Source organism: Cynocephalus volans, chromosome X (genome assembly GCF_027409185.1).
Source record: "Cynocephalus volans isolate mCynVol1 chromosome X, mCynVol1.pri, whole genome shotgun sequence".
Classification (NCBI taxonomy): domain Eukaryota; kingdom Metazoa; phylum Chordata; class Mammalia; order Dermoptera; family Cynocephalidae; genus Cynocephalus; species Cynocephalus volans.
In genome coordinates this window covers 22,653,810-23,230,525 of record NC_084478.1, presented here as the reverse complement: position 1 = coordinate 23,230,525, position 576,716 = coordinate 22,653,810, and the positions used below count along the sequence as shown (strand labels likewise).

The following is a 576,716-nucleotide window of genomic DNA, read 5'->3' as shown; positions in this document are numbered from 1 at the left end:
GTACTGAGAACCTTCTTACAAATGAATTCCATGTCCTGATGCTTGAATTCCTATCTTCTCCATGTAACTGAGAAAGATGTAACCTCCAATTTTGCACAACCTCTTCCACAGAAAAATAACATCAAAACACTCCCAAAATGTTCTATGAGACCCCTATAAAGTTTGGACCAGGCTGATAAAGATATTATACATAGGGAATTACAAAGGTTTTTATGCCTCATGTCAAAAAACAAACAAACAAAAAAATAAAATGTAAAACTTTTGTTTTGCAAACAGATCAAAGATACCTCAACGAAAATACTCTATGAACAAAAGTGTTTCATCCAAGAGAAAATTTTTGTTGTCTTATCATTCTGAACTCAAACTAGTATGGCAAAAAAAAGGAGTAAAATCATATCACTATCACAACAAATAATAAAGAGATACCTTTGGACATAATTTACTACTAATTTATGATTTTTCAAAACTTAGAAAGCTGCAGCAATTATCATAACTATTGGTGAAATATGGAAAACCTCCCCCTGAGATCAGAAGACAGAAGAATGCCTACTGTCACCAGATCTATTCAACATTTTCTGGATGTCATAGCCAGGGCAATAATGCAACAAAAAGAGGGGGGAAAAGGCATAGCAGTTGGAAAAGAGGAAATTAATCCACCTTTATTCATTCATTGCATGTTTATGCTTGCAGACTATCTAAAAGCAATCTGTAGGTAATGTATGACAATGATAAGTGAATTTATCAAGCTTGGTGGATACCATACAGCTAAACCTAAACACATTTTTCTGAGAACAGCAATTCTTACTTTTTTATACATATTTTAAGAAATGGCACAAAAACCTACACAATGTATTTTAAGGCTTTTTAAATATACTTATTAGATAATATTTGAGAGTCATTATAACCCTGATTTTTGTTGTCGTATTTTCTGATACCATGTGAATAGACGCCTCAGAATATAAAATGAACTTGATAATGCACTGGACGTTTAATCCAAGGGAAATAAAAGAAGGCATTCTTTTTGACAAGTCTACGTACAGCCTCCAGTTTATTGATCTCATTTACTAGTTAAAGATTTGCTCTGTCTCACTTCTAGTTCTGTCTTTAAGCATAACTTCTCATCTATTCTGCACTACTTTAAAAAGGAAAATATTTCATTAGTGATATCCTTTCATGTGACTATTTCTTTGATTTCCTTTTATGAATTACAAATTTAGCAGGTGCTCGGTTTAAAATTTCCAAAATTGCAGATCATATCTCTTCACAGAGGTAATAATGATCAGCAGTGAAGTTTTATATGAACAGATATACACACACACATTCACTTGCACATATGACATAGTCATATACATGCACACACGTGTGAATCAAACTACAACTTACTTTCTTTTTTCATGAGTAGTATAACTTGGACATATCTTCTGCAAATATATAAGAACTACCTGATTGGTTGCTAAGATGTAAAGGCTGTAAACCGTAATAGTCATGCATTGAACACAATATAATTAACTTAAAAATAGGTCGTTGGTCTTTTTTTAACAAACTTTTATGAACATTGCTAAGTAGCTTTGTTGACCATAGTCCTAGAAGGAAAATTATTGTTATAAAGGGTTGACATTTTCTAAAATATCTTAAAGATACAAAGAACATGTGGCCCAGCCATTCTATTCCTTGATGCTTTTCCAAGAAAAATGAAAGTGTCTGTGCACATAAGAATGGTATTACAATATACATAGCATGAAAAATGGGGAAGTTCCTGGGCAGGACCAGAAGGGGTAAATCCAAAGGTGCACCTGGAAACCTGGGTGAAAATTCTTGTTATAAAGGGTTGACATTTTCTAAAATATCTTAAAGATACAAAGAACATGTGGCCCAGCCATTCTATTCCTTGATGCTTTTCCAAGAAAAATGAAAGTGTCTGTGCACATAAGAATGGTATTACAATATACATAGCATGAAAAATGGGGAAGTTCCTGGGCAGGACCAGAAGGGGTAAATCCAAATGTGCACCTGGAAACCTGGGTGAAGAATGAATATGTTCATTATAGTATTCACGATGAGGGTTTCACAAATATGTAGATATCACAAAATGTAATATTATTTTAAAGTTATGTAATTTGTTATGTCAACTATACCAAAATAAAGTTGCTAAAAATGTGTAGTACCCATCAAAATATGTGTCTAAAGAAACATTTCAGCATTAAAAGCAAAAGAAGAAATCCTGAAAATTTAAGGTCACAATTGGGAACCACCTCACAATTTGGGAACAAAACAGTCAATTAAACCCAAAAGAAAACAGAAATAAAAAAAAAATAAAATTAGATTCAGTAAATGAAAGTCAGGAAAAAAAGTTAAAATCGACAAATCAAAAGTTAGTTTGTTTGTAATTGCTTTCCTTTTGAAAAGGTTAAAGAATTATAAATCATGACAAGACTGATGGGAAAAAAGATAGAAAAAAGAAGACATACATTTCAATTCCAGAAATGTAGAGTAGATCATCTTTAAAGATGCTGGTGATGCTTATATAATATTTGAAGTTATACAAAGTGACAAAATTCCAAAAAAAAATAAATACATCTTACAAAATAAGAAATTCAGAAAGTCTCAATGATACTTATGTGTATTAATTGAAGCCCATAGTGAAAATCCTTCCTACAAAGTTTCCACAGCCTAATGCCTGATTTTGTGAACTCTGACATACATTTCACAAAGAATACCAAACATGCACAACCTCTTCCACAGAATAAAAATACTAAAAACACTCCACAGAATGTTAGTAAGATCACTATAAACTTTACACTAAACTAATAAGGACAATATTATAAAAGAAAATCAACGGCTAATATGCATCAAGACAAAATTTTTAAAAATATTCTTATGTTTGACAAATGGAATCCAAAGACACTTTCAATTATAATACCCCACGCACGAATTGGGTTAAATCCAATGGACTGTTACTGGTTTAACATACTCAATCTCCTTAACAAAACAAAGGACAAAATCATGTCATGATCACAACAAATACACAGGAATCGTTTGACAAATTTACCATCCAGTTACGGTTAAAAGAAAAATCTCAGAAAACTGCAGCAAATATCATGATAAGTGATGCAATATTGAAAACCTCACCCTGAGATCAGGATTGAGACAAGGGTGTCTACTATTTCCATCCATTGAACATTTTGCAGAGGTCATAGCCAGGGCAAAAATGCAGGAAAAATACGCGTACTGACCGGAAAGGAAGAAATGAACCCACTTTTGTTCACAGATTTTGTGTTTATGTTTCTAGAATATCTAAAAGCCATTTACAGGTAATAAGTTAGAATTAATAACTGCATCTGGCAAAATTGCTGGATTTCATACAGTTAAATCTAAACACACTTTTATGAGAATTGCAATTCTCGCTATTTTATAGATATCATAAGAAATGGCATGAAAACCCTACACAACAAGGTTATAATTAAGTCTTTTTTCATACACGAATCAGATACAAATTGAGAATATTTTTACCCTAAATATTCTTGTCAGTTTTTCTGATATCATGGCAACAGTGGCTCATGAATATTAGTTAAACTCTAGCTTTCACTTGGCATTTCATCCTAGTGGAACAACAAAAAGATCATTCTTTGTGACAATTTCTCTTATGGCCTTCAGTTTAATGATTTCGCAGACTAATTAGAGGTCAGCTTCTTATACATCAATCACAACTAAATTAAATTATTTCCCCCCATAAATTTTCTATATTTTTATCATTACTTTTTCCTTTATAACTCTGTTCTAATTCTGGCTTTAAGCATAATTTCTTACCTGGACTGTAATGTACTCATTAAAAAAAAAAACAAATTACAAAAGAATCATTACTAATATGCTGTCATTTGAACATTTTATTTTCCTTTATTAATTACAAATAAATTGTTCACTCGATGTAAAATTTCCAAAAAGTACAGATTCATGTTCTTTCACAGGAGTAACCACGATTAGCAGTGAAGTGGGTAATTTAACAAATATACATATCAATTACATAAATAATACATTTATGTACATGGGAACACGTGAATAAACTACAGTTTGCTTGTTTTTTACTAACAATATGTCATGACGATATCTTCTGTAATTATTAAAGATTTACCTGATTGGGTCTAACATCTGCATAGTATTTATGGTATGAACCCAGTTTATTTTATTGACAATAGCTGTTTTGCATTTTTATATTCATACTTTTATACACTTTTGAAAAGTTCTGTCAAATACAGTCATAGAAAGGCAGTTACTGTGGAATAGGATAAGTGAATTTAAAATATTCTTTAAAAATACCAAATTAATTTCCAAAACAGTCCTATTTATGCTCTCTCCAAAATCTGGTATCAATGGATAACAATATGATATCTTGTTATTTAATTTACACTAATTGTTAATGATTTTAATACTAATAGCCAACTAATACTTATTATTGGTATATCGTATATGGATTTTACTAATATCATATGTCACAGTATGTCATTTTATAATTATTTGAATACCAAAATTATTACATATTATGTATATAAATATATGCATAAATTGTTACTTTCACTTACAGTCTATACACTCCTTACTGAATTGGTTCTGATATGCACTCTACATAAATCACTTCACTAGCAGAACATGTTTTCTCTCTTTCTTTCTTTTTCTTTCTTTCTTTCCTCTCACTTATAAGTGAGATATTTCTATTCCTGTGCCTGACATATTTCACTTAATATTATTTTCTTCAAGCACATCCACGTTGCTGTCAACGGCAGAATTTCATTCGTTTTTTATGACTGATAGTATTCCATTGTGTGTATAAACCACATTTTCCTTGTCTGGTTGTCTGTCGATGGTAATTTAGGTTGGTACCACATGTTGGTTATTGTAAATAGAGCTGCAGTGAAAATGGGAGTACAGGTGTCCCTTCAAAGGTGATGATTTCCACTCCTTTGGATGAATACCCAGCAGTGGAATTGCTGCATGGTATGCAGTTCTATCTGTAGTTGTTTGAGAAATCTCCATGCTATTTTCCATAATGGCTGCATTAACTGACTGTCCTACCACCAGTGCAGAAGAGTTGCCTTTTCTCTACATCCTCTCCAGCATTGGCTGTTCTCAGTATTTTTGATAATAGCCAGTCTATCTGGGGTGAAATGATACCTGAACGTGGTTTTGATTTGCATTTCCCTGATGATTAGTGATTTTGAGCATTCTTTCATGTGTCTGTGTTGTCCATTTGTATGTCTTCCTTTGAGAAATGTCCATTCAACTCCTTAGCCCATTTTTTTCTTTGGAGTATTAGGGTTTTTTTGTTTCTTTGTATGTTTTTGTTTTTTTACTGTGAAGTTCTTTGAGTTCCTTGTATATTCTGGATATTAATCCCTTGTTGGATGTGTAGTTTGTAAGTATATTCTCCCATTCTGTAAGATGTCTTTTTGCTCTGTTTTACTGTTTCTTTGCTCTCAAGAAAGTTCTCAGTTTGATATAATCCCACTTATTTTTAGTTGTTCTTGTTGCCTGTTCTTTTGGGGGCTGATTCATGAAGACTTTGCCCAATCCAACTTCCAGAAGTGTTTCCCCTATGTTTTCTTCTAGGAGCTTTAAAGTTTCAAGTCTTATTCTTAAGTCTGTAATCCATACTTAGTTTAACTTGCTATATGATGAGAGGTATGGGTCTAGTTTCATTCTTCTACATATGGATATCCAGGTTTCCCTGCAGCAGTTACGGAAGAGGCTGTCTTTTCCCCAATGTATTTCCTTTGTGCCTTTGTCAAAGATCACTTGGATGTAAGCACCTATTATTAAGTTGATTTTTGAAAATTCCCTGCCATTGCATCTTCAAAATTTTTTTGGTCAAATATATATTTTTTTCTCCTTTGGAGGTCCCATTATGATAATGGTGGGATTTTTTCTTGCATGCTATTTATCTTACCCTTTCTTCTGTATTTTTCAATTATTTTTTTGTCGGGTCTGCCACCAGCCAACCCGAACAGCCCTAGCCTCGTTGCTTTCGGTGGGTGAGCAAATGGCCCAGGGATTCCCCTTTCCCTCCCATCCCCTTTGGAAGGAGATGGGGGAAGAGAGCCGTGAAGGGAGGTGAGCACACCGCTGGCCCCCCCAAAACAGCCCGGTTAAAGGACACTCAGACGTGGCGAGTGTTCTGTCGAGCAGTTCCGTTTATTATCACATAAGCATTTGCTTTTAAAGGCTAATGGGGAAGGGAAGTTTTTTACATAATCTTATCAGCCTAAAGGTCAAGAGAGCATGCATCCTGTCTCAATGCCTAGCTATTGCAACCTCAACCGCAGAAGCGCATATTTGGCCAATAAGGGCTAAGGCAAGGTTCCCGCAGACACCCCCACCCTACTTACTCCCGGCGCCATCTTAGGCTGCCACGTTAATACGCCCTTGTGGGCCCATAATGGCATCACTTGTAATGTCACTTAAGGTGGCATTAGTTTTTAAAGCCCGACATATTTTGTCTCTCCAAGGTTTTTTCTTTCAGTTTTGTTTGGTTTTAGAATTTCTAATTTGTTCTTTTAAGAAGCTGCTCTGTTACTTAGATGTGGTCTTTAGTTCTCTGCCAGAAAACAGAATACTCTGTAACTACTATAAGAGGAATCAGATTAGTGATGCAACATTAAATCTATTACTGAATAACTGGAAGGGCTGAAATATAGGAAATGGCTGAATCTCAAAGCCACAAAGCAGAAATGGGCCAACAAGGGGACTTCAGACCCTGCCAAGGTCAGACACCCAGAATGAGGAAGCTTCCTGTCAAATGGGAAGCTAGAACTCCATATGACTGCCAGTTCTCAAGCCATGCTTCCTCTGCCACAACCTGGAAATCACTGCTACAGCTGCTGTTTCCAGAACTCTGATGCCTTTGCCATAACCTATCAGCAGTTCTTAACCGTTTTATTCTCGGTACTTTTTCACACTCAAAAAATACTGGATATCCACAAAGTACTTTACTTGTATGGATTGTATCTATTATTATTGATATACTATTGATATCAAAATTAAAACTGAGAAATTGTGTAATTTTTTAATCAATTTATTTAAAAATAGCAATGGTAAACCTATTACATGTTCACAACATTAAAATGTGTTTATGAAAATAGTTTTCAACAGGATCATTTAAGAAGTAAAAAATAGCCTTTTTGACAAATGGTCCTGGGACAATTGTATAGCAGCACACAAACAATAAACTTAGACTCTCACCTAAAATCACATATAAAAGTTATGTAACAATAAATGACCTAAACGTAAAAGCCAAAACTATAAACCTGACAGAACAAAACTTATGGGTAATTTTTCTGTCCTTGGATTTGGCTTCCTAGACACACAAAAAGCACAGAGGAAAAATAGATAATTTGGACTTCACCAAAATTGAAAAGTTTTGTGCACCGAAGGATATTATGAAGGGTAAAAAGACAACAGACGGAATAGAAGGACATATTTGAAATCATATATCTGATAAGGGACTTACACCTAGAATGTATAAATAACTAACTCTTAAGACTCAATAATTAGAAAGATAAATAAGGCAAATCAAAAATGAGCAAATGATTTAACTGACATTTTTTCACAGAAGATATACAAATGGCCAATAAGCTTAACATCGTTAGTCACCAGGGAAATAAAAATTAAAATACTAATGAGATACCACTTCACACTGCTAGGATGGCTATAATAAAAACGTCAGACAATAACAAGGGTGGAAGGATGTAGAAAAACTGAAACCCTCATTAACTGCAATTGTAATGCACAATCATGCAGCCACTTTGGAAAACAGTCTGGCAGTTCGAACATTTGACCCAGCAATTCCACTCCTAGGTTTACTTACAAGAGAAATGAAAACACCAAAACTTGTACATAGATCTCCATAGTATTATTCATAATAGTCCAAAAGTAGAGTAAAAACAACCGATTGTCCATCAACTGATGAAAAGACAAACAAAATGTGTTCTATTACTATAATGGAATAGTATTTGGCCATAAAAAAGAATGAGGTGCTGATACATGCTGTAACCTGGATAAACATTGAAAACAGTATGCTAAGTGAAAGAAGCCACTCACCAAAAATCACATATTGTGTGATACCATTTACACAAAAGGCCCAGAATAGACAAATACGAGAGAAAGAAAGCAGATTAGTGGTCGTTTAGGGCTGGGGATGAGGGGTTGGAGCTACAAGGTGATATGGAAGAATAGGCTTTCTTTTTGAGGTGATGAAAATGTTCTCAAATGTTCTAAAGTTTATTGTGGTGATGGTTGTACAACTCTGTGAATGTACGAAAAACCATTAAATTGTACTCATTACATTGGTGTGTGGTATGGCATGTAAATTATATCTCAATAAGGCTATTAGAAAAAATAATTTGTAGAAACTGATAGCACAAACGGGGGTATGCATCAACTGTATTATTTGAGTTTAATGTGATGGCTTCTTGGGGCTTCATGTTAATTTGCACTTTGATTAGCAAGTGCTTTGTGATATTGAATCCAGAAGGCAAATGATGCACTCACTTGGATATAGAGGTAGACTGACCTGTCCTTTATGGATAGGTCCATCTCAGTTTACGCAAATCTCAGATCATGAAGCATTTGTTTCACTGTGATGGTGCTAACATGTTGTCCTTCTGTTTAAGTATTTGGTATTTGCAATAATAGGCAAGTAATATCACATGGTACAACCATAATCTTGTCTCATTTAATCATTGTGACCATGTTTTCAATAAAGCAAAATTGCAAAAAGTATGAAACACAAACATATTAGTTTTACATCTGCCTTCATTTCTATAAAATGAGTGCTGTACCAAAATTACGTTTACCTTTTCTTCAGGAAGAACCATATCTATTCCTGCAATTGTCTAAAATACCAATATGGAGAGGTGCTAAGATATTTATATTTTGGTACTTAGTGAAAACAATATTAGTAACCTCCAACTTGGAAACAAATAAGCCCTTTATACTTGTTAATAAAGAAGAGTAATTGCTGGCTTTGATCACAGCATTTAAATTTGCCAAATAAGTAATAGGACAGTTTACGTTCCTCAAGGTGATGATTTCTATGAGGAATTTTCAAGCTCTACAGCTCATGTGTCATAAATAGGCAATCCTCGTGTAGTTAAAAAACAAATCACTGAACTTGTCTTTTGGTTACTGCATGTTATATACATACAAAGCACTGGAATCAAGCTGTGCACCAGTCTAATGACAGAGCACCACGATGAGTTACGAGTTGGCAAAAATATTTTAAAGGAGTCAGTGATGTGTGTGTTGTGGGGGATGAGACAGAGAGAGAGAGTATTATTTGATCCAAACTTGCTGATACTTGCAAATAATCTTAAACGTAACAGTTGTAAAATAATAGCTAATGACTCAATCAAAAGGACATACGAATTTTCAAAGACTACTTTGAAGAGATTAAATTTAATTTTAATTTTAAAACATAATTATTGTTTTAAAATACTAACATATTGGAAAAAAGTACATAAATAACTCCAGGATATATCACTTTTCTTTTTGTATATCACAGCTCATTCAGGTTGATATCTAATTCTGGAAACGTGGATAATTGGTATTCAGAAGGAAAGGTGAATTTAGTATATCAGAAAAAGACCAAACAATTGTAATGGTGACATAAACTCAAGGAAAGGAGAATATAATCAAATTAAAGAAATCTTAATGTATATAAAATGACCAATTATAGTGTGTGGACAACATTTAAAGACGAATTAAATGGAAAATTCTGAGCATTATTTGAATGAATTATTCAGAGTTTGTTATTAAAATAGAATATTAAAAATATGCAGTAAGACAACTAAGTCTATCATAGCAAGAATGCACGTACAATAAACTCATACAATCTGTATTTTGGACCAGTTTTTTATTGTTTGTTGTCAATTTGTAGTCTTGATGTCAATTCAGATGACAAAAATAGCATTTACAGATATGACCATATTCATCAGCATCAGGATTTATTGGGAATTACTACTACTTTACATTGCTTATTGCCTTCAAAAAGAAAAAATACATTAGCATTTTATAGTTTTGTATATAAGAATATATTAGTTGGAAAATGTGTCACTTTGTATTCAGGTGGGAGGGAAAAGAATTAAAAAAAATTTGCATCAGGTATAAGTATGTTCTTAATTTGAGTAAGGATAGTAATACAATTTGAGTCTTCAGACATTGTAATTTGTCAAGAATTTTGGCCCTGATTTTAAAACAAAACTAAACAAAAACCTGCTGACCATACTATGGGACACAAAATACGAAATTTTATAATCAAGTGATTTTACACTGGATTAGGTTGAATGATCTTCACAACAATTATAGATCATAGTTTTAGAGGGTCTAGATTATTTTATTTCAGTGAAGTTTGAGTAATTGCTCTGTGTCAGGCACTATGTGAAGTGTTCACATACAATGAAAACTTAGATATAATCCTTGTCCTTTAGGAAAGAATTTTTAATACATTCAAATAAACTCAAACTTTGTTTTAAAAGCACACTAATTCCCTCAAACCTTGTATTACAGTAGTAGTGAAGTACAATTAATGCATCTAAAATTCTGGGACTTTCAGCGTGTTCATGAATGAGTTCTGCATTGCACACTTTTTTTCAACCTGCTGAAAGCCTGTACTACGTAGCTATTGCTACAATAATGATTTACAATAAATGTGTCAATTTATCAGTAGCTTAAGTTTTGGCTGATCTATGCTTTGCTTAGCTAGGAGCTAGTAGCTAGTAGCTCAACTGTATCGGGCTTTAAAAACTAACGCCACCTTAAGTGACATTACAAGTGGCGCCATTATGCGCCCACAAGGGCGTATTAACGTGGCAGCCTAAGTCGGCGCCGGGAGGAAGTAGGGTGGGAGTGTCTGCGGGAACCTTGCCTTAGCCCTTACTGGCCAAATACGTGGCTTCTGCGCTCGTGAAAACTGTGTGGTTGCAATAGCTAGGCATGGAGACAGGATGCGTCCTCTTGACCTTTAACCTGATAAGATTATGTAAAAAACCTCCCTTCCCCATTTGCCTTAAAAGCAAATGCTTGTGTGTTAATAAACGGAACTGCTCGACAGAACCCCCTCTGCGTCTGAGTGTCCTTTAACCGGGCTGGTTGGGGCCGACGGCTGTGCTCACCTCTCTTCACGGCTCTCTTCCCCCGTCTCCTTCCAAAGGGGACAAAAGGGAAAGAGGAATCCGGGTCATTTGCTTGCCCACCAAAAGGAACGAGGCTAGGGCTGTTCGGGTCGGCCAGCAGTGGGCCGACAAACTGGACTTGGCTCCAGATAATAAACCAATTTTAAGTATGTTCCATGTGTCTCATTCTGCAACCCAAGCTGAAGGGGTAGTGGATACTTAGGGCATTTTTCCTGGTGGGGATGACAGAAGTGCCAAGAGGGACAAGCCAAACTGCGATAGAGTATTTCAAGCCTTTGCATACATCACATCAGCTAATATTCCATTGGCCAAAGCAAAACACATTCATTAGAGTTACAACAGATGCATTATTTCTCATTTTTAAAGTCCTACATAATTGTTATAAACAATTTGGAGTAGGTAAATCATATGAAGAAAAATAAAGATAGTAATAACTAGATAACTTCTATAATCTTTATGTATTTCCTTCCAATTTTTTACAGTATAGCTGTTTAAAATCTGAAAAATGTTTGAATTATATACAACTATATATGTGTGCATATACGCATTACTTGATTAATGCAAAATAACACTTTTGAAATGACTTTAGTGTTTCATAAATTAAATAGTAATATGAATGTTTTGCTTAACTTACAGAAGCATTTAAAATATACGAAATAAACTGTACTTAAGTTTTCAATAAACTTAGAAAGATATTGCCTATTCCAATATGACCAATTCTTCACAAAGTGTTCTTGTATCACCAGACTGAAATAATATTCAAGACAGTGTAATTAAATGTGATTTTTATTGGAATTACCAAAAACCACTACATAATGAACATTCTAATTTATTGCATTTTCCTCTAAAACATTTGAACATACTAAACAAATAAGCAACATACTAACAAAGAATAATTGCATTCCTATTTGTTGTTTTAAAGTACTTATTCCTTGGCCATTCAAGCCTATCAGCATATTTTCAATCTAATGAACCAAGGTCAAATGCACTCTAGAGATATTTTTTAATGGAATTTTCAAGCAGTCCATGCCATTGTACACTAAACTAAACAATTTAATGATCAGTACATTTAGAGTATATATTATGTAATTTCAGAGAGCTTTGGAAATGCAGGGGCACTTTTTAAATGCTGAGTAGTATCTTTGGTCGTTCTTTCTGAAGAGAGATGGAAAAAAAATCATTTTGCCAACTTTTTTTCCCAGTGAGACAATGTACAGACAAATTGTAAGTGTAGATTTAATTCTTTCAGTAATTATTTCAATACCCTTAAAAGCATGTATAGAAACATTCGAAGGACAGTGAGCAAAACAAGATGGAGTGGCTGGATGAACTTGGCTGTCATTAATTTGTTAACAGTTGTGCACACATCAACATTATTAAATTATATTGTGGAAGGCAATCCATCCATTGATTAACTTATGAATGGAGCATTAGATTTAAGGGGATTTTATTTTGTTATTAAAGTATATTAAAGCAGATTTACTAAGCTATTAACTATATTGTAAGTGATGCCACATTATAAACAATGTTGCCCTGAGTCATTTTAATAATACGGCAAGAACACTGTAGTATTTCTCACAGTGAAGTTTGCTGTTGAACACAGTCATCATTCTATCCTCGAAATAATTTTCTTCCTATATTCTATCATGTTTACTGTGTTATATTGCTAGATTTCTTTTTCCAGTGCTTCTTTCTGTATCTGATTTTTGACTCTTCCCACTTCCCTAACATATTAATCGTGGCTTTAAAAGGCAGTGTTCTCTTTGTATTCCCTAAGTCTCTCACTTGCACATTTTTATGGTTTCTCCTTATTTTATTTACCAAGTATATATAGATAACAACTAACTTAGTCTCCTATCCTAGACTCTTTCAATGACTTATATTTGATTTCCAACTTTTCTTTTGTCCCTTACCAATTAGTTCACCACTAAGTTTCAAAAATTCTTTTTTTTCCATATATATCATGATTTATTCAAGTCTTCTTTAATTTTCACAGAAACATTGCCTAGTTTTAATGTACATAATTTGGAAAGCTTTTTCTACGTATTTGATATTTTTGGTGCAATTGTAAATGGTATTGAATTTAAATTTTTATTTTATCTATCTATCTATCTATCCATCTATTTAATTATTTATTTATTTATATATTGGTCATTAACAATCTTAACTTTCATATGGAACAACTAAAGACCCCAAATAGCCAAAGCAATCTAGAGCAAAAATAAATAAACAAAGCCTGAAGCTTAACACTACCTGACTTAAATTAAACTACAAAGCTATAGCAACCAAAACAGTGTGGTACTGGCATAAAAATAGACACTCAGACCAGTGGAGCAGAATAGAGAATCCAGAAATCACCCCTAAGGCTTACAGCCATCTGATATTTGACAAAGGCAACAAAAACATACACTGGGGAAAACAATGCCTCTTCAACAAGTGGTGCTTGGAAACTTGGATATCCATATGCAGAAGAATGAAACTAGACATTCACCTCTCACTATATACTAAAATCAACTCAAAATTGATTAAAGACTTGAGTATAAGACCTGAAACTATAAAATCACTAAGGGAAAATATAAGTGAAACACTTCAGGAATTAGGTCTGGGCACAGAATTTAAGCTTCAAAAATTTATTTGCAGTATCTCATAAATCTCTTCTCTCCTCTCCAATATCTATTTCTGTAGCCGTAAGTAAGATAGGTAAGATCTATTGCTCTTGACAATGATATTCAATAGAATTTCTGCAATGATAGAAATATTCTATACCTGTGTTGTTCAATAAGGTAGCCATTGGGGAGATATTGAACATTTTAAAAGTGCTCAGTGCAAGTGAGAAACTAAAATTTAGTTTAATTTTAATAAGCTTTAAATTTGAATAAGCACATGTGGCTAGTAGCTACTATATTGCACAGCACAGTGCTAGGATATTTTCTGTAGTCTGAACTGATCTTAGAAGTTCCAGGATAAATATCTTCCAATCTATTCTTAAATATAGATAACTACATTTTACTCTGCTGCTTAAAGATTATCAATGCCTAATTCTATGCTACTACTTAGTCCACATTTCATAGGCTCACTCTTGAAGTTCACTTTGATTTGGCTCCATCACACTTTTCCAGTCATTTATATTAATCTCATTCTTATATGCTCTAATCTATCTAAATAGAATTATCTTTATTCTGGCGTCATAGTTTATGCTTCCTCAATACTCATAATTTAACTCGTATAGTATTCCCTTCTAAAAATCCTTTGCCCAAACTGCATTTCCAAATCATCTTAGCTGAGTGTCAGCTTAAGTTGCCAATTATTTCATGAAGCTTTTCCCAGTTTCCCCTACTATAGGCCAGCTCTCTCTTCATTGCAGCACTTTAGTTACCTCTCTTTATTTACTCTTGACATATATATTTTTAAATAAGTTTATAAGCTCTTTGAGGTCATGTTCCTATCTGATTTATTCCATGCTTTTTAGTTTTTGGTCCACTATCTGGCACATAGAACATCCAAAATAACTGATTATAGAATGAATGGATTAGCAAAACAACACAGTGTTTGCATAAAAATAGACACAGGTACCAATGGAACAGAATATAGAACCCAGAAATAAATACACATATATATAGCCAGCTGATCTTTGACAAAGGCACCAATAACATGCATTGGGGAAAAATAGCCTTTCAATAAACGGTGCAGGAAAAATTAGATATCCATATGCAGAAGAAAGGAACTAGAATCCTATCTCTCACCATTAACCAAAATCAACTCAAAATGGATCAAAGACTTAAATGTAAGACTTGAAACAATAAAACTAGTAGAAAAAAACATAGGGGAAAAACTCCAAGACATTCATCTGGGCAAAAATTTTATGGAGAAGATTTCTAAAGCACAGGCAACAAAAGCATAAATAAACATATGGGACCACATTGAACTAAAAAGCTTTTGCACAGCAAAAGAAAAAATCAACAGAGCAAAGAGGCAATCAGCAGAGTGGGAGAAATTATTCGCAACCTATTCATCCAACAAGGGATTAATATCCAGAATACACAAGGAACTTAAATAACTCAACAGCAAAAAAGCATTCTGATTTAAAAAATGGGCAAATGACTTGAATAGACAATTCTCAAAAGAAAATATACAAGTTGCCAACAGGTGTATGAAAAAATGCTCAACATCAGTAATCATCAGGCAGATGCAAATCAAAACCACAATGACATATCAGCTAGTTAGAATGGTTATTATTAAACACACACACACAAAAAAAATGTGGTAAGCGTGCAGAGAAAAGGGAATTCATATACTCTTGGTGAGAATATAAATTAGTACAACCATTATGGAAAACACTATGGAGCTTCCTCAAAAAAATGAAAATAGTGCTACCATATGATCCAGCAATCCCACTGCTGGGTATTTATCCAAAGGAAAGGAAATTAGCTTACTAAAGAGATGTCTGCACCCCCATGTTTCTCATAGCACTATTTACAATAGCCAAGATATGGAATCAACCTAGGTGCCCAACAAAAGATGAATGGATAAAGAAAATGTGATATATACGCACAAGGAACACTACTCAGTCACGAAAAGGATTGAAACCCTGTCATTTATGGCAACGTGGATGAGCCTGGAAGACATTATGTTAAGTGAAATAAGTCAGACACAGAAAGAAAAATACTGCATGTTCTCACTCATATGTGGGAGCTAATAAATAAATAAATAAATAAGTAACTTTTAGAAAAAAATGAATGTATTAAATAACAAATAATGAATGTGAACCTTTGAACTTGAAACACTTTTCATCAGTAGAACATTCCAAGTAAAGGTTATTAAGCCATTAGTTAAATACAAATTTATAAATGGCTACATCCCATATATGGAGACATGTTATATACATACTCCCAAATATGCAAATAATCTCTTCCGGTATATCTTAATGGTTTGCATTTTTTATGCAAACTGTTTTATCTTTTTACAGGCATATGTAAGACATATACATTGCTGTCTAATATGCCCTACACAAAGTAATTTTTACTTTTTATTTTTCTAGATATTTGTTCACCATTTCACTTCCCTCATGTAAAGCAATCTAAAACACTATAATTGTATGCTACAAAACAAAACAATATGTGAAAATATTTTTCTTAAACCAAAATATTTTGTTAAGTTGAGAAGATGTTTTCCTCCATGAGCATTTGTTTGCCATCTGTATTCATTCCAACGAAACTGTTCATTTCTATTAAGGAAACTTGGATAGTGGGTACCCTACCCTTTGGAAATATTGAATTATGACAGTTGCTAATATATTAAAAATCTGATACTCAACTTAATATTTTGTGTATTCTGAGAAGTTTGTTACTTTCAAAGAAACATTAGTCCCAAATAGCAAATAGGTGTATTGATAGTATAAACACAATCCAAAGAATCTGTAATACAATTTTTCAATAAGAAACATTGCTTAATTTTTTAAAAATTTTTTATTTCAGATATCAGTGATTCCACTGTTAGTAGTACTAAATGACAAACTGCATTAAAGATGGCATTAGGCAGTGTTCGATTGCTAAGGAAGACTCACAGGACCAACTTTGACAAGCTTTACAAATCTACAGTCCATTGCATTAAAAGGCTACAATAAGGCAACGCATGAAGTCAGGATAAATATCATAGCAAAAAGCTTCCTCACAGAAAGGGTCTAAAGAATCGAAACAGAAGCTCCCAGTGTCCTCCCTTTGCAAAGACCACACCAGGATGTACCTTTTTTGTCAGATGAGGAACAGAATTTTCTCTCATATCAGTGACTCAGAAAATTGCAGTCCAAGACGGAGTCTCAGCCAGGATTTCTTATACCATGAAGATCATGTAGGCATATTGCTGCTGCACAACCAGCCCTAATGGCACAGCTCTCCAGGTCTTTCACCAAGACCAGGTGCAAATCATCAGTCTTCCTTATCTATAAATAATATTGACATGCAAATCGCCCCAGAACTCCTCAGACCTATAGTTGCATAGCAACACTAGTAGTCAGTGTAGTTTATGTCAGTGCTATCCAAGTACTCTTATTTCAGTAAAAGAACTCAGAACAATTCCACATCTGTGGGAATTAAGTCTCACCTCATAGAAACCAAACAATAGAAGCTCTTTCTTGCAAAACATAAATGTGACAAAGGATTATATACACAAAATACGTGAGGGATGCATTTAAATTAAAAATAAAAAGACAACCCAATGAAAAGGAGGAAAAATCCCAAATATCAAACACACAGACATACCCCCCCCCACACACACCACCCTCACTAATAATTTAGGAACAGCATTAAATAATACAACACTCATTAGATTGCCAAATTTTTCCAGTGTCTGATAGAAAAGTTTAAGTAAGAATCTGGGAAATCAAAAACCCTTGTATGTTGCCGTGGAAGTATAAGATAGTAAAAGAGCAATTTGTCAAGCTTTCCAATAATTAGGGATGTTTATACTTTAAGACAAGCTATTTAACCTCCAAGAACGTACCCTAGAGAAACTAGAAAACATAACATGGAGAAACATTTGCACAATTATTTAATGCAATGTTCTTTGTAATATTGAAAATTTAGAAACAACATATTGCCTTTGCATACTAGAATAGATCAAAAAATTATACACTTCTTCAGTGAATCACTGAGTAGAGGTTAAGATAAATGATTAAGAACTCATGTATCATGTTACGGTTGTAATGTTATACAACTCCTGAATTGTATATGTGCTATTAACATTAAATTTAAGCACATAAAGTTGCGATACACAAATAAAATTTTGGAAAGATATGCATCACTTAAAGTTTGAAAACAGAAAAATACATACAACGTTATTTTTGAATCCATGCATATGTCATGAAATAGAAAACTTATGTAAGATAAACACCACTTTCTGGATAGTGGGTACCTCTGGAGAGAAACTTAAGAAATGCTCTCAGTGAGGGATCCAACACGATTTATTTCTCCAAAAAGAAAGACTTGTTGTAAGTGTCGCTCAATGGTAACTAAACCATTTGGAAAATCAAACCTGTGCTTCTTAGAATTTGGGCTGTGAAGGGACAGTGACAGGCTCACATCTGAAAAGAATTCTACCAAAATAGACAGGGAGACCATGGAAGTCAAACTGCCCACACACCAAAAGTAAAAATAAATAGTAAAAATTAAAAAAGAAAAGACCTCAGATGGATTGTGTGGACTTTGTGTGAGGAAGCCTGCCTGGGCTCCTTCCTAAAATTACTGTGTCCATTCAAAAATTACTGCCTGGTTGTAGAATATGACCCCAGCCTAAGAACAGGAATTGAGGACAGTTCTAAGCTGCCAGCCAGATATTTTCAAAGTCAAGGGCAATGAACTTTGATGGCTGCAGATGGAATACATTTCAATAATTCTCACAAACACACAAAAAAGCATTTTATGAAACATTAATCGTCACTAGGAATCTGCCATATCCATAGGGAATCATCAAGGAAATACATCGGTCATTCAAGTAAAACTCTTCTTGACCATATAGGCTGCCCATTTGAGGAAAGAGAGTGAAGGAAATAAAACAAAAAAATAACGAAACTTAAGGTGAGACAGGGATGATGAAGATGAAGAACCAGATAATGCCCCAAGGGTGATGCAGGACTGTAGTGAGAGAGCCAGCTCATAACTGAATAAGACTGTGGAATTTTCATAGTTATAATGAGCCAAATATTTTAATTATAAAAATGAGACTGTTCTTTGAACTGAATGTGGCCAAAGATCTTTTCCTTATCTAAGAGTGATTGTAAATGTTATGGAATCTGAATGTAATTTTATCTTAGGCAGTGAAAAAAGTTAGCCCTACAGCTTAAAGAAAGGGTCAATTAGAGGAACACCATTTTATATTTGTGCCTTAAGTGATGCTATTTGCACAATAAACAGATTATATGGTTATTTTATGGGAAACAAACCCAGGGCACAAAGTAACATGTATCTTCTATACAGCAGTTGCAATATAGACCCTAATCTTCTCCTCGATGACATGCAAGTGTCATTATGATAAACTAGAAGACGGAGGTTGAATTTGGTGAATATATACATTATCGACTACTTGACAGCTCTGGTATAATTAGAATTTCGAGAGTTTTTCATATTATTGCGCTCATTACTAATAAGTACACATCCTAATCCTATGTATTTGTTTTGAGATAAATAGCCAGAAAATGCAACATTAAAAACATGAAGGACAATGGGAGGATCATTTATATCGCATAGGGACAAAACATGTGTTGGCTGAGCTTAATTTTTTTTTTTTTTCCCTAAATCATTTAGATAAAGTCCTCCATCCCCAGTGTTTGGGACTCCTTAAGTGAAAAAACTATAATATTTAGTGCAACAATTCTCAGGGTAAACTTCCATGATTATCACACAGCCCTGAAGCAGAGATAATGCTTATTTGAGTTATTTCGTTGATGCAATATTTACTGCAAAAGGGCCTATTATGTATTATAACATTAGGTGATATCTAAGTGGTCTCTACAAAGCTTGGAAACACGAAGACCACAAGGTCGTATTGATAACTATTAACATGATATGACATATCAACTGCTCAGTAAAGCCAGAAAGTATGTTCTGCCCATAATATTGAATGATTAGCACTGGAGGAATCTATATCAAATATCAAATGGGTTCTCAAACTAGGGTCCAGTAAGCACTATACATCCTATATTGCTGCATGTACTGCCCTGTTTCTGGCCTTCTAGAGACATGAACTGTGCCCCTGAAGACATTTAACGGTTTATCCAGCACTCTAAGTGACTTTGCCAACCTTTAAAATAGAGTGATCATGGATGCTAGTCTGGAACAGTTTTCTGAGTGTGCATCATACATATACACATACATATTTATTTAAATTTTACAACTGTACTATGTTCTAATAGATCGTGTTCATTACAAAACCTATACAAATAGAAATGTTAAATTTTGGAGCTGGTTGCTTAGCTCACTTGTTTAGAGCATGGTGCTGATAACACCAAGGTCCAGGGTTTGTTCCTTGAACCCCGCAAGCTGCCAAAAATAAAAAGAAAGGAAGAAAGAAATGTAATGTATTTTTCTTGCTGGCTGGTATGGGGATCGGAACCCTGGACCTTGTTATATATAACACCACACTCTAGCCTAGAAATGTAAATTTTTTTTTTTTTTTTTTTTTTTTTTTGTCGTTTTTTCGTGACCGGCACTCAGCCAGTGAGTGCACTGGTCATTCTTATATAGGATCCGAACCCGCGGCGGGAGCGTCGCCGCGCTTCCAGCGCAGCACTCTACCGAGTGCGCCACGGGCTCGGCCCAGAAATGTAAATTTTTTGATATAAAGATTAAATAAGCAGTATTTCCACAAAGATATTTACAAGTGTGTTTAGTCAGACTAAACACAATTAAATTCTGACTTTGAAACTTTGAACTTCTGTTTGAAGTGAAAACAATTGATAGAATGCTATTAGTGCTTCCGGCGGGACATGGCGTAGGAGGAGCGAATCGGGACGCGGAGGCGGGGCTTTCCCGCGCTCAGGGGCGTGTCAAAGTTGGTGGAGCACGCGGAGGGCAGGGGCGTGGGCAAATTAGCGCTCAGGCGCGTGGCCGCATCTGGAGGCCGGTGGCGGTGACAGGCGATATGCAGCCAGGGCGGAGAACAGCTGCGGGCCCGGGCGCCGGCGGGGTGGAGAGCGCGGCCTGGACAGAACTCCAGGCTTTGCCGGGGACTGAGGCCTGACTGACGGGGCGTGGCCTGAATCAACGAAATGACGTCTCCAGCGTCTGGGCGTGGCGACGCATAAGGGGCGTGGCCAAGGTGGCCGCGCGCAGGAAACACGGGAACCGGAAGCGAACGAGGGGGTTCCGACTCAGCGAAGTCGTTCTGGTAAGGGCGGGGGGCGATGTGGAGCGCGGGCAGCAGGTGTCGTGGCCTGGCAGAGAGTTCTTGGCCCCGTGAGGATGGCCGGGGTCACGGCGGAGCTTCTCTGAGGAAGGGGGTGGTAGGTGGCCGCGGAGAATAGTCCCTTATTCACTTTAGCCCTTCGCTTCCACTGCGAGCGTCACCAGACACTCTTCTGTCCATTGAAGTGTAGAACAGCTGTCCAGAGACTGCAGGATGAGGGGTGCAGTTCCAGATACCGAGGCGCAGCCAGCTGGGACTCCCTCGGGTCTGCATTGTTGATCTTCCTCCTCTGACTATGCCAGGGGTTCTGGAAAGACCCAGGGTACAGGTGTGGCCCGTGGACCATCTGAGCTTTCTCCACTCCTCAGTTCCTTCTGTCCTTTAGTGTCCCGCCCCAGAGCTGGAGGAGAGGAACCTCCAAAACTACAAACGTTATTGGTGGCTGGGATTCTATATGACATTCAGCGTTAAATGCTACTGCTCGGAGGCTGCTGGGAACACGTTACTGTCAGGATAATTTCCTCTCTTTTGTTTTTGCTGGAAAACTTGAGAAATAAGAGGGGGTAGCGAAGATGCTTACAACAATTTGGATAGAATTTGTTCTGTGTCAGCCACTGAAAACCACATTGCTTTCTGCTTCCCCTTCTTTCTTTACTGATAATCTGTCCATCTTCGCTCTGCTATTTAAAACTGTTGCTGCAGTGTGGAGAGTAGTGAGAAGTCTGATGAGAGAAGCTTCCTCTTCAAATCTCTCAGAGCAGTCACTGTTCACAGCCGGCCTCACAGTCCCACTGAACCAAATTCAGGCCACCCACCGTCTCTTCAGGGACCTGGTGAAGAGCTGCACTGTTCTCGAATGCTTTGGAAATGAAAACTCTTCTGTCGGGCTTTCCTCCTTTACTCAGATTTTTTAAAGTCAATACCTGGGCTAAAATCCACCCCAAAACTAAAATCAACAAGGGCGTGGTTCTCTGTGCACACCTGCCCTGTTTTCCCTGGACCCAGGCAAAATGCTGCAATGGCTCACAGTTGGAATGTAATAAAGGTTGAGTAAATTGTGAGTGAAGATGACTATTAGGGAAATAATCTGATAGAAAGAGGGAAGTGCATTGCATTTCATTGGCCGCACTAGAGCGGTTAGTTGCAACACACAAATCAGGTATGAAAAACATGGTTTGAAACCTTTGGCAACACTACATTGGGATCATGCTCTCAGGGAAGAAGTGGGTGAGAGGAGGAAGTGAAGATTTCTTAAGATATGACAACATAATGTCTAATTTGAATTTCAAAGATTTGCAAAAGGTTGGCTTCCTTTTGAAATCAGAAGGTGAAAAAAATGGAGGATCCATCTGATGACAAGGAATTTTTTAATGTAATTATAACCTTTTGTCAGTACTTTTGCTGTCTGTTTTGCATCAGTATATATGGTTTAATTAGGCAGAGCTCAAGCTAGGAGGCATTTCATACGCAATTATGGATGATTAAAAGAGACTTTTTGAATCTTTTCTTTTTTCACCCATTTCTGAGTCTGCAAACAGCAGATAAAGAACGTGTTAGTAAAATCCAATGCCTACATAGATATTGAGTGATGGCATCCCACCATAAATTGATAATGGTTCCAAGGGAGTATGAGGGGTGTTGAAAAAGTCCATGGAAAGATTTGTATTATCTTTTCATTTTTTCACAAACTTTTTGAAGTACTCTTGTATTGGATATACAGGTGATTTGTTATTCTCACTACGTTTGTATAAGTTTGAAGTTTTCCCTAATAACAAGTTAAGAGGGGAAAAAAAAGCAGAATCAGATTCTAAATTCAGATGAGCCATGGTCTATTGCTCTTTAAACCTGCTGGGTGAATTCAGGTAATGAAGGTATAGTTGGCTCTCTGTATCCATAGATTCTGTATCTGTGGATTTAACAAATCCGGATTGGAAATATTTGAAAAGAATAATTGCATCTGTACTGAACATGTGTTGGGAAAATATAGGAGAATGGTCAGGGTCCCTCAGATGTTCAGAATCTTGCAGAGCATTTGATGTAAATAGGCACGTGTGCCCAGGTGTTCCTTGGTTATTGTCTAATGTAATTGTGCATGTGCATCCAGGTGTCCTGGATTATGACGAGTAGATAGGACGAGTGGCTCTGGTCCACGTCCCCCGCCCCCCACGGATGTCCCCTGGGGGGCCACAGGGAGGCCGCTACTGCTGCTGGAGGCTGTTGCTGCCAGTGTGTGTGTGGGACCCTCTGAGAGGCCACTGCCACTGGATCCACTGTAAGCTGCTGCTGCTGCTGCTGAGGACTGAACTCGTGTAATCTGCCAATGTCTCCCAGGATCTTTCCCAATTACCTCGCATGGAACTGAGTGTGAGGGGTCTAGTGACCCGTCTGTACAATGGGTTTGATGGGTGGGGCCCAGGCTGGACAATACAAATGGAAAACTTGGTGTAACTAAAATAATGAAAATTTTGGGTTTAGGTATGAATTGCCCTAGGCATACAATTGACGTAGCTATTGCCTCCACCCGAGAACATGTACAGACTTTTATTTTATGTCATCATTCCCTAAACAATACAGCATAACAGCAACATAGCATATACATTATATTAGGTATTATAAGTAATCTAGAGATGATTTAAAGTATATGGAAGGATGTGCATAGGTTGTATGAAAATATAACATTTTATATCAGGGATTTGAGCATCCACAGACTTTGGTATCCATGGGAGGTCCTGGAACAAATAGCACATGGATATGGAGAGACAACTGTATTTAAAAACCACGTACTATTATCTGGTTCCAGGTAGTATCGATGTAATGTACTGAAAGTTCATTTGTAGTCTCTTTTAAATCCTGAGCCAGACTTTTACATGGCTTAAACAAGGTGATTTCTCATCTGCTCAGACATTTTAACATACCTACTCCCTCTAAAAAACGTGTTTATACAAACACACACATATAAAGCTGAATAAAAGTAATTTTAACATTGACTTGAGGATTTCCAACACCTTTTGGGCAATGCAGACATACTTTAGTTGTGACTGGTTGTTATAACTGAATTATCCACAACCCCCCCCCCCCATATTCATTATACTCAAATCTTAGGTCCCAGTAAGTATCCCACCATGTGACCTTATGTGGAGATTGGGTCTTTACAGAGGTAATCAAATTAAAATGAGGTCGTGAGGGTGGTTCCTACTCCAGTATCCCTAATTAGAGGTGATATTTGTACACAGAACACAGAGTGCTCTGTGAAGATTGGTGTTAACACCGTCACAAGCCAAGGAACTACTGGAAGCGAGGTGTATTAGTCAGTGTTCTTCAGAGACACAATCAGTAGGGTGTGTGTGTGTGTGTGTGTGAGTGTATGTATAGAGAGATTTATTTTAAGGAACTGGCTCATGTGAGCATGGAGGCTGGCAAGTCTGAAATCTGTAGTACAGGCCAGCGGGCTGGAGGCTCAGGGAAGAGTTGATGTTGCAGCTTGTCTTAGTCCATGTTATGATGTTGTAACAGAAAACCTGAGACTGGGTAATTTATAATAAACAGAAATTTATTTTGCTCACATTTTCTGGATGCTGGGATGTCAAGGGCATGGCACCAGCATCTGCTCAGCATCTGGTGAGGGCCTTCTTGCTGTGTTATCCCACGGCAAGAGGTGGAAGGGCAAGAGAGCAAGTGCGTGCTGGCGGGGTGAGGGGGAGGAGAGCTGAACTCAGCTTTTTATCAGGAACCCACTCCCACAATAATGACATTAATCCATTCATGAGGACAGAGCCATTCATACCATAGCACAGCTCAAGCTCAGAGGCAGTCAGGAGGGAGAATTTCCTCTTCTTCAAGGGACCTCCAGTCTTTTTTCACTTAAGGCTTTCAGCAGATTGGATGTGGCCCACCCACATGGAGGGCATGTGCTTTACTCAAAGTCTACTGACTTAAATGTTAATCTCATCTAAAAAATGCCTTCACAGTGACATTTAGCCTGGTATTTGACCAAATATGTGGGTACCGTGGCCTAGCCAAGTTGGCACATGAAACTAACCATCCAAGTAGGGATGCCAGAAACAGATCCTCCACAGCCCTCAGAAGGAAACAACCCTGCCGACAACTTGGATCTCAGATTTCAGGCCTCCAGACCGTAAAACAATAAATTTCTTTTGTTTAAGCCATCCAGTCTATGGTACCTTATTACAAGCTATTATGCCATCCTAAAGATGCCAGGTAGGGAGTTAGGCCTGGAGGTGAGGAGCTGCTGTGGGATACACGAACTTCCTACCACTCCTCTTTCACGTGATGGCCCATCTGAGTTCAGTGTGTGTTACACTTCCCTCTGTGTAACAGACAAAAAAAAGAAAGAAACACTCAAAGTAACATGAATGAGGCCTAGAGGGACTGCCGCCCATCAGGGGAGCAGCCCCGATTTAAAATCCGCCTTTCTTTTTATTGACAAGACAAGGAAGTTCCATAAGAAAAATCAGTTGATTCAATCTTCAAAGAAGGACCTAAAAACAGGCAGTGTAAAACTAGTAACAGCAGTAAATTAACATTGTGGCATTCCAGAATGCAACTTGTAAAAAGCTAAGTCCATCCACCAACAAACAGCTTGTCCTTATGAAACATTTTCTTTTCCACAACTTCCTACACCGATTTTCTCAGCATATTTTAACAGCATTCAAGCAGTTTCCTTAACATATCTTAAGAACAATCGGTAAGTTAAATAGTCAATAGTCCTTCAAGCCAGAATCAAACCAGGGACCTAAAACAGTTAAATTACACAATCCCATCCCTAAACAGTGATTAGAGTTGATTAGATGGCTTTTGCCAAGCTATCTGTGGACTTTTGTCCTCCACTGGAGAGCCTTTTAGCTCCATGCACATATTTACCTAAAGATCCTATTCTAAGATCAAAGGAGAATCAAGATTTCTAACCCACTACAAGTGTGTAACATTCCCAAAGTGATGCACGCACAAAGTGCAAGGCACTCAGCCAAATGACTGGCTTCCAGCCCTGCTGTGCTGCATTTTGTGATACACGTAGAGGTGATTTTCTTGCTTTTCACTTAGGTGTAGCCTTCTCCCCTGTAGCTCAGGTGCAGCAGGGTCAAGGACAGCAGTACAGAGAGAAGAGCTAGTTCACAGCCAGCTAGTAGCAGGGACATGCATGAAGAGAGATGGGTGAAATCACAATGTTGGCCTGCTTGCTTAGCATCACTGGGGATCACGTGGGTTTTGTTTCTTACACTCTTCTTGGAAAGATGATGTGAAGAAATAAAGTTCAGGTCTGTGGGTGAAATGTGTCTTTAATGCCCCCAAACTTCTCTTTTTGTGCTGTTTGGCACCCCCGCCCCCCCATGGCTTTACCACTAAGAGCCCTCTTTTTGGCAAGACAAGGCAGAATCTTAGGCGGCACCAGCACCCTGCTGTGACCTGGTTTGCTGTGGCTTTCCCTTTCCATACTATGTGCATTTCAAGAGACTCATAGTAGGAGAAAAATTACACCCCTGGAAAGTAGAGCTCAAGCCTTGTTCACTTTTGCATCCCAGCAGCCGACGCAGTGCCTGCAGCAGAGCAAATGCAGTAGATGTTGGGATGGAAATGGTAACTGATAGAGTTCCCATCCCTGTGAGGCTACGTCAGGTTCATGTTCGGCTGTGTCACTCTTATAGATCAGGCAGGACTTTGGGGGTCCTTAAGATCTTACAGGTAGGGATATGAGACCCTCCTTTTAAAGGACAAGCATTTAAAAGTTTTGAAAGTGTAAACAGCCCTACAATTGGGGGGGTGGCATTTGAGAAAGGGAAGGCCCCTCAGTACTGTCATGTCATGCTGGCTGTCATGTCACGGTTCTCAGTTCTTGACGTTAAAATCTCTGTCACCAAGGAAGCCTCCTCAGGTCTTTCAGCTAGTACTTCTCGAACACCTGTGGGGAATCAGGTCCTGAGAGACGCAGCTGTGATGGAGACAGACACAGTCCCCACCACCGTGGGGTCTAGGTGCTGGGGAGGATGAAGTAGTAAAGGACATTCCTGGTCAGGTGCTTCCTCCAGCTGCCGCAAGTGCTGGGCCAAGAAGAGGGTGCTGGGCCAACCCGGTGAGCAGGTGCTCAGGCAGCCTTTGAGGGATCACGCAGGAGTCAGTCACCTGAACGGGGGGCAGGAGTGACCAAAGCCCAGATGGAGGGCGGGTGGTCCAGGGAAGCAAGAGCATCAGCACAGGCTGGAGAAGGGCAGGACATGGAGAAGCGAAGTCTGCGGGTCCAGGGGCAGGCAGTGGATATGACGAAAAGTAAATGTCACTGTGAGGGACCAATGGGTTTGGGGAAAAAGTGAATAAACCCTGGCCCTCCCCACCCCTCAGGGTGTGTACTGCTGCTCTGAATGTTGTTATCCTACCTAGAGGATTCCTCCTCCTCAGCATCTCAAATCTCTAGTGTTTACATCTTTCCTCCTCTGCCTTCCTCCCTCTATGGTATTCGTTCCTGCAAGTTATTTGGGAACTGATAGAAGTCAATCTAAGGATGGTGGTGAGGAATAGCCTGAGGGTCTTTCTTCAAGTGTCTCCATGCAAATTAGTATGGAGAAGGTTCCAGCTTCAGAGGTTCATTCTAGTGAGGCCCTGCAGCCTCCATACCTGCACTTAACAAAACCCAGAACTGAGTCCACTTCTACCTCAAAGAGAGCAGAAAGGCTTGTTGGTTTTATAACAATCACATGTGTTAAGCATTTGTGGCTATGGGTCATTGGCATTCCAGTGTGGGTTTATATGATTTAAGACTATATGTGAGAATGACTGTTTCTCTACTGATCTATTAAAGTAAATGTGGAAAGTAGTTTCTTGACCATTTTTTTTTAAAGATGACCCATAAGGGGATCTTAACTCTTGACTTGGTGTTGTCAGAAGCACGCTCTCCCAAGTGAGCTAACTGGCCATCCCTATATAGGGATTCGGACCCGTAGCCTTGGTGTTACCAGCACCACACTCTCCCAAGTGAGCCACGGTCCGGCCCCTTTGGACCAATTTTAAAATGTCAAAATGATGTCATACAGAAACTGGCCAAGAGAAATGAGATGTCCAGTTTCAAATATTTTGGAACGTATTGTTTATTGTTCTTGTTAGCCACTGTCTTTTTACTAAGGGTGGTCCACAGACTGCAAATTATTTCTGTGACTCTTAAGTTTCTGGAACTTGTTTATTAAAGTTTGCAAGCAGTTCAGTAGCTTCACATTCTGGAATATTCTGTCCCAAATTTGAATTACTGAGAAACCCTAGCTGACCTGCTTGCACGGGTGTGCTCTGTTGTAAACATGGAACATTAAGTGAGGCAGCAGATCGTCTTCCTCAAACCTCTTCCACCTCATTCCATTCCTGGAAAGACAGGTGCCCATCCACGTCTGGGCATTGCAGGGATTTTCCACTGTACCATATTGACATGGGGGGTGTGGATCATTCTTTGTTGTTGGGGGCTATCCTGTGCTCCAGATGTTGAATGGCATCACTGCCCTCTTACCAGTACCACACTCCCCCCATCCTAAGTGACCACATTGAAAAATATCTGAAGACAGTACCAAATGTCTGGGGGGGAAAACAGTAACCTTGGTAGAGAGTCACTGAGATGACAGAAGAGGATGTGTGTGATGGTGGAGAGGTGACTTTAATCAACTGGCTAAGAATATCTTTTAAATAGTTATTGTATATATTTCCACTATTCACAATGAGTCAACATAGTTTTCAAAGAATGTCTTGCCTCAAGATTCAAGGTTTCTCACATTTTCCTCTTGGAACCTATATGCAGATAAGAAAAAGAATTCATTAGTAATGCTAATCCAGCTAAATCTGTTCCCTTGAAACTGCTTTATAAATATGTTATTAGCGTAAGTTTATTTTCTCCAATGCTGACTGTTATTGAAATGGACTTGCCGGGGTCATCATACATTTCCGACTGCTGGGTGAACGTCCATCCTGCCAGACTGGCTTATTGCAAACACTGGCACTTGGCAGTCTAAGGCTAAAATGGAAAAAAATTAATCACACTGATCCAGTTATTAATGTTTTGTGTGAGTGGTGTTTTTGTCCTAGATGTTTATTTTGTGTGTTTTTATTTACGAAAATGTGAAAGTTAAAGATCTAAACTCCAATATGCTTATGTCTTTAGGATAGTTCGCTGCTTCTCAGCACTGACAAAAGCCGCATCGCAGTGGCCTGAGGAAGTGGGGCTTCGCTTGATTGGTTTCTCACATTAGTTTCATGTTTCTAAGTGACTGGGAGAAACAGGATGCCGTCACCATTTGATTTTGATTTTGCCATATTAAACTGTCCCGACCTGTTTTCACCCAGGACAATATTATGGTTTCTGCTGACCTGAGCCACTGAGCACGTCCTGTTGCTATATTCTGGACCCTCACCTGCTTCGTTGTAAAGACACTAGTCATTGTTTCTGGCAGCTCAGTACATGAACAGAAGGGCCACTGTACACTAGTGACCAAGCACGACCCGAGTTCATGAGGGTTAGAAAAGAGAACGGGCCGAGTCCTTAGATAGTGCCTGCCAAACAGGGTTGGCAGCTACTGCTGGTGAGACAATTGTCATCGTCATCATCATCTTTATCTCTTCACAGGTGCAGTGCTTGCTCAGATGTATGAATGTGATCATTTTAAGAAGATGTGAAGTGGAAGAAGGATTAATGGAAGGAGGAAGTGGTGGCAAATTCGGAAAGCAGCACTTCAGGACAGCCCCACGCTCTGCCCTTGTGCCTTTGCTGCCCACGCTCCCCGCAGATAATCTTTGGCTGTCAATGAGATTGCTGTTTGCTGTTATCTCAAGTAATGGACAGGAACTGTTGACAGTCCTAACTTTGGGGACTTGTCATCTAATAAAATGAAGATCAAATCCTATACCTGTTGCCCAAGATGAAAATAAAATCAGTTTCACACAGTGTGTATCATCTACTGAAATTTAGCCTGTCACATTAAAAAAACCATTTAGGTATGAGACCCTAGATCATAGGAAAATAAACTTAATTATGTTAATTCTTAGCTTAATGAAATATAAAGAATATCAGCTTGAATGGAAATACTACAAATTTGGTATTATTCCAATGGTTCTCAATGTTCACGATCTCCCTATTTTTATAAAGAAGAAAAACATTGTAGGAGAACTTGGTCTAGAGTGGCGCTGTCTAAGATGTAGTCACCAGCCACTTGTGGTTATTTACATACAATTTTAAATCCATTAAAATTTTATTGTCACATGTGCCTACCACTTACCATATCAGATGTTTCTATCTTCAGAGAGGGTTGTGTTTAACAGCGCTGATCTATATTATAACTGAACTGTGTTACGAAGTTGTTCTATTATTTGTCCAATTAATTTTGAAGAACACAAAGCCTGGAGAACAATAGCATTAAAAGGCTTGTTTTGTGGTGTCTTCAGGAGGAACTCATATAAGTTGGGTTACTCCAGACTGTTGGCTTTCATTAGCTTTCAAATAATCTTGAGAAACAATGGGTGGATTAGGAGCCCCTCGGAATTGCATTAATGGCCTCAGTGTTATCTTCAGCCACCTGGGACTGACAAATAGCCCTGGAACTGACCAGCAGGAAGTGTGGGCTTCATTCTGCTCTGCTGATAACTGCACATGTATCCTCTGGTTAATGGACCCGACATCAAAGTGTCTTTTGCAGCCCTGATGCTCCAACAAGGCACTTTGTGATTCTGTGAACGTCCTCCACAAAGTCAGATGGAGGGTCCCTGTGTATCCTGCCACTGTGCTCAGGCATAGCTAGTTCTACTAAAATGAGCTTCAGTTACATGAGGAAATAGCACATTCCTCATGGAAAGGGCAGTACAAAGCAAGGCGCAGGATAAAGAGCAAATGAGGGTACAGAGGAATGCTGTCCAACAGGTACAGAATGTAAGCCACATAGGCAAATCTAGATTTCCTACTAATCGCGTTAGAAAAGGGGCAAAGAAACAGGTGAAATTAATTTTAGTAATATATTGACCTATATGCAGTATCACTTTAATATGGAATTAATGGAAGAGTTATTGAGAGAGTTTGCATTCTTTCCTTTGTACCAAGTCTTCAAACCCTGGTTGGTGTTCTACATTTACGGCACCTCTTATTTGGCCCGACCAAGGGGAACAGCACGGGAGGACCAGAGTTTGGGAAGAATGAACAGAAATGAGATTGGATAAGTGGGTGGCTTCCTAGCAGGAAAGCTGGGCACTGAGACACAGAGGTCACAACCTGATGGACAGTCTTTAGCACAAGCACATGATGAAGGTGGTAGTTGAGGAAAACTGCTGAGATGCAGAACAGGAGTGGAGGGGCGTGGTGCAGGATGAAAGGCTCCAAGATGCTTTGCATGAGGTCTGGGGTGGAGGGGCCCGAACTAGGTGGTCATGGGCAAGGCAAGGAAGAGATGAGCCTGAAAGATTCTTAACGAAGGAATCATGTGGTAATCAGCAGGGTAAGAGGATTTAGAGCAAAGAGGAGACTACAACCTTGTCAGCGATGCCCTTCATCTTCCTTGTTCCATGCACAGGTAGTGGTGTGCAGAGCAGTGGGGAGGCAGATCATTAAGCACATGTGCGTATAATTGTAACCGTACCGAGTAATAATGTCGTGGAAGACGAATCGGAGTCCCGTGATTACAAAACAGTGATGCGAGGGCTCATGTTATAAGAGGATACTCAGAGAGGTGAGGAGGTGACGGGTAAGCCCATAACAGGAGCAAGCACCGAGTGAAATGAGGGGAAATTTAAGCAAAGGGGGAGGATCAGGAACCAGGGGGCTAAGGTAGGAATGAGTTGTCCACCTTTGAAGAGCTGAGGCTGTAGAAATAGGTGGTGCAAACATAAAATAAATCCAACCAAGGGCTGGTCAAATAAATCAGAACTAAAACCGAACGCACCCTCACTCTGAAATCTAAAGGTCGTTTGTTGCTTATCAGTCATGGCTTACTGATGCCTTACCAATGGCAGAGTGCTCACTTAAACCATGGTTGATAAAATCTCTCTGTGTTTTTCATTTTCTAAATAGAAGAAAAACCTGAAAATGAAGCCTTTGGTAGAACACTTAATCATCTTTCTGTTTTGAAGGACGGTTTGACAACTACCAAGAAATCATTTTAATCTGTATAAGGAAGAGAAAGGGAGGGGAGAACAGAAATATGAGTTTATCTTTAGCAAAATAAGCTCTGGGCAAAAAGGTGCCTCCACTAAGGGGAGAGAGACCAACCACCCCTACTTGGGGGATGCGTTGGGTTAATAAAGGAGTAGGTGGGTAGGGGGGACGAAAACCTTCTGGAAGCTGAACATGTAGCATTAAGGTCATGCAAGAGCAACTGAGGGAATAGGCCCGGTTTTCTTGGGCTGGTGTTTGCACGGGTGTGAGAGATGCTACTTTCCATTTCCTGCATGAAGTGTGGACACTTAAGGGGACCTGATCATTAGTTCACTTCTTGCCTAGTTCACTTCTTGCCTAGCCCTCATTAATTGGCTTTAAAAAGTGTGAATTCTCAAATATCAGCCAGTCGGAGTATCTCTGAGGGGAAGATGTGGTCTCTCTGTGCCAGGAATCTTTGAACCAACATCAGATCCATTCAAGGGCTTTCCAGAAGGCATCTGCATCCTGGTAAGATATTTTCCCAGTCCAAATGCATTTCCTATTTTAAGTTTGTGAAACAAAAATTTCTTCTCTTACGGACAAATTCTTTTATACTAAGAAAAATAAAAACAAACATTGGGTTTGGATCTCTCCAGAGCTAAGACAGTAATGTGTTATAGGAAGACATAGGAAAATAAAAAAAGAATACTCTCAATTTCCCTTGATCAGGATTTCTGAACTTTGGCACTGTTGACATTTGGGCCAGATAATTCTCTGCAGTAGGGGCCATACCTGTGTGTGCATTGTAGGACGTTAAGCAGCATCACTGGCCTCTACACACTAGATGGCACTAGCACCCTCCTCTGTCACTGTCCTCTCAGAGCCCAAATACTTGAAAGCGATGAGAGGCGCAGAGGGACTACACCAAGCTAACTCCTGCAAGAGAGGAGAAAGTCGGTGCAGCCCCGAGCTCAGGCTTGTCTCATCTTTTATTGTGGTATCATGACCTTGGCCAAGTAACAAGCTGAGTATACTTTCAAAAGAAGTACAGAAAGGAGTGTGTGAACAGGACAGAAACGATCTCAGTCTTCCCTACTACTGAATCAGAACATCTTCGCTGTTCAGCATGTGCTGTTTTCAGCACGTAATGTTCCCATTCTGTGCACTCAAGGCTTTTGCCCTCTGTGAATGCTTTTGCCCACTGTGTATTCCCTGTACTAAACAGGCCCCCGTGTTCCTGTATCTCCTCTAGTTGTGACAAGCAAAAGTCTCTGTAGAGGTTGCCAAATGTCCCCTGGGGGAAAAATCAGTTCCTCTGTTGAGAACCACTGGTCCAGACACTCCCAGGGGAGCTTGACGTCCATACCCCTAGGATGCTTTTGCGCTCCACCCCCCAAAAAACAAGTCTACGATTTTGAAATTCCATCTTTGGGCAGCTACTGAAGCAAGAGGAACGTCTCCTGTTTTAGAGTAAACTAGAGGCAGCTTTCTGGGTTTTATGGAAATAGGAGGATGCCCTGCCATAGGTGGGGATTTGACTGAGTAGCAGCTGCCTTGTCACTTTCTCAAATCCTTAGATTCACTCTTAGCAGAGGGGGCGAGATGCAGGGAGTTGTTGGTAATGATTTCTCTCGGTCATGTTTCTTCTAGTTTTCCTCCTTGTCTTGATTCTACTCATCCGTGGTGCAGATCTGAAGGGCAGAGAAGTGGACCACCCCTAACTGATACACGTGGCTTCCATTCCTCATGCATGGATGTCACAACAGGTCTATCTGTGTTATCAGGAACTCTGCTGATATTTTTCAGGGACCTGCTACAAAGACCTGGTGCTTGACTCTGGAAGAAATTCAGCATCAGCGATGTCGTTAGTGCCTGTGTAAATGAATTGTCTGTGTACACCTTAATAGTTCATATTTGTGTGACTGCGAACTCCCGGGACCTTCACAGTGCTGATATTCTACCCAGCTGTGGCAGGGTGGCTGCCTAGTCCTCAAAGTTTGCTCACATGAGAGGTGAATTCAGCACGCACACTAGGTGGGGTGCGCCTTTCGCGGGATGCAGGCTCCACGGGCCTTTACGTCCACTACCCAAGCAGCTAAACACTGATGGTACGTGATAGAAATTTGCTGCCCAATAATTCTTCCTCCATTTCTTTTGCTGAAAAGTCTCTTATTGAAATTACATTAATTTGTGTTTGCATTTAAAGCTAGTTTGGGCGGGGGAGGGGGGATTGGGGACCAGGAAACTATCAACAAAGACAAGAAACTAATTCGTGAATACCCTGTTTCCCAATGGACTAATCTCAGGAGTGATCACACTTGCTTTAGGTGAAGTTAGTAGACAGACTGTGACGCGTTGGTTTTCCAAGCTGACAGAATGCTCCGTAAGGTGCTGTCTGACCTGCCTTTATCCTCTGCATTAGTCAGTTGATGAAGGCCCTAAGTGGCTATTTCCTAAGACTTTTAGTTTCAATTAGCCTCCACAGGGTCCCCACCTGTGAAATTGTCTCGTGTGTGATGCTAGACAGTGGACGGTCTTGCTAATAGCTCCAACCTGCTTTCTCCTAGTGCATCCACTCAGGGAGAGCCTGGACCTGGTTCCCAAGGGTGATCGACAGTCACCTGTCAACATCCAGTGGAGGGACAGTGTTTATGATCCTGCCCTAAAACCCCTCACCATCTCTTATGACCTGATCACCTGCCTCCACGTCTGGAATAACGGGTGTTCTTTCCTCGTGGAATTTGAAGATTCTACAGGTGAATCAGGTGAGGGTAAGATCCGGTGGTCTTGCCTGGAGTTAAAGGAACAGTGTCCTGTCAACACAGGACACGTCCAGCTCCCTCCATGGTAGTACTGATGTCTTTGTTAGCAGTGGCATGGAACTCATTGGAATTTTTTTTCTAATTGTGGAAAAATGCACATAACATGAAACTTACCGTTTTAACCATTTTTAAGAATACAGTTAAGTATTAAGTACATTCACCTTATTGTGCAACCATCACCACCGTCTGTCTCCAGAAATCTTTTCGTCTTGAAAACCTGAAACTCTACCCATTCACCAGCTCCCCTTTTCCCAGCTAACAGCCCTGACAACCACCAATCTACTTTCTGTCTCTGTGGATCTCACTACTCTAGGTACCTCATTTGAGTGGAATCATACGGTATTTGTGTATTAGTCCATTTTTGTGTGACTATAACAGAATATCTGAGACTGGGTAATTTATAAAGAACAGAGGTTTATTTGGCTTCCAGTTCTGGGACAGCTGCATCTGGTGTGGGCCTCAGGCTGCTTCTACTCTTAGAGGAAAGTGGCAGGCAGCCGGCGGGTACACATTGCCACTCCAAAAGGGAGGAATAGGCCAAAAGAAAGGAGAAACAGGACCCAAACAAGTCCAAAACCCAGCAGGGCAGACATTTAATCTTACAGCTCCAAAATAATCTTCTTTGACTCCAAGTCATGCATCCTGGGCACAGTGGGTGGTCTGGGTAACCCACCCAGACTTGGGCAGCCCCAACCCAACAGCTCTGCCAGGCTCAACGCTGGTGCCTATGGCTTTTTGAGGGCAGCGTTGCACGTTGCCCTGGCCCTACAGTTCTGGGGTCCTGGCGGCAGACCCACTCCCTTGGCTGTACGAGACATTTCCCTGGTGGGGACTCCCTGTGGGGCCTCCATCCCCACTTTCCTGCTCAGCATTACTCTAGTAGATGGCCTTTGCCATGTCTCCGCCCCTGTGGCAGGTCTCTGCCTGGGCCCCAGGCTTCTCCATATATCCTCTGAAATCTGGGTGGAGGCTGCCACGATTTGTTTTTCTGTGGCTGGCTTATTACACTTAGCATAATGTCTTCCAGGTTCATCCATGTTGTAGCATGTGACAGAATTTCCTCCCTTTTTAAGGTTGAGTGATAATCCATTGTGTGGATATAAGACTTTTCTTTTATCCATTCCTCACCTTTTCACTATTGTGAGTAGTACTGTTATGAACATGGGTGTATAAATGTCTCTTCGAGACATTGTTTTTAGTTCTTTTGGGTACATGCCCAGAAGTGGAATTGCTGTATCATCATTACACTAACTTCTGAGAATATGAAAAAATTCCCTTCTATTTTTTCTGCATGTTTCCTTCTACTACTATAGGTAATATTTTCTATTAATAAATATATGTATCTCTGCATAGATTTTATAATTGCTATAGACATAAAATGAAATGAACACTTTGCCAGAAATCTATTTTCTGTGTGGGTGCTGAATATGTGCTAATTTTCCTCTGCTTGCTGACTTTTCAAATAACTTCTATGTTAAATACTGATACTATTTAATCTGATTTTAAATTATAAGATTGCAACATCGAGCAAAAGGATAATTACGCAAGAAAAACATTTTATATTTTTGGTCACCTGATAACATGTATGTATTTTGTTACTCATTTATTCATTCAACATTTACTGAGTGCCAAACATGCACCAGGCACTGCAAAGTGTCAGGAATACGAACCCAATTCCTGACTCCCTAGAGTTTAAAATCTAGTGAGAGAAGCACCCTTGAAGTTAGAATTATAAAGCAAGTGTGACTTTAAAAGGTTTCTAAATGTGCTCTGGGACCACAGAGTAAGGCATGTGATGTAGACTGCTCAGAGGAGTTTATGGTGATTTCACTGAGGAGGGGACATCTACATTGGGTATTGAAGGATGAATAGGAGTTTGCCAAGAGAACTAGAAGGGCATCTTAGACTGAGGGAAAATCGTGTTCAAAGGCAGATATGATAGTATGTTCTGGAAATGGCCAAAAAACAAAGTGATATGGCCAGAGTGAAGAATGTCTGATGTAGGAGAGGCAGGGACAATGGTGGTCATTGAAGCCGACAAGAGCAGGTGGAGGGCAGGCTCATCAGACACTCTTATTGTTAAACAGGACAGCGGCATGGCATGATTTCATTTAATTCATTAGTCAATTAGTTTACTGTTTTTACATTAACCCAGGCAACAGAGCAGGGCCGCAAGGTCAGATAAATCTAAGTGAGAGATGGTAGGAGCCAAAACAGAGGCTGTGGCAATAGAAATAAGAGAAAGAGCAAGTTTAGAAAGCATATGTGAAATATAAACAACAGAACTTGAAGGTGCAGTCCTCTGAAATAGAACTGAAGGCAAAGTTGACCATGACCTTGAAGATGCCTCACTTGGGAGCCTCGGGGAATGCTGGTTCCAGAAAGAAAGCTCATGAGTGATGGATGATGAGTGACTTGGAGGGAAAAGTAGGGAGATCATAAGGAAATGGAATATCTGCTCACAACTTTTTTTCTGTAATTTAGTTGTAAATGTTGCATCAAAAATAAAAAGCAGCACATTTTAAGTGGTCATCCCTGAAAGAAGAAATGTATCTTCAATGATTGTCACATTGGAAAACTTTTAAGGAATCTGTTTCTCTCAAGATAAGCATCTTCTCTGCTTTAGATGCAAATAAATTTGCATCCTTGCTATGTAAATTTTTCTTTCCCTGAATAAATCTCTCTATTCCAAAATAGTATTAATTGCTGCTCTTGCCTAAATTTCTTCCTGTTCTTTATTACTATTTCATTTTGCAGCAGATTGTCATATGCTTTTCTCAGTGGCTTTAATTTGGGTGAGGAAACATGTTTAAATATCATCTGTGGAATGAGGCTCAGTTTATTTTGGAGCGATTTTGTATGGTCATGTGTTAAAACCTCTTTAATGGTATTTCAGCTGCACTTGGTGTGTTGAAATGCAGTCAAATTTGAAAGCTTCGAGGATGCAGCACTGGAAGAAGATGTTCGGCTGTGACAGGAGTATTTTTAAAGGTAACGAAAATCTCGCCAACTTTAAATGATGTTTTGTATGCTAGCATGAAAAGATACATTACAATATTGTTATTCATTTTAAGAATACTGGGATCAATACATTGGTTAGATAATCAATGCTTGAAATACAGGATTGTTAAGAATATATTTTATATCTTTTAAATGATTTAAAATTGCACTATCCAATATGGCAGCCACAAGCCATGTGGGGCTACTGAACACTTGAAAGGTGGCTAGTGCCATTGAGGAAATGAAGTTTTAATTTTGTTTAATTTTAATTCATATACGTTTCATTTCAGAACTGATATTTAATTTAGGTATTGTAAAACAAGAAGGTTCGGAACCACTTGAGTATGTGTATGTACGTTTTGAGGTGTAAATGTTTAAAAATCTAAATACAGATCAACTATTTCTGATGAAAACTTAGCATCCAAATTGATGTGTGCTGTAAGTGTAAAATACGCAACAGATTCTCAAAACTTAGTATGGAAAAAAATGTAAACTTAGCTCAATAATTTTTTCACATTGATTACACATTGAAGTGATAACATTTTAAATATATTTGGTAAAATAAAATACATAATAAGATGAATTTTACCTGTTTCTTACTTTTTAAATGTGGCTACTAAAAAGTTTAAATTACCTCTGTGGCTTGCATTCTATTTCTATTCTTAAGTACTGGTATAGAAGGATAAAAGCATATAACTAAGTAAATAATGGTTAAAATGTGCAATTAGTTAAAAATATATTTTAAACAGAATAAAAAGATAAAGGCAAACAACTATAGGAAATGATTATAACAGGAATTAATATTTGCGAGTGCTCTGTGACTCTGTATTTGCTAAGTGCTTAGTTTATCTTCCCAAGAGCTCTCAGTGCCAGTACTATTGTCTCCATTTTTCATATGAAGAAAGTGGAGCTTAACAAGGTTAAGTGCTTTCCTGCCGGGTCACACAGCTAGCTAATGGATAACGGGTGGTACATTCCTATACCACACTCATGGGTCCTCTGAGTTCCTGAAGGTTTAGCAGCTGCAGGTCTCCCACAAGTATCTTGCTTTAGTCCACTCTGGAGGCTGAGTGTTTAAAGGAGGCCCAGGATTTGTTTTAATCAGGTGTGGTAAGATGTTCAGACATGGGAATGACTGTCGTGAAGGAAGAGGTTTGTTATAAACACAGACCACTTGAAGCAGGAGGCACAGCACATGTATAGCTACACAACTACGCCAACTGTCGGGATAGGGCCATTGCTATGCTAATTGTATGGCCAGGGCAATTCATAACTCAAGCCAAAATGTTGCATTATTTTAGTTATACTAAGTTTCCATTGGTATTGTCAGGGCTAGGGCTCAGGCCTTTCAAACCCATTGTACAGACTGGGTCACCAGACCCCTCACACACAGGCCAATGCTAGGTAATTGGAAAAACTCCCGGGAGCCATTGGCAGACATCAGTCCTCAGCTTCATCATCAGCAGCAGCTTATAGGTCTGGCAGCAGCGGCCTCTCGGAGGGTCCCAGGGACACTTGCAGCAACAGCCTCTAGCAGCAGTAGCAGCATCCCCGAGACAGAGAAGGGGGCAGCTGTGGAGCACAGCTGCTTGTCCTTTATACTTAAGTCCGTAACCCAGGACACCTGGGTGCCCACGCGCATCTACATCAGACAATAGCCAAGGAACACCTGGGCGCATGTGCATATTTACATCAAATGCTCCACACGATTCTGAACATCTGAGGGGCCCTGACCATTTTCCTTCACTTTCCCTACAGCACACCATGCAGGGCTACTTGATGATGCACCAGGGTTGGTGACAAGGCAGAGGGAGCCAGGGGAAAGTGTGGGCAGGAGACTTCACTGTGGGTTTCTTGGGAAGGAACAGCAAGGCAGGGTAAGCAGCTGAGGATCTGGCTACTTTGAATATATTCAGCGTGCTCTGGGGTGGAGGGTCAGTCCCTAGTTGTCTCATACCTGACCCTGGGTAGTAAGAGCAGGAGAGTCGTGGCCCCATGAGTAAGAGCCCCATAAAGGAGAAGGTTGGGGTTGTGGGCTGTGGATTGCTTGGCTGGCATATGAAAGGTGCTCCCCCAATTGTTTGTGCACTATAGGAATTAGCCAGCCTTGGGGGGAACAATCCCTCCAGTGTCAGCAAGGCCCCAGATGTCCAAGCATCAGTTACAGAAGCTAGAAAACGTGGTTATTATACAGAGGCTCCTGGAGCATGCCCTTGAGGCCTCGGGCTTGCGCTGAAAGCTGGGCCTTCCTGTGCTCTGGTTTGCTCTAGAACTTCAGCCTCCAGAGGCCCTGTGGGCCGCGGCCTGGTGAGTCCCAGCGGCAAGCGAATGGAACCAAGGCCACTTTCCCTGCAGACCGCAGGCACATCTGCAAACAGCCTGCTCATCTGCTCTGTATCTCATTTAATTCAGCAGTGTTCGTCACATTCTAAATTGCCAGTTTAAGTGAGTTTCAGACTGTCATTTGTTTTTAGGTAATCACCAGGTGGTTGATTTTAATTTTCATTCCATTCACTTCTGTAGTCGATGTCAATTGTTTTTAAACCTTGCATTTTCTCATTTGTTTTTCTTTAGCTGCACAAACATCATAAAGAGCTACAGAAGTTGGTGGATACTTTGCCATCAGTTAAGCATAAGGTAATATTTTTTCCTAAATCACTTGAAGTATATCTTGTGTTTCAATCTCAGAGTGGAGACATTACCAAGGCACTTTGAATCGGGAAGTGTAATTAAGTGAAGTATATTCAGGTTCTCTTTGAACGTTCCCTTAGAAGGAGACTTGCCATTTATGATGCTGTGTTGGGAAAGCCCCTGGCCCTGGGTTACTTTGCAGGGGACAGAAGTGATTGCGTTAGTGGGCACTGAGCTTTCTGGTTTTACTGCCATGCCTCTGAGGACTTGAGGACTCAGGAACATACTGCTGCCTCCTGTTCTGTTCCTGATCAGTTCTTGTGAAAACACTCAGTGCAGCCTTCTTTTCTCTAGTTACCCTCCCAAGTCGGGGAGCAGAGAAAAGTTTTACAGAAACTTGACTTTTCCAGCTGGAAAGAGAAATGATCCCTCTCCTTCAGGTTGGAAACCTTTGTCCAACCCCCAAGATTAATTCTTCCATATTCAGAATCCCAAAGGGGCCTCTCCCTGGAAGTCCATATATTCCCCCATCCGTCTGTCCCCCTACCTTTTCCGCTCTCCTTTCCTCCTCCTCTTTCTCTTTCTCCCTCTATCCCTAGTCCAGGACCCTGGCGTCTCCTAATCTGCACTGTATTTTAGAAAGGAGAAATGCTCAGTTAGTCCCTCTTGAGAAAAAGAAGCCTTGTTTCTGCACCAGCCACTGTCTAATACCTCCCAACGATACTCAGAGGACAGCACCTGCTGTAAACCCACTAGAATTGAGGGAGAACACGGTTTTGGCTGTTTTTCCACTGGGGAGTATCAGAAATGCAGAGCCGATTGCAGAAACAAAGCCTGGGCATGATTCTGTTCTAAGCAGTGACTCTTCAGGGAGCTGCCCAGAGGTACCTGGAGCTCCCTGGACCACTGCTGGTCCCTGAACACCCCAGAGAATCATCATTTCATCATGCGATTCCTGAGTGTTTCACCACTAAATAGTGACTCGGTGACCCCCATCTCTTGGCCAGGACAGCTTTGTGGAATTTGTGTCATTCAACCCTTCCTGCCTGATGCCCACTTGCCGGGATTACTGGACCTGCTCAGGGTCTCAGACTACCCTGCCCCTCTCTGTGTCTGTCACCTGGATCATTAAGAAGCAGCCAGTCAAGGTTGATCATGATCAGGAACGTTCTTCCTGCAATTTCCACCTAAGGAAATCCTAATCTGCCCATTTAAAACAAGGCTGGGTCAAACTTTGGCATCAGTTATAATGTCTTGTAATGTTTGTACATTTTTATTAAAATGTGCTAACATCTTGTCTCAGTTTGCAGATGAATTTGGGGATGTGTTGGGAAAATATAGGAAAATAGGTTCCCTCAGCTGTTCCGAATCTTGCCGAGCACTTGATGTAAATCTGCACGTGCACCCAGGTGTTCCTTGGTTATTGTCTTATGTAATTGCGCATGTGCACCCAGGTGTCCTGGGTTATGGACTTAAGTATAAAGGATGAGTGGCTCTAATCCACAGCGCCGTCTCCCCCACCCCACCCCCCTACCCCCGGGATGTCCCCAGTGGGCCACGGGGAGGCCAATACTACTGCTGGAGGCTGCTGCTGCCGTTGCTGAGGACTGAGATCGTGTCACCTGCCAATGGCTCCTGGGATCTTTCCCAATTACCTAGCGTGGACCTGCGTGTGAGGGGTCTGGTGACCCAGTCTGTGGAATGGATGTGAAAGGTCTGAGCCCTAGCCCTGACAATATGTGTGGAAACTTAGTATAACTAAAATAACGAAACATGTTGGCTTTAGTTATGAATTGCTTTAACAATACAATTGGCGTGGCTATTAGCTATTGCCTCAACCTGACAACTGGTGTAGCTGTGTAGCTTTACAGGATGCTTCAAATTAACTAGAGAGAAGAGCTAAATCATAGAAGGACATGAGCTTTTTACCTCTATACTGGACAATGACATGATTTATTATACATGTATTGGTAGATTATAAAAAGGAACACCTTTTTTTTCCACTGACATTTATTATAATCTGTTGGTAGCACACAAACCAATATTAATTAAACCAGAACTATGCGTACATAGAAGTGGGCAATCCCATGTGCCATTCTATGGGAACTGTGTGTCCTTAATCATCATTTCTTAGTGTTTTGATCTGCTTATGCCGCTCAATTTCTTTCTGCAGACGCTCAGTCTCCTCCTTGTGATGAGTGATCTCCACTTCATGGTGCTTTCTCAAGGCTGCCAGTCGTTCTTTAGTCAGCACTCAGGACGAGCCTTCCTCTTCGGCCTGCTCTCCCTTTCCGAAGGCTCCACCAGCTTTCCGATGCAGGTGCAAGCTGGAGCCTCGGCGTGCATGGTCCTCACACCCACACACGGAGGCCAGTGCGCAGCTGCCACGTCTGTTAGTGCTGCACCTCTCCTCAGACCCTCTTCAATGCAGAGATGATGTCTGGAAATGGATGTGCTCAAAACCCTTTAAAGTCCTGAAGGGAGTTTTGCTATAGAATCTCAGGATACAGATAGAATCCAACAATCTCTATCCAGAAATTTTAATGAGGTCAGTTGTTTTGAATTTGGGATTTATTTTTCACTTAGAGACTAAGATTATGTGTTGATTACTACATCAACACAAAAATCCTGTTTAATACATAAATTAACCTATAGTAATAACTGCTTTTACTTGTTTGTATTGGATTTTTATTGATGAAAAATTTTTCACAAGAACAAAAGCTTCCAAACTCTTTTTTTATGAAGCCGGAATAACAGTGATACCAAAACCCATCAAAGATTGGAACTCCTCCCTAGTCCCCCAAAGTAACAATAGGCCAATATCTCTGAGAAATATTTAGCAGAAAACAAAAGCTAATAAAATATGAGAAACAGAATCCAGCAGTACATTAGAAGAAATATATACTTTGTCCAGGTAGGATGTATTCCAGAAGTGCAAGGCTGGTTCAGTACTAGGAATGATATGCTCATGATGACTACATTTCATCCCATCAGCAAATCCAAAGAGAAAAATCATAATCATTTCCATAGATTCCTAAAATACATTTGAAAAAACTCACCATCCCTTTATAAAAAAAAATTTAATAAAACGGAAACCAAGTGAGGATTCCCTAACTTGGTGAAGTAGATGAATCTCAGTTCAAAAATGAATAGTATGTTTGAATTGGAAAAGATATCTACTAACTGCACTGTTATTAGCATAGTTAATATTAAATTAAATTGAATTAAATTCAGGTCGGAGCTAATAAAGGTAGACCAAAAAGATAAAGAACAGTAGAGGAACAAAAACTGCTACAGAAATAGATAATTCGGCAATTAATGGAGTACCGTATTAACTTATAGAAATCAGTTTCATGACACATATAACTCACAATTAATTAGAAGACATAATGAAAGAAGGAAGTTTACTTATAACACAAGCTAAAAAACTACCTTGTGATAAACTCAACATGAAGTGTTAAGAAGACTGTAGTTTCCCTGCGGGACACAAAAGACTCCAATTAGTAAAATTTGTACCATGTTATTGAGTAGAAAGATCATAGAGACACCTTTGATGTCAATTCCTGTTCAGTTGTGATCTCCTTAAATTTAATGTGGTCTTAATAAAAATACCAACAGAATTTTTAAAGTAGAAACTTCTAGGGTTTAGGTGGAAAACAAGCAAGAATAGCGAGAAAACATTCTTAAAGAGAAAATGAGGGATGATTAGACCCACAGTAAAGCCAAAATAATTAAATAGTATGGTATTGGCACATCAATAAAATTATCAATCAGGGGAAAGAAATAGTCAGACATATGCTGAATACATGAGAATTTAGTTTGTGAAAAAGATAGCAAGGCAGTTCAGTGTGGGAAAAGGTAAATTCAGTAAATGGTACTAGGGGACACCTGAGCAGGCATTTGGGAGAAAAAGTTGGATCATCAGTTCTTACAAAAATATATTCCAGATGGAACAAAACTTTAAAAAATAATGCCATAAAAGGCTTCCTGTCAAGATGGCAGAATAGACAGTCCCCAGTGTCACTCTCTCCCACAAATCAAATTTACAACTATAAAAAAGCAACAACAGCCAAGCTGGGCCTGCTGGAGCTCAGGGGAAGAGGAGGAGAGACCTACGGAGTGCGTGAAGGGAAGAGAAGTCACGATGAGAGAAAGAAAAAATCTCACCGACCATTTTATGCCACGGATGCTTTAAGGCTGGACCTGCTGTGTGCATGGAGCAGGAGCCAGCAAAAGCCACAGCTGTGCCCTTTGGATGAAGTTACTTGGAGGCGGCAGGGGAGAAGAGGGCCGTGGTGGCTCACAGGCCAGCAAGACCACTAATAGGGTTCCTGTGGACCTACACAGGATAGAGGAGTCACAACAACTGAAGAAAAGGAGCCACTCAAAGGCCAGTGAGTCATTGCAAGGGATGGCGCACAACCTGTCCCATGGGAAGTGTTTCCAGTATGGGCAGTGGGAGAGACAGGCCCACCAGAGGAACCGTGGGGCACAGCAAGGACAGCTGATCTGCCCCCCAGTCAGTGTAGGACCACTCAGAGGAGACTGGTCAGGAATATAGAACTGCATGGGGTGCAGTTTGATGAAAAGATTCAGGCCCAGATCAGAGTTTGTACACAACCCAGGTGCACCATGTCTCTGGAGAGTCAGAAGTACCTGTAAAGTCAACCATTAAAACATGAGTTGCACAAAAAGCCTTCCCTAGGGAATCAGCAGCAAAGCAGCAATTTAGCTCAACCACACAGCTCAAGTACTGGTCCCCACAGGAAGTTTCCCCATTTTAGAAGTAAGCAAAGGACAAAACGTTAGTTTCAGCCCAGGCACACCACCAGTGTCTCAGGGCCCACCCAGGGACTGAGGTATGGAACTGGGCACTGGACTCCCCCTCCCACAACCAGGCACACCACCAGCACCAAGGAGCATGCCAGAAACATCACCTCCATGTGGGTGGCCCACCGCAGCCACCACAATAACCACTGCTTCCACGGAAAAGGCTATATGCTACAACCACCATGCATATGATCCGCCAGCCACTGGAGTGCATTGACATGAGGAAATTCACCAGCAGAGACCAAAGAAAAGAAGAGGATGTCTCTCTCCACAAAGCCCATTCCAGAGCAACAGAAGAAGCATCTGCTTTATGATAGTATTGGGGGACCTGAACACATCTCTCAGCATTGGACAGAACATCTAGGCAACAAATCAACAGAGTAACCATTACTCTTTCAGAAGGAAAGAAGAAATCTAGAGTAATTAGAGGGGAGAGGAAGAAAGGGATGGGAGAGATTGGACAAGGGACATAAAGAATAAGTACGATTCGTAACAATATATATGCTAGTAATATTGATTGTTGAACCCCAAAGATAAGTATAACCAATTATGGTTCAATAAAATTTTTTTTAAAAAGTTCATGTAAGTGGAATAAAAACAATCATTGGCTTTGAAAAGTGTACAAATTTGGTTGGTAGGAGATAAAGATAATACATTAAATAGTGAATTATTGAGGCTTAAAATTATACTAATAGTGTTCCAAAATTAGAGGTAATAAATGTAAGTGGATCTAATTAAGGATGAATTGCTTCAATAGTTCACTTATTTAGTATTTGAATTCATTCAACTAACAATTAGTTATCCCCTCTATACTGATTACTATGCTATCTACTTTATATAGCTTATGTAAAATTCAAGACAACCTCATTTTATAGAACATAAATCTGGGGCCCAGAAATACCAAAAATTTTGTCTAAAATTGTATTTAGATACTTATTTGATTGATCAAAGTTTATGATCACCTTATATGTTTGATTTTATACAGTTGCCTTTTCAATGTTCTACATGAAAAATTGGGTTTCTGCCAACTGAATTGGATGTACCTGGGTTATGAGCCACATAATTTAAACAGCTGTTCTTTTTTAACAATATATTATCTATAATAATTTTAAACAGCAAAAAAAAAAAAAAAAAGGAAATGAAAAGAAAAGAAAAATAAATAAATAAATAGAAAATAATGCCTTAAAAGTACTTGGGTAAGGATAGGAAGATTCTTTTGTATCTCCACATGGAGGAAGCTTCTCTAACTATAAATCAAACCCCAGAAGCCACCAAGAAAACAACTACCAAACTAGACTACATAGAATTTTTTTTTAAATCCTGCATGATGAGAATCACTGTAAACCAAAGACAGATGATTAAAAAAACATTTGCAATTGTGTCCACTCACTCAGCCATTATTTAGAGAGTGCCAGCTATTCTTCTAGATGTTTGGGACACGATAGTGAACCAAACAGAGAAAGAGCTAATTGCCTTAATATGTAAAAAGTTTCTAGAAGTCAATTTTTAAATGATCAACAGCAAATGGTATAAACAGACTCTTACAATTAAGGAAACAAGAAGCTCATAAACATGAAAAAAGTTTCAACCTAATTCATAAAAAGGGATGAAACAAGATGAAACTACTACACAGAAATACACCTGTCAAATTAGCAGAGACCCCACGATAGTGAACCAAACAGAGAAAGAGCTAATTGCCTTAATATGTAAAAAGTTTCTAGAAGTCAATTTTTAAATGATCAAGAGCAAATGGTATAAACAGACTCTTACAATTAAGGAAACAAGAAGCTCATAAACATGAAAAAAGTTTCAACCTAATTCATAAAAAGAGATGAAACAAGATGAAACTACTACACAGAAATACACCTGTCAAATTAGCAGAGACCCCAAAATTTGATCACCCCAGTGTGGGTACAAGTGTGAAGAAGGGGCAGCTTCACGCATTGCTGGTGAGTGGTAGTGGCACATGAATAAAGATATAAATCAATGAAACAATAGGCTAAAAAGTATTTTGATTCACTAGCAATTACAGTATTGAAGGAAGGTAAAATGCTAAATTGGTACCATTATAGTAGCTATCAAAGCGCAAATGCACATAACCTTTGCTGAGGAATTTATCCTGCACATAAATTGCACACCTAAACTATGATACATGTGCATGGTTATTCTTTGCACCATTGTTTGTAGACATCCTAAATACCAGTCACCTGTATGGTATTCCTTTCCCAAAATTTGTATCCTCAGTCTAAATCATGAGAAAACACAAAATAAAGCTGATGGAGGAAGGACTTCTACTTCTTCAAAAGCATCAAGGTCACAGCAAACGAGGCAGAACAACTCAGAGTGGAGGAGTCTGAGGAGGAGTGGATCTTGGAACAGATAAAGCACACTAGCAAAAAACTAGGGAGATCTGAATAAAGCCTGGGGTTTACATAACAGTACTGACCCAGTGTTAATTTCTTAGTTTAATGAGTACATCGTGATTATGTACAATAACATTAGGGGAGATGGGTAAAGGGTCTCGACCTCCGCACTGTTGGCATGTGGGGCTGGATCATTCTTTGTTGTAGGGGTCTGTCCAGGGCACTGCGGGATGTTCAGTTCAGCAAGACTGGCCTCTACCTACTGGATGCCTGTAGTACCACCCTCCCAAGATAGTGACAACCATAAATGTCTCCAGACATTCTCTAATGTCCATTGCAAACTCACCTGGTTGAACAGAACTAATAGACACTAGTGATACTCTGATATCAACTAACTAATGAAATCCTTTACCTCCTGATGCATGAGGAGAAGAAACAAACGTCTTCCGTGTCTATGAGAATGGCTTTTTTTTTTTTTTGTCGTTTTTTTTTTTTTTTTCGTGACCGGCACTCAGCCAGTGAGTGCACCAGTCAGTCCCATATAGGATCCGAACCCGCGGCGGGAGCGTCGCTGCGCTGCCAGCGCAGCACTCTACCAAGTGCGCCACGGGCTCGGCCCTATGAGAATGGCTTTTAATCGACACGTTGATTTACCATAGAAGGCGTATCTAGCAGTGATTCACTTAATGACTGCCTGTAGTTCACCAGGAGAAGGTTGCGGTTTGTCAGAGGGTCTTTAGCCACAAACCTGAGATATGACACCCTGGGTTATATTACAAAAAAGACATGGGAAATTCTGTAGACATCGGAAAGAAAAATACATTGTAAGAGTCCATACCCAGTGGGTTTAGACTGTCCACTCTGATGCCATTGCTATGTTGAGAGATATCTTAGCAAAGTCATTTCTATCATTGTGAAAACTCTCTTCAGAAGAAAACTATAGCATAGGAATATCGCTGTGTTTTCAAAATCGTATACGTGGGGATAATTCCTTAAATAAGGGATCAGCCAAAAAAAGAACTCATGAGTGAATGGACAGTGTTAGGGGTCTCATTCCCTGCACCCCTTGGGTCACCCACCCCGCATCCCAAAACGCTTGGCCCCCTCTGACCTCAGAAACGTTTTGGTGCTTCCTCATTAAGCTCTACTAAGTGTTGTCATCACTGGGCCATCTGTCTGAGATTTGAGCCAAGTCTGTTGCCCGATCCTGAATTCGTTGCCGGCTTCTACTTTGTCTCCCCCGCACTGCAGCTTTCCCACGGGCTCGACAGCTTCCTTCTGCACGTGCTTTTGAGGGAAATGACTTCAGGAATAGATTGTGTCACACCAACGTGAACAGACTTTCTAACTTAAGCACTACAGTCAATTACCCAGCAGCCTTTGGACACTGGTTTTGAAGTTAGATCTTTTCAACTATTAGAGGAAAAGGCCTCATTTTACTCCAAGAGACCAGTAGAAATGAAAGGACAGAAATGGCATTAGGATTCAGAGAGAAGACAGGGACGTATGATGGGTGAAAATTACAGGAGCGTCCACATCAACTCAGCGCTATCAAGGCTAAAACGCAAATCCTAGGCGGCTTTCGCCATTTCCTTAAGAGCTAAATTGCAGAAAGTGACATTACCATCCGTCCTAGAAGAAGGAAACGTGCGTCGCCGTTACTTATGGCAGTGAATCAGTTACTCGATTTTATGTGTTATGGTCGTTCTCACAGTGATGAGCGCGAGCACCCTTCTGTCAGTAGCTATCTGCAGTTTTCCAGACCAGGCCAAAATTCTCACATTTTCTCCCTTTAACTGTCAGCTACAAAAGCAGAGGCAGCTACTAGGCCCTCGTGCCCGAGCCAAGGGCCTGGGGCCAGCAGTGGGAAGGACAGGGGCTTGAGCTTCCCTTGTCCTCCGGATGGCACGGGGTCCCCGGGCAGCCGAGCGGTCCCCTCGTGCATATTCGCTGAATACCTATTGTCTTCTAGGCAACGCGACACAGGAGAGAATAAGACTGTCCAGGATCCATCTTTGCCTCTGGTGGGGTGGGGGCAGAATAAGACAATAAAAGTAAGCAAATGGTGCAGTGACTTCAGATTGAGAAAGTTCTATTGATAAGCTAAAATAAGGCGATGTTAGAGAGGAGAAGGGGTTGCTGTCTCAGATTGTGGGCAGAGAGGTAGTTTTGAGGGACTGATTTTGGAGACAAAATGTGAAACATGATGAGGGTGATATGTGAAAATATAGTGGCACGGAATTCAAGCCAGTGGAAGCAGCAAGAACAGAGGCCTTAGACAGGAAAGAGATATGCAGGAAAGCCAGTGAGCAAGATGAGCAGTAAGCTGAGGAGAAAGGGGTTGGAGATGAGTGTGAGGAGGTGAGACCTGCTAGAATGCTAGACTGTGGATTTGTAGAAAGTGTGAAAGCTCTTGCTGCTGCAGGGAAAGACCTGCAGGACATCAGAAGGGGAGTTGTGTTTTGAATCAACTCCTTGAGTTTCATTATTAACTTATTTGGTAGCTACTGTCCCCAGCAGACACCAGAGGTCCACACATGAGTCTCCTGGGCGTGGAGGGTTGGTGCATGGGCAGGGCAGCCTCACTGTCAAGGGTCAAATTGCTGCAGGGCTTCAATGACACAACCACAATGTAAAACTTTAAGAGTTTTTAGTACTTATGGAACCTGGGGTGTACAAGGCATGCCTGGAGGAGGCCACATATACAGGGAGGTCAGGGAGGGAGTGCAGGTGGGCTGAGTGGGAACCCTTGGGCCAACACTTTTATAGCCAAACAGGTTTTCTGCAGGGAGTTTTAATTATTGGGTTTAAAGCAAGCAGGTGTCTGATTGGTCCCTCTAAAGGAAGCAGTGGGAAAGCAGGTAGCCCAGCCTGCTAGGTAGAGGACATTCCCCTAAGTCTTTATCTCTAGCCTCCGGCTGAAGCCATCCAGGCAGGGCATAGAACTGGAAACTGTGTCAAGGGTGACTGAACTTTTCTTCTGGTATAAAAAGTTAAACTTATATTCAAAAATGGATGTCAAAGCAACATAAAACTATAAGCACTCACTGCAAATTACTAAAACAAATTCACTTTTTAATTATTTTCCTGGAGAAAGACCTGAAAATAAATGACACTGTTTTATTATAAATGTGCAGAGATCCTGGTTAACTTGGACAACAAAAGTTCAAATAAGCTGGTTTTACTATATCAGACATAAAATAAGAACTGTAAAATTTGAGTGTTTTAAACTGTTTTCTACATTTATAAATCTTTGTAAATGATAAGAACTGAACATTATTACTAGCAGTATTTTTGACTACGTGTATTTTTGATTCTCCTCGCCCCCCCAAGAGAGATGTTTGGCAGTGTCTGGAGTTACTTTTGGTTGTAAAAACTGGGGGATTGGGTGCTAATGGCATCTCGTGTACAAAGAAGAACTACCCTACTCCACCTACTCTCAATAATCAACCAAGCAGCCAATGTAGGCATTTTCAAGGCCTAAGACCTTTATCAAAATTCAACTTATAGGTTCGTGATTCATGGGAAATATAACGCCTAAGAATCATCTAAGACGTAGGAATACAGTTATTGTAGTTAAGAAGTTATGCAGTACATATTCAGTACTAAAAACCATGATACTCTATGCATCACCTATAAATCTGATAAGCCTCTTAAATTATACTTTTAAGTAACTATAAACCAAAATTTGATATTTTTTGAATGATTTTAGTGTATAATTTAAATATATATTCCTACACCACCATAGCAGCACTCCTGCCCAAGAAAATGATAGCAGATCACCTGGCAGTAACAAAACATAGAACATTATTTTTCGGGAAGAATGAACCTGATCTTCACACACGAAGCAATGCATCCAAAATCAATACTAGCCAGGATGTTTAGGATTTTTCCTTATTTATCATCAAAACGTTTTTTTGTGTGTCTGACTCAGTCCAATTCTCTCACACAATATCAAATATATTATATTCAAGGCACTCTTTTAAATAATGGAATTAAATGTTAAGTTGAAATCAAGTGCTACCTATAAAATGAAAATTTATATTTTATGGCATAATATGTTTTGTGTTATTCTGAAGTAATGAAGATTATTTCTATCTGTAAGTAAAACTTGAGCAGTTTTTCACACCAAATTAGGCTCCTTGCTGTTATTTCTACGAAATGGTTATAGGATAATTAGTAAGAAGACAGCTAATTTTATTCCCAGTGATCCGGGTGGGAAAAGGAAGCAGCCTGGTCTATCCAGACAAAGAAGAAGAGAAGATCTATGAATTACGTAATTTAAAACAGAATTCAAAATGAGTGTAGAAGTAACTATTTGAACAGTAGGAAGAGGAGAGGATGGCACTGAAAGTGAGATTCTAAAATTTACATAAGGCCAAGACAACATTATTCTCCTTTTCAGTCCCCTCCTAAGTTTCTGAGGTGTGAGCAGAAGATTATGGAGCTTCCACAGAAGCCAAGCACACAACTGAGAATGTGCTAGTGCTGACACAAACTGCCTGTAGATCCGAGAAAATACTTAAGACTGAGTCTCACTTCTGATACTATGGGAAGATGAGGGCCAGTACTGCTGCAGTGCACACACAACAGGATGACGCTTTCAGCTGAGAATAAAAGGTTTTAAGTGTTCACACACTCTAATACTCTATGTATACAGGGACCATACATCACTCTTTGCCCAGAAAAGTTCTGGGTTATACTTGTTGTCCAAGTTTGTGGAAGATTGCATCAATGTACCCAATTCTTCACCCTTCCCTCTCCCCGTGTCCTTTGCTACGTAACTTTGGATGTTCCTGCACTATAGGGGCAGCATACTTTTTTATCCCTTGATTCTGGTCTTGGCCATGAATTTTGTTTGGACAAGATATGACTCAAACAGAAGCTTGAAAGAGATGGAACTTTTTAATACTAGAATTAAGGTTCTCTCAGTACTTGAGAGTGGATGGAAAAGCCGCAACCTCCATCTGAATTCTCAAAGTTAGGGAAGAAATATTTGACAGAACATGGAGGAAAACATCCAGCTGATTCAGTTCACTAGCTTTTCATGTAACTAAAAGCTGAAAACAGGAGAATATTCCTTCCCTGGTCGCTATCATTAAGAAGTAAACTATCCAAAAGGGTGGAATTGGGGCAGCAGAGAAAATGCCAAGTGTACCTTGTAAATTGAAAATATCTCCTGATACAACTCTCTATCTATTCCAAAATAGGACTGGACATAAAAGTTCAAATTCACTGCTTAGTCCCCAGTGCCTGGTATAGGGCCTGTACATAGGGGCTGCTCAATGACTACGTGAAAAATAAATAAATGGATTAATAGAAATCATCCCAGAAAAAAAGGTTTGTTTATTTATTTATTTATTTACTTATTTATTTATTTATTTATACCATAAATAATTGTTGATAAAATACAATGACCCATGCCTACAGCAATTGCTAGAAACACAGAACTGAGCAAAATAAAACAATAAAAAAATAAATTCAAAGCCCTTATACACCTAATAGTCTGGTTTAAAAAGCAGAATAAGAGAAGTACAAATTGATCAGATGATACTAAGTGCTTTGGTGGGGAAGAAAAAAAATATATATATATGTATATATAAGGGTTGGGTAGGTTGGGATGGGAGGACATTACAATTTTAAAGGGGTTGTTAGGGAAGGTCTCACTGAGGGGAGGGGAGTATTTGAATAAATTTTTGAAGGACGTGAGGGTTTGCCACGTAGATACAATTCTGAGAAGTAGAGTGTTCTGGATGGAAAGAAGGGCAGGTGCAAAGGCCCTGAAGCAAGAGTGTGCCTGATGTAGTTCAGACACAGCAAGGTGGCTAGTGTGGCTGGCATAGAATATTGGAAAGAGAGACTATCAGGTGAAGAGCTTGCATAGTTCAAGGGGCCAGATCTTGTTAGGCTGTACATACCGTAGGTAGAACTTTGGCTTTTATTCAAAGTACGGTAGAAACACATTTGAGCAAAGAAGTGGGTGGGTATGACTTCTGTTTTAAAAGTCCCCGCTCTCGTTATTTTGCTGAGAATGTACTAGTAGGGCAAAAAGGTAGAAGCCAGGGGAAGAGAATATTAGAGATTTCCAAATGAAAGATGATGGTGCTTTGACACTGGTGGTAGTGGTGAGAAGCAGTAGGATTCTGAATACGTTTTGAAAGTCAGACAGACAGCATATATGAGAAAACTAAACGTAAAGAGTCAGAAAGTGAAAAGTCAAGAATGGGCCCATATTGTTTAGAAGAACAAAAGGAAGGATGGAGTTGACACTGCTTGCCTTGTGTTTCAACTATGAAATGCTCTTTCCTAAATATTCTATCTGTATATAGTTGCTTGGGTTACCTATATCTAAACTTCAGAAATATGTGACACATTTCTTTTATGTCTTCTAAAACAACTCAGGAAGTATACAAATTAAGCTCTTAGTAGTCATAAGATGTGGATGAATTGCATAATCCTTGTGTAAAAGTATTTATTTTCAGAGCAGAGTCATCAAAAACTATACCTTTTACTCCACTAAGTTCTGGGGGAAGAAGTGTGAGGAAGGCAGACGTCCAACATTGAAGAAGCATCTTGACTCTTAAGATTGATACCACCCGGTTGGATTTTGAACTGCTCTTAAGTTTTTCCTTCACAAAACAAAATGGAGAAATATCAAATAACAGTGATCATTTGGATAAAAATCGCATTGTTGTAAACGTCTGCTGTAACCATTTATTCATAGTCTGGGAAAGAGCATTACATATTGGGAACAGCAAAGTGGGGAGTCGGAACTACTCTATAAATGGCCTGGTTTCAAATACTGGCGTCATCACTAACTGTGAGGGTTTAAACCAAATACTGGATTGAGTTTGCAGTTTCAAGTTTTTTCTCTCCAATAGGACAGTAATAACATCTTCCTCATGCCATTAGTGAATGAAGGTTAAGTGAAAAAGTAAATAATGCATACAAAAAATGGTTTACACAGCTCCTAGACTATGGCAATCACTTATTCGTATTACTTTGCTCCCTGTCAAACAATAGCAACAAAAACAACAAAATAATAATCTTTGGTGGGTATAAGAGAGGAGGCAAAAAAAGGCATTACTCTACTTTTCAAACCAAGTAAGACAGGAACTGAAAAACACTACTGCAGAAATAGCAATCAGAAATACAGACTTGAGGCTCTTTTAGATTTTACAGAGACTCTGTGAACCCAATTAAGATAAAGTGACCTTAACTGGCCTAAGGAAACTCTCACTGGTAAAATTATGAGAACACACAGATTTGTGCTGAATGCCTCTCGAAGAATACAACCTGAGGGCACATTCACAGAATTGACAGTATTATAATTGATTCTAATAGATACTTTAATATTAACGCAACAGAGAAAAAAATTGGGCCATTAGCATCCATGTCATTATTATTACTGTATATTTGCAGATCCTGACACTCAAATTTGTTTTTCACTAATACATGTATTAGTTTTTCCATTAGTCATTTATTAATTCTTATGTTTAAATATTATTTATGATTTGTAAATGTTACTAAAGCAGCAGTATCCTGGCATTGATTTGGATTTTATCATGAAATGACTGTCCAACAAAAAACCAAATAAAATAAACAAACAAATAAACAAGGGGCCTGGCTGGTTAGTTCACTCAATAGAGTGTGTTGCTAATAACACTGGGGTCAATAATTCAGATCCCATACGAGCCAGCCACCAGAAAAAAAAAGAAAAGAAAAAAAAATGATTGTAATTCACATTCAACTCCCCATGTGCCCCATCTATACTGTCCCAGGGAGCATTCTCTGTGCTAGAATATTCTGGAGGCAACACTGTAAGAGAGGTGTGTGGAAGTTTTACTGTGTTTTACTGGAGAATTGTCATACATCTCCAATGCTATGTAAAATGAAGTGATTGTTACAAACACGACTCTTCAAGTCCAAATGTGCTTCGTGTGGCCCAGTTCTCAGATTTTCCCTTGCAATAACAGGGTTAATGTTTTGGAGAAATATTTTTTAAAAGAACACTGCAGAAGTTGCTGCTACATCAAAAATCAACTTGGTTACTGTTAAAATTGTATTTAACAGACTTGCCATATCCAAGCTTCTATTTTTCGGTCGGCCATACACAGATGTGTATCTAAAGGAGGAAGTGCGTGATTTTCATCTTGTCTTGATAATTTTATTACAAATTATATAGATGGAAGGAATGTGAAATAAAGTGTGATGAAAGCCAAGAAAAGAAGGGGGTATCACAGTTCAATGGCTGAGAAAACCAATTTTGGAATCAGAAAGACATGTTTTCAAGTCAGAGTTCCTCAATTTATTAGCTGTGTGACCTTTGGCAGTTTACTTAAGTTCCCTAAGTCTGTTTGCTGATTCTAAAAGGATTCTTAATACTCCTGTATCACTGGATTATTACGAAAATTAAGTAAGAAAATATGTATAACATTCTTTTCACAGTGTCTTGAACATTGTAAGCACTTAAATATTACACTTGGTCAATTATGTTATTACCTTCTTCATAATAATAATAAGCACTAATTATTATTATTGATTTGTTGTGCTCGTCATGATTATCATCACTAAGAAAAGAAGTAAAATAATTTATCTGTAATTGTCAATATCCATTCTTGGCTAATTTCAACTCACAGTTTCCCTTTGGCTCAGTCCTTCCCTAAGAATAAGGAACGAACTTATGGATTGGAAAATGTCAGAAAATGTGTGCTGGAAGACAGAGCTTTAGGCCTAAGTGAACAGAGGAAAGGGGCTGCCCAATTCCCTCTTGGAACAATATCCTCTCTCTCTAAGATGGATTAAGAGAGGGATCCAGGCTTAGGCCAAGTCTTATGGAGGAGACCCAAGCCTATTGCTCTGATTCTTGCTAATGGTCTGTAGGTCACTTGTTCCTGCTTCTTATTTGGTCCAGCCTTTTCTTGTCGTACAACGTCAGATGTGGACTTGGTCAGGACATAGGTGATTAAGCTTCCCTTTTGTCAAAGGTACTAAGTCTCCATCCCCACACACCAGATGAGTAAAAATGTTTCCGAGGGACAACAATCCTTTATCCAAGAACATCCTCTAACTTCTAAGCTTCCATGCGTGCATTTAGCAGCAGCTCCCTGTGGCAAGTATAGTTACTGTCACATAAGCACATTCTTGGGGCAGAATCCTGTGGGGATCACAAGATTCCTTCGGGATCGAGGCTATTTCAGACAGCCGAGAACAGGCCCAGAGGTTCCCTTTTTAGGAGATCGTAGGTAAGGGAGGGCAGAAGGCAGGGATGGAGGTTGGGGAGACTGAAGTGGGGACAGTGGAAGACAGCAGGGCCGCCGGGAACCCTGCTGACCTGTGGCCTCCCAGGAGCCGCTGCTGCCCCTGTGACCACTGCCGACCCGAACTGCCACCTCGGCCACCGTAGCTGTCCTAGTCGCCGCAGCTACCGTTGCCAGGATACGCAAAGTGGCGGCTGGAGCCAACCCCGGGTCTGGTGCGGTGAGGCCGGAGGTGGACATGGCGAGCAGACGGCGCCACGTCAGAGTCTGTGTTCGGGATGAAGACCAGCGCTGGGACCAAGTAGGTCCCGAGGACGTGTCCTGGGCTTCCACTGAGCTGGTCCAGCTGCCTAACTGTGAACTCGATGGGCTTGAACAAATCGCTGCTTTGGTTACCTCGGTTCTCCCCTCGCCTACCGGCAAGGAAAGGCTGGCTCTGGTCCTGGAAAGTGAGGATTATATTCAAAAACTCCTGCAGCTGTTCCGCACTTGTGAAAATCTAGACAACACCGAAGGCTTACACCGTTTCCATGCAATTATTAAAGGCATGTTCTCCTTCGACAGCAAACCTCTGTTTAAGATCATGCTTTCTGATGAGTGTATCATGGATGCGATGGGATGCCTTGAATACGATCCTGCTTTGGCTCAGCCAAGACGGCATAGGGAATTCTTGAGCCAAACTGCCAAGTTCCTGGAATTTATACCAATAACAGACTCTGAACTTAGGCAAAAAATACGTCAGATGTACAGAGTGCAGTACATATATGACGTTCTGGTGCCTCAGCCACCCACATCTGCAGATAATCTTTCTACTCTTCAACATTTTATTTTCCTCAAGAAGGTTGAGATAGCCAGCATGCTGCAGCGAGATCGCAAGTGTTTGTCTGAAGTTTTGGCAAAGTTAACGGATAAGACTCAAGATGATGACAAATGGCGTGAATTGGTGCTTTTTTTCAAGGACTTCTGTGCATTTTCTAAGACATTACGGCCTCAAAGCAAGTATAAGTTATTCCAAAAGTTGACACAATTGGAAATTCTTCCGGCTCTTAAAATCATAGTGAGTGCTGATGATGTGCTAATAAGATCGGCTGCTACAGATATATTTACTTATCTAGTTGAGTACAGTCCATCGAAGATCCGAGAACCTGTAATGGAGGAAGCAGAGAAGACTGAAGGTGATGACCTTTTCATTAATGTAGTGATTAAACAAATGACCTGTGATACTGATCCTGAGCTGGGAGGTGCTCTGCACGTGATGGAACATCTGCGCCCTTTGCTTGATCTGGACAACATGCTGTCAGTATCCAATAAAAAGGTAAGATGCGATTTTCTAAATTTCTTCTATAAACATTGTGTGCATAACTTCATAGCACCACTTTTGGCCACCACTTCAGAAGACAAACGTGAAGGATGTAATATATCCACCGAAAGCAAAAATTGCCCCAATAATTATCAAACAGCACAGCTGCTTGCTTTAATTTTAGACCTACTCACATTTTGCTTACAACAACACACACATTACATAAAAAGCTCTATTTTGAGCAATGATTTGCTAAGAAGGGTCTTGGTTTTGATGAATTCAAAGCACACTTTCCTGGTCTTGTGTGCTGTTCGCTTTATGAGAAGGATGATTAGCCTTAAAGATGAACTTTATAATAGTTACATCATCAGGGGAAATCTGTTTGACCCAGTTGTAAATGCTTTTCTGCATAATGGAACCAGGTACAATATGTTGAATTCAGCTATTATTGAGCTGTTTGAATACATAAGAGTGGAAAATATCCCGTCTCTTGTTGCACATATAGTCGAAAAGTTTTATAAGGCACTTGAATCAGTTGAATATGTCCAGACATTCAAAGGATTGAAGATTAAATATGATGATCGGAAGGACAGGAAAAGTCCAATACAGAATTATTTGCGTTCCATCCCATATGGTAACATACCTCAAGGAGGTGCCAAAGTCTCGAGGTAAAGTAAGAAATGTGTTTTAAAGAAGATATGGGAGTAGCAGTCATGCCATCATTGGAAAATAACTTTCCAGATTCTTATGATCAATTCATGGAGACGAAAAGACCAAAAGAAGATTGGAACGAGGTAGGCCTTCCCAAAAGAAAATCACCTGGTGACTTAAAATTGTTTTCATTTCCTTCTGCTGCTGCTCCTGATGGAACAAGGAGCCCAAACGGTAGCGGCGTAGTTCGTTTAGTGGATTATCCAGATGATGACGATGAAGAAGAAAATAAAGATGAAGAAACATCCCCCAGGGAAAGACCTTATCTCAGCAAATAATATCTTTATGGAAGACCCTCAACATGTGCTTCAACTAAAATTCTATACATTTCAATGAGATGAAAAGTCTGATTCCAAAAGCTTTCTTGTGTGAGATATGCAATAGCATATATGATGAGCTTAAGATGGTTCAATTCTGTAAAAAACAAGAATTTCCATAATCTTAAAAAATAAAAAAATAACCAGACTTGCTTGATAACTTGTTAGCAAGAAAGTCTTAGTTTGGGGGAAGACACAGGCTGATAAAGTAATATTAATGTAGTTTTGTTTCAGGGGCTTATATTAGAAACAACTTCGACAGTTCTTGCAAAGTCTACTTGCACAATGGTTCTAGCCATGGTGTTCTTCCCTTCAGTTGCCTTTTTGAAATAATTGTTTATGTTTATATGGAAAACAAGTTAACTACAGTAGAAAATAAAGTTATACTGTCCAGACCTTTCTGCAAATATTTAACAAAAATTCAGCCTGATGGGTAGAGGGAAGGAACGTCCAGAATATATTTCTTTTTTTTTTTTTAATTTTATTTTGTTGATATACAATGTGGCTGATTATTGTGGCCGAGTACCAAAACCTCCCTCCCTTCTCCCTCCCCCCCTCCCCCCCAACAATGTCCTTTCTGTGTGCTTGTCGTGTCAACTTCAAGGAATTGTAATTGTTCTGTCTTCCCCCCCCCCCCGGTTTTGTGTGTGTGTGTGTGGATGTGTGTGTGTGTGTGTATGTGTGTGTGAATTTATTTATTTATTTTTAGCTCCCAGCAATAAGTGAGAACAAGTGGTATTTCTCTTTCTGTGCCTGACTTGTTTCACTTAATACAATTCTCTCTAGGTCCATCCATGTCGTTGCAATGGCAGTATTTCATTCTTTTTTATAGCTGGGTAGTATTCCATTGTGTAGATAAATGCTGGTGAGGTTGTGGAGAAAAAGGGACTCTCATACATTGTTGGTGGGACTGCAAAACAGTGCAGCCTCTATGGAAAATGGTATGAAGGTTCCTCAAACAATTCCTGATAGATGTACAATATGACCCAGCTATCCCACTGCTGGGAATATACCCAGAGGAATGGAAATCATCAAGTCGAAGGTATACCTGTTCCCCAATGTTCATCGCAGCACTCTTTACAATAGCCAAGAGTTGGAACCAGCCCATATGTCCATCATCAGATGAGTGGAAACGGAAAATGTGGTATATCTACACAGGGTATATTTCCATGAATAAAAAAGGCAAGCTGGGTTCAAAATGTGCAGTTGTTGATCTAATTTTTTTCTTAGACAATAGATGGCAAGGAACAGTTTGGTAGCATTGCCACAGGGTTTTCTCGAGGACGTTGGGGGTGAGTAGAACTGAGTACTTTTACCTGTCTAGATTGTGAAGATATTTTTAAGTCATTTCCTGATTCATTAATGAAATTTATCCTTCTTTCTAGGGCAGAAGTAAGATTTAAAGTGTAATTTATAAAGACGAACATACAGAAAAAATTTTTTAAAAAGTGCTGAATGAAAAGGCATTTCATATGTAGAAGCCATTTTGGGCCAAGAAAAAGTTACTTAAGTGTCAAAGTCAGCATACTGCACATGAAGTTCTTTTCTGTAAACAAGTAAATATATACTATAAAAACTGCTTTATTAAAGAGTGCATGCAGATGAACCTCTAAAAAACAGATCTAGCAAATAGTTAACAAGATTTATTTCTAGAGGAACAAGTTAACTTATTCTATTTTTCCTGGAATTTCTTAAACTGAAAAGCAGTTTCTTGTGTTTTGAAGATTTCAGAGTTAATGTTAATTTGTGCTGTTTATGTAGATAAAAGTATAGTTTTCCATAAAACACATATTTATTTTGTATATTAAAAATACCACTGTACATTTTTGTACCATTTGGTGATATTCGTGCAGAACTATAAAATTTAGGAGTTAAAATGTGACCTGTAATTCCAAAAATAAAAGAGACCATATTAAATTTCCTATTGTGCCAACAGGAGACACAGCTTATGCAAAACTAAGAGCCTAGTAGTGGAGAAGCTACAAAGACACTATATTCCTAAGAACAACAAGCAATAATTTCATCAGATATAGCATCCACTAAAGTGTGGACATGACCTCAGGGGATATAATTACACATTGCAGAGGACACAACACAGTAGGGAAACTGCGTTTTTACACTTCTTAAGCCATGCTAGTTAAATCAAATGTTGTAACGGGATTATTCACATTGTGATTGTATGTCAAAAAAGATAGTTTGTTAGAAAGAAATTTCATGATTTCCTTCTGGCTAGACTGTCATGGGGGTGATTTTCTATAGTACACATGTACACAGAGTTGTGCTTTGAAAAAATATGTTTAAGTCTTCATTGTGGTGGGTGTAGCCGAAGGTCCCTAGCAGAGCAACTATTCACGACTGGACAGAGAAGAAAATATCTGTTTTGACATTATTTCTGTTTATTCTCTTCCTATCAACTAGTTTTAATCTGACATGAAAAAAAGAAAAAGTAAAAAAAAAGAACAATAGGATAAAAAAAAAAGAATACTGGCATTTCTTGCTGTATTTTTCACAGTGAATTTGTAGGAAAGATGAAAGAGGGTTTAGAACAATGGGAAGCAAAAATAAATACATAAATAAATAAATAAAATGTACAAAAAGAAAAACAATAGGCGTTCTATTGAGCTGAATAACTTCTGTGAGCCCTTTTCTAGTCTCAGCTACCTAATGTTAGTGGAACCAGTGTGACAAGCAAAATGGTGCAAAGGCAAATTCCCCATCAGATGGCAGAAGCTACTATGCAGAGAACATCCAAGTGGGCAACAAAACACAGAAGAGCAATCCTTACTGTGTACACACTGAGTGAAACATCGATCAAAATGTCCCGTGTGTCTAGCTGTGGTGTGTGAGAAGAGAACCATGTCAAGAACTTGTAATTTCCTAGTTAAGTTTTTGAGAAGTAATTTCGAAAGGACCCTTAAGTAGGTCATTAATGATATGAAAAGAAGCAGTTCGACATGGCACTGTATGTACTATAAACTCCGGGCAGGCATTTTGGAGAGGTGCCCTGGACTCATCAAGGTCTGGGCTTTAAACACACAACTTCCGGCAGTTTGTATGTCTTGGTGACTTTCTAAACCCACCAGAAAGGGAGGGTTACATAAGAGATAAAGCAAAAGCTTCATATTGAGACGGCCTTTGATGATAATGCAGGCTCGGATGCTTACCAATTCCATGACCTTAGCCCACTTGTTTTTTCTCTGGGCACAGTTTCTCTATCTTGTCTTAAAATTAGAAACTATGTATAAATCACCCAGATCATATTAAGTACTCAAGAAATAGATTTTCAAACTCATTTTCAACAACGGCAGCTGTATAATCATTCCTAAGTAGATGGGGGGCAAAGCCAGCTATAAGCACTTACATCACAAATTATGCTTAAAAATTCATAATCTTATATTCTGGATCAGATTGACAGCAACATAATAGATCAAGAATTAATGAGTTCAGTTCCGGTTGGCCGAGACGTCTATGTGTATGCGATGGGCCCTGCTGAGGTGCAGCTGAAATAAAGAAAAGAAAAAAGAAAAATGACCCTCATGTGGCAGTGAGGACACTTGGTAGCGTTGTATGTGGCATGTTGATCAAGGAATGAGAGGTGACAGGAGTGAAGAGTGAAAGGGAAATTAGGGGAGTGGGAGGGGCCGTGGAGAGGGAATGGAAAGTTTGTAGAGGTGACAAGGGTCACTCAGCCTTCTTCCCTCCACGCCTCACCCCAGCAGGCAGAGCAGTCACCTAGAACGTGTCCCTAATAACAGAACACAGTTCCTTCCCCTAAAGCAATTGAAATGACAGGCCAGGCGGTCCTGGGGGCGGCGGGGCGGGGAATGAGGGGGACCCAGATGGACCGAAACACCGAGAGTGGCTCCGACAGAGGCTCTGAGGACAGGAGGGGGACGAGGAGGACCAGGATGGACAGACACCCTGAGTGTGGCTCCGACAGAGGCTCTGAGGACGTGCAGGGGATGAGGGGTCCAGGACAGACACCCCGACAGTGGCTTCGACAGTGGCTATGAGGAAGGGAGGGGGACTAAGGGACCAGGACGGACACCCCGAGAGTGGCTCCGACACAGGCTGTGAGGACGTGAGGGGGACGAGGGGACCAGGACAGACATCCCGAGAGTGGCGGTGACGGAGGCTCTGAGGACGTGAGTGGGACGAGGGGACCAGGGTGACGGGCAGGAGGCGATGCAGACGCGGAAGGCGGAGTGCAGGAGAAAAGGCGGGAAGGCAGAGTCCCTTTTGCAGGAGATGAAGAGAGGAGTGGAAACGTGTGGGATGGGGACACGGCGGGGCAGCTGTGCTCTGCCGCAGTGCTTAGTACGTCCCCTCATGGGAGGCGAGCTGAGCAGACGGTGGATGTCCAGAAGAGGAAGAAATGCAAAGGCGAAGGAAACAGGCGAAGGGTCTGATGAGCAGGTTGAGTGGACCAGACATGGCGTCCATCAGGGGACAGCGGGAGGCTCTGTGATGGCCCAGCAGGAAAGACGTGAGTGACACTGACCGCTGCCCTGCAGGGCGCCTGTGTCTGTGACGCGGCCATGCCCAGCAGGCTGGTGATGGAGCATGTGCTCTTGCTCAGCATCCTGCAGCACACGCTGGCAATCGAGGTTGGGGCTCACTTCTTGGAGGCCCTGGTGAGGAGGTTCGAGGACGTCTGTGGGACAGGCAGTGAAGGGAAGGGACGCGGTGATTGGGGCACAGCAGAGCAGGTCCACAGTGAGAGCAGGAGCTCGAGCCAGGACGTCAGTGAACACACTGCTTCCTTCCTGCAGAAAGTCTTGCTGTGAAGGAAAAAATGTCAGTTGGACTAAACAGTGTGCTTAATGCCTTAGTCGGTTTACGTTCTGATGCGAGCTGATCTTGCGGACCAGGCTGTTCACAGACAGGCAGCCAGTGTATGGACCACGTTTCAGTAGCACAAACGTAACAGACATGAATAAGTATTAATTCTGTGTGCAGCTGGCAAGATTAGGAGAAGACACCACTGCAATGGTGCCCTCTAACTTCATTATGTCACGTGTACAGTAAACCTTGTTTGAAGTATAGATGAGTTCAAGCTGATTGTTCTGCAAAAGATAAATTACTATAAACAATTCCATTTTTATATCTTTTATTACTAAAACAATATAAATGTCTTTCTCTTAGAAAATAAATAAATAAATAATAGGCAAAGCTGAGGGTTTAGTATGGCTGTCGTTGCCTCAGAGTTAAGCCCTTCTACTTAGAGTGATTGAGGGTCTAAGATGCTGAAAGTTTGCCACCCGTAAGGGGCAAGCCACAGCGTTTTCAGGAGCTGGGAGGTCTGGCATTACTCTGCTCCATAAAATGACTGACATTGGGAGAGGATTGTGTGTGTGAGCGGGGAGGGAGGGACAGGAGCTGGAAGCCTCCCCTGCTGCTTCTGATAGATCTCTCAAAAGTAAAGGGAACTGGTGGTCAGAGCCATCTGGCTGGGCTGGCAGACCCAGCAGTCGGTTAAATTGAAGGTTCTTGCAACAGTTTAGAAGAGCTGCACCAGAATGTTCCTTGGGGAGAAAGGTTCCATCGGCAGTTCTAATAGACAAAAGTCATTAATGCCCTTCCTCCCTTGTGCACCCTAGATGCTGGGTTGTTGCTCTTCTCCCACCCTCCACAATACCTAAGTGTCCCATTCCTCTAACTATAACTTTCGTCATTTTCCCCCCAATTATACTCTACACTCACCTAAACCTTTCATGTAGGAAGATCAGGTGTAAGAGGGACAAGAACAGTTTTAGAAACGGTAACCAGAATTAAGTTTGGATCTCATAGGCCCCGTTTTTGCCAGGCTGCTAATCACAGGCTGTACCAATCAGGCTGGCCTGCAGAAAAAATATGCATCATGCCCAGGAATGGTCAGGATAGCATTCTAAATTTTCAAAATAAATCCATACAATTTGTCATCCCTTTAGTTCTCGTCACTAGCTGGACGTGGCTAATACGGAATGATCCCTTTCTAGGGACTGACAGGTGCAGTGACCAAATTGTCTTATTCTGTGGTTGGGTTTCTCGACTTTACCACTGTTGACATTTTGTCCCAAATAATTTGGTGTTAGTGGGTCTGTACTGTGTTTGGTAAAATGTGAGCAGCATTCATGACCTCTACTTACTAGATGCCAGCAGCACAAGCTCAGTTGTGACAACCAAAAATGTACCCAACGATGTTAAATGTCTCTTGAGGAGGCAAAAATCACCCTTGATTGTGAACCACTGGTTGAAAGATGTGTGGAGATTGATTCAAAGGCTTCTCTTACTTTGTGGATGTCGTGTCCACTTCCACTAGCCTGAGTCACCTTCTCTTTTTCCCTGCTACCTACAAAAGCCAAGTACATACAACAGGGCATAATGCACACTGATGAAAAGAGAATGCACTTTGCTTAGAAGTACAGAGATTCTGATTTTGTTTTTCATTACAAGTGTAACTGTGTCATCTTATTTGACAACCGTGGTTCTCAGTTTTCTTGTCTGTAAAGAATACCAATAACACTGTTACAGCTAATGTGTCCCCCTCCCCCAAATTCAAATGTTGAGGTCCTAAACCCCAAGTACTTTCGGATATTATTTTATTTGGAGATAAAGTCCTAAATAAATAAATTAAAATGAGGTCATTAGGGTAGGCCTTAATCCAATATGACTGGAGTCTTTATGAGAAGAGGAGATGAAGGCACAGACACACATGGAGCGAAGGCCATGTGAGGACACAGGGAGAAGGCAAATGTCTGCAAGCCAAGGAGAGGGCCGCAGAAGAAACAAACCCTGCCAACAGCTGCATTTTGGACTCTTAGCCTCTAGAAGAGTGAGAACATAAATTTCTGTTATTTATGCTCCCACTTTGTGATAATTTGTTATGGCAGCCTTAGAAAACAAATACAAACACCTGAAAGGAAGGAGACTGTGACTATTAAAGAATACATATCCTATGAATACAACAGAGTCATTATGAGAAAGAGTCCACACATGAGCTATGACAGTAGGTATTCTTTATTCTTTATGTGTCGAGCACACTGTCCACGGCCATTTACCTACATTCTTTCTAATTTCATAATAAACCTGCACGATGGGTGGGTTGCCCACAAGTATGCACCTTTTAGAGAGGGAGTGTAATTGACTAAAGCCCCAACCACTGTGCTCTGAAATCACTGCCCTGTTACCTCCCAGACAGTGATTAGCATTGCAGGGGTGCTAAGTCAGGTCTGGGAGATGAAGGCCTCCCGTGACTGCAGACTTTTGCTTAAGGGCTTTCTGAAGGTCTTCCTGAACTTTCTTTCAACTGCACGTTAAGCGAGGATGTTTCCATCGTAGCTTTATTCCCTCTCTTTGGCACTTGGACTCAGTTGTACCTGGTGGCTCTTCTCACCTCCTCCAGCACACTCTCCATTGCCTCTCATAGGCAGTTTCCCTAAGAAAACTCCTGCACACTAAATCTTCACATGCTGACTGCTTCCTGGAAAACTTGGACCAGCACAGCAGATGACTCTATTTTTTAGAAGAAACAGAGGCACATAACTACTGCTAGTGAGCCTGTATTTAGATATAAGTTCATCTGATTCCATAAACTGAGTTCTTTCACCAACATATAATGTGTCTCAAAATCTATAGTGAAAGTACGTTAAGTATTAAAACCATTAAATGCAGCTGCTGTGTACATTTTTATTAACAATAACGTAGAAATATGGAAATAATATATAAGGTCTATGAACAATCTAAGCACATACACAGTAACGGTGTCTTTCTGTCTGCTTTACCCATGCTTCCAATGGTCATGTTAAGTTGAATTCTCTCTCGAAAAATGACAGTACTCTGCAGACTATTGTCATCACACTCACCACCGTAGTTGCTAAAGAGGTAGCTAGTAAAATTCCCACTGTTACCTTTGAAACGAAGAGAGGTAAAACAGCTAACTTATACTGTGTGCCAAGCACCGTGCTATGCACAGAACTTTATATGTATGGTGGGATACTTCAGTAGTAACAATGTGCCCCGATACTGGAATTTAGTGCTAATTTAAGAAAAATGTTGGGAAAGAAAACGTAAGTTACTGTGAGTAAGTTTCAGCCCCACTAAACAATGGTGGCTTGAAACAGAATTTATGTCCAATTTTATAAAACTCGGAATTAAATAACTTGCACATCTGAGTGCATGAACTGAGTGCCCCGGGCACTTGTGTTCCTTTCTAGCTTTCCGTTGGATTGTTTTAGTGTTTGTTTCCTTTTCCCTCTTTACTGCTTTGGAAGTTATTCTTTCTATTCTGATCTGGTTAGTTACCTGTAAATTGTAACATGCATACTTCATTTTACACAGGCTAAATTTAATCAGTCAGTCTATCCTTCCCTTTTATAATTAAGGAAATTATTTATATCCATCAGTCCTTTAGAGTATTGCATGTGACTGCTGTTTTAATAAAGACTTGAAACATTAAAACTGCTTAAAGAAAACATAGGGGAGACACTCCAAGATATAGGACTGGGCAAAGACTTTATGAATAAGACCCCCAAAGCACAGACAACAACAACAACAACAAAAATAAACAAAGGGATTATATCAAACTAAAAAGCTTCTGTACAGCAAAGTAAACAATGAACAGAGTGAAAAGACAACCTACAGAATGGGAGAAAATATTTGCAAATCATGCATCCAACAAGGGATTAATATTCAGAATATAGACGAAGCTCAAATAACTTTACAGTAAAAATACAATCCAATTAAAAATGGGCAAAGGAGCTGAATAGACATTTCTCAATGGAGGATATGCAAATGGCCAACAGGTATATGACAAATGCTCAACATCACTAATCATCAGGGAAATAGAAATTATATCCCCTTTGAGATATCATCTCACCCCACTTAGACTGGCTATTATCAAAAATACAGAGAACAACAAATGCTGGTAAGGATGTGGAGAAAAGGGAACCTTTCTGCACTGTTGGGGGGACTGCAATTTAGTACAATCATTATGGAGAACACTATGGAGGTTCCTTAAACAACTACAGATAGAACTACCATATGATCCAGCAATACCACTTCTGGGTATATATCCAAAGAATGGAAATCACCATTGTTGCTTTGCCTCCCATGGTTTTGTCACCTCTCTTCTCCTAGGTGATGGAGCTGCAAAGGATTACTCAAGCCCATCTCTTCTGACCAGTGAGAAGCCCCAAAGTGGTTAATTTCCCAGAACCCTCAAGAGAGAGGCATTCCTTCCATTTGGGAAATTAACCTCGAATTGGGGTTCTTTTACTGTATTTATTCTTCAGACCAGGAAGTTACAGGAAGAGACATAGGTGGGCTTAAAGTTTTAACAAGTTTAACAATAGGATTGTTAACATTTAGTAAAAACAAGTCAGATGACATTCTGTTAGGGCAATTAAGTGATCCACCAACAAAAGTTAATCTTAGCAAACATTTTTTTCTTACAGCAATTTCCCAGCATCTTTACATATCAATCAGTAATCGGTCTGTCTTTGAGCCAGCAACCTGCAGTGTTACAACTCTTTATCTTCTAACAGAGACTCAATACCCTCAGGAAAATTACCTGTTTTTTGTAAGGTCAATATTTGAAACTGTAAGGCTTTGGAAAACCACTCCCTCTGAAGTACATTTGCTTTAGAGTATACTGCACACAACATGGCGAAGGGATACCTGCACTCCTGTGTTTATTCCAGCTCTGTTTACAATGGCCAGGTTACAGAACCAACCTAAATGTCTAACCATGGGTGAGTGGATAAGGAAAATGTGGTATATATACACAATGGAATACTACTCAGCCATAAAAAAGAAATAAATTCTGCCCTTTTCAGCAACATGGATGAGTCTGGAGAAAATTATGCTAAGTGAAACAACCCAGGAGCAGAAAGAGAAACACAGCATGTCCTCACTCATAAGTGGCAGCTGAATTCATAAACAAACAATGCAAAGAGAAAGAAAGAGACAGCAATCACAGTAATACACTGAACTCTTAGAAGACCAGAATAGAACTGTGGTTACTAGAGATGGAAAGGGGGAGAGGAGGTTGGACGGGATGGTGGTTAATGAGAAATTGGTCAGTGGACACAAAGAATGATTACTATTGTAATGATGAATAAGGTAACTACCCTGATTTGACCACCACACGTTGTACACAATTATTGATAGTCAACTTTGTACTCCAGACATTTATAAAATAAAAAAAGGAAAAAAAAAAAAAAAACCCTAGAAATTTGTTTTCCTGGTAAAATATTAAACTGTTGTATTAGTCCGTTTTTGTGTTGCTTATAACAAATACATGGGACTGGGTAATTTATAAAGAAAATGCAATTAATTGCTGACAGTTTCTGAGTCTAGGAAGTCCAAAGTCCATCTGGTGGTAGCAACAGTGACCCAGGGATCTCACATTGCAAGATGGTGGAAGCAGAGAGAGCAGAGAGAATGAGCAAGATAGACTCTGCTCTTCTTTTAAAGCCTGCAGGATCATGCCCCTGACCACCATTTTCGATTCATTCACTACTGCACAGTCCTACAATCCAATCACCTCTTCAAGGCTGCACCTTTCAGTTACCATAATAGGATTTCCCACCCTCTTAATAGTCATAGTGGGGACTAAGTTTCTAATACATAAAACTTGGGAGACAATTCAAGCCTCAGTGAGTTTTGGAGGAACATAATTAAATCCACTACATGCAGCCCCTGGCCCCACAAAACTCAAGTCCTTTTCACATACAAATTCAATTATTCTACCCCCAAAGTATTAACTTGTTTCAATTCAAAAGTCCAAAGTTCAAAGTCCCATCTCTGAAATCATTCAAGTTATCTACTTCCTAGATACAATGGTGGGACAAACTTAAGGAATATATTCCTGTTCCAAAATGGAGAAATATACCAAAAGAAAGGGGTACCTGGTCCCAAACAAGTCCAAAACCCAGCAGGGCCGGCATTAAATCTCAATGCTGGCAAATCATGTACTTGGACTCCACGTTCCACTTCTGCAAGCTTGTGTGATGGCTGGGTCCCCAAGTCCTTGAACAGCTCTGCTCCTATGGCTTTCCTGGTGTCAGGCCACACTTTAGGACTCCCAGGCTGGTATTCCACTCTGGTAGCTCTACAGGTCTGGAGTCTCCATGGCTGTCCCACTCTTACAGCTCCAGTAGGCATGACACTGATGGGGTTTCTCTGCTGCAACTCTGACCCCACATTTCCACCTGGCTTTGCTCTAGCTAAGGTTGTCTGTGGTAACTCTGACCATGTGAGAGATCTCTTCCGGGGCCCCCAGACTTTTCCATTCATCCTCTGAAATCAGGGTGGAGACTCCTAAGCCTCCACAGTTCTAGCATTCTGCCAGCCTGCAGACCTAACACCACGTGGATGCCACTAAGGCTTCTGGCTTGTATCTTCCAAAGCTGCAGGTCCAGTCACTCCTGGAGCTGATTTTGCCATGGCTGGAGCAACCAAAGCAGCTGGGGTGCTGGTGCTGGGAGCAGCTTCCCAAGCTGGCCCTGAGCAGTAAGCCTGTGGAAGGTGCCTCAGGCCTCTTGCCCGAGACCATTTTGCCTCCCTAGGTCTTTGGGCCTGAAATGGAAGGACTGTCCCCAGAGGCTTCTGCAGTGCCTTCCGGGCCCTTTTCCCCTTCTCTTGATAATCCCTTTTCTTTGTACTAATCTTCTTAGCTAATGGTCACTGGACTGTACCATTGCATGCTCTCTGCATCTATACCACATGGCCAGGCTGCAAACTTTCTAAATTTTCACACTTTGCTTCCCTTTTAAATTCTGGCTTTATGTTCTGCCTTTGCTGCCATAACTCAGCATAGGCTATTGCAAGTATCCATGTGGCTTCCTTAATGCTTTGCTGCTTAGAAATTTCTTCTGCCAGATAGTCTAGTTGCCAACTCCTAAGTTCCATCTTCCACAAAGTCCTAGGGCATGGACACAATGCAGCCAACTTCCTTACCTATTCATAGCAAGGGTGATCTTTGCCTCAGTTTCCAAAAAACTCCTTCCTATTTCTATCTGAGACCTCCTCAGAATGGTCTTTACAGTCCACATGTCTATCAGCATTCAGCTCACCACAATTTAACCCATCTTTAAAAGTTCCTCTAGTTTTCTTGGCTTCTAAACTTTCACTAGCATCTAGGCTTTTTCTAGCCTGTTCCTCCAAATTCCTCCAGCTTCTCCTCAACATCCAGATCCAAAGCTGCTCACATTTTCAAATATTTGTTATAAGCCACACCCCATTCCTTGGTACCAATTTTTTTCTTAGTCTGTTTTGTGTTGCTATAACAGAATACCTGAGCCTGCATAATTTATGAAGAACAGAGTTTTATTTGGCTTGCGATTCTGGGACAGCTGCATCTGGCATGGGCCTCATGCTGCTCCTATTCATGGAAGAAAGCAGCCGGCAGCCAGCAGGCACAAGCAGATCATATGGCAAGAGGAAACAAGAGAGAGAGAGAGGAAGTGCCAGGGTCTTTTAAACAACCAGCTCTTACGGGAACTAGTAGAGTAAGATCTCACTCAGGACCCTCACACCCCAGGGAGAGCATTAATCACTTCATGAGGAATCTTCCCCAATGACTCAAACAGCTTCTAACACTATCACATTAGGAATCAGATTTCCGCATGAGTTTCTGGGAGACCACATCCAAACTATATCAGCTGCTTTGTCTCAAACTTAGCAAATGTATTTCAGCATAACTTCCTTAAATTGACCGCGTAACCACCATTTGAATTCTTCTGCGAACCAACTTCCCCACGTGTTGTTTCACTCATTATTTCCCTCATGATTGAGTTAAATAAATATTTGACATATGTTCACATTATAACTTTAACTTTTGAAAGTGATTCTGCGTAACAACCAATTCTATGTATGAAAATGAAAATACTGTATGTATATGTATTGAAATTTTAACAAGCATTTTACGTCTGTGGGCACAGGGTATTAAGGAGTAAAATTTGTCCTGTGGATTAATTTTTGTTACAATAATAGTTAATATACAATTGATCAAAACAATATTAAATAGTATAAATTTTAGAAGTATTAAAAAGTTAAGTTTTATGGAAATTGTACTTCCTAATGAAATAAAATGTGATAGAAATTAGCCTTTTATTTAATATCTGACAGCTAATAGATTATTTTTTGTCAAAGAGTAGTAGAAAATATTAAACATTGTAGAAGATAAAATGAGAATTGTTTGTAAAGGAAATAGAGATTTCATAATGATTTGATAAAATAGGTTTTAACTTTATTATCAAAAGCCTATACTCAATCTGAAAAATATCATATAAAACTTTTCTCCTTGAATTTTATCCAGTATGTCTTCAAGTTTTCTGTAAGAAAACTTTTTGTTCCATATGATAATATAAGGATCACTATTACTATGATTGGAAGGTGATATTTTTCTGTCTAATAGCTCGTCCTTAGGGATCAGTAGTGAGAAAAGCTGAGAAGAGCTGCTTATGTTTACATATGTGGAAAAATGTCATTTTAAGGCTTCGCTATTTCTTACCAAACCTTTCTTTACTTTTCTCTCATGTGACCCTTTTTCAAAGGAGATGTGTTTGTTACAATAGTCTGATGGAGGAAAGTCATTTAATAAAAATCATCTTTACTCCTACCATCCTGCTCTACCATGTACCTGAAATCAGAACATCTCATCATGGGGCAAAATACCACAAATGGGTCATCACTGAAGTATATAGAAAACAAGAAAATACAGGAAATGTTACATATTTATGGCTTCTTGATGCAAGTTTTAACCTTTGTTGGTGCCCTGGAGTTTTTCACCCCTTGAGGCAATGCTGCATAGTAGGACTAAGGATATCTGAGCATCGCAAACAAAACTCAGTATGTAACTCTTACACAAAGAGGGAGGAATCTTACTGTGAACTCACAGCTTTCTCAGTCAAATCTGTTTCAGAGAGTGTACATGGAAAAGGTGGCTATTGAGAATTTATGACCTTTAAAATTTTCTATCCATTGTTCTCTACCCCCCAAAACAATTTTGGCAAGCGTCCAAGGATGGATGATCACCAGATAGAAGGCTGCTTGCCCAAGGTATTCAGTGTGAGCTTCAGCGTGGAGAAATACAGAGAGCAGAAATTTGCCCTCAGGGAATGTTTCTAAAATTTTTATGATGATAAGAATCACATGGGGTTCTGTTGCTTTTGCAAACCCACTGTCCTCCGCTGGAGATTCTGATTCCGTATGTCCAGAGTGGGACCCTGCAATCTGTAGGTTTCACCAGTGTTAAGCTGATGTTTGCAACATCTAGAACTAGATATACTTTGAACAAATACATAAGGGACGTGGTTTACAAATCTGGCTTCTCAATTATTGATTGAGGGGTTCTAAAGAAAAAAAACCATAGATTCCCGTTTTATTCTAATTATATCAAACTTTCTAGGGGCTAGAGCACAGACATCACTTTTAAATTTCCTCAGAGATGAGGGGTCCAGCCTAACCCCACTGCTCCTTCCCCCAGTGCTTAGAGTCTCACAATAAAAATTATTCCAGCACGGCTCATCTGGGCAGCTGAGTCCATCACAAATTCCTGAAGAACTCACCAACAGGTCAAGGGAACAAAGTAAATTTCCAGAAATAGATACAAGTAGGTGAAATCTTTTAGTACATGATAATGATGATGATATTTCAATATTGCAGGTATGAATTACACTATTCAATTTAATAGTACAATTTGATGGTAAAATGAAAAATTACTCACGTGTTTTAGTGTAAATTCTGGAATGATGAACGACACCAAATCACTTTGAATAGGCCATATCTAGCCTACTGCCTGGTTTTATAATTAAGTTTTACAGGAACACAGACAAACCAATTTGTTTGTGTTGTCTGTGGCTGCTTTTGTGCTACAATGGCAGAGTTGAGGGGCTGTGCCAGACATCATATGGCAAAACTTTTAATATTTACTATTTGGCCCTTTGTAGAAAGTGTTTCCTTACCTCAGACTTAAAGTAAACATCCATCCTTAATGAACTACTTGAGAAAAAGAGAGCTGGGAGTACTGGAGGCCTGTTTCCTAATTTAGAGACACGAGACTGAAGGCTCAGTATTGCACTTCTTTAGGAAGTGGGTGATTTTCCTAGAGAGGGCTCCCAGTGAAAGAATTCCTAGTGGGGTCTGAGGGAAACAAAACAAGTCTGCAGTAACTCTAAATCTCTATAACACACACAGATACTTGTTTATGAGATACATGTTTAGGATTGTAATTTTCCAAGTGGCAAACTAGTATATGAATAGAATTCTAGTTTCTAAAGGAGGGGAAGTTGGTCAAATACTAAGATTTGGGCTTAATCTGTAGCCAACTTTCAAACGGCAATGTACATTTTACAAAAAATATGCAAGGTCTATATGAATAAACAATCTCTGCTAAAGCACAGAATGGAGACTTTCCATAAATGGAAACTATTTTCTTATATGAGAAAACTCAATACTTATTAGCAATTTCTCCTACACTAATCTATAAATGCAGTACAATTCAAAACAAGGTTACTTTTATTAATTAAACATAATCGAAAAATATTATAGAGAAATGAAGACAAAATAATTTCCAAGGAAAAAATTGCAAAAACAGAAATGAACAGGGAATTTCTCTCCACATATTAAACTACTTACACTGTATACAATGGAATGTGTTATTGGCTCAAGAATAGACAAATCACTGGAATATATTCATATATGACAATTTAGCTTTTTATATTAACTGGGGAAAAGAACAGATTTCTTCCATTGTCTCTCAAGTATGATGGCAAGTATGCACTATTTACTAGATTTTGAGAAACACTGTATTTAATCTAAATGCTACAACTTTAGGTTTCCTGGGTAACATGTGATCTCAAAAAGGAAAATAAACAAGAGCCCTGAAATCAATAGATAGCATTTGACTATAACATTGTCAGTCTCAGGATGTTAGGAAATCCTCCTTAGCATGTATAGAAAAATAAGACCTGATCTCTGCTTTATCAGATATAAGGTTGTGAATTCTAGGTGGTTTAGAATGATAAATATGAAAGACAAAATTATCAAGTTAATAGAGAACAATTTAGTAGAAGAGAGTTATCCCCTCATTTTAAGAGAGAACTTCTTAAATAAGGCTCATAAAACATCAGTCAAGAGGCCCAGAAAAGAATTGATTTAGTTACATCAAAATAAGGATCCTCCCCTGATGAGTGACGTTCAGTGTAAACCTAACCTACAAATAAAAGAAGAGGAAAGGTATTTGCAATATCTAAAAGCAATGAAAATATAAACAGAGGATATAAACAGCTCAGCAAAGAGGGTGCCCAAGAAATGAGTGCATATATGAAAAGATAATCAAACCCATTAGTAATTTTAAAATATATTTAAAATAACAAGAAAAATAATGCTTTACATTGGCAAATAAGAAAAGTAGCACACTGCAAGTATTGGTGAAGATGTGAGAAATAGGAGCCCTTGTGTCCTGCTGTTGGGCATATTGACTGTTGCAAATCTGGATATCAATTTGTCAGTATTTAGTCAAATTAAAGTTGAATGTACTCTACTATCTAGCAGTGCCACTGAGCACATACCTGGAAACAACACAAATGTCCAGCAATGGTGAATGGATAAGCAAATTGTGATATATCCACAAAATGGCAAGATGTTCTGATACATGCTGTATTAGTTTACGAGGGGTGCCATAACAAAGTACCCGAACTGGATGGTGTAAAAATGAGAAGGTTATCATCTCAGAGTTCTGGAGGCTAGAAGTCTGGGATCAAGGTGTTGGCAGGGCATGCTCCCTTTGAAACCTGCAGGGGGGAATCTGTTCTTCTAGCTTCCGGTGGTTTCCTGGCGATCTTTGCTTTTCCTTGGCTTATAGATGCATCACGGTGATCCTCCATCTTCACCATGGTGTTCTTCCCACGTGTCTTCAACACAGTCTTCTGTCTGTGCATGTCTGTGTCTGTGTCCAAATGTCTCCTTCTTACAAGGACACTAGTCATATTGGATTAAGCCCCACCTTGCAGCTGCAGCACTTCAATCTCTCCCTGTGTCATCACATGGCATCTTTCTCTCCCATGTATGTGTCTTTCTTTCTCTTCTTATAAGAACAATAATCATAATGAATTAAGGGTCTACCCCACTTCAGTGTAACTTCATCTTAACTTCAGTAATTACATCTGCAGCAACCCTATTCCAAATAAGGTCGAATTCTGAGGTATTGGGATTAGGACTTCCACATATCTTTCTGGGGGACAAGATTCAACCCACAGTACATACTATAAGATGGATGAATCTCAAAGCAATTATTCTAAGAGAAAGAAGCCTGACAGGAAAATATATCTACTGTATGATCCTATTTTTATAAAATTCCAGGAAATCCAAATGTATATATAATGGCATAAAGCAATCGAGTGGTTGCTTAGGGATGGGAGTGGGGGCAGAAATGAGAGTTAAAGGGAGGGATTATAAAAGGCCATGAGGAAACTTCTGGAGATGATGCATATGCTCATCATCTTGATGGTTTCATGGGTGTGTACATATGTCAAAATTTATCAAATTATGCCTATTAAATATGAATAGTTTATTCAATAACAATTGTACCACAATATTGCCATTAAAAATAAATGCAAGTTTTGGTATTGCTATAAAGGTATGGAAGTTCATTTCCTGATTCTAAATTTTACGTAAGCTTTGAAACTATGAATTAAAGAAAAAAGGTAAGATAATGTCAGGGAGCCAGCAAGGCCCTCTTCTCCCCTGAAGCCTCCAAGCAACTTCATCCGAAGGGCACAGCTCAGCTTTTGCCAGGTCCTGCTCCATGTGCTCACCAGCTCCAGCCTTGAAGCAGCTGGGGCTCAAAACGGTTGGAGCGGTTCTTTCTTTTCCTCATCGTGGCATCTCCTGCCTTCATGAACTCCGTAGGTGTCTCCTCCTCTTCCCCTGAGCTTTAGCAGCCCCAGCTTTGTTGCCCTCACTTTTTAGTAGTTGTAAATTGGTTGATTTGTGGGAGAGAGTGATGCTGGGGACTGTCTATTCCACCATCTTGACTGGGAGCTGGATACCCTGATCTTGACTGGTGGCCTGGATTGTCCTTTTCCATTCACTGTGAGAACAAAAGACAGAAAGGAAGGGTTTGTGACAAAAGCAAGCCACATAAGGCATGTGTGGGGCCCAGGTGGTAATGGGCCTGCTGTCCCCAGAGCTGAGCATTGGGTAGTGCCATATCTGCCTCGAGACCAGCTATCTGGTTAGGGTACATTCACCAGTGAGTGAACATATCCTTCAGTCTCCCCAGTGTACGTGGTCTCACATTTATGGACTTTCTGAGGGACAGTGGAGATTACTGCCAGGCCCTACCCAACCTCTACACAGACTCGTGAACTCCAGAAAGTCATTAATATTTGAGAAGTTCCCATGAGAATGAATAACTGGGACACCGAATAGCTAAACTCAATGGCCAAACATTATACAGGACCAGGATTTGGTAAAACTGAGTGCACTTATTATCTGTTGACTCAGTATTACTTGATTGAAACAGTGATGCTTTTTGGTTGGAGGTTCATTTCATTTCCTATTACTCCTAACTTTGTATTCAACTGGACTATTTTGTAGTAGAAGTCTGTTATTTTAAAATCTTTCTGTGTTTTAAGAGAAATACCACATGTTCTCACTTATTGGTGGGAGCTAAAAATTAATATATAAATTCACACACACACACACACACACACACACACACACACACACACTCAAAACCGGGGGTGGGGGGGAAGAAGATATAACAACCACAACTACTTGAAGTTGATACGACAAGCAAACAGAAAGGACATTGTTGGGGGGGGAGGGAGAAGGGAGGGAGGTTTTGGTGATGGGGAGCAATAATCAGCCAAAATGTATATCGACAAAATAAAATTAAAAAAAAAAAATCTTTCTGTGTGTTTTAAAAATTTAATTACATCAACATAGCTGGAATGAACCGCCCTGCTCCTGTTGAGACTGTATACAGGAATATGAGATTTCATGTTATGCACAACTCAACCAGTGCCCAACATATTCTTACAGGAACTTCAGAAGGATGGAGCCACCACTATAGTAAGAGTCTGTGAATTGACTTACCACCCTGTCATTTTGGAGAAAGAAGACACGGAGGTTCTGACTGGCCTTTTGGTGATGGTGCACCACTATTCAGCCAGATTGTTTATATGTGGGCAAAACTTGTAAAAAAAATAAATTTCGTGAAGATCCCGGTTTTTGAATTGCGGTTCCCCATGCTGCGGGTCTTGGGAGAGCTCCAATGCTGGATGCTCTAGCGTTAACTGAAGGCGGAATGAAATATGAAGATGTGGTACAGTTCATAAGACAAAAGCAAGGTGGGTCTTTTACCAGCAGACAACTTTGTACTTGGAGAAATATCCTAAAATGTCCATGCTCTCAGAAATGCCAGAAAGAACTGTTTAATTCAGTAAAAGGGGGCTGCATGATTCTACAGCCCTGGAAGTAAAACTTGTGAAGGATCTGATTTATTTTATATATTAGCCCATAGGAGGCCTGGTGAATACTACTCTAATGTGGCTTACATAGGAACATTCAAAAGCAGTTTTAGCAGGTCACGAGCTTGCCAGAATTGGACCCTCTTTGTTTGATGTTATTTTGACACTTACTAAAAGATTCTAGATCTTTAATATTTAAAAGGTGTTTTTTCATAGCTACAATTGTATCTTATCAATATATAAGGAATTTAGATAAATGACATGACAAAACACCAGGCACAATACTTGTATGATTTTAGTGTCACACAGATCTTAGGTGGTTTATTTCTTTAGTCATTTTAAACTTTGAAGGGAGGACCTACGTGGTCACCTGTTCACTGTGCCTTTATATCCTAGACATTCAAACTGATATATAGAAGGGCTTGCACAACCACTGACTTTGACGGATTTGTACAAAGTCTTAGGTGAATATTTCTTTTTATAAATTACATTTCTGTGTTGTTAGAAAAATTTCCATTTTGAAAAATCACACACACAAATTTCTGACTGACAGTTCAATGTACATGGCACTAATTCACCTCTATTTAAAGTCTCCAGACAAAAAAGAGTTATAGTTCATTTTAAGTTTGCACTTTAGTGTACAACTTAACAAAAGGGGCATGAGAAAATAATGAGAGGGTGCTATTAAATATTTCTAGTAAAATATTTCCTTTGTCTTATGTGGGATATATAGCAAATATTTCAATAAATGCTTTTACATTTACCAGATACTTTTAAAGGTAGAAAAACTGTGTTATTGTAGCTCTAAATCTTTTAATAAATGTTCTGAAAATCTTGTAATGCTTTGTTTCATACTTATTCGAAAATATTTGCCAAGTATTGTTATTATATGGAAGCATGTTAACATGTATGCATTTGTTTAATGTAATAGAGAGGAGTAGTAAATTCATATCACACAGATTTTGTCTCAAATAAATATCAATATTCATAATAATTTTCTATAAAGTGATATCAAATGCTGTTACTACCAATGTTGGCAGGTGTACTGGATTGAATTATGTCCCCCAAAACTCACTGAAGCTTGAATTGTGTCCCCAAGTTTTATGTATTGGAAACTAAGCCCCCACTGTGACTGTTAAGAGGGAGGGAAATCCTATTATGGTATTTGAAAGGTGGAACCTTGAAGAGGTGTTTGTATTGGAGGAACTTACAGTAGGGAATATATTAAAAATGGTGGTTGGGGCATGGTTTTGAGAGCTTTAAAAGAACAGAGAGTGGAATCTGTCTCTCTCTCTCTGCTTCCACCATCTTGCAATGTGAGACCCCTGGTTCACTGTCGTCACCACCAGTGAGGTATTTTGTTATAGGCAACAAAAATAGATGAATACAGAAAATCGAGCAAGTCCCATGTGGTAGAGAAGCAGAGAGCATGTAATGGTGCAGCCCAGCGATCATTAGCTAAGATTAATGCAAAAGAAAGGGATTGTCAAGAGACGGGGAAAAGGCCCAGAAGGCATTGCAGAAGCCTCTGGGGCTAACCCTTCTGTTTCAGACCCAGAGACCTGGGGAAACAAAATGGTCCTGGAAAAAAGGCTGAGGTGCCCTCCACGGGTTTGTTGCCCAAGGCTAACTTGGGATGCTGCTCCCCACACCAGCATCCCAGCTGCTTTGGCTGCTCCAGCTGTTGCTAAAGTGGCCCCAGGTGTGGCTGGACCCACAGCTTTGGAAAACACAAGCCAGAAGCCTTGGCAGAGTCCACGTGGTGTTAGGTGTGAAGGCTTGCAGAATGCAAGAACAGGGACGGCTTGGGAGTCTCCACTGCGATTTAAGAGGATGTATGGAAAAGTCCGGCCCAGAAAGTGATCTGTTGCAGAGGCGGAGCCACTTCAGACAACCTTCATTAGAGCAGTGCCAAGTGGAAACATGGGGTCAGAGGTGCAGCAGAGAAACCCCAACAATGCCATGTCTAGTGGAGCCGTGAGAGCAGGACCGCCAAAGAAACCCCAGACTTGTGGAGCTACCAGAGTGGAATACCAGCCGGGGAGAGCTGAAGTGTGGCCAGAGACCAGGAAAGACATAGAAGCAGAGCTGCCCAAAGACTTGGGGATGCAACCCCCACGGGACCTTGCAGGGGAGGTTGAACATGGCATAAAAGTACCTGATTCACCAGCTTTGAGATTTGATGCTTACCCTGCTGGGTTTTGGACTTGTTTGAGACCAGTTAAACCTTCCTGTTGGCCTATATCTCCCTTTTGGAATGAGAATATGTACCCTATGTTTGTCCCACCATTGTACCTTGGAAGGAGATAACTTATATTGATTTCACAGATGGGACTTTGAGCCTTGAATTTTTGGGTTGAAACAAGTCAAGACTTTGGCAATGAAATGAATGTATTTGCTTGTGAAAGGACATACGTTTTGCGGGGCCAGGGGCCAAATGTAGTGGATTGAATTATGTCCCCCCAAAACTCACTGAAGCTTGAATTGTGTTCCCTAAATTTTGTGTATTACTTAACCCCCACCATGCCTGTTAAGAGGGTGGGAAATCCTACTATGGTAATTGAAAGGTGGAGCCTTGAAGAGGTGATTGGATTGTAGGACCATGCCATAGTGAATGGCTTAAAAATCGTGGTCAGGGACATGGTTCTGAGGGCTTTAAAAGAAGAGGAGAGTCTGTCTTTCTCTGTCTCTGCTCTCCCTGCTTCCACCTTCTTACAATGCAACACCCCTGGGTCACTGTTGCTACCACCAGATGCACTTGGGACTTCCCAGCCTCAGAAACTGTAAGTGATATATTTTGTTTTCTTTATAAATCACTTGGATGCGTATATTTTGTTATTAGCAACAAAAATAGACTAATACCGTATGGTAGCAAATGAAATAACATTCAACAAATATATGTGCATTTTTTTTTTGAGTGTTTAGGGGATCACAACCCTTGGCTTGGTGTTGCCTGCACCACGCTCAGCCAGTGAGCTCACCAGTCATCCCTGTGTAGGATACAAACCTGCAGCCTCGGTGCTACCAGCGCCGCACTCTCCTGAGTGAGCCACGGGCCTGGCCCATATATGTGCATTTTTTGTAAAAAGTTATAGTCTCATTTTTCTAGTTGAAATATTCTTTATGTTTTGAATACTTTAAAACCCTATACCAAAATAAAAGCCCTGGGCCCCATGTGAGGATATCATCATGTAACGACCTTCAAAAAGTAACAATACTATAAAGATTAATACAACTTAGTGAAAATACGAGTACCACAATACATATAAGCAACCTCAGGGCATAAAGGTGAAACTTCGCTATCATCGCTAATGTTAAAAAGAGTGACCAGACATTGTTTACAGAACAGGGCAATGCCAAGAAGGGATACTGTGGTATATTGAATCATTGGTTGCATTTCTAACTTTCCTTTAGTATAAATATTCTTCCATCCTATTACCAGCGCCTCACAGTAGTTGATGTGCTTTTGTTTGATTGACGAATTTGTACTTGGCTATGTGTTTTGCTTTGGCCAATGGAATATTAGCTGATGGATGTATGCAAAGGCTTAAAATACTCTCTCACAATTTGGCTTGTCCCTCTTGGCACATCTGTTATCCCCACCAGAAAAAAAGGACTAAGTATCCACTACACCTTCATCTGGGGTTGCAGAATGAGACACATGAAGCATACTTAAAATTGGTTTGTTATCTGGAGCCAAATCTAGATGAGCTACTAGCTACTAGCTAAGCAAAGCCTAGATCAGCCAAACCTTATGCTACTGATAAATTGACACTTTTTATTATACATCATTATTGTAGCAATAGCTAAGTAGTACAGGCTTTTAGCAGGTTGAAAAAAAGTGTGAAATGCAGAAACCATTTGTGAACACAATGAAAATCCCAGAATTTTAGATGCATTAATTGCACTTCATTACTACTATAATATAAGGTATGAAGGTATTAGTGTGCTTTAAAAACACAGTTTGAGTTTATTTGAGTGTATTTAAAATTGTTTCCTAAAGGGCAATGATTACATCTAAGTTTTCATTGTATGTCAACACTTCACATAGTGCCTGACACAGAGCACTTACTCAAATTCCACTGAAATAAAATGATATAGATCCTCTAAAATAATGATCTATAATTGTCGCAAAGATCATTCAACCTAATCCAGTGTAAAATCACTGGATTGTAAAACTTCATACTTGTGGCCCATACTATGGTGAGCAGGATTTGGTTAGTTTTGTTTTAATATCAGGACCAAAATTCTTGACAAATTACAATTTCTGAAGACTCAAATTGTATTACTATCTTTACTCAAATTAAGAACATGCTTATACCCAGTGCAAAATTAAAAAAATTCTTTTCCCTCCCACCTGAATTCAAAGTGACAGATTTTCCAACTAATATATTCTAATATATTCTTGTATATTCTTATATACAAACATGAAAAATGCTAATGTATTTTTTTTGGAGGCAATGAGCAATGTAAAGTAGTAGTAATTCCCAATGAATTCTGATGCTGATGAATATGGCCATATTTGTAAATGCTATTTTTGTCATCTGAATTGACATCAAGACTACAAATTAACACCAACACAATAAAAACCTTGTCCCAAATATAGATTATATGAGTTTATTGTACATGCATTCTTGCTCTGATAGACTTAGCTGTAGTACCTTTACCATTGCTATTTTTAAATAAATTGATTAAAAAACGACACAATTCCTCAGTTTTAATTTTGATATCAATAGTATATCAATAATAATATATATAATCTATATAAGTAAAATGCTTTGTGGGTATCCAGTAATTTTTGAGTGTAAAAATTACTGAGAATAAATCGGTTAAGAACTGCTGTTAGGTTATGGCAAAGGCATCAGAGTTCTGGAAACAGCAGCTGTAGCAGTGATTTCCAGGTTACGGCAGAGGAAGCATGGCTTGAGAACTGGCAGACATACAGAGTTCTAGCTTCCCATTTGACAGGAAGTTTCCTCATTCTGGGTGCCTGACCTTGGCAGTGTCTGAAGTCTCCTTGTTGGCCCGTTTCTGCTTTGTGGCTTTGAGATTCAGCCATTTCCTATTTTTCAGTCCTTCCAGTTATTCAGTAATACATTTAATGTTGTGTCACTAATCTGATTCCTCTTATAATAGCTACAGAGAACTAGAGACCACATCTAAGTAACAGAGCAGCTTCTTAAAAGAACCAAATAGAAATTCTAAAACCAAACAAAAGTGAAAGAAAGAACCTCGGAGAGACAAAAAATAATTGAAAAATACAGAAGAAAGTGTAAGATAAATAGTATGCAAGAAAAAATCCCACCATTATTGTAATCGGAGCTCCAAAGGAGAAAAAATAAATATTAGATCAAAAAAATTTTGAAGATGCAATGGCAGGGAAGTTTCAAAAATCAGTTTAAAAATAGGTGCTTACATCCAACTGATGTTTGACAAAGGCACCAAGAACATACATTGGGGAAAAGACAGCAAGTGGTCTTGAGAAAACCGAATATCCATGTGTAGAAGAATGAAACTAGACCCATACCTCTCACCATGTACCAAAGTAAACTCAAAATGGATTAAAGACTTAGGTGTAGGACCTGGAACTAGAAAACTCCTAGAAGAAAACATAGGGGAAACACTTCAGGAAGTAGAGTTGAGCAAACACTTCATGAATAAGACCCCCGAAGCACAGGAATGACAACAAACATAAACAAATAGGATTATATCAAAGTAAGAACCTTCTGGAGAGCAAAAGAAACAGTTAACAGAGCAAAAAGACATCTTACAGAATGGAAGAAAACATTTGCAAACTAGACACCCAACAAGGGATTAATATCCAGAATATACAAGGAACTCAAACAGCTTCACAGTCAAAAACCAAATAATCCAATCAAAAAAAAAAATGGGCTAAGGAGTTGAACGGACATTTTTCAAAGGAAGACATGTGCCAACGAACACATGAAAAAGTGCTCAACATCACTAATCATCAGGGAAATGCAAATCAAAACCATGTTGAGATATCATTTCACCCCAGATAGACTGGCTATTATCAAAAATACTGAGAACAGCCAATGCTGATGAGGATGTATAGAAAAGGCAACTCTTCTGCACTGGTGGTAGGACAGTCAATTAGTGCAGCCACTATGGAAAATAGCATGGAGGTTTCTCAAACAACTACAGATAGAACTGCATACCATGCAGCAATTCCACTGTTGGGCATTCATCCAAAGGACTGGAAATCATCACCTTTGAAGGGACACCTGTACTCCCATTTTCACTGCAGCTCTATTTACAATAACCAACATGAGGAACCAACCTAAATGACCATCAACAGACAACCAGACAAGGAAAATGTGGTTTATACACACAATGGAATACTATCAGTCATAAAAAACGAATGAAATTCTGCCATTGACAGCAAGGTGGATGTGCTTGAAGAAAATAATATTAAGTGAAATAATTCAGGCACAGGAAGAGAGATATCTCACTTATAAGTGAGAGGAAAGAAAGAAAGAAAAAGAAAGAAACTAAGAGAGAGAGAGAGAGAGCACAATAAAACACTGAGCTTTCAGAAGGAGGGAGCAGACCTAGAGGTGTGAAAGGGAGAGGGGAAGGGGGATTAGGGTCTAATCGGGTCGGGGATACAAAGAGTAGTTACTATTTGTTATGATGAACATACTAATCACATTAATTTGATCATCACATGCTGTACACAAATACTGATAGTCAACTGTGTACCCCATAAATACGTATAAATAAAAAAAAGATAGAGAATTTCTGTAAAGTCCAAGGAGGAGAGATACATAGAAAAGAGCACCAATTAGACAAAAAACTATTATTTGAGCAGAAACACTGAAAACTTTAACACAGTAGAAGATAAATTTTAGCCATTAAGATGAGTGTTTAAGTGTTTAGAAGTATCCCACTAATAACAATATTTAGAAACCATACACTTTAATTGACTCTTCGTGTCTCCTTTTTTGTGAAGTGACTTTTCCACTCCTTGCCCATTTAAAAAATTAGGTTTGCTTCCATTTGCTTTTTGACCTTCAGGAAGAATTATAGAGCACATGGTCTTGTCAAGCACATATTATAAACTTACAAAAGTTGGCCATATGATCATAAAACAAATATCAATGAAAATAAAAAAAAAAAAAAAAAACATATGGAGCTTCTTCTCTTATCAGTACACACTGTTTTAAAAATCAGTATAAAAAGATAACAAACTTCCTCACCATGTTTGAAATAATGCCATTTAAAATTATTTGTAGATCAAAACCAGTATTACAGGGATAGCAGATAGTACTTCAATAATAATAAAATATACTGATAATAAAGATACTAAAATTATAAGGAAAATAGATCATTGCGAACCATGCTATACCCAAAAAAGGAGAAGAAAGGGAATAATTTACACTAGGAGATAATCAATAACACAAATATTAGTTAAATAACCAGAAAAACAAAGAAATAAGACATAATACGTACAACAATTACAGATAAGAATATCCACGTAAATCGATGAGATAGAAAAGAAAAAAAAGTATGAGATGATACCAAGAATAACCCTATGACACTAAATTGGGAAATTTAGAAGAAATTGGCAAATTCCAAAAAGATACCAAAACTGGCCGCATAGTTCTATAACTATTAAGTAAATTGTACCAATAATTATTTTCCCAATAAAACTTTAAGCAGAGTTGGTTTCATTGGAGAATTATAACAAACATTTGAGAGATATATGCAAATAATTACACAAACTCTTGCAGGAAACAGAAATGATTGGAACAGTCTCTGCTATAGCAAGAAATGCGAGTCGTCCTTTTCTGTGGGCAGAGGGCATTCTCTCTTATCACTCTCCCAGCTCCTATAACGGGACTGGATTTACCTCCACTTTTCTTGAAGTGCTGCTTTACTATCAGCCTATTCTATCCATGGCTTTGAACATATTCTCCATTACCTTGTAGCAGCTCAAGAAGAGATAACTAAGGGATACATTAAAGAAATAAGAGAATGTGAAACTCTGTTTATGCTCTTCCTTATTCCATATTCGTTCCAGTCTGATTTTTTTTCACTTGGATTTGCTAATGAGGACATTTGTGCCATGGCCTAAGGACTGTACATGCATTCTCGTAATGCCAGGACAATGCAAATACATTGAAATATAAACTCTGATTTAGTTTCCATTCCCTAATCAAATTCAGCCAACAAAATGTTGAGAACACTAATAATTTAAACAACTCCCTAAGTCAGGTTTGCTCTGGATATTCTTATATATGAGGCAGAATAATAAAATGAAATAAATTATTCATTAAGAAATGTATGACAAGGACTCCTACTGTAAAATCTAGTGGAATTGTTTGGGCCTGTTTTTTTAAGTCATTGCAGTTTAAGGAGTAAAGTTTAATAATGAACATAAAAGTGGTTTTCACACTTATCTAAGGAAACAGAACTTATAAGGGACTAACATGAAAAGAGTTTTTGCTATTTGTCACTGATAAAAATAGTGAGCTCTTCAAGTACCTGCCGTTATTAATCCCACAGTTTTAGGCAATAAAATCATTATAAAGATGAACAGTCATTGTTAATGAAAATGAAGATTACACAGTGACTGCAACAAGGGAACTATTCATATAATAGAAATGTTGACTTGAATCTAACGAATGAACCCGTAGGGTGGGGGTGGGTCGGAGGGCATAGAGGCTGGTTTGTAACAGTAAGTTATTTGACTTCCCAGGTTCCAGCTGGTGGCCCTTAAAGAATGAAAACAAAAAAATAATAGGAAGCATTAAGAAACTAACTCAATTTATTTCTACAATAATAGTATATACATATGCATACTTTCAATACTATACATGATCAGTTAGTTTGAAAAAGCCATTTGATTTTGGAATTATGGCACAATCTAAGAATGGAATCCTTTTAAGAAGATGCCGTACTGAGATATTCTAGTATGTGATGTATAAAATTAAGAAATATATTTAAGTGGATGCTGACAATAGACAGTATAAAAGCAACTCTTTCTCTAAGGACTTGAATAAGTGATATTGTATCAAATTCTACCACCTTTATAAATCACCTTTATTTTTGTTAGTGTATTAATATGGGCACCGTAGTTTATGATTAAGATTCAAATGTATTATATTTTGAAATAATTATTTAGCAATAGAGTGTATCATGAGGCCACCAAGTTTTGCTTTATTCTCCATTTTATATTATTGTATCAATTAATATGAGCATATTTCATAGAGGGGGAAATCACATATGCAATCAAGCTATGCAGTCTATCTATTAATTTTATGTTCCAAATTGCCTTATATTTTACTTGTCGCCATCTATCTGTATCATTACACAGCTCATGACTTTATACGTTTTTGAAGTTCACTTTAAACTGTAGTGAAAATGCCCAAACTGACAGACTCGAAATAATCATTATAATATGCTTACTTTACAACTAAGAATTCATTTTATTGCTAGAGTCCTCGATCAGACAGAATTAATTCAAATTGCCAAGTGAGAAGTGAATTGAATTTAAGATTGAAATTTCTAAATGCTGCTACTACAAAGTTACTGTGACAGTAGGTACTTAGTAAATATCAATTCTGTGTGCCAATTGCACAAAGTAAAATGCCCTAATTATACCATTGATTATGCCAGTTGCAATTGATAAAAATTATATTTTCATGTGGTGTAATAATTAAAATAGTTTATAGCTGTCAAATATGCATCTACAAATATGTATAATTTAGTATTTAAAATCAAAATTTTATAAAAACTTTAAAATTGGCATTCTACCGTCATTTTAAAATACCCTTCTTTGTAATATTACTAAATCTTTTACATTTTCCTTAAATAATGGCTATCAAAGTGTTTTAAAGTGGAAATCTTGATTGCTTGACGTTCAAGACCATATGATGACACACACAACATCAGACTAAAAGGTTCATAAGGATTTTCAAGAATGAAATATATCACTTCCAGTAGACTCTTCAGAAGGTAGTTTGTAGTAAAGGTGGAAGGCTTCTTAATTAAGCACCCATTCCATGCTGAATAGGAGGTTATTCTATTCCATGCTGAATGGAAGCTGGCGATGGGTCAGTTTCTGGCAACTCAAGGGAGATGTCACCTCTACTATAAGTTCACTTATGGATCTCAGTTCTGGGATATATCCCGGAGCACCATTCACTATCGAGAATAACTCCAAATTAAAATAACCTATTATGTCACAAGGCCTGGTCTTGTAGCCAGCTTCGGAAAACAAGCCCTTAAATCATTTTATGAGCCCAGATAAGGGTGTTTTATCCCATCCTGCTCGGTGACAATTTCAATGCGATATTTCCAGGAGGATTCTATACATGGTCTATTGCAAGAAACAGGCATTGGTTAGTGTTCTGTCTAGGCCCATGATGATTGTTCCATGTAAAATCCAATTCCAAATAGACTCTTTCATTTTGATCCATACTGATCACTATGAATGAAAAATTCTGGGAAATGAAGTAAAAAACTCTTAGTTATCACTTTTTAAGTGAAATTATGTTTACAGTAGGAGATGGGAGTTCTAAAGATAATAAAGCATGTACAAACGTTTTTTGAGTAACTACTGTGTTCCAGGTATTCTTCTACATATTGGTTATAGTTTTCTTTCCATACAGAAATGTGTATTTGAAATTCAGGATGTGCCAGATATTCTTGTAGGGGCACAGATTACAACAGTGAGTAAGAGAAGCTCAAATGCTGCCTTAACAGAGAAAAGGTTGAGTGGCAGAAGAGAAACAATTTAAAAACTCAACGACTAATGAATTTCCCGGACCACCTAACAAGGCTATTCAATTTGATCTGGAGAGGAGGCTTTTCAGAATAAAGTAATATAGACACCAGACTGGAAAGATGAATAGGAAAGTGTTGAAGGCAAAGAAAAATCACACATTCAAAGAATAAGAAGAGATATCATGGTGAATTCAAGTGTTTATAAAATTCCTGATCATATATAAAGATGGTAGATCAATCTTTATGGAAAGTACAAGAGAATTACATTCTGTTTATTTTCTGTATTCATATACTGTCTACATATTGAACAGTTTATCTCCTCTTTTGGGATTCCCATAGCTTACTGTGTGCTATTTGCTAATACAGGAAAATAACATATGTTCTCTTGTTAGTATTAATAGATAAAATAGTGGCCTATTAAGTGTACAAACGATATATATGTATATATATACACACACACATGCACACGTATGCATATATATTTATTAATCAAGTTAAAATCTCAATATTTACTCCATTTTTTTGTCCCTTTGGCCATATTCTTCTTTAGTAAAATGTATGAATTATCTTTTATGATCAGATTATAATTCTAAAATTTTTCAATAAAGGTTATGATTAATAGTTGCAGATATTTTTAGGGTTTTGGGGGGCTCCACATATATTACTAAGAAAACTTAAGAGACAGCTTAAAAGAAATCCTGGAGCCCAGCTGTTCGTGAGGCTTATAAAATACTTGTGCATCTTTTCTTACAGATGTTAAATATCCACAGCGATATGGGAGCAAATGGATTTAACTATTCTGTTCCCTTTCCTACTTTTTATTTTTTATCTCAAGGGTATGCTCATGTATTAATTATATTTGTTAACATTAAATAAAAAAATTAAAATGTGATCAAGTGTTTTTCGATTATTATAAATTAGGTAGATGCATCAAGGCAATAGTGTAAGACAGCGTAGCAGAACAGTAAGACAGATGACATAGTTCATTGTTTTAGTGGGTGTATAAACAGGGCTTCCTGATTCTTCTTTCATATTGAAAGCCAGAATATTTCACAAATGGAATAGATTTTCAGTGTGACAGTGATTTGTATACTGGTAATTTATTATCATTATTTATATGTTGATAATTTATTAATTAGTATATTTGTATACTGAAAATTTATGCAAGACCCAAATTACATAATGCCTTTATCTAGTCAATAATATATGCAGAATTTCTGTAGAAATGATTATATCATGTAATGTCAGCACTTTATGTGATTTAAAAATATATTAATATAAACAGTATACATATCAGTCAAAACCTCTTCAGAAAATTACAGTGATTTTCATAAAAGGATATTCTTCAAGACTTGCTTACTTGCTTGTTTGTTGTAGGTAGAGTTGATTCTCCTGACTGCAGTCAGTCTTCTCTGACGACGCCATCTTCTCTTGATGTGAGGCAATAATAATTTTTTTCTTGCAAGATAGACCCAAGTATGGTTCCATTCTCTCAGCACGTGAAAATTAATGTGATATAATTTTTTTCTTTGTCTGTGGTGGCACATATTTATGGAAATATTTTTTCATTGTGTTCTGTACCTTTAAGTTGTGTTTCATGTGACAAGTAGGATTAAACAAAGATTATTGTCCCTTGAATACTTGATCTGAGTGTAATAAATCTTAATAATTTTAGAAGTGATTTTGAAAAGCTATATGTAATTCCAAAGGCATAGGAAAATTTTGACCAATAATCAAAGAACATCCTTTTTTTCCATTGAGATCTCTAAAGTGATAAGCATGTACTTTCTGTAAGTCAGGGAATGGATGGTTCAGTATTCTAAGAGACAGGCTCTAGGTCAAAAGGGTTGCTTTATTTTCTACTTAAGTTAATTTTACATGACAATCAGACATTATCAGCTCTGGTTTCTAGCCCTTCTTAACTATTGCACTATGTCAATGATCCAAGCTCAGCTTCAAGACATACCACGATAAGACTCCCCTCTTCTATCTCTTAAGGTAGAAGGTAGTTTGTAGGAGAAGTTTGCCCATGGTCAAACCTTTTATAGGGAGTAAATTATTAAATTTCTGTAGGTGGCTTAAAAGCAGCTACCAATTAAGAAAGTGCTCAAGCTCAACAATCAAAATGCTTTAATTCCAACTATTTATATAAACACTTAACATTATATATAAAATGAACTAGTGACCTCTTCTCTCCCTTGAGGTGACCTGCCTTTTTGTTTTGTTTTGTTTTACTCCAAAATGTTTTTCAATGATGACATCTAAGTTTTTCTCTTTTTCCTTCTCATTTTGGACACTGATCAGGGAGCTTACACTATTCATCAATGAAGATCCAGTGGTATTTCAAAGTAGCAAGCCAGAAGAGTTTCTGATTACATACCACCGAACAAAAAGAAACACCCCGAGCTTGCATGCGTGCTTGTTATAAATTTCATGACGTAGGTTGAACACTGTGGCACGGCTTAAGCCTGCTCTCTATGTAATAGGCTGGCAACTCTTCATGTTCACAGGAAATTCACATTCACAGAGCTAGCGAAAAAGAAAGGCCCAGTTCCATTGCCACAGTCTCAGGCTCATGTTATAGATTACATTTTAAAAGTTTTTCCTTAATAATTTGATCAATAACATTAGTAACATGATGACAGACTTCATTTATTCACTCATTTTTTCAATACATACTTATTACTGCCATAGTGTACAGACACTTAGTTTTAAATACTGGGGATAAAAGCTCTTTTCTCTATGAGCTCCGGGTATACTATCATCTCTGCCTAAACCTTAACAAAATCATTATTTTACCCGTAGTGAGGCTTGTATTTGTATAGAGATCTACAAATTTGAGTCTCGTTTGTTTTTCTTGATCAATATTTAGATTACAACTTGGACTTTATTATTCACTTATTAAATAACTAAAATTTATCACGATCCTCTTATGTGCTTTGTACTGTGGGGATCCAGAGAAGAAAACTTGTCATCCACTTCACAAACATTCAGAAAATACGGAGTTATTTAAAAATAAATGTGTGTGTGTGTATATATGTTATACCACACACACGTATACATACATATATATATATACATATATATATGCACATGTATATGTATATAATAAAACCTCCTATGATAAACATGTGTAATGCTGGGTTAGGAACCCATTGATTTGGCTGTAAAATCTGAAGTTTCAGGAAAGGTGGCAGGAAGAGAGAAATTTTTGGTCATATAAGTTATGTGGAGATTACCCAGCTAGAATTTGGTTGAAGAGATAGAGTTTAAAGATCTTTTTGTAGAGTTGTAAAAAACCAGAAAACCTTAATATATTGTCATATGACTACATGAGAGTGTTTTAGTCACACGGTGGAAGATAAAGATTCAGATGTAAGGGGCAGATTAGAAGAAACTAAGACATTTCTTCCAAAGAGTTTTTAGAGTAAGCAAGAAAATGTCTTTTACTATAATGTGAATGATGATTAGTAAGTGGCAAAACTGGTGAAGGCACAGTTATAGGAAAAGCATTGCCCTAATTCAGAAAAGTTATGAGTACAACTACCAACTACTGTCAGCAGAGGGCGCAATCTCAGTCTTTCTGCCCAGGGCTTTTCTGGCATACCGGATATTCTCGGTTTTCATCACGTGCCACTTCCTGCAGCCTGTAGAACTTCCTGTAGCAACAGAAATTACTGACGATTCAGTGACAAACTGTCTGACGTTTGTGTATGTGGATATGTCTTTTTTCTTAGTTTGGAAAGAAAATTTTGCTGGATATAGAATTCTGTGGACAGTTTCATTTGTTCATCAGCATTGGAAATATTCTGCTCTTTTTTCTCGTATTCCATGGACTCTGTTGGAAAGGCAGCCATCTTTAAATCATCATTCCTGGAAAGGTGATGTATCTTTAGTTCTCAGAGTGTTTCCTGTTGAATTGAATTGCTATTGCCCCTCCTGACCTGCTCTTTTTAAAGCCAATGTTACTATTCATATAGTTTGTTTCAGAGTTGTCCATCTTGCCATTTGTTTTCTATTTTTCCCATCACTTATTCCTGTCCCTCTTTTTGTACCTCCTTTTGTGTTTATTGGATTTTATTATTATTACATTTAAATTGGTCTTTTAGATTTTTATCTGGCAGCTTAAAATTTTCAAATTTCAATAGCTATTTTCAATAGCAATTCAATTCAAATTTTCCCATTTGTGTAAATAAAAGGATATTTGATTTGATTGACAATAGCAACAAAACAAAGGGCATTAAAACCCCACACATAGGAAAAACCAAAAGCCAGAAGTCCCATTTTTTTATTTCTCATTAAAATACATTTAAAAATCTGCATAGATTATATGTATACACATTAAAAGAATGTGAGCACATTCATAAGCCAATATTAAAATCAATTGTTATAATTGTTGATCTGATGTTAATGTTGAATAGTGTGAGAAACTGTAAGATAATACAACTCTTGTGTTACCCATAGCAAAATATTTTGCATTACTTTAATTATATAATATATAATAACTTTATGCTTTGGAAAACATGTTCTGCTAGTGAAGTGATTTATGTAGAGTGCATATCAGAACCAATTCAGTAAGGAGTGTATAGACTGTAAATGAAAGTAACAATTTATGCATATATTTATATACATAATATGTAATAATTTTGGTATTCAAATAATTATAAAATGACATACTGTGACATATGATATTAGTAAAATCCATATACGATATACCAATAATAAGTATTAGTTGGCTATTAGTATTAAAATCATTAACAATTAGTGTAAATTAAATAACAAGATATCACATTGTTATCCATTGATACCAGATTTTGGAGAGAGCATAAATAGGACTGTTTTGGAAATTAATTTGGTATTTTTAAAGAATATTTTAAATTCACTTATCCTATTCCACAGTAACTGCCTTTCTATGACTGTATTTGACAGAACATTTCAAAAGTGTATGAAAATATGAATATAAAAAGGCAAAACAGCTATTATCAATACAATAAACTGGGTTCATACCATAAATACCATGCAGATGTTAGACCCAATCAGGTAATCTTTAATAATTACAGAAGATATCGTCATGACATATTGTTAGTAAAAAAACAAGCAAACTGTAGTTTATTCACGTGTTCCCATTTACAAAAATGTATTATTTATGTATATTGATATGTATATTTGTTAAATTACCCACTTCACTGCTAATCGTGGTTACTCCTGTGAAAGAACATGAATCTGTACTTTTTGGAAATTTTACATCGAGTGAACAATTTATTTGTAATTAATAAAGGAAAATAAAATGTTCAAATGACAGCATATTAGTAATGATTCTTATGGGATTTGTTTTTTTTTAATGAGTACATTACAGTCCAGGTAAGAAATTATGCTTAAAGCCAGAATTAGAACAGAGTTATAAAAGAAAAAATAATGAGAAAAATATAGAAAATTTATGGGGAGAAATAATTTAATTTAGTTGTGATTGATGTATAAGAAGCTGACCTCTAATTAGTCTGCGAAATTATTATATTGAAGGCCATAAGAGAAATTGTCACAAAGAATGATCTTTTTGTTGTTCCACTAGGATGAAATGCCAAGTGAAAGCTAGAGTTTAACTAATATTCATGAGCCACTGTTGCCATGATATCAGAAAAACTGACAAGAATATTTAGGGTTAAAATATTCTCAATTTGTATCTGATTAGTGTATGAAAAAAGACTTAATTGTAACCTTGTTGTGCAGGGTTTTCATGCCATTTCTTATGATATCTATAAAATAGCAAGAATTGCTATTCTCATAAAAGTGTGTTTAGATTTAACTGTATGAAATCCAGCAATTTTGCCAGATGCAGTTATTAATTCTAATTTATTACATGTAAATGGCTTTTAGATATTCTAGAAACATAAACATAAAATCTGTGAACAAAAGTGGGTTCATTTCTTCCTTTCCGGTCATTACACAATTTTTTCCTGCATTTTTGCCCTGGCTATGACCTCTGCAAAATGTTCAATGGATGGAAATAGTAGACACCCTTGTCTCAATCCTGATCTCAGGGTGAGGTTTTCAACATTGCATCACTTATCATGATATTTGCTGCAGTTTTCTGAGATTTTTCTTTTAACCATAACTGGATGGTAAATTTGTCAAATGGTTCTTGTGTATTTGTTGTGATCATGACATGATTTTGTCCTTTGTTTTGTTAAGGAGATTGAGTAAGTTAGACTAGTAACAGTCCATGGGATTCAACCCAATTCGTGCGTGGGGTATTATAATTGAAAGTGTCTTTGGATTCCATTTGTCAAACATAAGAATATTTTTAAAAATTTTGTCTTGATGCATATTAGCCATTGATTTTCTTTTATTCTAGTGTTCTTATTAGTTTAGTGTAAAGTTTATAGTGATCTTACTAACATTCTGTGGATTGTTTTTACTGTTTTTATTCTGTGGAAGAGGTTGTGCATGTTTGGTATTCTTTGTGAAATGTATGTCAGAGTTCACAAAATCAGGCATTAGGCTGTGGAAACTTTGTAGGAAGGATTTTCACTATGGGCTTCAATTAATACATATAAGTATCATTGAGACTTTCTGAATTTCTTATTTTGTAAGATGTATTTTTTTTTTTGGAATTTTGTCACTTTGTATAACTTCAAATATTATATAAGCATCACCAGCATCTTTAAAGATGATCTACTCTACATTTCTGGAATTGAAATGCATGTCTTCTTTTTTCTATCTTTTTTCCCATCAGTCTTGTCACGATTTATAATTTTTTAACCTTTTCAAAAGGAAAGCAATTACAAACAAACTAACTTTTGATTTGTCGATTTTAACTTTTTTTTCTGACTTTCATTTACTGAATCTAATTTTATTCTTTTTTATTTCTGTTTTCTTTTGGTTTTAATTACCTGTTCTGTTCCCAAATTCTGAGGTGGTTGTCCGACCTTAAATTTTCAGGATTTCTTCTTTTGCTTTTAATGCTGAAATATTTCTTTAGACACATATTTTGATGGGTACTACACATTTTTAGCAACTTTATTTTGGTATAGTTGACATAACAAATTACATAACTTTAAAATAATATTACATTTTGAGATATCTACATATTTGTGCAACCCTCATCGTGAATAATATAATAAACATATTCATTCTTCACCCAGGTTTCCAGGTGCACCTTTGGATTTATCCCTTCTGGTCCTGCCCAGGAACTTCCCCATTTTTCGTGCTATGTATATTTTAATACCATTCTTATGTGCACAGACCCTTTCATTTTTCTTGGAAAAGCATCAAGGAATAGAATGGCTGGGCCACATGTTCTTTGTATCTTTAAGATATTTTAGAAAATGTCAACCCATTATAAACAGTAATTTTCCTTCTAGGACTACAGTCAACATAACTACTTAGCAATGTTCATAAAAGTTTGTTAAAAAATGACCAAAGACCTATTTTTAAGTTAATTATATTGTGTTCAATGCATGACTATTACCATTTTTGGCCTTTACATCTTAGCAACCAATCAGGTAGTTCTTATATATTTGCAGAAGATATGTCCAAGTTATACTACTCATGAAAAAAGAAAGTAAGTTGTAGTTTGATTCACACGTGTGTGCATGTATATGACTATGTCATATGTGCAAGTGAATGTGTGTGTGTATATATGTTCATATAAAACTTCACTGCTGATCATTATTACCTCTGTGAAGAGATATGATCTGCAATTTTGGAAATTTTGCACCGAGCACCTACTAAATTTGTAATTCGTAAAAGGAAATCAAAGAAGTAGTCACATGAAAGGATATCACTAATGAAATATTTTCCTTTTTAAAGTAGGGCAGAATAGATGAGAAGTTATGCTTAAAGACAGAACTAGAAGTGAGACAGAGCAAATCTTTAACTAGTAAATGAGGTCAATAAACTGGAGGCTGTATGTAGACTTGTCAAAAAGAATGCCTTCTTTTATTTCCCTTGGATTAAATGTCCAGTGCATTATCAAGTTCATTTTATATTCTGAAGCATCTATTCACATGGTATCAGAAAATATGACAACAATAATCAGGGGTATAATGACTTTCAAATATTATCTAATAAGTATATTTAAAAAGCCTTAAAATACATTGTGTAGGTTTTTGTGCCATTTCTTAAAATAAGTATAAAAAAGTAAGAATTGCTGTTCTCAGAAAAATGTGTTTAGGTTTAGCTGTATGGTATCCACCAAGCTTGATAAATTCACTTATCATTGTAATATATTACCTACAGATTGCTTTTAGATAGTCTGGAAACATAAACATGCAATGAATGAATAAAGGTGGATTAATTTCTTCTTTTCCAATTGCTATGCCTTTTCCCCCCTCTTTTTGTTGCATTATTGCCCTGACTATGACATCCAGAAAATGTTGAATAGATCTGGTGACAGTAGGCATTCTTCTGTCTTCTGATCTCAGGGGGAGGTTTTCCATATTTCACCAATAGTTATGATATGTGCTGCAGCTTTCTAAGTTTTTAAAAATCATTAATTAGTAGTAAATTATGTCCAAAGGTATCTCTTTATTATTTGTTGTGATAGTGATATGATTTTACTCCTTTGTTTGCCATACTAGTTTGAGTTCAAAATGATAAGACAACAAAAATTTTCTCTTGGATGAAACACTTTTGTTCATAGAGTATTTTCGTTGAGGTATCTTTGATCTGTTTGCAAAACAAAAGTTTTACATTTTATGTTTTGTTTGTTTGTTTTTTGACATGAGGCATAAAAACCTTTGTAATTCCCTATGTACAATATCTTTATCAACCTGGTCCAAAGTTTATAGGGGTCTCATAAAACATTTTGGGAGTGTTTTGACGTTATTTTTCTGTGGAAGAGGTTGTGCAAAATTGGCTGTTACATCTTTTTCAGTTACATGGAGAAGATAGGAATTCAGGCATCAGGACATGGAATTCATTTGTAAGAAGGTTCTCAGTACAGATGCAATTTATCTAATAAATACAGAATTACTGACATTTCCTAGTTTATCTGTTTGTTAAGTGGTGTTTTTATTTTTAGTGATATTTCATGTAATTAACATTTTATTGGCATAAATTTGATTGTAATTTAATTTAAGTGTTTCCAGAATCTACAGTGATGATCCCTTCTGTATTTCTGTTGGTGATGGTGATGGTGCGGGTGGTGGTGTTCTTTTTTGATCAGTCTTGCCAGGGTTTATCTAAAATATTTAAGCTTTGGGGGAAAAAAACCCATTTTGTATTGTTGATTATTTAATATTTTTTAGTTTGATTAATTGATCATACTTTTAAGTTTTTATTTTAAGTTTTGGTTTATATTCCTCATTTATTTTCTAATTTTGTGTTTTATCGAATCTCAAATTTTCAGTACTTCCTCTTTTGCAACAATTGCATGAATTTTCCTTTATGCCCATGTGTTGAAACATCTACACAGTTTTTGATAACTTATTGAGCTATAATTGACTTAAAGTAAACTGTACAACTTTCAAAGAAACATTATAAATTTTGATATGAGTATATTTATGAAATCCCTACCACAAGCAAAATAATGTAAATGTCCATCCCCGCTCACCAAGTTTCTTTCTTGGCCATTATTTTTCTCCTTCCTGTTTCTGATCAAGCCCATTCACCATTCACATGCTAGTAAAAGTCTTCTTGCACAGAACTTCATATAAACATATACTTTGGGTAGTTCTGCTTGTTTGTTTCTTTCATATTGTCTTTGAAAAACTTGAAGGAAAGAAATGACTGGATAACAGGAGAGTTGTATATTTAATTTTTTCTAGAACATGCCAAAGTGTCTTGGGATGTGACTGTACTACTTTACATCCTACCAGCAGTAAGAGTTGCGGTTGCTCTTCCTCCTCGCCAGCAGTTGTCATAGTTAGTTCTTTTGATTGTAGCTTTCTAGTCGTTGTGCACTTGTATCTCACCATGACTCTGAATTGCCAGGTTGTATGTCTTTCTGTCTCAGGTACCCTGTCGAGCTTTAAAAACTAACGCCACCTTAAGTGACATTACAAGCGGCGCCATTATGGGATGGGCCCACAAGGGCGTATTAATGTGGCAGCCTAAGACGGCGCCTGGAGGAAGTAGGGTGGGGGTGTCTGCGGAAACCTTGCCTTAGCCCTTATTGGCCAAATACGCGCTTCCACGCTCGTGGTTGCAATATGTAGGCATTGAGATAGGATGCATGCTCTCTTGACATTTAAGCTGATAAGATTATGTAAAAAATCTCCCTTCCCCATTTGCCTTTAAAAGCAAGTGCTTGTGTGATAATAAATGGAACTGCTCGACAGAACCCCCGCCACGTCTGAGTGTCCTTTAAACCGGGCTGGGTTGGGTCCAGCGGTTGTGCTCACCTCGCTTCACGGCTCTCTTCCCCGGTCTCCTTCCAAAGGGGACAGGAGGGAAAGAGGAATCCCGGGCCATTCGCTCGCCCACCAAAAGGAAAGAGGCTAGGGCTGTTCGGGTCAGCCGGCGGTGGACCCGTACCCCAAGTAAATGAAGAAAATAGATCGTAGGCCTGAAACTAACCATTTCTCATTACATTTTGCATGTATACTTATTTTTTATTGCATGCTGGATTTTCTGTATGAAATACTTTAAGGATAATTGTATGACCTGGATGATTTTATTTTTATCCTGGAAGCGTTTTCCTTTTGCTTTGAGGTGGGCTGGGATAGTTCATCTCACCTCAATCAGTGATTAAGTCCTTTAGAGGCTGGATGTCATGATTTGGGAAGAGTTTTCTATTTCTAGTTTATATCAACACGAAATAAATAGCCTATCAGGGATGTTGTGTAAATCTTTGGACTGTTTTCCAGATCTTCTCTGTCATGGTGGGCCCTGAACTCAATGTGCATCCCCTGATTTGGTGAGGCTGCTGAAAGCCCTGATCACGTGCTTAACTTCTCATCTAAAACTTCCTATGTAGCATCTTGGCTTCTCAGTCACCTCTTTTGAATTAGCATAAGCCTTGAGGGAAAACGAATATCACATTTGGGTCTTACCATCTGGGCTTCTCTTCAAACTGAGATCCAGTCTCCTCCAATGCTTGTTTCCTTGGGTTTATGGTGCTTTCAAACAATATGTTTAATATCTACCCGCTCTCTTAGTTTCTCTTAGCAGGATGGGTGGATAGAAATGGCTGTTTTGCCATTTAATGACATCAGACAGTTCCACACATACTATTTTTTTGAGATATGTTTTTGGTTTTAGATGTTTTACCTTCTATAGCCAATTAATAATATTTATATCAATAATCTAAAAATATTTTATGGCAATGACCTACCCAAGCAGTGGAGTTTTTCTCTTATTATTTGTTTAATGTACTCCAGTTATTTTTTTTTTCCTTTGATACTCTAAATATTTCCATAGTCCCCATCATGTACCAGGTATGGATTAGGTCGTAGAAGTATATTACTGACGTATTGCCTAATAAAATCTAACAAGTAAAAATGGAATATATTGTAGACAATATGTGTTTTGGTGATTTGTTATTATGCAGCAATAGTAACCAGAATATTACTTACACCACTTGGTTTTATGTTCAGTCATTGGTGATTGGGCTGGCATATGAATCCTTTACTTATCTTGGTTTATTTCAAGTTAGGATCATATCCCTTTGTGTAAATACTTGTATAACCACAACAGTATAATTAATTTTGGTAAAGGAGTTAAAACCTATTAAATTAAATACACAAATCTTAACCTTATAGTTTGATGAATTTTGCAAATATTTTCCATCTATGTTTCTACTTACATTTTTGTTTCAAGTGCTGTTTGTCTTTTAATGAAATAATAGAAATAAACCAGTCTTTAATATGTGTTCAATTTTTTTTTTCTCAAGTCCTCTTCGCTCCATTCTGTAGTTCCCAGTATGTATCAGGTGTTGTTTCCCTTTAGCCAGGAGAACTTCCTGTTGTATTGTTTATATTACAGGTTGGCTAGAATCAGATTGTCCCAGGTTTATGTGGCCGTGTCTTATTTCACTTTCAGTTTGAAAGGATAATTTCTCTGGATGTTGAATGCTGGCTTGAATGTTTCCTCTTTCAGCATTGGAAAGATGCTGGTGCTTTTTCTCTGGTTCTCCACGGGTTTTGTTGAGAAAGAAGCTATCATTTAATCATCCTGCTTGGGTATGGGTGTTATCTATCTTTTTTTGTTGTTGTTTTGGAAGTTTTTGTCTGCTATATGTTTGTTTACCGATACTCTTGATACTTTACATTAATGTCAAATAAAGAGATTATTATGTCTTTTACAATTTCAATAGCTATTTTGTCAATCCCAATTTCTCCATTTCAGTAAATGAACAAATGACTCTGATTGGCAAGAGCAAGAAAACAAAGCAAAATAAAAAAAGCTTGTGAAAAATTTAAAATTCCAAACTATCAGTTTTTCTTATTAAAATACATAAGCATATCTGCACAGATTCTATGCAAATTAAAGCACATTCACAAGCAAAATACCAAAAGATTTGTTTCTGTAATTGCTGTTCTACAGCTTATGTTGACTTGCATGAGAAAATGTATAAGGACACACTAATACTCTTGATACAAAATAATGAAGTGCCCCTTGCATTACCTATAGCAAAATATTTTCTGTATGCTATAATAAAATAATACAAAATATAACTATTCTTCGGAAAAATATATTTTACATGTGAAGTGATTTATATATAGTATATATCAAAATCAAGTAAGTAACAGGAAATATATAGAACATAAGTGAAAGTAACAAAATTTTAGGTGTATACATAGGCTTACTATTTAATCATTTTGGTAGTCAAGTAATTATGAAATGATAGTCTCTTTAACAAGTGGAATTAGTAAAATGCACTAAGGATATACAGAAAAAAATCATGAATTGGCAATTAGCATATAAGCTGCCCTTTTTTATATTGAGACAAGATTATGGAAGATGTATAAAATGGTCTTGCATATTTAAAATTAATTTCGTATTTTTAGCAAAGTTTTAAATTTGCCTCTTCCTTTATGCAGTAATTGCCTTTTTACAACTGTATCTGACAGACCTTGTTAAATGTGTGCATAAAAGTGTGGATAGAAAAAGGCAAAACAAATATTTTTTAAATAACATATACCGTGTTAATACAATGAATACTATGTAACTTTTACAACCAGTCAGGTAGATCTAATATACTTGCAGAAGAAATCACAAGGAAATAAAAAGGGAAGCAAACTACTTTATTGTACTTGTGTGCACAAATATATAAACGTATTACATATGTAAATATTTTCGTATGTATCCGTTTAAAAACACTCCTCACTGTTAATCATGGTTCCTTCTGTGAAGGAACATACAGTTGCATTATTTTTTAAAATTAATTTACACCGAGCACATGACGGATTGATAATTAGTAAAAATAATCAAAGAAATAGTGATATGAAGGCAACTCACTAGTGATATTTTTGGAGGATCTACTGCTTTCTTGTTTTTTCTTTCTTTCTGGTAAGGTAGTACAGTACAGGTAAGAATTTTACATTTAAAGCTAGAAATAGTAAAGGGTTAAAAAAAGAAATAAGAAAATGCATAAAGAATTTATGTAGAAAAATAATGTAATTTAATAGTGAAACACTTAGAAGCAGCTGATCTCTAATTAGTCAGCAAGATCATTAACCTAGTGGCTGTAAATAAAATTGTCACAATGAATGCCCTTTTATTTGTTCCACTAGGTATAAAAATTAAGTATTTTGTTGTGCAGTTTATATACATTTAGCTGCATCTGTTCTCATGAAAACAGAAAAAAAATTACAAGAGGAATCAGGGTTAGAATAACTTTTGAATTTTAGCTGATAAATATCTAGAAAAAGAAAACATTTAAATTAAGAACTTGTATGATTTTTGTGCCATTTCTTATGATGTGTATTTAAAAAGTTAAATAAGAATTGTTAGTCCTAGAAAAAATATGTTCAGGTTTAACTATGTGAATTTCAGCTCTCTTGCTAAATTCACTTAAAAATTCTCCTATGTTACCTATAGATCGCTTTTTAATAGCCTGAGATCATAATTATTCGATCTATGAATAAATGTGGTTTCATTTTGTTCTTTCCAATCTTTATACATTTTGTTATTTTTCTTGCATTATTGTCCTGGCTATGTGACCTACCTAAAATTTTGTATAGAACTGGTTATAGTAGGCATTCTTATCTCTATAATCTCAGGGGGAAGGTTTTCAGTATTTCACCTCTAATTACGATATTTACATAAGTTTGGTAAGTTTTTTAAAAAAATTATAACTGAATAGTTAATTTGTCATATGGTTTCTCTGTATCTATTATGATGGTGATATCACCCTCTCCTTTGCTTTCTTAAATTAGTTTCTTTACAAAGTGCTAATCCAACAATAATTCATGCTTGGATGCTACCCAGTTTATTCATGACCTTATATCATTGAAACTTTTGTTTCTGTTTGTCAAACATAAGTGGTTTCTTTTCTTTTTTCTTTTTCTTTTTTTTTTCATTGGAGGAGATGAGTGGGAAGTGTGGTTTCGTGAGGAATATACATATTTGTTTTTATTTTCTTATAATATACTTATTGTGGCAGAAAGATAATAAAGGTCACATGAAAGATCTTGGGAAGTGTTTCTACTCTTTTTATTATGTGGAAGAGTTTGTAAAAGATTGTTGTTATTTTATTCTCATCATATAGAAAATTTATAATTTCAGGCATAGAATTCATTTGTGTTTCATTTGTAAAAGTATTTTTCAATATGCAATTTTTTTATGAGCTGCAGGGCAATTGAGATTTCCTAGTTTTATGAGTTGTCAAGCTCTGTTTTTCTTGGAACTTTTTCATTGTGTGAAATATCAAATTTCTTAGTATAAATGTTCCTATATAATTATGTATGTCCCTACAGGATGTTGTGTGAGGATTTCCTTTACATTGGTGATATAAATTATACAGAGATTTTTCTTTGATCAGTCTTGCTAGGGACTTATCAATTTTTTAAATCCTTTATGAAAATAACAATTTTAGACGATTTATTCTTTTTAATTTAAAATTAAAATCTCTTAAGGATCTTTATTATTTTATTTGCCTTTGCTTCTGTCATAGGTTTCCCATTCGTCTGCTTACATTACCCATCTGCTCTTGCTTGTTGTCCACTTTTTCCATTGGAACCCTTAACGTATTAATTATAGTTATTTAAAATTTCCAGTCTGAGCATTCCAAAATATCTGCAATATCTGAATCTTATTTTGATGCTTTTGATGGCTGACTCTTCAAACTGTTATTTTATTTTATATTTCCCCTTTTAGTATGCCTTGTAATTTTCAGTTGAAAGCCCAACATTATGTATTGGGTATAAGGAATTGAGGTAAATAAATCTTTAGGTTAAGGTGTTATGTTTTTATCTGGCTGAGTGTTAGACTGCATCTACTGTTAGTTGTAGCTGTAGGTGTCATAGGTCAAAATTTTTTCCAGGGTCCTTGTTTGGACTCCCTGTTGTCTTTTAGTTTCCCTAGAGGTTTTCCATATTTCACCAATAGTTATGATATTTGCTGTAGCTCTCTAAGTTTCTAAAAATCATTAATTAGTAGTAAATTATGTCCAATGGTTTCTCTTTATCATTTGTCGTGATAGTGATATGATTTTACTCCTTTCTTTGCCAAACTAGTTTGAGTTCAAAATGGTAAGACAACAAAAATCTTCTCTTGGATGAAACACATTTTGTTCATAGCGTATTTTCGTTGAGGTATCTTTGATCTGTTCGTAAAACAAAAGTTTTACATTTTATTTATATTTTTGTTTGTTTTTTGACATGAGGCATTAAAACCTTTGTAATTCCCTATGTATAATGTCCTTATCAGTCTGGTCCATACTTTATAGGGGTCTCATAAAACATTTTGGGAGTGTTTTGATGTTATTTTTCTGTGGAAGAGGTTGTGCAAAATTGGTGGTGACATCTTTCTCAGTTACATGGAGAAGATAGGAATGCAGGCATCAGGACATGGAATTCATTTGTAAGAAGGTTCTCAGTACAGATGCATTTTACCTAATAAATACGAAATTACCGGCATTTACTAGTTTATCTCTTTGTTAAATGGTGTTTGTTTTATTTGTTGTGATATATCATGTAATTGAAAATTTATTGGCGTAAATCTGATTGTAATATAATGTGTGTGTCTCCATAATCTATAGTGATGGTCCCTTCTGTATTGCTATTGGTGATGGTGGTGGTGCTGGTTTTGGTATTCTTTTCTGATCAGTTTTACCAGATTTTATCTAATATATTTAACCTTTAAAAAAAACTTTCTAGTATTGCTCGTTAATTTTTTTAGTTTGATTAATTGATCATACCTGTAATTTTATTTCAACTTTTGGTTTATTCCTTGTTTATTTTCTAATTTTGTGAAATGTTTTATCAAATCTTAAATTTGGAGAATTTCCTCTATTGCAAAAATGGCTTGAATTTTTCTTTATGCCCATGGATTGATACATTTACACGTTTTTTAATAACTTATTGAGGTATAATTTTTTAAAGTAAACTGTACAACTTTAAAAGAAATATTATAAGTTCTGATATTTTTATATTTATTAAATCCCCACCACAAGTAAAATAATGTAAATGTCCATCATCCCCCCTCACCAAGTTTGTCAGCCATTGTATTTCTCCTTCCTGTTTCTGCTCAAGCCCTTTCACCATTCACATGCTATTAAATGTCTTCTTGCATAAGACATTGTATAAACTATACCTTGGGTCTTTTTGCTTGTTTGTTTGTTTGTTTTGTTTTGTCTTTGAAAAACATGAAGGAAAGAAATGACTGGATAACAGGAGAGTTGTATATTTATTTTTTTCCAGAACATGTCAAAATTTCTTGGGATGTGATTGTACTATTTTCCATCCTACCAGCAGTAAGAGTTGCGGTTGCTCTACCTCCTTGCCAGCAGTTGTTATAGTTAGTTCTTTTGAGTGTAGCTTTCTAGTCGCTGTGCATTTGTATCTCACTGTGACTCAACATTGCCAGGACGGATGTCTTTCTGTCTCAGGTAACCCCAGTAAATGAAGAAAACATATCGTAGGCCCTTTCTTATTACATTTTGCTTGTATGGTTATTTTTTATCGCATGCTGGATTTTCTGTATGAAATATTTAAAGGATAATTGTATGTTCTGGATGATTTTATTTTTATCCCGGGAGCATTTTCTTTTTGCTTTGAGAGGTGCGCTGGGATAGTTCATGTCACCTAAATCAGTGATTAAGTCCTTTAGAAGCTGGATGTCATGATTTGCGAAGAGTTTTCTATTTCTAATTTATATTAACACGAAGTAAATAGCCTATCAGGGATGTCACGTCAATCTTTGGACTGTTTTCCAAATCTTCTCGGCCATGGTGGGCCCTGAAGTGAATCTGCATCCCCTGATTTAGTGAGGCTGCTGAAAGCCCTGGTCAGGTGCTTAACTTCTCATCTAAAACTTCCTACGTAGCATCTTGGCTTCTCAGTCACCTCCTTTCAATTAGTATAAGCCTTGAGGGAAAACGAATATCACCTTTGGGTCTTACCACCTGGGCTTCTCTTCAAACTGAGATGCATTCTCCTTCAATGCTTGCTTCCTTGGGTTTATGGTGCTTTCACACAATGTGTTTAATATCTACCCGCTCTCTTGGTTTTTCTTAGCAGGACAGGTGGACGGAAATGGCTGGTTTGTCGTTTAATGAAACCAGACAATTCTGCACATACTATTTTTTTGAAATATGCTTTTGTTTTTAGTTGTTTCTCCTCTATAGCCAATTAGTAATATTTATATCAATAATATAGAAATATTTTATGGCAATAACCTACCCAAGCAGTGGAGCTATTCTGTCATCATTTGTTCAGTGTACTCCATTTAATTTCTTTTTTCTTTTGATTGTCTAAATACCAGGTATGGATTAGGCGGTAGAAGTATATTACCGAGGTATAGCGTAATAAAATTTAACAAGTAAAAATGGAATATATTGTAGACAGTATGTGCTTTGGTGATTTATTATTATACAGGTATAGTAACCATGATATTATTTACACCACTTTGTATTATGTTCAGTCATTGGTGAAGGGGTTGGCATATGAATCATTTACTTATCTTGATTTCTTTCAAGTTAGGATCATATCACTTTGTGTAAATACTTGTATAACCACAACAGTTCAATTAATTTTGGTAAAGGAGTGAAAGCACATTAAATTAAATACGCAAATCTTAACCTTAAACTTTGATGAACTTTGCAAATATTTTCCCTCTACATTTCTACTTACATTTTTGTTTCAAGTGTTATTTGTCTTTTTTTTTTTTTTTTTGAGTCTGCACAATAAGTCTTTATTAAAGGGAAGCACATCAAGGAAATACATATGTTAAATAATGTAACTAAAAATATTTTTTAAGAACCGTTTATTTTTTATTTTAATTTAATTTTATTTTTTTTTAAAGTTTATTTTGTCGATATACATTGTGGCTGATTATTGCTCCCCATCACCAAAACCTCCCTCCCTTTTCCCTCCCCCCCTCTCCCCAACAATGTCCTTTCTGTTTGCTTGTCGTATCAACTTCAAGTAATTGTGGTTGTTATATCTTCTTCCTCCCCCCCCCCTGGTTTTGTGTGTGTGTGTGTGTGTGTGTGTGTGTGTGTGTGTGTGTGAATTTACTTATTGGTGGGAGCTAAATATTAATATGTTATTTGTCTTTTAATGAAATAATAAAAATAAAACTGTCTTTAATACATGTTCAATTATTTTTTCTCAAGTCCTCTTCGCTACTTTCTGTAGTTCCCAGTATGTATCAGGTGTTGTTTCCCTTTAGCCAGGAGAACTTCCTGTTGCATTATTTATGTTACAGGTTGGCCCGCAGCAGATTGTCTCAGGTTTGTGTGGCTGTGTCTTATTTCATTTTCAGTTTGAAATGATAATTTTGCTGGATGTTGAATGCTGGCTTGAATGTTTCCTCTTTCAGCATTGGAAAGATGCTGGTGCTTTTTCTCTCATTCTACATGGGTTTTGTTGAGAAAGAAGCTATCATTAAATCATCCTACTTGGGTATGGGTGTTATCTATCTTTATTTCTTCCAAGTTTTTGGTTGCTATATATTTGTTAACTTATACTCTTGATACTGTATATTAATATTAAATATAGAGTATATTATGTCTTTTAAAACTTCAACAGCTATTTTGTCAATCCAAATTTCTCCATTTAAATAAATAAAAAGATAACTCAGATTGGCAAGAGGAAGAAAACAAAGCAAGATATAAAAAAGCCCGTGAAAAATTTAAAAAGACAAAGTATCAATTTTTCTTATTAAAATACATAAGCATATCTGCACAGATTATATGCAAATTAAACCACATCACAAGCAAAATATCAAAGGATTTGTTTCTGAAATTGCTGATCTACAGTTTATGTTGACATGCATGAGAAAATGTATAAGTACAGACTAAAACTCTTGATCCAAAATAATGAATGACACTTGCATTACCTATAGCAAAATATTTTCTATATGCTTTAATTAAATAACGTAAAATATAACTATTCTTTGGAAAAGCATACTTTATATGTGAAGTGATTTATATATAGTACATATCAAAATCAATTATATTAAGAGGAAATATGTAGAACATAAGTGAAAGTAAAAAAATTTTAGGTGTATACATAGGCTTACTGTTTAATCATTTTGGTATTCAAGTAATTATGAAATGATACTCTCCTTAACAAGTGGAATTAATAAAATGCACTAAGGATATACACAAAAATAATCAGGAATTTGCAATTAGTATATAAAATATGCTGAATACTTAGTGGGAATTAGGTAACAAGGTGCCATTTTTTATATTGATACGAGATTATGGAAGATGTATAAAGTGATCCTGGATAAGTAAAATTAATTTGGTATTTTTAGCAAAGTTTTAAATTTGCCTATTCCTTTAAATGGTAATTGTCTTTTTACAACTGTATCTGTCAGACCTTGTTAAAAGTGTGCAAAAAAGTGTGGAAACAAAAAGGGAAAACAAATTTTCTTTAAGTAACATATACTGTGTTAATATAATGAATACTATGTAACTTTTACAATCAGTCAGGTAGATCTAATATACTCGAAGAAGAAATCACAAGGACATAGAAAAGAAAGCCAATATTTCACTTGTGTGTACAGGTACATAAATGTATACATACGTAAATAATTTTGTATGTATCTGTTTAAAAACACTCCTCCCTGCTGATCATGGTTCCTTCTGTGAAGGGATATATAGTTGCATTATTTTTCTAAAAAATTTACACTGAGTACATGATGGATTGATAATTACTAAAAGAAAAATCAAAGAAATAGTGATACGAAGGGACGTCACTAATGATATTTTTGGAGGATCTACTCTATGTTTTTTTTGTTGTTGTTCTGGTAAGGAGGTACAGAACAGGTAAGAATTTAATGTTTAAAGCCGGAAACAGTAAAGGGTTAAAAAAAAAAAAAAGGAGAAAATATATGAGGAATTTATGTAGGAAAATAATATAATTTAATAGTAAAACATTTAGAATCAGGTGATCTCTAGTTAGCAAGATCATTAACCTATTTGTCATAAGTAAAATTGTCACAATGAATGCCCGTTTATTTGTTCCACTAGGATTAAATATTAAGTATATTGTTGTGCAGTTTATCATAGATTTAAGGGCATAAGTTCCCATGATAATAGAAAAAAAGTTACAAGAGTAGTTAGGGTTATAAGGACTTTTGAATTTTAGCTGATAAATATCTAGAAAAAGAAAACATTTATTTTTTTATTTTTAAAATTTTTATTAATTTTATTTTTTTTACTATTTATTTATTACAAATATTCATAAGATACAAAGCTGATTGTCCCCCCTCCTGTCCATGATGTGAGGTCCAGATTCATACTGGGGGCATACCCATTACCAGAAATTACTTTTGTACCCTTCGTCCCCTCCCAATTATCTCCCAACCTCCCTCCCCCTCCCCCTCTCCCCTCCACTCCAATTTGTAGCCCTAGGAATGTTCCCTCCCTCTGTTGGATCACAGCACTGCTGTGGTCTTTCTTTCCTTCCTTCCTTTCTCTCTTAGCTCCCATATATGAGTGAGCACATGCAGTATTTACCCCTCTGTGCTTTGCTTGTTTCACTCAACATAAGTTTCTCCAGGTTCATCCATGTTGTTGCAAATGGGAGAATTTCATTATTTTTTATAGCAGAGGAGTATTCCATAGTGTATATATACCACAGTTTCTATTTCCAGTCATCTTTTGATGGACATTTAGGTTGGTTCCATATCTTGGCTATTGTAAACAGAGCTGCAATAAACATGGGAGTGCAAGGATCTCTTTGACATGATGATTTCCATTCCTCTGGGTATATACCCAGAATTTGGATCGCTGGATCATATGGAAGATCTATCTGTAGTTGTTTGAGAAACCTCCAAATTGTTTTCCAAAGTGGTTGTACTAATTACATTCCCACCAACAGTGCAGTAGTGTTCCCTTCTCCCCACACCCTCGCCAGCATTTGTTATTCACCGTCTTTTTGATCATAGCCAGTCTAACTGGAGTGAGGTGGTATCTCAATGTGGTTTGAATTTGCATTTCCCTAAGGATTAGTGATGTTGAACATTTCTTCATGTATATGTTGGACATTTGTATGTCTTCCTTTGAAAAATGTCTATTCAACTCCTTTGCGCATTTTTTAATTGGGTCATTTATTTATTTATTTATTTTTCTGTGTAATTGCTTGAGTTCTATGTATATTCTGGATATTAATCCTGTGTCGGATACAGAGTTGGCCAAAATTTTCCCCCAATCTATAGGTTGTCTTTTCAGTTTGTTGATTGTTTCTTTTGTTGTGCAGAAACTTTTTAGTTTGATATGGTCCCATTTGTTTATTTTTTCTTTTGCTGCTTGTGCTTTTGGGCTCACATTCATAAAGCCTGTGCCCTGACCTTACTGCTGAAGTGGTTTCACCTATATTTTCCCTTAGTAATTTTACAGTTTCGGGTCTTATACCTAGGTCTTTAATCCATTTTGAGTTGATTTTGGTGTATGGTGAGAGATGCATATCGAGTTTCATTCTTCTTCATATGGATATCCAGTTTCTCCCAGCACCACTTGTTGAAGAGGCAATCTTTTCCCCAATGTAGATTTTTGTTGCCTTGTCTAATATCAGATCACTATAAGCCTGAGGAGTGATTTCTGGGTTCTCTATTCTACTCCACTGGTCTGAATGTCTATTTTTATACAAGTATAATGCTGTATTGGTTACAACAGCTTCGTAGTATAATTTGAAGTCAGGCAGAGTTATGCCTCCTCCTTTCTTTTTTTTTTTTTGCTCAGGATTTCTTTTGCAATTAGGGGTCTTTTTTTTCCATATGGAAGTTAAGATTGTTTTTTCCTTTTCTGTGAAGAATGTCATTGATATTTTGATGGGGGCTGCATTGAATCTGTAGATCACTTTAGGTAGTATAGACATTTTCACAATGTTAATTCTTCCAATCCAAGTGCATGGAATATCTTTCCATCTTTTTGTGTCTTCTTTAATTTCTTTCAGAAGTGGTTTGTAATTGTCATTTTAGATGTCTTTAACCTCCATGGTTAAATTGATCCATAGGTATCATATTTTTTTGGTGTCAATTGTAAATGGGCTTACGTTCTTTATTTCTCTTTCTGTTAATTCATTATTTGAGTATATAAATGCTACTGATTTCTGGGCACTTATTTTGTATCCTGCAACATTACTGAAGTTATTCACCAGTTCTAGGAGTTTTCTGATAGAGTCTTTAGGTTTTTCTATGTATAGCATTATGTCATCTTCAAATAGGGAAAGTTTGAATTCATCTTCTCCCATCTGGATTCCATTTATTTATTTCTCTTGCCTGATTGCTCTAGCTAGTACATCCAGAACTATGTTGAATAGAAGTCGTGAGAGTGGGCATCCTTGTCTTGTTCCTGTCTTTAAGGGGAAGGCCTTCAATTTTTCCCCATTCAGAGTCATACTGGTGGTGGGCTTGTCATAAATGGCTTTTATTGTGTTAAGATATTTTCCTTCTATACCTAATTTGTTGAGAGTCTTTATCATGAAGGAATGTTGAATTTTGTCCAATGCTTTTTCAGCATCTATTGAGATAATCATATGGTCTTTGTCCTTGAACTTGTTGATGTGATGTGTCATTTATTGACTTTCATATGTTGAACCATCCTTGCATCCCTGGGATCAATCATCCTTGATCATAGTGTATAATTTTTTTAATATGTTGCTGTATTCTAATTGCTAATATTTTGTTGAGGATTTTAGCATCTAGGTTCATCAGGGATATTGACCTGCAATTTTCATTTTTTCTTGTGGCTTTATCTGGTTCTGGTATCCGAGTTATGCTGGCATCATAGAATGATTTCGGGAGAGTAGAGTCTATTTCAGTTGTTTGGAACAGTTTCATGAGAATTGATATTAACTGCTCTTTAAAAGTTTGATAGAATTCAGCTGTAAAGCCATCCGGACCTGGGCTTATTTTGTTAGGAGATTGCTAATTACCACTTCAATCTCCTTGCTGTTGTTGGTCTATTCAGGTTTTCTATCTCTTCTTGGTTCAGCCTTAGTAATTTATATGTGTCTAGAAACTTATCCATATCTTCCAGATTTTCAAATTTGTTGTCATACGGTTGTTTATAGTAGTCTCTAATGATTCTTTGTATTTCTGTGGTGTCAGTTGTAATGTCTCCCTTTTCATTTCTGATTTTTATTATACAGGTCTTCTCTCTTCTTTTTTTTGTTAATCTAACTAATGGTGTGTCTGGTTTGTTTATCTTCTCGAAAAACCAACATTTATTCTTGTTAGTCTTTTCTGTTCTTTTTTTGAGTCTCTATTTCATTCAGTTCTGCTCTGATCTTAATTATTTCTTTCCATCTACTGCCTTTAGGTTTGGATTGTTCTTTTTCAGGTTCTTTACGGCATAGCGTTAAGTCGTTTATTTGGAGTCTTTCCATTTTTTTGACATAAGCATTTACTGCAATAAATTTGCCTCTTAGTAATGCTTTTTCAGTATCCCACAAGTTTTGGTGCAATGTGTCTTTGTTTTCATTAGCTTCTAGAAATTTTGTGATTTGCTGTTTAATTTCTTCTTCCTCCCATAGGTCATTCAGGAGCCTGTTATTTATTTTCCATGTATTTGTATATCTTCCAGGGGTTGGCTTATTTTATATTGTAGAAACAATACAGTTTTAGTCCATTGTGGTCTGAAGAGGTTTGTTGGAATGATTTCATTTTTAAAAAATTTGCTGAAACTAGATTTGTCACCTAATACATGGTCTATCCCAGAGAATGTCCCAAAACTTTTGTTTGTCTGGGAAATACACTATTTCTCCCTCATTTCTGAAGGAGAGCCTTTGTGGGTAAAGAATTCTTGGCTGGCAGTTTTTTTCTTTTAGTATTTTGAATATATCGTTCCACTTTCTTCTGGCCTGTAGGGTTTCAGTTGAGAAGTCTGCTGTTAGTTTGATGGGGGTTCCCCTGTAAGTGACCTGACGCTTTCTCTTGCTGCTTGTAGAATTCTCTCTTTGTCTTTGAGCTTTGTGAATTTAACTATAATATGTCTTGGGGAGGATCTTTTTGGGGTGAATCTTTTTGGGGCTTTGAGCTTCCTGGATCTGAAGGTCTGTATCTTGCCGTACACCTGGGAAGTTTTCTGTTACTATTTCTTTGCATAGGTTTTCGATACCTTTTCCCTTCTCCTGCCCTTCAGGAATACCCACAATTCGGATGTTACAGTGCTTGAAATTGTCTGCTATCTCTCTTAGGTTTTCCTCATTATTTTTTATTCTTTTTTCCTTTTTTTTGTCTGCCTGAGTTATTTCAAAAAGACCATCTTCAAGCTCTGAGATTCTTTCTTCTGCTTGCTCTGCCCTGCTGCTCAAGCTCTCAGTTGTGCTTTTTATTTCATTGAGTGAGTCTTTCATTTCTAGAAGTTCTGCTTTACTCTTTTTTATGGTATTAATCTCTCTGTAGACTTCCTCCTTCATACTCTGGATGTTTTTTCTTGTTTCATTGTGTTCTCTAATTGAGTCTTCCTTTATTTCTTCCAGTTTTCTTAAGATCGTTACTCAAAATTATTTTTCAGACATTTCAAGGATTCCCTGTTCCATGGAGTCTGACTTTGGGGCATTACTGTATCCTTTCAGTGGTGTCATTTCTTCTTTATTATTTGTACTTCTAGTGTTTTATCACTGATCCTTGTTCATTTGATAGGGGGTATGCCTCTTCTATTACACTGAGGTTGGCTGTGGAGTGGCCTTGCTTGCTACTGTGGGGGGTGAACTGTATTACATCTTGACAGTAGGTGTGGTGGTGGTTATGTTAAACCAATTTGGTTCCCATTCTTGACTCTGTGGTCATAGAATGAGCACCTAATGTGTGAAGTTCTGCTGGGTCAAACTCGGTGGGTCCGATCTGTAGGCTGCTGTTCCCCCCTGGTTCTGAGGCAAGATGAGGGGCCATGTGGAGCCACATGGTTCTGCTGGCTGGCTGGTGCCAGTGGACTCACCTGCACTGTGCTGGTTCAGGGTGGCGGGGTAGGGCCTGGAGCTCCCCCTAAAGTTTACATGATTGTGTAAACTTTCGGTAGATAAATGTCTATGTGTATAGATGTTGACACACTTTACTGCTAATCACAATTAGTTCTGAAAAGTAATATGTATAAGATTTTTTCAAAATTTCACAGTATGCAAACACTATATCTGTGCTACATGATATAAATCAAAAAATAATCACGTGATGGCATATCACTAGCAATTTTTGGAAGATATACTCTTTGCTTTTTTTGTTTTAAAGTAGAGCAGATTGGAATAAAGAAGCTGGTTCTTAGAAATAGAAGGTTTAGAAAATAATTAGAAAAGTAAGAAAAACATAAAGAAGTTATTAGAAAAAAATAATTTGTGAGCACTTTATAAGGAGCTAACCTGTAATTAGTCAGTTAAGATCATTAAACTAGAGGCTTTAAGAAAAATTGTGACCAAGAATTCTCTTTTAATTGTTCCACCATAATTAAATGTCAAATAGAGAGTGAAGTTTATCTTATATACAGGGGCCTTTGTTGCCATGATAGAAAAAAAAAAATAACAGTAAGCAGAGATAAGACCCTCACAAATTTTATCTGATAAGTACATGGGAAAAGCCTTAAAAATATAACTTTGTCTTGCAGGTTTTTTTTTTTTTTTTTTTTTTTGGCTTTCCTTATGATTTGTATATATTGTTGAAACAAATCTGCTGTTGTTTAAGTATATGTTATCCCCCAATCATGCTAAATTCTCTCTTTAAGTCTAATGCATTATCTGTAGATTACTTGTATATAATTTGGAAACATGAACATGAAATCTGTGATTAAAGGTGATTATTGTTTTATTCTTCAATCATTTTAGGTTTTAAATTTTTAAAATGTTCCTGCTTTAGTGCCCTGGCTATTATCATCTCTGTAAAGCATTGAATAGACCTATCGGTAGTAGGTGGTTTCTTGTCACTTTGCTGATTGCAGGGAGACGTTTTCAATATTTCCCTATCACCTATGCATGATATTGGGTGCAATTTTTCAAAAGTTTTTGTTATTTGTTTTTATCATGTGTGGATGGAAAATTTGGTCATATTGTTTCCCTCTGTTTTGTGACATGATTTCTGTCCTTCTTTTGTTGGATTCCAGAATTTTTATCTCACTATAATTCATCCTTTGATTTGTTCATGGGGTATTTTAGTTTGAATGTCTGGGTTGTTTGTCAAATATATGTTGCTTAATTTTGTGGGGGGATGTCATTAGGAATATATGACAATAATTTTCCTTTGTTATAACATTCTTATTATGTTGGTGTAAAGTTTATATGGGCCTCATAAAACATATGGGAGAGTATTTTTACTATTTCTATCACATAGAAGAACTTATGCAAGAATACTATCATTTCACATTATAAAGAAAAGTTCGTGACATGGCATCAGTGTGTGGGGTTCATTTCTAAGAAGATTTTTCATTACCAACACAATTTTTTATTAAAGATATAGGACAATTGTGATTCTCCAACTTTTCTTGTATGTTCAGGTGTGCTTTCCTGGGAATTATCCTTTTTTCGTGTAGTATTAAAATTCTTACTGTAATTTTGTTTATATACTTACATATGCATCTCAAGGATATGGTGTGGGTATTTCCTATATTGCTTATATGGAATGCATGTCGTCATCGTCTTCTTTTTGTTTTCTTGAATAATCTTGCAAGGGATTAATATAATGCTATTACAAAAACAAGAACAAAAGTTGCAGACTGGTCCATCATCTCTGTAATTATTTTAATATTTTGAAATGGATTTACTGATGATAAAATTTCAATATTTCTATTTTGCATTTATTACTGCAAATTTTTTTTATACACAAAAGTTGTTGTATCCCATAGTTTGTAACCACCTCATTGAAATTGTGTTTAAATAATTGAGTTTGAATAAACTTTACACGTTAAATTGAATCATTAGAGTAACACGTACACACACACACACACACACACACACACACACACAAATGTAAAACCATCACTGGGTGGCAATGCACAAATCCATTCCTGAACGCAAGTCTCCTCATGCAACTTTATATTTCCTTGTCCTGTTTCTGACCAAGCCCTACCTCCTTTGCCATGGAGTGTACGTAATTGTACAAGTCGTTGTATGGATGTCTATATTTTTATTTTCCTTGGATAAACATGATGAAATGGGATGCCTGGATATCCTGATATATTTACCTTTGTGTATTCTAGAAAATGTTAAAATGCTTTGCAACGTGGTTGTACCATTTTCCGTTCTACCAACATTGTTATGAGAGTTTCAGTTCTTATCCCTTCTTGCTAGCACTTATTATAATCAAAGTTTTTATTTTTTATTTATTTATTTTTTTAAAATTTTTTTAAAATTTTATTTTGTCGATATAAATTGTGGCTGATTATTGCTCCCCATCACCAAAACCTCCCTCCCTTCTCCCTCCCCCCCTCCCCCCCAACAATGTCCTTTCTGTTTGCTTGTCGTATCAACTTCAAGTAGTTGTGGTTGTTATGTCTTCTTCCCCCCCCACCCGGTTTTTGTGTGTGTGTGTGTGTGTGTGTATGTGTGAATTTATATATTAATTTTTAGCTCCCACCAATAAGTGAGAACATGTGGTATTTCTCTTTCTGTGCCTGACTTGTTTCACTTAATATAATTCTCTCGAGGTCCATCCATGTTGTTGCAAATGGCAGTATTTCATTCGTTTTTATAGCTGAGTAGTATTCCATTGTGTAGATGTACCACATTTTCCATATCCACTCATCTGATGATGGACATTGGGCTGGTTCCAACTCTTGGCTATTGTAAAGAGTGCTGCGATGAACATTGGGGAACAGGTATACCTTCGACTTGATGATTTCCATTCCTTTGGGTATATTCCCAACAGTGGGATAGCTGGGTCGTATGGTAGGTCTATCTGCAATTGTTTGAGGAACCTCCATACCATTTTCCATAGAGGCTGCACCATTTTGCAGTCCCACCAACAATGTATGAGAGTTCCTTTTTCTCTGCAACCTCGCCAGCATTTATCATTCAGAGTCTTTTGGATTTTAGCCATCCTAACTGGGGTGAGATGGTATCTCAGTGTGGTTTTGATTTGCATTTCCCGGATGCTGAGTGATGTTGAGCATTTTTTCATATGTCTGTTGGCCATTTGTATATCTTCCTTAGAGAAATGCCTACTTAGCTCTTTTGCCCATTTTTTAATTGGGTTGCTTGTTTTCTTCTTGTAAAGTTGTTTGAGTTCCTTATATATTCTGGATATTAATCCTTTGTCAGATGTATATTTAGCTATAAAAATGAATGAAATACTGCCATTTGCAACAACATGGATGGACCTTGAGAGAGTTATATTAAGTGAAACAAGTCAGGCGCAGAAAGAGCAATACCACATGTTCTCACTTATTGGTGGGAGCTAAAAATTAATATATAAATTCACACACACACACACACACACACACAGAAAAAAAAAAACAGGGGGGGGGGAAGAAGATATAACAACCACAATTTCTTGAAGTTGATACGACAAGCAAACAGAAAGGACATTATTGGGGGGGAAGGGGGGAGGAAGAAGGGAGGAGGTTTTGGTGATGGGGAGCAATAATCAGCCACAATGTATATCGACAAAATAAAATTAAAAATAAAATAAAATAAAATAAAATAAAGAAATGGAGACCATTCCAAATAGCCTTTGGGCCCGACAGGCGATGTCCGACTGCAGTTGGCCTCTCTTGGTGCTGGGATAAATCGGGGGCTGAGAGGATAGTTTGAGGCTTTTGGGTCCCAGGCCTGGAAACCGAGGAGGCGATAGTCCAGGCCAGGCGAGCCCCTTGGCTGAAAGTCAATACGTGGACTCTGGTAACAATATATGTGTGTGTTACAAAATCGACATGAAGTCAGAAATCCAAGTAGGTGTTCTACAATGTTCTTCTGCGCCCCCCTGGGGAATCTCAGGTCCCCACTCTGGAGAGCCCTACTGTGGGGGTCTGTGAAGGTGAGGTGCTTGCGCCCCATGTCCTGAGGGCCGCCTCCTACTCACTTTACCCTGTCATCGCAGGGCCACTCCGTGGCCTTCACCTTGTCTCTCCTTTGGAGCAGGTCCTCCATCCAATAGCATCAGAGTCTTTCCAGATATGGTACAAAGAGATATGAATGGGAAATGTGGTCTCCAGGGTATTCATGGTTGGGCCCCCACCCTTGTGACACATTCTGTCTATGTGACTTCAATTACATTTCTCAAGCAATCCAAGTCTCTTTTTTCATTGGCAAATGAGTGTTGTCTCTGCCTCCAGGGTTGTGACACTTCAGGGATATCAAGAAGGGGAAGCATTTTGACACAGCTAGTGCTCAACCTGTTCCTTTCTTTATTCCACATTTCCCCTTCCCCAGCCCCTGTCCCTGCCCAGAGCTCACCTGTCCACACTTCACCCCCGATTGTACCAGAGCCGCAGGAAAGCAGCTATGTGGCCTTCCTATTAAAGAAGATTTTAAATTTTTTCTCAAAATAAATTTCAGCATGGGTTCTGGACAGCTAAGCAGGGCCTAGAACAGGATGGACCTTGCTTGGGACAGCTTTGGATGGGATCTCAAGGACTGTGGGAAGCAATTAAAAGACGATAAATGGGGGAAGGTCACACAATCAGATGTGCATTCTAGACACACCATTGTGGCAGCTACTGGGTGTGGGATTGGAGCTCTCAGCAAACAGGAACTGAACATCCCCTCTGTACCCGGACACGTACGTCCCATCCATGTGTTTCCCTTGGGGTCACCTCCAGCGATTTCATCCTGCCTTTTCCTGGGCTGTTCTCAGAAGAGTCGGTGTCTCTGAGGGTAGCCCAGGTTGTTGTGTCAATCCTAGTGAGCAAACAGTTGAGCACAACCACCTTTCTCTTTACTCTGAAGATCGCCTCTGTCCCAGGCTGTGCTATTACACGGTTTTCCATTCGTGAAGGGTGGGGGAGTCTCCCTTCTGAACACAGGGCCCCTGCAGCATTTTCAATCTGGACCCTTCCCATGCATGTGCTAAGATGCTCACAAACTGGCCTCCTACAGAGCACCAAGGTGGCTAGCCAGGTGCCTGTGTCACGACCACTATGTCGGGAAGTTCCCAGTGGTTGTTGGAGGGTGGGAGGGGGTTGCAGCAGAGGGCTGTGCCCCTCCAAACCTAGATGTTTGTATTGCTTCTTTTTCCTGCTGTCTTATATTCTCTTATATCTGCTTGTATTTCAGTTCATGCCAGAAATTCTATTCAAAAATTCTTTGTAGAAATAACGTGACATTATCTACACAGGAATGCACTTTTGATTGCTTATTCCAGACACTTGGGGTTGTTAAATCCCCTTTTGTCATGAGCCTGAACTACAGACCATGTGGTTAACTGTTGGTTAGTTCTGGATCACTTTTACTCCGAAGATACCGCTCTTTGTGGTCCCAGCCCAAGGCAGGAGGTGCTTTTCCAGTTCCCCTCCTGTGGTGGGTTCCAGATTGTGACTTTTGTCCCTCAGTCCCACAAAGCCAGCAAAACTGCAGCCCAGGCACTTTAGGCCTTTTCTAGAGGAGTAAACGCCCAGGATGAAAGGCAATCCTCTCAGCATTTCACTCCTCTCTAGGTTTCTGATTCTTCCAAGCTCTGAGGTCAGCAATTGCCCACTGTTTTGTTATGCAGGATTCCAACATTAATAAAGCAAATGTATTTTACAGAGTCTAACTTATAGTTTAGTAGGACCACAGTTCTTAGTTTTCAGAAGGGGCAAAGCCCTTTAGCCTAGGTTTTAGCCTAGTAGAGCGAAGACCATTAGTTTTAGCATGGCCAAAGCCCTGTAGTTTAAGGTATAGCCTAATCTTCTGGAATTGCACATAGAAGTGTTCAGCTTGCGAAAGACAGAAAACTTTCCCATGGCTAAAGTCTCTGTTGTAGACAAAAATATTGTAACACAGCAAAAATGCTGACTCTAAGGGCGGATGTCCTTGGTGCAGCTAAACCTACGGATTGTTGGCATGACGAATATCTTACTGTTCCTTTTGTAGCCACCTATGTTCCTTTTCTCTAACTTTTTTGCCTGGAGAATAAAAATGGAGAGAAAACCTCATTTGGGACTATTCCCGGGATCTTTGTTCTCTTGACAGAATTATTCCTGGGGGTAACCGATTCTGGCCTCTCACTGCTCCGAAGAAATGGGCTTTGAGTAGTCCCTTGCGTGTCCATCACGGTGGCGGAGAGGTGATATTTTGTGAACTTTTTGATGTTCTTTAGGCTGATAACATTTTAAAAACATTTCATGCAGCTTTTCTAGTTGTCTTTCAGGGAAATAGCTGCCCTGTATTACCCAGTCACACATTACCAGCAGCAGACATACAGGTTGCCACGTCTGCACTGCGTGTTGGCAGAACTACCTGCTCTGTCCATTGCCTCTGTGGTCCAGCTTGTACCCGAGAACAGGTCGATAGCACTTCCAGCACCTGCCCCCATTCGTCCCATTGCTGGGAGATCTCCCACGCCTGTTGGTCACTATAATTCTTCCCTACTCAGATTAAGGCAGCTTAGGGAGACCAGGAACTGGAAAGCCAGCCTTAGGAGTGACGGTCAGGAAAGCGTTTCCTTCTGTATTCCATTTCCCTCCACGGAGAAGAGGGGTCAAGTAAATGAATGGGAGGATTGACCGGAAATGAAACCGAAGGGGATTGTTGAGTATCTGTTGGATCTTCAATCACATTTCATGAACAAACCTTCGACACCGATTTAGGATTATGTACGACAAGGAAATCCAGAAGGGTGAGTGTATCAGTCTGGGTCTGATACGAGGCAAGAACCAACGTCATTTGAACAGGGAAAGGTTAATGTAAAGAAGAGTTAGGGCTGAGATAGAGTGTCCAAGACTCACTGAGTGCCAGACAAGTCACTGTGTGCTGCACTGCTGGAACGTGCTGGAAACCTGCCCTCTAGAACTTGATCCAAATTTGCCCTCTAAGGTGCAGGGGAAAGATGTGCTGTGCAACAGCTGCCCAGAGAGCTCATAGGTACCAGGAAACAACCCCCTTTCCTCCTACAACCACTGTCCCACACCCTTCTACTGACAAAAGCTTAAATTGTGCCACTAGCAAAGGGAAAAGTATTTAAGGGCCCATATCCATTTTCACAGAGCTGGCAAAAGGGTGTGCAGTTGGGTCTCAGAGTCAATAAAATACATCAACAACCACCACCGTGCATCCATTCCAGTTTCTGTATATATCCTCCTGCACACATTCACACTCCTATACAGAAGCAAATCAACTCTGATTCTACCTAACAAGATACACCTTTCCTTCTTACAGGAAAATAAATTCTCACTGTTGACCCAGACTAGGAGACGTGCAGTCTGGAGAATCACTGAATCACTGACACGGTGAGGGAATGGAACAGAAATTCCAGGTGCTGTTCTGGGTGCTTTTTAATTTGTCATGTTTAACTCTTTGTACCTTGGGAGGGACTTGCTGTTCAAACATAAGTAAGACACGGTGCTGCTGTCCAGGAACTTAGAGGGAAAGGGGCATGTTGACAAGGATTTCTAGTATCAGGCAATGTAATTAACGTGCTGCAAGTGAGGTGAAGGTGAGGTGGGAGCCGAGAGGACTGACTCATTCTTGCCAGGGGCTATATAGGAAAGTGTCCTGCTGGTGGTATTATTAGAACAGATGCAGTACTGGAACAGGCTTTGAAGGATGTTAAGAGTTTCCAGATGTAAGTGAGCCGGAGGTAGAATGACATTGGGGGTATGAGCATGTGTTATGGGGCTGATATGAGTGTTCAAATCAGAACGCTGCTACAAAGCTTCAGGCTTTGAGCACGTTCACCTCTCTGAGCCTCAGTTTTCTCATCTTTAAAATGGGCCACTGATAACCAACTTCTTACGGGATTGGGGACCAGCTAAGGACAGACATGTTAACTGGCTTGTGTTGATTACTCTGAAGATCGTATGTTCTTACTATGTTCTTACTTTACGAAGGAAGGAAGCACATGGCTGTTTGGAAAATGGCAAGCAGAGAGAGTGGTGCAGGTGAAGAACAGGGTGACATGGTGGCGTTATTAAAAGTTGGATTGTTTTCAGCTTTGTTCCCAAAGGTGGCGTTGCTCGTGAGTGAGTATGCAACCCGGGAAAACATTAGAGTCTGAGCTCAATTCTCTTACATTATATACTTTTAAATATATTGTGCTGTGTGTGAAGAGCATTTTGGGAAGAGCAAAATTGCACTGTTGGCCACCGGTTCATATAAATATATATTTATGCTTTTGCAAACGTACACTAAAGAAACAAAAAAAGGTAGAAAGTGGGGAGGCAAGGCGCCGAGCTTGACGTCACCTCAGCCGCCCACAGAGCGGCGCTCCGCTCGTGTGCGGCGAGCTACTGCGCAGCCGCAGAAACTTTCTATGCAGGAAGTTTTGCACCCGCCACGTCTGGCCCCTCTGTCTATAGCGGACGCCAGGTGGGCACAGTCGCTACCCGACTGCAGGGCAGACGCCGAGCCTAAGGCCTCAGAGCCTGCACCAGCACCTCAGCATGTCAGACTTTGAGGAGCAGGGTAAGGGGCCCTCAATGCAGCTGTCCCCACTAGCTTCTGCCTCGGGCTCTGATAGGGTTGGGACCTCGCCCACTTAGACGGCCTCACGGGCTAGTCCGATCAGGTGGTCAATGGTCAGTGCGTGGCCACGGTGCCTCTGAGCTTCCGCCTGTGGCCGCCGGCCTCCACCTGCTGACGGGTCAGCGGTGCTGTCCCCACTGTGTAGATCACGCGTGGGGACCCGGGTGCCCCTATCGGGTATGTTCCAGTGTCCAGGGTGCCTTAGGCATTCAAGGTGTCCCTGAGAATCGAGGGGAAACTAGGGCTTGTGGTGTCTCAGGGCTGGAGGAGGCCTTCAGGCTCGCGGCCTCTCGGGGCTTGAGGTGACCATACGTTCGTTTTGTCTCGGGGCTTGAGGTGACCCTAGGTTCGTTTGATCTTGGGACTTGAGGTGACCCTTGGGCTTGTGGCATCACAGGGCTTGAGGTGACCCTAGGGCTCACAGTGATCCTAGTGCTTGTGGTGTCTCAGGGGCTTGAGGTGACTAGGGCCATCCACGAGTGCGGGTCAAGAGGGTGGGCCTGGTTTCCAGCATCCAGGGCCCAGGGATTTTTCCAGAACGAGCTTCGAGGGGCCATAAAACATTCCGGGCAGTCACCGAGAGGGGGAGACTGCGCCAGCACGAGGTGTTTCTGGCGCCCTCTGGAGCTTCGGCGTGGCAGGCTCTGGCGTCTGGCGCCAGGGCAGGTCTGTCCCTCTGTGCTGTTTCTTTTTGAGCACAGCCTTGTTAAAGCCGGAAAGCGATCTGGCTTCTGGGCTGGGGCGCTCCTGGGAGTAGAAATCTGCTTGGCGGGACGAGCGAGTCTGCACTTTGCAGCCTCAACTTGCAGCGGCGCCGCGGCGGGGTGCACTGGGTGCTTCCCACGGCTCTCCTGGGACGGCAGCACGTCCTTGTGAGTGGGAGCTTTTTTATCTGTTTATTTTAAAACTAATGTTATTTTAATCGACAAATCATAACTATATACACTTAAGGGGTACAATGATGTTTTGATATATGTATACAATGTGGTATGATTAAATCAAGCTTTTAAAAGAAGGATATCAGAAAAGTGCATTTTCCTTTTTTCTTTTCGTGGGGGCGATGGTCTGTATTTTCTTTCTGTCTTTCTTTCATTTTTTTTTTTTTTTTCGGATTTGGGCCATTTATTAGGTGGTTGGTGCTGACTTTCTGGGCCAAGTTGATCCGTTTCCATCCTCTCTCTTCCTTGGTGCAGGGGGGCGGGGGAAGGACCCAGACTCTCAGACTTGGGTTTTGAGAATTGACAGATCCGTGAATTGATTCCTTTAAGGCCTTTTGAGATTGAGACGTCGATTTGGAGACTTTGATGGTAACCGCGTTTGGTCAAAGACAGAGAGTGGAGCTTCGGTGTTTCATTGTAAATACACGTATGAGGACGAAAACAAAGGTGTAGGGGTGTTGTGGAGAAGTCCCCGCCTATAGATCCTGTCTTTTGCTTGAAGAGGGCAGATGCCAGAGTCAGGAAATGCTTCAAAATGTGGGGATCCCTGTAAAGCCGGGGAGCTTTTCCATGCTAGCTCCAGGGCCCAGCCTGCCTGCTGAACAGGCCTTTGATAGAAAAGGCTCTACCTTAGGTCTGTAGGAGGTGGCTTCCCTCCCGCCTCTGTCCTGCTCTCCCAAGTTCGGACTGCTCTAGGGTTCATAACATGAGGTGGCAAACTGGTTCAATGTTTCCAATTAGCGACTTTCCCAACAAGTTTTCTGCAGGGCGTTCTATAAAGCAAAGCACCGGCTAGACGCACTTCCCAAGCTCACTTGTCTGGCCTGCAGCACGTGCTGGACGATGGGATACAATTTTGGCTGCACTATCGCCCATTTTAAAGATAGCACTTGGTGGTCTCTAAAGTTTGACACGGACAATGAAAGGGCTGCTTTTTAGAGTCCTGCGAGAAGATTCAGAAAGGGATTGGTCAGTGTATTAACATACGGTATTTTATTTTATTTCATTGTATTTATGTTTTGGTGGCTGGACATGAGGGGATCCGAAACCTTGACCTTGGTTTTGTAACACTGTGCTCTAACTAACTGAGCACCACGTCAGCCCTCAGTTTTGTTTTTTAAAAAAAACTGGAGTTGTCTGGCCGTTGTGACAGGTTGCTGTGTATTCCTTGAAGTGGTCCTGGGGTGAAATGTCATCATTGTGAACCATGCCTTATCTGATAAGTTGAATACAAGTGAATGCTTTGCACCTTGGGAGCGTAATTTTGAAAAAACTTCTAAATATTATAATGCCTTTAAATTTTCATTATGAAGGTTATATGTATACCTAAAGAAATTAATTGGAATTTTACACATTTATTGAGAAAACTTAGTGGAGTCATCAGTAGCTTTAACTAATTGTAGTTTGAAAAATCTGTCGATATACAAACGCTCGATTTAAAAATAAATTTTCAGTTACCTTTGTAATTCGACCACCATTTTCTTCTGATGCTAAAGTCAAAATTCGTTGCAGAGAATCTACAGGGAAGTCGCATGAAGGTAATAATTTTGCTATTCAGAGATAACCACCTAGATAACCATTGATGTTCTCTTTGGCTCTCAAGGTTGGGATTATACTGTATTTCTCTGTTTTAAAACCTTTTTTCCCCTTTTAACATTATATCACAAGCGTTTCTACCATGTCGTTAGAAATGTTTTTTGAGAACATGCTTATCTAGCGTACCTTCTATATTAGGGAAATGCCGTAATTTATTTCACATTTTGCTTATTTAAGCTTTTGTTTATTTAACCTTTTTGTTTAGATAATTATTAGATAATTAGGGTAATTTCTAATGTTCCATCCCCCCCCCCCCATTAAGACTATTCAGTAGAATTCACAGTGGCTCTTCAAACCCAACGGCACGTGTTATGGATGAGAAAACAAGGGGAAAGAGTCGATGTTTCTGGCCCAGAGGTCGAATCGGAAACTTCATTATGTGATTTCTAATTTAGTACCATATTCACACCATCACATACCCCTCACACTTGCTAATTACCTTATTCTTCTGTTTTGGTCCATTTGGAATAAGTACAGTGAATCCAAGTTATCATGCTGTCTGTGTACACGCGATCTGTGAGTAAATACTTCAAGTTTAAACATGTTCTTTTCCAGGCCAAATTTAAGAAATAAGCCCATGTAGATATCAGATAGTATGCATACTGGGTTGTTTCACATATATATGAAAATGGTTTACTGAGTAGATATTTCACATCCAGTTTATTTGTAGTTACCTATTTCAAGGTCTGTGAGATTCAAATTGAATTGAATTTGCTTTATAAGAACATGTACTTTGCACTTTATTTCTGCATTATTAATTAGTATAACTATTAATACTAATTTTTAGAGCACAAGTTTGGAAGTTCATGGTCACCACAAATGTAGCTATGTAACACCAGTTGCATCGTTTCAAAGTTAAAGCATATCAGTGAACGCATTAGAGCGTGGGCCAGGTGGTCACAATTCATAACCGAGAATAAATTCATTGCTCTACAAATTTGAAAGTAGTAGAAATAATACTCTGCGTGTGTTTACATACATACATACATACATACATACCTACCTATATATGTATCTCAAAGCTTCATACTAAACAATTGGTTTGTTAGCTAACCTGTACTGATTATAGATTTAAAAATACTTAATGTAATTTTTCCATCTAAAATATGTTTTTTTTTTTTTTTTTTTTTGTCATTTTTTCATGACCGGCACTCAGCCAGTGAGTGCACCGGTCATTCCTATATAGGATCCGAACCCGCGGCGCGGGAGCGTCGCCGCGCTTCCAGCGCAGCACTCTACCAAGTGCACCACGGGCTCGGCCCTAAAATATGTTTTTTAAACAATCCATAAGTTTATAAGGTAGTTTCTTCTAGAAATTGTTTATTTAATGTGGTATCCGATCTAAACTTTCTCTTTGCTTTTCCTTAGTTTATATTGTTGTAAGTGATGGAGAAGACCGTGACAGTAGGATTGATAACAATGATGCCATCATAATAGAAGATTCTGACGACAGTTTGACTGTACAACCAAAGACTGAAGGCGACAGTGATGACTATCAGCAGCCATCCCGAATGTCATATGGTAATTTTGTTAAATTTCCTTCTGGGCGAAAATTTGCTCTCTGGTTCCCATTTTCAGTGAGTTGCTGAAATTCCGATAACCTTTACATTAATAAGTGTTTAGCAGAGGGCCAAGTTTTGTGGTAATACCACAGAGGTTGGTTGTGCTTGCATTTTCCCTTCACTTAATCTTTCACGTGTGCCCTTTACTCTTTTTGCTCTATGGGGCAACAGCCTCAGAAAACATTGTGGAGAATACATGCTCTGCCTCTGAAAATTATTTCTATCGGACAACTATAATTATCACTATTTGGTGGCCAAGCAAAAGTGGAAAGCTAAAATTGAACGTATAGGAATAACAGCTCAGGTCAAGAGTCTGTAGAGCAGATGACATGATTATCTGGGTAGAAAGTCTGAAAGAATCAACAAAAATCTCCTGGAAGTAGTAAGCGATTATAGCAGGGTTGCAAGAAACCAGGTTAATACACAAAAGCCAATCACTTTACTACATCGCAGCTAAAGCAGTTAGCCATTGTGTTCTCTCGTTCATCTGTTTCCAGCATTTACTCTGTAGACTTTAAGTTGCAAAGTATTCGCTTCACAATTTGGTATTGTGTTTGATTTGATTCTTATTCCTGCTCATGGGCGATATAACCCTTCAATTTTTAAAGACATGCTAAATCACTAATGGAAGAATTCTTGTTTTGCCATTCTTGAAAATTCAACGAGGACTCCAATTTGAGGTAGCATTCTGAGAACCTGTCCATATTAAGGTTATTAAAGTAATGTGTGTGAAATAACTTTTTTATGCATTGCTTTACAGGAGCTGATGGTTTAGGAGTCCAGGGTGGCCAAGCAGTTTTACAAATGAACCGTCCAGCGAATTTTAAAAGATACAACACCAACTCAGTCAAGTTTATCCCATTGAACAGAATAGGACAACCATCTACTGTAAAGGAGAATAATACGGTTTGTATATTAAAGTGAAAATTTTTGTTTTTTTCTTTCTGCTATATTTCTTCTTGTAAAGTTGAGTTTAATTTCATCCAGTGAACAGCACAGAGCTTAAGTGTACAGTTTAATGAGTTTTGCTAAATATGTACACATGTACCCCATCGAGATAACGAGCATTTCCCTCACCCCGGAGAGTCACCTCATGCCTCTCCCAGCAGGTCCCCATCTCTGTTAACCTTGGGAGTAATAACCTTCCGATATTCTTTCCTCCTAGTTTACTTTTGCCTATTCTAGAACTCCATATAAAAAGAATCATACTGAATGTACTCTTGTGTCACAGTCTCTTTTCCTTAGAATAATGTTTTGGAGGTTCATTTTATAGTCTCAGTATTTCACTCTTGTTTATTGCTGAGTGGTATTCTGTTGTATAAATATCCATACTTTGTTTATCCATTCTTCTTCTGATGGACATTTGGGTTGTTTTCAGTTCTGGGCTCTTATGAGTAAGGTGGCTACGAATATACTTATGGAAGTCTCCTTGTGAACTTATTTTTACATTTAATTTGGGCAAATACCCGAGAGTGAAAGTATTGGGTGATGGGGTAGATGAAAGTTGAACTTTATAGGAAACTGCCAAACAGTTTTCTGAAGTGGTTGTACTATTTTTTAGTTTTATATTTGGCCCTGTTTCCTGATCTCTGGAGTTAAATAAAATAGACGATTAAATTATATATAATTTGGCTGAACAGAAAATCCTTATGTGAGGGTGCGGATACTAATACCACATAAGTAACAAAGGCAATTCTCAACTTCTATCAGTCCCACTAGTTTCATCTTTGGGGATGTTACTTGCTCATCAAGCGTCATGGTTTCTGCCATAATTATGTGAAAGCACTTTGGAAAGCATGAAGCACTCTATGAGGGTAAAATAGTAATATTGTGTTTATAAATATTAATCTATATTACAATTGCATATAATTTTGTTTCCTAATATGTTCGTAATGCAGGTCTAATTCAGGTATTTTTTTTTTTCATGTATTTTCAAACAAGGACATTGATAACTACTTGGTATGATTATAATAAGATTATTCTTACAGTCCATAATTCTTCCTTTGACTAAAGAGTTATTATATTGAAATATAATAGTTATTATCTATTTACTTATTTATACGTTGTCTTCTTCCAAAAAAATATTTTAAGATGATTTAGAGGTTGGGTAAAGGGCATAAAGAAATATCACAATTTGTACGAATGAATGTGCTAACAATAAAAAATAAAAATTTGAAAAAATCTTTTTAAAAAATAAGAAAGAAAAATAGGTGGTTAAGTGTTTCCTATCTGGTCCACAGTGTGTCACTGTTGGATTATTTGAAAATCAAAAGCCATGTAACATTTGGTTCTTTGTTCCTCATTAGAAATATTTGCTTTTTAAATCAGTTCTGGTGTTAGTTACTGGAAGACTAGCCTTTTTATCCTGAAGTACATAAGGGGTTAAGCTGGATGGAAAGTGGTGTCATGGGTTGTGCCGTGTAGCTGGGTTAATGAGAACGCAGCTCTGCAAGTGCACCTTTTCATATTGCTGTAGTTTCTTCAGTGGGCAAAGGTCCTTTGACATCACAAATAGGCCTTTGACACTTCCTGAAAACAAAACAGAAGTCCTGAACGTTTCCTTCAATTCTTTTTTCCCTATTTCCTTTTGGTTTATTGATAAATCTTCCTAAACAGGATGAAAACCTGATTGGAAAGAACGTGGACATGTCATTAATGAGTGTATATTAGACTTTGAATATTCGCATAAAATTGTTTTCTTGTGGGGTAGGGTGTGCGGAGGCGGGCGGTAGGAGGCAGAGGGCTCTGCTTTGAGCAGGGCTCTCCCTGGCCTGCCTTAGCTTTACCTAAGCATCCTGGAGGCCGAGGTCTGCACTGCTCGGCCAGGGGCCCCCTAGGCAATTGTGCCAGCTCGGGTGGGGTCAGCGTTTGGGATGAGGAGGGCCCAGGTTCCTAAGTCACACCCTGAAGTGGGCCATCACGGCTCCTGTTCCTTCTCCGAATAGGCTGGCTCTGTCCTTCCTCCACCTCCTTCCAAACTACTTCAGTATTGTCGTTTTCTTCTTCCCTCAACGGAGCGCGGCATCCGCTTTAGTCCACCCCAGCCCTTTGCAGGCTGGGAGCAGAGGGGACGACGTCCTCCTGTGCGGGCTGTCCCCTGCCTGCTAACCCTTCATGAGGGCCTCCATGAGCTCCACACCCTCAGTCCTGCCTCTTCTTTTCTGGAGACAGTCACATATCTGTTTGGCATAGAGATGATGTGTCCTTAATGGTTTTGGAAGGTTAACTGTAGAGTGCATGATTTTAAAATACTTTGAAGACAAAAGCCACGTTTAGCTTAATGTTCTTTCCAAAGTAGTGTACTCAGTCTTCTCAGGTCATAAGTCATGACAGTCATGTGCCACATATTGACGTTTTGGTCAACAGTGGGCCACGTATTAGGATGACGGTCCTCAAAGTTTATAATGGAGCGGGATGTGTGCAGTAGGCTCTGCCATGGAGGTGTGTGTGAGTGCACTCTCTGATGTTCACGTACGGAAGAAATTGCCTAATGATACGTGTGTCAGAATGTGTCCTCATTGTTAAGTGACGCACGTGTGTATATGAAAAGGGACTTTTTGTCCTTTTAGCACATTTGAAGATTTCTTTCCTAAAATAGCACCTTTCTTGGTGTGGAATATTCCCATCATAAAGGTGATGATTGTAGGAGTTGTGGTACCTTCACTTTCCAGCATCACAGCGTTTTAAAAAGTCTACGTGGAGTTGAAGAGCAGGGAAAAAGTTGGGGTTACTCATCACAGCCAGTTTGGCTCTGTGTCACCTACAACCAGGCCTAAAGTAGGAAACAAGACTATTCTGATGGCTTGAAAAATTTTGTTTTATCTAGGAGTTAAAATTTGGCTTAACGGTGTTTTCTTCTATTTTTTCTTCTTTTTTTTTTTAAGAAAATGATGCCTGGTAAGGGGATCTTAACCCTTGACTTGGTGGTGTCCGCACTGCGAATCCCGAGTGAGCCAACCGGCCATCCCCATAGAGGGATCCAAATCCACGGCCTTGGTGTTGTCATCATCACACTCTCATAGTGAGCCACGGACCGGCCCTGGCTTAACGGTGTTTTCACATATGTTACTTTTCGTTTTACATAGGAACTACTAATACCTTGTATTATCATAGGGCGTACGTGAAGCTATTCGAAACCTGGACAGGAAACTTGATGTCATTCATGCAAAGGTTTCAAAACTCCAACGTCTCCATGCGAAATCAGTGAGGCAACATCGGGTAAGTGTTATAAACACTATTCTCACAACTCTGAAAAACCTCTGGTTTCTAAAATTGCCAATCTGCTACAATTGATGGAGAACTAGTCACTCTGTGAGATTAGCGAGGCTGATCGATACTTGCTCTAGTAGCAGATGGCGACTAAGGCTCTGCTGGAAGAATGCTGAAGTTTAGGTCTGATAAATGCATGACAGTGACCATTTTCATGTTTCTAACTGTAATGTCTGGAATACAATTAAAATGTAGGGTTGAAGAGGCATAAAACTTCATTATATAATCAAAATAGAGCCTTTATTTTTAATAATACAAAGCAATGTTGCATGGAAAATAAATATTAATGTGTATGTACTAATTTTATTTCCTTTTTTCCTCACTGTTAATTTATGGTGGGTTTTTGTCATTTCAGAAGCTATTTGGATTTGCTTTCAGAAATTATAAGTACCGGCTGTCTAGAAGACGTAAATTCCAGAGAATGAGGAAGAAGGGGCCTTCCAGTTCATTCTCCTACTGTGAAAGTTCTAGCCCAACTTCACCAGTGGGGAGCCAGGAGATTGATTCCCAGAGCATCCCTGAAGGGGGATTTAATCAGTCGGAGGAATCCCAGGAAACAGATCAGGAGTCACTGCTCAGGGAGCAGGAGCAGAAGCAGAAGGAGCGGGAGCTGATGCTCAAACAGACTCTTCTACTCTTGTCTGCAGATTCATATCAGCCTCCTATCATGCCTGATAACCCTCTGCCGGGCACTTCTTTAATGCCCTCCTGTACCAGCCCAGGGGCAGCTAACAACAGCATCCTTCCAAATGCCCCAGCTTCCGGGGCAGCACCTGCAGCCCTGCTGACCCAGGGAGAGTCCAGTTCAGTGTATACCCATGAAATGAAGAGTCACTCAGTCTTCCTGGGGAATAAACATACTGTACCATCTATCTACGGCCCTTCTGGTTGTGGTGAGTTTGAAGTGACACATATTACAAATAGCACTATTTAACCGTATTCATCAACATTCTTGATGCAAGGTAGTGGAAGCTGTGTGTTTTCTTTTGAGGGATGGTTTTAGGTGATATTCGTAATGATAACTAACTTTTATTGAGTGCCTGTTATGTGTGAGGATTTAAGGTAACCTCTGAAGCTGCTTCTGTTGTTTGGGGAAGGTCAGGTGGGACGCTCCTGTGCAGCCATCCTTACATCATCTTTACACAGGCTTTCACTAGATTTTGCAGTTGGAGTCCTGAGTCCTTGCTGGGGTATTTTACAGAAGATTCGAGGAATGAGACTGTTACTCCCTACCTAATAATATCTCTTCTTTCAGCATAATGAGCAGGTCAAGCATGATTTGTCTTTCTTTCTCCCCATCGAAGCTACAAGTTCACCAGTGGAGCCTGACCCCTATGTCTCTGAGGACCCTTCAGCCTGGTCCGTCGATGAAGTGATCCTGTTTCTGCAACATACAGATCCTCAGACATTAGGCCCCCTCGCCAACCTCTTCAGGCACCATGTAATGTAGCTTTTTCTCCAGTTTTGCTACCGTAATGCCTTTGAATGACCTCTGTGCAGGCCTTTCAGCTGGATACAGAGTCGTGTGGATGGTGGGGGCTCCCTATCAACTGACTTTTCCATATGTGAGAAAGCTTAGATCCTTAAATGGCAGGTTAACGATCTGTTCTTTCAATGGGTGTCCTAGTGTCTACTATACTACACAGCCTCAAGTTCTCAAAAGGTGATGATTCAGCTTCGCCACCCTCAGGTGGACCTCCCTTTTGTGATGACAGATACAAGGGTCCCCTGCCCACACACACACACACACACACACACACACACACCTGCTCCCAGCTCAACCCCAGGACCATGAGGAGGAGGGGGTGACCATAAGCGGTAACAGGATGGCCTTCTTGTTATGACACCCAATGAATCCAGCAACTGATTCCATTGCCTCTGTTGACCTTATATGGTTATTTACCATTTGTGATGCCGATACCCTCCTGCTTTGCAAAGAAAGCTCATGGTCTACGTTTTTCCAAGTTCTCTTTTCTTTAAATTTCTTGTTGTACTTGGTCGGAAACGTATAGAAGTTGCGTGACAAAGGAGGTGTCGTAAGGGATTTCAGGTCTTTTCAGACAGTGATACATGATTAAGTAAAGATTTATTTTTAAACTGGAATTTGTGAAAACCCAATAATATGCTTCAGCAGCAGAAGTTGGTCCATTAAAATAAGAAGAACTTTTAGGAGGATGCCTTGTGACTATCAAGTAATATTTTGACAGTGTGTCCTGGAGTATAAAGTTACTGGCCACATGCCTGATGTACCGTTTTCAGTATGGTGAGAAAATCAGTAACTCGTTTTAGTATCTAATTAGCCTCGGACAACTGACTGGGTTTCAACATAAGGACAGCTGTGTATAGCACACTCACAGTTTGCATTGATGTGAATTTACTCTTATTGCCAGCCCTGCTCAGAAAGTTGACTGTCTGAAATTCATTTCTACCACTTATACTTGTTCCTCTTTGTTGGAGATATGTAGTATTTTATTCAAAACTCAGTTTTTAAAATTAGGTAGTTTGACACAGTTCATTTTTTAAGGTATTAAGGTTAAATGTCCTTTATCTTAAAATTTGAAGTGAATTTCTAAATTATCAAATGATGCGTCACTGTCCAAACTATATTTTTAATAGTTTTCATAAAGTAGATGCATATTCCAAGAATATACTTGTGAAATGAGCTGCTCTCTACTTTGTTTTACATGTTCTTGTATATAAAGAAGGAACCTCTATCTGATGAAATATGAAAGCATTATTAATTATTATAATTTTATTTTCTCTGTAGGGGATTGATGGACAGGCTCTGCTACTACTCACGAGTGACAAAATGATGAAAGATATGGGGCTGAAGCTCGGGCCAGCCATGAAGCTGTGTCACTACATTGAAAGTTTAAAGAAGAAAAATTCTACAACAATTGAAGAAAATGTGTCAGTTTAGATGGGGCTTATTTCTGGGGGGACCAGTGCCTTCTTGGTGTGAAATCATTTTTCTGTTCTTACTAGTTTTTGTTTTGTGCAAGTATCATCTAAAAATATATTATCACCACAATTGCAGAACTACATTACAGTTCAGTCTAGTTCTTTAAAATCCACTTAACATGTAGTATTTGCATAGTTAAGTTGGAAGTTCATCCTTTATGTCTGTTTATTGTTTTCGGTGCATAATCTACAAATATACTTCATGTAGGAAATAGTGAAAAACCTATGACTTTGGTTCATCTTTATATCTGGAACCAAAACAGCTAAAAGAGGAAATATCAGGGATTGACAACTTCTATGATTAAATCCATGAGAACTTTTCCTCAGAAGAGAGTTTAAAGGTGCACGTGTAGATATCATCTGTCTCTCATGTGTTTTATGTGTCTGATGCGACAGTGTCCTGTTCATGTTTTACCAGCTTATAGAAAGGGAATAGCCATAGAAATTAATTTCCTTTCGTTTATCATTTCTCTGTTGTATTCAAATTTAGAGGGAACAGAAACAAGTTTATAAAGTTCCATGAAGTGTTCTTACCCCTTTTTGGATAAATTATAGGATAGATAGAATAGATTTATGTGAGAGATACCGTACTGTAAGGGTGGTTTTGATAGAGTCCGACTGTATTTTGTACAAAGAAATACCTATTATTTTGAAACTTACATATGTTGGCTAAATTTGGACATTTAACTAGGCATGTATTGTTCAAATCTCTCTATGACGATCGCTATGTCCAAATTTCTTGAAGAGATATATTTTATTGTATTTGTTTATTCCTCGTGCGGGTGCTGTTTAATGTTTATGTCTATTCTATGCCTGAAGTATACACACAAGTACACCTTTTTCTCTTTGAATGTAATATGGCACTTGCACTGCACAGAAGTACTGGTGAGCTGTGTATACGGTTAGATGTTTCTATTCCATGAAGTACACGGCGTTTGCTCTCCCCAGCACCTCTCAGCTTACTCTTCAGGGGATTAGAAACGATCTGTAGACTGGTGTCCATACAGGGAATTCCCTGTCCTATACAACGTTCTAATTAATTTGCTTGGTTCTGAGCCATTTATTCTGCTCCATTTGGAAAGATACGTTAGTTCTGACTTACTGTGTGGGGTTTTATTTTATAACTTAGAACTTTCAAGGGGAAATGTTGCTATATGTTCGTTGATATTACTATGTGTAACTTTGGTGTGGTATTTATACGTCATAAGAATCAGTTATAAAAGTATTCGACATTTGTTGTAAATGCCAGTAAAATGCCCACCTGAGGCAAGAATGTTCATTTTCTTTTTAGAAAGCCAAATGTACTTTAGACATGAAGGCAGCTATTGAAAGGAAGGCTTCGCCTGTGTTATTCCTTTTATGTTAGAAGTCGAGATTCTTACTTAAACTTAGTCTTGTTTCACATTGTTTGTAGGAAGATGCTGTGTTCAATTGAACAGTCCTCAGGTGTTAGTATAAATACTGTTTTACTGTTTTCTGATTTTAAAATATAATAAAGTTCAATAACTGCAACGATTGATGTCAGAGACTCAGAACTGAGTTTACTTACCTTCCCTGTACTACACTCATGCGTGAACTAGTTAAAAGTTTTAAAAAGCCACTTTAGTAGGTTTGTGGCTTTTTACATCAAATACTAGAGTTTTAAAATCTGCCTGATACTACTGGTAAACAGATGCCTAGGAGCAAAGGGCTGATCTCTGACATGGACCTTAAATGCGACCCCAGGGGGCCCAAAAGCAATTAAATCTGTGACCTTTTTCTGTGCTCCACAGCTTTGTTACTTCAGATATCACTGATTATGCGAGCATGCTAGAAATTGCCAGTGCCCCCAGATACCTCGTCCTGTTTGAGTCTGTACATCTGGCTGGAAACTCTGGCCGCTCTTTTACCATTGGGACCCAGGACCTGCCTCCCTGATATTCCGGCTCTTGTCCCTCTGCCTATAGGTGGCCCAACTTCCACTAGAGACAGGGGGGGCCCTGACTGAGGCTCCAGGGTTGATAGTCAGCTGGCTGGAACAGTGTGTCAAGTTGAATGATCTGAGAATTGAATGATTCAGTGCCCCTCTTTATTTCTGTAAGGTTTGTACATTTTGAGTGCAGAGACTATCATGTACTTTCTCTTTCCTGTGAGTTTTCCAGGTGTTTAAAATGATCTTTCCCCTAGCTTTGCCTCTCAGTCCATCCTTTGACCCTCTCTAGCCTGCAGAATTTTGCACCTTGAGCTCTAAGACCTTCCAGACACACCCAGCATTTGCTTTGATCTTCCACGCATGTGATTTCTCATCCTTGGAATGTCTTAGAGAATATGTTCTAGAGTGGGATTGCCCAAACTTTTAAACCAAGGGCTCTATCCATAAGAGTAAAAATGCCATATGCTTATGTACTGCGCAAAATTAATACATAAAGACTGAGACTAGTAATTGGGAGGAAAAGCACTACTTTTTCAGGCTACAGAAGGGACTGTACCCACAGTTGGCTGAGCAAACAGAGTCGATTTCAACCCTTCCACAGCCTGATGCTGGGACTTGCTTACAAAGTCCTCTTGGGCTGATCACGGAGGTGAGGGAGTGCTCTAGGATAGAGAGGAGGGACAAACAGGGGCCCGCCTTTGGAATGCATGGTGGACAGTTTTCCTTCCTCTACCTCCCTGCTGTTTGCCCTGTTTTGTCCAGTTGGTCGATGAGATCCAACCTTAAAGGTGACTCTCCTGGGGCTGGCCTGTTAGTTCAGTTGGTCTGAGCATGGTGTTATAACACCACGGTGAAGGGTTTAGACCCCATGCCAGCCAGCCGCCAAAAACAGAAATAGTAAAAGCGACTGTTCCCCAATAAGTACATGCTTAGATTCAGCTTCTTGGTTGTTCTCCCTGCTACAGGAGAGGCAACTCTAGTGTTTTGCGGTGGCCTTGTCTGCCTTCAGGAATACTGTCAGCACTGAGGGGCAATCCTAAAGAAATAACAGACCTGGCTCCTCCCCTCAGCTGCCTGGTACATAATTGAGGTGAACATTCATGGAAAGAAGGACCTTTGGGCGCTTATGATACAGCATGTGAGTCAGGCCCAAGTTAAAGAAGTGATGTCTCATCACGCTTCAGGAATTGTGTGTCCTTTCCTTGGAATCTGAAAGTTCCAAGAGACTGTAGAGAGGGAGGAGTGAGGGATGGAGGCTCCATAAATGGCAGTGTGCATGGGTTCCAGCACGGGTTGGCGTATGCACAGGACAGTTGCAGGAGCCCTGCAAAGCCTCTGAAAACTGAAATGACTTTGGAATCCCAGTCCCCAAGAGGTGGGTTGGAACCCATGGCCTAAATTTAATCAGGTCAACTCCCTGCTAAAACAAAAAATATTAATATTCTCCATTTGATTTAAACAAGATGCATCTCACAGCATGATATTCATAGTGTCCAAAACACAATCCAAAATTACTAGGCATGTGAAGAACCCAGAGAACCTCAACTCACACAGGAAACAGCCAACATGTGCCAACACCAGGATGATCGAGATGTTGTAATTTGCTGACAAAGGCACAGGCCCAAAACCAGCTGTGATAAAATCTCTCCAACCTGAGGTCATGCATGTTCCTCAACCAAGGGAAAAACAGAAAACCTCAGGAAGGAAATAGAAGACATATGGAAACCAAATGGACATTGTAGAAGTGGGGATTCAAAAAAGAACAAGTTTATTAAAAACCTCACCAGGTGAGATTAGTAGGAGAAGGTGGATTAATAGCAGAATGGAAGAAAAAGTCAGTGTATTGGAATACAAGTGAATAGAAATTATCCAATATTAACAAGGAAAAAAAACACTAAGAAAAGAATGGTTAACAAGTTATCATATTGTCTGTTGGCGTTTTCAGCACGTGTAGATATAACACACAAGATAATTGTACTATAAATGGAGAAGGCAGGTAAAGGAGACCTAGAGGATTGTAGGTTGATAAATTCCAACTAGTGAAATGTTGATTCTAAGCAAACTGTGAAAAGTTAAATATGTATAATTTAATTTCTGGACAACTATGTACCATATAAAATTAAATCACTTCAAACAATATCCCATGCAGGCACTAATCAAAGGCAGATGGGGAAGCTGTGTTAACACCAAACGCAGTAGGCTTTAGTATATGTGTTGCCGAAGCGAGCACAACACCAAACGCAGTAGGCTTTAAAGTAAATAAAATTGCCAGGAATAAAGAGAAAAAATATACAGTGATGAAAGGGTTAAAGGAACAGGAACCTGAAACGTGAATCCACCGAATGACAGAACTTCAAAATACTTGAAGCAAAAATTAACAAACCTGAAAGGACAAATAGACAAACACACAATTATGGTCAGGGTATTAACACTGGCCTATTGATAATAACTATACTGGGAAGGAAAAACTTCTCGATAATGTAGGCTTCCACTTTTAAAAATGTAGAAAAAGAAAACCGAAAATAAAAAATCAAACACAAGCAAGAGGAAGGAGATAATAAAGAGCAGAAAAAAATAAAATTATAAATAAAAATAAACACAGAAAAATAATGACATCAAAACCTGATTTTCTGAAAAGAGGAACAAAATTGATAAACCTCTAGCAACACTGTTGAAGGAAAAATAAGGTGGGGGGTGGGGGAGACGCAGATTGCCAATGTCCAGAGAGGAGGTCAGGACATCACCGCAGACACTGCAGACATCACAGGAAAGAAGGAAACGATGTGACAGGTCTACACACATCAGTTCAGCACCTCAGATAAACCAGACAAGTTGTCCAGAAAACACAAACTCATCCACTACCAAGACAGACCAGGACCGGGCTACTAGTAAAGAAACTGAATTCATAGTTCCAAACCTTGTAACGTGAGAATCTCCAGGCCCAGTTTGTTTTGCTGAGAAATTCTACTATATATATATATATATATAGATAGATAGATAGATATATAATTTTATTTTATTTTGTTAATATACAGTGTGGTTGATTATTGTGGCCCATTACCAAAACCTCCCTTCCTGCTCCCTCTCTCGCCTCCCTCGCAACAACCTCATATCTGTTCACTTGTCCTATCGACTTCAAGGAATTGTAATTGTTGTGTCTTCTCCCCGCCCCCCCCAGTTTATTTGTGTATTTATTTATTTATTTTTAGCTCCCACAAATAAATGAGAACATGTGATATTTCTCTTTCTGTGCCTGACTTGTTTCACTTAATATAATTCTCTCTAGGTCCATCCATGTCATTGCAAATGGCAATATTTCATTCTTTTTTATTGCAGAGTGGTATTCCATTGTGTAGATGTACCACATTTTCTATATCCACTCATCTGAAGGGCTGATTTGCATTCCCGGATGCTGAGTGATGTTAAGCATTTTTTCATGTGTCTGTTGGCCATTCGTATGTCTTCCTTTGTGAAATGCCTGTTTAGCTCTTTTGCCGATTTTTTAATTGGTTTACTTGTTTTTTTGTTGTAAAGTTGTTTCAGTTCCTCGTATAGTCTGGATATTAATCCTTTTTCAGATGTGCATTTGGCAAATATTTTCTCCCACTCTGTTGGTTGTCTTTTAACTCTGTTAATTGTTTCTTTTGCCATGCAGAAGCTTTTTAGTTTGATATAATCACATTTATTTATTTTTCCTTTGGATGCCCATGCTTTTGGGGTCGTATTCATGAAGACTGTGCCCTGTCCTACTTCCTGAAGTGTTTCTCCTATGTTTTCTTTAAGAAGTTTTATTATTTCAGGGTGTACATTTAATTCTTTAGTCCATTTTGAGTTGATTTTAGCATATGGTGACAGGTATGGGTCTAGTTTCATTCACCTGCATATGGATATCCAGTTATCCCAGCACCATTTGCTGAAGAGGTAGTCTCTTCCCCAGTGTATAGACTTGAGACCTTTGTCAAAGATCAGATGGCTGTAGGTGTGGGGTTGATTTCTGGATTCTCTATTCTATTCCATTGATCAGTGTGTCTTTTTTTATGCCAGTACCATGCTGTTTTGGTTATTATAGCTTTGTAGTATAGTTTAAAGTCAGGTTTATTTATTTATTTTTTTTTACTCATAATTGCTTTGGCAATGCATGGTCTTTTGTTATTCCTTATAAATATCTGGATAGTTTTTTCCATTTCTGAGAAAAATGACATTGGAATTTTGATGGGGATTGCATTGAATTTGTATATCACTTTGGGTAGTATGGACATTTTCACAATGTTGATTCTTCCAATCCAAGAGCATGGGATATCTTTCCATCTTCTTGTGTCCTCTTTAATTTCTCTCAGCAGTGGTTAGTAGTTCTCATTGTAGAGATTTTTCACATCCTTGGTTAACTCTGTTCCTAAGTATTTTATTTTTTTGGTGGCTATTGTAAGTGGGCAAGCTTTCTTAATTTCTCTTTCTGCATGTTCACTATTGGAAAATAGAAATGCTACTGATTTTTGTGTGTTGATTTTGTATCCTGCAACTTTGCTGAATTCATTTATCAACTCCAAGAGTTTTTTTGTAGAGGCTTTAAGCTGTTCAATATATAGGATGATGTCATTTGCAAACAGGGACAGTTTGACTTCATCTTTTCCAACCTGGATGCCCTTTATTTCCTTCTCTTCTCTGATTGCTCTGGCTAGTACTTCCAACACTATGTTGAATAAGAGTGATTATAGTGGGCTTCCTGGTCTAGTTCCTGTTCTTAAAGAAAAAGCTTTCAGCTTTTCCCCATTCAGGTTGTTATTGGCAGTGGGCTTATCATATATGACTTTAATTATGTTGAAATACTTTCCATGTATACCTAATTTGTAGAGAGTCTTTATCGTGAACGAGTGTTGAATTTTATCAAATGCTTTTTCAGCATCTATGGAGATGATCATATGGCCCCTGTGTTTAATTTTATTGATATGGTTGGTGTATCACATTTACTGATTTGCATATGTTGAACCAACCTTGCATCCCTGGGATGAATCCCACTTGATCGTGGTGTATAATTTTGTATATGTGTTGCTGTATTCTGTTAGCTAGCATTTTATTGCGGATTTTTGCATCTATATTCATTAAAGATATTGGCCTGTAGTTTTCTTTTATAGTTGTATCTCTACCTGGTTTTGCTATCAGGGTGATGTTTGCTTCATAGAATGAGTTTGGGAGAATTGCCCCTGTTTCAATCTTTTGGAACAGCTTGTAGAGAATTGAATGTTTGGTAGAATTCTGTTGTGAATCCATCTGGCCCTGGGGTTTTCTTGGTTGGGAGCCTCTGAAAACAGCTTCAATCTCTTTTATTGCTATTGGTCTGTTCAGATTTTCTACATCTTCTTGGCTCAGGTTGGTAGTTTGTGTGTGTCCAGAAATTTATCCATTTCCTCCAGATTTTCAAATTTGTTGCTGTATAGTTGTTTATAGTAGTCTCTAATGATTCCTTGTATTTCAGATGTATTGGTTGTAATATCACCTTTTTCATTTCTAATTTTTGTTATTTGGGTCTTCTCTCTTCTTTTTTTTAGTCAGCCATGCTAATGGTTTGTCAATTTTGTTTGTCTTTTCAAAGAACCAACTTTTTGATTCATTGATCTTTTGTATCGTTTTGGGGGTTTAAAATTCATTAAGTTCTGCTCTTATCTTAATGATTTCTTTCTGTCTACTAACTTTGGGTTTGGATTGTTCTTGTTTTTCTAGTTTTTTTAAGGTGAAGTGTTAGGTTGTTCACTTGCCATCTATCCATTCTTCTGAAGTAAGCATTTAATGTGATAAATTTCCCCCTTAAAACTGCTTTTGCAGTATCCCACAGGTTTTGGTATGATGTATCAGTGTTTTCATTATTTTCAAGAAATTTTTTGATTTCCTGTTTGATTTCTTCTTGGACCCATATGTCATTAAATAGAGTGCTGTTTAATTTCCATGCATTTGTATAGTTTCCATAATTTTGTTTGTTATTGATTTCTAATTTTAATCCATTGTGGTCTGAAAAAATACATGGGATAATTCCAATTTTTTTGAATTTGTTGAGACTTGCTTTGCAACCTACCATGTGATCTATCGTGGAGAATGATCCATGTGCTGATGAGAAGAATGAATATTCTCAGGTTGTTGGATGGAATGGTCTGTATATATCTGCCAAGTCCAGTTGGTCTAGAGTGTTGTTTAGAACTTCTGTTTCTCTGCTGAGTCTTTGCCTAGATGATCTGTCCAGTATTGATAGTGGGTTGCTCAGGTCCCCTGCTATTATGGAATTAGAGTCTATTTCCTTCTTTAGGTCTAATTGAGTTTGCTTTATAAATCTGGCCACTCCAACATTGGGTGCATATATATATTTACGATTGTTATGTCTTCTTCATGCATGAATCTTTTTATCATTATGCAGTGGCTATCTTTATCTCTTTCAATGGTTTTTACTTTAAAGTGTATTTTGTCAGATATAAGAATAGCTACTCCAGATCAGTTTTCATTTCTGTTTCCATGGTAAATCTTTTTCCATCCTTTCACTCTTAGTCTATGTGAGTCTTTATAGGTGAGGTGGGTCTCTTGAAGGCAGCATATAGTTAGGTCCTCCTTTTTAATCCAGTCAGCCAGAATGTGCCTTCTGATTGGAGAATTTAATCCTTTTCATTGAGTCTCTATTGAAAAGTATTGATTTACTCCTAGCATTTTATTAATATTTGTTTGGATGTCTTAAGTGTCTTTTGTTCCTTTCTTTCTGATGTACTCTTTATCTTCTGTATTTGCTTGTTTTTAGGGTTGTAGATAATTTTTTTTTCTCTTCATTGTTGGCATTTTTAATTTACTAGTGGGTTTTGATTTTTCTTGAGTTCTTATGACAGTGGTAGTTATTTTTCAGGTACCACACCCGGTACTCCCTTGAGAATTTCTTATAAGGGTGGTCATGTTGTAGTGAAGTCCTGCAGTTTTTGTTTGTCTGAGAAATATACTATTTGCTCTTCATTTTGGAAGGATAGCCTTGCAGGGTAGAGTATTCTTGGCTGGCAATCTCTGTCTTTCAGTATTTTGAACATATCATCCCATTCCTTTCTGGCTTGTAGGGTTTGTGATGAAAAGTCTGATGTTAGTCTGATTATAGCTCCTTTATAGGTAATTTGACACTTCTCTCTTGCAGCTTCTAAGATTCTCTCTTTGTCTTTGAGATTTGCCAATTTGAATATAACATGTCTTAGAGAAGACCTTTTTGCATTGAATACAGTTGGGGATTTTGGAGCTTCCTGAATCTGAAGATCTGTGTATTTTCCTATACCTGGGAAGTTTTCTGCCACTATTTTGTTGAATATGTTTCAATGCAATCTCCTTTTTCCTCCCCTTCTGGAATACCCATGACTAGGATATTTGAGCAATTAAGGTTGCCTGATATCTCTCTTAGATTTTCTTCAATGTGTTTAATTCTTTTTTCTTTTTTTGTCTGCCTGTGTTATTTCAAACAACCCATCTTCAAGGTCAGAAGTTCTCTCTTCTGCTTCTGCAAGCCTGCTGGTTAAACTCTGTTGTGTTCTTTATTTCGTTGAATGAATTCTTCAGCTCTGCAAGCTCTGCTACATTCTTTTTCAGGGCATTGATTTCCTTGTACATTTCTTCTCTCAGGTCCTCTGTACTTTTCCTCATTTCCTCATGTTATCTAGTTGAGTTTTCTTGTATCTCATTTAGTTTCCTTAGAATTATCACTCGAAATTCTTTTTCAGATATTTCAAGGGCTTCTTGTTCTGTAGGATCTAGATCTTGAGAGTTATTACCCTTTGTTGGTGTACTTTCTTGATTTTTCACATTTCTGGTATCTTTCCTTTGATGTTTAGTCATTGTAGCAAGGGATTTCACAGTCCACTGGTTCAACACTACTGTCTGTGTAGGATCCTGCCAGGGCTGTCAATTTGGTACAGCTACCTCAGTGTCTGCTCGGTTGCCTGCTGGTGCCTTGGGCACGTGGTCACCTCAGGTCTTGGGCCTCTCTGGGGAGGCACCTCCCTGGTCAGCACACACTTGGCCAGGCTGGGGATGGGGTCCGATGGCAGCAAGGCCTCCTGCTAGGTTGTGTGCTGGCACCACAGGGCACATGGTGTCCATGGGACTCGGGCCTCTCTGGGGGGGCACCTCTCTGGTCAGCACGCACACATCCAGGCCGGGGATGGGGTCCGGCAGTGGCGAGGCCTACCTGCTCAGTCACCTGCTGGCACCACGGGGCACATGGTCTCCACAGGACTCGGGCCTCTCTGGCGGGGCACCTCTCTGGTTGGCGCACACTCAGCTGGGCTGGGGATGGGGTCCAGCGGTGGCGAGGCCTACCTGCTCGGTCGTGCACTGGCACTGTGGGGTGGGTGGTCTCCACAGGACTCCGGCCTCTCCGGCCTCCACTCATCTTTAATAAAAAAAGTCATAAGTTTTAAAGAATGTCTTCTAGAAAATAGAAGAGAAAGAAGGTTTCCCAAACCGTTTAATAGGCCAAGTCATTCTGATACCAAAACCAGAAAAAGAACATTCAAATAAATTAACTACAGATCAAAACCTCTCATAAACATAGACAAAAAAGTCCTCACCACAATATTATCATATTGAATCTGGCAGTATATGGACAGAATACTACACTACAGTCAAGTGGTGTTGTTTATTCCAGGAACGCAAGCCTGATTTCTTATTTAAAAAATAAAATCAATTAATATCATATACCATATTAACAGTCTAAATAAGAAAAATGACCTGATCATATCAACTGATACCAAAAAGCATGTGGTAAAAGTCAACATCAATTTATGATACAAACTCAGCAAACAAGGACTAGAGAGGAACTTCCCCAGCCTGAGAACGTGTATGTACACAATGTCTACAGTTAACACTTCATGATGAAAGATTGGGTGCTTTCCCAATGAGATCAGGAGCAAGCTGAGGGTGTCCAGTATGCTAGTCCTACTGAATACCATGCTGGGAATCCTAGACAGTACAATAGGCAAGAAAATAAAATGCTTGTAGATTGGAAAAAAGTAAAATAAAACTGTCCTTAGTTGCAGATGACATGATTTTATTCACAGAAAATCTCAAGAAATACATGAATAAATAACTCTCAGAAAAAATGAATGTTTAGAAAAGTTGTACGATCTATGCTCAACAAACCATAATTTTACATATGCATAGAAAGCAAATCACGTTTATATATAATAGCAATGTTTAATTGGAGATCCAATTTTTTTACACACCTTTTTACAATAGTTCCAAACAATGAGACACTGAGATATAACTGAAACATGCACAGGATCTCTAAGCATTACATACAAGCTGTAGGGAGGCAGAGAGAGAGAGAGAGAGAGGTGTCATGTTCATATGTTGACTCTTTCCAGATTGATCTGTACATTAATGCAATCCCAATCAAAACCCCACCAGAAATTTTAGAGTAGGCTGATTTTAAGATTTACATAGAAAGGAAAAGGACCTAGAACATGCTGCCTAATACTGGAGAAGAACAATGTTGGGGGAATTACATCACACCATTCTGCAACTTGCTGTAAGACTCCAGTAATCAAGACGGTGGCATTGGCAGAGTAACAAACACACACATCCATGAAACAGAATACAGCATCCAGAATATCAGCACAAACGGACCCGAACATGCCAAGGGAATGATGGCAGGAGGAAGTCTTTCCAAAAAACAGCTGTGGGTCACGTCCACGTCCACAGGCAAAAAAAATAAAACTCAGTCTGAACCTAACATCATACACAAATATAACTCAAAATCAATCCTTGACATCAATGTAAAATGTAACATATAAAAGTTTCAGAAGAAAACATGAGGGGAAATCTTTATGATCTGGAATTATGCAAAGAGTTCTTAGTACAATGATGTTGTACTCCATCAAAAATTTTAAAAATAAAATAGACTTTTTACTAAGCCATTCACTTTATATTGATTCCTCCCTAACAAAGGCCTGGTCCCAGCTGGACATCTCAGGAACTCTGTGCGAGGTGTGAAAAGCACGCTGGTGTCCTAGAGGTGCTGTAACAACTCACTACAGACTCGGTGGCTTAGGACAGCAGTTTATTTTCTCACAGTTCTGGAGGCAAGAAGCCCAGAACTAAGGAGCTGGCAGTGTTGTGCTCCCTCCAGAGGCTCTGGGGGAGGCCCTGTCCTGCCCCTGCAGGAGTGCCTGGGCTGTGGTGCAGACTCTAGTCTCTCCTCGGCAGGCACGCGGCCTCTGCCTCTGCTGCCCGTCAATCTCCTGCCTCTCCCTCCTGTAAGGACACATGTGATGGAATTTGGGGCCCACCCACAGAGTGCAGGACTATGTCCCCACCTCAAGATCCTCAATCTCATCACATCTGGAAGTCCTGTTCTGCCATGTAAGGTAACATATTCTCAGGTTGCAGGGATCAGGACGTGAACTTTTCTTTTGGGGGCTGTTATTCAGCACCCTACAGAAAGATACGTGAGGCAAAAAAAAAAAAAAAAAAAAAAAAAAAGAAATCAGACACATAGTTTCACGCCTGTGTTTTTCTGTCACCATTTCACAGACATCTGCATCCTCAGGATGCTGTCCCAGCGGCATGTTTGAAGAGGTGGTGCTGCTGGTCTTTGTCTACAACAGCAAGTGGAACCGCGTGCATGCTCCAGCCCTTTTGCCATAGCGGGATGTGAAAGCGTGAAGCACAGAAGGCTGAATCAGGCCTTACACCGTCCCCTTGGAAGGCACATGTGACACAACAGCACAGGAGAGTCACAGATGTGAGCACACCTGCAAACTCTCCGAGCTGCCCCCTGAGAGGTGGGGTCTTCACCCCCAACCCCGCTGTAATGAGCAACCAACCTATGATGGGACAGCCACTGCAATGAAGTAGGAACGACACTGTGCTGTCCAGGCTGGTCCTGATGGGGCAGCTTCATCTTGGGGGCAGCACGCTGGTGCTTGTCTCTGAGCCACCACACATACCGTCTACCTGCCGCGAGGCCACCATGCTGTGAGGAGCCCATAGGGCACACTGGGGGGACACAGAGAAGCCCGAGACAGCATGAGCAGAGGCCGCATGTGACTGCAGCTGCCCAGGGACCCCAGAGAGTCCTTCCCAGGTCCCCCGCCCGTGGACACCCGGGACAGGATGGAACGGCTGCTTCACTGGAGCCCTGTACTGTGAGTGACTGATGAGCTGACACGGCTCACTGCAGTCACTCTCATTGTTGGAGGTGCTTTCGCTAGGAAAAGAAAGGCCCGGTTTGAAGACAGCAGAATATTACCAAGCTTGGACATATTCCAAAATGAAATCCTCTGTACGAGGGCCTATGCAGTTGTTTATCATGTTGCCAAGGCAGGAAATAATTGGAGAGAACTCGGCGAGGGCCTTGTCCAGAGGTGGCCTCTCAGGTCTGAGAATCACCTCTGTGACATCAATCACAGCAGAAGGGCCCATGTCTCCTCTAGCACCTAAAGAGTGTTACAGAAGAGCTGGCAGCTGTGCCCTGTCTCTGTCAGCACAAAACCACGTGAAAACAGGACGGCTGCAGCCACTGTCAGCCCCGTCACAACATTGCAAGACTCCATGTCTTCAAAGTGCTCAAATGTTGTGGAAACTTCAGCTGGTGGAACACCTGCTCCTGTGTCCACATGCAGATGGTCTGAATCCTTTACCTGCTGCTGGTTTCCCTGCTTCAGAGGAAAATATGTGGATGCACATTAGGGGAAATTGCCCCCATCTCAGCCAGAGGCTAACCACCCTCCATCAACAATTTCAAAAATGCTGCTTTCTGCTGCCATGAAAATTACAACCTTCATTGGATTCAGTGCAGTTCAGAGTCTGTTTCAAGAAATCGAGGTCAAATGTGGTTTTTCTTCTATGACAGAATTCAGTGGATGTGCCAGGCTGATCTCAAAGCACCAGACGGAAACCCAGAGGGCAAAGGCGGTTTTGAGGGAGAAATGAAAGAGCCTGCTTTGTTCATGATCTGCTCGGAGGGGGCTTCCAGACATGGGCTTGGAGGAACCCTGAGCTGGAAGCACCCGGGCCTTCCTCGAGAAGGCAGCTGTGAACTGCCATCCTCTCTGGGTGCAGCCAGGCTGCTCCCAGAAGGGAAATGTGAGCATGGAGTTGTCCTGGGCTCAACTGTGTGCTCCTAGCACTCATGTCGAAGCCCTAACACCCAGGACCTCAGAATGTGGCTGTCTCTGGAGACAGGGCTTTTAAAGAAGTGATTAACTTAAAGCGAGGTCATACGGGTGGGGTCCTGATTCTACAGAACTGGTGTCCTTATAAGAAGAGGTGGGGACACCAGGGATGTGTGTGCACAGAAGGGAGGCCACAGGAGGACACAGGGAGAAGACACACCTGCAAGCCGAGGACAGAGGCCTCAGGAGAGACCAGCCCAGCTGACACCTTGATCTCGCACTTCCAGCCTCCAGAGGCGTGAGAAGAGGCGTGTCTGCTGTGTAAGTCCCTGCTATTTCAGCCCCAGCAAACTAACACAGGTGCCGTTAGTAAAACTCACGATGCATTTGAAAGTGTTAATTTCATGTCTGAGCATAGCTCTGGGCTTATAACCAGGACACAACCTTCAATCTTCTGCCTCCCCAAGCTGAGCATCTAGAAAATTCATACACGAAGTCACAGAATGACAGGGCTACAGAGAAAGCTGAGCTGGAGGGGGACAGGGGTGTGTGTGCTTTCTTTCAAGCAAGTCAAGCAAGTCAGGGAGTTTCCTCTGATGACATTTGAGTGGAGGCCTGAGAAGAAAAGCCTTCCAGGCTGAGGAGAGCACGAGACCAAAGACCTCAAAACATGCCTTGTTATTCAAAGAAACCACAGCAGCGTCAGACCAACACGATTTCCCTTTGAAGAGAACCAATTTTAATTCAGTTTCATTTAAACTATATTTCTCCATCACTCATTTTTTATGGTTTGCTCAAAAAGCAAACATTAAAATAATGATTTTTGAAAAAAAATATGCAAATGCAGAAGAGCGCAATAGAAAGTAATAGTCAGCCTTAACCTCAGTGAACATGTGTTCATATTGGCTTCTGTTCTTTAAGTACATGTTTTTACATTGCATAAATAATACAATCATACTTGGCATTTTAAAAATGAGAATAGTACCTGTAAAGGACTGCACACCACTCACCCCCATTCAACGCCCTCCCTCCTCCCCACTTAACACCATCATTAACTTGTGTGTGTCCATCCAGCCTTTTCCTATACTTGTGCATAAGAACTGTGTGCACAGGTGTGTCAGTAGAAGGTATGTAGTATCATTTTTGATGGTGATGTGTTGTTTGTGTCATTGTGCAGATTTATTTTTATCGTAAGTAATAGATTTTGAAATCTCCTCATGTGTCTTAGTCAGCCTGGGCTGCTATAACAAAATATCAAAGACTGGGTGGATTAAACAGCAGACGTTTCCTCCTCAAGCTCTGGAAGCTGGAAGTCCAAGGTCAAGGTGCCAGCCTGTCAGTCCCCAGTGAGGACTCTCTTCCTGGTTTGCAGACAGCCACCTTCTGGCCATGTCCTCACATGTGGAGAGAGAGAGATTATCTGTCTGGTGCCTCTTGTTATAAGGGCACTAATCCCATCATGAAGGCTCCATGTCACGACCTAATGTCTTCCCTAAGGTGTCATCTCCAAACACCAACAACTTGTGGATTAGGGCTTCAGTGTGCGAATTTGGGGAGGGCACAAACATTAACCCCCAGCACGATGTCGATACACAGACCTGAGGGATCCCTTTTGAGGGCTACATAGCAGCCCACTGTAGTCTTAACTGGGTTTTCCGTGGTCTCAGCATGGTAGGTTATAACAAGAAAAGCTTTTTTGGTTTTTCCTTTAATAATGTCCTTCAAGCAAACTCAGTTCATCTCTTACTCGCATCCCCAAAGGAAACCTCTAACAAACCCCTTAACCTTGCTGGTCATCTCAGTCACCAACCCAATCCCTGTTTGAGAGCATAATCATAAATTCCATTTATGTGGTGTCCCTTTTCCTCCCCAAGCATAGGCTTGAGTTGGGACGAGGACTCGGGGGAGACCTGCAGGCACATCGCAGTTGGACTGCCTCCCAGGCCCTAAGGGCTTCACCTCCTTCCAGACACGGTGCCGACGGAGTGTCAGCTCGGCTCTCGGCCCTCAGCCCCTCTGGCAGCAACCGCCCTGGACCCCACCTGGACTTCCCACTCCTGTTATTCTCTCCAGAGCTTAGATCAGCACACAGGAAATTAGCGTGTGGACAGCCCAGACCGAGCTTCCCCTTAGAGAGGCCCTGCATGGCCCGGGGTGGTGTCTCTGTCCAGGAGCCCCACAGGCCCACCGTATGGTGGGCAGACATGGACCTGAGACTGCCACCTCATGGAGCCCCTGGGAGGGGCTGGTTCCCCAAATCACTCCCAGGTGTTGGGTTAGATTCTTCTGCTGTGGTTCTCAGTGCCAGTTCTGGCCCCAGGAAATGGCCTGTGGACACTGTGTTCTCAGCCCCTGCACATGGAGGTTGAGCTATTGCCGTGTCTTTGCAAACAGTCCTGTGTAGAGTGTTCTGACCTGGAAGTTAACCTGCTGCCTGAGACACACACTCTGAAGTATAGTCGCTGAGCCAGCTGAGCTCTGCAACCAAGGCCATTGGCCACATGTGGCGTCAACATCTATGAATTTGGCAGTCTGCCGGGTGAATCTAGACTGTCCTGGTTTTCCTGTCTGTGTGTGTGTGCACCATGTGTGTTTGAGAGTTGCATTTCGTCGTTATTTATAAACAGTAAGATTCACCCATCTTAACCATACAGTTTGATGAATTTTGCCAATTTTATAGTTTCATAACAAAATGTATGTGGTTAGGCTGACCTCTTTTTCTTTTTTACTTTTTTATTTTTGGTGGCCACTGTATTGAGACATAATTCACATGCCATACAATTCACCCATTTAAAGTCCACAATTCAAAAATAATGATTTTTTAGCATATTCATATATCTTTGCATATTTAGTATATGTAAACATCACCACAATCAATTTTAGCAGATTTTCATCACCTCAGAAAGAAACCCCACCCCTCTGGCTTTCTCTTCTGGACTGTCCCAAGTCCTAAGCAACCACTAACCTACTTTCTGTCTCTGTGGACTTGCTCGTTCTGGATGTTTCTTGTCAATGGCACCACACAGCACTCGACACGGCCTTTTGTGATGGCTTCTTTCACTCGTGGTAACATTTTCAAGGTTTATCCACATTGTGGCGTTTGTCAGTACTTGGTCTACTTTTGTGGTCATTGCGTGTGGTCATTCTTACAACTCAGTAATAGAAAGGCAAATAAACTCATTAAACCACCTCCTTATTTTTATAGATGGAAGTTTTTTTACATACAGTTGCTGGGCATCCGAACATCCTTTCATAAGCTACCTACACATGTGTATGCATTTTTCACTTTGTTCTCATTTGTCTATGAGAGATCTTTAAGTATCCTGGATACTGATTCTTCCTTACCTATGTTGACAGTACAGTTTTAAATAACTAAAGAACTTTTATTTTTGACATATTTAAATTTATTAATTTTTTAATGCTCTTTTTATTTTGTCTTCAGTAATGTTTTTTAATTATAAGATTATGAAGCCACAACTTTGTTTTCTTTAATAACTTTAAAGATTTATTTTCAAAGATTTTTGTTATCATTGAATTTATTAACGTATTGATGTCATTGAATTTATTACATGTGGATAATAGGAGAATGGTCACTATTATCTTTCCCAATTTGGATTTGAGTTGTTCTAGCACCATTGATTAAATAGTATATTCATTTTTTTTCCTATTTATTTAGTGAAACTTACATCACACACAGATTCCTAGTGAATAAACACTTGTTCCATTTAATTTTGTCTCTTTGCCAATGACATAATGTTTAATTAACAATAATTTAATAGTATGTATTTCTCTCTGGTAGGGCATATGTCACCATGTTGTGCTATTTTCTCATAATTTTTTTTTTTAAGATTTTTTCAATTTTGTTTATGTTTAGTTTTGTGTGGTGCAGTGTGGTGTTTCAGTACACGCACACACTGCACCGTGATTCACTCAGGGTACATGGCACTGTTTTCTACCCATTTTCTACCCGTCACTCCACCACTTCCTCTCCCTCCACTCACAAATGTCTTGTTTTCGCTTGCACATTTGCTCGTTCATATAAATTTTAGAATCACTGTCAAATTAAAGTTGTTTTGTTATTTTTATGCTAATGAATTGCCTTTGCAGGTATCTTAATAATATTGTCTCTTAAATCATGACTTGTGATTTCATTCGACTTTTTAAAGCTCCTTTTCATTATTTTGTCTTGTGTATTTCATTGTTATAGACACAATCCTTTATTCTTTTGCATTTTCTTATTAGCATTCACTTGTTAGTATTATATTATTGATTTTTATTTCTTAATATTGCACTTGGTAAATGTGGAAACCTCACTGTATTCCTAATAATTTGATTTTGGGGGGTTCTACATCTATTTTGTTAGTATATTTGCAGAACTGTGCATCAATTTCAGAATATTTTCATCACCTCAAAAAGAAACCCCCACCTGTTACTTATCACCCCGATTCCTCTCACCCTCTCACCCCTAGCCCTTAGCAAACTACTAATCTACCTCTGTCTCTATGTTTTTGCCTCTTTTGGATGTACTTCATATAAACAGAATCATCCGATGTGTGTTTTTTTGTGTGGGACTGGCTTCCTTATCTTAATGTGATGTCTTCAAGGTGCATCCATGTTGCAGTGTTGAAATCGTTGCTATTCTTGGTAAAACCTACTTAGTGAAAGTTTTCTATGATTTTCATATATTGCTGGATATGATTTTCTATATGCTATTTGGAATTCTGGTAGCTTATAGATTCAGACCCACTGTGAGATGGTTTTCTCTCACTATCCTGAGTGTGGTTTTGGTGTCTTATGAAAGCAGTTATGGATTCACTCACTCAACATTGAACAGATCCCATTAACAGATCCCATGTCCCTAGACATGATCTTCAAAACAAAGTGATTTTATATATGATGACAGCAGGAAAGGAGACATGTCTCTGACAAAGAGGATTCCTGGGCAGCAAACCCCGGCTCTGAGCCAAGCCTCCATGCATGACTAGATCACTCCGTGTGAGTTACTGATGCAAACACGTGTGTGGCCAGTGTGCCTGGCTGACTCCTGAGTGCTTGAACTCAACACCACAATCACTGAGTGATCACTGGTCTGTAATCTGGTGGCTATCAGCAAATAGTCCAGATAACTGATTATCACTGAACCCACTTGGAAATCCTTTATGCTATCCTCACCCATCTTAGTATTTATAGAGTGCTGTGCATATCTTACAGATCCTTACTTTAGCTAAACAAAACCATGCATTTTGCCAGAGCTTTTCTTCTAAACTTAAAGTCACAAAGTGAGGCCATGATTCTCTAATACTGTTCTTTCTCTGCCTCTTTTATGTCTGATGAATGAGAAAATTCTTTTAGGTATTTGATTATTCAGTCCAATGGTCAGAAAAATGACATTTCACATTAGTTTCTCTCCTGATAGAAAAGACCTTCTGTCACTATTTTTCTTTGAAAATTATCTTTGATGCCCATGTTCCTTGTACTTTGCTCTGCCATTGAAGCAAGCGAGAGCCAAAGACGAGTCTCCACTGCGGAGCTCCATGGCAGCTGCGTGGCGGCTGCATCCATCCAAGCCTGTCACTGTGCTCAGGACTCTAGCTGCTGTGGTCAGCCCTGCACAGACCTTCCTGAGGCAGGACAGTTCAGCTTGGCTTTCCAAGCGGTCACACCATCTGAGAGTCTCAGAAACAAGTTATCAAAACAATTGTCCCCACTCCACCAAACCTGTACCTAAAATCCTCACAGAACTCTCTTTTTAAGGTCAGGTCACTGAAAGTTCTTATTAAAATTCAGATATTCCCCCCAAAAGGAGCATTTTGAGCCGTAGCTGTCCCCTGACACCTTGCTTCAGCTGACCCATTAGCAGGTGAGCAGCAGGACACAGGGTTGGTAATTTTGAGAGGAGGGAAGGAAAGGAGCCTGTTTCTGAGGACAGGTCAGGGTGGAGCACATGGATGTTGGATGAGGAGGAATGAAGTCCACGGCAAGGACAAGAGGGGAGACCCCCAGGAAGATGGGGTATTCCCAAAGACAGTCTGTGCAACCACCTGGAAACACCAGATGTGCATCAGCTGTCGGCACAGGAGATCACCCAGCGTGTCCTGCAGATGTGCATGCATCTGCGGCAGGTGCACCGCAAGCTTGTTGTGTGTGTGTCACACAGCATGCCCTCACATGTAACACGTGTGCACACACACACTTTTATTTGTCACCTCTATGGCCCTGCACATGGACTGAAAGTCCACCTGGTAAGCACAGGGAGGAGGCGGTTGACGTCCCTGGACATCCAGTCTCGATTTGTCCTCGGCCACAGGAGTCAGTGTGACTCTATAACCACATGCTGGACGGACAGAGGCTACCGGCTGGTGTAAAATAAGCATTGCTCTGTGGTTAGTGGTCAGAGAGCAGCTGCTGGGGAAGGCATCCTGCGGGCACAGGCCAGGCTTTCCCCACCTGGGCACTTTGGTGTCCTTCTTGGCCATAGGGACTGTCCTGTGCCTCGTGGGGTGTTTAGTGGCATCCTGGCTCCCACCCATATAGGCCATGGGTGACACCATAGATGCATCCAGATACTACCCAATGCCCCCCGTGGGCAACAGAAGCCCAGAGGACAACTGTCCCCTGGAGCTCTGGGGCTGGTGAGGGGGACAGAGAGAGGACTCAGAACTACGGGATGAGTAATGCATAAAGTATCCTAGAGAAAAGGAAGAGACGGGGCATGCCGTAGTGTACCAAGTCCTGGGAGGCACCGTCGGGAAGGCTTCCCCCAGGGAAAGCTGGAAGCAAAGGCTGGAGATGGACAGCCCTGGAGACAGTGGGGCCCACCGGCCAGGATCACCGTCCTGCAGGAAAGGCCACTCTTCCAGTGTTAGTTTTAATCAAATCCTGGACCAACAGCCAATGAGAATTTTATCGATGTGTCTCAAGTGCAGCATGAGTGAGACTGAAGATCACCTTCGATTCCCTCTAAAACTGCAATTCTATGGTTAAAATTAAATATCAAACTTTCTACTACCTCCTCGATGATCTCAGAGAAGGAAGGTAACATTAATGTACTATTGGCAGAAGAGTTTGAATTATTTACATGAAAAGAGCTACATAAATGAAATTATTGTTTTTATAAAGAGCTCGATGGAAGGAAGATATAAGCGGAGTTATAACTAGCAACGAGGACTCTACGCAGTTGAAAGCCACTCACTTTTTTATGCACGAGCAGCTTTTAACTGAGGGTTGTATGTGGCTTTAAAATATGTCGTTATTCAAAACTTTTTTTTTTTTTTTTTTGTCGTTTTTTCGTGACCGGCACTCAGCCAGTGAGTGAACCGGTCCGTCCTATATAGGATCCGAACCCGCGGCGGGAGCGTCGCCGCGCTCCCAGCGCAGCACTCTACCAAGAGCGCCACGGGCTCGGCCCGTTATTCAAAACTTTTGCAGTTGTTTAGTGTCCACATCTTTCCCCACACGACCGTCGCAGAGGTCAGGATCTTATTGGTGATATCACCTCCTGGGCTCCTAAGAGACAGCGGCTCTGTGTGACCGCCGAGCACCATTTGGGATGTCTCCCAGCTGCAGAGATGCAGAGGCTGGACGTTAGCGATGGGGTGGGGAGGGGCGGGGTGCAGAGCCTGTGGTCACCTTGCCCTGGGTCAGGTCAGGAAGCTCATGTGCTGTCTGCGGAGGACAGTGCACCTGGACCGGGTCCTCCCACTGATGGCAGCTCAGCTCCTGGAACTGGCCCAGAGAACCCCCAAGTGTTTGGAGTTTGCAGACACCTAACAGAGCAAACATATTTCTTTCTTACTTCTCATCTTAGTTCAGTGGAATAAGAGAAGAAGGATCTATTTTTCTTTTCAATTTTTCTGCTAAAATGATTAACACTTAATCAGTGATAATCAGATACCCAGGAGGAAGGGGCACTGGAGCAGACAATATAAATGACCTGTGAGCTCCGTTCATGGAATTGGGTCAAAGAGACCAAGTCACCATCATTGTCTAGACGGTCTGTATTGGGGTGTGCCCTGGACACAAACAAAATGGAACAGAGTAGAGTCCAGAAACAGACCCACATACACATGCTCAAATTATTTTGGGCCAAGGTCCCAAGATAATTCAATGGGGAATGAATAGCCTTTTCAATAAATGATCCAAAACAAATGAAAACCAGTACTCTGAAAAGAAACTTTTCTTGTAACCATATACCACACATAAAATTCAAAGAATGGAAAATAAAATATAAAAATCATTTTTTCCAGAGATGGTAGGGTTGTGTTTCTAGAAAATTACAAAGACTATATGAAAAGATTATGAGAATTGATAAATATGTTCATTAAGTTTGTTAGATACAAAGTAATTAAAGAAAAATAAGCACTTCTTTATTAGAAACAAACAGAATAAGAAATTTAAAAAATTTGAATAGCTAGAAAAAATCTAAACAAATATGTAAAAACCTCTACATAGAAAATCATACATAGAAAATCATAATACATTATTGAGAGGAATTAAGTCAGTCCAAAACACAGGAGAAATAAACCATACTCTTATCTTGAAAGATTAAATTTTAAAGTGCCCCATTTATCTCAAGCTGACCTGTAGATTCAGTGCAATTGACTTCAAAACTCTGGTCAGGTTTGTTTGGTTTGTTTTCCAAGAAAATTTACATGCTTTTCTACAATTTTCATAGGGTGGCAAAGAAGGATTTCTCGCAAGGCTTATTATATAGCTGAACTGATTAAGACAAAGCAGGCATCTTGCAAGGATAGGAAAGCAGGCCATTAGAAGATAAAAAGCTGCCTTCGGGTTTTGAGTAATGAAGAGTTATTGAAGATTTATTCTTCCCAAGTCTGGAGTAAGTTGAAGCATTCTTTTAAAAATTCCACTAATGCATTTCATTAAGAAGCATTAAAGAGAAGACAATTTGCTGAATGTGGCCAGCTGGGGGATTGTCACTGTCTGGATTTTAGTGATATAATGTTTCTTGATCATGTGTTCTCCACACCTTTTTTCTCAGGAATAATTCAAAAACACAATTTCATCTCTCTACCCTGGAGGTGTTATGATATAGTAATCTGTTGTGGAAGGAGGATTAGGGGGAAAACACTGAGAGATTTAATGGCATTTCAAGCTGTCTGAGTTTGCTAGTAAGTGTATCTTTACCCCTCATGAAATGAATTTGATGTCCATAAAATAGGGTAAATACAGTTTCTGCTGAAATTACTGATAGGAATATTAATATAAGTAGCAGAATATAAATCACAAAGATGCTTCTGAGGCATAAACAATTGTTCAACCATGATTATTTTTGAAGATAGCTAATGTTATGACATAATGATATATTTAAAGGCTAAATAAGGAAACCCACCTTTAAGCTTGACGTGTTTAATTTGGTATAGTTCAATTTATTCCCAATAGATAAGAAAAAACTCACATAAGAATTTTTATTTTGTTTAAAATGCAGGAGATACTTTTGTCCTTGGAGATTTAATAGTTTATACACAGTTACACTAGCAGGAGTCATCTATCATTTTTACTACATAATGAGACATAAGCTTTATTTATTTATTTATTTATTTATTTTTTATTTATTTTTTATTTATTTATTTTTTAATTTTATTTTGTCGATATACTTTGTGGCTGATTATTGCTCCCCATCACCAAAACCTCCCTCCCTTCTCCCTCCCGCCCTCCCCCCCAACAATGTCCTTTCTGTTTGCTTGTCGTATCAACTTCAAGTAATTGTGGTTGTTATATCTTCTACCCCCCCCCCGGTTTTGTGTGTGTGTGTGTGTGAATTTATATATTAATTTTTAGCTCCCACCAATAAGTGAGAACATGTGGTATTTCTCTTTCTGTGCCTGACTTGTTTCACTTAATATACGTCTCTCAAGGTCCATCCATGTTGTTGCAAATGGCAGTATTTCATTCGTTTTTATAGCTGAGTAGTACTCCATTGTGTAGATGTACCACATTTTCCATATCCACTCATCTGATGATGGACATTTGGGCTGGTTCCAACTCTTGGCTATTGTAAAGAGTGCTGCGATGAACATTGGGGAACAGGTATACCTTCGACTTGATGATTTCCATTCCTCTGGGTATATTCCCAGCAGTGGGATGGCTGGGTCGTATGGTAGATATATCTGCAATTGTTTGAGGAACCTCCATACCATTTTCCATAGAGGCTGCACCATTTTGCAGTCCCACCAACAATGTATGAGAGTTCCTTTTTCTCCGCAACCTCGCCAGCATTGATCGTTCAGGGTCTTTTGGATTTTAGCCATCCTAACTGGGGTTAGATGGTATCTCAATGTGCTTTTGATTTGCATTTCCCGGATGCTGAGTGATGTTGAGCATTTTTTCATATGTCTGTTGGCCATTTGGATATCTTCCTTAGAGAAATGCCTACTTAGCTCTTTTGCCCATTTTTTAATTGGGTTGCTTGTTTTCTTCTTGTAAAGTTGTTTGAGTTCCTTATATATTCTGGATAGTAATCCTTTGTCAGATGTATATTTTGCAAATATTTTCTCCCACTCTGTTGGTTGTCTTTAAACTCTGTTAATTGTTTCTTTTGCTGTGCAGAAGCTTTTTAGTTTGATATAATCCCATTTGTTTATTTTTCCTTTGGTTGCCCGTGCTTTTGGGGTCGTATTCATGAAGTCTGTGCCCAGTCCTATTTCCTGAAGTGTTTCTCCTATGTTTTCTTTAAGAAGTTTTATTGTTTCAGGGTGTATATTTAAATCCTTAATCCATTTTGAGTTGAGTTTAGTATACGGTGAGAGGTATGGATCTAGTTTCATTCTCCTGCATATGGATATCCAGTTATCCGAGCACCATTTGCTGAAGAGGCAGTCCCTTCCCCAGTGAATAGGCTTGGTGCCTTTGTCAAAGATCAGATGGCAGTAAGTGTGTGGGTTGATTTCTGGATTCTCTATTCTATTCCATTGGTCAGTGTGTCTGTTTTTATGCCAGTGCCATACTGTTTTGGTTATTATAGCTTTGTAGTATAGCTTAAAGTCAGGTAGTGTTATGCCTCCAGCTTTATTTTTTTTGCTCAGCATTGCTTTGGCTATGCGTGGTCTTTTATTGTTCCATATAAATGACTGGATAGTTTTTCCCATTTCTGAGAAAAATGTTTTTGGAATTTTGATGGGGATTGCATTAAATTTGTATATCACTTTGGGTAGTATGGACATTTTCACTATGTTGATTCTTCCAATCCAAGAGCATGGGCTATCTTTCCATCTTCTTGTATCCTCTCTAATTTCTCTCAGCAGTGGTTTGTAGTTCTCATTATAGAGATTTTTCACCTCCTAGGTTAACTCAATTCCTAAGTATTTTATTTTTTTGGTGGCTATTGTAAATGGGCAGGCTTTCTTGATTTCTCGTTCTGCATGTTCACTATTGGAGAAAAGAAATGCTACTGATTTTTGTGTGTTCATTTTGTATCCTGTTACTGTGCTGAAATCATTTATCAATTCCAGCAGTTTTTTTGTAGAGGTTTTAGGCTGTTCGATATATAGGATCATGTCATCTGCAAACAGGGACAGTTTGACTTCATGTTTTCCAATCTGGATGCCCTTTATTTCATTCTCTTCTCTGATTGCTCTGGCTAGTACTTCCAACACTATGTTTAATTGGAGTGGTGAGAGAGGGCATCCTTGTCTACTTCCTGTTCTTAAAGGAAAAGCTTTCAGCTTTTCCCCATTCAGGATGATATTGGCAGTGGGTTTGGCATATATGGCTTTAATTATGTTGAGATACTTTCCCTCTATACCTAACTTATAGAGGGTCTTTGTCATGAATGAGTGCTGAACTTTATCAAATGCTTTTTCAGCATCTATAGAGATGATCATATGGTCCTTGTGTTTGAGTTTATTAATATGGTGTATCACATTTATTGATTTGCGTATGTTGAACCAACCTTGCACCCCTGGGATGAATCCCACTTGATCGTGATGAATAATTTTTCGTATGTGTTGCTGTATTCTGTTTCCTAGTATTTTAGTGAGGATTTTTGCATCTATATTCATCAAGGATATCAGCCTGTAGTTTTCTTTTTTAGTTATATCTTTACCTGGTTTTGGTATCAGGATGATGTTTGCTTCATAGAATGAGTTTGGGAGATTTGCGTCCGTTTCAATCTTTTGGAATAGTTTGTAAAGAATCAGTGTCAATTCCTCTTTGAATGTTTGGTAAAATTCTGCTGTGAATCCATCTGGTCCTGGGCTTTTCTTTGTTGGGAGCCTTCTGATAACAGCTTCAATCTCCTTTATTGTTATTGTTCTGTTCAAATTTTCTACATCTTCCTGGTTCAGTTTTGGGAGCTTGTGTGTGTCCAGAAATTTATCCATTTCCTCCAGATTTTCAAATTTGTTGGCATATAGTTGTTTATACTAGTCTCGAATGATTCCTTGTATTTCAGATGAATCAGTTGTAATATCGCCTTTTTCATTTCTAATTTTTGTTATTTGAGTCTTCTATCTTCTTTTTTTTGTTAGCCATACTAATGTTTTGTCAATTTTATTTATCTTTTCAAAAAACCAACTTTTTGATTCGTTGATCTTTTGACTTGTTTTTTGGTTTTCAATTTCATTCAGTTCTGCTCTGATCTTAATCATTTCTTTCCGTCTGCTAACTTTAGGTTTGGATTGTTCTTGTTTTCTAGTTCTTTAAGGTGAAGTGTTAGGTTGTTCACTTGCCATCTTTCCATTCTTCTGAAGTGAGCGTTTAATGCAATAAATTTCCACCAAAGTACTGCTTTTGCAGTTTCCCACAGGTTTTAGTATGATGTATCATTGTTTTCATTAGTTTCAATAAATTTTTTGATTTCCTGCTTGATTTATTCTTGGACCCATATCTCATTAATTAGAATGCTGTTTAATTTCCATGTGTTTGTATAGTTTGCAGAGTTTCGTTTGTTATTAATTTCTAATTTCAATCCATTGTGGTCTGAGAAGATACATGGGATAATTCCAATTTTTTTGAATTTATTGAGACTTGATTGGTGACCTAATATGTGATCTATCCTGGAGAATGATCCATGTGCTGATGAGAAGAATGAATATTCTGAGGTTGTTGGGTGGAATGTTCTGTAGATATCTGCCAATTCCAATTGGTCTAGAGTCTTGTTTAGATCTTGTGTTTCTCTACTGATTCTTTTCCTAGATGTTCTGTCTAATATTGACAGTCGGATGTTCAGGTCCCCTGCTATTATGGTATTAGTGTCTATTTCCTTCTTTAGGTCTAATAGAGTTTGTTTTATAAATCTGGCTGCTCCAACATTGGGTGCATACATATTCATGATTGTTATGTCTTCTTGATGCATCAGTCCTGTTATCATTAAGTAGTGTCCCTCATTGTCTCTTTTTATGGTTTTTAGTTTAAAGTCTATTTTGTCAGATATAAGAATAGCTACTCCAGCTCGTTTTTCTTTTCTGTTTGCATGGTAAATCTTTTTCCATCCTTTCACTCTTAGTCTGTGTGAATATTTATGGGTGACGTGGGTCTCTTGTAGGCAGCATATAGTTGGGTCCTCCTTTTTGATCCAGTCAGCCAGTCTGTGTCTTTTGATTGGGGAATTTAAGCCATTTACATTAAGAGTTGTTATTGAAAGGTGTTGATTTATTCCTAGCATTTTATTGGTTGTTTGGTTGTCTTAGGTGTCTTTTGTTCCTTGCTTTCTGATTTACTGTTTGGTTTCTGTGTTTGTTGGTTCCTTAGGTTGTAGATAGCATTTTTCTTTGCTTGTTTTCTCTTCCTGAATGCCATTTTTATTATACTAGTGGGCATTTATTTTTCTTGGGTTTTTACGGCAGTGGTAGTTATTTTTCAGGAACCAAACCCAGTACTCCCTTGAGGATTTCTTGTAAGGGTGGTCGTGTGGTAGTGAACTCCCGCAGTTTTTGTTTGTCTGAGAAATATACTATTTGCCCTTCATTTCAGAAGGATAGCCTTGCAGGGTAGAGTATTCTTGGCTGGCAATCTTTGTCTTTTAGTAATTTGAAAATATCATCCCATTCCTTTCTAGCTTTTAGGGTTTGTGATGAAAAGTCTGATGTTAGCCTGATTGGGGCTCCCTTATAGGTGATTTGACGCTTCTCTCTTGCAGCTTTTAAGATTCTCTCTTTGTCTCTGAGTTTTACCAATTTGACTATGACATGTCTTGGAGAAGGCCTTTTTGGGTTGAATACGTTTGGAGATCGTTGAGCTTCCTGGATCTGAAGATCTGTGGTTTTTCCTATACCTGGGAAGTTTTCCGCCACTATTTTGTTGAATATGTTTTCAATGGAATCTCCATTTTCCTCCCCTTCTGGAATACCCATGACTCGGATATTTGAGCGCTTAAGGTTGTCTGATATCTCTCTCAGATTTTCTTCCATGTCCTTGATTCTTTTTTCTTTCTTTTTGTCTGCTTGTGTTATTTCAAACAGCCCATCTTCAAGTTCAGAGGTTCTCTCTTCAACTTCGACAAGCCTGCTGGTTAAACTCTCTGTTGTGTTTTTCATTTCGCTGAATAACTTCTTCAGTTCAGCAAGTTCTGCTACATTTTTTTTCAGGACATTGATTTCCTTGTACATATCCTCTTTCAGAACCTGTATACTTTTCCTCATTTTATCATGATGTCTAGCTGTGTTTTCTTGTATCTCATTCAGTTTCCTTAGAATTATCACTCGAAATTCCTTGTCAGTCATTTCAAGGGCTTCTTGTTCTATAAGATCTAGGGTTTGAGATTTATTAACTTTTGTTGGTGTACTTTCTTGATTTTTTGTATTTCTGGTATCTTTTTTTTGATGTTTATTCATTGTGGCAGGGGATTTCACAGTCCACCGGTTTGAGACTAATGAATAACTAGGATGTTGCTGTGGTTGCCAATTTCGTATGGCTGCCTCCGTGGCTGCTCAGTTGGCCTCTAGTGCCTTGAGTGTGTGGTTGCCTCGGGTCTTGGGCTTCTCTGGGGAGCCACCTTTCTGGTCAGCTTGGACTCTGCTGGGCTGGTGGATCACCTAACACAGGGTGTGTGATTGCTGTTGAGCTTTCACTTCCTGTGCAGGACTTCTACCTGTTCCGTGTGCTCTGGCCCAGGCTGTTGGATCGTGCAGTGGTGACCCTACAGGGTGTGTGGTTTCTGTCAAGTCTCCGCCTCCCTGGCTGCACTTCTCCCCACTCTGTGCGCACTGTGCTGGGCTGGGGCGTGTCTTCTGCAACCCTCATCTATCAGCTGGGCCTTCAAGACCCTGCTCGGCACCGCCTCGCCCAGGAAGTCTACCAGGTTTCTTGTAGGCACAGACGACCGGTCGCTCTGGGTGCCTTTGTAGTACTGTGTAGATCTTTCTCGAGACTTGTTCACCTTTGTATCCCCCCGGTATAAACCGAGTCTAGCGCCCGCCTGCAGCCAGCTCTCCGGCAGGTTCAAGCGGATCTGGGAACTCTCCTACCACACTATTCCCAACCAGAAATTGGTTAGGCTTTTTTCCAAACTGGTGGCCGCAGTGATGGTATCTGCCTCCCAATAACAGGAAGTTTACCGGGGGCCGGAGTCCTGGGTTTGGTGGAGTGACAGTCGGCCCACCCGTACTTCCTTGCCCTCCCAACACTGGCCGGGGATGCTCCACGCCACCAACCTGCCAGAGAACCGTGGAGGGAGTGGGAGGGGAGGCCAGCCCACAGGCTCCGGAAAGCCCCGCGCCGGGCCAAGTAAGTGGGAAGGCTCAGTGACAGCCGAGCTGGGCGGAGCTGCTAGCACCTGGGAAAATGGATGCAGGCGGGAGCCAGGTGGGCGTCAGCCCCTGAAACAGGGCTGGTCCAGGGTTCACTCACAGGGTTGTGCCAGGTCCAGCGCTCACTCTCTGCCTCTGGTTTGCCGCCGTCCCCGTTCTTGGCTGCTGCCGCCTCGGGTTGTTCTGTCGCGGCACAGCTCGGGCGCTCCCAGGAAGCTTCTTTAAAGCCGGCCTGAAACCTCAGATTCTGAATAGGGCAGCTGGCCGCCTTCAGCACGGCCCTGGCCTCCAGGATCCTGTCTGCATCCATGGCAGCCCTGGCGTCGTGTTCCCTGTTTCGAGACTCACTGCAGCTAAGAAACAGTTCTTTTCCTGCTCCACACTTCAAAGCTGTTGCCTGTAAATGAGGCAGCCTCTCCTGCCGGGGGCAAAGTGGCAGTCAGCCCCCATGACCGGCCAGCAGCTGCGGTCCTCCCTTAAGAGATGGCAAGAAGAAGGTCCACAAGTTTCCCGGCTGCCTGAGGCCCAGTGGCCGCCTTTTCCACCTCAGCTACTGTGCGCCAACCGCTGCAGCCACTGCCATCTTGAAACCTCTATAATCAAAGTTTTTTATTGAGCCCTTCTAATAGGTTTTCATTGGTATCTCATTGTCTATCTAAATTGCATGTATGTACGCAAGTCATACTTTTTTTTTTTTTTTTTGGTCACTCTCAGTAAATTGAGAAAATAGATCACCATGGGGAGGAGCCATTTGGGGTAAGGAAAGGGCACATTTGGGCTGAGAGTGGAGGTCTAGACTCTCAATTGGACCTTTCATGGTGTAGGTGAAGATGATGTTTGGCTACAGAAGAGTAGTTATTGTCTACAGGTTTTCTGTTTTGTTTGGCTGTGTCTTTCTTAGTTCTTTGTCTAGAGAGTGGGCTTTTGTTGGCTTCCATTTTTTGTTCTTGTTTTTGTTTATACCCTTTGGCATTTTGGGATTGCCTGATTCTTCAGGTCTGGATCTGGCATGTATGATGCAAAACAAAGCAAAACAAAACAAAAGGGAACTTACCATCTTATTGTTCCTTGGGTCCTGAGTTCCCTAGTAGTTTTGAATTCTCTCCACCTACAGTTTTACGTTTGTTTTATATATAATATCTGGATTTTTTAGTTGACCTTCGGGTAAAATATGGGGAGAAGACGTTGACTATATCTTCTCTGCCATAGATATCCAGCAATATTTTTTAGCTAAATTACCTTTAGAAGCAGCGGATCTTTTTTTTGGGGGGGGGAGCTTCATTTGTTTAATTCTCTTAATGTAATTATTTCATTCATCTTATAAATGTGACTTTAGTTTTAGACACATCCCAGGTATAGACAATGTGCTGGAATTATGTTATTGAGGAACAACCTAGTAAGAATATAGACATGTAAATGTGGGTATTATTATGGAGGATAAATTTTGTGTTAATTTATTCCGCAGTAATACTAACTAAGATTTTACCTAACTTTTTGCATTAGATTCAGTGATTCAAGGATTAGCATTTGAATTATTTATTTTTCATGGTCCATGTAGAGTTAAATAGAATCACTTTTTAGAAATGTAACTTCATAATACTACAATTTCATATATTCACCCTTTCCTTTATGTTCTTCTTATATAATATTCATTTACAATAACATTTATCATTGTGCTTTAAAGAATCAGTTGTCTTTCAAAAATATTCGAAATTTTGCCATTTTAAATTTATCCAAATGTTTTTCTTCAGGTATTATCTCCCTTTAGCATAAAGAATTTTCCTTAGCGTGACTGTTATTACTGGTCAGCCAGTGACATATTGTTTCAGATTCTGTTATGTATCTATGCCTGATTTCCCTCTAAATTAGGAAGGATAATTTTGCTGAATATATAATATTGGTTGAAAGTTCTATCTTTTCTTTTGTCATTGGAGGGGTGCTTCCCCATTTACTTTTGTTTTCCATGAATTTTGTTGAGAAGACAGTCACCATTTAAATCATTTTTCCTAGGAATGTAATGTGTGCTTATTTCTTTCATTTATTTTTTGTTTGCTCTTATTTTATTAGTTTATATAACATTAAATGAAATAACTATAACGGATACACTTGTCCAAAGTAGATTTGGGAATGAAAAAAGGTTGGTCAGTATTCACCTTAAATCACAAAAGCAGGAGGGTATAATTATAAGAGAAACTAGCCTACCGGCCTACTAGAGTAAACAGCTAATTGTGACAATTCTCCCTTCAAAAGCACTTTACTCTTCCCCTCAAAAAAGTGCCAAGCACAGATGGATTTGAATTTTTTGGTGGATATACATTTGTTCAGTTCACTAATGTACTTTATATTTTATATAGATGTCCAATGTATAATTTATTATTAAATATTTCAAAAACATAACTAGTTATTTTACCACTGAAAATTATTCTATTTATATAAGAAAATAACCTAATCAAAAAGAGCAAAAAAAAAAAAAATCGTAAGCAATAGTCTGCATGAAAAGCACCAAATAGAAAAAATGATTTCTTACTTAAATATGTAAGAATGCCTGCATAGATATATACCAATTAAAATAATTGAAGCACATTCACAAGCAAAATATCAAAAAAGTTTGTTGCTACAACTTATAATGTGATCATTAAGTATCCTGGACTTGATATTGTATGATAGCCAAAATATCCTGATAGTGATACTTATATTTACTACAGCAAATATTTTATGTCTAATATAGTTATATAATATACAATACATTTTGCTTTGGGAAAATATGTTCTTTATGAAAAATTATTTATTTAAATATACTAAAATGTCACAATCAATTAAGGAACATGTGATACATAGAATATAAATGAACATAACAAGAGTTTATATATGGGTGTATATATACAATATATGTTATAAATACTCTTATGAATTAAGCACCTCTCTTCTCTCTCCCTTTCTGTCTCTCTCTCTATATATATAAAGAAGAAGATAGAGAGAAAAAAGGGAGGCTTAATTTATAGTTTGGATATTCAAGTAATTATGAAATAATAGACTTTAAAAAATAGAGTTAGTTGGGTGGGCCCAGTTAGCTCCTTTGGTTAAAGCATGGTGTTATAACACCAAAGTCATGAGTTCAAATGTGCATATTGGCCAGCTGCCAAAAAAAAAATCAAACAGAATTAGTAAGTTGCATCCAAAGATTTAAGGAGAATAAATATAAATGGGCCATTAGTGTATTGAATATGTTGAATGCTTAGTGCAAAAATTTTAAGTAACAGGATACCCTTTTTATCTTGATAACAGATTACTGATAGAGTATAAAATGGTACTGGGTTTTGAAAAGTATTTTTTCGTTGTTGTTCAATTGTTAACTGACATATTAATTTTCCTTGAAGGACTCTCTGAGAAAGTTACACGCGTGCACAAAAACTACTACACATATATGGTACAAAAGGCTACTTACGCATATGCTACAAAAAGGCAAAAAAAATCACTGTATTCATCACTTTGTGTTGGTTAATTTAACTATGTAAATTTTACCTCAGTTTTGAAAAAGTAAAAAGAGCAAAACAGCCAAACTGCTATTTTAAAAATAACTTATCCTATGTCTATTCTATTAATACCGTGCAGCTTTTACACTCGTTTCGGTATTAAATGTTTACAGAATATATCTCCAAGACATGTTGCTAATAACAATAAAGCAAGTTGCAATTTACTTACAAACTTGAGTACAAAAATGTAAATATATGGTTTGTTTAAATGCATGTGTATACTTGTGTACAAACTGCAGTGCCAATCATAACCACTTCTTTTTTAAATTTTCTTTTTTTATTTATTTCTATTTGCTATTGTACATACATGTGCAGTACAACGTTGATTTTCAATAATTGTGTAGAATGTGTGGTGGTTAGATCAGTATAGTTAGCTTATTCATTGTTACAATATGTGATAATTCTTTGTGTCTGTTGATCAATGAGAAATATTTGCAAAACGTGCATCTGACAAGGGATTAATATCCAGAATATACAAAGAGCAAAGACCACTTTACAGCAAAAAACAAATACCCAGTAAAAAAATGGGCAAAGAAACTGAATAGACAGTTCTCAGAGAAAGACATACAAATGACCAACAGGTACATGAAAAATGCTCAACATCACTATTCATCAGGGAAATGCAAATCAAAACCACTCTGAGATATCACCTTATAATCACTTCTGAAAAGGCGTCTGCATTAGCAATTTTTTGAAAATTTTACTTTCAGCATATGCCATATTTGTATGCAGTAAGAGACTTAAACAGTCACATGATGACTTCTTATTAATAACTTTTTTGAAAAACCTACACAGCTTTTATTTCAGAGTAGTACAGGATAGCTTAAGAAGGTAAGCCTCTATAGAGATTTTTAACAACAGTTAAAAAGGAAAAATTTTAAGAAAAAAATAGAAAAACGATATGTGGAGAAATTAATTTAAATGAATTGTGAGCTATTGAAAAGAAGCTGAACTCTAGTTAGTTAGTGAAATCATTAAACAAGAAACTATAGGTAAAATTGTCACAAAAATTCTCTTTTATAATTCCACTTGTATTAAATTTCGAATGTATTGTAAATTATCTTAAAGATTAGAACCTCTGTTACCATAATGTCAGAAAATAATGATAATATTCAGGATTATAATAAACTCTCAAGTTTTATCTGATAAGTATATACAAAAAATATGCCATTATTATGTAGACTTTTTGTGCCATTTTTGGTAATGTGTAATAAAAGTTTTGTAAGGACTGATATTCTTAGAAAAATATGTTTGTGTTTAACTGAATGTAATCTAACAAATTCGATAAATTCTCTAAGAAATTTTAATATATGACCTACAGGTTCCTTTTAGTTTCCAAACACGATCATGCTCTTTTTTTTTTTCTTGCATTATTGCCCTGGTTAGGAACTCTATAAAATGTTGACTGAACTGGTGATAGTAGGGATCCTTTTATCACTCTTGATCTCAGGGGGAAGATTCTCAATATTTCACCACTAATCATGTTATTCTTAATTCTCCGAGTTGTTTTTTTAATAATAAGTAAGTGATAAGTTTTGTCAAATAGTTTTTCTATCTATTGTGATGTGACACATTTTTGTTCCTTTGGTTTTTTAAAGTTGTTTGATTTCTAAGTGTTAAATCTACAATAATTCAGTCTTGGATTAAACCCAGATTTCCCTGTCATATGAACAGTGCTGTAAGATACATGATATTTGATGTGTCTTGGGAATCCATTTCTCACAAAAAAGCTTTTTGTTTTTTATTTTCCTTTTTTCAGCTGCCCGATATGGGGATACAAACCCTTGACCTCGGTTTTCTAACACTGTGCTCTAACCAACTGAGCTGACCAGCCAGCCCAGAAATAAGTTTTTTGTTGTTGTTGTTTGTTTGTTTATTTTAGCTTTTGTAAGTTAATGATAAATGTACAAATATCACAGTAATTTTTATGATTGCTGTTTTCCATCAGAGATAAGTTTATCCTTCCACATATTGTCCCTAGTAGATTGGTGTAAAGTTTATATAGGTCTCATAGAACATTTTGGGAAGTGCTTTTACTCTTTGTTTTCTATAGAAGAACTCCTGCAAGACTGATTTTATTTCTTTCTCAATTGATTTTATGGAAATGTTTATGGCTTAGGGCACCAGGGCATGGAAATTATTTTTAGGCAGGATTTTGATTAGACAAAATTTACTTAGTTGATATCAAACTATTTATAGTTCCTAAAGTTTTTTCTTATATATTATGTGTGCTTGTCTGAATTTCATCATTTTGTGTCATTTCAAATGTATTAAGATGAATTTGCTTATAGTATTATGTTTATGTCTCCAGAATCTGTAGTTAACGATACTTTCTACATTCCTGGTATTGCTAACGGTAGCCTTCTTTTTTTCTTAACCAGTTGTGCCATGAGTTTACTTTTTTGAACTCTTACAAAAATGAAAACCAACTGTTGAATTAGTTTATCTTCTCTGTAATTTTGTTCAAAATTTCTTTTCTAGATCTTAATGTTACCGTTTTGTTTCTATTTTTTTTTTGTTACTAAATTACTCTTTTTTTAAATTTCATCTTCTTGAGGCTGATTATCAGATCTTAAATTCTCTAGATTTCCTCTGCTGCTTTGAAATGGTGTATAAGTTCCTTTAGACATGTACTTTCGTATAATTTACATGCATTTTATAACAGATTCATGGAGATATAATTGACTTAAAATAATCCATATTTATTAAGCTAACAAGTATTGAATTTAACAAGTAAAAAGTTACTTTATTAACAAGTATTAAATTAACAAGTATTGAAATGTGTGTATATTTGTAGAACCATATTCACGATTAAGAAAATGTAAATCTCTCTCTCACATGTCCAAGGTTTCTTCTGTATCTTTTCATTTCCCCCTTCTTATTTCTGCCTGTGTACCCACCCCTTTCCTTTGAAATAAACATTCTTGTGTCTTTGTATATATACATAATTTCATTCTTCCTGGATAAACTTCAATAAATGAAATTGTATGATTGGTGTACCTTTCAGTTATTTTGGAAAATGTCAGTGTTTGGCAATATGCTTATACTATTGTACACCCAACCAGCAGTACATGCGACTTGTAGTTGCTGTACATCCTTGCAGCACTTGCAGTGGTCAGCACTATATTTTCCTTTATAAGTTTCATGTGTACAAAATGATGGTCAATATTTTTAATTGTGGTTCTCTTAATAGGTATGCAGTGGTATCTAACTGTCCCTCTAAAGTACGTGGGCATAATTAAGTCATTGTCCTTTCTTTCCCAGGCATCCCAATAAATGGAGAAAATGGATCAAAGGCCTGATGCTAATTCTTTCCCTCTTATTCATATTTTGCATGTATGGTTCTTTTTAAATTGCAAATTGTATCACCTGTATGAAATATTATGAAAGTAATTTGAAGCCAGCGAGCATTTAATTTTGCTTCTGAGAGGCAGTTAACATGGAAGCAGTTTATCTCACAGCAGTCAGGAATTGAGAAACTGGGTCTCAGGTTTTGTCAGGAATGATCTCTTTCGAGTTCATATCGACATTTAGGTCTTAGCCCCTCCAGGATGTCAAATGGACCTCTGGGTTGTTTTTGAGAACCTCTCTTCATTGGTGCACACTTAGGTGCAATCTGTGTCTTTTGGGATGGTAAAACTGCTGAAAGCCCTGGTCAGCTGCTTAGCTTCTCAGCTCCAGTTTACTTCTTAGCATCTCGACTTCTCAGTCATGTCCTTTGAGTTAGCAAAAGCCTTGGGAGTAAAAGGGTACCAGGTTTGGGTCTCACCACCTGGGATTCTCTTCTAATTGCGACCCTGTCTTTTCAAATATTTATTTCCTTGGCTTTAAGGTGCCTTTAAACATATGTTTTTGAAGTTTCCAGCTTTCCCAGTATTTCTCAGTAGCGTGGTTGGGCTATAAAGTCTCTCTGCCATTATTAAAAGCTATGTCTCTACAAACACTTCAAGTTTTAGTACTTTGTGTAAGGTCGCTGAGGAAAGAGACACTAGACAGGTGAAGGAAGAAGAGAAGATTTTGTTAGCAAGCAACATGCAGACCTGCCTGCCTGAGCCGAGAAATGGCGTCAGCGCCGAGAGACAGCAGGGTGTCATTTTTCTAGGGATAAGATTGTCATCTGGCCTAGCCTAGGAAGACGGTCACAGTTTTCTACTCCGGATATAGCCTGCTTATGGGAGCAGACTTGGGGAGACAGAAACCTTGGGCTATCGGGGGAAGCAGTTACAGTGCTACACTCCAGGGACAGCTTGCTCAGCCTGCTAGTTGAGGCAGAGAACTTGAAGAACGAAACTGTTTTATTTTAAATTGACAAATAATAATTGCATGTATTCATGGGGTACAATGTAATGTTTTGATACATCTATACGTTGTGGAATGACCAAATCAGACTCATTAACATCCATCACCTCATATACTTATTGCTTCTTTGTCGTAAGAACTTTTAAAATCTAAACATTTAAAATTTAAAAAGAGAAAAATGCTTTTATGTTAGACTGTATGATAGGGCCATAGTGAAGTGCAGAAAACCATGTAGGCGACATTAAAATCAGTGGACCTTTGAGCTTATTTTGAAAGTGAGGAATATAGTGAATAAAAAGATCCAGCTTTCAGAAATACTTTTTAAAAACACAATGCTTCATTTGTTTGTGATTACATACTGGAGAAATGAAAAAAATGTTTAGTTGTGACCTGGGCCAGATTAGATCTCAATTACAACATTTAACGCAAATTCGAGAATCTGATTGTGATGATTTTGAATGTGTCTGCCTCTCATTTACAGGGAAGCACACTTGTCGATAAATGTCCACCCTTGGATAAGCATGCCATTTTAAAATCATCATAAAAATGAAAACCCTCTCCATGGTTTAAAAGATGCACTGTTGAATAATATGCTATAAGAAAATTCTATATACAATCAAGTTCATATATATTCATACATATTCAAATTCAGTATGTCATCATTTTAAAAAAAGTTTTCTAAATTAAAAAAAAGTAATGAAAATAAAAAGGAAAGAAAATCCAGTAGGTAGGTTATCAGATACCCAAATACTCTTAAGCAATGGAATCATATCAGCTCAGATATAATATAAAGTGTAAGTGTCACAAGCCGCCAGCCACCCTATCTTTAATTTCCAAGTAGAACATCTTCATCAACGGTCCGTACAGTTCGTAGTTGAACACCAGTTTCAGGAATCCGCAGTTTTCGGAACTGGCCTAATTAATCGTTTCCCAACATGTTACTCTACATTAGCCCATTTTTTAAATTAAAGTATTTACAAGACATGCTGAGTTACTGTTGGGATTTGACCTGGGTTCACATTGAATAGGATTGCGTATGCTTCAAAGTGGGAAGAATTGATTGCCTTAAAAACCCAAATCTTCCATTAATAAATGTTGTTAACCATTCCAGTTATTCATATCTCCATGAATTCCCCTCAATAATTCCCTGTAGTTTGCTGTGTGATGATTTCGCCAAGCTTTCATTAAAATTTTACCTAAGAGTTCGAGAAATTTTGATGGAGTTGTAAATGGTAATTTTAATAAAATTAATTTAATTATTTGTTGCTGGTATTTGGAATTACAGTTACAATTTGTTTTGTAACCAGGTAATCAATAATCTTGCTATATTCACTGATTCATTCTAGTTGGGACATATAGATTGATGTTAGTGTAGAAATATACACATTCAATATGTGAATAAGGGCAGTTTCATTTCTTCTTTTCCAATCCTTATGTATTTCTTTTTCTTGTTCTTGTATTATTGCCCTAAATACATATTGAGTGGAACTGGTGATAGTAGGAATCCTTTCCTCATTCCTGATCACAGAAGAAGATGTGAATATTTCATCACTGATTATGACACTTGCTGCAGCTTTATGGGTTTTTTACTAATCTTAAGTGGGAGATAAGTTGTGTCAATATTTTGCATCTATTGTAATAATCATAACATTATTATATATTCCTTTGTTTTATTGAAGTCATTTGATTTCAAAGTGTTAATCCAACAAGAATCAATTCTGGGATAAAACCCAAGGTTTTCATGGTGTATCAGACTTGATATAACTTTGGATTCAGTTTGTCAAACTAACTTTTATTTCCATTTGGTCATTAAAGATATAACTCTATCATTTTCCTTTTATGTAGTCAGTTCAGTGTAAAGTTAAAAGATTTGGAGGCGATGCCTGCTGTTTCTATTCTCTGCATTGTCTTGTGTAAGACATTTCTTCCAAAGAGTTTTTAGAGTAAGCAAGAAAATGTCTTTTACTATAATGTGAATGATGATTAGTAAGTGGCAAAACTGGTGAAGGCACAGTTATAGGAAAAGCATTGCCATAATTCAGAAAAGTTATGAGTACAACTACCAACTACTGTCAGCAGAGGGCGCAATCTCAGTCTTTCTGCCCAGGGCTTTTCTGGCATACCGGATATTCTCGGTTTTCATCACGTGCCACTTCCTGCAGCCTGTAGAACTTCCTGTAGCAACAGAAATTACTGACGATTCAGTGACAAACTGTCTGACGTTTGTGTATGTGGATATGTCTTTTTTCTTAGTTTGGAAAGAAAATTTTGCTGGATATAGAATTCTGTGGACAGTTTCATTTGTTCATCAGCATTGGAAATATTCTGCTCTTTTTTCTCGTATTCCATGGACTCTGTTGGAAAGGCAGCCATCTTTAAATCATCATTCCTGGAAAGGTGATGTATCTTTAGTTCTCAGAGTGTTTCCTGTTGAATTGAATTGCTATTGCCCCTCCTGACCTGCTCTTTTTAAAGCCAATGTTACTATTCATATAGTTTGTTTCAGAGTTGTCCATCTTGCCATTTGTTTTCTATTTTTCCCATCACTTATTCCTGTCCCTCTTTTTCTACCTCCTTTTGTGTTTATTGGATGTTTTTATTATTAAATTTAAATTGGTCTTTTAGATTTTTATCTGGCAGCTTAAAATTTTCAAATTTCAGTAGCTATTTTCAATAACAATTCAATTCAAATTTTCCCATTTGTGTAAATAAAAGGATAATTTATTTGATTGACAATAGGAACAAAACAAAAGGGCATTAAAACCCCACACATAGAAAAAAACAAAAAGTCAGAAGTCCCATTTTTTATTTCTCATTAAAATACATTTAAAAATCTGCATAGATTATATGTATACACATTAAAAGAATGTGAGCACATTCATGAGCCGATATTAAAATAAATTATTATAATTGTTGATCTGATGTTAATGTTGAATTGTGTGAGAAACTGTAAGTTAATAGAACTCTTGTGTTTCCCATAGCAAAATATTTTGCGTTATTTTAATTATATAATATATAATAACTTTGTGCTTTGGAAAACATGTTCTGCTAGGCAAGTGATTTATGTAAATAGAGTGCATATCAGAACCAATTCAGTAAGAAGGAGTGTATAGAATGTAAGTGAAAGTAACAATTTATGCATATATTTATATACATAATATGTACTAATTTTGGTATTCAAATAATTATAAAATGACATACTGTGACATATGATATTAGTAAAATCCATATACGATATACCAATAATAATTATTAGTTGGCTATTAGTATTAAAATCCTTAACAATTAGTGTAAATTAAATAACAAGATATCATATTGTTATCCAATGATACCAGATTTTGTAGACAGCATAAATAGGACTGTTTTGGAAATTAATTTGGTATTTTTAAACAATATTTTAAATTCACTTATCCTATTCGACAGTAACTGCCTTTCTATGACTGTATTTGACAGAACTTTTCAAAAGTGTATAAAAATATGAATATAAAAAGGCAAAACAGCTATTGCCAGTACAATAAACTGAGTTCATACCATAAATACTATGCAGATTTTACACCCAATCAGGTAAATCTTTAATAATTACAGAAGATCTCGTCATGACATATTGTTAGTAAAAAAACAAGCAAACCGTAGTTTATTCACGTGTTCCCATGTACATAAAAGTATTATTTATGTATATTGATATGTATATTTGTTAAATTACACACTTCACTGCTAATCGTGGTTACTCCTGTGAAAGAACATGAATCTGTACTTTTTGGAAATTTTACATCGAGGGAACATTTTATTTGTAATTAATAAAGGAAAATAAAATGTTTAAATGACAGCATAGTACTAATGATTCTTTTGGAATTTGTTTTTTTCTTAATGAGTACCTTACAGTACAGGTAAGAAATTATGCTTAAAGCCAGAATTAAAATAGAGTTATGAAGGAAAAAATAATGAGAAAAATATAGAAAATTTATGGGGAGAAATAATTTAATTTAGTTGTGATTGATTTATAAGAAGCTGACCTCTAATTAGTCTGCGAAATCATTAAACTGAAGGCCATAAGAGAAATTGTCACAAAGAATGATCTTTTTGTTGTTCCACTAGGATGAAATGCCAAGTGAAAGCTAGAGTTTAACTAATATTCATGAGCCACTGTTGCCATGATATCAGAAAAACTGACAAGAATATTTAGGGTAAAAATATTCTCAATTTGTATCTGATTCGTGTATGAAAAAAGACTTAATTATAACCTTGTTGTGTAGGGTTTTCATGGCATTTCTTATGATATCTATAAATAGCGAGAATGGCCATTCTCATAAAAGTGTGTTTAGATTTAACTGTATGAAATCCAGCAATTTTGCCGGATGCAGTTATTAATTCTAATTTATTACCTGTAAATGGCTTTTAGATATTCTAGAAACATAAACACAAAATCTGTGAACAAAAGTGGGTTCATTTCTTCCTTTCCATTCATTACGCATTTTTTCCCTGCATTTTTGCCCTGGCTATGACCTCTGCAAAATGTTCAATGGATGGAAATAGTAGACACCCTTGTCTCAATCCTGATCTCAGGGTGAGGTTTTCAGTATTGCATCACTTATCATGATATTTGCTGCAGTTTTCTGAGATTTTTCTTTTAACCGTAACTGGATGGTAAATTTGTCAAACGATTCCTGTGTATTTGTTGTGATCATGACATGATTTTGTCCTTTGTTTTGTTAAGGAGATTGAGTATGTTAGACCAGTAACAGTCCATTGGATTCACCTCAATTCGTGCGTGGGGTATTATAATTGAAAGTGTGTTTGGATTCCATTTGTCAAATATAAGAATATTTTAAAAAATTTTGTCTTGATGCATATTAGCCGTTGATTTTCTTTTATTCTAGTGTCCTTATTAGCTTAATGTAAAGGTTATAGTGATCTTACTAACATTCTGTGGATTGTTTTTACTGTTTTTATTCTGTGGAAGAGGTTGTGCATGTTTGGTATTCTTTGTGAAATGTATGTCAGAGTTCACAAAATCAGGGATTAGGCTGTGGAAACTTTGTAGGAAGGATTTTCACTATGGGCTTCAATTAATACATATAAGTATCATTGAGACTTTCTGAATTTCTTATTTTGTTATGATGTTTTTTTTTTTTGGAATTTTTTCATTTTGTATAACTTCAAATATTATATAAGCATCACCAGCATCTTTAATGATGATCTACTCTACATTTCTGGAATTGAAATGTATGTCTTCTTTTTCTATCTTTTTTCCCGTGAGTCTTATCAGGATTTATAATTTTTTAACCTTTTCTAAGGAAAGCAATTACAAACAAACTAACTTTTGATTTGCCGATTTTAACTTTTTTTCCTGACTTTCATTTACTGAATCTAATTTTATTCTTTTTTATTTCTGTATTCTTTTGGTTGTAGTTGACTATTTTGTTCCCAAATTGTGAGGTGGTTGTCAGACCTTAAATTTTCAGGATTTCTTCTTTTGCTTTTAATGCTGAAATGTTTCTTTAGACACATATTTTGATGGGTACTACACATTTTTAGCGACTTTATTTTAGTATAGTTGACATAACAAATTACATAACTTTAAAATAATATTACATTTTGAGATATCTACATATTTGTGAAGCCCTCATCATGAATAATATAATGAACATATTCATTCTTCAACCAGGTTTTCAGGTGCACCTTTGGATCTACCCCTTCTGGTCCTGCCCAGGAACTTCCCCATTTTTCATGCTATGAATATTTTAATACCATTCTTATGTGCACAGACCCTTTCATTTTTCTTGGAAAAGCATCAAGGAATAGAATGGCTGGGCCACATGTTCTTTGTATCTTTAAGATATTTTAGAAAATGTCAACCCATTATAAACAGTAATTTTCCTTCTAGGACTACGATCAACAAAGCTACTCAGCAATGTTCATAAAAGTTTGGTTAAAAAATGACCAAAGACCTATTTTTAAGTTAATTATATTGGGTTCAATGCATGAATATTATGGTTTACAGCCTTTACATCTTAGCAACCAATCAGGTAGTTCTTATATATTTGCAGAAGATATGTCCAAGTTATACTACTAATGAAAAAAGAAAGTAAGTTGTAGTTTGATTCACACGTGTGTGCATGTATATGAATATATCATATGTGCAAGTGAATGTGTGTGTGTATATCTGTTCATATAAAACTTCACTGCTGATCATTATTACCTCTGTGAAGAGATATGATCTGCAATTTTGGAAATTTTGCACCGAGCGCCTGCTAAATTTGTAATTCATAAAAGGAAATCAAAGAAATAGTCACATGAAGGGATATCACTAATGAAATATTTTCCTTTTTAAAGTAGTGCGGATTAGATGAGAAGTTATGCTTAAAGACAGAACTAGAATTGAGACAGAGCAAATCTCTAACTAGTAAATGAGATCAATAAACTGGAGGCTGTACGTAGACTTGTCAAAAAGAATGCCTACTTTTATTTCCCTTGGATTAAACGTCCAGTGCATTATCAAGTTCATTTTATATTCTGAGGCATCTATTCACATGGTATCAGAAAATACGACAACAATAATCAGGGTTATAATGACTCTCAAATATTATCTAATAAGTATATTTAAAAAGCCTTAAAATATAACCTTGTTCTGTAGGTTTTTGTGCCATTTCTTAAACTGTGTATAAAAAAGTAAGAATTGCTGTTCTCAGAAAAATGTGTTTAGGTTTAGCTATATGGTATCCACCAAGCTTGATAAATTCACTTATCATTGTAATATATTACCTAAAGATTGCTTTTAGAAAGTCTGGAAACATAAACATGCAACGAATGCATTAATTTCTTCTTTTCCAATTGCTATGCCTTCCCCCCCCCCTTTTTGTTGCATTATTGCCCTGGCTATGACATCCAGAAAATGTTGAATAGATCTGGTGACAGTAGGCATTCTTCTGTCTTCTGATCTCAGGGGGAGGTGTTCCATATTTCACCAATAGTTATGATATTTGCTACATCTTTCTAAGTTTTTTAAAATCATAAATTAGTAGTAAATTATGTCCAAAGGTATCTCTTTATTATTTGTTGTGATAGTGATATGATTTTTCTCCTTTGTTTGCCAAACTAGTTTGAGTTCAAAATGATAAGACAACAAAAATCTTCTCTTGGATGAAACACTTTTGTTCATAGAGTATTTTCGTTGAGGTATCTTTGATCTGGTTGCAAAACAAAAGTTTTACATTTTACTTATTTATTTTGTTTGTTTTTTGACATGAGGCATAAAAACCTTTGTAATTCCCTATGTATATCTTTATCAGCCTGGTCCAAACTTTACAGGGGTCTCATAAAATATTTTGGGAGTGTTTTGATGTTATTTTTCTGTGGAAGAGGTTGTGCAAAATTGGTGGTTACATCTTTCTCAGTTACATGGAGAAGATAGGAATTCAGGCACCAGGACATGGAATTCATTTGTAAGAAGGTTCTCAGTACAGATGCATTTTATCTAATAAATACAGAATTACTGACATTTCCTAGTTTATCTGTTTGTTAAGTGGTGTTTTTATTTTTTGTGATATTTCATGTAATTAACATTTTATTGGCATAAATTCGATTGTAATATAATTTATGTGTTTCCAGAATCTACAGTGATGATCCCTTCTGTATGTCTGTTGGTGATGGTGGTGGTGCAGGTGGTGGTGTTCTTTTTTGATCAGTCTTGCCAGGGTTTATCTAACATATTTAACCTTTGGGAAAAAAAAAACCATTTAGTATTGTTGATTATTTAATATTTTTTAGTTTGATTAATTGATCATAGTTTTAAGTTTTTATTTCAAGTTTTGGTTTATATTCCTCATTTATTTTCTAATTTTGTGTTTTATCAAGTCTTAAATTTTCAGTACTTCCTCTTTTGCAATAATGGCATGAATTTTCCCTTATGCCCATGTGTTGATGCATCTACACAGTTTTTTGATAACTTACTGAGCTATAATTGACTTAAAGTAAACTGTACAACTTTAAAAGAAACATTATAAATTTTTTTTTTTTAAATTTTATTTTGTCGATATACATTGTGGCTGATTATTGCTCCCCATCACCAAAACCTCCCTCCCTTCTCCCTCCCCCCTCCCCCCCAACAATGTCCTTTCTGTTTGCTTGTCGTATCAACTTCAAATAATTGTGGTTGTTATATCTTCTTCCCCCCCCCGGTTTGTGTGTGTGTGTGAATTGATATATTAATTTTTAGCTCCCACCAATAAGTGAGAACATGTGGTATTTCTCTTTCTGTGCCTGACTTGTTTCACTTAAATTTTGATATGAGTGTATTTATGAATTCTCTACCACAAGCAAAATAATGTAAATGTCCATCCCCACTCATCAAGTTTCTTTGTTGGCCATTATATTTCTCCTTCCTCTTTCTGCTCAAGCCCATTCACCATTCACATGCTGTTAAAAGTCTTCTTGCACAGAACTTCGTATAAACATTTACTTTGGGTAGTTCTGCTTGTTTGTTTCTTTCATATTGTCTTTGAAAAACATGAAGGAAAGAAATGACTGGATTACATGAGAGTTGTATATTTATTTTTTTCTAGAACATGTCAAAGTGTCTTGGGTTGTGAGTGTACTATTTTCCATCCCACCAGCAGTAAGAGTTGCGGTTGCTCTACCTCCTTGCCAGCAGTTGTTATAGTTAATTCTTTTGATTGTAGCTTTCTAGTCGGTGTGCAGTTGTATCTCACCATGACTCAGAATTGCCAGGTTGTATGTCTTTCTGTCTCAGGTACCCCAAGTAAATGAAGAAAATAGACCGTAGGCCTGAAACTAACCATTTCTCATTACATTTTGCATGTATACTTATTTTTTATTGCGTGCTGGATTTTCTGTATGAAATACTTTAAGGATAATTGTATGCTCTAGATGATTTTATTTTTATCCTGGAAGCCATCATTAAATCATACTACTCAAGTATGGTTGTTATCTATCATTATTTCTTCCAAGTTTTTGCTTGCTATATATTTGTTAACTTATACTCTTGATACTTTATATTAAAATTAAATATAGAGTATATTATGTCTTTTAAAACTTCAACAGCTATTTTGTCAATCCAAATTTCTCCATTTAAGTAAATAAAAAGATAACTCAGATTGGCAAGGGGAAGAAAACAAAGCAAGATATAAAAAAGCCCGTGAAAAATTTAAAAAGACAAAGTATCAATTTTTCTTATTAAAATACATAAGCATATCTGCACAGATTATATGCAAATTAAAGCACATTCACAAGCAAAATAACAAAGGATTTGTTTCTGAAATTGCTGATCTACAGTTTATGTTGACATGCATGAGAAAATGTATAAGGACAGACTAAAACTCTTGATAGAAAATAATGAATGACACTTGCATTACCTATAGCAAAATATTTTCTATATGCTTTAATTAAATAACGTCAAATATAACTATACTTTGGAAAAGCATACTTTACACGTGAAGTGATTTATATATAGTACATATCAAAATCAATTAAGTAAGAGAAAATATGTAGAACATAAGTGAAATTAACAAAATTTTAGGTGTATACATAGGCTTACTATTTAATCATTATGAAATGATAGGCTCTTTAACAAGTGGAATTAATAAAATGCACTAAGGATATACACAAAAATAATCAGGAATTGGCAATTAGTATATAAAATATGCTGAATACTTATTGGGAATTAAATAACAAGATGCCCTTTTTTATGATGATACGAGATTATGGAAGATGTATAAAATGATCCTGGATAAGTAAAATTAATTTGGTATTTTTAGCAAAGTTTTAAATTTGCCTATTCCTTTAAACGGTAATTGTCTTTTTACAAACTGTGTCTGTCAGACCTTGTTAAACGTGTGCAAAAAAGTGCAGATACAAAAAGGGAAAACAAATTTTCTTTAAGTAACATATACTGTGTTAATATAATGAATACTATGTAACTTTTACAGTCAGTCAGGTAGATCTAATATACTCGAAGAAGAAATCACAAGGACATAGAAAAGAAAGCCAACTATTTCACTTGTGTGTACAGGTACATAAATGTATTACATACGTAAATAATTTTGTATGTATCTGTTTAAAAACACTCCTCCCTGCTGATCATGGTTCCTTCTGTGAAGGGATATATAGTTGCATTATTTTTTAAAAAAATTTACACTGAGTACATGACAGATTGATAATTACTAAAAGAAAAATCAAAGAAATAGTGATACGAAGGGACATCAGTAATGATATTTTTGGAGGATCTACTCTATGTTTTTTTTGTTTTTGTTGTTCTGGTAAGGTAGTACAGAACAGGTAAGAATTTAACGTTTAAAGCCGGAAACAGTAAAGGGTTAAATATATATATATATATATATATATATATATATATATATATATATATATATATATATATATATATATATATATATGAGGAATTTATGGAGGGAAATAATATAATTTAATAGTGAAACATTTAGAAGCAGCTGATCTCTAATTAGCAAGATCATTAATCTATTTGTCATAAGTAAAATTGTCACAATGAATGCCCGTTTATTTGTTCCACTAGGATTAAATATTAAGTATATTGTTGTGCAGTTTATCATAGATTTAAGGGCATAAGTTCCCATGATAATAGAAAAAAAGTTCCAAGAGTAGTTAGGGTTATAAGGACTTTTGAATTTTAGCTGATAAATATCTAGAAAAAGAAAACATTTATTTTTTTATTTTTAAAATTTTTATTAATTTTATTTTTTTTACTATTTATTTATTACAAATATTCATAAGATACAAAGCTGATTGTCCCCCCTCCTGTCCATGATGTGAGGTCCAGATTCATACTGGGGGCATACCCATTACCAGAAATTACTTTTGTACCCTTCGTCCCCTCCCAATTGTCTCCCAACCTCCCTCCCCCTCCCCCTCTCCCCTCCACTCCAATTTGTAGCCCTAGGAATGTTCCCTCCCTCTGTTGGATCACAGCACTGCTGTGGTCTTTCTTTCCTGCCTTCCTTTCCCTCTTAGCTCCCATATATGAGTGAGCACATGCATTATTTACCCCTCTGTGCTTTGCTTGTTTCACTCAACATAAGTTTCTCCAGGTTCATCCATGTTGTTGCGAATGGGAGAATTTCATTATTTTTTATAGCAGAGGAGTATTCCATAGTGTATATATACCACAGTTTCTATTTCCAGTCATCTGTTGATGGACATTTAGGTTGGTTCCATATCTTGGCTATTGTAAACAGAGCTGCAATAAACATGGGAGTGCAAGTATCTCTTTGACATGATGATTTCCATTCCTCTGGGTATATACCCAGAATTTGGATCACTGGATCATATGGAAGATCTATCTGTAGTTGTTTGAGAAACCTCCAAATTGTTTTCCAAAGTGGTTGTACTAATTACATTCCCACCAACAGTGCAGTAGTGTTCCCTTCTCCCCACACCCTCGCCAGCATTTTTTATTCACAGTCTTTTTGATCATAGCCAGTCTAACTGGAGTGAGGTGGTATCTCAATGTGGTTTGAATTTGCATTTCCCTGATGATTAGTGATGTTGAGCATTTGTTCACGTATATGTTGGACATTTGTATGTCTTCCTTTGAAAAATGTCTATTCAACTCCTTTGTGCATTTTTTAATTGGGTCATTTATTTATTTATTTATTTTTCTGTGTAATTGCTTGAGTTCTATGTATATTCTGGATATTAATCCTGTGTCGGATACAGAGTTGGCCAAAATTTTCCCCCAATCTATAGGTTGTCTTTTCAGTTTGTTGATTGTTTCTTTTGTTGTGCAGAAACTTTTTAGTTTGATATGGTCCCATTTGTTTATTTTTTCTTTTGCTGCTTGTGCTTTTGGGCTCACATTCATAAAGCCTGTGCCCTGACCTTACTGCTGAAGTGGTTTCACCTATATTTTCCCTTAGTAATTTTACAGTTTTGGGTCTTATACCTAGGTCTTTAATCCATTTTGAGTTGATTTTGGTGTATGGTGAGAGATGCATATCGAGTTTCATTCTTCTTCATATGGATATCCAGTTTCTCCCAGCACCACTTGTTGAAGAGGCAATCTTTTCCCCAATGTAGATTTCTGTTGCCTTTGTCTAATATCAGATCACTATAAGCCTGAGGAGTGATTTCTGGGTTCTCTATTCTACTCCACTGGTCTGAATGTCTATTTTTATACAAGTATAATGCTGTATTGGTTACAACAGCTTCGTAGTATAATTTGAAGTCAGGCAGAGTTATGCCTCCGCCTTTCTTTTTTTTTTTTTTTTTTTTTGCTCAGGATTTCTTTTGCAATTAGGGGTCTTTTTTTTCCATATGGAAGTTAAGATTGTTTTTTCCTTTTCTGTGAAGAATGTCATTGATATTTTGATGGGGGCCGCATTGAATCTGTAGATCACTTTAGGTAGTACAGACATTTTCACAATGTTAATTCTTCCAATCCAAGTGCATGGAATATCTTTCCATCTTTTTGTGTCATTGTAGAGGTCTTTAACCTCCATGGTTAAATTGATCAATAGGTATCATATTTTTTTGGTGACAATTGTAAATGGGCTTACGTTCTTTATTTCTCTTTCTGTTAATTCATTATTTGAGTATAAAAATGCTACTGATTTCTGGGCATTTATTTTGTATCCTGCAACATTACTGAAGTTATTCACCAGTTCTAGGAGTTTTCTGATAGTCTTTAGGTTTTTCTATGTATAGCATCATGTCATCTGCAAATAGGGAAAGTTTGACTTCATCTTTTCCCATCTGGATTCCCTTAATTTCTTTCTCTTGCCTGATTGCTCTAGCTAGTACCTCCAGAACTATGTTGAATAGAAGCGGTGAGAGTGGACATCCTCGTCTTGTTCCTGTCCTTAAGGGGAAGGCCTTGAATTTTTCCTCATTCAGAGTAATACTGGTGGTGGGCTTGTCATAAATGGCTTTTATTGTGTTAAGATATTTTCCTTCTATACCTAATTTGTTGAGAGTCTTTATCATGAAGGAATGTTGAATTTTGACAAATGCTTTTTCAGCATCTATTGAGATAATCATATGGTCTTTGTCCTCGAGCTTGTTTATGCGATGCGTCACATTTATTGACTTTCATATGTTGAACCATCCTTACATCCCTGGGATGAATCCTACTTGATCATAGTGTATAATTTTTTTAATATGTTGCTGTATTCTAATTGCTAATATTTCGTTGAGGATTTTAGCATCTAGGTTCATCAGGGATATTGACCTGCAATTTTTGTTGTTGTTGTTGCGTCTTTATCTGGATCTGGTATCCGAGTTATGTTGGCCTCATAGAATGAGTTTGGGAGAGGAGAGTCTGTTTCAAATTTTTGGAACAGTTTCATGAGAATTGATATTAACTGCTCTTTAAAAGTTTGATAGAATTCAGCTGTAAAGCCATCCGGACCTGGGCTTTTTTTGTTAGAAGATTGCTAATTACCACTTCAATCTCCTTGCTGTTGTTGGTCTATTCAGGTTTTCTATCTCTTCTTGGTTCAGCCTTAGTAATTTATATATGTCTAGAAACTTATCCATATCTTCCAGATTTTCAAATTTGTTGTCATACGGTTGTTTATAGTAGTCTCCAATGGTTCTTTGTATTTCTGTGGTGTCAGTTGTAATGTCTCCCTTTTCATTTCTGATTTCTGTTATACGGCTCTTCTCTCTTCTTTCTTTTCGTTAATCTAGCTAATAGTGTGTCTGTTTTGTTTATCTTCTCGAAAAACCAACATTTATTGCTGTTAATCTTTTCTGTTGTTTTTTGAGTCTCTATTTCATTCAGTTCTGCTCTGATCGTAATTATTTCTTTCCATCTACTGCCTTTATGTATGGATTGCTTTCAAGTTCTTTAAGGCATAGCATTATGTCGTTTATTTGGAGTCTTTCCATTTTTTTTGACATAAGCACTTACTGCAATAAATTTGCCTCTTGGTAATGCTTTTTCAGTATCCCACAAATTTTGGTGCAATGTGTCTTTGTTTTCATTAGTTTCTAGAAATTTTGTGATTTGCTGTTTAATTTCTTCTTCCTCCCGTAGGTCATTCAGGAGCGTGTTATTTATTTTCATGTATTTGTATATCTTCCAGTGATTTGCTAATTGTATATTGTATAAACAATACAGTTTTTTCCCATTGTGGTCTGAAAAGGTTTGTTGGAATGATTTCATTTTTAAAAAAATTTAATGAGGGCCGAGCCCATGGCGCACTTGGTAGAGTGCTACGCTGGCAGTGCGGCGACACTCCCGCCGCGGGTTCGGATCCTATATAGGACTGACCGGTGCACTCACTGGCTGAGTGCCGGTCACGAAAAAACGAAAAAAAAAAAAAAAAAAAAAAAAATTAATGAATCTAGATTTGTGACCTAATACATGGTCTATCCTGGAGAATGTCCCACAACTTTTGTTTGTCTGGGAAATACACTATTTCTCCCTCATTTCTGAAGGAGAGCCTTGTTGGGTAAAGAAGTCTTGGCTGGCAGTTTTTTTTCTTTTGTATTTTGAATATATTGTTCCACTTTCTTCTGGCCTGTAGGGTTTCAGTTGAGAAGTCTGCTGTTAGTTTGATGGGGGTTCCCCTCTAAGTGACCTGACGCTTTTCTCTTGCTGCTTGTAGAATTTTGAGCTTTGTGAATTTAACTATAATATATCATGGGGAGGATCTTTTTGGGTTGAATCTGTGTGGGGCCCTTTGAGCTTCCTGGATCTGAAGGTCTGTATCTTGCCGTACACCTGGGAAGTTTTCTGTTACTATTTCTTTGAATAGGTTTTCGATACCTTTTCCCTTCTCCTGCCCTTCAGGAATACCCACAATTCGGATGTTAGTGTGCTTGAGATTGTCTGCTATCTCTCTTAGGTTTTCCCCATTATTTTTAATTCTTTTTTCCTTTTTTTTTTGTCTGCCTGAGTTATTTCAAAAAGACCATCTTCAAGCTCTGAAATTCTTTCTTCTGCTTGCTCTACCCTGCTGCTCAAGCTCTCAGTTGTGCTTTTTATTTCATTGAGTGAGTCTTTCATTTCTAGAAGTTCTGCTATACTCTTTTTTATGGTATTAATCTCTCTGTAGATTTCGTCCATATTCTGGATGTTTTTTCTCGTTTCATTGTGTTCTCTAATTGAATGTTCCTTTATTTCTTCAACTTTTCTTAAGATCATTGCTCAAAATTCTTTTTCAGACATTTCAAGGATTCCCTGTTCCATGGAGCCTGACTTTGGGGGATTACTGTATCCTTTTGGTAGTGTCATTTCTTCTTTATTGTTCGTTCTTTTTGTGTTTTATTGCTGAAAATTGTTCATTTGATAGGGGGTATGCCTCTTCTATTACACTGAGGTTGGCTGTGGAGTGGTCTTGCTTGCTACTGCGGGGGGTGAACTGTATTACTCGACAGTAGGTGTGGTGGTGGTTATGTTAAACCAATTTGGTTCCCATTCTTGACTCTGTGGTCATAGAATGAGCACCTAATGTGTGACGTTCTGCTGGGTCAAACTCGGGGGGGGTGGGTCAGGTCTGTAGGCTGGTGTTCCCCCCTGGGTCTGAGGCAAGATGAGGGGCCATGTGGAGCCACGTGGTTCTGCTGGCTGGCTGGTGCCAGTGGACTCGCCTGCGCTGTGCCGGTTTGGGTGGCGGGGTAGGGCCTGGAGCTCCCCCTCCAGCGCTTGTGTCCAAGGCAGCAGGTTGGGGGAGCCACATGGAACTGCCAGGTTCAGCTGGCAGGCTGGCACCAGTGGGCTGACCTGCGTGGTGCGGGTTCAGGGTGGCACGTTGGGGCCTGGAGCTCCCCCTCTGCTTGGGTCCAAGGTGGCAGGGTGGGGGGGGGGGCGTGAGGCGCTGCACGGTTCCGCTGGCTGGCTCAAAGCTGTGAATTTACCTACAGTTTTACACAGCAATTCACCTTCTAGGACTGTATCTGACATAGCTGTTCACTCATGTGCATTAGAGTACGGGCACAAAAAATTCAAAACAGCTATTTTCTGATAAATTATGCTGTGTCCATACCAAGAGTACAATGACGCTATTACAGCAAACAGATAGATGTAAAATACTTCCAGAGTACATATCCAAGATATATTTCCAACGACGAAAAAACTAATAATAATTTACTTACATATATGTGTATGATTGTGTAAACTTTAGGTAGATAAATGTCTATGTGTGTAGATGTTGACACACTTCACTGCTAATCACAATTACTTCTGAAAAGTAATACGTATAAGATTTTTTGAAAATTTCACACTATGCATACACAATATATCTGTGCTACATGATATAAATCAAAAAATAATCACGTGATGGCATATTATTAGCAATTTTTGGAAGATATACTCTTTGCTTTTTTTGTTTTAAAGTAGAGCAGAATGGAATAAATAAGGTGGTTCTTAGAAATAGAAGATTTAGAAAATAATTAGAAAAGTAAGAAAAACAGTTAGAAGATATTAGAAAAAAATAATTTGTGAGCACTTTATGAGAAGCTAACCTGTAATTAGTCAGTTAAGATCATTAAACTAGAGGCCATAAGTAAAATTGTGACCAAGAATTCTCTTCTAATTTTTCCACCATAATTAAATGTCAAACATAGAGTGAAGTTTATCTTATATTCAGGGGCCTCTGTTGCCATGATAGAAGAAAAAAAAATAACAGTAAGCAGAGATAAGACCCTCACAAATTTTATCTGATAAGTACATGAGAAAAGCCTTAAAAATATAAATTTGTATTGCAGGTTTTTTTTTTTTTTTGGCTTTTCTTATGATTTGTATATATTTTTGAAACAAATCTGCTGTTGTGTAAGTATGTTATCCCAGAATCATGCTAAATTCTCTCTTTAAATCTAATGCATTATCGATAGATTACTTGTATATAATTTGGAAACATGAACATGCAATCTGTGATTAAAGGTGATTTTTTTTTCTTCAATCATTATAGGTTTTAAATTTTTAAAATGTTCCAGCTTTAGTGCCCTGGCTATTATCATCTCTGTAAAGCATTGAATAGACCTATCGGTAGTACGTGGTTTCTTGTCACTTTGCTGATTGCAGGGAGAAGTTTTCAATATTTCAATATCACCTATGTATGATATTGGGTGCAATTTTTCAAAAGTTTTTGTTATTTGTTTTTATCATGTGTGGATGATAAATGTGGTCATAGTGTTTCACTCTGTTTTGTGACATGATTTCTGTCCTTTCTTTTGTTGGATTCCTGAAGTTTTATCTCACTATAATTCATGGGGTATTTTAGTTTGAATGTCTCGGTTGTTTGTCAAATATAAGTTGTTTAATTTTGTGGGGGGATGTCATTGGGAATATATGACAATAATTTTCCTTTGTTATAACATTCTTATTATGTTGGTGTAAAGTTTATATGGGCCTCATAAAACATATGGGAGAGTATTTTTACTATTTCTATCACATAGAAGAACTTATGCAAGAATACTATTATTTCACAGTATAAAGAAAAGTTCGTGACTTATGGAATCAGTGTGTGGGGTTCATTTCTAAGAAGATTTTTCATTACCGACACAATTTTTTATTAAAGATATAGGACAATTGAGATTCCCCAACTTTTCTTGTTTGTTCAGGTGTGCTTTCCTGGGAATTATCCTTTTTTTCGTGTAGTATTAAAATTCTTACTGTAATTTTGTTTATATACTTATGTATGCATCTCAAGGATATGGTGTTGGGATTTCCTATATTGCTGATAGGGAATGTATGTCGTCATCGTCTTCTTTTTGTTTTCTTGAATAATCTTGCAAGGGATTAATATAATGCTATTACAAAAAGAAGAAAAAAAGTTGCACACTGGTCTATCCTCTCTGTAATTATTTTAATATTTTGAAATGGATTTACTGATGATAAAATTTCAATATTTCTATTTTGCATTTATTACTGCAAATTTTCTTTTATACACAAATGTTGTTGTATCCCACAGTTTGTAACCACCTCATTGAAATTGTGTTTAAATAATTGAGTTTGAATAAACTTTACACATTAAATTGAATCATAAGAGTACAAGTAACACGTACACACACACACACACACACACAAAGACACACACACACACACACACACAAACACACACAAATGTAAAACCATCACTGCGTGGCAATGCAGAAATCCATTCCTGAATGAAAGTTTCCTCATGCAACTTTATATTTCCTTGTCCTGTTTCTGAACAAGCCCTACCTCCTTTACCATGGAGTATACGTAATTGTACAAGTTGTTGTATGGATGTCTACATTTTTAGTTTCCTTCGATAAACATGATGAAATGGGATGGCTGGATCACCTGATATATTTACCTTTGTGTATTCTAGAAAATGTTAAAATGCTTTGCAACGTGGTTGTACCATTTTCCGTTCTACCAACATTGTTATGAGAGTTTCAGTTCTTATACCTTCTTGCAAGCACTTATTATAATCAAAGTTATTAATTGAGCCCTTCTAATAGGTGTTCAGTGATATCTCATTGTCTATCTAAATTGCAAGTATGTATGCAAGTCATACTTTTTTTTTTGGTCATTCTCAGTAAATTGAGAAAATAGATCACCATGGGGAGGAGCCATTTGGGGTAAGGAAAGGGCACATTTGGGCTGAGAGTTTAGGTCTTGACTCTCAATTGGACCTTTCATGGTGTAGGTGAAGATGATGTTTGGCTACAGAAGAGTAGTTATTGTCTACAGGTTATCTGTTTTGTTTGGCTGTGTCTTTCTTAGTTCTTTGTCTAGAGAGTGGGCTTTTGTTGGCTTCCATTTTTTGTTCTTGTTTTTGTTTATACCCTTTGGCATTTTGGGATTGCCTGATTCTTCAGGTCTGGGTCTGGCATGTATGACGCAAAACAAAGCAAAACAAAACAAAAGGGAACTTACCATCCTATTGTTCCTTGGGTCCTGAGGTCCCTAGCAGTGTTGAATTCTCTCCACCTTCAGACTTATGTTTGTTTTATATATAATATCCAGATTTTTTAGTTGACCTTCGGGTAAAATATGGGGAGAATATGTTGACTATATCTTCTCTACCATAGATATCCAGCAATATTTTTTAGCTAAATTACCTTTAGAAGCAGCGGATCTTTTTGGGGGGAGGGCATCATTTGTTTAATTCTTTTAATGTAATTATTTCATTCATCTTATAAATGTGTCTTTAGATTTAGACACATCCCAGGTATAGCCAATGTGCTGGAATTATGTTATTGAGGAACATCCTAGTAAGAATATAGACATGTAAATGTGGGTATTATTATGGAGGATAAATTTTGTGCTAATTTATTCCGCAGTAATACTAATTAGGATATAACCTAACTTTTTGCATTAGATTCAGTGACTCAAGGATTAGCATTTGAATTATTTACTTTTCATGGTCCATGTAGAGTTAAATAGAACCACTTTTTAAAAATGTAACTTCATAACACTACAATTTCATATATTCACCCTTTCCTTTATGTTCTTCTTATATAATATTCATTTACAATAACATTTATCATTTTGCTTTAAAGAATCAGTTGTCTTTCAAAAATATTTGAAATTTTGCCGTTTTAAATTTATCCAAATGTTTTTCTTCAGGTATTATCTCCCTTTAGCATAAAGAATTTTCCTTAGCATGACTGTTAGTACTGGTCAGCCAGTGACATATTGTTTCAGTTTCTGTTATGTATCTATGCCTGATTTTCCTCTAAATTTGGAAGGATAATTTTGCTGAATATATAATATTGGTTGAAAGTTCTATCTTTTCTTTTGTCATTGGAGGGGTGCCTCCCCATTTACTTTTGTTTTCCATGAATTTTGTTGAGAAGACAGTCACCATTTAAATCATTTTTCCTAGGAATGTAATGTGTGCTTATTTCTTTCATTTTTTTTTGTTTGCACTTATTTTATTAGTTTATATAACATTAAATGAAATAAGTATAATGGATACACTTGTCCAAATTAGATTTGGGAATGAACAAAGGTTGGTCAGTATTCACCTTAAATCACAAAAGCAGGAGGGCATAATTATAAGAGAAACTAGCCTACCGGCCTACTAGAGTAAACAGCTAATTGTGAGAATTCTCCCTTCAAAAGCACTTTACTATTCCCCTCAAAAAAGTGCCAAGCACAGATGGATTTGAAATTTTTGGTGGATATACATTTCTTCAGTTCACTAATGTACCTTGTATTTTATATAGATGTCCAATGTGTAATTTATTATTAAATATTTCAAAAACTTAGTTATTTTACCACTGAAAATTATTCTATTTATGTTAGAAAATAATCAAAAAGAGCAAAGAAAAAATCGAAAGCAATACGTCTGCATGAAAAGCACCAAATAGAAAAAATGATTTCTTACTTAAATATGTAAGAATGCCTGCATAGATATATATCAATTAAAATAATTGAAGCACATTCACAAGCAAAATATCAAAAACCTTTGTTGTTACAACTTATAATGTGATCATTAACTTTCCTAGATGTGATATTGTGTGATAGCCAAAATATCCTGATAGTGATACTTGTATTTACTACAGCAAATATTTTATATCTAATGTAGTTATATAATATACAATACATTTTGCTTTGGCAAAATATGTTCTTTATGAAAAATTATTTGTTTAAATATACTAAAATGTCGTAATCAATTAAGGAACATATGATACATAGAATATAAATGAACATAACAAGAGTTTATGTATACATGGGTGTGTATATACAACATATGTTCTAAATACTTTTATGAATTAAGCACCTCTCTTCTCTCTCCCTTTCTGTCTCTCTCTCTATATATATAAAGAACAAGATAGAGAGAAAAAAGGGAGGCTTAATTTATAGTTTTGATATTCAAATAATTATGAAATAATAGACTTTAAAAAATAATAAACTCAAGTTTTATCTGATAAGTATATAGAAAAAATATGGCATTATTATGTAGACTTTTTGTGCCATTTTTTATAATGTGTAATAAAAGTTTTGTAAGGACTGATATTCTTAGAAGAATTTGTTTGTGTTTATCTTAATGTAATCTAACAAATTCGATAAATTCTCTAAGAAATTTTAATATATGACCTACAGGTTCATTTAGTTTCCAAACACGATCATGCTCTTTCTCAAAAAAAGTTGGTTTCATTTCTTCCTTTCAAATCTTTATATAGTTTTTTTTTTTTTTCTTGCATTATTGCCCTGGCTAGGAACTCTATAAAATGTTGACTGGACTGGTGATAATAGGCATCCTTTTATCATTCTTGATCTCAGGGGGAAGATTATCAATATTTCACCACTAATCATGTTATTCTTAATTCTCCAAGTTGTTTTTTTTAATAATAAGTGAGTGATAAGTTTTGTCAAATAGTTTTTCTATCTATTGTGATGTGACACATTTTTGTTCCTTTGGTTTTTCAAAGTTGTTTGATTTATGATTGTTAAATCTACAATAATTCAGTCTTGGATTAAACCCCGATTGTTCATGTCATATCAACAGTGCTGTAAGATACATGATATTTGATGTGTCTTGTGAATCCATTTCTCACAAAAAAAGTTTTGTTTGTTTTTTTTCTTTTTAGCAGCTGGTGGTTATGGGGATCCATACCCTTGACCTTGGTTTTCTAACACCGTGCTCTAACCAACTGAGCTGACCAGCCAGCCCAGAAATAAGTTTTTTGTTTGTTTGTTTGTTTGTTTTAGCTTTTATAAGTTAATGATAAATGTAAAAATATCACAGTAATTTTTATGATTGCTGTTTTCTATCAGAGATAAGTTTATTCTTCCACATATTGTCCCTAGTAGATTTGTGTAAAGTTTATATAGGTCTCATAAAACATTTTGGGAAGTGCTTTTACTCTTTGTATTCTGTAGAAGAACTCCTGCAAGACTGATTTTATTTCTTTCTCAATGGATTTTATGGAAATGTTTATGGCTTAGGGCACCAGGGCAGGGAAATTATTTTTAGGAAGGATTTTGATTAGACAAAATTTACTTAGTTCATATCGAACTATTTATAGTTCCTAATGTTTTTTTTTTATATATTATGTGTGCTTGTCTTTGAATTTCATCATTTTGTGTCATTTCAAATGTATTAAAATGAATTTGCTTATAGTATTATATTTATGTCTCCAGAATCTATAGTTAACGATACTTTCTACATTCCTGGTATTGCTAACGGTAGCCTTCTTTTTTTCTTAACCAGTTGTGCCATGAGTTTATCTTTTTTGAACTCTTACAAAAATGAAAACCAACTTTTGAATTAGTTTATCTTCTCTGTAATTTTGTTCAAAATTTCTTTTCTAGATCTTAATGTTACCGTTTTGTTTCTATTTTTTTTTGTTACTAAATTACTTTTTTTTATTTCATCTTCTTGAGGCTGATTATCAGATCTTAAATTCTCTAGATTTCCTCTCCTGCTTTAAAATGGTGTATAAGTTCCTTTAGACATGTACTTTGGTATAATTTCCATGCATTTTATAAGAGATTGATGGAGATATAATTGACTTAAAATAATTCATATTTACTAAGCTAACAAGTATAGAAATTAACAAGTAAAAAGTTACTTTATTAACAAGTATTAAAGTAACAAGTATTGAAATGTGTGTATATTTGTAGAACCATATTCACGATTAAGAAGATGTAAATATCTCTCCCACATGTCCAAGGTTTCTTCTGTATCTTTTCATTTCCCCCTTCTTATTTCTGCCTGTGTCCCCTCCTCTTTCCTTTGAAATAAACATTCTTGTGTCTTTGTATACATACATAATTTCATTTTTCTTGGATAAACTTCAATAAATGAAATTGTATGATTGGTGTAACTTTAAGTTATTTTGGAAAATGTCAGTGCTTGGCCATATGCTTATACCATTGTGCATCCAACCAGCAGTACATGAGACTTGTAGTTGCTGTACATCCTTGCAGCACTTGCAGTGGTCAGTACTATTTTTTCCTTTATAAATTTCATGTGTACAAAATGATGGTCAGTATTTTTAATTCTGGTTCTGTTAATAGGTATGCAATGGTAACTCACTGTCCCTCTAAAGTACATGGGCATAATTAAGTCATTGTCCTTTCTTTCCCAGGCATCCCAATAAATGGAGAAAATGGATCACAGGCCTGATGCTAATTCTTTCACTCTCATTCATATTTTGCATGTATGGTTCTTTTTAAATTGCAAACTGTATCACGTGTATGAAATATTATGAAAGTAATTTGAAGCCAGCGAGCATTTAAGTTTGCTTCTGAGAGGCAGTTAACATGGAAGCAGTTTATCTCATAGCAGTCAGGAATTGAGAAACTGGGTCTCAGGTTTTGTCAGGAATGATCTCTTTCGAGTTCATATCGACATTTAGGTCTTAGCCCTTCCAGGATGTCAAACGGACCTCTGGGTTGTTTTCTAGAACCTCTCTTCATTGGTGCACACTTAGGTACAGTCTGTGTCTTTTGGGATGATGAAACTGCTGGAAGCCCTGGTTAGCTGCTTAGCTTCTCAGCTCCAGTTTACTTCTTAGCATCTCAACTTCTCAGTCACGTCCTTTGAGTTAGCAAAAGCCTTGGGAGTAAAAGGGGTACCAAATTTGGGTCTCACCACCTGGGATTCTCTTGTAATTGCGACCCTGTCTTTTCAAATATTTATCTCCTTGGGTTAAAGGTGCCTTTAAACATATGTTTTTGAAGCTTCCAGCTTTCCCAGTATTTCTCGGTAGCATGGTTGGGCTGTTAAGTCTCTCTGCCATTATTAAAAGCTGTATCTCTACAAGCATTTCTTGTTTTAGTACTTTGTGTAAGGTTGCTGAGGAAGGAGACACTAGCCAGGTGAAGGAAGAAGAGAAGATTTTGTTAGCAAGCGACAAGCAGACCTGCTGGCCTGAGCCGACAAATGGTGTCAGCGCCGAGAGACAGCAGGGTGTCATTTTTCGAGGGATAAGATTGTCATCTGGCCTAGCCTAGGAAGACGGTCACAGTTTTCTACTCCGGATATAGCCTGCTTATGGGAGCAGACTTGGGGAGACAGAAACCTTGGGCTATCGGGGGAAGCAGTTACAGTGCTACACTCCAGGGACAGCTTGCTCAGCCTGCTAGTTGAGGCAGAGAACTTGAAGAACGAAACTGTTATTTTATTTTTAATTGACAAATAATAATTGCATGTATTCATGGGTTAAAATGTAATGTTTTGATACATGTATACGTTGTGGAATGACCAAATCAGACTCATTAACATCCATCACCTCATATACTTATTGCTTTTTTGTCGTAAGAACTTTTAAAATCTAAACATTAAAATTTAAAAAGAGAAAAATGCTTTTATGTTAGACTGTATGATAGGGCCAAAGTAGAGTGCAGAAAACCACGTAGGTGACATCAAAATCAGTGGACTGTTGAGCTTATTTTGAAAGTGAGGAGTATAGTGAATAAAAAGATCCAGCTTCCAGAAATACTTTTTAAAAACATAATGCTTCATTTGTTTGTAATTACATATTGGAGAAATGAAAAAAATGATTAGTTGTGACTTGGGCCAGATTAGATCTCAGTTATAGCATTTAACTCAAATTCGAGAAAATGATTCTGAGGATTTTGAATGTGTCTGCCTCTCATTTACAGGGAAGCACACTTGTCGATAAATGTCCTCCTTTATGGAAATTTACATATGGGTTATGGAAATAGCATAGTCTAATGCTCAGGACTGGATTACAGGAGGGATATTCTTAGGTTCCATTCTTCTATTCTCTCCTTAAACTTGGGAAAATCTGGTCGATTCTCTTACTTTAGTGTCTTTTTTTTCAAACATGCAAAACATAACTTAAGCGCTCCCATTCTATAGGATCTGTACACCAAGTACATGACACAAGCCTGAACATAAGGTATAGTATTCCAAAGAGATGCTAATATTTAAATGTGCAGCAAATTATACACCCTACCTTTCATACAGTGAGTCTTCAAAAAGTCATGGAAAGATTCATAATATCTTTTAATTCCGTTTTTCCGCGAACCTTTCGATGTATAAGCATGCCATTTTAAAATCATCATAAAAAAAAAAAAAAAAAAAAATTGTAATTGGATAGGAGGAATAAATTCTGATGTTCTATTGCACAGTACGGTGACTATGGTTAACAGATAAGTTTTATGTGTGTTTAATCTCTTTTTTTTGGCAACAGAAGTTTTGTATATTACATAATAGCTAGCGGAGAGGCTTTTTAATGTTCTCACTTCAAAGAAATGATAAATGCATGAAGTGATGGCTACACTACCCTGACTTGATTATTATACAACATATATATCTATCAAAACATCAGATTATACCCCATAAACATGTACAATTGCGATGTGTGAATTTAAATAAATAAACAAATTTATTAATAAATAAAGAAGCCCAACTCTTCCAGTGGCTTAGTATAATAGACCTGAATTTACGTCCTAATTCTGTTAACTGGCTGACCTCAGGCAACTCTGTTAAATTCTCTGGGTCTATTTCCTCACTGTAAAATGAGGAAATTGTACAGGCACTAATAATCTGAACTAGGTTGAACTGGAATCTATATCCCCTTAGCTAAGGCCACTTTTTGTCTCCTGCCCACCCCCCACCCCCTTTTGCAAGCTAGGCATTCTCTTTTCTTCTAATTTTCCTTCATGACGATGATTTTCAGGCCGCTTATAAGCCCATTTACCCACTTCTGGAATCTTTCTATTTTGTATTATACGACACCAAGATACATGTGAAAAGCTCTGAAAAGTTCATAGTGCAATGGGACTCAACTCCCTTGCTCCAGCTTCTATGCTTTATTAATACATAGTAGTGGATTTCCTTATTTGTTTTGTTTTTAGACACATTACACTGTCTCTCCCATCTGTGAATAAAAACCTAATTTGTACCTGAAAAAAAAAAAAATAAAAATAAAATAAAATAAAATAAAATCATCATAAAAATGAAAACCCTCTCCATGGTTTAAAAGATGCATTGTTGAATAATATGCTATAAGAAATTACTATATACCATCAAATTCATATATATTCATACATATTCAAATTCAGCATGTCATCATTTTCAAAAATTTTTCTAAATTAAAAAATAGTAATCAAAAAAAATGAAAAAATAAAACGGAAAGAAAATCCAGTAGGTAGGGTACCAGATACCCAAATACTCTTAAGCAATGGAATCATATCAGCTCAGATATAATATAAAGTGTTAGTGTCACAAGCCGCCACCCTATCTTTAATTTCCAAGTAGAACATCTTCACCAACGTTCCATACAGTTTGTACTTGAACACCAGTAGCAGGAATGCGCAGTTTTCAGAACTGGCCTAATTAATCGTTTCCCAACATGTTACTCTACATTAGCCCATTTTTTAAATTAAAGAATTTACAAGACATGCTGAGTTCCTGTTGGGATTTGACCTGGGTTCACATTGAATAGGGTTGCATGTGCTTCAAAGTGGGAAGAATTGATTGCCTTAAAAACCCAAATCTTCCATTAATAAATGTTGTTCACCATTCCAGTTATTCATATCTCCATGAATTCCTCTCAGTAATTTCCTGTAGTTTGCTGTGTGATGATCTCGCCAAGCTTTCATTAAAATTTTACCTAAGAGTTTGAGAAACTTTGTTGGAGTTGTAAATGGTAATTTTAATAAAATTAATTTAATTATTTGTTGCTGGTATTTGGAATTACAGTTACAATTTGTTTTGTAACCAGGTAATCAATAATCTTGCTATATTCACTGATTCATTCTAGTATGTGACATATAGATTGATGTTAGTCTAGAAATATACACATTCAATATGTGAATAAGGGCAGTTTCATTTCTTCTTTTCCAATCCCTATGTATTTCTTTTTCTTTTTCTTGTATTATTGCCCTAAATACATATTGAGTGGAACTGGTGATCGTAGGAATCCTTTCCTCATTCCTGATCACAGAAGAAGATGTGAATATTTCATCACTGATTATGATACTTGCTGCAGCTTTATGGGTTTTTTACTAATCTTAAGTGGGAGATAAGTTGTGCCAATTTTTTGCATCTGTTGTAATAATCATAACATTATTATATATTCTTTGTTTTATTGAAGTCATTTGATTTCAAAGTGGTAATCCAACAACAATCAATTCTGGGTTAAAACCCAAGGTTTTCATGGTGTATCAGACTTGATATAACTTTGGATTCAGTTTGTTAAACTAACGTTTTATTTCCATTTGGTCATTAAAGATATAACCCTATCATTTTCCATTTATGCAGTCAGTTCAGTGTAAAGTTAAAACATTTGGAGGCGATTCCTGCTGTTTCTATTCTCTGCAGTGTCTTGTGTAAGATGAGTGTCATGTATTTCTCAACTGTAGGGGAAAATTCACCAATTCCACGACCAGAGCTCGGGACTCACTTGAGGAAGGTTTTCCATCATAAGTGTAATTTATTTTACAAACTTAAGACTATGCAGAATTTCTCAGTTTTATTTTTCTTTAAGGTGGGATTACTTGGAGTTCTACATTTCATAGAATTTCAAATTTATTGGCATGTAAATGCTTATATTATGTCTGTTTCCAGATTCCGTACCGAAATTTCTTGTATAAATAATGTGTTTCTTCCATTTTTGATTAATGGATTCTTAATCATAAGACAGTGTTCTCTACTTCTAGTTACCTTCCTTTCTGGAAAGTCTACTTTGTTTGGCTTTACTCTACCAGTTCCGGTTGTCTTATGCTTAATTTTACGTGGTATGTTATCGTCTGTACTGTTACTTTCAACCTTACTGTGCCTTTCCATATAATTGCCTCTCATTTAGCATATAATTGGGACTTACTTCATCCTAATCTGAAAAACTCTGCATTTTAATTGGAATGTTTAGACTTTTAAAAAATTCATGTTTACGTTAATATTGTTTGATTTAAAGTTGGCCATTTTGCCAGTCTTTTATTTATTTATTTGTTTTCATCACTTTTTATTTGTCTATTCCACCTTCCATGTCTACTTTTGGGATTATTGAAATTTTTTTATTCTTCAATTTAAATTCCTTCATTGGATTTTTATTTGACACATTTTAAAAACACGGCCACCCATTCTATGCCACATCCTTCCTTCAAGAGTAGGGTTTATGGTCCCTTGTCTGGACTCTGGAGAAAGCTTAGTGCCTCTGGTCACCCATACAATGCGGGCAGTTGTGACATTACACAAATTCCTGGGCTGAAACTCTATCACCCGCCATTACCAACTGCTACCAGCGGAGGGCGCCGTCGTGGCCCTCTCGCCGGGTGCTCTTCCGGACTCCTGAAATTCTCAGTTCCCATCACGGGTCACTTCCAGCAGCCAGAAGGACTTCAGGTAACAACGCAAAGTACAGGTTGTCCCGCCACAGATTGTCTCAGGTTTTTTTATGTGGACATGTCCTATTCAACTCTCAGTTTGAAAGGATAATGTTGCCTCAGGTAGAATTCTGTGCTGACGGTTTTATTTTTTCTTTCAGCACTGGGAAGATTCTGCTCCGTTTTCTCCGGTTCTGCATGGATTCTGTCTCGAAGGAAGCCGTCTTTCCAATCGTCCCTCTGGGATAGGTAATGTATCTTTATTTCTCAGACGTTTTCACTTGGTATACATTTGCTTACTTCACTGATATTCTGTATATTTCATACAGATGCCTAACATATAGTTTAATAAAAAGAATTCAAAAATTCCAGCACCTATGGTGTCAATCTAAGGATTCCATTTATGTAAATGAAAATAAAACATGTTTTGACTGACAATCACTACAAAACACAGCAAAGGAAAGGAAAAGCTCCCATGGAGAAACATCTCATTTTTATTTAAATGGATAAATATCTACAAATTATATACAAAATAAAATAATTTAAGCACATTCCCAAGAAAACCCTAAAAGTTGTTTTTATGATTGCTCATGTGTTGCTGATATTGACATGCATGAGGAAATGTTTGGGAAGGAATGAAAACTTTTTATAAAGAATAATGAAGTGACACTTGTATTACCTATAGCAAAATATTTGCTTTGTCAAATCATATTCCGTGTCTGAAATAGATTAAATATAGCACACATAGGAGTTGATTCACTAACAGGCAAAAATACAGAACATAAGAGAAAGTGAGAAGAGTATACGCACAAGTTCAATATATAAAATTTTTGGTGTTTAAACTAATTTTGAATATAAAGTGAAAATGTAATAATAAGAGACATCAAACAATTTACACAAAATAAGCATAAATTTTAATTAACTATTAAAATATGCTTAATAATTAGTACAAATTAAATAAATTACAAGATGTTTCTTAACTTGATAACAGATTATCAGGGGAGTATAAAATACTACTGGTGTTTTAGAAATTAATTTAGCATTAGCAAAGTATTTTTTTGCTACTTAAAAATAATACTGCCTTTTAGGACTTAAACTAGTGATTGTTTTCTAAACAACTACCATTTGCTTTCTTTTTCCTTTTAGTAATACAGAATGTAGTACAGAAACAGTTAAGAAGTCAAGCTGAAATGTAGAACTAGAAAATAGAAAGGAAAGAAATAAGAAAAAAAAAAACAAGTTTAAGAAATAAGAAAAAAAGTGATTGTGATTCACTTTAAAGAAGCCGATGTCTAACTAGTCAGTGAGATCTTAAACAAAAGACTGTAGGAAAATTTGCACAAAGAATGATCTTTTTATTGTTCCCCTTGAATTAAATGTCAAGTGTTCTACAAAAGTTTATTTTATATGTTAGCATCTCTATTTTCATGATATCGGAGAAAATGATAGCAATTTTTAGAGTTATAGTGACTCAAATTTTATCTGATAACCATATCTAAAAATCTTCAAAATATAACCTTGTGCAGTGTGGTTATTCTGCTCTTTTTTATGATGTGTATGAAAAATGTATTAAGAATTCCTATTCTCTGAAAAATGTGTTTTGTTTAGCTGTATGGTATTCATCAATCTTGATAAATTCACTTATTAATTCTACTGCATTATCTAGAAGTTGCTTTTAGATTCTCTGCAGGCATAATTATGCAGTGGATAATGGCGGGGCTCATTTCATTGTTTCCAAACTTCATGCTTTTTTTCTTTCTTTTCTTGCATGATTTCCCTGACTAAATAGAACTGGTGGTAGTAGACATCCTTGTCTCTATTTTGACATGAAGGAGAAGTTTTTCAATATATCACCACTTATTTTATGTGCTGTAGTTTTCTAGGTTTGGGGGGGTTGTTTTAAGGAGAAAAAAACCTCATTTGTAGGAGATAAATTTTATCGAATGACTTTTCTGTATCTGCTGTCATAGTGACCTGATTTTGTTTGTTTGTCAAAGATGTTTGATTTGAAAGTGTGAAACCAACAAGAACAGCCTTCCTGTATTAAATCCAGCTTGTTCATGGTGCATTGTAGTTGTAGTGTCTTCGAATTCTGTTTGTTAAACGTAAAGTTTTAATTCCACTTAAATTTTTATGTTTATTATGAGGAATACAGACCTTTGATTTTTTTGATATGATGTCTTTATCAGTTTGGTGTCAGTTTTAAAGGGTCCTGTAAAACATTTTGGGCGGTTTTTGCTGTTTCTCTCTTATTAAGTGGTTGTGAAATATTGGATGTTATTTAATTCTCAAATATGGGAAAAATCAGGAATTCTAGATCCAAGACTTGGAATTCATTTATAGGAAAGTTTCCCTATAAAGATGCAGTTTATTGAATAAAGAATCCTTGAGATTTCCTAGTTTAACTATTTTGCTATTTTTTTTATTTTATCATTTCATGAATTTTAAATTTATTGGCACAAATTTGCTCATAACGTGATGCACATGTGTTCAGTATCCTAATGATGATCCCTTGTAAATTCCTGCTGTTGATAATGTGCGTCTTCTTTTTTATCACCTTGATCACTGTTGCCAGGGATTCATCACATTTTTATTCTTTCACAAAAAAAGAAAACTCTTGCATTTGTCTTTTTTTGTTTGTTTTCGGTTTCATTAATTGATGTTAACTTTAGTTTTTCATGCTAAAAATTCTGGTTTAAATTCCTGAATAACTTTTTAATTTTATGAAAAAATATTTTTAAATCTTAAATTTGCATGATTTCATCTGTTACATTAATGCCCTAAATTTTCCATTAGACATGTATTTTGATATATAGCACACAATTTTTAAGAGCTTAAATGAGGTATAATTAATTTAAAATAAACTGCACAAATTAAAATAAACGCTATATATTTTGGTGTGTGTGAGAGAGAAACCATCACCTCAGCTAAGATTATGAGCATATTTATCCCTCTCCCCAGATTTCCTAGGGTACTTTTGGACTTTCCTCTCGTAATTCCGCCCAAGCCCTCCCTTCTTTGCCATGCTATGCACATTCCTGTATGAGTCTGTTGATGGATCTGCAATTTCTTTTTTTCTTGGATCAACTTCAAGAAGTGGAATGGCTGAATCATATGAGAGGTGTTATTTCAGAGATGTTTGTGGTCAGTGTTTTTAATTGTAGCTCCTCTAATAGGTGAGCAGTGATATCTCGCTGTCACTCTAAATTGTATGGTGTACACGAGTCATTATTTTTTCTTTCATCGTTATCCCCAATAAATGGACTAAATGGATCACAATCGTGATGCTTATCCTTTCCCCACATTTAGGCTTTTGCGTATATGTATATTTTTAATCATATGCTTTATTTTCTGTGTGAAATGCAATAGAAATGGTTAGAACGCTGAAATAATATTACTTCTTTTAGTGAGCATTTGCTTTTGCTTCTGAGAGGCAGTCAGCAGGCACAAAGTTCATCTCATAGTTCATCTCAGAGAATTAGTCCTTTTGAACTGGATGTCAGGTTTTGTGAGGTGTGTTCTATTTCTGGTTGGTATTGACATTTACGGCATAATCCCTCAGGGATGCCAAATGAACCCTTGGGTGTCTTTCAGAACTTTTCTCTTTGGTTCACCGTTAGCTCTGCCTGTGTCCTCTGAGCTGAGCTTTTGAGACTGCTGGAAGCTCTGCTCAGCTGTTTAGTTTCTAAACTACACCTTTTTGCTTTAGCGTCTTGGCTTCGTAGTCATCTCCTTTGAGTTATCATATATTTTGAGGAAAAAAGAGTTACCAAACTTGGATGTCATGCCCTGGGCTTCTCTTCTGAGATCTTGTCTCTTCAAATGATTGCTTCCTTGGGTTTGTAGTGCCTTCAAATAATATCTCTAATGTCTTCAAGTTTTCCTAGTTTTTTCTCAGCGAATGGTTAGCCTGGTAGACATTTAGTTGTTTTTCCTCTGATACCAAGTTAACCTAATCTTTATAACAATAAGGTAAATTTACTTTAAAGGCAAGTAATCTTCTGAAGAGTGCATCTCTTCTGTCTTTTTCTGCTTAATGTACTGCACTTAAACGTTTTCATTGATTGCCTAAATGTTTCTCCAGTTGCCAACATGTGCCAGGTATGGATCATGTGGTGGGGGTACATTATTGAGGTATGCCATAGTGTAAAGCAGACAAGTAAATTTGGAATATATTATAGGATATAAGTTTTGTGGTAGTTTTTAAACTTCATTAGTAACCAAAATGTTAGTTATACTTCTTTGTGTTGTGAGTTATGTTTACTGGTTGAAATAGAGTTTGGCAAATGAATCCTTTACTTATCTTGGTCAACTTAGAGTTAAGAAAGTATCAGTTTATATAAATGCAACCTCCCAACAGGGAAATTCCATTTATCCCCCCCTTTTCTTTGTGGTCTTTTTGTCCTATATTTTATTTAAATGTCTTGTGGAAATTTTCCATTATTTTTTTAAATGAGAAAATTGAATATTCAGTTAAATGTGTAGATCTTCATCTGACATTTCAATGAAGTTTATAAATCATGTTTTATATTTAAAATATTACTTAACATTTTGCTTCGCAAAATTAGTTGTATTTTTAATGTTCTAATTTTTCATTTGAACTCTTTTTTGACGTACTTTTTATGTTGTACAATATGGTTTAATTTTTACATTTCAAAAATTTTCCAAATTTCTGTCTGTTGTTGAGTTGTAATTTCAGTGTGTTGTGCTAGAAAACATACGTTGTTGCACTTCGGTACTTTTACTCTGTTGAGGTTTGTTCTACGGCCTAGTATGAGGTCTACGCTGTAAATGTTCCATGTACACATGCAAAGGATGTGTATTCTGCAATTGTGGGATGGAGTATTATACAGGTGTCTTTTGGGCCTCCTTATTTTATGATGTTGTTCACATCTTGCATATAATTGTTGATTTTTTGCCTGATTTTGTGCCTACATGTTCTGTTCTGCCACTCCAGCTTTCTCACAGTTGTTCCTTGTATGGTGCTTCTTCCATTCTTTTACTTTCTGCGTATTTGCAACTTTGAATATAATGTGTCCCATGTAGACAGCGTAGAGCTATATGTTCTTTTATTTATTCTGACAATCTTTTCCTTTGCTGGGATTGCTTAATCCTTTCACATTTAATATTGCGTTTGATATGGTTGGATTTGTGTCTGACTTTATTTTGGTTTTGTTTTCTATGTGACTTATGACTATTTTTTCCTTGTACTCCTCATTTACTTCCTTTAATTAAGTAAACTTTTTCTGTGTACCATTTTAATTTCTTTAATAATTTTCATCACACTTTCAGGTTATTATCTTAATGGTTTCTCTATGATTTACAGTATAAATTTTATCAGAATCTAGTTTGGATTTACACTACACTATTTTTTAAATTTGAACATTTAGTTTTACATATTTGTGGAGTAAAGTGTGTTGTTTCAATACATGCATATACCGCCAATGATTCACTTAGGACAGAGAGCATAGTTTTGTACTCATTAGTCCACCAGTTCTCAGATTTACACGAAATTAATCTATACATCCATTCTATACATCCATCCAGTAGGATACAGAATATTTACTACCATTAAACTCCCACATTTTCATGCTGTTTTTTTATTCATTTGTTTTTGTATGTTACACACTACAAAATACGTTTATGTTTATTGCTGTATACAATCTAACGTCTATTGAAGAAGGGAGTAGAAAGGAGAGTGAATTATATTTGTAGAGTTCATTTGGTTTTGTATTAAACTGATGTACTACTTCTGAATTTTTTCATTTGTTTTCTGTGAATCTGTGTTACCATCTGGTCTTAATTTCTTACTCCTATGTAGTTTCATTCACATGCCTCTTTATCATGTGCTTATTGTCAAATATATTACATTGATATATGCTATATGACCAAAATACAAGTTTATTGATATTGTTTTGTGCAATTGTCCTTTAAGTCAGTTATGACTAGAAAGGAAACTCAGTAAGTCAGTATGCTTTTTTTAATCATTACCTACACAATTACTATTACTGGAGATCTTAATTTTTTTCCATACAGATTCTACCTGCTGTCTACTATCACTCCTCTCCTGCTGAAGAACTTCATTTAACATTTCTTACATTGCAGGATATTAACAATAAATTCTTTGTTTTTATTTATCTGAGAAAGTTTTAATTTTTCCTTCATTTTGAAAGATGGCCTTGCTGGAAACAGGCATCTTGGTTGACAGTTTCTTTTTTCTTTCAGCACTTTGAATATGTCATGCCAGTGCATTCTGGCAGCGTTTCTGATGAAAAACAATCTGCTGGCCTTACCCATGATTACTTCTATGTGCTGATTGACTTCTCTCTTCCTGCTTTCAATATTTTCTCTTCATTTTTGGCTTTCAGCATATTGACTGTGATATCTCTTGATGTGAATCTCTTTGCATTTAACTTCTTGGAAGTTCATTGAGTTCTTAGGTGTGTAGATTAATGTTTTTCATTGAATTCTGGGAGGTTTTTAGCTATTGTTACTTTGAATATATGTTCTATCCTATTCTCTCTTGCCTCATCTGGTACTTAGTTATGTGTATATTGGTATTCTTGATTGTGTCCCGAATTTATCTGAGGCTCTGTTCCTCATTCCTTTTCCCTTCTGTTTTTCCAATTGCATGATTTCTATTGATTTATGTTCAAATTTGGTGATTTTTCTTTGTCATCTCAAATTTCCTTTTGTAGTCATCTAGTGAATTTTTAATTTGGTTAATCATAGTTTTCTGCAGGAAAAAAAAAAGAATTTCAATTTAGTACGTTCTAAAAATAAGAATTTCTAAGTGTTTATTAATATTCTGTATTTGATGTGTCATTGCTAATAGTATATCTCTTTAAATTTCAAAACATGGTTTTCTTTTGTTCTCTGAACATATTTATAATAGCTGTTGTAACATCTGTCTGCTAGTCCAACATCTGGGTCCCCCCAAAGGCAGTGTCTGATGTTTGCCTTTTGTCCTCTATATGTGTCACACTTTCCCGTTTCTTTCAATGTCTCATAATTTTTGTTGCTGTTAAGAAGTGGACATGTTGCATAATATAAGGTAGGAAATATGGACATTTATCCCCCAGCTGGCTTGGTGCTGCCATTTGTCTGGTGTTTGTTTGGTGACAAAACTGGACTAATTTTATGAAGTCTGTTTCTACTGCAGAGTACGGTTTCTGATATCCTTTCTCAGATATTTCCCCATGTTGTCATCTTCTAGCTTGGCTTTTTTGAGTTCTTCGTCTGGTCAGCATAAGACACTGTTTTGTCACAGGTTTTATCTTTAAGTTTCTTACCAAAAAGGTATTCATCCTTTACCTTTGGTTATGTGTGTGGCTTGGGTACTGCTCTCATGGTTCTGGGTTTCAAATTTTACCTTGTTCCTCAGCATTGGAAAGATTGCATACCATATTTCTTGTTCTCCGTGGATCCTGCTAAGAAGGCAGCTGTCATTTAAATCATTGTTCATGGATGGGTAATCTATATCTATTTCTGTGAAGTATTTCGTGGGTATACATTAGCTTACTTCATTAATATTACTTATATTTCACATAGGTGCCAAATATACAGTTTACTAAGACTTCAAAAACTTCAATATATTTTATGTCAATGCAGGTTATTCCATATGTGTAAATAGAAGGTAATTTATTGGACAGTAACAATAAAACAAAGAAAAGCAGAACATATAGCTGGTATGAAAAATAAGAAAAGCCAAAAAGCAAACATTTAATTTTATCTTCAATACGTAAAGATATCTGCATGTGCACAACTTGAAATAAATTAAGCACATTTCCACATAAAATATCCAAATGGTTTGTTATTCTTATTGCTGATCTGGTATTACTTGTGACTTGGATGAGAAATTGAATGAGAAATGCCAAAACCCCTTGAGGGAGAATAAGGAGGTGACACTTTTATTGCAAAATATTTTATATCTAAGGCTATTCTACAGCATTCAGTAACATTAAACTTTGGCAAAACCATATCAGAAGCGATTCATAGAAATGTAGCAAATATCAGAATCTATGAGTAGCAATCAGAATCTATCAGCATGGACATGTACTTTCTGTGGACAGATAGAACAGAGGCCAATGATGAGAGGATATGCGTAACAATTCGATAGGCTTAATATGTAATAATTTTGGTATTTAAAATAATTATAATGATAGGTTAACAAATGGACTTAACGTTGCATCTAAGTACTGATGTACACACAAGCTATGTATAAATTGGCAATTACTCTCTTAAATATGCTTAATACTTAGTTCAAGTTATTCATAGCAAGACTCTATATAATATCTTGCTACGAGGTTGTCAAAGTGGTATAAAATAGAACTGGCTTTTTGAAAATCATTTGGCTTTTTTTTTACTTAAACTTCTATAATGTAATTCACCTTCTAATACCACATCTGACACAATTATTCACACATGTACATGAAATTATGGGTCCGAATATGGCAAAATTGCTATTTCTGAGTAAATTATGCTTTGTCTGTACCATGAATACTAGGTAGCTTTTTCAACCAATTTAAAGCTAGACTTATGGAAAAAACTTCCAGGATATATTGCTAAAAAGAAAGCAAATTGTAATTTACTTTCCAATCTGTCCACAATTTGTAAATATACTATTTATGTGAATACATATGTGTGTGTAGATCTATTAATACACACAGTTCGCTGCTAGTCATGGTTACTTGTGAAAGGAATGGAGATCTGCATTTTGGAGAGTGTTCAGTGAGCACACGATGTATGTGTAATTAATAAATGAAAAACCAAAGAAATTGACAAAAGGTGGCATATGCTTTTCTTCTTTTTTTGAGTTAGTGCATAACAGGAAAAGAAGCTATGCTTAAAAACTACAGAATTAGAAGTTTCACTGACATTAAACGTCAAGTGTATTATATAGTTTCCTTTATATTAAGGGGCTTCTGTTACCGTGATATCGGAGAAAATTGACAACAATGATCAGGGTTATGACGACTCTCAAAGTTTATGCAATAAGTATATAGAAAAAGCCTAAAAAACAAATCCTTGTCCTCTAGGGTTTGTCTGCCATTTCTGATGATATGTATACAAAGTTCATTAAAAAACTGCTATTCTCTGACAAATGTGTTTATGTTTGACTCTTTTGTGTCCATCAATCTTGCTAACGCTTATTAATTCTAATGAATTTCCTACAGATTGCTTTTAGATAGTCTGGAAACATAAACATGTAATGTTTTAATAGTGATGTTTGCATATCTTCCTTTTAAATTTCTGGTCTTTTACATTTTCTCTTGCATTATTGCCCTGGCTAAGACCGCCATAAAATGTTGCGTAGAACTGGGGACAGGAGATATTGTTGTATCTTTTCTGATTTCAGGGGTAAATTTTCAATGTTTTTCCATTGAGTAGGATATTTGCTGCAGTGTTCTGAGTTTTAGTTTTTAATCTTAAGTGTGGCAAATTATGTCAAATGGTTATTCCCTTTGTAATAGTACATTTTTTTCTTACTTTTTAATAAGTGGTTTGATTTCAAAATGTTAAACCAACAAGAATTCGTTCTTGGATTAACCACAATTTGAGCATTGTGTTTTATAATTAATGCATCCTTGATTTTTAATATAAAACATAAGTTGTCGTTTTCTGTGGTTTGGTCATGCAGGATATGAACGGTTGATTTACTTTCTTATAATATCCTCATCAATTTGATGTAAAGTTTACAAAGTTCTCCTATAACATTTGGGAGAGTGTTCTTCTATTCTGCGGAAGACTTTGAACAAGATTGGTGTTATTTCTTTCTCATTATATGGAAAAGTTCAGGAATTCTGGCACTAAGACATAGAATTCTTTTGTAAAAAAGTTTTTTTTTATAAACACTACTGATTTAATAATTGAAGGAATATTGAGATTGCCCACTTTTAAAATTTTTTGTCATTCCATACACTATAAAATTTGTTAGCATAAAATTTATATAAATATCAATTTGTAGTATTATGTGTTTGTCTACAGGATTGGTAGTGGTGATTCAATCTACGTTTCTCGTACTGGTAATAGGTTTCTTTTATTTTTCTCCATAATTTGTGCAAGGGATCTGTCAATTTTATATTCATTTCAATAAAAACTTTGGGATTCGTCAATCTCTGCAATCATTAAAATTTCATTCACTGATTTAATTTTATTGTTTCATGTCTTCAATTATTTTTATAGTAAATTACTCATTTTTCAATTGCTTGAGGTCAGCTGTCATATCTTAAATTGTCAGTATTTTCACTTGTGCAATTAATGCTATTTATTTTCATTTGGATATATTTTGGGTCAATTCATACATCGTAATAGCTTTATTGAGGTGTAATTCACTTAATAAACTGCACAACTTTTAAATGAACAATATATGTTTTGAGATATTATATATTGTGAAACAGTCACCATAATCAAGATAATGTAACTATCCATGTCACATTCTTTTCCAAGTTTCTTGTGCATATATGTATCCCTCTCTGCTGATTCTGCCCAAACACTCCACATTTTCCCCATGCTATGCACCTCCTTGTGTAAGTCTTTCTATGGACATATACTTTCATTTTCTTAAAAAAAAGTAAACTTCCAGAAATGGATGACTGGATCGCATGATTAGGGTTTCTTTAAGTTATTTTACAGTATGACAAAGTAGTTTGCAACATTATACCATTTTACAGCTTACCAGCAATATGAGTGTCACAGGTGCTCAACATCTTTGCCATTGTTTGTCATGGTCAGAACTTTCGCTGTAGCCCTTCCAATAGGTATGCACTGGTATCACATTGTTGCTTATGTTGCAAGGTATAACCAAGTCATAGTTCTTTGTGTTCCAAGCATTCCCAGTAAATGGAGAAAACAGATTAAAGGCCTGATGCTAATCCTTTCCGTTCATGTTTTGCATGTATAGTTCTTTTTTATTGCATGCTGGCTTTTCTGTTTGATGTAGTATAGAGATAATTGCAGGCTCTGGGTGATTATATCTTCCTCCAGGGACCATTTCTTTTGCTATTGAGAGGCAGTAACCTGGTGAAATGCCCTTTCTGACCTTGAGAACTTTTGAAGCTGGATTTCAAGTTATATTGTATTTCTTGTTCACATAGACATTTAGTGCATATCCCCTCTAGGATGTCAAAAGAACCTAAAATTTTAAAACACTAATTAGCCTTCTGCTTTGGTAGGCTCTGAGCTAAATTTGTGCTGCCTGTGATGGAGATAGTACTGGAAGACCGTCAGATGCTTAGTTTCTCAGCCTCAATTTTGTGTTAGCATCTTGAGTGCTCATTCAGATCTTTGAATTAACAAATACTTTGTGGCGAAGTTGATACCAAAGTTAGATCTCACCACTTGGGCTTTACTTCCTCCTGAAATTCTGGACCTTTAATTCTTGCCCCCTTAAACTTGTAATACCTCAAAGGGATATCTTTCATATATTTCCAGCTTTCCCAGTTTTTCTCAGCAGGATGCTTGGACTCGTTGATTATTACAGGAGGCAGGTTTTTTTTTTTTTTTTTTTTTCCCTAAACCTATTATTTAAAATCAGTTTTAATTAATAGGTGTTTTCCTCCCATAGCCAATTAATCCCAATTCTATATCAAGACTATGAACAAAATTAACTTAACTTTCTATTTTGAGATAAGTGTACATTCATTTGCAGTTACAAGAATTAATATGAAAAGGTCCATGTACCCTTTACTTATTTTCTCCCAGGATTAAAATCTTGAAATCCATGGAGCACTATCTCAAGCAGGATATTAATAATTATACAGTCAAGATAGAGAACATTTCAATCGCCACAAGAATCCCTCTCGTTTCCCTGTTATAGGCAGGCCCCTGTCGTTCGTCTCCCCATCCTTGACTTCTGGCAACTAATGATCTTTTCTTCATTAGTGTAATTTTTAAAAAATTTTATTAACATTATATTCATGGAATCATTCTGTATGTGACCTTTGGGACATTTTTTTTTCTCTCTCAATTTAATTATCCAGAGATTCATAAAGATTTTTGCGTGTATAAATAGGTTTTTAAAGTTTTTATTGCTGAGTAGAATTCCATGCTATAGATATACCACATCTTGTTTAACTATTTGAGGGACATCTGGGTGTTTTCAGTTTGGGGCTATTACAAATAAATCTGGGTCAAACATTTCTGTATATGTTTCCTTGGAAACATGCGTCTTTAGTTCTCTTTGCTAAATACCAAAGAGTGCAATGCTCTGTCATATGGTACTTGCATATTCAGGGATTTTTTTTTTTTTCAGACTGCTGCAATTTGTAACAGTGGCTGCACCATCTTACATTCCAAGAAAGAGTGTCTGAGTTTGTCTGCATTTCATGGTGTCACTATATTTTATTTTAGCCATTAGGATAGCTGTGTAGTGATATCGCATTGTGATTTTAATTTGCATTTACCAAATAATTATAATGTTAAACATGTTTCCATGTGATTATTTGCTATTTGTATATCCTCTTTAGTGAAATCTCTATTTCTTTTGACCATTTTACAGTTGGAATTTTTAAAATGTGTGTTATCAGAATACTTTCTATATTACAGATACTCGTTTTCTGTCACATATTCGGCTTATAGATATTTTTCCCAGTATGTAGCTTCTCTCTCTGTTTGCTTAATAGAAAATAAAGCTATTAGCATAGTAAGTGTTTAATATTGACCAAGCCTAATTTCTCACGTTTCCCTTGTATGGATTGTATATTTGATGTCAAATCTGATTACTCTTTGTCTTGCCCGATGTCTGGAATGTTTTTAATCTTATTTCTTTTCTAAAAGTCTATTTTATAGATTTTTAAAAAAATTTATGATACATTTTGATGTTATTTTTGTATGAGGCATCATGAAGTTTAGATCGAAATCAAATTATGGGCCTATGAATGTCCAATTGCTATTGCATAATTTTTGAAAATACTCTTTCTCAATAGAATTGTTTGTAGCTTTATCAAAAATTAATTGGCCATGCTGTGTAGGGTTATTTCTGGGTTCTTTTTCTGTTTCTTTCATCTGTGTGTCTATCTTACTATGAATACCACACTGTCTTGATTACTATAGCTGTATAATACATCTTGAAATTAAGTGGAGTGAGTTTTCCCACATAATTTGTTATTTCAAAATGTTAAGTATTCTAGCTCTTTTTCCCGTTTATATCAATCTTAGGACAGTATTCTGAATATTTCCAAATAGTATTGTTGGAATTTACTTAGAAATTGTATTAAACCTTTATATCACTTAGGTGACAATTTAAATCTTTACCATGGTTAGCCCTCAATCCATGTGCAGAGTATGTCTGTCCATTTGTTTGATTTGTCTTTCCATAATCTTTGATTTCTCTCATCAGTGTTATGTAACTTTTAGCGTAGAATGCCAGTAGATGCTTTGTTACATTTAAGTCTGAGTATTTAACTTTTGAAGCAATTGTAAATTCTGTAGTATTTTTTATTTTCGTGTCCATATGTCTATCATGAGTATATAGAAATACAACGGGATTTATATGTTCCTCTTGCGTCTCATAACCTTGCCAGTGTTACTTCTTATTTCTAAGGATTCTTTTTCGTAGTTTCGTTGAGATTGTCTCTGTACACATCACGACACCTGCAAGTATAGGTAGTTTTTTTTTTTTCTTCCTTTCAGGTTTATATGCCTTTTATTTCCTTCTCTTGCTTTGTTGCCCTCAAAAACCGTCCAGCACTTTTTTGAATAGAGAGTGGTGAAAATGGGCATATTTGCCTTATTCCTGAACCTACCAGTGAAGCATTCATTTTTCCACCATTATATATACTGAATGTTGTAGGCATTTTGCAGCTGCTCCATCAAGTTTAGGAAACTCCCGTGTATTCGTGTTTTTCTGAGAGTTTTTATCACAAATGGGTGTTCAATTTGTTTAATTGCTTTTGCTTTATCAGTTACTGTGCTCATTTTATTTTCATTTCTTAGCACGTTAATATGGTAGATTACATTAATTGTGTTTTTTAGTTATTGTATAAATTTAAGGTGTACAACGTGATTTTTTGATATACACGGACATAGCAAACTGATTGCTATAGTCAAACTAATTTACATACCCATCACATTCCACGGTTACCTTTTTGTGTGTATCCCTGGAATTATGTGCTTGTTTGTGGTGCATAAACTTTTTATATATTGCTGAGTTCTATTTGCTGCCATTATCTTAAGGATTTTATAGTTTTGTGTCTGTAGATCGGTTTTTTCTCGTGATGCATTATTGTCTGATTTTGATATAATGATAATAGTAGCTTTATAAAGTGAATTGAGAAGTGTTTCCGCCTATTTAGCTTGCTATTTTTCTATTTCTGTTTTCTGCTTTAAATGTTGATTTGATACATTTTATTTTATATGTATTTCAGTGACTTTTTTAAAAATAAATTTTATTTGACCCATGGATTATTTGCAAGTGAATATTTTTGTTTGAAAATTTTTGGAGGTTTTCCAGTTATGATTCTGTTATTGATTTCCCATTTGATTTTATTATGATCACAGAACATATTCTTGTGATTTCAGTCCTTTTAAATTTTTTGAGGTTTATTTTATGCTTGACAATATGATTCGTTTTGGTGTATGTTCCATGGACAATGGCAAGAAATTTGTCTCCTGCTATTGTTGGGTGCAGTGTTCTGTAATTGTGGAACACATCCTCTTGATTGATGGTGGTGTTGATTTCTTCAGAAATTTTGCTGAATCTATGTAATTTTTCTGTCTACTGTTGAGAGACAGTGGTTGTTGTCTCTAGCTATAATTGTGAATTCAACTATTTATTCTTTCTAGTGTATCAGTTTTGCTTCTCATACTTTGTAGCTCTGTTTTGGGTGCATACATATTCAGGATTTCTGCATCTTTTTGTTGAACTGGCCATTTGTTATTATATAACATAATGTCCATCTTTGTCTCTGGTAATTTTCTTTGCTCTGAATTCTGCTTCATGTAATACTCTTATTGCCATTCCTGCTTTATTTGAAAATTTTTGGTATATCTTTCCTTATCCTTTACTTTCAGTCTGCTTATGTCGTTATATTTAAAGCAAGTTTGTTGTAGACAGAAAATAGTTGAGTCATTTTTTTGTTAATTCACTCAGCCGATATTTGTCTTTTAGTTGTTATACAATTGTATACATCATTTTCATTTAATGTTATTATCTGTATGTTAGGATTTAAGTGCGCTATAACTTTTTTTCTGTTTGTTTTCTCTGTTTTTCTTTCTTCATTTTCCTTTGTCTGCCTTCCTGAGGGTATTTTAAAAAATTTTGTAATTTGATTTTTTATTTTTATTTATGTATAGTGTATTTGAGTGTGTTTTTCTGCATTACTATTTTACTATTTTACTGATTACTCTTAACCTTATATATGTGTGTATATATATATATACACACAAATATATATGTATATGTATACCTATCACAATCTGGTGTCATTAGTTTAAAACTTTTAGTGATGTGGTAAAAACCTTATCTCCTATTACATCTCTTTACCCGCCCACTATTTTTAATATAATTGTCTTAAATACTTCTTCTTCATACTTTGATCTCCACATAAGAAAATGTTATAATTTTTACTTCTCATGAAAAACCTTATTTAGAAAACTCAAGAAGAGAAACTTGGTTTATTGTATTCACCTGGCTTTTGCTCACCTTGTCCTTCCTTCTTCTTGGATATTCCACGATTTCTGATTTTTTAATTTCTTTCTGTTTAGAGAACTTCCTTTAGCTAATATTTTAGGGTAGTTGTGCTGACAATAAATTCTCTTAGTTTTCTTTCATCTGAAAATGTCTTGGTTTTCAATTGATTCCTGAGGATCTTTTCAGTGGGTTTAGAATTTCACATTTCTTTTCTTTCAGCACTTGAAAAATGTGGCACTTTCGTCTAGCTTCCCTGGTTTTTGATGATAAATTCAACATAATTAGAATGTTGTCATATCTTTTTTCTCTTTTGGTAAGCCATTTCTCTCTTGGTGCTTTCAATTTTTTTTTTTTTTTTATCTTTAGTTTTCAGAATTTTGGTCATGATGTATCTTGGTCTGGAATTCTTCAGGTTTATCCTGGGAGAATATTGTTAGGCCTTGTACATATAGATTTTGTTTGACAAATTGGGAAGTTTTCAGGCATTATTTATAAAAGTATTCGCAATACTATACTCTGTCCACTCCTTATGGGATTCTAATGACAGGAATGTTAGAACCTTTGTTATTGACCCACAGGTCTCTGAGACTTTGTTCTCCTACCCACCCCTTATTCGTATTTCCTTTCTGTTTCCTGACTGGGTAATTACTCTTTTTCTGCCTTCAGGATCAATGATTATTTCCTTTGCACCACATCAGGAGGGGAAAAGTGAAGGCACGGCCTCTGTTGCCAGGTGATTGTACAAGTCCAGATTCAACCCTTGGCCTCCATGGACTCCTGAGTGGGGGATGTTCCTCGTTACTCCTGTGTAGGGTTGGAAGTTCTGTCCCCCCACTAGGCTTCCACTAAGAGTGGCAGGTCACAGCTCCTCTTGTGCATACTACTCACACCATATAGAGTGACTTCTTTAGCATGGGCTGTGGTGAAATCTGTTACTCTTCTCTGAGCTTCCTCTGACGGCACATCAGCAAGAACGGGAGCAGTATATCATTAATTCCCAGAGAGTAGAAGTCCAAACTTTCTACCTGCTCTCCATTACCACTGTGGTGTGGTGGAGGGTGCACTCTTTAGTAACAGCAAGTATAAACGTACCAGCTTCCAACTGCACCGCTATGGATGCCATGTGGTGGTGATTTGAGTTAACTAGGTAAATACAGCCTGGTCTGGGTGGACCTTAGATAACATAGTTAAAGATGGGAATTCTATTTTGTTGTGATGTTTTGCTTGAACAGAGTAGTTAGCTCTACTCAGTTATTAATTAAATAAATAATCGTAAATAATCGTGTATTTATTCACATATTTTACTTAATCAGAGCTTTTCACTTCTTCCTGCAGTTCTTAGTTTGCACCAGGAGAGATAACTCTACCCTCACCCTGAATGACTTCCTTTAGCGTTACTTCTTTTACAGTTTTCCCAGTGGTAAATTGTCTCAAGCTTGGTTGTTTCTTATTTCACTCTCAGTGAAAGCATAATTTTTCTACATATGGAATTCTCAATTGACAGTTTTAATTTTTCCTTCAGCATTGGAAAGATGGTGCTATATTTCTCCTGTTCTCCACTATAACCACTGATTTTATTTTCTTATCTTTCTTATAGTATTGATTTCGTGTAAAGTTTATACCAGTCTCATAATATAATTGAGAAGCATTTCTTTTATCCTAAATTTTTCTCTAATTTCATTTTTTTAAAGAATTTACTGATTTCATGTAACTTGAATTTTATCAGCGTAAGGTTGCTTAAAATATTATGTGTATGTCTCAAGGATCTGGACAGATAATTCTCCATTCCTGGTAATAATGTCTGGTTTTTGTGTTGATAAGTGTCTCAAGTGTTCATCATTTTTAAACCTATTACAGAAAAGAAAAACAACAAAAGTAACATCTAAAAACAACTTTTGGATTTGTTGATTCTGCTTTTTGTAACTGAAAATATTTCATCCATTGATCTTAATTTTGTTTTTCATTTTTTTTAGATTAAGATTACTGGGTAATTTTACAAATACTTGAGCTTGTTTATCAGATTTACAGATTTTAGTACTTCCTGTTTTAAATTTAATGATCTGAAATTTCTTTGCGACACATATTTGGAGCATACTGCACATTTGGAACAATTCTTTGAGGTATAGTTGATTTAAAATAAACCACACAATTTTAAAGTCATCAAAAAAGTTTAAAGACTTTCATGTGTTAATGAAACTGTCATCACAATCAAGATAACATAAACATCCTCTCCTCTTCCACCAAGGTTCCTTATGAACCTCATATTGTTCCCTTCTCATCTTGCCAAAGCCATCCATCCTTTCCTGTGTTATGGATATTCTTGAAGGTGTCTTTGTATGGATGTAAATTTTTATTTATTTATTTATTTATTTTTTAATTTCATGGAACTGAAAGGCTAGATCACATGATAGTGGTGCCTTTCAGATACTTTAGAATTTGTGTAAATGTTCTGCAGTGAACATACTGTGTGTTAAATCCTACCAGCAGTGTAAAAGAGTCACCTTTGATTAAGTACTTGTCAGCACTTATTATGGTTAGTATTTTTCATTGTTTCTCATTTAGCAGGTGTGTAGTGGTATCTCACTGTTGCTGTAAATTGTGTGGGAATCACCAAGTCTTAGTTCTTTCTGTTCCAGACATCCTCATTATATGGAGAAAATGGATCCCAATCCTGATGCTAGTCCTTTCCCACCCCATTCGCTTTCTGCATGTGTGGGTACTTTTGATTGCAGGCTGGATTTTCTGTATGAAATAGTGTAGAGATAACTGGAGTTTCTGGGTGATTTTATCATTCTCTGGCATACGTTTGCATTTGACAGGCAGTTAGGGTGGGGACAGTTAATCAAGCTGCGGTCAGAAATTGAGTCCTTTTAAAGCTGGATCTCGAGCTTTGTGTGGAGTTTTCTATTTTAGGTTTATATTGACCTTAGGACATAACCCCTTGGTGATGCCAAATGAACCCTTGGTTTGTTTTCTGTGATTCGTTTTGTCTGTCAACTGTCAGGTTTAATCGGTGTCCTCTTGGTTGGGTGAGACTGCCAGAAGTCTTTCTCAGCTGCTTAGCTGCTCAGCTCCAACTTTCTGCTGAAGCCTCCTGGATCCTCACTCACATCCTTGGAATCAGCAAAAGCCTTCAAGGGAGAAGTGGTAACAAATGTGAGTGGTTCTCATGACAAAGGCTTCTCTCCTAATTGAGATTCTGTCTTTTTGAATGCTTTCTTCCTTTGATTTGTGGTGCCTTCAAACAATATCTTTAATATCTTCCAGCTTTCCTATTTTTTCTCAGTAGGATGTTTGAGCTGAAAAGGCTGGTGTGCTATTAGAGCAAGTTTTTTTTTTATTTCTACAAATGCTAGTTTTTGAAATAGTTTTGAATCTGTACATTTTATTTCTTTTATAGAAAGTTAATTCAGTCTATATGTCCATAAGATAAACAATTGCTGTTAAGGCAAATGATCTTCCTAAAGAGTGCATTTCTTTATTATCATTATACCTAGTTATTTTAAGTTAAAATTTTTTATAGATTCAATAAATTTTCCTGTAGTTTTTAGCATTCACCAGGTATGAGTCCTATTATGCAAGTACTTTCATTGAAGTACAGTCTGTTAGGAAACAAAAACAGTAAATAATGTGTATAATAAAAAGCTAAGTTTGGGGGATTGAATTATACAGCCACAGTAACCAGATTACTACCTACACCGGGACGAATGGTTGCTCTAGGGATTGGCACATCAACATTTATCTTAGCCTAGTGTACTTCGAGTTATGTTTGTACCACTCCATGTAAATATACCCTCATGACTTCGTCCTTTCTTTTAATCCTTTTTACTTTGTGGTCTTGTTATCATATATTTTACGTATACAATACTGTTTTTTTTTCGGTTTTTGCTTTATACATTGAAATGCATGTTAAAAACAATTGAAAAATTGTCTTGTATTTCCCCATACATTTTATTTTATTAATGAGTAGTAGACTTTATGTTATAGCAGTTTTAGGTTTGCAGAAAAATCGAGCAGAAAATACCACCCTACACACATACAGACTTTATCCTATTATTAATATCCAGCATTGCTGGTACAGTTATGAACCAATATTGATACACTATTATTAAGTGAAGTTTACATTAGGATTCCCTCCCTGTGTTGTATAGTTCTATGGGTTTTGCTAAATGTATAATGTCATGTATTCACTATTGCAGTATCATACAGAATACTTTCGCTGCCCTAATAAGCATCTGTTTTCCACCTGTTCATCGGTGCATCTCTCTCTCTCTCCTTGTTACCCTCGTAACCACTGGTATTTTTTTTCCTGTTATCTCAAACATTTATTGTTTCTTTGTTTTGGGTGCATTCAAGATCCTCTTTTCCAGCTGATTGAATGTATACAATAAATTGTTGTTAATTACAGTCACCCTGCAGTGCTATAGAACACTAAATCCGATTCTTCCTACCTAGCTCTAATTTTGTATTTGTTAATCAACTCTCACTATCCCCTACCACTTTATCCTTCTGCTAAAAACTTGTTGCTTTGCCCACGGAATTGTCACCCCACGTCCCCTGAGTGACGGAGCCACAAAGGATTACTCATAGCCCATCTCTTCTGAGCAGTGAGAAGCACCAAAGTGGTTAACTTCCCCAGAACCCTCAAGCGAGAGGCATCCCTTCCTTAGGAAGTCAACCCCGAATGGGGTTCTCTTCCTGCATTTATTTTCCAGAGCAGGTGCTCGCTTCGGCAGCACATATACTAAAATATTTTCCAGAGCAGGAAGTTACAGGAAGAGAACAAAGGTGGGTTTATAGTTTAACAATATTGGCTGGTACCTTTCAGTGAAACAAGTCAGATGACATGCCCTTAGACAATTAAGTGATCCACCACCAAAAGCTTGATCTTAGCAAACATTCCTTCTCTTTCCAGAAATTTTCCAGTATCTTCACATAACAATCAGTAATCTTTCTGTCCTTGAGCCAGCAGCCTTGCTGTCCCACAAATCTTTATCTTACAGCAGACTTTATAGCCTGAGGAAAATGTCCAGTCCTCTGCAAGGTCAATATTTGAAACTGCATGGCTTTAGAAAACCAGGACCTCTGAAGAACATTTGCTTTAAGAATCCTCTGCAAAAATTCAACATGGTAATCTCTGGTAAGCACCATTCTTATCTCTACTTACCCATGATCAACTTTCTTTGCTTCCAGATATGAGTGTGAACATGTAGTATTTCTCTTTCTGCTCCTGGCTTATTTCATTTAACATAATATCCACCAAGCTCACACATGTGCCCATGTCAGGATTACATTCTTTTTAATGGCTAAATAGTATTGTGTGTTTACATACCTCATTTTCTTTATCCATTCATCTGTGGATAGATACTTAGGTTGATTCCATATTTTTGTGATTATAAATAGTGCTGCAATAAAAATGAGTGTGCACACATCTCTTCGATATACTGATTTCCTTTCCTTTGTTTAAACGTATATCCAATAGTGGGGCTGTTGGATCACATTTTAATTCTATTATTAGCTTTTTGAGAAACCTCCATCTTGTTTTCCATAATGGCTGTATTAATTTGCATTCCCACCAACAGTGTGTAAGAATTCCACTTTCCGTGCATCCTCGTCTGCCTTTGGTATTTTCCGTCTTTTAATGTTAGCCATTCTACCTGGAATGACATGATATTGCATTGTAGTTTTGATTTGCATTTCCCTGAAGATTACTGATGTTGAGCATTGTTTCCTATACCTCTTGGCCATTTATATGTCTTCTTCTGAAGCATGTCTATTCAGCTCATGTGCCCATATTTTAATTGGATTATTAGTTTGCTTGTTTTTTGCTGTTAAGTTGTTTGAGTCCTTTTTATATTCTGGATATTAATCCTTTGTCAGATGCATAGCTTGCAAATACTTTCTCCCATTCTGCAGGTTGTCTCTGTTGATTTCTTTTCTCTGCTGTGCAGAAGCTGTTTAGTTTGATGTAATCTCATTTGTCGGTTTCTTGGTTTTTGTTTTTATTCTTTTGTTGCCTGTACATTTGAGGTCTTGTTCATAAAGTCTTTTCCCAGACCAATATTCTGAAGCATTTCCTCTATGTTTTCTACAAGTAGTTTCATAGTCTTTGGTCTTACATTTAAGCCTTTAATTCATTTTGAGTTTATTTTGCATATACTGAGAGATAGGGTCTAATTTCATTCTTACGCATATGGGTATCTAGTTTTCCCAGCACCATTTATTGAAGTGACTGTCCTTTCCCTAATGAATATTCTTAGGGTCTTTGTCCAAAATCAGTTTTGATTTGATCATCACACACTGTACACGAATACTCGTAAGTCAACTCTGAACCCCATAAATATGTAAAAATACAAATAATAATAAGAAGAAATCATTTCTGGGAAATATATAATTTGTGATGTGCAACAGAAAAAAAATTACTCAAGATTTTTAAAAAATTATCAATAAATTATTTTATAATCTGAAAAAAGAAGAGAGGAAACTAGTTGGCTGTAAATATGTGGCTTTATTTCTGGGTTCTCTATTCTGTTTTATTAGTTTCTAGTCTTTTTTTATGCCAGTATCATGATGTTTAGGTTTCTATAGTTTTGCGGTATATTTTGAAGTCAGGTACTGTGGTGCTTCCAGCTTTGTTCCCTTTGCTCAGGTTTAATTTGGCTATTGGGGTGTTTTTGTGGTTTCAAACAAATTACAGTAGTGTTTTTTCTATTTTGTGTGAAGAATGTCACTGGCACTTTGATAGGGATTGAGTTGAATCTATAGGCAGCTTTTGGTAGTGTGGTATTTTTCACATTATTGATTCTTCCAATCTGTGAATGCGGAATGTCCACGTCTAACCATTTCTTGATGTCTTCAATTTCTCTCATCAGTGTTTTATAGTTTTTCTTCTGCAGATCTGTCATTCCCTTGGTAAAATTTATATTTAAGTAGTTTATGTTTTTTGTAGCTGCTGTAAATGGGATTGCTTTCGTGATTTCTTCTTCAGGTTGCTCATTATTGGTGTTCAGAAACTACTGATTTTTTTATTTTCATTTGTATCCTGCAACTATACTGAATTCATTTATCAGTTTTAAGAGTTTTGGCTGGAGCTTTTAGGATTTTCTACATATAAGATCATGTCATCTGCAAACAAGGACAATTTGACTTCCTCCTTCACAATTTGCATGACCTTTATTTCTTTTTCTTGCCTAATTGCTTCAGTACTGTGTTATGAGCGGTGAGAGTGGGCATCGTTCTTAGAGGAAAAACTTTCAGCTTTTCCACATTTGTGTGATATTAACTGTGGGTGTGTCATATGTACCCTTGATGGTGTTGAAGTATGTTCTTTCTATACCCTGTTTGTTGGGCTTTTTGTCAGAATGGGATATTGAATTTTATAAAATAAATTTTCTGCATTATTTGAGATGATCGTTTGGTTTTTGTCCTTCATTCTGTTGCTGTGATATATCAAGTTTGTTGATTTCCATTTGTTTAACAACCCTTTTGCATTTTAACTGAAGCATAATTGATTATACATATTTTGAGGGTACAATCCCACTTCCGGGAATATACCCAAAGAATGAAAATCATGTTGAAGGGATACCTACGCTCCCATGTTCATCACAGCTTTATTTACGCTGGAAAAAATACAGAACCAACCTAAATGTTGAACCATTCTTGCATCCTTGGGATCAATCCTAAAACAGACAAGAACAAAAACAAGAATAGAAAACTATAGGCCAATATCCCGATGAAAAAAGGTGCAAAAATTTTCAACAAACCGCTAGCAAACTGAATCAAGTAGCCCTTTAAAAAGATCACTCACCACGTATTTTCACATCTTCTTTTTTGTGTGTGTGCTCTTCATTTTTTTCCTTAATTTTTAATTTACATGAAGTGTTGTTTCACTATAGTCTGAAGAACTTGCTACAGTATTACTTGCCTTACAGGTTATCCAGCAGCAAATTGTCTCAGGTTTGATTGTGTGGAGGTTTCTTATGTCATTCTCAGTTTGGAAGGATAATTTTGCTGGATACAGAATTCTGAGTTGACAAACTTATTTTTTCTTTAGCATTGGAAAGATGCTGGTCCGTTTTTCTCCCGCTCTCCGTGGATACTCTTGAGAAAGCAGCCATTGTTTACATCATTATTCCCAGATAGGAAGGCAATGCATTTTTATTTCTCTGGCACATTTAATTTTATTATTTGTCTTTTAGCTGTTTAAGTATGATGTACCACATGCATATCTATTTTGATTTTTTGGTTCCACTAATCTTGGATCTGTAATTAGAATATATTTTTCAAAAGTTGGGAATTTTTGACCTCATTTCTATAAATCATATGTTTTTTTCCCTGATCCATTACTCTTCCTACTCATATTGGACTCTGATTAAAGTATATGTTTGATGATTGAATATTATCTAACAGGTTGCTATAGGTTTCGGTACTCTTCCCACAGTCAATGGGCACTGCAAGACCTCTGTTATTTCCATTCCTCTCTTAGCCTCACATCCACTTTCTGCTATGCCTTGATGAGTCTTGTGCACATGTTCAGCCCAGGCCCTGACCAAGGACCTATTGTAAACTTCCACACATATTATTGCCTTGGTCCTGTGAACAGCTCCCTCATCTAGAGTGTCATACCACATAAATATCAGCTGCACAGCAGCCTCGACTTTTAATCTCTGTTTCATCAGCTTAACAACTCTGCCATTCTCTACCTGTTTCAAACTCCCTGCCATAGGTGAAATTGCCTCATCCAGAGAGCCTGGGCGAACATAAATCTCACACCTTGGCAATAGCTTGTGTCAGTGAGGAACTCTCATACATAGTTTGTGGAAAGAGAAATTAGAGCCAGGACTCTGGCACAATTTTGGCAGATTCTATTAAGCTGAATAGATACATACAATATGACTCAGTAATTCTACTCTAACTTACATAGTTATCCTAAAAATGCACGTCTGTGCCAAAAACGTGTATAGAAACACTAGTACTTAGTAGCTGGATAAAATCTAAAAGTTCACCATTTCTAAGAATGGGTAAAATAAGGTATATCACACAATGTACTGCCACTCACTAATGAATATGAACAGACTTCTTCTACATACAAACTGTTGTTGTGACGTGATCCCTGCCAGCGCATCCTGCCATGCACTGAATGGAGCAGGGTCTCAGGTCAAGTTGGAAAGGCTAACACATTCCTTGGCTATTTATTGTCATCAGTATTTCCAATAACACCCCTCTTTCTGATTCTAATTGGCTGGTCCTGCGATTTGGGCAGAATTCTTTTTGGATCCTGGGGAGAAAGGAGCCTGTATGGGCCAAAATAGGTTGTTATGCTGGTTTTTGAGAAATACCAGGTCTAGGTCACCTTCTTTTGTAGGGTGGGTGGTCATCAAATGCCTGCTGCTCTGTTATTCCTTCACTTTGCCTCCACTTAGAAGCCTGCCCTCTTCTAACCACTGTTCAGAGTTTCTTTCTAGTTGTGTTTTTTATTCTTTCCAGGGTTTTTGGCTGTATCTAGTGGAAAGGAGCAAGGAGAGACAAGTATACATTATTTGGGGCAGAGAATAACTTCAGCCTAATTTTTTTGAGTTTTACCAATCTTCAGAATGACGAGTATTTCAGGTTTCTTAATGGCAAATATACTCCATCATATGGGTCTAGCACATTCTGTTCATTCATCAGTTGACAGACATTTGGGTTGTTTTTAGTTTTTGCTATTATGAATAATGGTGCTATGAACAATCGGATATAGTTTTTGCATGGACATATGTTTTTAGTTATCTGGAGTGGACAGGTAAGGTTGGAAATTCTGGGTCATATACTAACTGTCTAACTTTTTGAAGAATGACCAAACTGTAGAGCTATATATGAGGATTTCAATTTCTCCTCACCAATACTTATTATCTGTCTTTTTGGTTATACGAATTCTTTTGGATATGAAGTAGTATACCATTGTGGGTTTGATTTGCATTGCCCTAAGGACTAATGATGTTTGACGTCTTTTCATGTGATTATTGACCATTTATATATCTTCTTTGGAGAAACGCCTGTTGGAATTCTTTGCCAACTTTTTAAAAATTGGATTGTCGTTTTCTTATTGAGAACGTTCTTTTCATATTCTGTTTACAGATCCCTTATCAGGTATATGATTTTTAAAGATTTTTTCTTATTCTTTGTTTTGTCTTTTCATTTTCTTAATGATGTTCTTTGAAACAAAAACATGTTCAATTTTGATGAATTACAACTTATCAGTCTTCTATTTTATTGCTTATGCTTTGCTGTCATAATTAAGAAACGATTGCTTAACCTAAGGTAACACATGTTCATTCCTGTACTTTCTTCCAAGAGCCTTTTAGTTGTAACCCTTACATTTAGATCTATGATCCACTTGAATTCCGTTTTCTATGTGATGTGAGGTAAGGGTCCTACTTCTTTCTTTTGCATGTAGATATCCAGTTGTCTCAGTACCACATGGTGAAAATATTCTTTTCCCATTGGTGTATTTCCATCATAAAAATATTTATACTTGCAATCTATAAATATGGTTATTTCTCATTTATTTAAATCTTTAATCATTTCTTTCTACATTGTTATGGGATTTTTGATCTGTAAGTCTTGCATTTTTTTAATTGAATATATTACTAAGTAATTAATATCTTGTGATGTAAACAATTATTTTTCTTAATTTCAGTTTTGGCTTATTCATTGACTGTATAGAAATAAAATGGATTTTGTGTATTTCCTCGTATTCTGCAACCTTGATGAAATTGAACATTATTCTAATTTTTAGTGGAGTTCTGAGAATTTTTTATATACAGTTTAATGTCATCTGCAAGTGGAGGTAGTTTTACTTCTTTCTTTCTAATCTGTATACCTTATGTGTCTGTTTCTTGCTAATGCATATTGAATAAAGTTGGTCAGAGTGGACATATTTATCTTGTTCTTGATATTAGGTGGAAAACATATAGTCTCTCAGTAAGTGTGATATTAGCTGTAGGTTTTTCGTTGATGTATTTTGTCAGGTTAAGGAAGTTCTATTTTATTCCTAGTTTCTTGTCTTGTTAGGTAAATGTGTTGGATATTGTCACGTGTTTTCTCTGCATATCTTGAAATGATGGTATGATTTTTGTTTTTCTGTTAATATGGTGTTTTATAATGATTGATCTTTGGATATTGAAGCTATCTTGTATTCTTAGCATAAATCCTATTTGGTCATAGTGTATAATCCTTTCATATGTTGCTGGATTTAGTTTGCTGGTATACTGTCAAGGATTTTTGCACCTGTATTCATAAGACATACTGGTCTATACTTTTCTTGTGATGTCTTTGTCTGGTTTTGGTATCAGGGTAATACTTTCAATATAGAATGAGTAGGGGATTGTTCTCTCCTCTTAAATTTTCTGGAACATTTTGTGAAGAATCGCTGTTAGTTATTGTTTAAGTGTTCTTTAAAATTTTCCAGTGAAGCCATTTGGGTATGGGCTCTACTTCATGGGAAGAAATTAATTTCAAATTACTAATTTAATACCTTCACTTGTTGTAAGTCTATCCAGAATTTCTTTTTTTTTTTTTTTTTTTTGCGCAGTTAATTACTTCATGCCATTCTAGGAATTGGTCCATTTTATGTAAGTTATCTAATTTTTAGCATGTAGTTGTATATAGTAATCTCTTATTAGCCTTTTTTTTTTTTTTTTTTTTTTTGCAAATTTGAGAGTGATGTCCTTTGTTTAATCCCTGATCTTAGGTATTTTAGCTTTTTTTTTTTCAGCATTTTTTCTTTTGTATTTTATGTGGGAACTTTTCTTTCGATGTATACTGAGGCTAATTCCACATATTTGAAAATGGACTAATTGAAGTATAATTGACATACAAAAAAAGTGCAGTTTTTAAATGTGCAATATGATGCAGTTTATAATATGCCTACACTAATGAAATTATCAGCACAATCAAGATAATAAACATAACTGTTATCTGCCAAATTTCTGTATGGAGTTGTGTAATCACCCCTCCTGACCCTCTCTTTTTAAATTCAGTGTTATTGTTAATATAGTTAGTTTTAAAGTTGTACATCTTGCCATTTGTTTTCTGTTTTTCCCATCACTTTTTATTGTTCTGTTCTTCTTTTTATACCTACTTTTATGGTTGTTAAATTTTTTAATTATTTGATTTGAATTTCTCTTTTGGATTGTTACCTGTGGTGGTTTAAAAATATGCCCACACATTCACTGACATACATTCCACCAAGAGATGGGGTTTGGAGATGGCCATTAGCTCAGTTGGTTAGAGTTGAGCCCTATAACACCAAGGTCATGGGGCCAGATCGCAGTACCCACAAAAACCAAACCAAACCAAACAAACAAACAAACAAACAAGCGAAAGTCATGAAAAGAGAAAGGAGATGGAGCTATGGCCCCTGCTTGGATTCTGGACCAAGCTTAGTGACTCTCTCAGGACCAGTAATACAGTGCAGCAGTTGTGATGCTACATAAATTCTTAGACTGAAGTTCCAGCCCACTGCCATTACTAACTTCTGTCAGTAGAGGGCGCAATCTCAATCTTCCTGCCCAGGGCTTTTCTGGCATATGGGATAGTCTCTGTTTTCATCACGTGCCACTTACTGCAGCCTGTAGAACTTCCTGTAGCAACAGAAATTACTGACAATTCAGTGACAAACTGTCTCAGGTTTGTGTATGTGGATATGTCTTATTTCTTAGTTTGGAAAGAAAATTTTGCTGGATATAGAAGTCTGTGGACTGTTTCATTTGTTCTTTCAGCACTGGAAATATTGTGCTCATTATTTCTGGTACTCCATGGATTCTGTTGTGAAGGCAGCCATCTTTAAATCGTCATTCCTGGACAGGTGATGTATCTTTAGTTCTCAGAGAGTTTCCTTTTGAATTGAATTGCTTTCACCCTTCCTGACCTGCTCCTTCTAAAGTCAGTGTTACTATTAATATAGTTTGTTTTATAATTGACCATCTTGCTGTTTGTTTTCTACTTTTCCCCTCACTTTTTTCCTGTCCCTCTTTTTGTACCTACTTTTGTGTTTATTGGATTTTTTTATTATTATATTTAAGTTGTTCTTTTAGATTTTTATCTGGCAGCTTAAATTTTTCAAATTTTAATAGCTATTTTCAATAGCAATTCAATTCAAATTTTCCCATCTGTGTAAATAAAAGGATAATTTATTTGATTGTAAATAGCAACAAAACAAAAGCTAATAAAACCCCACATATAGAGAAAAACAAAAGTCAAACGTCCCATTTTTTAATTTCTCACTAAAAAACATTAAAAATCTGCATCGATTATATGTACACACATTAAATGAATGTAAGCACATTTACAAGCATATATTAAAGTCAATCGTCATAATTGTTGATCTGATGTTAATGTTGAATAGTGTGAGAAACTGTAAGATGACACACTTGTGTTACCCATAGCAAAATAATTTAAATTACTTTATATAATATATAATAACTTTATGCTTTGGAAAACATGTTCTATTAGTGAAATGATTTATGTAAACAGAGTGCATATCAGAACCAATTCAGTAACAAGGAATGTATAGAATGTAAGTGAAAGTAACAATTTATGCATATATTTATGTACATAATATGTAATAATTTTCGTATGTAAATAATTATAAAATGACACACTCTAATAAATGATATTAGTAAAATTCATATATGAAATACACAATAATAAGTATTAGTTGGCTATTAGTATCAAAATACTTAATAATTAGTGTAAATGAAATATCAAGATATCACATTGTTATCCATTGATACCAGATTCTGGAGAGCACATAAATACTATTGTTTTGGAAATCAATATGATATTTTTACAGAATATTTTAAATTCACCTATCCTATTCCACAGTAGTTGCCTTTCTATGACTGTATTTGACAGAACTCTTCTTGAAAAGTGCATAAAAATATGGATATCAAAAGGCAAAACTGCTATTTTTAATAAAATAAGATGAGTTGATACCATAAGTACTATGCAGATTTTACACCCAATCAGGTAAATCTTTAATAATTATAGACGATATCTTCATTATATAGTGTTAGTGAAAAAACAAGCAAACTCTAATTTTTCCACGTGTTTCCATGTACATAAATGTATTATTTATGTATGTATATAGTGATATGTATATGTGTTAAATTATGCACTTCACTGCTAATCATGATTGGTCCTGTGAAAGATTATGAGTCTGTATTTTTTGGAAATTTGACATTGAGTGAACATTTTATTTGTAATTAATAAAGGAAAATAAAATGTTTACGTGACAGCATATTAGTAATGATTCTTTTGGGCGATCTTTTTTTATTCTTTTAATGACTACATTACAGTACAGGTAAGAAGTTATGCTTAAAGCCAGAGTTGGAACAGAGGTATAAAGGAAAAAAAAACAATAAGAGAAATATCGAAAATTTATGTGGAGAAATAATTTTTAATTTAGTTGTGATTGATTTATAAGAAGCTGACCTCTAATTAGTCATTGAAATCATTAAAGCGGAGGCCATAAGAGAAATTGTCACAAAGAATGATTTGTTTGTTGTTCTGCTAGGATTAAATGTCAAGTGTAAGCTAGAATTTACCTAATATTCATGAGCCACTGTTGTCATGATATCAGAATAATTGACAACAATAATTAGGGTTAAAATCTTCTCAGTTTTTATCTAATTAGTAAAGGAAAAAAGACTTAAAATATAGCCTTGTTGTGCAGGGTTTTCATGCCATTTCTTATGATATCTGTAAAATAGCGAGAATTGTTGTTCTCAGAAAAGTGTGCTTAGATTTAACTGTATGAAATCCAGCAATTTTGCTGGATGCAGTTATTAATTCTAATTTATTACTTGTAAATGGCTTTTAGATATGCTAGAAACATAAACATAAAATCTGTGAACAAAAGTGGGTTCATTTCTTCCATTCCAGTCATTACACATTTTTTTCCCTGCATTTTTGCCCTGGCTATGACCTCTGTAAAATGCTGAATAGATGGAAATAGTAGACACCCTTGTCTCAATCCTGATCTCAGGGTGAGCTTTTCAACATTGCATCACTAATTATGATATTTGCTGCAGTATGCTGAGTTTTTTCTTTTAACTATAACTAGACGGTAAATTTATGAAATGGTTTCTGTGTATTTGTTGTGATCATGACATGATTTTGTCCTTTGTTTTGTTAAAGAGATTCAGTGTGCTAAACCAATACCAGTCCCTCGGATTAAACCCAGTTCGTGCATGGGGTATTATAATTGAAAGTGTCTTTGGATTCCCTTTGTCGAACATATGATTTTTAAAAAAAATTTGTCATGATGCATATTAGCCGTTGATTTTCTTTTATACTAGTGTCCTTATTAGTTAAGTGTAAAGTTGATAATTATCTTACTAACATTCTGTGGAGTGTTTTTACTGTTTTTATTCTGCGGAGATTTTGTGCGTGTTTGGTATTCTTTCTTTCTTAACTGTATGGCACAGTTCACAAAATCAGGCATTAGGCTGTGGAAACTTTGTAGGAAGGATTTTCACTATGGGCTTCAATTAATACACATAAGTATCATTGAGATTTTCTGAATTTCGTGTTTTGTTAAGATGTATTTTTTTTTTTTTGGAATTTTGTCATTTCGTATAATTTCATTTATTATATAAGCATCACCAGCATCTTTAATGATGATCTACTCTACATTTCTGGAATTGATAATGTGTGTCTTCCTTTTTTTTTTTTTTTTTTTCCCAATCAGTCTTGTAAGGATTTATACTTTTTGAACCTTTTCAAAAAGAAAGCAATTAAAAATAAACTGACTTTTGGATTTGTTGATTTTACCTTTTTCTTCTGAGTTTCATTAACTGATTCTAATTTTATTATTTTATTTCAATTATCTTTTGGTTTACATCGACTCTATTGTTCCCAAGTTTTGAGGTGGCTGTCAGACCTTAAATTTTCAGGATTTGGTCTATTGCTTTTAATGCTGAAATGTTTCTTTAGACTCATATTATGATGGGTTCTACACATTTTTAGCAACTTTATTTTGTTATAGTTGACATAAAATTAACTACAGAACTTTGTAATAATATAATGTTTTGAGATATGTACATATTTGTGAAACCATCATCACAATTAATAGAATGAACATATTCATTCTTCACCCAGGTTTCCAGGTGCACCTTTGGATTTACCCCTTCTGGTCCTGCCCGGGCCCTTCCCCATTTTTCATACTCTGAAAATTTTAATACAATCCTGATGTGCACAGACACTTTCATTTTTCATGGAAAGCATCAAGGAATAGAATGGCTGGATCCCATGATATTTGTATGTTTAAGATATTTTAGAAAATGTCAACCGTTTATAAACAGTAATTTTCCTTCTAGGGCTACAGTCAACAAAGCTACTCGTAAATGTTCATAAAAATTTGGTTAAAAAATGACAAGAGATCTATTTTTAAGTAAATTATATTTTATTCAAAGCATGAATATTATGGTTTATAGCATTTAAAGCTTTGCAACCAATCAGGTAGTTCTTATACATTAGCCGAAGATATGTCCAAGTTATATCACTAACGAAAAAAGAAAGTAAATTGTAGTTTGTTCCATACGTGTGTGCATTTGTATTACTATATCATATGTGCAAGTGAATGTGTATGTGTATATCTGTTCATATAAAACTTCACTGCTGATCATTATTACCTCCGTGAAGAGATATGATCTGCAATTTTGGAAATTTTACACCGAGCACCTGCTAAATTTTTAATTTGTAAAAGGAAATCAAAGAAATAGTCACATGAAGGGATATCACTAATGATGTAATTTTCTCCCTTTTAAAGTTGTACAGAATAGATGAGAAGTTATGCTTAAAGACAAACCTAAAAGTGAGACAGAGCAAATATTTAATTAGTAAATGAGATCAATAAACTGGAGGCCATAAGTAAACTTCTCAAAAAGAATGCTTTTTCATTTCCCTTGGATTAAACACCAAGTGTATTATCAAGTCATTTTACATTCTGGGGCATCTATTCACAAGGATTCAGAAAATACGACAACAATAATCAGGGTTATAATGACTCTCAAATATTATCTAATAAGCATATTGAAAAAACATTTAAATATAACCTTTTTGTGTAGGTTTTTGTGCCATTTCTTAAAATGTGTATAAAAAAAGAAAGAATTGCTATTCTCAGAAAAATGTGCTTATGCCTTTTCCCCCTCTTTGTGTTGCATTATTGCCCTGGCTATGACATCCAGAAAATGTTGAATAGATCTGGTGACAGTAGGCATTCTTCTGTCTTCTGATCTCAGGGGGAGGTTTTCCATATTTCTCCAATAGTTACAATATTTGCTGCAGCTTTCTAAGTTTTTAAAAATCATAAATTAGTAGTAAATTATGTCCAAAGGTTTTCTTTATCTTTAGTTGTGATAGTGATATGATTTTACTCCTTTGTTTGCCGATGTAGTTTGAGTTCAAAATGATAAGACAACAAAAATCTTCTCTTGGATGAAACACATTTTTTGAATAGGGTATTTTTCTTGATCTCTTTGTAAAACGAAAGCTTTACATTTTATTTATTTATTTTTGTTTGTTTTTTTGACATGAGGCATAAAAACCTTTGTAGATTCCCTATGTATAATGTCTTTATCAGCCTGGTCCAAAGTTAATAGGGGTCTCATAAAACATTTTGGGAGTGTTTTGACGTTATTTTTCTGTGGAAGAGGTTGTGCAAGATTGGTGGTTACATCTTTCTGAGTTACATGGAGAAGATAGGGATTCAGGCATCAGGACATGGAATTCATTTGTAAGAAGGTTCTCAGTACAGATGCATTTTATCTAATAAATACAGAATTACTGACATTTCCTAGTTTATCTGTTTTATGAGTGGTGCTTTTATTTTTATTGTTCTTTTTATATTACATGAAATTAAAATTTAGTGGCATAAACTTGATTGTAATATAATTATTGTGTCTCCAGAATCTATAGTGATGATCCCTTCTGTATGTCTGCTGGTGATGCTGGTGGTGCAGGTGGTGGTGTTCTTTTTTGATCAGTCTTGCCAGGGTTTATCTAACATATTTAACCTTAGGGAAAAATCCATTGAGTATTGTTGATTATTTAATATTTTTTAGTTTGATTAATTGATCATAGTTTTAAGTTTTTATTTCAAGTTTTGGTTTATATTCCTCATTTATTTTCTAATTTTGTGTTTTATCAAGTCTTAAATTTTCAGTACATCCTCTTTTGCAATAATGGCATGAATTTTCCTTTATGCCCATGTGTTGATGCATCTACACAGTTTTTGATAACTTATTGAGCTATAATTGATTTAAAGTAAACTGTACAACTTTAAAAGAAACAGTACAAGTTCTAATATTTATATATTTAGGAAATCCCTACCACAAGCAAAATAATGTAAATGTCCATCCGTCCTCATCAAGTTTCTTTTTCGGCCATTGTATTTCTCCTTCCTGTTTCTACTTAAGCCCTTTCACCATTCACATGCTATTAGAAGTCTTCTTGCACAGAACTTCGTATTAACATATGCTTTGGGTATTTCTGCTTGTTTGTTTGTTTCGTATTGTCTTGGAAAAACATGAAGGAAAGAAATGACTGGATTACATGAGAGTTGTATATTTAATTTTTTCTAGAACATGTCAAAGTGTCTTGGGTTGTGAGTGTACTATTTTCCATCCTACCAGCAGTAAGAGTTGCGGTTGCTCTACCTCCTTGCCAGCAGTTGTTATAGTTAGTTCTTTTGATTGTAGCTTTCTTGTCGGTGTGCAGTTGTATCTCACCATGACTGTAAATTACCAGGTCGTATGTCTTTCTGTCTCAGGTACCCCCAGTAAATGAAGAAAATAGATTGTTGGCCTGAAACTAACCCTTTCCCATTACATTTTGCATGTATACTTATGTTTTATTGCATGCTGAATTTTCTGTATGAAATACTTTAAAGATAATTGTATGCTCTGGATCATTTTATTTTTATCCTGGGAGTATTTTGTTTTTGCTTTCAGAGGTGGGGTGGGGTAGTTCATCTCATCTCAATCAGTGATTGAGTCCTTTGGAAGCTGGATGTCATGATTTGGAAAGAGTTTTCATTTTTAGTTTATATCAACACGAAGTAAATATAGCCTATGACGGATGTTGTGTCAATCTTTGGATTGTTTTCCAGATCTTCTCTGCCATAGTGATCCCTGAACTCAATGTGCGTCCCCTGATTAGGTGAGGCTGCTGAAATCCCTGGTCAGGTGCTTAACTTTTCATCTAAAACTTCCTACATAGCATCCTGGCTTCTCAGTCACCTCCTTTGAATTAGTATAAGCCTTGAGGGAAAATGAATATCACTTTGGGTCTTACCATCTGGACTTCTCTTCCAACTGAGATCCAGTCTCCTCCAATGCTTGCTTCCTTGGGTTTATGGTGCTTTCATACAATGTGTTTAATATCTACCCATTCTCTTGGTTTTTCTTAGCAAGAAGGGTGGACGGAAATGTCTGGTTTGCCATTTAATGATAGCAGACAATACTACACATACTATTTTTTTGAAATATGTTTTTGGTTTTAGATGTTTCTCCTTCTATAGACAATTAATAATATTTGTATTAATAATATAAAAATATTTCATGGCAATAACCTACCCAAGCCGTGGAGCTTTTCTATCATAATTTGTTTAATGTACTCCAGTTAAATTTTTTCCTTTGATACTCTACATATTTCCCTAGTTCCCATCATGTACCAGGTATGAATTATATGGTAGAAGTATAGTCTATTAAAATCTAAGAATTAAGAATGGAATATATTGTAGACAGTATGTGTTTTGGTGATTTGTTATTATGCAGGCATAGCAACCAGAATATTACTTATACCACTTTGTATTATGTTCAGTCATTGTGAAGGGGCTAGCATATGATTCCTTTACTTATCTTGGTTTATTTAAAGTTAGGATCATATCACTTTGTGTAAAAAGTTGTATAACCACAACAGTGCAATTACTTTTGGTAAAGGATTTAAAACCCATTAAGTTAAATACACAAATCTTAACCTTATACTTTGATGAATTTTCACATATTTTCCCTCTACGTTTCTACTTACATTTTTGTTTCAAGTGTTATTTGTCTTTTAATGAAATAATAGAAATAAAACACTCTTTAATATTTGTTCATTTTTTTTTTGGAAAAACATATTTTACATGAGAAGTGATTTATATGTAGTATATATAAAAATCAATTAAGTAACAGGAAATATATAAACATAAGTGGAAGTAACAAAATTTTAGGTGTATACATGGGCTTACTATTTAATCGTTTTGGTATTCAAGTAATTATGAAATGATAGTCTCTTTAATAAGTGGAATTAATAAAATGCACTAAGGATATACACAAAAATAATCATGAATTAGCAATTAGTGTATAAAATATGCTGAATACTTAGTGGAAATTAAATAATCAGATGCCCTATTTTTTTCTTGATACAAGATTATGGAAGATGTATAAAATGGTCTTGGATATTTAAAATTAATTTGGTATATTTAGCAAAGTTTTTTTTTTTTTTTTTTGTCGTTTTTTTGTGACCGGCACTCAGCCAGTGAGTGCACTGGTCATTCCTATATAGGATCCGAACCCGCGGCGGGAGCGTCGCCGCGCTCCCAGTGCAGCACTCTACCAAGTGCACCACGGGCTCGGCCATATTTAGCAAAGTTTTAAATTTGCCTAGTCCTTTATATGGTAATTGCCTTTTTACCACTGTGTCTGACAGACCTTGTTAAATGTGTGCATAAAAGTGTGGATACAAAAAGGCAAAACAAATATTTTTTAAATAACATATACTGTGTTAATACAATGAATACTATGTAACTTTTACAACCAGTTAGGTAGATCTAATATACTTGCAAAAGCAATCACAAGGAAATAAAAAGGGAAGCAAACTACTTTATTTCACTCATGTGCATGAGTGTATAAATGTATTACATATGTAAATATTTTTGCATGTATCTTGCTTAAAAATACACCCCACTGCTAATCATGGTTCCTTCTGTGAAGGAATATACAGTTACATTATTTTTTAAAAAATTTTACATTGAGTACATGACAGGTTGATAATTAGTAAGAGAAAAATCAAAGAAATATGATATAAAGGCACATCCCTAGTGATATTTTTGGAGGATCTACTGTTTTCTTTTTTTTCATTTTTTTTTTTCCTGGTAAGATAGTACAGAACAGGTAAGACACTAACATTTAAAGCCAGAAACAGTAAAGTGTTAAAAAAAAGAAATAAGAAAATACATAAAGAATTTATGTAGAAAAAGAATATAATTTAATAGTGAAACATTTAGAAGTAGCTGATCTCTAATTAGTCAGCAAGATCATTAACCTAGTGGCCACAAGTAAAATTGTCACAATGAGTGCCCTTTTATTTGTTCCACTAGGATTAAATATTAAGTATGTTTTTGTGCAGTTTATCATACATTTAGAAGCATCTGTTCCCATGATAATAGAAAAAAATGGTAACAGGAATCTGGGTAGAATGACTTTTGAATTTTGGCTGATGAATACCTAGAAAAAAATGTTTAAATTAAGAACTTGTATGATTTTTGTGCCATTTCTTATGATGTGTGTTAAAAAATTTAAATAAGAATTGCTATTCCTAGAAAAAATATGTTAAGGTTTAACTCTGTGAATTTCAGCGTTTTTGCTAATTTCACTTCAAAATTCTACTGTATTACCTATAGATCGCTTTTTAATAGCCTGAAAACATAATCATTCAATCTGTGAGTAAAGGGGGTTTCATTTTGTTCTTTCCAATGTTTATGCATTTTGTTATTTTTCTTGCATTATTGTCCTGGCTATGTAACCTACCTAAAATTCTGTATGGAACTGGTTATAGTAGGCATTCTTATCTCTATAATCTCAGGGGGAAGGTTTTCAATATTTCACCACTAATTATGATATTTACTTAAGTTTGGTAATTTTTTTAAAAAATTATAACAGAATGGTAAATTTGTCATATGGTTTCCCTGTATCTATTATGATGGTGATATAACTCTCTCCTTTGCTTTATTAAAGTAGTTTCTTTCCAAAATGCTAATCCAGCAATAATTCGTGCTTGCATTCTACCCAGTTTATTCATGATCTTATATCATTGAAGCTTTTGTTTCTGTTTGTCAAACATAAGTCGTTTCTGGTTTATTTGGGGGGGGGGGGCGGGAGGAGATGGGGGGCGGGAGGAGATGTTGGTTGGGCAGTGTGCTTTTGTGAGGAATATAAATATTTGAATTTATTTTCTTATAATGGACTTGTCATTGTGACATAAAATTTATAAAGGTCACATGAAACATCTGGGCAGGGTTTCTACAGTTTTTATAATGTGGAAGAGTTTCTAAAAGATTGTTATTTTATTTTCATCATATAGAAAATTTATGATTTCAGGCATAGAATTCATTTGTATTTCATTTGTAAAAGTATTTTTCAATATAGTGGCAATTTTTTTATGAGCTGCAGGGCAATTGAGATTTCCTAGTTTTGTGATTTGTCGAGCTCTGTTTTTCTTGGAACTTTCTCATTGTGTGTAATATCATATTTTTTAGTATAAATGTTCCTATATAATTATGTATATGCATCCAGGATGTTGTGTGAGGATTTCCTTTACATTGCTGATATAAATTATTCAGATTTTTTTCTTTGATCAGTCTTGCTAGGGACTTATCAATTTTTTTAATCCTTTATGAAAATAAAATTTTTTAGATGATTTGTTCTTTTTAATTTAAAATTAATATCTCTTTCTAATCTTATATTGTTCTACTTGCCTTTGCTTCTGTCTTAGGTTTCCCATCCGTCTGCTTACATTACCCATCTGCTCTTGCTTGTTGTCCACTTTTTCCATTGGAACCCTTAACGTATTAGTTATAGTTATTTAAAATTTCCAGTCTGAGCATTCCAAAATATCTGCCATATCTGGATTTATTTTGATGCTTTTGATGCTGACTCTTCAAACTGTTATTTTATTTTATTTCTGACCTTTTAGCGTGCCTTGTAATGTTTAGTTGAAAGCCCAACATAAGGTATTGGGTATAAGGAACTGAGGTAAATAAGTCTTTAGTGTAAGGTGTTATGTTTTTATCTGGCTGAGTGTTAGACTGCATCTACTGTTAGTTGTAGCTGTAGGTGTCATAGGTCAAAAATTTTTCCAGGGTCCTTGTTTGGACTCCCTGTTGTCTTTTAGTTTCCCTAGAGACTTAAATAAGGTTTGAGATGTGCAGTTCTTTGCATTGTAATACCCTTGGTACTAGCTGCAGCGGTGGCCTTCTGCTCCTGGGCTTTTGCTTCAGCAAGCTGTGACTCTTTATTTTCCTCTCTTCAGTACTTGGGGCAGCGTTTCACACTGTAACATCATCAGTTGTGAAATGGATTAAGAAGAGTTAATTTCCAGTTTGTTCAGCTCTTTTCTTGTTGTGAGGATGAGAGTGACACCTTCCAAGCACCTTACATGTCTCCTAGGAACTAGAGGTTTTGTCTCATTTCTGCCAATTTTTAATATTAAATTACTGCTTTTTGTTCAATACCTTGAGATACATTATCAGATTACAAATATCCAGGATTTCCATTTTGCATTTATTGCTGTAGATGTCCCTTTAGGGCATATACTGGTTCATCTTACTCTTTATAACAGATTCATTGGAATATAATTGTATTTCAATAAAATTTTCAACTTCAAATAATACAAGCTTCATATGTGTGTATGCAAGCGTACTTCAAAAAGTTCAGGAAAACTACAATGAAGAGATTACAGGAATCTTTTCATGAACTTTTGGAAGTACTCTCTCATGTATAAATAAGTATATAGATATGTACACACATACATATGTACATTTATTTGTGAAACCATCAATAAAAGCCAGGCCATGTGTGTATTCATCCCTCTACTTCAGTTTCATTGTGCAATTTTATATTTCCTGCTCCTCCTCCTGCCATAACCCTGTCCTTCTCATATAAGGTGTACCCTGTCTACAAGTGTTTGTGTGATGGATGTTTTTATTTTATTGTATAAACATGAAGACATGGTGTGGCTATTTTAGAAAATTTTAATGTTTTTGCATATTTTTGTGTATTTTATACTCTACATAGATTACTAGCAGTGTATGAGATTTACATTTGTTCTCTATTCTTGTTACCACTTGTTATGGTCATTATTTTAAAATGCAGATAGGTGTTCAGTGCTATATAGTGTCACCCTACTTAGTATCTTGGGTCTTCAATATCCTCCTTTGAGTTAGGACACTATGGGGAGGGAGGGGTATTAAATTTGGAAAATGTCACTGGGACTTTTCATCTTGTGATAATCCTAGATTCACTTGCAAATGTAGAACTGATACAGAGACATCCCAAGAATCCTTTATCCACTTCCAGCCAGTTTTATCATCTTGCAGTGCCATAGTGCAATATTCCGCCCAGGGTATTAACACTGATCCAGCCAGGTTGAAGTATGTTTGAGTCGTCTGAAGCATCTTCGTGTTGCACTTTACAAATCCACCCACATCCCACCACTCCAGCCCCCACCTCCCTGCCATCCCTGATTTCCAGCAACCAATAATCTGTTCATCATATATGTATGTGTGTGTGCATGTGTATACATGAATGATTCATTTCAGCAATGCTGTATAATAGAATAATACTGTATGTCAGCTTGGTATTTCTTTTACTTCACTGCGTAATTTGCTGGAGATTTATGCAGGTTTTTGCATGTATCAGTAGATTGTTCCTTCTTCTTGCTAAATAGTACTTCCTGATATGGCTGTACCACATTTAGTTTAACCATTTACACTTCTATGGACTTCAGGTTGTTTCAGGTTTAGGCAATACAGATAAATCTACTATGTAATTAAGACAAATAAATAAGGAATAGAAGAAAAAAAGAGATAAATAGAGAATAGAATAGTGATTACCAAAGCCCGGGAAAGTGAGTGGATGGGGGGCCCGGGGAAAGGTTGGTAGACCAGTAGAAAGTTAGAAAGTTACAGTTACATAGAAGAATAAGTTCTGGTGCTCTAGGGTGACAATAGCTAATAATATTGTATTGTATATCTCAAGATAGCCAGAAAAGAGGATCTTGAATGTTATATGTACAAAGAAATGATAACTGTTTAGATGATAGATATGCTAATTATTCTGATTAGACATTATAGAATATATGCATGTATTGAAACAAAAAAATGTACCCCATAAATATATACAATGAAAACAATAAACTTAAAAAAATTCAAAATTTAAAAAATTTGCAATGAACATGTATGTTTCCATGTGAACAAAAGTCTTCATTTCTCTTGGATAAATGCCCTAGACTGCAATTGCTGTATTGTATGATATTTGCAAGTTTAGTTTCTTTATTTTTAAAGAACCTAACTGTTTTCCATAATGAGACATTTTACATTCCCACAGCAATGTGTGAGTGATCTGGACTGCCTACAGCCTTCTCAGTCTTTGGTGAGGTCACTATTTGAAAAAAAAAATAGTAAATCTGATATACGTGTAATGATGGCTCACTGTGGTTTTCATTTGCATTTATCTGGTGGTTGTGATGTTGAGCATACTTTCATTTTCTATTTCTTTTTACATTTTTTTTCTTACCACGTTATTGTATTGGTTATGAGATACAGAGCTGATTGTCACCACTTGTGCCCAAGATGCGATGGCCAGTAGCATCCTTTCATTTTCATTTGCAATCTGTACAGCCTCTTTAGTGAAGTTTCTGTTTATGTCTTTTTCTCATTTTCAAATTGTTCCTTTTATACTGTCGAGCTTTGAGAGTTCTTTATATATTCTAGATAGAAGTCTGTTTTGGGCATATGGCATGAAAATATTTTCTTCCAGTCTGCAGTTTGTCTTTTCATGTTTTTAGCACAGGATAAAACTGTTTGAATAGCAAAAGTCTTCAGTTTTCTTGGAGCCTAATTTCTCAGTGTTTCCCTTATGGTTCATGCTTTTGGTATCAAGCCTAAGGATTCTTTCTTTTGCGTTATTCCAGAGATTTCCTTTTCTTATTTAATTACGTTTTACAGTTAAATCTATGATCCATTATGAGTGAATTTCTGTATGAGCTGTGAGGTTTAGATCAAGGTTCATGTATTTGCTTCTGGATATCTTATTGTTCCAGAACTATTTGTTGAAAGATTATGCTTTCCTCTGTTGATTTCCCATTCCAGCTTGATTGGAAATCAGCTGGCCTTGCTGTGGGGACATTTTGGGTTGTCCTTCCATTCTGTTGATCTATATGTTTATCCATTCACCAGTACCTCACTTTGTTGATTGCTGTAGCTATACAATACATTTTGAAATTGAGTGCTGTGATTCCTATAACTTTATTTTTAATTTGAAATTTATCTATTCTCATTTCTTTGCATTTGCATTTTTATTGGAACTATCCTATCTGCATGTAAAAAGAAAAATCTTGTTATGGTTTTGTTAGGAATTTACTAAACCAATATATCAATTTGAGGGAATTGTAATGTTACTGTGTTCAGTCTTCTCATCAACAAACATGGTACGTCTCTGCATTTGTTTAGATCTACTTTGATTATTTTTTATCAGCATCATGAAGTTTTCAGCATATAAGGCCTACTCATGATTCATCTGATTTATACAAAAGTGCTTTATTTTTTCAGCAATCATAAATTTTATTGTATTTTTAAAAGCAGTGTATATTCATTGCTAGTATACATAAATAGAGTTGATTATGTAAGCTTGTCTTGTCCTGCGCCCTTGATGAATTGAGTCATTACTTCTATGAGGTTATTTTTAGGTTCCTTATGATTTTCTATATAAACATCATGCCCTCTGCAAATAGAGCCAATTTTATGTATGCCTATTACACCTTTTTTGTTCCTTTACCACCCTAACTTACCTTCCATCACTGTGTTGCATAAGAGTGAAGAGAGTACACGTTCCCTCCCTGTTTCCTAAGGGGAAAGCATTCAGTTTTTCACAATTAAGCATAATGTTAGCTATGGGTTTTTCTAGATGCTCTTTATAAAGTCTCAAAAGTTTTTCTCTGCTCCTGTTTTCATGAGGGCATTTAAAAAATTATAAACAGGTTTTGATTTTTTGTTAATTGTTTTTCTTCATCCATTGATACAATCATATTCACTTGGTTAGAGGGTGATGTTATCACACCAAGGTTAAGGGTTTGAATCCCCATGCTGGCCAGGCACAGAAAAATAAATAAATAAATTGTTAATACAAAAATTCGGTAAACAAAGAAAGAATTGGGCACATATTATATTCTGCTTTTCCACAAATAAAATATTAGATTTAGATTCCCTAATGAAATAATACATTTCCTTTAAATGGCTTACTGGTTTGCTGTGTTGCTTAGAACATGACATTGTAACGCCAAGGTCAAGGCTTTGGATCCCTGTAACAGCCAGTTGCCAAAAAAAAAAAAATATATATATATATATGTATATCATATATATATATATATATATATATATCTATATTTATATATATATATGATATACATGTGATTTTTATTTTTCTTTAGCCCGTTATTATGGTAGATTACATTCATTGGTTTTCAAATATGGACTCAACCTGGTGTCACTGGAATTAATGCTGCTTGGTCATAGTTTATAATATTTTTATATATGGCTGGATTCTTTTTGCTAATATTTCATTAAGGATTTTGTGTCTATATTCAAGGGATATTAGTCTGTATTTTTTATTTTTCTCTAATGTTTCTCTCTGCTTTTATCAAAGTAAAGGTGGTTTCATTAAATGAATTGAGAAGTGTTTCATTTTTTCTTTATTCATTTTCTATTTCTGTTTTCTGTTTTAAATTTTGAAATGTTGCGTTTGCATCTATTTGAGTGGATATTCTGATTTTCCTTGATAATTCCTCATTGACTCATGGGTTACGTATAAAGTATATTGTTCACATTGCAAAGTTTTGGAGTTTTTCCTTTATGTTTCGGTGGGTTCAGCTTGCTTAGATTGTGATGGGAGAACAAACTCTGTATGATTTCTGTTCTTTTAAATTTGTTGAGATTTGTTTTCTGTCCCAGGATATGTTCCTTCTTGGTGTATGTTTTGTAGAGATTTGAAAAATATGGAATTTTGCTGCTGTTGAGAGAAGTGTTCAATTATTATCAATTAGAACCTGTTGGTTGACAGTGTTGTGGAGATATTCTGTATTATTGCTGAATCTGCCCAGTTGTTCTATGAATTATTGTGAAAGGGGAGCAGTAATCTCTAGATTCTTCTATTTCTCCCATTAGGTCTATCAGTTTAGTTCACATACTTTGCGGATAGGTTATTTAGGGTGTATGCACTTAGGATGGCTGTGTCTAATTACTGAATTAAACTTTCAATCCTTATATAATGCTCTTTGTTTCTGAGAATTTTCTTTGCTCTGAATTCTGTTATCTGACATTAAGATAGCTATTTTCTGCTGGCTTTTGTTTATCATTGGCATGATACATATTTTCTCATCTTTTACTTTCAGTCTGCCTCTATCATTGTATTTAAAGTGTTTTTTGTAGACATCCAATAGTGGAGGAATGTTGTTTTAATCTACTGTGCCAGTGTCTGTCTTGTAAATGTTATGTGTGCACCATTTACATTTATGTTATTATTAATGTGTTATTGCTCTAGTCTGCCATCTATTTATTTTTCTCTTCGTTGTCTCTTTTTTTTTTTCACTGTTTTCCGTTTTCTGCCTTCCTTTAAGCTGTTTTAAAAGTCATTCTTAGTCAGTTCGGGCAGCCATAACCAAATACCGTAGACTAGGTGCCTTACGCAACAGAACTTTACTTCTCAGAGTTCTGGAGGCTGGGAAGCCAAGATGTAAGAGCCACCATGGCTGGATTCTGGTGAGGGCTCTCTTCCTGGCTTGCAGAGAACTGCCTTCTCACTGTTTCAGAAAGAGAAGGAAAGAGAGAGAGAGTACACACTTTCTGGTGCCACTTTTTATAAGCACAAATAATCCCATCATGAGGACCCCACCCTCATGCCCTTATCTAAACGTATCTGCCTGAGGCCCCATCTCCAAATACCATCACATTGGGGGTTAGGACTTCAGCATATTAATTTGGGGGACACACAAACATTCAATCCATAGTACTTATTAATCTCCATCAGGCCGCTTCTGACACCACTCCAGCAAGGAGAGAAGAGGAACTTTATGATTTCCCAGGGAGAATGGTAATCAAGGCTCCCCTTATCCTATCCAGGTACAGATGCATTAACTGAATGTTGTGTGGCATGCTCTTTATTTTTATCCTTCCAGGGTGAATGTCCCAGCTCTCTATTGAGACATCCATGACAACATTGGGGGCAGTTTGAGGTGACTGCTTACAGCCCAGAAAGTGTGAATTCTAGATTCTCAATTGGCCTTTGCTGGCATGCGTGAGGATAGTGTTTGGCTGTCATTATGTGTCTGTTGTCTAAAAGTTTTCAGGCATGGGTGAGGATAGAGTTTGGCTGTAGTCATGTGGCTACTGTCTAAAAGTGTTCCGTAATGTCAGACTGTCCTTTTTCTTGCACTTTGTTTCAGAAAGCAAGCCTTGTTGTTTTTTTGTTTATTTTTTTTGTCACACACTCTGGCATTTCTGGGTTGCCGGAATCTTCAGCTACAGATCTGCGATGTATAAGGCAAAATTAAACCAAACCAAAACAAAATGAAGAAATAGAAACAAACAAACAGCAATAGGGAAAATACGGAAAAATATCGAAAAATACGGAAAATATCATCATGATGTTTAATGGGGTCATAAGCTCCCTAACAAATCTCACATCGTATCTCCACCTGTCCAAGCCTTCTCATGTTTGTTTTATATATAACATCAACATTTTTAGTGTTACCTAGAGCGAAAAATAGGAAAGGTGTGTCTACTCCATTTTCTCACACACAGACATTCAAGAATATTCTTAGACAATGATCTTAAAAAACAGTGGATTTCTTTCTGCCCGTCATTTCTTTAATTTCTTTCAAACTAATTATTTCGTTCATCCCATAAATATTCATTCAGTTCCCATAGTGTCTCTGGTGTGGATTATGTGCTGCATTTTTATTATTGAGAGAGCCCTGTGGGAAAGCAAACAATTAAATGTGGAATATATAATAGCAGATAAATTTTGTGGTAATTTTTTATGTAGTAATAGTAACTAGTATATTAATGTATATTTTTGTGTTACTTTTAGTGGTTTCTCAAGGGATTGATGTTTGAATTCTTTACCTTTTATTTTCTACCTAGAGTTACATAGTATTGCTTCTTGTAGTATACAGTACTGTTGTGCTTTGGCAAAATTTGTTTTAAGTGTAAAATTATTTACATAAATATAATACACAAGTATTAGGTACAATGCAATATATAAAACGTAAGTAAAAGCAATGATGGTTTATGAATGTATGTAATACTATCTATATATGATTCATATGTGTGTATATATATAAATGTATATAGACTTCATATATAATAATTTCAGTAATCAAATAATTATGAACTGATAGAGTTCTTAAAAGTGGGATTAGTATTACCCTTCAAAGGATATACAAAAATAAATTTAAATGGGCAACTGCCTATTAGTTAGGCTCTATACTTAGTATAAATTACCTTAGTATAAATTAACCTTCAGTAATACATAATAATTCACCTTCCAGAACTATCCGTGACACAGCAATAAAGTATGGGCCCCAAAATTCAAAACTATTTTTTGATACATTGTGCCGTGTCTATACTATGAGTACTATGAAGCTTTTAAAACCAAATAGGTGTATGTTAAGTACTTTCAAAAATACATTCTCAAGGTATGTTGCTAATATGGGAAGCAAATTGTAATTTACATAGAGATATGTGTACAATTAGTAAATATATTACTCATGTAAATATATGTATATGTTTACACCAGTTTAATATGCATACTTTATAGCTAATCATAATTACTTCCTAAAACAGTTATGTATCACAGGTTTTGAAACTTTTACACTGAACAGATGTCATACTTATATACATAATAAACTATATATATAATAACATATATAAAAGCACCATGGTGATGACATTTCCTAATTTTTTAAAAACCTGAACTTTGCTTTGTTATGTTAATGTAGTACAGAATGAGATAGGAAGTTAGGCAAAAGTTAGAGGATTCAGAAAAGGAAAAAAAGGAGTTAGAAGGGAAAAATAATAAAAATAAGAACAAATTTAATTGAATTGTAAAGTTGAACTTCCAGTCAGTAAGATCATGAGACGAGGGGCCATTTGTGAAATGGTCACAAAGAATCATCTTTTTATTGTTCCACTAGAATTATACACTGTCAAATGTATAGTAAACTTTCTCATATTTCAGGGTCTCAGTTACCACGATAGCAGAAAAAATGACAACAATAATAAGGGTTAAAACCCTGTCAAGTTTTGTTCGGAAAAAGCAATAAAAATGTGACCTTGTAGTGTAGGGTTTTCTACCATTTCCTATGATGTGTAAAAACAGGTTAGTAACAATTGCTGCTCTTGGAAATATGAGCTAATATTTAACTTTATTTAATCAGACAGTCTTGCTAAATTTACCGATTGATTCCACTGTGTGACCTCAGGGAGAAGTTTCAATATTTCACGACTAAGTTTATTTGCTGCAGTTTTTGTGTTGTGTGTTTTCTGTGATTGGATGCTAAATTTGGCCATATTGTTTCTCTACTGTGATAGTGACAGTGACATAATGTTGCCCTTTGTGTGTTATAGTTGTCTGATACCAAAATTTTTATCTGATTTGAATGTATTCTTGGATATACCCATAATGATTATGGTACATGAATAGTGGAAGTACCCTTGGGTACTGTTTGTCAAACATAAGTTGTGTTTTGGGAGAGGAGTGATTGGGTGTTGGGAAGTGCTAGGGATTTGATGGATGCACACCATTGAATTTCATTTTTCTTATCATTTTGACGTAAAGTTGATATGGTTCTCACAATGCATTTGTGGGTAGCACTTTTACAGTTTCTTTTACGTGGAAAGCCTTGTGCAAATATGATGTTATTTCTTTTACTGTTATATGGATAAGATCATGACTTCAGACACCATGCTGTATGCATTACTGTTCAAGGTTTTGTATAGGCAGGTTTGTGTGTGTGTTTGTGTATGTATATGTATATGTATTTATATATATTTATTTATTTGGATGGGGATGAAGGAAAAGGATGGCTGGATCACATGGTGGGTGAACCTTTATGTTATATCAGAATATGTCAAAGACTTTTGCAAAGTGGTTGTACCATTTTATATCCTACCAACAGTCTCAATTTCTCTGTACTCTTATCAGCACTTGTAATGGCCATTGTTTTTTACTGTGTCTCATCTAATAAGTGTGTGGTGGTATCTCACCATTTATCTAAATTGCATAGGTGTAATCAAGTCATAGTTCTTTCTTTCCCATGCGTGTCCAGTAAATGGAAAAATTAATTAGCATGGGGAGAGACATTTAAGGGTGACTCTTTGGAGCCTGGTCCTCACCGGGTCTAGGTTCACTACAGAGTCTCTGCTGGTGTGGATGACGATGGTGTTTGTCTGGCATAGAGCACTTACTGTCTACAAGCTTTCTGTCTCTTTTATCTGTGACTTTCCTAGTCCTTGGTTTAGAGAGAACAGGCTTTAAAGGCTTTTATTAGCACGTTTCGGTGTTTTCGAGTTGTTGGATTTTTATGCTCCAGGTCTTGGATTTATGAGGCAAAAACAAGACAAAACAAAAGACTGTGGAAACACCACGTTGTTTCCTGAGTTTTGAGGATCCTAGTCAGTCTTCCCTATTTTTTCCACCTTTTTATGTTCACTGTATATAATATCCAGGGATTTAAGTTGGACTTAGGGGAAGAAATAGGGAAAATATTCCATCTTTCTGAAAGCAGACATCAACATCTTTTTTTCTTTTTACCAAATGATCTTTATGAAGAAGCAGTGGATCTTTTTAATTTTTCATTTTTTTTGGCAGTGATTTGCTTAATTTCTTTCATTGTAGTTAATTTATTCCTCCCATAAATATTTCTTCAATTTCAAATGTGAGCCAAGTACAGATGATATGGTATAGTTACACTGTTGAGCTAGAAAGCCTAATGAAAAAACAGACAACTGTATATAGATTATATTATAGAAAATAAATTTTGTGATAATTTGTTATCCTGTGATAGTAACTAGAATATTATGTATACATTTTTGTGGTGTGTTTAGTGATTCCTCAGGGACTGAATGATATTAAATTCTTTACTTTCCTCATCGTCATAGAATTAGGTGGTGTCACGTCCTGAGTATGTACCCTTACTACACTACAATTCTATTTATTTCCTCTTTCCTTTGAGTTCTTGCTTTATAGTTTAGATCAGTAGCAACGTTTATCATTTTTGTTTTAAAGAGGCAAATATCTCTTAAATAAATTTTAAAAAGATGTCTTTTATATTTATCCACTTATTTTCCCCATCCAGTGTTCTTCTCGCCTTCTTGTAGTCCTGTAGTTTTTGGTTTCCATCAGGTGTCATTTCCTTTCAGCCTGAAGAACTTTCTTGCTACTTGTTGAATTCTGTCACCCAAAAGTGTCCTACACCTCCCATTACATCAGAATGTGACCTTATTTGGAAATAGGGTCTTTGCAAGATGTGGTTAAGATAAGGTTGTTAGGATGAGCCCTAATCCGATTTGAATGGTGTCTTTGCAAAAAGGGAAAATTTGGACACAGATGCAGATATGCAGAGAGGAAAGTCTATGTGAAGATACATGCAGGGGGATAACATGTGAAGATGGAGGATTGGGGTGATTCAGCTGCAAGCCAAAGAATGTCAAAGATCGCTGGCAAACACCATGAAACTCAAAAGAAGCAAGGAAGGAGTCTGCTGCAGGTTTCAAACAGAGAGTGGCCTTGCAGACACCATGATTTCACACTTCCAGCCACCAGAAGTATGAGACAAAAAATTCCTGTTTTTTTTTTTTTTTTTTTTTTAAATGCCATCTAATTGTAAGCCTCCTAGTTAGTGGGACTTTATCATGGCAGCCCTAAGAAACTAATACATTCCTGTAGCATTGCTTAAGGTTTGACTAGCAACAAATTTTCTCAGTTTTGCTTATCTGCATGTGACTTACTTCACTTGTAGTTCGGAAGGACAATTTTGTTGGATATAGAATTCTGGTTTTAAAATTCTGTGTCATCTTTCAGCATATGAAAAATAGTGTTTTATTTTCCAAATCTCCGTGGATTGTGTGGACAACGCAGGCAACGTTTAAGTCATCATTTTCAGGTAGGTAGTGTATCTATTAAAGGTTTTGGTGATATACGTTTGTTCAATTTATTAAAATACTTTATTTTTTATAGGGGTGCCAAGTATATAGTTTGCTAATGAACTATTTCAAATCTTCGCTAGCTATGTTGTAAACAAATATGATTCCATTTGTGTAAAAAAGGTTAATTTTTGATCAACAATAGAAAAAGAAAGAAAAACAGAGATAAGCTGCATGAAAACTACCATAACCAAAAGAGGACCAATAGTTTTCTTATTAAAATACATACATGTATCTGTACTGTTCATATACAAATTAAAATATTTTCATCACAAATATAAAATAGCCGAACTTTTTTATTATTATTTCCCATCCTGTGGTAATGTTGATATGAATGTAATAATGTATAACAGCCAATATCTTCTGATAAAGAATAATGAAAAGACACTGTATTAACTATATCAAAACATTTATACCTATCATAATTTTAATAAATACAATGTATTGTAAAAGCAAAGTAATTTATATAAAACAGCATATAGTATGTATGAAAATCTGTTTGGTACAAGGAAGTATATAAAACAAAAAAAAAGTCAGGTGTAGATATTTGTAAATATGTATGTTTTTACCTGTAATGTATAATAATATTGTTTCATAACTTAAATTATGAAACAATAGAAAATGGGATCAATAGTGTGTATCCAATAGTAGATGAATAACAAATATATATGGACAATTTCTACCTTAAGTATGCTTAATACCTTGTGTAAGTTATTTAAGTAACAATATATTCTTTTAAAATCTTGATACCAGCTGATCAAAAGAGGATATAATGGTAATGGGCTTTTGGAGTGTAATTTGTCATGTTCTTTAAAAGTTTATGAATTTACATGCCGTTTGACACAGTAATTCACCTTCTAGGACTGTATCTGACAAAGCTACTCACTCATGTGCATTAGAATATGGGCACAAAAAAGTCAAAACAGGTATTTTTCGATAAATTATGCTGTGTCCATACCAAGAATACTATGAAGCTTCTACAACAAATCAAGTAGATATAAAATACTTAATAGAGGACATCAAAATTCCAATGACATTTTACTCTGAAATGGAAAAAAAAAAAAAAAAAAACTATCCTTACATTTATATGGAATAACAAGGGACCATGCATAGCCAAAGCCATTCTGAGCAAAAAAACTAAAGCTGGAGGCATAACACTACCTGGCTTTAAACTATACTACAAAGCTATAATAACCCAAACAGCATGGTACTGGCATGAAAACAGACACACGGATCAATGGAATAGAATAGAGAATCCAGAAATCAACCCATACACCTACAGCCATCTGATCTTTGACAAAGGCACCAAGTCTATACACTGGCGAAGAGACTGCCTCTTCAGCAAATGGTGCTTGGGTAACTGGATATCCATATGCAGGAGAATGAAACTAGACCCATACATCATACCATATAGAAAAATCAACTCAAAATGGATTAAAGAATTAAATATACACCCTGAAACAATAAAACTTCTTAAAGAAAACAGAGGGGAAACACTCCAGGAAGCAGGACAAGGTACAGACTTCATGAATATAACCCCAAAAGGATGGGTGACCAAAGGAAAAATAAACAAATGAGATTATATCAAACTAAAAAGCTTCTGCTCTGTAAAATAAACAATTAACAGTGTGAAAAGCCAAACAACAGAGTGGGAGAAAATATTTGCAAAATATACATCTGACAGAGGATTAATATTCAGAATATACAAGGACCTCAAACAACGTTACAGCAAAAAAACAAGTAACCCAATTAAAAAATGGGCAAAGGAGCTAAATAGGCCTTTCTCATAGGAAGATATATGAGTGGCCAATAGACACATGAAAAGATGCTCAACATCACGCAGCATTTGGGAAATGCAAATCAAAACCTCACTGAGATACCATCTCACCCCATTAGGATGGCTAATATCCAAAAGACTGTGAATGATAAATGCTGGCAAGGTGACGGAGAAAAAGGGACTCTCATACATTCTTGTTGGGAATGCAAAATGGTGCAGCCTCTACAGAAAATGGTATGGAGGTTCCTCAATCAATTGCAGATAGATCTACCATATGACCCAGCTGTCCCACTGCTGAGAATATTCCCAGAGGAATGGAAATCATCATGTCGAAGGCATCCCTGTACTCCAGTGTTCATTGTAGCACTATTTACAATAGCCAAGAGTTGGAACCAGCTCAAATGTCCATCATCAGATGATGGATATGGAAAAAGTGGTATATCTACACAATGGAATGCTACTCTGCTGTAAAAATAGAGTGAAAGACTGCCATTCTCAACAGCATGGATGGAATTAGAGAAAATTATATAAAGAGAAACAAGTCAGGCACAGAAAAAGAAATACCACATGTTCTCACTTATTTGTGGAAGCGAAAAATATATAAATAAATACACAATCTAATGGGGGTGTAGGGAAGAAGACACAAAAATCCCAATTCCTTGAAATTGTTAAGATAAGAGATTAGATATGAGGTTGATGGGAGGGAGCAGAAGTGGGAAGATGAAGGGAGGATTCGGAAAAGGGACACAAAAAACAATCACATTGTGTATTGATAAAATAAAATGAAATTTTAAAAAATAAAGAAATAAAAATAAAAAATGAACAAAAAAAATGTGGGAAGAATTGATTGCCCTAAAAAACCCAAATCTTCCATTAGTAAATATTGCTCACCATTCCAGTTATTCATATCTCCATGAATTCCTCTCAATAATTTCCTGTGGTTTGCTATGTGATGATCTTGCCCAGCTTTCATTAAAATTTTACTGAGGAGTTTGACAAACTTTAATGCAGTTGTAAATGGTATTTTTAAGAAAATTAATTTAATTTTTTGTTGCTGGTATTAGGAATTGCAGTTAAAATCTGTTTTTAACCAGGCAACCAGTAATGTTGCTATATATTCACTCATTAATTCTAATATGTAACATATAGATTGACGTTACTCTAGAAATATACACATTCAATATGTGAATAAGGGCAGTTTCATTTCTTCCTTTCCAATCCTTATGTATTTCTTTTTCTTTTTCTTGTATTATTGCCCTAAATAAATATTGAGTAGAACTGATGATAGTAGGAATCCTTTTCTCATTCCTGATCACAGAGAAGATGTGCCTATTTCATCACTGATTATGATACTTGCTGCAGCTTTATGGTTTTTTCCTCATCCTAAGTGGGAGATAAGTTGTGTCAATGTTTTGCATCTATTGTAATAATCATAGCATTATTATATATCTCTTTGTTTTATGGAAGTCATTTGATTTCAAAGTGTTAATCCAACAAGAATCAATTCTGGGATAAAATCTAAGGTTTTCATGGTGTATCAGACTTGATATAACTTTGGATTCAGTTTGTTAAACTAACTTTTTTGTTTCATTTGGTCATGAAAGATATAACCCTATCATTTTCATTTTATGTAGTCAGTTCAGTGTAAAGATAAAAGATTTGGAGGCGATGCCTGCTGTTTCTATTCTCTGCAGGGTCTTGTGTAAGATGAGTGTCATGTATTTCTCAACTGCAGGGGAAAATTCACCAATTCCATGACCAGAGCTCGGGACTCACTTGAGGAAGGTTTTCCATCATAAGTGTAATTTATTTAACAAACTTAAGACTATGCAGACCTTCTCAGTTTTGTTTTTCATTAAGGTGGGTTTACTTGGAGTTCTACATTTCATAGAATTTCAAATTTATTGGCATGTAAATGCTTATATTTTGTCTGTTTCCAGATTCTGTAGTGATATTTCTTTTGTAAATAATGTGTTTCTTCCATTTTTGATAAATGGATTCTTTAATCATAAGACAGTGTTCTCTACTTCTAGTACTTTCCTTTCCGGAAAGTCTACTTTGTTTGGCATTACTCTACCAGTTCCGGTTGTCTTATGCTTAATTTTACGTGGTATATCATCATCTGTACTGTTACTTTCAACCTTACTGTGCCTTTCCATGTAATTGCCTCTCATTTAGCATATAATTGGGACTTATTTCTTCTTAATCTGAAAAACTCTGCATTTTAAATGGAATGTTTAGACTTTTAAAAAATTCATGTTTATATTAATATTGTTTGATTTAAAGTTGGCCATTTTGCCAGTCTTTTATTTTTTTATTTATTTTCATCACTTTTTTTTTCTCTATTCCACCTTCCATGTCTACTTTTGGGATAACCGAAAATTTTATTCTTCAATTTAAATTCCTTCATTGGATTTTTATTTGACACATTTTAAAAACACGCCCACCCATTCTATGCCACGTCCTTCTTTCAAGAGTAGGGTTTATGGCCCCTTGTCTGGACTCTGGAGAAAGCTTAGTGCCTCTGGTCACCCATACAATGCGGGCAGTTGTGACATTACACAAATTCCTGGGCTGAAATTCTATCACCCGCCATTACCAACTGCCACCAGCGGAGGGCGCCGTCGTGGCCCTCGCGCCGGGTGCTCTTCACGGATTCCCGAGATTCTCATTTACATCACGGGTCACTTCCAGCAGCCAGAAGGACTTCAGGTAACAACGCAAAGTACAGGTTGTCCCGCCACAGATTGTCTCAGGTTTGATTATGTGGCCATGTCCTATTTAACTCTCAGTTTGAAAGGATAATGTTGCCTCATGTAGAATTCTGTGCTGACTGTTTTATTTTTTCTTTCAGCACTGGGAAGATTCTGCTCGGTTTTCTCCGGTTCTGCATGGATTCTGTCTAGAAGGACGCCGTCTTTCCAATCGTCCCTCTGGGATAGGTAATGTATCTTTATTTCTCAGACGTTTTCACTTGGTATACATTTGCTCACTTCACTGATATTCTGTATATTTCATATAGATGCCTAACATATAGTTTAATTAAAAAAAATCAAATATTCCAATACCTATGGTGTCAATCTGAGGATTCCATTTATGTAAATGAAAAGAAAACATATTTTGACTGACAATCACTACAAAACACAGCAAAGGAAAGGAAAAGCTCCCATGGAGAAACATCTAATTTTTATTTAAGTATATAAATATCTACAAATTATATACAAAATAAAATAATTTAAGCACATTCCCAAGAAAAACCTAAAAGTTGTTTTTATAATTGCTCATGTGTTGCTGATATTGACATGCATGAGGAAATGCGTGGGAAGGAATGAAAACTTTTTGTAAAGAATAATAAAGTGGCACTTGTATTACCTATAGCAAAATATTTGCTTTGTCAAATCATATTCCGTGTCTGAAATAGATTAAATATAGCACACATAGGAGTTGATTCAGTAACAGGCAAAAATATAGAACATAAGTGACAGTGAGAAGAGTATATGCACAAGTTCAATATATAAAATGTTTGGGATTTAAAATATTTTTAAATTATTAACTAAAAATGTAGTTCTAAGATACTTCAATTTACAGAAAATAAGCATAAATTTTAATTAACTCTTAAAATATGCTTAATAATTAGTACAAATTAAATAAATTACAAGATGTTTCTTTACCTCGATAACAGATAATCGAGGGAGTATAAAATGGTACTGTGGTTTTTGAAATTAATTTAGTCTTAGCAAAGTATTTTTTCACCTACGTAAAGAAAATATTGCCTTTTAAGACTATGGAACACACCTAGTTACAAATGGGCAGAAGTGTATGGTTACAAAACTAACAAAAGTGATTTTTTAATACATCGTTTTCATTCCATGAATATTTTGTGGGTATATGACGAATCAGGTAGTTTTTATATAGTTTCAGAGGATGTCGTCAGTATATTTTGCCAATAAAAAAAAGAAAGCAAATTGTAATTTTGCATGCGTGCACACGTGTATAAATATAATCTTTATGTAAATACAAACATACGTGAATATCTGTTCTGGGAGACTCTTCACTGATCATCATCGTTACTTCTGAGAGGAAAGATACATCTGCCTTTTTTGAAAATTTTACTGAACATTGACCAAATTTAAGTAGTAAAATAAAATTAAGGAAATAGTCACGATTGCATGTACCTAGTGATTGTTTTATAAGGAACTACCCTTTGCCTTTTTTCTTTTCCTTTTAATGTAGTACAGAAACAGTTAAGAATTCATGCTCAAATATAGAACTAGAAAATAGAAAGGAAAGAAAAAAGAAAACAAAAGTTTAAGAAATAAGAAAAAAAGTTATGATTCACTTTAAAGAAGCCGATGTCTAAGTAGTCAGTGAGATCATTAAACAAAAGACTGTAGGAAAATTTGCACAAAGAATGATCTTTTCATTGTTCCCCTTGTATTAAATGTCAAGTGTTCTGTAAAAGTTTATTGTATATGTTAGGGCCTCTATTTTCATGATATCAGAAAAGATGATAGAAATCTTTAGAGTTATGGTGACTCAAATTTTATCTGATAAGCATATCGAAAAAATCTTAAAAATATAACCTTGTGCAGGGTGGTTATTCTCCTGTTTTATAATGTGTATGAAAAGTGTATTAAGAATTGCTACTGTCTGAAAAATGTGTTTATATTTAACTGTGTGGTATTCATCAATCCTTATAAATTCACTTATTAATTCTACTACATTATCTACAGGTTGCTTTTACATTCTCTGAAGGCATAATTGTGTGGATGATAATGGCTGGGTTCGTTTCATTTTTTCCAATCATCATGCTTTTTTTTCTTTTTTTCTTGCATTATTTCCCTGACTAAATAGAACTGGAGGTAGTAGGCATCCTTGTCTCTATTTTGATATGAAGGAGAAGTTTTTCAGTCATTCACCACTCATTATATTTGCTGTAGTTTTCTAGATTTGGGTGGGTCCTTTTTTAGGAAGAAAACCCCTCACATGTAGGTGGTAAATTATTTCGAACGGCTTTTCTGTATCTGCTGTCAGAGTGACCTGATTTTGTTTGTCAAAGATGTTTGATTTGAAAGTGTGAAACCAACAAGAACAGCCTTCCTGTATTAAATCCAACTTGTTCGGGGTGCATTGAAGTTGTAGTGTCTTCGAATTCTGTTTGTTAAACGTAAACTTTTAGTTCCAGTTAAATTTATGGTTGTTATGAGGCATCCAGAATTTGATTTTTTCATGTGATATCTTTATCAGTTTGGTATCAATTTTATCGAGGACCTGTAAAAGATTTTGGACAGTTTTTGCTGTTTCTCTCCTAGTAAGAGTTTGTGCAGTATTGGCTGTTATTTAATTCTCAATTACATGGGAAAACTCAGGAATTCAGGCTCCAAGAGATGGAATTCATTTATAGGAAAGTTTCTCTATAAAGATGCAGTTTATTGAATAAAGAATGCTTGAGATTTCCTAGTTTAAATATTTTTTGAATTCATTTCATGGATTTTAAATTTATCGGCACAAATTTGCTCATAACGTGATGCACGTGTGTTCAGTATCCTCATGATGATCCCGTCCACCTTCCTGCTGTTGATCATGTGCGTCTTCTTTTGTATTCCCTTGATCAGTGTTGCCAGGGATTTATCACCTTTTTATCGTTTCACAAAAAATGACAGCTCTTGCATTTGCCTTTTTTTGTTTGTTTCTGGTTTCATTAACTGATGTTAACTTTAATTTTTCATGCTTTAAATTACTGATTTATTTTTTAATTTTATGAAAATTATTTTTAAATCTTAAACTTTCAGGATTTCACCTTTTACATTAATGCTCTAAATTTTCCATTAGACATGTATTTTGGTATATACCACGCAATTTTTAACAGCTTAATTGAAGTATGATTGATTTTAAATAAACTGCACCATTGAAAATAAACACTATATATTTTGGTGTGTGTGAGAGAGAGAAACCATCACCACATTTAAGAAGATGAGCATATTTATCCCGCTCCCCAGACTTCCTAGTGTACTTTTGGATTTTCCCCTCGTAATTCTGCCCAAGCCCTCCCTACTTTGCCACGCTATGCACATTCCTGTATGAGTCTTTTGATGGGTGTGTAATTGCATTTTTTCTTGGATAAACTTCAAGAAGTGGAATGGCTGAGTCATATGAGATGTTATTTCACAGATATTTATGGTCAGTGTTTTTAATTATAGCTCCTCTAATAGGTGTGCAGTGATATCTCGCTGTCACTCTAAATTGTACGGGTGTACATGAGTCATTATTTTTTCTGTCACAGTTATCCCCAATAAATGGAGAAAATGGATGACAATCTTATGCTAATCCTTTCCCCACATCTACACTTTTGCATGTATGTATTTTTTTAATTGTACGCTTTATTTTTTGTGTGAAATACAATAGAAATAATCAGAACTCTGAATTGATTTTTCTTCTTTTACTGAGCATTTCCTTTTGCTAATTTTTTTTTTCTTTTTCTTTTTTTTTTTTAATTTTATTTTGTCGATATACATTGTGGCTGATTATTGCTCCCCATCACCAAAACTTCCCTCCCTTCTCCAACCCCCCCCCAACAATGTCCTTTCTGTTTGCTTGTCGTATCAACTTCAAATAATTGTAGTTGTTATATCTTCTTCCCCCCCCCCCCCGGTTTCTGTGTGTGTGTGTGTGTGTGTGTGTGTGTGTGTGTGTGTGTGTGTGTGTGTGTGTGTGTGTGTGAATTTATATATTAATTTTTAGCTCCCACCAATAAGTGAGAACATGTGGTATTTCTCTTTCTGTGCCTGACTTGTTTCACTTAATATAATTCTCTCAAGGACCATCCATGTTGTTGCAAATGGCAGTATTTCATTCGTTTTTATAGTTGAGTAGTATTCCATTGTGTAGATGTACCACATTTTCCGTATCCACTCATCCGATGATGGGCATTTGGGCTGGTTCCAACTCTTGGCTATTGTAAAGAGTGCTGCGATAAACATTGGGAAACTTTTGCTTCTGAGAGGCAGTTAGCATGCAGAAAGTTCATCTCATAGTTCATCTCAGGGAATTAGTTCTTTTGAATCTATATCTCAGGTTTTGTGAGGTGTTTTCTATTTCTGGTTGGTATTACATTTATGGCATAGTCACTCAGGGATGCCAAATGACCCCTTGGGTTGTCTTCCAGAACCTTTCTCTTTAGTTCACCATTAGCTCAACTTGTGTCCCCTGAGCTGAACTTTTGAGACTGCTGGAATCTCTGCTCGGCTATTTAGTTTCTAAACTACAACTTTTTGCATAGCATGTTGGGTTCTTAATCACCTCCTTTGAGTTAGCATATATTTGAAGGAAAAAAAGAGTTACCAAAATTAGATGTCATCCCTTGGGCTTCTCTTCTGAGAACTGGTCTCTTCAAATGATTGCTTCCTTGGGTTTGTAGTGCCTTCAATGTCTTCAAGTTTTCCTAGTTTTTCTCAAGAGAATGGTTAGCATGGTAGAAATTTAGTTGTTTTTGCTCTCATACCAAATCAACCTAATCTTTATAACAATAAGATAAATTTTCTTTAAAGGCAGGTAGTCTTCTGAGGAGTGGATCTCTTCTGTCTTTTTTTGCTTAATGTACTGCACTTAAATTTTTCATTGATTGCCTAAATGTTTCTCCAGTTGCCAACATGTGCCAGGTATGGATCATGTGGTGGGGGTACATTATTGAGGTATAGCATAGTGTAAAGCAGAGAAGTAAATTTGGAATATATTATAGGATATAAGTTTTATGGTAATTATTAGGCTACATTAGTAACCAAATTGTTACATATACCTTTTTGTGTTGTGAGTTATGTTTATTGGTTGCAATAAAGTTTGGCAAATGAATCCTTTACTTATCTTGATCTACTTAGAGTTAAGAAAGTAGCACTTTATGTAAATGCAACCTCCTAACAGGGAAATTCCATTTATCCCCCCTTTTCTTTGTGGTCTTTTTGTCCTATATTATATTCAAATATCTTGTGGAAATTTTCCATTAATATTTTAAATGAGAAAATTGAATATTCAGTTAAATGTGTAGATCTGAATCTAACATTCCAATGAATTTTATAAATTATATTTTATATATGAAATATTACTTCACATTTTTGCTTAGCAAAATTAGTTGTCTTTTTAATGTTGTAATTTTTCATTTGAATTCTTTTTGACATATTTTTATGTGGTACAATATGGTTTAATTATTACATGTTAAGAATTTTCCAAATTTCTGTCTGTTGTTGATTTGTAATTTCTGTGTGTTGTGCTAGAGAACAAACTTGGTTGCACTTCGGTACTTTTACTGTGTTGAGGTTTGTTCTACGACCTAGTAATGAGGTCTACGCTGGAAATGTTCCATGTACACATGCAAAGGATGTGTATTCTGCAATTGTTGGATGGAGTATTATACAGGTGTCTTTTGGGCCTTCTTGTTTTATGATGTTGTTCACATCTTGCATATAATTGTTGATTTTTTGCCTGATTTTGTGCCTACATGTTCTGTTCTGCCACTCCAGCTTTCTCACAGTTGTGCATTGTATGGTGCTTCTTCCATTCTTTTACTTTCAGCATATTTGCAACTTTGAATATAATGTGTCCCATGTAGACAGCATAGAGTTATATGTTCTTTTATTTAGTCTGACAATCTTTTCCTTTGCTGGGATTGCTTAATCCTTTCACATTTAATATTGTGCTTGATATGGTTGGATTTGTGTCTCACTTTATTTTGGTTTTGTTTTCTATATGACTTATGACTATTTTTTCCTTGTACTCCGCATTTACTTCCTTTTATTAAGTAGACTTTTGTGTGTACCATTTTAATTTCTTTAATAATTATGATCAGACTTTTGGGTTATTTTCTTAATGGTTTCTCTGTGATTTACAGTATAAATTTTATCAGAATCTAGTTTGGATGTACACTATTTTTTAAATTTGAACATTTAGTTTTACATATTTGTGGGGTCCAGTGTGTTGATTCAATACATGCATGTACTGCCCAATGATTCACTTAGGACAGAGAGCATAGTTTTGTACACATTAGTCCACCACTTCTCAGATTTACACGAAATTAGGCTATACATGCATTCTATACATCTATCCAGTAGGATACAGAATATTTACTACCATTAAACTCCCTCATTTTTGTGCTATTATTTTATGCATATGTTTTTGTATGTTACACACCCCAAAATACATTTATGTTTATTGCTGTATACAATCTAATGTCCATTGAAGAAGGTAGAAGAAAGGAGAGTGAATTATATTTGTAGAGTTCATTTCGTTTTGTATTAAACTTATGTACTACTTCTGAATTTTTTCATTTGTTTTCTGTGAATTTGTGTTACCATCTGGTCTTAATTTCTTACTCTTATATAGTTTCATTCACAAACCCCTTTATCATGTGCTTATTGTCAAATATATTACATTGATATACGCTATATGACCAAAATACAGTTTTATTGATATTGTTTTGTGCAATTGTCCTTTAAGTCAGTTATGAGTAGAAAGGAACCTCAGTAAGTCACTATGCTTTGTTTAATCATTATCTACCCAATTACTATTACTGGAGATCTTAATTTTTTTCCATACAGATTCTACCTGCCATCTAGTGTCACTCCTCTCCTGCTGAAGAACTTCATTTAACATTTCTTACATTGCCAAATATTAACAACAAATTCTTTGTTTTTATTTATCTGAGAAAGTTTTAATTTTTCCTTCATTTTGAAAGATGGCCTTGCTAGAAACAGGCATCTTGGTTGACAGTTTCTTTTTTCTTTCAGCACTTTGAATATGTCATGCCAGTGCATTCTGGCAGCGTTTCTGATGAAAAATAATCTGCTGGTTTTATCCATGACCACTTCTATGTGCTGATTTACTTCTGTCTTCCTGCTTTCAATATTTTCTCTTCATTTTGGCTTTCAGCATTTTGACTGTGATATCTCTTGATGTGAATCTCCTTAAATTTAACTTCTTGGAAGTTCATTCGGTTTTTAGGTGTATAGTTTAGTGTTTTTCATAAAATCTGGGAGGTTTTTAGTTATTATTTCTTCGAATATATTTTCTATCCTGTTCTCTCTTGCCTCTTTCTGGTTCTTAGTTATGTTTATATTGGTATTCTTGATTGCATCGAGAATTTATCTGAGGCTCTGTTCATGTTTCTTCATTCCTTTTCCCGTTTGTTTTTCCAACTGCATGATTCCTATTGATTTATCTTTAAGTTTGGTGATTTTTCTGCTGTCATCTCAAATTTACTTTTGTAGTCATCTAGTGGATTTTTCATTTTGTTTATCATAGTTTTCTGCTTCAGAATTTCAATTTAGTGCTTTTTTAAAAAAGTATTTCTGACAAGCAAACAGAAAGGACATTGTTGGGTGGGAGGGGGCAGAGGGAGGAGGGCGAGAGGTTTTGGTAATTGGCCACAATAATCAACCACATTGTATATAGACAAAATAAAATTAAAGGAAAAAAATTTAAAAAGTATTTCGATGTGTTTATTAATCTGTACTTAATGAGTCATTGTTCTTACTGTATGTGTTTAAATTTTAAAACATGATTTTCTTTTGTTCTCTGAACATATTCATAATAGCTGTTGTAACATCTGTCTGCTAGTCCAACATCTGGGTCCCTTCAAAGGCAGTGTCTGTTGTTTGCCTTTTGTCCTGTATATGTGTCACACTTTCCCGTTTCTTTCAATGTCTCATAATTTTTGTTGTTGTTAAGAAGTGGACATGTTAGATAATATAAGGTAGGAATTATGGGGATTTATCCCCCACCTGGCTTGGTGCTGTCATTTGTCTGGTGTTTGTTTGGTGACATAACTGGACTAATTTTATGAAGTCTGTTTCTACTGCACAGTACGGCTTCTGATATCCTTTCACGGATTTTCCCCCATGTTGTCATTTTCTAGCTTGGCTTTTTTGGGTTCCTCGTCTGGTCAGTGTAAGACACTGTTTTGTCACAGTTTTTATCTTTAAGCTTCTTACCAAAAAGGTATTCATCCTTTACCTCTGGTTGTGTTTGTGGCTAGGGTACTGCTGTCATGGTTCTGGGTTTGAAATTTTACCTTGTCCCTAAGCATTGGAAAGATTGCATGCCATTTTTCTTGTTCTCCATGGATCCTGCTAAGAAGGCAGCTGTCATTTAAATCATTGTTCATGGGTTGGTAACTTATATCTATTTCTCTGAAGTGTTTCGTGGGTATACATTTGCTTATTTCATTAATATTACTTATATTTCACATAGGTGTCAAATATATAGTTTACTAAGACTTCAAAAACTTCTATATATTCTATGTGAATGCAGATTATTCCATATGTGTAAATAAAAGGATAATTTATTGGACAGTAACAATAAAGCAAAGGAAAAGCAGAACATATAGCTGGTATGAAAAATAAAAAAAGCCAAAAAGCAAACATTTAATTTTATCTTCAATAGGTAAAGGTATCTGCATGTGCACAACTTGAAATAAATTAAGCACATTTCCACATAAAACATCCAATGGTTTGTTCTTATTATTGCTGATCTGGTATTACTTGTGACTTGGATGAGAAATTGAATGAGAAATGCGAAAACCCCTCGAGGGAGAATAAGGAAGTGACACTTGTATTGCAAAATATTTTATGTCTAAGGCTATTCTACAGCATTCGGTAACATTAAACTTTGGCAAAACCATATCAGAAGCGATTCATAGAAATGTAGCAAATATCAGAATCTATGAGTAGCAAGCCGAATCTGTCAGTATGGACATATACTTCCTATGGACAGATAGAACACAGGCCAGTGATGAGAGGATATGTGTAACAATTTGATAGGCTTAATATGTAATAGTTTTGGTATTTAAAATAATTATAATGATAGGTTAACAAATGGACTTAACATTGCATCTAAGTACTGATGTATACACAAGCTAAGTATAAATTGGCAATTAATCTCTTAAATATGCTTAATACTTAGTTCAAGTTATTCATAGCAAGACTCTATAATATCTTGATACGAAGTTATCAAAGTGGTATAAAATAGAACTGGCTATTTGAAATTCATTTGGCTTTTTTTTTACTTAAAGTTCTATAAAGTAATTCACCTCCTAATACCACATCTGACACAATTATTCACAAATGTACATTAAATTATGCGTCCGAATATGGCAAAACTGTTATTTCTGAGTAAATTATGCTTTGTCTGTACCATGAATACTATGTAGGTTTTTCAACCAATCTAGAGGTAGACTTATGGAAAAAACTTCCAGGATATATTATTATAAAGGTAAGCAAATTGTAATTTACTTTCCAATCTGTAAATATACTATTAATGTGAATACATATGTGTGTGTAGATCTATCAATACACACAATTCACTGCTGCTCATGGTTACTTGTGAATGGAATGTAGATCTGCATTTTGGAGAGTGTTCAATGAGCATACGATGTATGTGTAATTAATAAATGAAAAATGAAAGAAATAGAAAAAAGTTGGCATATGCTTTTCTTTCTTCTTTTTTGAGTTAGTGCAGAACAGGAAATGATCTTCCTGAAGAGTGCTTTTTCTCTGTTATCATTATACATAATTATTTCAAGTTAAATATTTCATAGATGTAATAAATTATTCTTCAGTTTTTAACATGCACAAGGTATGAGCCATATATTGCAAGTACTTTTATTGAGGTACAGTTTGTTACGAAACACAAACAGTAAATAATGAGTATACTAAACAGCTAAGTTTGGGGGAATGAATTCTACAGCCACAATAACCAGATTATTACTTTAGTGTCCATCAGTCTTGCTAACACTTATTAATTCTAATGCATTTTTCTACAGATTGCTTTTAGATAGTCTGGAAAGAAACATGTCATCTGGGAATAATGATGTTTGCATATCTTCCTTTTTAATTTCTGGTATTTTACATTTTTTCTTGCATTATGGCCCTGACTAGGACCTCCATAAAATGTTGAATAGAACAGGGGACAGGAGATATTGTTGTATCTTTTCTGATTTCAGGGGGAAGTTTTGAATATTTTTTCACTAAGTATGATATTTGTTGCAGTGTTCTGAGTTTTAGTTTTTAATCATAAGTGTGGCAAATTATGTCAAATGATTTAGACCCATTGTAATAGTACATTAATTTTTTCTTTCTTTTTTTTTAAGTGGTTTGATTTCAAAATGTTAAACCAAGAAGAATTCATTCTGGGATTAACTTCAATTTGTTCATTGCGTTTTATAATTGATGCATCTTTGATTTTGTTTATCCAACATAAGTTCTTGTTTTCTGTGTTTGGTCATGCAGGATATAAACCTATGATTTTACTTTCTTATACTATCCTCTTCAATTTGATGTAAAGTTTATAAGGGTCTCCTAGAACATTTGGGGGATTGTTTTTCGATTCTGTGGAAGAGTTTGTACAAGATTGGCGTTATTTCTTTCTCATTATATGGAAAAGTTCAGGAATTCAGGCACTAGGACTTGGAATTCATTCATTAAAAGGATATTCATTATAGACACAATTTATTTAATAATTGAAGGGCTATTGAGATTTCCCAACCTTTTAAAATTATTTATCATTCCATATACTTAAAAATTTGTTAGCATAAAATTTATATAAATATCAATTTGTAGTATTATGTGTTTGTCTACAGGATTGGTAGTGATGATTCAGTCTACATTCCTGGTTCTGGTAATGGGTTTCTTTTATTTTTCTCCATAATTTGTGCAAGGGATCTGTCAATTTTCTTTTCAGTTCAATAAAAATTTGGGATTCGTCAATCTTCTCTTTGCAATCATTCAAATTTCATTCACCAATCTTAATTTTATTGGTTCGTGTCTTTAATTATTTTTACTAGTAAATTACACAGTTTTCAATTTCTTGAGGTGAGCTGTTATATCTTAAATTTTCAGTATTTCCACTTGTGTAAGTAATGCTATTTATTTTCATGTAAACATATTTTGGTGCAACTCATACTTCGTAATAGCTTTATTGAGGTATAATTGACTTAAAAAACTGCACAACCTTTAAATGAACAATATATGTTTTGAGATATTATATATTTGTGAAACAGTCACCATAATCAAGATAATGTAACTATCCATCTCACATTCTTTTCCAAGTTTTCTTGTGCATATATGTCTTCCCTCTCTGCTGGTTCTGCCCAAACACTCCACATTTTCCCCATGCTATGCACCTTCTTGTGTAAGTCTTTCTATGGACATATACTTTCATTTTCTTAAAAAAAAGTAAACTTCCAGAAATGGATGACTGGATCGCATGATTAGGGTTTCTTTAAGTTATTTTACAGTATGACAAGGTAGTTTGCAACATTATACCATTTTACAGCTTACCGGCAATATGAGTGTCACAGGTGCTCAACGTCTTTGCCATTGTTTGTCATGGTCAGAACTTTTAACTGTAGCCCTTCTAATAGGTATGCACTGGTATCACATTGTTGCTTTATGTTGCAAGGTGTAACCAAGTCATAGTTCTTTGTGTTCCAAGCATTCCCAGTAAATGGAGAAAACAGATTAAAGGCCTGATGCTAATCCTTTCCATTCATGTTTTGCATGTATAGTTCTTTTTTATTGCATGCTGGATTTTCTATTTGATGTAGTATAGGGATAATTGCAGGCTCTGGGTGATTTTATCTTCCTCCAGGGACCATTTCTTTTGCTATTGAGAGGCAGTAACCTGGTGGAATGCCCTTTCTGACATTGAGAACTTTTGAGGCTGGATTTCAAGTTATATTGTATTTCTTGTTCACATAGACATTTAGTACATAGCCCCTCTAGTATGTCAAAAGAACCTAAAATTTAAAAAAAAATAATTAGCCCTCTGCTTTGTGGGCTCTGAGCTGAATTTGTGCTGCCTGTGATGGAGGTAGTACTGGAAGATGGTCAGTTGCTTAGTTTCTCAGCTTCAATTTTGTGCTTAGCATCTTGAGTGCTCATTCAGATCTTTCAATTAACAAATACTTTGTGGCGAAGATGATACCAAAGTTAGATCTCACCACTTGGGCTTTCTTCCTCCTGAGATTGTGAACCTTTAATTCTTGCCCCCTTAAACTTGTAATACCTCAAAGGGATATCTTTCATATATTTCCAGCTTTCCCAGTTTTTCTCAGCAGGATGCTTGGACTCGTAGATTATTACAGGAGGCAGGTTTTTTCCCCTAAAAACCTATTATTTAAAATAAGTTTTAATTAATAGGTGTTTTCCTCCCATAGCCAACTAATCCCAATTCTATATCAAGACTATGAACAAAATTAACTTAACTTTCTATTTTGAGGTCAGTGTACATTCATTTGCAGTTACAAGAATTAATATGAAGGGATCCATGTACCTTTTACTTACTTTTACCCAGTTTTAACATCTTGAAATCTATGGAGCACTATCTCAAGCAGGATATTAATATTTATACAGTCAAGATAGAGAACATTTCAATCGCCACAAGAATCCCTCTCGTTTCCCTGTTATAGGCAGGTCGCTGTCGTTCGTCTCCCCATCCTTGACTTCTGGCAACTAATGATCTGTTCTTCATTAGTGTAATTTTTAAAAATTTTATTGACATCATATTCATGGAATCATTCTGTATGTGATGTTTGGGACATTTTTTTTTTTTCTCTCTCAATATACTTATCTGGAGATTCATAAAGATTGTTGTGTGTATAAATAGGTTTTTAAAGTTTTTATTGCTGAGTAGAATTCCATGGTATGGATATACCACATTTTGTTTAACTATATGAGGGTCATCTGGGTGTTTTCACTTTGGGGCTATTACAAATAAATCTGGGTCAAACATTTCTGTATATGTTTCCTTGGAAACATGCGTCTTTAGTTCTCTTTGCTAAATACCAAAGAGTGCAATGCTCTGTCATATGGTACTTGCATAGTCAGGGATTTTTTTTTTTTTTTTTTTAGACTGCCGAAATTTGTAACAGTGGCTGCACCATCTTACATTCCAAGAAATACTGTCTGAGTTTGGCTGCATTTTATGGTGTCACTATTTTTTATTTTAGGCATTCGGATAGCTGTGTAGTGATATCACATTGTGATTATAATTTGCATTTACCAAATAACAATAATGTTAAACATGTTTCCATGTGATTATTTGCTATTTGTATATTCTCTTTGGTGAAATCTCTCTTTATTTCTTTTGACCATTTTACAGTTGGATTTTTCAAAATGTGTGTTATGAGTATACTTTCTATATTACAGATACTCGTTTTCTGTCACATATTTGGCTTATAAATATTTTTCCCAGTATGTAGCTTGTCTTTCTGTTTGCTTAACAGAAAATAAAGCTATTAGCATAGTATTTGCGAGTGAATTTTTTTTTTTTTTGCAAGTTTTTGGAGGTTTTCCTGTTATGTTTCTGTTATTGATTTCCCATTTGATTTTATTATGGTCACAGAACACATTCTTGTGATTTCAGTCCTTTTAAATTTTTTGAGGTTTATTTTATGCTTGACAATATGATCTGCCTTGGTGTATGTTCCATGTACAGTGGCAACAAATTTGTCTCCTGCTGTTGTTGGGTGCAGTGTTCTGTAATTGTGAAACACATCCTGTTGAATGATGGTGGTGTTGATTACTTCAGAAATTTTGCTGAATCTATGTAATTTTTCTGTCAACTGTTGAGATATAGTGGTTGAAGACTCCAGCTATAATTGTGAATTCAACTATTTATTCTTTCAAGTGTATCAGTTTTGCTTCTCATACTTTGTACATATTCAGGGTTTCTAGATCTTTTTGTTGAATTGGCCATTTGTTATTACATAATATAATGTCCATCTTTGTCTCTGGTAATTTTCTTTGCTCTGAATTCTGCTCTATCTAATACTCTTATTGCCATTCCTGCTTTATTTTGATTATTTTTGGTATATCTTTCCATATCCTTTACTTTCAGTCTGCTGATGTCATTATATTTAAAGCAAGTTTGTTGTAGACAGAAAATAGTTGAGTCATTTTTTTGTTAATTCACTCAGCCAATATTTGTCTTTTAGTTGTTATACAATTGTATAGGTCATTTTTATTTAATGTTATTATGTGTATGTTAGGATTTAAGTGTGGTATAACATTTTTTCTGTTTGTTTTCTCTGTTTTTATTTTTTCGTTTTCTATTGTCTGCCTTCCTGTGGGTACTTTAAAAATTTTTAGCAATTCATTTTTTTTATTTTTGTTTATCTATAGCGTATTTGAGTGTGTCTTTCTGCCTTACTCTTTTTACTGATTACTCTGACCATTACATATATATAAATATATGTATATGTATACTTATTACAATCGGGTGTAATCATTTTACCACTTTTAGTGATGTGTTAAAAACCTTATCTCCTATTACATCTCTCTACCCACTCCCTATTTTTAATATAATTATCATAAATACTTCCTCTTCATACTTTGAAGTCCACATCAGAAAGTGTTATAATTTTTACTTATAATGTAAAACGTAATTTAGAAAACTCAAGAAGAGAAACTTGGTTTACTCTATTCACCTGTCTTTTGCTTACCTTTACTGATGTTCCAAGTTTTTTGACTTTATTATTTGTTTCTGTTCAGAAAATTTCCTTTAGTTATTATTTTAGGGTAGTTGTACTGGCAGTAAATTCTTTTAGGGTTCCTTCATCGAAGAATGTCTTGGTTTTCACTTGAATCCTGAGGATATTTTCACTGGGTTTAGAATTTCACAGTTCTTTTCTTTCAGCACTTGAAAAATGTGGCACTTTCTACTAGCTTTCCTGGATTTTGATGATAAATTCAACATAATTTGAATGTTCTTGTATTTTTTTTTCCTCTATAGGTAAGATGGGATTTCTCTTGCTGCTTTCAATAAATTTTTTTTTCTCTTTAGTTTTCAGAATTTTGATATGATGTATCTTGGTCTGGAATTTTACAGGTTCATCCTGAGAGAATTTTGTTAAGGCCTTGTACATATAAATTTTGTTTGACAAATTGGGAAGTTTTCAGGCATTATTTTTGAAAGTATTCTCAGTACTATACTCTGTCCACTCCTTATGGGATTCTAATGACAGGAATGTTAGAACCTTTGTTATTGACTCACAGGTCTCTGAGACTTTGTTCTCCTACCCACCCCCTTACTCGTATTTCCTTTCTGTTTCCTGACTGGGTAATTACTCTTTTTCTGCCTTCAGTGTCAATGATTATTTCCTTTGCACCACATCAACAGGGGGAAAGTGAAGGCACGGCCTCTGTTGCCAGGTGATTGTAGAAGTCCAGATTCAACCCTTGGCCCCCATTGACTCCTGAGTGGGGGATGTTCCTCGTTACTCCTGGGAAGGGTTGGAAGTTCTGTCCCCCACTAGGCTTCCACTGAGAGTGGCAGGTCACAGCTCCTCATGGGCATACTACTGACACCATATAGAGTGACTTCTTTACCATGGGCTGTGGTGAAAACTGTTACTCTTCTCTGAGCTTCCTCTGATAGCACTTCAGCAAGAAGGGGAGCAGTATGTCATTAACTCCAATAGAGTAGAAGTGCAAACTTTCTACCTGCTCTCCATTAACAGTGTGGTGTGGTGGAGGGTGCACTCTTTACTAACAGCAAGTATGAACGTACCAGCTTCCAACTGCACCACTATGGATGCCGTGTGATGGTGATTTGAGTTAACTAGCTACATACAGCCTGGTCAGGGTGGACCTTTCATAACGTAGTTGAAGATGGCAACTCTATTTTGTTGTGATGTTTTGCTTGAACAGAGTAGTTAGCTCTACTCAGTTATGAATTAAATAATCGTGTATTTATTCACATATTTTACTTAATCAGAGCTTTGCACTTCTTCCTGCAGTTCTTAGTTTGCACCAGGAGAGATAACTCTACCCTCAGACTGAATGACTTCTTTTAGTATTACTTCTTTTACAGTTTTCCCAGTGGTAAATTGTCTTAAGTTTGGTTGTTTCTTATTTCACTCTCCATGAAAGCATAATTTTTCTACATATGGAATTCTCAATTGACAGTTTTACTTTTTCCTTCAGCATTGGAAAGATGGTGCTATATTTCTCCTGTTCTCCACTATAACCACTGATTTTATTTTCTTATCTTTCTTATAGTATTGATTTTGTGTAAAGTTTATACCAGTCTCATAATAGAATTGAGAAGCATTTCTTTTATCTGGAAAAAATTGTGCAAGATTGGGGTTCTTGTTCATTATATGGAAAACAGCAAGTCTTCAGGCACCAGGGTGTAGAATAGAATCACTGGGAGGAAATATTTAATTACAGATGCAATTTTTCAAATAGATGTAAGATTATTGAGACTTCCTAAATTTTTCTCTAATTTCATTTTTTTAAACAATTTACTGATTTCATGTAACTTCAATTTATCAGCGTAAGTTTGCTTAAAATATTATGTGTATGTCTCAAGGATCTGGACAGATAATTCTGCATTCCTGGTAATAATGTCTGGTTTTTGTATTGATAAGTGTCTCAAGCGTTCATCATTTTTAAACCTATTACCAAAAAGAAAAACAACAAAAGTAACATCTTAATATAACTTATGGATATGTTGATTCAACTTTTTATAACTGAAAAAATTTCATCCTTTAATCTTAATGTTTTTTTCATTTTTTTTTTAGATTAAAATTACCGGGTATTTTTACAAATAATTGAGCTTGATTATCAGATTTCTAAATTTTAGTACATCCTTTTTTGAATTAAATGATCTGAAATTTCTTTGAGACACATATTTGGTGCATACTGCACGTTTTGAATAATTTTTTGAGGTATGATTGATTTAAAATAAACCACATAATGTTAAAGTCATCATAAAAGTTTAAAGACTTTCATGTATTAATGAAACTGTCATCACAATCAAGATAACATAAATATCCTCTCCTCTTCCACCAAGGTTCCTTATGAACCTCATATTGCTCCCCTGTCATCCTGCCCTAGCGCTCCCCTCTTTCCTGCGTTATGGACATTCTTGAAGGAGTCTTTATATGGACATAAAATTTTATATTTTTTTGAAAAATTTCAAGGAACAGAATGGCTAGATCACATGATAGTTGTGCCTTTCAGATACTTTAGAAATTGTGTAAATATTCTGCAGTGAACATACTGTGTTAAACCCTACCAGCAGTGTAAAAGAGTCACCTTTGATTAGGTACTTGTCAGCACTTATTATGGTTAGTATTTTTCATTGTTTCTCATTTAGCAGGTGTGTAGTGGTATCTCACTGTTGCTGTAAATTGTGTGGGAATCACCAAGTCTTAGTTCTTTCTGTTCCAGACATCCTCATTATATGGAGAAAATGGATCCCAATCCTGATGCTAGTCCTTTCCTACCCCATTCCCTTTCTGCATGTGTGGGTACTTTTGATTGCAGGCTGGATTTTCTGTATGAAATAGTGTAGAGGTAACTGGAGTTTCTGGGTGATTTTATCATTCTCTGGCATACATTTGCATTTGACAGGCAGTTAGGGTGGGGACAGTTAATCAAGCTGCGGTCAGAAATTGAGTCCTTTTAAAGCTGGATCTCGAGCTTTGTGTGGAGTTTTCTATTTTAGGTTTATATTGACCTTAGGACATAACCCCTTGGCTATATGCCAAATGAACCCTTGGTTTGTTTTCTGTGATTCGTTTCGTCTGTGAACTGTCAGGTTGAACCTGTGTCCTCTTGGTTGGGTGAGACTGCCAGAAGTCTTTCTCAGCTGCTTAGCTGCTCAGCTCCAACTTTCTGCTGAAGCCTCCTGGATCGTCACTCACATCTTTGGAATCAGCAAAAGCCTTCAAGGGAGAAGCGGTAACAAATGTGAATGGTTCTCGTGACAAAGTCTTCCCTCCTAATTGAGATTCTGTCTTTTTGAATGCTTTCTTCCTTTGATTTGTGGTGCCTTCAAACAATATCTTTAATATCTTCCAGCTTTCCTAGTTTTTCTCAGTAGGATGGTTGAGCTGAAAAGGCTGGTGTGCTATTAAGCAAGAGTTTATCTCTACAAATAGTAGTTATTGAAATAGTTTTGAATCTGTACATTTTATTTCTTTTATAGAAAGTTAATTCAGTCTATATTTCCATAAGATAAACAATTGCTGTTATGGCAAATGATCTTCCTGAAGAGTGCTTTTTCTCTGTTTCATTATACATAATTCTTTCAAGTTAAATATTTCATAGATTTAATAAATTATTCTTTAGTTTTTAACATGCACAAGGTATGAGCCATATGATGCAAGTACTTTTATTGAGGTATAGTTTGTTAGGAAACAAAAACAGTAAATAATGAGTATACTAAACAGATTAGATTGGGGGAATGAATTATACAGCCAGTCACCAGATTACTACCTATACCATGTCGAATTGTTGCTCTAGGGAGTGGCATATCAACCTTTATCTTGCCCTGGTGTACTGAGAGTTATGTTTGTACCACTCCATGTAAGTGTACCCTCATGACATGGGACTTTGTGGTCTTGGTGTCATATATTTTCCATATACGTTATTATTTTTTTCATTTTTTGCTTTATACATTGAAATGCATTTTAAAAACAATAGAAAAATTGTCTTATATTTCCCCATACATTTTATTTTTTTTTGAGTAGTAGACTTTAGTTTATAGCAGTTTTAGGTTTGCAGAAAAATCGAGCAGAAAATACCCCCCTACACACACACAGAGTTTATCCTATTATTAATATCCTGCGTTGCTGTGATACATTTGTTACAGTTATGAAACAATATTGATAAACTATTATAAAGTAAAGTTTACATTAGGATTCCCTCTCTGTGTTGTATAGTTCTGTGGGTTTTGCTAGATGTGTAATGTCATGTATTCACTAGTACAGTATCATACACAATAGTTTCACTGCCCCACGAAGCATCTGTTCTCCACCTGTTCATCTGTGCATCTCTCTCTCTCCCTGAGAACCTGGTAACCACTGGTATTTTTTTTTCCTGTTACCTCAAACATTTTTTGTTTCTTTGTGTTAGGTGCATTCAAGATCCTCTTTTCCAGCTGATTGAATTTATACAATAAATTGTTCTTAATTACAGTCACCCTACAGTGCTATAGAACACTAAATCCTATTCCTCCTACTTAGGTGTAATTTTGTGTTTGTTAATCAACTCTCACTATCCCCTACCCCTTTATCCTTCTGGTAAGAATTCAGCATGGTAATCTCTGGTAACCACCATACTATTCTCTACTTACACGTGATAAAAATTCTTTGCTTCCACATATGGATGAGAATATGTGGTATTTCTCTTTCTGCTCCAGGCTTATTTCACTTAATGCAATGTCCTCCAAGCTCATACGTGTTGCCGCAGATGGCAGGATTTCACTGTTTTTAATCGCTAAATAGTATCACGTGTACACATACCACATTTTCTTTATCCATTCAACTGTGGATAGATACTTAGGTTGATTCCATATCTTTGTGATTATAAACAGTGGTGCAATAAACATGAGCGTGCGCACATCTCTTCGATATGCTGATTCCCTTTCCTTTGTTTATATATATATATCCAGTAGTGGGACTGCTGGATCACATGGTAGTTCTATTATTAGTTTTTTGAGAAACTTCTGTCCTGCCTTCCATAATGGCTATATTAATTTGCGTTCCCACCAACAGTATGTAAGAATTCCTCTTTCTATGCTTCCTTGCCTGCCTTTGGTATTTTGTCTTTTTAATATTAGCCATTCTAACTGGAATGTCGTAATATTGCATTGTAGGTTTGATTTGCATTTCCCTGATGATTACTGATGTGGAGCTTTGTTTCATATACCTGATGCCCATTTACATGTCATCTTTTGGAACATGTCTATTCAGCTTATTTGCCCATATTTTAATTGGATTTTTCATTTGCTGGTTTTTTCTTTTGAGTTATTTGAATTCTTCTTATATTCTGGATATTAATCCTCTGTCAGATGCATAGTTTGTAAATATTCTCTCCCATTCTGTAGGTTGTCTCCATTGATTTTTTTTCTCTGCTGTGCAGAAGCTGTTTAGTTTGATGTAATCCCATTTGTCTGTTTGTTTGTTTGTTTTTTTGTTTGTTTTGCTTTTGTTCCCTGTACATTTGAGGTCTTCTTCATAAAGTCTGTTCCCAGACCAATGTTCTGAAGCATTTCCTCTATGTTTTCTACTAGTAGTTTCGTAATTTTGGGTCTTACATTTCAACCTTTAATTCATTTTGAGTTGATTTTGTATATGGTGAGAGGTAGGGTCTAACTTCATTCTTCTGCATATGGGTATCCAGTTTCCCCAGCACCATTTATTGAAGAGACTGTCCTTTCCCTAATGAATATTCTTAGTGTCTTTGTCCATAATCAGTTTTGTTTTGATCATCACACACCATACGCAAATACTGGTAATCAACTATGAACCCCCTAAATATGTATAAATAAAAATAAGAAGAAAAAATCGTTTCTATGACATATATAATTTGTGATGTACAACAGAAAAAAAAATTACTCAAGATTTAACTAAAGTTATCAACTAATCATTTTATAGTCTGAAAAAAGAAAAAAGAAAACCAGTTGCCTGTAAATATGTGGCTTTATTTCTGGGTTCTCTATTCTGTTCTATTAGTTTCTAGTCTTTTTTTATGCCAGTATCATGCTGTATAGGTTACTATAGCTTTGCATATATTTTGAAGTCACGTACTGTGGTGCTTCCAGCTTTGTTCCTTTTGCTCAGGATTAATTTGGCTATTAGGGTTTTTGTGTGGTTTCAAACGAATTATAGGATTGTTATTCTATTTTGTGTGAAGAATGTCATTGGCGTTTTGATAAGGATTGAGTTGGATCTATAGACATCTTTTGGTAGTGTGGTATTTTTCACATTATTGATTCTTCCAGTCTGTGAATGTGGAATGTGTATGTGTTACCATTTCTTTGTGTCTTCACTTTCTTTCATCACTGTTTTGTAGTTTTTCTTGTACAGATCTGTCATCCTTTTGGTAAAATTTATTTTTAGGTAGTTTATCTTTTTTTGTACCTTTTGAGAATGGAATTGCTTTCTTAATTTCTTTTTCAGCTTGCTCATTATTGGTTTATAGAAACTCTACTGATTTTTGTATGTTCATTTTGTATCCTACAACTTTACTGAATTCATTAATCACGTCTAAGAGTTTTTGGTGGAGCTTTTAGGATTTTCTATATGTAAGATCATGTCATCTGCAAACAGGGACAATTTGACTTCCTCCTTTACAATTTGCATACCCCTTATTTCTTTCTCCTGCCTAATTGCTATCAGTAAAACTTCCAGTACTGTGTTAAGTAAGAGTGGTGAGAGTGGGCATCCTTGTGTCATTCCTGTTCTTCGAGGAAAACCTTTCAGCTTTTCCACATTGGTATGATATTAGCTGTGAGTTTGTCATATGTGGCCTTTATTGTGTTGAAGTATGTTCTCTCTATACCAAGTTTGTTGGTGTTTTTGTCATAATGGGATATTGAATTTTATAAAATACATTTTCTGAGTTAGTTGTGATGATCATTTGCTTTTTGTCCTTGATTTTGTTGCTGTGATGTATCAGTTTGTTGATTTGCATTTGTTGAACCACTCTTTTGTTTTTTAACTGGAGCATAATTTATTGTACATGTTTTGGGGGTACAATCCCACTTCTAGGAATATATGCAAAAGAATGGAAAACATCATGTGGAAGGTTACCTGCACTCCCATGTTCATCACAGCTGTACTTAAAATAGCCAAAATGCAGAACCAACCTAAATGTCAAACCATTCTTGCATCCCTGGGATAATTCCTTAAACAGACAAGAAGAAAAACAGAAAAAGAAAATGATAGACCAATATCCCCATGAAGAAACATGCAAAAAATTTCAACAAAATACTATCAAACTGAATCAAGCAGCCCTTGAAAAAGATCACTCACCACATATTTTCCTATTTTCTTTATTGTGTGTGCTCTTCATTTTTTCCTGTAATTTTTAATTTCCATGAAGTGTTGCTTCACTTTAGTCTGAAGAACTTACTGTAGTATTAATTGCATTACAGGTTATCCAGCAGCCAATTGTCTAAGGTTTGATTATGTGGATGTTTCTTATGTCATTCTCAGTTTGGAAGGATAATTTTGCTGGATATAGAATTCTGAGTTGACAATCTTATTTTTTCTTTAGCATTGGAAAGATGCTGGTTCATTTTTCTCCAGCTCTCCGTGGATACTCTTGAGAAAGCAGCCATTATTTACATCATTATTCCCAGATGGGAAGGCAATTCATTTGTATTTCTCTGGCACATTGAGTTTTATTATTTGGCTTTAGCTGCTTAAGTATGATGTACCACATGCATATCTAGTTTGATTTTTTGGTTCCTTTAATCTTGGATTTCTAATTAGAATATATTTTTGGAAAGTTGGGAATTTTTTGCCTCTTTTCTACAAATCATATGGTTTTCTTTCCTGATCGGTTCCTCTCCCTCCTCATATTGCACTCTGATTAAGTATATGTTTGATGATTGAATATTATCTAACAGGTTGCTGTAGGTTGCTGTAGGTTGCTGTAGTTTCCCATAGTCAATGGGCACTGCAAGACCTCTGTTATTTCCATTCCTCTCTTAGCCTCACATCCACTTTCTGCTATGCCTTGATGAGTCTTGTGCACATGTTCAGCCCAGGCCCTGACCAAGGACCTATAGTAAACTTCCACACCGACTTCTGTCTTGGTCCTGTGAACAGCTCCCTCATCTAGAGTGTCGTACCACGTAAATCTCAGGTGCACAGCAGCCTCGAATTTTAATCTCTGTTTCATCAGCTTAACAACTCTGCCATGCTCCACCTGTTTCCAACTCCCTGCCATAGGTGAAATTGCCTCATCCAGAGGGCCTGGGCGAACATAAATCTCTCACCTTGACAATAGCTTGTGTCAGTGAGGAACTCTCATACATAGTTTGTGGAAAGAGAAATTAGAGCCAGGACTCTGGCACAATTTTGGCAGATTCTATTAAGCTGAATAGACACATACAATACGACTCAGTAATTCTACTCTAACTTACATAGTTATCCTAAAAATGCACCTCTGTGCCAAAACATGTATAGAAACAGTAATACTTAGTAGCTGGGCACAATCTAAAAGTTCACCATTTCTAAGAATGGGTAACATAAGTTATATCACACAATGTAATGCCATTCACCAATGAATATGAACAGACTTCTTCTACATACAAACTGTTGTTGTGACGGGATCCCTGCCAGCGCATCCTGCCATGCACTGATTGGAACAGGGTCTCAGGTCAAGTTGGGAAGTCTAGCACATTCCTTGGCTCTTTATTGTCATCAGTATTTCCAATAACACCCCTCTTTTTGATTCCATCTGGCTAGTCTGGCGATTTGGGCAGAATTCTTCTTGGATCCTGGGGAGAAATGAGCCTCCAGGGGCCAAACTATGTTACTTTGCTGGGTTTTGAGAAATACCAGGTCTAGGTCACCTTCTTTTGTAGGGTGGGTCGTCATCAAATGCCTGCTGCTCTGCCCTCCTTCACTTTGCCCTCCACTTAGATGCCTGCCCTCTTCTGACCACTGTTCAGAGTTTCTTTTTAGTTGTGTTTTGTATTCTTTCCAGGGTTTTTGGCTGTATCTAGTGGAAAGGAGCAAGGAGAGACAAGTATACACTATTTTGTGCAGAGAATAACTTCAGCCTAATTTTCCTGAGTTTTACCAAGATTCAGAATGATGAGTATTTCAGGTTTCTTAATGGCAGATATACTCCATCCTATGGTTCTATCACATTCTGTTTGTTCATTAATCAGTTGACAGACATTTGGGTTGTTTTTACTTTTTGCTGTTATGAATAATGGTGCTATGAACAATTGGATATAATTTTTGCATGGACATATGTTTTCAGTTATCTGGAGTGGACAGGTAAGGTTGGAAATTCTGGGTCATATACTAACTGTTTGTCTAACTTGTTGAAGAATTACCAAACTGTAGAGATACATATGAGGGTTTCAATTTCTCCTCACCAATACTTGTTATCTGTCTTTTTGATTATACTAATTCTTTTGGATGTGAAGTTGTATACCATTGGGCTTGATTTTCATTTCCCTAAGGACTAATGATGTTTGACGTCTTTTCATGTGAACATTGACCATTTGTGTATCTTCTTTGGAGAAACTCCTATTGGAATTCTTTGCCAATTTAAAAACATTGGATTGTCTTTATCTTACTGAGAAAGATCTTTTCATATTCTGTATATAGATCCCTTATCAGGCATATGATTTCTAAAGATTTTGTCTCATTCTGTGAATTGTCTTTTCATTTTCTTCATGATGTTCTTTGAACCAAAAACATTTTCAGTTTTGATGAGTTACAACTTATCAGTCTTTTATTCCTTGTGCTTTGCTGTCATAATTGCGAAATCATTGCTTAACCTAAGGTAACACATGTTCATTCCTGTACTTTCTTCCAGGAGCCTTTTGGTTGTAACAGCTACATTTAGATCTATGATCCACCTGAGTTCCGTTTTCTGTGTGAAGTGAGGTAAGGGTCCAACTTCTTTCTTTTGCACGTAGATATCCAGTTGTCCCAGTACCACTTGTTGAAAACATTCTTTTCCAATTGATGTATTTCCATCATAAAAATATTTATTCTTGCTCGGGCCGAACCCGTGGTGTACTCGGGAGAATGCAGCACTGGGAGCACAGCAGTGCTCCCGCCGCGGGTTCAGATCCTATATAAGGATGGCCGATCCACTCACTGGCTGGATGCGGTACGGCCGGTCACAAAAAGACAAAAAAAAAAAAAAAAAATGTTTATTCTTGCTATCTCTAAATATGATTGTTTCTCATTTATTTAAATCTTTAATCATTTCTTTCTACATTGTTTTGTGCTTTTAGATCTGTAAGTCTTGCATTTGTTTAATTGAATATATTACTAAGTAATTAATATCTTGTGATGTAAACAATTGTTTTCCTTATTTCAGTTTTGGCCTATTCATTGACTGTATAAAAATACAATGGATTTTGTGTATTTCCTCGTATTCTGCATCCTTGGTGAAATTGATTTATTATTCCTAATTTTTAGTGGATTTCTTAGAATTTTCATATAGTTTAATGTTATCTGCCAATGGAGATAGTTTTACTTCTTTCTTTCCAATCTGTATACCTTATGTCTGTTTCTGGGAAACATATTGAATAAAAATGGTCAGAGTAGACATATTTATCTTGTTCTTGATATTAGGTGGAAAACATACCCTCTCTCATTGAGTGCAATGTTAGCTGTAGGTTTTTTGTTGATGCATTTTTTCAGGTTAAGGAAGTTCTCTTTTATTACTAGTTTGTTTTCTTTTATGAAAGTGTGTTGTATACTGTCATGTGTTTCTCTGAATATCTTGAAATGATCATATGATTTTAGTTTTTTAATCTGTTAAGGTGGTGTTTTACAGTGATTGATTTTTAGATATTGAAACTATCTTGTATTCCTAGCATAAATCCTACTTGGTCATAATGTTTAATCTTTCATATGTTGCTGGATTTAGTTTGCTGATATACTGTCAAGGATTTTTGCATCTGTATTCATAAGAGATAATGGTCTATACTTTTCTTGTGATGTGTTTGTCTGGTTTGGGTAGCAGGGTAGTACTGGCAATATAGAATGAGTTGGGAAGTGTTCTCTCCTCTTAAATTTTCTGGAACATTTTGTGAAGAATCACTGTTATTTATTGTTTAAGTGTTCTTTAAAATTTTCCAGTGAAGCCATTTGGGTATGGGCTCTTCTTCATGGGAAGATATTACTTTGAAGTTACTAATTCAGTATCTTTACTTGTTATAGTTCTATCCAGAAGTTCTGGTTTTTTATTTTGTTTTGTTTTGTTTTGTTTTTTTCTTTTTTGAAAAAGTTGATTAGTTCATGCCGTTCTAGGAATTGGTCAATTTTGTGTAAGTTATCTAATTTTTAGCATGTAGTTGTTTATAGTAAACTCTTATAAGCCTTTTATTTATTTGTGCAAATTTGAGAGTGATTTCCTCTGTTTAATCCCTGATCTTAGTTATTTTAGCTTTTTTTTTTTTTTTTTTTTTTTTTTTTTTTTTTTGTCAGTCTACCTAAACATTTATCAATTGTGTTGGTATATTTAAAGAATCAACTTTTGCTCTCATTGATGTTTTTATTTTTTTATATTGTCCGTTTATTTCTTCTACAATCTTTATTTATTTCTGCCCTCGGCTTTTATTAGTTTTAATTTACTTTTCTTTTTCTAGTTATGGTAAAGTCATTTATCTGAGATCTTTTTCACTATGTGAATATAGATGCTTACAGCTATAAATTTTCCTCTAATTGTTTATTCAGCTTCATCCCCTAATTTGTTGTGATGTTTTGTTTGCACTTTCATTCATCTCAAAGATTTTCAAATTTTCTATGTGATTTATTCTTTGTCTCACTGTGTCTTTCACGGTGTGGTTCAATATCTACTTATTAGTAAATTTCTCTATTTTCCTTCTGTTGTTTTCCAATTTAAGTCCGTTGTGGTCAGAGAACATACTTTGCTTTATTACAATTCCTTTGAATTAATTTGGCTTTGTTTTAGGCCTAATGTATCGTCTATTCTTGACAATGTTTTATGTGTACTTGCAAAGAATGAGATCAGAGTGTTCTCCCTATTACCCTTTCTTTCTAATGATTTCTTTTCCTTTTTTTCTAATGAAAGTCTCTCCCTAAGTCTGGATTTGTTTTTACTTGATATTCACTATTTGATTAGTCATTGTTATCACATTTTCCTTAAGTCTTTAAACATAGTTTTATTTAGTACTTTGAACCTATTTATCAAAGCTGATTTTTTCATTTAATGATCTTAAAGAATATGTAAAACTTACTCTTCAGTTAAACACACTTAATCTCTCTACTTACTTGAAGCTGATATACATATATCTTTCATTGTGGTAAAAATGTATATAACATAATGTTTGTCATTTTAAGCAGTTTTAAACATACAATTCATGAAATTAATTACAATTACAGTGCTGTGTGACCATCACCTCTATTTCCAAACCTTTCTTGTCATTGTAAACATAAACTCTGGATCCATTAAACAATAACTCCCCATGTAATAGCTGTTATGAACTATTTTTCCGCTAGTCCAACATATGGTTTCCCCTAAAGGCATTGACTATTGTTTGCCTGTTGTTTTGTATATGTATCACACTTCCCTATTTCTTTGCATGTCTTCAGGTTTTGTTGTTGTTGTTGTTAAAAACTGGACATATTAGTAATATTTTATATCTGGATACTATTCTCCAAACAGGCTTATTGTTTGTTGAGTGACTTGACTGGAAGTCTGTTTCTACTTCATAGTGAAGCTTCTGATATCCTTGCTCAGATTTTCTCTCTGTTTTTATCTTTTTAGCCTGGCTTCCTAGGGATCCTCCCTTTATCGGCAGAAAACACTTGTTGGTGAAAAGTTGTACTTGAGCCCCTAAAGTGGAAAAATGTTCATCCTTTACTTTTGGATCTATTTGCTGCTTGGAGGCTGCTTTCATCATTCCAGGTTCAAAGTTTTATCTTTTAGCATCAGAAAGAACAGACTGAATATAATTTTATTTTTCAGCTTGGCTTTATAGGAATCCCCCGGGTTGAGAATAGCTTATTCTTCAGCCCCTGATTTGTCAGATTATGTTTAAGCAACTTGAGCCTTTGAGATTTTTACCTTTTGCTGATTGACCTGTTTGTAATTTGGGAATGCTTTAAAGTCTTCCTCCACATCCTACTCCAATAACTTCTCAGTGGATGCAGCCTCAAACATGCAAACATCCTTCTGGACCCCCAAGCATAAGTGTGATCACAAATAGGCCCTTCCTGGCTTTCTCTTTCTCTGGTTCTCTCTGTTAATTTTCTAGCTGCTCTCCAACTTCCCTGTTGCTACTACTTCCATGGAGCCAGCAGCCCCTTAATATTTTGTCACCAATGTCTCCATTGCTTTTGAAGCCCGTGGGCATGAACTGTCCACATTCTGTCCCATACAAAGTCAGTACCCTTAGGCACAGCTGCAGATATACTAGTCCGTACAGCCTACTTCTTCCCGTAGGCAAAACCTCACTACTACTAAGTCTCTTAGTTAGGGTACGGGATAGAGATCCACTTCTGCCAGAGTGACATCTCTGCTGTAAGAATGGGCACTGGAGGGGGAAGGAGATAGCACCTGGCCTTTTTGGCTTGCCTTCTCCAAAACTCAACTTCTGCCCAACAAGACACACAGGAGAGGGAAATTACCTCCTGGGGCAGAGCCCTTGCCCTACAAGCGGGAGCTAGGTGAGAAAAATGTACCCCAGTCATCTTGACAGTGCTTTCCTGGAATAGAGCTTCTTCAGCAGAGGGCTTGTAGGGGAGGTGGTGAATGAGAGACATAGCCTGTCCTCCCAAGGTGAAATTGGAGCTCTACATTGTATGCTGTGAGAGGAGGGAGTGATTGTCTTCTTGTCTTCACTTCCTGCAGTAGAGATTCTGTAACAGAGCTGGAAGGAGGGTGCATGAGAGCAGATCATAACTCAAATGTCACAGTCATAGACTCTTACTGTTCTTACCAAGATTTAGTAGATTTTATTGAATGTTTCTTTTTCTGTTTGCTATGTGCCCTTAACTTCCAGAAACTTCAAATATTTTTGATATAATATTCACCAGTTCAATGATTGTTTTACAGGGATTAGTATTCACCCAGATCCTCGCACATCTCTCCTGAAGTCTGCCCTTCTAGGTTTATTTAGAATAAACAAGCTAGAGAAGTTGTGCTCTGGTAAGACAGTGATAACTATTAGCATGTTTACAAAGAGTCATTACCAATGTCATTAGCACTTTTATAAGGAGGTCATTTCCTCCCACCTGGCTTTCCAGGTAGAGAAGAAATAGTTACAGGATTTCTTTTATTCCTTTGCTCTACAACATGCAAAATCCGTCTAAAATGTTAGGAGGCAGGGCAGTGATTAGCTATGGAGAAAAGGGAAAGCATTGTAATGGGAGGTGGTAAAGGGAATTATCTCTCTTTCTTCTTCTGGAAGTCTGACAATGTTTCATTCTCCACCCGAGTGGTGTTTATAAGCTGTGTTCTCTTTCCTTAAGTACATGGATCTGGTTATTTGGTATTTTTCACTCTTCTCTGTTTATATTATGTTATGAAAGACAAATACATAGGACATATAAATACAATAAATATTACCTAGAAAACCAAGGAAATATCATCACTAAATGTTTGGTTTGTGTGTGTGTGTATGTGTGTTTGTATGTTTGTGTATGTTTTTCTAGGAGGCAGAGTGGTAAAATTTTGGAAGTGTATGTATGGGGTTCCAAAGACATTGGTAATGTTCTCTTTCTGGTAGGTATACATGTGTTCACTTCATTAATAATTTATGAATTTCATGTGTATGCCACATGTATAGTTTGCTAATAAAAATTTTAAAGAGATAACTTCTTTTAACTGGACACATAATATGTACTTTCTGTATCCAGCTTCTTTTTCTAAGAGTAATATCTTTGTAGTCGTTTGTAGGATCAGTTTCCATTTGCTTTTTGTGTGTAGTATTCTATTGCCTGAATGTTCCATCACATGGATATTTGTCCATTCTGTTGTTGCCTGGCATTTGAATTTATCCTGTCTGTGGCTACTTTGGATAAGGGTGTATGCACATTGTGGTACATTTGTCCTGGTGAAAATAAGCACTTATTTTTCATGGGTACATGCTAGGAGCGGAGTTGTTGATTTTCAGGGTAGACAGAGAAGATATAATTTTAAATAAATATTTGAGTTTTTACCTTTATTATACGTACTTGAATATGTTACTTACTAAAATGAGTCTTTTTTTTTTTTTTTTTTTTTTTTTGTATACCAAAGTGGCCAGAAGATAATTTTTTCTATCAGTGAATGAAAAAGTTGTGAACATACTTAGATTTTATCCATGGGGTGCACAGTTTAGACAGTGAACAAATTTAAATAGGCAGTGGAAGGCCCAGGGAATACATTTTTTTGTGTCCCAGATTCAGTACTGGTTATTCAATAGAATGGTTACATTTCCACACAGAAGAGAAAAAACAATGGTGCCTTGGAATTAATTTACTTCACATAATGTAATAACAGAGTAAGAATTGGTGCTGAAATCTCCTTACAACTTTTCTCTCAATTATTCACTTTTGCGAGCAGGTTGTCTAATGTACTCTTTGTGTGATACCATTTTCTGCATTCCCCTTAGCTTTGTAAAAGGGTGGTTTTACTGTAACCTGTTGTTTCATTATTGGTGCCAGGTACTGCCATTTATAGGAGCAATAAAAGGAAAATGGGTGCAGTCACAGAAAGAATATTTATCAAAAGAATATCCTATTTTGTTCCATTAGGAGATAAACATGACTTGATCTCAGCTTCAAAGGGCACTTATAATTCATCAAGGAACAATTATGTGATCAATAGCTACAGGCTTATGAAAATGTTCACTGTGTTTTAGCATTGCTTAAGTGGACATCCAAATTAACCAATGAAACCAAAATGCCTAAGCAACAGCAATACTGTGTTAAAGGGAAGGATATTACTTACAGAGGAATGGAACCAGTGATAATGAGAGGCCCCGATTTCTGAGTGCCTACTGTGTGCCAGGTGTCGCACGTAGAACTTGCAGTGGGTTATTTACTTTAATTTTTACAGACACTAGCAGATCGATATTATGTGTTTGATGACGTTACTGGGGTTTAAGGCGTACGTAATCTGGCCATGGAAACTGATGCAGCTGAGAATTAAGTCTTGACACAATGAACTCCAGAAGTTGCTCTTTTTGCACTTTCATTGTAAAGGCAAGTCACAGATGGAGTTTTTGTTCTTAGGAACAGAAATTTCGGTAAGGACATTGTGGCTTCATAATATCCTGATAATTGTGTAGGATTTTATTCTCCCTTTTCTTCTTTCCTCTCCTGCTCCTTGTCTTCCCTTTGCTTTTTTCTTGCTCCTCCTTTATCTTTATAGCCATCATCATAATCAGTATATATGAGTGGTAAAGCATGATTATTCTCTACAATATGAGATTCGCCTACCTAAATTTTAAAAATGGCAATAATTAAAAACTGAATTAAAATTGGTTGTTTGCTGTGCTATTATGTGAGCTGTAGCTTGGTTCTCTCTGAGTGCTTTTTGGTGAGAATTGAAGATGCTTAGAAAGGGTGTAACCCGAAATAAATGTAGTTTTATTTGGGAAAAAAGTCAACATTTGTCTTTAAGTTTGAAGAAAGGAAAGCATAAAATATTTTATGAAGAGAAGCAGAAAAAGTTTCTTTTCATGATTATTATTTTTTAAATGCAGATATATTAAAATTTGAGGTACCTTGTCTAAATTTGATGAATAAAGTATATATACATGGTGTATTATATGAATATATTAATATACTACTCTAATGCTATATATTAGATTATGTAGTAGCATTTATAAAATGTATGTGTGTGTGTGTCGTTATATAGTAGTAATTTTGAAAGTGTCCGTGAGAAAAATTATAATGAAAAAGAAATGCCCACATCATCATCTGGAAATAACTAGAAATATATATTGTATACAAATGTGGTCATTGCATATACTAAGTACATTGTATTATTACAGAGAAAACTCTTATGACAGATGAAATATTACAATCTTTTATTGTTTAAAATATCATTTTACCACTGTTTGGTGAAAATGTCTGTTGAGTGTATACGTTTTCCTACATTCTTATCTGCTGTACACCTCCCATCTCATTTATGGAACATCTACTCTTTGCCAGATATTGTTTTATAAGGAAAAATAAGGCATAACTTTTTCTCTTGGGTTCACCATTTAGTGAGAGAGATGGAGAAGCAAACAAACAGTGTTCACAGAGTAGGAAATGATATCAAGTAGTGAGAAAAGGGCACAGAGGATCCTTTGGGAGCACAGAGAACAAGCTCAGTGGTCAGGAGGCCCGTGAATCTACGGTAGGTTCTTGACACACGACAGCGGCACCAAGGTCGAGTGAGGGCACCTGCAGAGAGACGCGGCCTGATCCATTAGAGTGCAGGAAGAAAGTCAATAGCACATGTTCTTTAGAAATAATGAGAAAACAAAAACCTCGTTAAATAATTTGAGATTTAAAATTATATAAAATAAAAACTCTCACTGTTTTCAAAGTTATAATTCTGTAATATTTCATATAGTAGTATTATTTGATAATATTTTCTTTTCCAGTATAAAATGCCTATATTAAAATTCCTTAAGTTCAGTATACAATGTTAAAACTAATCTAATCTATGCACATTTTCGGATAAAATTACAATTTAATTCTATGATTATTAATTGCCTAAATGTTGATATAAGTGTTCACTAAGGCCAAATCTGACAGTCCCCTGGAAGCCAAAGTGATAAACACTTCAATAAGGAATGCTTTGTTAGTGGTAAAGCTACTCATTGTGGCTACATAATAGATTGTTTTTTACACCCAAACCAGCGTCCTTCTGTTTTATACATGCATGTATGTGAGAGAGAGAAATATATCACTTACACGTATGCTGAAAACATACTTATGTTAGGAATTAGGACAGGTTCTTCGAAGGCAGTCTTTCTCCGACCTTTTCTATCTTCACCCATTTCTTCTCCATTGCTTTTTCTCCTTAGTCTCTAAAAATGCCCTGTCAGTCACAAAATCAACAGACGATCCCCAAAATAGAAAGAACTAACCATTTACTTGATCCCTAGCAGATCCCAGGCTCACACTGTCCATTTATCTCCCTGTGGCCAACAAAAGTGCAAAATATCTTCTCAGGTGGTCATTTAAGGATGAGTAAATGCCACCAGAGCACAACTATCCCAATGTACAATGTAGTGGGCTTCTTTCTTTTTTTTCTCACGTCATAAATCTGTGCCTGAGAATTCTTCATCATCTAGCTACCTCTTTGATACATTTCAAACCTCTCCACATAACAGCCCCTACCCACCAAACTCCCCTGCCCAGCACTGCCACACACAGACATACTCACAGAATAGTTTTCCTCACGTTTTCTCTAGCAAGACCTAACATTTACAAACTATCGTGTTGAAAAGTCCACGAATAATCAGACTCCTTTCTGTACTTCGCTTTTTCATTCACTCTCATCTAACTGGTCATGAATTCCTCAGGATTCCCTTGTTTTGCACCTTTATTTCTTCTTCTACACCCGCACTACTGCGACCTCAGGTTTTGACTTTATGAACATCTCTCATTCATGTCCTCATCACCTCTGCTGACCTCACGAATGATCTCAGTATTAGAAATTATTTGAATGGAACAAGCTTCCTTCCCCTTCTCCTGTTCTGCATATGTTATATTTTTCTTCTGTTTGGAATATTCTTACTCTTTGTCTCACTTGTAAACATATATTCCATCTTCAATTGTGAAACCCGGTATCTCTGAGGTCTTTCCTGATCCGTACTCCCCATAGCTATTGTTTCGTGGCTTAAAAGGATGCCTGTTTGTTGTCTCTAATATCCTTCTGCTAAAATCATCCGTGGGGACTCTATATGCTCTGGAAGACCCAGCTCGACTTTGACCTCATTACAAGTGTCCCCCATTAGTGTAAGTCAGTGATTCTCACATTGTGACCCCAAACAGGCAGCATAAGTACCTGGGAAAATGATAGAAATGTAAATTCTCAAGCCACACAACAAAATTACTGAATCAGAAACTCTTGAGGTTTATGTTTTAACAAGAGCCTGAAGTCATTGTGGTGCAGCCTAAGTTTGAGAAACATGAATGGACAATATTTTTCTCATTCTCTGTGCTTTTACACCAACTTCCACACTTCTTCAATGGAAGCAATAACCATATTATATTGTAATTATTTCTATTATTTTCTGAACCATTTTACTCTTCCTTTCATAGGTGGTGAACACAAAGGGAGATTCAACCCGTACTAGGAATCTTCACAACCCCTTTGCATTCACCGCCCTCAGCACCTGCTGAGCAGTGGCCACAGCTGGCCGGCGTTCATGTGCTTCATCAGACCTAAGAAGGACGGGCAGTCTCTAGAGTCATTGTAATGCTGATTCCAGTTTTCCTCATAGGTCATAAGGAACTTCGTGGGTGTGAGTCTGAATCCCTTCTGCTCAAAACACGCGATGAACTCTCCTGTATGCCTGCTTCGTGCCTCTCAGCTTGGTGACAGTGATGTTGCCAGGTATACACTGCGTCGGATTGTTCTTCCCAAGATTCATTCACACTGTCTCCAAATCCTTCACGGCCTGCTAAGCGACAGCTACAACTCGCCGTGGACCCGCGTACTTCACCAAACCCGCGGAGAATGGCTGATCTGTCATTTCACGGTATTGCTGCTCCTTGTAATTGTCCGGCAGAGATGAGGTTCAAGAAGCTGCTTTATCACTCTAAAGTAACTTCAAAATGACTATTTAATTTGGTCCTCACAATGTCCCTGGTGTGTAAAGTGGGTAGAAATGGGAAACAGGAGAAATGTAGGGCCAAATATTTAAGCAGAGAACATCTGTTAATACCAATGTGTTCCGTAGGTTGAGTTGCTTTTTTTTTTTTTTTCCCAGAAGGAATTTAGGTGAGACAAAATGAACTGGCCTAGCAGTCTAACATTCACAGTGCTGGTACTTCAGTGATTCCTCACGTTACTGGAAGGACGTCATAGTAACAGAGGTGATTCCCTTCCTAAGTGCTTCATATCAACTCATTTTAAATGTTCACTTCATGTTGACAGCATGATGGAAATTATAAAGCCTGGCTCAAATCCATTGCATGATTCGAACAGAAAACTAGCTCCCTCGCATTTATCCACTCAGCCAATTGTTGCCATTGTCGAGTGGTGATGTCGGATGTGAACATGAAGCCAGTGGAGGCCACGTGACTTGTTGACAATGAAGTTGTCAAGACTAGCATGGCAGTCATTGGTTTCCCAGATTCCCTGTTTTTTTATTGAACCCTAACAGGGCCAGCAATTGTTGTTGGCTCTGAACACAGCTCCCCCTGGATGACACAGCCTTGATTACCATGATGTGTTGGTCTTACCTAAGCGGATATTGTTCCACTCCAGAATGACTTGCCCAGTATTTATCCTATTCAGGGTTGTTTGGAGTCATTTTCTAGTATGTCCTTTAAGACATAAAAAGTGGACCAGGTGGAAGTCCAATAGATGAGACTAATACAGAGTGTGGTATAGAAAGCAGTGGATTTGTTTTCCTCGGAATCAGTCCCTATGTTCATGACGTTCAGTTTCTAGTGGATGTTACATCACATGTAACTCACTACAACTACTGTGTACATCAGAATTTATTGTTGGTCTAGTGTGGTCTAGTGTCAACGAACTGCTGCTTCAGGGGTTTCCCCAGTGCCTGAGTGAAAATTATGCTCAGGAAACTCCAACTCTTCTTCTCATGGTGCTTGGTGAGCTGTCCTCTGTCATCCCATGCCCTGCCCCTTTGCTGGATGCCACTTAAAAGGTCAGTCTATTGGATTGGTTTCCATATGAATGACTTGTTCTGTGTTCACTTTCCTCGGGGCCACTTACGGTTATATATGCAGCATATGATGCAGGCTTTGAACACTTACCCAGCACAATATTTTCTGTGTGAGAAAATAAACGGTGCCATATTATGTATACCAGGCAATAATTTCACTAGAACCACTTGCCATATGTTGGCTACCTTCAATTTCTGCTGAACTAGGTGAACATTGGTACTGAGTTTTGTTTTGTTTTTTTTCCCTCACCTCCCTGAGGAAAAACAGTTGGTCTCGTTATATCTGCTATAGAGATTGAATTAGGGCCTAAAAATTATATGCCCATGAGAGAGACAGATTGACCTCTATCACTACTGATTTAGAAACTACCATGCATGCTGCCATAGCATGGTGACTCCCCACAGGAGTGATGCAGGTACATTGGTTAAAAATAACGTGGAAAAGTACCTAAGATTGCAGCATTTATTCAGCACACTACAGGGCCGCATAAGAAAGCCCTGTTTAGCAGTTAAAGGTATGGGGGATTCAGTGAATATTCACATTACTGAAAGACTTTCGTTATCCAAGGAGATGATTAAATTCCTCTTAAAACTCTTCATTTCTACATTTTAAATTTTCATTAAACCAGCAGCATGAGGAAAATTATAGGCTCTGTTGAACATTCATTACATGAATCTCACAGAGAATGACATCCTTGTCATCTACAATCAAAGGGGGTTGTTGCATTTGCCAAAAAGTGCAGTGCTATACGAACCTACGTCTAGTGCATACCACAACACTTGATGACGGGGATGCTCCAGGTTTCCTATGTCAGCCACTGATTTCTAAGATCTATACTTTCTCATTGTTTATTGACAGGGCCATGCAGGCACTATTAGAAGTATTCTACCACAAGTCTATCTAGTGCACAGGCAAGAAAAGACCATCTTTCCCTTGGAGCAGTGCTCAGGTTAATAACTGGTCATGTGTGCACCCCGGTCAGAGCTTCTACACATCATCCTTCCTCATGGCATGTGGGCTTTAAACACACAGCGACCTGTTTATTTCCAGGAGATCCCAGGGAAATGAAGGTTCCATGCTGTGATGGCCAGATGTAAATGGTTGCCCATGAGGCTAATTGTCACCTCCTCACACAACATCCTGAAGCCTCTTGTGTGTTCCCTTTGCATCATGCCGCTTTGATGGTGGCCAGCAAGCGTGCCTAATGATCCCAGGAGTGCCATCCCAGTAGAACTTTTCCCTATGGGTGTACCTACTCCTAAGAACAGGCCAGACCACCTTTATCACCACTGCACAGTACTGGTGGTTCAGGGGTTCCTTGGTTCCTGGCATTGGTGGATGAAGGTCTGAGCGATGGGACTGAATCCCTCCCTCTTGGGACCATGATTTCCCGCTCCAAAAGGACAGAGGGCAATGGAGATACTGGTCGTATTATGTCAGGTACCAGATTGCAAAAGGTTATTTTAAATAGCAAGCAGGTTCATTGCAGCAATTGTACAACAAGTATTGGGTGCTGCAAGCAGAGCTTCACCCACAAGAGACAGGTCTGTCAACAAAGACAGGGCCAGTCATGAACACACAGGTTATTGATGAGGGCAGAATGATTCACAGAGTAAATGCCCCTCTGAAGATGAAGTTACAGATATCTTCCCAAATGTTCTGTGGGATATGAAAGGAGAATCATGTGGAGGTGCAGCTGGGGTGAACGAGATGGTGGAAAAGGTAGAATGCTTTGTACTGGATTTCCGGAACATGACCCCGCATTCATGGCCATCAGTTTCTCAGGTGATTTTGTCCTCTAAGGAGCTGGTTACAGTCGATGTCCTATATGAAGACAAGTGGTGGCACATTTCCAAGTATTTCTGTTGCTGAAGGGTGTTGTCAGTAATGGAAGAAAAGTCATGCCCCTAGTCTTCGTCCTGTTGTCCTTCAGTGAGTGGATAGCCTCACGCTTCTATCGCCACCGGCTGTCCCTATACTGGTGATTCTTAGAATGGTGTGTTTGGATTCCCCCTGGTTGTCTCCCCCTCTGTGACAGGTCCTGTGTCAGTCCTCTCAAGGGCATTAGCAGGGAACTGGTAGCATGTGCACCATGGTGGTAAGCACATCTGGTAAGATATTCCCTAGTACCTATGTACCAAGAAGGATTCAAGGTCCTAAGAAAGGAAAAGGAAGTGTTACCCCAGAGCCAGTTACCCTTTTTGACTGCTTGTTTCTGCTGGACCTGTCCATTGAGGCCACTGATCTCATTTCCGTCAGCTCCCGCGAGGAAAGCTGGCCATTCCTGTGAACTCTGACCTGTTCCCCTGCCTCTGATGCCTGTCTCAAAGACATTCTCCCCCGGAGGCTGGCTATCTCCTGCTCTGTACTGCTTCGGGAATGCTCACGTATGTTCCCATTGTGTGACATTATCCTCCAAGGAAATGAAATTCCCTTTAGTACAATCCTTCGCAGATATTTCATCCATAGTTCTCATCCCCGCTGTCACACCGCTTGGCAGAGTACTCAAGCCTGTCTTCTCCCTGAGATGAGTACATGCGTGCTCCTTGACAACTGGCTTTTCTCTCAGAAGTGGGAGAACTGTAATCCATAGTGGTGGCGGGCTTTGCTTGCCTTCTCCTCAAAGTGCTTCGTTTTCACTCGTATTCCAGTCCCGGGTTTTGCCACATCTATATTAGAAATGAGGGTGTCCCAACCAAATCCGATGTGTGGGTCTTCCTGAGAATTACCTGTCCTGTGTTTCCAACTTAAGTCTGGTGCTTGCACTGCTCTCTGATGCTGTGTGTAGGGTCCGAAAGCGAGCTTCTATCCAGCCAGAAGTCTTGGGTCCTCTCGTGCATCAGTGTGATGACAGGTAATCAAGTGCCTGTTGGGAGACTGAGGACGTGAGGGCGGTGGAGTTGTTCGAATCAGCATGTCAGGGCTCGGTGTCAGAGAATTTATTAATTATCGACACCATGCACCCTGCAGCCATAGTACAAAAAGTTTTGGGTGTCTTGGACTGAGCTTCCCGTGCATGAGCCAGCCCTGTCCCCAAAGATGGGTCCATTCATGAATACACAGGGTGTTGCTTCACAGCAGAATGATTCACATAGTCAACGCTCCTCCAAGGACCAAGTTTTAGAAATGTTCGAGAAGGTGCTGTGGGTTATGAAAGGAGAACTGTGTGAAGGTGCCCTGGGGGTGAACGTGATGGTGAAGAAGGTAGAAAGTTTTGTACTGGATTTGGGGAATTTGACTCCCATCATTCATGGCCTTCAGTTTCTCAGGTGCTCTTGTACCCTTAAACACGGGTTACAGTTCATGTCCTGTATGTAGACAGGAGGTGGCACTTTTCCAAGTATTTCTGTTGCTGAAAGGTGTTGCCTATAATGGAATAAACGTCATGCACTTGCTCTCCCTCCTCTTGTCCTTCAGTGAGTGGATAGCCTCTCGCTTCTGTCCCCACCTGCTTAAACCCAGAATTCTCAGAATCAATACCATAGGGACAGCCAGTGGGGACAGTAATCTTTGAATGCTGGCTTTGGACTCCCCCTTGTTGTCTCCTTCTCCACGACAGGTCCTATTTCACTCCTCTCAAGGCTCATGGCTGGGTACTTATAGCATGTGCACCCTGCTGGGAAAGCACGTCTGGAAAGATATTCCCTATTCCCTATGTGAGAAGAGGATTCGCCGTCCCTTGAAGGCAAAGGCACTTTTATCACAGAGCCGGTTCCCCCGCTTTGACTGCTTCTTGTTTCTGCGGACGTGTCCATTGCGGGCAGTGATTGCATTTCTGTCAGCTCCTGTGATGAAAGCTGGCCATTCCCGTGAACCCTGACCTGTTCCCCTGGCTCCGAGGCCAGTCTGAAAGACGTTCTCCCCTGGAGTCTGACTATCTTCTGTTCTGTACTGCTTCGGGAACGCCCATCTATGTTCCCATTGTGTGACGTTTTGTCAGGGCTCCGTATCAGAGAATTTATTAGTTATCAAAAGCATGCACCCTGCAGCCATAGTACAAAAAGTTTTGGGTGTCATGGACTGAGCGAGCTTCCAGTGCATGAGCCAGGCCTGTCCACATAGACGGGTCCATTCATGAATACACAGGGTGTTGCTTCACAGCACAATGGTTCACAGAGTAAACGCTCCTCCAAGGTCCAAGTTGTAAAAATGTGCCAGAAGGTGCTGTGAGGTATTAAAGGAGAACCGCGTGTATATGCCGTGGAGGTGAACATGATGGTGAAGAAGGTAGAATGCTTTGTACTGGATTTGCGGAACATGACTCTCTGCAATCACGGCCTTCAGTTTCTCAGGGGCTCTTGTCCCTTATGGAGCTGGTTACAGTCGATGTCCTGTATGAAGACAAGGGGTGGCACATTTCCAAGTATTTCTGTTGCTGAAGGGTGTTGTCAGTAATGGAAGAAAAGTCATGCCCCTAGTCTTCGTCCTGTTGTCCTTCAGTGAGTGGATAGCCTCACGCTTCTGTCGCGACAGGCTGTCCCTATACTGGTGATTCTTAGAATGGTGGGTTGGGATTCCCCCTGGTTGTCTCCCCCTCTGTGACAGGTCCTGTGTCAGTCCTCTCAAGGGCATTAGCGGGCAACTGGTAGCATGTGCATCATGGTGGTAAGCACATCTGGTAAGATATTCCCTAGTACCTATGTACCAAGAAGGATTCACGGTCCTATGAAGGCAAAGGAAGTGTTACCCCAGAGCCAGTTACCCTTTTTGACTGCTTGTTTCTGCTGGACCTGTCCAATGAGGCCACTGATCTCATTTCCGTCAGCTCCCGCGAGGAAAGCTGGCCATTCCTGTGAACTCTGACCTGTTCCCCTGCCTCTGATGCCTGTCTCAAAGACATTCTCCCCTGGAGTCTGACTGTCTTCTGTTCTGTACTGCTTCAGGAACGCCCACGCATCTTCCTATTGTGTGAAGTTTTTCTCCAAGGAAATGAAATTACTTTTAGTACAATCCTTCACAGATATTTCATCCATGGGTCTCATCCCCACTGTCACACGTCTTGCCAGGGTAGTCAAGCCTGTCTTCTCCGTGAGATGAGTACATGCGTGCTCCTTGACAACTGGCTTTTCTCTCAGAAGTGGGAGAACTGTAATCCATAGTGGTGGCGGGCCTTGCTTGCCTTCTCCTCAAAGTGCTTCGTTTTCTCTCGTATTCCAATCCCGGGGTTTGCCACATCTATATTAGAAATGAGGGTGTCTCAAGCGAATCCGTTGTGTGGGTCTTCCTGAGAATTACCTGTCCTGTGTTTCCAACTTAAGTCTGGTGCTGGCACTGCTCTCTGATGCTGTGTGTAGGGTCCGAAATCGAGCTTCTATCCAGCCAGAATTCCTGGGTCCTCTCGTCCAGGAGTATGGTGGCAGGTTTTCAAGTGCCTGTTTGTAGACACTGGACATGAGAGCAGTAGAGTAGCCTGTATCAGCATGTTGGGGCTCGGTGTCAGAGATGTTATTTTAGATTACCAGTGTGCATGCTGCAGCCGCAGTGCACCAAGTTTTTGGTGCTAGAAACGGAGCGTCCACTACATGAGCCAGGCCTGTCCACAAAGACAGTTCCAATCATGAATACAGAGGGTATCCCTTCAGTGCAGAATGATTCACAGAGTAAATGCTCCTCGAAGGACCCAGTTTTAGAAATCATCCAGAATGTGCTGTGGGATATGAAAGGAGAACCATGTGGAGGTCCCCTAGGGTTAAATGTGATGGTCGAGAAGGTAGAATGCTTTGTACTGGATTTCCCGAACATGACTCTCTGCATTCACGGCCTTCAGTCTCTCAGGTGCTGTTGTCCCCTAAGGAGCTGGTTAGTCAATGTCCTGTATGAAGACAGGTGTTGGCACATTTCCAAGAATTTCTGCTGCTGAAGGGTGTTGCCAGTAATGGAAGAAATGTCATGCAGTTGCTCTTCCTCCTCTTGTCCTTCAGCAAGTGGATAGACTCTCACTTCTGTCCCCACCGGCTGTCCCTATGGTGATTATTCTTAGAATGGTAGGTTCGTATTCACCCTGGTTGTGTCCTCCACGACAGGTCCTATTTCACTCCTCTCAAAGGCTCATAGCGGGGTGCTCATAGCATGTGCACCCTGCTGGGAAAGCACATCTGCCAAGATATTCCCTATTCCCTATGAGAGAAGAGGATTAGCCCTCCCTTGAAGGCAAAGTCAGTTTTACCCCAGAGCCAGTTCCCCCACTTTGACTGCTTCCTGTTTCTGCGGGGCATGTCCATTGCGGGCAGGGTTTGCTTTTCTGTCAGCTCCCGTGAGGGAAGCTGGCCATTCCTGTGCACTCTGGCCTGTTCCCCTGGCTCCCATGCCTGTCTCAATGACGTTCTCCCCCAGAGTCTGACTATCTTCTGTACTGTACTGCTTCGGGAATGGTCACGTATGTTCCCATTGTGTGACATTATCCTCCAAGGAAATGAAATTCCCTTTAGTACAATCCTTCGCAGATATTTCATCCATAGGTCTCATCCCCAGTGTCACACCTCTTGGCACGGTAGTCAAGATTGTCTTTTCCGTGAGATGAATGCATGCATCCTTCCTTGACACCTTGTTTTCTCATGGCGGGGGGAGAAATATAATCCATAGTGCTGGCGGGGCTTGCTTGTCTTCCCTTCTAATTGCTTCACTTGCACTTGTGTTCCAATCCCGGGGTTTCCCTCCACTGTATTAGAATTGCGGGTGTCTGAACCAAAGCCTTTTTGTGTGTCTCCCTGAGAATTACTTGTCCTGTGTTCCCAACTCGGGTCATGTTCTTGCTTTGCTGTGTGATGTTCTTTTACGGTACAGAAGGGGGCCGAGCCCGTATCTCCCTGATTGGTGAGAAGTGTGGGCCCAGAATTGGCATTTCAGACATCAAGTTATCCAAGTTATTTTCCTTTATTGTCTCCTCTTCCAGTCCCTTTTTTAGGTGTTGCATTTTTGGAGTGAGTACTTTGGGCTGTGAATTCAGCCTCCTTCGGGTGACACAGCCTAGCTGGCCCTTATGTGCCTATCTTTGACTGCAGGGTGTGATTGGTTTCAGTGCCAAGCGCCTTGTCTTTCGTTTACCCCAGCACGGACTGTTTGCTTGTCATTGCTGGGCGTGTGGTGTAAGATATGAGGGGGAGGTTAGTTGGGTGCTGTCCTGTGGAGGAATGTGTGGAGCATGTGGTAGAATGCAGTGTACTGGTTCTTCCCAAAAATCACTCCCTGCATTCCCGGCCTTGATTTTCTGAAGGGCTGTTGCACCTCATATCACTTTTTACAATGGATTTCTGGTTTTGAAGTATCTGGTTTTCTCTTTTCAATGCATTTGTTTTATTTCATGTGTTTCACTAGTGGGTAAGGTGTATTTTGCTCATGAGGCTCGTTCTCTTCATGTTTAGTTTTTTCATGACCTCTTGCTCCTATCCCCATTGCCTGCTGTATTGCTGGATGACATTGCACTGCTGAGAGTCTACTGAATTAGTGTCTGCAAGCATCCCTCCCTCTGTTGGTCATTTTCTACAGGCTTTGTTGGATAGTCACCAGAAATGATGTTGTTGTTTTTTTTTTCTTGTATTTTATCTCATGTAGAAAAATGGTTCATCTTTGTGATCAGTATTTCTGCTTTAGAGGTGCCCTATTTCTTTTTGAATTTCATGGAAGCAAGTCTCAGTCTCGTCCTCTGAACTTACCTTGCATTCTCTTTCCTGAGTTACTCTACCAAGCTCACAAACTTGAAAGAAGCGTTGGTACCTGTCTTACAATCCACTGAATTTCTGTTCAAAATATCACTTTTCACCTGTTTACCTCATTACATATCTGTTGGACAAAGACGACAAGTATTTCTGAGATCATTTTTTTTCATTGGTTATAGGAAGTCTGTGAATTAGTCTTGTAAAGCGTCAATTTACCTTTTTGCATATTCTTCAGCAACTGTTGGACAATGACCACAGCCATTGTCAATTTACTCCAGCAGTAGTAGAGAAAATGGCTGATCCAGTAGATTATCATACTGCTGCTTCAAGCGTTCCTCGCAGAGTTAAAGCTATGTCATGGATATGAATCAGTGTCCCTTTTGATCAAAATGCTTGATGACTTCTTCCATAATGCCCTGCTGGATACAGCCCAACTAAATGGCAATGAATGTGCCTGTTTTATACTCCATTGGACGGTTTTTACCAACCATTATTTGCCTGTGTTCACCTTTTTCAGCACCTGCTAGACATGTACTTTTTCAGCTATGGGAAAAAGGGCAATCTATCGAGTCAGCGTGGTGCTATTTGTGTTTTTTTTCTCACATTTCATCTAAAAAATGATACATCCATGTATCCAACACCCTTCTGTTCAGATGTGTGACATCTGACTTGTTACACCCGACTGAATTTACTTCACCAGCACTGGGAAGACTGGACAGTAAATCATATCTTTGTAGTACCATTTCTGTTGTTTCTCACAGGTCAGAAAAACTGTTTTACCAACGGATCTGTCAGCACCATGCTCACCCAGTGAGCTAACTGGCCATCCCTATATGGGATCCGAACCCATGGCCTTGGTGTTATCAGCAACGCACTCTCCCGAGTGAGCCACAGTCCGGCCCTACCAACGGATCCGAATGCTTTCTGTTCAGATGTTTGAAATCTATCCTATTAAATCCCCTGCTGCATGCAGGTTGGCTTGATGATAATTTCAATGTCAGTTTACAATCCATTACATTGATTTTTATAAACATCACTTTCTATGTTTACGTCCTATTGTACCTACCGAATAGTGTTAAAATCGGTGCTGAGTTTGTGTACAGTTTGTGTACAGACCTGGGCAGGATAGGCAGTGTATCAGTGCAGTGTAATGAAGACTCATGTATTTCTCTGAAATCCAAAGGATTGCCAAGACAATGTTGCTGAAATTTTCTGCTCAATATGAGTGATGCCTTCCACTGTCACTCTGCCTTTTTGCCACCTCACTTGATGGCAGTGAAGTAGCTGCCACTACAGTGCATTGGAATTGTTATTGCCATAGTCACTTGCCCTTTGGTAAAATCTTTCAGCTTTGCTGAGACAGTCACCACAACCCACTGGAGGTAATGTACCTCACCAGTTCTGAAAATAGTGTACCATTTTAATGTAGTGATGCTTTACATTTTCCTCATAGCCTGAGTGCGTGCCAGTTTTCTTAAGCCCTTGGCAATGCCTTTCTTCTCAAGCACTTGATGACCTTTCCAGTAGTGCTCTGCTGTGTAGTCTCCTGGTTGATTGCAGTGAAGGTGCCTGTAGGAAGTCACTGACTGGGTATTCCGAGCATCACTTCCGCTGTGTTTAAGTCCTACCGCACATGCTAGACTATCACCACAGTCAAACATTTGCTCGTGTACTTTTCCAGCCCTGGGAAAGTAATGGCCTATCAGATCAGTGAAATACTACTCCATATGTATCTCACTTGCCCGGAAGCCTCTGGACAGTCTAGGGCTGTGAGGGACTTCCCCCACATGCAAACCTGTCAAAGCATTGGCCAAATAAAGCTTGTGTATGCTGCCTTATTGTGGTCTTATCTTTTTCCTTGATCAGCCCTGAAATCTCTTGAATTCCCTATATGGAGGCATGAAAAGAAGGTGGTAGAGTAATCTGTGATTATCTGTGGTGCATAAGACTTTTCTTAGAACGTGTGTTGCCCATTTTCTGTTGCTGCTTATAACAGAATACCTAAAACTGGGTAATTTACAAAGAAACAGAATTTATTTCTTACAGTGTTGGAGGCTGGAAAGTCCAAGGTTCAGGGGGCACACCTAATGAGGGCCTTCTTCTTGGTGGGATTTCTATGGAGTCCTATGGCAATGCAGGGTATCACATAGTGAGATGGCTGAGCAAGGGCATTTCAACATTCTTTCTTCTCCTTATAAAGTCCCAAATCTACTCCCTGATAACCCATTAAACCATTAATTTATTAATTTATCCATTTGTGAGGGCATGGTCCTCTTAAAAGCCCCACCTTTCAAATACCATATTGGGGATTAAGTTCCAACATCAGCTTTAGAGAGGGGATAAACATTCAAACTATATCAGAACATAATTTCACATTTCACATATGCCAAAAAGTTATGGGATTGGGATGAGGATATTTTGGCATGTAGTACTATTCTACAACAGTAATTATTTTTGTCACCACTCACCGGGTGATGGAGCACAAAGGATTACTCAAAGTCCATTTCTCCAGAGCAATGAGAGGCCTGAAAGGGTTAATCCCAGGAAGAATTCCTTCAAGAGAGAAGGATTCCTAGGAAAATAACCCCAAATCAGGTTTTCTCTCAGTTTTTATTGTCCAGACAAGAAAGTTACAGAAAAGGAACACAGATGGTTACAAAAACAACAGTAAGATAATCATCATGGCAGCACTTAGTTCCTTAAGAAAGTCAAAGAAACAGCTGGAGGCAAGATGTGAAACATCCCCCACCCATTAAACTTGAAGCCTTTAGCTCACATAGTGTCCCATCATTAGATTTAGCTGCACCAAGGACGACTGCCCTTAAAGCCAACATTTTTACTGTGTTACAATTTTTTTTATCTACAACAGAGACTTTAGTCCGGGGAGAGTATTCTGTTTTTCCCAAGCTTAGCATTTCTGCGTGCAATCCGAAAAAGTTAAGCTATGCCTAAAACTACAGGGCTGTGGCCCCACTGAGCTATAAGTTAGGTCCCGTGAAATACTTTTCCTTTATTAATGTTGGACTCCTCCACCATTTTGGCAGAAATTTGTGTACAGTGGACTGACCTAGCATCTAAAAAGTCAGTACCAATTTATCAGGGATAACTAAGTGAGGTGCTAGTTCGGAAAATTGAAAATCTAAGAGGCATCCTCAATCCCTGTGTTTCACATTCAATTAGTGAACAATTCCATTCATTTATAGCTATAAACAGTTTTTAAACCTGTATGCTTTTCACAAGTTCCACTGCAGTCACCTGCTCTGGTGTCTTGACTTGTCACTCTGCCTCCAAACTCAAATCCTTAAGATTCATCATCCACAATCACACTACCCTGGTCCTTCAAAACAGAATGTCTGTTCATGGTAGAAGTACCCATTTGTGGCTCCTGTTGCCTTGAGCGATCCCTCCACGATCTGTACCTTGGACCAGCTCTTCAGCCTCATGTTTAGGTTTGGTAGCATTGTCTTTCAGAAAGCCATGTTAGGGCTCACAGTACTTGATGTGTTAAGCAGGACTTCCTCAATTTCCACTTGCAGTTTTAAAGGTGAGGTTAAGAATGGCATATATATGAAGACTTTCTTAAACTTTCAAGGTAGAATGGAGCCCCCATCTACGCTGTTTGTTTTGTTATCATCCATAGAATCCATAACCATATTGAGTCCTGTTAGATTCTGCAGGTAGACAATACAATTTCTTATCTGTCAGTGTTTATCTTGTACCTTTTCCTGCTCTTAGCACATATTAGATGCTGAAACCTATTGGTTGGTTGGTTGAATAAATGAATATTTGGAGAGTTGAATGAATATCTAAAGAGTATGCATTTTCATTTAATTAGAGTGTACTTAAAATACTCTATCCTGAAACCAAATTTTTTTTATTTTAATGCCCAGGGCTTATAATTTTAATTTTGATGTTCAATGGTCAGTTTGCATCTATTTTTCTATACACAATAGAGAATAAGCTGGAGAAATATGTTTTCAGTCATGTGTCTTACAAAGTTTTGTTTGATTTTATTAAATACTATTTTATTGTTCCTCAGTTAAATCTATTGGAACAAATAGAAGATAGCATGCAGAATATGTAAAAAGAAGCAAAATGTTTATCATCCTTTTATCTTTATGAGTTCCTTGGTTTCTAAATAAAGAAGAGTTTATTTAACTAATTAAAAGTGTCAACAATTCTTTCATCACAATAATAGTAGCGAGACTTAAATGATCTTTTGTCATCTATATGCAATTTAAATATAAATAGAAAAGATTTCCAAAAGGATTTATTATTTGTCCAGAAACGTTTAAATGAAAAGACTGGCCTCTGTTTTATTTTCCTTCTCTCTAGTGAAGGGCTGTTTTAGTATACCAGATTTGTAAGGCTAACATTTTTCATCGAAACGTAAGTCAGAGAAAACCAAATACTATTTGACCTTTAGAAACTGTTTTTTGTTGTTGTTGTTTGTATCTGAATGGATTCTCTCTCTATTGTTTGAAGGAAAAAAATGTTTGACATGGTGATCTTTAGCCAGGCAATGTACAAAATCATTTATTAATTTTCGACTTGGTAATTCTGTATAATAATGAGAAATAAAGCACTGCAATATATCACATATAAAAAATTACTGAAATTAAGTCAGTAGCAGATGTAGGGTTAAAATACAAAGCACTGGTTCTTCATGAAGTTCCATAAGTAATACTTTTTAAAGATGTAGAAAATTAATGACATTTGAGCTTACCATAAATTAATGTTCAACAAGAATTTTAGCATAGGTGACTTTGTTTTAAGGAAGGTATCTTTCACGTAAATTATTTCTGCATTTTGGTAATCATTGCATTCACGATAATTTTTTAAATTTTTTTAATTATAATTTTATAAAAAATAGTTTTGAAAGTTTTCTGGGAAGTGGGATTTGTAATTATATCCTGCCGTCAAAGCATGTTATTTATGTATCAAATGTGCGAATATGCCTTGTCCACTAGTATTGCAGATACGCAAAGTTCAAGCAGCATAAATTAAAAATGTTATAATCTCCTTATCCCTCACAAAGTTCTTTGAAACCAGTTTAAAGTGATGGAGAATAAAATGTGAAAATATAAACACCATCACTGTAGATACTAAAGGCAGGTAATATTTAAGTAGGAAAATAATAAAGTGTTCCAGTGAATAAAAGTCAAGGCAAATAATTATTCTGGTAGGGGGTGTGGTAGAAGAGGGGTTGCGTTCCACAGATGTCACAGCAGCCCCCGATGGTCCATGTCAGGGCTTTTCTCTCTGCCGTGCTGCCTCTTCATGAATTCAGTTCCCAAATCACACCTCGCTCATCGAAAATCATGAATGGAAAAATCAGTTTGGGTAACCCTGATGTTAAGTAGAAAATTTGGATTTTTAAAGCAACAATGAGGAAAATCACACGGACCCTTCTGCAGCGCCTTGAGAGACATATTTCCCCCTCCTGGGAAGTCTGGTATTTTATCATAGGTGACGCACTTCTGTTAGATAAATCCACCCCAGGAAGCTTTTCACATCTCTCTCACCTTGCTTGCAAGGACAGTGAGTCAGGAAAAGCTGTACTAGAGGGAGAGGCAGCCAAAAGGGAGCCCAGCCGTCCTAGCAATTCCACTGTTTGGTGCAATGGAAATTTCCTTAGCCTTGTGTCTTCTTATACTTTCTTGTGTGATGTTGTGGTTTTGTCTCATTGTAGTGGCACTATCAGAATAGGGTGATGTAATGACGGGAGTAACGTATACCCCTTGTCTTCTTCCTTAATCTACTGAGAATGCTGCTACTCCATGCAATCCAGTAAGTCCCTTTATAATGATGTGATAAAAGTGTCCTTTTATTTCCAATTACAAAAAAAAAAATTTATAACTAATTAAGGTTGCATTTTATCAACTGTCTTTTCAGTATCCATTAACATGATCATACAGTTTTTACCATTTCATGCATTCTAGTATTAAATTTCTTCACATTGATTCAACCGTTACATAAACTGGGATTTGTTAAAGTTTATTTTTAGCATGTTGCTGGAATTAATTGCTGGGTTTTCTCCTAGGATTTTAAAACCAATTTTCTTAGAAGAACATCACGTAGGTTCTTTTTCAAGTGCTGATCCTTGAAACCCTTTCCCCCACCCCCAGAACATACATTATCATCTTGAAAGTGATATAGAAAGATTTCTAATATTGTCTATGTTTAGAAATAATTATAATGCATTAAAAAAATGAGTTCACAGATGAAGAATCTAAGTGAACCATGCATATTTTAGAGGAACAGTTTTTTGAAAACGTCTGACATCATCATTGATTTCAGGTTTTATACTTCTTTCTAAGTCCAATTCGGCTGTTTACAGTTCCAAAAGAAAATTTTATTGTGTTAAGATTTCTAGTATTCTCATGGAATTTATAGAATATTTCCCATAGGATATCTACCTTTGTTGCTATGTTCTCTTTATATTTTCTAGTGTGTATATACATTTTTCTCATTTTTCTATAACACTTGCCAAAAGTTCACCCATTTTTTGTTGTTGTTTAATCAAAGAAAAAAATCTTGGATGTAATTTTCAATTCTATTCTTTCTGTTTTCTGATTCATCAGACTTATCTATATTTGTTAAGTCCTTAGTCCTGTGGTCATTAAACTTGTTTTCTTCTTTTGATAACTCTTGACTTGGCTAATAGGCTCATTTATTTTTAATCTTTCTCAATTAATAACGACAATATCTGTAGCTATGACTTTTTCTTGGAGTACTATATTGGCCACATGAAATAAGACATATAAATATACATTGTACTCATTCTTATTTTCTAAATAGGTTACAATTATAGTTTTATTTTTTTTCTTTATTCCAGTAATTGCTTCAAAAAATGTTTGACAACAGCAAAAGAAACAGCAGCCCAAAATGGCATGAGTCAAAATACAGGCTTCTATAAATCATGTCAGGGGAATAGCCAAAAGCTCAAATAACAGATATGAGACACTGTAAATAACTGGACTTCAAATATGAAGACACCACAAGTTACATGTCACATGGAAGGTACTAAAAACAAATTCATTGTGATATAGCTTGATGGAGATCTCAACAAAATAGATGGGAAACAGAACTAGACACTAGGGTTCTTGTCTCTCAACATAATGTCTTTACTTGCTTACACTTTTCAAAACTTTGCACAAAATTAGTATTTGTTCTGACATACAAGTTTTAAGTAGTAAATGTTGAGATTTGTATCTGTGTAACTTGCTTCATAAAATGCTCATTTCAGCAATTTCACGTATGGGAGTTTAAGAACTTATTAGTAACCATGGTAATGATGACAAATAAAGCAGTTTCAATCATTCTGAATATGCTAGCATTGAATTCTAAATGTTCAGAGCTTAGAGAATGTAACTAAAAAGTTCAGATTACTGTTGCCATGAGCAATACAAAAGGGCACCAAGTTTCCTGAGACAATAAAAATTCTCTTTCTCCATGTTCTTGATACTCCACAACACTACTGAAAAGTGATTTCTGGGCACACAGCTATTGATCTACTGCTCTGGAGTAAGTAAAACATGAGATCACACAAAAAGACAAAATGTGTATTCTTTCAGTTCATGCAAGATGCCTTTTAAATTTCACCAGAGCCATAAATGCATGTGGGGATACGTAGGCTCCATTTACCTGCAATAAAGCAAGAAGTAGGGAGGGTCAGTGTTGCTTTTAAACTTTTACCTTGATTATTCGGTTTCATTGTCACAAACAGGAATTTAGTAAACCTATAGTGCTTAAAATTAGTATAGTAAACTGTGAAATTATTTCCAATGTGACATTACTCTGTATATTTTTATTGGGTTCTGAGAAATGTATCTGGCTGAGACACATTAAAAGAAATCAAATAAAGCCTTTACTAACTGAACATGGAAACTTTTTATAAGATAAAACTTTTCACTTTTTAGGTTAACTTTTTCATTAAATAGCTGCAATCAATGATTTTCTAGAATACAAGCTACAGAATTTTAAAGAAATGTGATCCTTTGTTGTTTAAATTGGAATAAAATCAGTATACTATATAATAAACATCAAAATGTTTATATTAATACACTATCTTCAATATAATTGGGTAACAAAATAATTTTATCCTCTTTAAATTACTGATTAGTATTTACATGCATGGAGAGACAAGAACACTGTGCAAAAATATTCTATTTTAACTCAGTGGTTTTCAGTTGGGGGTTATTTTGTCCTCGAGAAAACATTTGGCAATGTCTGGAGCCATTTTTGGTTGTACAAATGGCAGGAGAGAGGGGTGCTACTGGCCTCTAATGGTAGAGGCCAGGAATGTTGCTAAACATCCTACAGTCTATAGTAACATCATTTAGACCTATATCTTTTACCTTTTTTGTCCTTGTAGTTGGGATAATAGAAATAACCCACACAAGAAAGAACTGGAGATAAAAGGGAACAAAATAGTGTGATTGTGTGTGTTTGTAAAACTAAGCATATATTGAGGCACTCATACTTACCTGGCTGTGTCCAGCCCAGCTGGGGTTGTTAGACATCCATGCTGTGCCACGCTATGCAGTAACCAAGACCCACACCCAGATGTCATGTCACCCCACCTTCTCTCACTCTGTGGTTACCACAGACTTGCTAACACCCTGCTGCAGCTACAGGCCCCCTAGGTCTCACCCTGTGGTTTCCACAGACTGCTAAAACAGAATTTTTCAGCATGCTTCTCACCTGCTGTACTTTTCCACCCCGAGACAGAGTCATACCCCCATAAGATCATAAGATCACTGCTCTTGCTCAGTCAAAGAAACCCTGAAATACTACAATATAAAAATAACTGCCCCACTGTGTTGGGGAGCTCAGCCTTTTGACTTGAGTCTGCTGAGACAACGCCAGCATATCAATAACCTCTGTTTTCCTGTTTTAATCCTTGGTGTTTCCTGCCTGTACCTGTGAGTTCACAGTAACTCACTGCAATACAAGCAGTAACCCATGAAAACTTGAGTTGCACAAATTGACTCTGCTCTGGACCCAAGCAGTAAGTGAAATCAAGCAATTTGACCTATTTTCACAAGAAAACCAATTAAAATCAAGGGTATTGAGAAATGGCAGGATCACCTAGAGCACCACAGGCTTTTGAGAGGACTCCTATTATACAGAACTCCCCATCCAGCTCTAAAGCACACAGCTTAGACCAGCCACTCCTCCAGAGCCTCCCAGGCTCTAAGCCGATTAATCACAGGCTTCCTCCCTTTTGCTGCCTTCACCTCAGAAAGTGCCTGGGCTGAGGAAGTAGGGAGGGAGACTATGTCTCTCAACAGCTCACAGGCATATGCAAGCCTTGATAAATTTGCATTTAACTCCTAGCCACTCTGCCCACTTAAACAAAAAGGCTTCAGTTTCTTGGACCCATTTTCTTTGAACGGGAGTAATGTGCCTTAAATAGTATAATAATGACTTCACCCGGCACCATTGTGTTTTATACATGTTACCTATTTTAATCCTATAACAATCAACTGAAGTAGAGAATGGTTCCACTTTAGAGATGCAGAAATGGAGGCCCAGACATATTAGGTATCTGTCCATGTCACATGACTAGTGCCTGGCAGAGCCTGGGTTTCAACTTGAACTATCTGTTTTTGAGTTTGAGCTCTTAATCACCAAGACTGCTTCCTCTCAGTGACAGACACAGATAAGGAGAGAAGTGTGGATCTGCATATGTATACATATGTGGATGGGATATAAATATGGATGCAAATGAACATATAGATGACTATAACTATATGCCACTGTATCTATCTTTATATATCTTCTAAGTATAAAATAAATAGTAAATATATGTCATTGCACTTTTTTCCATGTGCTCTTTTATTTTCATTTCTTGTAGGCTTTCTTTTTTCAGTTCCTTATTCCAGTAACTAGGTTTCTTCCTTCCTTTCCTTGATCTATTTTCTGCATGGGGGTAATTGCTTCCTATACTATAAGCAACTGACACTTCCCTGAAGTAACTGAAAAGACCCCAGGGACAGATTTATAGTCAGAGGCCTTAGGTGTTAAAACACCCTTGGGACTCCAGTTGAGCCTGAACATTAGAGCCCTAGGGAATGGGTATGTCTTATCATTTTTCATTGCTTTCCTTTGTTGCTTATTCTTAATAGATGGCAAAGACTCCCATAAGTATGTGCCAAGAGCAACCTCAAGAATATTACAAAAAAGGCATATTCTTCCTCTCATATTTTCATTATTGAATTAAAGTGAAAAACAGGCTAATATTGCTGAAGTCAGCATAAATACACAAGACACAGAAATTAGATAATTAGGTAGATATAATTTTTGAATAATGGGGGGTACTTTGAAGATATATAGAATTGCTATATAGTAGAATTCTATTTCTCCTTGAGATATGCTGCTAAAGTTATCTTTTGTGAAGAGAGAAATATATGCAACCAAGAAAGTCAGACACCATAAATGCAATGGCATGGTCAGGTGTGACTGTCCTGGGGAAGACTGGCGCTTACCTTCTGATGAAAGGAAGCCACTCAGCACATGTGACCTCTCATTCTCTGCCTCGGGCAGTGAAAAGAGAATAGGAGAAGTTACAAAAGGAACGTTCAGAACGTTTATTTGAGAGGAAAGGCAAAAAAAGGGTCTCATTGGTGCAAGCTGAATGATATTAGAAAATATTATCTATGCAAGTTGTCACATCTCCTTACTTCATCATCTTTAAAATAAAAGCAAAAAAAAAAAATCTTCTGCTCTGTATAATAAAACCAGTCTAGGTAATCTAATGCTACCTATGGATGGCATGAGATGCACAGAGTAAAGTATCAATGAGATAATCTCAAATGGATTTTTTTAAAGATGAGCAGTAAGGGGATCTTAACCATTGACTTGGTCTTGTCAGCACCACGCTCTCCAAGTGAGCTAACCGGACATCCCTATATAGGGATCTGAACCCGTGGCCTTGGTGTTATCAGCACCAAACTCTGCAAAGCGAGCCATGGGCCAGCCCCTCAAATGGAAAATTTTAAAATGAGTTCTCCATATACACCTGCATTAAAAGAGATACAGCTTGAGCAAATGAGTGGCAAGCATCGTAATGAGATTACTACAAAGAGTGATCCTACTGATGAGTGAATGGGACAAATGGCTGTAAAAACCATGTTTACAAAGATCTTTTATGAGTTCAGAGTGGGAAAAAATAAAGAGAGAAAAAATACATTTGGAAAGAGAAACAGTTGTGAAAAGTCAAGGGGCAAGATATGCTGAAGGCAAATTCAAATAGCACACATTTGTAAAGCTAGCATTTCAACTGAAGCTTAGTACAATCAGAAGCATGTGGAAAAAAGAAATAAACTCAAAATTAGTTTACCTCTATTTAAAGCAAAAATAAGAAATAGGATAAGAATAGTTCTGTTTTGGAGACAAATACTTTAAGGTAGAGAGATGACCAAGTAGAAGCAGTTGATACCTAATTGCCCTCTATTCTTTCCATTAAGGAGAAAAAGAGGGCGGTGAGAGAAAGGAAGGGACATATGGAGACATATATTTGCCTGTCCCGAAAAGCTGAGAATTCTAACCTGATGATTTTATAACATTGATATATAACTTGGCTTCAGCACCTATTTAAAGAGAAGGGAAAGAGAACGGTGACATGCTGTAGAGCAAAGAGCTTAACCACACAGGTTCTTGACTCTGACTCCAGGTTTCAAATCTAAGCTGAGTTTTACTGTGGAAACACGGACAAGTTTGTTCACCTCAATACGCTCAGACAGAAAGAAGTTTAAGGAAGATCCTGAAAAAAAAAAAAAAAAAAAACTGGTTTCTGAAATTGATACTAAATTAATAGATTTTAATAAAATGAGAAGGAATTTAATTCTTTTTATAATGAATTCTTCCATCATAGTGAAAAGAGTGATTTTTTTCACATTCTTTTATACACTCGTTCTTAATATTCACTGAATACCTATTGTCTTCTAGGCAACGCGATACAGGGGAGAATAAGACTGTCCAGGATCCATCTTTGCCTCTGGTGGGGTGGGGGCAGAATAAGACAATAAAAGTAAGCAAATGATGTGGTGGCTTCAGATTGAGAAAGTTCTATTGATAAGCTAAAATAAGGCAACGTCAGAGAAGAGAAGGGGTTGCTGTCTCAGATTGTAGGCCGAGAGGTATTTTTCAGGGACTGATTTTGGAGACAAAATGTGAAAGATGATGAGGGAGATATGTGAAAATACAGTTGCACGGAATTCTGGCCAGTGGAAGCAGCAAGAACAGAGGCCGTAGATAGGAAAGAGATATGCAAGAAAGCCAGTGAGCAAGATGAGCAGTAGGCTGAGGGGAAAGGGGTTGGAGATGAGTGTGAGGAGGTGAGACCTGCTAATTCTAGACTGTGGATTTGTAGAAAGTGTGAAAGCTCTCCCTGCTGCAGGGAAAGACCTGCAGGACATCAGAAGGGGAGTTGTGTCTTGAATCAACTCCCTGAGTTTCATTATTAATTTATTTGGTAGCTACTGTCCCCAGCAGACACCAGAGGTCCACACATGAGTCTCCTGGGGGTGGAGGGTTGCTGCATGGGCAGGGGAGCCTCAGTGTCAGGGGTCAAATTGCTGCAGGGCTTCAATGACACAACCACAATGTAAAACTTTAAGAGTTTTTAGTACTTATCGAACCTGGTGGATACAAGGCATGCCTGGAGGAGGCCACATATACCGGGAGGTCAGGGAGGGAGTCCACGTGGGCTGAGTGGGGACCCTTCGGCCAACACTTTTATAGCCAAACAGGTTTTCTGTAGGGAGTTCTAATTATTGGGTTTAAAGCAAGCAGGCATTAGTTCTAGGAGCTCATGCTGTGACTGAGGGGTCATCACTTTAAGTTTCCAGGCAGATGTCTGAATGGTCCCTTTAAAGGAAGCAGTGGGAAAGCAGGTAGCCCAGCCTGCTAGGTAGAGGACATGCCCCTAAGTCTTTACCTCTGGCCACCAGCTGAAGCCATCCAGGCAGGGCATAGAACTGGAAACTGTGTCAAGGGTGACTGAACTTTTCTTCTGGTATAAAAAGGTAAACGTATATTCAAAAATGGATGCCAAAGCAACATAAAACTATAAGCACTCACTAGACATTACTAAAACAAATTCATTTTTTAATTATTTTCCTGGAGAAAGACCTGAAAATAAATGACATTTACTGTTTTATTATAAATATGCAGAGATCCTGGTTAATAGAAATCTTGGACAACAAAAGTTCAAATAAGCTGGTTTTACTATATCAGACATGAAATAAGAACTGTAATATTTGAGTTTTTTAAGCTGCTTTTTACATGTTGGAAACTTAGTAAATGATAAGAACTGAACATTATTACTAGCAGTATTTCTCGACTAGAAGTAATTTTGCTTTCCCCCGCCCCCCCCCAAGAGAGATGTTTGGCAGTGTCTGGAGATTCTTCTGGTTGTCAAAACTGGGGGGTTGGGTGCTAATGGCATCTTGTGGACAAAGAAGAACTACCCTACTCCACCTACTCTCAATAATCAACCAACCAGCCAATGTAGGCATTTTCACGGCCTGAGATCTTAATCAAAATTCACTTCATAGGGTCCTGTTTCATGGGAAACATAACACGTAAGAATCATCTAAGATATAGGAATACAGTTATTGTATTTATGAAGTTATGCAGTACACATTCAGTACTAAAAACCATGATACTCTATGCATCGCCTGTAAATCTGATAAGCCTCTTAAATTATACTTTTAAGTAACTAGAAACCAAAATTTGATATTTTTTGAGTGATTTTAGTGTATAATTTAAAAATACATTCCTACACCACCATACCAGCACTCCTGCCCAAGAAAATGATAGCAGATCCCCTGGCAGTAACAAAACACAGAAGGTTATTTCTCGGGAAGAATGAACCAGATCTTCACACACGTAGCAATGCACCCAAAATCCATATTAGCCAAGATGTTTAGGATTTTTCCTTATTTATCATCAAAACATTTTTTTCTGTGTCTGACTCAGTCCAATTCTCTCACAAAATATCAAATATATTATATTCAAGGCACTCTTTTAAATGATAATGGAAGTAAATGTTAAGTTGAAATCAACTGCTTCGTATAAAATTAAAATTTATATTTTATTGCATAATAGGTTTTGTGTTCTTCTGAAGAAATGGAGATTATTTCTATCTGTAAGTAAAAGTTGAGCAGTTTTTAACTCCAAATTAGGCTCCTTGCTGTTATTTATACGAAATGGTTATAGGACAATTAGTAAGAAGACAGCTAATGTTATTCCCAGTGTTCCAGGAGGGAAAAGGAAGTAGCCTGGTCTATCCAGACGAAGAAGAAGTGAAGATCTATGAATAATGTAATTTAAAACAAAATTCAAAATGAGTGTAGAAGTAAGTATTTGAACAGTAGAAAGAGGAGAGGATGGCACTGAAAGTGAGATTCTAAAATTTACATGAGGCCAAGACAACATTTTTCTCCTTTTCCGTCCTCTCCTAAGTTTCTGAGGTGTGAGCAGAAGATTATGGAGCTTCCACAGAAGCCAAGCACACAACTGAGAATGTGCTAGTGCTGACACCAACTGCCTGTAGATCCGAGAAAATACTTAAGACTGAGTCTCACTTCTGATACTATGGGAGATGAGGGCCAGTACTGCTGCAGTGCACACACAACAGGATGACGCTTTCAGCTGAGAATAAAAGGTTTTAAGTGTTCACACACTCTAATACTCTATGTATACAGGGATCATACATCGCTCTTGGCCCAGAAAACTTCTGGGTTATACTTGTTGTCCAAGTTTGTGGAAGATTGCATCAATGTACCCAATTCTTCACCCTTCCCTCTCCCCATGTCCTTTGCTACATAACTTTGCTATGTTCCCGCACTCTAGGGGCAGCATACTTTTTTATCCCTTGATTCTGGTCTTGGCCATGAATTTTCTTTGGACAAGATATGACTCAAACAGAAGCTTGAAAGAGACTGAACATTTCAATACTAGAATTAAGGTTCTTTCAGTACTTGAGAGTGGATGGAAAAGCCGCAACCTCCATCTGAAATCTCGAAGTTAGGGAAGAAATATTTGACAGAACATGGAGGAAAACATCCACCTGATTCAATTCACTAGCTTTTCTTGCAACTAAAAGCTGAAAACAGGAGAATATTAGTCACCTGGTCACTATCAGTAAGAAGTAAACTATCCAAAAGGGTGGAATTGGGGCAGCAGAGAAAATGCCAAGTGTACCTTGTAAATTAAAAATATCTCCGGCCGAGCCCGTGGCACACTCGGGAGAGTGCGGCGCTGGGAGCGTGGCGACGCTCCCGCGGCGGGTTCGGATCCTATATAGGAATGGCCGGTGCACTCACTGGCTGAGTGCCGGTCACCAAAACGACAAAAAAAAAAAAAAAAATCTCCTGATACAACCATCAAAGTATTCCAAAATAGGACTGGACATAAAAGTTCAAATTCCCTGTTTTGTCCCCAGTGCCTGATATAGGGCCTGTACATAGGGGCAGCTCAATGACTATGTGAGAAATAAATAAATGGATTATTTGAAATAATCCTAGAAAAAAAGGTTTGTTTGTTTGTTTGTTTTTTAATTTATTTATATATTTATACATACATACATACATACATACATACATACATACATACATACATACATACCATAAATAATTGTTGATAAAATATAATGAACCATGCCTACAGCAAGTGCTAGAAACACAGAACTGAACAAACTAAAACAATAATAAAATAAAATCACGGCCCTTATACAGCTGATAGTCTGGTTTAAAAAACAGAATAAGAGAAATACAAAGTAATCAGATGATACTAAGTGATATGTAGGAAAAAAATATAAATATATATATATATAAAAGGGATGGGCAGGTTGGGTCGCGAGGACATTACAATTTTCAAGAGGTGGTTAGGGAAGGTCTCACTGAGTGGGAAGACATTTGAATAAATTTTTGAAGGAGGTGAGGGTGTGCCACGTAGATACAATTCTGAGAAGTAGAGTGTTCTGGATGGAAAGAAAGGCAGGTGCAAAGGCCCTGAAGCAAGAGTGTGCCTGATGTACTTCAGACACAGCAAGGTGGCTAGTGTGGCTGGCGTAGAATATGGGAAAGGGTGAAGAGCTTGCATAGTTCAAGGGGGCCAGATCTTGTTAGGCTGTATATACCGTAGGTAGAACTTTGGCTTTCATTCTAAGTAGGGTAGAAACACATTTGAGCAAAGAAGTGGGAGGGTATGACTTGTGTTTTAAAAGTCCCAGCTCTCGTTATTGTGCTGAGAATGTACTAGTAGGGCAAAAAGGTAGAAGCCAGGGGAAGAGAATATTAGAAATTTCCAAATGAAAGATGATGGTGCTTTGACACTGGTGGTAGTGGTGAGAAGCAGTAGGATATTGAATACGTTTTGATAGTCAGACAGACAGCATATACGAAAAAACTAAACGTAAAGAGTCAGAAAGAGAAAAGTCAAGAATGACCCCATATTGTTTACAAGAACAAAAGGAAGGATGGAGTTGACACTGCTTGCCTTGTGTTTCAACTATGAAATGCTCTTTCTTCCTACAAAAAGAATACTAAATATTCTATCTGTATATATTTGCTTGGGTTACCTATATCTAAACTTCAGAAATATGTGACACATTTCTTTAATGTCTTCTAAAACAACTCAGGAAGTATAAAAATTAAGCTCTTAGTAGTCATAAGATGTGGATGAATTGCAAAATCCTTGTGTGAAAGTATTTATTTTCAGAGCAGAGTCATCAAGAACTATACCTTTTACTCCCTTAAGTTCTGGGGGAAGAAGTGTGAGGAAAGCAGACGTCCAACATGGAAGAAGCCTCCTGAGTCTTAAGATTGATACCACCCATTTGGATTTTGAACTGCTCTTAAGTTTTTCCTTCACAAAACAAAATGGAGAAATAGCAAATAACAGTGATCATTGGGATAAAAATCGCATTGTTGTAAACATCTGCTGTAACCATTTATTCATAGTCTGAGAAAGAGCATTACATATTGGGAACAGCAAAGTGGGGAGTCGGAACTACTCTATAAAAGGCCTGGTTTCAAATACTGGCGTCATCACTAACTGTGAGGGTTTAAACCAAATATTTGACTGAGTTTGCAGTTTCAAGTTTTTTTCTCTCCAGTAGGACAGTAATAACATCTTCCTCATGCCATTAGTGAATGAAGGTTAAGTGAAAAAGCAAATAAAGCATACAAAATTATGAAAACACACAGATTTGTGCTGAATGCCTCTTGAAGAATAGAACCTGAGGGCACATTCAGAGAACTGACAGTTTTAGAATTGATTCTAATACATACTTTAATATAAGCACAATAGAGGAAAAAATTGGGCCTTTAGCATCCATGTCATTATTATTACAGTGTATTGGCACATCCTATCATTTAGTAATTCTTATGTTTAAATATTATTCATGATTTGTAAATGTTACTAAACCAGCAGTATCCTGGCATTGATTTGAATTTTATCATGAAATGACTGTCCAACAAAAAACAAAATAAAATAAACAAACAAATAAACAAGGGGGCTGTCTGGTTAGCTCACTCAGTAGAGTGTGGTGCTAATAACACTGGGGTAAATAATTCAGATCCCATACAAGCCAGCCACCAGAAAAAGAAAAGAAAAAAAATGATTGTAATTCACATTCAATTCTCTGTGTACCCCATCTATACTGTCCCAGGGAACATGCCAGAATCTTCTGGAGGCAACACTACAACAGAGGTGTGTGGAAGTTTTTCTGTTTTACTTGAGAATTGTCATACATCTCCAATGCTATGTAAAATGAAGTGATTGTTACAAATAGGACAATTCAAGCTCAAATGAGCTTCGTTTGGCCCCGTTTTCAGATTTTCCCTTGCAATAACAGGGTTAAGGTTTTGGAGAATTATTTTTTAAAAGAACACTGCAGAAGTTGCTGCTACATCAAAAATCAACTTGGTTACTGTTAAAATTATATTTAACAGAGTTGCCACATCCAAGCTTCTATTTTTAAGCTGGCCATACACAGATGTGTATCTAAAGGAGGAAGTGCGTTATTTTCATCTTGTCTTGATAACTTTATTACAAATTATACAGATGGAAGGAATGTGAAATAATGTGTGATGAAAGCCAAGAAAAGAAGTGGTAATCACAGTTCAATGGCTGAGAAAACCAATTTTGGAATCAGAAAGGTGTGTTCAAATCTGAGTTCCTCAATTTATTAGCTGTGTGACGTTTGGCAGTTTACTTAAGTTCCCTAAGTCTGTTTCCTGATTCTAAAAGGATTCTTAATACTCCTGTATCACTGAATTATTACGAAAATTAAGTAAGAAATTCTGTATAACATTCTTTTCACAGTGTCTTGAATATAGTAAGCATTTAAATATTATACTTGGTCAATTATGTTATTACCTTCTTCATAATAATAATAAGCACTAATTATTATTATTTGTTTGTTGTGCTCGTTATGATTATCATCACTAAGAAAAGAAGTAAAATAATTTATCTGTAATTGTCAATATCCACTCTTAGCTAATTTCAACTCACCGTTTCCCTTTGGCTCAGTCCTTCCCTAAGAATAAGGAACGAACTTATGGATTGGAAAATGTCAGAAAATGTGTGCTGGAAGACAGAGCTTTAGGCCTAAGTGAACAGAGGAAAGGGGCTGCCCAATTCCCTTTTGGAACAATATCCTCTCTCTAAGATGGATTAAGAGAGGGATCCAGGCTTAGGCCAAGTCTTATGGAGGAGACCCAAGCCTATTCCTCTGATTCTTGCTAATGGTCTGTAGGTCACTTGCTCCTGCTTCTTATTTGGTCCAGCCTTTTCTTGTTGTAGAACGTCAGATGTGGACTTGGTCAGGACATAGGGATTAAGCTTCCCTTTTGTCAAAGTTCCTAAGTCTCCATCCCCACACACCAGATGAGTAAAAATGTTTCCGAGGGACAACAATCCTTTATGCAAGAACATCCTCTAACTTCTAAGCTTCCATGCGTGCATTTAGCAGCAGCTCCCTGTGGCAAGTATAGTTACTGTCACATAAGCACATTCTTGGGGCAGAATCCTGTGGGGATCACAAGATTCCTTCGGGATCGAGGCTATTTCAGACAGCCGAGAGCAGGCCCAGAGACTCCCTTTTTAGGAGATCGTAGGTAAGGAGGGCAGAAGGCAGGGATGGAGGTTGGGGAGATTGAAGTGGGGACAGTGGAAGACAGCAGGGCCGCCGGGAACCCTGCTGACCTGTGGCCTCCCAGGAGCCACTGCTGCCCCTGTCACCACTGCCAACCCGAACTGCCACCTCAGCCACCGTAGCTGTCCTAGTCGCCGCAGCTACCGTTGCCAGGATACGCAAAGCGGTGGCCGGAGCCAACCCCGGATCTGGTGCGGTGAGGCCGGAGGTGGACATGGCGAGCAGACGGCGCCACGTCAGAGTCTGTGTTCGGGATGAAGACCAGCGCTGGGACCAAGTAGGTCCCGGGGACGTGTCCTGGGCTTGCACTGAGCTGGTCCAGCTGCCTAATTGTGAACTCGATGGGCTTGAACAAATCGCTGCTTTGGTTACCTCGGTTCTCCCCTCGCCTACCGGCAAGGAAAGGCTGGCTCTGGTCCTGGAAAGTGAGGATTATATTCAAAAACTCCTGCAGCTGTTCCGCACTTGTGAAAATCTAGACAACACCGAAGGCTTACACCGTTTACATGCAATTATTAAAGGCCTGTTCTCCTTCGAAAGCAAACCTCTGTTTAAGATCATGCTTTCTGATGAGTGTATCATGGATGTGATGGGATGCCTTGAATACGATCCTGCTTTGGCTCAGCCAAGACGGCATAGGGAATTCTTGAGCCAAACTGCCAAGTTCCAGGAATTTATACCAATAACAGACTCTGAACTTAGGCAAAAAATACGTCAGATGTACAGAGTGCAGTACATATATGACGTTCTGGTGCCTCAGCCACCCACATCTGCAGATAATCTTTCTACTCTTAAACATTTTATTTTCCTCAAGAAGGTTGAGATAGCCAGCATGCTGCAGCAAGATCGCAAGTGTTTGTCTGAAGTTTTGGCACAGTTAACGGATAAGACTCTAGATGATGACAAATGGCGTGAATTGGTGCTTTTTTTCAAGGACTTCTGTGCATTTTCTAAGACATTACGGCCTCAAAGCAAGTATAAGTTATTCCAAAAGTTGACACAATTGGAAATTCTTCCTGCTCTTAAAATCGTAATGAGTGCTGATGATGTGCTAATAAGATCGTCTGCTACAGATATATTTACTTATCTAGTTGAGTACAGTCCATCCAAGATCCGAAAACTTGTAATGGAGGAAGCAGAGAAGACTGAAGGTGATGATCTTTTCATTAATGTAGTGATTAAACAAATGACCTGTGATACTGATCCTGAGCTGGGAGGTGCTCTGCACGTGATGGAACATCTGCGCACTTTGCTTGATCTGGACAACATGCTGTCAGCATCCAATAAAAACGTAAGATGCGATTTTCTAAATTTCTTCTATAAACATTGTCTGCATAACGTGATAGCACCACTTTTGGCCACCACTTCAGAAGACAAACGTGAAGGAGGTAATATATCCACCGAAAGCAAAAATTGCCCCAATAATTATCAAACAGCAAAGCTGCTTGCTATAATTTTAGACCTACTCACATTTTGCTTACAACAACACACACATTACATACAAAGCTCTATTTTGAGCAATGATTTGCTAAGAAGGGTCTTGATTTTGATGAATTCAAAGCACACTTTCCTGGTCTTGTGTGCTGTTCGCTTTATGAGAAGGATGATTGGCCTTAAAGATGAACTTTATAATAGTTACATCATCAGGGGAAATCTGTTTGACCCAGTTGTAAATGCTTTTCTGCATAATGGAACCAGGTACAATATGTTGAATTCAGCTATTATTGAGCTCTTTGAATACATAAGAGTGGAAAATATCCCATCTCTTGTTGCACATATAGTCGAAAGGTTTTATAGTGCACTTGAATCGATTGAATATGTCCAGACATTCAAAGGATTGAAGATTAAATATGACGATCAGAAAGACAGAGAAAGTCGAATACAGAATTATTTGCGTTCCATACCATATGGTAACATACCTCAAGGAGGTGCCAAAGTCTCGGAGGTAAAGGGAGAAATGTGTTTTAAAGAAGATATGGGAGTAGCAGTCATGCCATCATTGGAAAATAACTTTCCAGATTCTTATGATCAATTCATGGAGATGAAAAGAACAAAAGAAGATTGGAACGAGGTAGGCCTTCCCAAAAGAACATCACCTGGTGACTTAAAATTGTTTTCATCTCCTTCTGCTGTTGGTAATAGAACAAGGAGCCCAAACGGTAGCAGCGTAGTTCGCTTAGTGGATTATCCAGATGATGAAGATGAAGAAGAAGATAAAAAAGAAGAAACATCCCCAAGGGAAAGACCTTATCTCAGCAAATAAAATCTTTATGGAAGACCCTCAACATGTGCTTCAACTAAAATTGTATAAATTTCAATGAGCTGAGAAAAATCTGATTCCAAAAGCTTTCTTGTGTGAGATATACAATAGCATATATGATGAGCTTAAGAGGGTTCAATTCTGTAAAAAACAAGACTTTCAATAACCTTAAAAAAAACAAATGTAACCAGACTTGCTTGATAACTTGTTAGCAAGAAAGTCTTAGTTTGGGGGGAAGACACAGGCTGATAAAGTAATATTAATGTAGTTTTGTTTCAGAGGTTTATATTAGACAGTTCTTGCAAAGTCTAATTGCACAATGGTTGTAGCCATGGTGTTCTTCCCTTCAGTTGCCTTTTTGAAATAAACGTTTATATTTATATGGAAAAACAAGGCCAAATAAAATAAAAAATAAAGTTATGCTGTCCAGATCTTTCTGCAAACATTTAACAAAAATTCAGCCTGATGGGTAGAGGGAAGGAACTTCCAGAGTATATTTCCATGAATAAAAAAAGCAAGCTGGATTCAAAATGTGTAGTTGTTGGTCCAATTCTTTTCTTAGACAAGAGATGGCAAGGAACAGTTTGGTAGTATTCCCACATGGTTTTCTCTAGAACCTTGGGAGTAAGTAGAACTGAGTACTTTTAACTGCCTAGATTGTGAAAGATATTTTTAAGTCATTTCCTGATTCATTAATGAAATTTATCGTTCTTTCTAGACCAGAGGTAAGAGTTAAAGTGTAATTTATAAAGACTAACATACAAAAAAAAAAAAAAAAAAACACTGCTGAATGAAAAGGCATTTCATATGTAGAAACCATTTTGGGCCAAGAAAAAGTTACCTAAGTGTCAAAGTCAGCATACTCCACATGAAGTTTTTTTCTGTAAATAAATAAATGTATACTATAAAAAATACTTTATAAAAGAGTGTATGCAGATGAATCTCTAAAAATTAGTTGTAGCAAAGTGTTAACAGGATTCATTTCTAGAGGAACAAGTTAACTTATTCTATTTTTCCTGGAATTTCTTAAACTGAAAAGCACTTTCTCGTGTTTTGAAGATTTCAGAGTTAGTGTTAATTAGTACTATGTAGATAGAAAGTACAGTTTTCCATAAAACAGATATTTATTTCGTATATTAAAAATACCACTGTACTTTTTTGTACCATTTGGTGATATTCGTGCTGAACTATAAAATTTAGGAGTTAAAATGTGACCTGTAATTCCAAAAAATAAAAGAGACCATATTAAATTTACTATTGTGCCAACAGGAGACACAGCTTATGCAAAACTAAGAGCCTAGTGGAGAAGCTACAAAGAGACTATATTCCTAAGAACAACAAGCAATAATTTCATCCGATATAGCATATACTAGAGTGTGGACATGACCTCAGGAGATATAAATACACATTGCAGAGGACACAACACAGTAGGGAAACAGCATTTTTACACTTCTTAAGCCATGCTAGTTAAATCAAATGTTGTAACGGGATTATTCACATTGTGATCATATGTCAAAAAAGATAGCTTGTTAGAAAGGAATTTCATGATTTCCTTCTGGCTAGACTGTCATGGGGGTGATTTTCTATAGTACACATGTACACAGAGTTGTGCTTTGAAAAAATATGTTTAAGTCTTTATTGTGGTGGGTGTAGCCGAAGGTCCCTAGCAGAGCAGCTATTCACGACTGGACAGAGAAGAACATCTCTCTTTTGACATTATTTCTGTTTATTCTCTTCCTATCAGCTAGTTTTAATCTGCCATGAAAAGAAAAAAAAAAAGAGGACAATAGGATTAAAAGAAAAAAAGAATACTGGCATTTCTTGCTGTATTTTTCACAGTGAATTTGTAAGGAAAGATGAAAGAGGGTTTAGAAGAATGGGAAGCAAAAATAAATACATAAATAAATAAATAAAATGTACAAAAAGAAAAACAGGACAGGCGTTCTATTGAGCTGAGTAACTTCTGTGAGCCCTTTTCTAGTCTCACCTACCTAATGTTCGTGGAACCAGTGTGACAAGAAAAATGGTGCAAAGGCTAATTCCCCATCAGATGGCAGAACCTACTATGCAGAGAACATCCAAGTGGGCAACGAAACACAGAAGAGCAATCCTTACTGTGTACACACTGAGTGAAACATTGATCAGAATGTCCCGTGTGTCTAGCTGTGGTGTGTGAGAAGAGAACCATGTCAAGAACGTGTAATTTCCTAGTTAAGTTTTTTAGAAGTAATTTCGAAAGGACCCTTAAGTAGGTCATTAATGATATGAAAAGAAGCAGTTTGACATGGGACTGTATGTACTATAAACTCCGGGCAGGCATTTTTGGAGAGGTGCCCTGGACTCATCAAGGTCTGGGCTTTATTTATTTATTTATTTATTTTTGTCATTTTTCCGTGACCGACACTCAGCCAGTGAGTGCACCAGTCATTCTTATATAGGATCCGAACCCGCAGCGGGAGCGTTGCCGCGATCCCAGCGCAGCACTCTACCCAGTGCGCCACGGGCTCGGCCCAAGGTCTGGGCTTTAAACAAACAACTTCCGGTAGTTTGTATGTCTTGGTGACTTTCTAAACCCACCAGAAAGGGAGGGTGACATAACAGATAAAGCAAAAGCTTCGTATTGAGACGGCCTTTGATGATAATGCAGGCTCGGACGCTTACCAATTCCATGACCTTAGTCCACTTGTTTTTTCTCTGGGCACAGTTTCTCTATCTTGTCTTAAAATTAGAAACTATGTATAAATCACCCAGAAGATAGTAAATACTCAAGAAATAGATTTTCAAACTCATTTTCAACAACGGCAGCTGTATAATCATTCTTAAGTAAATGCGGGGCAAAACCAGCTATAAGCACTTACATCACAAATTATGCTTAAAAATTCATAATCTTATATTCTGGATCAGATTGACAGCAACATAATAGATTAAGAACTAATGAGTTCAGTTCCGGTTGGCCGAGACGTCTATGTGTATGCGATGGGCCCTGCTGAGGTGCAGCTGAAATAAAGAAAAGAAAAAAGAAAAATGACCCTCATGTGGCAGTGAGGACACTTGGTAGCGTTGTGTGTGGCATGTTGAACAAGGAATGAGTGGTGACAGGAGTGAAGAGTGAAAGGGAAATTAGGGGAGTGGGAGGGGACGTGGAGAGGGAATGGAAGGTTTGTAGAGGTGACAAGAGTCACTCAGCCTTCTTCCCTCCATGCCTCACCCCAGCAGGCAGAGCAGTCACCTAGAACGTGTCCCTAATAACAGACCACAGGTCCTTCCCCTAAAGCAATTGAAATAACAGGCCAGGCGGTCCTGGGGGCGGCGGGGAGGGGAACGAGGGGGACCAGGACGGACAGACAACACGAGAGTGGCTCCGACAGAGGCTCTGAGGACGGGACGGGGACGAGGGGACCAGGACGGACAGACACCACGAGAGTGGCTCCGACAGAGGCTCTGAGGACGTGAGAGGGACGAGGGGACCAGGACAGACACCCCGAGAGTGGCTCCAACAGTGGCTCTGAGGACATGAGGGGGTGGAGGGGACCAGGATGACGGGCAGGAGGCGGCGCAGACGCAGAAGGTGGAGCGCAGGAGAAAAGGCGGGAAGACAGAGTCCCTTCTGCAGGAGAAGAAGAGAGGAGTGGAAACGTGCAGGATGGGGACACGGCGGGGCAGCTGCGCTCTGCGACAGTCCTCAGTACGACCCCTCACGGGAGGCGAGCTGAGCAGACGGTGGATGTCCAGAAGAGGAAGAACTGCAAAGGCGAAGGAAACAGGCGAAGGGTCTGATGAGCAGGTTGAGTGGACCAGACATAGCGTCCATCAGGGGACAGCGGGAGGCGCTGTGATGGCCCAGCAGGAAAGACGTGAGTGACACTCTGACCGCTGCCCTACTGGGCGCCTGTGTCTGTGACGCGGCCATGCCCAGCAGGCTGGTGATGGAGCATGTGCTCTTGCTCAGCATCCTGCACCACACGCTGGCAATCGAGGTTGGGGCTCACTTCTTGGAGGCCCTGGTGAGGAGGTTCGAGGACGTCTGTGGGACAGGAGTGAAGGGAAGGGACGCGGTGATTGGGGCACAGCAGAGCAGGTCCACAGTGAGAGCAGGAGCTCGAGCCAGGACGTCAAAGAACACACTGCGTCCTTCCTGCAGAAAGTCTTGCTGTGAAGGAAAAAATGTCAGTTGGACTAAACAGTGTGCTTAATGCCTTAGTCGGTTTCCATTCTGATGCGAGCTGATCTTGCGGACCAGGCGGTTCACAGACAGGCAGCCAGTGTATGGACCACGTTTCAGTAGCACAAATGTAATGGACACGAATAAGAATTAATTATGTGCGCAGCTGGCAAGATTAGGAGAAGACACCACTGCAATGGTGCCCTCTAACTTCATTATGTCACGTGTACAGTAAACATTGTTTGAAGTATACATGAGTTCAAGCTGGTTGTTCTGCAAAAGGTAAATTTCTGTAAACAATCCCATTTTTATATCTTTTATTATTAAAACAATAAAAATGTCTTTCTCTTTGAAAATAAATAAATAAATAACAGGCAAACCTGAGGGTCTTAGTATGGCTGTCGTTGCCGCAGAGTTAAGCACTTCTATTTAGAGTGATTGAGGGTCTCACATGCTGAACGTTTGCCACCCGTAAGGGACACGTCACAGTGTTTTCAGGAGCTGGGAGGTCGGGCATTACTCTGCTCCATAAAATGACTGACATTGGGAGAGGATTGTGTGTGTGAGCGGGGAGGGAGGGACAGGAGCTGGAAGCCTCCCCTGCTGCTTCTGATAGATCTCTCAAAAGTAAAGGAACTGGTGGTCAGAGACATCTGGCTGGGGTGGCAGACCCAGCAGTCAGTTAAATTGAAGGTTCTTGCAACAGTTTAGAAGAGCTGCACCAGAATGTTCCTTGGGGAGAAAGGTTCCAGCGACAGTTCTAATAGACACAAGTCATTAATGCCCTTCCTCCCTTGTACACCCTAGATGCTGGGTTGTTGCTCTTCTCCCACCCTCCACAATACCCAAGTGTACCATTCCTCTCACTATAACTTTCGTCATTTTCCCCCCAATTATACTCTACACTCACCTAAACCTTTCATGTAGGAAGATCAGGTGTAAGAGGGAGAAGAACAGTTTTGGAAAAGGAAACCAGAATTAAGTTTGGATCTCATAGGCCCCATTTTTGCCAGGCTGCTAATCACAGGGTGGACCAATCAGGCTGGCCTGGAGAAAAAATATGCATCATGCCCAGGAATGGTCAGGATAGATTCTAAATTTTCAAAATAAATCCATACAATTTGTCATCCCTTTAGTTCTCGTCACTAGCTGGACGTGGCTAATACGGAATGATCCCTTTCTAGGGACTGACAGGTGCAGTGACCAAATTGTCTTATTCTGCGCTTGGGTTTCTCGACTTTACCACTGTTGACATTTTGTGCCAAATAATTTGGTGTTAGCGGGTATGTACTGTGTTTGGCAAAATATGAGCAGCATTCATGATCTCTGCTTACTAGAGGCCAGCAGCCCAAGCTCAGTTGTGACAACCAAAAATATAACCAAATATGTTAAATGTCTCTTGAGGAGGCAAAAATCACCCTTGATTGTGAACCACTGGTTGAAAGATGTGTGGAGATTGATTCAAAGGCTTCTCTTACTTTGTGGACGTCGGGTTCACTTCGACTAGCCTGAGTCACCTTCTCTATTTCCCTGCTACCTACAAAAGCCAAGTACATACAAGAGTGCATAATGCACATTACGAAAAGAGAAGGCACTTTGCTTAGAATTACAGATATTATGATTTTGTTTTTCATTACAAGTGTAACTGTGGCATCTTATTTGACAACTATGGTTCTCAGTTTTCTTGTTTGTAAAGATTGCCAATAACACTTTACAGCTAATGTGCCCCCCCCAAGTTCAAATGGTGAAGTCCTAAACCCCCACTACTTTCAGATGTAATTTTATTTGGAGATAAAGTCCTAAATAAATAAATTAAAATGAGGTCATTAGGGTAGGCCTTAATCCAATATGACTGGAGTCTTTGTGAGAAGAGGAGACGAAGGCACAGACACACATGGAGCGAAGGCCACGTGAGGACACAGGGAGAAGGCAAATGTCTGTAAGCCAAGGAGAGGGCCGCAGAAGAAACAAACACTGCCAACAGCTGGATTTTGGACTCTTAACCTCTAGAACAGTGAGAACATAAATTTCTGTTATTTAAGCTCCCAGTTTGTGATAATTTGTTATGGCAGCCTTAGAAAACAAATACAAACACCTGAAAGGAAGGAGTTTGTGACTGTTAAAGAATACATATCCTATGAATACCACAGAGTCATTACGAGAAAGAGTCCACACATGGGCTATGACAATAGGTATTCCTTATTCTTTATGTGTCGAGCACACTGTCCACGGCCATTTACCTCCATTATTTCTAATTTCACAATAAACCTGCATGATGGGTGGGGTGGCCACAAGAATGCACCTTGTAGAGAGGGAGTGTAATTGACTAAAGGCCCCAACCACTGTGCTCTGAAATCTTTGCCGTGTTTCCTCCCAGGCTGTGTTTACGAAGGGAGGCTCCCAGACAGGAATTAGCATTGCAGGGATGCTAAGTCAGGCTCATGCCTGGGAGATGAGGGCCTCCCGTGACTGCAGACTTTTGCTTAAGGGCTTTCTGAAGGTCTTCCTGAACTTTCTTTTGACTACACGTTAGGCGAGGATGTTTCCATCGTAGCTTTCTTCCCTCTCTTTGGCACGTGGACTCAGGTGTACCTGGTGGCTCTTCTAACCTCCTGCAGCTCACTCTCCTTTGTCTCTCATGGGCATTTCCCCTAAGAAAACCCCTGCACACTAAATCTTCACATGCTGACTGCTTCTTGGAAAACTTGGACCAGCACAGCATATGACTCTATTTCTTAGAAGAAACAGAGGCACATAACTACTACTAGTGTGCCTGTATTTAGATATAAGTTCGTCTGAATCCATAAACTGAGTTCTTTCCCCAACATATAATGTGTCTCAAAATCTATAGTGAAAGTACGTTAAGTATTAAAACCATTAAATGCAGCTGCTGTGGATATTTATTAACACTAATGTAGAAAGATGGGAACAATATATAAGGTCTATGAACAATCTAAGCACATACACAGTAACAGTGTCTTTCTGTCTGCTTTGCCCATGCTTCCAAAGGTCATGTTTTTTTATGTTTTTTTTTTTTTTTTTTTTTTTTTTTTTTTTGTCGTTTTATCGTGACCGGCACTCAGCCAGTGAGTGCACTGGTCATCCTTATATAGGATCCGAACCGGCGGCGGGAGCGTCGCCGCGCTCCCAGCGCAGCACTCTACCGAGTGCGCCACGGGCTCGGCCCCCAAAGGTCATGTTAAGTTGAATTCTCCTCCAAAAAATGACAGTACTCTGCAAACTACTGTCATCACACTCACCACCGTAGTTGCTAAAGAGGTAGCTAGTAAAATTCTCACTGTTACCTTTGAAATGAAGAGAGGTAAAACAGCTAACTTATACCGTGTGCCAAGCACCGTGCTAAGCACAGGTCTTTATATGTATGGTGGGATACTGCAGTAGTAACAATCTGCCCCGATACTGGAATTTAGTGATAATTTAAGAAAAATGTTGGGAAAGAAAACGTAAGTTACTGTGAGTAAGTTTCAGCGCCACTAAACAATGGTGGCTTGAAACAGAATTTATGTCCAATTTTATAAAACTCGGAATTAAATAACTTGCACGTCTGAGTGCATGAACTGAGTGCCCCGGGCACTCGTGTTCCTTTCCAGCTTTCCGTTGGATTGTTTGAGTGTTTGTTTCCCTTTTCCTCTTTACTGCTTTAGAAGTTATTCTTTCTATTCTGTTCTGGTTAGTTACCTGTAAATTGTAACATGCATACTTCATTTTACACAGGCTAAATTTAATCAGTCAGTCTATCCTTCCCTTTTATAATTAAGGAAATTACTTATATCCATCAGTCCTTTAGAGTATTGCATGTGACTGCTGTTTTAACATATCTGACACATTTAACTGTTTTTACTGGAAGGTTTTGGTTTCCAAACTTTTGGAATCAGAAGCAAACCAAATATCAGAGACATTATTTCCTGCCCCACTGCAATGACTAAATTGAGAAGTTATGTGGGCACTATTTAGAGAAAACTGTGGAAAACTACTTCTGTTGAATGGTTGCTAAGGCAACACTCTGGACAAGAAAGACAAACTCGTATGAATGGGCTGAGGAGCCTGTTTAGCGACCCAATAACACGGGAATGTTTCTGCTGTACACATTTTAAAAGATACTCCACAAAATCCGAAGCGTGCGTTAGTCTATCACACTTGTCAATGGAGAGTGTACTGTATTTTAGTATATTTCCAATCATTGTGAAATATCAAAGACTGGTACATTTATTTCAAGACTAAAACAAGATGTGCTGTTTTAGGAAAGCGATGCACAAATTTTTTTCAGATTTATAGATTTCTCTTTAAATGTTATTAAATTCTGTATAATTTTCACTGATCCTAAATATTAAGATGTTTTAAGTGAATAATAGATTATATATTATGAGGAAAGTTACCGTATGTTGCAGTTTAAAAAATACATGTTTCCTTTATATATATATATATACATATATATATATATATGTATATATATATATATTTTTTTTTTTGACCGGTAAGGAGATTGTAATCCCAGGCTCGGTGTCTTCTGCACCACGCTCAGCCAGTGAGCACACCAGCCACCCCTACATAGGATCTGAACCCGCAGCCTCAGTGCTACCAGTGCTGCACTCTCCCGAGTGAGCCACGGGGCCGGCCTGATAAATATATTTTTAATAATTGGATTATGTATGATTGTTTTGCATATCTTTACTAATATATTACACATGGGTGAAAAGTTTTTTGTATTGGATATGGATTTAGTATGGTTGGGATTTTGTCATCATTGAAGTACTTTCTACCTATTGGCCTTCATTCAGATCACTCATTTAACCTCTCTTAGTCTCAGGTTACTTACCTATAAAATGATTCTGATGCTATAAATAATAATGTAGATAAATTTTTAAATACAACAGAGATGTTGATGATTAGTATATACTTAGTTAATCTCACATTATAACAGTTTCTCTTTTATACCTAACAACTAATGCATTTCATTATTATTTCTCAAATGAAATATTGTATCTCAGTACTCAGACATGTAACCTCATGTTGATACCCTGAAATTAGACTGTAAGCAATAATTTACGGTAAACTCTTTTTTTTCTTTTATAAGGTATTTTACTCAAATGTAAGAGGATTTGCACATTCTTCTCTTTTTTTCTGTCTTCTTTTGAAATTTATAAAGTGATACTTCATACATGAATATCTTATTCTAGTACAAAATACCTACTAATAAGATTTAAATCTCCTTTTACCATCACCTGTAATCTAAAATCTGTCAAGCCTACATATTGCTCAGGAACCCATCTTTATCAGTCTGATGTACATGAATTTGGTGTTCCATGGATTTCTGTAAATGGTATACTTATATCAAGTTCACATTATAGGTATGTGTGTATTTACATAAAATGTATATATGTTGTTTTGTAACATTAGTAGATTTTTACTTTTCATCTTATCCATTATCCCTCGCCTTCCTTGAGAAGTATTCTAAATTTCTAATCGGAAATTTAACTCCCAGTCTTTATTTTTTTGTGTGTGACTGGTAAGGGGATCGTAATGCTTTGCTTGGTGTTGGCTGCACCGCGCTCAGCCAGTGAGCGCACAGGCCATCGCTATATAGGATCCGAACCCGTGGCCTCAGCACTACCAGCACTGCTGCACTCCCAGCGCTGCACTCTCCCGAGTGAGCCACGGGGTTGGCCCTTAACTCCCAGTCTTAATGAAGCAGTCTGGCTCTGTGCCAGGCTGAAAAAGATAGTCCTCCATGTGATAAACATCTCCAAATCCCTGGAACCGGTGCATATAACCTGAAATGGCCAAGTCTTTGTAGGTGTGGTTTAGTGATGGCTTTCAAGATGGGAATATTACCCTAGATTATACTTGTTGGCCCTAAATGAAACCACGTGTATCCTTATAAAAGGAAGGAAGAGGGAGTTTTGAAATACACACAAAGAAGAAGACAATATGAAAACAGAAAATAGAGAAAGATTTGAAGTCGTAGCCTTGAGGATTAGCATGTTGTGGCCACAACCCAAAGAATGTTGGCAGCCATCAGAAGGGGAAGAAGCAAGAAGCAGATTCTCCCCTGGAGCCTCTGGAGTCCTGCTGACATCTTGATTTCCACCCAGTGATAGTGACTTTTGGAATTTGGTCTCTAGAACTGTGAAAGTATATTTCGTTGTTAGAAGCCACCCAGTTTGTGCATACAGGAAAATAATACATATACACTCTGGAACAATTAAAAATATAAATTAGAATTAAAATGACATGTTATTCTGCAATGATCTCATAAGTATATGGTTATAATGTTGATTAAATATGGTGATGGAAGGAATGCGGGGTACTTTTATTCCTTTCCACTGCAATTCCTAAGGATGCATAGAAATAAACACTAACCTTTGATTCATATATTATCTCTTTAGAATTTTTCCTACTAACATATTTAAAAACTGTGACGAGGGAAATATACTTTGATATTTATTGCAGTGTTGTTTAGAGTAGCAAAGTCTGGAAACAACCAAAGTGTCCACCGAATGACAAAAATTACACATTATAGCATAGCATAGTATAGTATACATATATGTAACATAGTTTCAAAATGAAATATTTTTTCTCGGCTTCAGCAGAGGTCCCAAAGTTGGAAAACAGAGCAAAATAGTTGTTGTCAAAGTAAGGCACTAGTCCTCTTCGGCAGCTCGTATAAAGAAGTTATATAGAGAAAGGTTGCCTGACCTTTCGCCCACACCTGAGACTGTGAATGGGGTTTAAATTGAAGTGAGGTCAAGAGAGTATTTCTTTGGAGATGTTTGCCATAGTGCTCTGGTACTTCCTCTTATCTCACCATCACACTTACCTCTTGGAAGGGGGCAGGGGGTGGCCAGTGGTGCTTTTCATTGCTAGCCTAGTGAGAGGGGCTTTATGTAAAAACCCTTCTGTAGATTTAAAATTTTCTGATTTTGTGTTTCTTGAAGTTTGGGGGACACAGTGTTCTGGTTTTTGACTCTCACCTGAGACTTCTAAAGAAGCTGTGGAATTATCCAGAGATAAACAGGGTCATTTTAGGAACAAACTGCACTTCCACAAACAGAATGAAAAAGGCTATGAGTGTGTGTTCCACAAACTGGTATGTTAATATGGGACCAGAGAAATAGAAAATAGCTTGAAGCCACTTGACAGTAACTTGGCCAAAATAGCTCCCTGAAAGAGAGATGGGGCTTCAGTCTTGAAAGTCTGCTGACTAACCTACCAGACACCAAGGAACGTGAGAGCCATCACACACATCATGTGGACGAATTTCTCAGAAATCACTTAAATAGCCCTGCGAGAGAACAAGCTATCTTTGAAGAGCTGCCAACCCCAGAGATTGCTGGCTGATAAGCACACACAGTAAATCCCTTCTGGAATTCTCAGAAACCATCAATAGTCAGGAAAATAAGAGACGAGAGAGATTGAAAAGGGTGGCGGGGCGGGTGGATGGTGCTGATTCTCCCCACAGGTGTCCCCTCGAGACAGAATCAAGCTGGACTAAGACAGCACTTTTGAAATTCGTCTGTGGAGGTTCCTCACACTAAACAATTTGTTATTCGAAGAAGATGGGTACATTGTTTAAAGATACAAGAAGATTATGACAGCTATTATCCAAAAGTGACTGGAAAAAGTCATAAATAATAAGGAAGACAGAAAAGAGCGTCCATAGAGCTGGTATGCGGGCACCATGGCAATACCTGCACCCTGTCAACTTGAGCCTATTGAATGACTGTTAAGTTACAGAATACAGGCCATCTACATATGTAGAGCCCAGAAAATATTTCAAAGCTACATTTCTAAGTAACAGAAATATCAAATAGATGCAGAAGGATGTGAACAGTGAGATCCCATACATGTATTTTTATAAAAATTAATTTCTAAGGGAAGATTTCAATGATTAAGATTCATTTCTCTCCTTCTCGTACTTTCCAGTCTCTATATGCCCTCACTTCATAACATGTGCCTCAGGTACAATTTTATGTTTATGTAAGTGATCATTTGATTAATGTCAATTTCCCTTCCCAGACTGTAAGCACTATGAGGATAGGAGCCTAGGCGTTTTTTGCTCAAAACTCTCTCCCCGGTGCCCCCAAAGCACAGACAACAACAACAACAACAAAAATAAACAAAGAGATTATATCAAACTAAAAAGCTTCTGTTCAGCAAAGTAAACAATGAACAGAGTGAAAAGACCACCTACAGAATGGGAGAAAATATTTGCAAATCATGCATCCAACAAGGGATTAATATTCAGGATATACACAGAGCTTAAATAACTTTACAGTAAAAAAACAATCCATAACTTTACAGTAAAAAAACAATCCAATTAAAAAGTGGGCCAAGGAGCTGAATAGACATTTCTCAATGGAGGATATACAAATGGCCAACAGGTATATAACAAATGCTCAACATCACTAATCATCAGGGAAATGGAAATTATATCCCCTTTGAGATATCATCTCACCCCACTTAGACTGGCTATTATCAAAAATACAGAGAACAACAAATGCTGGTAAGGTTGTGGAGAAAAGGGAACCTTTCTGCCTTGTTGGGGGGACTGCAATTTAGTTCAATCATTATGGAGAACACTATGGAGGTTCCTTAAACAACTACAGATAGAACTACCATATGATCCAGCAATACCCCTTCTGGGTATATATCCATAGAATGGAAATCACCATTGTTGCTTTGCCCCCCACGGTTTAGTCACCTCTCTTTTCCTAGGTGATGGAGCTGCAAAGGATTACTCGAGCCCATCTCTTCTGACTAGTGAGAAGCTCCAGAACCCTCAAGAGAGAGGCATTCCTTCCATTTGGGAAATTAACCCTGAATTGGGGATCTCTTCCTGTATTTATTCTCCAGACCACGAAGTTACAGGAAGAGACATAGGTGGGCTTAAAGTTTTACCAAGTTTAACCATACAAGCTGTTAACATTTAGTAAAAACAAGTCAGATGACATTCCATTAAGTCAATTAAGTGATCCACCAACAAAAGTTGATCTTAGCAAACATTTTTTTCTTATGGCAATTTCCCAGTATCTTTACATATCAATCAGTAACCTGTCTGTCTTTGAGCCAGCAACCTGCTGGGCTACAACTCTTTATCTTCCAACAGAGACTCAATACCCTCAGGAAAATTACCTGTTTTTTGTAAGGTCAATATTTGAAACTGTAAGGCTTTGGAAAACCACTCCCCCTGAAGTACATTTCCTTTGAGTATACTGCACACAACATGTCGAAGGGATACCTGCACTCCCGTGTTTATTCCAGCTCTGTTTACAATGGCCAGGTTACGGATCCAACCTAAATGTCTAACCATGGGTGAGTGGATAAGGAAAATGTGGTGTATATGTACAATGCAATACTACTCAGCCATAAAAAAGAATGAAATTCTGCCCTTTTCAGCAACATGGATGAGACTGGAGAAAATTATGCTAAGTGAAACAACCCAGGAGCAGAAAGAGAAACACTGCATGTCCTCACTCATAAGTGGCAGCTGAATTCATAAACAAACAATGAAAAGAGAAAGAAAGAAACAGCAATCACAGTAATACACTGAACACTTAGAAGGCCAGAATAGAACTGTGGTTACTAGAGGTGGAAAGCGGGAGAGGAGGTTGGATGGGATGGGGGTTAATGAGAAATTGGTCAGTGGACACAAACAATGATTACTATTGTAATGATGAATAAGGTAACTACCCTGATTTGACCACCACACGTTGTACACAATTATTGATAGTCAACTTTGTACTCCAGAAATTTATACAATAAGAAAAGGGAAAAAAAAAAAAAAGAAAGAAAAAAAAAAACTTAGAAATTTGTTTTCCCGATAAAATACTAAACTGCTGTATCAGTCCGTTTTTGTGTTGCTTATAACAAATATTTGGAACTGGGTAATTTATAAAGAAAATGCAATTAATTGCTGACAGTTTCTGAGTCTAGGAAGTCCAAAGTCTATCTGTTGGTAGCAACAGTGACCCAGGGATCTCACATTGCATGATGGTGGAAGCAGAGAGAGCAGATTGAGTGAGCAAGATAGACTCTCCTCTTCTTTTAAAGCCCTCAGGACCATGCCCGTGACGAACATTTTCAATTCATTCACTACTGCACAGTCCTACAATCCAATCACCTCTTCTAGGCTCCAACTTTCAATTACCATAATAGGATTTCCCACCCTCTTAATAGTCATAGTGGGGACTAAGTTTCTAATACATAAAACTTGGGAGATATTCAAGCCTCAGTGAGTTTTGTAGGAACATAATTAAATCCACTACATTCGGCCCCTGGCCCCACAAAACTCATGTCCTTTTCACATACAAATTCAATTATTCTACCCCCAAAGTATTAACTTGTTTCAATTCACAAGTCCAAAGTTCAAAGTTGCATCTCTGAAATCAATACAAGTTATCTACTTCAAAGATACAATGGTGGGACAAACTTAAGGTATATATTCCTTTTCCAAAATGGAGAAACATACCAAAAGAAAGGGGTAACTGGTCCCAAACAAGCCCAAAACCCAGCAGGGCCGGCATTAAATCTCAAAGCTGGCAAATCATGTACTTGGACTCCACGTTCAACTTCTGCAAGCTTCTGTCGTGGCTGGGTCCCCAAGTCCTTGAGCAGCTCTGCTCCTATAGCTTTCCTGGTGTCAGGCCACACTTTAGGACTCCCAGGCTGGTATTCCACTCTGGTAGCTCTACAGGTCTGGGGTCTCCATGGCTGTCCCGCTCTTACAGCTCCAGTAGGCATGACACTGATGGGGTTTCTCTGCTGCAACTCTGACCCCACGTTTCCCCCTGGCTTTGCTCTAGCTAATGTTGTCTGTGGTGACTCTGACCCTGTGACAGATCTCTTCCTGGGCCCCCAGACTTTTCCATTCATCCTCTGAAATCAGGGTGGAGACTCCCAAGCCTCCACAGTTCTAGCATTCTGCCAGCCTGCAGACCTAACACCACGTGGATGCCACCAAGCCTTCTGGCTTGTATCTTCCAAAGCTGCAGGTCCACTCACACCTGGAGCCAATTGAGCCATGGCTGGAGCAACGAAAGCAGCTGGGGTGCTGGTGCTGGAAGCAGCTTCCCAAGCTGGCCCTGAGCAGTAAGCCTGTGGAAGGTGCCTCAGGCCTCTTGCCCAAGACCTTTCTGCCTCCCTAGGTCTTTGGGCCTGAAATGGAAGCATTGTCCCCAGAGTCTTCTGCAGTGCCTTCAGGGCCCTTTTCCCCTTCTCTTGATAATCCCTTTTCTTTGTACTAATCTTCTTAGCTAATGGTCACTGGACTGCACCATTGCATGCTCTCTGCATCTCTACCACATGGCCAGGCTGCAAATTTTCTAAATTTTCACACTTTGCTTCCCTTTTAAATTCAGGCTTTACGTTCTGCCTTTGCTGCCATAACTCAGCATAGGCTGTTGCAAGTAGCCATGTGGCTACCTTAATGCTTTGCTGCTTAGAAATTTTTCTGCCAGGCAGTCTAGTTCCCAACTCCTAAGTTCCATCTTCCACAAAGTCCTAGGGCATAGACACAATGCAGCCAACTTGCTTACCTATTCATAGCAAGGGTGATCTTTGCCTCAGTTTCCAAAAAACTCCTTCCTATTTCTATCTGAGACCTCCTCAGAATGGTCTTTACAGTCCACATGTCTATCAGCATTCAGCTCACCACCACTTAACCCATCTTTAAAAGTTCCTCTAGTTTTCTTGGCTTCTAAACTTTCACTAGCATTTAGGCTTTTTCTAGCCTGTTCCTCCAAATTCCTCCAGCTTCTCCTCAACATCCAGATCCAAAGCTGCTCACATTTTCAAACATTTGTTATAAGCCACACCCCATTCCTTGGTACCAATTTTCTTTCTTAGTCTGTTTTGTGTTGCTATAACAGAATACCTGAGCCTGCGTAATTTATGAAGAACAGAGTTTTATTTGGCTTGCGATTCTGGGACAGCTGCATCTGGCATGGGTCTCATGCTGCTTCTATTCATGGAAGAAAGCAGCAGGCAGCCAGCAGGCACAAGCAGATCATATGGCAAGAGGAAACAAGAGAGAGAGAGAGGAAGTGCCAGGGTCTTTTAAACAACCAGCTCTTACGGGAACTAGTAGAGTAAGATCTCACTCAGGACCCTCACACCCCAGGGAGAGCATTAATCCCTTCATGAGGAATCTTCCCCCATGACTCAATCAGCTCCTAACATTATCACATTAGGAATCAGATTTCCACATGCGTTTTCGGGAGACCACATCCAAATTATATCAATTGCTTTGTCTCAAACTTAGCAAATGTATTTCATCCTGACTTCCTTAAATTGACAGCGTAACCACCATTTGAATTCTTCTGCGAACCAAATTCCCCACGTGTTGTTTCACTCATTATTTTACTCATTATTGAGTCAAATAAATATTTGACATGTGTTCACATTATAACTTTAACTTTTGAAAGTGATTCTGTGTAACAACCAATTCTATGTATGATAATCAAAATACTGTATGTATATGGATTGAAATTTTAACAAGCATTTTATGTCTGTGGACACAGGGTATTAAGGAGTAAAATTTGTCCTGTGGATGAATTTTTGTTACAATAATAGTTAATATACAATTGATCAAAACAATATTAAATAGTATAAATTTTATAAGTATTAAAAAGTTAAGTTTTTTGGAAATTGTACTTCCTAATGAAATAAAATGTGTTAGAAATTAGCCTTGTTATTAATCTGACATGTAAGAGATTATTTTTTGTCAAAGTGTAGTAGAAAATATTAAACATTGCACAAGATAAAATGAGAATAGTTTGTAAAGGAAATAAGAATTTCATAATGATTTGATAAAATAGGTTTTAACTTTATTATCAAAAGCCTATACTCAATCTGACAAATATCATATAAAACTTTTCTCCTTGAATTTTATCCAGTATGTCTTCAAGTTTTCTGTAAGAAAACTTTTTGTTCCATATGATAATATAAGGATCACTATTACTATGACTGGAAGGTGATATTTTTCTGCCTAATAGCTCGTCCTTAGGGATCAGTAGTGAGAAAAGCTGAGAAGAGCTGCTTATGTTTACATATGTGGAAAAATGTCATTTTAAGGCTTCACTATTTATTACCAAACCTTTCTTTACTTTTCTCTCATGTGACTCTTTTTCAAAAGAGATGTGTTTGTTACAATAGTCTGATGGAGGAAAGTCATTTAATAAAAATCATCTTCACTCCTACCATCCTGGTCTACCATGTACCTGAAATCAGAACATCTCATCATGGGGCAAAATACCACAAATGGCTCATCACTGAAATATGTAGAAAACAAGAAAATACAGCAAACGTTACATATTTATGGCTTCTTGATACAAGTTTTAACCTTTGTTGGTGCCCTGGAGTTTTTCACCCCTTGAGGCAATGCTGCATAGTAGGACTAAGGATATCTGAGCATCGCAAACAAAACTCAGTATGTAACTCTTACACAAAGAGGGAGGAATCTTACTGTGAACTCACAGCTTTCTCAGTCAAATCTGTTTCAGAGAGTGTACATGGAAAAGGTGGCTATTGAGAATTTATGACCTTTAAAATTTTCTATCCATTGTTCTCTACCCCCCAAAACAATTTTGGCAAGCGTCCAAGGATGGATGATCACCAGATAGAAGGCTGCTTGCCCAAGGTATTCAGTGTGAGCTTCAGCGTGGAGAAATACAGAGAGCAGAAATTAGCCCTCAGGGAATGTTTCTAAAATTTTTATGATGATAAGAATCACATGGGGTTCTGTTGCTTTTGCAAATCCACTGTCCTCCGCTGGAGGTTCTGATTCCGTATGTCCAGAGTGGGACCCTGCAATCTGTAGGTTTCACCAGTGTTAAGCTGATGTTTGCAGCATCTAGAACTAGATATACTTTGAATAAATACATAAGGGACGTGGTTTACAAATCTGGCTTCTCAATTATTGATTGAGGGGTGCTAAAGAAAAATAAACATAGATTCCCGTTTTATTCTAATTATATCAAACTTTCTAGGGGCTAGAGCGCAGTCATCAGTTTTTAAATTTCCTCAGAGATGAGGGGTCCAGCGTAACCCCACTGCTCCTGCCCCAGTGCTTAGAGTCTCACAATAGAGAGGGCTCCCTGTGAAAGAATTCCTAGTGGGGTCTGAGGGAAACAAAACAAGTCTGCAGTAACTCTAAATCTCTATAACACACACAGATACTTGTTTATGACATACATGTTTAGGATTGTAATTTTCCAAGTGGCAAACTAGTATATGAATAGAATTCTGTTTTCTAAAGTAGGGGAAGTTGGTCAAATACTAAGATTTGGGCTTAATCTGTAGCCAACTTTCAAACGGCAATGTACATTTTACAAAAAATATGCAAGGTCTATATGAATAAACAATCTCTGCTAAAGCACAGAATGGAGACTTTCCATAAATGGAAAGTATTTTCGTATATGAGAAAACTCAATACTTATTAGCAATTTCTCCTACACTAATCTATAAATGAAATACAATTCAAAACAAGGTTACTTTTATTAATTAAACATAATCAAAAAAAATTATAGAAAAATGAAGACAAAATAATTTCCAAGGAAAAAATTGCAAAAACAGAAATGAACAGGGACTTTCTCTGCACATATTAAACTGCTTATACTGTATACAATGGAATGTGTTATTGGCTCAGGAATAGACAAATCACTGGAATATATTCATATATGATAATTTAGCTTTTTATATTAACTGGGGAAAAGAACAGATTTCTTCCATTGTCTCTCAAATATGATGACAAGTATTCACTAATTACTAGATTTTGAGAAATACTTTATTTAATCTAAATGCTACAACTTTAGGTTTCCTGGGTAACATGTGATCTCAAAAAGGAAAATAAACAAGAGCCCTGAAATCAATAGATAGCATTTGACTATAACATGGTCAGTCTCAGGATGTTAGGAAATCCTGCTTAGTATTTATAGAAAAATAAGACCTGATCTCTGCTTTATCAGATATAAGGTTGTGAATTCCAGGTGGTTTAGAATGCTACATATGAAAGACAAAATTATCAAGTTAATAGAGAACAATTTAGTAGAAGAGTTTTATCCCCTCATTTTAAGAGAGAACTTCTTAAATAAGGCTCATAAAACATCAGTCAGGAGGCCCAGAAAAGAATTGATTTAGTTACATCAAAATAAGGATCCTCCCCTGATGAGTGACGTTCAGTGTAAACCTAACCTACAAATAAAAGAAGAGGAAAGGTATTTGCAATATCTAAAAGCAATGAAAATATAAACAGAGGATATAAACAGGTCAGCAAAGAGGGTGCCCAAGAAATGAGTGCATATATGAAAAGATAATCAAACCCATTAGTAATTTTAAAATGTATTTAAAATAACAAGAAAAATAATGCTTTACATTGGCAAATAAGAAAAGTAGCACACTGCAAATATTGGTGAAGATGTGAGAAATAGGAGCCCTTGTGTCCTGCTATTGGGCATATTGACTGTTGCAAATCTGGATATCAATTTGTCAGTATTTAGTCAAATTAAAGTTGAATGTACTCTACTATCTAGCAGTGCCAATGAGCACATACCTGGAAACAATCCAAATGTCCATCAATGGTGAATGGATAAGCAAATTGTGGTATATCCACAAAATGGCAAGATGTTCTGATACATGCTGTATTAGTTTACGAGGGATGCCATAACAAAGTACCCGAACTGGGTGGTGTAAAAATGAGACGGTTATCATCTCAGAGTTCTGGAGGCTAGAAGTCTGGGATCAAGGTGTTGGCAGGGCATGCTCCCTGTGAAACCTGCAGGGGGGAATCTGTTCTTCTAGCTTCTGGTGGTTTTCTCGCGATCTTTGCTTTTCCTTGGCTTATAGATGCATCACGGCGATCCTCCATCTTCACCATGGTGTTCTTCCCACGTGTCTTCCACACAGTCTTCTCTCTGTGCATGTCTGTGTCTGTGTCCAAATGTCTCCTTCTTACAAGGACACTAGTCATATTGGATTAAGCCCCACCTTGCAGCTGCAGCACTTCAATCGCTCCCTGTGTCATCACATGGCATCTTTCTCTCCCATGTATGTGTCTCTCTTTCTCTTCTTATAAGAACAATAATCATAATGAATTAAGGGTCTACCCCACTTCAGTGTAACTTCATCTTAACTTCAGTAATTACATCTGCAGCAACCCTATTCCAAATAAGGTCGAATTCTGAGGTATTGGGATTAGGACTTCAACACATCTTTCTGGGGGACAAGATTCAACCCACAGTACATACTATAAGATGGATGAATCTCAAAGCAATTATTCTAAGAGAAAGAAGCCTGACAGGAAAAAATATCTACTGTATGATCCTATTTTTATAAAATTCCAGGAAATCCAAATGTATATATAATGGCATAAAGCAATCGAGTGGTTGCTTAGGGATGGGAGTGGGGGAAGAAATGAGAGTTAAAGGGAGGGATTATAAAAGGCCATGAGGAAACTTCTGGAGATGATGCATATGCTCATCATCTTGATGGTTTCATGGGTGTGTACATTTGTCAAAATTTGTCAAATTATACCTATGAAATACGCATAGTTTATTCAATGACAACTGTACGGCAATATTGTCGTTAAAAATAAATGCAAGTTTTGGTATTGCTATAAAGGTATGTAGTGCATTTCCTGATTCTAAATTTTATGTAAGCTTTGAAACTATGAATTAAAGAAAAAAGGTAAGATAGTGCCTTACTTCATAATTTATATATAAATATTTTGCCCCAAGTAGACAAACTTGTTATTGGAGGGAAAGTATGTATTGTTTTATCAATAAGTCTAAGTAGCATGTAATAATTTTTTTTTCTTTTTTTTTTCTTTTTTTTTTTTTTGTTGTTTTCGTGACCGGCACTCAGCCAGTCAGCACACCAGCCATTCCTATATAGGATCCGAACCCGCGGTCGGAGCGTCACTGACCTCCCAGGGCCGCATTCTCCCGAGTGCGCCACAGGCTCGGCCCAGCATGTAATAATTTTTTTTAGTCATATTGTGATGGCCTAACTATAAATATAAATGCCTGGACCTAACATACCCCTAACATTTGTGACCAGGAAAGTTTTAAACCAACTCTACTTTCAGTAAATTCAAATGAATGCCAGGCACTTAAATTGATTTTTCCTCTCAATTCATGAAGCAGATTTTACTGTGGGAATATTAATGGTGTTTCTGGTCTAGAACGTCATTCTTTCTGCAGTCTTCCTTGCTTGTATCCTTATTCTGTCGCAGTATTAGTGTGACAGTTAGGTAACAGGCTGTCTACTGTGCAGACTGTTTAACCACAATGGCTGGAAAGAGATCTATTTACATCACAAAGCCAGAGAATTTTAAATCCTCTCATTTTAACATAGAGTGTTATTTGGCAATGAGTTTTCTCTTGATATTTCCCTTTAACTACCCTCAAATACTCAGGAGAAAAGGGGAAAAAAAGGAATTTCTCTCAGTCTCTCTCCACGTTCTTTCCGTTTTTTCTCTCTCCCTATTTTTTTCTGGATTATTATTTTGCCCCCTCCCTCGCTTTTTTTTTTCTCTCTCTCTATTGAAACTCCTTCCTCATTTAAAAAAAAAAAAATATTTCCCCTGATCTGGTAAAATGTCAAAAAAATAAAGCAGCAAAACAACTTGAATTATATGGCAAGGTGGTCTCAGATGGGTAAACTGACAGCTTTAAAAAATACATGTCGTTGTCCTCTTTTCCATGATCCAGATCCAACTGTTTATTCTTATTTCAGCTTTCAGAGTTTATGCTCTCACAGGGTATTTGTTACAGATGAACTCTGTAAATGGTAAGTTTGAAGAAAGGAATTGGGAAAAAATGTGTGATTTTAGAACACATCTAATGATTACTGTTTATTTAATAACATGTATTAGAAATAAAAAACCTTAATCATAAGGTAGGATAGGACTTAATATTTTATGTGAAAAATGATCGTTTTCTGATGTCTGAAATATCTAGCAATTCTATAAAATATTCTAGTTATATAGAAGGAGGGGGAAAACTATTAACTCAGCCATATAATTTTCATAACTTTTAATTTGGTAAGACTGTATAGTCTTTACACCTCATTAAAAAAAACTAAAATGAAATATCAAAAAACCTCAGAAATTCAAAAATGAAATTCTTACTGAGTTTATAGTTATCTTTGTCAAGCACAGTACATCTTATATCTCTCATATGTAATATGACTAATGTTTAAAGAATCCAATTTTTCCTCTTTAAAAACCTCTCGAATAGGTGTTAGAAATTTTTTAAGAAGTAATTGATTTTTTAAAAAAATTTAGCATTAAGTAGTTTGACTGATGAAACTTTATAGGTAGCACGTAGTCTTTTATTTTAGAAGTCTTTCAGCTTTTCCTTTATCTGGGCATCAAGGGGGTAGTTATTGAGCTAATTATTTTTCCCATTCCTTTCTAGCTATATTTCAATCCAACTTGCATTACATTTTATTTTTACTAATCTTTCTTCCCTTCTAAATTGATTATTTACAGCCAACTTTTTTGTTTGTTTGTTTTGGGCACTTTTCCCTGATTAAAACATATACAGTATACAGCTCTTGCACAGACTTATATTGAGACTGAAATGGTGAAGTATCAATGTATGAATGACTAATGTCTCTTCTGAAAAGCCTTTTTCTAGCATCCCGCTTCGTACACAAGGCAGAAAAATTCACACCCTCTACTGAACCCAGGTTGTTCTTACTATGGGTATAATGTCTTTCATTTTTAAAATTAGTTTTATATATGCATCTGTCTCCTGGAGATAACAAGCTTCTTATGGACTAGGTCTGGATTTTTCTAATATTTATATGCCTGGCAGATAGAAGAGCCTTAATAAATGTTTATTGAATCAATGCAGAAATACTCCATGGACTTCCTTTACATATATCCATTAATAACACTGTTTTATTTTTGTATGGGCTGTTATAAATATATTATTTTAAAATGCATATATTTCCTCTCATTTCATGGAGTTTTAGTCAGGAGTTGTGGAAATACAAGTGCTGGGTCTGACAGCAGACATGCTTTCTCACAAAATATATTAACAAAACGAGAATCTTGCAAGTAAGATTTTTTTCTTGTAGATTTTTATTTTAAATGTATGGAAAGGAAAAAAGAACATGTTTATAAAGAAAATATAAATAAATATGACAATGGCTTCTTTGGGAGTCTATTTTTAGTTATTACTGATTTGGATATGTTATTTTAGAGAAGGAAATACATAGTATATTTCTTTGCAGATGCAGAACTCATTTGTGATACACACAATATAATGAAAGAAATGTATGTTTGCGTATGCACGTATGTGTGCGTATGTGGATGTGTATGCCTATAGCTGTACACATTGTGGTATTTGTAATTTTCCAGTGACTCAATGAATTACAGAAATTAATCTTTGATGTTATGGTAAGTATAGTACGATTTTGAATTGCACTCACTGCTTCCTCACCATCTGCCTGAATAAAGAAAATGACTATAGTCATATAGATATACATCATTTTTCTCATCCACTCAGGGAAGATAAGTATGTTATCATTTTAAACATACGTATCTTTATATGCTCCCTTTCCACAACCTTTTTTTTCCCACACTAGCTTCCTTCGTATCCCCTGTAGTTTAGATGGTGTAAAAAGTCACTTGGACCTTTAAATTTTCAGGAAAATACAGCGGTCATTTGCACTCTCTTTTCCTACCTCACTTATGAGAGAGTCTCGACTCTTTTCCCAATGCCACCCTAACTTCTTATCCAGAATGGAAGTAAAGAACTTTTGAATTTTGGGTGCACGGGGATTGAGGAGATTTAGAGCTCCCTAGACTGGTTGACTTGTTTCCATTCTTTTCTTTTTCTTGCTTTTTAACATTTTTTATTTTTAAGTCTTAGAAACTAGATCGTGCCTGGTTGTATGTAGGCAATGTGATTTATGGAGGGAATTTGATTTGAAATGCCTGGAGAGGCAGGACTTAAAACACATCAGTCTTGTAGCAAATGAAGGAACCACTGTGAATGATTTCTACACCCACCTGCAGCAGGACACCCACCTAAGAGCTGTGCCAAAGGAGTGATCAGTATCACAGCCGATGAATCCATTGTTAAATGACTAAATCGTAATGCTAATTCCAACCAACCTCTAATATCACCTTTTGTTAGTTGTTTATAGGAAGAAAGGGAACTGCCATTTAACAGTCATCATGTGGGAAGACTTGTGAAGTAATTTCCTAAACATTTTCAGAGAAATAAATAGCTCTGGCATGTGGATGGCCACCAGCCCTTTGTGATGCACCTGGCTGCTGCATTACCCCTGCCCTGCCCTTCTTAGTTCCATCTTGGCCAGGATCCCCTGACCTTTTATTAAATATTTATTAATATTATTTTTTTACATTCTATGATGTTGTGGTGGAGCAGTTGGAGGGAGTGGGAGAAGGGAAGGGGGAAGGAAATAGGGTGGGAGGAGAAAGAAGGAGGAGGAGCAGGGTTGAGGCCTGTGGCACCCCCATCATTCCTGTATGGGAGACCATGGGACTTCTAGTGGTGTCTTGGTAATTGCTGGGCTGGTTATGGGTGTCGGGGAGGGGGTGCACAGCCAAGGCCCTAAACCCCACCACCCTGACTCAGGAGAGCCCGGAGCACTTCCTGCAGTGGCTTGATGGTCATTGTTGAACTGGTTGCAGGTGTCGGGGGGATGTAGCTGAGTCCACCAGCCCTCTCCCCTCCCTTGCTTGGTAGCCCAGGGGATTTCTGGTCTTTCTAGTTTTTATAGTTGTTCTTTGGTGATGTGAGACCTTTACTAGTTCATATCAAACATTGTCTCTGGTCTGTGGGTATTTTGTTTTTTCTTCCAGTACTGTGTTGGATTATTTGCTGTTCCTACCACTTAAACTCTGCACTGGAACTAATTTGTTGTCCTTTGCTTACCTCTAAAATGGGGGAAACTCCTGTGGGACCAGCACTTGAGCTCGGCAGTTTAGCTAAATTTCCTTGTTGCTGCTGATGCCCTGGGGAAGGCTTTTTGGGCACCTCAGGTTTTAATGGTTGACTTTATAGGTACTACTGGCTCTCATGAGATCTTGCACGCCTGGGTTGTATAGAAACTCTGGTCTGGGCCTGAGTCTTTTCTCCAAACTGCACCCCATGATGTTCTATATTCCTGACCACTCTCCACTGAGTGGTCCTATGCTGATTGGGGGGCAGATCAACTGTCCTTGCTGTGCCCCAATATACTCCTGGTGGCCCGTCTCCTCCACTGCCCATACTCCAAACACTTCCCTTGGGGTGGACTGTGGGCCATTCCCTTCTCATGACTCATCGGCCTCTGAGTGGCTCCTTTTTTTCAGTTGTTGTGGCACCTCATTCCTATGTGGGTACATGGGAACCCTATTAGTAATCTTGCTGGCCAGGGGGCCAGCAGGGCCCTCTTCTCCCCTGAAGCAACTTCATCTGAAGGGCACAGCTCAGCTTTTGCCAGGTCCTGCTCCATGTGCTCACCAGCTCCAGCCTTGAAGCAGCTGGGGCTCAAAATGGTTGGAGCAGTTCTTTCTTTTCCTCATCGTGGCATCTCCTGCCTTCATGAACTCCGTAGGTGTCTCCTCCTCTTTTCCCTGAGCCTTAGCAGCCCCAGCTTTGTTGCCCTCACTTTTTAGTAGTTGTAAATTGGTTGATTTGTGGGAGAGAGTGATGCTGGGGACTGCCTATTCCACCATCTTGACTGGGAGCTGGATCCCTTGATCTTGACTGGTGGCCTGGATTGCCCTTTTCCATTCACTGTGAGAACAAAAGACAGAAAGGAAGGGTTTGTGACAAAAGCAAGCCACATAAGGCATGTGTGGGGCCCAGGTGGTAATGGGCCTGCTTTCCCCAGAGCTGAGCATTGGGTAGTGCCATATCTGCCTCGAGACCAGCTATCTGATTAGGGTACATTCACCAGTGAGTGAACATATCCTTCAGTCTCCCCAGTGTACTTGGTTTCACATTTATGGACTTTCTGAGGGACAGTGGAGATTACTGCCAGGCCCGGCCCAACCTCTACCCAGACTCGTGAACTCCAGAAAGTCGTTAATATTTGAGAAGTTCCCATGAGAATGAATAACTAGGACACTGAATACCTAAACTCAATGGCCAAACATTATACAGGACCAGGATTGGGAAAAACTGAGTGCACTTATTATCTGTTGACTCAGTATTACTTGATTGAAACCGTGCTGCTTTTTGGTTGGAGGTTCATTTCATTTCCTATTACTCCTAACTTTGTATTCAACTGGACTATTTTGTAGTAGAAGTCTGTTATTTTAAAATCTTTCTGTGTTTTTTAAAAATTTAATTACATCAACATAGCTGGAATGAACCGCCCTGCTCCTGTTGAGACTGTATACAGGAATATGAGATTTCATGTTATGCACAACTCAACCAATGCCCATCATATTCTTACAGGAACTTCAGAAGGATGGAGCCACCACTATAGTAAGAGTATGTGAATTGACTTATCACCCTGTCATTTTGGAGAAAGAAGACACGGAGGTTCTGACTGGCCTTTTGGTGATGGTGCACCACTATTCAGCCAGATTGTTTATATGTGGGAAAAACTTGTAAAAAAAAGAAATTTTGTGAAGATCCCGGTTTTTGAATTGCGGTTCCCCATGCTACAGGTCTTGGGAGAGCTCCAATGCTGGATGCCCTAGCGTTAATTGAAGGCGGAATGAAATATGAAGATGTGGTACAGTTCGTAAGACAAAAGCAAGGTGGGTCTTTTACCAGCAGACAACTTTGTACTTGGAGAAATATCATCCTAAAATGTCCATGCCCTCAGAAATGCCAGAAAGAACTGTTTAATTCAGTAAAAGGGGGCTGCATGATTCTACAGCCCTGGAAGTAAAACTTGTGAAGGATCTGATTTATTTTATATATTAGCCCATAGGAGGCCTGGTGAATACCACTCTAATGTGGCTTACATAGGAACATTCAAAAGCAGTTTTAGCAGGTCACGAGCTTGCCTGAATCGGACCCTCTTTGTTGGATGTTATTTTGACACTTACTACAAGATTCTAGATCTTTAATATTTAAAAGGTGTTTATTAATAGGTACAATTGTTTCTTATCAATATATAAGGAATTTAGATAAATGACATGCCAAAACACCAGGCACAATACTTGTATGATTTTAGTGTCACACAGATCTTAGGTGGTTTATTTCTTTAGTCATTTTAAACTTTGAAGGGAGGACCTACGTGGTCACCTGTTCACTGTGCTTTTATATCTTAGACATTCAAACTGATGTACAGAAGGGCTTGCACAACCACTGACTTAGACGGATTTGTACAAAGTCTTAGGTGATTATTTCTTTTTATAAATTACATTTCTGTGTTATTAGAAAAATTTCCATTTTGAAAAATCACACACACAAATTTCTGGCTGACAGTTCAATGTAAATTGCACTAATTCACCTCTATTTAAAGTCTCCAGACAAAAAAGAGTTATAGTTCATTTTAAGTTTGCACTTTAGTGTACAACTTAACAAAAGGGGCATGAGAAAATAATGAGAGGGTGCTATTAAATATTTCTAGTAAAATATTTCCTTTGTCTTATGTGGGATATATAGCAAATATTTCAATAAATGCTTTTACATTTACCAGATATTTTTAAAGCTAGAAAAACTGTGTTATTGTAGCTATAAATCTTATAATAAATGTTCTGAAAATCTTGTAATTCTTTGTTTCATACTTATTCGAAAATATTTGCCAATTATTATTATTATATGGAAGCGTGTTAACATGTATGCATTTGTTTAATGTAATAGAGAGGAGTAGTAAATTAATATTACACAGATTTTGTCTCAAATAAATATCAATATTCATTATAATTTTCTATAAAGTGATATCAAATGCTGTTACTACCAATGTTGGCAGGTGTACTGGATTGAATTATGTCCCCCAAAACTCACTGAAGCTTGAATTGTGTCCCCCAAGTTTTATGTATTGGAAACTTAGCCCCCACTGTGACTGTTAAGAGGGAGGGAAATACGATTATGGCAATTGAAAGGTGGAACCTGGAAGAGGTGTTTGTATTGGAGGACCTTACTGTAGGGAATGTATTAAAAATGGTCATTGGGGCATGGTTCTGAGGGCTTTAAAAGAACAGAGAGGGGAATCTGTCTCTCTCTCTCTGCTTCCACCATCTTGCAATGTGAGACCCCTGGTTCACTGTCGTGACCAACACTCAGGTATTTTGTTATAGGCAACAAAAACAGATGAATACAGAAAATCGGGCAAGTCCCATGTGGTAGAGAAGCAGAGAGCATGAAATGGTGCAGCCCAGCGACCCTTAGCTAAGATTAGTGCAAAAGAAAGGAATTGTCAAGAGAAGGGGAAAAGGCCCAGAAGGCATTGCAGAAGCCTCTGGGGCTAACCCTTCCATTTCAGACCCAGAGACCTGGGGAAACAAAATGGTCCTGGAAAAAAGGCTGAGATGCCCACCACAGGCTTGCTGCCCAAGGCCAACTTGGGATGCTGCTCCCCACACCAGCATCCCAGCTGCTTTGGCTGCTCCAGCTGTTGCTAAAGTGGCCCCAGGTGTGGCTGGACCCACAGCTTTGGAAAACACAAGCCAGAAGCCTTGGCAGAGTCCGCGTGGTGTTAGGTGTGCAGGCTTGCAGAATGCAAGAGCAGGGACGGCTTGGGAGTCTCCACTGCGATTTAAGAGGATGTATGGAAAAGTCCTGCCCAGAAAGTGATCTGTTGCAGAGGCGGAGCCACCTCAGACAACCTTCATTAGAGCAGTGCCAAGTGGAAACATGTGGTCAGAGTTGCAGCAGAGAAACCCCAACAATGTCATGTCTAGTGGAGCCGTGAGAGCAGGACCGCCACAGCAACCCCAGACTTGTGGAGCTACCAGAGTGGAATAACAGCCGGGGAGAGCTGAAGTGTGGCCAGAGACCAGGAAAGACATAGAAGCAGAGCTGCCCAAGGACTTGGGGATGCAACCCCCACACAAGCTTGCAGGGGAGGTTGAACATGGCATAAAAGTACCTGATTCACCAGCTTTGAGATTTGGTGCTTACCCTGCTGGGTTTTGGACTTGTCTGAGACCAGTTAAACCTTCCTGTTGGCCTATATCTCCCTTTTGGAATGAGAATATGTACCCTATGTTTGTCCCACCATTGTACCTTGGAAGGAGATAACTTATATTGATTTCACAGATGGGACTTTGAACCTTGAATTTTTGAGTTGAAACAAGTCAAGACTTTGGCAATGAAATGAATGTATTTGCTTGTGAAAGGACATGAGTTTTGCGGGGCCAGGGGCCAAATGTAGTGGATTGAATTATGTCCCCCCCAAAACTCACTGAAGCTTGAATTGTGTTCCCTAAATTTTGTGTATTACTTAACCCCCACCATGCCTGTTAAGAGCGTGGGAAATACTACTATGGTAATTGAAAGGTGGACTCTTGAAGAGGTGATTGGATTGTAGGACCATGCCATAGTGAATGGCTTAAAAATCATGGTCAGGGACATGTTTCTGAGGGCTTTAAAAGAAGAGGAGAGTCTGTCTATCTCTCTCTCTGCTCTCTCTGCCTCCACCTTCTTACAATGTGAGACCCCTGGGTCACTGTTTCTACCACCAGATGCACTTGGAACTTCCCAGCCTCAGAAACTGTAAGCGATATATTTTGTTTTCTTTATAAATCACCTGGATGCGTATATTTTGTTATTAGCAACAAAAATAGACTAATACCGTATAGTAGCAAATGAAATAACATTCAACAAATATATGTGCATTTTTGTTTTGAGTGGTAAGGGGATCACAACCCTTGGCTTGGTTTTGCCTGCACCACGCTCAGCCAGTGAGCTCACCAGCCAATCCTATGTAGGATCCGAACCTGCAGCCTCGGTGCTACCAGTGCCGCACTCTCCTGAGTGAGCCACGGGCCTGGCCCATATATGTGCATTTTTTGTAAAAAGTTATAGTCTCATTTTTCTAGTTGAAATATTCTTTATGTTTTGAATACTTTATAAACCCTATACCAAAATAAAAGCCCTGGGCCCCATGTGAGGATATCATCATGTAACGACCTTCAAAAAGTAACAATACTGTAAAGATTAATACAACTTAGTGAAAATATGAGTACCACAATACATATAAGCAACCTCAGGGCATAAAGGTGAAACTTTGCAATCATCGCTAATGTTAAAGTGTGACCAGACATTGTTCACAGAACAGGGAAAAGCCAAGAAGGGATACTGTGGTATATTGAATCATTGGTTGCATTTCTAACTTTCCTTTAGTATAAATATTCTTCCATCCTCTTACCAGCACCTCACAGTAGTTGATGTGCATTTCTTTGATTGACGAATTTGTACTTGGCTATGTGTTTTGCTTTGGTCAATGGAGTATTAGCTGATGGATGTATGCAAAGGCTTAAAATACTCTATCACAATTTGGCTTGTCCCTCTTGGCACATCTTTTATCCCCACCAGAAAAAAAGGACTAAGTATCCACTACACCTTCATCTGGGGTTGCAGAATGAGACACGAAGCATACTTAAAATTGGTTTGTTATCTGGAGCCAAATCTAGATGAGCTACTAGCTACTTGCTAAGCAAAGCCTAGATCAGCCAAACCTTACGCTACTGATAAATTGACACTTTTTATTATACATCATTATTGTAGCAATAGCTAAGTAGTACAGGCTTTAAGCAGGTTGAAAAAAAGTGTGAAATGCAGAAACCATTTGTGAACACAATGAAAATCCCAGAATTTTAGATGCATTAATTGCACTTCATTACTACTAGAATATAAGGTATGAAGGTATTAGTGTGCTTTAAAAACACAGTTTGAGTTTATTTGAGTGTATTTAAAATTGTTTCCTAAAGGGTAATGATTACATCTAAGTTTTCATTGTATGTCAACACTTCACATAGTGCCTGACACAGAGCACTTACTCAAATTTCACTGAAATAAAATGATATAGATCCTCTAAAATAATGATCTTTAATTGTCGCAAAGATCATTCAACCTAATCCAGTGTAAAATCACTGGATTGTAAAACTTCATAGTTGTGGTCCATACTATGGTGAGCAGGATTTGGTTAGTTTTGTTTTAATATCGGGACCAAAATTCTCGACAAATTACAATGTCTGAAGACTCAAAATGTATTACTATCTTTACTCAAATTAAGAACATGCTTATACCCGGTGCAAAATTTTAAAAATTCTCTTCCCTCCCACCTGAATTTAAAGTGACAGATTTTCCAACTAATATATTCTAATATATTCTTGTATATTCTTATATACAAACATGAAAAATGCTAATGTATTTTCTTTTTTGGAGGCAACGAGCAATGTAAAGTAGTAGTAATTCCCAATGAATTCTGATGCTGATGAATATGGATATATTTGTAAATGCTATTTTTGTCATCTGAATTGACATCAAGACTACAAATTAACAACAACACAATAAAAAACTTGTCCCAAATACAGATTATATGAGTTTATTGTACATGCATTCTTGCTCTGATAGACTTAGCTATAGTACGTTTACCATTGATATTTTTAAATAAATTGATTAAAAAATGACACAATTCCTCAGTTTTAATTTTGATATCAGTAGTATATCAATAATAATATATACAATCCATATAAGTAAAATGCTTTGTGGGTATCCAGTAATTTTTGACTGTAAAAATTACTGAGAATAAGTCGGTTAAGAACTGCTGTTAGGTTATGGCAAAGGCATCAGAGTTCTGGAAACAGCAGCTGTAGCAGTGATTTCCAGGTTATGGCAGAGGAAGCATGGCTTGAGAACTGGCCGACATATGGAGTTCTAGCTTCCCGTTTGACAGGAAGCTTCCTCATTCTGGGTGCCTGACCTTGGCAGGGTCTGAAGTCTCCTTGTTGGCCCGTTTCTGCTTTGTGGCTTTGAGATTCAGCCATTTCCTATTTTTCAGTCCTTCCAGTTATTCAGTAATACATTTAGTGTTGTGTCACTAATCTGATTCCTCTTATAATAGCTACAGAGAACTAGAGACCACATCTAAGTAACAGAGCAGCTTCTTAAAAGAACCAAATAGGAATTCTAAAACCAAACAAAAGTGAAAGAAAGAACCTTGGAGAGACAAAAAATAATTGAAAAATACAGAAGAAAGGGTAAGATAAATAGTATGCAAGAAAAAATCCCACCATTATTGTAATCGGAGCTCCAAAGGAGAAAAAATAAATATTAGATCAAAAAAATTTTGAAGATGCAATGGCAGGGAAGTTTCAAAAATCAGTTTAAAAATAGGTGCTTACATCCAACTGATGTTTGACAAAGGCACCAAGAACATACATTGGGGAAAAGACAGCAAGTGGTCTTGAGAAAACCGAATATCCATGTGTAGAAGAATGAAACTAGACCCATACCTCTCACCATGTACCAAAGAAAACTCAAAATGGATTAAAGGCTTAGGTGTAGGACCTGGAACTATAAAACTCCTAGAAGAAAACATAGGGGAAACACTTCAGGAAGTAGAGTTGAGCAAACACTTCATGAATAAGACCCCCGAAGCACAGGAATGACAACAAACATAAACAAATAGGATTATATCAAAGTAAGAACCTTCTGGAGAGCAAAAGAAACAGTTAACAGAGCAAAAAGACATCTTACAGAATGGAAGAAAATACTTGCAAACTAGACACCCAACAAGGGTTTAATGTCCAGAATATACAAGGAACTCAAACAACTTCACAGTCAAAAACCAAATAATCCAATAAAAAAAAAATGGGCTAAGGAGTTGAACGGACATTTTTCAAGGAAGACATGTGCCAACAAACACATGAAAAAGTGCTCCACATCACTAATCATCAGGGAAATGCAAATCAAAACCATGTTGAGATATCATTTCACCCCAGATAGACTGGCTATTATCAAAAATACTGAGAACAGCCAATGCTGGTGAGGATGTATAGAAAAGGCAACTCTTCTGCACTGGTGGTAGGACAGTCAATTAGTGCAGCCACTATGGAAAATAGCATGGAGGTTTCTCAAACAACTACAGATAGAACTGCATACCATGCAGCAATTCCACTGCTGGGTATTCATCCAAAGGAGTGGAAATCATCACCTTTGAAGGGACACCTGTACTCCCATTTTCACTGCAGCTCTATTTACAATAACCAACATGTGGAACCAACCTAAATGACCAACAACAGACAACCAAACAAGGAAAATGTGGTTTATACACACAATGGAATACTATCAGTCATAAAAAACGAATGAAATTCTGCCGTTGACAGCAAGGTGGATGTGCTTGAAGAAAATAATATTAAGTGAAATAAGTCAGGCACAGGAAGAGAAATATCTCACTTTTAAGTGAGAGGAAAGAAAGAAAGAAAAAGAAAGAAAGAAAGAGAGAGAGAGCACAATAAAACACTGAGCTTTCAGAAGGAGGGAGCAGACCTAGAGGTGTGAAAGGGAGAGGGGAAGGGGGATTAGGGTCTAATCGGGTCGGGGATACAAAGAGTAGTTACTATTTGTTATGATGAACATACTAATCACATTCATTTGATCATCACATGCTGTACACAAATACTGATAGTCAACTGTGTACCCCATAAATACGTATAAACAAAAAAATATAGAGAATTTCTGTAAAGTCCAAGGAGGAGAGATACATAGAAAAGAGCACCAGTTAGACAAAAAACTACTATTTGAACAGAAACACTGGAAACTTTAAAACAGTGGAATTTAAATTTTAGCCATTCAGATGAGTGTTTAAGTGTTTAGAAGTATCCCACTAATAATAATATTTAGAAACCATATACTTTGACTCTTTGGGTCTCCTTTTTTGTGAAGTGACTTTTCCAAAAATTAGGTTTTCTTCCATTTGCTTTTTGACTTTGAGGAAGAATTATAGAGTACATGGTCTTGTCAAGCACATATTACAAACTTACAAAAATTGGCCATATGATCATAAAACAAATTTCAATGAATATCAAAGAAATGAAAACCTACAGAGCATCTTCTCTTATCAGTAAGCACTGTTTTAGAAATCAATATGAAAAGATAACTAACTTCCTGTCCATGTTTGAAGTAGTGCCACTTAAATGGTCTGTAGATCAAAACCAGTATTACAAGGGATAGCAGACATTACTTCAATAATATTAAAGTATACTGATAATAAAGATACTGAAAAAGCATGCTACACCCAAAACAGGAGGAGAAGGGGAATAATATACACTAGGAGATAATCAATAACACAAAAAATTAGTTAAATAATCAGAAAAACATAGCAATAAGACGGAATCCCTACAAGCATTCCAGATAAGAATACCCATTTCAATCGACGAGATACCAAAAAAAGGATAATGAGATGATAACAAACATAAACCTATGACACTAAATTGGGAAATTTAGATAAAATTGGCAAATTACAAAAAGATACCAAAACTGGCTGCATAGTTCTATAACAATTAAATAAATTGCATTAATTATTATTTTCCCAAGAAAACTTTAAACACAATTGGTTTCATTGCAGAAGTATAGCAAATATTTGATAAAAATATAAAAATAATTACACAAACTCTTCCAGGAAACAGAAATAACTAGAACAACCTCTGCTATAGCAAGAAATGCGAGTCGTCCTTTTCTGTGGGCAGAGGGCATTCTCTCTTCTCACTCTCCCAGCTCGTATACGGGACTGGATTTACCTCCACTTTTCTTGAAGTGCTGCTTTACTATCAGCCTATTCTATCCATGGCTTTGGACATATTCTCCATTACCTTGTAGCAGCTCAAGAAGAGATAAATAAGGGAGACATTAAAGAAATAAGAGAATGTGAAACTCTGTTTATGCTCTTCCTTATTCCATATTCTTTCCAGTCTGATTTTTTTTTTCACTTGGATTTGCTAATGAGGACATTTGTGCCATGGCCTAAGGACTGTACATGCATTCTCGTAATGCCAGGACAATGCAAATACATTGAAATATAAACTCTGATTTAGTTTCCATTCCCTAATCAAATTCAGCCAACAAAATGTAGAGAACACTAATAATTTAAACAACTCCCTAAGTCAGGTTTGCACTGGATATTCTTATATATGATGCAGAAAAATAAAATGAAATAAATTATTCATTAAGAAGTGTATCACCAGGGCTCCTATTGTAAGATTTAGTGGAATTGTTTTGTCCTGTTTTTTAAGTCATTGCAGTTTAAGGAGTAAAGTTTAATAATGAACATAAAAGTGGTTTTCACACTTATCTAAGGAAACAGAAATTATAAGGGACTAACATGAAAAGAGTTTTTGCTATTTGTCACTGATAAAAATAGTGAGCTCTTCAAGTACCTGTCATTATTAATCCCATAGGTTTAGGCAATAAAATCATTATAAAGATGAACAGTCATTGTTAATGAAAATGAAGATTACACAGTGACTGCAACAAGGGAACTATTCATATAATAGAAAGGTTGACTTGAATCTAATGAATGAACCCCTGGGGTGGGGGTGGGTCGGGGGGCATAGATGATGGTTTGTAACAGTAAGTTACTTGACTTCCCAGGTTCCAGCTGGTGGCCCTTAAAGAATGAAAACACAAACAAACTAATAAGCATTAAGAAACTAACTCAATTTATTTCTACAATAACAGTATATACAAATGCATACTTTCAGTATTATACATGATCAGTTAGTTTGAAAAAGCCATTTGATTTTGGCATTATGGCACAAAGAACAGAATCCTTTTAAGAAGATGCTGTACAGAGTAATTCTAGTATGTGATGAATAAAATTAAGAAATATATTTAAGGGGATGCTGACAATAGACAGTATAAAAGCAACTCTTTCTCTAAGGAATTGAATAAGTGATATTGCATCAAATTCTATCACTTTTATAAATCACCTTTATTTTTGTTAGTGTATTAAGATGGGCACCGTAGTTTATGATTAAGATTCAAATGTATTATATTTTGAAATAATTATTTAGCAATAGAGTGTATCATGAGGCCACCAAGTTTTGCTTTATTCTCCATTTTAGATTATTGTATCAATTAATATGAGCAAATTTTATAGAGGGGAAAATCATATATGGAATCAAGCTATGCAGTCTATCTATTAATTATATGTTCCAAATTGCCTTATATTTTACTTGTCGCTATCTAACTGTATCATTATACAGCTAATAACTTTACTAGTTTTGGAAGTTCACTTTAAACTGTAGTGAACATGCTCAAACTGACAGACTCAAAATAATCATTATAATATGCTTACTTTACAACTAAGAATTCATTTTATTGCTAGAGTCCTTGATCAGACAGAATTAATTCAAATTGCCAAGTGAGAAGTGAATTGAATTTAAGATTGAATTTTCTAAATGCTGCTACTAGAAAGTTACTGTGACAGTAGGTACTTAATAAATATCCATTCTGTGTACCAATTGCACAAAGTAAAACACTCTAATTTTACCGTTAATTATGCTAGTTGCAATTGATAAAAATTATATTTCATGTTGTATAATAATTAAAATAGTTTATAGCTGTCAAATATGCATCTACAAATATGTATAATTTAGTATTTAAAATCAAAATTTTATAAAAACTTTAAAATTGGCATTCTACCGTCATATTAAAATACCCTTCTTTGAAATATTACTAAATCTTTTACGTTTTCCTTAAATAATGGCTATCAAAGGGTTTTAAAACGGACATCTCGACTGCTTGACGTTCAAGACCATATAATGACACACACAACCTCAGACTAAAAGGTTCATAAGGATTTTCAAGAATGAAATATATCACTTATAGTAGACTCTTCAGAAGGTAGTTTGTAGTAAAGGCTTCTTAATAAAGCACCCATTCCATGCTGAATAGGAGGTTATTCTACTCCATGCTGAATGGAAGCTGGTGATGGGTCAGTTTCTGGCAACTCAAGGGAGATGTCACCTCTACTATAAGTTCACTTATGGATCTCAGGTCTGGGATATATCCCAGAGTACCATTCACTATCGAGAATAACTCCAGATTAAAATAACCTATTATGTCACAAGGCCTGGTCTTGTAGCCAGCTTCGGAAAACAAGCCCTTAAATCATTTTATGAGCCCAGATAAGGGTGTTTTATACCATCCTGCTGGGTGACGATTTCAATACTATTTTTCCAGGAGGATTGTATACATGGTCTATTGTAAGAAACAGGCATTGGTTAGTATTCTGTCTAGACCTGTGATGATTGTTCCATGTAAAATCCAATTCCAAATAGACTCTTTCATTTTGATCCATACTGATCACTACGAATGAAAAATTCTGGGAAACGAAGTAAAAAACTCATAGTAATCACATTCAAGTGAAATTATGTTTATAGTAGGAGATGGGAGTTCTAAAGATAATAAAGCATATACAAATGTTTTTTGAGTAACTAGTGTGTTCCAGGTATAATTCTACATATTGGTTATACTTTTCTTTCCATACAGAAATGTGTATTTGAAATTCAGGATGTGCCAGACATTCTTGTAGGGGCACAGATTACAATAATGAGTAAAAGAAGCTCAAATGCTGCCTTAACAGAGACAAGTTTAAGTGACAGAAGAGAAACAATTTAAAAACTCAACGACTAATGAATTTCCCGGACCACCTAACAAAGCTATTCAATTTGATCTGGAGAGGAGGCTTTTCAGAATAAAGTAATATAGACACCAAACTTGAAAGATGAATAGGATGGTGTTGAAGGCAAAGAAAAATCACACATTCAAAGAATAAGAAGAGATATCATGGTGAATTCAAGTGTTTATAAAATTTCTGATCATATATAAAGATGGTATATCAATCTTTATGGAAAGTACAAGAGAATTACATTCTGTTTATTTTCTGTATTCATATACTGTCTACATATTGAACAGTTTATCTCCTCTTTTGGGATTCCCATAGTTTACTGTGTGCTATTTGCTAATACAGGAAAATAACATATGTTTTCTTGTTAGTATTAATAGAAAAAATAGTGGTCTATTAAGTGTACAAACGATCTATATGTATATATATACACACACATGCACACATATGCGTATATATTTATTAATCTAGTTAAAATCTCAATATTTACTCCATTTTTTTGTCCCTTCGGCCATATTCTTCCTTAGTAAAATGTATAACTTATCTTTTATGATCAGATTATAATTCTAAAATTTTTCAATAAAGGTTATGATTAATAGTTGCAGATATTTTTAGGGTTTGGGGGGGCTCCACATATATTACTAAGAAAACTTAAGACACAGCTTAAAAGAAATCCTGGAGCCCAGCTGTTTGTGAGCCTTATAAAATACCTGTGCATCCTTTCTTACTTGTGATAAATATCCACAGCGATATGGGAGCAAATGGATTTAACTATTCTGTTCCCTTTCCTACTTTTTATTTTTTATCTCAAGGGTATTCTCATCTATTAATTATATTTGGTAACATTAAATAAAACAATTAAAATCTGATCAAGTTTTTTTCGATTATTATAAATTAGGTAGAAGCTTCAAGGCAATAGTGTAAGACAGCGTAGCAGAACAGCAAGACAGATGACATAGTGCATTGTTTTAGTGGGTGTATAAACAGGGTTTCCTGATTCTCCTTTCATATTGAAAGCCAGAATCTTTCTCAAATGGAATAGATTTTCAGTGTGACAGTGATTTGTATACTGGTAATTTATTATCATTATTTATATGTTGATAATTTATTAATTAATATATTTGTATACTGATAATTTATGCAAGACCCAAATTACATAATGCCTTTATCTAGTCAATAATATATGTAGAATTTCTGTAGAAATGATTATATCATGTAATGTCAGCACTTTATGTGATTTAAAGATATATTAAAATAAACAGTATACACATCAGTCAAAACCTCTTCAGAAAATTACAGTGATTTTCATAAAAGGATATTCTTCAAGACTTGCTTACTTGCTTGTTTGTTGTAGGTAGAGTTGATTCTCCTGACTGCAGTCAGTCTTCTCTGACGACGCCATCTTCTCTTGACGTGAGGCAATAATAATTTTTTTTCTTGCAAGGTAGACCCAAGTATGATTCCATTCTCTCAGCACGTGAAAACTAATGTGATGTAATTTTTTTTTTCTGTGGTGGCACATATTTATGGAAATATTTTTTCATTGTGTTCTATACCTTTAAGTTGTGTTTCATGTGACAAGTAGGATTAAACAAAGATTATTGTCCCTTGAATACTTGATCTGAGTGTAATAAATCTTAATAATTTTAGAAGTGATTTCAAAAAGCTATATGTAATTCCAACGACATAGGAAAATTTTGACCAATAATCAAAGAACATCCTTTTTTTCCATTGAGATCTCTAAAGTGATAAGTATGTACTTTCTGTAAGTCAGGGAATGGATGGTTCAGTATTCTAAGAGACAGGCTCTCAGTCAAAAGTGTTGCTTTATTTTCTACTTAAGTTAATTTTACATGACAATCAGACATTATCAGCCAGCTCTGGTTTCCAGCCCTTCTTAACTACTGCACTATGTCAATGATCCAAGCTCAGCTTCAAGACATACCAAGATATGACTCCCCTCTTCTCTCTCTTAAGGTAGAAGGAAGTTTGTAGGGAAGGTTTGCCCATGGTCAAACCTTTTATAGGGAATAAATTATTAAATTTCTGTAGGTGGCTTAAAAGCAGCTACCAATTAAGAAAGTGCTCAAGCTCAACAATCAAAATGCTTTAATTCCAACTATTTATATAAACACTTAACATTATATATAAAATGAACTAGTGACCTCTTCTTTCCCTTGAGGTGACCTGCCTTTTTGTTTTGTTTTGTTTTACTCCAAAATGTTTTTCAATGATGACATCTAAGTTTTTCTCTTTTTCCTTCTCATTTTGGACACTGATTAGGGAGCCTCCACTATTCATCAATGAAGATCCAGTGGTATTTCAAAGTAGCAAGCCAGAAGAGTTTCTGATGACATACCACCAAACAAAAAGAAACACCCCGCACTTGCATGCATTCTTGTTATAAATTTCATGACGTAGGTTGAACACTGTGGCATGGCTTAAGCCTGCTCTCTGTGTAATAGGCTGGCAACTCTTCATGTTCACAGGAAATTCACATTCACAGAGCTTGCGAAAAAAAAGGCCCAGTTCCATTGCCACAATCTCAGGCTCATGTTATAGATTACATTTTTAAATTTTTTCCTTAATAATTTGATCAATAACATTAGTAACATGATGACAGACTTCATTTATTCACTCATTTATTCAATACATACTTATTACTGCCATAGTGTACAGACACTTAGTTTTAAATACTGGGGATAAAAGCTCTTTTCTCTTTGAGCTCTGGGTGTACTATCATCTCAGCCTAGACCTTAACAAAATCATTATTTTACCCGTAGTGAGGCTTGTATTTGTATAGAGATCTACAAATTTGAGTCTCGTTTGTTTTTTGTGATCAATATTTAGATTACAACTTGGACTTTATTCTTCCCTTATTAAATAACTAAAATTTATCACGATCCTCTTATGTGCTTTGTACTGTGGGGATCCAGAGAAGAAAACTTGTCATCCACTTCACAAATGTTCAGAAAATATGGAGTTATTTAAAAATAAATGTGTGTGTGTGAATATATGTTATACCACACACACGTATACATGTATATATATATATACATGCATACGTGCATATATATATATATATGCATATGTATATGTTTATAATAAAACCTCCTATGAAAAACATGTGTAATGGTGGGTTAGGAACCCACTGATTTGGCTGAAAAATCTGTAGTTTCAGGAAAGCTGCCAGGAAGAGAGAAATTTTTGGTCATATATTATAAGTTCTGTGGAAATTACCCAGCTAGAATTTTGGTTGAGGAAATTGTGATTAAAGATCTTTCTGTAGGGCTGAGCCCATGGTGCCCTCAGGAGAGTGCGGTGCTGGGAGCGCAGCGACGCTCCCGCCGCGGGTTCCGATCCTATGTAGGAATGGCCTGTGCACTCTCTGGCTGAGTGCCAGTCACGAAAAAAGACAAAAAAAAAAAAAAAAAAAAAAAAAATCTTTTTGTAGAGTTGTAAAAAACCGGAAAACCTTAATATATTGTCATATGACTACATGAGAGTGTTTTAGTCACACGGTGGAAGATAAAGATTCAGATGTAAGGGGCCGCATAGAAGAAACTAAGACATTTCTTCCAAAGAGGTTTCAGAGTGAGCAAGAAAATGTCTTTCTCTATAATGTGAATGATGATTAGTAAGTGGCAAAACTGGTGTTGGGACAGTTTTAGGAAAAGCATTGCCCTAATTCAGAAAAGTTATGAGTACAACTACCAACTACTGTCGGCAGAGGGCACAATCTCAGTCTTTCTGCCCAGGGCTTTTCTGGCATACCGGATATTCTCGGTTTTCATCACATGCCACTTCCCGCAGCCTGTAGAACTTCCTGTAGCAACAAAAATTACTGACGATTCAGTGGCAAACTGTCTGACGTTTGTGTATGTGGATATGTCTTTTTTCTTAGTTTGGAAAGAAAATTTTGCTGGATATAGAATTCTGTGGACAGTTTCATTTGTTCATCAGCATTGGAAATATTCTGCTCTTTTTTCTCGTATTCCATGGACTCTGTTGGAAAGGCAGCCATCTTTAAATCATCATTCCTGGAAAGGTGATGTATCTTTAGTTCTCAGAGTGTTTCCTGTTGAATTGAATTGCTATTGCCCCTCCTGACCTGCTCTTTTTAAAGCCAATGTTACTATTCATATAGTTTGTTTCAGAGTTGTCCATCTTGCCATTTGTTTTCTATTTTTCCCATCACTTATTCCTGTCCCTCTTTTTCTACCTCCTTTTGTGTTTATTGGATGTTTTTATTATTAAATTTAAATTGGTCTTTTAGATTTTTATCTGGCAGCTTAAAATTTTCAAATTTCAGTAGCTATTTTCAATAACAATTCAATTCAAATTTTCCCATTTGTGTAAATAAAAGGATAATTTATTTGATTGACAATAGGAACAAAACAAAAGGGCATTAAAACCCCACACATAGAAAAAAACAAAAAGTCAGAAGTCCCATTTTTTATTTCTCATTAAAATACATTTAAAAATCTGCATAGATTATATGTATACACATTAAAAGAATGTGAGCACATTCATGAGCCGATATTAAAATAAATTATTATAATTGTTGATCTGATGTTAATGTTGAATTGTGTGAGAAACTGTAAGTTAATAGAACTCTTGTGTTTCCCATAGCAAAATATTTTGCGTTATTTTAATTATATAATATATAATAACTTTGTGCTTTGGAAAACATGTTCTGCTAGGCAAGTGATTTATGTAAATAGAGTGCATATCAGAACCAATTCAGTAAGAAGGAGTGTATAGAATGTAAGTGAAAGTAACAATTTATGCATATATTTATATACATAATATGTACTAATTTTGGTATTCAAATAATTATAAAATGACATACTGTGACATATGATATTAGTAAAATCCATATACGATATACCAATAATAATTATTAGTTGGCTATTAGTATTAAAATCCTTAACAATTAGTGTAAATTAAATAACAAGATATCATATTGTTATCCAATGATACCAGATTTTGTAGACAGCATAAATAGGACTGTTTTGGAAATTAATTTGGTATTTTTAAACAATATTTTAAATTCACTTATCCTATTCGACAGTAACTGCCTTTCTATGACTGTATTTGACAGAACTTTTCAAAAGTGTATAAAAATATGAATATAAAAAGGCAAAACAGCTATTGCCAGTACAATAAACTGAGTTCATACCATAAATACTATGCAGATTTTACACCCAATCAGGTAAATCTTTAATAATTACAGAAGATCTCGTCATGACATATTGTTAGTAAAAAAACAAGCAAACCGTAGTTTATTCACGTGTTCCCATGTACATAAAAGTATTATTTATGTATATTGATATGTATATTTGTTAAATTACACACTTCAGTGCTAATCGTGGTTACTCCTGTGAAAGAACATGAATCTGTACTTTTTGGAAATTTTACATCGAGGGAACATTTTATTTGTAATTAATAAAGGAAAATAAAATGTTTAAATGACAGCATAGTACTAATGATTCTTTTGGAATTTGTTTTTTTCTTAATGAGTACCTTACAGTACAGGTAAGAAATTATGCTTAAAGCCAGAATTAAAATAGAGTTATGAAGGAAAAAATAATGAGAAAAATATAGAAAATTTATGGGGAGAAATAATTTAATTTAGTTGTGATTGATTTATAAGAAGCTGACCTCTAATTAGTCTGCGAAATCATTAAACTGAAGGCCATAAGAGAAATTGTCACAAAGAATGATCTTTTTGTTGTTCCACTAGGATGAAATGCCAAGTGAAAGCTAGAGTTTAACTAATATTCATGAGCCACTGTTGCCATGATATCAGAAAAACTGACAAGAATATTTAGGGTAAAAATATTCTCAATTTGTATCTGATTCGTGTATGAAAAAAGACTTAATTATAACCTTGTTGTGTAGGGTTTTCATGGCATTTCTTATGATATCTATAAATAGCGAGAATGGCCATTCTCATAAAAGTGTGTTTAGATTTAACTGTATGAAATCCAGCAATTTTGCCGGATGCAGTTATTAATTCTAATTTATTACCTGTAAATGGCTTTTAGATATTCTAGAAACATAAACACAAAATCTGTGAACAAAAGTGGGTTCATTTCTTCCTTTCCATTCATTACGCATTTTTTCCCTGCATTTTTGCCCTGGCTATGACCTCTGCAAAATGTTCAATGGATGGAAATAGTAGACACCCTTGTCTCAATCCTGATCTCAGGGTGAGGTTTTCAGTATTGCATCACTTATCATGATATTTGCTGCAGTTTTCTGAGATTTTTCTTTTAACCGTAACTGGATGGTAAATTTGTCAAACGATTCCTGTGTATTTGTTGTGATCATGACATGATTTTGTCCTTTGTTTTGTTAAGGAGATTGAGTATGTTAGACCAGTAACAGTCCATTGGATTCACCTCAATTCGTGCGTGGGGTATTATAATTGAAAGTGTGTTTGGATTCCATTTGTCAAATATAAGAATATTTTAAAAAATTTTGTCTTGATGCATATTAGCCGTTGATTTTCTTTTATTCTAGTGTCCTTATTAGCTTAATGTAAAGGTTATAGTGATCTTACTAATATTCTGTGGAGTGTTTTTACTGTTTTTATTCTGTGGAAGAGGTTGTGCATGTTTGGTATTCTTTGTGAAATGTATGTCAGAGTTCACAAAATCAGGCATTAGGCTGTGGAAACTTTGTAGGAAGGATTTTCACTATGGGCTTCAATTAATACACATAAGTATCATTGAGACTTTCTGAATTTCTTATTTTGTTATGATGGTTTTTTTTTGGAATTTTTTCATTTTGTATAACTTCAAATATTATATAAGCATCACCAGCATCTTTAATGATGATCTACTCTACATTTCTGGAATTGAAATGTATGTCTTCTTGTTCTATCTTTTTTCCCGTGAGTCTTATCAGGATTTATAATTTTTTAACCTTTTCTAAGGAAAGCAATTACAAACAAACTAACTTTTGATTTGCCGATTTTAACTTTTTTTCCTGACTTTCATTTACTGAATCTAACTTTATTCTTTTTTATTTCTGTATTCTTTTGGTTGTAGTTGACTATTTTGTTCCCAAATTGTGAGGTGGTTGTCAGACCTTAAATTTTCAGGATTTCTTCTTTTGCTTTTAATGCTGAAATGTTTCTTTAGACACATATTTTGATGGGTACTACACATTTTTAGCAACTTTATTTTAGTATAGTTGACATAACAAATTACATAACTTTAAAATAATATTACATTTTGAGATATCTACATATTTGTGCAACCCTCATCGTGAATAATATAATAAACATATTCATTCTTCACCCAGGTTTCCAGGTGCACCTTTGGATTTATCCCTTCTGGTCCTGCCCAGGAACTTCCCCATTTTTCGTGCTATGTATATTTTAATACCATTCTTATGTGCACAGACACTTTCATTTTTCTTGGAAAAGCATCAAGGAATAGAATGGCTGGGCCACATGTTCTTTGTATCTTTAAGATATTTTAGAAAATGTCAACCCTTTATAAACAGTAATTTTCCTTCTAGGACTACAGTCAACATAGCTACTTAGCAATGTTCATAAAAGTTTGTTAAAAAATGACCAAAGACCTATTTTTAAGTTAATTATATTGTGTTCAATGCATGACTATTACCGTTTTTGGCCTTTACATCTTAGCAACCAATCAGGTAGTTCTTATATATTTGCAGAAGATATGTCCAAGTTATACTACTCATGAAAAAAGAAAGTAAGTTGTAGTTTGATTCACACGTGTGTGCATGTATATGAATATATCATATGTGCAAGTGAATGTGTGTGTGTATATCTGTTCATATAAAACTTCACTGCTGATCATTATTACCTCTGTGTAGAGATATGATCTGCAATTTTGGAAATTTTGCACCGAGCGCCTGCTAAATTTGTAATTCATAAAAGGAAATCAAAGAAATAGTCACATGAAGGGATATCACTAATGAAATATTTTCCTTTTTAAAGTAGTGCGGATTAGATGAGAAGTTATGCTTAAAGACAAAACTAGAATTGAGACAGAGCAAATCTCTAACTAGTAAATGAGATCAATAAACTGGAGGCTGTACGTAGACTTGTCAAAAAGAATGCCTACTTTTATTTCCCTTGGATTAAACGTCCAGTGCATTATCAAGTTCATTTTATATTCTGAGGCATCTATTCACATGGTATCAGAAAATACGACAACAATAATCAGGGTTATAATGACTCTCAAATATTATCTAATAAGTATATTTAAAAAGCCTTAAAATATAACCTTGTTCTGTAGGTTTTTGTGCCATTTCTTAAACTGTGTATAAAAAAGTAAGAATTGCTGTTCTCAGAAAAATGTGTTTAGGTTTAGCTATATGGTATCCACCAAGCTTGATAAATTCACTTATCATTGTAATATATTACCTAAAGATTGCTTTTAGAAAGTCTGGAAACATAAACATGCAACGAATGCATTAATTTCTTCTTTTCCAATTGCTATGCCTCCCCCCCCCCTTTTTGTTGCATTATTGCCCTGGCTATGACATCCAGAAAATGTTGAATAGATCTGGTGACAGTAGGCATTCTTCTGTCTTCTGATCTCAGGGGGAGGTGTTCCATATTTCACCAATAGTTATGATATTTGCTACATCTTTATAAGTTTTTAAAAATCATAAATTACTAGTAAATTATGTCCAAAGGTATCTCTTTATTATTTGTTGTGATAGTGATATGATTTTACTCCTTTGTTTGCCAAACTAGTTTGAGTTCAAAATGATAAGACAACAAAAATCTTCTCTTGGATGAAACACTTTTGTTCATAGAGTATTTTCGTTGAGGTATCTTTAATCTGGTTGCAAAACAAAAGTTTTACATTTTACTTATTTATTTTGTTTGTTTTTTGACATGAGGCATAAAAACCTTTGTAATTCCCTATGTATATCTTTATCAGCCTGGTCCAAACTTTACAGGGGTCTCATAAAACATTTTGGGAGTGTTTTGATGTTATTTTTCTGTGGAAGAGGTTGTGCAAAATTGGTGGTGACATCTTTCTCAGTTACATGGAGAAGATAGGAATTCAGGCACCAGGACATGGAATTCATTTGTAAGAAGGTTCTCAGTACAGATGCATTTTATCTAATAAATACAGAATTACTGACATTTCCTAGTTTATCTGTTTGTTAAGTGGTGTTTTTATTTTTTGTGATATTTCATGTAATTAACATTTTATTGGCATAAATCGATTGTAATATAATTTATGTGTTTCCAGAATCTACAGTGATGATCCCTTCTGTATGTCTGTTGGTGATGGTGGTGGTGCAGGTGGTGGTGTTCTTTTTTGATCAGTCTTGCCAGGGTTTATCTAACATATTTAACCTTTGGGAAAAAAAAAAAACCATTTAGTATTGTTGATTATTTAATATTTTTTAGTTTGATTAATTGATCATAGTTTTAAGTTTTTATTTCAAGTTTTGGTTTATATTCCTCATTTATTTTCTAATTTTGTGTTTTATCAAGTCTTAAATTTTCAGTACTTCCTCTTTTGCAATAATGGCATGAATTTTCCCTTATGCCCATGTGTTGATGCATCTACACAGTTTTTTGATAACTTACTGAGCTATAATTGACTTAAAGTAAACTGTACAACTTTAAAAGAAACATTATAAATTTTTTTTTTAATTTTATTTTGTCGATATACATTGTGGCTGATTATTGCTCCCCATCACCAAAACCTCCCTCCCTTCTCCCTCCCCCCTCCCCCCCAACAATGTCCTTTCTGTTTGCTTGTCGTATCAACTTCAAATAATTGTGGTTGTTATATCTTCTTCCCCCCCCCCCCGGTTTGTGTGTGTGTGTGAATTTATATATTAATTTTTAGCTCCCACCAATAAGTGAGAACATGTGGTATTTCTCTTTCTGTGCCTGACTTGTTTCACTTAAATTTTGATATGAGTGTATTTATGAATTCTCTACCACAAGCAAAATAATGTAAATGTCCATCCCCACTCATCAAGTTTCTTTGTTGGCCATTATATTTCTCCTTCCTCTTTCTGCTCAAGCCCATTCACCATTCACATGCTGTTAAAAGTCTTCTTGCACAGAACTTCGTATAAACATTTACTTTGGGTAGTTCTGCTTGTTTGTTTCTTTCATATTGTCTTTGAAAAACATGAAGGAAAGAAATGACTGGATTACATGAGAGTTGTATATTTATTTTTTTCTAGAACATGTCAAAGTGTCTTGGGTTGTGAGTGTACTATTTTCCATCCTACCAGCAGTAAGAGTTGCGGTTGCTCTACCTCCTTGCCAGCAGTTGTTATAGTTAATTCTTTTGATTGTAGCTTTCTAGTCGGTGTGCAGTTGTATCTCACCATGACTCAGAATTGCCAGGTTGTATGTCTTTCTGTCTCAGGTACCCCAAGTAAATGAAGAAAATAGACCGTAGGCCTGAAACTAACCATTTCTCATTACATTTTGCATGTATACTTATTTTTTATTGCGTGCTGGATTTTCTGTATGAAATACTTTAAGGATAATTGTATGCTCTAGATGATTTTATTTTTATCCTGGAAGCCATCATTAAATCATACTACTCAAGTATGGTTGTTATCTATCATTATTTCTTCCAAGTTTTTGCTTGCTATATATTTGTTAACTTATACTCTTGATACTTTATATTAATATTAAATATAGAGTATATTATGTCTTTTAAAACTTCAACAGCTATTTTGTCAATCCAAATTTCTCCATTTAAGTAAATAAAAAGATAACTCAGATTGGCAAGGGGAAGAAAACAAAGCAAGATATAAAAAAGCCCGTGAAAAATTTAAAAAGACAAAGTATCAATTTTTCTTATTAAAATACATAAGCATATCTGCACAGATTATATGCAAATTAAAGCACATTCACAAGCAAAATAACAAAGGATTTGTTTCTGAAATTGCTGATCTACAGTTTATGTTGACATGCATGAGAAAATGTATAAGGACAGACTAAAACTCTTGATAGAAAATAATGAATGACACTTGCATTACCTATAGCAAAATATTTTCTATATGCTTTAATTAAATAACGTCAAATATAACTATACTTTGGAAAAGCATACTTTACATGTGAAGTGATTTATATATAGTACATATCAAAATCAATTAAGTAAGAGAAAATATGTAGAACATAAGTGAAATTAACAAAATTTTAGGTGTATACATAGGCTTACTATTTAATCATTATGAAATGATAGGCTCTTTAACAAGTGGAATTAATAAAATGCACTAAGGATATACACAAAAATAATCAGGAATTGGCAATTAGTATATAAAATATGCTGAATACTTATTGGGAATTAAATAACAAGATGCCCTTTTTTATGATGATACGAGATTATGGAAGATGTATAAAATGATCCTGGATAAGTAAAATTAATTTGGTATTTTTAGCAAAGTTTTAAATTTGCCTATTCCTTTAAACGGTAATTGTCTTTTTACAAACTGTATCTGTCAGACCTTGTTAAACGTGTGCAAAAAAGTGCAGATACAAAAAGGGAAAACAAATTTTCTTTAAGTAACATATACTGTGTTAATATAATGAATACTATGTAACTTTTACAATCAGTCAGGTAGATCTAATATACTCGAAGAAGAAATCACAAGGACATAGAAAAGAAAGCCAACTATTTCACTTGTGTGTACAGGTACATAAATGTATTACATACGTAAATAATTTTGTATGTATCTGTTTAAAAACACTCCTTACTGCTGATCATGGTTCCTTCTGTGAAGGGATATATAGTTGCATTATTTTTTAAAAAAATTTACACTGAGTACATGACAGATTGATAATTACTAAAAGAAAAATCAAAGAAATAGTGATACGAAGGGACATCAGTAATGATATTTTTGGAGGATCTACTCTATGTTTTTTTTGTTTTTGTTGTTCTGGTAAGGTAGTACAGAACAGGTAAGAATTTAACGTTTAAAGCCGGAAACAGTAAAGGGTTAAAAAAAAATATATATATATGAGGAATTTATGGAGGGAAATAATATAATTTAATAGTGAAACATTTAGAAGCAGCTGATCTCTAATTAGCAAGATCATTAATCTATTTGTCATAAGTAAAATTGTCACAATGAATGCCCGTTTATTTGTTCCACTAGGATTAAATATTAAGTATATTGTTGTGCAGTTTATCATAGATTTAAGGGCATAAGTTCCCATGATAATAGAAAAAAAGTTCCAAGAGTAGTTAGGGTTATAAGGACTTTTGAATTTTAGCTGATAAATATCTAGAAAAAGAAAACATTTATTTTTTTATTTTTAAAATTTTTATTAATTTTTTTTTTTTTACTATTTATTTATTACAAATATTCATAAGATACAAAGCTGATTGTCCCCCCTCCTGTCCATGATGTGAGGTCCAGATTCATACTGGGGGCATACCCATTACCAGAAATTACTTTTGTACCCTTCATCCCCTCCCAATTGTCTCCCAACCTCCCTCCCCCTCCCCCTCTCCCCTCCACTCCAATTTGTAGCCCTAGGAATGTTCCCTCCCTCTGTTGGATCACAGCACTGCTGTGGTCTTTCTTTCCTGCCTTCCTTTCCCTCTTAGCTCCCATATATGAGTGAGCACATGCATTATTTACCCCTCTGTGCTTTGCTTGTTTCACTCAACATAAGTTTCTCCAGGTTCATCCATGTTGTTGCAAATGGGAGAATTTCATTATTTTTTATAGCAGAGGAGTATTCCATAGTGTATATATACCACAGTTTCTATTTCCAGTCATCTGTTGATGGACATTTAGGTTGGTTCCATATCTTGGCTATTGTAAACAGAGCTGCAATAAACATGGGAGTGCAAGTATCTCTTTGACATGATGATTTCCATTCCTCTGGGTATATACCCAGAATTTGGATCACTGGATCATATGGAAGATCTATCTGTAGTTGTTTGAGAAACCTCCAAATTGTTTTCCAAAGTGGTTGTACTAATTACATTCCCACCAACAGTGCAGTAGTGTTCCCTTCTCCCCACACCCTCGCCAGCATTTTTTATTCACCGTCTTTTTGATCATAGCCAGTCTAACTGGAGTGAGGTGGTATCTCAATGTGGTTTGAATTTGCATTTCCCTGATGATTAGTGATGTTGAGCATTTGTTCACGTATATGTTGGACATTTGTATGTCTTCCTTTGAAAAATGTCTATTCAACTCCTTTGCGCATTTTTTAATTGGGTCATTTATTTATTTATTTATTTTTCTGTGTAATTGCTTGAGTTCTATGTATATTCTGGATATTAATCCTGTGTCGGATACAGAGTTGGCCAAAATTTTCCCCCAATCTATAGGTTGTCTTTTCAGTTTGTTGATTGTTTCTTTTGTTGTGCAGAAACTTTTTAGTTTGATATGGTCCCATTTCTTTATTTTTTCTTTTGCTGCTTGTGCTTTTGGGCTCACATTCATAAAGCCTGTGCCCTGACCTTACTGCTGAAGTGGTTTCACCTATATTTTCCCTTAGTAATTTTACAGTTTTGGGTCTTATACCTAGGTCTTTAATCCATTTTGAGTTGATTTTGGTGTATGGTGAGAGATGCATATCGAGTTTCATTCTTCTTCATATGGATATCCAGTTTCTCCCAGCACCACTTGTTGAAGAGGCAATCTTTTCCCCAATGTAGATTTCTGTTGCCTTTGTCTAATATCAGATCACTATAAGCCTGAGGAGTGATTTCTGGGTTCTCTATTCTACTCCACTGGTCTGAATGTCTATTTTTATACAAGTATAATGCTGTATTGGTTACAACAGCTTCGTAGTATAATTTGAAGTCAGGCAGAGTTATGCCTCCGCCTTTCTTTTTTTTTTTTTTTTTTTTTTGCTCAGGATTTCTTTTGCAATTAGGGGTCTTTTTTTTCCATATGGAAGTTAAGATTGTTTTTTCCTTTTCTGTGAAGAATGTCATTGATATTTTGATGGGGGCCGCATTGAATCTGTAGATCACTTTAGGTAGTATAGACATTTTCACAATTTTAATTCTTCCAATCCAAGTGCATGGAATATCTTTCCATCTTTTTGTGTCATTGTAGAGGTCTTTAACCTCCATGGTTAAATTGATCAATAGGTATCATATTTTTTTGGTGACAATTGTAAATGGGCTTACGTTCTTTATTTCTCTTTCTGTTAATTCATTATTTGAGTATAAAAATGCTACTGATTTCTGGGCATTTATTTTGTATCCTGCAACATTACTGAAGTTATTCACCAGTTCTAGGAGTTTTCTGATAGTCTTTAGGTTTTTCTATGTATAGCATCATGTCATCTGCAAATAGGGAAAGTTTGACTTCATCTTTTCCCATCTGGATTCCCTTAATTTCTTTCTCTTGCCTGATTGCTCTAGCTAGTACCTCCAGAACTATGTTGAATAGAAGCGGTGAGAGTGGACATCCTCGTCTTGTTCCTGTCCTTAAGGGGAAGGCCTTGAATTTTTCCTCATTCAGAGTAATACCGGTGGTGTGCTTGTCATAAATGGCTTTTATTGTGTTAAGATATTTTCCTTCTATACCTAATTTGTTGAGAGTCTTTATCATGAAGGAATGTTGAATTTTGACAAATGCTTTTTCAGCATCTATTGAGATAATCATATGGTCTTTGTCCTCGAGCTTGTTTATGCGATGCGTCACATTTATTGACTTCATATGTTGAACCATCCTTACATCCCTGGGATGAATCCTACTTGATCATAGTGTATAATTTTTTTAATATGTTGCTGTATTCTAATTGCTAATATTTCGTTGAGGATTTTAGCATCTAGGTTCATCAGGGATATTGACCTGCAATTTTTGTTGTTGTTGTTGCGTCTTTATCTGGATCTGGTATCCGAGTTATGTTGGCCTCATAGAATGAGTTTGGGAGAGGAGAGTCTGTTTCAATTTTTTGGAACAGTTTCATGAGAATTGATATTAACTGTTCTTTAAAAGTTTGATAGAATTCAGCTGTAAAGCCATCCGGACCTGGGCTTTTTTTGTTAGAAGATTGCTAATTACCACTTCAATCTCCTTGCTGTTGTTGGTCTATTCAGGTTTTCTATCTCTTCTTGGTTCAGTCTTAGTAATTTATATATGTCTAGAAACTTATCCATATCTTCCAGATTTTCAAATTTGTTGTCATACGGTTGTTTATAGTAGTCTCCAATGGTTCTTTGTATTTCTGTGGTGTCAGTTGTAATGTCTCCCTTTTCATTTCTGATTTCTGTTATACGGCTCTTCTCTCTTCTTTCTTTTCGTTAATCTAGCTAATAGTGTGTCTGTTTTGTTTATCTTCTCGAAAAACCAACATTTATTGCTGTTAATCTTTTCTGTTGTTTTTTGGGTCTCTATTTCATTCAGTTCTGCTCTGATCGTAATTATTTCTTTCCATCTACTGCCTTTATGTATGGATTGCTTTCAAGTTCTTTAAGGCATAGCATTATGTCGTTTATTTGGAGTCTTTCCATTTTTTTTGACATAAGCACTTACTGCAATAAATTTGCCTCTTGGTAATGCTTTTTCAGTATCCCACAAATTTTGGTGCAATGTGTCTTTGTTTTCATTAGTTTCTAGAAATTTTGTGATTTGCTGTTTAATTTCTTCTTCCTCCCGTAGGTCATTCAGGAGCGTGTTATTTATTTTCATGTATTTGTATATCTTCCAGTGATTTGCTAATTGTATATTGTATAAACAATACAGTTTTTTCCCATTGTGGTCTGAAAAGGTTTGTTGGAATGATTTCATTTTTAAAAAAATTTAATGAGGGCCGAGCCCATGGCGCACTTGGTAGAGTGCTACGCTGGCAGCGCGGCGACGCTCCCGCCGCGGGTTCGGATCCTATATAGGACTGACCGGTGCACTCACTGGCTGAGTGCCGGTCACGAAAAAACGACAAAAAAAAAAAAAAAAAAAAAAATTTAATGAATCTAGATTTGTGACCTAATACATGGTCTATCCTGGAGAATGTCCCACAACTTTTGTTTGTCTGGGAAATACATTATTTCTCCCTCATTTCTGAAGGAGAGCCTTGTTGAGTAAAGAAGTCTTGGCTGGCAGTTTTTTTTCTTTTGTATTTTGAATATATTGTTCCACTTTCTTCTGGCCTGTAGGGTTTCAGTTGAGAAGTCTGCTGTTAGTTTGATGGGGGTTCCCCTCTAAGTGACCTGACGCTTTTCTCTTGCTGCTTGTAGAATTTTGAGCTTTGTGAATTTAACTATAATATATCATGGGGAGGATCTTTTTGGGTTGAATCTGTGTGGGGCCCTTTGAGCTTCCTGGATCTGAAGGTCTGTGTCTTGCCGTACACCTGGGAAGTTTTCTGTTACTATTTCTTTGAATAGGTTTTCGATACCTTTTCCCTTCTCCTGCCCTTCAGGAATACCCACAATTCGGATGTTAGAGTGCTTGAGATTGTCTGCTATCTCTCTTAGGTTTTCCCCATTATTTTTAATTCTTTTTTCCTTTTTTTTTTTTGTCTGCCTGAGTTATTTCAAAAAGACCATCTTCAAGCTCTGAAATTCTTTCTTCTGCTTGCTCTACCCTGCTGCTCAAGCTCTCAGTTGTGCTTTTTATTTCATTGAGTGAGTCTTTCATTTCTAGAAGTTCTGCTATACTCTTTTTTATGGTATTAATCTCTCTGTAGATTTCGTCCATATTCTGGATGTTTTTTCTCGTTTCATTGTGTTCTCTAATTGAATGTTCCTTTATTTCTTCAACTTTTCTTAAGATCATTGCTCAAAATTCTTTTTCAGACATTTCAAGGATTCCCTGTTCCATGGAGCCTGACTTTGGGGGATTACTGTATCCTTTTGGTGGTGTCATTTCTTCTTTATTGTTCGTTCTTTTTGTGTTTTATTGCTGAAAATTGTTCATTTGATAGGGGGTATGCCTCTTCTATTACACTGAGGTTGGCTGTGGAGTGGTCTTGCTTGCTACTGCGGGGGGTGAACTGTATTACTCGACAGTAGGTGTGGTGGTGGTTATGTTAAACCAATTTGGTTCCCATTCTTGACTCTGTGGTCATAGAATGAGCACCTAATGTGTGACGTTCTGCTGGGTCAAACTCGGGGGGGGTGGGTCAGGTCTGTAGGCTGGTGTTCCCCCCTGGGTCTGAGGCAAGATGAGGGGCCATGTGGAGCCACGTGGTTCTGCTGGCTGGCTGGTGCCAGTGGACTCACCTGCGCTGTGCCGGTTTGGGTGGCGGGGTAGGGCCTGGAGCTCCCCCTCCAGCGCTTGTGTCCAAGGCAGCAGGTTGGGGGAGCCACATGGAACTGCCAGGTTCGGCTGGCAGGCTGGCACCAGTGGGCTGACCTGCGTGGTGCGGGTTCAGGGTGGCACGTTGGGGCCTGGAGCTCCCCCTCTGCTTGGGTCCAAGGTGGCAGGGTGGGGGGGGGGGGGCGTGAGGCGCTGCACGGTTCCGCTGGCTGGCTCAAAGCTGTGAATTTACCTACAGTTTTACACAGCAATTCACCTTCTAGGACTGTATCTGACATAGCTGTTCACTCATGTGCATTAGAGTACGGGCACAAAAAATTCAAAACAGCTATTTTCTGATAAATTATGCTGTGTCCATACCAAGAGTACAATGACGCTATTACAACAAACAGATAGATGTAAAATACTTCGAGTACATATCCAAGATATATTTCCAACGACGAAAAAACTAATAATAATTTACTTACATATATGTGTATGATTGTGTAAACTTTAGGTAGATAAATGTCTATGTGTGTAGATGTTGACACACTTCACTGCTAATCACAATTACTTCTGAAAAGTAATACGTATAAGATTTTTTGAAAATTTCACACTATGCATACACAATATATCTGTGCTACATGATATAAATCAAAAAATAATCACGTGATGGCATATTATTAGCAATTTTTGGAAGATATACTCTTTGCTTTTTTTGTTTTAAAGTAGAGCAGAATGGAATAAAGAAGGTGGTTCTTAGAAATAGAAGATTTAGAAAATAATTAGAAAAGTAAGAAAAACATTTAGAAGATATTAGAAAAAAATAATTTGTGAGCACTTTATGAGAAGCTAACCTGTAATTAGTCAGTTAAGATCATTAAACTAGAGGCCATAAGTAAAATTGTGACCAAGAATTCTCTTCTAATTTTTCCACCATAATTAAATGTCAAACATAGAGTGAAGTTTATCTTATATTCAGGGGCCTCTGTTGCCATGATAGAAGAAAAAAAAATAACAGTAAGCAGAGATAAGACCCTCACAAATTTTATCTGATAAGTACATGAGAAAAGCCTTATAAATATAAATTTGTATTGCAGGTTTTTTTTTTTTTTTTGGCTTTTCTTATGATTTGTATATATTTTTGAAACAAATCTGCTGTTGTGTAAGTATATGTTATCCCAGAATCATGCTAAATTCTCTCTTTAAATCTAATGCATTATCGATAGATTACTTGTATATAATTTGGAAACATGAACATGCAATCTGTGATTAAAGGTGATTTTTTTTTCTTCAATCATTATAGGTTTTAAATTTTTAAAATGTTCCAGCTTTAGTGCCCTGGCTATTATCATCTCTGTAAAGCATTGAATAGACCTATCGGTAGTAGGTGGTTTCTTGTCACTTTGCTGATTGCAGGGAGAAGTTTTCAATATTTCAATATCACCTATGTATGATATTGGGTGCAATTTTTCAAAAGTTTTTGTTATTTGTTTTTATCATGTGTGGATGATAAATGTGGTCATAGTGGTTCACTCTGTTTTGTGACATGATTTCTGTCCTTTCTTTTGTTGGATTCCTGAAGTTTTATCTCACTATAATTCATGGGGTATTTTAGTTTGAATGTCTGGGTTGTTTGTCAAATATAAGTTGTTTAATTTTGTGGGGGGATGTCATTGGGAATATATGACAATAATTTTCCTTTGTTATAACATTCTTATTATGTTGGTGTAAAGTTTATATGGGCCTCATAAAACATATGGGAGAGTATTTTTACTATTTCTATCACATAGAAGAACTTATGCAAGAATACTATTATTTCACAGTATAAAGAAAAGTTCGTGACTTATGGAATCAGTGTGTGGGGTTCATTTCTAAGAAGATTTTTCATTACCGACACAATTTTTTATTAAAGATATAGGACAATTGAGATTCCCCAACTTTTCTTGTTTGTTCAGGTGTGCTTTCCTGGGAATTATCCTTTTTTTCGTGTAGTATTAAAATTCTTACTGTAATTTTGTTTATATACTTATGTATGCATCTCAAGGATATGGTGTTGGGATTTCCTATATTGCTGATATGGAATGTATGTCGTCATCGTCTTCTTTTTGTTTTCTTGAATAATCTTGCAAGGGATTAATATAATGCTATTACAAAAAGAAGAAAAAAAGTTGCACACTGGTCTATCCTCTCTGTAATTATTTTAATATTTTGAAATGGATTTACTGATGATAAAATTTCAATATTTCTATTTTGCATTTATTACTGCAAATTTTCTTTTATACAAAAATGTTGTTGTATCCCACAGTTTGTAACCACCTCATTGAAATTGTGTTTAAATAATTGAGTTTGAATAAACTTTACACATTAAATTGAATCATAAGAGTACAAGTAACACGTACACACACACACACACACACAAAGACACACACACACACACACACAAACACACACAAATGTAAAACCATCACTGCATGGCAATGCAGAAATCCATTCCTGAATGAAAGTTTCCTCATGCAACTTTATATTTCCTTGTCCTGTTTCTGAACAAGCCCTACCTCCTTTACCATGGAGTATACATAATTGTACAAGTTGTTGTATGGATGTCTACATTTTTAGTTTCCTTGGATAAACATGATGAAATGGGATGGCTGGATCACCTGATATATTTACCTTTGTGTATTCTAGAAAATGTTAAAATGCTTTGCAACGTGGTTGTACCATTTTCCGTTCTACCAACATTGTTATGAGAGTTTCAGTTCTTATACCTTCTTGCAAGCACTTATTATAATCAAAGTTATTAATTGAGCCCTTCTAATAGGTGTTCAGTGATATCTCATTGTCTATCTAAATTGCAAGTACGTATGCAAGTCATACTTTTTTTTTTGGTCATTCTCAGTAAATTGAGAAAATAGATCACCATGGGGAGGAGCCATTTGGGGTAAGGAAAGGGCACATTTGGGCTGAGAGTTTAGGTCTTGACTCTCAATTGGACCTTTCATGGTGTAGGTGAAGATGATGTTTGGCTACAGAAGAGTAGTTATTGTCTACAGGTTATCTGTTTTGTTTGGCTGTGTCTTTCTTAGTTCTTTGTCTAGAGAGTGGGCTTTTGTTGGCTTCTATTTTTTGTTCTTGTTTTCGTTTATACCCTTTGGTATTTTGGGATTGCCTGATTCTTCAGGTCTGGGTCTGGCATGTATGATGCAAAGCAAAGCAAAACAAAACAGAAGGGAACTTACCATCCTATTGTTCCTTGGGTCCTGAGGTCCCTAGCAGTCTTGAATTCTCTCCACCTTCAGGCTTATGTTTGTTTTATATATAATATCCAGATTTTTTAGTTGACCTTCGGGTAAAATATGGGGAGAATATGTTGACTATATCTTCTCTACCATAGATATCCAGCAATATTTTTTAGCTAAATTACCTTTAGAAGCAGTGGATCTTTTTTGGGGGGAGGGCATCATTTGTTTAATTCTTTTAATGTAATTATTTCATTCATCTTATAAATGTGTCTTTAGATTTAGACACATCCCAGGTATAGCCAATGTGCTGGAATTATGTTATTGAGGAACATCCTAGTAAGAATATAGACATGTAAATGTGGGTATTATTATGGAGGATAAATTTTGTGCTAATTTATTCCGCAGTAATACTAATTAGGATATAACCTAACTTTTTGCATTAGATTCAGTGACTCAAGGATTAGCATTTGAATTATTTACTTTTCATGGTCCATGTAGAGTTAAATAGAACCACTTTTTAAAAATGTAACTTCATAACACTACAATTTCATATATTCACCCTTTCCTTTATGTTCTTCTTATATAATATTCATTTACACTAACATTTATCATTTTGCTTTAAAGAATCAGTTGTCTTTCAAAAATATTTGAAATTTTGCCGTTTTAAATTTATCCAAATGTTTTTCTTCAGGTATTCTCTCCCTTTAGCGTAAAGAATTTTCCTTAGCATGACTTTTATTACTGGTCAGCCAGTGACATATTGTTTCAGTTTCTGTTATGCATCTATGCCTGATTTCCCTCTAAATTTGGAAGGATAATTTTGCTGAATATATAATATTGGTTGAAAGTTCTATCTTTTCTTTTGTCATTGGAGGGGTGCCTCCCCATTTACTTTTGTTTTCCATGAATTTTGTTGAGAAGACAGTCACCATTTAAATCATTTTTCCTAGGAATGTAATGTGTGCTTATTTCTTTCATTTTTTTTGTTTGCTCTTATTTTATTAGTTTATATAACATTAAATGAAATAACTATAACGGATACACTTGTCCAAAGTAGATTTGGGAATGAAAAAAGGTTGGTCAGTATTCACCTTAAATCACAAAAGCAGGAGGGTATAATTATAAGAGAAACTAGCCTACCGGCCTACTAGAGTAATCAGCTAATTGTGAGAATTCTCCCTTCAAAAGCACTTTACTTTTCCCCTCAAAAAAGTGCCAAGCACAGATGGATTTGAATTTTTTGGTGGATATACATTTGTTCAGTTCACTAATGTACTTTATATTTTATACAGATGTCCAATGTATAATTTATTATTAAATATTTCAAAAACATAACTAGTTATTTTACCACTGAAAATTATTCTATTTATATAAGAAAATAACCTAATCAAAAAGAGCAAAAAAAAAAATCGTTAGCAATAGTCTGCATGAAAAGCACCAAATAGAAAAAATGATTTCTTACTTAAATATGTAAGAATGCCTGCATAGATATATACCAATTAAAATAATTGAAGCACATTCACAAGCAAAATATCAAAAAACTTTGTTGTTACAACTTATAATGTGATCATTAACTTTCCTAGATGTGATATTGTGTGATAGCCAAAATATCCTGATAGTGATACTTGTATTTACTACAGCAAATATTTTATATCTAATGTAGTTATATAATATACAATACATTTTGCTTTGGCAAAATATGTTCTTTATGAAAAATTATTTGTTTAAATATACTAAAATGTCGTAATCAATTAAGGAACATATGATACATAGAATATAAATGAACATAACAAGAGTTTATGTATACATGGGTGTGTATATACAACATATGTTCTAAATACTTTTATGAATTAAGCACCTCTCTTCTCTCTCCCTTTCTGTCTCTCTCTCTATATATATAAAGAACAAGATAGAGAGAAAAAAGGGAGGCTTAATTTATAGTTTTGATATTCAAATAATTATGAAATAATAGACTTTAAAAAATAATAAACTCAAGTTTTATCTGATAAGTATATAGAAAAAATATGGCATTATTATGTAGACTTTTTGTGCCATTTTTTATAATGTGTAATAAAAGTTTTGTAAGGACTGATATTCTTAGAAGAATTTGTTTGTGTTTATCTTAATGTAATCTAACAAATTCGATAAATTCTCTAAGAAATTTTAATATATGACCTACAGGTTCATTTAGTTTCCAAACACGATCATGCTCTTTCTCAAAAAAAGTTGGTTTCATTTCTTCCTTTCAAATCTTTATATAGTTTTTTTTTTTTTTTTCTTGCATTATTGCCCTGGCTAGGAACTCTATAAAATGTTGACTGGACTGGTGATAATAGGCATCCTTTTATCATTCTTGATCTCAGGGGGAAGATTATCAATATTTCACCACTAATCATGTTATTCTTAATTCTCCGAGTTGTATTTTTAATAATAAGTGAGTGATAAGTTTTGTCAAATAGTTTTTCTATCTATTGTGATGTGACACATTTTTGTTCCTTTGGTTTTTCAAAGTTGTTTGATTTATGATTGTTAAATCTACAATAATTCAGTCTTGGATTAAACCCCGATTGTTCATGTCATATCAACAGTGCTGTAAGATACATGATATTTGATGTGTCTTGTGAATCCATTTCTCACAAAAAAAGTTTTGTTTGTTTTTTTTCTTTTTAGCAGCTGGTGGTTATGGGGATCCATACCCTTGACCTTGGTTTTCTAACACCGTGCTCTAACCAACTGAGCTGACCAGCCAGCCCAGAAATAAGTTTTTTGTTTGTTTGTTTGTTTGTTTTAGCTTTTATAAGTTAATGATAAATGTAAAAATATCACAGTAATTTTTATGATTGCTGTTTTCTATCAGAGATAAGTTTATTCTTCCACATATTGTCCCTAGTAGATTTGTGTAAAGTTTATATAGGTCTCATAAAACATTTTGGGAAGTGCTTTTACTCTTTGTATTCTGTAGAAGAACTCCTGCAAGACTGATTTTATTTCTTTCTCAATGGATTTTATGGAAATGTTTATGGCTTAGGGCACCAGGGCAGGGAAATTATTTTTAGGAAGGATTTTGATTAGACAAAATTTACTTAGTTCATATCGAACTATTTATAGTTCCTAATGTTTTTTTTTTATATATTATGTGTGCTTGTCTTTGAATTTCATCATTTTGTGTCATTTCAAATGTATTAAAATGAATTTGCTTATAGTATTATATTTATGTCTCCAGAATCTATAGTTAACGATACTTTCTACATTCCTGGTATTGCTAACGGTAGCCTTCTTTTTTTCTTAACCAGTTGTGCCATGAGTTTATCTTTTTTGAACTCTTACAAAAATGAAAACCAACTTTTGAATTAGTTTATCTTCTCTGTAATTTTGTTCAAAATTTCTTTTCTAGATCTTAATGTTACCGTTTTGTTTCTATTTTTTTTGTTACTAAATTACTTTTTTTTATTTCATCTTCTTGAGGCTGATTATCAGATCTTAAATTCTCTAGATTTCCTCTCCTGCTTTAAAATGGTGTATAAGTTCCTTTAGACATGTACTTTGGTATAATTTCCATGCATTTTATAAGAGATTGATGGAGATATAATTGACTTAAAATAATTCATATTTACTAAGCTAACAAGTATAGAAATTAACAAGTAAAAAGTTACTTTATTAACAAGTATTAAAGTAACAAGTATTGAAATGTGTGTATATTTGTAGAACCATATTCACGATTAAGAAGATGTAAATATCTCTCCCACATGTCCAAGGTTTCTTCTGTATCTTTTCATTTCCCCCTTCTTATTTCTGCCTGTGTCCCCTCCTCTTTCCTTTGAAATAAACATTCTTGTGTCTTTGTATACATACATAATTTCATTTTTCTTGGATAAACTTCAATAAATGAAATTGTATGATTGGTGTAACTTTAAGTTATTTTGGAAAATGTCAGTGCTTGGCCATATGCTTATACCATTGTGCATCCAGCCAGCAGTATATGAGACTTGTAGTTGCTGTACATCCTTGCAGCACTTGCAGTGGTCAGTACTATATTTTCCTTTATAAGTTTCATGTGTACAAAATGATGGTCAGTATTTTTAATTCTGGTTCTGTTAATAGGTATGCAATGGTAACTCACTGTCCCTCTAAAGTACATGGGCATAATTAAGTCATTGTCCTTTCTTTCCCAGGCATCCCAATAAATGGAGAAAATGGATCACAGGCCTGATGCTAATTCTTTCACTCTCATTCATATTTTGCATGTATGGTTCTTTTTAAATTGCAAACTGTATCACGTGTATGAAATATTATGAAAGTAATTTGAAGCCAGCGAGCATTTAATTTTGCTTCTGAGAGGCAGTTAACATGGAAGCAGTTTAACTCATAGCAGTCAGGAATTGAGAAACTGGGTCTCAGGTTTTGTCAGGAATGATCTCTTTCGAGTTCATATCGACATTTAGGTCTTAGCCCTTCCAGGATGTCAAACGGACCTCTGGGTTGTTTTCTAGAACCTCTCTTCATTGGTTCACACTTAGGTACAGTCTGTGTCTTTGGGGATGATGAAACTGCTGGAAGCCCTGGTCAGCTGCTTAGCTTCTCAGCTCCAGTTTACTTCTTAGCATCTCAACTTCTCAGTCACGTCCTTTGAGTTATCAAAAGCCTTGGGAGTAAAAGGGTACCAAATTTGGGTCTCACCACCTGGGATTCTCTTGTAATTGCGACCCTGTCTTTTCAAATATTTATCTCCTTGGGTTAAAGGTGCCTTTAAACATATGTTTTTGAAGCTTCCAGCTTTCCCAGTATTTCTCGGTAGCATGGTTGGGCTGTTAAGTCTCTCTGCCATTATTAAAAGCTGTATCTCTACAAGCATTTCTTGTTTTAGTACTTTGTGTAAGGTTGCTGAGGAAGGAGATACTAGCCAGGTGAAGGAAGAAGAGAAGATTTTGTTAGCAAGCGACAAGCAGACCTGCTGGCCTGAGCCGACAAATGGTGTCAGCGCCGAGAGACAGCAGGGTGTCATTTTTCGAGGGATAAGATTGTCATCTGGCCTAGCCTAGGAAGACGGTCACAGTTTTCTACTCCGGATATAGCCTGCTTATGGGAACAGACTTGGGGAGACAGAAACCTTGGGCTATCGGGGGAAGCAGTTACAGTGCTACACTCCAGGGACAGCTTGCTCAGCCTGCTAGTTGAGGCAGAGAACTTGAAGAACGAAACTGTTATTTTATTTTTAATTGACAAATAATAATTGCATGTATTCATGGGGTACAATGTAATGTTTTGATACATGTATACGTTGTGGAATGACCAAATCAGACTCATTAACATCCATCACCTCATATACTTATTGCTTTTTTGTCGTAAGAACTTTTAAAATCTAAACATTAAAATTTAAAAAGAGAAAAATGCTTTTATGTTAGACTGTATGATAGGGCCAAAGTAGAGTGCAGAAAACCACGTAGGTGACATCAAAATCAGTGGACTGTTGAGCTTATTTTGAAAGTGAGGAGTATAGTGAATAAAAAGATCCAGCTTCCAGAAATACTTTTTAAAAACATAATGCTTCATTTGTTTGTAATTACATATTGGAGAAATGAAAAAAATGATTAGTTGTGACTTGGGCCAGATTAGATCTCAGTTATAGCATTTAACTCAAATTCGAGAAAATGATTCTGAGGATTTTGAATGTGTCTGCCTCTCATTTACAGGGAAGCACACTTGTCGATAAATGTCCTCCTTTATGGAAATTTACATATGGGTTATGGAAATAGCATAGTCTAATGCTCAGGACTGGATTACAGGAGGGATATTCTTAGGTTCCATTCTTCTATTCTCTCCTTAAACTTGGGAAAATCTGGTCGATTCTCTTACTTTAGTGTCTTTTTTTTCAAACATGCAAAACATAACTTAAGCGCTCCCATTCTATAGGATCTGTACACCAAGTACATGACACAAGCCTGAACATAAGGTATAGTATTCCAAAGAGATGCTAATATTTAAATGTGCAGCAAATTATACACCCTACCTTTCATACAGTGAGTCTTCAAAAAGTCATGGAAAGATTCATAATATCTTTTAATTCCGTTTTTCCGCGAACCTTTCGATGTATAAGCATGCCATTTTAAAATCATCATAAAAATGAAAACCCTCTCCATGGTTTAAAAGATGCATTGTTGAATAATATGCTATAAGAAATTACTATATACCATCAAATTCATATATATTCATACATATTCAAATTCAGCATGTCATCATTTTCAAAAATTTTTCTAAATTAAAAAATAGTAATCAAAAAAAATGAAAAAATAAAAAGGAAAGAAAATCCAGTAGGTAGGGTACCAGATACCCAAATACTCTTAAGCAATGGAATCATATCAGCTCAGATATAATATAAAGTGTTAGTGTCACAAGCCGCCACCCTATCTTTAATTTCCAAGTAGAACATCTTCACCAACGTTCCATACAGTTTGTACTTGAACACCAGTAGCAGGAATGCGCAGTTTTCAGAACTGGCCTAATTAATCGTTTCCCAACATGTTACTCTACATTAGCCCATTTTTTAAATTAAAGAATTTACAATACATGCTGAGTTACTGTTGGGATTTGACCTGGGTTCACATTGAATAGGGTTGCATGTGCTTCAAAGTGGGAAGAATTGATTGCCTTAAAAACCCAAATCTTCCATTAATACATGTTGTTCACCATTCCAGTTATTCATATCTCCATGAATTCCTCTCAGTAATTTCCTGTAGTTTGCTGTGTGATGATCTCGCCAAGCTTTCATTAAAATTTTACCTAAGAGTTTGAGAAACTTTGTTGGAGTTGTAAATGGTAATTTTAATAAAATTAATTTAATTATTTGTTGCTGGTATTTGGAATTACAGTTACAATTTGTTTTGTAACCAGGTAATCAATAATCTTTTTTTTTTTTTTTTTGGCTTTTCCGTGACCGGCTCTCAGCCAGTGAGTGCACCGGCCATTCTCATATAGGATCCGAACCCGCGGTGGGAGCGTTGCTGCGCTCCCAGTGCTGCACTCTCCCGAGTGTGCCACGGGCTCGGCCCCAGGTAATCAGTAATCTTGCTATATTCACTGATTCATTCTAGTATGTGACATATAGATTGATGTTAGTCTAGAAATATACACATTCAATATGTGAATAAGGGCAGTTTCATTTCTTCTTTTCCAATCCCTATGTATTTCTTTTTCTTTTTCTTGTATTATTGCCCTAAATACATATTGAGTGGAACTGGTGATCGTAGGAATCCTTTCCTCATTCCTGATCACAGAAGAAGATGTGAATATTTCATCACTGATTATGATACTTGCTGCAGCTTTATGGGTTTTTTACTAATCTTAAGTGGGAGATAAGTTGTGCCAATTTTTTGCATCTGTTGTAATAATCATAACATTATTATATATTCTTTGTTTTATTGAAGTCATTTGATTTCAAAGTGGTAATCCAACAACAATCAATTCTGGGTTAAAACCCAAGGTTTTCATGGTGTATCAGACTTGATATAACTTTGGATTCAGTTTGTTAAACTAACGTTTTATTTCCATTTGGTCATTAAAGATATAACCCTATCATTTTCCATTTATGCAGTCAGTTCAGTGTAAAGTTAAAACATTTGGAGGCGATGCCTGCTGTTTCTATTCTCTGCAGTGTCTTGTGTAAGATGAGTGTCATGTATTTCTCAACTGTAGGGGAAAATTCACCAATTCCACGACCAGAGCTCGGGACTCACTTGAGGAAGGTTTTCCATCATAAGTGTAATTTATTTTACAAACTTAAGACTATGCAGACCTTCTCAGTTTTATTTTTCTTTAAGGTGGGATTACTTGGAGTTCTACATTTCATAGAATTTCAAATTTATTGGCATGTAAATGCTTATATTATGTCTGTTTCCAGATTCCGTACCGATATTTCTTGTATAAATAATGTGTTTCTTCCATTTTTGATTAATGGATTCTTAATCATAAGACAGTGTTCTCTACTTCTAGTTACCTTCCTTTCTGGAAAGTCTACTTTGTTTGGCATTACTCTACCAGTTCCGGTTGTCTTATGCTTAATTTTACGTGGTATGTTATCATCTGTACTGTTACTTTCAACCTTACTGTGCCTTTCCATGTAATTGCCTCTCATTTAGCATATAATTGGGACTTAATTCTTCCTAATCTGAAAAACTCTGCATTTTAATTGGAATGTTTAGAATTTTAAAAAATTCATGTTTATATTAATATTGTTTGATTTAAAGTTGGCCATTTTGCCAGTCTTTTATGTATTTATTTGTTTTCATCACTTTTTATTTGTCTATTCCACCTTCCATGTCTACTTTTGGGATTATTGAAATTTTTTTATTCTTCAACTTAAATTCCTTCATTGGATTTTTATTTGACACATTTTAAAAACACGGCCACCCATTCTATGCCACATCCTTCCTTCAAGAGTAGGGTTTATGGTCCCTTGTCTGGACTCTGGAGAAAGCTTAGTGCCTCTGGTCACCCATCCAATGCGGGCATTTGTGACATTACACAAATATCCTGGGCTGAAACTCTATCACCCGCCATTACCAACTGCTACCAGCGGAGGGCGCCGTCGTGGCCCTCGCGCCGGGTGCTCTTCACGGATTCCTGAGATTCTCAGTTCCCATCACGTGTCACTTCCAGCAGCCAGAAGGACTTCAGGTAACAACGCAAAGTACAGGTTGTCCCGCCACAGATTGTCTCAGGTTTTTTTATGTGGACATGTCCTATTCAACTCTCAGTTTGAAAGGATAATGTTGCCTCAGGTAGAACTCTGTGCTGACGGTTTTATGTTTTCTTTCAGCACTGGGAAGATTCTGCTCCGTTTTCTCCCGTTCTGCATGGATTCTGTCTCGAAGGAAGCCGTCTTTCCAATCGTCCCTCTGGGATAGGTAATGTATCTTTTTTTCTCAGACGTTTTCACTTGGTATACATTTGCTTACTTCACTGATATTCTGTATATTTCATACAGATGCCCAACATATAGTTTAATAAAAAAAATTCAAAAATTCCAGCACCTATGGTGTCAATCTAAGGATTCCATTTATGTGAATGAAAAGAAAACATGTTTTGACTGACAATCACTACAAAACACAGCAAAAGCAAAGGAAAAGCTCCAATGGAGAAACATCTCATTTTTATTTAAATGGATAAATATCTACAAATTTTATACAAAATAAAATAATTTAAGCACATTCCCAAGAAAACCCTAAAAGTTGTTTTTATGATTGCTCATGTGTTGCTGATATTGACATGCATGAGAAAATATATGGGAAGGAATGAAAACTTTTTATAAAGAATAATGAAGTGACACTTGTATTACCTATAGCAAAATATTTGCTTTGTCAAATCATATTTCGTGTCTGAAATAGATTAAATATAGCACAGATAGGAGTTGATTCACTAACAGGCAAAAATACAGAACATAAGTGAAAGTGAGAAGAGTATACGCGCAAGTTCAATATATAAAATTTTTGGTGTTTAAACTAATTTTGAATATAAAGTGAAAATGTAATAATAAGAGACATCAAACAATTTACACAAAATAAGCATAAATTTTAATTAACTCTATTAAAATATGCTTAATAATTATTACAAATTAAATAAATTACAAGATGTTTCTTTATCTTGATAACAGATTATCAGAGGAGTATAAAATACTACTGGTGTTTTAGAAATTAATTTAGCATTAGCAAAGTATTTTTTTACCTACTTAAAAATAATACTGCCTTTTAGGACTAAACTAGTGATTGTTTTCTAAACAACTACATTTGCTTTCTTTTTCCTTTTAGTAATACAGAATGTAGTACAGAAACAGTTAAGAAGTCAAGCTGAAATGTAGAACTAGAAAATAGAAAGGAAAGAAATAAGAAAAAAAAAAAACAAGTTTAAGAAATAAGAAAAAAAGTGATTGTGATTCACTTTAAAGAAGCCGAAGTCTAACTAGTCAGTGAGATCATTAAACAAAAGACTGTAGGAAAATTTGCACAAAGAATGATCTTTTTATTGTTCCCCTTGAATTAAATGTCAAGTGTTCTACAAAAGTTTATTTTATATGTTAGCATCTCTATTTTCATGATATCGGAGAAAATGATAGCAATTTTTAGAGTTATAGTGACTCAAATTTTATCTGATAACCATATCGAAAAATCTTCAAAATATAACCTTGTGCAGTGTGGTTATTCTGCTCTTTTTTATGATGTGTATGAAAAATGTATTAAGAATTCCTATTCTCTGAAAAATGTGTTTTGTTTAGCTGTATGGTATTCATCAATCTTGATAAATTCACTTATTAATTCTACTGCATTATCTAGAAGTTGCTTTTAGATTCTCTGCAGGCATAATTATGCAGTGGATAATGGCGGGGCTCATTTCATTGTTTCCAAACTTCATGCTTTTTTTCTTTCTTTTCTTGCATGATTTCCCTGACTAAATAGAACTGGTGGTAGTAGACATCCTTTTCTCTATTTTGACATGAAGGAGAAGTTTTTCAATATATCACCACTTATTATATGTGCTGTAGTTTTCTAGGTTTGGGGGGGTCCTTTTTTAGGAAGAAAACCCCTCATATGTAGGTGGTAAATTATTTCGAACGGCTTTTCTGTATCTGCTGTCAGAGTGACCTGATTTTGTTTGTCAAAGATGTTTGATTTGAAAGTGTGAAACCAACAAGAACAGCCTTCCTGTACTAAATCCAGCTTGTTCATGGTGCATTGTAGTTGTAGTGTCTTCGAGTTCTGTTTGTTAAACGTAAAGTTTTAATTCCACTTAAATTTTTATGTTTATTATGAGCAATACAGACCTTTGATTTTTTTGATATGATGTCTTTATCAGTTTGGTGTCAGTTTTAAAGGGTCCTGTAAAACATTTTGGGCTGTTTTTGCTGTTTCTCTCTTATTAAGTGGTTGTGAAATATTGGATGTTATTTAATTCTCAAATATGGGAAAAATCAGGAATTCTAGATCCAAGACTTGGAATTCATTTATAGGAAAGTTTCCCTATAAAGATGCAGTTTATTGAATAAAGAATCCTTGAGATTTCCTAGTTTAACTATTTTGCTATTTTTTTTAATTTTATCATTTCATGAATTTTAGATTTATTGGCACAAATTTGCTCATAACGTAATGCACATGTGTTCAGTATCCTAATGATGATTCCTCGTAAATTCCTGCTGTTGATAATGTGCGTCTACTTTTTTATCACCTTGATCACTGTTGCCAGGGATTCATCACATTTTTATTCTTTCACACAAAAAAAGAAAACTCTTGCATTTGTCTTTTTTTGTTTGTTTTCGGTTTCATTAATTGATGTTAACTTTAGTTTTTCATGCTAAAAATTTTGGTTTAAATTCCTGATTTATTTTTTAATTTTATGAAAAAATATTTTTAAATCTTAAATTTGCATGATTTCATCTGTTACATTAATGCTCTAAATTTTCCATTAGACATGTATTTTGGTATGTACCACACAATTATTTAGAGCTTGAATGAGGTGTAATTGATTTAAAATAAACTGCACAAATTAAAATAAACGCTATATATTTTGGTGTGTGTGAGAGAGAAACCATCACCACAGTTAAGATTATGAGCATATTTATCCCTCTCCCCAGATTTCCTAGTGTACTTATGGACTTTCCCCTCGTAATTCCGCCCAAGCCCTCCCTTCTTTGCCATGCTATGCACATTCCTGTATGAGTCTGTTGATGGACTTGTAATTTCTTTTTTTCTTGGATAAACTTCAAGAAGTGGAATGGCTGAATCATATGAGAGGTGTTCTTTCAGAGATGTTTGTGGTCAGTGTTTTTAATTGTAGCTCCTCTAATAGGTGAGCAGTGATATCTCGCTGTCATTCTAAATTGTATGGTGTACACGAGTCATTATTTTTTCTTTCATAGTTATCACCAATAAATGGACTGAATGAATCACAATCGTGATGCTTATCCTTTCCCCACATTTAGGCTTTTGCGTATATGTATTTTTTTAAATCATATGCTTTAATTTCTGTGTAAAATACAATAGAAATAATTAGAAAGCTGAATTAATATTACTTATTTTAGTGAGCATTTGCTTTTGCTTCTGAGAGGCAGTCAGCAGGCACAAAGTTCATCTCATAGTTCATCTCAGAGATTTAGTCCTTTTGAACTGGATGTCAGGTTTTGTGAGGTGTGTTCTATTTCTGGTTGGTATTGACATTTAGGGCATAATCCCTCAGGGATGCCAAATGAACCCTTGGGTGTCTTTCAGAACTTTTCTCTTTGGTTCACTGTTAGCTCTGCCTGTGTCCCCAAAGCTGAGCTTTTGAGACTGCTGGAAGCTCTGCTCAGCTGTTTAGTTTCTAAACTACACCTTTTTGCTTAGCGTCTTGGCTTTGTAATCACCTCATTTGAGTTATCATATATTTTGAGTTAAAAAGAGTTACCATACTTGGATGTCATCCCCTGGGCTTCTCTTCTGAGATCTTGTCTCTTCAAATGTTTGCTTCCTTGCGTTTGTAGCGCCTTCAAATAATATCTCTAATGTCTTCAAGTTTTCCTAGTTTTTTCTCAGCGAATGGTTAGCCTGGTAGACATTTAGTTGTTTTTCCTCTGATACCAAATTAACCTAATCTTTATAAAAATAAGGTAAATTTTCTTTAAAGGCAAGTAGTCTTCTGAAGAGTGGATATCTTCTGTCTTTTTCTGCTTAATGTACTGCACTTAAATGTTTTCATTCATTGCCTAAATGTTTCTCCAGTTGCCAACATGTGCCAGGTATGGATCATGTGGTGGGGGTACATTATTGAGGTATAGCATAGTGTAAAGCAGACAAGTAAATTTGGAATATATTATAGGATATAAGTTTTGTGGTAATTTTTAAACTTCATTAGTAACCAAAATGTTAGTTATACTTCTTTGTGTTGTGAGTTATGTTTACTGGTTGAAATAGAGTTTGGCAAATGAATCCTTTACTTATCTTGGTCAACTTAGAGTTAAGAAAGTATCAGTTTATATAAATGCAACCTCCCAACAGGGAAATTCCATTTATCCCCCCCTTTTCTTTGTGGTCTTTTTGTCCTATATTTTATTTAAATGTCTTGTGGAAATTTTCCATTATTTTTTTAAATGAGAAAATTGAATATTCAGTTAAATGTGTAGATCTTCATCTGACATTTCAATGAAGTTTATAAATCATGTTTTATATTTAAAATATTACTTAACATTTTGCTTAGCAAAATTAGTTGTATTTTTAATGTTCTAATTTTTCATTTGAACTCTTTTTTGACGTATTTTTTATGTTGTACAATATGGTTTAATTTTTACATTTCAAAAATTTTCCAAATTTCTGTCTGTTGTTGATTTGTAATTTCAGTGTGTTGTGCTAGAGAACATACTTGGTTGCACTTCGGTACTTTTACTCTGTTGAGGTTTGTTCTACGACCTAGTATGAGGTCTACGCTGAAAATGTTCCATGTACACATGCAAAGGATGTGTATTCTGCAATTGTGGGATGGAGTATTATACAGGTGTCTTTTGGGCCTCCTTATTTTATGATGTTGTTCACATCTTGCATATAATTGTTGATTTTTTGCCTGATTTTGTGCCTACATGTTCTGTTCTGCCACTCCAGCTTTCTCACAGTTGTTCCTTGTATGGTGCTTCTTCCATTCTTACTTTCCGCGTATTTGCAACTTTGAATATAATGTGTCCCATGTAGACAGCATAGAGCTATATGTTCTTTTATTTATTCTGACAATCTTTTCCTTTGCTGGGATTGCTTAATCCTTTCACATTTAATATTGCGTTTGATATGCTTGGATTTATGTCTGACTTTATTTTGGTTTTGTTCTCTATGTGACTTATGACTATTTTTTCCTTGTACTCCTCATTTACTTCCTTTAATTAAGTAAACTTTTTCTGTGTACCATTTTAATTTCTTTAATCATTTTCATCACACTTTCAGGTTATTATCTTAATGGTTTCTCTATGATTTACAGTATAAATTTTATCAGAATCTAGTTTGGATTTACACTATTTTTTAAATTTGAACATTTAGTTTTACATATTTGTGGAGTAAAGTGTGTTGTTTCAATACATGCATATACCGCCAATGATTCACTTAGGACAGAGAGCATAGTTTTGTACTCATTAGTCCACCACTTCTGAGATTTACACGAAATTAATCTATACATCCATTCTATACATCCATCCAGTAGGATACAGAATATTTACTACCATTAAACTCCCACATTTTCATGCTGTTTTTTTATTCATTTGTTTTTGTATGTTACACACTATAAAATACGTTTATGTTTATTGCTGTATACAATCTAACGTCTATTGAAGAAGGGAGTAGAAAGGAGTGTGAATTATATTTGTAGAGTTCATTTGGTTTTGTATTAAACTGATGTACTACTTCTGAATTTTTTCATTTGTTTTCTGTGAATCTGTGTTACCATCTGGTCTTAATTTCTTACTCCTATGTAGTTTCATTCACATGCCTCTTTATCATGTGCTTATTGTCAAATATATTACATTGATATACGCTATATGACCAAAATACAAGTTTATTGATATTGTTTTGTGCAATTGTCCTTTAAGTCACTTATGACTAGAAAGGAAACTCAGTAAGTCAGTATGCTTTTTTTAATCATTACCTACACAATTACTATTACTGGAGATCTTAATTTTTTTCCATACAGATTCTACCTGCTGTCTACTATCACTCCTCTCCTGCTGAAGAACTTCATTTAACATTTCTTACATTGCAGGATATTAACAATAAATTCTTTGTTTTTATTTATCTGTGAAAGTTTTAATTTTTCCTTCATTTTGAAAGATGGCCTTGCTAGAAACAGGCATCTTGGTTGACAGTTTCTTTTTTCTTTCAGCACTTTGAATATGTCATGCCAGTGCATTCTGGCATCGTTTCTGATGAAAAATAATCTGCTGGCCTTACCCATGATCACTTCTATGTGCTGATTTACTTCTCTCTTCCTGCTTTCAATATTTTCTCTTCATTTTTGGCTTTCAGCATATTGACTGTGATATCTCTTGATGTGAATCTCTTTGCATTTAATTTCTTGGAAGTTCATTGAGTTCTTAGGTGGGTAGATTAATGTTTTTCATTGAATTCTGGGAGGTTTTTAGCTATTGTTTCTTTGAATATATGTTCTATTCTATTCTCTCTTGCCTCTTCTGGTACTTAGTTATGTGTATATTGGTATTCTTGATTGTGTCCCGAATTTATCTGAGGCTCTGTTCCTCATTCCTTTTCCCTTCTGTTTTTCCAATTGCATGATTTCTATTGATTTATGTTCAAATTTGGTGATTTTTCTTTGTCATCTCAAATTTCCTTTTGTAGTCATCTAGTGAATTTTTAATTTGGTTAATCATAGTTTTCTGCAGGAAAAAAAAAGAATTTCAATTTAGTACGTTCTAAAAATAAGAATTTCTAAGTGTTTATTAATATTCTGTATTTGATGTGTCATTGCTAATAGTATATCTCTTTAAATTTCAAAACATGGTTTTCTTTTGTTCTCTGAACATATTTATAATAGCTGTTGTAACATCTGTCTGCTAGTCCAACATCTGGGTCCCCCCAAAGGCAGTGTCTGATGTTTGCCTTTTGTCCTCTATATGTGTCACACTTTCCCGTTTCTTTCAATGTCTCATAATTTTTGTTGCTGTTAAGAAGTGGACATGTTGCATAATATAAGGTAGGAAATATGGACATTTATCCCCCAGCTGGCTTGGTGCTGCCATTTGTCTGGTGTTTGTTTGGTGACAAAACTGGACTAATTTTATGAAGTCTGTTTCTACTGCAGAGTATGGCTTCTGATATCCTTTCTCAGATATTTCCCCATGTTGTCATCTTCTAGCTTGGCCTTTTTGGGTTCTTCGTCTGGTCAGCATAAGACACTGTTTTGTCACAGGTTTTGTCTTTAAGCTTCTTACCAAAAAGGTATTCATCCTTTACCTTTGGTTATGTTTATGGCTTGGGTACTGCTCTCACGGTTCTGGGTTTGAAATTTTACCTTGTTCCTCAGCATTGGAAAGATTGCATACCATATTTCTTGTTCTCCGTGGATCCTGCTAAGAAGGCAACCATCATTTAAATCATTGTTCATGGGTTGGTAATCTATGTCTATTTCTCTGAAGTTTTTCATGGGTATACATTTGCTTATTTCATTAATATTACTTATATTTCACATAGGTGTCAACTATATAGTTTACTAAGACTTCAAAAACTTCTATATATTTTATGTCAATGCAGGTTATTCCATATGTGTAAATAGAAGGTAATTTATTGGACAGTAACAATGAAGCAAAGCAAATGCAGAACATATAGCTGGTATGAAAAATAACAAAAGCCAAAAAGCAAACATTTAATTTTATCTTCAATACCTAAAGATATCTGCATGTGCACAACTTGAAATAAATTAAGCACATTTCCACATAAAATATCCAAATGGTTTGTTATTCTTATTTCTGATCTGGTATTACTTGTGACTTGGATGAGAAATTGAATGAGAAATGCGAAAACCCCTTGAGGGAGAATAAGTAAGTGACACTTGTATCGCCAAATATTTTATATCTAAGGCTATTCTACAGCATTCGGTAACATTAAACTTTGGCAAAACCATGTCAGAAGCAATTCATAGAAATGTAGCAAATATCAGAATCTATGAGTAGCAAGCGGAATCTGTCAGTATGGACATGTACTTTCTACGGACAGATAGAACAGAGGCCAGTGATGAGAGGATATGCGTAACAATTCGATAGGCTTAATATGTAATAATTTTGGTATTTGAATAACTATAATGATAGGTTAACAAATGGACTTAACATCGCATCTAAGTACTGATGTACACACAAGCTAAGTATGAATTGGCAATTACTCTGTTAAATATGCTTAATACTTAGTTCAAGTTATTCATAGCAAGACTCTATATAATATCTTGGTATAAGGTTATCAAAGTGGCATAAAATGGTACTGGGTTTTTGAAAGTCATTTGGCTTTTTTTTTACTTAAACTTCTATAAATAATTCACCTTCTAATACCACATCTGAAACAATTATTCACACTTGTACATGAAATTATGCGTCCAAATTTGGCAAAACTGCTATTTCTGAATAAATTATGCTTTGTCTGTACCATGAATACTTGGTAGCTTTTTCAACCAATTTAAAGCTAGACTTATGGCAAAAGCTTCCCGGATATATCGCTATAAAAGAAAGCAAATTGTAATTTACTTTCCAATCTGTGCACAATTTGTAAATATACTATTTATGTGAATACATATGTGTTTGTAGATCTGTTAATACGCACAGTTCGCTGCTAGTCATGGTTACTTGTGAAAGGAATGGAGATCTGCATTTTGGAGAGTGTTCAATGAGCACACAATATATGTGTAATTAATAAATGTAAAATCAAAGAAATAGAAAAATGGTGGCATATGCTTTTCTTCTTTTTTTGAGTTAGTGCAGAACAGGAAAAGAAGCTATGCTTAAAAACTACAGAATTGGAAGTTTCACTGACATTAAACGTCAAGTGTAGTATATAGTTTCCTTTATATTAAGGGGCTTCTGTTACCGTGATATCGGAGAAAATTGACAACAATGATCAGGATTATGACGACTCTCAAAGTTTATCCAATAAGTATATAGAAAAAGCCTTAAAAACATATCCTTGTCCTCTAGGGTTTGTCTGCCATTTCTGATGATATGTATACAAAGTTCATTAAAGAACTGCTATTCTCTGACAAATGTGTTTATGTTTGACTCTTTAGTGTCCATCAATCTTGCTAACGCTTATTAATTCTAATACATTTGCTACAGATTGCTTTTAGATAGTGTGGAAACATAAACATGTAATGTTTTAATAATGATGTTTGCATATCTTCCTTTTTAATTTCTGGTCTTTTACATTTTTTCTTGCATTATTGCCCTGGCTAAGACCACCATAAAATGTTGCGTAGAACTGGGGACAGGAGATATTGTTGTATCTTTTCTGATCTCAGGGATATATTTTCAATATTTTTCCATTGAGTAGGATATATGCTGTAGTGTTCTGAGTTTTAGTTTTTAAACTTAAGTGTGGCAAATTATGTCAAATGGTTATTCCCTTTGTAATAGTACATTTTTTCTTACTTTTTAAAAAGTGGTTTGATTTCAAAATGTTAAACCAACAAGAATTCGTTCTTGGATTAACCTCAATTTGAGCATTGTGTTTTATAATTAATGCATCCTTGATTTTGTATATCAAACACAAGTTGTCGTTTTCTGTGGTTTGGTCATGCAGGATATGAACGTTTGATTTACTTTCTTATAATATCCTCATCAATTTGATGTAAAGTTTATAAAGTTCTCCTATAACATTTGGGAGAGTGTTCTTCTGTTCTGTGGAAGACTTTGAACAAGATTGGTGTTATTTCTTTCTCATTATATGGAAAAGTTCAGGAATTTTGGCACTAAGACATACAATTCTTTTGTAGAAATGGTTTATTTATAAACACTACTGATTTAATTATTGAAGGACTATTGAGATTTCCCACTTTTAAAATTTTTTGTCATTCCATACACTTTAAAATTTGTTAGCATAAAATTTATATAAATATAAATTTGTCGTATTATGTGTTTGTCTACAGGATTGGTAGTGGTGATTCAATCTACGTTTCTCGTACTGGTAATGGGTTTCTTTTATTTTTCTCCATAATTTGTGCAAGGGATCTGTCAATTTTATATTCAGTTTAATAAAAATTTGGGATTCGTCAGTCTTCTCTTTGCAATCATAAAAATTTCATTCACTGATCTTAATTTTATTGTTTCATGTCTTCAATGATTTTTACAGTAAATTACTCATTTTCCAATTTCTAGAGGTGAGCTCTCATATCTTAAATTGTCAGTATTTCCACTTGTGTAATTAATGCTATTTATTTTCATTTGGATATATTTTGGTGCAAGTAACATCGTAATAGCTTTACTGAGGTGTAATTCACTGAAAAACTGCACAACTTTTAAATGAACAATATATGTTTTGAGATATTATATATTGTGAAACAGTCACCATAATCAAGATAATGTAACTATCCATCTCACATACTTTTCCAAGTTTTCTTGTGCATATATGTCTTCCTTCTCTGCTGGTTCTGCCCAAACACTCCACCTTTTCCCATGCTATGCACATTCTTGTGTAAGTCTTTCTATGGACATAAACTGTCATTTTCTTAAAAAAAAGTAAACTTCCAGAAATGGATGAGTGGATCGCATGATTACTGTTTCTTTATTTTACAGTATGACAAAGTAGTTTGCAACGTTATACCATTTTACAGCTTACCAGCAATATGAGTGTCACAGGTGCTCAACATCTTTGCCATTGATTGTCATGGTCAGAACTTTTAACTGTAGCCCTTCTAATAGGTATGCACTGGTATCACATTGTTCCTTTATGTTGCAAGGTGTAACCAAGTCATAGTTCTTTGTGTTCCAAGCATTCCCAGTAAATGGAGAAAACAGATTAAAGGCCTGATGCTAATCCTTTCCATTCATGTTTTGCATGTATAGTTCTTTTTTATTGCATGCTGGATTTTCTGTTTGATGTAATATAGAGATAATTGCAGGCTCTTGGTGATTATATCTTCCTCCAGGGACCATTTCTTTTGCTATTGAGAGGCAGTATCCTGGTGGAATGCCCTTTCTGACACTGAGAACTTTTGAACCTGGATTTCAAGTTATATTGTATTTCTTGTTCACATAGACATTTAGTGCATAGCCCCTCTAGGATGTCAAAAGAACCTATATACACACACACGAATATATATGTATATGTATACTTATCACAATCTCGTGTCATTGTTTTACAACTTTTAGTGATGTGTTAAAAACCTTATCTCCTATTACATCTCTTTACCCGCCCACTATTTTTAATATAATAGTCTTAAATACTTCCTGTTCATGCTTTGATGTCCACATAAGAAAATGTTATAATTTTTACTTCTAATGAAAAACCTAATTTAGAAAACTCAAGAAGAGAAACTTGGTTTATTGTATTCACCTGGCTTTTGCTCACCTTGTCCTTCCTTCTTTTTGGATATTCCAAGATTTCTGATTTTTTTATTTCTTTCTGTATAGAGAACTTCCTTTAGCTATTATTTTAGGGTAGTTGTGCTGACAATAAATTATCTTAGTTTTCTTTCATCTGAGAATGTCTTGGTTTTCGCATGATTCCTGAGGATCTTTTCAGTGGGTTTAGAATTTCACATTTCTTTTCTTTCAGCACTTGAAAAATGTGGCACTTTCGTCTAGCTTCCCTCGTTTTGGATGATGAATTCAACATAATTTGAATGTTCTTGTATTTTTTTTTTTTTCTCTATAGGTAAGATGCCATTTCTCTCTTGGCGCTATCAATATATATATATATATATATATATATATATATATATATATATTTTTTTTTTTTTTTGTCTTTAGTTTTCAGAATTTTGGTCATGATGTATCTTGGTCTGGAATTCTTCAGGTTTATCCTGGGAGAATTTTGTTAAGGCCGTGTACATATAGATTTTGTTTGACAAATTGGGAAGTTTTCAGGCATTAATTTTAAAAGTATTCGCAGTAGTATACTCTGTCCACTCCTTTTGTGATTCTAATGACAGGAATGTTAGAACCTTTGTTATTGACCCACAGGTCTCTGAGACTTTGTTCTCCTACCCACCCCTTATTCGTATTTCCTTTCTGTTTCCTGACTGGGTAATTACTCTTTTTCTGCCTTCAGGATCAATGATTATTTCCTTTGCACCACATCAGCAGGGGGAAAGTGAAGGCACGGCCTCTGTTGCCAGGTGATTGTAGATGTCCAGATTCAACCCTTGGCCTCCATTGACTCCTGAGTAGGGGATGTTCCTCGTTACTCCTGGGGAGGGTTGGAAGTTCTGTCCCCCACTAGGCTTCCACTAAGAGTGGCAGGTCACAGCTCCTCTTGTGCATACTACTCACACCATCTAGAGTGACTTCTTTAGCATGGGCTGTTGTGAAAACTGTTACTCTTCTCTGAGCTTCCTCTGACGGCACTTCAGCAAAAAGGGGAACAGTATATCATTAATTCCCAGAGAGTAGAAGTGCAAACTTTCTACCTGCTCTCCATTACCACTGTGGTGTGGTGGAGGGTGCACTCTTTACTAACAGCGAGTACAAAGTTACCAGCTTCGAACTGCGCCATTTTGGACAGCATGTGATGGTGATTTGAGTTAACTAGCCACATACAGCCTGGTCAGGATGGACCTTTGATAACATAGTTGAAGATGGGAAATCTATTTTGTTGTGATGTTTTCCTTGAACAGAGTAGTTAGCTCTACTCAGTTATTAATTGAATAAATAATCGTGTATTTATTCACATACTTTACTTAATCAGAGCTTTTCACTTCTTCCTGCAGTTCTTAGTTTGCACCAGGAGAGATAACTCTACCCTCACCCTGAATGACTTCCTTTAGCGTTACTTCTTTTACAGTTTTCCCAGTGGTAAATTGTCTCAAGCTTGGTTGTTTCTTATTTCACTCTCAGTGAAAGCATAATTTTTCTACAATGGAATTCTCAATTGATAGTTTTAGTTTTTCCTTCAGCATTAGAAATATGGTGCTATATTTCTCCTGTCCTCCATTATAACCACTGATTTTATTTTCTTATCTTTCATATAGTATTGATTTCATGTAAAATTTATACCAGTCTCATAATATAATTGAGAAGCATTTATTTTATCTGGAAAAAATTGTGCAAGATTGGGGTTCTTTTTCATTATATGGAAAACAGAAAGTATTCAGGCACCAGGGTGTAGAAAAGAATCACTGGTAGGAAAGATTTAATTACAGATGCAATTTGTCACATAGATGTAAGATTATTGGGACTTCCTAAATTTTTCTCTAATTTCATTTTTTTAAAGAATTTACTGATTTACTGTAACTTCAATTTTATCAGTGTAAGTTTGCTTAAAATATTATGTGTATGTCTTAAGGATCTGGACAGATAATTCTCCATTCCTGGGAATAATGTCTGGTTTTTGTGTTGATAAGTGTCTCAAGCGTTCATCATTTTTAAACGTATTACAGAAAAGAAAAACAACAAAAGTAACATCTAAAAACAACTTATGGATTTGTTGATTCTGCTTTTTATAACTGAAAAAATTTCATCCATTGATCTTAATTTTGTTTTTCTTTTTTTTTAGATTAAAATTACTGGGTAATTTTACAAATACTTGAGCTTGATGATCATATTTACAGATTTTAGTACTTCTTGTTTTAAATTTAATGATCTGAAATTTCTTTGTGACACATATTTGGTGCATACTGCACATTTGGAACAATTCTTTGAGGTATAGTTGATTTAAAATAAACAACACAATTTTAAAGTCATCAAAAAAGTTTAAAGACTTTCATGTGTTAATGAAGCTGTCATCACAATCAAGATAACATAAATATCCTCTCCTCTTCCACCTAGGTTCCTTATGAACCTCATATTGTTCCCTTCTCATCTTCCCAAAGCCCTCCATCCTTTCCTGTGTTATGGACATTCTTGAAGGTGTCTTTGTATGGATGTAAAATTATATTTATTTATTTATTTATTATTTAATTTCATGGAACCGAATGGCTAGATCACGTGATAGTTGTGCCTTTCAGATACTTTAGAATTTGTGTAAATATTCTGCAGTGAACATATTGTGTTAAACCCTAGCAGCAGTGTAAAAGAGTCACCTTTGATTAAGTACTTGTCAGCACTTATTATGGTTAGTATTTTTCATTGTTTCTCATTTAGCAGGTTTGTAGTGGTATCTCACTGTTCCCCTAAATTGTGTGGGAATCACCAAGTCTTAGTTCTTTCTGTTCCAGGCAACCTCATTATATGGAGAAAATGGATCCCAATCCTGATGCTAATCCTTTCCCAACCCATTCGCTTTCTGCATGTGTGGGTACTTTTGATTGCAGGCTGGATTTTCTGTATGAAATAGTGTAGAGGTAACTGGAGTTTCTGGGTGATTTTATCATTCTCTGGCATACATTTGCATTTGACAGGCAGTTAGGGTGGGGACAGTTAATCACACTGCAGTCAGAAATTGAGTCCTTTTTAAGCTGGATCTCGAGTTTTGTGTGGAGTTTTCTATTTTAGGTTTATATTGACCTTAGGACATAACCCCTTGGGGATGCTAAATGAACCCTTGATTTGTTTACTGTGATTCGTTTCGTCTGTGAACTGTCAGGTTTAACCTGTGTCCTCTTGGTTGGGTGAGACTGCCAGAAGTCTTTCTCAGCTGCTAAGCTGCTCAGCTCCAACTTTCTGCTGAAGCCTCCTGGATCGTCACTCACATCCTTGGAATCAGCAAAAGCCTTCAAGGGAGAAGCGGTAACAAATGTGAGTGGTTCTCACGACAAAGGCTTCTCTCCTAATTGAGATTCTGTCTTTTTGAATGCTTTCTTCCTTTCATTTGTGGTGCCTTCCAATAACATCTTTAATATCTTCCAGCTTTCCTAGTTTTTCTCAGTAGGATGGTTGAGGTGAAAAGGCTGGCGTGCTATTAGAGCAAGTTTTTTTTATCTCTACAAATACTAGTTATTGCAATACTTTTGATTCTGTACATTTTATTTCTTTTATAGAAAGTTAATTCAGTCTATATGTCCATAAGATAAACAATTGCTGTTAAGGCAAATAATCTTGCTAAAGAGTGCGTTTCTTTATTATCATTATACCTAGTTATTTTAAGTTAAAATTTTTATAGATTCAATAAATTTTCCTTTAGTTTTTAGCATTCACCAGGTATGAGTCATATGATGCAAGTACTTTCATTGAGGTACAGTCTGTTAGGAAACAAAAACAGTAAATAATGAGTATACTAAAAAGCTAAGTTTGGGGGAAACCAGATTACTACGTACACCGGGACGAATGGTTGCTCTAGGATTGGCATATCAACCTTTATCTTACCCTTGTGTACTTCGAGTTATGTTTGTACCACTCCATGTAAATGTACCCTCAGGACTTAGTCCTTTCTTTTAATCCTTTTTAATTTGTGGACTTGTTGTCATATATTTTACAGATACGATACTGTTTTTTTTCAATTTTTGCTTTATTCATTGAAATGCATGTTAAAAACAATAGAAAAATTGTCTTATATTTCCCCATACATGTTATATTATTTATGAGTAGTAGACTTTACTTTATAGCAGTTTTAGGTTTGCAGAAAAATCGAGCAGAAAATACCACCCTACACACAACAGACTTTATCCTATTATTAATATCCAGCATTGCTGTTACAGTTATGAACCAATATTGATACACTATTATGAAGTGAAGTTTACATTAGGATTTCCTCCCTGTGTTGTATAGTTCTATGGGTTTTGCTAAATGTATAATGTCATGTATTCACTATTACAGTATCATACAGAATAGTTTCACTGCCCTAATAAGCCTCTGTTCTCCACCTATTCATTGGTGCATCTCTCTCTCTCCTTGATACTCTGGTAACCACTGGTATTTTTTTTCCTGTTATCTCAAACTTTTATTGTTTCTTTGTGTTGGGTGCATTCAAGATCCTCTTTTCCAGCTGATTGAATGTATACAATAAATTGTTGTGAATTACAGTCACCCTGCAGTGCTATAGAACACTAAATCCGATTCTTCCTACCTAGCTCGAATTTTGTATTTGTTAATCAACTCTCACTATCCCCTACCACTTTATTCTTCTGCTAAAAACTTGTTGCTTTGGCCCCGGATTTGTCACCTCACTTCCCCTTAGTGACGGAGCCACAAAGGATTACTCAAAGCCCATCTCTTCTGAGTAGTGAGAAGCGCCAAAGTGGTTAACTTCCCCAGAACCCTCAAGCGAGAGACATCCCTTCCTTAGGAATGTAACCCCGAATTGGGGTTCTCTTCCTGCATTTATTTTCCAGAGTAGGAAGTTAAAGGAAGAGAACAAAGGTGGGGTTATAGTTTAACAATATAGGCTGGTACCTTTCAGTGAAACAAGTCAGATGACATTCCCTTAGACAATTAAGTGATCCACCACCAAAAGCTTGATCTTAGCAAACATTCCTTCCTTTTCCAGAAATTTTCCAGTATCTTCACATAACAATCAGTAATCTTTCTGTCCTTGAGCCAGCAGCCTTGCTATTCCACAAATCTTTATCTTACAGCAAAGACTTTATAGCCTGAGGAAAATGTCCAGTCCTCTGCAAGGTCAATATTTGAAACTGCATGGCTTTAGAAAACCAAGACCTCTGAAGAACATTTGCTTTAAGAATCCTCTGCAAAAATTCCACATGGTAATCTCTGGTAAGCACCATTCTTATCTCTACTTACCCATGATCAACTTTCTTTGCTTCCAGATATGAGTGTGAACATGTAATATTTCTCTTTCTGCTCCTGGCTTATTTCATTTAACATAATATCCACCAAGCTCACACATGTGCCCATGTCAGGATTACATTCTTTTTAATGGCTAAATAGTATTGTGTGTTTACATACCTCATTTTCTTTATCCATTCATCTTTGGATAGATACTTAGGTTGATTCCATGTTTTTGTGATGATAAATAGTGCTGCAATAAAAATGAGTGTGCACACATCTCTTCGATATACTGATTTCCTTTCCTTTGTTTAAATGTATATCCAGTAGTGGGGCTGTTGGATCACATTTTAATTCTATTATTAGCTTTTTGAGAAACCTCGATCTTGTTTTCCATAATGGCTGTATTAATTTGCATTCCCACCAACAGTGTGTAAGAATTCAACTTTCCGTGCCTCCTCGTCTGCCTTTGGTATTTTCTGTCTTTTAATGTTAGCCATTCTAACTGGAATGACATGATATTGCATTTTAATTTTGATTTGCATTTCCCTGAAGATTACTGATGTTGAGCATTGTTTCCTATACCTCTTGGCCATTTATACGTCTTCTTCTGAAGCATGTCTATTCAGCTCGTGTGCCCATATTTGAATTGGATTATAAGTTTGCTTGTTTTTTGCCGTGAAGTTGTTTGAGTTCTTTTTATATTCTGGATATTAATCCTTTGTCAGATGCATAGCTTGTAAATACTTTCTCCCATTCTGTAGGTTGTCTCTGTTGATTTCTTTTCTCTGCTGTGCAGAAGCTGTTTAGTTTGATGTAATCTCATTTGTCTGTTTCTTGGGTTTTTTTTTTTTTTCTTTTGTTGCCTGTATATTTGAGGTCTTGTTCATAAAGTCTTTTCCCAGACCAATATTCTGAAGCATCTCCTCTATGTTTTCTACAAGTAGTTTCATAGTCTTGTGTCTTACATTTAAGTCTTTAATTCATTTTGAGTTTATTTTGCATATAGTGAGAGATAGGGTCAAATTTCATTCTTACGCATATGGGTATCTAGTTTTCCCAGCACCATTTATTGAAGTGACTGTCCTTTCCTTAATGAATATTCTTAGGGTCTTTGTCCGAAATCAGTTTTGATTTGATCATCACACACTGTACACAAATACTGGTAGTCAACTCTGAACCCCATAAATATGTAAAAATACAAATAATAATAAGAAGAAATCATTTCTGGGACATATATAATTTTTGATGTGCAACAGAAAAAAAATTACTCAAGATTTTAAAAAAATTATCAATAAATTATTTTATAATCTGAAAAAAGAAGAGAGAAAACAAGTTGGTTGTAAATATGTGGCTTTATTTCTGGGTTCTCTATTCTGTTTTATTAGTTTCTAGTCTTTTTTATGCCAGTATCATGATGTTTTTGTTTCTATAGTTTTGCAGTATATTTTGAAGTCAGGTACTGTGGTGCTTCCAGCTTTGTTCCCTTTGCTCAAGTTTAATTTGGCTATTAGGGGTTTTTTGTGGTTTCAAACAAATTACAGTAGTGTTTTTTCTATTTTGTGTGAAGAATGTCACTGGCACTTTGATAGGGATTGAGTTGAATCTATAGGCAGCTTTTGGTAGTGTGGTATTTTTCACATTATTGATTCTTCCAATCCGTGAATGTGGAATGTCCACGTCTGACCATTTCTTCATGTCTTCAATTTCTCTCATCAGTGTTTTTTAGTTTTTCTTCTGCAGATCTGTCATTCCCTTGGTAAAATTTATATTTTAGTAGTTTCTGTTTTTTGTAGCTGCTGTAAATGGGATTGCTTTCGTGATTTCTTATTCAGGTTGATCATTATTAGTGTATAGAAACTACTGATTTTTGTATTTTCAATTGTATCCTGCAACTATACTGAATTCATTTATCAGTTTTAAGAGTTTTGGCTGGAGCTTTTAGGATTTTCTACATATAAGATCATGCCATCTGCAAACAGGGACAAATTGACTTCCTCCTTTACAATTTGCATGACCTTTATTTCTTTCTCTTGCCTAATTGCTTCAGTACTGTGTTATGAGCAGTGAGAGTGGGCATCGTTCTTAGAGGAAAAACTTTCATCTTTTCCACATTTGTGTGATATTAACTGTGGGTGTGTCATATGTAGCCTTGATGGTGTTGAAGTATGTTGTTTCTATACCCAGTTTGTTGGGATTTTTGTCAGAATGGGATATTGAATTTTATAAAATAAATTTTCTGCATTAGTTGAGATGATCGTTTGGTTTTTGTCCTTCATTCTGTTGTTGTGATGTAAAAAGTTTGTTGATTTCCATTTGTTTAACCACCCTTTTGTTTGTTAACTGAAGCAAAATTGATTATACATAGTTTGGGGGTACAATCCCACTTCCGGGTATAAACCAAAAGAATGAAAATCATGTTGAAGGGATAACTACGCTCCCATGTTTATCACAGCTTTATTTACACTGGACAAAATACAGAACCAACCTAAATGTTGAACCATTCTTGCGTCCCAGGGATCAATCCTAAAGCAGACAAGAAAAAAAAAAAAACAGGAAAAGAAAACTATAGGCCAATATCCCAATGAAAAAAGGGGCAAAAATTTTCAACAAAACGCTAGCAAACTGAATCAAGTAGCCCTTTAAAATGATCACTCACCACGTATTTTCACATCTTCTTTTTTGTGTGTGTGCTCTTCATTTTTTTCCTTAATTTTTAACTTGCATGAAGTGTTGTTTCACTATTGTCTGAAGAACTTGCTACAGTATTACTTGCCTTACAGGTTATCCAGCAGCAAATTGTCTCAGGTTTGATTGTGTGGAGGTTTCTTATGTCATTCTCAGTTTGGAAGGATAATTTTGCTGGACATAGAATTCTGAGTTGACAATCTTATTTTTTCTTTAGCATTGGAAAGATGCTGGTCCATTTTTCTCCAGCTCTCTGTGGATACTCTTGAGAAAGCAGCCATTGTTTACATCATTATTCCCAGATAGGAAGGCAATTCATTTGTATTTCTCTGGCACATTTAATTTTATTATTTGTCTTTTAGCTGTTTAAGTACGATGTACCACATGCATATCTATTTTGATTTTTTGGTTCCACTAATCTTGGATCTGTAATTAGAATATATTTTTCAAAAGTTGGGAATTTTTGACCTCATTTCTATAAATCATATGTTTTTTTCCCTGATCCATTACTCTTCCTACTGATATTGGACTCTTGTTAAAGTAGAAGTTTGGTGATTGAATATTATCTAACAGGTTGCTGTAGGTTGCTGTACTCTTCCCACAGTCAATGGGCACTGCAAGACCTCTGTTATTTCCATTCCTCTCTTAGCCTCACAGCCACTTTCTGCTATGCCTTGATGAGTCTTGTGCACATGTTCAGCCCAGGCCCTGACCAAGGACCTATTGTTAACTTCCACACATACTACTGCCTTGGTCCTGTGGACAGCTCCCTCATCTAGAGTGTCGTACCAGGTAAATATCAGCTGCACAGCAGCCTCGACTTTTAATCTCTGTTTCATCAGCTTAACAACTCTGCCATGCTCTACCTGTTTCAAACTTCCTGCCATAGGTGAAATTGCCTCATCCAGAGAGCCTGGGCGAACATAAATCTCACACCTTGACAATAGCTTTTGTCAGTGAGGAACTCTCCTACATAGTTTGTGGAAAGAGAAATTAGAGCCAGGACTCTGGCACAATTTTGGCAGATTCTATTAAGCTGAATAGACACATACGATATGACTCAGTTATTCTACTCTGACTTACATAGTCATCTAAAAATGCACTTCTGTCCCCCAAACTTGTATAGAAACACTGATACTTAGTTGCCCAAACTGGACACAACCGAAACGTTCACCATTTCTAAGAATGGGTAAAATGAGGTATATCACGCAATGTAATGCCACTCACCAATGAATATGAACAGACTTCTTCTACATACAAACTGTTGTTGTGACATGATCCCTGCCAGTGCCTGCTGCCATGCACTGAATGGAGCAGGGTCTCAGGTCAAGTTGGGAAGGCTAGCACATTCCTTGGCTCTTTATTGTCATCAGTATTTCCAATAACACCCCTCTTTCTGATTCTAGTTGGCTGGTCCTGCGATTTGGGCAGAATTCTTCTTGGATCCAGGGGAGAAAGGAGCCTGTATGAGCCAAAATAGGTTGTTATGCTGGGTTTTGAGAAATACCAGGTCTGGGTTACCTTCTTTTGTAGGGTGAGTGGTCATCAAATGCCTGCTGCTCTGTTATTCCTTCACTTTGCCTCCACTTAGAAGCCGCCCTCTTCTTCCCACTGTTCAGAGTTCCTTTCTAGTAGTGTTTTGTATTATTTCCAGGGTTTTTAACTGTATCTAGTGGAAAGGAGCCAGTAGATACAAGTATGCACGATTTTGGGCAGAGAATAACTTCACCCTAAATTTTGAGTTTTGCTAAGCTTCAGAATGACGAGTATTTTAGGCTTCTTAATGGCAAATATACTCCATCATATGGGTCTATCACATTCTGTTTGTTCATTCATCAGTTGACAGACATTTGGGTTGTTTTTACTTTTTGCTATTATGAATAATGGTGCTATGAACAATCGGATATAATTTTTGCATGGACATATGTTTTTAGTTATCTGTAGTGGACAGGTAAGGTTGGAAATTCTCGGTTATATACTAACTGTCTAACTTTTTGAAGAATGACCGAACTGTAGAGCTATATATGAGGGTTTCAATTTCTCTTCACCAATACTTGTTATCTGTCTTTTTGGTTATACTAATTCTTTTGGATATGAAGTAGTATACCATTGTGGGTTTGATTTGCATTTCCCTAAGGACTAATGATGTTTGACATCTTTTCATATGATTATTGACCATTTATATATCTTCTTTGGAGAAACGCCTATTGGAATTCTTTGCCAAATTTTTAAAAATTGGATTTTCGTTTTCTTATTGAGAAAGTTCTTTTCATATTCTGTATACAGATCCCTTATCGGGTATATGATTTTTAAAGATTTTTTCTCATTCTGTGAATTGTCTTTTCATTTTCTTAATGATGTTCTTTGAAACAAAAACATGTTCAATTTTGATGAATTACAACTTATCAGTCTTCTATTTTATTGCTTATGCTTTGCTGTCATAATTAAGAAATGATTGCTTAACCTAAGGTAACACGTGTTCATTCCTATACTTTCTTCCAAGAGCCTTTTAGTTGTAACCCTTACATTTAGATCTATGATCCACTTGAGTTCCGTTTTCTATGTAATGTGAGGTAAGGGTCCTACTTCTTTCTTTTGCATGTAGATATCCAGTTGTCCCAGTACCACATTGTGAAAATATTCTTTTCCCATTGGTGTATTTCCATCATAAAAATATTTATACTTGCAATCTGTAAATATGGTTATTTCTCATTTATTTAAATCTTTAATCATTTCTTTCTACATTGTTATGGGATTTTTGATCTATAAGTCTTGCATTTGGTTAATTGATTATATTACTAAGTAATTAATATCTTGTGATGTAAACAATTATTTTTCTTAATTTCAGTTTTGGCTTATTCATTGACTGTATAGAAATACAGTGGATTTTGTATATTTCCTCGTATTCTGCAACATTGGTGAAATTGATCATTGTTCTAATTTTTAGTGGATTTCTTAGAATTTTTAATATACAGTTTAATGTCATCTGCAAGTGGAGATATTTTTCCTTCTTTCTTTCTAATCTGTATACCTTATGTGTCTGTTTCTTGCTAATGCATATTGAATAAAGTTTTTCAGAGTGGACATATTTATCTTGTTCTTGATATTAGGTGGAAAACATACAGTCTCTCATTAAGTGTGATATTAGCTGTAGGTTTTTCGTTGATGCATTTTGTCAGGTTAAGGAAGTTCTCTTTTATTCCTAGTTTGTTGTCTTGTTAGGTAAGTGTGTTGGATACTGTCACGTGCTTTCTCTGCATATCTTGAAATGATGGTATGATTTTTGTTTTTCTGTTAATATGGTGTTTTACAATGATTGATTTTTGGATATTGAAGCTATCTTGTATTCTTAGCATAAATCCTACTTGGTCATAGTGTATAATCCTTTCATATGTTGCTGGATTTAGTTTGCTGGTATACTGCAAAGGATTTTTGCACCTGTATTCATAGGAGATACTGGTCTATACTTTTCTTGTGATGTCTTTGTCTGGTTTTGGTATCAGGGTGATACTGGCAATATAGAATGAGTAGGGGAGTGTTCTCTCCTCTTAAATTTTCTGGAACATTTTGTGAAGAATCGCTGTTAGTTATTGTTTAAGTGTTCTGTAAAATTTTCCAGTGAAGCCATTTGGGCGGGCTGTGCTTCATGGTAAGAAATTACTTTCAACTTACTAATTTAATATCTTCACTTGTTGTAAGTCTATCCAGAATTTCTTTTTTTTTTCTTTATTTCTTTTTTCTTTTCTTTTCTTTTTTTTTTTTTTTTTTTTGTGCAGTTGATTAGTTCATGCCATTCTAGGAATTGGTCCATTTTATGTAAGTTATCTGATTTTTAGCATGTAGTTGTTTATAGTAATCTCTTATTAGCCTTTTTTTTTTGTTTGTGGAAATTTGAGAGTGATGTCCTTTGTTTAATCCCTGATCTTAGGTATTTTAGCTTTTTTTTTTTTTTTCAGCATTTTTTCTTTTGTATTTAATGTGGGAACTTTTCTTTCGATGTATGCTGAGGCTCATTCCACACATTTGAAAATGGACTAATTGAAGTATAATTGACATACAAAAAAGTGCAGTTTTTAAATGTGCAATATGATGCAGTTTATAATATGCCTACTCATGAAATTATCAGCACAATCAAGATAATAAACATAACTGTTATCTGCCAAATTTCTGTATGGAGTTGTGTAATCACCCCTCCTGACCCTCTCTTTTTAAATTCAGTGTTATTGCTAATATAGTTAATTTTAAAGTTGTACATCTTGCTATTTGTTTTCTGTTTTTCCCATCACTTTTTATTGTTCTGTTCTTCTTTTTATACCTACTTTTATGGTTGTTAATTTTTTTAATTATTCGATTTGAATTTCTCTTTTGGATTTTTACCTGTGGTGGGTTAAAAACATGCCCACACATTCATTAACATACATTCCACCAAGAGAGGGGGTTTGGGGGTGGCCATTAGCTCAGTTGGTTAGAGTGGAGCGCTATAACACCAAGGTCATGGGGCCAGATCGCAGTACCCACAAAAACCAAACCAAACCAATCAACCAAATAAACAAACAAAAGTCATGAAAAGAGAAAGGAGATGGAGCTATGGCCCCTGCTTGGATTCTGGACCAAGCTTAGTGACTCTCTCAGGACCAGTAATACAGTGCAGTAGTTGTGATGCGGCATAAATTCTTAGACTGAAGTTCCAGCCCACTGCCATTATTAACTGCTGTCAGTAGAGGGCGCAATCCCAATCTTCCTGCCCAGGGCTTTTCTGGCATATGGGATATTCTCGGTTATCATCACTTGCCACTTCCTGCAGCCTGTAGAACATCCTGTAGCAACAGAAATTACTGACAATTCCGTGACAAACTGTCTCAGGTTTGTGTATGTGGATATGTCTTATTTCTTAGTTTGGAAAGAAAATTTTGTTGGATATAGAATTCTGTGGAATGTTTCATTTGTTCTTTCAGCACTGGAAATATTGTGCTCATTATTTCTGGTACTCCATGGATTCTGTTGTGAGGGCAGCCATCTTTAAATCATCATTCCTGGACAGGTGATGTATCTTTAGTTCTCAGAGAGTTTCCTTTTGAATTGAATTGCTTTCACCCCTCCTAACCTGCTCCTTCTAAAGTCAATGTTACTATTAATATAGTTTGATTTATAATTGACCATCTTGCTGTTTGTTTTCTATTTTTCCCCTCACTGTTTTCGTGTGCCTCTTTTTGTGCCTACTTTTGTGTTTATTGGATTTTTTTATTATTTAAGTTGTTCTTTTAGATTTTTATCTGGCAGCTTAAATTTTCCAAATTTTAATAGCTATTTTCAATTGCAATTTGATTCAAATTTTCCCATTTGTGTAAATAAAAGGATAATTTATTTGATTATAAATAGCAACAAAGCAAAAGCTAATAAAACCCCACGTATAGAAAAAAACAAAAGCCAAACGTCCCATTTTTTAATTTCTCACTAAAAAATATTAAAAATCTACATCGATTATATGTACACACATTAAATGAATGTAAGCACATTCACAAGCATATATTAAAGTCAATCGTTATAATTGTGGATCTGATGTTAATGTTGAATAGTGTGAGAAACTGTAAGATGACACACTTGTGTTACCCATACCAAAATAATTTAAATTACTTTATATAATATAGAATAACTTTATGCTTTGGAAAACATGTTCTATTAGTGAAATGATTTATGTAAACAGAGTGCATATCAGAACCAATTCAGTAACAAGGAATGTACAGAACGTATGTAAAAGTAACAATTTATGCATATATTTTTGTACATAATATGTAATAATATTCATATTCAAATAATTATAAACTCATATACTCTAACAAATGATATTAGTAAAATTCATATATGAAATACAGAACAATAAGTATTAGTTGGCTATTAGTATCATAATACTTAATAATTAGTGTAAATTAAATATCAAGATTTCGCATTGTTATCCATTGATACCAGATTCTGGAGAGCACATAAATAGTACTGTTTTGGAAATCAATAAGATATTTTTACAGAATATTTTAAATTCACCTATCCCATTCCACAGTAGTTGCCTTTATATGACTGTATTTGACAGAGCTTTTCAAAAGTGCATAAAAATATGGATATCAAAAGGCAAAACTGCTATTTTTAATAAAATAAGATGGGTTGATACCATAAGTACTATGCAGATTTTACACCCGATCAGGTAAATCTTTAATAATTATAGAAGATATCTTCATGATATATTGTTAGTGAAAAAACAAGCAAACTCTAATTTTTCCACGTGTTCCCATGTACATAAATGTATTATTTATGTATGTATATAGTGATATGTATATGTGTTAAATTATGCACTTCACTGCTAATCATGATTGGTCCTGTGAAAGATTATGAGTCTGTATTTTTTGGAAATTTGACATTGAGTGAACATTTTATTTGTAATTAATAAAGGAAAATAAAATGTTTACGTGACAGCATATTACTAATGATTCTTTTGGGCGGTCTTTTTTTTTCTTTTAATGACTACATTACAGTACAGGTAAGAAGTTATGCTTAAAGCCAGAGTTGGAACAGAGGTATAAAGGAAAAAAACAATAAGAGAAATATCGAAAATTTATGTGGAGAAATAATTTAATTTAGTTGTGATTGATTTATAAGAAGCTGACCTCTAATTAGTCATTGAAATCATTAAAGTGGAGGCCATAAGAGAAATTGTCACAAAGAATGATCTGTTTGTTGTTCCGCTAGGATTAAATGTCAAGTATAAACTAGAATTTACCTAATATTCATGAGCCACTGTTGTCATGATATCAGAAAAAGTGACAACAATAATTAGGGTTAAAATCTTCTCAATTTTTATCTAATTAGTATATGAAAAAAGACTTAAAATATAGCCTTGTTGTGCAGGGTTTTCATGCCATTTCTTATGATATCTGTAAAATAGCGAGAATTGTTGTTCTCAGAAGTGTGTTTAGATTTAACTGTATGAAATCCAGCAATTTTGCTGGATGCAGTTATTAATTCTAATTTATTACCTGTAAATGGCTTTTAGATTTGCTAGAAACATAAACATAAAATCTGTGAACAAAAGCGGGTTCATTTCTTCCTTTCCAGTCATTACGCATCTTTTTCCTGCAGTTTTGCTCTGGCTATGACCTCTGTAAAATGCTGAATAGATGGAAATAGTAGACACCCTTGTCTCAATCCTGATCTCAGGGTGAGGTTTTCAACATTGCATCACTAATTATGATATTTGCTGCAGTTTTCTGAGTTTTTTCTTTTAACCATAACAAGATGGTAAATTTATCAAATGGTTTCTGTGTATTTGTTGTGATCATGACATGATTTTGTTCTTTGTTTTGTTAAAGAGATTCAGTGTGTTAAACCAATAACAGTCCCTTTGATTAAACCCAGTTCATGCGTGGGGTATTATAATTGAAAGTGTCTTTGGATTCCCTTTGTCGAACATATGATTTTTAAAAAAATTTTGTCATGATGCATATTAGCCGTTGATTTTCTTTTATACTAGTGTCCTTATTAGTTAAGTGTAAAGTTGATAATTATCTTACTAACATTCTGTGGAGTGTTTTTACTGTTTTTATTCTGAGGAGATTTTGTGCGTCTTTGGTATTCTTTCTATCTGAACTGTATGGCAAAGCTCACAAAATCAGGCATTAGGCTGTGGAAACTTTGTAGGAAGGATTTTCACTATGGGCTTCAATTAATACACATAAGTATCATTGAGATTTTCTGAATTTCGTATTTTTTCAAGATGTATTTTTTTTTTTTTTGGAATTTTGTCATTTTGCATAATTTCATTTATTATATAAGCATCACCAGCATCTTTAATGATGATCTACTCTACATTTCTGGAATTGATAATGTATGTCTTCCTTTTTTTTTTCCAATCAGTCTTTTCAGGATTTATAATTTTTGAACCTTTTCAAAAAGAAAGCAATTAAAAATAAACTGACTTTTGGATTTGTTGATTTTACCTTTTTCTTCTGAGTTTCATTAACTGATTCTAATTTTATTATTTTATTTCAATTTTTTTTTTTAGTTTACATTGACTCTTTTGTTCCCAAGTTTTGAGGTGGCTGTCAGACCTTAAATTTTCAGGATTTGGTCTATTGCTTTTAATGCTGAAATGTTTCTTTAGACTCATATTATGATGGGTTCTACACATTTTTAGCAACTTTATTTTGTTATAGTTGACATAAAATTAACTACAGAACTTTGTAATAATATAACATTTTGAGATATGTACATATTTGTGAAACCATCATCGCAATTAATAGAATGAACATATTCATTCTTCACCCAGGATTCCAGGTGCACCTTTGGATTTACCCCTTCTGGTCCTGCCCGGGCCCTTCCCCATTTTTCAACCTCTGAAAATTTTAATACAATCCTGATGTGCACAGACACTTTCATTTTCCTTGGAAAGCATCAAGGAATAGAATGGCTGGGTCCCATGAAATTTGTATGTTTAAGATATTTTAGAAAATGTCAATAGTTTATAAACAGTAATTTTCCTTCCTGGACTACAGTCAACAAAGCTACTCGTAAATGTTCATAAAAATTTGGTTAAAAAATGATAAAGATCTATTTTAAGTAAATTATATTTTATTCAAAGCATGAATATTATGGTTTATAGCATTTGCAGCTTTGCAACCAATCAGATAGTTCTTATACATTAGCTGAAGATATGTCCAAGTTATATCACTAACGAAAAAAGAAAGTAAATTGTAGTTTGTTCCATACGTGTGTGCATTTGTATTAGTATATCTTATATGCAAGTGAATGTGTGTGTGTATATCTGTTCATATAAAACTTCACTGCTGATCATTATTACCTCCATGAAGAGAGATGATCTGGAATTTTGGAAATTTTACACCGAGTACCTGCTAAATTTGTAATTCGTAAAAAGAAATCAAAGAAATAGTCACATGAAGGGATATTACTAATAATGTAATTTTCTCCCTTTTAAAGTACTACAGAATAGGTGAAAAGTTATGCTTAAAGACAAACCTAAAAGTGAGACAGAGCAAATATTTAATTAGTAAATGAGATCAATAAACTGGAGGCCATAAGTAAACTTCTCAAAAAGAATGCTTTTCCATTTCCCTTGGATTAAACACCAAGTGTATTATCAAGTTCATTTTATATTCTGGGGCATCTATTCACATGGTATCAGAAAATACGACAACAATAATGAGGGTTATAATGACTCTCAAATATTATCTAATAAGCATATTGAAAAAACATTTAAATATAACCTTTTTGTGTAGGTTTTTGTGCCATTTCTTAAAATGTGTATAAAAAAGAAAGAATTGCTATTCTCAGAAAAATGTGTTTATGCCTTTTCCCCCTCTTTGTGTTGCATTATTGCCCTGGCTATGACATGCAGAAAATGTTGAATAGATCTGGTGACAGTAGGCATTCTTTTCTCTTCTGATCTCAGGGGGAGGTTTTCCATATTTCTCCAATAGTTACAATATTTGCTGCAGCTTTCTAGGTTTTTAAAAATCATAAATTAGTAGTAAATTATGTCCAAAGGTTTTTTTTTATCATTTGTTGTGATAGTGATATGATTTTACTCCTTTGTTTGCCAATGTAGTTTGAGTTCAAAATGATAAGACAACAAAAATCTTCTCTTGGATGAAACACATTTTTTGAATAGGGTATTTTTGTTGATCTCTTTGTAAAACAAAAGCTTTACATATTATTTATTTATTTTTGTTTGTTTTTTTGACATGAGGCATAAAAACCTTTGTAGATTCCCTATGTATAATGTCTTTATCAGCCTGTACCAAAGTTAATAGGGGTCTCATAAAACATTTTGGGAGTGTTTTGCCGTTATTTTTCTGTGGAAGAGGTTGTGCAAGATTGGTGGTTACATCTTTCTCAGTTACATGGAGAAGATAGGAATTCAGGCATCAGGACATGGAATTCATTTGTAAGAAGGTTCTCAGTACAGATGCATTTTATCTGATAAATACAGAATTACTGACATTTCCTAGTTTATCTGTTTTTTGAGTGGTGTTTTTATTTTTTTTTTGATATTTCATGTAATTAAAATTTACTGGCATAAATTTGATTGTAATATAATTATTGTGTTTCCAGAATCTATAGTGATGATCCCTTCTGTATGCCTGTTGGTGATGCTGGTGGTGCAGTTGGTGGTGGTCTTTTTTGCTCAGTCTTGCCAGGGTTTATCTAACATATTTAAGCTTTGGGAAAAAAAAAAACATTTAGTATTGTTGATTATATAATACATTTTAATTTGATTAATTGATCATACTTTTAAATTTTTATTTCAAGTTTTGGTTTATATTCCTCATTTATTTTCTAATTTTGTGTTTTATCAAGTCTTAAATTTTCAGTATTTCCTCTTTGGCAGTAATGGCATGAATTTTCCTTTATGCCCATGTGTTGATGCATCTACACAGTTTTTGATAACTTATTGAGCTATAATTGATTTAAAGTAAACTGTACAACTTTAAAAGAAACTGTACAAGTTCTAATATTTATATATTTATGAAATCCCCACCACAAGCAAAATAATGTAAATGTCCATCCGCCCTCAACAAGTTTCTTTGTCGGCCATTATATTTCTCCTTCCTGTTTCTGCTCAAGCCCTTTCACCATTCACATGCTATTAAAAGTCTTCTTGCACAGAATTTCTTATAAACACATGCTTTGGGTATTTCTGCTTGTTTGTTTATTTCGTATTGTCTTTGAAAAACATGAAGGAAAGAAATGACTGGATTACATGAGAGTTGTATATTTAATTTTTTCTAGAACACGTCAATGTGTCTTGGGTTGTGAGTGTACTATTTTCCATCCTACCAGCAGTAAGAGTTGCGGTTGCTGTACCTTCTTGCCAGCAGTTGTTATAGTTAGTTCTTTTGATTGTAGCTTTCTTGCCGGTGTGCAGTTGTATCTCACTGTGACTGTAAATTACCAGGTCTTATGTCTTTCTGTCTCAGGTACTCCGAGTAAATGAAGAAAATAGATCGTAGGCCTGAATCTAACCCTTTCTCATTACATTTTGCACGTATGCTTATGTTTTATTGCGTGCTGAAATTTCTGTATGAAATACTTTAAAGATAATTGTATGCTCTGGATCATTTTATTTTTATCCTGGAAGCATTTTGTTTTTGCTTTCACAGGTGGGGTGGGGTAGTTCATGTCATCTCAATCAGTGATTGAGTCCTTTGGAAGCTGGATGTCATGATTTGGAAAGAGTTTTCTATTTCTAGTTTATATCAACACGAAGTAAATATAGCCTATGAGGGATGTTGTGTCAGTCTTTGGATTGTTTTCCAGATCTTCTCTGCCGTGCTGAGCCCTGAACTCAATGTGCGTCCCCTGATTTAGTGAGGCTGCTGAAAGTCCTGGTCAGGTGCTTAACTTTTCATCTAAAACTTCCTACATAGCATCTTGACTTCTCAGTCACCTCCTTTGAATTAGTGTAAGCCTTGAGGGGAAATGAATATCACATTTGGGTCTTACCATCTGGGCTTCTCTTCAAACTGAGATCCAGTCTCCTCCCGTGCTTGCTTCCTTGGGTTTATGGTGCTTTCATACAATGTGTTTAATATCTACCTACTCTCTTGGTTTTTCTTAGCAAGAAGGGTAGACGGAAATGTCTGGTTTGCCATTTAATGAAAGCAGACAATTCTACACATACTATTTTTTTGAAATACGTTTTTGGTTTTAGATGTTTCTCCTTCTATAGACAATTAATAATATTTGTATCAATAATATAAAAATATTTTATGGCAATAACCTACCCAAGCAGTGGAGCTTTTCTATCATAATTTGTTTAATGTACTCCCGTTAAATTTTTTCCTTTGTACTCTAAATATTTCCCTAGTTCCCATCATGTACCAGGTATGGATTATGTGGTAGAAGTATAGTCTAATAAAATCTAAGAAGTAAGAATGGAATATATTTTAGACAGTATGTGTTTTGGTGATTTGTTATTATGCAGGCATAGCAACCAGAATATTACTTATACCACTTTGTATTATGTTCAGCCGTTGCTGAAGGGGCTAGCATATGATTCCTTTACTTATCTTGGTTTATTTAAAGTTAGGATCATTTCACTTTGTGTACAAAGTTGCATAACCACAACAGTGCAATTAATTTTGGTAAAGGATTTTAAAACCATTAAGGTAAATACACAAATCTTAACCTTATACTTTGATGAATTTTTCACATATTTTCCCTCTACGTTTCTACTTACATTTATGTTTCAAGTGTTATTTGTCTTTTAATAAAATAATAGAAATAAAACACTCTTAAATATTTGTTCAGTTTTTCTTTGGAAAAACATATTTTACACGAGAAGTGATTTATATGTATTATATATAAAAATGAATTAAGTAACAGGAAATATATACATAAGTGGAAGTAACAAAATTTTAGGTGTATACATGGGCTTACTATTTAATCGTTTTGATATTCAAGTAATTATGAAATGATAGTCTCTTTAACAAGTGGAATTAATAAAATGCACTAAGGATATCCACAAAAATAATCATGAATTGGCAATTAGTGTCTAAAATATGCTGAATACTTAGTGGAAATTAAATAACCAGATGCCCTATTTTTTTATTGATACAAGATTATGGAAGATGTATAAAATGGTCTTGGATATTTAAAATTAATTTGGTATATTTAGCAAAGTTTTAAATTTGCCTAGTCCTTTATATGGTAATTGCCTTTTTACCACTGTGTCTGGCAGACATTGTTAAATGTGTGCATAAAAGTGTGGATACAAAAAGGCAAAACAAATATTTTTTAAATAACATATACTGTGTTAATACAATGAATACTATGTAACTTTTACAACCAGTCAGGTAGATCTAATATACTTGCAAAAGCAATCACAAGGAAATAAAAAGGGAAGCAAACTACTTTATTTCACTCGTGTGCTCGAGTGTATAAATATAATACATATGTAAATATTTTTGTATGTATCTTGTTTAAAAACACTCCCCACTGCAAATCATGGTTCCTTCTGTGAAGGAATATAAAGTTACATTATTTTTAAAAAAAATTTTACATTGAGTACATGTCAGGTCGGTAATTAGTAAGAGAAAAATCAAAGAAATAGTGATATAAAGGCACATCACTAGTGATATTTTTGGAGGATCTACTGTTTTCTTTTTTTTCTTTTTTTTTTTCCTGGTTAGGTAGTACAGAAAAGGTAAGACTTTAACATTTAAAGCCAGAAACAGTAAAGTGTTTAAAAAAAAAGAAATAAGAAAATACATAAAGAATTTATGTAGAAAAAGAATATAATTTAATAGTGAAACATTTAGAAGTAGCTGATCTCTAATTAGTCAGCAAGATCATTAACCTAGTGGCCAAAAGTAAAATTGTCACAGTGAGTGCCCTTTTATTTGTTCCACTAGGATTAAATATTAAATATGTTTTTGTGCAGTTTATCATACATATAGAGGCATCTGTTCCCATGATAATAGAAAAAAATGGTAACAGGAATCAGGGTTAGAATGACTTTTGAATTTTGGCTGATGAATACCTAGAAAAAAATGTTTAAATTAAGAACTTGTATGATTTTTGTGCCATTTCTTATGATGTGTGTTAGAAAATTTAAATAAGAATTCCTATTCCTAAAAAAAATATGTTCAGGTTTAACTCTGTGAATTTCAGCTTTTTTGCTAATTTCACTTCAAAATTCTACTGTATTACCTATAGATCGCTTTTTAATAGCCTGCGAACATAATCATTCAATCTGTGAGTAAAGGGGGTTTCATTTTATTCTTTCCAATATTTATGCATTTTGTTATTTTTCTTGCATTATTGTCCTGGCTATGTAACCTACCTAAAATTTTTTATGGAACTGGTTATAGTAGGCATTCTTATCTCTATAATCTCAGGGGGAAGGTTTTCAATGTTTCACCACTAATTACGATATTTACTTAAGTTTGGTAAGTTTTTTAAAAAATTATAACAGAATGGTAAATTTGTCATATGGTTTCTCTGTATCTATTATGATGGTTATATAACACTCTCCTTTGCTTTATTAAAGTAGTTTCTTTCCAAAATGCTAATCCAGCAATAATTCGTGCTTGCATTCTACCCAGTTTATTCATGACCTTACATCGTGGAAGCTTTTGTTTCTGTTTGTCAAACATAAGTCGTTTTTGTTTTTTGGGGGGGCGGGGGCGGGAGGAGATGTTGGTTGGGCAGTGTGCTTTCGTGAGGAATATAAATGTTTGATTTTATTTTCTTATAATGTACTTTTATTATGTGGAAGAGTTTCTAAAAGATTGTTCTTATTTTATTTTCGTCATATAGAAAATTTTTGATTTCAGGCATAGAATTCATTTGTATTTCATTTGTAAAAGTATTTTTCAATATATTGGCAACTTTTTTATGAGCTTTAGGGCATTTGAGATTTCCTAGTTTTGTGATTTGTCAAGGTCTGTTTTTCTTGAAATTTTTTCATTGTGTGTAGTATCAAATTTACTAGTATAAATGTTCCTATATAATTATGTATGTGCCTCCAGGATGTTGTGTGAGGATTTCCTTTACATCGCTGATATAAATTACACAGACTTTTTTCTTTGATTAGTCTTGCTAGGAACTTAATTTTTTTTAATGCTTTATGAAAATAATATTTTTTCAATGATTTTTTCTTTGTAATTTAAAATTAAAATCTCTTACTGATCTTATATTGTTTTATTTGCCTTTGCTTCTGTCTTAGGTTTCCCATCCGTCTGCTTACATTACCCATGTGCTCTTGCTTGTTGTCCACTTTTTCCATTGGAACCCTTAACGTATTAATTATAGTTATTTAAAATTTCCAGTCTGAGCATTCCAAAATATCTGCCATATCTGAATCTTATTTTGATGCTTTTGATGGCTGACTCTTCAAACTGTTATTTTATTTTATATTTCCCCTTTTAGTATGCCTTCTAATTTTCACTTGAAAGCCCAACATTATGTATTGGGTATAAGGAACTGAGGTAAATAAGTCTTTAGTGTAAGGTGTTATGTTTTTATCTGGCTGAGTGTTAGACTGCATCTACTGTTAGGTGTAGCTGTAGGTGTCATAGGTCAAAATTTTTTCCAGGGTCCTTGTTTGGACTCCCTGTTGTCTTTTAGTTTCCCTAGAGACTTAAATAAGGCTTGAGATGTGCAGTTCTTCACATTGTAATACCCTTGGTACTAGCTGCAGCGGTGGCCTTCTGCTCCTGGGCTTTTGCTTCAGCAAGCTGTGACTCTGTGTATTTTCCTCTCTCCAGTACTTGGGGCAGCGTTTCACACTGTAACATCATCAGTTGTGTAATGGATTAAGAAGAGTTAATGTCCAGTTTGTTCAGCTCTTTTCTTGTTGTGAGGATGAGAGTGACACCTTCCAAGCACCTTACATGTCTCCTAGGAACTAGAGGTCTTTGTTTCATTTCTGCCAATTTTTAGTATTAAATTACTGCTTTTTGTTTAATACCTTGAGATATATTATCAGATTATAAATATCCAGGATTTCCATTTTGCATTTATTGCTATAGATGTCCCTTTAGAGCATATACTGGTTCATCTTACACTTTATAACAGATTCATTGGAATATAATTGTATTTCATTAAAATTTTCAACTTCAAATAATACAAGCTTCATATGTGTGTATACAAGCGTACTTCAAAAGGTTCATGAAAACTACAATGAAGAGATTACAGGAATCTTTTCATGAACTTTTTGAAGTACTCTCTCATGTATAAATCAGTATGTAGATATGTACACACATACATATGTACGTTTTTTTGTGAAACCATCAATAAAAGCCAGGCCATGTGTGTATTCATCCCTCCACTTCAGTTTCATTGCGCAATTTTAAGTTTCCTGCTCCTCCTCCTGCCATAACCCTGTCCTTCTCATATAAGGTGTACCCTGTCTACAAGTGTTTGTATGATGGATGTTTTTATTTTATTGTATAAACATGAAGACATGGTGTGGCTATTTTAGAAAATTTTAATGTTTTTGCGTATTTTTGAGTATTTTATACTCTACATAGCTTACTAGCAGTGTATGAGATTTACATTTGTTCTCTATTCTTGTTAGCACTTGTTATGGTCATTATTTAAAAATGCAGATAGGTGTTCAGTGCTATATAGTGCCACCCTACTTAGTATCTTGGGTCTTCAATATCCTCCTTTGAGTTAGGATACTATGGGGAGTGAGGCGTATTAAATTTGGAAAATGTCACTGGGACTTTTCATCTTGTGATAATCCTAGATTCACTTGCAGATGTAGAACTGATACAGAGACGTCCCATGAATCATCCTTTATCCAGTTCCACTCTGTTTTATCATCTTGCAGTACCATAGTGCAATATTCCGCCCAGGGTATTAACACTGATCCAACCAGGTTGAAGTATGTTTGAGTCATCTGAAGCATCTTCGTGTTGCACTTTACAAATCCACCCACATCCGACCACTCCAGCCCCCACCTCCCTCCCATCCCTGATTTCCAGCAACCAATAATCTGTTCTTCATCATATATGTATGTGTGTGTGCATGTGTATACATGAATGATTCATTTCAGCAATGCTGTATAATAGAATAATACTGTATGTCAGCTTGGTATTTCTTTTATTTCATTGCGTAATTTGCTGGAGATTTATCCAGGTTTTCGCATGTATCAGTAGATTTTTCCTTCTTCTTGCTAAATAGTACTTCCTGAAATGGATGTACCACATTTAGTTTAACCATTTACACTTCTATGGACTTCAGGTTGTTTCAGGTTTAGGCAATACAGATAAATCTACTATGCAATTAAGAAAAAGAAATAACAAAGAGAAGAAAAATAGAGATAAATAGAGAATAGAATAGTGATTACCAAAGCCCGGGGAAGTGAGTGGACGGGGGACCCGGGGAAAAGTTGGTAGACCAGTACAAAGTTACAAAGTTACAGTTATATACAAGAAAAAGTTCTGGTGCTCTAGGGTGACAATAGTTAACAATATTGTATTGTATGTCTCAAGATAGCTAGAAAAGAGGATCTTGAATGTTATATCCACAAAGAAGTGATAACTGTTTAGATAATAGATATGCTAAGTATTCTGATTAGACATTATAGAATATAATCATGTATTGAAACAAAAAAAAACCTGTACCCCATAAATGTATACAATGAAAACAATAAACTTAAAAAAATTAAAAATTTAAAAAATTTGCGATGAACATGCAAGTTTCCAAGTGAACAAAAGTCTTCATTTCTTTTGGATAAATGCCCTAGACTGCAATTGCTGTATTGTATGATATTTGCAAGTTTAGTTTCTTTATTTTTAAAGAACCTGACAGTTTTCCATAATGAGACAGTTTACATTCCTACAGCAATGTGTGAGTGATCTGGACTGCCTACAGCCTTCTCAGTCTTTGGTGATGTCACTATTTGAAAAAAAAAATAGTAATTCCGATATACGTGTAATGATAGCTCACTGTGGTTTTCATTTGTATTTATCTGGTGGTTGTGATGTTGAGCATCCTTTCATTTTCTATTTCTTTTTACATTTTTTTCTTACCACGTTATTGTATTGGTTATGATTATTCATGAGATACAGAGCTGATTGTCACCACTTGTGCCCAAGATGCGATGGCCAGGAGCATCCTTTCATTTTCATTTGCAATCTGTACATCCTCTTTAGTGAAGTTTCTGTTTGTGTCTCTTTCTCATTTTCAAATTGGATTGTTCCTTTTATACTGTTGAGTTTTGAGTGTTCTTTATATATTCTAGATCGAAGTCTGTTTGGGGCATATGGCATGAAAATATTTACTTCCAGTCTGCAGTTTGTCTTTTCATGTTTTTAGCACAGGATAAAACTGTTTGAATAGCAAAAGTCTTCAGTTTTTTGGAGCCTAATTTCTTAGTGTTTCCCTTATGGTTCATGCTTTTGGTATCAAGCCTAAGGATTCTTCCTTTTGCGGTATTCCAGAGATTTCCTTTTCTTATTTAATTACGTTTTACAGTTAAATCTATGATCCATTATGAGTAAATTTCTGTATAAGCTGTGAGGTTTAGATCAAGGTTCATGTATTTGCTTCTGGATATCATATTGTTCCAGCAGTATTTGTTGAAAGATTATGCTTTCCTCTTTTGATTTGCCTTTCCAGCTTGATTGGAAATCAGCTGGCCTTGCTGTGGGGCCATTTTGGGTTGTCCTTCCATTCTATTGATCTATATGTTTATCCATTCACCAGTACCTCACTTTCTTGATTGCTGTAGCTATACAATACATTTTGAAATTGAGTGCTGTGATTCCTCTAACTTTATTTTTAATTTGAAATTTATCTATTCTCATTTCTTTGCATTTGCATTTTTATTGGAACTACCCTATCTGCATGTAAAACGAAAAATCTTATTATGGTTTTGTTAGGAATTTACTAAACCAATATATCAATTTGAGGAGAATTGTAACGTTACTGTGTTCAGTCCTCTCATCAACAAACATGGTACGTCTCTGCATTTGTTTAGATCTACTTTGATTTTTTTTTTATCAGCATCATGATGTTTTCAACATATAAGGCCTACACATGTTTCATCAGATTTATACCAAAGTGCTTTATTTTTTCAGCAATCATAAATTTGATTGTATTTTTAATATCAGTGTATATATGTTCATTGGTAGTATACATAAATACAGTTGATTTTGTAAGCTTGTCTTGTCCTGCGCCCTTGATGAATTGAGTCATTACTTCTAGGAGGTTTTTCTTAGATTCCTTATGATTTTCTATTTAGACATCATGCCCTCTGCAAATAGGGCCAATTTTATGTATGCCTATTACATCTTTTTTATCCTTTACCACCCTAACTTACCTTCCATCACTGTATTGCATAAGAGTAGAGAGAGTACACGTACCCTCCCTGTTTCCGGAGGGAAAGCATTCAGTTTTCACAGTTATGTATAATGTTAGCTATAGGTTTTTCTAGATGCTCTTTGTAAAGTCTGAAAAGATTTTCTCTGCTCCTGTTTTTATGAGGGTATTTTTTTTTTTTTTTTTTTTTGTCTTTTTCGTGACCGGCACTCAGCCAGTGAGTGCACCGGCCATTCCTATATAGGATCCGAACCCGCGGCGGGAGCGTCGCCGCGCTGCTAGCGCGGCACGCTACCGAGTGCGCCACAGGCTCGGCCCTTATGAGGGTATTTTAAAAAATTATAAATGGGTTTTGATTTTTTGTTAATTGTTTTTCTTCATCAGTTGATACAATCAAATTCACTTGCTTAGAGGATGATGTTATAGCACCAAGGTCAAGGGTTCGAATCCCCATGCTGGCCAGCCGCAGAAAAATAAATAAATTAATAAATTGTTAATACAAAAATTAGGTAAACAAGGATAGAATTGGGCACATATTATATTCTGGCTTTTCCAAAAATAAAATATTAGATTTAGATTCCCTAATGAAATAATACATTTCCTTTAAATGGCTTACTGGTTAGCTGTGTTGCTTAGAAAATGACATTGTAACACCAAGGACAAGGGTTTGTATCCCCGTAACAGCCAGTTGCCACAAGAAAAAAAAAAAAAATGTATCTGTCTGTGTGTGTGTGTGTGTGTGTGTGTGTGTGTGTGTATACATACACTATCATGTGATTTTTATTTTTCTTTAACCCATTATTATGGTAGATTACACTCATTGGTTTTCAAATATGGACTCAACCTGGTGTCACTGGAATTAATGCTGCTTGGTCATAGTTTATAATATTTTTACTTATGGCTGAATTCTATTTGCTAATATTTCATTAAGGAGTTTGTGTCTGTATTCAATGGATATTGGTCTGTATGTTTGATTTTTCTGTAATGTTTCTCTCTGCTTTTATCAAAGTAATGGTGGTTTCATTAAATGAATTGAGAAGTGTTTCATTTTGTCTTTATTCATTTTCTATTCCTGTTTTCTGTTTTAAATTTTGAAATGTTGCATTTGCATCTATTTGAGTGGATATTCTGATTTTCCTTGATAATTCCTCTTTGACTCATGGGTTACGTATAAAGTATATTGTTCACATTGCAAAGTTTTGGAGTTTTACCTTTATGTTTTGGTGGTTTCAGCTTGCTTATATTGTGATGGGAGAACAAACTCTGTATGATTTCTGTTCTTTTAAATTTGTTGAGATTTGTTTTCTGTCCCAGGATATGTTCCTTCTTGGTGTATGTTTTGTAGAGATTTGAAAAGTATGGAATTTTGCTGCTGTTGAGAGAAGTGTTCAATTATTATCAATTAGAACCTGTTGGTTGACAGTTTGGTGGAGATATTCTATATTATTGCCGAATCTGCCCAGTTGTTCTATGAATTATTGTGAAGGGGGAGCAGTAATCCCTAGATTCTTCTATTTCTCCCATTAGGTCTATCAGTTTAGTTCACATACTTTGCCGATAGGTTATTTAGGGTATATGCACTTAGGATGGCTGTGTCTAATTACTGAATTAAACTTTCAATCCTTATATAATGCTCTTTGTTTCTCAGAATTTTCTTTGCTCTGAATTCTGTTATCTGATATTAAGATAGCTATTTTATGACGGCTTTTGTTTATCATTGGCATGATACATATTTTCTCATCTTTAAAATTACAGTCTCCCTCTGTCATTGTATAAAAAGTGTTTTTTGTATACCTCCAATAGTTGAGGAATGTTTTTTTAATCTACTGTGCCAGTGTCTGTCTTTTAACTATTATGTGTGCACCATTTACATTTATGTTATTATTAATGTGTTATTGCTTAAGTCTGGCATTTATTTATTTTTCTCTTTGTTGTCTCTTTTTCTTTCCCTATTTTCCATTTTCTGCCTTCCTTTTATGCTGTTTTAAAAGTCATTCTTAGTCAGTTCGGGCAGCCATAACCAAATACCATAGACTAGGTGACTAGGAAAAAAAGGAGTTAGAAAGGAAAAATAATAAAAACAAGAACAAGTTTAATTGAATTGTAAAGTTGAACTTCCAGTCAGTAAGATTTTGAGACAAGGGGCCATTTGTGAAATGGTCACAAAGAATCATCTTTTTATTTTTCCACTAGAATTATACACTGTCAATTGTATAGTAAACTTTCTCATATTTCAGGGTCTCAGTTACCACGATAGCAAAAAAAATGACAACAATAATAAGGGTTAAAACCCTGTCAAGTTTTATCCAGATAAATCAATAAAAATGTGACCTTGTAGTGTAGGGTTTTCTACCATTTCCTATGATGTGTAAAAACAGGTTAGTAACAATTGATGCTCTTGGTAATATGAGCTAATATTTAACTTTATTAATCAGACAGTCTTGCTTAATTTACCGATTGATTCCACTGCGTGATCTCAGGGAGAAGTTTTCAATATTTCACGACTAAGTATATTTGCTGCCATTTCTGTGCTGTGTCTTTTCTGTGATTGGATGCTAAATTTGGTCATATTGTTTCTCTATTATGATAGTGACATACTGTTGCCCTTTGCTGTGTTATAGTTGTCTGATACCAAAATTTTTATCTGATTTGAATGTATTCTTGGATATACCCATAATGATTATGGTACATGAATAGTGAAGTACCCTTCGGAACTGCTTGTCAAACATAAGTTGTGTTTTGGGAGAGGAGTGATTGGGTGTTGGGAAGTGCCAGGGATATGATGAAGGATACACACCATTGATTTTCATTTTTGTTATCATTTTGATGTAAAGTTGATATGGTTCTCACTGTGCATTTCTGGGTAGCATTTTTACAGTTTCAATTATGTGGAAAGCCTTGTGCAAATATGATGTTATTTCTTTTACTGTTATATGGATAAGATCATGACTTCAGACACCATGCTGTATGCATTACCTTCAAGGCTTTGTATCGATAGATGAATGTGTGTGTGTGTGTGTGTGTGTGTGTGTGTGTGTGTGTGTGTGTGTGTATTTGGATGAGGATGAAGGAAATGGATGGCTGGATCGCATGATGTGTGAACCTTCGTGTTACATCAGAATATGTCAAAGACTTTTGCAACGTGGTTTTACCATTTTATATCCTACCAACCGTTTCAATTTCTCTGAACTCTTATCAGCACTTGTAATGGCCATTGTTTTTTACTGTATCTCATCTAATAAGTGTGTGGTGGTATCTCACCATTTATCTAAATTGCATAGGTGTAATCAAGTCATAGTTCTTTCTTTCCCATGCATGCTCAGTAAGTGGAAACATTAATTAGCATGGCGAGAGACAGCTTAGGGTGACTCTTTGGAGCCTGGTCCTCACCGGGTCTAGGTTCACTACAGAGTCTCTGCTGGTGTGAATGAGGATGGTGTTTGTCTGGCATAGAGCAGTTACTGTCTACAAGCTTTCTGTCTCTTTTATCTGTGACTTTCCTAGTCCTTGGTTTAGAGAGAACAGGCTTTAAAGGCTTTTTATTAGCACTTTTCGGTGTTTTCGGGTTGTTGGATTTTTCTGCTCCAGGTCTTGGATTTATGAGGCAAAAACAAGACAAAACAAAACACTGTGGAAACACCACGTTGTTTCCTGAGTTTTGAGGATCCTAGTTAGTCTTCCCTATTTTTCCACCTTTTTATGTTCACTGTATATAATATCCAGGGATTTAAGTTGCACTTTGGGGAAGAAATAGGGAAAATATTCCATCTTTCTGAAAGCAGATATCAACATCTTTTTTTTCTTTTTACCAAATGATCTTTATGAAGAAGCATTGGATCTTTTTAATTTTTTTAATTTTTGGGGGGCCCTGATTTGCTTAATTTATTTCATTGTAGTTATTTTATTCCTCCCATAAGTATTTCTTCAATTTCAAATGTGAACCAAGTACAGATGATTTGGTATAGTTACACTGTTGAGCTAGAAAGCCTAATGAAAAAACAGACAACTGTATATAGATTATATTATAGAAAATAAATTTTGTGATAATTTGTTATCCTGTGATAGTAACTAGAATATTATGTATACATTTTTGTGGTGTGTTTAGTGATTCCTCAGGGACTGAATGATATTAAATTCTTTACTTTCTTCATCGTCATAGAATTAGGTGGTGTCGTGTCCTGAGTATGTACCCTTACTACACTACAATTCTATTTATTTCCTCTTTCCTTTGAGTTCTTGCTTTATAGTTTAGATCAGTAGCAACGTTTATCATTTTTGTTTTAAAGAGGCAAATATCTCTTAAATAAATTTTAAATAAATTTTATATTTATCCACTTATTTTCCCCATCCAGTGTTCTTCTCGCCTTCTTGTAGTCCTGTAGTTTTTGGTTTCCATCAGGTGTCATTTCCTTTCAGCCTGAAGAACTTTCTTGCTACTTGTTGAATTCTGTCACCCAAAAGTGTCCTACACCTCCCATTACCTCAGAATGTGACCTTATTTGGAAATAGGGTCTTTGCAAGATGTGGTTAAGATAAGGTTGTTAGGATGAGCCCTAATCCGATTTGAATGGTGTCTTTACAAAAAGGGAAAATTTGGACACAGGTGCAGATATACAGAGAGGAAAGTCTATGTGAAGATACATGCAGGGGGATGACATGTGAATATGGAGGATTGGGGTGATTCAGCTGCAAGCCAAAGAATGTCAAAGATCGCTGGCAAACACCATGAAACACAAAAGAAGCAAGGAAGGATTCTGCTGCAGGTTTCAAACAGAGCGTGGCCTTGTAGACACCATGATTTCACACTTCTAGCCACCAGAAGTATGAGACAAAAAATTCCTGTTGTTTTTTTTTTTTAAATGCCAACTAGTTTTAAGCCACCTAGTTAGTGGTACTTTATCATGGCAGCCCTATATACTAATACATTCCTGTAGCATTACTTAAGGTTTGACTAGCAACAAATTTTCTCAGTTTTGCTTATCTGGATGTGACTTACTTCACTTATAGTTCAGAAGGACAATTTTGTTGGATATAGAATTCTGGTTTTAAAATTCCGTGTCATCTTTTAGCATATGAAAAATAGTATTTTATTTTCCAAATCTCCGTGGATTGTATGGGCAAATCAGGCAACATTTAAGTCATCATTTCCAGGTAGGTAGTGTATCTATTTATAGTTTTTGGGTGATATACATTTGTTCAATTTATTAAAATACTTTATTTTTTATAGGGGTGCCAAGTATATAGTTTGCTAATGAACTATTTCAAATCTTCGCTAGCTATGTTGTAAACAAGCATGATTCCGTTTGTGGAAAAAAGGTTAATTTTTGATCAACAATAGAAAAAAAAGAAAAACAGAGATAAGCTGCATGAAAACTACCATAGCCAAAAGAGAACCAATGTTTTTCTTATTAAGATATATACATGTATCTTTACTGTTCAAATACAAATTAAAATATTTTCATCATATATATAAAATAGCCGAACTTTTTTATTATTATTTCCCATCCTGTGGTAATGTTGATATGAATGTAATAATGTATAACAGCCAATATCTTCTGTTAAAGAATAATGAAAAGGCACTGTATTAACTATATCAAAATATTTATATCTATCATAATTTTAATAAACACAATGCATTGTACAAGCAAAGTAATTTATATAAAACAGCATATAGTATGTATGAAAATCTGTTTGGTACAAGGAAATATATAAAACAAAGAAAAACTCACGTGTAGATATCTGTATATATGTATGTTTTTACCTGTAATATATAATAATTTTGTTTCATAACTCACATTATGAAACAATAGACAAATGGGATCAATAGTATGTATCCAATAGTAGATGAATAATAAATATATATGGACAATTTCTACCTTAAGTATGCTTAATACCTTGTGTAAGTTATTTAAGTAAGAAAATATTCTTTGAAAATCTTGATACCAGCTGATCAAAAGAGGATATAATGGTAAAGGGATTTTGGAGTGTAATTTGTCATTTTCTTTAAAAGTTTATGAATTTACCTACCGTTTGACACAGTAATTCACCTTCTAGGACTGTATCTGACATAGCTACTCACTCATGTGCATTAGAGTATGGGCACAAAAAAGTCAAAACAGGTATTTTTTGATAAATTATGCTGTGTCCATACCAAGAATACTATGAAGCTTCTACGACAAATCACATAGATATAATATACTTAATAGAGGACATCAAAATTCCAATGACATTTTCCTCTGAAATGGAGAAAAAAAAAACTATCCTTACATTTATATGGAATAACAAGAGACCATGCATAGCCAAAGCTATTCTGAGCAAAAAAAGTAAAGCTGGAGGCATAATACTACCTGGCTTTAAACTATACTACAAAGCTATAATAACCAAAACAGCATGGTACTGGCATGAAAACAGACACACGGATCAATGGAATAGAATAGAGAATCCAGAAATCAACCCATACACCTACAGCCATCTGATCTGTGACAAAAGCACCAAGTCTATACACTGGGGAAGAGAGTGCCTCTTCAGCAAATGGTGTTGGGATAACTGGATATCCATATGCAGGAGAATGGAACTAGACCAATACATCATACCATATAGAAAAATCAACTCAAAATGTAATAAAGAATTAAATATATACCCTGAATCAATAAAACTTCTTAAAGAAAACAGAGGGGAAACACTCCAGGAAGTAGGACAAGGTACAGACTTCATGAATTTATGACCCCAAAAGGATGGGTTACCAAAGGAAAAATAAACAAATGAGATTATATCAAACTAAAAAGCTTCTGCTCTGTAAAATAAACAATTAACAGTGTGAAAAGCCAAACAACAGAGTGGGAGAAAATATTTGCAAAATATACATCTGACAGAGGATTAATATTCAGAATATACAAGGACCTCAAACAACGTTACAGCAAAAAAACAAGTAAACCAATTAAAAAATGGGCAAAGGAGCTAAATAGGCCTTTCTCACAGGAAGATATATGAGTGGCCAGTAGACACATGAAAAGATGCTCAGCATCACTCAGCATTTGGGAAATACAAATCAAAACCTCACTGAGATACCATCTCACCCCATTAGGATGGCTAATATCCAAAAGACTGTGAATGATAAATGCTGGCAAGGTGACGGAGAAAAAGGGACTCTCATACATTGTTGGTGGGAATGCAAAATGGTGCAGCCTCTACAGAAAATGGTATGGAGGTTCCTCAATCAATTGCAGATAGATGTACCATATGACCCAGCTGTCCCACTGCTGAGAATATTCCCAGAGGAATGGAAATCATCATGTCGAAAGCATACCTGTACTCCAGTGTTCATTGTAGCACTATTTACAACAGCCAAGAGTTAGAACCAGCTCAAATGTCCATCATCAGATGAGTGGATATGGGAAAAGTGATATATCTACACAGTGGAATGCTACTCTGCTGTAAAAACAGAATGAAATACTGCCATTCTCAACAGCATGGATGGAATTAGAGAAAATTATATAAAGTGAAACAAGTCAGGCACAGAAAAGGAATTACCACATGTTCTCACTTATTTGTGGGAGCGAAAAATACATAAATAAATACACAATCTAATGGGGGTGTAGGGAAGAAGACAGAAAAACCCAATTCCTTGAAATTGTTAAGATAAGATAATAGATATGAGATTGATGGGAGGGAGCAGAAGTGGGAGGGAGAAGGGAGTATTCGGTAAAGGGACACAAAAAACAATCACATTGTGTATTGATAAAATGAAATGAAATTTAAAAAAATAAAGAAATAAAAATAAAAAATGAACAAAAAAAAGTGGGAAGAAGTGATTGCCCTAAAAAACCCAAATCTTCCATTAGTAAATATTGTTCACCATTCCAGTTATTCATATCTCCATGAAATCCTCTCAATAATTTCCTGTAGTTTGCTGTGTGATGATCTTGCCCAGCTTTCATTAAAATTTTACCGAGGAGTTTGACAAACTTTAATGCAGTTGTAAATGGTATTTTTAAGAAAATTAATTTAATTATTTGTTTCTGGTATTGGGAATTGCAGTTAAAATCTGTTTTTTAACCAGGTAACCAGTAATGTTGCTATATATTCACTCATTAATTCTAATATGTGACATATAGATTGACGTTAGTCTAGAAATATACACATTCAATAAGTGAATAAGGGCAGTTTCATTTCTTCTTTTCCAATCCTTACGTATTTCTGTTTCTTTTTCTTCTATTATTGTCTTAAATACATATTGAATGGAACTGGTGTTTGTAGGAATCCTTTTCTCATTCCTGATCACAGAGAAGATGTGCCTATTTCATCACTGATTACAATACTTGCTGCAGCTTTATGGGGTTTTTTTTACTAATCTTAAGTGGGAGATAAGTTGTGTCATTGTTTTGCATCTATTGTAATAATCATAACATTATTATATATTCCTTTGTTTTATTGAAGTCATTTGATTTCAAAGTGGTAATCCAAAAAGAATCATGGTGTATCAGACTTGATTTAACTTTGGATTTAGTTTGTTAAACTAACTTTTTATTTCCATTTGGTCATGAAAGATATAACCCTATCATTTTCCTTTTATGTAGTCATTTCCGTGTAAAGTTAAAAGATTTGGAGGCGATGCCTGCTGTTTCTATTCTCTGCAGGGTCTTGTGTAAGATGAGTGTCATGTATTTCTCAACTGTAGGGGAAAATTCACCAATTCCACGACCAGAGCTCGGGACTCACTTAGAGGAAGGTTTTCCATCATAGGTGTAATTTATTTTACAAACTTAAGACTATGCAGACCTTCTCAGTTTTGTATTTCATTAAGGTGGGTTTACTTGGACTTCTACATTTCATAGAATTTCAAATTTATTGGCATGTAAATGCTTATATTTTGTTTGTTTCCAGATTCTGTAGTGATATTTCTTTTGTAAATAATGTGTTTCTTCCATTTTTGATTAATGGATTCTTTAATCATAAGACAGTGTTCTCTACTTCTAGTTACCTTCCTTTTCGGAAAGTCTTTGTTTGGCATTACTCTACCAGTTCCGGTTGTCTTATGCTTAATTTTACGTGGTATATTATTGTCTGTACTGTTACTTTCAACCTTACTGTGCCTTTCCATGTAATTGCCTCTCATTTAGCATATAATCGGGACTTACTTCATCCCAATCTGAAAAACTCTGCATTTTAATTGGAATATTTAGACTTTTTAAAAATTCATGTTTATATTAATATTGTTTGATTTAAAGTCTTTTATTTATTTATTTATTTTCATCACTTTTTATTTGTCTATTCCACCTTCCATGTCTACTTTTGGGATAATTGAAATTTTTTTATTCTTCAATTTAAATTCCTTCATTGGATTTTTATTTGACACATTTTAAAAACACACCCACCCATTCTATGACACATCCTTCTTTCAAGAGTAGGGTTTATGGCCCCTTGTCTGGACTCTGGAGAAAGCTTAGTGCCTCTGGTCACCCATACAATGCGGGCAGTTGTGACATTACACAAATTCCTGGGCTGAAATTCTATCACCCGCCATTACCAACTGCCACCAGCGGAGGGCGCCGTCGTGGCCCTCGCGCCGGGTGCTCTTCACGGATTCCTGAGATTCTCAGTTCCCATCACGTGTCACTTCCAGCAGCCAGAAGGACTTCAGGTAACAACGCAAAGTACAGGTTGTCCCGCCACAAATTGTCTCAGGTTTGTTTATGTGGCCATGTCCTATTTAACTCTCAGTTTGAAAGGATAATGTTGCCTCATGGAGAATTCTGTGCTGACGGTTTTATTTTTTCTTTCAGCACTGGGAAGATTCTGCTCCGTTTTCTCCCGTTCTGCATGGATTCTGTCTAGAAGGACGCCGTCTTTCCAATCGTCCCTCTGGGATAGGTAATGTATCTTTATTTCTCAGACGTTTTCACTTGGTATACATTTGTTCACTTCACTGATACTCTGTATATCTCATATAGATGCCTAACGTATAGTTTAATTTAAAAAAATCAAATATTCCAATACCTATGGTGTCAATCTAAGTATTCCATTTATGTAAATGAAAATAAAACATGTTTTGACTGACAATCACTACAAAACACAGCAAAAGCAAAGGAAAAGCTCCCAAGGAGAAACGTCTAATTTTTATTTAAATATATAAATATCTACAAATCATATACAAAATAAAATAATTGAAGAACGTTCCCAAGAAAAACCTAAAAGTTGTTTTTATGATTGCTCATGTTTTGTAAGATTGACATGCATGAGGAAATGTGTGGGAAGGAATGAAAACTTTTTATAAAGTGTAATGAAGTGGCACTTGTATTAACTTGAGCAAAATATTTGTTTTGTCAAATCATATTCCGTGTCTGAAATTGATTAAATATAGCACAAATAGGAGTTGATTCAGTAACAGGCAAAAATATAGAACATAAGAGAGAGTGAGAAAAGTATATGTGCAAGTTTAATATATAAAATGTTTGGGATTTAAAATATTTTAAAATTATTAACTAAAAATGTAGTACTAACATACTTCAATTTACAGAAAATAAGCATAAATTTTAATTAACTCTTAAAATATGCTTAATAATTAGTACAAATTAAATAAATTACAAGATGTTTCTTTACCTCAATAACAGATTTTCGAGGGAGTATAAAATGGTACTGGGGTTTTGGAAATTAGTTTAGACTTAGCAAAGTATTTTTTCACCTACGTAAAAAATAATATTGCCTTTTAGGACTATTGAACACACCTAGTTACAAATGGGCAGAAAAGTGTATGGTTACAAAATTAACAAAAGTTATTTTTTAATACATCGTTTTCATTCCATGAATATTTTGTGGGTATATGACGAATCAGGTAGATTTATATATTTTCAGAGGATGTCGTCAGTATATTATTGCCAGTAAAAAAAAGAAAGCAAATTGTAATTTTGCATGCGTGCACACGTGTATAAATATAATCTTTATGTAAATACAAACATACGTGAATATCTGTTCTGGGAGACTCTTCACTGATCATCATCGTTACTTCTGAGAGGAAAGATACATCTGCCCTTTTGAAAATTTTACTGAACATTGGCCAAATTTAAGTAGTAAAATAAAATTAAGGACATCGTCACGATTGCATGTAACTAGTGATTTTTTTTATAAGGAACTACCCTTTGCCTTTTTTCTTTTCCTTTTAATGTAGTACAGAAACAGTTAAGAATTCATGCTGAAATATAGAACTAGAAAATAGAAAGGAAAGAAAAAAGAAAAAAAAACAAGTTCAAGAAATAAGAAAAAAAAGTTATGATTCACTTTAAAGAAGCCGAGTCTAACTAGTCAGTGAGATCATTAAACAAAAGACTGTAGGAAAATTTGCACAAAGAATGATCTTTTCATTGTTCCCCTTGGATTAAATGTCAAGTGTTCTGTAAAAGTTTCTTGTATATGTTAGGGCCTCTATTTTCATGATATCAGAAAAGATGATAGAAATCTTTAGAGTTATGGTGACTCAAATTTTATCTGATAAGCATATCGAAAAAGTCTTAAAAATATAACCTTGTGCATTGTGGTTATTCTTTTTTTATGATGAGTATGAAAAGTGTATTAAAAATTGCTACTGTCTTAAAAGTGTGTTTATATTTAACTGTGTGGTATTCATCAATCCTTATAAATTCACTTAGTAATTCTATAACATTATCTAGAGGTTGCTTTTACATTCTCTGGAGGCATAATTGTGTGGTTGATAATGGCTGGGTTCGTTTCAATTTTTCCAATAATCATGCTTTTTTTTCTTGCATTATTTCCCTGACTAAATAGAACTGGAGGTAGTAGGCATCCTTGTCTCTATTCGGATATGAAGGAGAAGTTTTTCAGTAATTCACCACTCATTATATTTGCTGTAATTTTCTAGATTTGGGTGGGTCCTTTTTTAGGAAGAAAACCCCTCATGTGTAGTTGGTAAATTATTTCGAACGGCTTTTCTGTATCTGCTGTCATAGTGACCTGATTTTGTTTGTCAAAGATGTTTGATTTGTAAGTGTGAAACCAACAAGAACAGCCTTCCTGTATTAAATCCAACTTGTTCGTGGTGCATGGAAGTTGTAGTATCTTCGAGTTCTGTTTGTTAAACGTAAAGTTTTAGTTCCAGTTAAATTTATGTTTGTTATGAGGTATCCAGAATTTGATTTTTTCATGTGATGTCTTTATCAGTTTGGTATCAGTTTTATCCAGGACCTATGAAACATTTTGGGCAGTTATTGCTGTTTCACTCCTACTAAGAGTTTGTGCAGTATTGGCTGTTATTTAATTCTCAATTATATGGGAAAACTCAGGAATTCAGGCTCCAAGAGATGGAATTCATTTATAGGAATGTTTCTCTGTAAAGATGCAGTTTATTGAATAAAGAATGCTTGAGATTTCCTAGTTTAAATATTTTGCTATTTTTTGAATTCATTTCATGGATTTTCAATTTATCGGCACAAATTTGCTCATAACGTGATGCACGTGTGTTCAGTATCCTCATGATGACCCCGTCCACCTTCCTGCTGTTGATCATGTGCGTCTTCTTTTGTATTCCCTTGATCAGTGTTGCCAGGGATTTATCACCTTTTTATCCTTTCACAAAAAAAGACAACTCTTGCATTTGCCTTTTTTTGTCTGTTTTTAGTTTCATTAACTGATGTTAACTTTAATTTTTCATGCTTAAAATTTTGGTTGAAATTCCTGATTTATTTTTTAATTTTATGAAAATTATTTTTAAATCTTTAACTTTCAGGATTTCACCTTTTACATTAATGATCTAAATTTTCCATTAGACATGTATTTTGGTATATACCACGCAATATTTAACAGCTTAATTGAGGCATAATTGATTTTAAATAAACCTCACCATTGAAAATAAACACTGTGTATTTTGGTGTGTGTGTGTGTGAGAGAGAGAAACCATGACCACAGTTAAGATGATGAGCATATTTATCCCGCTCCCCAGACTTCCTAGTGTACTTTTGGATTTTCTCCTCGTAATTCCGCCCAAGCTCTCCCTACTTTGCCACGCTATGCACATTCCTGTATGAGTCTTTTGATGGGTGTGTAATTGCATTTTTTCTTGGATAAACTCCAAGAAGTGGAATGGCTGAGTCATATGAGAGGTGTTATTTCACAGATGTTTATGGTCAGTGTTTTTAATTGTAGCTCCTCTAATAGGTGTGCCGTGATATCTCGCTGTCACTCTAAATTGTAGGGGTGTACACGAGTCATTATTTTTTCTGTCACAGTTATCCCCAATAAATGGAGAAAATGGATGACAATCTTATGCTAATCCTTTCCCCACATTTACACTTTTGCATGTATGTATTTTTTTAATCGTAGGCCTTATTTTCTGTGTGAAATACAGTAGAAATAATCAGAACTCTGAATTGATTTTTCTTCTTTAACTGAGCATTTGCTTTTGCTTCTGAGAGGCAGTTAGCATGCAGAAAGTTCATCTCATAGTTCATCTCAGGGAATTAGTTCTTTTGAATCTGTATCTCAGGTTTTGTTAGGTGTTTTCTATTTCTCGTTGGTATTACATTTATGGCATAGTCACTCAGGGATGCCAAATGACCCCTCGGGTTGTCTTCCAGAACCTTTCTCTTTAGTTCACCGTTAGCTTAACCTGTGTCCCCTGAGCTGAACTTTTGAGACTGCTGGAATCTCTGCTCGGCTATTTAGTTTCTAAACTACAACTTTTTGCACAGCATGTCGACTTCTTAATCACCTCCTTTGAGTTAGCATATATTTTAAGGAAAAAAATGTTACCAAACTTGGATGTCATCCCTCGGGCTTCTGTTCTGAGATCTTGTTTCTTCAAATGTTTGCTTCCTTGGGTTTGTCGTGCCTTCAAATAATATCTGTAATGTCTTCAAGATTTCCTAGTTTTTCTCAGCGAAAGGTTAGCCTGGTAGACATTTAGTTGTTTTTCCTCTCGTACCAAATTAACCTAATATTTATAGCAATAAGATAAATTTTCTTTAAAGGCAGGTAGTCTTCTGCAGAGTGGATCTCTTCTGTCTTTTTCTACTTAATGTACTGCAATTAAATATTTTCATTAATTGCCTAAATGTTTCTCCAGTTGCCAACATGTGCCACGTATGGATCATGTGGTGGGGGTACATTATTGAGGTATAGCATAGTGTAAAGCAGACAAGGAAATTTGGAATATACTATAGGATATAAGTTTTGTGGTAATTTTTAAGCTACATTAGTAACCAAAATGTTAGTTATAACTCTTTGTGTTGTGAGTTATGTTTACTGGTTGCAATAGAGTTTGGCAAATGAATCCTTTACTTATCTTGATCTACTTAGAGTTAAGAAAGTAGCACTTTATGTAAATGCAACCTCCTAACAGGGAAATTCCATATATCCCCCCTTTTCTTTGTGGTCTTTTTGTCCTATATTATATTTAAATATCTTGTGGAAATTTTCCATTAATTTTTTAAATGAGAAAATTGAATATTCAGTTAAATGTGTAGATCTGAATCTAACATTTCAATGAATTTTATAAATTATATTTTATATATGAAATATTACTTCACATTTTTGCTTAGCAAAATTCGTTGTCTTTTTAATGTTCTAATTTTTCATTTGAATTCTTTTTGACATATTTTTTATGTGGTACAATATGGTTTAATTTTTACATGTTACAAATTGTCCAAATTTCTGTCTGTTGTTGATTTGTAGTTTCACTGTGTTGTGCTAGAGAACATACTTTGTTCCATTTCGGTATTTTTACTCTGTTGAGGTTTGTTCTGTGGCCTAGTATGAGGTCTACACTGTAAATGTTCCATGTACACATGCAAAGGATGTGTATTCTGCAATTGTTGGATGGAGTATTATACAGGTGTCTTTTGGGCCTTCTTATTTTATGATGTTGTTCACATCTTGCATATAATTGTCGATTTTTTGCCTGATTTTGTGCCTACATGTTCCGTTCTGCCACTCCAGGTTTCTCACAGTTGTTCGTTATATGGTGCTTCTTCCATTCTTTTACTTTCAGCATATTTGCAACTTTGAATATAATGTGTCCCATGTAGACAGCATAACGTTATATCTTCTCTTATGTAGTCTAACAATCTTTTCCTTTGCTGGGATTGCTTAATCCTTTCACTTTTAATATTGCGTTTGATATGGTTGGATTTATGTCTGACTTTATTTTGGTTTTATTTTCTATATGACTTATGACTATTTTTTCCTTGTACTCCACAGTTACTTCCTTTTATTAAGTAGACTTTTGTGTGTACCATTTTAATTTCTTTAATAATTATGATCATACTTTTGGGTTATTTTCTTAATGGTTTCTCTGTGATTTACAGTATAAATTTTATCAGAATCTAGTTTGGATTTACACTATTTTTTAAATTTGAGCATTTAGTTTTACATATTTGTGGGGTGCAGTGTGTTGATTCAATACATGCATGTATTGCCCAATGATTCACTTAGGACAGAGAGCATAGTTTTGTACTCATTAGTCCACCACTTCTCAGATTTACACGAAATTAATCTGTACATCCATCCAGTAGGATACAGAATATTTACTACCATTAAACTCCCTCATTTTTGTGCTATTATTTTATGCATATGTTTTTGTATGTTACACACTACAAAATACGTTTATGTTTATTGCTGTATACAATCTAATGTCCATTGAAGAAGGGAGAAGAAAGGAGAGTGAATTATATTTGTAGAGTTCATTTGGTTTTGTATTCAACTTATGTACTACTTCTGAATTTTTTCATTTGTTTTCTGTGAATTTGTGTTACCATCTTTTCTTAATTTCTTACTCCTATATAGTTTCATTCACAAGCCCGTTTATCATGTGCTTATTGTCAAATATATTACATTGATATATGCTATATGACCAAAATACAATTTTATCGATATTGTTTTTTGCCGTTGTCCTTTAAGTGAGTTATGATTGGAAAGGAACCTCAGTAAGTCACTATGCTTTGTTTAATCATTACCTACACAATTATTATTACTGGAGATCTTAATTCTTTTTCCATACAGATTCTACCTGCCGTCTATTGTCACTCCTCTCCTGCTGAAGAACTTCATTTAACATTTCTTACATTGCAGGATATTAACAATAAATTCTTTGTTTTTATTTATCTGGGAAAGTTTAATTTTGCCTTCATTTTGAAAGATGGCCTTGCTGGATACAGGCATCTTGGTTGACAGTTTCTTTTTTCTTTCCGCACTTTGAATATGTCATGCCAGTGAATCCTGACAGCATTTTTGATGAAAAATAATCTGTTGGCCTTACCCATGACCACTTCTATGTGCTGATTTACTTCTCTCTTCCTGCTTTCAATATTTTCTCTTCATTTTGGCTTTCAGCATTTTGGCTGTGATATCTCTTGACGTGAATCTCTTTGCATTTAACTTCTTGGAAGTTCATTGGGTGTTTAGGTGTATAGATTAGTGTTTTTCCTAAAATCTGGGAGGTTTTTAGCTATTATTTCTTCGATTATATTTTCTAGCCTGTTTTCTCTTGCCTCTTTCTGGTACTTAGTTATGTGTATAATGGTGTTTTTGATTGTGTCCCGAATTTATCTGAGGCTCTGTTCATGTTTCTTCATTCCTTTTCCCTTCTGTTTTTCCAATTGCATGATTCCTATTGATTTATCTTTAAGTATGGTGATTTTTCTTCTCTCACCTCAAATTTACTTTTGTAGTCATCTAGTGGATTTTTCATTTTGTTTATCATAGTTTTCTGCTTCAGAATTTCAATTTAGTGCTTTTTTAAAAAGAGAATTTCTACATTATTAATCTGTACTTGATGAGTCATTGTTCTTACTGTATCTTTTTAAATTTTAGCACATGGTTTCCTATTGTTCTCTGAACATATTCATAATAGCTGTTGTAACATCTGTCTGCTGGTCCAACATCTGGGTCCCCACAAAGGCAGTGTCTGTTGTTTGCCTTTTGTCCTTTATATGTGTCACACTTTCCCGTTTCTTTCAATGTCTTAAGAAGTGGACATGTTGCATAATATAAGGTAGGAAATATGGAGATTTATCCCTCACCTGGCTTGTTGCTGTCATTTGTCTGGTGTTTGTTTTGTGAGAATACTGTTTTGTTTGAAATTTTACCTTGTCCTTCAGCACTGGAACATTCCATACCATTTTTCTTGTTCTCCGTGGATCCTGCTAAGAAGGCAGTCGTCATTTAAATCATTGTTCATGGGTTTGTAACCTATATCTATTTCTCTGAAGTATTTCGTGGGTATACAGTAGCTTACTTCATTAATATTACTTATATTTCACATAGGTGCCAAATATATAGTTTACTAAGTAAGACTTCAAAAACTTCTATATATTTTATGTCAATGCAGATTATTCCACATGTGTAAATAGAAGGATAATTTATTGGACAGTAACAATAAAGCAAAGCAAATGCAGAACATATAGCTGGTATGAAAAATAACAAAAGCCAAAAAGCAAACATTTAATTTTATCTTCAATACGTAAAGATATCTGCATGTGCACAACTTGAAATAAATTAAGCACATTTCCACATAAAATATCCAAATGGTTTGTTCTTATTATTGCTGATCTGGTATTACTTGTGACTTGGATGAGAAATTGAATGAGAAATGCGAAAACCCCTTGAGAGAGAATAAGGAAGTGACACTTGTATTTCCAAATATTTTGTGTCTAAGGCTATTCTACAGCATTCGGTAACATTAAACTTTGGCAAAACCATATCAGAAACAATTCATAGAAATGTAGCAAATATCAGTATCTATGACTAGCAAGCCGAATCTATCAGTATGGACATATACTTCCTATGTACAGATAGAACACAGGCCAGTGATGAGAGGATATGTGTAACAATTTGATAGGCTTAATATATAATAATTTTGGTATTTAAAATAATTATAATGATAGGTTAACAAATGTACTTAACATTGCATCTAAGTACTGAGGTACACACAAGGTAATTATAAATTGGCAATTACTCTGTTAAATATGCTTAATACTTATTTCAAGTTATTCATAGCAAGACTCTATATAATATCTTGATACGAGGTTATCAAAGTGGTATAAAATAGAACTGGCTTTTTGAAAGCCATTTGGCTTTTTTTTTTTACTTAAACTTCTATAAAGTAATTCACCTTCTAATACCACATCTGACACAATTATTCACAAATGTACATTAAATTATGCGTCCGAATACGGTAAAAGTGCTGTTTCTGAATAAATTATGCTTTGTCTGTACCATGAATACTATGTAGCTTTTTCAACCAATCTAGAGCTAGACTTATGGAAAAAACTTCCAGGATATATTATTATAAAAGTAAGCAAATTGTAATTTCCTTTCCAATCTGTAAATATACTATTAATGTGAATACATATGTGTGTGTAGATCTATTAATACACACAATTCACTGCTGCTCATGGTTACTTGTGAAAGGAATGTAGATCTGCGTTTTGGAGAGTGTTCAATGAGCATACGATGTATGTGTAAGTAAAAAATGAAAAATGAAAGAAATAGAAAAAAGTTGGCTTATGCTTTTCTTTCTTCTTTTTTGACTTAGTGGAGAACAGGAAATGATCTTCCTGAAGAGTGCTTTTTCTCTGTTATCATTATACATAATTATTTCAAGTTAAATATATCATTCTTCAGTTTTTAACATGCACAAGGTATGAGCCATATACTGCAAGTACTTTTATTGAGGTACAGTTTGTTAGGAAACACAAACAGTAAATAATGAGTATACTAAACAGATAAGTTTGGGGGAATGAATTTTACAGCCACAGTAACCAGATTACTACTTTAGTGTCCATCAGTCTTGCTAACACTTATTAATTCTAATGCATTTTTCTACAGATTGCTTTTAGATAGTCTGGAAACAAACATGTAACCTAGGAATAATGATGTTTGCATATCTTCCTTTTTAATTTCTGGTCTTTTACATTTTTTCTTGCATTATGGCCCTGACTAGGACCTCCATAAAATGTTGTATAGAACAGGGGACAGGAGATATTGTTGTATCTTTTCTGATTTCAGGAGGAAGTTTTCAATATTTTTCACTAAGTATGATATTTGTTGCAATGTTCTGAGTTTTCGTTTTTAATCTTAAGTGTGGCAAATTATGTCGAATAATTTATACCCATTGTAATAGTATATTAATTTTTTTTTTTTAAAGTGGTTTGATTTCAAAATGTTAATCCAAGAAGAATTCATTCTGGGATTAACTTCAATTTCTTTTCTTTTCTTTCTTTTTTTTTTTTTTTTTTTTGTCTTTTTTGTGACCGGCACTCAGCCAGTGAGTGCACTGGCCATTCCTATATAGGATCCGAACCCGTGGCGGGAGCGTCGCTGCGCTCCCAGCGCCGCACTCTCCCGAGTGCGCCACAGGCTCGGCCCTTAACTTCAATTTCTGCATTGCGTTTTATAATTGATATATCTTTGATTTTGTTTATCCAACATAAGTTGTTGTTTTCTGTGTTTGGTCATGCAAGATATAAACCTATGATTTTACTTTCTTATAATATCCTCTTCGATTTGTTGTAAAGTTTATAAGGGTCTCCTAGAACATTTGGGGGATTGTTTTTTTATTCTGTGAAAGAGTTTGTACAAGATTGGTGTTATTTCTTTCTCATTATATGGAAAAGTTCAGGAATTCAGGCACTAGGACTTGGAATTCATTCATAAAATGGATATTCATTATAGACACAATTTATTTAATAATTGAAGGGCTATTGAGATTTCCCATCCTTTTATAATTATTTATCATTTCGTATACTTTAAAATTTCTTAGCATAAAATTTATATAAATATAAATTTGTAGTATTATGTGTTTGTCTACAGGATTGGTAGTGATGATTCATTCTACGTTTCTCATACTGGTAATGGGTTTCTTTTATTTTTCTACATAATTTGTGCAAGGGATCTGTCAATTTTGTATTCAGTTCAATAAAAACTTTGGGATTCGTCAATCTTCTCTTTGCAATCATTAAAATTTCATTCACCGATCTTAATTTTATTGCTTCATGTCTTCAATGATATTTAGTAGTAAATTACACATTTTTCAATTTCTTGAGGTGAGCTGTCATATCTTAAATTTTCAGTTTTTCCACTTGTGCAATTAGTGCTATTTATTTTTGTGTAGACATATTTTGGTGCAACTCATATATCATAATCGCTTTATTGAAATATAAATGACTTAAAAAACTGTACAACTTCTAAATTAACAATATATGTTTTGAGGTATTATATATTTATGAAACAGTCAACATAATGAAGATAATGTAACGATCCATCTCACATACTTTTCCAAGTTTTCTTGTGCATATATGTATCCCCTCTCTGCTGGTTCTGCCCAAACACTCCACCTTTTCCCATGCTATGCACCTTCTTGTGTAAGACTTTCTATGGACATATACTATCATTTTCTTAAAAAAAAGTAAACTTCCAGAAATGGATGAGTGGATCGCATGATTACTGTTTCTTTAAGTTATTTTACAGTATGACAAAGAACTTTGCAACGTTATACCATTTTACAGCTTACCAGCAATATGAGTGTCACAGGTGCTCAACATCTTTGCCATTGATTGTCATGGTCAGAACTTTTAACTGTAGCCCTTCTAATAGGTATGCACTGGTATCACATTGTTGCTTTATGTTGCAAGGTGTAACCAAGTCATAGTTCTTTGTGTTCCAAGCATTCCCAGTAAATGGAGAAAACAGATTAAAGGCCTGATGCTAATCCTTTCCATTCATTGTTTTGCATGTATAGTTCTATTTTATTGCATGCTGGCTTTTCTGTTTGATGTAGTATAGAGATAATTGCAGGCTCTGGGTGATTTTATCTTCCTCCAGGGACCATTTCTTTTGCTATTGAGAGGCAGTATCCTGGTGGAATGCCCTTTCTGACCTTGAGAACTTTTGAAGCTGGATTTCAAGTTATATTGTATTTCTTGTTCACATAGACATTTAGTACATAGCCCCTCTAGTATGTCAAAAGAACCTAAAATTAAAAAAAAATAATAATTATCCTTCTGCTTTGGTGGGCTCTGAGCTGGATTTGTGCTGCCTGTGATGGAGGTAGTACTGGAAGATGGTCAGTTGCTTAGTTTCTCAGCCTCAATTTTGTGCTTAGCATCTTGAGTGCTCATTCAGATCTTTGAATTAACAAATACTTTGTGGCAAAGATGATACCAAAGTTAGATCTCACCACTTGGGCTTTTCTTCCTCCTGAGATTCTGAACCTTTAATTCTTGCTCCTTTACACTTATAATACATCAAAGAGATATCTTTCATATATTTGGAGCTTTCCCAGTTTTTCTCAGCAGGATGTTTGGACTCATAGATTATTACAGGAAGAAGTATTTTTTTTTCCCTAAAACTATTATTTAAAATAAGTTTTAATTAATAGGTGTTTTCCTCCCATAGCCAATTAATCACAATACTATATCAAGACTATAAACAAAATTAACTAAACTTCCTGTTTTGAGGAAGTGTACATTCATTTGCAGTTACAAGAATTAATATGAAGAGGTCCATGTACCCTTTACTTATTTTCTCCCAGGTTTAACATCTTGAAATCCATGGTGCACTATCTCAAGCAGGATATTAATAATTATACAGTCAAGAGAGAGAACATTTCAATCGCCACAAGAATCCCTCTCGTTTCCCTGTTACAGGCAGGCCCCTGTCGTTCGTCTCCCCAAACTTGACATCCTGCAACTAATGATCTGTTCTTCATTAGTGTAATTTTTAAAAATTTTATTAACATTATATTCATGGAATCATTCTGTATGTGACCTTTGGGACAATTTTTTTTCTCAGTATACTTATCTGGAGATTCATAAAGATTGTTTTGTGTATAAATAGGTTTTTAAAGTTTTTGTTGCTGAGTAGAATTCCATGGTATGGATATACCATATCTTGTTTAACTATTTGAGGGACATCTGGGTGTTTTCAGTTTGGGGCTATTACAAATAAATCTGGGTCAAACATTTCTGTACATGTTTCCTTGGAAACATGCGTCTTTAGTTCTGTTTGCTAAATGCCAAAGAGTGCAATGCTCTGTCATATGGTACTTGCATAGTCAGGGATTATTTTTTTTTCAGACTGCCGAAATTTTGAACAGTGGCTGCACCATCTTACATTCCAAGAAATAGTGTCTGAGTTTGTCTGCATTTCATGCTGTCACTATTTTTTATTTTAGCCATTCAGATAGCTGTGTAGTGATATTGCATTGTGATTTTAATTTGCATTTACCAAATAACTATAATGTTAAACATGTTTCCATGTGATTATTTTCTATTTGTATATCCTCTTTGGTGAAATCTCTCTTTATTTCTTTTGACCATTTTACAGTTGGATTTTTCAAGATGTGTTTTATGAGAATACTTTCTATATTACAGATACTCGTCTTCTGTCACTTATTTGGCTTATAAATATTTTTCCCAGTATGTAGTTTGACTTTCTGTTTGCTTAACAGAAGATAAAGCTATTAGCATAGTAAAAGTGTTTAATTTTGACCAAGCCTAATTTCTCACATTTCCCTTGTATGGATTGTATATTTGATGTCAAATCTGATTACTCTTTGTCATGCCCCCAATGTCTGGAATGTTTTTAATCTTATTTCTTTTCTAAAAGTCTATTTTTTTAAAATTTATGATACATTTTGATGAGATTTTTTTTGTATGAGGCATGAAGTTTAGATTGAGGTTCAATTATGGGCCTATGAATATCCAATTGCTATTGCATAATTTTTGAAAATACCCTTTCTTAATAGAATTGCTTTTGCAGCTTTATCAAGAATTCATTGGCCATGCTGTGTAGGGTTCTTTCTGCGTTCTGTTTCTGTTTCCTTCATCTATGTGTCTATCTTACTATGAATACCACACTGTCTTGATTACTATAGCTGTATAATACATCTTGAAATTAAGTGGAGTGAGTTGTCCCACATAACTTGTTATTTCAAAATGTTAAGTATTCTAGCTCTTTTTCTCATTTATATCAATCTTAGTACAGTATTCTGAATATTTCCAAATAGTATTGTTAGAATTTACTTAGAAATTGTATTAAACCTTTACATCACTTAGGTGACAATTTAAATCTTTACCATGGTTAGCCCTCAATCCATGTGCAGAGTATGTCTGTCCATTTGTTTGATTTGTCTTTCCATAATCTTTGATTTCTCTCATCAGTGTCAATATGTAACTTTTAGCATAGAATGCCAGTAGATGCTTTGTTACATTTAACTCTTAGTATTTTACTTTTGAAGCAATTGTAAATTGTATTACATGTTTTATTTCCGTGTCCATATGTCTATCATGAGTATATAGAAATACAACGGGATTTATATGTTCCTCTTGCGTCTCATAACCTTGCCAGTGTTACTTCTTATTTCTAAGGGTTTTTTGGGTTTTTTTCGTAGTTTCGTTGAGATTGTCTCTGTTCACATCATGAGACCTGCAAGTATAGGTAGTTTGTTTTTTTTTCTTCCTTTCAGGTTTTTTGCCTTTTACTTCCTTCTCTTGCTTTGTTGCCCTCACTCACCATCCAGCACTCTTTTGAATAAAGAGTGGTGAAAATGGGCATATTTGCCTTATTCCTGAATCTACCAGTAAAGCATTCAGTTTTCCATCATTATATATACTGAATGTTGTAGGCATTTTGCAGCTGCTCCATCAAGTTTAGGAAACTCCCTTGTATTCGTGTTTTTTTGAGAGTTTTATGACAAAAGGGTATTAAATTTGTTTAATTGCTTTTGCTTCATCAATTACTGTATTCATGTTATTTTCATTTCTTTGCACGTTAATATGGTAGATTACATTAATTGTGTTTTTTAGTTATTGTATATATTTAAGGTGTACAACGTGATTTTTTGATGTACACGGACATAGCAAACTGACTGCTGTAGTCAAACTAATTTACATACCCATCACATTCCACGGTTACCTTTTTGTGTGTATCCCTGGAATTAAATGTGCTTGTTTGTGGTGCATAAACTTTTTTATATATTGCTGAGTTCTATTTGCTGGTATTATGTTAAGGATTTTGTGATTTTGTGTCTGTAGATCGGTTTTTTGCTGTGATGCATTTTTGTCTGATTTTGATGTAATGATAATCGTAGCTTTTTAAAGTGAATTGAGAAGTGTTTCCGCCTCTTTAGCTTGCTATTTTTCTATTTCTGTTTACTACTTTATACGTTGATTTGATATATTTTCTATTTTATTTCAATGACTTTTTTTAAAAGAACTTTTATTTGACCCATGGATTATTTGCAAGTGCATTTTTTGTTTGCAAATTTTTGGAGGTTTTCCTGTTATGTTTGTTATTGATTTCCCATTTGATTTTATTATGGTCACAGAACACATTCTTGTGATTTCAGTCCTTTTAATTTTTTTGAGGTTTATTTTATGCTTGACAATATGATCTGTCTTGGTGTATGTTCAATGGACAATGGCAACAAATTTGTATTCTGCTGTTGTTGGGTGCAGTGTTCTGTAATTGTGGAACACATCCTGTTGATTGATGGTGGTGATTTCTTCAGAAATTTTTCTGAATCTATGTAATTTTTCTGTCAACTGTTGAGAGACAGTGGTTGAAGTCTCCAGCTTTAATTGTGAATTCAACTATTTATTCTTTCAATTGTATCAGTTTTGCTTCTCATACTTTGTAGCTCTGTTTTGGGTGCATACATATTCAAGATTTCTAGATCTTTTTGTTGAACTGGCCATTTGTTATTACATAATATAATGGCTATCTTTGTCTCTGGTAATTTTCTTTGCTCTGAATTCTGCTCTATCTAATACTCTTATTGCCATTCCTGCTTTATTTTGATTATTTTTGGTATACCTTTTCTTATCCTTTACTTTCAGTCTGCTTATGTCATTATATTTAAAGCAAGTTTGTTGTAGACAGAAAATAGTTGAGTTATTTTTTTTGTTAATTCACTCAGCCAATATTTGTCTTTTAGTTGTTATACAATTGTATAGTTCATTTTTATTTAATGTTATTATGTGTGTTAGGATTTATGTGTGGTATAACATTTTTTTCTGTTTGTTTTCCCTGTTTTTATTTTTTCGTTGTGTTTTGTCTGCCTTCCTGTGGGTACTTTAAACATTTTTAGCAATTCATCTTTTTATTTTTGTTTATCTATAGCGTATTTGAGTGTGTCTTTCTGCATTACTCTTTTTACTGATTACTCTGAACATTATATATTTATAAATATATGTATATGTATACTTATCACAATCAGGTGTAATCATTTTACCTCTTTTAGTGATGTGTTAAAAACCTTATCTCCTATTACATCTCTCTACCCGCCCCCTATTTTTAATATAATTATCATAAATACTTCCTCTTCATTCTTCGAAGTCCACATCCGAAAATGTTATAATTTTTACTTATAATGAAAACCCTAATTTAGAAAACTCAAGAAGAGAAACTTGGTTTACTGTATTCACCTGTCTTTTGCTCACCTTTTCTGATCTTCCAAGTTTTCTGACTTCATTATTTGTTTCTGTTTAGAGAATTTCCTTTAGTTATTATTTTAGGGTAGTTGTACTGGCAGTAAATTCTCTTAGAGTTCCTTCATCGAAGAATGTCTTGGTTTTCACTTGATTCCTGAGGATATTTTAACTGGGTTTAGAATTTAACAGTTCTTTTCTTTCAGCACTTGAAAAATGTGGCACTTTCTACTAGCATTCCTGGGTTTTGATGATAAATTCAACATAATTTGAATGTTCTTGTATTTTTTTTTTTCTCTATAGGTAAGATGCCATCTCTCTCTTGCTGCTTTCAATAAAGTTTTTTTGTCTTTAGTTTTCAGAATTTTGATCATGATGTATCTTGGTCTGAAATTCTTCAGGTTTATCCTGAGAGAATTTTGTTAAGGCCGTATACGTATAAACTTTGTTTGACTAATTGGGAAGTTTTCAGGCATTATTTTTAAAATTATTCTCAGTACTATACTCTGTCCACTCCTTATGGGATTCTAATGACAGTAATGTTAGAACCTTTGTTATTGACCCACAGGTCTCTGAGACTTTGATCTCCTAACCAGCCCCTTTTTAATATTTCCTTTCTGTTTCCTGACTGGGTAATTACTCTTTTTTTGCCTTCAACATCAATGATTATTTCCTTTGTACCACATCAACAGGGGGAAAGTGAAGGCACAGCCTCTGTTGCCAGGTGATTGTAGAAGTCCAGATTCAACCCTTGGCCTCCATTGACTCCTGAGTGGGGGATGTTCCTCGTTACTCCTGGGGAGGGTTGGAAGTTCTGTCCCCCCACTAGGCTTCCACTAAGAGTGGCAGGTCACAGCTCCTGATGCACATAATCCTGACACCATCTAGAGTGACTTCTTTACCATGGGCTGTGGTGAAAACTGTTACTCTTCTCTGAGCTTCCTCTAACAGCACTTCAGCAAGAAGGGGAGCAGTATGTCATTAACTCCCAGAGAGTAGAAGTGCAAACTTTCTACCTGCTCTCCATTACCACTGTGGTGTGGTGGAGGGTGCATTCTTTACTAACAGCAAGTGTGAACGTACCAGCTTCCAACTGCACCGCTACGGATGCCATGTGATGGTGATTTGAGTTAACTAGCTACATACAGCCTGGTCTGGGTGGACCTTTGATAACATAGTTGAAGATGGGAATTCTATTTTGCTGTGATGTTTTGCTTGAACAGAGTAGTTAGCTCTACTCAGTTATGAATTAAATGAATAATCGTAAATAATCGTGTTTTTTTTCACATATTTTACTTAATCAGAGCTTTTCACTTCTTCCTGCAGTTCTTAGTTAGCACCAGGAGAGATAACTCTACCCTCACCCTGAATGACTTCCTTTAGCATTACTTCTTTTACAGTTTTCCCAGTGGTAAATTGTCTCAAGTTTGGTTGTTTCTTATTTCACTCTCCATGAAAGCATAATTTTTCTACATATGGAATTCTCAATTGACAATTTTACTTTTTCCTTCAACATTGGAAAGATGGTGCTATATTTCTCCTGTTCTCCACTATAACCACTGATTTTATTTTCTTATCTTTCTTATGGTATTGATTTCGTGTAAAGTTTATACCAGTCTCATAATATAATTGAGAAGCATTTCTTTTATCTGGAAAACATTGTGCAAGATTGGGGTTCTTTTTCATTATATGGAAAACAGCAAGTCATCATGTGACTGTTTAAATCTCTTACTACATACAATATGGCATATGCTGAAAGTAAAATTTTCAAAAAATTGCTAATGCATACCCTTTTTATGAAGTGAATATAAGGTGATATCTCAGAATGGTTTTGATTTGCATTTCCCTGATGAATAGTGATGTTGAGCATTTTTCATATACCTGTTGGTCATTTGTATGTCTTTCTCTGAGAACTGTCTATTCAGTTTCTTTGCCCATTTTTTAATTGGGTATTTGTTTTTTGCTGTAAAGTAGTCTTTGCTCTTTGTATATTCTGGATATTAATCCCTTGTCAGATGCACGTTTTGCAAATATTTCTCATTGATCAACAGACACAAAGAATTATCACATATTGTAACAATGAATAAGCTATCTATACTGATCTAACCACCACACATTCTACACAATTATTGAAAATCAGCGTTGTACTTCACATGTATGTACAATAGCAAATAGAAATAAATAAAAAAAGTAAATTTAAAAAAGAAGTGGTTATGATTAGCACTGAAGTTTGTACACAAGTATAAACATGCATTTAAACAAACCATATATTTACATTTTTGTACACAAGTTTGTAAGTAAATTACAACTTGCTTTATTGTTATTAGCAACATGCCTTGGAGATATATTCTGTAAACTTTCAATACCGAAACGAGTGTAAAAGCTGCACTGAATTAATAGAATAGACATAGGATAAGTTATTTTTAAAATAGCAGTTTGGCTCTTTTGCTCTTTTTACTTTCAAAACTGAGGTAAAATTTACATAGTTAAATTAACAAATACAAAGTGATGAATACAGTGATTTTTTTTGCCTTTTTGTAGCATATGTGTAAGTAGCCTTTTGTACCATGTGTGCGTAGTAGATTTTGTGCACGTGTGTAACTTTCTCAGAGAGTCCTTAAAGGAAAATTAATATGTAAACCCATAGGTAAGTTAACAATTTAACTAAAAAAAAAAAAAAAAAAAAAAAAAACACCACTTTTAAAACCCAGGACCAATTTATACTCCATCCGTAATCTGTTATCAAGACAAAAAGGGTATCCTGTTACTTAAAATTGTTACACTAATTATTCAGCATATTTAATACACTAATGGCCCATTTATATTTATTCTCCTTACATCCTTGGATGCAAATTACTAATTCTGTTTGATTTTTTTTTGGCAGCTGGCCGATATGCACATTTGAACTCATGACTTTAACACCATGCTTTAACCAAAGGAGCTAACTGGGCCCGCCCAACAAACTCTATTTTTTAAAGTCTATTATTTCATAATTACTTGAATATCAAAACTATAAATTAAGCCTCCCTTTTTTCTCTCTATCTTGTTCTTTATATATATAGAGAGAGAGACAGAAAGGGAGAGAGAAGACAGGTGCTTAATTCATAAAAGTATTTATAACATATATTGTATATACACACCCATATATAAACTCTTGTTATGTTCATTTATATTCTATGTATCACATGTTCCTTAATTGATTGTGACATGTTAGGATATTTAAATAAATAATTTTTCATAAAGAACATATTTTGCCCGAGCAAAATGTATTGTATATTATATAAGTATATTAGACATAAAATATTTGCTGTAGTAAATATAAGTATCACTATCAGGATATTTTGGCTATCGTACAATATCAAATCCAGGATACTTAATGATAACATTATAAGTTGTAGCAGCAAACTTTTTCAATATTTTGCTTGTGAATGTGCTTCAATTATTTTAATTGGTATATATCTATGCAGGCATTCTTACATATTTAAGTAAGAAATCATTTTTTCTATTTGGTGCTTTTCATGCAGACTTATTGCTTACGATTTTTTTTTTTTGCTCTTTTTGATTAAGTTATTTTCTTATATAAATAGAATAATTTTCAGTGGTAAAATAACTAGTTATGTTTTTGAAATATTTAATAACAAATTATACATTGGACATCTATATAAAATATAAAGTACATTAGTGAACTGAACAAATGTATATCCACCAAAAAATTCAAATCCATCTGTGCTTGGCACTTTTTTGAGGGGAAGAGTAAAGTGCTTTTGAAGGGAGAATTGTCACAATTAGCTGTTTACTCAAGTAGGCCGGTAGGCTAGTTTCTCTTATAATTATACCCTCCTGCTTTTGTGATTTAAGGTGAATACTGGCCAACCTTTGTTCATTCCCAAATCTACTTTGGACAAGTGTATCCATTATAGTTATTTCATTTAATGTTATATAAACTAATAAAATAAGAGCAAACAAAAAAAATAAATAAAAGAAATAAGCACACAATACATTCCCAGGAAAAATGATTTAAATGGTGACTGTCTTCTCAACAAAATTCATGGAAAACAAAAGTAAATGGGGAAGCACCCCTCCAATGACAAAAGAAAAGATAGAACTTTCAACCAATATTATATATTCAGCAAAATTATCCTTCCAAATTTAGAGGGAAATCAGGCACAGATACATAACAGAATCTGAAACAATATGTAGCTGGCTGACCAGTAATAAAAGTCATGCTAAGGAAAATTCTTTACGCTAAAGGGAGATAATACCTGAAGAAAAACATTTGGATAAATTTAAAACGGCAAAATTTCAAATATTTTTGAAAGACAACTGATTCTTTAAAGCAAAATGATAAATGTTATTGTAAATGAATATTATATAAGAAGAACATAAAGGAAAGGGTGAATATATGAAATTGTAGTATTATGAAGTTACATTTATAAAAAGTGATTCTATTTAACTCTACATGGACCATGAAAAATAAATAATTCAAATGCTAATCCTTGAATCACTGAATCTAATGCAAAAAGTTAGGTAATATCCTAATTAGTATTACTGCGGAATAAATTAGCACAAAATTTATCCTCCATAATAATACCCACATTTACATGTCTATATTCTTACTAGGTTGTTCCTCAATAACACAATTCCAGCACATTGTCAATACCTGGGATGTGTCTAAATCTAAAGTCACATTTATAAGATGAATGAAATAATTACATTAAGAGAATTAAACAAATGAAGCTCCCCCCCCCCAAAAAAAAGATCCACTGCTTCTAAAGGTAATTTAGCTAAAAAATATTGCTGGATATCTATGGCAGAGAAGATATAGTCAACGTCTTCTCCCCATATTTTACCCGAAGGTCAACTAAAAAATCCGGATATTATATATAAAACAAACGTAAGACTGAAGGTGGAGAGAATTCAAAACTACTAGGGACCTCAGGACCCAAGGAACAATAGGATGGTAAGTTCCCTTTTGTTTTGTTTTGCTTTGTTTTGCGTCATACATGCCAGATCCAGACCTGAAGAATCAGGCAATCCCAAAATGCCAAAGGGTATAAACAAAAACAAGAACAAAAAATGGAAGCCAACAAAAGCCCACTCTCTAGACAAAGAACTAAGAAAGACACAGCCAAACAAAACAGATAACCTGTAGACAATAACTACTCTTCTGTAGCCAAACATCATCTTCACCTACACCATGAAAGGTCCAATTGAGAGTCTAGACCTAAACTCTCAGCCCAAATGTGCCCTTTCCTTACCCCAAATGGCTCCTCCCCAGGGTGATCTATTTTCTCAATTTACTGAGAATGACCAAATAAAAAAAAGTATGACTTGGGTACATACATGCAATTTAGATAGACAAAGAGATACCACTGAACACCTATTAGAAGGGCTCAATTAAAAACTTTGATTATAATAAGTGCTAGCAAGAAGGGATAAGAATTGAAACTCTCATAACAATGTTGGTAGAACGGAAAATGGTACAACCACGTTGCAAAGCATTTTAACATTTTCTAGAATACACAAAGGTAAATATATCAGGATATCTAGAAATCCCATTTCATCACGTTTATCCAAGGAAAATAAAAATATAGACATCCATACAACGACTTGTACAATTACATACACTCCATGGTAAAGGAGGTAGGGCTTGGTCAGAAACAGGACAAGGAAATATAAAGTTGCATGAGGAAACTTGCGTTCAGGAATGGATTTGTGCATTGCCATGCAGGGATGCTTTTACATTTGTGTGTGTGTGTGTGTTTGTGTGTGTGTGTGTGTGTGTGTGTGTACGTGTTACTTGTACTCTTATGATTCAATTTATCGTGTAAAGTTTATTCAAACTCAATTATTTAAACACAATTTCAATGAGATGGTTACAAACTATGGGATACAACAACATTCGTGTATAAAAGAAAATTTGCAGTAATAAATGCAAAATAGAAATATTGAAATTTTATCATCAGTAAATCCATTTCAAAATATTAAAATAATTACAGAGAGGATAGACCAGTGTGCAACTTTTTTCTTGTTTTTGTAAAAGCATTATATTAATCCCTTGCAAGAGTATTCAAGAAAACAAAAAGAAGACGGCGACGATGACGACATACATTCCAAATCAGCAATATAGGAAATCACCGCACCATATCCTTGAGATGCATACATAAGTATATAAACAAAATTACAGTAAGAATTTTAATACTACACGAAAAAAGGATAATTCCCAGGAAAGCACACCTGAACAAACAAGAAAAGTTGGGGAATCACAATTGTCCTATATCTTTAATAAAAAATTGTGTTGGTAATGAAAAATCTTCTTAGAAATGAACTCCACACACTGATGCCATAAGTCACGAACTTTTCTTTATACTGTGAAATGATAGTATTCTTGCATAAGTACTTCTATGTGATAGAAATAGTAAAAATACTCTCCCATATGTTTTATGAGGCCCATATAAACTTTACACCAACATAATAAGAATGTTATAACAAAGGAAAATTATTGTCATATATTCCTAATGACATCCCCCCACAAAATTAAGCAACATATATTTGACAAACAACCCAGATATTCAAACTAAAATACCGCATGAACAAATCAAAGGATGAATTATAGTGAGAAAAAAATTCTGGAATCCAACAAAAGAAAGGACAGAAATCATGTCACAAGACAGAGGGAAACAAAATGACCAAATTTTCCATCCACACATGATAAAAACAAATAACAAAAACTTTTGAAAAATTGCACCCAATATCATACATAGGTGATAGGGAAATATTGAAAACGTCTCCCTGCAATCAGGAAAGTGACAAGAAACCACCTACTACCGATAGGTCTATTCAATGCTTTACAGAGATGATAATAGCCAGGGCACGAAAGCAGGAACATTTAAAAAATTTAAAACCTTTAACGATTGAAGAATAAATAAATAATCATCTTTAATCACAGATTGCATGTTCATGTTTCCAAATTATATACAAGTAATCTATAGATAATGCATTAGACTTAAAGAGAGAATTTAGCATGATTGGGGGATAACATATACTTAAACAACAGCAGATTTGTTTCAACAATATATATAAATCATAAGAAAAGCCAAAAAAAAAAAAAAAAAAGCCTGCAAGACAAAGGTATATTTTTAAGGCTTTTCCCATGTACTAATCAGATAAATTTTGTGAGGGTTTTGTCTCTGCTTACTGTTATTTTTATCTTCTATCATGGCAACAAAGGCCCCTGAATATAAGATAAACTTCACTCTATATTTGACATTTAATTATGGTGGAACAATTAAAAAAAGAGAATTCTTGGTCACAGTTTTACTTATGGCCTCTACTTTAATGATCTTAACTGACTAATTACAGGTTAACTTCTTATAAAGTGCTCACAAATTATTTTTTTTCTAATAACTTCTTTATGTTTTTCTTACTTTTCTAATTATTTTCTAAACCTTCTCTTTCTAAGAACCAGCTTCTTTATTCCAATCTGCTCTACTTTAAAACAAAAAAAGCAAAGAGTATATCTTCCAAAAATTGCTAGTTATGACATCACGTGATTATTTTTTGATTTACATCATGTAGCACAGATATAGTGTGTGCATAGTGTGAAATTTTGAGAAAATCTTATACATATTCCTTTTAGAATTAATTGTGATTATCAGTAAAGTGTGTCAACATCTATACACATAGACATTTATCTACCTAAAGTTTACACAATCATGTAAACTTTAGGGGGAGCTCAGGCCCTACCCTGCCACCCCGAACCGGCACAGAGCAGGTGATTCCACTGGCACCAGCCAGCCAGCAGAATCACGTGGCTCCACGTAGCCCCATCTTGCCTCAGAACCAGGGGGGAACAGCAGCCTACAGATCTGACCCACCGACTTTGACCCAGCAGAGCTTCACACATTAGGTGCTCATTCAATGACCACAGAGTCAAGAATGGGAACCAAATTGGTTTAACATAACCACCACCACACCTACTGTCAAGATGTAATACAGTTCACCCCCCACAGTAGCAAGCAAGGCCACTCCACAGCCAACCTCAGTGTAATAGAAGAGGCATACCCCCTATCAAATGAACAAGGATCAGTGATAAAACACTAGAAGTACAAATAATAAAGAAGAAATGACACCACTGAAAGGATACAGTAATGCCCCAAAGTCAGACTCCATGGAACAGGGAATCCTTGAAATGTCTGAAAAATAATTTTGAGTAACGATCTTAAGAAAACTGGAAGAAATAAAGGAAGACTCAATTAGAGAACACAATGAAACAAGAAAAAACATCCAGAGTATGAAGGAAGAAATCTACAGAGAGATTAATACCATAAAAAAGAGTAAAGCAGAACTTCTAGAAATGAAAGACTCACTCAATGAAATAAAAAGCACAACTGAGAGCTTGAGCAGCAGGGCAGAGCAAGCAGAAGAAAGAATTTCAGAGCTTGAAGATGGTCTTTTTGAAATAACTCAGGCAGACAAAAAAAAGGAAAAAAGAATTAAAAATATTGAGGAAAACCTAAGAGAGATAGCAAACAATCTCAAGCACTGTAACATCCGAATTGTGAAAGCGTCAGGTCACTTACGGGGAACCCCCATCAAACTAACAGCAGACTTCTCAACTGAAACCCTACAGGTCAGAAGAAAGTGGAACGATATATTCAAAATACTAAAAGAAAAAAACTGCCAGCCAAGAATTCTTTACCCACCAAGGCTCTCCTTCAGAAATGAGGGAGAAATAGTGTATTTCCCAGACAAACAAAAGTTTTGGGACATTCTCTGGGATAGACCATTTATTAGGTGACAAATCTAGTTTCAGCAAATTTTTTAAAAATGAAATCATTCCAACAAACCTCTTCAGACCACAATGGACTAAAACTGTATTGTTTCTACAGTATAAAATAAGCAAACCACTGGAAGATATACAAATACATGGAAAATAAATAACAGGCTCCTGAATGACCTATGGGAGGAAGAAGAAATTAAACAGCAAATCACAAAATTTCTAGAAGCTAATGAAAACAAAGACACATTGCACCAAAACTTGTGGGATACTGAAAAAGCATTACTAAGAGGCAAATTTATTGCAATAAATGCTTATGTCAAAAAAATGGAAAGACTCCAAATAAACGACTTAACTCTATGCCGTAAAGAACTTGAAAAAGAACAATCCAAACCTAAAGGCAGTAGATGGAAAGAAATAATTAAGATCAGAGCAGAACTGAATGAAATAGAGACTCAAAAAAAGAACAGAAAAGACTAACAAGAATAAATGTTGGTTTTTCGAGAAGATAAACAAACCAGACACACCATTAGTTAGATTAACAAAAAAAAGAAGAGAGAAGACCTGTATAACAAAAATCAGAAATGAAAAGGGAGACATTACAACTGACACCACAGAAATACAAAGAATCATTAGAGACTACTATAAACAACCGAATGACAACAAATTTGAAAATCTGGAAGATATGGATAAGTTTCTAGACACATCTAAATTACTAAGGCTGAACCAAGAAGAGATAGAAAACCTGAATACACCAACAACAGCAAGGAGATTGAAGCGGTAATTAGCAATCTCCTAACAAAAAAAGCCTAGGTCCGGATGGCTTTACAGCTGAATTCTATCAAACTTTTAAAGAGCAGTTAATATCAATTCTCATGAAACTGTTCCAAACCACTGAAACAGACTCTACTCTCCCGAACTCATTCTATGATGCCAACATAACTCGGATACCAGAACCAGATAAAGCCACAAGAAAAAATGAAAATTGCAGGTCAATATTCCTGATGAACCTAGATGCTAAAATCCTCAACAAAATATTAGCAATTAGAATACAGCAACATATTAAAAAAATTATACACTATGATCAAGGACGATTGATCCCAGGGATGCAAGGATGGTTCAACATATGAAAGTCAATAAATGTGACACATCACATCAACAAGTTCAAGGACAAAGACCATATGGGAAAAAAAAGACCCCTAATTGCCAAAGAAATCCTGAGCAAAAAAAGAAAGGCGGAGGCAAAACTCTGCCTGACTTCAAATTATACTACGAAGCTGTTGTAACCAATACAGCATTATAGTTGTATAAAAATAGACATTCAGAACAGTGGAGTAGAATAGAGAACCCAGAAATCACTCCTCAGGCTTATAGTGATCTGATATTAGACAAAGGCAACAAAAATCTACATTGGGGAAAAGATTACCTCTTCAACAAGTGGTGCTGGGAGAAACTGGATAAATAGTAAAAAAATTAAAATTAATAAAAATTTTAAAAATAAAAAAATAAATGTTTTCTTTTTCTAGATATTTATCAGCTAAAATTCAAAAGTCCTTATAACCCTAACTACTCTTGTAACTTTTTTTCTATTATCATGGGAACTTATGCCCTTAAATCTATGATAAACTGCACAACAATATACTTAATATTTAATCCTAGTGGAACAAATAAACGGGCATTCATTGTGACAATTTTACTTATGACAAATAGGTTAATGATCTTGCTAACTAGAGATCACCTGCTTCTAAATGTTTTACTATTAAATTATATTATTTTCCTACATAAATTCCTCATATATTTTCTCCTTTTTTTTTTTTTTAACCCTTTACTGTTTCCGGCTTTAAACGTGAAATTCTTACCTGTTCTGTACTACCTTACCAGAACAACAACAACAAAAAAACATAGAGTAGATCCTCCAAAAATATCATTAGTGACGTCCCTTCGTATCACTATTTCTTTGATTTTTCTTTTAGTAATTATCAATCCGTCACGTACTCAGTGTAAATTTTTTAAAAAAATAATGCAACTATATATCCCTTCACAGAAGGAACCATGATCAGCAGGGAGGAGTGTTTTTAAACAGATACATACAAAATTATTTACGTATGTAATACATTTATGTACCTGTACACACAAGTGAAATAGTTGGCTTTCTTTTCTATGTCCTTGTGATTTCTTCTTCGAGTATATTAGATCTACCTGACTGATTGTAAAAGTTACATAGTATTCATTATATTAAAACAGTATATGTTACTTAAAGAAAATTTGTTTTCCCTTTTTGTTTCCACACTTTTTTGCACACTTTTAACAAGGTCTGACAGATACAGTTGTAAAAAGACAATTACCATTTAAAGGAATAGGCAAATTTAAAACTTTGCTAAAAATACCCAATTAATTTTACTTATCCAGGATCACTTTATACATCTTCCATAATCTCATATCAATATAAAAAATGGCATCTTGTTACCTAATTCCCACTAAGTATTCAGCATATTTTATATACTAATTGCAAATTCCTGATTATTTTTGTGTATATCCTTAGTGCATTTTATTAATTCCACTTGTTAAAGAGAGTATCATTTCATAATTACTTGAATACCAAAATGATTAAACAGTAAGCCTATGTATACACCTAAAATTTTGTTACTTTCACTTATGTTCTACATATTTCCTCTTAATATAATTGATTTTGATATGTACTATATATAAATCACTTCACATATAAAGTATGCTTTTCCAAAGAATAGTTATATTTTACGTTATTTAATTAAAGCATATAGAAAATATTTTGCTATAGGTAATGCAAGTGTCATTCATTATTTTGGATCAGGAGTTTTAGTCTGTCTTTATACATTTTCTCATGCATGTCAACATAAACTGTAGATCAGTAATTTCAGAAACAAATCCTTTGATATTTTGCTTGTGATGTGGTTTAATTTGCATATAATCTGTGCAGATATGCTTATGTATTTTAATAAGAAAAATTGATACTTTGTCTTTTTAAATTTTTCACGGGCTTTTTTATATCTTGCTTTGTTTTCTTCCTCTTGCCAATCTGAGTTATCTTTTTATTTACTTAAATGGAGAAATTTGGATTGACAAAATAGCTGTTGAAGTTTTAAAAGACATAATATACTCTATATTTAATATTAATATAAAGTATCAAGAGTATAAGTTAACAAATATATAGCAACCAAAAACTTGGAAGAAATAAAGATAGATAACACCCATACCCAAGTAGGATGATTTAATGATAGCTTCTTTCTCAACAAAACCCATGTAGAATGAGAGAAAAAGCACAAACATCTTTCTAATGCTGAAAGAGGAAACATTCAAGCCAGCATTCAACATCCAGCAAAATTATCATTTCAAACTGAAAATGAAATAAGACAGAGCCACACAAACCTGAGACAATCTGCTGCGGGCCAACCTGTAACATAAATAATGCAACAGGAAGTTCTCCTGGCTAAAGGGAAACAACACCTGATACATACTGGGAACTACAGAAAGGAGCGAAGAGGCCTTGCGAAAAAATAATTGAACATATATTAAAGACTTTTATTTTTATTATTTCATTAAAAGACAAATAACATATTAATTTTTAGCTCCCACCAATAAGTAAATTCACACACACACACACACACACACACACACACAAACCGGGGGGGGGGGGGAAGATATAACAACCACAATTACTTGAAGTTGATACGACAAGCAAACAGAAAGGACATTGTTGGGGGGCAGGGGGGGAGGGAGAAGGGAGGGAGGTTTTGGTGATGGGGAGCAATAATCAGCCACAATGTATATCGACAAAATAAACTTTAAAAAAATAAAATAAAATAAAATAAAAAATAAACGGTTTTTAAAAAATATTTTTAGTTACATTATTTAACATATGTATTTCCTTGATGTGCTTCCCTTTAATAAAGACTTATTGTGCAGACTCAGAAAAAAAAAAAAGACAAATAACACTTGAAACAAAAATGTAAGTAGAAATGTAGAGGGAAAATATTTGCAAAATTCATCGAAGTTTAAGGTTAAGATTGGCGTATTTAATTTAATGTGCTTTCACTCCTTTACCAAAATTAATTGAACTGTTGTGGTTATACAAGTATTTACACAAGGTGATATGATCCTAACTTGAAAGAAATCAAGATAAGTAAATGATTCATATGCCAGCCCCTTCAGCAATGACTGAACATAATACAAAGTGGTGTAAATAATATCATGGTTACTATACCTGTATAATAATAAATCACCGAAACACATACTGTCTACAATATATTCCATTTTTATTTGTTAAATTTTATTACGCTATACCTCGGTAATATACTTCTACCACCTAATCCATACCTGGTACTTGATGGGAACTAGGGAAATATTTAGACAATCAAAAGAAAAAAGAAATTAAATGGAGTACACTGAACAAATGATGACAGAATAGCTCCACTGCTTGGGTAGGTTATTGCCATAAAATATTTCTATATTATTGATATAAATATTACTAATTGGCTATAGAGGAGAAACAACTAAAAACAAAAGCATATTTCAAAAAAATAGTATGTGCAGAATTGTCTGCTTTCATTAAACGACAAACAAGCCATTTCCGTCCACCCCTCCTGCTAAGAAAAACCAAGAGAGCGGGTAGATATTAAACACATTGTGTGAAAGCACCATAAACCCAAGGAAGCAAGCATTGGAGGAGAATGGATCTCAGTTTGAAGAGAAGCCCAGGTGGTAAGACCCAAAGGTGATATCCGTTTTCCCTCAAGGCTTATACTAATTCAAAGGAGGTGACTGAGAAGCCAAGATGCTACGTAGGAAGTTTTAGATGAGACGTTAAGCACCTGACCAGGGCTTTCAGCAGCCTCACTAAATCAGGGGATGCAGATTCACTTCAGGGCCCACCATAGCAGAGAAGATTTGGAAAACAGTCCAAAGATTGACGTGACATCCCTTATAGGCTATTTACTTCGTGTTAATATAAATTAGAAATAGAAAACTCTTCCCAAATCATGACATCCAGCTTCTAAAGGACTTAATCACTGATTTAGGTGAGATGAACGATCCCAGCGCACCTCTCAAAGCAAAAAGAAAATGCTCCCGGGATAAAAATAAAATCATCCAGAACATACAATTATCCTTTAAGTATTTCATACAGAAAGTCCAGCATGCGATAAAAAATAACCATACAAGCAAAATGTAATAAGAAAGGGCCTAGGATATGTTTTCTTCATTTACTGGGGTTACCTGAGACAGAAAGACATCCGTCCTGGCAATGTTGAGTCACAGTGAGATACAAATGCACAGCGACTAGAAAGCTACAATCAAAAGAACTAACTATAACAACTGCTGGCAAGGAGGTAGAGCAACCACAACTCTTACTGCTGGTAGGATGGAAAATAGTACAATCACATCCCAAGAAATTTTGAAATGTTCTAGAAAAACATATACAACTCTCCTGTTATCCAGTCATTTCTTTCCTTCATGTTTTTCAAAGACAAAACAAAACAAACAAACAAACAAGCAAAAAAGACCCAAGGTATACGTTTATACCATGTCTTATGCAAGAAGACATTTAATAGCATGTGAATGGTGAAAGGGGCTTGAGCAGAAACAGGAAGGAGAAATACAATGGCTGAGAAAGAAACTTGGTGAGGGGGGATGATGGACATTTACATTATTTTACTTGTGGTGGGGATTTAATAAATATAAAAATATCAGAACTTATAATGTTTCTTTTAAAGTTGTACATTTTACTTTAAAAAATTATACCTCAATAAGTTATTAAAAAACGTGTAAATGTATCAAACCATGGGCATAAAGAAAAATTCAAGCCATTTTTGCAATAGAGGAAATTCTCCAAATTTAAGATTTGATAAAACATTTCACAAAATTAGAAAATAAACAAGGAATAAACCAAAAGTTGAAATAAAATTACAAGTATGATCAATTAATCAAACTAAAAAAATTAAATAACGAGCAATACTAGAAAGTTTTTTTTAAAGGTTAAATATATTAGATAAAATCTGGTAAAACTGATCAGAAAAGAATACCAAAACCAGCACCACCACCATCACCAACAGCAATACAGAAGGGACCATCACTATAGATTATGGAGACACACACATTATATTACAATCAGATTTATGCCAATAAATTTTCAATTACATGATATATCACAACAAATAAAACAAACACCATTTAACAAAGAGATAAACTAGTAAATGCCGGTAATTTCGTATTTATTAGGTAAAATGCATCTGTACTGAGAACCTTCTTACAAATGAATTCCATGTCGTGATGCCTGCATTCCTATCTTCTCCATGTAACTGAGAAAGATGTCACCACCAATTTTGCACAACCTCTTCCACAGAAAAATAACATCAAAACACTCCCAAAATGTTTTATGAGACCCCTATAAACTTTGGACCAGACTGATAAGGACATTATACATAGGGAATTACAAAGGTTTTAATGCCTCATGTCAAAAAACAAACAAAAAAATAAATAAAATGAAAAACTTTTGTTTAACGAACAGATCTAAGATACCTCAACGAAAATACACTATGAACAAAATGTGTTTCATCCAAGAGAAGATTTTTGTTGTCTTATCATTTTGAACTCAAACTAGTTTGGCAAAGAAAGGAGTAAAATCATATCACTATCACGACAAATGATAAAGAGAAACCATTGGACATAATTTACTACTAATTAATGATTTTTAGAAACTTAGAAAGCTACAGCAAATATCATAACTATTGGTGAAATATGGAAAACCTCTAGGGAAACTAAAAGACAACAGGGAGTCCAAACAAGGACCCTGGAAAAAATTTTGACCTATGACACCTACAGCTACACCTAACAGTAGATGCAGTCTAACACTCAGCCAGATAAAAACATAACACCTTAACCTAAAGACTTATTTACCTCAATTCCTTATACCCAATACATAATGCTGGGCTTTCAACTGAAAATTACAAGGCATACTAAAAGGGGAAATATAAAATAAAATAACAGTTTGAAGAGTCAGCCATCAAAAGCATCAAAATAAGATTGAGATATTGCAGATATTTTGGAATGCTCAGACTGGAAATTTTAAATAACTATAATTAATACGTTAAGGGTTCCAATGGAAAAAGTGGACAACAAGCAAGAGCAGATGGGTAATGTAAGCAGACGAATGGGAAACCTATGACAGAAGCAAAGGCAAATAAAATAATATAAGATCAGTAAGAGATTTTAATTTTAAATTAAAAAGAATAAATCGTCTAAAAATGTTATTTTCATAAAGGATTTAAAAAATTGATAAGTCCCTAGCAAGACTGATCAAAGAAAAAACTCTGTATAATTTACATCAGCAATGTAAAGGAAATCCTCACACAACATCCTGGAGGGACATACATAATTATATAGGAACATTTATACTAATAAATTTGATATTTCACACAATGAAAAAGTACCAAGAAAAACAGAGCTTGACAACTCATAAACCTAGGAAATCTCAATTGCCCTGCAGCTCATAAAAAAATTGCATATTGAAAAATACTTTTACAAATGAAACACAAATGAATTCTATGCCTGAAATTATAAATTTTCTATATGATGAGAATAAAATAACAACAATCTTTTACAAACTCTTCCACATAATAAAAAGAGTAGAAACACTTCCCAAGATCTTTCATGTGACCTTTATTATCTTTCTGCCACAATAAGTATATTATAAGAAAATAAAACAAATATGTATATTCCTCACGAAACCACACTTCCCACTCATCTCCTCCAATGAAAAAAAAAAAAGAAAAAGAAAAAGAAAAGAAACCACTTATGTTTGACAAACAGAAACAAAAGTTTCAATGATATAAGGTCATGAATAAACTGGGTAGCATCCAAGCATGAATTATTGTTGGATTAGCACTTTGTAAAGAAACTAATTTAAGAAAGCAAAGGAGAGGGTGATATCACCATCATAATAGATACAGAGAAACCATATGACAAATTAACCATTCAGTTATAATTTTTTTAAAAAACTTACCAAACTTATGTAAATATCATAATTAGAGGTGAAATACTGAAACCCTTCCCCCTGAGATTATAGAGATAAGAATGCCTACTATAACCAGTTCTATACAAAATTTTAGGTAGGTCACATAGCCAGGACAATAATGCAAGAAAAATAACAAAATGTATAAAGATTGGAAAGAACAAAATGAAACTACATTTATTCATAGATCGAATAATTATGACCTCAGGCTATTAAAAAGCGATCTATAGGCAACATAGTAGAATTTTTAAGTGAATTTAGCAAGAGAGCTGAAATTCACAGTTAAACCTGAACATATTTTTTCTAGGACTAACAATTCTTATTTAACTTTTTAAATACACATCATAAGAAATGGCACAAAAATCATACAAGTTCTTAATTTAAATGTTTTCTTTTTCTAGATATTTATCAGCTAAAATTCAAAAGTTATTCTAACCCTGATTCCTCTTGTAATTTTTTTTTCTGTTTTCATGAGAACAGATGCCGCTAAATGTATATAAACTGCACAACAAAATACTTAATTTTTAAACCTAGTGGAACAAATAAAAGGGCATTCATTGTGACAATTTTATTTACAGCCACTAGGTTAATGATCTTGCTGACTAATTAGAGATCAGCTGCTTCTAAATGTTTCACTATTAAATTATATTATTTTTCTACATAAATTCTTTATGTATTTTCTTATTTCTTTTTTTTAACCCTTTACTATTTCTAGCTTTAAATGTAAAATTCTTACCTGTTCTGTACTACCTTACCAGAAAGAAAGAAAAAAAAAAGAAAGCAGTAGATCCTCCAAAAATATCACTAGTGAGTTGCCTTCATATCACTATTTCTTTGATTTTTTTTTACTAATTATCAATCCTTCATGTGCTCGGTGTAAATTAATTTTAAAAAATAATGCAACTGTATATCCCTTCACAGAAGGAACCATGATTAACAGTGAGGAGTGTTTTTAAACGGATACATACAAAAATATTTACATATATAATACGTTTATATATTTGTGCACACAAGTGCAATAAAGTAGTTTGCTTCCCTTTTTATTTCCTTGTGATTTCTTCTGCAAGTATATTAGATCTACCTGACTGGTTGTAAAAGTTACATAGTATTCATTGTATTAACACAGTATATGTTACATAAAAAATATTTGTTTCGCCTTTTTCTATCCACACTTTTATGCACACATTTAGCAAGGTCTGTCAGATACAGTTGTAAAAAGGCAATTACTGCATAAAGGAAGAGGCAAATTTAAAACTTTGCTAAAAATACGTAATTAATTTTAAATATGCAACACCATTTTATACATCTTCCATAATCTTGTCTCAATATAAAAAAGGGCATCTTATATGCTAATTGCCAATTCATGATTTTTTTCTGTATATCCTTAGTGCATTTTACTAATTCCACTTGTTAAAGAGACTATCATTTCATAATTACTTGACTACCAAAATGATTAAATAGTAAGCCTATGTATACACCTAAAATTTTGTTACTTTCACTTATGTTCTATATATTTCCTGTTACTTAATTGATTTTGATATATACTATATATAAATCACTTCACATGTAAAATATATTTTTCCGAAGAATAGTTATATTTTGTATTATTTTATTATAGCATACAGAAAATATTTTGCTATAGGTAATGCAAGGGGCACTTCATTATTTTGTATCAAGAGTATTAGTGTGTCCTTATACATTTTCTCATGCAACTCAACATAAGCTGTAGAACAGCAATTACAGAAACAAATCCTTTGGTATTTTGCTTGTGAATGTGCTTTAATTTGCATAGAATCTGTGCAGATATGCTTATGTATTTTAATAAGAAAAATTGATAGTTTGGAATTTTAAATTTTTCACAAGCTTTTTTTTATTTTGCTTTGTTTTCTTGCTCTTGCCAATCAAAGTCATTTGTTCATTTACTGAAATGGAGAAATTGGGATTGACAAAATAGCTATTGAAATTGTAAAAGACATAATAATCTCTTTATTTGACATTAATGTAAAGTATCAAGAGTATCGGTAAACAAACATATAGCAAACAAAAACTTCCAAAACAAACAAAAAAAGATAGATAACACCCATACCCAAGCAGGATGATTAAAATGATAGCTTCTTTCTCAACAAAACCCGTGGAGAACCAGAGAAAAAGCACCAGCATCTTTCCAATGCTGAAAGAGGAAACATTCAAGCCAGCATTCAACATCCAGAGAAATTATCCTTTCAAACTGAAAGTGAAATAAGACACAGCCACATAAACCTGGGACAATCTGATGCTAGCCAACCTGTAATATAAATAATACAACAGGAAGTTCTCCTGGCTAAAGGGAAACAACACCTGATACATACTGGGAACTACAGAATGGAGCGAAGAGGACTTGAGAAAAAAAAAATTGAACACATATTAAAGACTAGTTTCTTTCTATTATTTCATTAAAAGACAAACAGCACTTGAAACAAAAATGTAAGTAGAAACGTAGATGGAAAATATTTGCAAAATTCATCAAACTATAAGGTTAAGATTTGTGTATTTAATTTAATGTGTTTTAACTCCTTTACCAAAATTAATTATACTGTTCTGGTTATACAAGTATTTACACAAAGGGATATGATCCTAACTTGAAATAAACCAAGATAAGTAAAGGATTCATATGCCAGCCCCTTCACCAATGACTGAACATAATACAAAGTGGTATAAGTAATATTCTGGTTACTATTGCTGCATAATAACTAATCACCAAAACACATATTGTCTACAATATATTCCATTTTTACTTGTTAGATTTTATTAGGCAATACCTCAGTAATATACTTCTACCACCTAATCCATACCTGGTACATGATGGGGACTATGGAAATATTTAGAGTATCAAAGGAAAAAAAAATAACTGGAGTACATTAAACAAATAATAACAGAAAAACTCCACTGCTTGAGTAGGTCATTGCCATAAAATATTTTTAGATTATTGATATAAATATTATTAATTGGCTATAGAAGGTGAAACATCTAAAACCAAAAACATATCTCAAAAAAATAGTATGTGTGGAACTGTCTGATGTCATTAAATGGCAAAACAGCCATTTCCATCCACCCATTCCTGCTAAGAGAAACTAAGAGAGCGGGTAGATATTAAATATATTGTTTGAAAGCACCATAAACCCAAGGAAACAAGCATTGGAGGAGACTGGATCTCAGTTTGAAGAGAAGCCCAGATGGTAAGACCCAAATGTGATATTCGTTTTCCCTCAAGGCTTATACTAATTCAAAGGAGGTGACTGAGAAGCCAAGATGCTACATAGGAAGTTTTAGATGAGAAGTTAAGCACGTGATCAGGGCTTTCAGCAGCCTCACCAAATCAGGGGATGCACATTGAGTTCACGGCGCACCATGACAGAGAAGATCTGGAAAACAGTCCAAAGATTTACACAACATCCCTAATAGGCTATTTATTTCGTGTTGATATAAACTAGAAATAGAAAACTCTTCCCAAATCATGACATCCAGCCTCTAAAGGACTTAATCACTGATTGAGGTGAGATGAACTATCCCAGCCCACCTCAAAGCAAAAGGAAAACGCTTCCAGAATAAAAATAAAATCATCCAGGTCGTACAATTATCCTTAAAGTATTTCATACTGAAAATCCAGCACGCAATAAAAAATAAGTATACATGCAAAATGTAATGAGAAATGGTTAGTTTCAGGCCTACGATCTATTTTCTTCATTTACTTGGGGTACGGGTCCACCGCCGGCCCACCCGAACAGCCCTAGCCTCTTTCCTTTTGGTGGGCGAGTGAACGGCCCGGGATTCCTCTTTCCCTCCTGTCCCCTTTGGAAGGAGACCAGGGAAGAGAGCCGTGAAGCGAGGTGAGCACAACCGCTGGCCCCAACCCAGCCCAGTTTAAAGGACACTCAGACGTGGTGGGGGTTCTGTCGAGCAGTTCCATTTATTATCACACAAGCACTTGCTTTTAAAGGCAAATGGGGAAGGGAAGTTTTTTACATAATCTTATCAGCTTAAAGGTCAAGAGAGCATGCATCCTGTCTCAATGCCTACCTATTGCAACCACGAGCGTGTAAGCGTGTATTTGGCCAATAAGGGCTAAGGCAAGGTTCCCGCAGACACCCCCACCCTACTTCCTCCAGGCGCCGTCTTACGCTGCCACTTTAATACACCCTTGTGGGCCCATAATGGCGTCTCTTGTAATGTCACTTAAGGTGGCGTTAGTTTTTAAAGCCCGACAGGGTACCTAAGACAGAAAGACATACAACCTGGCAATTCAGAGTCATGGTGAGATACAAGTGTACACCGACTAGAAAGCTACAATCAAAAGAACTAACTATAACAACTGCTGGTGAGGAGGTAGAGCAACCGCAACTCTTACTGCTGGTAGGATGTAAAGTAGTACAGTCACATCCCAAGACAATTTGGCATGTTCTAGAAAAAATTAAATATACAACTCTCATGTGATCCAGTCATTTCTTTCCTTCAAGTTTTTCAAAGACAATATGAAAGAAACAAACAAGCAGAACTACCCAAAGTATATGTTTATACGAAGTTCTGTGCAAGAAGACTTTTAATAGCATGTGACTGGTGAATGGGCTTGAGCAGAAACAGGAAGGAGAAAAATAATGGCCAAGAAAGAAACTTGGTGAGGGGGGATGGACATTTACATTATTTTGCTTGTGGTAGGGATATCATAAATATACACATATCAAAATTTATAATGTTTCTTTTAAAGTTGTACAGTTTACTTTAAGTCAATTATAGCTCAATAAGTTATCAAAAACTGTGTAGATGTATCAACACATGGGCATAAAGGAAAATTCATGCAATTGTTGCAAAAGAGGAAGTCCTGAAAATTTGAGATTCGATAAAACACAAAATTAGAAAATAAATGAGGAATATAAACCAAAACTTAAAAGTATGATCAATTAATCAAACTAAAAAATATTAAATAATCAACAATACAAAATGGGTTTTTTTTCCCCAAAGGTTAAATATTTTAGATAAACCCTGGCAAGACTGATCAAAAAAGAACACCACCACCCGCACCATCACCATCACCAACAGAAATACAGAAGGGATCATCACTGTAGATTCTGGAAACACTTAAATTAAATTACAATCAAATTTATGCCAATAAAATGTTAATTACATGAAATATCACAAAAAATAAAAACACCACTTAACAAACAGATAAACTAGGAAATGTCAGTAATTCTGTATTTATTAGATAAAATGCATCTGTACTGAGAACCTTCCTACAAATGAATTCCATGTCCTGATGCCTGAATTCCTATCTTCTCCTTGTAACTGAGAAAGATGTAACCACCAATTTTGCAAAACCTCTTCGACAGAAAAATAACGTCAAAACACTCCCAAAATGTTTTATGAGACCCCTATAAAGTTTGGACCAGGTTGATAAAGATATTGTACATAGGGAATTACAAAGGTTTTTATGCCTCATGTCAAAAAACAAACAAACAAAACATAAAATGTAAAACTTTTGTTTTGCAAACAGATCAAAGATACCTCAACGAAAATACTCTATGAACAAAAGTGTTTCATCCAAGAGAAAATTTTTGTTGTCTTATCATTTTGAACTCAAACTAGTATGGCAAACAAAGGAGTAAAATCATATCACTATCACAACAAATAATAAAGAGATACCTTTGGACATAATTTACTACTAATTAATGATTTTTAAAAACTTAGAAAGCTGCAGCAAATATCATAACTATTGGTGAAATATGGAAAACCTCCCCCTGAGATCAGAAGACAGAAGAATGCCTACTGTCACCAGATCTAATCAACATTTTCTGGATGTTATAGTCAGGACAATAATGCAACAAAAAGAGGGGGAAAAAGGCATAGCAATTGGAAAAGAAGAAATTAATCCACCTTTATTCATTCATTGCATGTTTATGTTTCCAGACTATCTAAAAGCAATCTGTAGGTAATATATTACAATGATAAGTGAATTTATCAAGCTTGGTGGATGCCATACAGCTAAACCTAAACACATTTTTCTGAGAACAGCAATTCTTACTTTTTTATACATATTTTAAGAAATGGCACAAAAACCTACACAATGTATTTTAAGGCTTTTTAAATATACTTATTAGATAATATTTGAGAGTCATTATAACCCTGATTATTGTTGTCATATTTTCTGATACCATGTGAATAGATGCCTCAGAATATAAAATGAACTTGATAATGCACTGGACATTTAATCCAAGGGAAATAAAAGAGGGCATTCTTTTTGACAAGTCTACGTACAGCCTCCAGTTTATTGATCTCATTTACTAGTTAAAGATTTACTCTGTCTCACTTCTAGTTCTGTCTTTAAGCATAACTTCTCATCTATTCTGCCCTACTTTAAAAAGGAAAATATTTCATTAGTGATATCCCTTCATGTGACTATTTCTTTGATTTCCTTTTATGAATTACAAATTTAGTAGGTGCTCGGTTTAAAATTTCCAAAATTGCAGATCATATCTCTTCACAGAGGTAATAATGATGAGCAGTGAAGTTTTATATGAACAGATATACACACACACATTCACTTGCACATATGATATAGTTATATACATGCACACACGTGTGAATCAAACTACAATTTACTTTGTTTTTTCATGAGTAGTATAACTTGGACATATCTTCTGCAAATATGTAAGAACTACCTGATTGGTTGCTAAGATGTAAAGGCCAAAAACGGTAATAGTCATGCATTGAACACAATATAATTAACTTAAAAATAGGTCTTTGGTCATTTTTTAACAAACTTTTATGAACATTGCTAAGTAGCTATGTTGACTGTAGTCCTAGAAGGAAAATTACTGTTTATATTGGGTTGACATTTTCTAAAATATCTTAAAGATACAAAGAACATGTGGCCCAGCCATTCTATTCCTTGATGCTTTTCCAAGAAAAATGAAAGTGTCTGTGCACATAAGAATGGTATTAAAATATTCATAGCATGAAAAATGGAGAAGTTCCTGGGCAGGACCAGAAGGGGTAGATCCAAAGGTGCACCTGGAAACCTGGTTGAAGAATGAATATGTTCATTATATTATTCACGATGAGGGCTTCACAAATATGTAGATATCTCAAAATGTAATATTATTTTAAAGTTATGTAATTTGTTATGTCAACTATACCAAAATAAAGTTGCTAAAAATGTGTAGTACCCATGAATATATGTGTCTAAAGAAACATTTCAGCATTAAAAGGAAAAGAAGAAATCCTGAAAATTTAAGGTCGGAAAACCACCTCAGAATTTGGGAACAGAACAGTCAATTAAAACCAAAAGAAAACAGAAAAGAATAAAATTAGATTCAGTAAATGAAAGTCAGAAAAAAAAGTTAAAATCGACAAATCAAAAGTTAGTTTGTTTGTAATTGCTTTCCTTTTGAAAAGTTTAAAAGATTATAAACCATGACAAGACTGATGGGAAAAAAAAAATAGAAAAAAGAAGACATACATTTCAATTCCAGAAATGTAGAGTAGATCATCATTAAAGATGCTCGTGATGCTTATATAATATTTGAAGTTATACAAAATGACAAAATTCCAAAAAAAAAAAAAAACACATCTTACAAAATAAGAAATTCAGAAAGTCTCAATGATACTTATATGTATTAATTGAAGCCCATAGTGAAAATCCTTCCTACAAAGTTTCCACGGCCTAATCCCTGATTTTGTGAACTCTGACATACATTTCACAAAGAATACCAAACATGCACAACCTCTTCCACAGAATAAAAACACTAAAAGCACTCCACAGAATGTTAGTAAGATCACTATAAACTTTACACTAAACTAATAAGGACACTAGAATAAAAGAAAATCAACGGCTAATATGCATCAAGACAAAATTTTTTAAAATATTCTTATGTCTGACAAATGGAATCCAAAGACACTTTCAATTATAATACCCCACGCACGAATTGGGGTGAATCCAATGGACTGTTACTAGTCTAACATACTCAATCTCCTTAACAAAACAAAGGACAAAATCATGTCATGATCACAACAAATACACAGGAACCATTTGACAAATTTACCATCCAGTTACGGTTAAAAGAAAAATCTCAGAAAACTGCAGCAAATATCATGATAAGTGATGCAATGTTGAAAACCTCACCCTGAGATCAGGATTGAGACAAGGGTGTCTACTATTTCCATCCATTGAACATTTTGCAGAGGTCATAGCCAGGGCAAAAATGCAGGAAAAAAATGCGTAATGAAAGCAAAGGAAGAAATGAACCCACATTTGTTCACAGATTTTATGTTTATGTTTCTAGAATATCTAAAAGCCATTTACAGGTAATAAATTAGAATTAATAACTGCATCTGGCAAAATTTCTGGATTTCATACAGTTAAATCTAAACACACTTTTATGAGAATAGCAATTCTTGCTATTTTATAGATATCATAAGAAATGGCATGAAAACCCTGAACAACAAGGTTACAATTAAGTCTTTTTTCATACATTAATCAGATACAAATTGAGAATATTTTAACCCTAAATATTCTTGTCAGTTTTTCAGATATCATGGCAACAGTGGCTCATGAATATTAGTTAAACTCTAGCTTTCACTTGGCATTTAATCCTAGTGGAACAACAAAAAGATCATTCTTTGTGACAATTTCTCTTATGGCCTTCAATATAATAATTTCGCAGACTAATTAGAGGTCAGCTTCTTATAAATCAATCACAACTAAATTAAATTATTTCTCCCCATAAATTTTCTATATTTTTATCATTACTTTTTCCTTTATAACTCTGTTCTAATTCTGGCTTTAAGCATAATTTCTTACCTGGACTGTAATGTACTCATTAAAAAAAACAAATTCCATAAGAATCATTACTAATATGCTGTCATTTGAACATTTTATTTTCCTTTATTAATTACAAATAAATTGTTCACTCGATGTAAAATTTCCAAAAAGTACAGATTCATGTTCTTTCACAGGAGTAACCACGATTAGCAGTGAAGTGGGTAATTTAACAAATATACATATCAATATACATAAATAATACATTTATGTACATGGGAACACGTGAATAAACTACAGTTTGCTTGTTTTTTTACTAACAATATGTCATTACGATATCTTCTGTAATTATTAAAGATTTACCTGATTGGGTCTAACATCTGCATGGTATTTATGGTATGAACCCAGTTTATTGTATTGATAATAGCTGTTTTGCCTTTTTATATTCATATTTTCATACACTTTTGAAATGTTCTGTCAAATACAGTCATAGAAAGGCAGTTACTGTGGAATAGGATAACTGAATTTAAAATATTCTTTAAAAATACCAAATTAATTTCCAAAACAGTCCTATTTATGCTCTCTCCAAAATCTGGTATCAATGGATAACAATGTAATATCTTGTTATTTAATTTACACTAATTGTTAATGATTTTAATACTAATAGCCAACTAATACTTATTATTGGTATATCGTATATGGATTTTACTAATATCATATGTCACAGTATGTCATTTTATAATTATTTGAATACCAAAATTATTACATATTATGTATATAAATATATGCATAAATTGTTACTTTCACTTACAATCTATACACTCCTTACTGAATTGGTTCTGATATGCACTCTACATAAATCACTTCACTAGCAGAACATGTTTTCCAAAGCATAAAGTTATTATATATTATATAATTAAAGTAATGCAAAATATTTTGCTATGGGTAACACAAGAGTTGTATTATCTTACAGTTTCTCACACTATTCAACATTAACATCAGATCACCAATTATAACAATTGATTTTAATATTGGCTTATGAATGTGCTCACATTCTTTTAATGTGTATACATATAATCTATGCAGATTTTTAAATGTATTTTAATGAGAAATAAAAAAATGGGACTTCTGGCTTTTGGTTTTTTCTATGTGTGGGGTTTTAATGCCCTTTGTTTTGTTGCTATTGTCAATCAAATCAAATATCCTTTTATTTACACAAATGGGAAAATTTGAATTGAATTGCTATTGAAAATAGCTATTGAAATTTGAAAATTTTAAGCTGCCAGATAAAAATCTAAAAGACCAATTTAAATGTAACAATAATAAAATCCAATAAACACAAAAGGAGGTACAAAAAGAGGGACAGGAATAAGTGATGGGAAAAATAGAAAACAAATGGCAAGATGGACAACTCTGAAACAAACTATATGTATAGTAACATTGGCTTTAAAAAGAGCAGGTCAGGAGGGGCAATAGCAATTCAATTCAACAGGAAACACTCTGAGAACTAAAGATACATCACCTTTCCAGGAATGATGATTTAAAGATGGCTGCCTTTCCAACAGAGTCCATGGAATACGAGAAAAAAGAGCAGAATATTTCCAATGCTGATGAACAAATGAAACTGTCCAAAGAATTCTATATCCAGCAAAATTTTCTTTCCAAACTAAGAAAAAGGACATATCCACATACACAAACTTCAGACAGTTTGTCACTGAATCGTCAGTAATTTCTGTTGCTACAGGAAGTTCTACAGGCTGCAGGAAGTGGCACGTGATGAAAACCGAGAATATCCGGTATGCCGGAAAAGCCCTGGGCAGAAAGACTGAGATTGCGCCCTCTGCTGACAGTAGTTGGTAGTTGTACTTATAACTTTTCTGAATTATGGCAATGCTTTTCCTATAACTGTGCCTTCACCAGTTTTGCCACTTACTAATCATCATTCACATTATAATAAAAGACATTTTCTTGCTTACTCTAAAAACTCTTTGGAAGAAATGTCTTAGTTTCTTCTAATCTGCCCCTTACATCTGAATCTTTATCTTCCACCGTGTGACTAAAACACTCTCATGTAGTCATATGACAATATATTAAGGTTTTCTGGTTTTTTACAACTCTACAAAAAGATCTTTAAACTCTATCTCTTCAACCAAATTCTAGCTGGGTAATCTCCACATAACTTATATGACCAAAAATTTCTCTCTTCCTGCCACCTTTCCTGAAACTTCAGATTTTACAGCCAAATCAATGGGTTCCTAACCCAGCATTACACATGTTTATCATAGGAGGTTTTATTATATACATATACATGTGCATATATATATGTATATATATATGTATGTATATGTGTGTGTGTTATAACATATATACACACACACACATTTATTTTTAAATAACTCCGTATTTTCTGAATGTTTGTGAAGTGGATGACAAGTTTTCTTCTCTGGATCCCCACAGTACAAAGCACATAAGAGGATCGTGATAAATTTTAGTTATTTAATAAGTGAATAATAAAGCCCAAGTTGTAATCTAAATATTGATCACGAAAAACAAACGAGACTCAAATTTGTAGATCTCTATACAAATACAAGCTTCACTACGGGTAAAATAATGATTTTGTTAAGGTTTAGGCAGAGATGATAGTATACCCGGAGCTCATAGAGAAAAGAGCTTTTATCCCCAGTATTTAAAACTAAGTGTCTGTACACTATGGCAGTAATAAGTATGTATTGAAAAAATGAGTGAATAAATGAAGTCTGTCATCATGTTACTAATGTTATTGATCAAATTATTAAGGAAAAACTTTTAAAATGTAATCTTTAACATGAGCCTGAGACTGTGGCAATGGAACTGGGCCTTTCTTTTTCGCTAGCTCTGTGAATGTGAATTTCCTGTGAACATGAAGAGTTGTCAGCCTGTTACGTAGAGAGCAGGCTTAAGCCGTGCCACAGTGTTCAACCTACGTCATGAAATTTATAACAAGCACGCATGCAAGTGCGGGGTGTTTCTTTTTGTTCGGTGGTATGTCATCAGAAACTCTTCTGGCTTGCTACTTTGAAATACCACTGGATCTTCATTGATGAATAGTGGAAGCTCCCTGATCAGTGTCCAAAATGAGAAGGAAAAAGAGAAAAACTTAGATGTCATCATTGAAAAACATTTTGGAGTAAAACAAAACAAAACAAAAAGGCAGGTCACCTCAAGGGAGAGAAGAGGTCACTAGTTCATTTTATATATAATGTTAAGTGTTTATATAAATAGTTGGAATTAAAGCATTTTGATTGTTGAGCTTGAGCACTTTCTTAATTGGCAGCTGCTTTTAAGCCACCTACAGAAATTTAATAATTTACTCCCTATAAAAGGTTTGACCATGGGCAAACCTCCCCTACAAACTACCTTCTACCTTAAGAGATAGAAGAGGGGAGTCTTATCGTGGTATGTCTTGAAGCTGAGCTTGGTTCATTGACATAGTGCAATTGTTAAGAAGGGCTGGAAACCAGAGCTGATAATGTCTGATTGTCATGTAAAATTAACTTAAGTAGAAAATAAAGCAACCCTTTTGACTGAGAGCCTATCTCTTATAATACTGAACCATCCATTCCCTGACTTACAGAAAGTACATACTTATCACTTTAGAGATCTCAGTGGAAAAAAAGGATGTTCTTTGATTATTGGTCAAAATTTTCCTATGTCTTTGGAATTACATATAGCTTTTCAAAATCACTTCTAAAATTATTAAGATTTATTACACTCAGATCAAGTATTCAAGGGACAATAATCTTTGTTTAATCCTACTTGTCACATGAAACACAACTTAAAGGTACAGAACACAATGAAAAAATATTTCCATAAATATGTGCCACCACAGACAAAGAAAAAAATTATATCACATCAATTTTCACGTGCTGAGAGAATGGAACCATACTTGGGTCTATCTTGCAAGAAAAAAATTATTATTGCCTCACGTCAAGAGAAGATGGCGTCGTCAGAGAAGACTGACTGCAGTCAGGAGAATCAACTCTACCTACAACAAACAAGCAAGTAAGCAAGTCTTGAAGAATATCCTTTTATGAAAATCACAGTAATTTTCTGAAGAGGTTTTGACTGATATGTATACTGTTTATTTTAATATATTTTTATGTCACATAAAGTGCTGACATTACATGATATAATCATTTCTACAGAAATTCTGCATATATTATTGACTAGATAAAGGCATTATGCAATTTGGGTCTTGCATAAATTATCAGTATACAAATATATTAATTAATAAATTATCAACATATAAATAATGATAACAAATTACCAGTATACAAATCACTGTCACACTGAAAATCTATTCCATTTGAGAAAGATTCTGGCTTTCAATATGAAAGAAGAATCAGGAAACCCTGTTTATACACCCACTATAACAATGCTCTATGTCATCTGCCTTGCTGTTCTGCTACGCTATCTTACACTATTGCCTTGCTGCATCTACCTAATTTATAATAATCGAAAAACACTTGATCACATTTTAATTTTTTTATTTAATGTTACCAAATATAATTCATAGATGAGCATATCCTTGAGCTAAAAAATAAAAAGTAGGAAAGGGAACAAAATAGTTAAATCCATTTGCTCCCATATCGCTGTGGATATTTATCACCTGTAAGAAAGGATGCACATATATTTTATAAGCCTCACGAACAGCTGGGATCAAGGATTTCTTTTAAGCTGTCTCTTAAGTTTTCTTAGTAATATATGGGGAGCCCCCCAAAACCCTAAAAATATCTGCAACTATTAATCATAACCTTTATTGAAAAATTTTAGAATTATAATCTGATCATAAAAGTTAAGTCATACATTTTAGTAAAGAAGAATATGGCCAAAGGGACAAAAAAATGGAGTAAATATTGAGATTTTAACTTGATTAATAAATATATATGCATATGTGTGCATGTGTGTGTATATATATACATATATATCGTTTGTACACTTAATAGATCACTATTTTATCTATTAATACTAACAAGTGAATATATGTTATTTTTCTGTATTAGCAAATAGCACACAGTAAGCTATGGGAATCCCAAAAGAGGAGATAAACTGTTCAATATGTAGACAGTATATGAATACAGAAAATAAACAGAATGTAATTCTCTTGTACTTTCCATAAAGATTGATCTACCATCTTTATATATGATCAGGAATTTTATAAACACTTGAATTCACCATGATATCTCTTCTTATTCTTTGAATGTGTGATTTTTCTTTGCCTTCAACACCATCCTATTCATCTTTCCAGTTTGGTGTCTAAATTACTTTATTCTGAAAAGCCTCCTCTCCAGATCAAATTGAATAGCCTTGTTAGGTGGTCCGGGAAATTCATTAGTTGTTGAACTTTTAAATTGTTTCTGTTCTGCCACTCAACCTTTTCTCTGTTAAGGCAGCATTTGAGCTTCTCTTACTCACTATTGTAATCTGTGCCCCTACAAGAATGTCTAGCACATACTGATTTTCAAATACACATTTGTGTATGGAAAAAAACTATGACCAATATGTAGAATTATACCTGGAACACACTAGTTACTCAAAAAACGTTTGTATATGCTTTATTATCTTTAGAATTCCCATCTCCTACTGTAAACATAATTTCACTTACAAAGTGATAACTAAGAGTTTTTTACTTCGTTTCCCAGAATTTTTCATTCATAGTGATCAGTATGGATCAAAATGAAAGAGTCTATTTGGAATTGGATTTTACATGGAACAATCATCATGGGCCTAGACACAATACTAACCAATGCCTGTTTCTTACAATAGACCATGTATAGAATCCTCCTGGAAAAATAGCTTTGAAATTGTCACCCAGCAGGATGGTATAAAACACCCTTATCTGGGCTCATAAAAAGATTTAAGGGCTTGTTTTCCGAAGCTGGCTACAAGATCAGGCCTTGTGACATAATAGGTTATTTTTATCTGTGGTTATTCTCAATAGTGAATGGTGCTCTGGGATATATCCCAGAACTGAGATCCATAAGTGAACTTATAGTAGAGGTGACATCACACTTGAGTTGCCAGAAACTGACCCATCGCCAGCTTCCATTCAGCATGGAATAGAATAACCTCCTATTCAGCATGGAATGGATGCTTAATTAAGAAGCCTTCCACCTTTACTGCAAACTACCTTCTGAAGAGACTACTGTAAGTGATATATTTCATTCTTGAAAATCCTTATGAACCTTTTAGTGTGAGGTTGTGTGTGTCATTATATGGTCTTGAACGTCAAGCAGTCGAGATGTCCATTTTAAAATGCTTTGATAGCCATTATTTAAGGAAAATGTAAAAGATTTAGTAATATTTCAAAGAAGGGTATTTTAATATGACGGTAGAATGCCAATTTTAAAGTTTTTATAAAATTTTGATTTTAAATACTAAATCATACATATTTGTAGATGCATATTTGACAGCTATAAACTATTTTAATTATTACACCACATGAAAATATAATTTTTATCAATTGCAACTGGCATAATCAATGGTATAATTAGGGTATTTTACTTTGTGCAATTGGTACACAGAATGGATATTTACTGAGTACCTACTATCACAGTAACTTTCTAGTAGCAGCATTTAGAAATTTCAATCTTAAATTCAATTCACTTCTCACTTGGCAATTTGAATTAATTCTGTCTGATCAAGGACTCCAGCAATAAAATGAATTCTGAGTTGTAAAGTAAGCATATTATAATGATTATTTTGAGTCTGTCAGTTTGGGCATTTTCATTACAGTTTAAAGTGAACTTCAAAAACTTATAAAGTCATGAGCTGTATAATGATATAGTTAGATGGCGACAAGTAAAATATAAGGCAATTTGGAACATATAATTAATAGATAGACTGCATAACTTGATTGCATATATGATTTCCCCCTCTATGAAATATGCTCATATTAATTGATACAATAATCTAAAATGGAGAATAAAGCAAAACTTTGTGGCCTCATGATACACTCTATTGCTAAATAATTATTTCAACATATAATACATTTGAATCTTAATCATAAACTACGGTGCCCATATTAATACACTAACAAAAATAAAGGTGATTTATAAAGGTGGTAGAATTTGATACAATATCACTTATTCAAGTCCTTAGAGAAAGAGTTGCTTTTATACTGTCTATTGTCAGCATCCACTTAAACATATTTCTTAATTTTATACATCACATACTAGAATATCTCAGTACGGCATCTTCTTAAAAGGATTCCATTCTTAGATGGTGCCATAATTCCAAAATCAAATGGCTTTTTCAAACTAACTAATCATGTATAGTATTGAAAGTATGCATATGTATATACTATTATTGTAGAAATAAATTGAGTTAGTTTCTTAATGCTTCCTATTATTTTTTTGTTTTCATTCTTTAAGGGCCACCAGCTGGAACCTGGGAAGTCAAGTAACTTACTGTTACAAACCAGCCTCTATGCCCCCAACCCACCCCCACCCCAGGGGTTCATTCATTACATTCAAGTCAACATTTCTATTATATGAATAGTTCCCTTGTTGCAGTCACTGTGTAATCTTCATTTTCATTAACAATGACTGTTCATCTTTATAATGATTTTATTGCCTAAACCTGTGGGATTAATAACGGCAGGTACTTGAAGAGCTCACTATTTTTATCAATGACAAATAGCAAAAATTCTTTTCATGTTAGTTCCTTATTAGTTCTGTTTCCTTAGATAAGTTTGAAAACCACTTTAATGTTGTTTATTAAATTTTACTCCTTAAACTGCAATTACTTAAAAAACAGGACAAAACAATTCCACTAGATTTTACAGTAGGAGTCCTTGTCATACATTTCTTAATGAATAATTTATTTCATTTTATTTTTCTGCCTCATACATAAGAGAATATCAAGAGCAAACATGACATAGGGAGTTGTTTAAATTATTAGTGTTCTCAACATTTTGTTGGCTGAATTTGATTAGGGAATGGAAACTAAATCAGAGTTTATATTTCAATGTATTTGCTTTGTCCTGGCATTACGAGAATGCATGTACAGTCCTTAGGCCATGGCACAAATGCCCTCATTAGCAAATCCAAGTGAAAAAAAATCAGATTGGAACGAATATGGAATAAGGAAGAGCATAAACAGAGTTTCACATTCTCTTATTTCTTTAATGTCTCCCTTATTTATCTCTTCTTGAGCTGCTACAAGGTAATGGAGAATATGTTCAAAGCCATGGATAGAATAGGCTGATAGTAAAGCAGCACTTCAAGAAAAGTGGAGGTAAATCCAGTCCCGTTATACGAGATGGGTCAGTGATAAGAGAGAATGCCCTCTGCCCACAGAAAAGGACGACTCGCATTTCTTGCTATAGCAGAGACTGTTCCAATCATTTCTGTTTCCTGCAAGAGTTTCTGTAATGATTTGTATATTTCTCTCAAATGTTTGTTATAATTCTCCAATGAAACCAACTCTGCTTAAAGTTTTATTGGGAAAATAATTATTGGTACAATTTATTTAGTAGTTATAGAACTATGAGGTCAGTTTTGGTATCTTTTTGGAATTTGCCAATTTCACCTAAATTTCCCAATTTACTGTCATAGGGTTATTCTTGGTATCATCTCATACTTTATTTTTTTTTTTGTATCTCATCGATTTGTACGGATATTCTTATCTGTAATTCTTGTACGTATTATGTCTTATTTCTTTGTTTTTCTGGTTATTTAACTAATATTTGTGTTATTGATTATCTCCTAGTCTATATTATTCCCTTTCTTCTCCTGCTTTGGGTATAGCATGGTTTGCAATGATCTATTTTTCTTATTATTTTAGTATCTTTATTATCAGTATAATTTATTATTATTGAAGTACTATCTGCTACCCCTTGTAATACTGGTTTTGATCTACAGATAATTTTAAATGGCATTATTTCAAACATAGTGAGGAAGTTAGTTATCTTTTAATAATGATTTTTAAAACAGTGTGTACTGATAAGAGAAGAAGCTCCGTATGTTTTTTTTTTTTTTGATATTAATTGAAATTTGTTTTATGATCATATGGCCAACTTTTGTAAGTTTATAATATGTGCTTGACAAGACCATGTGCTCTATAATTCTTCCTTAAGGACAAAAAGATAATGGAAGAAAACCCAATTTTTAAAATGGGCAAGGAGTGGAAAAGTCACTTCACAAGAAAGGAGACATGAAGAGCCAATAAAAGAATATGGTTTCTAAAAATTAATATAAGTGGTATGCTTCTAAATACTTAAACACTCAACGGAATGGCATAAATTTAAATTCCGTTCTGTTCAAGTTTCCACTGTTTCTGTTCAAATAATAGTTTTTTGTCTAATTGGTGCTCTTTTCTATGTATCTATCCTCCTTGGACTTTATAGACATTTTCTATCTTTTTTTTATTTGTACATATTTATGGGGTACAGAGTTGACTATCAGTATTTGTGTACAGCGTGTGATGATTAAATCAATATTATTAGCATGTTCATCATTATAAATAGTAATTGTTCTTTGTATCCCCGACCCAATTACTCCCTGATCCCCCTTCCCCTCTCCCTTTCACACCTCTAGGTCTGCTCCCTCCTTCTGAAAGCTCAATGTTTTATTGTGGTCTTCCTTTCCTTCTTTCTTTGTTTCTTAGCTCCCACTTATAAGTGAGATATTTCTCTTTCTGTGCCTGACTTATTTCACTTAACATTATTTTCTCCAAGCTCATCCACGTTCCTGTGAATGGCAGAATTTCATTCTTTTTATGGCTAATAGAATTCTACTGTGTACATATACCACATATTCCTTACCTGGTTGTCCATTGATGGGCATATAGGTAGGTTCATTATTTTGGTTATTGTAAATAGAGCTGCAATGAAAATGGGAGTACAGGTATCCCTTCAAACGTGATGATTTCCACTCCTTTGGATGAATACCCAACAGTGGAATTGCTGCATAGTATGTAGTTCTATCTGTAGTTGTTTGAGAAACCTCCATGCAATTTTCCATAGTGGCTGCACTAATTGACTCTCCTACCTCCAGTGTAGAAGAGTTGCCTTTTCTATACATCCTCTCCAGCATTTGCTGTTCTCAGTATTTTTGATAATAGCCAGTCTATCTGGGGTGAAATGATATCTGAACGTGGTTTTTATTTGCATTTCCCTGATGATTAGTCATGTCGAGCATTCTTTCATGTGTCTGTTGTCCATTTGTATGTCGTCCTTTGAAAAATGTCCATTCAACTCCTTAGCCCATTTTTTTCATTGGATTATTAGGGGTTTTTTTGTTTCTTTGTATGTTTTTGTTTTTTTACTGTGAAGTTCTTTGAGTTCCTTGTATATTATGGATATTAATCCCTTGTTGGATGTGTAGTTTGCAAATATATTCTCCCATTCTTTAAGATGTCTTTTTGCTCTGTTTTACTGTTTCTTTGCTCTCCAGAAAGTCCTCAGTTTGATATAATCCCCCTTATTTTTGGTTGTTCTTGTTGCCTGTTCTTTTGGGGGCTTATTCATGAAGACTTTGCCCAAACCAACTTCCGGAAGTGTTTCCCCTATGTTTTCTTCTAGGAGTTTTAAAGTTTCAAGTCCTATACTTAAGTCTGTAATCCATACTTAGTTTACTTTGCTATATGATGAGAGGTATGGGTCTAGTTTCATTCTTCTACATATGGATATCCAGGTTTCCCTGCAGCACTTACGGGAGAGGCTGTCTTTTCCCCAATGTATTTCCTTTGTGCCTTTGTCAAAGATCAGTTGGATGTAAGCACCTATTTTTATGTTGATTTTTGAAAATTCCCTGCCATTGCATCTTCAAAATTTTTTTGGTCAAATATTAATTTTTTTCTCCTTTGGAGCTCCCATTACGATAATGGTGGGATTTTTTCTTGCATGCTATTTATCTTACCCTTTCTTCTGTATTTTTCAATTATTTTTTTGTCGGGTCTGCCACCGGCCGACTCGAACAGCCCTAGCATTGTTGCTTTTGTTGGACGAGCGAATGGCCCGGGATTCCCCTTTCCCTCCTGTCCCCTTTGGAAGGAGACGGGGTAAGAGAGCCATGAAGAGAGGTGAGCACACCGCCAGTCCCCCAAAAACAGCCCGGTTAAAAGACACTCAGACCCTGCGGGGGTTCTGTCGAGCAGTTCCGTTTATTATCACACAAGCACTTGCTTTTAAAGGCAAATGGGGAAGGGAGGTTTTCTACATAATCTTATCAGCCTAAAGGTCAAGAGAGCATGCATCCTGTCTCAATGCCTAGCTATTGCAACCTTGAGCGCGGAAGCGCATATTTGGCCAATAAGGGCTAAGGCAAGGTTCCCGCAGACACCCCCACCCTACTTACTCCCGGTGCTATCTTACGCTGCCACTTTAATACGCCCTTGTGGGCCCATAATGGCGTCACTTGTAATGTCACTTAAGGTAGCGTTAGTTTTTAAAGCCCAACATTTTTTGTCTCTCTAAGGTTCTTTCTTTCAGTTTTGTTTGGTTTTAGAATTTCTAATTTGTTCTTTTAAGAAGCTGCTCTGTTACTTAGATGTGGTCTTTAGTTCTCTGCCAGAAAACAGAATACTCTGTAACTACTATAAGAGGAATCAGATTAGTAACACAACATTAAATGTATTACTGAATAACTGGAAGTGCTGAAATATAGGAAATGGCTGAATCTCAAAGCCACAAAGCAGAAATGGGCCAACAAGGAGACTTCAGACCCTGCCAAGGTCAGGCACCCAGAATTAGGAAGCTTCCTATCAAATGGGAAGCTAGAACTCCATATGACTGCCAGTTCTCAAGCCAGGCTTGCTCTGCCATAACCTGGAAATCACTGCTACAGCTGCTGTTTCCAGAACTCTGATGCCTTTGTCATAACCTATCAGCAGTTCTTAACTGTTTTATTCTCGGTACTTTTTTACACTCAAAAAATACTGGATATCCACAAAGTACTTTATTTATATGGATTGTATCTATTATTATTTATATACTATTGATATCAAAATTAAAACTGAGAAATTGTGTAATTTTTTAATCAATTTATTTAAAAATAGCAATGGTAAACCTACTACATGTTCACAACATTAAAATGTGTTTATGAAAATAGTTTTCAACAGGATCATTTAAGAAGTAAAAAATAGCCTTTTCGACAAATGGTCTTGGGACAGCTGTATAGCAGCATAGAAAAAATAAAGTTAGACTCTCACCTAAAATCACATATAAAAGTTAAGTAACAATAAATGGCCTAAACGTAAAAGCCAAAACTATAAACCTGACAGAACAAAACTTATGGGTAATTTTTCTGTCCTTGGACTTGGCTTCCAAGACACACAAAAAGCACAGAGGAAAAATAGATAATTTGGACTTCACCAAAATTGAAAACTTTTTTGCACCCAAGGATATTATGAAGGGTAAAAAGACAACAGACAGAATACAAGGACATATTTGAAATCATATATCTGATAAGGGACTTATACCTAGAATGTATAAATGACTAACTCTTAAGACAATAATTAGAATGATAAATAACGCAAATCAAAAATGAGCAAATGATTTAACTGACATTTTTTCACAGAAGATAAATAAATGGCCAATAAGTTTAACATCATTAGTCACCAGGGAAATAAAAATTAAAATACTAATGAGATACCACTTCACACTGCTAGGATGGCTATAATAAAAACGTCAGACAATAACAAGGGTGGAAGGATGCAGAAAAACTGAAACCCTCATTAACTGCAATTGTAATGCAAAATAATGCAGCCACTTTTGAAAACAGTCTGGCAGTTCGAACATTTGACCCAGCAATTCCACTCCTAGGTTTACTTACAAGAGAAATGAAAACACAAAAACTTGTACACAGATCTTCATAGCATTATTCATAATAGTCCAAAAGTACAGTAAAAACAACCGATTGTCCATCAACTGATGAAAAGACAAAAAGTGTTCTATTAATATAATGGAATAGTATTTGGCCATAAAAAAGAATGAGGTGCTGATACATGCTGTAACCTGGATAAACATTGAAAACAGTATGCTAAGTGAAAGAAGCCACTCACCAAAAATCACATATTGTGTGATACCATTTACACAAAAGCCCAAAATAGACAAATACGAGAGAAAGAAAGCAGATTAGTGGTCGTTTAGGGCTGGGGATGAGGGGTTGGAGCTACAAGGTGATATGGAAGAATAGGCTTTCTTTTTGAGGTGATGAAAATGTTCTCAAATGTTCTAAAGTTTATTGTATTGATGGTTGTACAACTCTGTGAATGTATGAAAAACCATTAAATTGTACTCTTTACATTGGTGTGTTGTATGGCATATAAATTATATCTCAATAAAGCTATTAAAAAAATAACTTGTAGGGCCGAGCCCGTGGTACACTTGGGAGAGTGCGGCGCTGGGAGTGCGGCGACGCTCCCGCTGCGGGTTCGGATCCTATATAGGAATGGCTGGTGCACTCACTGGCTGAGTGCCAGTCATGAAAAAGACAAAAAAAATAAATAAATAAAAAATAAAAAAATAAAAATAACTTGTAGAAACTGAGAGCACAAACAGGGGGTATGCATCAACTGTATTATTTGAGTTTAATATGATGGCTTCTTGGGGCTTCATGTAAATTTGCACTTTGATTAGCAAGTGCTTTGTGATATTGAATCCAGAAGGCAAATGATGCACTCACTATGGATATAGAGGCAGACCGACCTGTCCTTTATGGATAGGTCCATCTCAATTTATGCAAACCTCAGACCATGAAGCATTAGTTTCACTGTGATGGTGCTAACATGTTGTCCTTCTGTTTAAGTATTTGGTATTTTCAGTAATAGGCAAGTAATATCACATGGTACAACCATTATCTTGGCTCATTTAATCATTGTGACCATGTTTTCAACAAAGCAAAATTGCAAATAGTATCAAACACAAGCATATTAGTTTTACATCTGCCTTCATTTCTAAAAAATGAGTGCTGTACCAAAATTACATTTACCTTTTCTTCAAGAAGAACCATGTCTAGTCCTGCAATTGTCTAAAATACCAATATGGAGAGGTGCTAAGATATTTATATTTTGGTACTTAGTGAAAAAAATATTAGTAACCTCCAACTTGGAAACAAATAAGCCCTTTATACTTGTTAATAAAGAAGAGTAATTGCTGGCTTTGATCACAGTATTTAAATTTGCCAAAGAAGTAATAGGACCGTTTACGTTCCTCAAGGTGATGCTTTCTATGAGGAATTTTCAAGCTCTACAGCTCATGTGTCATAAATAGGCAATCCTCGTGTAGTTAAAAAACAATTCACTGAACTTGTCTTTTGGCTACTGCATGTTATATACATACAAAGCACTGGAATAAATCTGTGCACCAGTCTAATGACAGAGCACCACGATGAGTTATGAGTTGGCAAAAATATTTTAAAGGAGATTCAGTAATGTGTGTGTTGTGGGGGATGAGACAGAGAGAGAGAGTATTATTTGATCTAAACTTGCTGATACTTTCAAATAATCTTAAACGTAACAGTTGTAAAATAATAGCTAATGACTCAATGAAAAGGGCATACAAATTTTCAAAGACTACTTTGAAGAGATTAAATTTAATTTTAATTTTAAAACATAAGTATTGTTTTAAAATACTAACATATTGGAAAAAAATACATAAATAACTACAGGATATATCACTTTTCTTTTTGTATATCACAGCTCATATAGGTTGATACCTAATTCTGGAAACGTGGATAATTTGTATTCAGAAGGAAAGGTGAGTTCAGTAAATCAGAAAAAGACCAAACAATTGTAGCGGTGACATAACTCAAGGAAAGGAGAAAATAATCAAATTAAAGAAAACTTAAATTGTATAAAATGACCAATTATAGTGTGTGGACAACATTTAAAGAAGAATTAAATGGAAAATTACGAGCATTATTTGAATGAAATATTCATAGTTTGTTATTAAAATAGAATATTAAAAATATGCAGTAAGACAACTAAGTCTATCATAGCAAGAATGCATGTACAATAAACTCATATAATCTGTATTTTGGACCAGTTTTTTATTGTTTGTTGTCAATTTGTAGTCTTGATGTCAATTCAGATGACAAAAATAGCATTTACAGATATAGCCATATTCATCAGCATCAGGATTTATTGGGAATTACTACTACTTTACATTGCTTATTGCCTTCAAAAAGAAAAAAATACATTAGCATTTTATGGTTTTGTATATAAGAATATATTAGTTGGAAAATGTGTCACTTTGGATTCAGGTGGGATGGAAAAGAATTAAAAAAAATTTGCACCTGGTATAAGTATGTTCTTAATTTGAGTAAGGATAGTAATACAATTTGAGTCTTCAGACATTGTAATTTGTCAAGAATTTTGGCCCTTATATTAAAACCAAACTAAACAAAAACCTGCTGACCATAGTATGGGACACAAAATATGAAATTTTACAGTCCAGTGATTTTACACTGGATTAGGTTGAATGATCTTCACAACAATTATAGATCATAGTTTTAGAGGGTCTAGATTATTTTATTTCAGTGAAGTTTGAGTAATTGCTCTGTTTCAGGCACTATGTGAAGTGTTCACATACAATGAAAACTTAGATATAATCCTTGTCCTTTAGGAAAGAATTTTAAATACATTCATATAAACTCAAACTTTATTTTAAAAGCATACTAATTCCCTCATACCTTGTATTACAGTAGTAGTGAAGCACAATTAATGCATCTAAAATTCTGGGACTTTCAGTGTGTTCATGAATGACTTCTGCATTTCACACTTTTTTTCAACCTGCTGAAAGCCTGTACTACGTAGCTATTGCTACAATAATGATTTATAATAAATGTGTCAATTTATCAGTAGCTTAAAGTTTGGCTGATCTAGGCTTTGCTTAGCTAGTAGCTAGTAGCTCAACTGTGTCGGGCTTTAAAAACTAACGCCACCTTAAGTGACATTACAAGTGGCACCATTATGGGCCCACAAGGGTGTAATTAACGTGGCAGCCTAAGATGGCACCAGGAGGAAGTAGGGTGGGAGTGTCTGCAGGAACCTTGCCTTAGCCCTTACTGGCCAAATACGTGCTTCTGCGCTCGTGAACACTGTGTGGTTGCAATAGGTAGGCATTGAGACAGGACGCATGCTCTTGACCTTTAAGCTGATAAGATTATGTAAAAAACCTCCCTTCCCCATTTGCCTTTAAAAGCAAGTGCTTGTGTGATAATAAATGGAACTGCTCCACAGAACCCCCTCTGCGTCTGAGTGTCCTTTAACCGGGCTGGTTGGGGCCGGCAGCTGTGCTCACCTCTCTTCACGGCTCTCTTCCCCTGTCTCCTTCCAAAGGGAAAGGAGGGAAAGAGGAATCCAGGCCATTTGCTCGCCCAGAAAAAGCAACGAGGCTAGGGCTGTTCGGGTCGGCTGGTGGCGGGCCTGACAAACTGGACTTGGCTCCAGATAATAAACCAATTTTAAGTATGCTCCATGTGTCTCATTCTGGAACCCCAGATGAAGGTGTAGTGGATACCTAGGGCATTTTTTCTGGTCGGGATGACAGAAGTGCCAAGAGGGACAAGCCAAACTGTGATAGAGTATTTCAAGCCTTTGCATACATCACATCAGCTAATATTCCATTGGCCAAAGCAAAACACATTCATTAGAGTTACAACAGATGCATTATTTGTCCTTTTTAAAGTTCTACATAATTGTTATAAACAATTTGGAGTAGGTATATCATATGAAGAAAAATAAAGATATTAATAACTAGATAACCTCTATAATCTTTATGTATTTCCTTCCAATTTTTTACAGTATAGATGTTTAAAATCTGAAAAATGTTTGAATTATATACAACTATATATGTGTGCATATACGCATTACTTGATTAATGCAAAATAACACTTTTGAAATGACTTTTAGTGTTTCATAAATTAAATAGTAATATGAATGTTTTGCTTAACTTACAGAAGCATTTAAAATATACTATATAAACTGTACTTAAGTTTTCAGTAAAATTAGAAAGATATTGCCTATTCCAATATGAACAATTCTTCACAAAGTGTTCTTGTATCACCAGACTGAAGTAATATTCAAGAGAGTGTAATTAAATGTGATTTTTATTGGAATTACCAAAAACCACTATATAATGAACATTCTAATTTATTGCACTTTCCTCTAAAACATTTGAACATACTAAACAAATAAGCAACATACTAACCAAGAATAATTGCATTCCTATTTGTTGTTTTAAAGTACTTATTCCTTGGCCATTCAAGCCTATCAGCATATTTTCAATCTAATGAACCAAGGTCAAGTCAAATGCACTCTAGAGATATTTTTTAATGGAATTTTCAAGCAGTCCATGCCACTGTACACTAAACTAAACGATTTAATGATCAGTACATATAGAGTATATATTATGTAATTTCAGAGAGCTTTGGAAATGCAGAGGCACTTTTTAAATGCTGAGTAGTATCTTTGGTCGTTCTTTCTGAAGAGAGATGGAAAAAAAATCATTTTGCCAACTTTTTTTCCCAGTAAGACAATGTACAGACAAATTGTAAGTGTAAATTTAATTCTTCCAGTAATTATTTCAATATGCTTAAAAGCATGTATAGAAACATTCAACGGACAGTGAGCAAAACAAGATGGAGTGGCTGGATGAACTTGGCTGTCATTAATTTGTTAACAGTTGTGCACACATCAATATTATTAAATTATATTGTGGAAGGCAATCCATCCATTGATTAACTTATGAATGAGGCATTACATTTAAGGGGATTTTATTTTGTTATTAAAGTATATTAAAGCAGAATTACTAAGCTATTAACTATTTTGTAAGTGATGCCACATTATAAACAAAGTTGCCCTGAGTCATTTTAATAATATGGCAAGAGTACTGTAGTATTTCTCACAATGAAGTTTGCTGTTGAACACAGTCATCATTCTATCCTCGAAATAATTTTCCTCCTATATTCTATCATGTTTACTGTGTTATATTTCTAGATTTCTTTTTCCAGTGCTTCTTTCTGTATCTCATTTTTGACTCTTCTCATTTCCCTAACATATTAATCGTGGCTTTAAAAGGCAGTGTTCTCTTTGTATTCCCTAAGTCTCTCACTGGAATATTTTTATGGATTATCCTTATTTTATTTACCAAGTATATACAGATAATAACTAACTTAGTCTGCTATCCTAGACTCTTTCAATGACTTATATTTGATTTCCAACTTTTGTTTTGTCCCTTACCAATTAGTTCACCACTAATTTTCACAGATTCTTTTTTTTCCATATATATCATGATTTATTTAAGTCTTCTTTAATTTTCACAGAAACATTGCCTAGTTTTAATGTACATAATTTGGACATATTTTATTAAGCTTTTTCTACGTATTTGATATTTTTGGTTCAATTGTAAATGGTATTGAATTTAAATTTTTATTTTATCTATCTATCTATCTATTTAATTATTAATTTATTTATATATTGGTAAAGAACAATCTTAACTTTCATATGGAACAACTAAAGACCCCAAATAGCCAAAGCAATCCAAACCAAAAATAAATAAATAAACAAAGCCTGAAGCATAACACTACCTGACTTAAATTAAACTACAAAGCTATAGCAACCAAAACAGTGTGGTACTGGCCTAAAACTAGACACTCAGACCAGTGGAGCAGAATAGAGAACCCAGAAATCACCCCTAAGGTTTACAGCCATCTGATATTTGACAAAGGCAACAAAAACATACACTGGGGAAAACAATGCCTCTTCAACAAGTGGTGCTGGGAAACTTGGATATCCATATGCAGAGGAATGAAACTAGACATGCACCTCTCACTATATACTAAAATCAACTCAAAATTGATTAAACACTTGAGTATAAGACCTGAAACTATAAAACCACTAAGGGAAAAATATAAGTGAAACACTTCAGGAATTAGGTCTGGGCACAGAATTTAAGCTTCAAAAATTTATTTGCAGTATCTCATAAATCTATTCTTTCCTCTCTAATATCTATTTCTGTAGCCCTAAGTAAGATAGGTAAGATCTATTGCTCTTGACAATGATATTCAATAGAATTTCTGCAATGATAGAAATATTCTATACCTGCGTTGTTCAATAAGGTAGCCAATGGGGAGACATTGAACATTTTAAAAGTGCTCAGTGCAATTGAGAAACTAAAATTTAGTTTAATTTTAATAAGCTTTAAATTTGAATAAGCACATGTGGCTAGTAGCTACTATATTGGACAGCACAGTGCTAGGATATTTTCTGTAGTCTGAATTGATCTTAGAAGTTCCAGGATAAATATCTTCCAATCTATTCTTAAATACAGATAAGTGTACATTTTCCTCTGCTGCTTAAAGATTATCAATGCCTAATTCTATGCTACTACTTAGTCCATATTTCATAGGCTCACTTTTGAAGTTCACTTTGATTTGCCTCCATCACACTTTTCCAGTCATTTATATTAATCTCATTCTTATATGCTCTAATCTATCTAAATAGAATTATCTTTATTCTGGCGTCATAGTTTATGCTTCCTCAATACTCATAATTTAACTCGTATAGTATTCCCTTCTAAAAATCCTTTGCCCAAACTTCATTTCCAAATCATCTTAGCTGAGTGTCAGCTTAAGTTGCCAATTATTTCATGAAGCTTTTCCCAGTTTCCCCTACTATAGGCCAGCTCTCTCTTCATTGCAGCACTTTAGTTACCTCTCTTTATTTACTCTTGACATATATGTTTTTAAATAAGTTTATAAGCTCTTTGAGGTCATGTTCCTATCTGATTTATTCCATGCTTTTTAGTTTTTGGTCCACTATCTGGCACATAGAACATCCAAAATAACTGATTATAGAATGAATGGATTAGCAAAACAACACAGTGTTTGCATAAAAATAGACACAGGTACCAATGGAACAGAATATAGAACCCAGAAATAAATCCACATATATATAGCCAGCTGATCTTTGACAAAGGCACCAATAACATGCATTGGGGAAAAATAGCCTTTCAATAAACGGTGCAGGAAAAATTAGATATCCATATGCAGAAGAAAGGAACTAGAATCCTATCTCTCACCATTAACCAAAATCAACTCAGAATGGATCAAAGACTTAAATGTAAGACTTGAAACAATAAAACTAGTAGAAAAAAACATAAGGGAAAAACTCCAAGACATTCATCTGGGCAAAAATGTTATGGAGATGATTTCTAAAGCACAGGCAACAAAAGCATAAATAAACATATGGGACCACATTGAACTAAAAAGCTTTTGCACAGCAAAAGAAAAAATCAACAGAGCAAAGAGGCAATCAGCAGAGTGGGAGAAATTATTCGCAACCTATTCATCCAACAAGGGATTAATATCAAGAATACACAAGGAACTTAAATAACTCAACAGCAAAAAAGCATTCTGATTTAAAAAATGGGCAAATGACTTGAATAGACAATTCTCAAAAGAAAATATACAAGTTGCCAACAGGTGTATGAAAAAATGCTCAACATCACTAATCATCAGGCAGATGCAAATCAAAACCACAATGACATATCAGCTAGTTAGAATGGTTATTATTAAACACACACACACACACAAAAAATGTGGTAAGCGTGCAGAGAAAAGGGAATTCATATACTCTTGATGAGAATATAAATTAGATCGTATGGTAGATCTACCATACGACCCAGCCATCCCACTGTTGGGAATATACCCAGAGGAATGGAAATCATCAAGTCGAAGGTATACCTGTTCCCCAATGTTCATCGCAGCACTCTTTACAATAGCCAAGAGTTGGAACCAGCCCAAATGCCCATCATCAGATGAGTGGATACGGAAAATGTGGTACATCTACACAATGGAATACTACTCAGCTATAAAAACGAATGAAATACTGCCATTTGCAACAACATGGATGGACCTCGAGAGAATTATATTAAGTGAAACAAGTCAGGCACAGAAAGATAAATACCACATGTTCTCACTTATTGGAGGGAGCTAAAAATTAATATATAAATTCACACACACACATACACACATACACACACAAACCGGGGGGGGGGGGGAAGAAGATATAACAACCACAATTATTTGAAGTTGATACAACAAACAAACAGAAAGGACATGGTTGGGGGGGAGGGGGGGAGGGAGAAGGGAGGGAGGTTTTGGTGATGGGGAGCATTAATCAGCTACAATGTATATCGACAAAATAAAATTAAAAAAAAAAAAAAAGTGAAAAAAAAAAAAAAAAAAAGAGAATATAAATTAGTACAACCATTATGGAAAACACTATGGAGCTTCCTCAAAAAAATGAAAATAGTGCTACCATATGATCCAGCAATCCCACTGCTGGGTATTTATCCAAAGGAAAGGAAATTAGCTTACTAAAGAGATGTCTGCACCCCCATGTTTCTCACAGCACTATTTACAATAGCCAAGATATGGAATCAACCTAGGTGCCCAACAAAAGATGAATGGATAAAGAAAATGTGATATATACGCACAAGGAACACTACTCAGTCACGAAAAGGATTGAAACCCTGTCATTTATGGCAACGTGGATGAGCCTGGAAGACATTATGTTAAGTGAAATAAGTCAGACACAGAAAGAAAAATACTGCATGTTCTCACTCATATGTTGGAGCTAATAAATAAATAAATAAATAAGTAACTTTTAGAAAGAAATGAATGTATTAAATAACAAATAATGAATGTGCACCTTTGAACTTGAAACACTTTTCATCAGTAGAACATTCCAAGTAAAGGTTATTAAGCCATTAGTTAAATACAAATTTATAAATGGCTACATCCCATATATGGAGACATGTTATATACATACTCCCAAATATGCAAATAATCTCTTCCGGTATATCTTAATGGTTTGCATTTTTTATGCAAACTGTTTTATCTTTTTACAGGCATATGTAAGACATATGCCCTACACAAAGTAATTTTTACTTTTTATTTTTCTAGATATTTGTTCACCATTTCACTTCCCTCATGTAAAGCAATCTAAAACACTATAATTGTATGCTACAAAACAAAACAATATGTGAAAATATTTTTCTTAAACCAAAATATTTTGTTAAGTTGAGAAGATGTTTTCCTCCATGAGCATTTGTTTGCCATCTGTATTCATTCCAACGAAACTGTTCATTTCTATTAAGGAAACTTGGATAGTGGGTACCCTACCCTTTGGAAATATTGAATTATGACAGTTGCTAATATATTAAAAATCTGATACTCAACTTAATATTTTGTGTATTCTGAGAAGTTTGTTACTTTCAAAGAAACATTAGTCCCAAATAGCAAATAGGTGTATTGATAGTATAAACACAATCCAAAGAATCTGTAATACAATTTTTCAGTAAGAAACATTGCTTAATTTTTTTTAAATTTTTTATTTCAGATATCAGTGATTCCACTGTTAGTAGTACTAAATGACAAACTGCATTAAAGATGGGATTAGGCAGTGTTCGATTGCTAAGGAAGACTCACAGGACCAACTTTGACAAGCTTTACAAATCTACAGTCCATTACATTAAAAGGCTACAATAAGGCAACGCATGAAGTCAGGATAAATATCATAGCAAAAAGCTTCCTCACAGAAAGGGTCTAAAGAATCGAAACAGAAGCTCCCAGTGTCCTCCCTTTGCAAAGACCACACCAGGATGTACCTTTTTTGTCAGATGAGGAACAGAATTTTCTCTCATATCAGTGACTCAGAAAATTGCAGTCCAAGACGGAGTCTCAGCCAGGATTTCTTATACCATGAAGATCATGTAGGCATATTGCTGCTGCACAACCAGCCCTAATGGCACAGCTCTCCAGGTCTTTCACCAAGACCAGGTGCAAATCATCAGTCTTCCTTATCTATAAATAATATTGACATGCAAATCGCCCCAGAACTCCTCAGACCTATAGTTGCATAGCAACACTAGTAGTCAGTGTAGTTTATGTCAGTGCTATCCAAGTACTCTTATTTCAGTAAAAGAACTCAGAACAATTCCACATCTGTGGGAATTAAGTCTCACCTCATAGAAACCAAACAATAGAAGCTCTTTCTTGCAAAACATAAATGTGACAAAGGATTATATACACAAAATACGTGAGGGATGCATTTAAATTAAAAATAAAAAGACAACCCAATGAAAAGGAGGCAAAATCCCAAATATCAAACACACAGACATACCCCCCCACACACACGCCACCCTCACTAATAATTTAGGAACAGCATTAAATAATACAATACTCATTAGATTGCCAAATTTTTCCAGTGTCTGATAGAAAAGTTTAAGTAAAAATCTGGGAAATCAAAAACCCTTGTATGTTGCCGTGGAAGTATAAGATAGTAAAAGAGCAATTTGTCAAGCTTTCCAATAATTAGGGATGTTTATACTTTAAGACAAGCTATTTAACCTCCAAGAACGTACCCTAGAGAAACTAGAAAACATAACATGGAGAAACATTTGCACAATTATTTAATGCAATGTTCTTTGTAATATTGAAAATTTAGAAACAACATATTGCCTTTGCATACTAGAATAGATCAAAAAATTATACACTTCTTCAGTGAATCACTGAGTAGAGGTTAAGATAAATGATTAAGAACTCATGTATCATGTTACGGTTGTAATGTTATACAACTCCTGAATTGTATATGTGCTATTAACATTAAATTTAAGCACATAAAGTTGCGATACACAAATAAAATTTTGGAAAGATATGCATCACTTAAAGTTTGAAAACAGAAAAATACATACAACGTTATTTTTGAATCCATGCATATGTCATGAAATAGAAAACTAATGTAAGATAAACACCACTTTCTGGATAGTGGGTACCTCTGGAGAGAAACTTAAGAAATGCTCTCAGTGAGGGATCCAACACGATTTATTTCTCCAAAAAGAAAGACTTGTTGTAAGTGTCGCTCAATGCTAACTAAACCATTTGGAAAATCAAACCTGTGCTTCTTAGAATTTGGGCTGTGAAGGGACAGTGACAGGCTCACATCTGAAAAGAATTCTACCAAAATAGACAGGGAGACCATGGAAGTCAAACTGCCCACACACCAAAAGTAAAAATAAATAGTAAAAATTAAAAAAGAAAAGACCTCAGATGGATTGTGTGGACTTTATGTGAGGAAGCCTGCCTGGGCTCCTTCCTAAAATTACTGTGTCCATTCAAAAATTATTGCCTGGTTGTAGAATATGACCCCAGCCTAGGAACAGGAATTGAGGAAAGTTCTAAGCTGCCAGCCAGATATTTTCAAAGTCAAGGGCAATGAACTTTGATGGCTGCAGATGGAATACATTTCAATAATTCTCACAAACACACAAAAAAGGATTTTATGAAACATTAATCGTCACTAGGATTCTACCATATCCAGAGGGAATCGTCAAGGAAATACATCTGTCATTCAAGGAAAACTCTTCTTGACCATATAGGCTGCCCATTTGAGGAAAGAGAGTGAAGGAAATAAAACAAAAAAATAAAGAAACTTAAGGTGAGACAGAGATGATGAAGATGAAGAACCAGATAATGCCCCAAGGGTGATGCAGGACTGTACTGAGAGAGCCAGCTCATAACTGAATAAGACTGTGGAATTTTCATAGTTATAATGAGCCAAATATTTTAATTATAAAAATGAGACTGTTCTTTGAACTGAATGTGGCCAAAGATCTTTTCCTTATCTAAGAGTGATTGGAAATGTTATGGAATCTGAATGTAATTTTATCTTAGGCAGTGAAAAAAGTTAGCCGTACAGCTTAAAGAAAGGGTCAATTAGAGGAACACCATTTTATATTTGTGCCTTAAGTGATGCTATTTGCATAATAAACAGATTATATGGTTATTTTTTGGGAAACAAACGCAGGGCACAAAGGAACATGTATCTTCCATACAGCAGTTGCAATATAGACCCTAATCTTCTCCTCGATGACATGCAAGTGTCATTATGATAAACTAGACGACGGAGGCTGAATTTGGAGAATATATACATTATCGACTACTTGACAGCTCTGATATAATTAGAACTTCCAGAGTTTTTCACATTATTGCACTCATTACTAATAGGTACACATACTAATCCTATGTATTTGTTTTGAGATAAATAGCCAGAAAATGCAACATTAAAAACATGAAGGACAACGGGAGGATCATTTTTATAGCATAGGGACAAAACATGTGTTGACTGAGGTTAATTTTTTCTTTTTTCTAAATCATTTAGATAAACTCCTCCATCCCCAGTGTTTGGGACTCCTTAAGTGAAAAAACTATAATATTTAGTGCTACAATTCTCAGGGTAAGCTTCTATGATTATCACACAGCCCTGAAGTAGAGACAATGCTTATTTGAGTTATTTCGTTGATGCAATAATTACTGCAAAAGGGCCTATTATGTAATATAACATTAGGTGATATCTAAGTGGTCTCTACAAAGCTTGGAAACGCGAAGACCACAAGGTCGTATTGATAACTATTAACATGATATTACATATCAACTGCTCAGTAAAGCCAGAAAGTATGTTCTGCCCATAATATTGAATGATTAGCAGTGGAGGGATCTATATCAAATATCAAATGGGTTCTCAAACTAGGGTCCAGTAAGCACTATACATCCCATATTGCTGCATGTACTGCCTGTTTCTGGCCTTCTAGAGACATGAACTGTGCCCCTGAAGACATTTGACGGTTTATCCAGCACTCTAAGTGACTTTGCCAACCTTTAAAATTGAGTCATCATGCATGCTAGTCTGGAACAGTTTTCTGAGTGTGCATCATACATATACACATACATATTTATTTAAATTTTACACCTGTACTGATGTTCTAATAGATCGTGTTCATTACAAAACCTATACAAATAGAAATGTAAAATTTCGGAGCTGGCTGCTTAGCTCAGTTGGTTAGAGCATGGTGCTGATAACACCAAGGTCCAGGGTTTGTTCCTTGAACCCGCCAGCTGTCAAAAATAAAAAGAAAGGAAGAAAGAAATGTAAATTTTTTTTCTTGCTGGCTGGTATGGGGATCGGAACCCTGGACCTTGTTATATATAACACCACACTCTAGCCTAGAAATGTAAATTTTTTGATATGAAGATTAAATAAGCAGTATTTCCACAAAGATATTTACAAGTGTGTTCAGTCAGACTAAACACAATTAAATTCTGGCTTTGAAACTTTGAACTTCTGTTTGAAGTGAAAACAATTGATACAATGTTATTAGTGCTTCTGGCGGGACATGGCGTAGGCGGAGCGAAGAGACGTGCTCGGAACGCGGAGGCGGGGCTTTGCTGCGCTCAGGGGCGTGTCAAAGATGGTGGAGCCCGCGGAGGGTAGGGGCGTAGGCAAGTTAGCGCCCAGGCGCGTGGCCGCAGCTGGAGGCCGCTGGCGGTGACAGGCGATATGCAGCCAGGTCGGAGAACAGCTGCGGATCCGGGCGCCGGCGGCGTGGAGAGCGCGGCCAGGACAGAGCTCCAGGCTTTGCCGGGGACTGAGGCCTGACTGACGGGGCGTGGCCTGAATCAACGAAATGACGTCTCCAGCGTCTGGGCGTGGCGACGCATAAGGGGCGTGGCCACGGTGGCCGCGCGCAGGAAACACGGGAACCGGAAGCGAACGAGGGGGTTCCGACTCAGCGAAGTCGTTCTGGTAAGGGCGGGGGGCGATGTGGAGCGCGGGCAGCAGGGGACGTGGCCTGGCAGAGAGCTCTTGGCCCCGTTAGGATTGCCGGGGTCCCGGCGGAGCTTCTCTGAGGAAGGGGGTGGTAGGTGGCCGCGGAGAATAGTCCCTTACTCACTTTAGCCCTTCTCTTCCACTGCGAGCGTCACCAGACACTCTTCTGTCCATTGAAGTGTAGAACAGCTGTCCAGAGACTTTGCAGGATGAGGGGTGCAGTTCCAGATACCGAGGCGCAGCCAGCTGGGACTCCCTCGGGTCTGCATTGTTGATCTTCCTCCTCTGACAATGCCAGGGGTTCTGGAAAGACCCAGGATAGGGCATCAACAGTACAGGTGTGGCCCGTGGACCATCTGAGCTTTCTCCACTCCTCAGTTCCTTCTGTCCTTTAGTGTCCCGCCCCAGAGCTGGAGGAGAGGAACCTCCAAAACTACAAACGTTATTGGTGGCTGGGATTCTATATGACATTCAGCGTTAAATGCTACTGCTCCGATGCTGCTGGGAACACGTTACTGTCAGGATAATTCCCTCTCTTTTGTTTTTGCTGGAAAACTTGAGAAATAAGAGGGGTTAGCGAAGATGCTTACAACTTAATTTGGATAGAATTTGTTCTGTGTCAGCCACTGAAAACCACATTGCTTTCTGCTTCCCCTTCTTTCTTTACTGATAATCTGTCCATCTTCGCTCTGCTATTTAAAACTGTTGCTGCAGTGTGGAGAGTAGTGAGAAGTCTGATGAGAGAAGCTTCCTCTTCACATCTCTCAGAGCAGTCACTGTTCACAGCCGGCCTCACAGTCCCACTGAACCAAAGGTCATCCCACCCACCGTCTCTTCAGGGACCTAGTGAAGAGCTGCACTGTTCTCGAATGTTTTGGAAATGAAAACTCTTCTGTCGGGCTTTCCTCCTTTACTCAGATTTTTTAAAGTCAATACCTTGGCTAGAATCCACCCAAAGTCTAAAATCAACAAGGGCGTGGTTCTCTGTGAACACCTGCCCTGTTTTCCCTGGACCCAGGCAAAATGCTGCAATGGCTCACAGCTGGAATGCAACAAAGGTTGAGTAAATTGTGAGTGAAGATGAATATTAGGGAAATAATCTGATAGAAAGAGGGAAGTGCATTGTATTTCATTGGCCGCACTAGAGTGGTTAGTTGCAACACACAAATCAGGTATGAAAAACATGGTTTGAAACCTTTGGCAACACTACATTGGGATCATGGTCTCAGGGAAGAAATGGGAGAGAGGAGGAAGCAAAAATTTCTTAAGACATGACAACATAATTTCTAATTTGAATTGCAAGGAATTGCAAGAGGTTGGCTTCCTTTTGAAATCAGAAGGTGAAAAAAATGGAGGATCAATCTGATGACAAGGAATTTTTTAATGTAATTATAACCTTTTGTCAGTACTTTTGCTGTCTGTTGTGCGTCAGTATATATGGTTTAATTAGGGAGAGCTCAAGCTAGGAGGCATTTCATACGCAATTATGGATGATTTAAAGAGACTTTTGAATCTTTTCTTTTTTCACCCATTTCTGAGTCTGTTAACAGCAGATAAAGAACGTGTTAGTAAAATCCAATGCCTACATAGATTTTGAGTGATGGCATCCCACCATAAGTTGATAATGGTTCCAAGGGAGTATGAGGGGTTTTGAAAAAGTCCATGGAAGGCCGAGCCCGTGGCGCACTCGGGAGAGTGCGGCGCTGGGAGCGTGGCGACGCTCCCGCCGCGGGTTCGGATCCTATATAGGACTGACCGGTGCACTCACTGGCTGAGTGCCGGTCACGAAAAAACGGCAAAAAAAAAAAAGTCCATGGAAAGATTTGTATTATCTTTTCATTTTTTCACACTTTTTGAAGTACTCTTGTATCGGATATACAGGTGATTTGTTATTCTCACTACGTTTGTATAAGTTTGAAGTTTTCCCTAATAACAAGTTAAGAGGGAAAAAAAAAATTAGAATCAGATTCTAAATTCAGATGACCCATGGTCTATTGCTCTTTAAACCTGCTGGGTGAATTCAGGTAATGAAGGTACAGTTTGCTCTCTGTATCCATAGATTCTGTATCTGTGGATTTAGCAACTCCGGATTGAAAATATTTGAAAAGAATAATTGCATCTGTACTGAACATGTGTTGGGAAAATATAGGAGAATGGTCAGGGTCCCTCAGATGTTCAGAATCTTGCAGAGCATTTGATGTAAATAGGCACATGTGCCCAGGTGTTCCTTGGTTATTGTCTAATGTAATTGTGCATGTGCATCCAGGTGTCCTGGATTATGATGAGTAGATAGGATGAGTGCCTCTGGTCCATGCCCCCCCCCACTGATGTCCCCAAGGGGGCCACAGGGAGGCCGCTACTGCTGCTGGAGGCTGTTGCTGCCAGTGTGTGTGTGGGACCCTCTGAGAGGCCACTGCCACTGGATCCGCTGTAAGCTGCTGTTGCTGCTGCTGAGGACTGAACTCGTGTAATCTGCCAATGGCTCCCAGGATCTTTCCCAATTACCTAGCATGGACCTGAGTGTGAGGGGTCTGGTGACCCGTCTGTACAATGGGTTTGAAGGGTATGTGGGGCCCAGGCTGGACAATACAAATGGAAAACTTAGTGTAAGTAAAATAATGAAAATTTTGGGTTTAGGTATGAATTGCCCTAGGCATACAATTGACGTAGCTATTGCCTCCACCCAAGAACATGTACAGACTTTTATTTTATGTCATCATTCCCTAAACAATACAGTATAACAACAACATAGCATATACATTATATTAGGTATTATAAGTAATCTAGTGATGATTTAATGTATATGGGAGGATGTGAATAGGTTGTATGAAAATATAACATTTTATATCAGGGATTTGAGCATCCACAGACTTTGGTATCCACGGGAGGTCCTGGAACAAATACCACATGGATATGGAGAGACAACTGTATTTAAAAACCAGGTACTATTATCTGGTTCCAGGTAGTATCGATGCAGTGTACTGAAAGTTCATTTGTAGTCTCTTTTAAATCCTGAGCCAGACCTTTACATGGCTTAAACAAGGTGATTTCTCATCTGCTCAGACATTTTAACATACCTACTCCCTCTAAAAAACGTGTTTATACAAACACACACATATAAAGCTGAATAAAAGTAATTTTAACTTTGACTTGAGGATTTCCAACACCTTTTGCGCGATGCAGACATTCTTTAGGTGTGACTGGTTGTTATAACTGAATTATCCACAACCCCCCCCCCCCATATTCATATACTCAAATCTTAGGTCCCAGTAAGTATCCCAGAATGTGACCTTATATGGAGATTGGGTCTTTACAGAGGTAATCAAATTAAAATGAGGTCGTGAGGGTGGTTCCTACTCCAGTATGACTGGTGTCCCTAATTAGAGGGGATATTTGTACACAGAACACAGAGTGCTCTGTGAAGATTGGTGTTAACACCGTCACAAGCCAAGGAACTACTGGAAGCCTGGTGTATTAGTCAGTGTTCTTCAGAGACACAATCAGTAGGGTGTGTGTGTGTGTGTGTATGTGTGTATGTATAGAGAGATTTATTTTAAGGAACTGGCTCATGTGAGCATGGAGGATGGCAATCTGAAATCTAGTACAGGCCAGCGGGCTGGAGGGTCAGGGAAGAGTTGATGTTGCAGCTTGTCTTAGTCCATGTTATGATGTTGTAACAGAAAACCTGAGACTGGGTAATTTATAATAAACAGAAATTTATTCTGCTCACATTTTCTGGAGGCTGGGATGTCAAGGGCATGGCACCAGCATCTGCTCAGCATCTGGTGAGGGCCTTCTTGCTGTGTTATCCCATGGCAAGAGGTGGAAGGGCAAGAGAGCAAGTGTATGGTGGGGGGGTGAGGGGGAGGCGAGCTGAACTCAGCTTTTTATCAGGAACCCACTCCCACAATAATGGCATTAATCCATTCATGAGGACAGAGCCATTCAAACCATAGCACAGCTGAAGCTCAGAGGCAGTAAATAGGGACAATTTCCTCTTCTTCAGGGGACCTCCAGTCTTTTTTCACTTAAGGCTTTCAGCAGATTGGATGTTGCCCACCCACATGGAGGGTCATGAGCTTTACTCAAAGTCTACTGACTTAAATGTTAATCTCATCTAAAAAATGCCTTCACAGTGACATTTAGCCTGGTATTTGACCAAATATGTAGGTACCGTGGCCTAGCCAAGTTGGCAGATGAAACTAACTATCCAAGTAGGGATGCCAGAAACAGATCCTCCACAGCCCTCAGAAGGAAACAACCCTTCAGACAACTTGGATCTCAGACTTCAGGCCTCCAGACTGTAAAACAATAAATTTCTTTTGTTTAAGCCATCCAGTCTATGGTATCTTATTAGAAGCTATTATGCCGTCCTAAAGATGCCAGGTAGGGAGTTAGGCCTGGAGGTGAGGAGCTGCTGTGTTATACACGAACTTCCTAACACTCCTCTTTCACATGATGGCCCATCTGAGTTCAGTGTCTGTTACACTTCCCTCTGTGTAACAGACAAAAAAAAGAAAGAAACACTCAAAGTAACATGAATGAGGCCTAGAGGGACTGCACCCATCAGGGGAGCAGCCCTGATTCAAAATCCGCCTTTCTTTTTATTGACAAGACAAGGAAGTTCCATAAGAAAAATCAGTTGATTCAATCGTCAAAGAAGGACCTAAAAACCAGCAGTGTAAAACTAGTAACAGCAGTAAATTAACATTGTGGCATTCCAGAATGCAACTTGTAAAAAGCTAAGTCCATCCACCAAGAAACAGCTTGTCCTTATCAAACATTTTCTTTTCCACATACTTCCTACAGCGATTTTCTCAGCATATTTAAACAGCATTCAAGCAGTTTCCTTAACATATCTTAAGAACAATCCGTGAGTTAAATACTCAATAGTCCTTCAAGCCAGAATCAAACCAGGGACCTAAAACAGTTAAAATACACAATCCCATCCCTAAACAGTGATTAGAGTTGATTAGATGGCTTTTGCCAAGCTATTTGTGGACTTTTGTCCTCCACTGGAGAGCCTCTTAGCTCCATTCACATATTTACCTAAAGATCTTATTCTAAGATCAAAGGAGAATCAAGATTTCTAACCCACTACAAGTGTATAACATTCCCAAAGTGATGCACGTACAAAGTGCAAGGCACTCAGCCAAATGACTGGCTTCCAGCCCTGCTGTGCTGCATTTTGTGATACACGTAGAGGTGATTTTCTTGCTTTTCACTTAGGTGTAGCCTTCTCCCCTGTAGCTCAGGTGCAGCAGGGTCAAGGACAGCAGTACAGAGAGAAGAGCTAGTTCACAGCCAACTAGTAGCAGGGACATGCATGAAGAGAGAATGGTGAAATCACAATGTTGGCCTCCTTGCTTAGCATCGCTGGGGATCACGTGGGTTTTGTTTCTTACACTCGTCTTGGAAAGATGATGTGAAGAAATAAAGTTCAGGTCTGTGGGTGAAATGTGCCTTTAATGGCCCCAAACTTCTCTTTTTCTGGTGTTTGGCACCCCTGCCCCCCCATGGCTGTACCACTAAGAGCCCACTTTTTGGCAAGACAAGGCAGAATCTTAGGCGGCACAAACACCGTGCTGTAACCTGGTTTGCTGTGGCTTTCCCTTTCCATACTATGTGCATTTCAAGAGACTCATAGGAGGAGAAAAATTACACCCCTGGAAAGTAGAGCTCAAGCCTTGTTCACTTTTGCATCACAGCACCTGACGCAGTGCCTGCAGCAGAGGAAATGCAGTAGATGTTGGGGTGGAAATGCTAACTGACAGAGTTCCCATCCCTGTGAGGCTAGGTCAGGTTCATGTTCGGCTATGTCCCTCTTATAGATCAGGCAGGACTTTGGGGTTCCTTAAGATCTGACAGGTAGGGATATGAGACCCTCCTTTTAAAGGACAAGCATTTAAAAGTTTTGAAAGTATAAACAGCCCTACAATTGGGGGGGTGGCATTTGAGAAATGGAAGGCCCCTCAGTACTGTCATGTCATGCTGGCTGTCATGTCACAGTTCTCAATTCTTGACGTTAAAATCTCTGTCACCAAGGAAGCCTCCTCAGGTCTTTCAGCTAGTACTTCTCGAACACCTGTGGGGAATCAGGGCCTGAAAGACGCAGCTGTGATGGAGACAGACACAGTCCCCACCACCGTGGGGTCTAGGTGCTGGGAGGATGAAGTAGTAAAGGACATTCCTGTTCAGGTGCTTCCTCCAGCTGCCGCAAGTGCTGGGCCAAGAAGAGGGTGCTGGGCCAACCTGGTGAGCAGGTGGTCAGGCAGCCTTTGAGGGATCACGCTGGAGTCAGTCACCTGAACGGGGGGCAGGAGTGACCAAAGCCCAGATGGAGGGCGGGTGGTCCAGGGAAGCAAGAGCATCAGCACAGGCTGGAGAAGGGCAGGACATGGAGAAGCGAAGTCTGTGGGTCCAGGGGCAGGCAGTGGATGTGACGAAAAGTAAATGTCGCTGTGAGGGACCAATGGATTTGGGGAAAAAGTGAATTATCCCTGGCCCTCCCAACCACTCAGGGTGTGTACTGCTGCTCTGAATGTTGTTATCCTACCTAGAGGATTCCTCCTCCTCAGCATCTCAAATCTCTAGTGTTTACAGCTTTCCTCCTCCTCCTTCCTCGCACTAGGGTATATGTTCCTGCAAGTTATTTGAGAACCGATAGAATTCAAGCTAAGGATGGTGGTGAGGAATAGCCTGAGGGTCATTCTTCAAGTGTCTCCATGCAAATTAGTATGGAGAAGGTTCCTGCTTCAGAGGTTCATTTTAGTGAGGCCCTGCAGCCTCCATATCTGCACTTAAGAAAACCCAGAACCGAGTCCACTTCTACCTCAAAGAGAGCAGAAAGGCTTGTTGGTTTTAAAACAATCACATGTGTTAAGCCTTTGTGGCTATGGGTCATTGGCATTCCAGTGTGGGTTTATATGATTTAAGATTATATGTGAGAATGACTGTTTCTCTACTGATCTATTAAAGTAAATGTGGAAAGTACTTTCTTGACCATTTTTTTTTTTTAAAGATGACCCATAAGGGGATCTTAACTCTTGACTTGGTGTTGTCAGCAGCACGCTCTCCCAAGTGAGCTAACTGGCCATCCCTATATAGGGATCTGAACCTGTGGCCTTGGTGTTACCAGCACCACACTCTCCCAAGTGAGCCACAGGCCGGCCCATTTTGACCAATTTTAAAATGTCAATGTGATGTCATACAGAAACTGGCCAAGAGAAATGAGATGTCCAGTTTCAAATATTTTGGAACATATTGTTTATTGTTCTTGTTAGCCATTGTGTTTTTACTAAGGGTGGTCCACAGACTGCAAATTATTTCTGTGACTATTAAGTTTCTGGAAGTTGTTTATTAAAGTTTGCAAGCAGTTCAGTAGCTTCACCTTCTGGAATATTCTGTCCCAAATTTGAATTGCTGAGTAACCCTAGCTGACCTGCTTGCAAGGGTGTGCATTGTTGTAAACATGGAACATTAAGTGAGGCAGCAGATGGTCTTCCTCAAACCTCTTCCACCTCATTGCCCTCCTGGAAAGACAGGTGCTCATCCATGTCTGGATGTTGTAGGGATTTTCCACTGTACCATATTGACATGGTGGGTGTGGATCATTCTTTGTTGTTGGGGGCTGTCCTGTGCTCCAGATGTTGAATGGCATCACTGCCCTCTTACCAGTACCACACTCCCCCCATCCTAAGTGACCACATTGAAAAATATCTGAAGACATTACCAAATGTCTGGGGGGGAAAACAGTAACCTTGGTAGAGAGTCACTGAGATGACAGGAGAGGATGTGTGTGATGGTGGAGAGATGACTTTAATCAACTGGCTAAGAATAAATTTTAAATAGTTATTGTATATATTTCCACTATTCACAGTGAGTTAACATAGTTTTCAAAGAATGTCTTGCCTGAAGATTCAAGGTTTCTCACATTTTCCTCTTGGAACCTATATGCACATAAGAAAAAGAATTCATTAGTAATGCTAATCCAGCTAAATCTGTTCCCTTGAAACTGCTTTATAAATATGTTATTAGCGTAAGTTTATTTTCTCCAATGCTGACTGTTCTCATTGAAATGGACTTGCCGGGGTCACCATACATTTCCGACTGCTGGGTGAACCTCCATCCTGCCAGACTGGCTTATTGCAAACACTGGCACTTGGCAGTCTAAGGCTTAAAATGGAAAAAAAAATAATCACACTGATCCAGTTATTAATGTTTTGTTTGAGTGGTTTTTTGTCCTAGATGTTTATTTTGTGTGTTTTTATTTGCGAAAATTTGAAAGTTAAAGATCTAAACTCCAATATGCTTATGTCTTTAGGATAGTTCGCTGCTTCTCAGCACTGACAAAAGCCGCATCGCAGTGGCCTGAGGAAGTGGGGCTTCCCGTGATTGGTTTCTCACATTAGTTTCATGTTTCTAAGTGACTGGGAGAAACAGGATGCCGTCACCATTTGATTTTGATTTTGCCATATTAAACTGTCCCGACCTGTTTTCACCCAGGAGAGTATTATGGTCTCTGCGGACCTGAGCCACTGAGCATGTCATATTGCTATATTCTGGACCCTCACCTGCTTAGTTGTAAAGACACTAGTCATTGTTTCTGGCAGCTCAATACATGAAGAGAAAGGCCACTGTACACTAGTGACCAAGCACGACCCGAGTTCGTGAGGGTTAGAAAAGAGAACGTGCCGAGTCCTTAGATAGTGCCTGCCACACAGGGTTGGCAGCTACTGCTGGTGAGACACTTGTCATCGTCCTCATCATCTTTATCTCTTCACAGGTGCAGTGCTTGCCTCACATGTATGAATGTGATCATTTTAAGAAGATGTGAAGCGGAAGAAGGATTAATGGAAGGAGGAAGTGGTGGCAAATTCGGAAAGCAGCACTTCAGGACAGCCCCACGCTCTGCCCTTGTGCTTTTGTTGCCCACGCTCCCTGCAGATAATCTTTGGCTGTCAATGAGATTGCTGTTTGCTGTTATCTCAAGTAATGGACAGGAACTGTTGAGAGTCCTTACTTTGGGGACTTGTCATCTAATAAAATGAAGATCAAATCCTATACCTGTTGCCCAAGATGAAAATAAAATCAGATTCACACAGCGTGTATCATCTACTGAAATTTAGCCTAATTGTCACATTAAAAAACCATTTAGGTGTGAGACCCTAGACCATAGGAAAATAAACTTAATGATGTTAATTCTTAGCTTAATGAAATATAAAGAATATCAGCTTGAATGGAAATACTACAAATTTGGTATTATTCCAATGGTTCTCAATGTTCACGATCTCCCTATTTTTATAAAGAAGAAAAACATTGTAGGACAACTCGGTCTAGAGTGGCGCTGTCTAAGATGTAGTCACCAGCCACTTGTGGTTATTTACATACAAATTTAAATCCATTAAAATTTTATTGTCACATGTGCCTACCGCTTAGCATATCCCATGTTTCTGTCTTCAGAGAGGGTTGTGTTTAACAGCGCTGATCTATATTATAACTGAACTGTGTTACCAAGTTGTTCCATTATTTGTCCAATTAATTTTGAAGAACAAAGCCTGGAGAACAATAGCATTAAAAGGCTTGTTTTGTGGTGTCTTCAGGAGGAACTCATATAGGTTGGGGTGCCCCAGACTGTTGTCTTTCATTAGCTTTCGAATAATCTTGAGAAACAATGGGTGGATTAGGAGCCCCTCGGAATTGCATTAATGGCCTCAGTGTTATATTCAGCAACCTGGGACTGACAAATAGCCCTGGAACTGACCAGCAGGAAGTGTGGGCTTCATTCTGCTGTGCTGATTACCGCACATGTATCCTCTGGTTAATGGACCCGACATCAAAGTGTCTTTTGCAGCCCTGATGCTCCAACAAGGCACTTTGTGATTCTGTGAACGTCCTCCACAAAGTCAGATGGAGGGTCCCTGTGTATCCTGCCACTGTGCTCAGGCATAGCTAGTTCTACTAAAACGAGCTTCAGTTACATGAGGAAATAGCACATTCCTTATGGAAAGGGCAGTACAAAGCAAGGTGCAGGATAAAGAGCAAATGAGGGTACAGAGGAATGCTGTCCCACAGGTACAGAATGTAAGCCACATAGGCAAATCTAGATTTCCTTCTAGTCGCGTTAGAAAAGGGAAAAAGAAACAGGTGAAATTAATTTTAGTAATATATTGACCTATATGCAGTATCACTTTAATATGGAATTAATGGAAGAGTTATTGAGAGAGTTTGCATTCTTTCCTTTGTACCAAGTCTTCAAACCCTGGTGGGTGTTCTACAATTACCGCACCTCTTATTTGGCCTGACCAAGGGGAGCAGCACGGGAGGACCAGAGTTTGGGAAGAATGAACAGAAATGAGATTGGATAAGTGGGTGGTTTCCTAGCAGGAAAGCTGGGCACTTAGACACAGAAGTCACAACTTGATGGACAGTCTTTAGCACAAGCACATGATGAAGGTGGTAGTTGAGGAAAATTGCTGAGCTGCAGAACAGGAGTGGAGGGGCGTGGTGCAGGAGGAAAGGCGCCAACTAGGTGGTCATGGGCAAGGCAAGGAAGAGATGAGCCCGAAAGATTCTTAACGAAGGAATCATGTGGTAATCAGCAGGGTAAGAGGATTTAGAGCAAAGAGGAGACTCCAACCTTGTCAGCAATGCCCTTCATCTTCCCCGTTCCATGCACAGGTAGTGGTGTGCAGAGCAGTGGGGAGGCAGATCATTAAGCACATGTGCGTATAATTGTAACCGTACCGAGTAATAACGTCGTGGAAGACGAATCGGAGTCCTGTGATTACAAAATAGTGATGCGAGGGCTCATGTTATAAGAGGATAGTCAGAGAGGTGAGGAGGTGACGGGTAAGCCCATAAGAGGAGCAAGCACCAAGTGAAATGAGGGGAAATTTAAGCAAAGGAGGAGGATCAGGAACCAGGGGGCTAAGGTAGGAATGAGTTTTCCACATTTGAAGAGCTGAGGCTGGAGAAATAGGTGGTGCAAACATAAAATAAATCCAACCAAGGGCTGGTCATATAAATCAGAACTAAAACCGAACACACCCTCTCTGAAATCTAAAGGTCCTTTGTCGCTTATCAGTCATGGCTTACTGATGCCTTACCAATGGCAGAGTGCTCACTTAAACCATGGTTGATAAAATCTCTCTGTTTATTTCATTTTCTAAATAGAAGAAAAACCTGAAAATGAAGCCTTTGGTAGAACACTTAATCATCTTCCTGTTTTGAGGGACGGTTTGACAACTACCAAGAAATCATTTTAATCTGTATAAGGAAGAGAAAGGGAGGGGAGAACAGAAATATGAGTTTATCTTTAGCAAAATAAGCTCTGGGCAAAAAGGTGCCTCCACTAAGGGGAGAGGGACCAACCACCCCTACTTGGGGGATGCTTTGGGTTAATAAAGGAGTAGGTGGGTAGGGGGGACGAAAACCTTCTGGAAGCTGAACTTGTGGCATTAAGGTCATGCAAGAGCAACTGAGTGAATAGGCCCGGTTTTCTTGGGCTGGTGTTTGCACGGGTGTGAGAGATGCTACTTTCCATTTCCTGCATGAAGTGTGGACACTTAAGGGGACCTGATCATTCGTTCACTTCTTGCCTAGTCTTCACAGGAGACCCTCATTAATTGGCTTTAAAAAGTGTGAATTCTCAAATTATCAGCCAGTCGGAGTATCTCTGAGGGGAAGATGTGGTCTCTCTGTGCCAGGAATCTTTGAACCAACATCAGATCCATTCAAGGGCTTTCCAGAAGGCATCTGCATCCTGGTAAGATATTTTCCCAGTCCAAATGCATTTCCTATTTTAAGTTTCTGAAATAAAAATTTCTTCTCTTAGGAACAAATTCTTTTATACTAAGAAAAATAAAAACAAACATTGGGTTTGGATCTCTCCAGAGATAAGACAGGAATGTGTTATAGGAAGAAATAGGAAAATAAAAAAAGAATACTCTCAATTTCCCTTGATCAGGATTTCTGAACTTTGGCACTGTTGACATTTGGGCCAGATAATTCTCTGCAGTAGGGGCCATACCTGTGTGTGCATTGTAGGACGTTAAGCAGCATCACTGGCCTCTACACACTAGATGGCACTAGCACCCTCCTCTGTCACTGTCCTCTCAGAGCCCAAATACTTGAAAGTGATGAGAGGCGCAGAGGGACTACACCAAGCTAACTCCTGCAAGAGAGGAGAAAGTCGGTGTAGCCCCGAGCTCAGGCTTGTCTCATCTTTTATTGTGGTACCATGACCTTGGCCAAGTAACAAGCTGAGTATACTTTCAAAAGAAGTACAGAAAGGAGTGTGTGAACAGGACAGAAACGATCTCAGTCTTTCCTACTACTGAATCAGAACATCTTCGCTGTTCAGCATGTGCTGTTTTCAGCACGTAATGTTCCCATTCTGTGCACTCAAGGCTTTTGCCCTCTGTGAATGCTTTTGCCCTCTGTGCATTCTCTGTACTAAACAGGCCCCCGTGTTCCTGTATCTCCTCTAGTTGTGACAAGCAAAAGTCTCTGCAGAGGTTGCCAAATGTCCCCTGGGGGAAGAATCAGTTCCTCTGTTGAGAACCACTGGTCCAGACACTCCCAGGGGAGCTTGACGTCCATACCCCTAGGATGCTTTTGCGCCCCACCCCCCAAAAAACAAGTCTACGATTTTGAAATTCCATCTTTGGGCAGCTACTGAAGCAAGAGGAACGTCTCCTGTTTTAGAGTAAACTAGAGGCAGCTTTCTGGGTTTTATGGAAATAGGAGGATGCCCTGCCATAGGTGGGGATTTGACTGAGTAGCAGCTGCCTTGTCACTTTCTCAAATCCTTAGATTCATTCTTAGCAGAGGGGGCGAGATGCAGGGAGTCGTTGGTAATGATTTCTCTCGGTCACGTTTCTTCTAGTTTTCCTCCTTGTCTTGATTCTACTCATCCGTGATGCAGATCTGAAGGGCAGAGAAGTGGACCACCCCTAACTGATACACGTGGCTTCCATTCCTCATGCATGGATGTCACAACAGGTCTATCTGTGTTATCAGGAACTCTGCTGATATTTTTCAGGGACCTGCTACAAAGACCTGGTGCTTGACTCTGGAAGAAAATCAGCATCAGCGATGTCGTTAGTGCCTGTGTAAATGAATTGTCTGTGTACACCTTAATAGTTCATATTCGTGTGACTGCGAATTCCCGGGACCTTCACAGTGCTGATATTCTACCCAGGTATGGCAGGGTGGCTGCCTAGTCCTCAAAGTTTGCTCACATGAGAGGTGAATTCAGCACGCACCCTAGGTGGGGTGCGCCTTTCACGGGATGCAGGTTCCACGGGCCTTTACGTCCACTACCCAAGCAACTAAACACTGACGGTACTTGATAGAAATTTGCTGCCCAATAATTCTTCCTCCATTTCTTTTGCTGAAAAGTCTGTTATTGAAATTAAATTAATTTGTCTTTGCATTTAAAGCTAGTTTGGGTTTGGGGGGGGGATTGGGGCCCAGGAAACTATCAACAAAGACAAGAAACTCATTCGTGAATACCCTGTTTCCCGATGGACTAATCTCAGGAGTGATCACACTTGCTTTAGGTGAAGTTAGTAGACAGACTGCGACGCGTTGGTTTTCTAAGCTGACAGAATGCTCCACAAGGTGCTGTCTGACCTGCCTTTATCCTCTGCTTTAGTCAGTTGATGAAGGCCCTAAGTGGCTATTTCCTGACTTTTAGTTTCAATTAGCCTGCACAGGGTCCCCACCTGTGAAATTGTCTCGTGTGTGATGCTAGACAGTGGACGGTCTTGCTAATAGCTCCGACCTGCTTTCTCCTAGTGCATCCACTCAGGGAGAGCCTGGATCTGGTTCCCAGGGGTGATCGACAGTCGCCCATCAACATCCAGTGGAGGGAAAGTGTTTATGATCCTGCGCTAAAATCCCTCACCATCTCTTATGACCTGACCACCTGCCTCCACGTCTGGAATAACGGGTGTTCTTTCCTCGTGGAATTTGAAGATTCTACAGGTAAATCAGGTGAGGGTAAGATCCGATGGTCTTGCCTGGAGTTAAAGGAACAGTGTCATGTCAACACAGGACAGGTCCAACTCCCTCCATGGTAGTACTGATGTCTTTGTTAGCAGTGGCATGGAACTCATTGGAATTTTTTTTCTAATTGTGGAAAAAGGCTCATAACATGAAACTTACCGTTTTAACCATTTTTAAGAATACATTTAAGTATTAAGTACATTCACATTATTGTGCGACCATCACCACCATCTGTCTCCAGAAATCTTTTTGTCTTGAAAAACTGAAACTCTACCCATTCAACAGCTCCCCTTTTCCCCAGCTAACAACCCTGACAACCACCAATCTACTTTCTGTCTCTGTGGATCTCACTACTCTAGGTACCTCATTTGAGTGGAATCATACGGTATTTGTGTATTAGTCCATATCTGTGTGGCTATAACAGAATATCTGACACTGGGTAATTTATAAAGAACAGAGGTTTATTTGGCTTACAGTTCTGGGACAGCTGCATCTGGTGTGGGCCTCAGGCTGCTTCTACTCTTGGTGGAAAGCGGCAGGCAGCCGGCGGGTACACATTCCCACTCCAAAAGGGAGGAATAGGCCATAAGAAAGGAGAAACAGGACCTAAACAAGTCCAAAACCCAGCAGGGCAGACCTTAAATCTTACAGCTCCAAAATAATCTTTGACTCCAAGTCTTGCATCCTGGGCACAGAGGGTGGTCTGGGTAACCCACCCAGCCTTGGGTAGCCCCAACCCCACAGCTCTGCCAGGCTCAGCGCTGGTGCCTATGGCTTTTTGAGGGCAGCGTTGCACGTTGCCCTGGCCCTTCAGTTCTGGGGTCCCAGCGGCAGACCCACTCCCTTGGCTGTACGAGACATTTCCCTGGTGGGGGCTCCCTGTGGGGCCTCCATCCCCACTTTCCTGCTCAGCATTACTCTAGTAGATGGCCTTTGCCATGGCTCCACCCCTGTGGCAGGTCTCTGCCTGGGCCCCAGGCTTCTCCATATATCCTCTGAAATCTGGGTGGAGGCTGCCACGATTTCTTTTACTGTGGCTGGGTTATTACACTTAGCATAATGTCTTCCAGGTTCATCCATGTTGTAGCATGTGACAGAATTTCCTCCCTTTTTAAGGTTGAGTGATAGTCCATTGTGTGGATATAAGACTTTTCTTTTATCCATTCCTCACCTTTTGACTATTGTGAGTAGTACTGCTATGAACATGGGTGTATAAATGTCTCTTCAAGACATTGTTTTTAGTTCTTTTGGGTACATGCCCAGAAGTGGAATTGCTGTATCATCATTACACTAACTTCTGAGAATACGAAAAAGTTCCCTTCTATATTTTCTGCATGTTTCCTTCTTCTAGTATAGGTAATATTTTCTATTAATAAATACATGTATCTCTGCATAGATTTTATAATTGCTATAGACATAAAATGAAATGAACACTTTGCCAGAAATCTATTTTCTGTGTGGGTGCTGAATATGTGCTAATTTTCCTCTGCTTGCTGACTTTTCAAATAACTTCTATGTTAAATACTGATACTATTTAATCTGATTTTAAATTATAAGATTGCAACATAGAGCAAAAGGATAATTACGCAAGAAAAACATTTTATATTTTTGGTCACCTGGTAACATGTATGTATTTTGTTACTCATTTATTCATTCAACATTTACTGAGTGCCAAACATGCACCAGGCACTGCAAAGTGTCAGGAATACGAACCCAATTCCTGACTCCCTAGAGTTTAAAATCTAGTGAGAGAAGCACCCTTGAAGTTAGAATTATAAAGCAAGTGTGACTTAAAAAGGTTTCTAAATGTGCTCTGGGACCACAGAGTAAGGCATGTGATGTAGACTGCTCAGAGGAGTTTATGGTGATTTCACTGAGGAGGGGACATCTACATTGGGTATTGAAGGATGAATAGGAGTTTGCCAAGAGAACTAGAAGGGCATCTTAGACTGAGGGAAAATCGTGTTCAAAGGCAGATATGATAGTATGTTCTGGAAATGGCCAAAAAACAAAGTGATATGGCCAGAGTGAAGAATGTCTGATGTAGGAGAGGCAGGGACAATGGTGGTCATTGAAGCCGACAAGAGCAGGTGGAGGGCAGGCTCATCAGACACTCATTGTTAAACAGGACAGCGGCATGGCATGATTTCATTTAATTCATTAGTCAATTAGTTTACTATTTTTACATTAACCCAGGCAACAGAGCAGGGCCGCAAGGTCAGATAAATCTAAGTGAGAGATGGTAGGAGCCAAAACAGAGGCTGTGGCAATAGAAATAAGAGAAAGAGCGAGTTTAGAAAGCATTTGTGAAATATAAACAACAGAACTTGAAGGTGCAGTCCTCTGAAATAGAACTGAAGGCAAAGTTGACCATGACCTTGAAGATGCCTCACTTGGGAGGCTCGGGGAATGCTGGCTCCAGAAAGAAAGCTCATGAGTGATGGATGATGAGTGACTTGGAGGGAAAAGTAGGGAGATCATAAGGAAATGGAATATCTGCTCACAACTTTTTCTGTGATTTAGTTGTAAATGTGGCATCAAAAATAAAAGCAGCACATTTTAAGTGATCATCCCTAAAAGAAGAAATGTATCTTGAACTATTGTCACATTGGAAAACTTTTTAAGAATCTGTTTCTCTCAAGATAAGCATCTTCTCTGCTTTAGATGCAAATAAATTTGCATCCTTGCTATGTAAATTTTTCTTTCCCCGAATAAATCCCTGTATTCCAAAATAGTATTAATTGCTGTTCTTGCCTAAATTTCTTCCTGTTCTTTATTACTATTTCATTTTGCAGCAGATTGTCATATGCTTTTCTCAGTGGCTTTAATTTGGGTGAGGAAATATGTTTAAATATCATCTGTGGAATGAGGCTCAGTTTATTTTGGAGCGATTTTGTATGGTCATTTGTTAAAACCTCTTTAATGGTGTTTCAGCTGCACTTGGTGTGTTGGAATGCAGTCAAATTTGAAAGTTTCGAGGATGCAGGACTGGAAGATGTTCGGCTGTGACAGGAGTATTTTTAAAGGTAACGAAAATCTCGCCAACTCTAAATGATGTTTTGTATCCTAGCATGAAAAGATACATTACAATATTGTTATTCACTTTAAGAATACTGGGATCAATACATTGGTTACATAATCAATGCTTGAAATACAGGATTGTTAAGAATATATTTTATATCTTTTAAATGGTCTAAAATTGCACTATCCAATATGGCAGCCACAAGCCATGTGGGGCTACTAAACACTTGAAAGGTGGCTAGTGCCATTGAGGAAATGAAGTTTTAGTTTTATTTAATTTTAATTCATTTACGTTTCATTTAAGAACTGATATTTAATTTAGGTATTGTAAAACAAGAATGTTTGGAACCACTTGAGTATGTGTATGTACGTTTTGAGGTGTAAATGTTTAAAAATCTAAATAAAGATCAACTATTTGTGATGAATACTTAGCATCCAAATTGATGTGGGCTGTAAGTGTAAAATACACAACAGATTCTCAAAACTTAGTATGGAAAAAAATGTAAACTTAGCTCAATAATTTTTTCACATTGATTACATGTTGAAGTGATAATATTTTACATATATTTGGTAAAATAAAATACATAATAAGATGAATTTTACCTGTTTCTTACTTTTTAAATGTGGCTACTAAAAAGTTTAAATTACCTCTGTGGCTTGCATTGTATTTCTATTTTTAAGCACTGTTATAAAAGGATAAAAGCATATAACTAAGTAAATAATGGTTAAAATGTGCAATTAGTTAAAAATATATTTTAAACAGAATAAAAAGATAAAGGCAAACAACTATAGGAAATGATTATAACAGGAACTAATATTTGCGAGTGCTCTGTGACTCTGTATTTGCTAAGTGCTTAGTTTATCTTCCCAAGAGCTCTCAGTGCCAGTACTATTGTCTCCATTTTTCATATGAAGAAAGTGGAGCTTAACAAGGTTAAGTGCTTTCCTGCCGGGTCACACCACTAGCTAATGGATAACGGGTGGTACATTCCTATACCACACTCACGGGGCCTCTGAGTTCCTGAAGGTTTAGCAGCTGCAGGTCTCCCACAAGTTTCTTGCTTTAGTCCACTCTGGAGGCTGAGTGTATAAAGGAGGCCCAGGATTTGTTTTAATCAGGTGTGGTAAGATGTTCAGACATGGGAATGACTGTCGTGAAGGAAGAGGTTTGTTATACACACAGACCACTTGAAGCAGGAGGCACAGCACATGTATAGCTACACAACTAGGCTCCTGGCCTGTACACCGCCAGGGTCGGTGAAGGATCCCAAGATGGCTGGGCGAAAAGTTGCTCTAAAAGCCATTGACTGGGTAGCTTTTGGGGAGATCATACCCCAAAACCAAAAGGCCATCGCTAACTACCTGAAATCTTATAGTGAGACCCTCAGCTCCAGGTTGGCTGCTCTACCTGAGAAGCCACCAGCTATTGACTGGGCTTACTACAAGGCTAATGTGGCCAAGGCGGGCTTGGTGGATGACTTTGAAAAGAAGTTTAATGCCCTGAAAGTTCCCGTGCCAGAGGATAAATATACTGTCCATGTGGATGCCGAGGAAAAAGAAGATGTGAAAAGCTGTGCTGAGTTTGTGTCCCTCTCGAAGGCCAGGATTCAGGAATATGAGAAAGAGCTGGAGAAGATGAAGAACATAATTCCGTTTGAGTTGATGACCGTTGAGGACTTGAATGAAGCCTTCCCAGAAACCAAGTTGGACAAGCAGAAGTATCCCTATTGGCCTCACCAGCCAATTGAGAATGTACAATATTGAGTCTGGGAGGAAGCTCTGGCCCTTATATTCCAAACTGTGGACATTAAAAAGAAAAAACAATTATATAGTTAAAAAAAAAAATAGCTACACAACTACGCCAACTGTCAGGATAGGGCCATCGCTGTGCTAATTGTATGGCCAGGGCAATTCATAACTCAAGCCAAAATGTTGCATTATTTTAGTTATACTAAGTTTCCATTTGTATTGTCAGGGCTAGGGCTCAGACCTTTCAAACCCATTGTACAGACTGGGTCACCAGACCCCTCACACACAGGTCCATGCTAGGTAATTGGAAAAAATCCCGGGACCCATTGGCAGACATCAGTCCTCAGGTTCATGAGCAGCAGCAGCTTACAGGTCTGGCAACAGCGGCCTCTAGGAGGGTCCCGGGGACATTGGCAGCAACAGCCTTCAGCAGCACTAGTGGCATCCTGCGGACAGAGGAAGGGGTGGCTGTGCAGCACAGCTGCTTGTCCTTTATACTTAAGTCCGTAACCCAGGACACCTGGGTGCCCACGCGTATCTACATCAGACAATAGCCAAGGAACACCTGGGCGCATGTGCATATTTACATCAAATGCTCCACAGGATTCTGAACATCTGAAGGGCCCTGACCATTTTCCTTCACTTTCCCTACAGCACACCATGCAGGGCTACTTGATGACGCACCAGGGTTGGTGACAAGGCAGAGGGAGCCAGGGGAAAGTGTGGGCAGGAGACTTCACTGTGGGTTTCTTGGGAAGGAAAAGCACGGCAGGGTAAGCAGCTGAGGATCTGGCTACTTTGAATAAATTCAGCGTGCTCTGGGGTGGAGGGGCAGTCCCTAGTTGTCTCATACCTGACCCTGGGGTGGTTAGAGCAGGAGAGTCGTGGCCCCATGTGTAAGAGCCCCATAAAGGAGAAGGTTGGGGTTGTGGGCTGTGGATTGCTTGGCTGGCATATGAAACGTGCTCCCCCAATTGTTTGTGCACTATAGGAATTAGCCAGCCTTGGGGGGGACAATCCCTTCAGTGTCAGTAAGGCCCCAGATGTCCAAGCATCAGATACAGAAGCTAGAAAACGTGGTTATTATACAGAGGCTCCTGGAGCATGCCCTTGAGGCCTCGGGCTTGCGCTGAAAGCTGGGCCTTCCTGTGCTCTGGTTTGCTCTAGAGCTTCAGCCTCCAGAGCCCCTGTGGTCCGCGGCCTGGTGAGTCCCAGTGGCAAGCGAATGGAACCAAGGCCACTTTCCCTGCAGACCGCAGGCACATCTGCAAACAGCCTGCTCATCTGCTCTGTATCTCATTTAATTCAGCAGTGTTCGTCACATTCTAAATTGACAGTTTAAGTGAGTTTCAGACTGTCATTTGTTTTTAGGTAATCACCAGGTGGTTGATTTTAATTTTCATTCCATTCACTTCTGTAGTCGATGTCAATTGTTTTTAAACCTTGCATTTTCTCATTTGTTTTTCTTTAGCTGCACAAACATCATAAAGAGCTACAGAAGTTGGTGGATACTTTGCCATCAGTTAAGCATAAAGTAATATTTTTCCTAAATCATTTGAAGTATATCTTGTGTTTCAATCTCAGAGTGGAGACATTACCAAGGCACTTTGAATCGGGAAGTGTAATTAACTGAACTGTATTCAGGTTCTCTTTGAACGTTCCCTTAGAAGGAGACTTGCCATTTATGATGCTGTGCTGGGAAAGCCCCTGGCCCTGGGTTACTTTGCAGGGGACAGAAGTGATTGCGTTAGTGGGCACTGAGCTTTCTGGCTTTACTGCCATGCCTCTGAGGACTTGAGGACTCAGGAACATACTGCTGCCTCCTGTTCTGTTCCTGATCAGTTCTTGTGAAAACACTCAGTGCAGCCTTCTTTTCTCTAGTTACCCTCCCAAGTTAGGGAGCAGAGAAAAGTTTTACAGAAACTTGACTTTTCCAGCTGGAAAGAGAAATGATCCCTCTCCTTCAGGTTGGAAACCTTTGTCCAACCCCCAAGATTAATTCTTCCATATTCAGAATCCCAAAGGGGCCTCTCCCTGGAAGTCCATATATTCTCCCTTCCGTCTGTCCCCCTACCTTTTCCCCTCTCCTTTCCTCCTCATCTTTCTCTTTTTCCCTCTCTCCCTAGTCCAGGACCCTGGCGTCTCCTAATCTGCACTGTATTTTAGAAAGGAGAAATGCTCAGTTAGTCCCTCTTGAGAAAAAGAAGACTTGTTTCTGCACCAGCCACTGTCTAATACCTCCCAACGATACTCAGAGGACAGCACCTGCTGTAAAATTACTAGAATTGAGGGAGAACACGGTTTTGGCTGTTTTTCCACTGGGGAGTATCAGAAATGCAGAGTTGATTGCAGAAACACAGCCTGGGCATGATTCTGTCCTAAGCAGTGACTCTTCAGGGAGATGCTCAGAGGTACCTGGAGCTCCCTGGACCACTGCTGGTCCCTGGGCACCCCAGAGAATTATCATTTCATCATGCGATTCCTGAGTGTTTCACCACTAAATAGTGACTCGGTGACCCCCATCTCTTGGCCAGGACAGCTTTGTGGAATTTGTGTCATTCAACCCTTCCTGCCTGATGCCCACTTGCCGGGATTACTGGACCTGCTCAGGGTCTCTGACTACCCTGCCCCTCTCTGTGTCTGTCACCTGGATCATTAAGAAGCAGCCAGTCAAGGTTGATCATGATCAGGAACGTTCTTCCTACAATTTCCACCTAAGGAAATCCTAATCTGCCCATTTAAAACAAAGCTGGGTCAAACTTTGGCATCAGTTATAATGTCTTGTAATGTTTGTACATTTTTATTAAAATGTGCTAACATCTTGTCTCAGTTTGCAGATGAATTTGGGGATGTGTTGGGAAAATATAGGAAAATAGGGCCCCTCAGCTGTTCCGAATCTTGCCGAGCACTTGATGTAAATCTGCACGTGCACCCAGGTGTCCCTTGGTTATTGTATGTAATTGCGCATGTGCACCCAGGTGTCCTGGGTTATGGACTTAAGTATGAAGGATGAGTGGCTCTAATCCACAGGGCCGTCTCCCCCACCCCGCGCCCCTGTCCCCGGGATGTCCCCAGTGGGCCACGGGGAGGCCACTACTGCTGCTGGAGGCTGCTGCTGCAGTTGCTGAGGACTGAGCTCGTGTCACCTGCCAATGGCTCCTGGGATCTTTCCCAATTACCTTGCGTGGACCTGCGTGTGAGGGGTCTGGTGAGCCATTCTGTGGAATGGGTGTGAAAGGTCTGAGCCCTAGCCCTGACAATATGAGTGGAAACTTAGTATAACTAAAATAATGAAACATGCTGGCTTTAGTTATGAATTGCTTTAACAATACAATTGGCGTGGCTATTAGCTATTGCCTCAACCGACAACTGGAGTAGCCGTGTAGCTTTACAGGATGCTTCAAATTAACTAGAGAGAAGAGCTAAATCAGAGAAGAACATAAGCTTTTTACTTCTATACTGGACAATGCCGTGATTTATTATACATGTATTGGTAGATTATAAAAAGGAACACCCTTTTTTCCACTGACATTTATTATAATCTGTTGGTAGCACACAAACCAATATTAATTAAACCAGAACTATGCCTACATAGAAGTGGGCAATCCCATGTGCCATTCTATGGGAACTGTGTGTCCTTAATCATCATTTCTTAGTGTTTTGATCTTCTGCTTATGCTGCTCAATTTCTTTCTGCAGACGCTCAGTCTCCTTGTGATGAGCGATTTCCTCTTCATGGTGCTTTCTCAAGGCTGCCCGTCGTTCTTTAGTCGGCACTTAGGACGAGCCTTCCTCTTCGGCCTGCTCTCCCTTTCCGAAGGCTCCACCAGCTTTCCGATGCAGGTGCAAGCTGGAGCCTTGGCGTGCATGGCCCTCACATCCACACACGGGAGGCCAGTGTGCAGCTGCCATGTTTGTTAGTGCTGCACCTCTCCTCAGACCCTCTTCAGTGCAGAGATGATGTCTGGAAATGGATGTGCTCAAAACCCTTTAAAGTCCTGAAGGGGGTTTTGCTATAGAATCTCAGGATAAAGACAGAATCCAACAATCTCTATCCAGAAATTTTAATGAGGTCGGTTGTTTTGAACTTGGGATTTATTTTTCCCTTGGAGACTAAGATTATGTGTTGATTACTACATCAACACAAAAATCCTGTTTAATACATAAATTAACAAACCTATAGTAATAACTGCTTTTACTTGTTTGTATTGGATTTTTATTGATGAAAAATTTTTCACAAGAACAAAAGCTTCCAAACTCTTTTTTTATGAAGCCGGAATAACAGTGATACCAAAACCCATCAAAGATTGGAACTCCTCCCTAGTCCCCTAAAGTAACAATAGGCCAATATCTCTGAAAAATATTTAGCAGAAAACGAAAGCTAATAAAATATGAGAAACAGAATCCAGCAGTACATTAGAAGAAATATATACTTTGTCCAGGTAGGATGTATTCCAGAAGTGCAAGGATGGTTCAGTACTAGGAATGATATACTCATGTTGACTACATTTCATCCCATCAGCAAATCCAAAGAGAAAAATCATAATCATTTCCATAGGTTCCTAAAATACATCTGACAAAACTCACCAACCCTTTATAAAAAAAAAAAAAAGAAAGAAAGAAAATTAGTAAAACAAACCAAGTGAGGATTCCCTAACTTGGTGAAGTAGATGAATCTCAGTTCAAAAATGAATAGTATGTTTGAATTGAAAAAGATATGTACTAACTGCACTGTTATTAGCATAGTTAACATTATTCAGGTCGGAACTAATACAGTTAGACCAAAAAAGATAAAGAACATTAGAGGAACAAAAACTACTAAAAAAAAAATAGATAATTTGGCAATTAATGGAGGACCATATTAATTTATAGAAATCAATTTTTTTGACACATATAACTCAATTAATTAGAAGACATAATGAAAGAAGGAAGTTTACTTATAACAGAAGCTAAAAAACTAAAATACTTTTTGATAAACTCAAGATGAAGTGTTAAGAAAACTGTAGTTTCCCTGAGTAGAAAGACCATAGAGACCTTTGATGTCAACTCCCATTATGTTGTGAACTCCACAAATTTAACGTGGTCTTAATAAAAATACCAACAGAATTTTTAAAGTGGATATACTACTACTTCTAGGGTTTATGTGGAAAAGAAAACAAGCAAGAATAGTGAGAAAAAATTCTTAAAGACAAAATGAGTGATGATTAGACACACAATAAAGCCAAAATAATTAAATAGTATGGTATTGGCACATCAATAAAATTATCAATCAGGGGAAAGAAATAGTTCAGACATATGCAGAATGCATGAGAATTTAGTTTATGAAAAAGATAGCATGGCAGTTCAGTGTGGGAAAAGGTAAATTTAATAAATGGTGTTGGAGGACAACTGAGCAGGCATTTGGGAGAAAAAGTTGGATCATCAGTCCTTACAAAAATATATTCCAGATGGAACAAATCTTTAAAAATAATGTCATAAAAGGCTTCCAGTCAAGATGGCAGAATAGACAGTCCCCAGTTTCACTCTCTCTCACAAATCAACAAATTTACAACTATAAAAAATCAACAACAGACAAGCTGGGGCCGCTAGAGCTCAGGGGAAGAGGAGGAGAGACCTACAGAGTGCGTGAAGGCAGGAGAAGCCACGATGAGATAAAGAAAAAACCTCACCGACCATTTTATGCCACGGCTGCTTTAAGGCTGGAGCTGCTGAGTGCATGGAGCAGGAGCCGGCAAAAGCCACAGCTGTGCCCTTTGGATGAAGTTACTTAGAGGCGGCAGGGGAGAAGAGGGCTGTGGTGGCTCACAGGCCAGCAAGGCCACTAATAGGGTTCCCGTGGACCCACACAGGATAGAGGAGTCACAACTGAAAAAAAGGAGCCACTCAGAGGCTGGTGAGTCATTGCAAGGGATGGCACACATCCTGTGCCATGGGAAGTGTTTCCCACATGGGCAGTGGGGGAGACAGGCCCACCAGGGGAACCGTGGGGCACAGCAAGGACAGCTGATCTGCCCCCCAGTCAGTGTAGGACCACTCAGAGGAGACTGGTCAGGAATATAGAATTGCATGGGGTGCAGTTTGATGAAAAGACTCAGGCCCAGATCAAACTTTCTACACAACCCAGGTGCACCAGGTCTCCGGAGAGCTGGAAGTACCTATAAGTTCAACTGTAAAAACCTAAGCTGCACAAGAAGCCTTCCCTAGGGAATCAGAAGCAAAGCAGCAATTTAGCTCAACCACACAGCTCAAGTACTGGTCCCCACAGGAAGTTTCTCATTTTAGAAGTAAGCAAAGGACAAAAAGTTAGTTTCAGCCCAGGCATACCACCAGTGCCTCAGGGCCCACCCAGGGACTGAGTTATGGAGCTGGGCACTGGACTCCCCCTCCCACAACCAGGCACACCACCAGCACCAAGGAGCATGCCAGAAACATCACCTCCATGTGGGTGGCCCACCACAGCCACCACAATAACCACTGCTTCCACGGAAGAGGCTAGATGCCACAACCACCATGCATATGATCCGCCAGCCACTGGAGTGCATTGACACGAGGAAAATCACCAGCAGAGACCAAAGAAAAGAAGAGGATGTCTCTCTCCACAAAGCCCATTTCAGAGCGACAGAAGAAGCATCTGCTCTATGATAATATTATGGGACCTGAACACATCTATCAGCATTGGACAGATCATCTAGGCAACAAATCAACAGAGTAACCATTACTCTTTCAGAAGGAAAGAAGAAATCTAGCGTTATCAGAGGTGGGAGGGAGAGAGGGATGGGAGAGATTGGATAAGGGGCATAAAGAATAAGTATGATTTGTAACAATGTCTATGCTAGTAATATTGATTGTTGAACCCCAAAAATATGTATAACCAATTATGATTCAATAAAAATTTTTTAAAAATATCATGTAAGTAAGGGCCGAGCCCGTGGCGCACTTGGTAGAGTGCTGCGCTGGCAGTGCGGCGACACTCCCACCGCAGGTTCGGATCCTATATAGGACTGACTGGTGCACTCACTGGCTGAGTGCCGGTCACGAAAAAACGACAAAAAAAAAAAAAAAAAAAAAGAGTAGGTCTTAAGAAAGCACCAAAAAAAAAAAAAAAAAAAAAAAAATATCATGTAAGTGGAATAAAAACAATGTTTGGCTTTGAAAAGTGTACAGATTTGGTAGGAGATAAAGATAATACATTAAATAGTGAATTATTGAGGGCTAAAATTGTACTAATAGTATTCCAAAATTAGAGGTAATAAATGTAAGTGGATGTAATTAAGGATGAATTGCTTCAATAGTTCACTTATCTAGTATTTGAATTCATTCAACTAACAATTAGTTATCTCCTCTATACTGATTACTATGCTATCTACTTTATATAGCTTATGTAAAATTCAAGACAACCTCATTTTATAGAACATAAATCTGGGGCCCAGATATATCAAAAATCTTGTCTAAAATTGTATTTAGATACGTATTTGATTGATCAAAGTTTATAATCACCTTACATGTTTGATTTTATACAATTGCCTTTTCGAGGTTCTACATGAAAAATTGGGTTTCTTCCAACTGAATTGGATGTACCTGGGTTATGAGCCACATAATTTAACAGCTGTTCTTTTTTAGAAATAAATTATACACAGTAATTTTAAACAGCAAAAAAAAAAAAAAAAAAAGATAAGAAAAGAAAAATAAATAAATAAATAGAAAATAATGCCATAAGTACTTGGGTAAGGATAGGAAGATTGTTTTGTATCTCCACATGGAGGAAGCTTTTCTAACTATAAATCAAAACGCAGAAGCCACCAAGAAAACAACTACCTAATTAAACTACATATTATTTCTTTTTAATCCTGCATGATGAAGATCACTATAAACCAAAGAAAGATGACTAAGAAAACCTTTGCAATTGTGTCCACTCACTCAGCCATTATTTAGAGAGTGCCAGCTATTCTTCTCGATGTTTGGGACACGATAGTGAACCAAACAGAGAAAGAGCTAATTGCCTTCATATATATAAAGTTTCTAGAAGTTAATTTTTAAATGATCAAAACAGCAAATGGTATTAACAGACTGTTTACAATTAAGGAAACAAGAAGCTCATAAACATGAAAAAAATTTCAACCTAATTCATAAAAAGAGATGAAACAAGATGAAACTACTACACAGAAATACACCTGTCAAATTAGCAGAGAACCCAAAATTTGATCACCTCAGTGTGGGTACAAGTGTGAAGAAGGGGCAGCTTCACGCATTGCTGGTGAGTGGTAATGGCACATGAATAAAGATATAAATCAATGAAACAATAGGCTAAAAAGTATTTTGATTCACTAGCAATTACAGTATTGAAGGAAGGTAAAATGCTAAATTGGTACCATTATAGTAGCTATCAAAGCGCAAATGCACATAACCTTTGCTGAGGAATTTATCCTGCACATAAATTGCACACCTAAACTGTGATACATGTGCATGGTTATTCTTTGCACCACTGTTTGTGGACATCCTAAATACCAGTCACCTGTATGGTATTCCTTTCCCACAATGTGTATCCTTAGTCTAAATCATGAGAAAACACAAGATAAAAGTTGATGGAGGAAGAACTTCTACTATACTTAATGTGCCCTCTTCAAAAGCATCAAGGTCACAACAAACGAGGCAGAAAAAGTCAGAGTGGAGGAGACCGAGGAGCAGTGGATCTTGGAACAGAGAAAGCACACTAGCAAAAAAACTAGGGAGATCTGAATAAAGCCTGGGGTTTACATAACAGTACTGACCCAGTGTTAATTTCTGAGATTAATGAGTACATCGTGATTATATACAATAACATTAGGGGAAGCTGAGTAAAGGGTCTCAACTTCTGCACTGTTGGCATGTGGGGCTGGATCATTCTTTGTTGTGGGTGTCTGTCCAGGGCACTGCGGGATGTTCAGTTCAGCAAGCCTGGCCTCTACCTACTAGATGCCTATAGTACCACCCTCCCTAAGTTAGTGACAACCGTAAAACTCTCCAGACATTCTCTAATGTCCATTTGCAAACTCACCTGGTTGAACAGAACTGATAGACTCTAATGATACTCTGATATCAACTAACTAATGAAATCCTTTACCTCTTGATGCATGAGAAGGAGAAGAAAAAAACGTCTTCCCTATGAGAATGGCTTTTAATCGACACGTTGATTTACCATAGAAGGCGTATCTAGCAGTGACTCACTTAATGACTGCCTGTAGCTCACCAGGAGAAAGTTGCAGTTTGTCAGAGGGTCTTTAGCCACAAACCTGAGATATGACACCCTGGGTTATATTACAAAAAAGACATGGGAAATTCTGTAGACATCGGAAAGAAAAATACATTTGTAAGAGTCCATACCCAGTGGGTTTAGACTGTCCACTCTGATGCCATTGCTATGGTGAGAGATATCTTAGCAAAGTCATTTCTATCATTGTGAAAACTCTCTTCAGAAGAAAACTATAGCATAGGAATATCGCTGTGTTTTCAAAATCGTATACGTGGGGATTATTCCTTAAATAAGGGATCAGCGAAAAAAAGAACTCATGAGTGAATGGAGAGTGTTAGGGGTCTCATTCCCTGCACCCCCTGGGTCACCCACCCTGCATCCCAAAACGCTTGGCCCCCTCTGACCTCAGAAACGTTTTGGTGCTTCCTCATTAAGCTCTATTAAGTGTTATCATCATTGGGCCCTCTGTCTGAGATTTGAGCCAAATCTGTTGCCCGATCCTGAATTCGTTGCCGGCTTCTACTTTGTCTCCCGCGCACTGCAGCTTTCCCACGGGCTCGACAGCTTCCTTCTGCACGTGCCTTTGAGGGAAATGACTTCAGGAAGAGGTTGTGTCACACCAACGTGAACAGACTTTCTAACTTAAGCACTACAGTCAATTACCCAGCAGCCTTTGGACACTGGTTTTGAAGTTAGATGTTTTCAACTATTAGAGGAAAAGGCCTCATTTTACTCCAAGATACCAGTAGAAATGAAAGGACAGAAATGGCATTAGGATTCAGAGAGAAGACAGGGACGTATGATGGGTGAAAATTACAGGAGCGTCCACATCAACTCAGCGCTATCAGGGCTAAAACAGAAACCCTAGGTGGCTTTCGCCATTTCCTTAAGAGCTAAATTGCAGAAAGTGACATTACCATCCGTCCTAGAAGAAGGAAACGTGCGTCGCCGTTACTTATGGCAGTGAATCAGTTACTCGATTTTCTGTGTTATGGTCGTTCTCACAGTGATGAGAGCGAGCACCCTTCTGTCAATAGCTATCTGCAGTTTTCCGGACCAGGCCGAAATTCTCGCATTTTCTCCCTTTAACTGTCAGCTACAAAAGCAGAGGCAGCTGTTAGGCCCTCGTGCCCGAGCCAAGGGCCTGGGGCCAGCAGTGGGAAGGACAGGGGCTTGAGCTTCTCTTGTCCTCCGGATGGCACGGGGTCCCCGGGCTGCCGAGCGGTCCCCTCGTGCATATTCGCTGAATACCTATTGTCTTCTAGGCAGCGCGGCACAGGAGAGAATAAGACTGTCCAGGATCCATCTTTGCCTCTGGTGGGGTCGGGGCAGAATAAGACCATAAAAGTAAGCAAATGATGTGGTGACTTCAGATTGAGAAAGTTCTATTGATAAGCTAAAATAAGGCAACGTCAGAGAAGAGAAGGGGTTGCTCTCTCAGATTGTGGGCAGAGAGGTATTTTTCAGGGACTGATTTTGGAGACAAAATGTGAAAGATGATGAGGGGGGGGATATGTGAAAATATAGTTGCACGGAATTCTGGCCAGTGGAAGCAGCAAGAACAGAGGCCTGAGACAGGAACGAGATATGCAAGAAAGCCAGTGAGCAAGATGAGCAGTAAGCTGAGGAGAAAGGGGTTGGAGATGAGTGTGAGGAGGTGAGACCTGCTAAAATGCTAGACTGTGGATTTGTAGAAAGTGTGAAAGCTCTCCCTGCTGCAGGGAAAGACATGCAGGACATCAGAAGGGGAGTTGTGTTTTGAATCAACTCCTTGAATTTCATTATTAACTTATTTGGTAGCTACTGTCCCCAGCAGACACCAGAGGTCCACACATGAGTCTCCTGGGGGTGGAGGGTTGGTGCATGGGCAGGGCAGCCTCAGTGTCAGGGGTCAAATTGCTGCAGGGCTTCAATGACACAACCACAATATAAAACTTTAAGAGTTTTTAGTACGTATGGAACCTGGGGGGTACAAGGCATGCCTGGAGGAGGCCACATATACAGGGAAGTCAGGGAGGGAGTGCAGGTGAGCTGAGTGGGGACCCTTGGGCCAAAACTTTTATAACCAAACAGGTTTTCTGCAGGGAGTTTCAATTATTGGGTTTGAAGCAAGCAGGAACTAGTTCCAGGAGCTCATGCTGTGACTGAGGGGTGGTCACTCTAAGTTTTCAGGCAGATGTCTGAATGGTCCCTTTAAAGGAAGCAGTGGGAAAGCAGGTAGCCCAGCCTGCTAGGTAGAGGACATGCCCCTAAGTCTTTATCTCTGGCCACCAGGTGAAGCCATCCAGGCAGGGCATAGAACTGGAAACTGTGTCAAGGGTGACTGAACTTTTTTTCTGGTATAAAAAGTTAAACTTATATTCAAAAACGGATGCCAAAGCAACATAAAACTATAAGCACTCACTACACATTACTAAAACAAATTCACTTTTTAATTATTTTCCTGCAGAAAGACCTGAAAATAAATGAAACTGTTTTATTATAAATGTGCAGAGATCCTGGTTAATGGAAATCTTGGACAACAAAAGTTCAAATAAGCTGGTTTTACTATATCAGACATGAAATAAGAACTGTAAAATTTGAGTTTTTAAAACTGTTTTTAACATTTTTAAATCATAGTAAATGACAAGAACTGAAAATTATTAATAGCAGTATTTCTCAACTTGGAGTAATTTAGCTTCTGCCCACCCACCCAAGAGAGATGTTGGGCAGTGTGTGGAGATACTTTTGGTTGTAAAAACTGGGGGATTGGGTGCTAATGGCATCTAGTGTACAAAGAAGAACTACCCTACTCCACCTACTCTCAATAATCAACCAACCAGACAATGTAGGCATTTTCAAGGCCTGAGATCTTTATCAAAATTCACTTTATAGGGTCCTGTTTCATGGGAAATATAACGCCTAAGAATAGTCTAAGATGTAGGAATACAGTTTTTGTAGTTATGTAGTTATGCAGTACACATTCAGTACAAAAAACCATGATACTCTATGCATCGCCTATAAATCTGATAAGCCTCTTAAAATACACTTTTAAGTAACCATAAACCAAAATGTGATATTTTTTGAGTGATTTTAGTGTATAACTTAAAAATTCATTCCTACACCACCATACTAGCACTCCTGCCCAAGAAAATGATAGCAGATCACCTGGACGTAACAAAACACAAAAGGTTATTTTTCAGGAAGAATGAACCAGATCTTCACACACGTAGCAATGCATCCAAAATCAATACTAGGCAAGATGTTTAGGATTTTTCCTTATTTATCATCAAAACGTTTTTTTGTGTGTCTGACTCAGTCCAATTCTCTCACAAAATATCAAATATATTATATTCAAGGCACTCTTTTAAATGATAATGGAATTAAATATTAAGTTGAAATCAACTGCTACCTATAAAATGAAAATTTATATTTTATGGCATAATATGTTTTGTGTTATTTTGAAGCAATGGAGATTATTTCTATCTGTAAGTAAAAGTTGAGCAGTTTTTAACTCCAAATTAGGCTCCTTGCTGTTATTTATACGAAATGGTTATAGGACAATTAGTAAGAAGACACCTAATGTTATTCCCAGTGATCCAGGTGGGAAAAGGAAGCAGCCTGGTCTATCCAGACAAAGAAGAAGTGAAGATCTATGAATTATGTAATTTAAGACAAAATTCAAAATGAGTGTAGAAGTAACTATTTGAACAGTAGGAAGAGGAGAGGATGGCACTGAAAGTGAGATTCTAAAATTTACATGAGGCCAAGACAACATTTTTCTCCTTTTCAGTCCTCTCCTAAGTTTCTGAGGTGTGAGCAGAAGATTATGGAGCTTCCACAGAAGCCAAGCACACAACTGAGAATGTGCTAGTGCTGACACCAACTGCCTGTAGATCCGAGAAAATACTTAAGACTGAGTCTCACTTCTGATACTATGGGAAGATGAGGGCCAGTACTGCTGCAGTGCACACACAACAGGATGACGCTTTCAGCTGAGAATAAAAGGTTTTAAGTGTTCACACACTCTAATACTCTATGTATACAGGGACCATACATCACTCTTGGCCCAGAAAAGTTCTGGGTTATACTTGTTGTCCAAGTTTGTGGAAGATTGCATCAATGTACCCAATTCTTCACCCTTCCCTCTCCCCGTGTCCTTTGCTACGTAACTTTGCTATGTTCCCGCACTCTAGGGGCACCATACTTTTTATCCCTTGATTCTGGTCTTGGCCATGAATTTTGTTTGGACAAGATATGACTCAAACAGAAGCTTGAAAGAGACTGAACATTTTAATAGTAGAATTAAGGTGCTTTCAGTACTTGAGAGTGGATGGAAAAGCCGCAATCTCCATCTGAAATCTCGAAGTTACGGAAGAAATATTTGACAGAATATGGAGGAAAACATCCATCTGATTCAATTCACTAGCTTTTCATGCACCTAAAGGTGAAAACAGGAGAATATTCTTTCCCTGCTCACTATCAATAAGAAGTAAACTATCCAAAAGGGTGGAATTGGGGCAGCAGAGAAAATGCCAAGTGTACCTTGTAAATTAAAAATATCTCCTGATACAACCATCAAACTATTCCAAAATAGGACTGGACATAAAAGTTCAAATTCACTGTTTTGTCCCCAGTGCCTGGTATAGGGCCTCTACATAGGGGCTGCTCAATGACTATGTGAGAAATAAATAAATGGATTATTGGAAATTATCCTAGAAAAAAGGTTTATTTATGTATGTGTGTATGTATGTATGTATGTATGTATTTATTTATTTGTACCATAAATAATTGTTGAGAAAATACAATAAGCCATGCCTACAGCAAGTGCTAGAAACACAGAACTGAGCAAAATAAAACAATAAAAAAATAAAATCACAGCCCTTATACAGCTGATAGTCTCGTTTAAAAAACAGAATAAGAGAAGTACAAAGTGATCAAATGATACTAAGTTCTGTGGAGGAAAAAAAAAAATATATATATATAAGGGATGGGCAGGTTGGGTTGGGAGGACATTACAATTTTCAAGAGGTGATTAGGGAAGGTCTCACTGGAGGGGGGGACATTTGAATAAATTTTTGAAGGAGGTGAGGGTGTGCCACGTAGATACAATTCTGAGAAGTAGAGTGTTCTGGGTGGAAAGAAGGGCAGGTGCAAAGGCCCTGAAGCAAGAGTGTGCCTGATGTAGTTCAGACACAGCAAGGTGGCTAGTGTGGCAGGCGTAGAATATGTGAAAGAGAGTCTATCAGGTGAAGAGCTTGCATAGTTCAAGGGGCCAGATCTTGTTAGGCTGTACATACCGTAGGTAGAACTTTGGCTTTTATTCTAAGTAGGGTAGAAACACATTTGAGCAAAGAAGTGGGAGGGTATGACTTCTGTTTTAAAAGTCCCCACTCCCGTTATTGTGCTGAGAATGTACTACTAGGGCAAAAAGGTAGAAGCCAGGGGAAGAGAATATTAGAAATTTCCAAATGAAAGATGATGGTGCTTTGACACTGGTGGTAGTGGTGAGAAGCAGTAGGATATTGAATACGTTGTGATAGTCAGACAGACAGCATATACTAGAAAACTAAACGTAAAGAGTCAGAAAGAGAAAAGTCAAGAATGACCCCATATTGTTTAGAAGAACAAAAGGAAGGATGGAGTTGACACTGCTTGCCTTGTGTTTCGACTATGAAATGCTCTTTCTTCCTACAAATAGAATATTTAGACGTCTAAATATTCTATCTGTATATAGTTGCTTGGGTTACCTATATCTAAACTTCAGAAATATGTGACACACTTCTTTAATGTCTTCTAAAACAACTCAGGAAGTATACAAATTAAGCTCTTAGTAGTCATAAGATGTGGATGAATTGCAAAACCCTTGTGTAAAAGTATTTTTTTTTTCAGAGCAGAGTCATCAAAACTATACCATTTACTACCCTAACTTCTGGGGGAAGAAGTGTGAGGAAGGCAGACGTCCAATATGGAAGAAGCCTCCTGAGTCTTAAGATTGATACCACCCGGTTGGATTTTGAACTGCTCTTAAGTTTTTCCTTCACAAAACAAAATGGAGAAATATCAAATAACAGTGATCGTTGGGATAAAAATCGCATTGTTGTAAACATCTGCTGTAACCATTTATTCATAGTCTGGGAAAGAGCATTACATATTGGGAACAGCAAAGTGGGGAGTCAGAACTACTCTATAAAACGCCTGGTTTCAAATACTGGCGTCATCACTAACTGTGAGGGTTTAAACCAAATACTTGACTGAGTTTGCAGTTTCAAGGTTTTTTCTCTCCAATAGGACAGTAATAACATCTTCCTAATGCCATTAGTGAATGAAGGTTAAGTGAAAAAGTAAATAATGCATACAAAAAAATGGTTTACACAGCTCCTAGGCTATGGCAATTACTTACTGGTATTACTTTGCTCCCTGTCAAACAATAGCAGCAAAAACAACAAAATAATAATCTTTGGTAGGTATAAGAGAGGAGGTAAAAAAAGGCATTACTCTACTTTTCAAACCAAATAAGACAGGAACTGAAAAACACTACTGCAGAAATAGCAATAAGAAATACAGACTTGAGGCTCTTTTAGATTGTAAAGAGACTCTGTGAAACCAGTTAAGATAAAGAGACCTTAACTGGCCTAAGGGAAACTCTCAGTGATAAAATTATGAGAACACACAGATTTGTGCTGAATGCCTCTCAAAGAATACAACCTGAGGGCACATTCACAGAATTGACAGTATTATAATTGATTCTAATAGACACTTTAATATGAACACAGCAGAGAAAAAAATTGGGCCATTAGCATCCATGTCATTATACTTACTGTGTATTTGCACGTCCTGTCATTTAAATTTGTTTTTCACTAATACATGTATTAGTTTTTCTGTTAGTCATTTATTAATTCTTATGTTTAAATATTATTTATGATTTGTAAATGTTACTAAACCAGCAGTATCCTGGCATTGATTTGGATTTTATCATGAAATGACTGTCTAACAGAAAACCAAATAAAATAAACAAACAAATAAAAAAGGGGGCTGGCTGGTTAGCTCGCTCAATAGAGTGTGGTGCTAATAACACTGGGGTCAATAATTCAGATCCCATACTAGCCAGCCACCAGAAAAAAGAAAAAAAAAGAAAAGAAAAAAAATGATTGTAATTCACATTCAACTCCCATGTGCCCCATCTATACAGTCCCAGGGAACATTCTCTGTGCTAGAATATTCTGGAGGCAACACTGCCAGAGAGGTGTGTGGAAGTTTTTCTGTGTTTTACTTGAGAATTGTCATATACCTCCAATGCTATGTAAAATGAAGTGATTGTTACAAATAGGACTCTTCAAGTCCAAATGTGCTTAGTGTGGCCCACTTCACAGATTTTCCCTTGCAATAACAGGGTTAAGGTTTTGGAGAAATATTTTTTAAAAGAACACTGCAGGAGTTGCAGCTACATCAAAAATCAACTTGGTTACTGTTGAAATTATATTTAACAGACTTGCCACATTCAAGCTTCTATTTTTCAGTTGGCCATACACAGTTGTGCATCTAAAGGAAGAAGTGCGTGACTTTCATCTTGTCTTGATAATTTTATGTTATTACAAATTATATAGATGGAAGGAATGTGAAATAAAGTGTGATGAAAGCCAAGAAAAGAAGGGGATATCACAGTTCAATAGCTGAGAAAAACAATTTTGGAATCAGAAAGACATGTTTTCAAATCAGAGTTACTCAATTTCTTAGCTGTGTGATCTTTGGCAGTTTCCTTAACTTCCCTAAGTCTGTTTCCTGATTCTAAAAGGATTCTTAATACTCCTGTATCACTGGACTATTAGGAAAATTAAGTAAGAAAATATGTATAACATTCTTTTCACAGTGTCTTGAACATTGTAAGCACTTAAATATTACACTTGGTCAATTATGTTATTACCTTCTTCATAATAATAATAAGAACTAATTATTATTATTTGTTGTGCTCATTGTGATTATCATCACTAAGAAAAGAAGTAAAATAATTTATCTGTAATTGTCAGTATCCACTCTTGGCTAATTTCAACTCACAGTTTCTCTTTGGCTCAGTCCTTCCCTAAGAATAAGGAGCGAACTTATGGATTGGAAAATGTAAGAAAATGTGTGCTGGAAGACAGAGCTTCAGGCCTAAGTGAACAGAGGAAAGGGGCTGCCCAATTCCCTCTTGGAACAATATCTTCTCTCTAAGATGGATTAAGAGAGGGATCCAGGCTTAGGCCAAGTCTTATGGAGGAGACCCAAGCCTATTCCTCTGATTCTTGCTAATGGTCTACAGGTCACTTGCTCCTGCTTCTTATTTGGTCCAGCCTTTTCTTGTCGTACAACGTCAGATGTGGACTTGGTCAGGACATAGGGATTAAGCTTCCCTTTTGTCAAAGTTCCTAAGTCTCCATCCCCACACACGAGATGAGTAAAAATGTTTCCGAGGGACAACAATCCTTTATGCAAGAACATCCTCTAACTTCTAAGCTTCCATGCGTGCATTTAGCAGCAGCTCCCTGTGGCAAGTATAGTTACTGTCACATAAGCACATTCTTGGGGCAGAATCCTGTGGGGATCACAAGATTCCTTCGGGATCGAGGCTATTTCAGACAGCCGAGAGCAGGCCCAGAGACTCCCTTTTTAGGAGATCGTAGGTAAGGAGGGCAGAAGGCAGGGATGGAGGTTGGGGAGATTGAAGTGGGGACAGTGGAAGACAGCAGGGCCGCCGGGAACCCTGCTGACCTGTGGCCTCCCAGGAGCCGCTGCTGCCCCTGTGACCACTGCCGGCCCGAACTGCCACCTCGGCCACCGTAGCTGTCCTAGTCGCCGCAGCTACCGTTGCCAGGATACGCAAAGTGGCGGCCGGAGCCAACCCCGGGTCTGGTGCGGTGAGGCCGGAGGTGGACATGGCGAGCAGACGGCGCCACGTCAGAGTCTGTGTTCGGGATGAAGACCAGCGCTGGGACCAAGTAGGTCCCGGGGACGTGTCCTGGGCTTCCACTGAGCTGGTCCAGCTGCCTAACTGTGAACTCGATGGGCTTGAACAAATCGCTGCTTTGGTTACCTCGGTTCTCCCCTCGCCTACCGGCAAGGAAAGGCTGGCTCTGGTCCTGGAAAGTGAGGATTATATTCAAAAACTCCTGCAGCTGTTCCGCACTTGTGAAAATCTAGACAACACCGAAGGCTTACACCGTTTCCATGCAATTATTAAAGGCCTGTTCTCCTTCGACAGCAAACCTCTGTTTAAGATCATGCTTTCTGATGAGTGTATCATGGATGTGATGGGATGCCTTGAATACGATCCTGCTTTGGCTCAGCCAAGACGGCATAGGGAATTCTTGAGCCAAACTGCCAAGTTCCAGGAATTTATACCAATAACAGACTCTGAACTTAGGCAAAAAATACGTCAGATGTACAGAGTGCAGTACATATATGACGTTCTGGTGCCTCAGCCACCCACATCTGCAGATAATCTTTCTACTCTCCAACATTTTATGTTCCTCAAGAAGGTTGAGATAGCCAGCATGCTGCAGCGAGATCGCAAGTGTTTGTCTGAAGTTTTGGCAAAGTTAACGGATAAGACTCAAGATGATGACAAATGGCGTGAATTGGTGCTTTTTTTCAAGGACTTCTGTGCATTTTCTAAGACATTACGGCCTCAAAGCAAGTATAAGTTATTCCAAAAGTTGACACAATTGGAAATTCTTCCGGCTCTTAAAATCATAGTGAGTGCTGATGATGTGCTAATAAGATCGGCTGCTATAGATATATTTACTTATCTAGTTGAGTACAGTCCATCGAAGATCCGAGAACCTGTAATGGAGGAAGCAGAGAAGACTGAAGGTGATGACCTTTTCATTAATGTAGTGATTAAACAAATGACCTGTGATACTGATCCTGAGCTGGGAGGTGCTCTGCACGTGATGGAACATCTGCGCACTTTGCTTGATCTGGACAACATGCTGTCAGTATCCAATAAAAACGTAAGATGCGATTTTCTAAGTTTCTTCTATAAACATTGTGTGCATAACGTGATAGCACCACTTTTGGCCACCACTTCAGAAGACAAACGTGAAGGAGGTAATATATCCACCGAAAGCAAAAATTGCCCTAATAATTATCAAACAGCACAGCTGCTTGCTATAATTTTAGACCTACTCACATTTTGCTTACAACAACACACACATTACATACAAAGCTCTATTTTGAGCAACGATTTGCTAAGAAGGGTCTTGATTTTGATGAATTCAAAGCACACTTTCCTGGTCTTGTGTGCTGTTCGCTTTATGAGAAGGATGATTGGCCTTAAAGATGAACTTTATAATAGTTACATCATCAGGGGAAATCTGTTTGACCCAGTTGTAAATGCTTTTCTGCATAATGGAACCAGGTACAATATGTTGAATTCAGCTATTATTGAGCTGTTTGAATACATAAGAGTGGAAAATATCCCGTCTCTTGTTGCACATATAGTCGAAAAGTTTTATAAGGCACTTGAATCGATTGAATATGTCCAGACATTCAAAGGATTGAAGATTAAATATGACGATCAGAAGGACAGGGAAAGTCGAATACAGAATTATTTGCGTTCCATCCCATATGGTAACATACCTCAAGGAGGTGCCAAAGTCTCGGAGGAAAAGGAAGAAATGTGTTTTAAAGAAGATATGGGAGTAGCAGTCATGCCATCATTGGAAAATAACTTTCCAGATTCTTATGGTCAATTCATGGAGACGAAAAGACCAAAAGAAGATTGGAACCAGGTAGGCCTTCCCAAAAGAACATCACCTGGTGACTTAAAATTTTGTTCTTCTCCTTCTGCTGCTGCTGCTAATGGAACAAGGAGTCCAAACGGTAGCAGCGTAGTTCGTTTATTGGATTATCCAGATGATGACGATGAAGAAGAAAATAAAGAAGAAGAAACATCCCCCAGGGAAAGACCTTATCTCAGCAATTAAAATCTTTATGGAAGACCCTCAACATGTGCTTCAACTAAAATTCCACAAATTTCAATGAGCTGAAAAGTCTGATTCCAAAAGCTTTCTTGTGTGAGATATACAATAGCATATATGATGAGTTTAAGAGGGTTCAATTCTGTAAAAAACAAGATTTTCCATAATCTTAAAAAAAAAAAAAAGTAACCAGACTTGCTTGATAACTTGTTAGCAAGAAAGTTTTAGTTTGGGGGAAGACACAGGCTGATAAAGTAATATTAATGTAGTTTTGTTTCAGGGGTTTATATTAGAAACAACTTCGACAGTTCTTGAAAATCTACTTGCACAATGGTTCTAGCCATGGTGTTCTTCCCTTCAGTTGCCTTTTTGAAATGAATGTTTATGTTTATATGGAAAACAAAGTTAACTAGAGTAAAAAATAAAGTTATGCTGTCCAGATCTTTGTGCAAATATTTAACAAAAATTCAGCCTGATGGGTAGAGGGAAGGAACTTCCATAATATATTTCTTTTTTTTTTTAAATTTTATTTTGTCGATATACAATGTGGTTGATTATTGTGGCCCATTACCAAAACTTCCCTCCCTCCTACCTCTTCCCACCTAACAATGTCCTTTCTGTATGCTTGTCATGTCAACTTCAAGGAATTGTAATTGTTGTGTCTTCTCCCCCCCCCCCCGGTTTATTTTTTTGCACGCACGCGTGTGTGTGTGAATTTATTTGTTTATTTTTAGCTCCCACCAATAAGTGAGAACATGTGGTATTTCTCTTTCTGTGCCTGACTTGTTTCACTTAATATAATTCTCTCTAAGTCCATCCATGTCATTGCAAATGGCAGTATTTCATTCTTTTTTATAGCTGGGTAGTATTCCATTGTGTAGATAAATGCTGGCGAGGTTGCGGAGAAAAAGGAACTGTCCTACTTTGTTGGTGGGACCGCAAAATGGTGCAGCCTCTATGGAAAATGGTATGGAGGTTCCTCAAACAATTGCAGATAGATGTACAATATGACCCAGCTATCCCACTGCTGGGAATATACCCTGAGGAATGGAAATCATCAAGTCAAAGGTATACCTGCTCCCCAATGTTCATCGCAGCACTCTTTACAATAGCCAAGAGTTGGATCCAGCCCAAATGTCCTTCATCGGATGAGTGGAAACAGAAAATGTGGTATATCTACACAGAGTATATTTCCCTGAATAAAAAAGGCAAGCTGGGTTCAAAATGTGCAGTGGTTGATCTAGTTTTTTTCTTAGACAATAGATGGCAAGGAACAGTTTGGTATTATTCCCACAGGGTTTTCTCCAGGACTTTGGGGGTGAGTAGAACTGAGTACTTTTAACTGTCTAGATTGAAAAGATATTTTTAAGTCATTTCCTGATTCATTAATGAAATTTATCCTTCTTTCTAGGGCAGAGGTAAGATTTAAAGTGTAATTTATAAAGACGAACATACAGAAAAAATAAAAAAACCCGTGCTGAATAAAAAGGCATTTCATATGTAGAAGCCATTTTGGGCCAAGAAAAAGTTACTTAAGTGTCAAAGTCAGCATACTGCACGTGAAGTTCTTTTCTGTAAACAAGTAAAAGTATACTATAAAAAAATACTTTATTAAAGAGTTTATGCAGTTGAATCTCTAAAAAACAGATCTAGCAAAGAGTTAACAGGATTTATTTCTAGAGGAACAAGTTAACTTATTCTATTTTTCCTGGAATTTCTTCAACTGAAAAGCAGTTTCTCGTGTTTTGAAGATTTCAGAGTTAATGTTAATTTGTGCTGTCTATGTAGATTAAAGTATAGTTTTCCATAAAACAGATATTTATTTTGTATATTAAAAGTAGCACTGTACATTTTTGTACCATTTGGTGATATTCGTGCTGAACTATAAAATTTGGGAGTTAAAATGTTACCTGTAATTCCAAAAATAAAAGAGACTATATTAAATTTCCTATTGTGCCAACAGGAGACACAGCTTATGCAAAACTAAGAGCCTAGTGGAGAAGCTACAAAGAGACTATATTCCTAAGAACAACAAGCAATAATTTCATCAGATATAGCATCTACTAAAGTGTGGACATGACCTCAGGAGATATAATTACACATTGCAGAGGACACAACACAGTAGGGAAACTGCGTTTTTACACTTCTTAAGCCATCCTAGTTAAATCAAATGTTGTAACGGGATTATTCACATTGTGATTGTATGTCAAAAAAGATAGTTTGTTAGAAAGGAATTTCATGATTTCCTTCTGGCTAGACTGTCATGGGGGTGATTTTCTATAGTACACATGTACACAGAGTTGTGCTTTGAAAAAATATGTTTAAGTCTTTATTGTGGTGGGTGTAGCCGAAGGTCCCTAGCAGAGCAGCTATTCACGACTGGACAGAGAAGAAAATCTCTGTTTTGACATTATTTCTGTTTATTCTCTTCCTATCAGCTAGGTTTAATCTGCCATGAAAAGAAAAAAAAAAAAAAAAGAGGACAATAGGATTAAAAGAAAAAAAGAATACTGGCATTTCTTGCTGTATTTTTCACAGTGAATTTGTAAGGAAAGATGAAAGAGGGCTTAGAACAATGGGAAGCAAAAATAAATACATAAATAAATAAATAAAATGTACAAAAGAAAAACAGGACAGGCGTTCTATTGAGCTGAGTAACTTCTGTGAGCCCTTTTCTAGTCTCAGCTTCCTAATGTTAGTGGAACCAGTGTGACAAGCAAAATGGTGCAAAGGCAAATTCCCCATCAGATGGCAGAACCTACTATGCAGAGAACATCCAAGTGGGCAACGAAACACAGAAGAGCAATCCTTACTGTGTACACAATGAGTGAAACATTGATCAGAATGTTCCGTGTGTCTAGCTATGGTGTGTGAGAAGAGAACCATGTCAAGAATGTGTAATTTCCTAGTTAAGTTTTTGAGAAGTAATTTCGAAAGGACCGTTAAGAGGGTCATTAATGATATGAAAAGAAGCAGTTTGACAGGGCACTGTATGTACTATAAACTCCAGGCAGGCATTTTGGAGAGGTGCCCTGGACTCATCAAGGTCTGGGCTTTAAACATACAACTTCCGGTAGTTTGTATGTCTTGGTGACTTTCTAAACCCACCAGAAAGGGAGGGTGACATAACAGATAAAGCAAAAGCTTCGTATTGAGACGGCCTTTGATGATAATGCAGGCTCGGATGCTTACCAATTCCATGACCTTAGCCCACTTGTTTCTTCTCTGGGTAGTTTCTCTATCTTGTCTTAAAATTAGAAACTATGTATAAATCACCCAGATCATATTAAGTACTCAAGAAATAGATTTTCAAACTCATTTTCAACAACGGCAGCCGTATAATCATTCCTAAGTAGATGGGGGACAAAGCCAGCTATAAGCACTTACATCACAAATTATGCCTAAAAATTCATAATCTTATATTCTGGATCAGATTGACAGCAACATAATAGATTAAGAATTAATGAGTTCAGTTCCGGTTGGCCAAGACGTCTATGTGTATGCGATGGGCCCTGCTGAGGTGCAGCTGAAATAAAGAAAAGAAAAAAGAAAAATGACCCGCATGTGGCAGTGAGGACACTTGGTAGCGTTGTGTGTGGCATGTTGAACAAGGAATGAGAGGTGACAGGAGTGAAGAGTGAAACGGAAATTAGGGGAGTCGGAGGGGACGTGGGAAGCGAATGGAAGGTTTGTAGAGGTGACAAGAGTCACTCAGCCTTCTTCCCTCCATGCCTCACCCCAGCAGGCAGAGCAGTCACCTAGAACGTGTCCCTAATAACAGACCACAGGTCCTTCCCCTAAAGCAATTGAAATAACAGGCCAGGTGGTCCTGGGGGTGGCGGGGAGGGGAACGAGGGGGATTAGGATGGACAGACACCACGAGAGTGGCTCCGACAGAGGCTCTGAGGACAGGAGGGGGACGAGGGGGACCAGGACGGACAGACACCCCAAGAGTGGCTCCAACAGTGGCTCTGAGGATGTGAGGGGGACGAGGGGACCAGGGTGACGTGCAGGAGGCGGTGCAGACGCGGAAGGCGGAGCGCGGGAGAAAAGGCGGGAAGACAGAGTCCCTTTTACAGGAGAAGAAGAGAGGAGTGGAAACGTGCAGGATGGGGACACGGCCCCAACCACTGTGCTCTGAAATCATTGCCGTGTTTCCTCCCAGGCTGTGCTTCCGAAGGGAGGCTCCCAGACAGGGATTAGCATTGCAGGGGTGCTAAGTCAGGCTCATGCCTGGGAGATGAGGGCCTCCCGTGACTGCAGACTTTCGCTTAAGGGCTTTCTGAAGGTCTTCCTGAACTTTCTTTCGACTGCACGTTAAGCGTGGATGTTTCCATCATAGCTTTATTCCCTCTCTTCGGCACTTGGACTCAGGTGTACCTGGTGGCTCTTCTCACCTCCTGCTGCTCACTCTCCATTGTCTCTCATTGGCATTTCCCCTAAGAAAACCCCTGCACACTAAATCTTCACATGCTGACTGCTTCCTGGAAAACTTGGACCAACACAGTACATCACTCTATTTTTTATAAGAAACAGAGGCACAGAACTACTATTAGTGAGCCTGTATTTAGGTATAAGTTCGTCTGAATCCATAAACTGAGTTCTTTCCCCAACATATAATGTGTCTCAAAATCTATAGTGAAAATACGTTAAGTATTAAAACGATTAAATGCAGCTGCTGTGTATATTTATTAACACTCATATAGAAATATGGAAACAATATATAAGGTCTATGAACAATCTAAGCACATACACAGTAACAGTGTCTTTCTGTCTGCTTTGCCCATGCTTCCAAAGGTCATGTTAAGTTGAATTCTCCCCCCAAAAATGACAGTACTCTGCAGACTATTGTCATCACACTCACCACCGTAGTTGCTAAAGAGGTAGCTAGTAAAATTCTCACTGTTACCTTTGAAATGAAGAGAGGTAAAACAGCTAACTTATACCGTGTGCCAAGCTCCGTGCTAAACACAGGACTTTATATGTATGGTGGGATACTTCAGTAGTAACAATGTGCCCCCATACTGGAATTTAGTGATAATTTAAGAAAAACGTTGGGAAAGAAAACGTAAGTTACTGTGAGTAAGCTTCAGATCCACTAAACAATGGTGGCTTGAAACAGAATTTATGTCCAACTTTATAAAACTCGGAATTAAATAACTTGCACGTCTGAGTGCATGAACTGAGTGCCCCGGGCACTCGTGTTCCTTTCCAGCTTTCCGTTGGTTTGTTTGAGTGTTTGTTTCCCTTTTCCTCTCTACTCTTTTGGAAGTTATTCTTTCTATTCTGATCTGGTTAGTTACCTGTAAATTGTAACATGCATACTTCATTTTACACAGGCTAAATTTAATCCGTCAGTATATCCTTCCCTTTTATAATTAAGGAAATTATTTTATATCCATCAGTCCTTTCGAGTATTGCATGCGATTGCTGTTTTAACATATCTGACACATTTAACTGTTTTTACTGGCCCAGGTTTTTGGTTTCCAAACTTTTGGAATCAGAAGCAAACCGAATTTCAGAGACATAATTTCCTGCCCCACTGCAATGAAAAAATTGAGAAGTTATGTGGGCACTATTTAGAGAAAACTGTGGAAAACTACTTCTGTTGGACCTTTGCTAAGGCAACACTCTGGACAAGAAAGACAAACTCGTATGAATGGGCTGAGGAGCCTGTTTAGCCACCCAATAACACAGGAATGTTTCTGCTGTACACATTTTCAGAGATACTCCACAAAATCCGAAGCGTGCGTTAGTCTATCACACTTGACAGTGGAGAGTGTACTGTATTTTAGCATATTTCCAAACATTGTGAAATATCAAAGAATGGTACATTTAATTCACGACTAATACAAGATGTGCTGTTTTAGGAAAGCTATTCGCAGGTTTTTTTTCAGATTTATGGATTTCTCTTTAAATGTTATAAAATTCTGTATAATTTTTACTGATCCTAAATACTAAGATGTTTTAAATGCATAATAGATTATATATTATGAGGAAAGTTACACTATGTTACAGTTTAGAAAATAACATTTATATTTAGAAAATAACATTTCCTTGTTATATATATATATATATTTTTTTTTTTTTCCACTGGTAAGGGGATTGTAATCCCAGGCTCGGTGTTTTCTGCACCACGCTCAGCCAGTGAGCGCACCGGCCACCCCTACATAGGATCTGAACCCGCAGCCTCAGTGCTACCAGCGCTGCACTCTCCCGAGTGAGCCACGGGGCCGGCCTGATAAATACATTTTTTATAATTGGATTATGTATGATTGTTTTGCATATCTTTACTAATATATTAGACATGGGTGAAAAGTTTTTTGTACTGGATATGGATTTAGTATGGTTGGGATTTTGTCATCATTGAAGTACTTTCTACCAATTGGGCTTCATTCAGATCACTCGTTTAACCTCTCTGAGTCTCAGGTTACTTACCTATAAAATGATTCTGATGCTATAAATAATAATCTAGATAAATTTTTAAATACGACAGAGATGTTGATGATTAGTATATACTTAGTTAATCTCACATTATAACAGTTTGTCTTTTATACCTAACAACTAATGCAGTTCATTATTATTTCTCAAATCAAATATTATATCTCAGTACTCAGAGATGTAACCACATGTTGATTCCCTGAAATTAGACTGTAAGCAATAATTTACAGCAAACTCATTTTTTTCTTTTATAAGGTATTTTACTCAAATGTAAGAGGACTGGCAGATTTTTCTCTCTTTTTTTTTCTGTCTTCCTTTGTAATTTATGAAGTGATACTTCAAACACGAATATATTATTCTTGTAAAAAATACCTACTACAATTACTTGAAGTTGACACGACAAGCAAACAGAAAGGACATTGTTGGCGGGGAGGGAGGAGAGGGAAGAGGGAGGGTGGTTTTGGTAAGGGGCAACAATAATCAACCACAATGTATATCGACAAAATAAAATTTTTTTAAAAAGTACCTACTCATAAGATTTAAATCTCCTTTTACCATCACCTGTAATCTAAAATCTGTCAAGCCTACATATTGCTCAGGATCCCATCTTTATCAGTCTGATGTACATGAATTTGGTGTCCCATGGATTTCTATAAATGGTATACTTATATCAAGTTCACATTATAGCTATGTGAGTATTTACATAAAATGTATATATGTTGTTATGTAACATTAGTAGATTTTGCTTTTTGTCTTATCCATTATCCCTCGCCTTCCTTGAGAAGTATTCTAAATTTCTAATAGGAAATTTAACTCCTAGTCTTTTTTTTTCTTTCTTTTTTATGACCGGTAAATGGATCATAACCCTTGGCTGGGTTTCATCTGCACCGCGCTCAGCTAGTGAGCGCACCGGCCATCCCTATATAGGATCCGAACCCGCGGCCTCAGTGCTACCAGCACCGCTGTGCTCCCAGCGCCGCACTCTCCCGAGTGAGCCACGGGGTTCAGCCCTTAACTCCCAGTCTTAATGAAGCAGTCTGGCTCTGTGCCAGGCTGAAAAAGATAGCGCTCCAAGTGATAAACATCTCCAAATCCATGTAACTGGTGAATATAACCTGAAATGGCCAAGTCTTTGTAGGTGTGATTTAGTGATGCCTTTAAGATGAGGATATTACTCTACATTATACTCGTTGGCCCTAAATGAAACCACATGTATCCTTATAAAAGGAAGGCAGAGGGAGATTTGAAATACACATAAAGAAGAAGACAATATGAAGACTGAAGATAGAGAAAGATTTGAAGTCCTGCCTTGAAGATTAGAGTGTGGCCACAACCCAAAGAATGTTGGCAGCCATCAGAAGCTGGAAGAAGCAAGAAGCAGATTCTCCCCTGGAGTCTCTGGAGTCCTGCTGACATCCTGATTTCCACCCAGTGATAGTGACTTTTGGACTTTTGGTCTCTAGAACTGTGAAAGAATATTTCGTTGTTAGAAGCCACCCAGTCTGTGCATACAGTAAACTAATACATATACACTCTGGAAAAATTAAATATATAAATTAGAATAAAAATGACTTGTTATTCTGCAATGATCTCATAGGTAGATAGTTATAATGTTGATTAAATACGGTGATGGAAGGAATGGGGGTACTTTTATTCCATTCCACTGCAATTTCGAAGTATGCATAGAAATAAACACTAACCTTTGATTCATATATTATCTTTTTAGAATTTTTCCTACTAACATATTTAAAAATTGTGAAGAGAGAAATATACTTTGATATTTAATTGCAGTGTTGCTTAGAGTAGCAAAGTCTGGAAACAACCTAAGTGTCCATCACCGAGTGATGAAAATTACACATTGTAGTACAGCATAGTATAGTATACATACATGTAAAATAATTTCAAAATGAGATTTTTTTTCTCTGCTTCAGCAAAGGTCCCAAAGTTGGAAAACAGAACAAAATAGTTGTTGTTAAAGTAAGGCCCTAGTCCACTTTGGCAGTTCGTATAAAGAAGTCGTATAGAGAAATGTTGCCTGCCCTTTAGCCCACACCTGAGACTGTGAATGGGGTTTAAATTGAAGTGAGGTCAAGAGAGTATTTTTTGGAGATGTTTTCCGTAGTGCTCTGGTACTTCCTCTTATCTAACAATCACACTTACCTCTTGGAAGGGGCCAGGGTGTGGCCAGTGGTGCTTTTCATTACTAGCCTAGTGAGAGGAACTTTATGTAAAAAAACCATCTGGAGATTTTGAATTTTCTGATTTTGTGTTGCTTGAAGTTTGGGGGACACAGTGTTCTGGTGTTTGACTCTTACCCGAGACTTCTTAAGAGGCCTTGGAATTATCCAGAGATAAACAGGGTCATTTTAGGAACAAACTGCACTTCCACCCACAGAATGAGCAAGGCTATGAGTGTGTTTTGCACAAATTGGTATGTTAATATGGGAGCAGAGAAATAGAAAATAGCTTGAAGCCACTTGACAGTAACTTGGCCAAAATAGCTCCCTGAAAGAGAGATGGGGCTTCAGTCTTGAAAGTCTGCTGACTAACCTACCAGACACCAAGGAACGTGAGAGCCATCACACACATCATGTGGACGAAATTCTCAGAAATCACTAAAATAGCCCTATGGGAGAACAAGCTATCTTTGAAGAGCTGCCAACCCCAGAGATTGCTGGCTGATAAGCACACACAGTAAATCCCTTCTGAAATTGTCAGAAACCATCAATAGTCAGGAAAATAAGAGAAAAGAGAGAGAGATTGAAAAGGGTGGTGGGGGAGGGTGGATGGTGCTGATTCTCCCCACAGGTGTCCCCCCGAGACAGGATCAAGCTGGACTAAGACAGCACTTTTGAAATTCGTCTCCAGAGGTTCATCACACTAAACGATTTGTTATTCGAAGAAGATGGGTGCGTTGTTTAAAGATACAAAATTATTACCGCTATTATCCCTGACTTTAAATGATATTACAAAGCTACAGTAACCAAAACAGCATGGTACTACTGGTATAAAAACAGACATGAAGGCCAACAGAACAGAATAGAGAACCCAGAAATCAACCCATGTATTTATAGCAAACTGATCTATGAAAAGGGCACCAAGAAGATGCAATGGGGAAAGGAGAACCTCTTTGATAAATGGTGCTGGGAAACTGGATAACCATACGTAGAAAAGTGAAACTGGATCTGTACCTCTCACCATATGCCCCCCAAAAACTCAAAATTGATTAAAGACTTAAATATAAGACTTGAAACATTAAAACTGCTAGAAAAAAACATAGGGGAACCCTCCAGGATGTAGGACTGGGCAAAGACTTTATGAATAAGACCCCATAAGAACAGACAACAACAAAAATAAACAAAGGGACTGCATCAAACTAAAGAGCTTCTGTACAGAAAAGGAAACAATGAACAGAGTGAAAAGACATCCTACAGAATGGGAGAAAATATTTGCAAATTATGCATCCAACAAGGGATTAATATTCAGGATATACAAGGAGCTCAAACAACTTTATGGTAAAAAAATCCAATTAAAAAAAGGGCAAAGGAGCCAAACAGACATTTCTCAATGGAGGATATGCAAATGGCCAACAGGTATATGACAAATGCTCAACATCACTAATCATCAGGGAAATGGAAATTATATACTGGCTATTATCAAAACTACAGAAAACAACAAATGCTGGGAAGGATGTGGAGAAAAGGGAACCTTTCTGCACTGTTGCTGGTACTGCAATTTAGCACAATTATTATGGAGAACACTATGGAGGTTCCTTAAACAACTACAGATGGATCTACCATATGATCCAGTAATCCAACATTTGGGTATATATCCAAAGAATGGAAATCACCATGTCAAAGGGATACCTGCACTCCATGTTTATTCCAGCTCTGTTTACAATGGCCAGGTTATGGAACCCATCTGAATGTCTAACCATGGGTGACTGGATAAGGAAAATGTATATATACACAATGGAATACTACTCAGCCATAAAAAAGAATGAAATTCTGCCCTTTTCAGCAACATGGATGAGTCAGGAGAAAATTATGCTAAGTGAAACAAATATGTATAAACGGTTCAAAATTGGCATTCTAATTTCACATTAAAATATCCTTCTTTGAAATACTATAAACCTTTTACACTTTCCTTAAATAATGGCTATCAAATGGTTTTAAAGTGGAAATCTCGACTGCTTGACGTTCAAGACCATATAATGACACACACAACCTCACACTGAAAGGTTCATAAAGATTTAGAAGAATGAAATATATCACTTACAGTAGACTCTTCAGAAGGTAGTTTGTAGTAAAGGTGGAAGGCTTCTTAATTAAGCACCCATGCTGAATAGGAGGTTATTCTATTCCATGCTGAATGGAAGATGGCTATGCGTCAGTTTCTGGCAACTCAAGGGAGATGTCACCTCTACTATAAGTTCAGTTATGGATCTCAGTTCTGGGATATATCCCAGAGTACCATTCACTATCGAGAATAACTCCAGATAAAAATAACCTATTATGTCACAAGGCCTTATCTTGTAGCCAGCTTCGGAAAACAAGCCTTTAAATCTTTTTATGAGCCCAGATAAGGGTGTTTTATACCATCCTTCTGGGTGACAATTTCAAAGCTATTTTTCCAGGAGGATTGTATACATAGTCTATTGTAAGAAACAGGCATTGGTTAGTATTCTGTCTAGACCTGTGATGATTGTTCCATGTAAAATCCAATTCCAAATAGACTCTTTCATTTTGATCCATACGGATCACTATGAATGAAAAATTCTTAGTAATCACATTGCAAGTGAAATTTTGTTTACAGTAGGAGATGGGAGTTCAAAAGATAATAAAGCATATACAAATGTTTTTTGAGTAACTAGTGTTACTGTTAACAGAGAAAAGGTTGAGTGGCAGAGAGGTACAGATTTCCGAGAGCACAGAACAAGGCTATTCAATTTGATCTGGAGAGAAGGCTTTTCAGAATAAAGTAATATAGACAACAAACTTGAAACATGAATAGTATAGTGTTCAAGGCAAAGAAAAATGACACATTCAAAGAAGAAGAGATATCATGGTGAATTCGAGTGTTTATAAAATTTCTGATCATATATAAAGATGGTAGATCAATCTTTATGGAAAGTACAAGAGAATTACATTCGGTTTATTTTCTGTATTCATATACTGTCTACATAATGAACAGTTTATCTCCTAGTTTGGGATTCCCATAGCTTACTGTGTGCTATTTGCTAATACAGGAAAATAACATATGTTCTCTTGTTAGTATTAATAGATAAAATAGTGGTCTATTAAGTGTACAAACGATATATATGTATATATATACACACACATGCACACATATGCATACATATTTATTAATCAAGTTAAAATCTCAATATATATATTTTTTTTAAATTTTATTTTGTCGATATACATTGTAGCTGATTAATGCTCCCCATCACCAAAACCTCCCTCCCTTCTCCCTCCACCCCTCCCCCCCAACAATGTCCTTTCTGTTTGTTTGTTGTATCAACTTCAAATAATTGTGGTTGTTATATCTTCTTCCCCCCCCCGGTTTGTGTGTGTGTGTGTGTATGTGTGTGTGTGAATTTATATATTAATTTGTAGCTCCCTCCAATAAGTGAGAACATGTGGTATTTCTCTTTCTGTGCCTGACTTGTTTCACTTAATATAATTCTCTCAAGGTCCATCCATGTTGTTGCAAATGGCAGTATTTCATTCGTTTTTATAGCTGAGTAGTATTCCATTGTGTAGATGTACCACATTTTCCGTATCCACTCATCTGATGATGGGCATTTGGGCTGGTTCCAACTCTTGGCTATTGTAAAGAGTGCTGCGATGAACATTGGGGAACAGGTATACCTTCGACTTGATGATTTCCATTCCTCTGGGTATATTCCCAACAGTGGGATGGCTGGGTCGTATGGTAGATCTATTTGCAATTGTTTAAGGAACCTCCATACCATTTTCCATAGAGGCTGCACCATTTTGCAGTCCCACCAACAATGTATGAGAGTTCCTTTTTCTCCGCAGCCTCGCCAGCATTTATCGTTCAGAGTCTTTTGGATTTTAGCCATCCTAACTGGGGTTAGATGGTATCTAAATGTGGTTTTGGTTTGCATTTCCCGGATGCTGAGTGATGTTGAGCATTTTTTCATATGTCTGTTGGCCATTTGGATATCTTCCTTAGAGAAATGCCTACTTAGCTCTTTTGCCCATTTTTTAATTGGGTTGCTTGTTTTCTTCTTGTGAATTTGTTTGAGTTCCTTATATATTCTGGATATTAATCCTTTGTCAGATGTATATTTTGCAAATATTTTCTCCCACTCTGTTGGTTGTCTTTTAACTCTTTTAATTGTTTCTTTTGCTGTGCAGAAGCTTTTTAGTTTGATATAATCCCATTTGTTTATTTTTCCTTTGGTTGCCCGTGCTTTTGGGGTCGTATTCATGAAGTCTGTGCCCAGTCCTATTTCCTGAAGTGTTTCCCCTATGTTTTCTTCAAGAAGTTTTATTGTCTCAGGGTGTATATTTAAATCCTTAATCCATTTTGAGTTGATTTTAGTATACGGTGAGAGGTATGGATCTAGTTTCATTCTCCTGCATATCGATATCCAGTTATCCCAGCACCACTTGCTGAAGAGGCAATCCCTTCCCCAGTGAATAGGCTTGGTGCCTTTGTCAAAGATCAGATGGCAGTAAGTGTGTGGGTTGATTTCTGGATTCTCTATTCTATTCCACTGGTCAGTGTGTCTGTTTTTATGCCAGTACCATACTGTTTTGGTTATTATAGCTTTGTAGTATAGCTTAAAGTCAGGTAGTGTTATGCCTCCAGCTTTATTTTTTTTGCTGAGCATTGCTTTGGCTATTCGTGGTCTTTTATTGTTCCATATAAATGTCTGAATAGTTTTTTCCATTTCTGAGAAAAATGTCTTTGGAATTTTGATGGGGATTGCATTGAATTTGTATATCACTTTGGGTAGTATGGACATTTTCACTATGTTGATTCTTCCAATCCAAGAGCATGGAATATCTTTCCATCTTCTTGTATCCTCTCTAATTTCTCTCAGCAGTGGTTTGTAGTTCTCATTATAGAGATTTTTCACATCCTTGGTTAACTCAATTCCTAAGTATTTTATTTTTTTGGTGGCTATTGTAAATGGGCAGGCTTTCTTGATTTCTCCTTCTGCATGTTCACTATTGGAGAAAAGAAATGCTACTGATTTTTGTGTGTTGATTTTGTATCCTGCTACTGTGCTGAAATCATGTATCAATTCCAACAGTTTTTTTGTAGAGGTTTTAGGCTGTTCGATATATAGGATCATGTCATCTGCAAACAGGGACAGTTTGACTTCCTCTTTTCCAATCTGGATGCCCTTTATTTCCTTCTCTTCTCTGATTGCTCTGGCTAGTACTTCCAACACTATGTTGAATAGGAGTGGTGAGAGTGGGCATCCTTGTCTAGTGCCTGTTCTTAAAGGAAAAGCTTTCAGCTTTTCCCCATTCAGGATGATATTGGCAGTGGGTTTGGCATATATGGCTTTAATTATGTTGAGATACCTAACTTATAGAGGGTCTTTGTCATGAATGAGTGCTGAACTTTATCAAATGCTTTTTCAGCATCTATAGAGATGATCATATGGTCCTTGTGTTTGAGTTTATTAATATGGTGTATCACATTTATTGATTTGCGTATGTTGAACCAACCTTGCATCCCTGGGATGAATCCCACTTGATCGTGATGAATAATTTTTCGTATGTGTTGCTGTATTCTGTTTGCTAGTATTTTAGTGAGGATTTTTGCATCTATATTCATCAAGGATATCGGCCTGTAGTTTTGTTTTTTGGTTATATCTTTACCTGGTTTTGGTATCAGGATGATGTTTGCTTCATAGAATGAGTTTGGGAGATTTGCGTCCGTTTCAATCTTTTGGAATAGTTTGTAAAGAATTGGTGTCAAATCCTGTTTGAATGTTTGGTAAAATTCTGCTGTGAATCCATCTGGTCCTGGGCTTTTCTTTGTTGGGAGCCTTCTGATAACAGCTTCAATCTCCTTTATTGTTATTGGTCTGTTCAAATTTTCTACGTCTTCACGGTTCAGTTTTGGGAGCTTGTGTGTGTCCAGAAATTTATCCATTTCCTCCAGATTTTCAAATTTGTTGGCGTATAGTTGTTTATAGTAGTCTCGAATGATTCCTTGTATTTCAGATGAATCAGTTGTAATATCGCCTTTTTCATTTCTAATTTTGGTTATTTGAGTCTTCTCTCTTCTTTTTTTTGTTAGCCATGCTAATGGTTTGTCAATTTTATTTATCTTTTCAAAAAACCAACTTTTTGATTCGTTGATCTTTTGAATTGTTTTTTGGTTTTCAATTTCATTCAGTTCTGCTCTGATCTTAATGATTTCTTTCCGTCTGCTAACTTTAGGATTGGATTGTTCTTGTTTTTCTAGTTCTTTAAGGTGAAGTGTTAGGTTGTTCACTTGCCATCTTTCCATTCTTCTGAAGTGAGCATTTAATGCAATAAATTTTCCCCTCAATACTGCTTTTGCAGTATCCCACAGGTTTTGGTATGATGTATCATTGTTTTCATTAGTTTCAATAAACTTTTTGATTTCCTGCTTGATTTCTTCTTGGACCCATATGTCATTAAGTAGAATGCTGTTTAATTTCCATGTGTTTGTATAGTTTCCAGAGTTTCGTTTGTTATTAATTTCTAGTTTTAATCCATTGTGGTCTGAGAAGATACATGGGATAATTCCAATTTTTTTGAATTTATTGAGACTTGATTTGTGACCTAATATGTGATCTATCCTGGAGAATGATCCATGTGCTGATGAGAAGAATGAATATTCTGAGGTTGTTGGGTGGAATGTTCTGTAGATATCTGCCAATTCCAATTGGTCTAGAGTCTTGTTTAGATCTTGTGTTTCTCTACTGATTCTTTGCCTAGATGATCTGTCTAATATTGACAGTGGAGTGTTCAGGTCCCCTGCTCTTATGGTATTAGTGTCTATTTCCTTCTTTAGGTCTAATAGACTTTGTTTTATAAATCTGGCTGCTCCAACATTGGGTGCGTACATATTTATGATTGTTATGTCTTCTTGATGGATCAGTCCTTTTATCATTAAGTAGTGTCCCTCATTGTCTCTTTTTATGGTTTTTAGTTTAAAGTCTATTTTGTCAGATATAAGAATAGCCACTCCAGCTCGTTTTTCTTTTCTGTTTGCATGGTAAATCTTTTTCCATCCTTTCACTCTTAGTCTGTGTGAATCTTTATGGGTGAGGTGGGTCTCTTGTAGGCAGCATATAGTTGGGTCCTGCTTTTTGATCCAGTCAGCCAGTCTGTGTCTTTTAATTGGGGAATTTAAGCCTTTAACATTAAGAGTTTTTATTGAAAGGTGTTGATTTATTCCTAGCATTTTATTGGTTGTTTGGTTGTCTTAGGTGTCTTTTGTTCCTTGCTTTCTGATTTACTGTTTGGTTTCTTTGTTTGTTGGTTCCTTAGGTTGTAGATAGTGTTTTTGTTAGCTTGTTTTCTCTTCATGAATGCCATTTTTATTGTACTAGCGGGTTTAGATTTTTCTTAGGTTTTTATGGCAGTGGTAGTTATTTTTCAGGAACCAAACCCAGTACTCCCTTGAGGATTTCTTGTAAGGGTGGTCTTGTGGTAGTGAACTCCCGCAGTTTTTGTTTGTCTTAGAAATATACTATTTGCCCCTCATTTTGGAAGGATAGCCTTGCAGGGTAGAGTATTCTTGGCTGGCAATCTTTGTCTTTTAGTATTTGGAAAATATCATCCCATTCCTTTCTAGCTTTTAGGGTTTGTGATGAAAAGTCTGATGTTAACCTGATTGGGGCTCCCTTATAGGTGATTTCACGCTTCTCTCTTGCAGCTTTTAAGATTCTCTCTTTGTCTCTGAGTTTTGCCAATTTGACTATGACATGTCTTGGAGAAGGCCTTTTTGGGTTGAATACGTTTGGAGATCGTTGAGCTTCCTGGATCTGAAGATCTGTGATTTTTCCTATACCTGGGAAGTTTTCTGCCACTATTTTGTTGAATATGTTTTCAATGGAATCTCCATTTTCCTCCCCTTCTGGAATACCCATGACTCGGATATTTGAGCGCTTGAGGTTTTCTGATATCTCTCTCAGATTTTCTTCCATGTCCTTGATTCTTTTTTCTTTCTTTTTGTCTGCTTGTGTTATTTCAAACAGCCCATCTTCAAGTTCAGAGGTTCTCTCTACAACTTCGACAAGCCTGCTGGTTAAACTCTCCGTTGTGTTTTTTATTTCGCTGAATAACTTCTTCAGTTCAGCAAGTTCTGCTACATTTTTTTTCAGGACATTGATTTCCTTGTATATTTCCTCTTTCAGATCCTGTATACTTTTCCTCATTTCATCATGATGTCTAGCTGAGTTTTCTTGTATCTCATTCAGTTTCCTTAGAATTATCACTCGAAATTCCTTGTCAGTTATTTCAAGGGCTTCTTGTTCTATAGGATCTAGAGTATGAGATTTATTAACTTTTGGTGGTGTACTTTCTTGATTTTTTGTATTTCTGGTGTCTTTTTTTTTGGTGTTTATTCATTGTGGCAGGGGGTTTCACAGTCCACCGGTTTGAGACTAATGACTAACTAGGATGTTGCTGTGGTTGCCAATTTGGTATGGCTCCTGCCGTGACTGTTCAGTTGGCCTCTAGTGTCTTGTGTGTGTGGTTGCCTCGGGTCTTGGGCTTCTCCGGGGATCCACCTTTCTGGTCAGCTTGTACTCTGCTGGGCTGGTGGATCACGTACCACAGGGTGTGTGATCTCTGTTGAGCTTTCACTTTCTGTACAGGACTTCTCCCCGTTCCCTGTACTCTGGCCCAGGCTGTTAGATCGTGCAGTGGCGACCCCACCGGGTGTGTGGTTTCTGTCGAGTCTCCGCCTCCCTGGCCGCAAGTCTCCCCACTCTGTGCACACTGTGCTGGGCTGGGGCGTGTCTTCTGCACCCCTCGTCTATCAGCTGGGCCTTCAAGACCCTGCTCAGCACCGCCTCGCCCAGGTAGTCTACCAGGTTTCTGCTAGGCACAGACGACCGGTCTCTCTGGGTGCCTTTGTAGCACTGTGTAGATCTTTCTCAGGTCTTGTTCACCTTTGTATCCCCCCGGTATAAACCGAGTCTAGTGCCTGCCTGCAGCCTGCTCTCCGGCAGGTTCAAGCGGACCTGGGAACTCTCCTACCACACTATTCCCAACCAGAAATTCCTTAGGCTTTTTTCCAAACTGGTGGTCGCAGAGATGGTATCTGCCTCCCAGTAACAGGAAGTTTACCGGGGCGGAGTCCAGGGTGTGGTGGAGTGACAGTCGGCCCGCCCGTACTTCCTAGCCCTCCCAACACTGGTCGGGATGCCCCACACCCCCAGCCCCGCCAGAGAACTGCGGAGGGAGTGGGAGACGAGGCCGGCCCGCAGGGTCCGGAAAGCCCCGCGCCAGGCCAAGCAAGTGGGCTCAGTGATGGCCGAGCTGGGCGGAGCTGCCCGCACCTGGGAAAATGGAGGCAGCACCGGGGCAGTGAGTGGCCTGGTGGTGCAGGCGGGAGCCGCGTGGGCATCCACCCCCCGAACAGAGCTGTGCCAGGGATCACTCACAGTGCTGTGCCAGGTCGGGCGTTCGCTCTGTCTCTGTTTTGTTGCCTTCCGTGTTCTCGGCGCTGCCGCCTCGGGCTGTTCAGTCGCGGCGCCGCTCGGGCGCTCCCAGGAATCTTCTTTAATGCCGGCCTGAAACCTCGAATCCTGAATAGGGCAGCTGGCCGCCTTCAGTGCGGCCCCAGCCTCCGGGATCCTGGCTGCATCCACAGCAGCCCTGGCGCCGTGTTCCCTGTTTCAAGACTTGCTTTTGCAGCTAAGAATCAGTTCTTTTCCTGCTCCACACTTCAAAGCTGTTGCCTGTAAATGAGGCAGCCTCTCCTGCCGGGGGCAAGGTGGCGTTGAGCCCCCACGACCGGCCAGCAGCAGCAGTCCTCCCTTAAGAGATGGCCAGAGGAAGGTCCACAAGTTTCCCGGCTGCCTGAGGCCCAGTGGCCACCTTTTCCACCTCAGCTACTCCGTGCCAGCTGCCGCAGCCGCCGCCATCTTGAAACTCTAAAATCTCAATATTAATTCCATGTTTTTGTCCCTTTGGCCATATTCTTCTTTAGTAAAATGTATGACTTATCTTTTATGATCAGATTATAATTCTAAAATTTTTCAATAAAGGTTATGAGTAATATTTGCAGACATTTTTAGGATTTTGAGGGGTGGATCCCCATATATTACTAAGAAATCTTAAGAGACAGCTGAAAAGAAATCCTGGAGCCCAGCTGTTCGTGAGGCTTATAAAATACTTGTGCATCCTTTCTTACGTGTGATAAATATCCACAGCAATGTGGGAGCAAATGGATTTAACTCTTCTGTTCCCTTCCCTCCTTTTGTTTTTTCTCAAATGTATGCTCATCTATTAATTATATTTGGTAACATTCAATAGAAAAATTAAAATGTGAACAAGTGTTTTTCAGATTATTATAAATTTGGTATATGCACCAAGGCAATAGTGTAAAAATAGCATAGCTGAACAACAATACAGATGACATAGTGCATTTTTTAGTGGGTGTATAGACAGGGCTTCCTGATTCTTCTTTCATATTGAAAGCAAGAATCTCTCAGCTTCCACCATCTTGCAATGTCAGACCCCTGATTCACTGTCGTCACCACCAGTCAGGCATTTTGTTATAGGCAATAAAAACAGATGAGTACAGAAAATTGGGCAAGTCCCATGTGGTAGAGAAGCAGAGAGCATGTAATGGTGCAGCCCAGCGACCCTTAGATAAGATTAGTGCAAAAGAAAGGGATTGTCAAGAGAAGGGGAAAAGGCCCAGAAGGCATTGCAGAAGCCTCTGGGGCCAACCCTTCTGTTTCAGACCCAAAGACCTGGGGAAACAAAATGGTCCTGGAGAAAAGCCTGAGCTGCCCTCCACGGGCTTGTTGGCCAAGGCCAACTTGGGATGCTGGTCCCTACACCAGCACCCCAGCTGCTTTGGCTGCTCCAGCTGTGGCTAAACTGGCCCCAGGTGTGTCTCGACCCACAGCTTTGGAAAACACAAGCCAGAAACCTTGGCAGAGTCCATGTGGTGTTAGGTGTGCAGGCTTGCAGAATGCCAGAGCTGGGACTGCTTGGGAGCCTCGAACGCAATTTCAGAGGATGTATGGAAAAGTCTGGCCCAGAAAGAGATCTGTAGCAGAGGCGGACTTACCCCAGACAACCTTCACGAGAGCAATGCCAAGTGGAAATGTGGGGTTGGAGTTGCAGCAGAGAAACCCCAACAATGCCATGTCTAGTGGAGCCATGAGAGCAGGACCACCACAGCAACCCCAGACTTGTGGAGCTACCAAGGTGGAATACCAGCCCGAGAGAGCTGAAGTGGGGCCTGAGACTAGGAAAGACATAGGAGCAAAGGTGCCCAAGCACTTGGGGATGCAACCCCCACACAAGCTTGCAGGGGAGGTTGAACATGGCATTGTTTTCCAACTTTGGGACCTATGCTGTACTACAATGTGTAATTTTCATCACTCGGTGATGGACACGCTAATCTTCAAGGCTACGACTTCAAATCTTTCTCTATCATCTGTCTTCATCTTTGTGTGTATTTCAAATCTCCCTCTGCCTTCCTTTTATAAGAATACATGTGGTTTCATTTAGGGCCAACGAGTATAATCTAGGGTAATATTCCCCTTCTTGAAAGCCATCACTAAATCACACCTACAAAGACTTGGCCATTTCAGGTTATATTTACAGGTTCCAGGGATTTGGAGATGTTTATCACTTGGAGGACTATCTTGGGAGTTAAGGGCCGACCCCGTGGCTCACTCGGGAGAGTGCGGCGCTGGGAGCGCAGTGGTGCTGGTAGCGCTGAGGCCGCGGGTTTGGATCCTATATAGGGATGGCCGGTGCAATCACTGGCTGAGCGCGGTGCAGACGACACCAAGCCAAGGGTTATGATCCCCTTACCGGTCACACACACGTACACACAAAAAAAAGACTAGGAGTTAAATTTCCTATTGAAAATTTAGAATACTTCTCAAGGAAGGTGAGAGATAATGGACAAGACAAAAAGCAAAAATCTACTAATGTTACATAACAACATATATACATTTTATGTAAATACACACATAGCTATAATGTGAACTTGATATAAGTATACCATTTATAGAAATCCATGGAACACCAAATTCATGTACATCAGACTGATAAAGATGGGATCCTGAGCAATATGTAGGCTTGACAGATTTTAGATTACAGGTGATGGTAAAAGGAGATTTAAATATTATTAGTAGGTATTTTTTACAAGAATAATATATTCATGTATGAAGTATCCCTTTATAAATTTCAAAGGAAGACAGAAGGAAAAGAGAAAAATGTGTCAATCCTCTTACATTTGAGTAAAATACCTTATAAAAGAAAAAAAAGAGGTTACTGTAAATTATTGCTTACAGTCTAATTTCAAGGTATCAACATGTGGTTACATCTCTGAGTACTGAGATACAATATTTGATTTGAGAAATAATAATGAAATGCATTAGTTGTTATGTATAAAAGAGAAACTGTTATAATGTGAGATTATCTAAGTATATACTACTCATCAACATCTCTGTCGTATTTAAAAATTTTTGGATACGGAAAATGTGGTACATCTACACAATGGAATACTACTCAGCTATAAAAACGAATGAAATACTGCCATTTGCAACAACATGGATGGACCTTGAGAGAATTATATTAAGTGAAACAAGTCAGGCACAGAAAGAGAAATACCACATGTTCTCACTTATTGGTGGGAGCTAAAAATTAATATATAAATTCACACACACACACACACACACACACACACACACACACACACACACACACACACACACACACACAAACCGGGGCGGGGGGGAGAAGATATAACAACCACAATTACTTGAAGTTGATACGACAAGCAAACAGAAAGGACATTGTTGGGGGGGAGGGGGGAGGGAGAAGGGAGGGAGGTTTTGGTGATGGGGAGCAATAATCAACCACAATGTATATCGACAAAATAAAACTTAAAAAAAATAAAAAATAAAAAAAAATAAAAATAAAAAAAATAAAAATTTATCTACATTATTATTTATACCATCAGGATCATTTTATAGGTAAGTAACCTGAGACTCAGAGAGGATAAATGAGTGATCTGAATGAAGCCCAATAGGTAGAAAGTACTTCAATGATGACAAAATCCCAACCATTTAAAATCCATATCCAATACAAAAAACTTTTCACCCATGTCTAAAATATTAGTAAAGATATACAAAACAATCATACATAATCCAATTATTAAAAATGTATTCATCAGGCTGGCCCCTTGGCTCACTCGGGAGAGTGCAGTGCTGGTAGCACTGAGGCTGCGGGTTTGGATCCTATATATGGGTGGCTGGTGCGCTCACTGGCTGAGCGTGGTGCAGAAGACACCGAGCCAGGGATTACAATCCCCTTACCAGTCAAAAAAAAAAAAAAAAATATATATATATATAGCCCACACCTGAGAATGTGAATGTTTTTAAATTGAAGTGAGGTCAAGAGAGTATTTCTTTGGAGATGTTTGCCGTAGTGCTCTGGTACTTCCTCTTATCTCACAATCACACTTACCTCTTGGAAGGGGGCAGGGGGTGGCCAGTGGTGCTTTTCATTGCTAGCCTAGTGAGAGGAGCTTTATTTAAAGCCTGATTTAGCACCCCAGCAATGCTAATCACTGTCTCGGAGCCTCCCTTCGGAAACACAGCCTGGGAGGAAACAGGGCAATGATTTCAGAGCACAGTGGTTGGGGCCTTTAGTCAATTACACTCCCTCTCTACAAGGTGCATTCTTGTGGCCACCCCACCCATCATGCAGGTTTATTGTGAAATTAGAAATAATGTAGGTAAATGGCGGTGGACAGTGTGCTCGACTCATAAAGAATAAAGAATACCTATTGTCATAGCCCATGTGTGGACTCTTTCTCGTAATGACTCTGTGGTATTCATAGGATATGTATTCTTTAGTCATCACAAACTCCTTCCTTTCAGGTGTTTGTATTTGTTTTCTAAGGCTGCCATAACAAATTATCACAAACTGGGAGCTTAAATAACAGAAATTTATGTTCTCACTGTTCTAGAGGCTAAGAGTCCAAAATCCAGCTGTTGGCAGGGTTTGTTTCTTCTGCGTCCCTCTCCTTGGCTTGCAGACATTTGCCTTCTCCCTGTGTCCTCACATGGCCTTCGCTCCATGTGTCTCTGTGCCTTCATGTCCTCTTGTCCTAAAGACTCCACTCATATTGGATTAAGGCCTACCCTAAGGACCTCATTTTAATTTATTTATTTAGGACTTTATCTCCAAATAAAATTACATCCATAAGTACTGGGGGTTTAGGACCTCAACATTTGAATTTGGGGGAGGGGGGCACATTAGCTGTAACAGTGTTATTGGCAATCTTTACAAACAAGAAAACTGAGAACCATAGTTGTCAAATAAGATGCCACAGTTACACTTGTAATGAAAAACAAAATCAGAATCTCTGTAATTCTAAGCAAAGTGCATTCTCTTTTCATCAATGTGCTTTATGCACTCTTGTATGTACTTGGCTTTTGTAGGTAGCAGGGAAACAGAGAAGGTGACTCAGGCGAGTGGAAGTGGACCCGACATCCAAAAAGTAAGAGAAGCCTTTGAATCAATCTCCACACATCTTTCAACCAGTGATTCACAATCAAGGGTGATTTTTGCCTCCTCAAGAGACATTTAATGTGTTTGGGTACATTTTTGGTTGTCACAACTGAGCTTGTGCTGCTGGCATCTAGTAAGTAGAGGTCATGAATGCTGCTCATATTTTACCGAACACAGTACAGAACCCCTAACACCAAATTATTTGGGACAAAATGTCAACAGTGGTAAAGTCGAGAAACCTAACCTCAGAATAAGACAATTTGGTCATTGAAGCTGTCTGTCCCTAGAAAGGGATCATTCCATATTAGCCACCTCCAGCTAGTGATGAGAACTAAAGGGGTGGCAAATTGTATGGATTTATTTTGAAAATTTAGAATGCTATCCTGACCATTCCTGGGCATGATACATATTTTTTCTCCAGGACAGACTGATTGGTCCACCCTGTGATTAGCAGCCTGGCAAAAATGGGGCCTATGAGATCCAAACTTAATTCTGGTGAACGTTTCTAAAACTGTTCTTGTCCTTTCATCTGATCTTCCTACATGAAAGGGGCAAAATGACAAAAGTTATAGTGAGAGAAATGGGACACTTAGGTATTGTGGAGGGTGGGAGAAGAGCAAGAACCCAGCATCTAGGGTGCACAAGGGAGGAAGGGCATTAATGACTTGTGTCTATTAGAACTGCTGCTGGAAGCTTTCTCCCCAAGGAACATTCTGGCGCAGCTCTTCTAAACGGTTGCAAGAACCTTCAATTTAACCGACTGCTGGGTCTGCCAGCCCAGCCAGATGGCTCTGACCACCAGTTCCCTTTACTTTTGAGAGATCTATCAGAAGCAGCAGGGGAGGCTTCCAGCTCCTGTCCCTCCCTCCCCGCTCACACACACAATCCTCTCCCAATGTCAGTCATTTTATGGAGCAGAGTAATGCCAGACCTCCCAGCTCCTGAAAACACTGTGACTTGTCCCTTACGGGTGACAAACTTTCAGCATCTTAGACCCTCAATCACTCTAAATAGAAGGGCTTAACTCTGAGGCAACGACAGCCATACCAAGACCCTCAGCTTTGCCTGTTATTTATTTTCAAAGAGAAAGACGTTTTTATTGTTTTAGTAATAAAAGATATAAAAATGGGATTGTTTACAGAAATTTACCTTTTGCAGAACAACCAGCTTGAACTCACCTATTCTTCAAACAAGGTTTACTGTACACGTGACATACTGAAGTTAGAGGGCACCATTGCAGTGGTGTCTTCTCCTAATCTTGCCAGCTGCACACAGAATTAATTCTTATTCATGTCCATTACGTTTGTGCTACTGAAACGTGGTCCATACACTGGCTGCCTGTCTGTGAACCGCCTGGTCGGCAAGATCAGCTCGCATCAGAATGGAAACCGACTAAGGCATTAAGCACACTGTTTAGTCCAACTGACATTTTTTCCTTCACAGCAAGACTTTCTGCAGGAAGGAAGCAGTGTGTTCACTGACGTCCTGGCTCGAGCTCCTCCTCTCACTGTGGACCTGCTCTGCTGTGCCCCAATCACCGTGTCCCTTCCCTTCACTGCCTGTCCCACAGACGTCCTCGAACCTCCTCACCAGGGCCTCCAAGAAGTGAGCCCCAACCTCGATTGCCAGCGTGTGCTGCAGGATGCTGAGCAAGAGCACATGCTCCATCACCAGCCTGCTGGGCTTGGCCGCGTCACAGACACAGGCGCCCAGCAGGGCAGAGGTCAGTGTGACTCACGTCTTTCCTGCTGGGCCATCACAGCGCCTCCCGCTGTCCCCTGATGGACGCCATGTCTGGTCCACTCAACCTGCTCATCAGACCCTTCGCCTGTTTCCTTCTCCTTTGCATTTCTTCCTCTTCTGGACATCCATCGTCTGCTCAGCTCGCCTCCCATGAGGGGACGTACTGAGCACTGTCGCAGAGCGCAGCTGCCCCGCCGTGTCCCCATCCTGCACGTTTCCACTCCTCTCTTCATCTCCTGCAAAAGGGACTCTGTCTTCCCGCCTTTTCTCCTGCGCTCTGGCTTCCGCGTCTGCGTCGGCTCCTGCCCGTCACCCTGGTCCCCTCGTCCCCCTCACGTCCTGAGAGCCTCAGTCGGAGCCACTCTTGGGGTGTCTGTCCTGGTCCCCTCGTCGCCCTCACGTCCTCAGAGCCTCAGTCGGAGAAATTCTCGCAGTGTCTGTCCTGGTCCCCTCGTCGCCATCACGTCCTCAGAACCTGTGTCTGATCCACTCTTGGGGTGTCTGTCCTGGTCCCCTCGTCCTCCTCACGTCCTCAGAGCCTCTGTCGGAGCCACTCTCGGGGTGTCTGTCCATTCTGGTCCCCTTCCCCCTCCCCGCCACCCCCAGGGCCGCCTGGCCTGTCATTTCAATTGCTTTAGGGGAAGGACCTGTGGTCTGTTATTAGGGACACGTTCTAGGTGACTGCTCTGCCTGCTGGGGTGAGGCATGGAGGGAAGACGGCTGAGTGACTCTTGTCACCTCTACAAACCTTCCATTCCCTCACCACGTCCCCTCCCACTCCCCTAATTTCCCTTTCACTCTTCACTCCTGTCACCTCTCATTCCTTGTTCAACATGCCACACACAACGCTACCAAGTGTCCTCACTGCCACATGAGGGTCATTTTTCTTTCTTTCTTTTTTTTTTTTTTCCGTGACCGGCGCTCAGCCAGGGAGTGCACCGGTCATTCTTATATAGGATCCGAACCCGCGGCGGGAGCGTCGCCGCGCTGCTAGCGCAGCACGCTACCGAGTGCGCCACGGGCTCAGCCCTCATTTTTCTTTCTACTTTTCTTTATTTCAGCTGCACCTCAGCAGGGCCCATCGCATACACATAGACGTCTCGGCCAACCAGAACTGAACTCATTAGTTCTTGATCTATTATGTTGCTGTCAATCTGATCCAGAATATAAGATTATGAATTTTTAGGCATAATTTGTGATGTAAGTGCTTATAGCTGGCTTTGTCCCCCATCTACTTAGGAATGATTATACGGCTGCCGTTGTTGAAAATGAGTTTGAAAATCTATTTCTTGAGTACTTAATATGTTCTGGGTGATTCATACATAGTTTCTAATTTTAAGACAAGATAGAGAAACTGTGCCCAGAGAAACAAGTGGGCTAAGGTCATGGAATTGGTAAGCATCCGAGCCTGCATTATCATCAAAGGCCGTCTCAATACGAAGCTTTTGCTTTATCTGTTATGTCACCCTCCCTTTCTGGTGGGTTTAGAAAGTCACCAAGACATACAAACTGCCGGAAGTTGTGTGTTTAAAGCCCAGACCTTGATGAGTCCAGGGCACCTCTCCAAAAATGCCTGCCCGGAGTTTATAGTACATACAGTGCCATGTCGAACTGCTTCTTTTCATATCATTAATGACCTACTTAAGGGTCCTTTCGAAATTACTTCTCAAAAACTTAACTAGGAAATTACAAGTTCTTGACATGGTTCTCTTCTCACACACCACAGCTAGACACACCGAACATTTTGATCGATGTTTCACTCAGTGTGTACACAGTAAGGATTGCTCTTCTGTGTTTCGTTGCCCACTTGGATGTTCTCTGCATAGTAGCTTCTGCCATCTGATGGGGAATTTGCCTTTGCACCATTTTGCTTGTCACACTGGTTCCACTAACATTAGGTACTTGGACTAGAAAAGGGCTCACAGAAGTTACTCAACTCAATAGAACGCCTGTCCTGTTTTTCTTTTTATACATTTTATTTATTTATTTATGTTTTTATTTTTGCTTCCCATTGTTCTAAGCCCTCTTTCATATTTCCTTACAAATTCACTGGGAAAAATACAGCAAGAAATGCCAATATTCTTTTTTTTTCCTTTTTTTCATGGCAGATTAAAACTAGCTGATAGGAAGAGAATAAACAGAAACAATGTCAAAACAGAAATTTTCTTCTCTGTCCAGTCGTGAATAGCTGCTCTGCTAGGGACCTTCGGCTACACCCACCACAATAAAGACTTAAACATATTTTTTCAAAGCACAACTCCGTGTACATGTGTACTATAGAAAATCACCCCCATGACAGTCTAGCCAGAAGGAAATCATGAAATTCCTTTCTAACAAACTATCTTTTTTGACATACAATCACAATGTGAATAATCCTGTTACAACATTTGATTTAACTAGCATGGCTTAAGAAGTGTAAAAATGCAGTTTCCCTACTGTCTGTGTCCTCTACAGTGTGTAATTATCGCCTGAGGTCATGTGGACCTTAGTAGATGAAATTATTGCTTGTTGTTCTTAGGAATATAGTCTCTTTGTAGCTTCTCTACTAGGCTCTTAGTTTTGCATAAGCTGTGTCTCCTGTTGGCACAATAGGAAATTTAATATGGTCTCTTTTATTTTTGGAATTAACTCCTAAATTTTATAGTTCAGCACGAATATCATCAAATGGTACAAAAAAGTACAGTGTATTTTTAATATACAAAATAAATGTCTGTTTTATGGAAAACTATACTTTTATCTACATAAACAGCACAAATTAACATTAACTCTAAAATCTTGAAAACAGGAGAAACTGCTTTTCAGTTGAAGAAATTCCAGGAAAAATAGAATAAGTTAACTTGTTCCTCTAGAAATAAATCCTGTTAACTCTTTGCTAGATCTGTTTTTTAGAGATTCATCTGCATACACTCTTTAATAAAGTATTTTTTTATAGTATACATTTACTTGTTTACAGAAAAGAACTTCACGTGCAGTATGCTGACTTTGACACTTAAGTAACTTTTTCTTGGCCCAAAATGGCTTCTACATATGAAATGCCTTTTCATTCAGCACTGTTTTTTTAATTTTTTCTGTATGTTAGTCTTTATAAATTACACTTTAAATCTTACCTTTGCCTTAGATGGAAGGATAAATTTCATTAATTAATCAGGAGATGACTTAAAAATATCTTTCACAATCTAGACAGTTAAAAGTACTCAGTTCTACTCACCCCCAAAGTCCTCGAGAAAACACTGTGCAATGCTACCAAACTGTTCCTTGCCATCTATTGTCTAAGAAAAAAATTAGATCAACAACTGCACATTTTGAACCCAGCTTGCCTTTTTTATTCAGGGAAATATACTCTGTGTAGATATACCACATTTTCCATTTCCACTCATCTGATGATGAACACTGGGGAACAGGTATACCTTCGACTTGATGATTTCCATTCCTCTGGGTATATTCCCAGCAGTGGGATAGCTGGGTCATATTGTACATCTATCTGCAATTGTTTGAGGAACCTCCATACCATTTTCCATAGAGGCTGCACCATTTTGTGGTCCCACCAACAATGTACGAGTGTTCCTTTTTCTCCGCAACCTCGCCAGCATTTATCTACACGATGGAATACTACCCAGCTATAAAAAAGAATGAAATACTGCCATTTGCAACGACATGGATGGACCTAGAGAGAATTATATCAACTGAAAGAAGTCAGGCACAGAAAGAGAAATACCACATGTTCTCACTTATTGGTGGGAGCTAAAAATAAATAAATAAATTCACACACACACACACACACACACACACACACACACCCACACACACACACAAACCCGGAGGGGGGTGGAGAAGACACAACAATTACAATTCCTTGAAGTTGACACGACAAGCATACAAAGAGGACATTGTTGGGTGGGAGGGGGGAGAGGGACTAGGGAGGGAGGTTTTGGTAATGGGCCACAATAATCAACCACATTGTATATCGACAAAATAAAAAAAAAAAAAAAAGAAATATATTCTGGAAGTTCCTTCCCTCTAACCATCAGGCTGAATTTTTGTTAAATGTTTGCAGAAAGGTCTGGACAGCATAACTTTATTTTTTATTTTATTTGGCCTTGTTTTTCCATATAAACATAAACGTTTATTTCAAAAAGGCAACTGAAGGGAAGAACACCATGGCTAGAACGATTGTGCAAGCAGACTTTGCAAGAACTGTCGAAGTTGTTTCTAATATAAACTCCTGAAACAAAACTACGTTAATATTACTTAATCAGCCTGTGTTTCCCCCAAACTAAATATTCAACAAAATATTCAGCTAAATATTTAACAAAAGAGTTAAAAGGAATATTTTTAAGACAGAAGTTCTTTTTGATAATATGTAGGTAGGCAAGAAAAAAAAAATAGTCTGGGACTACTCCTCGGAGTATAATTTCAAACAAATTATACCGTATCGTAAAATTATAGATGGTTTACATTCTTCTTCATATTACTTTCTTAAAAGCAAGTCTGGTTCCTTTTTTTTTTTAAGGTTATGGAAAGTCTTCTTTTTTACAGAATTGAACCCTCTTAAACTCATCATATATGCTATTGCATATCTCACACAAGAAAGCTTTTGGAATCAGACTTTTCAGCTCATTGAAATTTGTAGAATTTTAGTTGAAGCACATGTTGAGGGTCTTCCATAAAGATTTTATTTGCTGAGATAAGGTCTTTCCCTGGGGGATGTTTCTTCTTCTTTATTTTCTTCTTCATCGTCCTCATCTGGATAATCCACTAAACGAACTACGCTGCTACCGTTTGGGCTCCTTGTTCTATTAGCAAAAGCAGCAGAAGGAGATGAAAACAATTTTAAGTCAGTAGATGATGTTCTTTTGGGAAGGCCTACCTCCTTCCAATCTTCTTTTGGTCTTTTTGTCTCCATGAATTGATCATAAGAATCTGGAAAGTTATTTTCCAATGATGGCATGACTGCTACTCCCATATCTTCTTTAAAACACATTTCTTCCTTTACCTCCGAGACTTTGGCACCTCCTTGAGGTATGTTACCATATGGGATGGAACGCAAATAATTCTGTATTCGACTTTCCCTGTCCTTCAGATCATCATATTTAATCTTCAATCCTTTGAATGTCTGGACATATTCAATCGATTCAAGTGCCTTATAAAACTTTTCGACTATATGTGCAACAAGAGACGGGATATTTTCCACTCTTATGTATTCAAACAGCTCAATAATAGCTGAATTCAACATATTGTACCTGGTTCCATTATGCAGAAAAGCATTTACAACTGGGTCAAACAGATTTCCCCTGATGATGTAACTATTATAAAGTTCATCTTTAAGGCCAATCATCCTTCTCATAAAGCGAACAGCACACAAGACCAGGAAAGTGTGCTTTGAATTCATCAAAATCAAGACCCTTCTTAGCAAATCGTTGCTCAAAATAGAGCTTTGTATGTAATGTGTGTGTTGTTGTAAGCAAAATGTGAGTAGGTCTAAAATTATAGCAAGCAGCTGTGCTGTTTGATAATTATTAGGGCAATTTTTGCTTTCGGTGGATATATTACCTCCTTCACGTATGTCTTCTGAAGTGGTGGCCAAAAGTGGTGCTATGAAGTTATGCACATAATGTTTATAGAAGCAATTTAGAAAATCACATCTTACTTTTTTATTGGATATTGACAGCATGTTGTGCAGATCAAGCAAAGTGCGCAGATGTTCCATCACGTGCAGAGCACCTCCCAGCTCAGGATCAGTATCACAGGTCATTTGTTTAATCACTACATTCATGAAAAGGTCATCACCTTCAGTCTTCTCTGCTTCCTCCATTACAAGTTCTCGGATCTTCGATGGACTGTACTCAACTAGATAAGTAAATATATCTGTAGCAGCCGATCTTATTAGCACATCATCAGCACTCATTACGATTTTAAGAGCAGGAAGAATTTCCAATTGTGTCAACTTTTGGAATAACTTATACTTGCTTTGAGGCCGTAATGTCTTAGAAAATGCACAGAAGTCCTTGAAAAATAGCACCAATTCACGCCATTTGTCATCATCTAGAGTCTTATCCTGAAACTTTGCTAAAACTTCAGACAAACACTTGCGATCTCGCTGCAGCATGCTGGCTATCTCAACCTTCTTGAGGAAAATAAAATGTTGAAGAGTAGAAAGATTATCTGCAGATGTGGGTGGTTGAGGCACCAGAACGTCATATATGTACTGCACTCTGTACATCTGACGTATTTTTTGCCTAAGTTCAGAGTCTGTTATTGGTATAAATTCCTGGAACTTGGCAGTTTGGCTCAAGAATTCCCTATGCCGTCTTGGCTGAGCCAAAGCAGGATCGTATTCAAGGCATCCCATCGCATCCATGATACACTCATCAGAAAGCATGATCTTAAACAGAGGTTTGCTGTCGAAGGAGAACATGCCTTTAATAATTGCATGGAAACGGTGTAAGCCTTCGGTGTTGTCTAGATTTTCACAAGTGCGGAACAGCTGCAGGAGTTTTTGAATATAATCCTCACTCTCCAGGACCAGAGCCAGCCTTTTCTTGCCGGTAGGCGAGGGGAGAACCGAGGTAACCAAAGCAGCGATTTGTTCAAGCCCATCGAGTTCACAGTTAGGCAGCTGGACCAGCTCAGTGGAAGCCCAGGACACGTCCCCGGGACCTACTTGGTCCCAGCGCTGGTCTTCATCCCGAACACAGACTCTGACGTGGCGCCGTCCGCTCGCCATGTCCACCTCTAGCCTCACCGCACCAGACCCGGGGTTGGCTCAGGCCGCCGCTTTGCGTATCCTGGCAACGGTAGCTGCGGCGACTAGGACAGCTACGGTGGCCGAGGTGGCAGTTCGGGTCGGCAGTGGTCACAGGGGCAGCAGCGGCTCCTGGGAGGCCACAGGTCAGCAGGGTTCCCGGCGGCCCTGCTGTCTTCCACTGTCCCCACTTCAGTCTCCCCAACCTCCATCCCTGCCTTCTGCCCTCCCTTACCTACGATCTCCTAAAAAGGGAGTCTCTGGGCCTGCTCTCGGCTGTCTGAAATAGCCTCGATCCCGAAGGAATCTTGTGATCCCCACAGGATTCTGCCCCAAGAATGTGCTTATGTGACAGTAACTATACTTGCCACAGGGAGCTGCTGCTAAATGCACGCATGGAAGCTTAGAAGTTAGAGGATGTTCTTGCATAAAGGATTGTTGTCCCTCGGAAACATTTTTACTCATCTGGTGTGTGGGGATGGAGACTTAGGACCTTTGACAAAAGGGAAGCTTTATCACCTATGTCCTGACCAAGTCCACATCTGACGTTCTACGACAAGAAAAGGCTGGACCAAATAAGAAGCAGGAGCAAGTGACCTGTAGACCATTAGCAAGAATCAGAGGAATAGGCTTGGGTCTCCTCTGTAAGACTTGGCCTAAGCCTGGATCCCTCTCTTAATCCATCTTAGAGAGAAGATATTGTTCCAAGAGGGAATTGGGCAGCCCCTTTCCTCTGTTCACTTAGGCCTGAAGCTCTGTCTTCCAGCACACATTTTCTTCCATTTTCCAATCCATAAGTTCGCGCCTTATTCTTAGGGAAGCATTGAGCCAAAGGAAAACTGTGAGTTGAAATTAGCCAAGAGTGGATATTGACAATTACAGATAAATTATTTTACTTCTTTTCTTAGTGATGATAATCATAACGAGCACAACAAATAAATAATAATAATTAGTGCTTATTATTATTATGAAGTAGGTAATAACATAATTGACCAAGTGTAATATTTAAGCGCTTACAATGTTTAAGACACTGTGACAAGAATGTTATACATAATTTCTTACTTAATTTTCGTAATAATTCAGTGATACAGGAGTATGAAGAATCCTTTTAGAATCAGGAAACAGATTTAGGGAACTTAAGTAAACTGCCAAAGGTCACACAGCTAATAAACTGAGGAACTCACATTTGAACACAGGTCTTTCTGATTCCAAAACTGGTTTTCTCAGCCATTGAACTGTGCTATCCCCTTCCTTTCTTGGCTTTCATCACACTTTATTTCACATTCCTTCCATCTGTGTAATTTGTAATAACATAAAATTATCAAGACAAGATGAAAGTCACGCACTTCCTCCTTTAGATACACATCTGTGTATGGCCAACTGAAAAATAGAAGCTCGGATATGGCAAGTCTGTTAAATATAATTTTAACAGTAACCAAGTTGATTTTTGATGTAGCAGCAACTTCTGCAGTGTTCTTTTAAAAAATATTTCTCCAAAACATTAACCCTGTTATTGCAAGGGAAAATCTGAGAACTGGGCCACACGAAGCACATTTGGACTTGAAGAGTCGTGTTTGTAACAATCACTTCATTTTACATAGCATTGGAGATGTATTACAATTCTCAATTAAAACACAGAAAAACTTCCACACACCTCTCTGGCAGTGTTGCTTCCAGAATATTCTAGGACAGAGAATGTTCCCTGGGACAGTATAGATGGGGCACATGGGAGTTGAATGTGAATTACAATCATTTTTTTTCTTTTCTTTTCTTTTTTTTTCTGGTGGCTGGCTTGTATGGGATCTGAATTACTGACCCCAGTGTTATTAGCACCACACTCTATTGAGTGAGCTAACCAGCCAGCGCCTTGTTTATTTGTTTGTTTATTTTATTTGGTTTTTTGTTGGACAGTCATTTCATGATAAAATTCAAATTGATGCCAGGATACTGCTGGTTTAGTAACATTTACAAATCATAAGTAATATTTAAACATAAGAATTAATAAATGACTAACAGAAAAACTAATACATGTATTAGTGAAAAACAAATTTGAATGACAGGATATGCAAATACACAGTAAGTATAATGACATGGATGCTAATGGCCCAATTTTTTTCTCTGCTGTGTTCATATTAAAGTGTCTATTAGAATCAATTATAATACTGTCAATTCTGTGAATGTGCCCTCAGGTTGTATTCTTTGAGAGGCATTCAGCACAAATCTGTGTGTTCTCATAATTTTATCACTGAGAGTTTCCCTTAGGCCAGTTAAGGTCTCTTTATCTTAACTGGGTTCACAGAGTCTCTTTACAATCTAAAAGAGCCTCAAGTCTGTATTTCTTATTGCTATTTCTGCAGTAGTGTTTTTCAGTTCCTGTCTTATTTGGTTTGAAAAGTAGAGTAATGCCTTTTTTTGCCTCCTCTCTTATACCTACCAAAGATTATTATTTTGTTGTTTTTGCTGCTATTGTTTGACAGGGAGCAAAGTAATACCAGTAAGTAATTGCCATAGCCTAGGAGCTGTGTAAACCATTTTTTGTATGCATTATTTACTTTTTCACTTAACCTTCATTCACTAATGGCATTAGGAAGATGTTATTACTGTCCTATTGGAGAGAAAAAACCTTGAAACTGCAAACTCAGTCAAGTATTTGGTTTAAACCCTCACAGTTAGTGATGACGCCAGTATTTGAACCCAGGCGTTTTATAGAGTAGTTCTGACTCCCCACTTTGCTGTTCCCAATATGTAATGCTCTTTCCCAGACTATGAACAAATGGTTACAGCAGATGTTTACAACAATGCGATTTTTATCCCAACGATCACTGTTATTTGATATTTCTCCATTTTGTTTTGTGAAGGAAAAACTTAAGAGCAGTTCAAAATCCAACCGGGTGGTATCAATCTTAAGACTCAGGAGGCTTCTTCCATATTGGACGTCTGCCTTCCTCACACTTCTTCCCCCAGAAGTTAGGGTAGTAAATGGTATAGTTTTGATGACTCTGCTCTGAAAAAAAATACTTTTACACAAGGGTTTTGCAATTCATCCACATCTTATGACTACTAAGAGCTTAATTTGTATACTTCCTGAGTTGTTTTAGAAGACATTAAAGAAGTGTGTCACATATTTCTGAAGTTTAGATATAGGTAACCCAAGCAACTATATACAGATAGAATATTTAGACGTCTAAATATTCTATTTGTAGGAAGAAAGAGCATTTCATAGTCGAAACACAAGGCAAGCAGTGTCAACTCCATCCTTCCTTTTGTTCTTCTAAACAATATGGGGTCATTCTTGACTTTTCTCTTTCTGACTCTTTACGTTTACTTTTCTCATATATGCTGTCTGTCTGACTTTCACAACGTATTCAA

At 36.7% G+C, this 576,716-nt stretch overlaps 6 protein-coding genes, 1 long non-coding RNA gene and 2 pseudogenes across 16 annotated transcripts; 8 read left to right on the top strand and 1 right to left on the bottom strand.

Moving 5' to 3' along the window:
- Nucleotides 1–20,916: 20,916 nt before the first annotated feature.
- On the top strand, nucleotides 20,917–30,008 carry LOC134367334 (uncharacterized). The gene is made up of 2 exons (XR_010022404.1): nucleotides 20,917–21,059; nucleotides 29,689–30,008. It is a non-coding gene; the product is annotated as an uncharacterized LOC134367334 (long non-coding RNA).
- Nucleotides 30,009–33,783: 3,775 nt separating this feature from the next.
- LOC134367810 (carbonic anhydrase 5B, mitochondrial-like) lies at nucleotides 33,784–41,836 on the top strand (annotated as a pseudogene).
- Nucleotides 41,837–57,325: 15,489 nt separating this feature from the next.
- Nucleotides 57,326–59,376, top strand: LOC134367809 (serine/threonine-protein phosphatase 4 regulatory subunit 3B-like). Its single transcript, XM_063084504.1, is given in 3 exon segments — nucleotides 57,326–58,532; nucleotides 58,692–59,024; nucleotides 59,027–59,376. Coding segments are annotated over 3 exon segments (1,890 nt in total).
- A 141,536-nt stretch (nucleotides 59,377–200,912) lies between these two features.
- LOC134367693 (uncharacterized) lies at nucleotides 200,913–512,017 on the top strand. Of its 10 annotated transcripts, none has more exons than XM_063084430.1 (8): nucleotides 200,913–200,944; nucleotides 201,043–201,130; nucleotides 255,429–255,516; nucleotides 279,919–279,989; nucleotides 289,517–289,774; nucleotides 387,008–387,095; nucleotides 434,812–434,899; nucleotides 511,514–512,017. In XM_063084430.1, exons 5-8 carry the CDS (start codon nucleotides 289,571–289,573, stop codon nucleotides 511,776–511,778), a joined length of 645 nt encoding a protein of 214 aa, XP_062940500.1. In that variant the 5' UTR covers nucleotides 200,913–200,944; nucleotides 201,043–201,130; nucleotides 255,429–255,516; nucleotides 279,919–279,989; nucleotides 289,517–289,570; the 3' UTR covers nucleotides 511,779–512,017. The 10 variants fall into 10 exon arrangements, 6 of the variants coding, with proteins under 6 accessions (XP_062940500.1, XP_062940506.1, XP_062940505.1 ...); XM_063084436.1 differs by lacking the exon at nucleotides 511,514–512,017 and adding an exon at nucleotides 477,818–478,348; XM_063084435.1 differs by lacking the exon at nucleotides 511,514–512,017 and adding an exon at nucleotides 477,604–478,348.
- Nucleotides 317,974–320,022, top strand: LOC134367030 (serine/threonine-protein phosphatase 4 regulatory subunit 3B-like). The gene is made up of 2 exons (XM_063083675.1): nucleotides 317,974–319,180; nucleotides 319,340–320,022. Exons 1-2 carry the CDS (start codon nucleotides 317,974–317,976, stop codon nucleotides 320,020–320,022), a joined length of 1,890 nt encoding a protein of 629 aa, XP_062939745.1.
- Nucleotides 512,018–512,401: 384 nt separating the features above from the next.
- On the top strand, nucleotides 512,402–524,240 carry LOC134367808 (carbonic anhydrase 5B, mitochondrial-like; annotated as a pseudogene).
- LOC134367445 (ATP synthase subunit d, mitochondrial) lies at nucleotides 520,998–521,576 on the top strand. Its single transcript, XM_063084203.1, has one exon. The coding sequence runs from the start codon at nucleotides 521,035–521,037 to the stop codon at nucleotides 521,524–521,526; it is 492 nt and encodes a 163-aa protein (XP_062940273.1). The 5' UTR covers nucleotides 520,998–521,034; the 3' UTR covers nucleotides 521,527–521,576.
- Nucleotides 524,241–539,630: 15,390 nt separating the features above from the next.
- Nucleotides 539,631–541,682, top strand: LOC134367807 (serine/threonine-protein phosphatase 4 regulatory subunit 3B-like). The gene is made up of 2 exons (XM_063084503.1): nucleotides 539,631–540,837; nucleotides 540,997–541,682. Exons 1-2 carry the CDS (start codon nucleotides 539,631–539,633, stop codon nucleotides 541,680–541,682), a joined length of 1,893 nt encoding a protein of 630 aa, XP_062940573.1.
- Nucleotides 541,683–571,277: 29,595 nt separating this feature from the next.
- Nucleotides 571,278–573,329, bottom strand: LOC134367806 (serine/threonine-protein phosphatase 4 regulatory subunit 3B-like). The gene is made up of 2 exons (XM_063084501.1): nucleotides 572,123–573,329; nucleotides 571,278–571,963 (listed from the first exon to the last, which is right to left on the bottom strand). Exons 1-2 carry the CDS (start codon nucleotides 573,327–573,329, stop codon nucleotides 571,278–571,280), a joined length of 1,893 nt encoding a protein of 630 aa, XP_062940571.1.
- Between the last annotated feature and the right edge of the window lie 3,387 nt (nucleotides 573,330–576,716).

Excerpts from the sequence above, each read along its gene's own strand:
- LOC134367445 (XM_063084203.1), top strand. The coding sequence starts at position 521,035 with ATGGCTGGGCGAAAAGTTGCTCTAAAAGCCATTGACTGGGTAGCTTTT.
- LOC134367807 (XM_063084503.1), top strand. The coding sequence starts at position 539,631 with ATGGCGAGCAGACGGCGCCACGTCAGAGTCTGTGTTCGGGATGAAGAC. Across the intron at positions 540,838-540,996 it reads CGAAAGCAAAAATTGCCCTA|GTGCTGTTCGCTTTATGAGA; the intron begins ATAATTATCAAA and ends TCCTGGTCTTGT.
- LOC134367030 (XM_063083675.1), top strand. The coding sequence starts at position 317,974 with ATGGCGAGCAGACGGCGCCACGTCAGAGTCTGTGTTCGGGATGAAGAC. Across the intron at positions 319,181-319,339 it reads CGAAAGCAAAAATTGCCCCA|GTGCTGTTCGCTTTATGAGA; the intron begins ATAATTATCAAA and ends TCCTGGTCTTGT.
- LOC134367806 (XM_063084501.1), bottom strand. The coding sequence starts at position 573,329 with ATGGCGAGCGGACGGCGCCACGTCAGAGTCTGTGTTCGGGATGAAGAC. Across the intron at positions 571,964-572,122 it reads CGAAAGCAAAAATTGCCCTA|GTGCTGTTCGCTTTATGAGA; the intron begins ATAATTATCAAA and ends TCCTGGTCTTGT.
- LOC134367693 (XM_063084434.1), top strand. The coding sequence starts at position 289,571 with ATGAACTCTCCTGTATGCCTGCTTCGTGCCTCTCAGCTTGGTGACAGT. Across the intron at positions 289,775-387,007 it reads GGCTGATCTGTCATTTCACG|CACTGGGAAGATTCTGCTCC; the intron begins GTATTGCTGCTC and ends GTTTTCTTTCAG. Across the intron at positions 387,096-434,811 it reads CAATCGTCCCTCTGGGATAG|CACTGGGAAGATTCTGCTCC; the intron begins GTAATGTATCTT and ends TTTTTCTTTCAG.